The 526,914-nt window shown below is 40.2% G+C and overlaps 4 protein-coding genes and 1 long non-coding RNA gene across 7 annotated transcripts; 1 reads left to right on the top strand and 4 right to left on the bottom strand.

Annotated features, from left to right (window-relative positions):
• Positions 1 to 4,656: 4,656 nt before the first annotated feature.
• On the bottom strand, positions 4,657 to 125,188 carry LOC124149741 (protein MEMO1-like). Of its 2 annotated transcripts, XM_046521495.2 has the most exons (9): positions 124,968 to 125,186; positions 85,868 to 85,949; positions 73,750 to 73,818; positions 62,772 to 62,884; positions 51,688 to 51,799; positions 41,033 to 41,175; positions 38,208 to 38,284; positions 12,453 to 12,557; positions 4,657 to 5,135 (listed from the first exon to the last, which is right to left on the bottom strand). In XM_046521495.2, exons 1-9 carry the CDS (start codon positions 125,182 to 125,184, stop codon positions 4,998 to 5,000), a joined length of 1,056 nt encoding a protein of 351 aa, XP_046377451.1. In that variant the 5' UTR covers positions 125,185 to 125,186; the 3' UTR covers positions 4,657 to 4,997. The 2 variants fall into 2 exon arrangements, with proteins under 2 accessions (XP_046377451.1, XP_046377452.1); XM_046521496.2 differs by lacking the exon at positions 12,453 to 12,557 and having other exon boundaries at positions 124,968 to 125,188.
• Positions 125,189 to 126,870: 1,682 nt separating this feature from the next.
• Positions 126,871 to 130,329, bottom strand: LOC124149724. Its single transcript, XM_046521473.2, has 2 exons — positions 127,451 to 130,329; positions 126,871 to 127,105 (listed from the first exon to the last, which is right to left on the bottom strand). Exon 1 carries the CDS (start codon positions 129,769 to 129,771, stop codon positions 128,548 to 128,550), a length of 1,224 nt encoding a protein of 407 aa, XP_046377429.2. The 5' UTR covers positions 129,772 to 130,329; the 3' UTR covers positions 126,871 to 127,105; positions 127,451 to 128,547.
• Positions 130,330 to 185,209: 54,880 nt separating this feature from the next.
• On the bottom strand, positions 185,210 to 363,416 carry LOC124149743 (E3 ubiquitin-protein ligase FANCL-like). Its single transcript, XM_046521497.2, has 13 exons — positions 363,292 to 363,416; positions 332,157 to 332,280; positions 314,660 to 314,773; positions 308,745 to 308,842; positions 263,904 to 264,000; positions 262,221 to 262,292; positions 257,496 to 257,646; positions 255,571 to 255,654; positions 221,788 to 221,833; positions 208,317 to 208,398; positions 203,439 to 203,555; positions 193,007 to 193,078; positions 185,210 to 185,431 (listed from the first exon to the last, which is right to left on the bottom strand). The coding sequence occupies exons 2-13, from the start codon at positions 332,259 to 332,261 to the stop codon at positions 185,399 to 185,401; spliced, it is 1,071 nt and encodes a 356-aa protein (XP_046377453.2). The 5' UTR covers positions 332,262 to 332,280; positions 363,292 to 363,416; the 3' UTR covers positions 185,210 to 185,398.
• On the bottom strand, positions 287,837 to 289,638 carry LOC125384262. The gene is made up of 2 exons (XR_007223139.1): positions 288,801 to 289,638; positions 287,837 to 288,205 (listed from the first exon to the last, which is right to left on the bottom strand). It is a non-coding gene; the product is annotated as an uncharacterized LOC125384262 (long non-coding RNA).
• A 2,856-nt stretch (positions 363,417 to 366,272) lies between the features above and the next one.
• Positions 366,273 to 498,932, top strand: LOC124149744 (GTP cyclohydrolase 1-like). 2 transcript variants are annotated; one of them, XM_046521498.2, is made up of 7 exons: positions 366,273 to 366,748; positions 391,722 to 391,831; positions 421,883 to 421,938; positions 451,267 to 451,298; positions 485,449 to 485,533; positions 490,597 to 490,623; positions 496,210 to 498,932. In XM_046521498.2, exons 1-7 carry the CDS (start codon positions 366,379 to 366,381, stop codon positions 496,337 to 496,339), a joined length of 810 nt encoding a protein of 269 aa, XP_046377454.2. In that variant the 5' UTR covers positions 366,273 to 366,378; the 3' UTR covers positions 496,340 to 498,932. The 2 variants fall into 2 exon arrangements, with proteins under 2 accessions (XP_046377454.2, XP_046377455.2); XM_046521499.2 differs by lacking the exon at positions 490,597 to 490,623 and having other exon boundaries at positions 366,275 to 366,748.
• The last annotated feature ends 27,982 nt before the right edge of the window (positions 498,933 to 526,914 follow it).

Below are 526,914 nucleotides of genomic sequence, written 5' to 3'. Positions count from 1 at the left end.
AACAAGTAATCTGACTGATACCTTAAGTCCAATTTGATGAGAGAATTTCTATTTTATCTGTGTGTCCATATACAAGAGTAGTTATGGAGCTATCAAAACAATATCAGGTGTGTACCTGACATAGAAACCAGAGTAAAACTTAAACTTGTTCATCAAAACAGGATTATTTTAGTTGTTGAAATTCCTAAAAAGCTAAAGGTACCATGTTCGGATAAAAAAAAATATTGAACAGTGTTTGATTTTTTAACATTTTTTGTTTTGTTGTTTTAACTTTTTCATTGTTCCCAGATATGTAGATTGACAGAATACTGTATTAAAGACATATTTTGGATTGCATAGAATGGCACAATACACTCTTTGGAAACAAACATTGTCCTATTTCAAACCAAAACGGTTGCAACACACAATCAGACTCAAACATGTCATGTATCAACAGAGAGCTAGCGTTCATACAGTTTGGCCCTCACTCTATGAAGGTTCATAGAGGTTCCAATGAACTCACACAAAGTGAAGGTCAATTCTTAAGTAAACACTGAAAGTAGTCCCTACTTGACCTTTGATATTTGCATCTCTCTCCGCATATGACCCCAACGGATATCGTTTTTATCCGTTGGCTTTATCCTGCCGAGAAACCTACCCATTATGTGATAAAATAAGATATTTTGTCAATTTAATTTTTTGTGAAAGATAATTGTTAAGCCAAAGTTCAAGATCATTCCAAAATTTTCATTACATTCCCAAAAGACATGGCTGACGTCCTCATTGACAGCATTACAAAAGCTACAAATTCATTGTTAATAGTTCCTTCTTTGTGTAGATAATTCCATGTACTGTACTGAAAATCTAAAAGTTTTACATCCTCCTATAAACAGTAAATATGGTTTTCCAATTAAAATCACAATTGATTGCCATTTATCACAAAATTAAAATTTTCATTTGATATTAATTTATCATAAAAGTTTCTAGCGCTTCATCAGATCACTTAAGCAACTGTTTATATACAAATTCTGTAAAAATATTTTTCTAATTTTCTTGATTGTTGTTTTCCATGATTCTTGAATATTGAAGATGTCTTTAGTCTAATATTGTACCTTTCATTGGATATTTTAGTTTCAGTTCTTCAAATGACATCAGTCCGTTTTCATTGCATATATCTTTAATTGAGTAAACTCCACTATTAGCCCACTGCTTTATGTAGTATGTTGCTTGTTTGAAGTTGTGGTTAAGCCACAAAATTTCTTCTATTCTATCAACATTAATAATATTCTTTTTACAAAAGCTCTCAATACATCTTTCCAGTATGGGTTTTTAACAAAAGATTGCTTGTCAACATTGCACCCAAAGAGTATATCTTTAATTGGGATATTACAAGGGTTACTATATGGTTTTCTTTTAACAATATACTCTGAGCGAAGAGAGTTTTAGTGCGTCAATAAAGGCTCTAATGTTAAGCAAGCATAATACACCTTCCTTATATTTTCTTGTCAAAGTGCTCCTTTTGATTTTGTCTTTTTTATTATTCCAGATAAAATTGTAAAATATTTTGTCAAGTGACAAGACAAAGTCCTCAGGAGGGTTAGGTAGTGCCAAAAATATAGGAACTAGTTTTGACAATGCTAAAGTTTTTATGACTAATTTTTCCTATTAGCGTTGGATTTCTTTTCTCCAATTTGCAAGCAATCTATTTATTTCTTCTAGCTTTCTTTTTGTATGGATTACCCAGAGTTCACTTAAGTTTGGATTAAACATAATTCCTAATACTTCAAATTCCTTGTTGTGCCATTCTATTTGTAAATGATCATTGCTACCCGCTTTTGAGCCTATCCATGCTTTTGTCTACATTAATTTTTAAGCTAGACATTTTGTAGAATTTATTTAGTGTTTCTATAGCAACATATAAGCTTTCATCTTTGCCATTTAGAAATAATTCAGTATCATCAGCATATTGCCCAAGTTTGTATTCTTTGTCATTGACTGTAGGTAATCCCTTCAATTTTATTATTATTTCTAATCATGCTAGGCTTTCAGCTACTAGGAGAAAAATTGTCGACAGCCTCTTTCATTTGTAAAAAATTCTGAAAAATGCCCATTTTGTATTATGCTTGATGTATCGTAAGTTAGTATATTTATCCAGCTTATCGTTTCTGGTCCATATCCATATTTTTGTACAACTTTATAAATTCTTTTGATACCGTATCAAATGCCTTTTCAAAATCAATCAGCAGAAGTAATCCTGGTTTATTTTGTGTTTTTGATTCAAAGATAATATCATAACAACAACCTTGTGTTTTCTGAAATAGATCTTCCTGGTATAAATCCTTTTTGATTTTTATGAATGAGCAATTCCATTGTTAATTTTATATGATTTGCAATACAAGTACTAATTATTTTGAATAGTGTTTTAGTTCTGCTCCGGAAACAACACCTCCCTCTCTGTTTTGAGACTTGGTCCAAATTGTTTCCACAGAAATCGATAAAATTGCCCCAAATCCATAAACAGCAAAAGGCGCAACTTTGTTGAAAGATATTGGTTTTCGGTTTTCGAGTTACGCTTTGGAATCTAAAATGATTACGGACGAGGCATTGACTATATCCCCCTAGCTGGGGGAAAAAAAGTGTGAAAACGTAAACTTAGCGCTGTTGAAGTTAATCAAAAGTAGGGCTGGGACGGGTGGGTCCTGAATAGTCGTGGTTAGTCACCTGATATATTGTTTAATGACAAAAATGATCTTAAACTCTATGGTTACACTATAAGTCACTAATGTTCCCATTTATTTCTGACAATGCATCCATTCCTTCTGATTTTTATATGTTTGAATAAAGATAAAACGTCATACCGTAAACTTCAGTGTATGCATGACCAGATTGTTTTACACATGTATCTAAATACATTTTGCCAGGGCTACGGTCAAACTTTTCCAAATCAATCTGACAGTTTGTACCTATCTCTAAATATCTACAGCAGGTAGAGTCGGGTAATAGGGTGCTGGGTACCCGGGTAGTAAATTTGGACTCGTCCCAGCCCTAATTAAAAGTACCGGTATGTATTTTGAGGTCTGTATTTGTAACGCCCCAAACAAAAACAAGGAGGCATGACTTATTTAGCACGGACGGCTTGGCCTGCAGGTTGATTGGGTATTACCATCAGCTGGGAAGCTGTTATCATAAAATGTAGAGTGAAAAGGTGCATACTGGTATACTTATTTACCTGGAAATTATGGCCGAGTATTGAAATACTCCACAGAATACATGCAATCGTTTCATTATATACAAATTAGTATAAGTGGCCTTTGTCACATTTCCGTTGTTGAATGAGAATCCAAAGACATACATACATCAACATCTTTGATCCCACTCACAGAAGGAAAGCCTACTAGAGTGTGAATGTAGGGGCTGGCTTGTGCAGTCAGACATGTAATTTTGGAGGTAATTTCCTCTAACAAGACCATATTTGGAGCCTTTGTATATAAAGGCTCTGCCTCCACTGTATTTTAGTTTTAGCCTTTGAAATTGATACACAAAAGTGCAAATGAATCATACGATACTGATACCACACCTGCATCTATCCAAATCTGCAAAGTTGTATATACCATGAGACTTGCACTTTAATGATATATTTGTATTCCTCTGGTCCATCTGCAGGAGTAGACCTGTAAATCAGAAAGTCTAACCATGCTTCTGACAAACCCTTCACAGTAGACCATGACATTTTAATACTATGTAATATTCAGAGGAGGGTTGTTTTGTTCGAGACAAAAAAAAGAAGAAAAAAAGGTTCAGTCACAGGTGTTTGTAACAAGGTAACTTGAGCCTATGTAAACATGGTGCTGCTGCTGGTTCTAATGTACTTCCTGGAGGCTCTGTATGCGAGTGAGTGAATGTTGTTCAAAGTCAGCAATACTCATGGTGGACAGTTTTGTCAGAACTGGAGAGTTGGTGTTACCAGTATTCCAGTTATATCATGGCGTGTCCACTTAATGTGGGAGAAACAATCCACACCACTGGAGCACAATGACATGACCGTGTCCTGGCTGTGTCATATTACATAAGAGTTGACTGAAATGGATACAGGCTACTGGAGATCAATCTATCCATGTATCTATCACAATACCCAAGGATCTGCCTCAATCGGTCCCCATTAGCGGAGGAACTAATGTAAATGACCAGCTAGCTCCAACTGGTCACAGCATTCACAGGCACCTGGCCCTTGTCCTCTGGCAACCATGGGGGAGGGTTCTCAGAGTCCAGGCCATCGCTGCTGGTGGACATGGTGTGCCAACTTTAAATATACATTGTACATTATGAGTCCTTCGGCAAGACTCTCAAGGTAACATATTTCTACCCTACTACACTTTACTGCAACAAGGAAGGAAGGAAAAAGTATTTTACTTCCAATTCAGTGCCGTCTATGCAACAGGAGGGTGAAAAAATGTCCCAAACCAGGTCAAAATTGAGAAGAGGAATATGCATGTGACATCACAGAATCTTTGATGGATAATTTTGGCAGGTTTCCCCCTGGGGATTGAAACTTTTGGTTAATTGAAAGGTTGAGATAACTGGTTGATGCAAGTACCAGTATTAAAAAAGTAAATTCATAAAGTTGATCTGTCAAGTGTCTGTACCAAGTGGTCTCAAACATGAGATATAAAATCCATGCAATTTAAAATGAATTTCCTGCTGGGATTTATTTTCATGATTGACAGTATCTAAACATTTGTGTAGGAAAAGCAAATGTTAACAGCTGTAGTGAGCTAACCCTTGGACGGTGAATTGTTACAATCATTAAATCACTGACTGGCAGGTATAGATGGTACCGGCAGGAAACCTGAATCTCAGATTATGCCCAAAATGTCTGAGTGATAATCACAGAGGGAAAGATAGATCCATAATGACCAAGTTTAAAGTCAATATAAAGCAGCATGGGTGGAATATAACACAAGTATAGCACTGGCAGGTTCCACTATTGTGTCGGTGGAACTCCACATCCATGTCAATTATCATTGAATTAACAACACTCCAGCTGCATAACTAACAGATGAGTCACTGGCACTTGTGCATTCACTTGACTGAGCATACTTCAAAAACTTCATATTCAGCTTGTATCCATTTCCATTTCTTCGCACAGTTTCTATTGCCTGAAAAAAATAATGAGTTTATAATAAATTGAGCAGCACTAAACTCAAACATATGGTCTGAAATAGAATAAAAAACAACAACTGGCTCACTACCGAAATGATATAATTATCAAATATGATCATAATTCATCAAGTTAGCTGGCAACCTACCAGTTTTATGCCTGTTCATGTGAATGGTTTGGTTGACTTTTCAAATTTATTTTATGATTGGCTATCTAAATGTTAAATTTGGTCCAGTGCCATTAACATTTTATGATGTTGCTGTTCAGTACAAGGCAAATTTGAATGACTAGTTTTCTAGTAACTTGAGAGACTATCCATACTGAGTGACTTGGCCAGTTATCTGGTAACGTGATAGACTATCCATACTGAGTGACTTGGCCAGTTATCTAGTAACGTGAAAGACTATCCATACTGAGTGACTTGGCTATCTTCTATCTGAACCATTTGTTAGGTAAACGACACCTCGTGAAAAAGCCTTTGCTTTGAACAGGAAATCTTTACTTCTTTCCAAACACATTAACTAGATGCAGATACGCTGGGGAGGTTTTCACACTAGACAATGGTGGTTGTCAACTGGGAAAGTGCAGCCACCAAAGGCCCCAAGGAATATAGCTCCTCTTGATCTGGGTAATCATCAGATAGAAGTTTGTAAATATATTTATGGGACCTCCACTCACAGCCTCTCGCCATGGTATGGTTTTTGGCAAAGAGCTCTGGGGGCACCCGCAGAGTGATCCTACTCCAATCTGGTGTGCGAGTGAGTGAGGAGTCGTCATTGGTATGAAGCTCCGACACTCCAGGTGCTGTTGCCATGGCAAGCAAACAGGCAGCCTTCATCTGCACCTGCAGAAGAGTTGCCTTATGCTGGAGGATTGATGCCAAAGCAGATTGGTAACCCTCAATTTGAGGAATTTTTGTGTCCAGCAGAGGCCAAGGGGGCAATGCGTTAATGAACATAACCTCCCAACTCATTAACAGGGTTCACCTGGAGAGCCTGTGGGTCTGGTTCTGGACTGACAAAAACACACTTTGCAAACAAGTCGAGATGACTTATCCACTTGAAGACTTGGGGATGTAGAGACCACTCCGTCAACTTGTTCTTGTTTTTCGGGGATAAACAGTCTGCCCAGTTGTTTAGTTCCCTAGGAATGTGATGTGCTTTCAATGCAGCTGATTAAATCTGCCAAGCGGAACAAACGTTGTAACTTTGTGTCCACATGTCTCAGTAGGTATGCTACTACCATGGTGTTGTCCAAAGAAACCAGTACCGATGACCTACGCAACCAGACTGCCCAGGTTTGTACTATGCTGTGAATCACTAGCATCTCGAGAAAGTTCATATGAAGAGATCGGTTGATATCCATCCATGTCCCCAGGACTAGTGCCCCTGTGAGCCCGAACACGTCCTGTTGAGGGTGATGGTCTGGTGGACAAAAGGCCAGAGGAATGCACGCCCTGACAGAGATGGTCCATCCACCAATTCAACTCGACCAACCATACCAGTTCAACCAAGTTTGGAGTGGGTGGAGCTGCTGAAGTTGACCTCGGTACGCAAGGACCTGGAGAGATGTCAGTATCCCCAGACAGGACATCCCCCAACGAAGAGATCGGAAGGGCTGCCACAATCATCCCCTGCAACTTCTTGTTAGGCTTCTCGGGGGGTCAGAGAATACCCTGGCTTTAACTGTAACATGGCACCAATGTACATGATGTCATGTACTGGCTGAAACTCAGACTTGGTCGGATGAACTTGAAAGCCTAGGTAGGACAGCAGCTGTATCATATTCTGTTGGAGCTGCTGCTTGTCAGGATAGGCTAAGAGGAAATAAACTATATAGCTGTGCAAATCAGACGAGACGAAGATGTCTAAAGCCAAAGATGGAGTTGTTTCAAAGTGAATAACCATGGGTTTATCGACTTGATCCAGTCATTTTTAGACCAGGTGAACAACATGGTTGACAATTTGAACCAACAAACCTTTAACAACATCCTGCAGAGTCCTCTCATAGCCGAGTTGATGATCCTGTGAGGAGACTTCCAGGAACATCTCCGTCACAACAATGGAGAGCTATCAGGATACTGTTGTCCTATATAGACATGGTAGAGGATATAGTACTTGGCCGTCTGGGTGCTTCACGAGAGGGAACTTGGGATTTGCACCTCAATGCTATACGAACGATGATCCCATGGTGCTTTGCCTACGATAAGGTCAACTATGCCAGGTACCTGTCTCTTGAGCCTTCAAGGCAGGCCAATTCTCGGTGCAACTGTCCAGCAACAACCCCTTTGGGCATATCCCTGTGGATCAGACCACTGAGGTTACGGTGAACAAGGATACTCAGACTCCAGGAGGAACAGCATGATTCAGCCTGAAAGCTGGAGCTATCAAAAGGTACTACATTACAGCCGAGTACTGGTGCAAGGTGCAAGGTAACAAATCAAAACTAAACAATGCAGATCTACAGCAGCCAAGAACAAAGAACGATGTGGAAGCAGTGTCAGCAGTTGTTGATCTCATCCAAGGTTGGGTCAACCTAATCTCAGAGGAGCAGGACCTCATAAGCTTCTCTACAGCAAAGACAGCCCCCAGGGACATTACCTCTGACCTAATGAAAGCATATGTGATTGGAGAGCAGAGCTATGCCACCTTCAAGGATGATAGACCCATCTGCAAAGAAATTCCATGACCCAATGAAGACTGAAAAGCTGAAGACATTCACCAATATGTGTAAGAAGAGGGTAGTCAAATCGAGCGGGAAGGAGATAATCTTGAAAGCTGACAGGTTGCTATTTGGTCGCATAATAGTGATGGCTCAAAAGCGCAGTCTCCAGATGGAGGATATCCTCTCTCATCCCCTGGGACCATTACCCTGGGCACTGTCAACACCAGACATTACTCAGGAAGACAAACAAAGCTACCTTAGCCACAACTTTACAGAAGAATGTGGCAGTAGCAGACCAACTCCCAGCAAAGTCTGCTTCTGTGGTAATTGGAATGAACTTAGTTCAAAGAGTGAAAGGTGATCAAGCTACCTTTGGAGACATTGCCACTACTATTTTGTGTATGGCACTGTGTGAAGGAAGTCGGAGTAATAGAATAGATGTCGTGTTCGATGTGTAATGGGAGAACTCTCTATCAAGAACAGTAGCAGATCAGCAAGAGGTGAAGAAACTGGGCACCAGTTGCAGGGCATCACCGGCACACAGATCGTGAGGCAGTGGAGGAGTTTCCTGACAAGAGTCAATAACAAACACAGCCTCATTACCTTCATAGCCAGTGAATGGAGGAAGGCTGAGTACAGAGAGAAGTTACAAGAAAAGGTTCTATATGTGACTGCAAATGATAAATGCTACAGAATCACATCCCACGGTAGTAAGGAGGTGCCAGGTCTCCAGTGCCAGCAGGAAGAAGCAGACAGGCGCCTACTTTTCCATGCTGCCCATGCTGCTGGAGGGGCAATCCAGCTGTAGTGATCTGCTCAGAGGATACAGATGTCTTCGTCATGTGTTTGGCATTCCATGACAAGATAGGAGCCCATTTATACCAGACATGTGGTACTAAAACCAGAACAAGAGTTGTTGATATTAGGAAAGTCACTGCGGCTGTTGGCATAGATGCCTGTAGGGCTCTTAGGGCATGCACAGCTACAGCGGATGTGAGATAGAGAGTCATTAGCTTCCACCTTGCAGGGACTGCTTAGTCAAACACGCAAAAAGGGCAAACTATCAGGCTGGAATATGGAGACGATGTCTGGTGTGGAACCCACAAGTGCCAAGACCTGTTGGCAGAGGCTGGAAGATTGAGATGGAAGAAGGAGCTGAACAGTTGGTAGTGGACTGGATGGACAGCCAGCACCACAAGCCGTATTGGAATTGCTTACCTGCAAATGTCCAAGGAAGTGTGTACTACCAAACTGTGAGTGTTTAACAAATAGACTCAAGTGTACTGATATGTGCAGACAACATGATTGCGAGAACTAGGCATCTATTTCAGATGACGAGGACAGCGCAGGCGAGGATGCAGATAGGGATGACGAGGAACTGGAAAATGACTATGATTATTAGATTTGTCCTGAACTATGTGCATATAAATTTTTGACTGCAACCATTTTGGATTCAAATATAAAGGAAGGATTTCTCATTTTAGGTAAAGACAAAAAAAATTATCTTTGACATCTCAACCCTGATCATGAACACCAAAAACACTGTTTAACTGCTCTAAGAGCTTTAAAGGGGCACTGATCTAATGCAATTCCCCGGGACTGGTTGTTGCCTTTGTTATTTTTTCCCCCCCGTGAGTACCCGGATGAGGAGCAACGCAACTGAGCGTGACAAGAGACTGGGCTACCGTCTGCAAGGACAGCTAAATAAACTTGGAGGCAATATTTGTTATACGCATTTTGGAACACTGATTGGTTAACGGTGATCTATAAAGATTTCGAAAAAGGGCGCATGTTAATTAATTTCTTCAGCCTAAACAAACAGACAAAAAGAATGGTGGAGCTCATCGGATGTCGTCATTTCGAAATACCCCAGATGGTTATAGTTTAATCATAAAAAAAAGCGTCCATGCAGTGAAAGCATTTTCGGATTTCGGATTGCGTCGATAATATGATTACTACTCCCTTGTTGTCATCCACGTTTTCTGGTATAACCCTACACTTGTGTATTTGTCGTCATTCACTTGATGCTCAGTTTAATGAATTTATAACAGGTATAATTAGTGGTAGCACCACTCAGATTACCTGACAAAGGTTCCCATTTGGCATTTATTGTGTCTGGGGTAATTATTCAATCTAAATACAGGTTTGAAGTGAGGTGAAATGTGTGTTATGTAAAATGCACGTGGCAGCCCAGCAAGAGATGAATGGTCAGTTGATTTACTTTTTTGTGAATCAACGGATCGTTCCTAGTCATCAAAGGATTAACAGAAAATATGTTGATTGATTAATCTTGCACAGTGGATATGTCAAAAGTGAGTGTTTACATGTCTAGGTTTACTAAAACAAAGGGCATACACTCATATCATGGCGTGAAGTGCCGATGTAAAAACAACATACTTTGTTCAAAGGGTTAACCGATAATATATTGATTGATTGCTCATTGTTATCTAACTCATTGGACATTATGGAAATAGTTGTCACGTGGGCTTTCTCAGCTGACCTTTGAGACTTGACACCTATGTGAAACACCTGAAACAATCTAAGTGATCAATTGAGAAACGAACACGGGTTATAATATCCCTAAACGATATATATATTTTAAAATATTTGATTGTTACAGAGACACGTGACATCGAATAAGTTTCTTTGTACAGCTGCAGATATGCAGCTGCAGTGGGATTTTGTTCCTTTGGGTTGATATTCACGGATACATTCCTCGAACAAGGAAGGTGCCTAAAATTACACACATAAATTTGTAGGTTATAATTATGATATTTGCCCTTTGTTTTCCTTCATTGCTGTAGCATTGAACAGATTCATTCTTGCTTCTCTATGTCTTGGTTGGGAAATTCTTCGATGCGCGATAGACGTTGTTTTCATAAGTCTTTTTTTTTTGTAAGCGTGTATATATTACAATTTGTAAAATGTGATTCTCTCAGGCAATTTATAAAAATGTGTAAATATTTCAGTCATTTTGATTGAAAAATCTGTCCATTTCTTTAACAGATTGAGTTAAATTGACTAAGATGATCAAAAGGGCCTAAAAACATCACAATAGATTATTATGTAGATTGGATTAGAAGCCAAACATTATAGAAATGTACTTTTCATCGTAACATTTACAGCCTCTTGGTGATGATATTTAACATAAAAATCTTTGGAATTTGTTTTATAATAATACAGATGGACATATTTTTCAATAAATTTGTAAAATAACTGAATATTTAGGCGTTTAATAAATTTCCTAAGTGAAAATTTTGCACGTTTCAACTGTAAAAATATAAACATGATAAAATAAGCAATATTCAGGAGAAATATTTACTTTGTGTTGCAAGTCAAAATAGTGTAAACGAAAATCGCACAATTACCAAGCAAGTGACTTATCAAAACTTCGTCACCATTACCGATGCTACCCACAAAGATACCTACATTTCCTTATTATTTCCAAAACTGTATTTCATTTTATTGATCAATGTGACCATACACCCTTATACTATCAATAAAAGTGACAAATGCGCTTACGAATTGCGCAGCACAGGTCGCGAACTGGTATCATCTGGGTAAAAAACGATAACAAGGGCAACAACCAGTCCCGGGGAATTGCTTTAGATCAGTGCCCCTTTAATAAGGCTTTTTATATGTTAGCCAGGAGACATTTTGACAGCCATCTTTGATTTCAATATAAAGAAAGGCTGCAATGTTTTAGGTAAAGACACAAATGCAATCTTTGACCCCTCAAACCTAGTCATAGACACCCAAAATGACTATCCTAACTGCTCTATGAGCTTAGATATGTCCACTTGTCGGTGGTAATAAACATTTTGGTGGCCATTTTGGATTTTCATATGAAAACAGGCTCCGATGTTTTAGGTAAAGACAGAAATGAAATCTTTAACCCCTCAAACCTAGTCATAGACACCAAAATGACCGTCCTAACTGCTCCATGAGCTTAGATATGGCCACTTATATGTGGTAACACATATTTTGGTGGCCATTTTGAAAAAAGGTGATAACACCCAAAAAGCTGCCACCGCTGCAATGCTATCACACATTTCCCAACTCTAGGGGTCCATACCTTGCCAAAAAACGCTATGAGCATTATTTCCCTAACTTGATACCAGTGGCCAAAATTTTGGACCGAGGCTGATGGCCTAATGTAGTTAGACTGGAGTGGAGAAGCCTGTTATGTACACAAAAGGGTAGTAAACATATTGACCTGCAAAGTCTGTAATATAAACAAAAGGATTACCTCTCGTGGCCATTTTTGAAACTGGGTTCTGTCTAAGTGAAAACAGGCATAGCTAAAATGCATGTGTATTTCCCCATATATCATATATCTTATAGATGCTATTGAAAACACATTGGGACTTGCAGTATTATAGGTATGATCGAACACATTTAAATGTATCTTTGGTATATTTTTAAATGCAAGACATGTAAAATCAAAAATTATTCCTGAGGGATTCTTTGACCAAGGTACTTTAAGTCATATGTGCATTCTGATTGGTTTGTCCTATTTTCGAACCTAACATTCATCGATAGGGGGGATGAGTCTTCTTGCAGGTTAAGGAAATGGGTGAGTGGTGACGAATGCCTCCCCGAGGTGAGTGCACCATTGTTTTAGGTAACAAAGAGAGGAAAAAATACTTACATTGAGAAGAACTCCAATGGGGTGACGTCCACATATTGTATTCTGATATTTTGCTAGGTATTTGGTAAATTCAGCTGGTTGCATATTTTCAATGATATTCATGCCCTGTTGGAGGAAAAGACATTCTAAGAGTGAAAAGTAAACAATGAGATATAGTAATCAATAAACTCCACAATTCCTTTTTCATTAAGAGCTTTGAAGTTCTACTGTGAAGTTGATTTGTTATATTGAAAACATAAACATAGAACTGTGGGCCCTGTAGCTCAACTTCATTTCTGAAGTACTTTGCTGAAATGGATTTTATATGAGTGAGTGAGTATGGTTTTACGCCGCTTTTAGCAATATTCCAGCAATATCATGGCGGGGGACACCAGAAATGGGCAATTTTATATGAGTGTCAGGAACTGAACCCACTTCAACCAGTAGGCTTTCCCAAAACTTTCAACAGTGCCTTAGAAACTGATATATTAGTACGTCTTATGTTGGATTACCTGAATAGCTATCTTTACCTGTCACTAATCTTGAGTAAAGCCTTTTTATACATGTCCGTATTCTTGAGATGTTACACATCAACTTAATTACCAACTGTGTGGTTCATTGCGATTAAAGAATAAAGATTGTGGAAACAATTCTCTAATCTAGGCCTGATGTTGTAGCACTACTCTGTACTTGTTGTCTATCTAAATGATTCTGCAGCGAAATATACCATTTCGGTATGATCCTATTATCATGATAATTACCATTACTGGGTACATATAGTCACATAACTAAAATATTAAATAACTAATCAACATTTTCTTGTAAGACAACAGACATCTTGTTAATAAGGTAATATCTTCTAGTAATTACATGCTCATGAACAACAAACTAAGATTCTTAACCATATTTAGCACCTAAGGTGGTTAATGACATTGGCCTGTTGATAAACCCTTAGACTGCATGTCGCAGCAGTCAGCTGGAAAATTGAATATCCAGCTTTGGCAGGGGAGTGTCAATTACCACTGGAGTAATACGGCAGTCGTTGAGCGCATCACTTGTGCAGATCTGTAGCTTCTTCGGCCAATCCTGTCCCTGGATAGTACAAGAGAATCAGGACATCCCGTTAAAAAGCAGCAAGAAAGTAGTCTGGAGACTGATTTACCAAGCCAAACTGCTGGTTATTAGAATAATCCCTCTGTTGGGTGTGTAAACACTGCGCAAGTCAGGTAAGGCTGGCTCTGGACAGGAGCATTTTAATGGCGACGAGGATTGGTGACTTGCTGGGTTTCTACCAGAGGTCTAAAACAGTGAAAGCCCTCGACATTTGACCCACCAACAAACATCCTTCCATGATGGCTTTTATAGAGCAATTACTGTGTAGAGCCATCGTAGAGGCAATCACTCGTTGCGATCTCATAAGCCTGAAGGATGATAGCTCGCAACCATAATAACATAATGCTGCGATCGTGGAGGTTAGGGATATGGGAATATAAAGGCATTTCAAAGCACCACAGAAAGTCTTGGAGTGACAGATATAACTCATAATGTGCACACAAGGCAAAACAAGAGCGCTCCCTCGTCTTCGACTCCCATGATTGAAGGTCTGTCCTGGTAATTAATTCTTGGCAATGAAATCCCAGCACAGCCCAAGGTGAAAGACTCAAGGTGTGTACCATGGTGAAAGACTCAAGGTGTGTACCATGGTGAAAGACTCAAGGTGTGTACCATGGTGAAAGACTCAAGGTGTGTACCATGGTGAAAGACTCAAGGTGTGTACCATGGTGAAAGACTCAAGGTGTGTAACCATGTTCAAAGCGTACATGGGTCATTTCGAGAGGGTGAACCTCACTAACCATTGCAACGTGGCCAGTGCCAAAAGGAATATCATTTTCTTGGTAAGGTTATAAAATAATGTAGCGTGAAGAGGCTCCAAAGGTGGAGCACGCAAACACCAAAGTATGACATTCAAATCCTATGTGGGAGGACGAAACTTCGCCTTCAGATCTTCACAGCGCAATTAAAATGCCAATATCGAATTGTGAGACACCAAATAGGTAGTAATGGTGCTGCCTTTCAGGTGTTGCTTGGTACGCAGATAAGGGAGGTATTCAGCCAAGAATTGAGGCAACACAGTAGTGGGGTTCTGATCCTTTCCTTCACAAAAGGTTCTGCAGGAAAGTCACCTATCATCATAAAGGTCTCTGGTCGAAGATCTTTGTGCCATAGTGAATGGCCTTAACTGCCCTTGCCAAATAGCCTTTTGCGTCTAGAGCTCTCTTAAGATGAGTCAGGTGTACCAATGAAACCTGCTTGGCATTGGGTGTGGTAACCTGCTGTGTGGACGGATGAGTAGGTTGAACCACCCTGGTAGAGGTAGTGGACCTAGTGAGATACAAAATCAGGTGAAGGGGTAGAGCAAGGCCAAGGGTCTTAACATAACATCTACTGTTGGATCAGACATAAGTGTAGTTGACCTCAGCTCGTCACATCCCAGGAGCTCTTGCCCCTGACAAAGTGTAAGCGGCTGTTGAAGAGCAGGTAGGCTGTCCACAAGACTGTAAAGCTGAAATGACAACTTCAGGAGGGTTTCTGATCGTGTCGTGCCTTGACGATACGTGGAAAATTGTGTTTGTCAGCAAACCAATGCCCAATCCCATGTAGACAAAATAAACGCACTCTCCAACCTATCACCGATGCATCAACGTAACGGTTCTGGGAAGTTGAAGCTGTATCCAGTTGATGGCTGAATATATTTAAAACTTTGGTCTGAAAGATAGCACCGTACAATCATTTCCATACCTTGGGTGTCGTATAATGGTTGATGTTCTTATATGGAGGTGACGATGAAGGGAGGTGCCTCCTCACTCTGCATGATTGCATTGGAGGTCTATTGAAGTTAGTGACTTGGTCACATTGATGTACAGCGATAGGCATCTGATCAAGTGGTTGCATCATTACGTACAAGTAAGCATGAAAACCAATCTGTACAAATATACTGCACAGCTAACATTAGGTCAGTTGACCTAATTCTGAGTACAGTCAGAGTTCTTGACACAACATTTTAATCACCATGTGCAGTAACCTAGAATTCCGCATTTTGCCAAAGACAAAGTGAAAGCACCACACATGGACAATTCTCTGTGAACTGTGGTAGACAGACAAGTGGTGTTTCCAAGTTCTGTGTAGAATGTGAGATGTGGCGGTGTAGGTGCAAGTATATCTCCATGATATTTGTGACATCTGGTCCTGTCCTGTCCTGTGAGTTCCGAGAGGTGGATACCCAGTAGCATATGATGATTCTGTCAAATGTCGAATCGGTCATGAATTTGTGAGGATCTTCAAGTTAAAGTGCAGATCTGGTCGATGAGAAGCCACATGAAACAAATTCTATAAGAGAACTATCACCTTCTCTGTAGAATTGTTCAGCCAAGGTTGAACAGACACTGATTAGACAGGGACAGTTGGCGAGAACTTTCACAGAACGCTCACCATGAAGCAAGGCGCAGCCAAAGGCTTGAGGAAAATGTTGGACCTCCTTCATATAAAGCCAATGGCATGTCCAGTGACCGCTCTGATGTCGTGAGGGTTGTTGGCCCTGGGGGGTTCTAATCCTGCAGTCTCATAAACCTGTAGAATGAGAGCATGTAACCACAAGGAGATCGTGTTAAGGCTAACTTTGAATATACATCAACTCATATGATTTCACTCAGGAACTGAACAAGCTCCCTTCTAGCGAATACCTCAACACATGTGCAGTTAACATATACCGTATATCGCTGTCTATAAAGCGACCACATGTATACGGCGACCACCCAGTACAAGCCTTCAAAATCGATGCTAATTTATATACCCCGTCTATAAAGTAAATCAGTATGAAACACGTCACCAGCGGACACACAATTCCTACATTACATTTGCAATAAAATCCTGCTTGTCTTCTGCAGAAAAAAATACATCGTATCACTAGACATGATGATTTACCGATTAAAATGTATTTCCTGTCCTGCTTGCCATTGTTATATATGCAGAGATTAAGATTACCGTGTGTTTTGTCTCGTAAACTAAGCTGTAGCAGCCAGCTGTGCACACGTTTCTCGGAATCTACTGGTGATACGGTTAAAAATTACCCAATAATATATCGTTAAAGAATTTTCAGGCTAGTGTATAAGGCTAGTTGTGTATATACTATATACAGGTACACTTCTATTCAAAACCTAGTGCCACTTGTCTCGAACCACAGTTAACCTCTTCACCAATCAACTTCTCTCTCGAACCACAGCTCACCTCTATAGGACACATCTGTCTCACTGGCAATATATTACACCAATCAACTTCTCTCTCGAACCACAGTTCACCTCTATAGGACACATCTGTCTCACTGGCAATATATTACACCAATCAACTTCTCTCTCGAACCACAGCTCACCTCTATAGGACACATCTGTCTCACTGGCAATATATTACACCAATCAACTTCTCTCTCGAACCACAGTTCACCTCTATAGGACACATCTGTCTCACTGGCAATATATTACACCAATCAACTTCTCTCTCGAACCACAGTTCACCTCTATAGGACACATCTGTCTCACTGGCAATATTGTAGCAGCCCGGACCCGAACTTCTGATAAACCTCGAAGTCTGGATGTAACTGAGAGTCAAAACACTTCTTTCCAATGAATAATTAGTTTTTATTCATGTGGGTATAACAATGCCTTATATGGACAACACAATGCTTCCAAATAAGTAGATCCCTCTGAGCTTTAAGGTTTATTTGTAAGGACCAGTGTCAGGGCAAAATAATTATTGCCTGTAACTATAATGGTAGTTTACTGCTATTAATATATATATATGGATGACTTTACAGTTACTCAGATAGCAATTTGTGTCTGTGTTCAAAAATGCAGTCTATTTATAGAAATGATTACATAAGGACAAGGGGAACTTTTGGGCTGAATTATCTGCCCTTTGATTGAAACTGACCTTTAGACTGCCAAAGTCAGAATGACCCAGAATGGATCTCATCGTATTTATAGGTGTGAGAAAATGGTCACATGTCTGTTATTGACCAATCAAATTACGAGAAATTACGTCTCTTTACGTCCTTATTCCTTTGAGGGATCTACATTCACAATGTAAAATCACTGAAATAAAGAGGAAGGCAAACCATCTCAGGAGGTAATTTGGTATAAAAATGAGTATTTATACCAATCAATGAATTCTGTCTAATTGATTCACTAATTGCCTTCCAATATCACAAGATAAACAATTACGTCCTGCTACGTCGAAGCTACGTCCTTGCTGCCTGCCGAGAGGACGTAATAACAACAAGCAACATCGACTGGGAATTACAATGGACAATTCAAAGAGGAAGATTACAAATGTCAGGAGGCAATTGGAATTTATCTGATGCATAGGACGTTTAATAACACAAATTGGCCACTGGTATGCTTTGACAGAAGCACTGGATGTCATATTTATGAGAAACATGTTCATAAATAGTGACGCTAAATACTGCGCATGAATACATCAGCGAAGATTACATAGTTCCTGATGTCAGAATTAACAGTAACTTTAATACACGTCTTGACATATCATCAAATACGATTCTGGGTTCCTCTGGACATAGTTCATTAGATTAAATAAACTTTATAATGCAAATGCTAAGCATTAGCCAAATTCAGTAACTTCATCGCGACCTAGGCTAGCTGTCACAAAGTTAAAATGGCGGGCGTCGGCGAAACACGTAGCTCAGCCCTGATCACAAATTCACACAAATATGGATAAATATCAAGCTGCCAAGTGATTGTGATCTGTTTGTTGAAGAACAAAGGTATGATTAAACTGTATCTGATGGTTAATTTGCGTAACTGTGTGCTTAGAACGATGAATTCTTCAAAAGTTACGGTCAATGCAAAACTCTTGAAACAAGTAAACAAGATCGTTTTGACAGGCACGTTGTTGACATCGATGCTTATGAGGTACTGGCACATCCTAAACAATATGCGTAACATGATGGCATGGACATATGATTATTTTTACGAGATAACGGTGTGCGATGAAGCTCTATAAAAGCATGCTATGATCCTCTGATAGATTTCTTACCAAAACGGGATTCAAAACATTGAATTACGTGAAAACGAGGTTGGCAAAAGTATACTGATATATACCTGCAAAACTAATTACAGTTTACAGGATAATTATGATATAATTCGTGCACTGTCATATAACCATCAAAAATACAACAGGGAAATATTTAGGAAATATTTCTAATTTTTACAAGCTGTCATAACTTACATATTTTATAATAAAGACACATTAATATTTATATATTCTTCGTGATGGCCATCACAATATATTACACCAATCAACTTCTCTCTCGAACCACAGTTCACCTCTATAGGACACATCTGTCTCACTGGCAATATATTACACCAATCAACTTCTCTCTCGAACCACAGCTCACCTCTATAAGACACATCTGTCTCACTGGCAATATATTACACCAATCAACTTCTCTCTAGAACCACAGCTCACCTCTATAGGACACATCTGTCTCACTGGCAATATATTACACCTATCAACTTCTCTCTCGAACCACAGTTCACCTCTATAGGACACATCTGTCTCACTGGCAATATATTACACCAATCAACTTCTCTCTCGAACCACAGTTCACCTCTATAGGACACATCTGTCTCACTGGCAATATATTACACCAATCAACTTCTCTCTCGAACCACAGTTCACCTCTATAGGACACATCTGTCTCACTGGCAATATATTACACCAATCAACTTCTCTCTCGAACCACAGTTCACCTCTATAGGACACATCTGTCTCACTGGCAATATATTACACCAATCAACTTCTCTCTCGAACCACAGTTCACCTCTATAGGACACATCTGTCTCACTGGCAATATATTACACCAATCAACTTCTCTCTAGAACCACAGCTCACCTCTATAGGACACATCTGTCTCACTGGCAATATATTACACCAATCAACTTCTCTCTCGAACCACAGTTCACCTCTATAGGACACATCTGTCTCACTGGCAATATATTACACCAATCAACTTCTCTCTAGAACCACAGCTCACCTCTATAGGACACATCTGTCTCACTGGCACTATATTACACCATTCAACTTCTCTCTCGAACCACAGCTCACCTCTATAGGACACATCTGTCTCACTGGCAATACATTACACCAATCAACTTCTATCTCGAACCACAGTTCACCTCTATAGGACACATCTGTCTCACTGGCAATATATTACACCAATCAACTTCTCTCTAGAACCACAGTTCACCTCTATAGGACACATCTGTCTCACTGGCAATATATTACACCAATCAACTTCTCTCTCGAACCACAGCTCACCTCTATAGGACACATCTGTCTCACTGGCAATATATTACACCAATCAACTTCTCTCTAGAACCACAGTTCACCTCTATAGGACACATCTGTCTCACTGGCAATATATTACACCAATCAACTTCTCTCTAGAACCACAGCTCACCTCTATAGGACACATCTGTCTCACTGGCAATATATTACACCAATCAACTTCTCTCTCGAACCACAGCTCACCTCTATAGGACACATCTGTCTCACTGGCAATATATTACACCAATCAACTTCTCTCTCGAACCACAGTTCACCTCTATAGGACACATCTGTCTCACTGGCACTATATTACACCAATCAACTTCTCTCTAGAACCACAGTTCACCTCTATAGGACACATCTGTCTCACTGGCAATACATTACACCAATCAACTTCTCTCTCGAACCACAGTTCACCTCTATAGGACACATCTGTCTCACTGGCACTATATTACACCAATCAACTTCTCTCTAGAACCACAGCTCACCTCTATAGGACACATCTGTCTCACTGGCACTATATTACACCATTCAACTTCTCTCTCGAACCACAGCTCACCTCTATAGGACACATCTGTCTCACTGGCAATACATTACACCAATCAACTTCTATCTCGAACCACAGTTCACCTCTATAGGACACATCTGTCTCACTGGCAATATATTACACCAATCAACTTCTCTCTAGAACCACAGTTCACCTCTATAGGACACATCTGTCTCACTGGCAATATATTACACCAATCAACTTCTCTCTCGAACCACAGCTCACCTCTATAGGACACATCTGTCTCACTGGCAATATATTACACCAATCAACTTCTCTCTCGAACCACAGTTCACCTCTATAGGACACATCTGTCTCACTGGCAATATATTACACCAATCAACTTCTCTCTAGAACCACAGCTCACCTCTATAGGACACATCTGTCTCACTGGCAATATATTACACCAATCAACTTCTCTCTCGAACCACAGCTCACCTCTATAGGACACATCTGTCTCACTGGCAATATATTACACCAATCAACTTCTCTCTCGAACCACAGTTCACCTCTATAGGACACATCTGTCTCACTGGCACTATATTACACCAATCAACTTCTCTCTAGAACCACAGTTCACCTCTATAGGACACATCTGTCTCACTGGCAATACATTACACCAATCAACTTCTCTCTCGAACCACAGTTCACCTCTATAGGACACATCTGTCTCACTGGCACTATATTACACCAATCAACTTCTCTCTAGAACCACAGCTCACCTCTATAGGACACATCTGTCTCACTGGCAATATATTATACCAATCAACTTCTCTCGAACCACAGTTCATAGAGAATACTACACTCATTCTCATAGATACCATTTTTACGAAACGAGTGGACCATAGAAAGTTCACGAGTGTGTCACGAAAATGATATCTAATGAGAATGAGTGTGATTTTATTTATTACCCACGTTAAATATATATTTAAGTGTAAATACCCTTTCATTTGTTGACAGACCAAACTGAAACCGGTTGCAAAATCTGGTTGTGCATGAATATTGATACATGACCAAATGTGGGCATTGTTGACATTTCTATGCATACACATTAACAACATGCGCCTGCAAAACAGCACCAACACTCAAGATCGTTTTTGAAGAATTTCTTCAACTTAAGGTAATTCAAGCACCATGTTGTTTGTACGCAGGACACCAACAATAAAAATTGAAAAGTCACATGAGCGGCACGCTTTGAAAATCAGACCAACAGTCAGTCACTCGCACTGTCGGGGTCCCAGCTGTGCAATCAAAATGGTTCGGTTTCCTTGATCTATCAGCTGAATTTATGTCATGTCCGTACTATTTTGGAAGAGGGAAATCAGAGTGTTCGAGTAGTATAGGTAATGGGGGTTCTGGACCACTTCCACTGGAGCCAGATTTATATACCTATACTGCTACTACAGGGGGGAACTTTTTATGCCAAAATGATGATGCGATTTAATGATAGTCATGAGATTAAGTTAAATTGGCTCTAGCTCACCAATACCTGGGGCCAATCAATGCTTTAGATGAGTCTAAATGGTAATAAAAATATTCTTTATTATTCTTATCGATAAAGCGATATTCAACATTTTTATTAAGTTCTTCGTTCATTTTACTAGGAGACCAGACTATATAACTACACTCTTTTTGTAAATTGATAAGAAACAATTGATAACCGTATTTGGTCAGTTTGACATCACTGATATAATAAAAACCTTGTGGTAATTCTCTCCATTTAATAGCTTTCTCCATTATTATATATTTATGTAAGCATTTGTCTAAATGTAATCACACGATAGTAAGCAATCTATTTTTAATCTCCAACCAGTTCTTTGGTTTTGGCACGGAATAATTGACGCGCTTGTTGCCTCCCCTGTTCTATGAACTTTTTTTTCTCGTCTTCGCTAATACCACTGGTCTTACGAGATTTTGATCGAATCTCCTGCTTCATTTCGTTGTATTTGGTGAGTTCCGACAGCACTAAACGAAACTCATCCTCAGATATCTTACAATCGGCCATTGCTGTCGAAATATGATCCTCAATGCTGTTCAACTTTGCTTCGGCGAGTATCCGAATACTATCGTGTTTTAATGCTTTCTTTTGTAACCTACGAGAAATGAATTTTATCGCTATTCCTGCCAGTCCCGAGACTCCAGCGGTTATTTCCATGCCGAGCACGATACGCGCGGCGATTATAGTTGATAGTAAACCGATACCCGCTACACCGAGTCCCATGCCAGATACTACAAGAGCGGTGTCAACTCCGTCCAGAGCATTCACGGCTCTGCGATACTTTTTATACAATCCAAGTCTCAACTCCCTATCCTTCCCTATTCGATGTTTTATATCGCTTATTTGATGTAATCGAAATCCATCAACAGTTTCCATCTTTTCAAATGCTTCACCGAGCGCCGGATATAAACTCATAGTGTATATAACGATCATATAATAGTCTTTAATTGGTCTTGCTTAAATGTTTTGAGACTATACATCAACCTTATCAAATGTATATTATACGGCAAGAATATCTTAGAAAGAGAAATGCTGTCACTTTTAATAATTTGGACCCCCTCGAGGGTTGCAACGGGCGATGCTCCGATATGAATAATACTGCAACGTTGACGCTCGTGTTTCTTGAGCCATTTAATCGATAGACCTGGTAATATATCGAAGGCATCTTCCGGTGCATCTCCGAACAAGACTTCAATAATAAGCGTAGAAATATTAGGTATTGCACTCAAGTTAACTTTAATATCATCGAATTCAGTAACCAAATTTAAAGTAACATTTTTTAAGGCCGGACGACTATATAACATATGACCTGGGTTTTCTGGCAGGGGGGTAACTAACACACTTTTTCGTTTTGATGGGATATAAGCCGCGAGTACGATGCCACTATTTATTATCTTAGTTAAATTATGTCCCTTACCCATCATCACATAAGGTGGGGTAATGACGATATTCAGTAGCCACTCGATGTTTGCTTCGACCATAGCCCATTTATTATTGTTGTTGCGAGTAATATTGTACGAAGTGTTTTTAAGGAGTCTACTAACGTCGACATCGCTTAAATCTCCTAGATTACCCGTGAATGTGACTTCTTTCCGCTTGTATACATTATCGTGTAAGTGTAAAGCGTATAACTTACCATTGTAACCGGGTTTATCAAATCCTTCTGTGTCTCCGAGATCGGAAAGCGCAATTGTATTACATTGTCTTAGTGTTCCAGGGCCTGATGCATCAACCATTATTTTTAATATGGAGTGTTACACTTAAGTATCCTATATGTACAGGTTGGTGTTTTACATCTAATACAGAAATTTTGAGGTCTGAAATAATACCCCGCTTAAATTTTTTATATTGTAATGACGAGAAAGATTCCGTTCTGCCGCTATTGTATTTTTCATTTTTCACTGGAACACTTCTGAGCAGAGTTGAAGGACTTTCTTGTTGAATATTATCCGTCATGCTTATTTGATCAAGATGGATGAACAACTCTTTATAGGGAACTAAATCGGGTAATTTAACTCCCTGTGTTATGTTGGGTTTTATCTTGTTTACCGGTATAGATTTAGAGTCGTCCTGAAATCCAAGTTTAGGTACTAAGTTGAGGCCAATAATTAAACCTTTTTCTCCAGTGGCTAATTTCAGCATCCCATTCGACTCATTTTGTGTGAGACTCATTCCATTAGGCTTAAAAATTTCATCATTGAGTGAGCATACGCTGTAATACCCATCAGGTATAGTAATTAATCTGTCAATTGTACGTTCGTTTATCAGTAAAAATATCTCATTATTTTCTTTCGCAGCACTTATATTGGTCCACAGTGGGTAATACGTTACATCGCATAGGGCTACTTCGAGTTGTCCATCCTAGTTATCGATAGTATGGAGCAGTTCAATAGACTGACCATTTGTTATTCCAGGTAGTGTAACATACATATTAAATATACAATGATACTATATCATAACTTAAATATGAAATCGAGATACATTACTAATCAATCGATTATAGTAACTGCCTCTGGTGCTGAATTTTTCGTTAAATTCCCAGATATCTTTGAAAATTACAGGGTCACGGCAACTAGCGATAAAATGGTGCATGATTGGTTTCACAATCCGATGCAATTTTGGCAGAATCAGTTAAACTTTGCCATATGGTGTGCCACAACGGGATGTGGCGTATCTGTTAATGCCCCAGGATTTATGCTAAATAAGTCTGTTTTATTATTTCACGTGTACTATCAGATTAGACGTATACTTAAAGAAATTAGTGCTCCATTACCGCAGGATGGAGCGTGGAATTCCACAAATAATCCGTACAATAAGTCCGCGTATGAGCGTATTTGTCAGGAATTTAATATTTCTACGAGTAAAGATTGGCGTATTAAAGGAGCAAACCATGGTCTAGGTGTTCCTTACACAGGGAAAATAACCGTCAAGAAGAAAGCGATGATTTATTTAAAGAAGTTAACAAAGGTCCATTTAATGCGTTTAAGTTGTTGCATACCAGCAAACTTTACATAAGAATGTATGATTATTTTCTAAAAACTCATCATTGGTATAAAGACTGGGAACTTTCGAGTAACGATTGGAGAGGGGATATTATGAGTTTTAAGAGTGGTTTAATTTATATTGTTACAAAATTTATACAACTGAACGATACCGCAAACGCTTGGAATGAATTTCTTAATGATAAAACGGAAAATAATTTTACTAACCCAGGATTTGTAAGATTTAATGAATCGATAAGAACTTATGTATGGGCAATTCTCGGTGCACAATGGCAAACATGAACATCCATTAGCAGTTCTGGGACGGCGCTCGATGCGCAAAAACAGTTTGTCGCAAACGTGGAGGACGCCATTAATTCACCAGTTGACATACCATCGTCTATAAAGCGTTTTCAAGATGCATTACAGTACGCTCAATCCAAAGTGGACTTCGTTTATGCGCCGGGACTATACATGTCTCCGAGTAATATGGAACTTAAGATCGGTCAAGTGATAGGCTATAATAATAAAATTGTTATCGCTACCGATCAACAAAAACCAGGTATAAATTCAGATATTAACGTCGAATTAATAACGCAAACGATCACGGGCGAAAAGGGAATAGTCAAGCCGCAGTTATCTACTAAACCATCTTTTAATGCTCAACCATCTTTTAATGCACAAGTGCCACCGCATATTAAGGCTAAAAATCAACAACATATCGATGAAAAAACAGCGCTTGTAGTGGGTGGAGTCTCGGTTGGTTTACTCATGATTTGGTTAGCGAACTGATTTGGTGGTTAAATAGTTCTTAGCGAATATGTACAACAGCCCTGCAATTGCTACGATCAGCCCCCACAAGTTTTGACTAAGCCAAGTGGTGGTCTTAGCTAATAAATTCAATAGCTAGGAAACAACACTCCCTATTATACCGGGAAGTGCAGCCGCGGCTTTCTCAGCGAGCTTTCCCAGTGCTGAACCTAATGCTTTTAAATGCTTTTTTATCCACTCTTTTATACCATTTTTATCGTTAGGCGGTGTACCACCACCTGTACTGCCACCTGTTAACGAGAGAGTCAAAGTCGATATAATAAATCCCAACGCGGTTAAAATACTGGCAATTGTTATTCCCTGTTCTCTGAACAATGTTTTAATTTTATCGGCCAGTGTAGTATCATCGTTGAGGACTTGATCGATAGTTTCTCGAATACGACTGATTTGCGAATGATGTGCCTTTCTACTACTGGAAGCAGCCTCGAGGCGGGCCGATCTTTCGTATTCTAAGTTACGCAATCTTTCTGCTACGCGGCGTCTACTGAATTCATCACCTGCCTGTTCAAGTTTTGTTTTCTCATAAGCTATATGCTTGTCGAGTTCGGATAGCTTGGCTGTATTATTTATCAGTTCTCCCCGCATTGTTTGCATTGCCTTGTCAAGACCTCGTAAATCCCTAATACTAAACTCCGATACCTGTAATGTGGAATTATCGTAATAGGTATCTAAGATTTCTCCGAGTCCGTTCGAGGCCACGTTAGAGGCTTCTTCCAAATTATCTGTGTTACTGAGTTCAGTACGCACAGTCCTAAGAACCTTAGTTGTCTTCGCGGAAAGTCGTCGGTAGTTCACAAAACCTAATTTATCACGAACAGTGCTGATGCCGTGTTTAGCAGCTATCGTAGACAAGGCTAGGGGCTTACGAGTACGAGAATGCATAAGATCAATATCCGGAGAGTCACGCAGTCGCAATATTCCTTTACTATCTATCGTAAACTTTGAATAGTCACGGCCTATTGGGGTATCTTCTTTTAAGGCATCGTAATAATCATTGACGGACGATTGTAAAAGTTCATCGTTAAGACTACTAAACCTGGTTTCATCAGTACCCTCTTCAGTTCGATTCGGATCATCAAAGGTACTTAGATCAAAGTCATTAATATCAAAATCAGTCATTTTTATATTAAACATAGGGTACATAATTTCAATATAAACAATGTCTTCGCAATACGGACGCAAATTAAACCCACAACGTAGACTTCGAGATCCATTAGGGGTCAAAGCAATTCGTCAGTCTGTAACTATAACTAATAACCCTAGTACCATCGATCAGAATCAAACGCTTCTGGTTGGCTTTCCTAATCTCTGCGCACACGATGTGTTAGTTCCGGGAACTGTCCGACTAGCATTTACGATTAGTTTGACTTCTACAGACGTTAACAGAGAGCCCGTTCAGAACATAGGTCGTGCTATCGTTAAGAAAATCGGGATTAAAATTAGCGGTAATGAGGTTTTGAGTATCGATGATAGCGATGTATACTATTGTTACATGGATCTCTGGAGAACGGATAAAGAGCGGGAAAACTTACAGTACCAAGGTATTTGTAATAAGAACACATTGAGACTGCGCGTGGGCGCTGAAAATGGTGTTGATACCAACGAAAAAGATAAGGCCGTTGCCGACGCATTAGGTAACAGATTCTATGTTCCCTTAGACTTTGAATTACTAGATTCCCACATGCCCTTTTATCAAGCATCCCTAGGCGATAGGTTAGAATACGAACTCACTTTTAATGACTACGGTAGAGTAATCAGATCTGCTAATGAAGATGCGAGCTATTCCATTGACAATATCTCTCTGGAGTACGATATGATAACGGATCCCGAATTAGCCAGACAAATTCGTAACCAGTATACGGGAAGTTTAGCCATTTTGTACGATCGCGTGCTGCGACATCGAAAGATCACGAGGGACAAAAAAGATACGATGTGGAATATCAATCTAAACGTCCCCACGAGGTCGTTGAAGGGTATTTAAATGTTGTTCGAGGACCCCTCCGATGCGTTTAAAAGAAATACTGAGAAGTTCTACAATCCCAAGATTACAAAAGTAGAATTGACTATCGAAGGCGTTCCTAATCAACTATATAGCCAAGGAATGCTAGCGTATCACCAGTGGGATGAGATTAAAAAACTTCCTTCTATAAAACGTTCTCCGGAAGTTAATGCGGTCGTGAAAGATCTGTCTCTCGGGAGTGTATCGATGGGTGAATACCTCACAACGAAGTACGCGCTATGGCTCGACATGCGAACAACGGACGATGACCAATTACACGGCAGTGGGAGGAGAATAGAAAATGCTAGCGAGGGTGCCACCATACAGATAACGAAGCTTCAGGAAGCGGCTGGTAAATTAAACATATATTTGTACGTGATTATGGATGCGCAACTTAATATACAGAATGGGAGATTCGTGCAAGCAATCTATTGATAATCTTTTACCTAAAGATCCGCACTGTGCTATCATATGCGGGCAAACGGGCTGCGGAAAAACAGCTTTTATTCTAGATATTTTAGAAAGTCATTATCGGGACGTTTTCGATTTTATATTATTCTGTGCCCGACTATAAGCGTTAATAAAACATACCTATCGAGAGATTGGGTAATGAATGACGACGGGGTACACAGAGTCGATCCGGGCGATCGTTTACAAGACTGCCTCCGAGTATGTCACGAAAAATACAAAGGAGAATCAACCCTTTTCGTAATAGACGACTGCAGCGCGAGTAAAGAACTCACAAAAAAGAAAGATATGCTTTCGTATTTAGCATTCTCCGGACGGCATACTCAACATAGCGTTTGGGTACTTACTCAAAAATACAACTCTGTCCTGAAAGATCTCAGAGAGCAGACCAAATGGGTAGCGCTGTTTCATTGCAAAGATCGAGATTCATTCGAGGAATGTTTACGCGAAAATGATGTTATTTATACCAAGATCGAACGAGATAAAGTCAGAAAACAGTTAGCGGCAACGAAGCACTGTAAACTCGTATTAAAAACCGATCAACCAGCTGCTTATGCAATTGCTTAGCAAATTATAGCAAAATTATAGCAAAATTATAGCAAAAATATAGTAAAATTATAGCAAATGTAGCAAAAATGTAACAAAAATGTAGCAAAATGTAGCAAAAATGTAGCAAAATTATAGCAAATTGAACATTAGCGGTTAATATTACATAAAATGTGGTTCGAAATCTTCATTCTTTCGCAACAGTTCATTATTACGGGTTGTATTGGATATGTCATATTACATTATGTTAGACTTAAATATCTCCTTAGGTATTACATTATGGAATGCGACGAACTCATCGAACAAATACTCAAAGAATCTGATGTTGATCAAAATGTTACAGATAAATCTTCAGATAAACATAGAGAAAGACTCGCGGCTTTGGTAGCCGGTGGAAAATGTTCCCAATATTTGGGAGAAAATTATACCATCGAAAAAATTGATAACATGACCGACGAAGAGATTAAAAAACTGTACGCGCGTTACGAGTCTAGACTTGGAGCTACCATGACTAAAACGATAGGGTCTTCTATATTACAACTATACACAGCCGTAGCTAGTACGTTTCTCCCCATCCCGGCAGAACATCGCATGTATTTATGCGAATCTCTCGAGAAAGACCCATTCATCGAACACGCTATAAGCTCAGTGAGCTGTGATTTTTATCATAGATTTGGAATGTTCTTAGCTCCGTTCACCACAGCTTTAATAACGGCTAGGTATTGTCAATTTAAACATACGTGCCCACTTAATAATATAAAGAACGAAGTTCAAATAAATAATGGAGACACAGGTGACACCACAACAGATTGTGAACGAGGAACCACAGATTGTGGAACAACAACAAGTGAACACACAACAAACAAGTGAATGAGGAACCACCACATGTGAATGAGAAACCCAGAGTTACTAAGAACCCCCCAAAAATAGCCGCAGGAAGAAAGGGAGGACTGGCGCGCAAAGTGAAATTAATAAATAATTCAAATCCGATTAAAACATGGGCACTAGTAGGAGTTGCTGGTATAGCGGCTGTATGGTTCTTTTATAAGACCAGAGAAGAGAAAACGTCACCCCCGCCGCAACAACAAGTTCAATTAGAGGTTAGTCCTCATATAATGCTATAAGAAGCATGACTACTCCAGTTACAGACGGTAAAATGTTGGTAAACGCGACGTATCATTCAGCGGTGGTCACCGGCTTGGCCATTGGCTATGCCCGTATGGCTAAAATGATTACTAAAGCCACACCTCCCAAGCTAGATTTTAATAGTTATGATATTGGTATGGCAATTCTGGATATTGGATTGGCTATGGCAACGAAGGATATGCTCATCAAACAAGGACTTATCCCGGGAGACATAATGAAGTAATTAAACATTTGAATATTTATATTCATATAAACATTTGAATATTTTATATTATTAAACATATGGCAACAATTGCGATGATGGTCAGTGGAGCTGTTGTTAATGCTCTAGCTTTTTCGGGGAGTAATTATTTATTTTCCAGTATGAGGGAATCAAACGCTAAAGAAGTTGAAGAGGAGCGTAAACGACATAACGAAGCTTTAGAACAATACCAAGCACCCCAGTTGCAATATACACAGCAGAGAATGAAGAGATTAGACTTTATTCATGAACAACTGATTAAGGAAGGACATTCAATTCAAACGTTTAAGGATGTCGAATATGCCATGCACGAATACTTCCTCATTTTTGGGAAAAAACTAGACCCAATACCGAGACCAACAATGAGTCAGTTTTATACACCGTCAGAGGAACAAAAGAACCGAGAGGTCACATTTATCATGTTGGGATTGACTGCTGTATTGATTTTCAGCTATACAATTATGCATAAGTCAGAGTGACAGCTGTGGCTATGCATAAACCATGATCAATAAATAGCCTAATCAATATCTCAATAGTGTAGATGTGATTTGCATTTAGACAAATGATATGATAGATGTATATACCATGAATAACTGCAAGTTTACACTCACGGGTAAGACTACTCTTTGTAACCGACGCTGTGTCCAAATTTACTGCGGTATACACAATTATTACATCAGGCGCGGAAACATTAACTATACGTGTTCTGAATGCGGGATAGGGGTCAAAGGTCGTTATTGTTTATGCAAGAAACACGGTGCTGATAGGGTCAGGAACCAGATTATTTATGCTAGGAAGAGAGATTACATCAATGAGAGGAATAGGTTGGGGAGAATACGTATTTAGATATATGAAAACAACCAATTAGACATTTGTCTCATTTTGCATATACCATTCAACCACAATGGTTTTTGTCAGAGAATTAAAAGCTATGGCAAAGCAAAGAGGACTGCGTGGATATTCTCGTATGAGAAAAGCTGAATTGATGGATTTACTCGGTTTGGAATACAACAGACCACCCCAGACTGTTAGAGAACTCAAAGTTCGAGCGAGAAACAGTGGGCTGAGAGGTTATTCTCGAATGAGAAGAGCTGAATTGATCGCTTTACTAGATAATAATCAACCTAATGATAATGTTGATATTGATAATGATGTTGATAATCAACATAATGATGATGTTGAGAATAAACAACAAGAATGAATATTTGTACCCACATCCGCCGGCGTTGGTAAATATCTAAGAGGTTGGAAGATTGATATTAATTCCAACATGGATGTTAACGATATTAAGCCCATCATATCCAGTAAAATTAACGAGGAATTAGATGATTTACATAGTATAAAATACCAGCTGACGATTAAAATGACATTGAGTAAAAGTAACACAGACGATAGCACCGAATATACCGAACCATATTTCCGTAGCAATCAAGAAGTTATAACTGAATCCGATACTATAAACTCATCATTAGATACATCAATTCAGAGAATACAGGAAACTTTAGAACGCTGGACTAATAGAGGTTCTGGTTTGGGTGTGGATAAAATCGATAGTTTATATTTAGATATAGCGAATTATATGCCTTTCAAAGGTGGATCTTATATAGATTTACCCCCGTATTATAAGAAGAAAAAAGCCATAATTAACGTAAAAAATAAATCCGATGACTGTTTAAGAATGATGATAAGATCTGCATTGTTCCCAGTAGACAAGCATCCGGATAGACCTTCTAGCTATCCCCAAAACGATGGACTCAACTTCGATGGTATAGACGAACCTACACCAATATCACAAATTGATAAGGTGGAAAAGCAAAATAATTTAGCTATAAATGTTTTCGGACATTCTAAAGGAATTGTTGTACACAGGATAAGCTCCGCTCCGGAAAATATCCCCAGAATCAATTCATTTCTGATCGAAAAAGATGGTAAATATCATTATACGTGGATAAAGAGTTTAAACAGGCTATTATACGATCAAACTAAACATAAAGAAAAGAAATATTTCTGCGAAAGATGCCTGCATGGGTACAGCAGACAAGATCTATTAGAAGCGCATAAAGAAGACTGTAGAGGTGTTGTAAAGAATGCTATCAGGATCGATATGCCTAAAGAGGGAAAAAATATATTAAAATTTGAACATTATTGTAATCAAATGCCAGTACCGTACGTAATTTACGCCGACTTCGAAGCGCTTATCAAACCCATAGAAAATACCAACCATAATAATCAAGATAGTAGTTTTACGTACAAAACTCAAGAACATATTCCTTGAGGGTTTGGATATATAGTTGTAAGGTATGATGGGAAAACAAACCCGCCCGTGATTTACAGAGGTCCCGATGCAGCGGAAAAGTTCCTAGAATATCTACAAAATGAAGAGAGAATAATCAGGGAAAAATTATCGTGTAAGAAACCCATGCGTATGACGAGGGATGATTGGAGGGCCCATAAGAAGTCAACGAGTTGTCACGTTTGTAATAAACCCCTGGATGGGGATTCCGTAAGAGATCATTGTCACGTCACGGGTAATTATCGGGGAGCCGCTCATAACGAGTGTAACTTGAAACTAAAAATGAATTCTCAAACAATACCCATCCCCGTTGTGTTTCATAACCTTAGGGGATACGATTCACATCTCATTATGCAAGCTATCTCAAGACCGACGGCGGTTTAACGTGCATTCCTAATAATATGGAAAAAATACATATCGTTCTCGTTGACTAAACCTATACATTATAGGGACAAGGATGGGAAATCTAGAACAAAGCAAAGTAATGGGCTTAGATTCATAGACTCCGTACAGTTTCTGTTATCTTCCCTGGACAATTTAGCTAATGCGAACAATCCCGATGACTTCGCGATAACAAATAAATATACCGATAAGATAACTCGTAATTTGTTGCTGAGAAAAGGTGTATATCCTTACGAATATATGGATGATTGGTCTAGATTCGAAGAAACTGAATTACCACCCCTCGAATCATTCTATAGTAACTTAACAGAATCTAGAATAACAGATGCCGATTATGAACACGCTCTGACGGTCTGGGATAAATTAGGTTGTAAGAATTTAGGCGATTATCACGATCTGTACTTAAAAACCGATGTACTGTTACTCACCGATATATTCGAGATATTTAGAAAGACATGTCTAAAACAATACGCCTTGGACCCGGCATGGTACTATTCCAGTCCCGGACTATCGTGGGATGCATTGTTGAAGAAGACCGGTGTAGAACTAAAATTACTCACCGATTACGATATGCACTTGTTTATTGAGAAAGGATTAAGAGGTGGTATATCGATGGCAGCTAAAAGGTATTCTAAGGCTAATAATAAATTAGTGGAAGGATACGATCCGAGTAAACCCGACACGCACATATTATATCTCGATGCCAAGAATTTGTACGGATGGGCTATGAGTCAACCTTTACCCACGGGTGGTTTTGAATGGGTCAATGATATCAATGTGAATAATATCAATAATATCGTCGAAGTGAATAAAGGGTACATACTAGAAGTTGATTTGGAATATCCAAGTTCGTTACATAAAGACCATAACAGTTATCCGCTAGCTCCTGAAAGATTAATGGTTAATAAAGATTGGATGTCGGAATATCAACGCTCCTTGATGGGTAATAGTAGGTTAGCTAACGTAGAAAAACTCGTACCAAATTTGATGGATAAAACAAAATATATAGTTCACTACAGAAATCTCCAGTTGTATCTATCGTTAGGTATGAAACTTAAGAAAATACACAGAGTTCTAAAGTTCGATCAAAGCCCTTGGATGGAGCCCTATATAAGGTTGAACACAGATTTAAGAAAGATAGCTATCAGCGATTTCGAAAAGAATCTGTATAAGCTCATGAATAACTCGGTATTTGGTAAAACTATGGAGAATCTAAGGAAGCGTGTTGATGTTAAATTAGTCAGATCTAATGAGGAAGAAAGACTCAGGAAACTTATAGCCTTGTCAAAACACTTGATGTATGACTTATATTACAACGAAGTTAAGAAGCAATACGGCGATAGATGCGAGGTGTTATATACCGACACAGATTCTTTGTTGATGGAAATACAAACCGAGGATGTGTATAAAGATATGGCAGAAAAAATAGATATGTACGACACAAGCGATTACCCAAAAGATAATCCACTGCACAGCGTTGTAAATAAAAAGGTGTTAGGTAAGATGAAGGATGAATGTGCTGGGACCCCTATAGCGGAGTATGTCGGATTAAGACCTAAGATGTATTCTATAAAGAAGTCCGATAATGGAGTGATAAGAAAAGCCAAGGGCGTTAAGAAGTATGTTGTAAAAAAGCATATCAAACACGAACAGTATAAAGAATCATTATTCAACGGTAGAACATTCAAACACGAGATGAACTCTTTAAGAAGTTACAATCATAGGATATATGGATTAAGAATGAACAAGACATCATTATCCCCCTTAGATACAAAGAGATGGATTGATAATGATGGTGTAACTACCTATGCTTATGGTTATGGTGGTAATACCGTACCGTCGGGAACTATGAACAACTCTTCTCGTACAAATGCCCTACCCGGTCCATCTTGAAGATAATAAAGAATAGGCTCTCCTTCTTTCGTAACCAATCGACTAATGTTATACGTCTTAAGGGACCATATGGGATCGGTTGCGCGACACAGGCCTCCTTCGAGTTCACCGGCCTGGTATAAATATCTTACCCTTACTCTATCCGGAAGTTTTCGTTCTTTGCCTCTCCTCGGTGCTGAAGATTCGGAAGTCACGGATTTCATTTTAATAGCATCGGATGGTTTCTTCCCTATTAATCTTGTTACTTCATTATTCAGCGCTGATACAACGGCTGGTAATCGTGTCACCCATTCGGTTGATCTCAATCGTTCTGATTTCATTTCGATCCCATACTGATAACCAAACAAACGTTCCGCTAATGTCCTGTTAAATCTTTCGACGATAGCTTGACTTCGGTGGGCCTCTCTTTCACCACGGACGATTTCGACATCGTTCTTTGTTAACAGTTTAGTTACCAATCCCATAAACTCGCGACCGGGATCTACTTGAAATAGCTTAGGCCATTTTAGCGGTCCGCGTTTATATATGCGACTCAGTGAATTAGCTACCTCTGTTGATTCTTTCGAGGTTAATGGCTCAGCCTCTTTGTATCGACTAGCCACATCCACTACTGTTAAAGCGTATTTATACGTTTTGCGTTTTACCTTATCGTGGGGAAGAAACAAGAGGTCAGCCTGATGAACTTCATTCGTCGTAAAAATATCAAACTTCTTCCTCGGTATATAACGCGGTGCCGGTAAATATATCTGCCACATCGCTTGTTTCTTTAACCAATCCTTAGCCACATCTTTAGATACCTTAGCCACGGTGGCTAATTTTTTTATTGCTCCTACACCTTTCCAATATCCTCGTGGGCTATAGTAAATTTTATCCATTATTAATTAATATTGATGTTTCGTTTAATACAACTCATGATTATCGTTAAATCGCATAATCATTTTGGCATAAAAATCCCCCCTGTAGTAGCAGTATAGGTAATAAATCTGGCTCCAGTGGAAGTGGTCCAGAACCCCCATTACCTATACTACTGTTCGCCAAAGACATTCATGTTAACTGTACGACCCTATACTGAAAACGTGAAAATCAATAAACTCAAGTCTGCTTGCATGTCAGTAACAGCTTTGAACAAAGGGCAAGGTCACCACCGGAATAAGAAAAGACAAAAGTGATGAACTCACAGCGTTTTACGCTGGAGATAGGGAATGTTATTGTTCTCATTTGGGATAAATTTGGGCCACATTGAGTTTTCGAATAATTGGTATCGGAAATGTTCAGTTTGAGTGATCTGGTCGTGTAGTCGTCAACAAACAACTCCCGAAACAGTGCCACAAAATACGCTGATTGCACAACCGGACCATCACAAGTAAGTCTAGATATCTGTCCAGATAGTTTAAACTGACTTCATTTCACCACCCTTATCCTTTTACCGGTACTTTAATCAAACTGAAAGTTACGAAAGTGGTTGGGTGCGTCATGCTCATGGTGACCCTAGATCTATTGATAGGTAGTCGTACATTGTAAATGGATATAGCTCGATTATATAATTTCTGTAGAAGCTCTATGCATAACTTATATAGAATTAAAACCAAATTTGATGCGTGTGACTGTCTTGTTTGGTTTAAAAAAGTGTTTGTGAATATCTCTCTCTCTGAGATTGCTTCAGTTCTGCCTTGTCGAAAAAAATGATGATCTCTCGCGATTTTTTATGAATGAAACAAGTAGTCCCAGTGTGACAGAGGTCAACCTTGTAAGGCACACATGTGTCGTAAAGATTTAGTATCTTCACCACGTGGGTAATAAACCTCTATATGACACATCTGTCTCACTTGACACTATGTCAGCTCTCCCTCTCAGATGGTAACCATCCCCCTGCGCCTTGACCGGGAGCTACATCCTCACGTCCTGTTACTTGTCCCGTGCTGCTCCTGGTTCCTGGACACAACACAACCAAAGACACATTACTTACAGTGTCTGATACCATTCAAGTACCCATATGTGCCAAACTAGAATGTGTTTACGTACATAATGGAGTAACTTTCATCCGGTAAGCTGACACTGTTTTACTCAAATAACAAAGTTTGCCAACATTTAGAGAGTATAATACCTAGCTTAAACCAACTGCAATGACGAGGTCATTTACATACAAATGAGCCTAACTTTGCTCAAATAACCGTGTCAACTGCATGGCAGGTAGACCTAGCTAGCCCAGAGGTCAAGTTTTAGTGACATGAAACAACATGTGGTAGTTTACACTAATAAAGTGATGTTTAGCATTTGACAGGACGTACCACATTGGTGCCAAAGCGAGGCTCATATGTCTTAGTGAGGTATAGCCTGAGACAGATTCTCAAATGCCATGCTGCATATATTCACAAATTATTCAATACAATTAATAAAAGTTTAACACTCACGTCACTAAAGCTGGGGACACCACACAAACCCAAGGGTCTAATCAAGACACACAGTCCAACCTGGTCAATGTGACCGCCCAGAATTTAGACAAAGATTTCCCAGATTGCAAGATGGTTACATGTACAAATCAAGCAAAGCATTGCAAGCCTATCCACTCACTGCAACCAGTTTACATAGATTTACTCTCATAATCACTTACAGTGCAACCACACTTGTCACACCTTTCTCCAACACACAACCCATACATACAGTCAAACCAAATCAAAATGTCATTGTGATCTTGACAACCAGAAATCTGAAGCTGTGTGTCTTTGGTGACTTCACATGCTATAGCAAAGATGTAGAAGAAGACCACACTTGTTGGTGCTGCTGTATCTTGAACTGGTCCTCCCAAGTACAGGACTATAGAATTACTCTTCTATACAACAAAGTCATAAGCCAAGATTATGAGAGAATGAAGTCCATCACAACTTGAAATTGGTCGTGCATGTGGGCTACTGCTCCTCTCATGTTCACCTCTTCTGAAGTACTAGCGTGAGTAACTGTCATGGCTACGGTTTCTGTTGAAGACAAAATTGCAGAGAGGTATGGCAGAGTATGTAAAGTATAAGGTCCATATGAGTTAATTCCTGATCGTCTATGATGAACGTCTGTGACGATCGCCTCAGGGTGAGAGTATGAATATCCCCATCCAACTCTTGAACGTTGGCCATCAAATCCAATCCATTCGTTCCACAATCCTGTAGATTGATTTTAGGTGACTGAATTGTATCCTTAATTCTTCAAAAGCAGAAGGCTGTAGCTGGGTTCTTGGGTTGATCTTGGGTGAGTGTATCTGAGTTGCCATCAGACATGAATATAGATGCCTGTTTTATTGCTAATGTCCATTTGATAGTAAAAAGATGGTAACAGCGTACATGGATCATGGATTTTCTTTCATTTCTAGGCTATTACACACTAAGTGCAAGCAATATGATGACAGACAACATGATGCCTCACATGAATCCTTGGTTCAGGTGTATTGAGACCAGTGTGAACTCTTGTCATTTGTGCATGGGAACAAACAATTATGCTTTCATAAACACTGGCAGAGGATCACTAACTCATAACACTGAACTTACCATTCTGTCCAGAGCAGCTATTGATTGACAAATTTCTCCACAGCTTTTGTCAAAGTAAGTATAATGAAATCTTCTTCCTGCAAGTAAACATGTACAAAAATAATTAGCAGACTTATATAAACTCATGGGGGTTGAAATGAATTGGAAAAATGTATACTAGTATTCACTTGATCTATTATAATATTACCTTCTTTTTAAACTAGAACAGATGCGTGAGTACTTGCAAAAACAGAAGCAGACGCTAAACTGTCATTTTCCGAACTCTGTACATACCACCATGCATGCCCAGTCTTTATCTTCAGTTTGGGGAATTCATGCCTACTGTATCTTGGAAAGTTTGTTAAACTCTTCCTCAGACAGATGCCTTCCTAGGCATCTAGGGTGGGGATCTCAATCAGTTGATCAATGGGCACCCCATACACACACCAGATGGTGCTGGAGAAGGAGAGTCCATCTCCCACAATATGTTTCAAAACTGACCTCTTACAAGAAAAATCTTGCTTCATATAGTCCCTAATCAGTAAATTCTGCTCTCAACTTGTCTTCTCGTCCGTAAGACAATCTGAAGGAGTTACAGTGTGAAATAACCAAACCAAATGTGGCGAGATGTGATATATTTGTTTTGACTGTTTACATTATGTACATCTGGAGTCTGGACACACAGAAAAGAAGTGACATTTTCCCACTTATGCATGCATAGTTGCATCTAACGGAGGATAGGATTTCCCTCACAACTGTTAAATATGTGTGACAGTGAAGAGGATGTCTGTTAAAAATCTAAAGCCGTTTTTGTGTGATGACAGCCCAAACTGAAAGTTATGGCTGATGCTGTAACAAAAGTAAGGTATTCACAGTAATTATTGGCTTCACACATTGTGGCTTTGAAAAATAATAATAGAAATCAGGTAAGGTACACTATCAGCTGCTTTCGATGAGCAAAAGTTCAATCTGTGTGCCATACAATGAACTGAAATGAAGTGGGGGGGCTCACTTATTTGACTGATGTTGCCACACCTGACTAACACCTGTCATTATGGAAGCCCTGTCAGACCCAAATCCTTGTACTTTGCTCCAGTCAACACCCCTAATTTCTCTTACAGCATTTATTAGCATTTCCGCCGTAACACCTCCATCTGAAAGCTTTATGGTTCCTGAGAAAACTCTTCCTACATTCAACTCTTCACCAACAACTTTTACATACACAACCAACTTCTTTTACACAGATTTTATCTGTACTTTCATCTGTCATCACGGATACATATTTACAAGTTTCTTGTCAATTTTCTGTCTAATAACTTCAGAGAAAACAACAAGACATTCATCATATGTAGCACATCACTTCATGGCAAGAGTAAGTGGCATTGTCCCCAACATGTAACTTTTAAATCCAGACCATTTGTTTGTTCTTCCATTGACTGCATACATGGGTAATGATTTAGTGAAAAATTGCTGAATGCAATATAACATGCAGTCCTCATTGCACATATCAGAGTTGTTCTTTCTTTTATCTGTGAAAAGCATTGGATGCTGCAGTTGTAAAATTATTCTGTAAAGATCAATCTACAACTGCTTCACGATGGTCACGAAGTCTGAGGTGATGAACAAGTGTTGAAGTATGGAAGGTGGAACATCCCATCATGCTTGTGAACAGTTTATCCTTCACAGATTTAATGCAAAATCACTATGCATGTTTCCATGATAATTTAGCTTCAACCATGACATCTGAAACTTCATGTCATATGTAAAACTTTTTCCCTCAGTAGGTTGGTTGACCCTAGCTAGTGCCATGCGAGTCATTATTGTTAACATGGTCAGGAATCAGGTCGGGTGGCATGACAGAAAGTTTGTTTTCATTTACCCATTAGTGTTTACAGCATCGCTTGCTGAGTTTTTCTGTTTACTGTTACACCTAAAAAGGTTGCTTTGTTTTTCAGGCAAAGCCACTTTGCTAAAAATGATTCACAGAACAGACAGCAGACGACAAACTTCAAGCAAACAATTGTCTCTATCCCTCTTGGGTAAATAGCACCACACCTATCACTATCATTCAGAACTTTTGTCTGTATGATTGTAACCTTGATTCAGCTATCTACACTGTTAGTACGACTAAAATCTTCAAGATTAACCTGGGAATTGATTATACTGATTACCAGTACTTCAATTCAACTTTTGCTAAGCAAAACAAAGTGATATATCTAGTCTTTGTTTTAATTTGCGGGAGATTAAGTTTGTAATGTGGGAGTCGCGCAATCAGCCGGCCCGGACGCAACATGTATTTCGTTTTAAACAACATAAGTAAGTTTCATATCAGCAAGAAATAAATTATTTCCGATTATTGATCTGTAATTTATTTTGTAATCGACAATTATTTTTCCAAAATGCAATCAAACAACCAACAGATCATATGATTAATCGCTCTGCAGTAAGTGCTGCAGCAGCGTTTTTGAAACGTTTCCTCTGTTGTGGCCGGAGACATGCTCTGTGAAAAATATATTGACATGTTTAATAGGTTTCTGGTAGGAGAAGTTTTCGTTCATTGTCAATGGACTGTCGAATAATGGACAAATGCTCACGTTAACTTTCTCAAAGTGAGCTACAACAGAATGGTCTTCCTTAGGTCATGCCAAGCCAAAGCATCAATGTAACATGGAAGACCAGATAACTGCCCATGATACAGCTTAAGTCATCGGCAATCACAGCTGGCGTGCAGTATTAAGAAGAAAAAACTTTTGCTCGTGCATGACTTATTGGGATATTGTTTGTCTGCGAGCAGATTATCTCTTTGCTGAACACGTAAAATCAGCAAATAATATTGTTTTACATACCCCAATGGCAGAAATCAGATGATATGATGAAGAGATTGTCAGGATCTGTAAGGTATCGGCTAAACACATTTCCATAATATTGCTCTTTTTCTGGACTGAGGGAACCAACAAGGACAGGTACAACACTAAATTCTCCACGGCGACTGAAAAGGAAATATAGTTAGATATCTTTAAAAATACAAAATTTGAGCATTTCCTTTTAGTTCTAAACAGACTACATATGTATCTGGTTTACATATCAAGATAATGACAAAAAACCTCCAAGTAAGACTATCAACAGGCATATTATCAGTTAACAAGAAAACAGTCTTATTATTATACCTCGCCATGGGGCACATTACAGTTTTGTTTGTTCATAAAGTAGTGAACATAAACTTAAAAAAAAAGGATTTACATTTGTCAGAGGGGTACACAATGTACATGATCTAGACTACCAGTTGTCAGACTTTCATTTTTGTGGAAGCCTGGGTGGGTTAGATCACAGACACTTTGCACTTTGTAAAATAACATTGGCCAAGGGCTGTAAGTGTGTATGCTCAAAATCTAAAAACATGTCGCAAGGGAAGTAACTCTGTAAACAAAATAATTTATGGGACCAATTTTTGCACAGTCTTGACAGGTATCTCTTAGCTCACCTTGCAAAGTTTCATTCATGTAAAGTCAGTAGTTCTGAGAAAACTTGTCCCCACTGCAGACACTATGCACTAAGTTAAACGCATGAGACAAGGACAACAATTGTAAACAAATAATTTAGGGGACCAATTTTCGAACTCCGTCTTGACAAGTATCTCATATGTAAGCATGCAAACTTTCACTCATGTAATTTCAGAAGTTTCTGAGTAAACTTGTACCCATCATGCCCATTTCACAGTAAATTGTATATTTATAAATACTAATCTTATCTCACTCTATGCATCTCATCCTTCTACTTCCGATCCTTGTGTGGAAACATCACAAAACAAAGTTTCCAGCTTCTAAGCTTCATTTGCACAAACATCCCATGCATCATCTCTGCGACCACCCTGTCAATCAGATCTTGCATCCAGATCTCATGCAGCTTGCGGTATGTGTGCTAATCACCTGACACACTCTGCCTCACCATTCTCTTTCTTGAGCTGACAGGCTGTGTACCTGTGACACGGAGATGGATTGGGGATGGATCTTCACACTCGTTGTGGTAGCGATGACCGAATTTGAAGCTGCTAAATATATAAATTATGTTGAACCTTTTTTCAGGAGCGAAGAAATTCTGCAACTTGCTGTGGAGTAAAGTAGTAGGAGAGGGAGTCTGCTAGGACGTTGCTGCATCCTGGAATGAGCTGATGCCCAAAGCATCCATCAACCGAAAGGGCTAGAATGACCGCCTTGAATTCGAGATTTGATTGTTGATTTGGAGGGTCGATTCTATTGCACCCGACAATGATCAATCAGAAGATAAGGTCTCAGAAAACGCTGAATTGGCTGTAGTTGTAGTCGACCTCTCTGGGAAAGAGTTTGTGCCAAAGTCAAAAGACCAAGTAACTGCTGCCATTGTCGGAAACGTAAAGTGCTACCGGCACGAGCCATGGTATCTTCTTCCACCTGTCCGGAGGAACAGACATCTTCCCAAGATCAGTGTCGAAAAGAGGACACTGCAGTTTACCAGAGGATGTGGTCTCCAACTTTTCTGTGTTGACTAGCCAACCGAGATGATGACCATTGGAAGATTGGTCCCATGAATGTCGACCCCATTCCTAGTGGTCAATCCTTGGATGTCGATCCGTGAACCTTTGAGTCTTTTCCTGTCAATCATCTGGCATTGGTCGGGAACATTCTCTACCTCTCCCATTACCAGTATGTGATGTCAAAATTGTATGGGAAGAGTTGATAGTAGCCATGGTGGATAAAACCGGTGGAACTGCTAAAACCATGTGCTTGTCCGAAGTAGCTGACTGAGAATTTGAAGTCAGAGCTGTGTCTTGAAAATCAAGTTGACTACATGATTCTCCGGTCGATTGATCACACGAAGCCGGGTAATCAGGACCATGTGGAAGTGCGGCAGTACCAGAGACTGTGCCTTGAAGCGATGTAGATAACATTGGGAGCTTATGTCGAATCAACGTCTATATTCACCAACTCCATTTTAAATAAGTGAGGGATGATTTGTCCTACCTGGTTGATCGGCGGTATGTCGATGTGTAGTACTGGCAAAGACGCGATGGATTCCATCCCCTGAAGCTGTGAAACAGTGCTGCCCATGCTTATATCGAGGCAATGACAAAAGAGGTAAGAAGATGTTTAAGACTTCACTTTCATCAAAATACTACAGTAAATGCAAAGCACAGCTTGCTTGAGGTCAGTCTCGGACCCGCATCCCGGTCTTGTTTTCTAACAAGATATTTTGACACGATATATGTGAATCACCCTTGTGCAGGAACAGGAAACACTGCAGTTTTGCCGAAGTTCTGAAGAATAACAGTGTACAGGCAGTCAGTTCCTTGTAGAATATGGGATGAAACAGGTGCAGCAGCCCCATATAATGCTAGAACACATGCTCATATGTCGAAGACCTGCCAATCGTACTGATGAAAGGTTGACAAACTCTCCCGATGAATCTTCCTGACTGAATGGTGTATTGAAAGGATGGGAAACACGCAGAGTGGCTGTTTTGTCTCAATCATCGTAAACTGTAATGGTGATTTCTCTTTGGTGAGCACCATAAGAAGATCAATCCATGGCTGGCGGGCGCATGGACCGGATCCTTGAAAATCCTCGTAAAATAGGTCTTCAGCATCTTCAGCTTGTCATAAGAGGTGACTATGTTTGTAAGAGGAGACCAAAGGGATCAGGCGGTCCAGCATGCTGATATGGTTGGAGCAGGTCATCGTACCCCAAGACGTAGATTGATGCTCATGATGTCAATCACTGGATTGCCAAGTCTAACCTGATTTGGTACAGATTGCAATCATATAGTAGGGATAGCGTAGGCATGTTGTCCAGCCTATCTGAAGCGATGTAGTCATGGTTGTAGCGTGCCTGGGTGGTACAGTTGAGCGTTTGGTGTGCTGTAAGGCCGCCGATAAGGACTGTCAGAGAGATCTAATCCTTGAAGCCGAGAACACGGTCTGATCTCTATGATCCCATGAAGTTGGTAAGGGGTTAGTCGCTGGAGGAGCCATACTAGTAGAAGGTCCATCACAGGAAGTTGAGAGGGAGGCATCACAACTGGGGAGAGCGATTTGTCTAGCGATTGCTGGCCTGCATGCGCATCAGTTGGGGACGTGGAACATTAATGAGAGGAAGTTCGACATTGATCTTCAGGGTAGGGCCGATATCAACGATGTCGATGAGTGACATCTAGTTGATAAGATTTCTGTTGTTGGACATAAATCGGTAGACTGGTCCACATTGATTGCCACAAGCATACGTGTGTCCGACGTATTTGTAGACTGGGAATTTGTAAGTGTCAGTGGATCGCTAGTGATAGTCGACCGGGCAAAAAGCTGTCTGTCCTCAACAGATAGGGATGTGATTGTGGCTGACGGTGGTTGCTTGACCACTGATTTTATGGTTAGCCTTAGTCGTATGTTAATGTTCCTTTTAAGGCATTTACGTATATATCCTGTAAATGCCTTGTCAGAAAGGTGAGAACGTTCTTCTCAACAGAAACTCGGTTTGCAAACCCCCCGACACTCACAGCATATTTTATGTGGATCCAATGGTGAAAATATGAGGCAACACTTCTTGCAGGCCGGATGCTTCTGCTGATCCTTGCCCATCATGTTGCAAGGATTACGCTAAACTCTCATCAAATTTTGAGAAAATAAAAGCTAAAATATAGCATGTGTCCACATGGAGGCAAAGAGAAAGAGAATGATGAGGCAGAGAGTGTCAGGTGCACTAGATCTGGGTGCAAGACCTGATTGACAGGGTGGTCGCCATGGTGATGCAAGGGGTGTTTTGGCAAATGAAAATAAGAAGCTGGAAACTTTTGTTTTGTGACGTTTCCACACAAGGAACGGAAGAAAAAGGATGAGATGCATAAAGTGAGATAGAATAAGTTTTAAAAATATGAGTTTACGACACCAATTTTCAATCTCATTTAAGATCATGACCAGTAATATTAGTGTGCAAAATTTCAATTCTCTAACATAAATAATTCCTCTTGAGAAGCTATGAAGGGTGAAGCGATACACCGATTATCCAATGCATCGCGATACTTGACCCACGATACATGTGGATCTATTTAGGGATACCCTTGGTCAGGCTCACTGACTTGGTTGATGCATGTCATCGTATCTCAGTTGCGTGGGTCGATGCTCATGATGTCAATCACTGGATTGTCAAGACCAGACTCAATTATTTACAGACCGCCGTCATATAGCTGGAATACTGCTGAGTGCGGCGTTAAACAACAAACAAACAAAACACTGACACAATGTTTTTCCCCCTCTCAAAAACACATTATCAGTTGATCGAGTAACACTGCAAATACCAGTCAACAAATCGGAACTGAAGTATGTAATTTCATCCCATTATTATACCATCTGGTTATAAAAATGTGATCATTCTATATCTGGACTTTATGTTTGTAATGTATTTTATTAATTTGATTCAAAATTTCATTCAATATTATTTAGATTAATTTCGGCGAAATCGTGTGTGAAGTGTTCAGTGGATCACACAACTTGCTGTTATTTACAGCAACCATGGTCAGATTACCACTATTGATGCCTTGAAATGAACTTAAGTTGCCAGAGAATGGATACATATATCATAAATGGCATACTTTGACTCATTAAAATTCATATTTGAGGCAATTTGACTATCATATGTCAACATAACGTTTTCGCAATCCAAATAAATGTGGCCTGGGAAGTTCCTACGGTGACTGGTCAAATTGTTCCCAACATAAAAGAATCCTACAATATGAATTAGCTGCACGAAAGTGATATGCTAAGGCTTAAAAAATTAAAAGAATTGGTTCTGAGGCAATGTTTTTTTTAAATATAGTGTGGGTGGGCGGTGTCTTTTTTCTTTTTTAGTTGTTGTTGTTGTTCATACTAGTATGTTCAACCTGGGAAAGGGTCTGCCTACATAAATGTAATCCTTGATAAGTAAAATACTGGAATACAGTATTTGACTACCGTTGGACTTAAGGATTGGACTTATTTAAGGATTTATATATATATACATATATGCTCACCCGCAAAAGAAACGCAAGTGGTTTTAAGCAAATAGGTAACAAACACGGAACCATTAATTAATACAAGTTATAGCATGTAGTGAAGCCTGATGGTGTTATCAATATTTTTGGTTGCATTTTGGAAGCCCCAAGTAAAAACGCAACATAAAAAACGAATCGCCAAAACGCACCATTTCAATGAATATGTGGGTATCATGCACCCATTTCTCGCGAAATCGAAAATGCACCAACTGTCACAAACTGTAGTGGGTATAAAACTGTGGCTGATTCTTGGACCTACCACTCCTTGGTCAACAATGCCACGCCTAACTCAAATTCAGAGAAACCAGGTTATCGGACGTTTAGAAGCTGGAGAGTCTGTCCAAGATGTTGCCAGTCATTTCAACGTTAACATAACCACAATTTACCGTCACCTGCATCGATACAATGCTACACAGACCACAGATGACCTTTCTCAGAGCGGTCATCCTAGGGTCACCACACCTCGACAAGATCGGCAGATTACCCGTCAACACCAGCGACATCCATTCCTAACTGCAAGTGAAAGTGCTCGACAGACCATGGGAGCACATAATCGACACATTAGCCGGGACACTGTGATCCGACGTCTCCGTTCCAACAAACTCAGATGTCACCGACCAGCACATCGTCCTGTTCTCCAACCACGGCATTGACAAGCACGACAACATCTGTGTTCTACTGTGGCCCTGATCTGAACCCCATCGAACACTTGTGGGATGAGATTCAAAGGCGTCTGCACAATGTGTGCCCAGTCCCTACAACTGCCGATGAACTACGCACAGCTGCTCTGGATGTGTGCAGGAGGATCCCTAGGGCCTTCACAAATCGTTTGATCCACACAATGTACAGGAGATGTGGGGCAGTGATCAATGCTAATGGTGGTCACACCAGGTATTGACTGACATTTTGGGTATTGACCCGAAACTGTGTAAGCCCTTAACATTTGAAAAAAACAATTATGTCATCTGCCTTTTAATCCATTAAACTGTCTTCAGTCAAATTTTTGTCAATCTTGCCCTATTAGTATTTCTTGTCTTTACTGTTGAAAATAAATAACATGTATACTGCATACTCGACTTGCGTTTCTTTTGCGTGTGAGTATATATATTATTTCTTTAGCCTTATAGTTCTTACATTTTTAAATATATATATAGTAAAAGCTGCAACTTAAATAACACGATATTGGAATTTATCATATAATGGGTAGGTTTCTCGGCAGGATAAAGCCAACGGATAAAAACGATATCCATTGGGGTCATATGCGGATAGAGATGCAAATATCAAAGGTCAAGTAGGGACTACTTTCACTGTTTATAAACAAACATGGCGTCCCCCGTCATTCGGCGATCGAGTTAGAATTAACCATCGGGAATCTGGATAAACTACAGAGATAATTGCTATCATTATCAAAAGAACAGTCTAATATACTGTAAATCAGTGTCTAACTGTGACGTGGCGAAGGCATTTTATAAGTTTTGGCAACTTTGGAGAAACAATTTTGCGAGGGCACGAGGCCTAGCCAAGCGGGATCAGTAGCCATATCTGTGCTTGTAGACCTCTGCGGCTTGAAACCTTCTCCACAAATTAGAATAGTTGGATTTGGCCGAAATATGTTTGAATTGTTACCTTGTTTCGTTTTGTCGCTGTGTGTACATCTGACTACACTTCTTAACGTTATGACATGACAGACCGACTGTCAACAACGTCTGACTGTGGCCGTGACGTCTCGTAGACTAGGTTTAGAGTAGCTTCCCTTAGACAAAGGGCAGTTACTCTACCGGACAGACCGATGGATTGCCGCGAAAGGCAATTAAAAACAATTGCTGTTTTGTGTATATGTTGCTTCGCCACTATAAGAAACAGATTTCAGTTGGAACTACATTGGCTACTGTCACTGTCCGACTGACACATCACTTACCCTGTGACGTAATAAATATTAATGCGCGCATTCAAGGAAAACTCGCAATGTTTCAGTGATGTTTATGAGAGAGGGAAAGCGATTTTGAAGCACAGAATTAAAGAATGACATTATATGATAAAGAGGTTATCACGCTTGTGTGTTTGGGGATGGTAAATATCCTGTATTAGGAATAAACACTATGTATTTAGCTCGCCAAGGCTCGCTAAATGCAATGTTTATTCCTAATGCAGGATATTTACCATCCCCAAACACACTCGCCAAGGCTCGCAAAATACAATGTTTATTCCTAATGCAGGATATTTACCATCCCCAAACACACTCGCCAAGGCTCGCTAAATACAATGTTTATTCCTAATGCAGGATATTTACCATCCCCAAACACACTCGCGTGATAACCTCTATATATTATTCCAAACAAAACAATAATTTCAGAGACAATTTCTTCTGACCATTGCATCAAAATTCTTTGAAGTAGTATCATTGGATCATTTTTACCTGAATCACCATTAGATTGGAGAAAACATGTGTACAGCTGATTCCTATTTCCGGCTTAGTTTACAAGAAAATACACACGGTATCTTAAACTCAGCATATAAAAAAACTGCCTTGGAGAGCAGGAAATACAATTTTAATGGTAAATCATCATGTCTTGTGATGTTTTATATCAGATTTCATATTTTTATTGACCAGGTTTGTCATACCTGTTTGTTGACCTGAAATGGCTGAAGGGATATGATGTGGGTTTTTTAAAGCACATAACACTTCATAAATCTTTTTTTACACTTTGAATCATAAACTACTATTCTAATATTTTTTTAAACACTGAAACATACATCATAGATCCTGTTAGCGGGAATTATCCTGGAAAATTTTACCTATGAGATAAAATCTCCCCTGGTCCAAAAGCAAAGAGATTTTTGGGTGTGTGATGAGATTTTGCTAATTTTCAGAGATATTTCAACTTCACACAGTGGGGAAACTATTTGATTTTTGGAACTTGTGACTCAAATAATGTTACAAGTAATATTACCAGATCATATAGATGTATCATTGGATAAGATATTTTCAAACATTAATGATTCCATTGCGAATACATGTATTTAAAAATATAAGCATTAGTATTAACAAAAAATTACATTCGACTTATATTTATGTTCATTGTCTACTTAAGGAGAAATTACACTAATATTTATGTATTTCTGTTCATTGTCGACTTGATGGGGAATTATTTGAGGGGACAATTATAGATCGTTTAGGAGGCATGTTTACCACCATCATTTCGTTGGCATTCAGGGGACAACAATCTGCAGTTATCAAATTTTGACAATGTGTGTTTAGATTGTAATTCAATATATTTAGAGTGATGACATGAAATAGGGGCTGTTGTAAATGGTATTACAGTTTGTTGCCAAAAAATATATTATTTACACATTCCAGTGCTTTTGTCAATTTCACTGTCTTATGTCCGTCTGAAGTGTGTACCATATCAGAGGCCGGGTCTCTGACTGTATCAAATGAAATCTTATCAATATGGAGTTTTCAATTAATTAGAAGTGACAGTTCATTATACAATGACTATTGCTACAGGTTTAGCCTCTTGTTTAATTAGCAACAATTAAGTCATTTATTTCACACAGAAGGCGGCGTGTTTGCCATTGTGCAGCAGACAGAAAATATTTACGAGTAACTGGAAATTGAAAATTGTTGACATTCACGATGCTGAAGACTTATATTTGAATGATTAAGTCACAGTTTTCAATTTTTATGGAAAAATTTGGATGCAAACATTTCGTAGCATATTTAAAAAAATCTAAATCCAACTTCCTGTTTGGCCACTAGAAATATTTCAAAATTGGTAATTCACGCATGATGGGCGCATTCATGAATACTGTTCCACTGGTGCCGTCACCAGCTACCGTAGATATATTTATTCAAGCAATACAACATTTTATATTTTTGTAGGTGAAAATGAGAGATGCAGATAAAACAATTGAAAGATCTACGCGATTTTCAATCGCGCTGATTGAATGTTGATGCAATATCTACAACAACTATACAAGAATATCGCGGAATCGCAGCCTAAGTCAATCCCTGTGTTTGGCAGGCAGAGCATGTACTGTTGTGTTGGTCATCCACCCCACCTATGACAACACCTTGGTTAACACACAACAGCAGGATACATTGTCAGTACCCAGAGGGCATCACTGTCCTCTGACAACGCTGACATCATAATTTTTTCTGAAAAAGAACCTGAAGTTGAACTATTCAGACTTTGAAGTACATTGATTATTTTATAGTGTTTGTTAAGGTATTAAGTTTTCTGCTGTTTAGAAATTTGAAGTGTTTTGAAGGAAAGTTAGAGAAAGTTCCACTTGAAGCTCAACAACTTCAGTAGTCTTGTTATTCTAAAAACAATGTGACTGTTCCAAAATCATGAAAGTCCAATCTTGACATGCTTGAAGTCTTAAAACTTAATAAAAGCTGGAGTACTGTTATCTGTTTCTGTTGTTTTCAATTGTGTATCGAGATATGTATAATATCGTGACCTTCCTAGGCAGATGGAAAGACGAGCGGATGGACGGACACACTCCATTCCTATATCCCCTGCCCCACTTCATGGAAGAGGAGAGTAATGCCCAAATTTCAATGTTTACAGAGCAGTACTTCTCAGGAAGTTCAATTTTAAGACATGTGACACAAATTCATTACCAGATCATTATCAAGAAATATAAATATCTCATGTCACTACAATTTTATAACATTTACTAAATTAGGTAAGCTATCCAATCACCTAAAAGGTCTTCATTCCTAAAATTGAATTTGTTTTATGTGCAGATATATAGTCTGGAAGTTATTTTAAGGTACCAACATTTACTACAATATCTGAAAAACTATCGGACCTACTCCAGTCAAAGTTGGTATGAGATTATTAAACAGTCATACATAACTGGATATTACATTTAAAGACAATCGGTGCATGAATAAAAAATTGTCTATTTAGCTATCACGGATCCACCTGTGACGAACAGGTCTGGTTGTTGATGAAATATAGTGATAGCTAAATAGACAGATGGAGTAGGTCCGATAGTTTTTCAGATATTGTAGTAAACGTCGGTACCTTAAATTAACTTCCAGACTATAGTGTAGCTCAAGAATTCCTGAAGTACTCGAGCTCAACATTTACAAAGAGACTACCATTTCATTTTTCAAAGGGGAAAGCAAGACAATCCAACATTTGCCAGCATGCATGATAAAGCCCCTGCTATTGCTGTCATGTGATATAACAGAACTGAAATTCCTAAGCTGAGCTTCTAAGGCTATGTTGTACACACCAAGTGAACAAGGAAGGACAAACTAGGACAGATACAGCAACAACAGATACAGAAGCTTCGAGGAGAAGTGGAGAGTATGTCCCACTTCAAGTTGACACTGTGATAGAACTGAAATACTGTTCAAAGAGACATTAAACCAGCATCACTGATATACAGTTATCCACACCAAGTGTTTAGATATGAAGATATACAATACCTTTCCATGACCATTGCAATATATGGCAGCTGCATCTCTAAACTGTGTTCATCCTGGTCGGTGTCAAGTGACATGCTTTCAAAAGATGCACATGAATACAGCTCCTCGTACACTGAAAAGATAATAATACCAGAGTGATATTATCGGCATATGAACTAACAATTGACATACTTGAATCACATTTCACAAATTGACTGTAATATATACATGCTTACAGAGGAAAAGACTTCTATCATGCATCGAAGAACTTCCCCACCAAGATGTAGAGGAACAAGAAAGAATCTGTACAATGCTACAGCAAATGAATGAAAACAAAATGCAAATACCATTATTACAACCTACGAAATTTATATGTATAATTTTAGGCATCTTTCTTGTTTGAGGAATGTATCCGTGAATATCCACATAAAGGAACAATATCCCATACATTTGCAGCTGTACAGAGAAACTTATTCAATGTCACGTGTCAGTGTAACAATCAAATATTTTAAAATATTTATATCATTTCGGGATATAACCTGTGTTCTTTTCGCAACTGATCACAGTTTCAGTTTTCAGTTGTTTCACATAGGTGTCAAGTATCAAAGGTCTGCTGAGAAAGCCCACATGACAACTATTTTCATAATGTCCACAGTTCTTAAAAATATCCATGGGTTAGATAACAATGAGCAATCAATCAATATACTATTGGTAAACCCTTTGATCAAAGTATGTTGTTTTTACATCAGCACTTCGCATCACGATATGAGTGTATTCCCTTTGCTTTAGTAAATCTAGACATGTAAAGTTGTAAACACTTACATTTGACATATCCACTGTGCAAGATGACAGTGATTAATCAATCAATGTATTTTCTGTTGATCCTTTGATTGATTTCACCTCACTTCAAACCTGGATTTAGATTGTTTAATTACCACAGACACAAGAAATGCCAAATGGGAACCTTTATCAGGTAATCTGAGTGATTCTACCACTAAATATACCTGTAATAAATTCATTTACTGAGCATCAAGTGAATGATGACTAATACACAAGTGTAGAGTTATACCAGAAAACGTGGATGACAACAAGGGACTGGTAATTGTAGTATCCACACAATCTGAAATACGAAAATGCTTTCACTGCAGGGATACTTTTTTTATTATTAAACTATAACCATTTCCAAATGATGACATCTGATGAGCTTTCGACGTTCTTTTTGTCTGCTTGTTTAGGCTGAAGAAATTAATTAACATGCTCCCTTTGTCAGATCTTCATAGATCATAGGTAACCAATCAGTGTTTAAAAATGCATAAAACAAATATTGCCTCCAAGTTTATTTACGTTGTCTTTACAGACGGTAGCCCAGTCTCTTGTCACACTCAGAGATTAGTGCCCCTTTAAAACTCAAAAATCAATTTTTGTGAAACTAAAGCTGAAAATATTTATTGAGTATATTATTATAATATATATGCATCTTGCTGTCGCAAATTCAGGAAAGCATGAATGTTATTTTGAAACAAAATTTGTCACGTCCATTTTAGCACACCTGGAAGATAGTGTTTGCAATACCTCTAGATGTAGAATCTATTGCGTCGGGCATAATTAACATAGTAAAAAACATCATCAGCATACCTCACAATAAGATGAATCATATTTTCCTATACATATACGGTACAAGGTCAAACAGATTTAATAATATGCCAGTTATGTTGTCAAAGCCATATTGTTATTGCACATGAGCGATGATTACTGATGCTATGTACTGATTTGTGTTTTTTCTGGATATGACAGATGAAATATTTACCGAAAATATTTTATAATGAAAGATTATCAGAAGATGACCCCTGTCTGTGACATCACATCTGGTGACCTTTGCACTTACTGAAAAACTGCAGTCAGATTTCGCGATCTTTATTTTCGTTTGTCTCTATAACTGAAAATGACAAATGAAACACTCGTTGAATTAGAATTTGTCCACTTTTGCCAAGGTATATGTGAAGTCAATGCAAACTTTGTTGATATTAAAATAGCAATATTTTATGCTGAGGTTGGGCGAGGTGCGTCATGACTGATTTTCGGACATCTGCTAGCATTACAACACTTGATTTGTATGTTTGAATATGAAACATATTCATCCAAAACACTTGAAGTTAGGATTGGTAAATATTTATAAGTTGATTATTGTATCCTCCCAACTTTATAACATAACACGTTAAATTTCCTCAACTGATATGACCTCGAACATTAAGTTTTTATTCTAACGTTTGGATAATAACTTTACTGAAATGGTTCATAATTTACCATCAACCTGTTTTTGGCCGATAAAAAAATAAGAATTTATACTCAGTTAAAATCAAGATATCGGAGATATGATTATTAAAATCAATTTGCACAAGTTTAACGATTTAAACAGGTTCCTAATATGATACGCATCTCACCTTCAATAACATAATTCAGATAAGAAAATATACAAATTTTATGTTAGCTTTTGTCTTAAGCTCTGTATCTTTGAAAATGTCAGGATATGTTTATACATGTATGACAATGTGTAATTTTCTATAAGGCATTAATGTGCAAAATATTGGTTCAAATGTCCCTTATTTAATGAAGCACTGAAATCACCCACCCTCTTTACAGATCCTTATGCTAAAATTAATCCTGTAGGCAGGGCTAAGAAGTGTGGAAACAATTCAGCAGGCTAAAGGTTAAGATGAACCAAGCCTGCAGACTAAATCTGCCTTGGGTTGGTTGTCGTAATTGCTGTGAGGGTGGATGAGTAGGTTTAACCACTCTGGCAGGGATAGTGGATTGTTTTCTGCATCACTGGCAAAAGTGTGTGAACCTGGAAGGGGACTATGTGGAGAAATAAATGAAAACCATCGACTTGGTACAGGTCTTTCACAGTTAGGCTTAGAACTTTTCAGCCAGCCCTCGTACATTGATCATGCATACAAAATGCTTTTGCTGCAAATTAATAATCTGTATCGAAAGGGAATTATAATTTATGTTCATGGTGCATTAACTTCTTAATAAGAAAATCTTAATATTTTTTACATTTGTATACTTATCCTGCAATTACTCCTTAATGCATTTACTGCTGTTTTCTGACAGAAAGACAAACTGTGTAAAGAAAGAAAAGTTAAAGAACAGTTGTTCCAAGCAGTAACTGGCAGCACCCTAGCACAGTACATCAGTACAGCAAGGGGGTATAACCTCCTGGATGCCACAGGGACATATATGTCCCTCCTTTAAGTCGAATAAAATTCAAAATACATCACCCACACAAATACACTTCACAGTTTTGAATAATGTGGGAAATTCCCTGTCCTCTGATGTCATCCACTGGCAATTGAGGCCACGTAAAAAGTACTGAAAATGACCTCTAAAAATTAGGCACATCGTAAATGTCACCATTTTTTACACATTACTAAATCACCACTCACAGAGTAATTTACAACCTGTTTTTAAATCTAAATTTCGGATATTTACTTGGAGAAATGAATTTAAAAAATAGCATATTAGTGATCACAGGTATCTGTCTTTTATCAAATCACCAATGATCATTCCAAAACATCTCCAATAACCCTAGAATCTTTTCGAATGTTTTGGAAAATACGCAAACACAAACGCCAAAGTGAATTTTCCGCCATATTGGATAGTGTTTACAAAATCACGTTTCAGGTAGACCGGTTATGAGACGCCTTTAACATCATGTATATTTCAAACTTAGCTGCGATACATACATCATTGAATTCCTCATATATTTTAGAATCAAATGACCTATGGTCTTTGTCACAAATACAAAGTGGCTAGATGAAATCAAGCAAAACAAGAGTTTGCCACTAACGTGGCTATATCCCCCGCCCCTGTTGCAGAATTTATGTTATAATTAAATCTAAACAAACCCTAACCTTTTTTAACCGAGGTGGAACTTGTCATGGAAACGTAAAAAAAAGAAATATTTCTAAAATTTCTCGATAGCAAAAGGCACCAGTTCAGCATGTACCTGACAGACCTGCAAAGTCTGATGAAAAAATATTGAACGGTTTATGAGTTATGCTCCGGAAACGAACCCTACCCTCACAGAACCTAAGTCCATCTTGTTGCCATCGAAACGTAAAAAATAATAATTTCTAAAATTTCTAAATGGCAAAAGGCACCAGTTCAGCATGTACCTGACAGACCTGCAAAGTTTGATGAAAAAATATTGAACGGTTTATGAGTTATGCTCCGGAAACTAAACGTGACGGACAGAGCCCGTTTCTATATCCCCCGCCAACTTCGTTGGGCGGGGGATAATAAGTTGGGTGTGAAAACTAACGCTGTGCTCGAAAAACTGTACTTGTTTGAAATGTAGATAAAGCAAAATTCTGATTTTACAGTGTAGCTTTTTCTCCTATTTTGAGCTTTCCATTCATCTATTCATTCAAGATATTGGCTCAACTATTCAGAATATGCATGGGAAAAGAATTGTAGGAAGAATTAGTGAATTTAAAATATATACATAGCCATGATTTGATATTTTCAACAGAAATTGTCAAAGTTACCGTTCTGTGTGACGCCATGACTGATGCAAAATCACGCACAACGACAACGGTATTTATCAGAATTTCTGACTATTTTCATTGGTTTCAATGAAAATTATAACAACAAATAACAGTACGAAGATTGTCAGAATGTTTCTGATTACTTACATGTCACATTTATGTATATACGATCCCTGTAGCAATAAAAGTCCCCTCGTCAAATCCCGCATACTGATGACAGTGAGCATGCCATTTTGTAAAAGTCGGTCACCGGTAGTGTTGTCATACGTCAACATTGTTGTACATATTTGGTAATTTCTTTGAGGTGAAGGTCCTTGAATGAGAGTGCACACAATCATTGTATCATGCTGTTTACAGTTTCACTTATGATGAAAATTTTGCATATCTTTTATACATTTTTTCACACAATTATTTTCACTTTGGATATTTGTCAATGTTCAAAATGATATCATACGTAAATATAGGCCAAAACATGTATGAACGAACCTTTGACGATTTTCCGGTTTGTTTGAATATTGTTTAAATTACAATTGATAGGTTTATAGTGTCGAATACGATACTTCTTTCCTTTGGACAAGTATTACAAGATGAAGTGTAAATGTAACTGCAGCAAGTACTTATTTCTTTGGATGTGTAATAGTCAATATTATAAGTTCATATAACTGATGTCCATGAATAGCCGTTTCTTTTTATTTTATAACTAAAACTGAATATATTTCTTTAACTTTGGATGATATTTTTCGTGAAAATATATGCACACATTTCTGAAAGAATTGTTTTGGTCTTGGAATTGTTTTTTATGTCGTTTGATACACAGAACAGTGAAATCCAACGATTCGCCAGGTGCGCATTACTCACAAACAATTTACGAATTATTCCTCTTGTTTTGCATTAAATAATCAATGGGTTCATTCTTTTTCAATATTGTGATCAAAGGATATTAAACTGTTTACTTTTTTTCTCCAGGAATTGTAAAAATTATAAAAACCAAACCCAAGCAAGGTACCCCGTTGGTTCAACCTTAAACGATTATCCTGATAATTCTATACCAATAGAGCTTTCTTCGCATCTTTTATTGTGTAATTCTGAGACGAGATGAAGAGAAATAATAACAAATAATGAACAAATATATGTCCAATATTGAATATAATTTTGGTTGTTTTGAAATATCCTTTTTGGTATTTCGTTACGTAAATTGATGCCAAACAGGTGCGTGTCTTGTCCAGTTAAGATACACAATAAACTATCTAATTGTTTACATATTCAAGCCATTATTTACTTAGTGAAAGCAGTCATTTTATGTTGTGTCGAAAAAGCGTTTTACACATCGAGATTTTCCATACCATGAACGAAAATTAGGGGAGATATATATTAATCAAAATACCAGTGTCGTCTTTCTCCGACGTTATTAAAGACATAAAACCAGCCATGACAACAAAAGGAATGGTGTTTTTTTTTTTGTATTTCATTACATTTGATGATAAGGCTGGTGCTCCATTAATAATCATGTGATAATGGTGCAACATTAGTCAAATTACACTTACACAATCAGGAGAATGTTGGAATCTAAGGACTAAGTTATAGGTTAGATAGGGCCATCCATTTCTCTATTACCTCTTTTTTATGAAGTACGATTTCATTATTTCTTATGGGTTTTTTTTATAACTAAACCTATACAGTTTCAATATCGATATTTGTGTTGGAATAGTTTAATTTCTCGTGAACAAAACACAACAAAAATATATTCTCCTTACCCACAGCTTATTGTGTGTAACCACTGTGTCGCCTTTTGACGTCATAGAGAAAAATCAGTTTTCGTCATATACGGCATGCTATTTTTGGCATTGAATGTATGCCATTATACATACGCATATAACTCCATTTGATGTGTAGTAATGTCGTTCAGATATTAGGCAGTATTTTGTTCGCTCACAGTTTCCGTCAAGCTTCAAAATAAAAAAAATCTTTGCTGTGTGATAAAAAGTGGAGAAATATACTGTTTTTTAACACAAAATATATTCTTGGACAACACTTAGAAGAGTTTTTTTTAAAAACCGGTTTAATATTTGCAGTTACATTTACACCATAAAATAGGAAATTAAATATTCTCCACCTCTGCGTAATTTTATAGCCAGAGGTAGATCCAGTGCCGTGTGAGAGTAATTCTCGCACAACCTTCACTTTTCCAATCTTAGGAAAATATGTCAGAAAAAAACCTCGGCATCCAGAGGGTTAGGGTCTGATGAACCATTTCTGTCAGGAGACAAGAGTTGATGCATTAGGAAAACCCGAACAGGTGGCAGAAATAGAATGTAGCCCAAAACTAGAACTGACCTAAGAGCTGACCCTCTAATCTAGGGTGATAAACACCAGAGAGTTCGACAGGCCCCGCTCAGGAATCGGAGAATCAGCGGCATAGGGGATTGGTGACCTGTTGTCTACCATTCTGGTAGAGGTAATTATATTCTGACTGCGACGAGGGAGGGACCAGCAGGAAATGTCATTTTCCTAGACTTGCGGCAGGTTTTTGACTGTCGAAGGAAAACCTTCAATGCCCGCACTGGGCATAACCAAAGCTCCGCTCTGCCTCCACCTAGACGAGAGTGGGGAGGGAGTTTATTCTTGACAATGAAGTTCCAGCACAGCCCAAGATGTATGGCGCATTTAAACCGGACATGGGAGACGTCAGGGACGTGTAGATCACTGACCCCTGCATCGGTAGCTTACACCATTATCTTCGTAAGGTCACAGAAGGAAGACGTGTGGTTTGAAGGGAGACGTCTGAAGAGCCAGTAAAACCATGTTCAGATCCCACACAGGCGGTCTGAACTTGGCTTTCTGATCTTCAAGACGATACGAACGCAGCAAGGTCTGAAGTTCAGGAATTTTTGTCATTCTCCGATCGTTCGGGACACAGAGTTAATGGCAACAAGATAAGTAGAGATGGTAGAGCCTTTCAACCGACGTGTGCTGTGCATGCAAAGGAGACACTGCGGTGATGCTGTCAACAGATCCTGGTTTTTGAGCAGATGGCCTGAAAGGAGTACCCTTTGTCATCATACAGCCCCAGACGGATAATGGGCTAAAGCAATAGCTTGGCCGTTCTAGCCGAGTAGCCCTTGGCTCCTAGGGCATTTGGCAGAGGTGCCAGGTGTGCACACAGATGTGGCAATCTGCAGCGTGGGTGTAACAGGAGGTTCAGCCACACCGGAAGTTCTAGGGGCTTGGAGGTCAACCAACCAATTTCTTGCCGGCCACAAGGACATGATCAAAATCAGTGTCAGGTTCCGAGGGGCCTGTAATATTTGAAGAACCCCTTGAAGGAGAGCCGGAGATGGAAAAGTATTCACGGTTAATCCTGCCAAGGGAACACTGAGGGTGTGGACTGCCACTGCTGATGGATCCCGATGTAGGATGTCAGTATGTGCGAGAACATGCTCTCAACCTGGAAAGTGTTCAACAAGAACCAAGTCAGGGAAGCAAAATGTCTGGTTTAGCAGGGATGGAGAGTGGAGAGTACCCTGGTTCCGGAGACACCACACCACAGTGATGTTGTCCGTGGATATGGACGAATGCTGCACGAAGGAATGTGACCTGTTCCATCCCCTGATAGTCGTATAAGCACTCTCGTTCTTATGTCTAGGTGACGATGAAGAAAGGCAACGCAATACTAGGTATGTAGTCATCAGGGGTCGATGGAACAGTTCAGGGAAGAATTAGAAAACTGACACTCTATCTGGTAGCCAAAGGCTGAAGATAATAAAAATTCTGTAGTCTGAAAGATCATCTGTAAGAAGTAAGACAATTTTTGGACTTTTCACCCCCTGAATGCCATATACAAGAGCTCATGTTCTTACAGCGAGAGGGCGATGAAATGCGGTGCCTTGTGACTGCTGGGTTGGTTGTGGAGGTCTACTGTTTCCATCCTCTGCACATGGACTACGACTATGTCTGGTTGAGTGGTTGCACCATACATACAAGTGAGCATGCAAACCAATGTGAAGAAGTACATTGCACTGCTCCCATTAGGTCAGTTGACCTAATTCCGGTCTGAGAAGTTTACAGTCAGAGTTCTTGACACGTAATGTAAATGACCCTAGCCTAGAAAACTGCATTGTAGGTGGAAGTGAAGTGTGATCTCCACACACAGACAATCCCCAGTGAACTGTGTGGTAAACTGTGTACCGAGTCCTGTGAAAAAAAAGTGGGAGCACCATGAAAGAATTGGGAGCGCTGTGTCAAGGATTATCCCGAGAAGTGAGTACCTGGGAGCCTATGAAGCTGTCAAAAAGACTAAGTGAGCTTAAACAGTGAAGATCTGCAAGTTCTGATACAGACGATGTCCGCCAGAAGCAATGTGAACCCAGTTCAACAAGAGAAATATCGCCTTCTCTGTGTACTTGTTTACCAATGAGGCTGGAAAAAGGCAGGAAACTTCTCCACACCTTCGCCACGAGGCCAGGCTTAAGTAAAGGGGCGAATTTCCAATTCAATGAAAACCAAGCATGTATCTGCCAAGCAGTTTGTAGTTGGCTTTGAAGAACCTGCTTCAACTAACATGTGAGCTCCTTCAGCCATATCAAAGGAGTGAACCTGGAAGTCATCTCTCCTAAAGCGTGGAGTTGTAAACGACGGGGTTAAGGAGAACGTCGCAAAAATCCTTGTCCACTACCGAAGTGAGAACAGTCAATAAAGAGTCTGGAAGGGAGGGTCCAAGTAGGGGCCAAATTGGGTGCCCTGTCCATGTCAGGGCCAGGAGACGGAGCAATAGAGGCAAAAAGATCAGCCAACCAGTCGACAAGGTGAATCAGACCAAAATGTCCTCTGGTTTGAACAGATCCCTCCCAGGAATCTGAACGATAGTCACAATCCCGACAACATATGGGAGAGTGGGTACAGGAGCAGCTACGAGATCGAAAAGACATGGTTTCTCCTTGCCACTCTGTCATGACTATCAAGGTGATGAGGGTCCATAACAGACGGAGGCGCAGTGGTGCCGGTGAGGTAATCACCACTGCAATATTGGCACTGCTCTGTGAAAGTACAGGGCATCGTACAATCAAGGCAAAGAGGTTGGGGGTCCCGACCAGATTTGTTCCCACAGCAACCAGTACAACAAAGCATAAATTCTGGAATTCAAGTCATATTGATGTGTCAAGCACACAATGGGAAATGGGAGGCATAATGTAACTCAAAAACTTTTGGTTTTTTAATAGTTTATGTGAACAAACAATTACGCAAGAAGTAGTGAAAAGCAAAGCTTAAAACACACAAACATGAGGTAAAACAAAAATAATGGATTACCCAGGACAAATAAAAGAATTCAGAACGCAAGACACGAAAGTGGCAGGTGGAACAACAATACGCCTGTAAATTACCGCGACTAGAGCCATAAAACATTACAAAATACGTATAGGAACACCACAAAGGGCACAAACCATAAACAGAAGATAACATAATAGCAAATGATGACTGTAGAAACACACAATGTAGCAAAACAATAGGTTTTATTTCCACAAGGGTACAACAGTACATCTGTTCGTGGAGGTGACAAAGCAGTAATGTGCTCTTATGTGACATCATAGCTTCCGGGTCACATGCTGACTGTGTGAGGGTACTGCCAGTTACCGGTTGGAACAACTTTTCTTTAGCAGCTGGATCACACACAGTTTGTCTTTCTGTCAGAAAACAGCAGAAAATGCACTAAGGAGAAATGCAGGAAAAATTTAAAAATTTACATTCTCTGGAAACAAGCAAACTTCTTCGTTTCTCTTCTCCATGACTGTCAGCCATGTTTCGCATGCTGTGGTCAACAGTGAGTGGTGTTGTAGGTCAGCGTAATGGGGAATTTAACGGTTATGACCAAATGTGTTCAGATCTGATAGTGGCTGTGTGGTGATTGCAATGAGAATCACTGTTACAACGATAGTTTCTCCATTTATCACATTTGAAACTGTTCCTTCGCACTTGGTAGCAAAACACGATATTGCTAACATAAATTTTGATAATGCTTCTTTTCATTCAAATACCATATTCGACGTTATAAGCTCCGTCCTAATAAGCGCCCGCGGCGATATTTGCTTATATATTGGCTAGTGAACAATCCCAATTAGCACCCCTTCCAATTGATCAATGTACACAAGACGTATTTATTCGTGTATAGTACGCACTCGTGTGTTATATGCACCCTTAATTATTGGCAATTAAATTCTGGAAAATATATCTGTCATGTATGATATGACTTTTCTTCTGTATCATTTTAGGCTGTCAGCATAAACCACGAAATTTACGATCTTTCAACTCTTTTTTTTTCTCACCAAAATTATATTCTAATAAGAGCCCCCTATTTCTTATTTTGAGCGCTCCCTGGGCGCTTATTACGTCGAATACGGTAGATAGGAGGGCATGTTATGGAAATTGACCCCTTGAAAAGCCAAATAAACAAGAGGTCAATCCTGACTCATGCGATCTACACCTTTTGATCGTTAACATTCTGTACAAAATTGTGTGCACATATATATAAATCAGAATATTGTACTAAATTGAAAGACAAACCTTTTGTGTCAATAGGGAGATCATACAGAGGTGTTTGATACCGTTCAGCAGTTGACAGGGCACATCCGGATAAACGCACATGGTGAGAAGGTCCCAAGATAAATATTCTTTTACTGAAACAAATTACATATACATGTATTATTTTGTAAATAGACAACTGTCATACTTACCACGTCTCTATTACAGAATTAGAAGAGAACTGTACTAGCAGTCAATTCAGTAACTTTTTATCAGCTAACAGAAACAACAACAGAAGGGGTTATAACAGAGCCATCCCCCTCACTGCTGGCCTTGTTCCAAGGCTGTACTGTAAATCCATGGGTGTATAGTAAATCTATCCTTGTAATAGGCAAGTCTGGATAAGAAGGCAGTACTGATGTTTACTGTTTACGGATCTGTTATCTATACTTGCCTGTTATAAGGATAGAATAACTGTACACCCATAGGCTTATTGTTTAGTAGAGTCTTGGAGCAAGGCTAATTGTAATGATGTGGCAATGTTTCAGCCGAAATGATAGGTGACCTTTGAAGACCTCGGCTGGCACTCTTCTTTAACATTCATGATAACTTCTATTGCTATATATCACCAGAATATGCTCTCTTACAATTAGCAAATGGGAAAAAGTAACTGATATATCTCAGTTCAACAATAACTAATATAAAGGAGTATCACTATCATCAAAGCATTATGATTTGTGAAATGGTCTCGTTAAAACAAAGATTACTTGACAACCCACATGTTTTATTTACCAATGTAAGATAGCTACACGATAAAATGCAAAGAACAATGAAGAACGAAGTGTGGTTTATTTCACAATAAATATTCTTCTATCATGATGTAATGTCTTGAGATTATAATATGCGCTCGCAACTTGATGATGTCGTTAATTGTACTACACCATTTTTGACAGGGAAGTGTCTCATGAGATGTTCCCTATACATGTAGCCGGGCACCACAGATGAACGCTATCGCTGAACAATCGTATTTAAAAGTGGAAGAGATATGATAATTTATTTTGAGAGAAAAGGTAGATGGAATGGACGTGAAAATTGTGAGAACAGTTTATGAAATGGACTTGTCCGACACTGCCGTGGTCAGATTGTATTCTGGGAGTCATCATTATTACAGGTAAATATTTTTAAGCTTGTACATTCTATAATCATTTAAGAGGCTGTACAAAATGTTGACATCTCATATGAGAAATAAACGACTTGTGGCCATTGTTTATCGTACATAAAACACTGCAGGAAGCTGCAGCACTCCTGGTTTATTCTCCCTGTAGTGTTTTATTGTACGAAAAACAACTCTCAGAGGTCATTTATTTCTAAAGGTACTGACACTCCTCTTTGAAATACACTTATGGTTAATGCAAGAAGAGGATGGTTGTTTTTTTTACTTCTGCTATCTTCAAATGCAACCTTTTGTTAAGAATGAGTGTTGTGCCAAATGGCTCCTAAGGAGAAAAGATTTGAAGACTTTTTTGTAAGAACTGAATTTGCGAAGAAGGCAAGGGAAGCAAGATACTATTTCTTGCAAAACTTATCTGAAATTTTTTTTTTGTAGAGCGATGACAAGCCAATCTACAGATTGAGGCATTGGTTCAGTGTTTGTACAGAGCCCTAAAAGAATGGCATCCCAATTGACATGGTAGCTGTCCAAATGTAGACCTACTGAACTCGTGTATCTGAGGACAAAATGAATAGTATGGTTAAAATATTTAACTGTTTATGTGTGTATTTTTTTAAGCTCATTTGTGTTTTGTGTGTTTTGGCCCCATATTCTTCATCAAGTCATTTTTCATTTATGCATACAGATATCATCAGATATGACAACTAACTCAACCTACTTCTTTTGTAGGGCTGCAACGATACACCTAGGTCACGATACACCTAGGTCACGATACGATACAGATCCCGATACTTACATCACGATTCGATGCGTATCTCGATACGCTACGATACACATAGTGACAAGAGGTAAATGAATTAAACTTAGTTTATTAAAATCAAAAGTTAAATGAAAGTGAATGAATGTTCATGAGTCATAAAATATATACTGTAATGAGTATTTTAACTGAATGAATCATCTGCCATTTATATGTAATGGCCAGCAACCACAAAAGTAACAGTCCTACATATTTTTAAGTTGTGACTAGATGGTAGGAGTAAGTACTAAATGTACCAGTGTCCAGTAACTTTTGATTTGCCATTTTCATGTATAAAGGCAAAAAAACAATTAAAAAACAAAGAATTATTGCAAACTACGGAACAGTCATGTTATACAGCATTTGAAAGGTCTAATCCTAGTGTTTATAAATATGAAAGTTATGTTTATCACATTATTTAAATAAAGCATTTACAACTTAATAAAGTTCATTGTACATAAATATATAACATAACATATTCATAATGTGCAGATTAAGGACCAAGGCAGCGAAAATTTGACGATTTTCGGCAAATATAAGATTTTATAAGATCTACTTATCTATAATTCTTTTTTATTTTCATTGTTTATGTAGATCTAATTAGAAAATTATTTTAAAAAGAATTATGAATAGTATCTATTTTCACCCATTTCCAGATAACAGCAGCTGTCCGCTCAGATGAAGAAACACCCCCTGTTTTCGAAAGCTTCGCATGAATAACTCCTTCGTCGAAGACTGACATATGACACATGGCTAGAAAGCTTGTTTTTCATCTACAGCTCTTAACATCGCCTGGAGTCTTTTCGTAGCTATAACATACGATTTCATTGGATAAAAATTGGTTTCTAATGACGCTTTCTTGCCGAGATCTGCTACAAGGTTCGTGATTGGTCAAATTTGAGCACGTGACCTGAGGCAGCCAATCAAATTACAAATCTTCGCGTATGATGAATTTCTGATTTTGACAAAATATTTTGGTTAAAACGTGTTATTCTGAATGTTTTAAGCAGGATATCGCAATCTATATTAAAAATATGGACCTTCATGGATGTATCATGCTAGGTTACAAGCTGTGACAAAGATTTTTCATGCATATATTTTGGAATTGAACATAGTGTCCGAGGCGAGAATTGGAGGTGACGAAAGCCGAGATGCCATTTGACTAACATTACACGCAATCGCACGAAAAGATGGAAATAATAATTGCTGCTTAAGTCGTTAAGCATAGTTTATAAAGGCAAACATTATTTCGTTTCTACATATTTCAACCATTGTTACCTCACAATCTATATTTTAAAATTTAGCATTTTTGTCGTATTTTTGTATTGCTACATAATACGTAATTTATCGATCTGGTGCATCATGTCCGGATGTTTTTATCACAAGTATTGGCATCCGCGCATGCTCAGTAATCTTGTTTGTCAGGATGTCTATATTCCACGCATGCGCATCAGTTTGTTTTGCGCGCCATTGTTAGCAGCCTTTTTTCTCACGACGTAGCAAGTTTGCCAGTTCTCTTAAGTCATTCGGCGTGATATTTACCTGCAAGGTTCACAAGTCGTTGTGTCCAGGTCCGCTATCAATTGTAGCACGCAATCACTTCACGATGGCGCCTCGGAAGGCCAAAAGAAGTAACTTACGCAAACAGCCCGTAAGCCAAGACAATGGCGCCCAGCCTCAACTGGCTCAAGTCGACGACGATGCAGCCACCAGTACTCGTAGTACCCACAGGGCCCGCATCCGCTACGCAAGCGATACTCCCGATATCATAGGCCCCAATCCGCAAAACTGGTATGTCTCGCAACTCAGGAAGCGCATTTCCGAAGAATTTGGACTTAACAACCTGCCTACCTCTATGACAAAAGCCCAATTGTTGCATTTATATACCAGGAACAGTGCCACATTGCCAACCAGTCGTATTCAGCGACTTCCGAGAAGGGTACCTTCGGCTACCGTGACGTCAACAAGCACTGAGGATACTAATGCTGATACGACAAATACGTCACAACGCGGGCCACGGACTGAAACTATCCGTCCATGTAACACTGAAGACACGTCCTCCAATGACAATCAGCAAATGAATTTGGCTGAATTGACCAAAAATGTTCAAACTTTACAATCTACAGTGGCTATGCTTACACAGTCCATCTTGCCGAACAACATTGCCACTGTGACCAATCAGGATGAACAAGACAATAATCCTGCCATCCCTACCATGTCTACAATATATCGACAGCCGTCAGCAGTGAATTCAGGCAGCCATCGACAGTTTACATTGTACACTGCTCTCCAAGGCAACTTAGATGGGACGAGACGTCCAAGTCGTGACCCCAACACAGTACAAAGAATTGACACCATCTCACCAGTCCTACGTCAACAAATCATAGATGGTAAGGATGTCAATTTAGCCTTGTTATTAATGCCTGATGAGATTCAGACCGGCCCACAGACTATCCACATAGCTGGCAATGAAATTCAGCTTAAACCTCAGACTGACAAACGTCTCCATCAGGCCATGTCAATCAATGATTTTATGAATGCTTTCCTGCGATACAAACGTATTATGACAGAACAACACTCCTGGCGTCGGGATGAATTGGACGAATACCAGCGCATCATTATGGGCCTAAGTAATGAAACCAATGATTCGGCTTGGTACACCTACCACAAGATGTTTTCGGCGAAAGCAGCAGCAAGTATTCAACAATTCAATGAACCTTTGGATTGGGGAACACTAGACGGAGAAATCTACCGCAAGGTGTTTACAGCCAGGAAAGCCAAACAATGCAACTTGTGTACAGGCATTGATCACCAGGCTGAATTTTGCCCATTGAACACTGATTCTCGTCAGAATGGTATCTCATCCCAGGCCTCCCGCAGTGCAGGTAGACATTATGTAAATTCCCAAACTCATGACATCAAAGGCCGTCTGATCGTACACCACCAAGGACAGAAGCTTTGCAACAACTATCAAGATGACTCTTGTACTTTTCCCCAATGTCGATACCTACATGTTTGTGCAACATGCAAAAAGAACCATCCTCGCAGCAAGTGCAAGCAGGAACAGGGACACAAATATACCACAAGAGACGCTAAAGACACTCGACACACCAAACGCGATCAGTGACTAGACCAATGTGTGGAACTGGGCGCAGTTCCATCACCTGTATGTATCCATACTCTTGAACTCTATTTGCAAAACCATCCAGATCATTCCATGGTGCGTCAACTACTCAATGGACTATCCTATGGTTTTCTTACAGGCATTGATAATCCTCCTCTCACTAGCAAGATTTGTCGCAACCTAAGATCAACTCAAGCCCCGAATATTGATGCAGTGACAGAATTAATCCAGAGCGAATTGACCAAAGGCTACTTGATAGGTCCATTCAAAATCAGTCCCTTCCAAGTACACAGAGTCAATCCTGTCGGAATGGTGGAAGGCAAGTATTCAAAAAAGAAGCGTCTAATTGTTGACATGTCAGCCCCACATGAGGATAATCACCATCCCAGCTTAAATTCACTGATTGACAAGGAGAAGTTCTCATTAACGTACGTCAAAGTTGACGATGCCATTCAAATTATTAAACAACTGGGACGTGGTACCTTCATGTGTAAGACAGACATTACGGATGCCTTCAAACTCATTCCTATTCACCCCTCACAATGGCATCTCCATGGCATTAGGTGGCAAGGTCAACTATACTACTATACTCGGCTTGTGTTTGGATCTAGATCGAGTCCAAAGCTATTTGATACACTGTCAGTCGCCATATGTTGGATAGCTGAGAATTGCTTCGATATTCATCACATCCTACATCTCCTAGATGATTTCATCTGTTTTGATTCATCCTTGCAGGAAGGTTCACGGTCTATGGAATCTCTACTGCAAATGTTTCAGGAGTTGTGCATACCATTGGCATATCACAAAACTGTTGGACCTACCACATGCATAGAGTATTTGGGAATCACCTTAGATTCAGTGAAATTAGAAGCTAGTCTGCCAGCCGAGAAAATAGCCAGGATTAGGCAGATTATTGACAACTTGTTACGCCAAACAACAGTTACCAAAAGACAGATGTTGGTGGTGTTAGGGCATATGAACTTTGCCATGCAAGTTATTAGACCAGGACGATCATTCATCAGCTATTTGCTGCAGCTTGCCCATTCAGTTCACAAATTGACAGACACAGTTACTATCAATCAACAATGTAGATTGGACTTCCATATGTGGAAAACATTTCTGACTAGTTGGAATGGTGTATCTATGTTCATCATGGAGACAGTGGATGCACCTACCTTAACTCTCTACACTGATGCAGCAGCCTCATTAGGATATGGTGGATATTTCCAACGGAAGTGGTTCTCTGCTCGCTGGCCTACAGACCTATTTGACCAAGTTGGCGATGACATCTCAATTGCCTTGATGGAACTTTATCCAATTGTCGTAGCAGCAGTTTTGTGGGGTCACAATTGGAAGAGACAGTGCATCCGGTTTTATTGTGACAATACAGCCACTGTGGATATCATTAATAAGGGCCAGTCTAAATCTCCTACCATCATGCGCCTTGTGCGGAGATTAACACTTCAAGCAGTGAATAATAACTTTGTATGTTCAGCTAGACATGTCCCTGGAAAGATCAATTGTATTTCTGATGCATTGTCTCGGTTACAGATTGCAAAATTTCGGAAGTTAGCACCAGAAGCATACCCACTCCCGACTCCATGTCCTCCAACATCGCAGCTGATGTACCCATGACTCCGACAAGAAGGCGAACAGAGCAAGATCTGACGCAACTGTGGTCAAGTGCTGTGTCGAATCAAACAGCACAAGTGTACAGGTCAGGGTATACCACCTTTATGCAGTTCATGGCTCTATGTGGTATTCTAGTCACGCCTGGAAAACTCCCCCAACTGTCAGAACAGACACTTCTATTGTTTGTTACCTATTGCTATCATACACTCCAGTTGAGATACTCCACTATTAAGTCCTACTTGTGTGGTGTTAGATTCTATTATCTCAAGGCAGGAATAGACAACCCATGGACCACAGGCAACTTACAACGTCTACAGACAATCACCTCTGCTATCAAGAAGGATCAGTGTCCTACAAACAGGATACGGTTACCCATCACAGCCCAAGTGTTAAGTGATATATGTCATGTGATGCAAATAGGAGTGTTACCATATCATACTGTGGTGTTAATGAAAGCAGTGTGTTGTTTAGCTTTCTTCGCCTTTCTTAGATGCGGAGAGTTTACCTGTGATAATTTCAACCCCAACATGCATCTGTGTCTTAATTCTGTCAAGTTTTCCAGCGACCTGTCATACTTCCAACTGCATCTGAAATCTTCCAAAACTGATCCATTTCGACAAGGAATCACTCTCATACTTCATCAAGTTGGCAATGCTATTTGTCCAGTAGCCAGCATGACCAAATACATCTACTGGCGCTCAGCAGCGACACATGACTCCAAAGCTCCTCTTTTTGTGTCTCCCTGTGGCAGAGCATTATCCCGCACATATTTTATTCAAACTCTAAGAATGCTACTGACTAGAGCAGGTTATAACCAAGACTCTTACAATGGACACTCATTCCGAATTGGTGCGGCTACTTCGGCAGCCAAAGTGAATATTGAGGATCATATGATCCAGACTCTAGGACGCTGGACATCTCAGTGCTATACCCGTTACATCAGAACGTCTCGGGATTCCATTGCTAGAGCACAAAACCTCATGGCCACTTGTAACACGCGGCCAACACAGTGATCAGTGATCTCATAGCCTATTACCACTAGTATTATAGGACCATTTATACTTACTAAGTATACATGGATGTATCTTTCATGATTTTTTTTTTGTTTTTTTGTTTTGTTTTTTTTTGGTTTTTGGTTTTGTTTTTTTTGGTTTTTGCCTTCATCTTATTCTACTATCTGCGTAGTATCTAGTCATATATATTTTCATGTCATGGTAGGGCCATAGGCCATTTTTGATACACAACTGTACATACACTTACCATTTATATTACTTATGGGGGATTCTCAGTTAGCTCGTTTTCTCCCCAACTGATCATTTTGGGCTAGCATCCACACAAGTGGATCTTCTTCCCCCCTTCCATAAGTAATTCAAACCACCATTTTGCAAATTGCAACTTATCCTCTAGCAACAAGTGAAGCGCCCCTACCATCAGGGCAAGCTCGAGGTCTGGGAACCATGCTTGTAGCTTCACTGCACTACCTGGTCGCAGGTAGGCTGACCAGACTACCTGGTCGCAGGTAGGCTGGCAGCCATTCTAACCGGTGCATTTATACTCGGCCGCGAGTATATGCACATCATTTTTTACCCAGTCAGGCTTAATTATGGTATGCATATTGCAGTGTGCCTGACTGGGTCAGTATTACAATGAGAATCCCCCTGCCAAACATTAATAAATTTTTGTTGTTATTTCTTTGTTTTGTCATTTATAAATTGCTGCTTAAGTCGTTAAGCATAGTTTATAAAGGCAAACATTATTTCGTTTCTACATATTTCAACCATTGTTACCTCACAATCTATATTTTAAAATTTAGCATTTTTGTCGTATTTTTGTATTGCTACATAATACGTAATTTATCGATCTGGTGCATCATGTCCGGATGTTTTTATCACAAGTATTGGCATCCGCGCATGCTCAGTAATCTTGTTTGTCAGGATGTCTATATTCCACGCATGCGCATCAGTTTGTTTTGCGCGCCATTGTTAGCAGCCTTTTTTCTCACGACGTACCCACCACCATCCCCAATCGCCACCATTGCTGGAAATAACAATTCTTGTTAACATAAATATTATTTCTATATCTAGTCTTATCATGTGCCAAATCACATTATATGTATTAATTTCTTACATGCTTTTTGCCATATTACAATTCCAGCAAATGTACATCTACATTATAGTATCTATCTTACCCTGTGCCAAGCTCTACAATTTGTACCGATAATTGTCTAGATATTCATTGCTCCGTCCAACCACCAAGTACTCCATTTCATTCTTTTTACTTGTCATGTATTTAACTTGCATCCATCATGTCCATTGCTTGTATAGTCACCACCAACTTTACAAGTGGTTACATTTAGCAATTGTGCCTTTATATGTCATGTATTTCCACCTGGGTTCTCATTGTAATAAGGCTAGCATCCACACAAGTGGATCTTCTTCCCCCCTTCCATAAGTAATTCAAACCACCATTTTGCAAATTGCAACTTATCCTCTAGCAACAAGTGAAGCGCCCCTACCATCAGGGCAAGCTCGAGGTCTGGGAACCATGCTTGTAGCTTCACTGCACTACCTGGTCGCAGGTAGGCTGACCAGACTACCTGGTCGCAGGTAGGCTGGCAGCCATTCTAACCGGTGCATTTATACTCGGCCGCGAGTATATGCACATCATTTTTTACCCAGTCAGGCTTAATTATGGTATGCATATTGCAGTGTGCCTGACTGGGTCAGTATTACAATGAGAATCCCCCTGCCAAACATTAATAAATTTTTGTTGTTATTTCTTTGTTTTGTCATTTATAAACTTAGCTGTAAGTTTGATTACTTTTAGATATATTTTTGTTGATTTTATTTATCACTTTGTATAATATATTTAAAGATTTGAAACATCTGTTTTGCTCTTTGACATGTTCGATGTGCACCCGTTGTCAAAGTGTGTGTCCGAGAATGATATTTTCAATAACATTGCGGGAAATAGTGAATAATTTTGTAATCTATCAATAAAAAATGATAAATTGAAATGGAATACATATTTCAGACATTGTGAGATGTGATAGATTTAATAAATGAATGGTATGACAAGTAGGTTCTAAAAATTATATAATATTTTGATGTGACGAGGCCTAAGGTTTGGCAGATTAACCGGCCTACGGTGTCTGGGGACTCGATGCTTCTTGGCTGGTTTTACCGGCCTACGGTGTTGAAAAAGTTACAACACATTTAAAAGGTATCTGTGATAAAAGTTTAGTACAAAACAAAACAAAGATGTATATATATACCTCTTTGAAAAAACGTATCGTGAAAAAAATCGAGATACAGCACCTCACAAATCGCGCACCGTATCGTATGGAGTGCATCGCACATCGGTGTCCCGGGATATCATTTCAGCCCTATTCATTTGTATGAACATGTATTTTGACAGTGCAAACATGTTACTATCATCCTGATGACAGTCATCAATTCATAACATGTTGTATAGTCCCCACCCACCATCAAACTACCATCAAACTCACCACATCAATTTCAGTCTGAATTTGTCATACTTGGTCAAAACGTTCAAGTCCTTCGGTGTTTCCTCACATTCAGGTTATCATATATATACGATTGTCACTCGGCTTTGGGATGCGAGGGGAACATTAAGTTATGTGTGAAGTAAACATTTGTAAAATTGAAAAATAATTTCTAATGGGTCTCGGTGGAGCCTATCGGGTTCTTTTTTCATCCCAGTTATTTTCATTGCAAATTTTCGATTATAGGATGGTGTAAACATAAACACATATTCGCAAGAATTTATATGTGACATTCTGAAAAACAAAACACACATGCAGAAATGGCTGACTTGTGGCCAAGAATGACATTTTTCAATATGGCCACCATGTTGGTCGTTAAACATGTTAAAAGTTGGATCGGTGTTCAGTGAGCATTTTCCAGAGACAGCATAGGCTGGGATCATTCATAGTATCATACAAAATTTTACCTACATAGGACTTGTAGTTTAGAGGATAAAAGCAAAATTAAACAACAGACAATGTGCCACAACAATAAGTTCACTTGACTTTTAGTCAGGGAAGCTAAAAATCTGCCCTTGCATAATATGTCTCTGCACCTCGCAGTTTTAAAACAAATTGCAGAGGAAGTGGCAAGGGGAAAATTCCACTCACATCTCTTCAGGATGGCATAATTATCCAGTATCATCACACTCCTTCACTGCATTCAGATTAGGTTCACTAACATAATAGATTAACAATTGATTGTTGAATATGAAGATCTTCATCAACAATTTCTAACTATTTGCTACTTACACACTTGTTGGGTCAATCTGTCGATATGCATATGCTGAACAGGCTCCACAGTAGGAATACCCTGCATGGCTGGAAAAAAAGAATAATGGAGGTCATGTGATACATTTAAACATGTTAAAGTGACCTGAATATTATTTGTAAGGAAATCTTAAGCCATTGAGAAAGGACAGTTTGGTGGTTAACCATGTTTTCTTTTAACTGGTTTGGTCGTATGGTTTGAGGTTAACTTGGTTAGAGGACAGTGTGATTTCACTTGACAATTTTTAAAAAGTCTAAAGAACATTGTTAAAGGGCAAGTAAAGTGAGAAAAAAGATGATTGCGATTTGGTTGCAAATATCAATTTTCCTAGATATATGAAGTGAATTTCCAAGAGAGAAAAATTCATAACATTCATAGAAAACATTATTATGTCAAAGTGACAGAGCTGGAATCACACGCTCCATATTCAACTTTCAATACAAACCTATTTGGAGGCATTGCCCAAAGCTACTGGCGCAGCAGTGCGTGACAAATGTTTTCTTTGACTGATATGCAGACTTGGTTGCAGCATCTATCTACTTTATGATCTGTCTTGTAATGCTATGAGTCAGGAAGCGTCAATCAAGTATATAATTTAAAACTGTTGCTATTCTTGTTATTCCTACAAAAATAACATACATTGAGTGTGTGAAACGATCTTTGATATTGAAATTGTGAATAATATTAAAATAATTAATGTCTGCAACCATCTGCCCTTGGTCCTATTCGACACCATGAATGTCTGTAAGGGATTTATCCCCTGAGTAGACAACTGAACATTCTGAAGGCATCTTCAATGTTGTTACTAACAAGGTATAAGTTGACACAAGTTGTGGACATAGAAATCAAATGGATGAGCAGACAGAAAAAGTCCTGAAATGTGATTAAAAAATTCAAGGCAGAAGCAGACAGACTGGGCACCAGACACGTCCGTTGAAATGTCGCAGCGCCTTACACTGTCTTATACTATATCCATTTTAGAAATTTAATTTTGGTCAAGCATTTGTGATTAAAATCTTACAATCTGAAAAACTGCTATGTTGAGTTTGACCATCCCTGTAATTGTTCATTTAGCAAAGTAGTTGGAGGGGTACAAACAAACTAGAACGGTGTTTACATGACATGCAAAACATAAGCAGGCACTATTCTCACCTTTTCATGAATTTCCCCTAAGCTTTCGCACAAGAAACATGTACAGGGCACCAATTTGGCCGTACCAATACCTATCTCCTAGGGGGGGATTAATAATTTCTGAGCCCCACATAGACGAATTGTATAACAGTGAATCTTTTGTTGTTGACATTACTAGACATCATAGAGGGATATCCACAAAAAAAGGTGTCAATTTAGCAATTCGTTTTGCTGACACTTCAAAAAAGTATGCAGGTGAGTGTGACCTTGGGAAAATGGACAAACTTAGGGAACATTCTGAAAAAAGCCTTAATACATCAATGGATACCCTCAACAAATTCTATCAAATGTCAGGACTTAAAATAAATGTAGAAAAAACAAAAGCAATTTGGATAGGATCATTGTCTGAAAGTAATCTAGTTTTAGCACATGACTTTAAACTTGATTGGTATAAGGGAGATTTTGAAATTTTAGGGATAACTTTAAATGCTTCATTGAACGACCTTTGGGTAATCAATACTAGAAAAAGATTAGAACTTATAAATAGACTACTAGCTAATTGGCATAGAAGAACCTTAACTCTTATTGGAAAAATTACGGTTATCAAAACTCTTGCTATATCAACTCTGGTACACATCTTCTCTGCTTTACCTAATCAACCTAAAGCATTTATTACCGACCTAAACACAATAATTTTTAGATTCCTTTGGAATAACAAAAACGACAAAATTAAGAGATCAACTATTAGTAATAATTATGAAGATGGAGGATGATAGATATTGAATGTTTTATTAATGCTCTCAAACTATCTTCATTACAAAAGTATTTAAAAAAGCATGAAGATTCTTCAACAATCTTTCCTCTAAAACATCTTTTCAAACATGGTTCTAATGCTGTAGACTGTTTGTCTAAACATGATAACCCTTATTGGAGAGATGTATTGTCTGCTTGGAAGATATTTCACCAAAAAATGAGTTTGTATGAATATGATTTAGACCACATTTTGAATCAACCACTCTGGCTGAATCATTTATTTAAATCATCTTATATTATAAAAAATTGGTTTAATCAAGGTGTCCAGAGTGTTAGAGACCTTAGCGACAACAACGGTTTTCTTAGTTTTGAAAATTTCAAACAAAAATATAAGATCCAGGGAACTTTTTTAGACTTTCAAAAATTACTGAACAATATTCCAAAGAGTTGGAGATTCCAAATCAGAGACAAAACCGTTGATGTTTATGTAGTTCAACTGAACAATATATGTAAACACCTTTTTAATATCGTTAAAAAATCAAGGGCTTTTTATGATGAACTAATAGGAATGATACTGTACCGAAATCATTAGAACACTGGAATATGTTTTTTCCTCAAGGTTTGGATTGGAAAGATATACTTTTATGTTATAGAAAATGCACTCGTGATTGTAAACTTTTAGATTTTCAATATCGATTTATAAACAGAATAATTTACACTAAGAAAGAATTACTCAAGATGAAACTTGTCGATGAAGATATCTGTACTTTCTGTAAAACTGCTTCTGAAGATATGTCTCATGTATATTTCGATTGCCAATCTGTTCAACAATTTTGGTTTAAAGTTGAAAACTTCCTAAATAACAACCTGCAAACAAATTTCATCCTTTCGAAACTTAATATCTTTTTTGGAATTTCCACTCAAAACCATGTAGCAAATCATATTATTATACTAGCAAAGAGATTCATCTACATATCAAACATAAAACATCAAGATTTATCTTTCGAACAATTTCTTTCACTACTAAAAGACACAATTTGTTTGGAAAGGTATATCGCAAAAAAAAATAATCAACTTAACCAATATACTCAGAAATGGCAAAACTTACATCTCATAATCTAATGAAGCAGTTGAAACATATTACCTGTTAATTAGTAATCATCTATTTCTTGTAAACAATTATTTATAATCTCCCTCTCAGTTTGAGAAGAACCTTAAAGGGGCACTGATCTAACGCAATTCCCCGGACTGGTTGTTGCCTTTGTTATTGTTTTTTCCCCGTGAGTACCCGGATGATACGCAACGCAACTGAGCGTGACCAGAGACTGGGCTACCGTCTTGCAAGGACAGCTAAATAAACTTGGAGGCTGGAGGCAATATTTGTTTTACGCATTTTTGAACACTGATTAGTTTAACGTGATCTATAAAGATTTCGACAAAAGGCGCATGTTATTAATTTCTTCAGCCTAAACAAACAGACAAAAAGAACGGTGGAGCTCATCGTATGTCATCATTTGGAAATACCCCAGATGGTTATAGTTGAATCATAAAAAAAAGTATCCATGCAGTGAAAGCATTTTCGGATTTCGGATTGCGTCGATAATACGATTACTACTCACTTGTTGTCATCCACGTTTTCTGGTATAACCCTACACTTGTGTATTTGTCGTCATTCACTTGATGCTCAGTTAATGAATTTATTACAGGTACAATTAGTAGCACCACTTAGATTACCTGACAAAGGTTCCCATTTGGCATTTATTGTGTCTGTGGTAATTATTCAATCTAAATCCAGGTTTGAAGTGAGGTGAAATGTGTGTTATGTAATATGCACGTGGCAGCCCAGCAAGAGGTGAATGATCAGTTCATTTACTTTTTTTGTAAATCAACGTATCGTTCCTAGTCATCAAAGGATTAACAGAAAATACGTTGATTGATTAATCACTGTTATCTTGCACAGTGGATATGTCAAGAGTGAGTGTTTACATGTCTAGGTTTACTTAAACAAAGGGAATACACTCATATCATGGCGTGAAGTGTCGATGTAAAAACAACATACTTTGTTCAAAGGGTTAACTAATAATACGTTGATTGATTGCTCATTGTTATCTATCACTCAATGGATTTTTTAGGAACCGTGGACGTTATGAAAATAGTTGTCACGTGGGCTTTCTCAGCCGACCCTTGAGACTTGACACCTATGTGAAACACCTGAAACAATCTAAGTGATCAGTTGAGAAAGGAACACGAGTAGTATAGGTAATAGGGGTTCTGGCTCACTTCCACTGGAGCTGGATTTATATACCTATACTGCTACTACAGATGGAATTTTTTATGCCAAAATGATTATGCGATTTAATGATAGTCATGAGATTCAGCTAAATTGACTCCAGCTCACCACCACCTGGAGTCTATGATATAAATTTTTATAGGTCAAGAAGGCGTCTTTTTCTTGTTCGGCACCCCTGATTTCGGCACCCCTACAATATTTTTTTCCACTAGAGCAATAGGATGTGTCCAAAGCATACAACTGTGCCCAACAAATTTCCAATTGAACATTTGTGCCCAACTACCGTATAGAACAAAAATGGAAGAAGCGAAATATACAACTATGGAGAGCATGGGAATACGCGCAGAAATGTCTATATTCCAACATATACTAGTGGAGAATGCATACGAAGACAACTTGCTACCAGATATATCCAAGGTAGACTATTTGGAAGGAAATCTGGGTAGAACACATCTAGAATCTTTGGATGGCCTGCCAACATTTGTAGACGATATGTATGTATTTGGCTATCTAGAAGAAAACGATATAGTATCTCTACGGGGATCTGCGTCTTGTACAACTGGAGAAAGTGGATCTGCAAAACGTATACTACAAGAAATACAAATAGCAACGCAGAAAGTATACGGATGTCGCGTGCATGCTACTATTGCAAATACAATTTCCTATATAGGAGGCTCTGGGAGCAAAATACGAGACACAATACAACGAATACAAAAACAAACAGAATACAAAGCAAAGAAAAAATGGATGGAAAGATTTTCCAACGAAGAACCCAAAGGTATATTTGTATGCAAAATAGATGTCTCCGAGTTGTCCCTAGAGGAAACACAAAAAGGGTTGGATGCACTACACACGCAACTATATTCCTTTGGATACGAGATATATTCCATAGACTATACTAGAGACTTTTCTGGTGTACTAGATAGGAAAAAACTAGTGGAATACCTACAAAGCGAGGGATACTTTCTACAAGGTATACAATACGATTGTGGAGAAAGAGAAGGAACAATTCTAGACAATACAGCATCTGTAGGAGAACATGTATGTACTTGGGTATACAGTAGGGACAATAGAACATTTTCCGCGAAGATATACAACAAAGTTGTTTCCAATTTCGAAGCGGGGGATGTTCGGAATCCAATGGGAGCACATCTTTGCGAATATGTAGATTGTCCAAATAGACACCTAAGAAAAACATTTTTGCATCCAGACGTACAGAAAAGAGGTTGTTCTCGAATAGAAGTATCTGTGTATGCACCAGACGAAGACATAGGACCTTGGGTTGTAGACGAAATTCTAGAGTTGGTATCCCCCAAAGAAGAACCACTATTTCTCGAACAACCACCAGAAAACCAATGGAGAAACTTGGCAAAGAAATTGGATAGATGTTGTATAGCCACCTCTAGACCTCTTGGGAAGATATTTGTAGCATGGTATGCACACACAAAAACTAGGAGAATAGCAGGGATACATATACATCCGAAAAAAGAGACAGTAGAAGATACGAAGAAATGGGAAAGAGCAGTAGAATTTGCAATTGGAGACTTTGGGTTTCGCGCTTGTCCAATATTTCGTATAGACATCCTATCTTCCACAAACGAAGGTGTAGAGTTTGGACCACTTCGATGCTATACAAAAGCAAAGGATTCCAAAACTATTCTATACCTTCTCCAAGGTATCCATCTATTTCCCATCCCCCTTCTCCACAAGGATGCTTTCTGTATTGTATACCTTGTAGAAAGTATCCCTCGCTTTGTAGGTATTCCACTAGTTTTTTCCTATCTAGTACACCAGAAAAGTCTCTAGTATAGTCTATGGAATATATCTCGTATCCAAAGGAATATAGTTGCGTGTGTAGTGCATCCAACCCTTTTTGTGTTTCCTCTAGGGACAACTCGGAGACATCTATTTTGCATACAAATATACCTTTGGGTTCTTCGTTGGAAAATCTTTCCATCCATTTTTTCTTTGCTTTGTATTCTGTTTGTTTTTGTATTCGTTGTATTGTGTCTCGTATTTTGCTCCCAGAGCCTCCTATATAGGAAATTGTATTTGCAATAGTAGCATGCACGCGACATCCGTATACTTTCTGCGTTGCTATTTGTATTTCTTGTAGTATACGTTTTGCAGATCCACTTTCTCCAGTTGTACAAGACACAGATCCCCGTAGAGATACTATATCGTTTTCTTCTAGATAGCCAAATACATACATATCGTCTACAAATGTTGGCAGGCCATCCAAAGATTCTAGATGTGTTCTACCCAGATTTCCTTCCAAATAGTCTACCTTGGATATATCTGGTAGCAAGTTGTCTTCGTATGCATTCTCCACTAGTATATGTTGGAATATAGACATTTCTGCGCGTATTCCCATGCTCTCCATAGTTGTATATTTCGCTTCTTCCATTTTTGTTCTATACGGTAGTTGGGCACAAATGTTCAATTGGAAATTTGTTGGGCACAGTTGTATGCTTTGGACACATCCTATTGCTCTAGTGGAAAAAAATATTGTAGGGGTGCCGAAATCAGGGGTGCCGAACAAGAAAAAGACGCCTTCTTGACCTATAAAAATTTATATCATAGACTCCAGGTGGTGGTGAGCTGGAGTCAATTTAGCTGAATCTCATGACTATCATTAAATCGCATAATCATTTTGGCATAAAAAATTCCATCTGTAGTAGCAGTATAGGTATATAAATCCAGCTCCAGTGGAAGTGAGCCAGAACCCCTATTACCTATACTACTACACGGGTTATAATATCCCGAAACGATATATATCTTTAAAAATATTTGATTGTTACTGAGACACGTGACATCGAATAAGTTTCTTTGTACAGCTGCAGACGAGTGGGATATTGTTCCTTTGTGTGGATATTCACGGATACATTCCTCGAACAAGGAAGCTGCCCAAAATTTATACACATAAATTTGGTTGGTTGTAATTATGGTATTTGCATTTTGTTTTCCTTCATTCGCTGTAGCATTGAACCGATTCGTTCTTGTTCCTCTACGTCTTGGTTGGGAAATTCTTCAGATTGACTAAAATTGATTAAGACGATCAAAAGGGCCTAACAACATCACAATAGATTATTATGTTGGATTAGAAGCCAAACAACATAGAAATGTACTTTTCAACGTAACATTTTCAGTCTCTTGGTGATGACATTAAACATCAAAATGTTTGGAATTCGTTATCATAATAATACAGATGGAAATGTTTTTCAGTCACTTTGTAAAATAACTGAATATTTAGGCATTTAATAAATTTGAAAATGTTACACATTTTGACAGTAAAAAAATATACACACTATAAAAAAAAGCAATGCTCAGGTGAAATATTTACTTTGTGTTGCAAGTCAAAATAGTGTAAACGAAAATCGCAAAATTACCAAGCAAGTGACTTATCAAAACTTCGTCACCATTACCGATGCTTCTCACAAAGATACCTACATTTCCTTATTATCTCAAAAACTGTATGTGACCATACTACCCATAAAAGTGACTAATGCGCTTACGAATGGCGCAGCAGAGGTCGCGAACTAGTCTAGATTTCTGCTATACATCGGGGTACTCACTGGGAAAAAACAATAACAAAGGCAACAACCAGTCCCGGGGAATTGCGTTAGATCAGTGCCCCTTTAATAACGACATATCCTACACAATCTGCCTGTCATCACCTATGAAAATTATAACTTGTGTTAATACTGTCATATATACACATGTTAATACCTACACTTGTAACAATATACATGAAATGGAATAATAAAAAAACAAGGGAAAAAAACAAAAACTTAGGGAACATGCCATGATCAAGTACTTGCAGAGATAGGTCTACACCAAAAGCCATCCATGAAGATTTGAGTACAACACTAGTACTAGATGCCCCTTTTATGCCACTATAAAAAGGTGGGCAGCAGCGTTTAAGAGTGGCAGGGAGAGCCTTGAATACGATCCTGAAGGCCTGCAATGATCCGAGGAATCCACAGTTACTGTGAAGACCAGCTGGCGAATGACTGATTGAGCATCAGTCTGCTATATCATGGAGGGAATACGTTCTATTATCAGAGCAACTTTTGCAATAAAGAAGCATCAACTTGTTGAGTTCCAAAGCTTCTGACATCTTATAAAAAAAGCACCAGAAATTTGTGATAATCTAGCACTGATTTAAGATGATCCAAAAAGGTTATTGCAACTATTTGTGACTATGGATGAAACCTGGATGAGTCCAAACAACAAACAAAACATTCTGTAGCATTTGACCATCACCACGACCAAAGAGGTCAAAGACTGTCCCATCAGCTGAAAAGGTAATGCCTTCTGTGTTCTGGGATGCAGAGGGTGTCAAAATGGTGGACTATCTTCCAAAACGCCAAACGTTAAACTGTTAAATTGAGCATATTGTCATGATTATGCTGCACTTCTGAGGCAATTACAGGATGAAATTAGAATTAAGAAATGTGAAAAGCTTAGGAAAAGTGTGCCCTTTCATCAGGACAATGTGACAGTGTATATATAAATCAGTCATTGCCATGGCTACAATGCACGAGAGTAGCACTGAACTCCTTCAGCATGCACCTTATTCTCTTCTGGCGCTGTCAAGACTACCATCTGCTCCCAAACATGAAGAAAGCTCTCGCTGCAACCCATTTGAACTCTAATGATGATGTCATAGCAGCTGTGGAGAGCATTTTGGATTGCCAAGAGAAGATAAAATAAAACTGTGATAAATCTCTCCTACATCAATGGCAAAAGTGTATCAATGTGGAAGGGGATTGTGTTGAAAAATGTATTATTTTAAGGTCTGTAGGTCAAGTCTGTCTATGTGAGACTAAGGACTTATCTAATATTCATCTTTGATCCCAATTTTTGTGTAACACAGTACAGCTTAGTCATTTGTCTCTTGCAATTCTTATAAGAAGCAGTTCTGTTTTAATCAAATCACGAAAAGATTTAGGAAAATACAAACCCAATGGAGTACAGAAAGAGAAACTTCAAACACAATAACAAAGTTATACATGTTATAAGCAGTCCCGGTTTAACCATGTTAACAGTTCTGATTTTATGTCTCTTGCAACCCGAATCTGAAAGTTAAAGACACTTTCACTCCAATGACTCCAAGTTATAGTAGAACTAATTTTCAATTTCCTGAAATTTGAACCATATTTCATAATCATGATAATCTCGTGACCTTAAACATGTCAAGCCACTGACAATGCACTCCAGAGATCATGTACATTATGTTTTGTAAAATTCAGATCATTAAAACTCAAGTTATTGTATACTCAAGTTTTTTTTAATGCTTTAGTCACGCTGAGTGACCTTTAACCTCGAAGTCCTCCATTCACATATGAGATTACTTTTTGCAAACTTGAAATCTCCATACCCTACAGAGAATATTTTTTGAATGAAACTATTTACAAGACACTTCAGGAGTGAATGGCCTTCAAGTGACCTTGACAGCTGACACAATATTGAGTTAGTTATTCAGTGAGTGTGTCAGCTTTGAAAGCCCCAAGTGATGCAGGTCTTTGACGTTTACCACTTAAATGAACCCCATGAGCATAAGTATGCTGCTGACAAAGCTAGAAACATAATTTGGGTGAACTGGGATTTGAAACCACAATCATAGGTCACTGGCATGGCCAAGGTACGCAACTCTCTGCACCGCGAATTTTGCTGCCATAGATGACTGGGCTGACCGTGCCCCCCCCCGTTAGTTGTTTAGATTCTATCACAACAGAAATTTGACCCAAGCTTCTTATGTGGCCCCTAGTGACCTTGACCTTTTACAAGAAACCCCGAACCTTAAACATTAACCCAAAAAATTAATGTGATTGAGACCCTGGGCGATCAAGCTGTGACATTCTGCAATTTTGAGTGAAGTGTTAGAATTCATTTGGTATCATATTTTGGGAACTATGGTAATGGATATTTTGAAACATTACACATAGTGATGTGTATGACTTTAAGGTATAGCACTTTCTATGGATCTTTCCACACATGGATGAATGTGTCAGTGACCATTACCAAGGATATGCGAGCTGCAGGTGGAAGAATTTGCGTACAAATGTACCTGGAATTAAATAAGAAGTATGTACTTTAAAATGGAAAATTACAAGCAGAAGGTTTACCTAGCACACAATATTCAAAGAACATAAAATATATGCTACCTGCATAATTAGCAAAACTGCTTTTGTGTACTGATCCTATGAATCAACTGTGTAATGTTGGTAGATTTGATGGCTGATTTACATTTTAGTGCTACAATATTATAATGCACATTTTATTATTATGCGTATGCAAGGATGAGTTATGTTCCTTTCGAACGGAAGTGAAAAAGAGAGCACATGTTATGAGATGAAGCATGCTATGCGGTGGCATGTGTCAGAACTTTACGATTTCAATACATATTGAACTTGCCAAGTGAAACTGTATGTTTGTGATTATGTGTGATGTACTCATGAATCCCTACAATGTTTGTAAGGGGCCAACAACGACAGGTCTCAGTAATAAATCCATAAAACTGTAGGAAGTGTGTGGAGTATGGAACATCAAGTAGATGAGTGAAAAATAGTCTAAAGTTATCAAATCAAGAACCATTACAGTAAAAACATTATCGGTTGTGAGTAATAACGTTATCGAACACTTCGTAGTGAACTATTTTCTGTGAATACGAAAGCTTGTTTCACCTGTGTTACCAAATGGTTACGAAATGGTTTACGGATTACCATAATCTAACGTGAAGTTTGCTGATTTTCTAAAACAATGTGAAATTGCAATGAAAACAATCATTAGCCTAAATGTCCTTACTGACGACCTTGAAAACCAGGAGATCCTACAAAAGTTACCAGAGTGGTTAAACTACAGACGGGGTAGGATTGTATAAATGGTGGGAGCAACCACATTCATTTCCTCCATTCTGTAAGTTTGTGACCTTTGTGGCGAAGGAAGCCGATATTGTTTGTGAAACTGTTACCTCTTTCCTCGCTGCAAAGCCACAGAAGAAATCTGACTCTGGACCTATGAAATTTCACACCAGCAGCACATTTTCTACTGCGGTCACAGCTCCACTGGGGAAAGACAATGTATTGAAGTGTCCCTTTTGTGACAAGGAGCATGATATTGAAAACTGTATATTGTTCCTGGACAAGCCATGAGGCAGAAGTGGTTGTGTTTTGGATGCCTTCAGGAAGGACATAGATCACTTGACTGTAAGCAACATAGAAAATGCTCTATTTGTTGCAAGTTCTCTCCTACATCTCATTGTGATGTGAAAGAGGAAAAACCACATAAGCAAACAAATCCTATGAAAGCAATTAGCACTCATTCGGGTGTCTCACACCACAATCACAGTACGACAAGCCTTCAATGATAGTTTGGGTGTCTCATTGTGATCAGTCTGAATATGAAAGACTTGTTTTTGCTCTCTCAGACAAATCAATTGGACACAACCTTTGTGCTGAAAGTATCTGTGACACTTGTTTAACGCCACACTCAGCAATATTCCAGCTATATGAAGGCGGTCTGTAAATAATCAAGCTAGGGCCAGGCAATCCAGTGTATGACATCATGAGTATCGATCAACGCAATTCAGATACAATGGCATGCATCAACCAAGTCATGGGTTGCTGAAGAACTATTCTACCCCGGATCTTCAAGAGTCCAACACTCACTTGTTGCCAATGTTGTACACACCATGAACACAAAATATTGAATTCTCATGATCTGGACCTCAGCCTTTTTGCGTGTAATGATATGCATATTGGACACATGTCCACTGTTGTCATGTTTGCAATGTCATCACTAATCACTGCTTATCAAGTGTTGAGATGTGAAGCAAATGTGTGGTTCTTCTCACACCAAAAGTCGGGTTATTCATTGAGCTTCTTGTCTTGCTGAGTATAAGATACAATAATCAAACTTACGGTGCAATTATTGCTCTTGCAGGAAGATGGCTTGCTTTTACTTTTCCGAGCCAGGTACCAAGCTGATTCCTCAAATCATCTTCTGTAACATAACAGCATGTGACCTAAGTATGTTATTGCTAAAATATGGGATTATAACAGTTAAATACTGGAAAGTTGATACATTTAACAGTCATGATACATGCAAAAAATGAAGCTAACCCATCACCACCCTTTTCATAATGCCAAAAGACTTGTAACATATCAACACAATCCTTAGAAACAAGAAATGCATACACAACCTTCACCAGTAATACTTATTTCTCGCCTGTTGAAGGTACCACTGTTAAATAACAATGAGCTGGTATTACCTTAGCGCTTCAAACGGTTAGTGGAACACGTCACGGAATTCTAAAAGGTACACCAATTTATAGTTTTAAATTAATAAGTGTCGACTTTTAATGTGTTTGAAGTATTATTCTGTTTAAACTAAACTGGATAGTAGTATAGATGATGGGGATTCTGGCTCACTTCCACTGGAGCCAGATTTATACCCAATACTGCTACTACAGATGGAATTTTTTATGCAAAAATGATGATGCAATTCAACAATCGTCATGATTCGTCTTAAAAGAATCATCAATATTAATTAATAATGGATATAATATGTACCTTGTAGTAATTCTCACCATTTTATAATTTTATCCCAGAGCATAAATGTTTTTGTTGACATTATTATAGACTTATGTAAGCATTTGTTTAAATGTGATCAAACAATCTATTTTCAATCTCCAACCAGTTCTTTGGTTTTGGCACGGAATAATTGATGCGCTTGTTGTCTCCCCTGTTCTATGAACTTTTTTTTCTCGTCTTCGCTAATACGACTGGTCTTACGAGAATTTGATCGAATCTCCTGCTTCATTGCGTGGTATTTGGTTAGTTCTGACAACACTAAACAAAACTCATCCTCGGATATCTTACAATCAGCCAGTGCTGTCGAAATATGATCCTCAATGTTGTTCAACTTTGCTTCGGCAAGTATCCAAATATTATCATGTTTTAATGCTTTCTTTTGCAACTTACGAGAAATAGAGGTTATCACGCGAGTGTCTTTGGGGATGGTTAATATCCTGCATTAGGAATAAACATTGTATTTAGTGAGCCTTGGCGAGCTAAATACATAGTGTTTATTCCTAATACAGGATATTTACCATCCCCAAACACACAAGCGTGATAACCTCTTTATCATATAATGTCATTCTTTAGTTCTGTGCTTAAAAATCGCTTTCCCTATCTCACAAACATAATCGAAACATTGCGAGTTTTCCTACAATGCGCGCATTAATATTTATTACGTCACAGGGTAAGTGACGTGTCAGTGGGACAGTGACAGTAGCCAATATAGTTCCAAATGAAATCTATTTCTTATACAGTGGCGAAGCAACATAAACGCAAAACAACAATTGTTTTTAATTGCCTTTTGCGGCAATCCATCGGTCTGTTCGCTAGAGTAACTGCCCTTTGTCAAAGGGAAGCTACTCTAACCCTAGTCTCTGAGACGTCACGGCCACGGTCAGACCTTGTTGACAGTCGGTCTGTCCTGTCATAACGTTAAGAAGTGTAGTCAGATGTACACACAGCGACAAAACGAAACAAGGTAACAATTCACATATATTTCGGCCAAATGCAACTATTTTAATTTGTGGTGAAGGTTTCAAGCCGCAGAGGTCTACAAGCACAGATATGGCTACTGATCCCGCTTGGCTAGGCCTCGTGCCCTCGCAAAATTGTTTCGAAATTTATATCTCCAAAGTTGCCCAAACTTATAAAATGCCTTATCTACGTCACAGCTAGACACGGATTTTCAGTATATTAGACTGTTATTTTGATAATCATAGCAATTATCCCTGTAATTTATCCAGATTGCCGATGGTTAACTCTGACTCGATCCCCGAATGACGAGGGCGACGCCATGTTTGTTTATAAACAGTGAAAGTAGTCCCTACTTGACCTTTGATATTTGCATCTCTATCCGCATATGACCCCAACGGATATCGTTTTTATCCGTTGGCTTTATCCTGCCGAGAAACCTACCCGTTATATGATAAATAAATTTTATCGCTATTCCTTCCAGTCCTGAGACTCTGGCTGCTACTTCCATACCAAGTACGATAGGCGCGGCAATTATAGTTGATAATAATATCATGGAACTGTTCTGGGTGAACAATACCTTCCAAATGACGTGCTGGTTTTCTTGGGGAATTAGTCAGCAAAGAGCCAGAGTCACAGGAGACTAATCACAATTTTATTTACAAGAAATATTAACAATTTACAATATACTTAGAAAATAACTGAGGGTGCCACAGAGAGTCGGTACACACTCTGGGCTGTGGGAGAGAGGTCTGCTTGGTAAGAGAGTCAAACCCCTTCTCTTCCTCTCCTCTCCTCTCAATCATTCTGGACCAAGGCTTATATAGCCAAGGTCACCTGACATTTAGTAAGTAATAAATATAAATGTAAACAGTAAATCACCAGTGACATACTTGCACATCATGTTCAGGATGGCAGACGGTCGTGTACACAAAAATGGGGATTAACAATTAGGATTAGCATCTTATAAATAACAACAATTAAATGTTTCAAGGCATATAGATGTCATGGCTCCAGGGTAATGAGCCTTTGCAATTAAATGTTCTTCAGACAATGGGTGTCGTAAATCAGTCGCCATGACAACTTCCCTCCGTTACGTGAAGCTTGGACCCCAAGCTTACATGAGTCCAAATTGATATGTGTGAGTTTTTTCACCAACGAAAACGACCATGCAAATGTGAACAAAATCAGTTATATGAAATCCTTATGCAACAAATATATCTATGCAATGGCGGTATGAAAGTGATCATCTAGCTAATTTGAATTAGTGCCAGTTTGAAAACTAACCAAGTTATCTTTGTAATGTGCAATTTCACTACAAGGTAATTACTGCTTTGCACAGATTCAATAAATATATCACTGAAGTTTCTTTGAATTCAGGAGTCTAGTTTGGCGGTGCGACTCAGTACCGAATAATGATAATGAGTAATGTCATAAAAAGTACAAATTAAACATCTCAGCAAATATTTTGCATAAAGAAATTTGAAACCAGGAGTCTAGCTTTACCACGTGACTCAAACGGTACTTGTGGGTACATTTGCCCTTTTAAGTACAATGGATGCTCTTCCCGTGTCTTTGACGGAGCTTGCCCAGATATTGTGGGTGCGATGCCCAAGAAAAAAAAATCCCTTAATTCCGACATCAAAACTCTGAAATGCTGAATACTGCTGTGCTGTTAATTACTTAATACTGACATACAATAAACATATATGTGGGGGTGGCTCACCCATGAATATCCCTAACTAAATTCAAAGTCCTAGACAATACATTCAATTTTGTACCAAACTGTGCACATTAATTACTTGTAACAAATGACAAATTTTGTCGTTTTGATTTTTGAAATTACGAGTCAAGCTTTAAGGTGTGACTCAATAACCCTACAGCTTAGGTTTGTCTGGGCCCTAGCTGTATCTATATGTCTGGCGTGGCCTGGAGACATTTCAAAGATTCCCTACACAATAACTTCAAAGATCCAGCTTGACTAAAGATGTAATTTGGAGTATATTGCACATATATAAAACGGAATTTTTGAAAGACACATTTTGGCATTAATATACTGGCTTTGATTAAACATACCTGGTTGCAATATTCAACAGTCACACAATATATATCCTTGATTGAGTCCATGTAAGTAAACACAAATTAATAAGTCCCCATGAGATATCTTGTACACAGTGTCCATCTTGTAGGTGCCTGTGAGGCGGTTTCTGTATTGTGCAGGGTCTGCATGATGATGGATGGCTGTGGTCGGATCTCTGTGGGATAGGCGTGTATACTTCTTTTCTTTGGTCCTGTACAGTGTGCAGGAACGACATCTTGAAGGGGAAGTCTTAGCAGTGTTGCTAAGATATTTGAGCAGGGAAGGTTTGGGATCGGAGAACTTGTTCATGATCGGAGAGGTTTTTGTTCTTTCTTCAATCTTGTTAAAGGCCATTTCTTCGTTCTTGGTGATTGGCCTTCAGGAAGGTAGTATATCCTTTCAATAAGAGACTGTCACTTCCTACAGTTTTGTGAACCATATGCCTTGCTGCAAAGAGGTACAGGAAAGGACAGACTAAGAAGTCTGTCATACCCGATAGCTCCACCAAATTAACAACGCGTGGCGGTCCAACGTTGATTAATGAACGATTTGCACACTCGTATATGCAAGGGGCCGACGTATGGTTCTCAGTAGGAAGTGACAACTTGGAGACGATGGCTTGCGGTATATACAGTTTTACTTTATACATGTAGATATATACATACAAAAGACACTATGTGTCAGGTCAGCACATAGTGGTAGTGGTTGTTGTCTAGGTGTCCCGGAGCACCCAGCCTAACCCTAGCTAGGCTAAGGGTAAGACCTTTTTTTCCCCCTTCTCTCCTTCTCTCTTTTCTCTTACTTACTTACTTACTTACTTTGGAGATTTAACGTGCGCTTTCCGACTGATGCATATTTCGCACACGGGCCCGGCCAGGCCATTTAATGTGTTTCCGAAAGGGGCGAAAGTGGTCTGTGCAACCCAAGAGGGGGGTTTTAGGGGTTGCTTTTTAGAATTTGGGAATTTTGAGATTTGGAATAGATGCCGATGGGATTGGGGAGGAGAACTAAGGGAGCTGGGTATGGTGGATGTTTGTTTGTTTATGTGATTTTGATTTGGTAGGTTATTGTGTTTTTAGATGCGTTTTATTAGTTCCGTTTTTTTTAAGAATACGCCTAAGGCCTTGAAGTTTTCTAGTTATTTTGTGGGTTTAGTATTGCTTCTAGAGTTAGAGCCTTGTTTAGATTGAGGGTGGTTTGTAATGCGGTTCGATGTGTTAGGTAGTGTGTGCAGTAGATGAGTGCGTGTTCTGGGGTTTCTGGTTGTTTGCAGTGTGGGCAGTTACCTGTAGTGTGTTTTTTAAAAAATTTTAAGTGGTTATTTAGGTTGGTGTGTCCTGTTTGGAGTTTAGTGATTACTCTGTCGATTTTTTTGGATGGATGGAGAATTTTTGGTTTGGTAAGTGGTTTGCTGAGCACTTTTTTGATTTGGCTATTTGAGTTTAGATATAGGTTATGCCATTTTTTTGTGATTTTTTGCTTGTTTACACTTTTAATTTCAGATTTTGAGATGGGTAAGTTTAAGCTTATTTCTGGGATTTTGAGGGATAGTTTAGCTGCTTTCTCTTTTCTCTCTGGACCAAGGCTTATATGGCCAAGGTCACCTGACATTTAGTAAGTAATAAATATAAATGTAAACAGCAGGGATGTGAGCAGGTTTTCCCGAAAAAAGAGGAAAAGTCTAGGGGGGTCTGGGGGCATGCCCCTCCCAAAGTTTTTAAAACATTTGATTGCATTTTAAGCAATTTCGTGCAGTTTGGACAACATTCACACCAAGAAATGTAATAAGTCAATGGCAAAAGTCAATAAGTCAAATAAACAAGATGGCAGATGCAGTAAAATTTTGAAGTTAAATCAGTACTTTTAAAAAATCGGGCATAGCTTTCGCGCACCTGGCTACCCGCCAGGTCTGGGAGCAATACTGCCATAAACTTCAACCCCCATCCCCCAGACACAAGGACAACTGTCACAAGCGTGCAATGTCTGACCCTTTCCCCATGTTGAAGCATATTGGAAAAAACTTACCTTGTACTTACTCCATTGCAAACATAAGACATTAATACAACATATATCCCCATGACATGGGGTTTTGGACGCTGAAGAAACATTCATAGTTTTTTCGCTTATCACATGAACAACTGTAAAACATCTCATTCACTTACAGGCTAAAAGACAACTTTATCTTAAAAACAAGCCATCAGCTGACTCTGAGTATTTACAATTTCTGTGTGACGCCACATCCCACGTTATAGTGCAAGTATACGTGACAGAAAACGTATGATGTCCGAAAACCTATGCTGGTGAAAGCCCTGATCGAAAACAGGACAATCCGCGCCAAATGTCCGGTTTTCGATCATAATTTTCGGAGTTTTTTAAAAAAAAATTTAATTAAATTTTTACGCGGAAGATGATTTTTTCCGAGACTACTGTTTTAAAAACGCGATTTTCCGCGTTTCCGCGGAGATTTCACATCCCTGAAACAGTAAATCATCAGTGACATACTTGCACATCATGTTCAGGATGGCAGACGGTCGATGTACACAAAAATGGGGATTAACAAATAGGATTAGCATCTAATAAATAACAGCAATTAAATGTTTCAAGGCATATAGATGTCATGGCTCCAGGGTAATGAGCCTTTGCAATTAAATGTTCTTCAGACAATGGGTGTCGTAAATCAGTCGCCATGACAATAAACTAACAACGGCTACACCGAGTCCCATGCCAGCTGTTACAAGCGCAATGTCAACTCCGTCGAGAGCATTCACGGCTCTGCGATACTTTTTATACAATCCAAGTCTCAACTCCCTCTCCTTCTCTATTCGATGTTTTATGTCTCTTATTTGATGTAATCAAAATCCATCAACAGTATCCATCTTTTCAGATGCTTCATCGAGCGCCGGAAAGTGTATATTATGATATCATATAATAGTCTTTAATTGGTCTTGCTTCAATGTTTTGAGAGTATACATCAACCTTATTAAATGTATATTATACGGCATAAATATCTTAGTAAGCGAAATGCTTTCAACTTTATTAACTCGGACCGGGTGATACTCTCATATAAATAATACTGCAACATTGACGCTCGTGTTTCTTAAGCCATTTAATTGACAGACCTGGTAATATCTCGAAGGCATCTTCTGGTGCATCCCCAAACAAGACTTCAATAATAATTGCAGAAAATCAGGTACAGCATTCAAGTTCTGTTTAATATACATTGAATTCAGTAAGCAAATTTAAACTAACATTTTTTAATGCTGGATGACTCAAGAACATATGACCTGGGTTTTCTGGCAGGGGAGCGACTAGCACACTTTTTCGTTTTGAGGGGATATTAGCTCCGAGTATGATCCCGCTATTCATTATCTTAGTTAATTGATGTCCCTTACCAATCATCACATATGGTGGAGCAATGACGATATTCAATAGCCACTCGATGTTTGCTTCGACCATAGTCCATTTATTATCATCATTGCGAGTAAGATTGTATGAAGTGTTTTTATTGAGTCTACTAACGTTGACATCACTTAAATCTCCTAGATTAGCTGTGAATACAACTTCTTTCCGCTTGTATACATGATCTTGTAAGTGTAAAGCGTATAACTTGCCATTGGTACTGGGTTTACTGAATTTTCTGTGTCTCCGAGATCGCAATTGTATTACATTGTCTAAGGTTATGCGTTCCAGGGCCTGATGAATCAACCATTATTTATAATATGGAGCGTTACACTCAAGTATCCTATATGTACAGGTTGATGTTTTACATCTAATACAGAAATTTTGAGGTCTGAAATAATACCCCACTTTAACTTTTTATATTGTAATGATGAGAAAGATTCAGCTATTATATTTTTCATCTTTGACTGGAACAGCTCTTAGCAGAGTAGGACTTTCGAGTTGAATATTATCCGTTGTACTGATTTGATCAAGATGGATGCACAACTCTTTATAGGGAACTAAATCGGGTGAATTAAATCCAGGCAATTTTTTGTTTGGTGATACTTTTCCTCTTCTAAATCCAAGTGTAGCTGCTAAGTTCTCGTGAAGAAGTACATCCTTTTTTCCACTTTTTAAAATCAGCATCCCATTCGACTCATTTTGTGTGAGACAAGCTCCCAAAGGCTTTAAGGACCGCCTCCGTGGTCTTGTGGTAGAGCGTCCGCCTGGAGAGCGGAAGGTCAGGGGTTCGATCCCCGGCCGTGTCATACCAAAAGACGTTAAAAGATGGTAATTGTTGTTACCCTGTCTGGTGCTCGGCATTAAGGGGCTAAAACAAGGACTGGTCGGCTCGGAGTCAGTATACTGTGTCTGAGTGGGGTATTCATGTTAAACCGTGGCATGGTATCTCAGTGGGCTAGCACTATAAATCGGCATTAGTCCGGACTAGTACAAGCAGCCACACACACACATGTGCATGCACGTCGCTATATAAGTGCAATAATCTTGGACGCGACGTTAAACCCAATTTCACCTCACCAAAGGCTTAAAAATTTCATCATTGAGTGTGCATACGCTGTAATACCCATCAAATATAATATGCAAGTCTATACCTAGTATTAACTTATTATTATCTCTCACAGCATTTATACTGGTCCACTGCGGGTAATACATTACATCGCATAGAGTGACTTCAAGTTGTCCAGCCGAGTTATCGATAGTATGAAGCAGTTCAATAGACTGGCCATTTGTTATTCCAGGGAGTGTAACATACATATTAAATACATTGTATACAAAGATACTATATCATAACTTAAATATGAAATCAACTTACATTACGAATCAGTCGATTTTAGTAAGTGCCTCTGGTGCTAAGTTTTTTGTTAAATTCCCTGATATCTTTGAAAAATACAGGGTCACGGCAACTAGCGATAAAATGGTGCACCATTGGTTTCACAATCCGATGCAATTTTGGCAGAACCAGTTAAACTTTGCCATATGGTGTGCCACAACAGGATGTGGTGTATCTCTTTATGCCCCAGGATTTGAACTAAATAAGTCTGTTTTATCATTTCATGTGTACTATCAGATTAGACGTATAATTAAAGAATTAGTGCCCCATTACCACAGGATCGAGCATGGAATGCATCAAATAATTCGTACAATGGGTGGGCATATGAGCGTATTTGTCAGGAATTTGGTATTTCTACGAGTAAAAAAGATTGGCGTCTGAGTTATTTCGTACGCTGGTGCACTCGGTTAAAGAAGTCAGCGATGATTTACTGAAAAGGGGTCGGCTTCTACCGAGCTTTGCTCTCTCAAGTAATCAGTGGAGAGAGGATCGTATGAACTTTAAGGGTGGTGTTGCTTTCACCGTCCAAAAGGTTGAGCAACCACCCGGAAGTGCTTGGAATGAATTTCTTTTTGATAAAACAGAAAATAATTTTACTAACCCAGGAGTTGTAAGAGTTAATGAATCAATAAGAACTTATGTACGGGCAATTCTTGGTGCACAATCGCAAACACGAACAGGAATAATTGGTTCTGGGATGGCGCTCGATGCACAAAAACAGTTTGTCGCAAACATAGAGGATGCTATTAATTCACCAGTTGACATACCATCTTCTATAAAACGTTATCAAGACATATTACAGTAAACTCAATCCAAAGTAGACTACGTTTATGGGGCAGGAATATACATGTCTTCAATTAATATGGAACTTAATATCGGTCAAGTGATCGGCTATAATAATAAAATTGTTATTGCTACTGATCAACAAAAACCAGGTATGAATTCAGATATTAACACCGAATTAATAACGCAAACAAACACAGGCGAAACAGGAATAGTAAAACCACAGTCACTACATCCATCTACTGACGCACAGTCACAAGTGCCGCCACATATTACAGCTAAAAATAAATAGCTAATAAATTCAGAAGCCAAGAAACAATACTCCCTATTATACCGGGAAGTGCAGATACGGCTTTCCCAGCAAGCTTTCCCAGTGCTTCTCCTAATGCTTTTAAATTCTTTTTTATCCACTCTTTTACACTATTTGGCCTGGGTGGTGTGGGTGGTCCACCTCAGTCGGTTAACGCGAGAGTCAAAGTTGATATAATAAATCCCCATGCGGTTAAAATACTGGCAATGGTTATTCCCTGTTCTCTGAACAATGTTTTAATTTTATCGGCCAGTGTAGTGTCATCGTTGAGGACTTGATCGATAGTTTCTCGAATTTGACTGATTTGTGAACGAAGTGCCTTTCTATTACTAGAAGCCGCTTCAAGGCGGGCCGATCTTAAGTTACGCAATCTTTCCACAACGCGGGGTCTACTGAATTATCACCCGCCTGTTCAAGTTTTGTTTTCTCATAAGCTATATGCTTGTCGATTTCAGATAGCTTGGCTGTATTATTGATGAGTTCTCCCCGCATTGTTTGCATTGCCTTGTCAAGGCCTCGTAATTCCCTAATACTGAGCCCCGAGGATGGGTGTACCTGTAATGTGGAATTATCGTAGTAGGTATCCAAGATTTCTCCAAGTCCGTCCGAGGCCAGCTTCAAGCTTTCTTCCAAATTATTTTTATCTATGGCACCGAGTTTAGTACGCACAGTCTGAAGAATCTTAGTAGTCTTCGCAGAAAGTTTTTCTCGTGAGTAGTCTACAAAACCTAATTCATTATGAACAATGTTGATGCCATGTTTACTGGCTATCGTAGACAAAGCTAGGGGCTTACGAGTACGAGAATTCATAAGATCAATATCCGGAGAGCCACGCAGTTGCAATATTCCTTTACTATCTATCGTAAACTTTGAATAGTCATGACCAATAGGAGTTTCTTCTAAGACATCGTAATAATCATTAACGGCTGGTTTCAAAAGTTCATCGTTAAGATTCATAAAGCTTGTTTCATCAGTATCCTCTTCGATTGTACTAGTATCTGTTATGTCATCTAGATTAAAATCATCTATTTTTATATTAAACATAAGATTACATAATTTCAATATAAACAATGTCTTCGCAATACGGACGCAAGTTAAACCGACAACGTAGACTTAGGGATCCATTAGGGGTCAAAGCAATTCTTCTGTAACTATAACTAATAACCCGAGTACCATTGATCAGAATCAAACATTTCTGGTTCGCTTTCCTAATCTAGGCGCTCACGATGTGATAGTTCCAGGAACTGCACGACTATCATTTACAATTAATTTGACTTCTGCCAACGCTAAAAGAGAGTTTGTTCAAAACATAGGCCGTGCGATTGTTAAGAAAATCACGATTAAAATTAGCGGTAATGAAGTTTTGAGTATTGCCGATAGCAATGTGTACTTCTGTTACATGGATCTCTGGAGAACGGCTAAATAACACGAAAACTTACAGTAGCAAGGTATTTGTAATCGGAACACATTGAGACTGCGTGTGGGTGCTGATAGTGGTGATAATACCATCGTAGAAGATGAGGCTGTTGCTGATGCATTAGGTAACCGATTCTATATTCCGCTCGACTTTGAATTACTAGATAGTCACATGCCCTTTTATTAAGCATCCCTAGGTGATATGTTAGAATACGAACTCACTTTTAATGACTACGGCAGAGTAATCAAACTTGCTGAGGGTGAAATGGCTAGCTATTCTATTGATAATATCTCAGTATGATATGATAACAGATTAGCCAAACAAATTCGTAACCAGTATACCGGAAGTTGAGCCATTTTGTACGATCGCGTGCTTCGACACCGAAAGATCACCAGGAACAAAAGAGATACGACGTGGAATAATAATCTAAACGTCTTCGCTAGATCGTTGAAAGGTATTTTAATGTTGTTCGAGGACCCTTCTGAAGCATTTCAAAGAGATACCGATAATTCTACTATAAGTTGACTATCGAGGGCGGGCCTAATCAACTTTATAGTCAAGGCATGCGAGCATATCAACAGTGGGATGAGATTAAAAAACTCCCTTCTATAAAACGAAGCCCAGAAGATAACGCGGTTGTGAAAGATCTGTCTCTCGGGGATGTATCGATGGCCGAATTCCTTACCACGAAGTATGCGCTATGGCTACACATGCGAACTACAGATGATGACCAACTACACGGTAGTGGGCGGAGAAAAGAAAATGCCAGTGAGGGTGTTACTATACAGATAATGAAGCTCTTCGAAACGCCTGGTAAATTAAACATATATTTGTATATGTTTATTGATGCGCAACTTAATATACAGAATGGAAGATTCGTGCAACGATCTATTAATAATCTTTTACCTAAAGAACCGCACTACGCTAACGGGTTGCGGAAAAACAGCTTTTATTCTTGATATTTTACAAAGTCATTATCGGAATGTTTTTGATCAAATTATTATTCTTGGTCTGACTATAAACATTAACTCTTTCAACACCAGTCAACCAGAAGTGTTTACTGCTGGGACACCTAGTTCCCAGAGACTCTTGTGTGATAGATGAAGCCAACATTTATCAAAGAAAATATCTGCTTGTAAAATATATTTGCTACTACATGTTATACACCATTTGAAAGGTCTGATCCTATGGTTTATAAAATGAAAGTTATGTTTTTCACATTATTTCAAATAATGCATTTACAACTTAATTAAGCTCGTTGTAAATAAAAAATGTAAGCTAACACGTTGTTAACATCCAGATTAAGGACCAAGGAAGCGAAGACTTGACAATTTTCGGCAAATATAAGATTTCACAAAAACCACTTACCTATTTCTGTTTTATTTTCATTGTTTACGTAATTGGAAAATCATTTTAAAAAGAATTATAAATAGTATCTGTCATCACCCATTTCCCCATAACAGCGGCTGTCCGCTCAGTAATATGAAGAAATACCCCCGTGTTTGATACTTTGTATAAAAACACGTTCGTCGAAGAATGGCATATGACACATCGCTGGAAAGCTTATTCCTTCATCTACACGCTCGTAACATCGCCTGGGGTTCTTTCGTAGTTACAACAAGTGATTTCATTGGATTAAAATTGTTTTCTAATGATGCTTTCTTGCCGAAATCTGCTACAAGTTTCGTGATTGGTCAAATTTGAGCATGTGACCTAAGGCAGCCAATCAAATTACAGCTGTGATACCAAGTTCGTGTTTGATAATTTTCAGAAGTTGATGAAAGATTTTTGTTCAATCGTGTTATTCTGAACGTTTTTAGCAGGAAATCACGATATATATTAAAAATATGGAACTTCGTGAATGTATCGTACTAGGTTACGAGCTGTGACAAAGATTTTTCATGCATATATTTTTGCATTAAACATCATGTCCGAGCCGAGAATTCAAGGCGACGAAAACTGACTTGTCATTTGACTTACATTACACGCAACAGCACGAAAATATGGAAATAATAACTTAGATGTAAGTTTGATTACTTTTAGATATATTTTTTGTTGATTTTATTTATTACTTTGTATAATATATTTAAAGATTTGTTTAAAACGTCTTATTTTGCTCTTTGACATGTTCGATGTGGACCCGTTGTTGAAGTGTGTGTCCGAGATTTTTATTTTCAATAACATCACGGGAAATAGTGAATAATTTTTTAATTTATTGATAAAAATGATAAATTGAAATGGAATACGTGTTTCAGACATTGTGAAATGTGATAGATTTAATAAATGATTGATATTACAGGTAGGTCCATAAAGTTTATATACTATTTTGACGTGACTACGGCTTGGCCGGTAAACGTGCCTACGGTGTCTGGGGACTCAATGCTTCTTGGCCGGTAAACCGGCCTACCGTGTTGAAAATATAGAATACTACACTCATTCCCGTTAGATACCATTTTTACGAAACGAGTGGACTTTCTATGGTATCTGACCGAGCGAAAGCGAGGTCAGATACCATAGAAAGTTCACGAGTTTCGTAAAAATGGTATCTAACGAGAATGAGTGTGGTATTTTATTTATTACCCACGTTAAATATATATTTAAGTGTAAATACATAACAACTTTCATTCGTTGACAGACCAAACTGAAACCGGTTGCAAAATCTGGTTGTGCATGAATATTGATATATGACCAAATATGGGCATTGTTGACATGTTTATGCATACGCATTAACAACATGCGCCTGTTGTTCTGTTTGCAAACAAACCAGCACCGACGCTCAAGATCCTTTTGGAAGAAAGTCTTCAACTTATGGTAATTCAAGCGCCATGTTGTTAGTACGCAGGACACTGATAAGAAAATTTGAAATGTCACATTAGCGCCGCGCTTTGAATATCGGACCAACTGTCACACGCATCACACTGCCGGGGTCCCGTCTGTGCAATCAAAATGGTTCAGTTTCCTTGATCTATCAGCTGAATTTATATCATGTCCGTACCATTTTGGAAGAGGGAAATCAGACTGTTCGCCAAAGACATTCATGTTAACTGTACCACCCTATATACTGAAGACGTGAAAATCAACAAACTCAAATCTGCTTGCATGTCAGTGACAGCTTCGGACGATCGAAGGGCAAGGTCGCCACCAGAATAAGAAAAGACAACCGCGATAGTCTCTCAGCGTTTTACACTAGAGATAGGGAATGTTACTGTTCACATTTGGGATGTTTGGGGCCACAAAATCAGAAGTCAAGCACACTTCCACGGAGTTTTCGAATGATTTGTATCGGAACTGTGAACTTTAAGTGATCTGGTCGTGCTGTCGTGTTCGTTCATTCATGAACAACACCTCCCGAAACAGCGCCACAAAATACGCTTCAAGGGGGACACCGATGGCACAACCGGATCATCCCAAGTAAGTCTAGATATCTGTCCAGATAGTTTAAACAGACTTCATTTCACCATGCCTATCCTTTTACGTCAAATCAAATTGAAAGTTGCGAAAATGGTCGGGTGCGTCACGCTCAAGGGACGCGCTCGATCGGCAGTCGTACATTGTAAATCGATTTATAGATCTAGCTCGATTATATGTCTGTAGGACCTCTATGCATAACTTATATAGAATGCAAACCGAATTTGATGCGTGTGACTATCTTGTTTGGTTTAATAAAGTGTTTGTAAATATCTCACGTTCTCACGAATTTCTTCAGTTCAGCCTTGTAATCGCAAAATGAATGACGTCTCGCGATTTTTTATGAATGAAAAAAGTAGTCCCGGTGTGACAGAGGTCACGGTTATCCAATCAAAACGAATAAAACAAGGTCAACCTTGTACGACACACGTGTGACGTACGGATTTAGTATCTTACCACCTGTATCTTTACCACGTGGGAAATAAGAGTAAATATAACATACCTATCGAGAGATTGGGTAATGAATGATCCTAGGATGTACAAAGTTGATCCGGGCGATCGTTTACAAGACAAGGAGAATCAACCCTTTTCATTTAGAAGACTGCAGTGCAAGTAAAGAACTTACCAAAAAGAAAGATATGCTTTCATATTTTACGGACGGCATATGGAGCATAGCGTTTGGGTACTTACTCAAAAATACAACTGTTCTGAAAGATGTCAGAGAGCAGACTAAATGGGTATCCCTGTTTCAGTGCAAAGACCGAGATTCATTTGAGGAATGTCTACGTGAAAATGATGTTATTTCTACCAAGATCGAGCGAGATGAACAATGAACAAGTCAGAAAACTGTTAGCTACACAGTTGTAGCTAGTACGTTTCTTCCTACCCCGTCAGAACATGGCATGTATTTATGCGAATCTCTCGAGAAAGACCCATTCATCGAACACGCTATAAGCGCAGTAAGCTGTGAGTTTTATCATAGATACAGAATGTTCTTAGCGCCGCTTACCACCGCTTTAATAACGGCTAGGTATTGTCAATTTAAACATACGTGCCCACTTACTAATAATGAAGACTCAAGTGACACCACAGATTGTTGAAACACAATCACAACAAGTGAACGAGGAAATAACCCCAATGGTATCACAAGCGATTGTACCACAAGTGAACGAGGAAATACCAGCGATTGCGAAATCACAAGCCAGAGTGACTAAGAATCCTTGAAAAGTCGCAGCTGGTAGGAAGGATACACTAGCGAGGAAGGCAAAACTAATACACAATACTGAACATAGCACGATTAAAACTTTGGCTCCCTATGTACTAGGGGTTGTTGCTTATAGCAGCAGTATGGTTTTATAAGACCGGAGAAGAGAAAACACCACAAGTTCAAAAATTAGATAAGGTTCAATCCCAAGCTAGATTTTAATGGTTATGATATCGGTATGATGGTTCTAGATGTAGGCCTAGCAATGGCTACAAAAGATATGCTAATCAAACAAGGGCTTATCCAAGAAGACATAATGAAGTAATTAAACATTTGAATATTTTATAAACATATAGTATGGCATCAATTGCGATGATGGTCGGTGGAGCTATTGTTAATGCTCTAGCTTTTTCGGGGAGTAATTATTTATTTTCTACTCTGAGGGAATCAAACACTAAGGAAATTGAAGAGGAGCGTAAACAGCATAATAAAGCATAAGAAAAACTCGAAACAGCCCAGTCACAATGGGCCAGGCGCAGAATGGAGAGATTCGATTTTATTAATGATGAACTGCGTAAGCAAGGACATTCAATTCAAATGTTTAAGGATGTTGAATCTACCATGCACGAATACTTCCTTGTTTACGGAAAGACACTTGACCCAATACCAAGGCCAACACTCTCTCAGTTTTATACACCGTCAGAGGCTCAGAAAGACCACAAGATGGCGTTGATAGTTTTTGGGTTGTCGGTAGTTGCGATTTTCAGCTATACAATTACACATAAGCTCTGACACGCATTTAGACAAATGATACTAGAAGTATAATAATTATCACAATGGCGAGGGGCACATCAAGATGTAAATTTACACTCATGGGAAAACCAATTCAATGCAAAGAGTCACGGTGCTGACAAAAAACGGTGTCTAATTATTTATGAGAGGAAAAAGGATAACTGCAATGAGATAAATAGATTGGGTAGAATTCAAACCAATTAGATATTAGTTCACATGTAGTTATATATCACAATGGTTTTTGTCAGAGAGTTGAAGGCTTTGGCAAAACAACATGGTCTTCGTGGTTATTCTCGAATGAGAAAAGCTGAATTGATTGATTTACTCGGTTTGGAATACAACAAACCCTAGACTGTTAGAGAACTCACATCTCAATTGAAAAAAAGTGGGCTGAGAGGTTATTCTCGAATGAGAAAAGCTGAATTGATTGATTTACTGAATGTTGATGTTGATAAAAATCAACCGGTTGAGTTAAGATTTGTACCCACAGCCGGCGTTTGTAAATATCTAAGAGGTTTGAAGATGGATATTAATTCCAATATGGATGTTAATGATGTTAAGCCCATCATATCAAGCAAAATTAACGAGGAGTTAGATGATTTAAATAGTATAAAATACCAGCTAACGGTTCAAATGTCATTGAGTAAAAATTACGCTGAATATACCGAACCTTATTTCCAGAGCAATCAAGAAGTTATAACCAAATCTGATTCTATAAGCGCATCATTAGATGCGTCAATTCAGAGGATACAAGAAAGTTTAGAACGCTGGGATGGGGTGTGGATAAAATCGATAGTTTATATTTAGATATAGCAAATTATATGCCTTTTAAAGTGGATCTTATATAGATTTACCCTCGTATTATAAAAAGAAAATAAGCCATAATTAATGTAAAAAATAAAGGCGATGACTGTTTCAGAATGATAAGATCTGCCTTGTTCCCCGCAGAAAAAAATCCAGATAGACCTTCCAGCTATCCCCAAAACGACCTTGATGGTATAGACGAACCTACACCAATCTCGCAAATTGATAAGGTGGAAAAGCAAAATAATTTAGCTATAAATGTTTTCGGACATTCTCCTAAAGGAATTGTTGCACACAGGATAAGCTCTGCCCCAGAACATATTCCCAGAATCAATTCATTTTTGATCGAAAAAGATGGCAAATGTCATTATACATGAATTAAGAGTTTAAGCTGGCTATTATACAATCAAACAACCCATAAGGAAAAGAAATATTTCTGCAAAAGATGCCTGCATGGGTACAGCAGAAAAGATCTATTAGAAGCGCATAAAGAAGACTGCAGAGGTGTTGGACAGACTGCTATCAGGATCGATATGCCTAAAGAGGGAAAATATATACTTAAACTCCATCATCCAATCCTTGGTTGATAGGCTAGTAGTACACGGACAATGTAATTGTCTTAAGTGACAACCAACAAGAAATCCAGCGCCAGTGCCATATGGGCTGGAAAGGAAAACAAACGATTCCTTTTGGGGGCAAAGGTAATTTAATAATGACAAATGTTTAATCGAAACATAAAACCTCCAAAACCCCCAAGAGGAATAACCTGGTGAAAGTTCTGTGGTTTGACTTAATTCACTATCCTTGCACTGAGAGATTGAGCAAGTTTCTCATGCATTGCATCATACATTGTAACATAGCGCTCATATGCATTGGAGCGCCAATCACCACATAGCTTTATAAGAAAGGGTAAAATGCCAATGTCAAATGCATAGGAACTTCCACTTTTGCGGAAAGAGTGACCACTATATGCACCAGAATCATAACCACATTTGTCCAGATGATATTTCAATGTTTTAACAAAACTTTTGTAAGTTAAACTCTTGAGGACACCACTTCTGTCAACATATGAAAACAAAGGTGCATTTGAATGTAGAAGTTCTTTACTATATTGTGAAAGCAAATGTTTAAGTGATTTAACAGGACAAAGTACAGAGTCGGGTACCCTAGCCAGGGGTAACTTTAACACAAGCTGACCAAACTGTATAGTTTCTGTGTGTCTGACAGTAATCATGGCACTATCTTTGTCAGGGGAAATCTTGGCATCTTGCAGACTCAAGTAGGTCTGCTTTCTTGAACCACTGCCTCTAGTTTCAGGGAGCATGGTAGATTTCCTCAAGAATTTTTTTGTTTCGTTGGTGTACCTTTTAGTCTTAATATACCTTTGTGCAGTGCCTTTTGTTCCCATGTCTCCAAGGGATTTGGTAACCCCACCTCAAGATGAAGCAGGCGAATGATAGTCATATATCCTGGTATACTAGTTGCTGAAAGGGATCTTGTTAGGAACACTCTGTACAGCAGTACTGTCATGCATTCGGCTGGAACTGGTGTCCTACTAAAGTACATGCAGAATCTCAGGTATGCAGTTCTCATTGAGCTTTATGTGCGCTTAGTAGTTTCGGCATATGCTACCCGTCAAAACTGCTGCATCTCGCTATATAGGTGTCGTCACTTGCCCTGTAGATAGGACAAAGTTAGGTTGGATACGTGTGAGGATGCTGGCACTGGAATATACTTCCTGTAACAAGTTTCACAACACAACCAAAAGAACGGAATAAACTGTATTGATTTATAAAGAAATGTAACATTGTGCAACCTGCTCAGAGAGTCAGCTGCAAGGTTATCCTTGCCTGGGATATATCTGGCTGAAAATTTAATGTTATACACAGCAGAAAACCAGAATACCTTGCACAGCCAACGCATGGCTAATCGGTCACGACTAGTACCTTTGTTGAGGGTATGCATAGTACAAGTATTGTCTGTGTAGACAATGATATGTTTGTCTGTCCAGGGTACACACCAGCGTTTGACTGCTAAATACACAGTGAACAACTCTTTCACATTGATGTGTAAATGTTCAACAAATGGGAAGTCTGTATGCCAATTATAATAGACCCAGTCAGGGCCAAAATATGCTGTGCCACCATCACTGCAGGCATCCGTGGAGAACTTTGCTGCGGGCACGGTTCATTTTCAATAAATTTCACAGTACCATTTAAACATTCACAAAATTCATGCCACCACTTGATATCAGCCTTTGCGCATACATTCAGCCTGGTATGGTGATTGGGTTATTACATAAGTCAATTAATCTGCGCATAAATGTGCGCCCTCCATGAACTACCTGTGCAGCCCAATTCAATTTACCTACAATTTCCTGAAGTTGACGTTATATTGCTTTCTTTTTCGTAAGAATAAGGTACAGGTAGTAGAGTTAATCTCTATCCCTAGGAAAGTCAGTTTCTGAGTAGGTTCAACCCTTTGGCTTTCATTTATAGCAAAACCTAGGTCTTTCAATAATCTTCTCAAGGTCCCGAAGGCTTTCCAACACTAAGAGTTTGTTTTTGCAATGCACAGAAAATCATCAAGGTATACAACTACCACAAAACCTCTGCGCCTTAACATTCTTCGAACAGATGACTCAGGACTCTTAGAAGCTCCAAAAGGGAGCTTTGTGTCAATCATGTAGACTGGAAGTCTTGAGTTTTTGAACTGCCACAGCAGGCCGGTAGCTTCATAGCAGTCAGGATGTAACAGCACCACACGGTAAGCATGTTTCAGATCCAGTTTTGCCATGTATCCACCCCTCGGCAGAAGTTTAACTGCTTCGTCAATGGTTTGATATTCAAAAGATTGTGTCGTTGCATAATTATTGAGGCTGAGATCACATGGTTTAGAGCAATCATGAATTAAGCGTACTTTCCAAGTGTCTTTCGGTATTGCTCCCAAGCTACTAACAAGCTTTGGTTTTCTGTCTACAATAACATAATTGCCTTGGCTGATTTCCTCTGAAATTTGGTCTTCAACAATTGTTCGTACAGCATCATCTGTGGCAGATTTGTAGTTTTAACAAAGAACATCACAAATTTTTACATTTTTATCAATAATTCAGAAACCATTTTTGATCCCATCAATCAAAAACTCACAATCACTGTCATCTTCTAATTCCCTTTCCCATGCGTCAATACAGTCCCGTGTTTGGCTGGAGACTTTATTGTTTATAGGTACGAAACCGTGGTGGGATATCCTGGTGCTCAAACTGGAGATGCCTTTACTTGCAGCCTGGTACTGTACATGTGTGTGCATACTTGCAGTTTGGGAACTTACAACCCGAGGGGTGCTGGTAATTAATGCAAATGGGTCTGCCTGACTCATCTGTTGGACGATTGTCACTCTGAGAGCTGGAACATGGGCATTCTGAAATGAGTTTGCTTTTCGGGGTTGGAATGTTCTCTTTTCTAAAAAGTAGAATAGGTCATGGAACGATATTTCATTCCAGCCGCACTTGGTCTGGGCTTGTCTCAATCTGTGTGCGTTGTCAAGAAGCATAACTGAAGGGATAGTATATGTTTGACAGAGACCCCCAATTTGAGCTGTGTATTCCAGATAGTCCTTAATTTCATCAATACCTGCTTTCCTTGTGGTCGATCAATTTTGACAAAATGCGGACATTGGCTGAAACCCACTGTGACAATGGCACATGTTCTGGAAGGGGTTTCCCCCCTGAACGACCTTAGATACAGCTGTGTGGACCCATCACCTACTTTAGGCGTCTCTTCGCTGGTCATTGATGACCTTGGCTTAGATACAAAGTCAGGTATTAGAAGTGGTTTCTCACCTCGTCCCTGTAGTGAGGCATTTCCGGGTTGTCCCATGTCTCACGATGTGGTGTGGTTGACAAAGTCTCTGAGGTGTACATCCGACAAGCTGTTTACAAGGTCACTCAAATGTTTGTCACCCGCAAGTGTTTTTGTTGTGACAGGCAACGGCAGCGACTGTACTGGTTGCGACGATTTCAACTGTTTTATTGCTTGAATTAGGATGTTCCGCGGACCTACCGACAATCTTAGTTCAGTAATGTCATCTAGTGACATCAAGCACAACGCAAATGGACTATCATTGTCATTCAAAATCTGTGAGGTCTTACTGTTCAGATGGCTGTCACTGCACCACTGTCGAAAGTCGAACTGACTTGGCTGTTCGTTTCCTTCACCTTTTTTATTCACAGACATTCTTCTTTGAGTGATTTTAAACAAGTAAATACCAAATTCCTGAACAACATGTAGTTTGCATGTTAAGTTCGATAATAATGAAAAATATATATCATTCTTGTTGACAAAAAATTATACATTATACGGACAAGGATGGGAAAGCTAGAACAAAACAAAGTAATGGACTTTCATTCATAGACTCCGTACAGTTTCTGTTATCTTCCCTGGACAATTTAGCTTATGAGAACAATCCTGATGACTTTGCAATAACAAATCAATATACTGAACAGATAACTCGTCATTTGTTGTTGAGAAAAGGTGTATATCCTTACGAATATATGGATGATTGGTCTAGATGTGACTAAACTAAATTACCACCCCTCGAATCATTCTACAGTAACCGATGCCGATTATGAACACACTCTGACGGTGTGGGATAAATTAGTTTGAAAGAATTTAGGTGATTATCACGATCTCTACTTATAAACCGATGTACTGTTACTCGCCAATATATTCGAGATATTTAGAAAGACATGTTTAAAACAATACGGCTTGGACCCGGCATGGTACTATTCCAGTCCCGGATTATCGTGGGATGCATTGTTGAAGAAGACTGGTGTAGAACTAAAACTCACCGATTATGATATGCACTTGTTTGTATTAAGGATTAAGAGGTGGTATATCGATGATGGCGAAAAGGTATTCTAAAGCTAATAATAAATTAGTGGAAGGATATGATCCGAGTAAACCCGACACACACATATTAAATCTCGAGGCCAACAATTTGTACAGATGGGCTATGAGTCAACCTTTACCCACGGGTGGTTTTGAGTGGGTCGATATGAATGATACCGATGTGATATCGATCCACACGGATTCCGATAAAGGGTACATACTAGAAGTTGACTTGGAATATCCAAAAGAGTTTCACAAAGACCATAACAGTTATCTGTTAGCTCCCGAAAGAAAGGTTAATAAAGATTGGATGTCGGAATATCAACACTCCTTGATGGGCAATACTAGGTTAGCTAATGTAGAAAAACTCGTACCAAATTTGATTGATAAGACATAATATATAGTTCACTATAGAAATCTCCAGTTATATCTATTGTTAGACATGAAAATAAAGAAAATACACAGAGTTCTAAAGTTTCATCAAAGCCCTTGGATGGAGCCCTATATAAGGTTGAACACAGATTTAAGAAAGATGGCTACCAGCGATTTCGAAAAGAACCTATATAAGCTCATGAATAACTCAGTATTTGGTAAAACTATGGAGAATCTAAGGAAGCGTGTTGATGTTAAATTAGTCAGATCTAATGAGGAAGAAAGACTCAGGAAACTTATAGCCAGTCTGGCTTTTAACAGAAGCAAGATATTTGATAACGACTTTGCTGCACTCCATATGCAGAAGAGTAATCAACAGATAACATAAAATTCAAGAGACCGGTGTACGTTGGTATGAGTATTCTTGACTTGTCAAAACACTTAATGTATGACTTTTATTACAACAAACTTAAGAAGCAATATGGCGATAGGTGCGAGGTGTTATATACCAATACAGATTCTTTGTTGATGGAAATACAAACCGAGGATGTATATAAAGATATGGCAGAAAAAATAGATATGTACGACAAGAGCGATTACCCAAAAGATAATCAACTGCACAGCGTAGTAGTGAGTGAGTGAGTTTGATTTTACGCCGCTTTTAGCAATATTCCAGCAATATGACGGCGGGGGACACCAGAAATGGGCTTCACACATTGTACCCATGTCGGGAATCGAACCCGGGTTTTCAGCGTGACGAGCGAACGCTTTAACCACCAGACTACCCGACCACCCCGCACAGCGTAGTAAATAAAAAGGTGTTAGGTAAGATGAAGGATGAATGTGCTGGGACCCCTATTGCGGAGTATGCTGGATTAAGACCTAAGATGTATTCTATAAAGAAGGCTGATAATGGGGAGATAAGAAAAGCTAAGGGTGTTAAGAAGTATGTGGTAAAAAAGCACATCAAACACGAACAGTATAAAGATTCAAACATTCAAACACGAGATGAACTCTTTAAGAAGTTACAATCACAGGATATATGGATTAAGAATGAACAAGACATCATTATCCCTCTTAGATACAAAGAAATCGATTGATAAGGATGGTGTAATTACCAATGCTTATGGTTATGGTGGTAGTACTGTATCGTTGTGAGCTGTTGGGAACTATGAGCAACTTTTCTCGTACAAATGCCCTGCCCGGTCCATCTTTAAGAAAATAAAGAATAGGCTCTCCTTCTTTCATAACCAACCGAGTAATGTTATATATCTTAAGGGACCAAATCGGATCAGTTGCGCGACGTAGGCCTCCTTCGAGTTCACCGGGCTGGTATAAATATCTCACGCTTACTCTATCCGGAAGTTTTTGTTCTTTGCCTCTCCTCAGTGCTGAAGATTCGGAAGTCACAGATTTCATTTTAATCGCATCGGACGGTTTCTTCCTGATTAACCTCGTTACTTCATTATTCAGTGCTGATACAACAGCTGATAATCGTGTCACCCATTCGGTTGATCTTAATCGATCTGATTTCATTTCAATCCCATACTGATATCCAAACAAACGTACCGCTAATGTTCGGTTAAATCTTCCAACGATAGCTTGACTACGGTGGGCCTCTTTTTCACGATGCCTGATTTCAACATCATGCTTTGTTAACAGTTTAGTTACTGCTCCCATAAACTCACGACCAGGATCTACTTGAAATAACGTGGGCCATTTTAGTGGTCCGCGTTTATATATGCGGCTCAGTGCATTAGCTACTTCTGTTGAATCTTTTGAGAATAATGGTTCAGCCTCCTTGTAGCAACTAGCCACATCCACTACGGTTAAAGCGTATTTATATGTTTTGCGTCTTACCTTATCATGGGGAAAACAAGAGGTCAGCCCGATGAACTTAATTCGTTGTTAAAATATCAAACTTCTTCCTTGTTTCTTTAACCACATCTTTAGATACCTTAGCCGCAGTGGCTAATTTTTGTATTGCTCCTATACCTTTTCAATATCCTCGTGGGCTATAGAAAATTTTATCCATTATTAATTAATATTGATGATTCTTTTAATACGAATCATGACGAATTGCATCATCATTTTTGCATAAAAAATACCCTCTGCAGTAGCAGTATTGGGTATAAATCTGGCTCCAGTAGAAGTGAGCCAGAACCCCGATCATCTATACTACATGTACTTGGATTATGCTGTGGATCGCATAGATGTCTGCATATCTACACATGTTCCTGTCTAATACCAATTTTATATAACTTGTGAATTGTTACATGATGAGCGAAAGCCAGTCAGATACCAGAACTTTCACTCGTTTCAGGAAATATGGTATAACGTGGCAGCAGTGAAGTAGGAATATATATATATACATGTGGAAGGGAGCAAGGATAATGTGGATCATAGTAAGGAACGAGGAAGCATAGGCATGGACATGGGTGAGTTGGCTTTTGAATCAAAGAGAAACTAAAGTGGATTTGGTGGAAGATCCAGGTTCCAGAACAGTTTCCTGTAGCCAAAATATTTGACACCATTTAAACCTGCTCTCTTGCCCTTTTTGTGTGAAGAAGAACATCAATGCAAATGAAAATTTAAAAGCAATACCTGACAAGTGGATTTATTCGCACATGTCAACACGATGCCTCCCATCTTTCAATGCATGACATAGGGGTACAGAGCCCCAGCACAGCTCTTTTTCAACGTTTTCATTAAAAAAATTGAGCTCTAAAACCTAAATGAATGATTGCAAAAGATGTCCCCTGACCAGCGACACTTTGATGTGTGCAGCGTCAATAATTATATACAGTCAAACACTGTTGTGTCGAACTTTGATGTGTTGAACTTATGATTGTCTCGAAGTAAAAGTTTGGTCCCCGCGTATTCCTTATTTATTCATCATTTTCGGTTGTCTCGAACTTCGGATAACTCAAAGTATTTAGGTAGGTCCCTTCAACTTCAACACAACAGTGTTTGACTATCTCGTAACATGCATTCCTGTGCATGATAATGAAAATTACTGAATGAAAAGAATTATATATACCAGTTCCCATTTCTAGCCCATTAGCCCCTTGGCTTTACCTTGACTTACAGAAGTAGGGGTCCACAGGACTCCCAGTAATACATATGAAGAGATTGATTAAGGTAAGAGTGTGAAGAGGAAACGGTTTGACAATACCCGTTTTTCTCACGGATCTTAAATCAGCTACTGAGACCCACATGCACAAGACAGAATCTTTTTTCTGGTCCTCAAAATTCGGCTTATACGCGGTCATATACGGTAGCAATAAAGTCCCAGCGCATGCCCAGGAAGACTTTACCATGTTGATGACTTTCGAACAAGACTCCTCCAACATCTAAAGCATGAATCTCACTAATACGGACTGGAGTAGCAAGAGTGAGGAGTAAGACCATCCTGAATGTTATGAGTTCAAAGGTCTTATCTGCAAGTGGTTCATACACTTCCAAAGACAAGTGATGGAGGATGACCTCGAGATCCCATGCTGGAACAAACGTCTCTGAGAGCCAACGGTACATGTCTCTGTATCTTTGCCCAGCTGTTTGCCTGAGTGTTGAAAAGGGCTCCAATAAATTGGAAATGCCGAGTCGGGACCGTCTCCGACTTGGACACATTGATCAACCAACCAAGTTGATGAAGGAGCTTCCGTGTAATGTTTAGATGTTTCACCATCATCGCTGAGATGACATGAGCCTGGATACAGTGTCTATGTAGGCCTTGAAAATAATGCCTCGGTTATGCAGGAACTGAGTCACTGGTTTCGTAAGACGGGTGAATAACCATGTGGCCATAGAAATTCCAAACAGGAGCAACATCCACTGATAGTGCATCCTGTGGATGAAGAATTGGATGTATCAACAATGATCATGGTGAACGGGGACCTGAAGGACAAGGCTGACCATGAAGTCGCCTGGGCGAATGATTGTGCATAGTAACACAATGGAGATCAGGCGGAAGTGTGCTGGTAGGTCCAGGTATTGTGAGTTGAAGTCCTCACATTTTGAAGATCAACCACATCTTGCCTCTGTCTTTCTTCGGAACAATGAAGATTGGGGAACCTATGACCTCTGTGATGGCCTACATCTGGCAGGCAGCATAGACCTTGTGCCTGGGATGAAAAGAGAATGGAGGTGGAGCCGTCAACAGGAGTCTGTAACCAACCGGTTAGATATTTGTCACGAAGGGGTTGCCCAGCAGAGTCCAGTTGGTTGCAAATTAAGAAAGTCTTCCGCCTACAGGAGTGTGGAACAGTAGGACGGCTGGGGGCGGAAGAACCCAGTTGTGCTGATCTGGAACAAAGTCACATGTTGCAGGAGTAAACTAACTTGGTTGACTCACCCGAGGCTGATCCAGAAGTGAAGGACACAGTTCTTGAAGAGGTGGATCTCGCTCCATGGTTGCCACATCAAGGAAAGCCTTTCCTTTGAAAAGAACCCTATTTATGGCTGTAAGCCTCACGAACATCTTTCTGGATTGGGACATACTGAGGCTGACGTCTGTGGCATTGATGATCCTCAAGATGTTGACAATGAAGCTTGAGGAGATCAACGGAGACTTGTAATTGAGTGTCCTGCCCTTTGCCATGAATCTTATTGGCAAAATGAAAAGGTGAAGACCAAGGGAGTTCAGTGTCTTAAAATGGTCCTCCCCTGGGCAGTACTGGAGTATACCACGGCGACATAAGATAGTGAGGGTCCCCATGCAGTTGGACAGGAGGTCCATTATGGTCTGAAACTTGGCATGGGCTAAGACCATGGCCCCACGAATATGGGTTTCTTCCGACGATAGGTCACGAGCAATGGACATGGTGACAGTTTCCGTAGTGGAAAGGTAAGTTGAAGTGTGCGACGAATGGTCTGGTCAATATGAGCTAATTCCTTATCCTCCACAATAGTAGAATGTGTAGAATGCTTGGGATTGATAATGTGGATATCACCATCCAAATCAGGGGCTGACCAGATGGAGGACATACCATTGGTCCCAGTCTCTGAGTAGTTGAAACAAGGAGGTGGTGGAAGGAAGTAAAAGCCAGATCCAGATTGCCGCCCATACCAGCAAAGACCTGCTAAGGCAGCAGGGTAAGAGAGTTCAAGGTGGGACTGGAAACCACAATCCAGGGAGCTGGTCCTCCTTAGAGATGCTACGGGAGAGGTCCAGTTGATCCACAGTCCAGAATTGGATTGACAATATCATAATCATGGTAAGAGGAGACAGGCGATGGTGGATCCCCAAGTGCAGTAGTAGAGGAAGGAGGGAAGCTATGTACATCTAGTGCCCTAGACACTACGTGTGCCAATGTCTGAAAGTTCAAGGTGCGTAAAGAGGAATATTCCGTGCCATGATCTCATGGCGAAGGGAGAATTGGAAATCCTGTGAGTCTATACGATCAGTAGTAGGGGAGCGTTGAAGTTGCCAAGGTCGAATGGGCAATCAGCCAGTCCTTGAAGGAGAATGAGAGCTACGTCGAACATCATCCCTCCGACGTTCCGTTGACTGCCATCGATCTGGAGAGCTATGATGATCCGAAACATGATGTGAGGCCTGTTGATCCTGAGAGAAATGTTGATCTATGGAAGAATGATGATCTTGTGAATTAACACGATCCTCGTGTCGCACGAGCAATCAATTTCATGATCGGATGATGTATCAATCTGTCGAGGTATGACGTTGATGAACTGTGGAGTGGAGATCCCTCAGGGGTATCCATCTATAGATGAGGTGAACTGCCGATCTTCCGAGGTACAATTTGGCGAACTTGCCATCCTTATGCAGATCTGTTTCTTTATGCATATGAATCAGAATTTCTGTTCAGATTGGCAATGTCAAAACAAGGTAATTTGGCAGAGAAGTTTAACTTAAGCTTTAGGTATATCGATGATCTGATATCGTTTTATAACAATCAAACAGCCAATTTCCTTCCCCTGATTTATGAAGGAGACCAGTGAGACCGCCTCATCTGTTTCCAATTTAGATCTATGCATAAAGATTCAGAGTGACGAAACACTCTCCACAAGACTATGACAAGAGGGATGACTTCAACTTTCCCTTTATGTCAAGGAACATTCCAGCACCTCCAGCCTTTGGTGTCTTCATTTCACAACTTTTGAGATACAATCAAGCATGCTCTTTCTACCAAGATTTCAAAGCGTGTCATACGACTCTACTCAGAAGTTGATTGATCAAGGTTACAGCATTCAAAGCCTTCAAAATGTTTTATGGTAGACATGTGGAAGACATTTCCAATTTGGCACATCAGTGACAAAAATGATGTCTGATGCAATTCCTATTTTGTCTTGTACCATATGTTCCAGTGTTTTTCCAGGTGACTAATCGACTTGCCTTTGCATGTGTTGGTGATGGGTGCCACCAGTGAGGCAGGATACGCTCACCTTTTCCCCAATTGTGTGGGTTGATGCTCATGATGTCAATCACTGGATTGTCTGGTCCAGATTACAGATCGCCGTCATAGTGCAGGAATATTGCTGAGTGCGGTGTTAAACAACAAACAATACTATCTGATAGTGATACATAAACACATGCTCATGATATATTCAGAATCATACAATCGACTCTGCTTGCTTTGTGCAGAGATTTCTATTGGATATGGAAAGGGTTTTGGCGCCATATTTATTTGAAATTTGATTCAGACAGGGTAACACACTGCTGACATTGTGTTGCAATTTTACACACTCCACGACAATCACAACAAATAAGATGGGGGGCAAGTGGAGAAAACAGGCCATTGCAGAGGGGGCACGACGACTTCATTCGCTGTTTTTTCTTGGTGAACTTCAGTCAGTGTAAAAAAACAAACTATTCTCTGTTCAGGTAACATCAAGAACATCAGGCAATAGAATTGAAAATGAGGGTGCTGGATATGTCAGGTGATCAGATCACAGGGGTTGCTGCAGTGGTGCGTGACCCATGATCACAGTGGATTGAAGAATAAGAAATGCATAGTGTGAGATAGGATAAGTTTTAAAATTTAAAGGGGCACTGATTTAAGCAATTCCCCAGGACTGGTTGTAGCCTTTGTTATTGTTTTTTCCCGTCAGTACCCTGATGATATAGCACAAATTTAGACTAGTTTGCAATCTGTGCTGCGCCATTCGTAAGCGCATTTGTTGCTTTTATTGATAGTATCAGTGCGTATGGTCACATTGATCAACAAAATGAAATACATTTTTGGAAATAATAAGGAAATGTAGGTATCTTTGTGGGCAGCATCGGTAATGGTGACGAAGTTTTGATAAGTCACTTGCTTGGTAATTGTACGATTATCGTTTCACTATTTTGCCTTGCAACACAAAGTAAATATTTCCCCTGAGCTTTGCTTATTTTATTGTGTGTATATTGTGTCACTTAGGAAATTTTTTAAACGCCTAAATATTCAGTTATTTTACAAATTGACTGAAAAATATGTCCATCTGTATTATTATGATAACAAATTCCAAATATTTTTATGTTCAATATCATCACCAAGTGACTGAAAATGTTAGGATTAAAAGTGCATTTCTATATTGTTTGGCGTATAATGCTAGCATAATTAATCTACTGTGATGTCTGTAAGCCCTTTTGAACATCTTAATCATTTTCAGTCAATCTGTTAAATAAATGGACAGATTTTTCAGTCAATTTGTAAAATATTCAGACATTTTATAAATTGCCTGAGTGAATCACATTTTACACATTGACTATAACATATCCATGCTTAGAAAGGAAAAGAAGAACTACCCAACCAAGACAAAGAGGAACAAGAATGATTCTGTTCAATGCTACAGCAAATGAATGAAAACAAAATTCAAATATTATAATTACAACCTACCAAAGTTATATGTATAATTTTAGACCGCTACCTTGTTCGAGGAATATCCACATAATGGTATCTGTGAAAATCCACATGAAGGTATCTGTGAATACCCACATAGAGGAACAATATTCCATACATCTGCAGCTGTACAAAGAAACTTATTCGAAGTCATGTGTCACTGTAACAATATATTTTAAAATATATAGTATTTCGGGATAAAATAACTGTTGTTCGTTTCTCAACTGATATTACATATCACACATTTCATCTCACTTCCAACCTGGATTTAGATTGAATAATTACCACAGACACAAGAAATGCCAAATGGGAACCTTTATCAGGTAGCCTGAGTGGTTCTACCACTAATTATACCTGTAATAAATTCAACTGAGCATCAAGTGAATGACGACAAATATACACTTGTAAATGTAGGGTAATACCAGAAAACATGGATCACAACAAGGGAGTAGTAATCATATTATCCACGCAATCCGAAAATGCTTTCACTGCATGGATACTTTTATTTTTAATTAAACTATAACCATCAGGGGTATTTCCAAATAATGACATCCGATGAGCTTCCATTGTTCTTTTCGTCTGTTTGTTTAGGCTGAAGAAATTAAATAACATGCGCCCTTTGTCGAAATCTTCATAGATCACAGGTAACCAATCGGTGTTCAAAAGTGAGTAAACAATTGCCTCCAAGATTATTTAGCTGTCCTTGCAGACGGTAGCCCAGTCTCTTGTCACGTTTAGTTGCATTAGCGAGCAAATCAACTCATGGCAGCTAGTGAACCCTAGCGGCCAGTGTCAGACAGCCAAGAAGAAGCCAGAGATTAGTGCCCCTTTAAGTTGCTATCATAAACAAGCGCTTGTTATGAAAAGTGCCGCCACGAGCAATATTTAGCAAACAAATATTGAAAACTCTCAACATCCCTGGGCATTTTCAATGACATTGCGTGTAGAGATGATACATCAGAGCTTATGCTCACTCCATGACCCAAGAAACCATGTTGCCAGGCTGATGACACAGAGCATTGTTTCCCGAGTGTGTTTTGCAACAAAATTTCAGAAATTATGTCATAGGCAGGGTTCCCCCTAGACTCCAATATCTGAGAGTCACCTTGACTCAGCCTATGAATTTTGGGGAGTCAAAAATATTTTTTGAGAGTCGAATGTTTTATTGTATGATTAATGAAATTTAAAGTGTTCACTGTTAATGTTACACTTAAAGTTAAGTATCTTTTAAATATTATATGTCTTTAGTTTAAGTTAACAAGTGCTAATTAATGTTCTCAGCTGATTGTACTACAGAGAAATAAAGGATATATGAATGAAAAACAAAGTTTGTTGGTTTTATCTTTTCACAATCTTTAATTACTTCACAGCTCATGAAACAATTTACAGTGACACTAATACAGGATGAATAAGTAACATCAGTCTCAACTGTGAGACATAATTTTTAATCATGGATGGATATTAAAATACATTTCATGTCAGATTATAATCTAATACCACTAGCTCATTTACATCTTTTATCTAGTTATCTTGTATTATCTATCAACAGTGAAGTTGAACTGAAGACTTGTGAACACTCGTAATATTTTCTGGTTGAATACAGTTTATTAGCAACAACAAACACGCCCAAAGCTTTACATTTCGTATATACCATATTTATTCGCGTATAATACACACTCGTGTATAATACACACTCCTAATTATGGGCTATTAAATCCTGAAAAAGATATCTCTCGTGTATAATACGCACAGTCTTTTCTTCAGTCTTATTTCAGGCTGTCATGATCCGTCATCGGAAATAGCATAACAAATCCGAAATGAATTACGCAAGTTAATCCTATTGTTACACTATCTGGTAATAAAAATGTGTTCTCTGTATATCTGACCTTATGTTTGTCATCTATTTTATTAATTTTATTTAAAATTTCATTCAATAATGTTTACCTAAAGTTCGGCAAAAACATGTGTCCCTCCGATACTTACAACTTCTGTTTACCCCGTTCCATAGGTTCTGCTTAACCACATACTGTAATCGTGCCAAATCACATTATTCACCGCAACAATGATAATATTTTCTTCTGTTTCATTTTTTACGAGTCTACACATCTAGATAAACATATGTCATGGTTAACTTTTAGTGAGAAAATATCCCGAAACATGAAAAACCTTGTCCATTTGCGGAATTTTCCTTTGTTTACATCATGTGCTGTCATCGAAGCCACATGGAGTGTGAGAGTTACGTTCATTTTGTTGCATAAATATATTTTGAAAAGATGATTAATTAAAAACTAGACTTAAATTTTAAGATGTTTGCATATAATGTCTTCAGAAAATGTTTATAAATTAAGTTCAGGTGAGTAGTTGTAATATTTTTTTATTCAAAAGCTGGTAAACAACAACACAGATATTTTGAAATTGCATCAGTCATGACGCAGTCATTAATTTCTGGACGTATTTTACCTTAATTGAGAGTCATATACGCAAGAATACTGCGTCAGGGGAAACCCTGCATAGGTTATCAGAAAGGTAGGCCCCCTAGTTTCAGCAGACAATGTCAATGTCAGACGTTACGGAACTGAACAGAAAGGGTTGAATATGTGACAGACTTGGGAAGGTTACAGCTAGGTGCATAGTCTCGTGACTACACAGTTGATCCCGACAATATTTGGCACACTCATACGATTCCGAAATAAACAAGATACCAAGTAGTGACTGAGGATGAGCTGATATGGCGCTTACAGCTCAGACGCTGATGTCACAAGTACGCATTAATGACTGGGTTGTAAAACAATTTGTTAAGTGATTTTGTCACAGAAAAGTGTGAGAGGGAACATTGTAAGGATGATATGGATCATAATAAGGAACTAGGAAGGCATAGGCATGGTGACTGATGCCACAAGGGTCATATTTTGAAACATTACTGACGAAGTGTAGTGAGTGAAAGTGGCTTGTGTGGAAATTCCATGAGTTTCCTGTAGCCAGAAGAATTTAACATGGAACTACATCATCCTGCTTCGACGATTTCGCTAGAAGAATAAATGCAACTGAAAAGGTGAAAACAATAAAATAAACAAGAATACCCTGACAAGTACATTTAAATGCACGCTTCATGTCTTCAGGCCCAATGTTTGAAAATGCACTTAGAAGGAGATACAACCTCCTTAGACCCCCTTCACAGATTATAAAGCCTTGCATCCATCCTTGTCAATACAAATCTAATTGATTTATTGCAAAAGAAGTCCCACAGTGGAAAGTGTTTGGACCAGCGAGGTTTATATGAGTTCAACATCAATAAATAAATACATAATAAACTGCATTCTGTGCATAATAATGAAAATTACCAAAGATGAAAATTAAAAAATGCATATTAGTTCCTATTTACAATCCATTCATCCACATGAGTGAAGTTGAAACTGAAAAATGCTCTCATAAACTGGCGCCTGCTGTAAAATGCACTGCAGCTGGCTATAGTTAGTAAACAAAAATTGAAAACTCTCAACATGCTGGGCCTTTTCAATGATATCTCATGTAGAGATGACAGATCACTGAGAGTAGCTTGTGCACACACGATGACCCCTGACATCATGGGTCATTGTTTCGCCTTGCATCGGGCACCACAATTTCACAAATCACATCATATTGTATTGTGACGTGTTTGAAAAGTTTGTGGTACTGTATTCTAAAGGTAGGTAGAAATGTAAAGAGGCACAACATTTGAGGGAGATCAAAAACAAAGATACCGGCAGTAGTCCCTTGAAGTCCCTTAAAGGGGCACTGATCTAACGCAATTCCCCGGGACTGGTTGTTGCCTGTGAGTACCTGTATTATTATGATAACGAATTCCAAACATTTTGATACCAAGAGACTGAAAATGTTACGTTGAAAAGTACATTTCTATGTTGTTTGGCTTCTAATCCTACATAATAATCTGTAATGTTTGTAGGCCCTTTTGATCGTCTTAATCAATCTGGACAGATATTTTAGTCAAAATGACTGAAATATTTACACATTTTATAAATTGCCTGAGAGAATAACATTTTACAAATTGACGGTAATATATACACGCTTGCAAAGGAAAAGACCTGTGAAAACAACGTCTATCGCGCATTGAAGAATTTCCCAACCAAGACGTAGAGAAACAAGAATGAATCGGTTCAAATGAAGGAAAACAAAATGCAAATACCATAATTACAACCTACCAAATTTATGTTTATAAATTTTAAGCAGCTTCCTTGTTCGAGGAATGTATCCGTGAATATCCACACAAAGGAACAATATCCCACTCGTCTGCAGCTGTACAAAGAAACTTATTCGATGTCACGAGGTCGTGTCTCTGTAACAATCAAATATTTTAAAAGATATATACCCTTTCGGGATATTATAACCCGTGTTCGTTTCTCAACTGATCACTTGGATTGTTTCAGGTGTTTCACATAGGTGTCAAGTCTCAAAGGTCGCTTTAGAAAGCCCACGTGACAACTATTTTCATAACGTCCACGGTTCCTAAAAAGTCCATTGAGTGATTGATAACAATGATCAATCAATCAACGTATTATCAGTTAACCCTTTGAACAAAGTATGTTGTTTTTACATCGGTACTTCACGCCATGATATGAGTGTATTCCCTTTGTTTTAGTAAACCTAGACATGTAAACAATCACTTTTGACATATCCACTGGGCTGCCACGTGCATTTTACATAACACACATTTCATCTCACTTCAAACCTGGATTTAGATTGAATAATTACCCCAGACACAATAAATGCCAAATGGGAACCTTTGTCAGGTAATCTAAGTGGTGCTACCACTAATTGTACCTGTAATAAATTCATTAACTGAGCATCAAGTGAATGACGACAAATACACAAGTGCAGGGTTATACGAGAAAACGTGGATGACAACAAGGGAGTAGTAATCGTATTATCGACGCAATCGGAAATCTGAAAATGCTTTCACTGCATGGATACTTTTTTTAGTATTAAACTATAACCATCTGGGGTAGATATATCTATTTCCAAATGACAACATCCGATGAGCTCCGTTGTTCTTTTTGTCTGTTTGTTTAGGCTGAAGAAATTAATTAACATGCGCCCTTTGTCGAAATCTTTATAGATCACAGTTAACCAATCAGTGTTTATGCAAAAATGCATAAAACAAATATTGCCTCCAGCCTCCAAGTTTATTTAGCTTTCCTTGCAGACAGTAGCCCAGTCTCTGGTCACGCTCAGTTGCGTTGCGTATCATCCGGGTACTCACGGGGAAAAAAACAATAACAAAGGCAACAACCAGTCTGGGGAATTGCGTTAGATCAAAGGGGCACTGATCTAACGCAATTCCCCAGACTGGTTGTTGCCTTTGTTATTGTTTTTCCCAGTGAGTACCTGGATGTATAGCAGAAATCTAGACTAGTTCGCGACCTCTGCTGCGCCAATCGTAAGCGCATTAGTCACTTTTATGGGTAGTAATAAGGGCGTATGGTCACATTGATCAACAAAATTAAATACAGTTTTCGAGATAATAAGGAAATGTAGGTATCTTTGTGAGAAGCATCGGTAATGGTGACGAAGTTTTTATAAGTCACTTGCTTGGTAATTTTGCGATTTTCGTTTACACTATTTTGACTTGCAACACAAAGTATATATTTCACCTGAGCATATGCTTTTTTTATAGTGTGTATATTTTTTTACTGTCAAATGTGTAACACATTTATTAAACGTCTAAATATTCAGTTATTTTACAAAGTGACTGAAAAACATTTCCATCTGTATTATTATGACAACGAATTCCAAACATTTTGATGTTTAATGTCATCACCAAGAGACTGAAAATGTAACGTTGAAAAGTACATTTCTAAGTTGTTTGGCTTTTAATCCTGCATAATAATCTGTTGTGATGTTTGTAGGCCCTTTTGATCGTCTTGATCAATCTGGACAGATATTTTAGTCAAAATGACTGAAATATTTACACATTTTATAAATTGCCTGAGAGAATCACATTTTACAAATTGACGGTAATATATACACGCTTGCAAAGGAAAAGACCTGTGAAAACAACGTCTATCGCGCATTGAAGAATTTCCCAACCAAGACGTAGAGAAACAAGAATGAATCGGTTCAAATGAAGGAAAACAAAATGCAAATACCATAATTACAACCTACCAAATTTATGTTTATAAATTTTAAGCAGCTTCCTTGTTCGAGGAATGTATCCGTGAATATCCACACAAAGGAACAATATCCCACTCGTCTGCAGCTGTACAAAGAAACTTATTCGATGTCACGAGGTCGTGTCTCTGTAACAATCAAATATTTTAAAAGATATATACCCTTTCGGGATATTATAACCCGTGTTCGTTTCTCAACTGATCACTTGGATTGTTTCAGGTGTTTCACATAGGTGTCAAGTCTCAAAGGTCGCTTTAGAAAGCCCACGTGACAACTATTTTCATAACGTCCACGGTTCCTAAAAAGTCCATTGAGTGATTGATAACAATGATCAATCAATCAACGTATTATCAGTTAACCCTTTGAACAAAGTATGCTGTTTTTACATCGGTACTTCACGCCATGATATGAGTGTATTCCCTTTGTTTTAGTAAACCTAGACATGTAAACAATCACTTTTGACATATCCACTGGGCTGCCACGTGCATTTTACATAACACACATTTCATCTCACTTCAAACCTGGATTTAGATTGAATAATTACCCCAGACACAACAAATGCCAAATGGGAACCTTTGTCAGGTAATCTAAGTGGTGCTACCACTAATTGTACCTGTAATAAATTCATTAACTGAGCATCAAGTGAATGACGACAAATACACAAGTGTAGGGTTATACGAGAAAACGTGGATGACAACAAGGGAGTAGTAATCGTATTATCGACGCAAGCCGAAATCCGAAAATGCTTTCACTGCATGGATACGGTTTTTAGTATTAAACTATAACCATCTGGGGTATTTCCAAATGAAGACATCCGATGAGCTCCCTTGTTCTTTTTGTCTGTTTGTTTAGACTGAAGAAATTAATTAACATGCGCTTACTTACTTACTTTGGAGATTTAACGTGCGCTTTCCGACTGATGCGTATTTCGCACACGGGCCCGGCCAGGCCATTTAATGTGTTTCCGAAAGTGGCGAAAGTGGTCTGTGCAACCCAAGAGGGGGGTTTTAGGGGTTGCTTATATAGAATTTGGGAATTTTGAGATTTGGAATAGATGCCGATGGGATTGGGGAGGAGAACTAAGGGAGCTGGGTATGGTGGATGTTTGTTTGTTTATGTGATTTTGATTTGGTAGGTTATTGTGTTTTTAAATGCGTTTTATTAGTTCCGTTTTTATTAAGAATACGCCTAAGGCCTTGAAGTTTTCTAGTTTATTTTGTGGGTTTAGTATTGCTTCTAGAGTTAGAGCCTTGTTTAGATTGAGGGTGGTTTGTAATGCGGTTCGATGTGTTAGGTAGTGTGTGCAGTGGATGAGTGCGTGTTCTGGGGTTTCTGGTTGTTTGCAGTGTGGGCAGTTACCTGTAGTGTGTTTTTTTTAATTTTTTAGGTGGTTATTTAGGTTGGTGTGTCCTGTTTGGAGTTTAGTGATTACCCTGTCGATTTTTTGGATGGATGGAGAATTTTTGGTTTGGTTAGTGGTTTGCTGAGCACTTTTTTGATTTGGCCATTTGAGTTTAGATATAGGTTATGCCATTCTTTTGTGATTTTTTGCTTGTTTACACTTTTAATTTCTGATTTTGAGATGGGTAAATTTAAGCTTATTTCTGGGATTTTGAGGGATAGTTTAGCTGCTTTATCTGCGTTTTCATTACCGTATATTCCTACGTGGGCGGGTATCCACAAGAAGGTTATTTGTTTGCCTGCCTTAGTTAGGTCGTTGGAGCTTTTAAGTATTTGATTTATTAATTTAGGTCGGTTTTTGGTGTTTTTGTTTTGGAGGGCTTGCAGTCCACTTAGGGAGTCGGTAAGTATTAGGATTTTTTTATGTGCCCTTTGTCGAAATCTTTATAGATCACAGTTAACCAATCAGTGTTCAAAAATGCGTAAAACAAATATTGCCTCCAGCCTCCAAGTTTATTTAGCTGTCCTTGCAGACGGTACCCTGGTCTCTGGTCACGCTCAGTTGCGTTGCGGATCATCCGGGTACTCACGGGGGAAAAACAATAACAAAGGCAACAACCAGTCCGTTAGATCAGTGCCCCTTTAAAGTGACGAGTGGACCCAGTTAGCACCTCATTATATACAGAGCCTCTTCCAGAGTATCTGAGATGTGTAGCGAGTATGAGGACAAATCACTAAATACTGAACATTTCTGGTAATTCCATCAAATACTTTTTGATTTTTGGCTTGTCAAAGTTATCCTAGCATTCCACCACTGACCCTAGCATTCCACCACTGACGTCTTTGGCACTAATCAACATTAATATGGAGTGTAGTTTGGATTAATTCGTGGAAAGAGACAGCTAATCACCAAGTCAGAACTACGTATAGTAGAAGGGTGTCTAACCATTTAAGGATCGCAAAGTGGTGTTTGATTGGCAAATGGTCCCCAACCCTGATAATCATGAAGGGTATATGATCGGAAAGGGTACCTAACGCTTACGATTGTCCTGGCTTGTGCGTGATCGGGAAAAAGGAATCTGAGGGCTAAGGATAAAGTTAGGGGTAACCTACTCTAACCCTAAGGGTCGAAGAGGCACGCGAGATCTTTGAAGCGAGAGCCACTGACTGAGGCAAATAGGTGCACTTTATATTAGTGTAATTGGCTACTAACCATTATCAGAATACCAGCTCCCAGCATGAGCGGCACGGCGAACTTTGGACATGGTTGACCCAATCTTGACGGCACCACAATGTTTTATGCTGAAATAGAGGCAAGTAACGACAATGGCTTTCCGTGTGCCTTCCTCGAATAACACCAATATCACTCTCTTCGGCTGCAACGGACTAACACGGAAGTACGATGGCCCACACATGCGCAGTAATACCATTCGAATCGCTTATTAGGGATTTCCCAAAAGTCGAACTGGACCATACCGGATGAACGTTATTACTAATTACTTCATTACCTGGATGCGACATGTACACGTGACATTAATGAACAATGACAAACGTCCTACATAATTAAGTTATTGCGAGGGAATCGCTTGAAAATTAGGAAGGCGAGTGGTCGGCTGTGCTAAGGGTACGTGTAGAAGAGGAATCGTTAAGCGAAATAGGATTTGAAACGTATATACTTCCAACTATCAAATTTCCATCTGTCCAACATAGCGTTTACATCTCTAGGATAGTACTTTATCTCAGTAAAGACCAGTTTATAATGTTACTGTTAATCATATTGAAAGCAGACACCTTGATCAATGTGAAGCACGTTGCCCCCGAGATTCTCAGCATTGGATGGTTTCCTGTACAATACCCCAAACTGACATTTCCCCACATAAGATTTCCCCCAAATTGAATATGAAAATAATAGAAAATAGAAAACATAATATTATAATACGGTTCTATTTGCAAACTATAATGTATTTTAAAATTCATCATCATTTTTCAAGTTCACTAAAATGTCACTAGCTAGAGGCTGTCACAGATAAACATGCCAAGATTGACAAGAAATCAGCGACACCAAGCCCTTGGACAATTGCAAGCTGGACAAACCGCCCGGCAAGTAGTCAACGCATTTCAAGTCCACGTAAGGACCATATACAGACTCAAGCAACACTACAGATGACCGACCACGCAGTGGAAGACCAAAGTAGTTGTATGTCAAGTCATGGGACACCAAACGTCTGTATTTTTCGTTCACTTCTCCATCAGGACAAAACACGCACAAGTATTCGCAGGGGACTTTGGCGTGCTTCAGATGTTCTTTCCAGGGTTGGTCTGTGGCTTCCCATTGGCGGAGTGTCACACTGCAGCAATAACAGATAACACGGTCACCTCGTCCTGGATAGAAATAGCCAGCCATGGCCATGTCATAAGGGGTCTGGGTCATCTGTTTAGGCCACGTTTGAAAAGATCTCAGACGTTCTTGAAATGAATCATAGTTGGGATGAGAAGGATGACACAAGGTGTAAGAAGGAAAAGGTCTCTCCAGAATGTCACTGAGTCGCCATGTGTCGTCCATCAAGAGTGTGTCGTCCATAAAGAGTGGACGTTTTCTCGCTTCTTGTTCTCCCGCCTTATCAGACACCCACTCGGAATCGGTGACGACATCTCGTCTTTGCTCCATGATGACTGTGACTTCACTGAAAGAAGGTCTGAGGGTTCGCCTGCTTTTATGAAACTCTCCACCCTACTCACTTCAACGGAAGGTCATGACCTTAGCTTACACCTCCTCCACCTCCTCCACCTCATTACGTGACGTCATCCTGTGTTTGGGTTGACGGACACACGACATGATGCATGACATGATACATGACATGACATGGCACACGGTGGGTGTGGGGTATCGGTGCGTACTGGAATGACTGACACCAGGCAGCTGATCTTTCAAGCATAGCCTTTCTCTTTTATCTATTTTTATTTTAATTTTACACTTTGGTGTGCACTGACATGACAGACGCACAGACAGACAGACAGACAGACGGACAAACGACGTAAACGACATCTCAACTCAACCTCTACTCTCGGTTCGGCATTCTATTTGAGTTGAGATCAATCAAGACACAAAGAGTCAGTTCAATCAATCACTGTTTAATAATGAAAAAACCAATCACAACCAGATACAATGGAAATACGAAAAGTCAATGGAGGAGGGAGTGCTTTGCATGTCCCTACAACAACAACAACAATAACGCGACAACGTTTTCCTCTTCCATCTTCAAGCTCTTCCGTCTTCAATCCCATAAGAGGTGGTCCTCCCTCAAACATGTGAGAGGTCCATCCGTTCAACACGTACAGTCTATGGCCTCCCTGAAACAGACATGACACATCACTTGATCACGGTTGCAGCTTACGTGTTGTAAAGTTCTTCGAGTGAAGAGGAGGATCACCATAAGATGTGATCCTCAGATGCGATAGGCATGTCATCATGTGTCACTATGCTGTCATAGGTCAACATACAAGTACAGTCTATGAGCTCCAGACCACAGGCATGACACATCACTTGCCCACTGTTGCAACTGATGTATCTTAACATGTTGTTGTGTCGGCAAACACGACATTCGCGTTGTAGGGGAGTGAGTTGAGCTTCTCCATAAGGATCCAGGTCAACGTTGTCATCATCATCATCATCATCGTCGCAAACCATGGGCATACCTGAGGAGTAGACGTGAACATCTTCCGGTGATGCTGGTGACCAAGAAGCCTCAAGCAGGGGGAGCGTGTCCAGATCCATGGAAGGGAGAGTGGCCAGCTTGAGCGCTTCATGATCATCAAGGTCACCCGTCGCCATCGTCACAGGGGAATTCGGTGAATAGGTGGGCTCCCGAGGGGTTTGTTCCCACCACTGTTCTAGCACGGACTGGGCTGAACTGACATCAGGGGTCCTGTCAATCATAGGACAGAGTCCATTCATCATATGCATAGGTATAGTCATCATCAACATCGACATCATCATCATCATCATCATCAACATCGACATCACATCAAGAATGACTGAGACAAAGAAGAGCAGGGTACTTACAGTTGATCTTGAGGAGAGATCTTCAGAGATAATTTCTTCCGTGATCGTTTTTTTGCAGACGTTGCAGGTGTTGCAGGTTTCAAAAAGGATGTCCCCATCGTTTCGGTGTCTGTTGTCGCTGCTGCAGTTGTTGCTGTGGCTGCTGTGGTGGTGGTGGTGGTGACTGGCGCTGTGGTGGTGGTGGTGGGGGGTGTTGCTGCTGCTGCTGCTGTGGGGACAACAACTGCTGTGGGTTTGCTCGTCTTTTTCTTCTGGATCTTATTTATCGTCTTCTTCGATGTTCCTTTCTGGGGTTCAGTCAGCTTCCTCATCTTTGAACGTATCTGTTCGCACATCATGTCGTCGCCCTTCGCACGTAACTTGGCGTACGCGTCGTCGGTCTTCATCTTTAAACACAGCAAGTCATACACTTCACCCCACAGTTCAGCAGTCATTTCACCGCTCCCATCTCCACTGCTTCCTTGGCCACTCATGTCGCTTCGTGTCTTGTCGTTCAACCGTTTCGTCATGTTGTTCGACATGATTTTGTCCGGATGTTCTGTTCGTTGTTGTTGTTTCTTTCCAAGTCTTCACGGAGGTGCGTCAACACTTGATGGTACTCTCTCCAAACACGTGTTTCTTCCAGATAAAACGCCAACAACCAACACAACGTGAGGAACATCAATCAGAGGGACGATGTTGTTGCTCGGTCCGTTCAGTGAAAAGTGATGACCGGAGAGCGTCGGTCGTATTAAAAGCCACGGAGGTCCTGCTTTCTGATTGGTCCGTTCCGGTGTCTGGTCTGAGTCTCAATTTTTTCCAAACTGGACCGACCCTTGTGTTTGTTTTCCATAGGGTTAGGCTTGTAGCGTGAGAGAGAAAACACAACCTCGGTTCGACCAATCAGAGCCCACCATGGCCCGAGCGCGGCCGCTGATTGGTCGACAACCCAGGCTTCGGATTGGTCAGATTTCAATCCGTTTTTTTCTGTAGGGGTCCATGTCGATTCAGTTTCAATCCGCGTCGCATTGGTGCGTCCTCCATAGAAGGCGTCGCGAGGGTTGAGCGGCCCTGGGACGTGGATACAGTGGGGTCCCTGCAAGAAAGCACGCAGAGCGGAGTCCTCCCATTGCATTTTCGTAAACTCGTGCTCCCACAGGGTGACGATCCGTTTCACCTCAGGGTGTTGACTCAAGAGACTCAAGCGGTAGCGGGTGTCGGTGTAACGGGCTCCCAACGACGTGCCCAGGACGGGATGCGGTTCTCCACGTCGGGTCTTGTGACAGGTCTGGCACCCATGCCAGAAACAGCCCATGAATTCGTAGATGGTGCCTGTCGCTGGATCGTAGCCATCCACGCTGTACCGATGGTGGCCCTCTCCACACGTGAACTCTTGTTCACCTCCATTCCTGGCGTGCTGGAGGTGCAGATGGGGGTCCGTTTCCATCAGATAGTGGAGCCAGTGCATACAGGCCTGGGAATAGTTTCTCTTGGGTTGGTAGCCTTGAGGTGGAAGAATGGCAATGGTATTGGGTTTCAGGTCGTGTTTTCGGAAGGATTTCATGGTGAACGCAGCAGCTGTCAACACTTCTACAAAGGGATCCATGCCAACCAAGTGGATGGCGTTCTGTCGGAAGTCGGCGCATCCCCGTCTCAAAATGTCCACATCGCTCTGGCAGTAAGCTAAAAGTTCTCCTTGTAAGTCGAACAAAGCTCCTTCTTGCACTTTTTGAGTATGCCACTGGAGGAAGACTGTGCGTTCTGCGGGAGACATGCCATCGGGATCGTACGTGACGGCTGGTGGATAGGGACCTCTGTAGGTCTGGTTGACTCCCGTATTGAAAAAGTGCGGAAAGTACCCTTTCTTCATTTCTTTCAGCCCAAAGCTCTTGGAAAAGGCTTTCAGGGGGTAAGGGATGAAATTTAAGCTGTCTTCGAAACACAACTGTCCCAGGGTCATCTGCAAAATGGCCATGTCGGATCTTGGTGGGGAGTGTGACCAGGAGGGGGGGACAGGCCCTTCAGGATCAAGTGTAAATCATACGATCGTGCATTGTGGGCAATCACATAAATGCCATCCTCCTTCAGGACTGTATGGCAAGTGGTGTTCTTGTTCTTTGGCTTCTTTGTTTTCTCCACTTCCATGACCTCTTCCCCCTCCCCCTCCTCCGCCTCCTGCTGGGGTGATGCATGTCGTTGACGTTTGGAAGCGTACTTTCTTGAGGGGGTGTCATCCTGTTTTCTTTTTTTTCCCCAGGCGGTCTGTTGTCCCCTTGCGTGTGCTGCCCTCCTCTTCCTCTTGGTGGGGCTTCTTCTTGGGTTTTTCAGCCAACGTGGTCAACCACACACACACATCATGTCGCATGGTGGGGCCTCGAAACACGATCTCACGGCTGGGACCATATCCTTCTTCTCTCCATGGACAGTGTTCGCACAAGTCCTTGCTGACTTCACTGATGCACCGTCCACATCCCAGTTGCACCACGCACAAATTTGGAATGTGTTCCCCCGTGTCTTGCATGCATTCAAAATCGTAGAAGGCATATTGGACATTGTCTCGTACGTGATGTTGTTCCTCTTCCTCCTCCGCTTCCTCTCCCTCCCCCTCCTCCCCCTCCTCCTCCTCGTTTTCTTCACGGAGAGGCGTCATGTAACAGCGATGGTCTGGGGTCATGGGTTCTCAGCACACCAAGCAGGGATGTTCTTCGTCGAAGCACTCGTGGTGAACCATGGGGGTCTCCAAGACGCGGACCAGATGAAAACAGGTCGGGCACCTGTGAATCGATTGACAGGCGCTTGGTTTTCCCTCTGACGGTGACTGGAGATGTTGAGTGTAACACGATTGATTGGAGAACCAACGTTGACATGTCAAGCAAGGGATCCCGTGCTCTTCCTGGGGCTTGCAATAGCTAGAGTGGAGGCAGCGGTGACAGCGGTATTCCTTAGTGCAGGGATGGGTTTCGGGATGATCGTTACGTTTGTCGCAGCGTTCGCAGTAATGGTTAGAGCTATAAAAAGCGGGCATGGAAGTGATGACATCGTAGTGCTAAGCATGATGATATACATACAGCACGGTGGCGTGGGGTGGAGCCTCATCACACTTGTACAACAGTCTCTGGTCTACCTCTTGACTGTAGACTTTCAGTTGATAATTCAGGGGGACCAAGACGCGTCCCACGCGTGCGAGGTCGTCCAGGCCTTGACAGGGGCCTTCAGGCAGGCCAAGGCGTCGAAACAAGTCCTGTGCCCGTATGCCTTGAACGTTGACGCGATCCGTTCTCGTCAGTCTCATTCGCTCGGCGGTCCATTCTTGGGTCAAAGGATGGGGCTTCTGGGCATAATGTTGTGCCACCACCAGGGCCCGTGCCAAACAGGATTGATCTTCGTTCTTGATCCGTACAATGCACCGTTTGCGTGTTAAAAAGGCTTTGAGTCCAATCACGTGTTTCAGGTGATGACCACCACTGCCCGATCCTAGCCTGTCGGGATCTGCGACGTGTACTAAAGTCACAACCATGGTGGCATCGATGTTTAGGTCTTTGTTGGACTGTTGGACTTTTTCCACGGCATGCAAAATATCGAGCCCATGGAGATCTTCAAAGCGGCGAAAGGGAATCCGTATGGGGGTGTTCAAAGCGGGATGATCGATACCTAGACCAATACGATCTCCATTCTGGCCTGACATCTGTTCATAAAAGTCATCGATTACCCTGTCAAATAAAACTGGCAGTTCTATCATGGAACTGTTCTGGGTGAACAATACCTTCCAAATGACATGCTGGTTTTCTTGGGGAATTAGTCAGCAAAGAGCCAGAGTCACAGGAGACTAATCACAATTTTATTTACAAGAACAATTAACAATTTACAATATCTTAGAATATAACTGAGGGTGCCACAGAGAGTCGGTACACACTCTGGGCTGTGGGAGAGAGGTCTGCTTGGTAAGAGAGTCAAACCCCTTCTCTCCTTAAAACCTGCCTACAGTATGTATTTAACAAAAATTTAAACAATAGAAAGGAATGTGATTGGATGATACACGCTTGGTTGTGTCCTAAGCTAAATGGATGGCTAGACAGAGGGGAATACTAAATCCTGTTTATCCTGTTGGACTGGCACTAATCTTGTTGACATATTTACTGGATGTTTTGAAAGAGATTAGGGTGTCACTATAGATGAGCTTGTGTGGGGGCTAATCCTTAATGCCCTATAGACGAGCTTGTATGGGGGCTAATCCTTAATGCACTATGGACGAGCTTGTATGGGGGCTAATCCTTAATGAGTCTTAATTGAAGTAATGTTATTCTAATATACCCCGGTAGGTGATGACAGATATACTTAAATAAATATCCTTTGTCTGGGAGATGGGATCTTGATACCTTAGGCTAGCATTTATCTAAAAGCTTCAAATCAATTAAACTATGTAGACGTAACTCTTGTCTTATTGAATAGTATGTCTAGAAGACGCGCTCCCATTACCTTAGGCTAGCAACCATCTAAAACAGCTTTAACTGAAACTACTGATATTTTATATATGCATTTTACCTAATGATATTTATTACTTGGTCAACTATAATTATATGAAATGATGTATAATTATTACACCACGATAACTCATAAAAGCACTTGATGTAGATCTAATTATTATAAGATAACTTAGTATAAATGTTATCCCATGATAACTTCCCCTCCGTCTGAAAAAGTTTGGACCCCAAACGTGTAAAAATAAAAATAATTAAGGCTTAGATGGACAATGTATAAAGTTAAACTGGTAGTAGTGAATAATAATTATTATAGAGTCTCTTTGATATAAGGAAACATAATATAAAAATGCTGTCATCAGGGGTTCTGGATGTGGAGCTGGCTTGTCTTGGCACTCTGTACTGGTGGCTTTATGGGTGATGTAGGAGGCCTTGAGTTCCACATCCTGGATTGGGGTTGTAAGGTAGTAGGCTGTGTCCATGGAGGTGTTACATGGAAACAAAGAAAAGAGAGTTAGCATGTTCAAATAATATGTCATATATAAATATTTCCTTAGTTTGTCTGTAATAACTAGAAAATAAAACAAATATGATAATTATGATGTAAAAGATCAGTACATAATTATTACTAAACGGTGTCATGACCAGGAAGGATGTATTGGCGGCAAATTACAAAAGTTTATCATGAAAAAAATAGTAATATCCTTCTACTTTTGGATACAAACATTAGACACATTATATGTGCATGTGCATATAACAAGTGCCCTGATTAGTAACATTAATACGGTATACAAAAGGTGTATATCATTGTTAGTTTTCGTAACTATTTGGTTTGCCTTTTTTTTGTTTTGGTTCATTTCGGTTGTTAAGTTTACTTTATTTGAATTTGGTTTGTTTCGCTTTGATTTTCCTTCGGTTCAATGCGATAGGGTTTAGTTTATTTTGCTTCGGTACGGTTTTTGGGTTCGATTCCCAGTATGGTTTGGTTCGCTTAGGTACGCTTTGGGTTCGATTCCCAGTATGGTTTGGTTTGCTTCGGTACGGTTTGGTTCGCTTCGGTAGGGTTTGGGTTTGCTTCGGTACGTTTTGGGTTCGATTCCCAGTATGGTTCAGTTCGCTTCGGTACGGGTTGGGTTCGCTTCGGTGGGGTTTGGGTTTGCTTCGGTACGTTTTGGGTTCGGTTCGCTTCGGTACGGGTTGGGTTCGCTTCGGTGGGGTTATTGAGGTATGGTTCTGGAGGATACTGTGGACGATCAGCAGGATCAAAATATGGCTTCAGACGGTTGGCATGGACCAGTGGTTTGTGTATTTTGTCGTCAGAACTTCGGCGTAGTTTGTAGGTATAATTTGGACCTGTATGGATGATATAATAGCTACCATACCACTTTTTGGTTAATTTGTTGGAAAGGCCTTTTTCAACTTTTTGACAGTAGAGCCAAACTCTTTGACCTGGGGCGAATTCTGGTTCTTTAGCCTTTCTATTATATTGTTCTGAATACACCTCCTTAGCCCGAGCAGTGTTTTCAGCTGCGATTGTTCTAGTGATTTCAAGCTCCTCAAGCAAATTGGAAAGATAACTTTTGTTATTGTGGCCTAAATTTTCTTTTGGAATTAATGCTACATCTTGTGGAGCTCTCATTTCGCGGCCGAAAAGCATAACATATGGGGATTTTTGAGTTGATGAATTTGGAGCCATCCGATAGGCCATCATGATGCCAGGAATAAAACGGGGCCAATCATTTTGAGACTTGTTACAATAGGCTCTTAGTGATTGATTGATGTAAGAGTTGAGCCTTTCTACACAGCTGTTTGTTTGAGGATGGTATGGGCTGGTATGGGTAAATTTAATTGCCAAAAGTTCACAAATTGCATTGATAAGTTTGGACATGAAATTCTGACCTCTGTCTGAAATTAAGGTCCTTGGAGCGCCATACCGACAAAATATTTCTCTGACGAAAACATCTGCTACTTCTTTGGCTTCTTGGGTCCGAAGTGGAAAGGCTTCACACCATCTAGATGAAGCATCTGTGATCACCAAAATGTACTTGTACCTATCTGGTGTTGTTGGCAGGGGACCGAGAATGTCAATGTGCCATCGGGTGAAGACCTCTTCTACAGGTAGTGGACGAAGTGGTGCCTTCTTGCCATGGTAGTGCCTTTTGGTCTGTTGACATACCTCACATGTCTGGACATAAGTAGCAATATCGCTGTACATTTTGGGCCAGTAGTACTTAGGTCTCATGGTGTTGTGCATCCTTTCTTTCCCATGGTGGCAACCGCCAAACTCTGAGTCATGATAGGATTGCAGGACTTGATTTCTGAGGGTTCTTGGGACTGCCAGCTGTTTAATGAACTTGTCTGCGTGGCCTTTCTGTCTTTGTGGAACGAATCTGTATAGGATGCCTTCATCAATTTCAAAAGTATTGGCTTCGATAAGAATCTTTTGACGATCCTTTTCATTTTGTGGAAGGACATCATCCTCTTTGTAGTCAAAGATTTGGATGAAATCTGGACAAATCCTTTGTAGGTGACGTAAATTTGGATGTTCTTTTATACTTACTTCAACCAATGTGTCTTGTGTAACATCAGCATTTGTAGCATGTAATGCTGCGACAACATTAACTGGTACTGACTGATAATCCTCTTCATATTCAAAGGTGACTGACCAATGTGTTGTCTGTGTGTCTGATTCTAAGTGATTGACAATGGGTGTGCAAATATCCTCAGTCTGAGTTGTCTGTGTGACTTGTGTTGATGAATGGGTGTTTGGCAAGATTGTGGTACTGCTAGTTGTTTTGCTTTGCTGAGTTGAAGTTACTGAGAAGACTGTTTTCTCAGCATCTTCTTCTGTCTGATCATTACAGTTAATATTTTCCTCATATTCCCTACGTGAGAGAGCATCGGCATTCCCATTGGCTTTGCCGCTGTGGTGAACAATGTCAAAAGTGTAGGTAGAAAGTTCCAAAGACCATCGACCTAACCTACCTGTGGCATCCTTGATGGATTTCAGCCACTTCAATGCTATATGATCAGTGTAGACTGTGAATTTGGAATTTGCAAGGTATGGACGAAAGGATCTAATGGCTTCAACTAGAGCTAAGCCTTCCTTTTCTGTAATGCTCCAGTTCTTTTCGCTGCCATGAAGAGCTCTACCACCAAAAGCTATTGGATGTTCATTATTTTTCTCGTCTTTTTGACTCAAAACAAAACCTATGCTCATATCACTGGCATCAGTTGCGAGAAGAAATTCTTTGTCAAAATTTGGATAAACCAGAACAGGTGTATTACTCATAGCATGTTTGAGTGTGTTGAATGCCTGATCACACTCAAGTGACCATTGGAACTTTGATTTCTTTCCTACTTCTGCCTCTGAATGCTTCTTTAGCAAGGCATTTAGTGGAAGCGCTATGTGAGCGTAATTTTTCACATACTTCCTGTAGAAGTTTGTGAGGCCTAAGAAGGAGCGAATCTGCTTTTGTGACTTGGGCACTGGAAAGGTTCTAATTGCTTCAATCTTTTTGTCATCAACTTGAACACCTCCACATGATAAAATATGACCCAGAAAAGATACTTTGTCCATTGCAAAATTGCATTTGGATGGCTTTAGTGTTAATTTTGCCTGTTTCAGATAGTAAAATACTTGCTCTAAATGTTGAAGATGCTCTTCAAAGTTTTTGCTGTAAATTATCAAATCATCAATGTAGATCAGCGCAACCTTAAAAAGCAATTTTCGTAGCACTTTGCTCATGAGCTGTTGAAAACAAAGTGGAGAATTTGTCAAACCTTGGGGCAATCGTTTGAATTGATAAAGGCCTTGATGGGTGACGAAAGCAGTTTTATGCTTTGAATCTTCATGTAATGGCACTTGGAAGAAGCCATTAGCGAGGTCTAAAGTTGAGAAGATCTTAGCTTGTGCATTGGCGATGTTATCAACAACATCATCAAAAACAGGAAGAGGCCATGACATTGGTAAAGTGACAGAATTCAACTTTCTGTAGTCACAAACAAATCTATATGAGCCATCACGTTTCTTGACTAGGATAATGGGAGCTGAATACATAGAAGTAGACTCCTCGATCAAATCATACTTCAGAAAATCATCTATAAGTTGTTCAGTGACTTTTTGGAGATGAGGGGATTGACGATATGGTCTACTCTTAACGGGTGGGTGGTTGCCAGTGTCAATGATATGTTGGTGCAGGTCAGTTTTACCTAAATCTGCAAGACTTGTTGAAAACATGTTTCTATTTTGTCCCAAAAATCTAAGTAGTCTGTGTCGTTGGTCTGGAGTCAGTTGTGTATTGGTCAAATCAAATCCTAACTCCTGTGCAATTTTGACATAATCCCTGGTGTCATTGTCTCTCTTCTCATTGTCGGTGTTAACGGTACTGATGAATGGTTGGTCAGAGCCGATTTCAAAAACAGAGTCTTTGTCAATGTAACTAAATTTGCCTACAACTGTACCCTTGTCAAGAACCTTTTCTTCTTGGGAGGGATTCATAAGCCTAAATGTAGCAGTCTTGCTTTTTGATTTAGAAAGAGTTCTACCGCCTGCTACTTCAGAATGAGCAGTGAGGGAAGCAATGGGTTCAATGAGGATGAGGGAATCCTCTTTGGTCTCTGATAGTCTGACCTTGAAATGAATTTCACTCTGAGGGGGGATGTAAATCTGATCTATTGTTTTTGCTAATCCACTAATCTCATGCACTGAATTGGCTATGAAATTGATATATTGCCTATCTGAGGTGCTGTTGTTGAGTATCAAGGAATGACAGCTATAATCTAAGACTGCATCATTGTCATCAAGGAAGTTCTCACCTAGTATCACTGCCTTCGGCAGTGTAGGCAGTACATAGAATCTTTGAGAAAATTCCTGATCCTCAATGACAAAATCTAACACAACTGAACCTAACACTTTATGCAATTCGCCGCCAACACCTTTTACCTGTGGAAAGGGTGAGTTTCCAAGAGTAAGGTTTTCAAAAGCTGTGCTCAGAAAAGCAGACGAAATACAACAAATGGATGCCCCTGTGTCTACTAAACAATTTGTTGTTGTTGTGCCAAATTTTGCCTGAATTACACTTTTGGCAAGGGGCGTAACTAAAGACACTGTTGGAATTTCACTTTCAAAGTTACTTTCCATACCAGACTCCATATTTGCCATGACACCTATTAGTATGTACCGTACTAAATTGAAGGATGACAAGAAATCAACAATGTATTACTTACAATATTTGAAGACTTTTTCTTCCTTTGTTGGTGTCTTTGGAGGAGTTGGTTGTCTTTAATCCAGTGTTGAGGTCAGAGGTTGATGCAGCTTGCTTGTTATTCCATCAGGTGATCACAGTTGGACATGTCCTCCAATGGGTTCTTGTAGCTGGTCGTAGTTAGTTCCTGGACTCTGTGGTTCCGAAAACGATGATTCTCCGCAAAATTATCATGGAACTGTTCTGGGTGAACAATACCTTCCAAATGACATGCTGGTTTTCTTGGGGAATTAGTCAGCAAAGAGCCAGAGTCACAGGAGACTAATCACAATTTTATTTACAAGAACAATTAACAATTTACAATATCTTAGAATATAACTGAGGGTGCCACAGAGAGTCGGTACACACTCTGGGCTGTGGGAGAGAGGTCTGCTTGGTAAGAGAGTCAAACCCCTTCTCTCCTTAAAACCTGCCTACAGTATGTATTTAACAAAAATTTAAACAATAGAAAGGAATGTGATTGGATGATACACGCTTGGTTGTGTCCTAAGCTAAATGGATGGCTAGACAGAGGGGAATACTAAATCCTGTTTATCCTGTTGGACTGGCACTAATCTTGTTGACATATTTACTGGATGTTTTGAAAGAGATTAGGGTGTCACTATAGATGAGCTTGTGTGGGGGCTAATCCTTAATGCCCTATAGACGAGCTTGTATGGGGGCTAATCCTTAATGCACTATGGACGAGCTTGTATGGGGGCTAATCCTTAATGAGTCTTAATTGAAGTAATGTTATTCTAATATACCCCGGTAGGTGATGACAGATATACTTAAATAAATATCCTTTGTCTGGGAGATGGGATCTTGATACCTTAGGCTAGCATTTATCTAAAAGCTTCAAATCAATTAAACTATGTAGACGTAACTCTTGTCTTATTGAATAGTATGTCTAGAAGACGCGCTCCCATTACCTTAGGCTAGCAACCATCTAAAACAGCTTTAACTGACAACTGATATTTTATATATGCATTTTACCTAATGATATTTATTACTTGGTCAACTATAATTATATGAAATGATGTATAATTATTACACCACGATAACTCATAAAAGCACTTGATGTAGATCTAATTATTATAAGATAACTTAGTATAAATGTTATCCCATGATAGTTCCATGGGAACGCGTTCCGGTGGTACGGTGTCCAAGTAGTCTGGGTTGAAAGGCAAACGACAGGTATGGTTAGCGGTTCTTAATCGTCTGGAGCGGGTGATGTCTTTCCTCTCCAAACGATAGGGCGTACTTTGGTTGCTCGTCATGATAGCGATGCGTGTCCGATGAACGTCTGTACTCTAAGAGAGGCTGAACGTCTGATGGGTGGACAACCCTTCCCCAAAACAGGATCGAAATCGGACCAATCCGAAGCCTGGTTGTCGACCAATCAGAAGACAGCACCGACCAATCAGAAGACAGCACCCGAGCCGAGTTGTGCTTTCTCTCCCATGGTAAAATCCATTTCCTATGGAAAAGAAACACAGGGGTCGGGTCGTTTTAGAAAACCGAGGTGCGGGCCAGGCCCCGGAACGAACCAATCCGTGCGTTGCGTTTTGGACCAACCAGGAAGCAGCCATTTTCGATCTGGTTCTTCTCCTATAAAACAAGAGTGAATTCGAGTGGGTCAGTGTCACTTGTAAAATTGATGTGATAAAATCAAGAATGGCTGAAACAAAGAAGAGTGGTACGGCGACGCGTGGCGAAGATGTGGTGATGGATAGTACAGATACTCGTGGATGTTGGAGTAAGAGTCATGCCGAGGATGCGGTGTCACTGCTCAGTCAAACGCCATCGCACTATTATCTACGCTTTGAAAGAAGGCTCGCTTCGTTTGAGGCGTGGCCAACGCAAATGTATCAGACTGCTGAAGAGATGGCCCATGCGGGCTTTGTCTACACTCAGGGTGCCGATGGTGTGTGCTGTTTCCAATGTGGGGTGCGGCTGAGACAATGGGCACCCCACGACGATCCTTGGGTGGCACATCACAAGTGGTCCCCAGACTGCGATTACCTCAAGCTAACCGGCCTGGTGAAACACCAGAAGCAGCTACAACTACACTATCTCTGCGAAGAGAAACAGAGGTACACGAATGACGTAGCGCGGCCGGCTGCCTAGGAGGACGTTTCCCGTGTCCTGCGTTCCTGTTCAAGTTCCCGTTCAAGTTCCCGTTCAAGTTCCTGTTAAAATTATTTTCTTTTCTTTGCTGGACACACAAGTGGTGCCACGGTGGGCACCCCGATGACATACCCAGATGACTACAAGTATCGCTTCGACGACCCTTGTCTTGTCATGAAGCTTGGACATGATCATCCTTCTTGGACAGCAGCAGAAAAGTTTTTTCTTCCCCAAAACGGCCCTTTTCAGGGCCACCCATCTCACCCAAAAGACAACTTTCCTCCTTTGCTTTGCCAACCCCTACCCTCCAAAACAAAGAACCCACACCCTCCCCCTAGACCTCTTGGAGGCACACGTCTAAAAATACAATAAATAGATATATAAATAGATCAATAGAGACACGTAGTACACCACGTCAAACATCACGTGTGCATGAAAACACGTGTCACAGTACGTCTGTCGACTTACACGGGTGTCAACACCTCGGTATCCTTAAATAATAATAATAATAATAATTTGAAAACACACACACACACGACACTACGTTTGCATGACGTTCACATCGCGACACGAAGTCCATGACGTGTGCAAACGTCATGCAGGTGTATCGATCTTTCTCTATTCATCTCAATACGACATCCATGGTTGTAGTCACACACACACACAGGACACCACGTTTTGCTTGACAACACGCTATTCTATACATCAACGTCAACGTCTGTTTGAAGACATACACACACACACACACACATGACATTCCGATTGGCATGGGGGTGACACAACGTACATCACGTAGGCATTCCCACGTTCATGTCTACCTATGAAGGTCCACTTTCCTTTAGCATTCAGACGACCGTCTACCTAAAAAAATACCAAGGCTACCCAAGGAAAAAACCCGATCGAAATCGGACCAATCCGAAGCCTGGGTTGCAGACCAATCAGAGGCGGCGCTCGGGCCAGGCGGGGCTCTGATTGGTCGAACCGTGGTTGTGCTTTCTCTCCCATGGTAAAATCCGTTTCCTATGGAAAAGAAACACAGGGGTCGGTCCGTTTTGGAAAACCGAGGTGCGGGCCAGGCCCCGGAACGAACCAATCGGGGGCGCGGCCTGGGGAACCAACCAGGAGGCAGGGTGTCAGTGCCTCTCCTATAAAACAAGAGTGGATTCGAGTGGGTCAGTGTCACTTGTAAAATTGATTCATCATGATGAGCAGCAGCAACAGCAACAACAACAGCAACAGCAACAACATCAAGTCGGAAAACTGGGATTTAGAGATCGCCAGAGTAACACAACCTTTGCCCGGGTGGAAAGAAGCATCACCACCACCACCACCACCATGGTCTCCAGCGTGGCAATGTGCCAGATGTCAAGGGGCCCTGCCCGTCTATGCCCTTGGTACAAGGGTACGGGATGGGACTTTCGAGTGCGTGTACTGCGGCACTGTGCTGAAGGACACCTACGTGCGTCGGTTAACGCACACCAGTAGGTGTCCTGTCAGACGCGAAATGAAAGCCCACCCGTGCCTTTGCACCATGGCGTGCACATGCATGTAAGCATCAAAACGGCCCTTTTCAGGGCCACCCATCTCTCCCGAAAGACAGCTTTTCCTCCGTTGCTTTAACGACCCTCCAACCCCCACCACACCGTGAACCCACCCCTCCTCCTCCTGGACACGGATGCGACGCCATCTTGAAGGCGCACGCCACCGGACACGGATGCGACGCCACCTCGGAGGCGCACGCCACCGGACACGGATGCAACGCCATCTTGGATGCGCGCGCCACCGGAAACGGAAGTGACGTCACAGAGGTCACGTGATCCTCTCGACCAATCAGAAGCCAGGAGCGGTTCTCGGGTTATGCGTACAACTACTGACCAATGGTCACCACTCGACGTCAGGATCGTCAGATTGTGCGACAGCATATTCAAGATCGCTTTGTTACTGCTGCGGAGACTGCTTGACAGACCATGGGGACACACCAGCGACACATTAATCCAGACACCGTGCGTCGACGATTGACGAGCAGACACCTCCACTGTCACAAGCCACACCGAGGACCCATTCTGACACCACGTCATTGCCGGGACCGTCTTCAGTGGGCAACACAGTACCAGCAGTGAAGAAGAGTCCTCTTCTCAGACGAACCGTTACTGTATCTCAACAGCAGATGGCAGAGGGAGAGTCTGGCGTTATTCGGATGCTTGTGTTGTTGAGAGAGACTCGTGGGGTGGTCCGAGCATCATGGTATGGGGTGGAATTGGTCTTGAACAGGGGGTCGGCCTTGTGGTCTTCCAGAACATCGGTCCAGGGAGAGGCAATGGTGTCACAGCAGCTCGGTACATTGATCAAGTCTTGAGACCACACGTCATACCTCATTTGGCACGTCTCTGCAACCACAAGTTTCAGCATGATAATGCCCGTGCCCACACCGCGAGAGCAACAAGAGACTTCCTCGAGCAGAATGGCATCAGAATCATGCAGTGGCCTGCCCTCAGTCATGATTTAAATCCCATTGAGAACCCGTGGGACGAGATTCAAAGACGGCTGAATGACGTCCGACCAAGGCCGACAACTGCAGCTGAACGTACTGCGTCAGGCGCTCCTCAGAGCGTGGGCTCAAGTACCTATGGCCTTCGTCAACCGCCTCATCCATTCAATGTATCGACGTTGCACGGCAGTCATCAATGCACATGGCGGACACACAAGATACTGACTTGTGATGCCATTTTCTCAGAGGCTAGTGTTGTGTTTCACTTTAAGAACATTTGACACTTTAATTACAACTTTGATGATCAGTTTTGCCAAGTTTCATCTTTTTAATATGTCTCAAAGTATGTTTACAGTGTTTGGACAAATAAGGTTTCTCATATATCTATCCATGGTGACGTTTCTTTTGCGGTTCAGTATATTTTAGGTCACATGTCCAGAGTGTTACGTCGATCTCATTTTAAATAATACATGAATATAAAGCTATTAAGCGTGGTACATTGATATCACGTGGTTTAAATAAATTTGAAAACGTAGTATGACCTTTATAATATTTCTGTAATGAGGTAAAAAGAAAAAGTGTTTCTCAAGTCAATAAGTTTCTTACATACAAAAATATACATGGTATTGATCCTCTACTAAATGAAGGTCACATTCTTTACATATAGATTCGGTAGGAGGTATATTTAACAATGACCTTTTACGAATAATGTTGACTCGAAAGTCGTGAAGAGATATTAGAAATTTGCACATTGCTCGAACTAATCGTTGTCTCTGAGTACTGTTATGTATAATTCGGGTTGCAGAAGAGATTTTATATTAGCATAATGCACTGAAAAAGTAGACGACTCTAAACTGTGGTACCATGATTGGAAATATATATATCTTAAGCGTCTTCTAAATGCAGATAAAAACACGTTCTTATCACCAACATCCTGGAATAACCACAAATACGCAAAGCCGCTATTAGCATTTGTCTCACATACGACGCCCAATTGACTTTTCCAGTCTCATCTAATACAGTGGACCATAACCGATCCAGGTTGACATTGGCTTGACGTTCATTTCGGCGTCGCCCGACACTACCACGTCCATCAAGGGAGTGCAACACGATCATTTGAGGGGGCGGCACAACACGAAGTCGTCGAGCATGGAGATGAGCTGCATGTAGACGATTTCGTCTGACTCGTATCTTGTACTCCATTAGCCTGTTGGAGCCATGTCCTGACTATAACATAAAGTACATTTCCTATCCACGAAGAACCTATTGTTCCATCTTCCAGGGACATTGACGCATTTCATCTAATATTTAAATGTAGATAGTATAATTCCATCAGACAGATGTACATGTCATTAAACTTCACTCTATAAACCCATCCAGCTTTTTCAATATATAAATCATAATTGCTCGTAATAATTGCCAGACTGTTCAAGGCAGTCTACTGTACAGCCTTCTTCGGTTTCTTTAGGGTTAGCGGGCTGGTCCAATTTGGACCCTCAAAACCAGATTCCTCCATCCATAATTTAAGTTTCTCGGGCAACCCCCATCAGCTATCAATCCATCTCCCACACTCAAGGACTGATCAGTACAGGATGGGGACAACAATTACAATGTCATCTATACAAGGTAATCTGCTATGTCCTGTAGTCACCACCAAGCACGAAATGGAGGCGCGTCCCTCCGGCCAGCAGCATGCATTTGTTCATTTCGACCATTCCCTCGTTACTAGCTACCAATTCCAGGCACTTCTTAAAGAAGGCCTAAGGACACAGCAATATAAACATTGCTTGCTATTCTTCTCACTCCTTCCGCATTGGGGCAGCCACGTCTGCAGCCATGAACGGGGTGCCTGAACACCTCATACACCTCAAGTCAGATTGTTACATTCGCTTACCAACAAATTTAATGCTACACAACTAATTTAAATATTCTATACATGGTACTTATTACACTTCATATCGTTTACAGTTTGGATGGCGGGCTCCAGCTACATGGCCAGGGCACAGAAGTACTTGCTCCTGAAGGGCACCAGTCCGGACCAACCAAGGCAGCTATGGCTGGCACGAGGGGAATGAGGTGGAAGGAGCTGGACACCATCCTTGATGCACAGGTCAAGGCGACACGGCGGAGCCCCAGAGCCTGGGCTCCAATGACCTGTGCTCGGTCAAGGGCGGCCAACTCTACCTTAACATGGTGGCCTCAATCCTTCGGATACGACTCCAGCTTCCTGACAACGGTTCAATGCGATAGGGTTTAGTTTATTTTGCTTCGGTACGGTTTTTGGGTTCGATTCCCAGTATGGTTTGGTTCGCTTAGGTACGCTTTGGGTTCGATTCCCAGTATGGTTTGGTTTGCTTCGGTACGGTTTGGTTCGCTTCGGTAGGGTTTGGGTTTGCTTCGGTACGTTTTGGGTTCGATTCCCAGTATGGTTCAGTTCGCTTCGGTACGGGTTGGGTTCGCTTCGGTGGGGTTTGGGTTTGCTTCGGTACGTTTTGGGTTCGGTTCGCTTCGGTACGGGTTGGGTTCGCTTCGGTGGGGTTATTGAGGTATGGTTCTGGAGGATACTGTGGACGATCAGCAGGATCAAAATATGGCTTCAGACGGTTGGCATGGACCAGTGGTTTGTGTATTTTGTCGTCAGAACTTCGGCGTAGTTTGTAGGTATAATTTGGACCTGTATGGATGATATAATAGCTACCATACCACTTTTTGGTTAATTTGTTGGAAAGGCCTTTTTCAACTTTTTGACAGTAGAGCCAAACTCTTTGACCTGGGGCGAATTCTGGTTCTTTAGCCTTTCTATTATATTGTTCTGAATACACCTCCTTAGCCCGAGCAGTGTTTTCAGCTGCGATTGTTCTAGTGATTTCAAGCTCCTCAAGCAAATTGGAAAGATAACTTTTGTTATTGTGGCCTAAATTTTCTTTTGGAATTAATGCTACATCTTGTGGAGCTCTCATTTCGCGGCCGAAAAGCATAACATATGGGGATTTTTGAGTTGATGAATTTGGAGCCATCCGATAGGCCATCATGATGCCAGGAATAAAACGGGGCCAATCATTTTGAGACTTGTTACAATAGGCTCTTAGTGATTGATTGATGTAAGAGTTGAGCCTTTCTACACAGCTGTTTGTTTGAGGATGGTATGGGCTGGTATGGGTAAATTTAATTGCCAAAAGTTCACAAATTGCATTGATAAGTTTGGACATGAAATTCTGACCTCTGTCTGAAATTAAGGTCCTTGGAGCGTCATACCGACAAAATATTTCTCTGACGAAAACATCTGCTACTTCTTTGGCTTCTTGGGTCCGAAGTGGAAAGGCTTCACACCATCTAGATGAAGCATCTGTGATCACCAAAATGTACTTGTACCTATCTGGTGTTGTTGGCAGGGGACCGAGAATGTCAATGTGCCATCGGGTGAAGACCTCTTCTACAGGTAGTGGACGAAGTGGTGCCTTCTTGCCATGGTAGTGCCTTTTGGTCTGTTGACATACCTCACATGTCTGGACATAAGTAGCAATATCGCTGTACATTTTGGGCCAGTAGTACTTAGGTCTCATGGTGTTGTGCATCCTTTCTTTCCCATGGTGGCAACCGCCAAACTCTGAGTCATGATAGGATTGCAGGACTTGATTTCTGAGGGTTCTTGGGACTGCCAGCTGTTTAATGAACTTGTCTGCGTGGCCTTTCTGTCTTTGTGGAACGAATCTGTATAGGATGCCTTCATCAATTTCAAAAGTATTGGCTTCGATAAGAATCTTTTGACGATCCTTTTCATTTTGTGGAAGGACATCATCCTCTTTGTAGTCAAAGATTTGGATGAAATCTGGACAAATCCTTTGTAGGTGACGTAAATTTGGATGTTCTTTTATACTTACTTCAACCAATGTGTCTTGTGTAACATCAGCATTTGTAGCATGTAATGCTGCGACAACATTAACTGGTACTGACTGATAATCCTCTTCATATTCAAAGGTGACTGACCAATGTGTTGTCTGTGTGTCTGATTCTAAGTGATTGACAATGGGTGTGCAAATATCCTCAGTCTGAGTTGTCTGTGTGACTTGTGTTGATGAATGGGTGTTTGGCAAGATTGTGGTACTGCTAGTTGTTTTGCTTTGCTGAGTTGAAGTTACTGAGAAGACTGTTTTCTCAGCATCTTCTTCTGTCTGATCATTACAGTTAATATTTTCCTCATATTCCCTACGTGAGAGAGCATCGGCATTCCCATTGGCTTTGCCGCTGTGGTGAACAATGTCAAAAGTGTAGGTAGAAAGTTCCAAAGACCATCGACCTAACCTACCTGTGGCATCCTTGATGGATTTCAGCCACTTCAATGCTATATGATCAGTGTAGACTGTGAATTTGGAATTTGCAAGGTATGGACGAAAGGATCTAATGGCTTCAACTAGAGCTAAGCCTTCCTTTTCTGTAATGCTCCAGTTCTTTTCGCTGCCATGAAGAGCTCTACCACCAAAAGCTATTGGATGTTCATTATTTTTCTCGTCTTTTTGACTCAAAACAAAACCTATGCTCATATCACTGGCATCAGTTGCGAGAAGAAATTCTTTGTCAAAATTTGGATAAACCAGAACAGGTGTATTACTCATAGCATGTTTGAGTGTGTTGAATGCCTGATCACACTCAAGTGACCATTGGAACTTTGATTTCTTTCCTACTTCTGCCTCTGAATGCTTCTTTAGCAAGGCATTTAGTGGAAGCGCTATGTGAGCGTAATTTTTCACATACTTCCTGTAGAAGTTTGTGAGGCCTAAGAAGGAGCGAATCTGCTTTTGTGACTTGGGCACTGGAAAGGTTCTAATTGCTTCAATCTTTTTGTCATCAACTTGAACACCTCCACATGATAAAATATGACCCAGAAAAGATACTTTGTCCATTGCAAAATTGCATTTGGATGGCTTTAGTGTTAATTTTGCCTGTTTCAGATAGTAAAATACTTGCTCTAAATGTTGAAGATGCTCTTCAAAGTTTTTGCTGTAAATTATCAAATCATCAATGTAGATCAGCGCAACCTTAAAAAGCAATTTTCGTAGCACTTTGCTCATGAGCTGTTGAAAACAAAGTGGAGAATTTGTCAAACCTTGGGGCAATCGTTTGAATTGATAAAGGCCTTGATGGGTGACGAAAGCAGTTTTATGCTTTGAATCTTCATGTAATGGCACTTGGAAGAAGCCATTAGCGAGGTCTAAAGTTGAGAAGATCTTAGCTTGTGCATTGGCGATGTTATCAACAACATCATCAAAAACAGGAAGAGGCCATGACATTGGTAAAGTGACAGAATTCAACTTTCTGTAGTCACAAACAAATCTATATGAGCCATCACGTTTCTTGACTAGGATAATGGGAGCTGAATACATAGAAGTAGACTCCTCGATCAAATCATACTTCAGAAAATCATCTATAAGTTGTTCAGTGACTTTTTGGAGATGAGGGGATTGATGATATGGTCTACTCTTAACGGGTGGGTGGTTGCCAGTGTCAATGATATGTTGGTGCAGGTCAGTTTTACCTAAATCTGCAAGACTTGTTGAAAACATGTTTCTATTTTGTCCCAAAAATCTAAGTAGTCTGTGTCGTTGGTCTGGAGTCAGTTGTGTATTGGTCAAATCAAATCCTAACTCCTGTGCAATTTTGACATAATCCCTGGTGTCATTGTCTCTCTTCTCATTGTCGGTGTTAACGGTACTGATGAATGGTTGGTCAGAGCCGATTTCAAAAACAGAGTCTTTGTCAATGTAACTAAATTTGCCTACAACTGTACCCTTGTCAAGAACCTTTTCTTCTTGGGAGGGATTCATAAGCCTAAATGTAGCAGTCTTGCTTTTTGATTTAGAAAGAGTTCTACCGCCTGCTACTTCAGAATGAGCAGTGAGGGAAGCAATGGGTTCAATGAGGATGAGGGAATCCTCTTTGGTCTCTGATAGTCTGACCTTGAAATGAATTTCACTCTGAGGGGGGATGTAAATCTGATCTATTGTTTTTGCTAATCCACTAATCTCATGCACTGAATTGGCTATGAAATTGATATATTGCCTATCTGAGGTGCTGTTGTTGAGTATCAAGGAATGACAGCTATAATCTAAGACTGCATCATTGTCATCAAGGAAGTTCTCACCTAGTATCACTGCCTTCGGCAGTGTAGGCAGTACATAGAATCTTTGAGAAAATTCCTGATCCTCAATGACAAAATCTAACACAACTGAACCTAACACTTTATGCAATTCGCCGCCAACACCTTTTACCTGTGGAAAGGGTGAGTTTCCAAGAGTAAGGTTTTCAAAAGCTGTGCTCAGAAAAGCAGACGAAATACAACAAATGGATGCCCCTGTGTCTACTAAACAATTTGTTGTTGTTGTGCCAAATTTTGCCTGAATTACACTTTTGGCAAGGGGCGTAACTAAAGACACTGTTGGAATTTCACTTTCAAAGTTACTTTCCATACCAGACTCCATATTTGCCATGACACCTATTAGTATGTACCGTACTAAATTGAAGGATGACAAGAAATCAACAATGTATTACTTACAATATTTGAAGACTTTTTCTTCCTTTGTTGGTGTCTTTGGAGGAGTTGGTTGTCTTTAATCCAGTGTTGAGGTCAGAGGTTGATGCAGCTTGCTTGTTATTCCATCAGGTGATCACAGTTGGACATGTCCTCCAATGGGTTCTTGTAGCTGGTCGTAGTTAGTTCCTGGACTCTGTGGTTCCGAAAACGATGATTCTCCGCAAAATTATCATGGAACTGTTCTGGGTGAACAATACCTTCCAAATGACATGCTGGTTTTCTTGGGGAATTAGTCAGCAAAGAGCCAGAGTCACAGGAGACTAATCACAATTTTATTTACAAGAACAATTAACAATTTACAATATCTTAGAATATAACTGAGGGTGCCACAGAGAGTCGGTACACACTCTGGGCTGTGGGAGAGAGGTCTGCTTGGTAAGAGAGTCAAACCCCTTCTCTCCTTAAAACCTGCCTACAGTATGTATTTAACAAAAATTTAAACAATAGAAAGGAATGTGATTGGATGATACACGCTTGGTTGTGTCCTAAGCTAAATGGATGGCTAGACAGAGGGGAATACTAAATCCTGTTTATCCTGTTGGACTGGCACTAATCTTGTTGACATATTTACTGGATGTTTTGAAAGAGATTAGGGTGTCACTATAGATGAGCTTGTGTGGGGGCTAATCCTTAATGCCCTATAGACGAGCTTGTATGGGGGCTAATCCTTAATGCACTATGGACGAGCTTGTATGGGGGCTAATCCTTAATGAGTCTTAATTGAAGTAATGTTATTCTAATATACCCCGGTAGGTGATGACAGATATACTTAAATAAATATCCTTTGTCTGGGAGATGGGATCTTGATACCTTAGGCTAGCATTTATCTAAAAGCTTCAAATCAATTAAACTATGTAGACGTAACTCTTGTCTTATTGAATATATAGGGGCGGTCGGGTAGCCTAGTGGTTAAAGCGTTCGCTCGTCACGCAGAAGACCCGGGTTCGATTCCCGACATGGGTACAATGTGTGAAGCCCATTTCTGGTGTCCCCCGCCGTGATATTGCTGGAATATTGCTAAAAGCGGCGTAAAACCATACTCACTCACTCACTCACTCACTCTTATTGAATAGTATGTCTAGAAGACGCGCTCCCATTACCTTAGGCTAGCAACCATCTAAAACAGCTTTAACTGAAACTACTGATATTTTATATATGCATTTTACCTAATGATATTTATTACTTGGTCAACTATAATTATATGAAATGATGTATAATTATTACACCACGATAACTCATAAAAGCACTTGATGTAGATCTAATTATTATAAGATAACTTAGTATAAATGTTATCCCATGATAGTTCCATGGGAACGCGTTCCGGTGGTACGGTGTCCAAGTAGTCTGGGTTGAAAGTCAAACGACAGGTATGGTTAGCGGTTCTTAATCGTCTGGAGCGGGTGATGTCTTTCCTCTCCAAACGATAGGGCGTACTTTGGTTGCTCGTCATGATAGCGATGCGTGTCCGATGAACGTCTGTACTCTAAGAGAGGCTGAACGTCTGATGGGTGGACAACCCTTCCCCAAAACAGGATCGAAATCGGACCAATCCGAAGCCTGGTTGTCGACCAATCAGAAGACAGCACCGACCAATCAGAAGACAGCACCCGAGCCGAGTTGTGCTTTCTCTCCCATGGTAAAATCCATTTCCTATGGAAAAGAAACACAGGGGTCGGGTCGTTTTAGAAAACCGAGGTGCGGGCCAGGCCCCGGAACGAACCAATCCGTGCGTTGCGTTTTGGACCAACCAGGAAGCAGCCATTTTCGATCTGGTTCTTCTCCTATAAAACAAGAGTGAATTCGAGTGGGTCAGTGTCACTTGTAAAATTGATGTGATAAAATCAAGAATGGCTGAAACAAAGAAGAGTGGTACGGCGACGCGTGGCGAAGATGTGGTGATGGATAGTACAGATACTCGTGGATGTTGGAGTAAGAGTCATGCCGAGGATGCGGTGTCACTGCTCAGTCAAACGCCATCGCACTATTATCTACGCTTTGAAAGAAGGCTCGCTTCGTTTGAGGCGTGGCCAACGCAAATGTATCAGACTGCTGAAGAGATGGCCCATGCGGGCTTTGTCTACACTCAGGGTGCCGATGGTGTGTGCTGTTTCCAATGTGGGGTGCGGCTGAGACAATGGGCACCCCACGACGATCCTTGGGTGGCACATCACAAGTGGTCCCCAGACTGCGATTACCTCAAGCTAACCGGCCTGGTGAAACACCAGAAGCAGCTACAACTACACTATCTCTGCGAAGAGAAACAGAGGTACACGAATGACGTAGCGCGGCCGGCTGCCTAGGAGGACGTTTCCCGTGTCCTGCGTTCCTGTTCAAGTTCCCGTTCAAGTTCCCGTTCAAGTTCCTGTTAAAATTATTTTCTTTTCTTTGCTGGACACACAAGTGGTGCCACGGTGGGCACCCCGATGACATACCCAGATGGCTACAAGTATCGCTTCGACGATCCTTGTCTTGTCATGAAGCTTGGACATGATCATCCTTCTTGGACAGCAGCAGAAAAGTTTTTTCTTCCCCAAAACGGCCCTTTTCAGGGCCACCCATCTCACCCAAAAGACAACTTTCCTCCTTTGCTTTGCCAACCCCTACCCTCCAAAACAAAGAACCCACACCCTCCCCCTAGACCTCTTGGAGGCACACGTCTAAAAATACAATAAATAGATATATAAATAGATCAATAGAGACACGTAGTACACCACGTCAAACATCACGTGTGCATGAAAACACGTGTCACAGTACGTCTGTCGATTTACACGGGTGTCAACACCTCGGTATCCTTAAATAATAATAATAATAATAATTTGAAAACACACACACACACGACACTACGTTTGCATGACGTTCACATCGCGACACGAAGTCCATGACGTGTGCAAACGTCATGCAGGTGTATCGATCTTTCTCTATTCATCTCAATACGACATCCATGGTTGTAGTCACACACACACACAGGACACCACGTTTTGCTTGACAACACGCTATTCTATACATCAACGTCAACGTCTGTTTGAAGACATACACACACACACACACACATGACATTCCGATTGGCATGGGGGTGACACAACGTACATCACGTAGGCATTCCCACGTTCATGTCTACCTATGAAGGTCCACTTTCCTTTAGCATTCAGACGACCGTCTACCTAAAAAAATACCAAGGCTACCCAAGGAAAAAACCCGATCGAAATCGGACCAATCCGAAGCCTGGGTTGCAGACCAATCAGAGGCGGCGCTCGGGCCAGGCGGGGCTCTGATTGGTCGAACCGTGGTTGTGCTTTCTCTCCCATGGTAAAATCCGTTTCCTATGGAAAAGAAACACAGGGGTCGGTCCGTTTTGGAAAACCGAGGTGCGGGCCAGGCCCCGGAACGAACCAATCGGGGGCGCGGCCTGGGGAACCAACCAGGAGGCAGGGTGTCAGTGCCTCTCCTATAAAACAAGAGTGGATTCGAGTGGGTCAGTGTCACTTGTAAAATTGATTCATCATGATGAGCAGCAGCAACAGCAACAACAACAGCAACAGCAACAACATCAAGTCGGAAAACTGGGATTTAGAGATCGCCAGAGTAACACAACCTTTGCCCGGGTGGAAAGAAGCATCACCACCACCACCACCACCATGGTCTCCAGCGTGGCAATGTGCCAGATGTCAAGGGGCCCTGCCCGTCTATGCCCTTGGTACAAGGGTACGGGATGGGACTTTCGAGTGCGTGTACTGCGGCACTGTGCTGAAGGACACCTACGTGCGTCGGTTAACGCACACCAGTAGGTGTCCTGTCAGACGCGAAATGAAAGCCCACCCGTGCCTTTGCACCATGGCGTGCACATGCATGTAAGCATCAAAACGGCCCTTTTCAGGGCCACCCATCTCTCCCGAAAGACAGCTTTTCCTCCGTTGCTTTAACGACCCTCCAACCCCCACCACACCGTGAACCCACCCCTCCTCCTCCTGGACACGGATGCGACGCCATCTTGAAGGCGCACGCCACCGGACACGGATGCGACGCCACCTCGGAGGCGCACGCCACCGGACACGGATGCGACGCCATCTTGGATGCGCGCGCCACCGGAAACGGAAGTGACGTCACAGAGGTCACGTGATCCTCTCGACCAATCAGAAGCCAGGAGCGGTTCTCGGGTTATGCGTACAACTACTGACCAATGGTCACCACTCGACGTCAGGATCGTCAGATTGTGCGACAGCATATTCAAGATCGCTTTGTTACTGCTGCGGAGACTGCTCGACAGACCATGGGGACACACCAGCGACACATTAATCCAGACACCGTGCGTCGACGATTGACGAGCAGACACCTCCACTGTCACAAGCCACACCGAGGACCCATTCTGACACCACGTCATTGCCGGGACCGTCTTCAGTGGGCAACACAGTACCAGCAGTGAAGAAGAGTCCTCTTCTCAGACGAACCGTTACTGTATCTCAACAGCAGATGGCAGAGGGAGAGTCTGGCGTTATTCGGATGCTTGTGTTGTTGAGAGAGACTCGTGGGGTGGTCCGAGCATCATGGTATGGGGTGGAATTGGTCTTGAACAGGGGGTCGGCCTTGTGGTCTTCCAGAACATCGGTCCAGGGAGAGGCAATGGTGTCACAGCAGCTCGGTACATTGATCAAGTCTTGAGACCACACGTCATACCTCATTTGGCACGTCTCTGCAACCACAAGTTTCAGCATGATAATGCCCGTGCCCACACCGCGAGAGCAACAAGAGACTTCCTCGAGCAGAATGGCATCAGAATCATGCAGTGGCCTGCCCTCAGTCATGATTTAAATCCCATTGAGAACCCGTGGGACGAGATTCAAAGACGGCTGAATGACGTCCGACCAAGGCCGACAACTGCAGCTGAACGTACTGCGTCAGGCGCTCCTCAGAGCGTGGGCTCAAGTACCTATGGCCTTCGTCAACCGCCTCATCCATTCAATGTATCGACGTTGCACGGCAGTCATCAATGCACATGGCGGACACACAAGATACTGACTTGTGATGCCATTTTCTCAGAGGCTAGTGTTGTGTTTCACTTTAAGAACATTTGACACTTTAATTACAACTTTGATGATCAGTTTTGCCAAGTTTCATCTTTTTAATATGTCTCAAAGTATGTTTACAGTGTTTGGACAAATAACGTTTCTCATATATCTATCCATGGTGACGTTTCTTTTGCGGTTCAGTATATTTTAGGTCACATGTCCAGAGTGTTACGTCGATCTCATTTTAAATAATACATGAATATAAAGCTATTAAGCGTGGTACATTGATATCACGTGGTTTAAATAAATTTGAAAACGTAGTATGACCTTTATAATATTTCTGTAATGAGGTAAAAAGAAAAAGTGTTTCTCAAGTCAATAAGTTTCTTACATACAAAAATATACATGGTATTGATCCTCTACTAAATGAAGGTCACATTCTTTACATATAGATTCGGTAGGAGGTATATTTAACAATGACCTTTTACGAATAATGTTGACTCGAAAGTCGTGAAGAGATATTAGAAATTTGCACATTGCTCGAACTAATCGTTGTCTCTGAGTACTGTTATGTATAATTCGGGTTGCAGAAGAGATTTTATATTAGCATAATGCACTGAAAAAGTAGACGACTCTAAACTGTGGTACCATGATTGGAAATATATATATCTTAAGCGTCTTCTAAATGCAGATAAAAACACGTTCTTATCACCAACATCCTGGAATAACCACAAATACGCAAAGCCGCTATTAGCATTTGTCTCACATACGACGCCCAATTGACTTTTCCAGTCTCATCTAATACAGTGGACCATAACCGATCCAGGTTGACATTGGCTTGACGTTCATTTCGGCGTCGCCCGACACTACCACGTCCATCAAGGGAGTGCAACACGATCATTTGAGGGGGCGGCACAACACGAAGTCGTCGAGCATGGAGATGAGCTGCATGTAGACGATTTCGTCTGACTCGTATCTTGTACTCCATTAGCCTGTTGGAGCCATGTCCTGACTATAACATAAAGTACATTTCCTATCCACGAAGAACCTATTGTTCCATCTTCCAGGGACATTGACGCATTTCATCTAATATTTAAATGTAGATAGTATAATTCCATCAGACAGATGTACATGTCATTAAACTTCACTCTATAAACCCATCCAGCTTTTTCAATATATAAATCATAATTGCTCGTAATAATTGCCAGACTGTTCAAGGCAGTCTACTGTACAGCCTTCTTCGGTTTCTTTAGGGTTAGCGGGCTGGTCCAATTTGGACCCTCAAAACCAGATTCCTCCATCCATAATTTAAGTTTCTCGGGCAACCCCCATCAGCTATCAATCCATCTCCCACACTCAAGGACTGATCAGTACAGGATGGGGACAACAATTACAATGTCATCTATACAAGGTAATCTGCTATGTCCTGTAGTCACCACCAAGCACGAAATGGAGGCGCGTCCCTCCGGCCAGCAGCATGCATTTGTTCATTTCGACCATTCCCTCGTTACTAGCTACCAATTCCAGGCACTTCTTAAAGAAGGCCTAAGGACACAGCAATATAAACATTGCTTGCTATTCTTCTCACTCCTTCCGCATTGGGGCAGCCACGTCTGCAGCCATGAACGGGGTGCCTGAACACCTCATACACCTCAAGTCAGATTGTTACATTCGCTTACCAACAAATTTAATGCTACACAACTAATTTAAATATTCTATACATGGTACTTATTACACTTCATATCGTTTACAGTTTGGATGGCGGGCTCCAGCTACATGGCCAGGGCACAGAAGTACTTGCTCCTGAAGGGCACCAGTCCGGACCAACCAAGGCAGCTATGGCTGGCACGAGGGGAATGAGGTGGAAGGAGCTGGACACCATCCTTGATGCACAGGTCAAGGCGACACGGCGGAGCCCCAGAGCCTGGGCTCCAATGACCTGTGCTCGGTCAAGGGCGGCCAACTCTACCTTAACATGGTGGCCTCAATCCTTCGGATACGACTCCAGCTTCCTGACAACAGGATAATCATATCACCAATGCTGCCAAGGCGCTACTGGGAGGGTGCCAGGGATCCTATAAAGATCAAGGGGATGCGGATGTTCAATAATCGCAAGCTAGCCATCCGTGTCTAAGAGCTCGGCGGTACAATAATGCCACATCGCCAGATCCTGGCATCAGACAGGACATGGTACGCCTGGGAGGCCGTCGATCTCAGTGACAAAGGACTGTGTGTGGTTACCGACAATTTATTGCATGCCCTAGGCACTTGTTTTGCAAAAATAGAAAGATGTTGTCTCCAAAGGTCAGTGTGTCTTTTCAATACATAGGCAAGCTGGGCAACTGGGTGTGGGGTAGAACTTTGGTGCTTTATGGTGGGGTTCTTGTGTGTTAGCTTGCTAGTAACAAATAAACTTGCTTCCAAATTAATACTCGCGCTTAAGGCTCCCTCTTTTAAAGCGGGGACCTTTCCGGGGTTGCCTCTTCTCAGTGGGAACCTGGTCTTTTCAGGCGTGGAATCGTAAAATAGCTTACGTTGGGCAACCAATTGCCACGTGTTTTGGCCCGGCGGCGGTAGTCGCTACAATGGTTTTACTAATTGGGTCAGTCAGTTAACTCCCTTGCCTCGGGAAGATGTCCGTAAAGGAAGGCAATCTCCCTTGACATCGTCGGCCCAACATAACATATATTACAAACACAGGCATGCAGTCATGGGCAGGATGTGCACGAGGTACTTGCAAACCTGTGTTTGGATGTATCACGACAGTATCGTTGCACATCATTATCAGAAAGCACAACAGTATTGTTTCTGAGAATTGCAAGAACTGAATGCACTTATTCACCCCCAGCGTCACAGACGACAGAAGAATTAGGTAGATGTGCGTCACGCAGATAATAAGAGATACAAGTATTAAAAATCACATCGCATTTTATACATCCAAGAGTGCAGTTCATTTGCCTCTTGAATGACCCAGTTTGATACCCATATTGACTGTTACTTGTCATGTATTGCACCTAACGCGTCGCCAGCTTCTGTATGCACAGGACCCGTGAAGATCCGGGGTAGAATAGGTCTTCAGCAACCCATGCTTGCCGCAAAAAGGCGACCATGCTTGTCGTAAGAGGCGACTAACGGGGATCGGGTGGTCAGGCTCGCTGACTTGGTTTGTGCATGTCATCGATCCCAGTTGCGTGGATCGATGCTCATGATATCAATCACTGGATTGTCTGGTCCAGACTCAGTTATATACAGACCGCCGTCATAAAGTTGGAATATTGTTTAAGATGACTTGATCAATGATGGTTCGTGTTCCCAAGATTGGTTAAACAGTCGTGTATATGGTGTGGCATGGTCCGAATCAATCTCCCACTGGCAGCGCCTGGGCCAGTTCGGCTAAAGTAGCAGCATGGCTTCGAGGTCGGTTACACTTCTTCAGGTTGTGTCCCAGACGTGTGTTCTGTGGGGGAACGGACGGGACTCATGGCTGGTCTCTGGTGATCTTTTGCTGTCAGTTACGAAAAATGCATATGAGCATTATGCTATGTAACAAACTACCAGTTGTTAGACTTTCATTTTTGTGAAAACCTCGGTGGCTGAATGGGTTAGATCGCTGACTGTGTGTGCTGGCGATTAGGTGCCTCACTCTGGCAGTGTGGGTTCGAATCCCGGACTGGACTAAACCCAAACGTAAACGTGGTAAACGTCACAACTGTTGGCGCCAATATGTTGTCTTACTTTGATGTTCGCATGGCGTTCGTAAGTACCCCTCCAGACACGTCCACGCCTATCCACTAAGTCAAGAGTGAATTCGGACTCATTTGCAAAACATTACACGAGATCACTGAGGATTCCTCCAGATTCTATGCTCAAAACACCACTGGCGCCTGGCTAGAATATGTCGATTTCTTAACTACAGATTACCCCCATGCAGACGATTTCTAATCTTCTGGACAGTAAAGTCAACTACGTGAAACAGGGATTTGATTGGATGTTAGGGCTCGTTTTCGTAAAGCCTAGTTTCTGGTTAATGGATCATGGACTTGTGTTATTGACCTAGAGCGTTATATGCGGAGCCAGTCATTAACTATTTGTGTCTGCAGAAACGTGTTCCAAAGTCTGCAAATCACAGACTGAGACACATTGGACATATTGGCTACCTGTCGCTGAGTTTTCCCCGTTTGAAACCAATAGCCCCTAGGCGTTCATCATTTTGGAGACTTAGCAATCCCAGTCTGTTCACATATACTGCATTAATGCAAAAGTAGAGAGCTTACATGTTACTGTGGATAATGGAAATATAATGGCTCAGAGCAAAACCTCTCAATGAGGCTTCAAAATTAAGAATGACTCCCTACCCACTTGCAATGTTTCGAGTTTCGTTAGTGCGCTAGGTTTTAGTTTTGAAACTGTCTCTGGCAGTCATTTATCAGATCTGATATTTCTTCTCGCGACATTTATATTTCACGAGCCCCTACGTTTTGGAGAGTACATATAATAACAAATAAATAATATGGACATCAACATTAGGAACACAAATAGAACTTTTTGGAGATGTGTTGATCTTGTCTGTTAGTGATAGGGTATTTAGAAACAATAAATGCCATACTTATACCCCTGTGGCAGCAGGTGGTCCTGTGCACAATGCACAGGTCACAAAGCAGGTAGAGTTAAGCAACGTATGTCGAAGAACATTTGGATGGGTGACCGCATTCGGCATCATGACTCCTAAGAGTTTATAGAGCTTCGGGGACGGTCGGGTAGCCTAGTGGTTAAAGCGTTCGCTCGTCACCCCGAAGACGAGGGTTCGATTCCCGACATGGGTACAATGTGTGAAGCCCATTTGTGGTGTCCCCCACCGTGCTATTGCTGGAATATTGCTAAAAGCGGCGTAAAACATCACTCACTCACTCACTTATAGAGCTTCGGTCCTGCCCCACACTGAAGCACATGTAGCACATGTAACGTCTCCTTCGGCAGGTGACCCAGCAGTCAATGGGTACCCGATAGGATGATATGGTAAACTGACAGTTAACCTTCTCGACCCTGACAGACAGCCTGGGTATTATACTGCCCCTAGGATATGAGAATGACAAACGAGTGCTCGCTCATCCATTGACCGGGGTAATAATGTTAACTAAATACGGGTCATCTGATGAATACATACAATTATGGGGTGGTTATTTATCCATAGATTAGTGTCATGTATTTAATCATCTATCATATAATTTTATTACAACATGAAGAACTGAAATAACACTCACCTTTGTAGTAAACAATTAACTTGACTAACTATTCAAAGAGAACAACTTCTTGGTATCAAGAGCTAATTTATTTACTCCCTCAACATGACATGAAGAGTCCTGACTGAATGATAAATTCATATAATAAATGTATAAAACTAAGCTCGTTTATGACACAGTTAAGGTTTTCACGTTACTCGTAACACATTTTTTGCATTCTTTTTGTCTTTGTTACGGCCCATTTGGTACGGGCAGCGACTTCAAGGAAACAACTACAATAACACAATACGACGACATGAAATGGTAGAAGGGGCGAACAGCACACATTGTGGTTTGACAACATAGGGTACAGCAATATGTTCTATCCTCATGACATCACCGACTATGTGAATAGGAGCAGCGTCAGCTATGGGATGTCTGTGAGCAAGCATGATGACTGGGAGCTTGAAGTGGCCGAGTTTGACTACGACATAGATACGGCCGCTGACTACACCGGCACCTTGTAAGAAATCAGAATTTATGATTAATATCTTCATGTTGCACTATGAATTGCAGATTGAGTTTTGTAAGTGCATTCTCCTGATATTGCTGAGGTAGGCAAATCTTACATTTCGTTACTAAAGTCACGTGGTGTTCAAGCCTCGAATTTCCATCTTTCCACTTCAGAAAATTATTCTACAGCAACATGATGGATTTATTCTGCATGTTTGAGTAGGAGACAGTTTGTCAAGATATATCAGTCTATAAGCGGAATTACACGTGACATCTTTAGGATGAGATAAGATAAGATCGTACTTTACCGGTACGAAGGGTAATTTGTCTAAAATTGAATATAAATGGCCATACAACAAGTGTTCTGAGGAAGCGCATAACAGTATTAGTTAATCATAGCTCCAAATATCAATCTGTCACTTAATCAAATGTGCATGTATATTGGTTTTGAATAGTAAATAAAATCTAGTTTGCATAACCTGTTCCAAGAGATTTATCATGAAAAGATATAATTTCATCTTTACGTAGTTGATCTTCCCGATTATGAAAAGTACAAAAGAAAATCGAAACATATTTTATGTGTAACCAATTACAAGCATACACTGCCTGAGATTCTGACATATCACTAATTAGAATATCTTGACTTTTTCTCATGCATATACACGAGAAATCTTAGGTTTGTTTAAAGATAGTACATATTGTACTTGATGTGTGGTGTGTCCTGGTGAGCAAAAGAAATCAACATTAGCTCCTTAAGACTCGTGGGTCTAGTGTGGAGGCCATATCTCGCGGGTGGAAAGATCGCAGCACAAAAGTCCGAACTTCAAATTAAACTCCAACCCTACATCAGTAATGACACAGGTCTTCCGAACAGTACTCCAAGAACAATTGTCAAGCCGGTGTACATGTAAACAGCATAGGGAATAGGCAGCAGGTGAGTATTTGAGTTATATCACTTCGTGTTGTTTTAATGTAATAGGACTGATCAACTAACCCAAGAATAACGGTCAAGGTAAACATAGGATTCGAACCAACGATCGTCGGATTCTGACAAGACGAACAAACACATGGAGATCGACACCCCCTATGTTATTGAGTGGGTAGGTTTAAACAGTTAACTGTGTTAGAGCTTCTGTAATTATTATCAGGTTTCTATTAGTTGACATCTTCACTAGAATTGTCTACTTGGTATGTATAAGCGGTGGTGTTGTCGATGTAATAATACGTACACTGAACGTATACTCAGATGGTTTTATCTCTTGTTTTACTATAATCACAGTACTGACATCATGAGCCAATATGAAGCACTGGAAATAGAAAATGTGAAACTTCGAAATTATGTTTACAAATTAGAAGATAAACTGGACTATTTAGACAATCGAAGCCGTCGATCTAATGTCATATTTCACGGTATATTGGGAGCTCTGTCCGCGTTGGCAATGATGATATTAGCAACGATGTCTGTGAGGGGGCCGTACGTGAAATAATAGAAGAAAAACTGTAAATAAATCCTTTGGACGTTGATATCAATGGGGCTTACAAAATTATGGGAGGAAAAGCTATCTTGGCTTGTTTTCCGGATTGCCATGATTGGTAACGCTTATTTAGAGCAGCCAGTAAATTGGAAGGGACTGGGATCTTGATATCCAAATATCTCTCGTGGATTGTTCGGGATAAACGCAAACATATGAAGGATATGCTGATCGAAGCAAGAAAGAATCAATCTAAGGCTTTCTTTCGCTTTGATAAACCTTTTATTGATGTAGCCGGGTTGTGGTATTATTCCGAATGAGTTATAGCCACATATGAACCACGCACTTATAACCCCCTAGTATTCATTCTATACATATATACATTTTCATCTATTATCACCATCACTTCATTCTGTGTTCATTATATGTTGTCCTTTTCTGCAGTTGAATGTCAGCCAACTAACATCAACCCTGATACCCTTATGCAGCCTCTGTGATTTCTCCAGCTTCACCTGGACTTCCCCCTATCCATTTTTAGATATGTCCACCACTTCATGTCACTGTGAAGCATCTTGTCTTCCTTTAATACCTGTCAGACGCTACCTTTCTTCTGATTGGCCAATTGGTCCACTTCTATAAACTTCCTTTCTCATCTGCCCTCCTCATGCATTCTGCATGAACTCTTTAATGGAGGGAGGACTCTTCTTTACAGGTGAGAAACATTTCAATATTCTTATCTCTTTCCATCCTGCTTTGGAAACAAACATTTTCATAGAAAGGGTATCACAGCTTTTCATTAAAGTAAAATATATATTTAATTGCATTATTATTTAATTTGTCATATCTAAATATTTGCCAGTTCACACATGTTGTGTTACATTAATTGAGCACAGGGTCTTCAACCATGTGCTTCAACCATGTGCTACACTACTTATCCATATAAATTAATCTTTTTCCTTTTTGGCTTAAATTAAATTATAACATTTCTGCATGAACTCTTTATGGAGGGAGGACTCTTCTTTACAGCTTCCCTCCCACCATCTGCTACAAAGAAATAAATATCATCATCATCCAAGAACTGCCTCATGTTTTGATTAGCAGCCCAGTGGCTGGACAACAACATACCACGCCCGGCTACATTGACAACAAAGTGTACATTTATGACATGGATAAGGAATGTGTGACTGAACTCAGCCGACCACGACCACGACCAAGGCGTGCAGCACGTGCAGACAATGCGCATGAGAGACCACGTGATGACAACAATGACGCATGCGAGAGCTTGGGACATGGCAAGGCCCAGCGTGAAAGTGACAACATAAACAATATCAGCTGCGAAAATGTAAACATCGGCACTTACGGAATGGAGACAGACTAGTTTCGCTATATGTGCTGGGATGTAAATGGACTTAGACACAAGCTCTCCAATGAGAACTCCATCAAGTTCTGTTCAAAGAGCCAGATTTTCGGCCTTGTCGAAATTTGGGGCAACTTTAATATAATGTAAGATAGATACCCTGGGTTTCAATGGTCGACGTGGGCAGATGCACGATTATTTACGTAACGATGATAACAGGTTTATGACATGTATCCAAGATACAGTTTCAAATGAGTTTGTTATGCCTGGGAAAAGTAGAGATAGTGAGTGTAATAGCTACGGAAGAGATCTGATTGATGTGTGTTGCACCTATGATATATATATACATATACATATGTTAAATGGACGGTGTCCAGGAGACAGGGATGGTTCATTTACATGTTTTAAGACAGGTGGCGCCGACATGTTGATTATTGTCTTTGTTCAATAGCAATTTTAGGCCTAAATATTGATTTTAGTATAGTTACCCGTTGTGAATCGGACCATTTTCCCATGGTATTCTTGCTGAGGAACGAAGCTTTACCCAAGATATCTGTTAGTGAGTGAGTGAGTTAATATTTAACGTCACATCGGCAATATTTCAGCCATATCGTGACGAGAAGTTAGACATTAATAATGCATATATTTAAACTTGATAAAACCTGTCATCGAAGGACAGTACGATAACTAGCATATCACAGATTAGATTTAAAACTAGTTGAGGCACATTTAAAAGGAGAAAGAATGAGTTGACATCACAATATAAAAATGGGCTGGAGATCGTCAGTAACTAAAGGGAGATCACCATACCAAGGACCATGGGGACTTACAGTGCCTTTGCTTCCTGCATGGACCCTGGCAGGATTTATATCATCCCTTCAGTCACTGGCGATAGTATACCAGTTGAGCCTTATGTTAAAATGACGAAAATACTACTTTTTAAAATTCTGGCATGCATAAAAATACTTCGAATGATGTGGGACTTACATACCCTCTTAGGGGGACAATAATTTTACGCTACTTCAACCACCCTCGAGGGTACAGCCACTAACAATCTCAGTTATAAATAAGCACTACCAATTTATAAAATAATACCCTATATACTTTAAAATTTATGAAAAAGTTTTATTTCTTTTAAAAAACATAATATTAAATGATAATTAACGTCATTAAAAAAGTCCTTGACCGTTTTAACACTGAAATATTTATCCCTTGTGATTGAAAAATCAATACAGTCAAGCAGGACATGCCCGACCTTGATTCTTTCATCACAAGGGATACACAACGGAGGATCCTCACCTTTCAATAAATACTCATGCGTATATCTGGAATGGCCAATACGACATCGTCGCATAATGACCTCTTCAAATCTGGACTGACAGCCCAAGTAGGTGTTACCGATATGTGGTTTAATTCACGTAATTTATTAGTTCCTACCTGGGTGTCCCACTTCTTTTGCATAATATCACGGATGTAAGATCTGATTACAGGTTTATAATCAGTATATGGGATTAGAAGTGGTGTCACAGATTTGTTGAGTGCTGCTATTGCAGCAGCATCGACCATTGTGTTACCAATGATACCAACATGGCTTGGTAACCAACAAAAGATGATGTCATATTGGCCAGTAGCAAGATCATTAAATAATTCTATAATTTTGTGTAAAAGTGGATGTTCAAATGAAATATTCTTAATGGCTTGAAGACATGAAAGAGTCAGAAAATATGATGAAGTTATTATGTTTGGACTGAGTATTTATATATTTGAGAGCTGTTAATATTGCCTGTGATTCTGCTGTAAAAATGGAACTTTCATTTGGTAATCTGGATATGGTTCTGGATCCAATGACGGTGGCGCAAGCAACTGCGTTATCATCCTTGGATCCATCTGTAAATATAGACTTGTAAGTATTGTATGTGCTTCTTAATTGATTATATTCTTGCTGATACATGAGTTGATTGGTGTTTGATTTCTTTAGTGCCGTCAATGAAAGATCTACCTGTGGCTTTGCCAGTTACCACGGAGGAGACGAGAGTATTTGAGTCGGAGATATGATTGTGAGATCAATATCTGCAGCAGAAATGTCAGGTTTTATTCTTATTCCAAGGAATGGAACAAGCGACGGTTTCCCACGATAGAGGTCTACATGATGAGGATGAAAAACGCAGTCATATGCAGGATTTGATTGATTTGAATATAGTTTCATGATGAGTAGTTGAGGGCGGCGGTACAGGACCGCTCCTGGCTTCTGATTAGTCGGTTTGGTCACGTGACCCCCGGCGACGTCACTTACGGTGACGCGGTGCGCATCCAAGATGGCGGTACTTCCGGTGATGCGTGCGCCTCCAAGAGGGCGGCACATCCGTTTCCGGGGAGGAGGCGACCATAGGAAGCGCTCGTACAATTTGAAAATATCAAAATTAAAAGAAGCGCATTTAAATCCTTTATGTTCATTTTTTCTTTTTTAAAAAGAAAGAGAAGTGGTGGTGGTGGGTTCTTGGTTTGAGGGTTGTCAAAGCAAAGGATGAAAAGCATTCTTTCGGGAGAGATGGGTGGCCCTGAAAAGGGCCGTTTTAGAGAAGAAGATTACTTCTTCACCCACATAGGTCCTGTGCTGCAAAGGCACGAATGGCCTGCCCTCTGTCTCCTGACAGGACACTGACTGGTGTGGCGATGGCATGTGGAGATGATAGATCACTGAGACGAGCTTATAATACACAGTCGACGACCCAGCAACTTTGTTGCTAGGTTGACGTCATATCGGCGAAGGATCTTGCAACAAAATTCCACAAATGACATTATCAGGTATTATGATGTGATTGTAAACTTTGAGGTGCAAGGTCTCGTTCCACAAGGCGATCGTATTGTAGCGCAATGACAGTCGTTCGTCTAAGTTACAGTAGGTGAGTGGCGATCACCTTAGAACTACGATCATGGTGTGGAACGGACGTCTGAATTCTAAAGGTGAATCGACATGCACAGACATGAAGGTGATGTAGGTTATATGCCTACGTACTGTTACTCGTCTCTCCTTGCAAAACGTGGTGTCATGTGTGTGTCTTCAAACACACGTTTATCAATATGATTATGACGTTGTCGCTCGTTCATCCACGCCGAGGAGTTGGCACTCGTGTATGTCTACATGCGTACTGTCACGCGTCTTCAAACAGACGTGGTGTACTACGTGTCTCCATGCAAACGTGATGTACTACGTCTCTCCATGTAAACGTGGTGCCACTCGTGTCTTCAAACAGACGTTAATTAATATGATTATGACGTTGTCACTCGTTCATTCACGCCGAGGAGTTGGCACTCGTGTATGTCTACATGCGTACTGTCACGCGTGTCTCCATGAACACGTGATGTACTTTGTGTCTCCATGCAAAAACGTGGTGCAACGCGTGACTACAGACGTTACTAGAAGTATATATACACAGTAAAAAAAAGTGTTGCACCCCCTATACTTTTTCATGGAGGGGTGTTTTGAAAGGGTGTAAAGATAACCGAATTAATATTATAACCAGGATTTCGTGTATACCAACAAACCAGTGTATTGTCTATACAATGAACTTAAATGGGGTATTCCATGACCTTATGGCATGTAATAATCTCATGCTGAACTTTTACGAAAAATGAACGAACAACGAAGACGCATTAAGTATGGTGACATCTCAATAATTTTTAGTGACCAAATTCATCCAATAGGGTAAGAATGTCATATGGAGATTTGACGAACACAGTAAGTCAATATCGAGAACTTCCACCAAGCACTTGGATCACAGCTTGAAGTCTTCGTCTCATACTCCTCACCAGACGTTGGAATCGCTCCATGGGCAGCTGCTGCCACTCCTCGTGTAATGCTGCTTCCAATTCACGCAAGTTCTGTGGAGGAGGGTCCCAACGATAAATCAGGCGTCCCAAAATGTCCCATACATGTTCCAGAGGATTCAGATCTGGACTCATTGCTGGCCATGGAATCTGCGTCAGAGCATTGTTGTGGATAACCTGGGTCACAGCTCGTGAACGATGTGGTCTGGCATTGTCATCCATGAATATCGGTCTGGTGGCCAGTGGATGATTGTCAAAATGGGGCACCACAACTGGATTCAGCACCTCTTGGATGTAGCGCTCCCCTGTCAAGTTGCCTCGTATGGTCACTAAATCAAGCTTACAATCAAATGAGAAGCATCCCCAGACCATAACAGATCCACCTCCATATGGTACAGTTGGCATGATGTTTCTTGCAGTATAAGCTGTTCCAGGACGCCTCCATACTCTCACTCTGCCATCCACAACATGCAGAAGGAACCTGCTTTCGTCCGACCAGTGGACTCTTCTCCAGGACCTCAAGTTCCAGTTCTGTCTCAGTCTACACCAGGCTAGACGTAGTCGTTTGTGGTTGTCTGTGAGTTTAGGTCGCTTGATAACCCTTCTGGACTTCAACCCTGCAGCTTTAAGACGATTTCTCACGGTCTGGGTACTGAACTGTTGACGAGGAAGCCAAAGATGTTTCAAGGTTGTGCTTGTAGCAAATGGATGACGCCTTACCACCCTCAACAACGCTCTGTCATCTCTAACTGTGGTCTTACGTGGTCTGCCAGAGGGTCTGCGATTCCTTACATCATTAGTTTGTGCGTGTTTTCTGACCAAACGGCTTATTGTTGAGTAGTGATGTCCGGTTCTTCTGCCAATCTCCTTGAACGAAAGACCTGCTCCATGAAGGCCAATAATCTGCCACTTGACTGCTTCTGACAATCGTCTACCCGGCATTGTGGGTTACAATAAACTGGGCTGTCAGAGAACATCTTTTATAGGCGATGTTGAGCTTAAGAAGATACTGCAATCTGCAAATGTCATGCACCATGCAATTCACGTGCTGATTGCTACGTTTTGGTGATCATCTTCCCTCCGAAAACATTACACATTTAACATCAGATCCCCAAGGAATACCTACCATTAAAACCAGAGTCGGGCGTTTTAAATGTTGTGATGTATCAAACGTATTAATGTGGGGGTGCAACACTTTTTTTACTGTGTATATATACATATACTAGCCACATAAAGAAACTGTGCACGGAGAAAATATAGATATAAGGGCACACCGTCCATATATGAAATATAGGTTTGAACACAGCAATTATTGGAGACATTCAAACGCTAATGCACGTGCCATGCGATATGACGTCATTGATGGGGGCCTATGGACGTGCAATGTGTTACTGCACGTGCATCCTGTGCAGCTGTTCACAGCATGTGCAACTCAAAATTCGCTGTCACTTTGGAAAGCATGATCTGTGGTCATTCAAAAATTCAAAATTTCTCAGGCGCAGACACAAGCATATCACAAGCAAATGATGCCAAGATTGACAGCTGCACAGCGTCATGAAGCCATTGGAATGATGCGAGCGGGAATGAGGCAACAACAGGTGGCAACACATTTCCAATGCCATCGTAACACGATATCGGCATTGGTGAGGCGTTATCAGAACACAAATGACGTTGCCGACCACCCACGTTCAGGACGTCCCCGAGTAACGACGCCAGGACAGGACAGATGGATTCGAGTTACACATCTCCGACACAGGTTCCAAACGGCAGTAACGACGTCCCAGACAATTCCTGGACTGCGCCGTATCCATCCCAACACTGTCAGGAATCGTTTACGTCAGTCCGGGATTCGACCACGACGCCATGCCATACGTCCCATCCTGACACGCCGTCATCGCGTCAACCGTCTAAGATGGTGTCGAAATCATGTTTGCCAACCTCGAATATGGTGGAGAAATGTTGTCTTTACAGATGAATCGAGGTTCAACATTTCCCACAGTGACGGGCGCAAACGTGTCTACCGGCGTTTGGAAGAAAGTTATGCACGCAACTGTATTGTGGAGAGGAATCGTTTTGGAGGTGGCTCTGTGATGATTTGGGGTGGTATAACAGCACGGCACCGAACCCCTTTGGTGGTTGTTCAGGGCAATCTCACCGGTGTTGGCTACAGAGATCAGATTCTGAGGCCAGTGGTCATTCCTTTCCTGCAATGTCATGGCCGAGGATTGACATTTCAACAGGACAACGCTCGTCCTCACACGGCTAGGGTCGCAATGGATTTCCTTCACCATAACAATGTCATGTTACTGCCATGGCCTGCAAATTCTCCCCAATAGAGCATGTGTGGGATGAAATTGAGCGCTGTCTGCGTCGTCTTCCACATCCTCCAGATAACGTCCGTGACTTGGCACAGGATTTGAGGAGGATATGGCAGGCCATTCCCCAGGCCTTCCATGCTCATTTGGTGGACTCCATGCGTCGCCAATGCACTGCTGTGATTCACGCACAGGGTGGTCATAACCGTTATTGACTTTGTGACTTTGTCGTTTGACCCCCTACTCCATTTTGATCTTCTGACGTCATCGTAACAGATGTTGTTCAGGTCCCGCTGACATTTTCTTATGGTCCGATCATTCAGCTGCTACAGCGTCTGCATCATTTTGTTCTTGCTGTGTTGTATTTCAATCCAGAATATATTTTCTCCGTGCACAGTTTCTTTATGTGGCTAATATATATATATATATATATATATAGATCGATACACAAGCGTGATGTTTGCAACCGTGATGTACTTCGTGTCTCCATGCAAACGTAGTGTCACGCGTGTCTCCATGCAAACGTGGTGTCATGCGTGTCTTCAAACAGACGTCTATAAATATTATTTAACTAGGTGTGAACGTATGTACACTCATAAAACTCAGTGAACGTATGTACACTCATAAAACACAGTGAACAGGAACTTTTGCAACTCAGGTGTGAAGGTATGTACACTCATAAAACAGGAACTTTTGCAACTCAGGTGTGAAGGTATGTACACTCATAAAACGCAGTGAACAGGAACTTTTGCAACTAGGGTGTGAACGTATGTACATTCATAAAACGCAGTGAACAGGAACTTTTGCAACTAGGGTGTGAACGTATGTACATTCATAAAACGCAGTGAACAAGTGTCAGGTCAATAAGAGCAGAAAGGTTGGTTCTTTTGACGTAGGGTACGCGTCTGGGCACTCAGTCGAAAGGCAGGCATCTCATCCACAGGAACAGAGGTAGACAATTTGGTATGAAACCATTCTTATACCGTGGCCTCATTCTTGACGGTATCCTTCCAGGTGGTGGTGGTGGTGGAGGGACGAGGAGGAGGAGGAGGAGGAGGAGGGTATATTGTTGTGGTGGTGGTGGTGGTGGGTAGGTAAAGCAATGATGAAAACATTCTTTCGGGAGAGATGGATGGCCCTGAAAAGTGCTGCTGGAAACAAACTGGAAACAAACTGGACAAGGCTCGTCTCTGTTTTACATTACTTTTCCTTGATCTTGATACTAGATGATAACACGACCTTTCCTTGATCTTGATACTAGATGATAACACGACCTTTCCTTGATCTCGATACTAGATAATAATACGGACCACCCCAACAGTCGGGGACGTCAACTCCGCGTTGTATAGCTTGTTGTAATGCTGCCATAGCAGTGTGGGTTCTGCAATAGGATCATCTCAGATTCATCCCGTGGGTAGGCCACTATTGTCCACAAATAGACTTTACTCATCCACCGACATTGTTGACTGTTGGTCTGACACTTCATACAGCTGTATCGAGACGACATGGTTGATTTCATAGAATGCAGTGTGCGTGGCTTCACTCTTTTTTATAGGAGAGGCACTGACACCCTGCTTCCTGATTGGTTGAAAACGCAGTGTGCTGATTGGTCCGTTCCGTCGCCTGGTCTCAGCCTCAGTTTTCAAACCGGACCAACCCTTGTAATGGGTGCAGTCAGTCTTACAGGGGTGTACAGTCAGTCTTATATGGGTGTACATTCAGTCTTACAGAGGGTGTACAGGTTTTTCATTTTTTTTCTCCAAACCGGACAGACCCTTGTACACAAGGGTGTACAGTCAGTCTTACGGGGTTGAACACTCAGCCTTACAGGGGTGTACACTCGGTCTTACAGCGGTGTACACTCAATCTTACAGGAGTGTACAGTCAGTCTTACAGGGTTGTACAGTCAATCTTACAGTGATGTACAGGTAGTCTTACAGGGTTGTACACTCAGTCTTACATGGGTGTACAGTCACTCTTACAGAGTTGTACAGTCAGTTTTATGGAGTTGTACAATCATTCTTAAGGGCTCTACAGTCAATCTTACAGTGGTGTACACTTAGTCTTGCAGGGTTGTACAGTCAATCTTACAGTGGTGTACACTTAGTCTTACAGGGTGGTACACTCAGTCTTACATGGGTGAACAGTCACTCTTTCAGGGGTGTACAGTCACTTTAAAGGGTTGTACACTCGGTCTTACAGGGTTGTACACTCAGTCTTACATGGGTGTACAGTCACTCTTACAGAGTTGTACTGTCAGTCTTACGGGGTTGTACACTCAGCCTTACAGGGGTGTACACTCAATCTTACAGGAGTGTACAGTCAGTCTTACAGGGTTGTACAGTCAATCTTACAGTGATGTACACTTAGTCTTACAGGGTTGTACAGTCAGTCTTACAGTGGTGTACAGGTAGATAGAGATAGATAGATATTCTTTATTTCCTCCAATTGAATGAAGATTACAATATGCAGATATGATTATGTTACATGTTTAACATGAATTTGGGGTGTATTTACACATGTGCATAAACATACAAGTTTTTTAGCAGGTATCGCCATTTCCTTATAAAGCGGCTTACATTAATTATTACTTCTGCCCACACGTCTCTTTCTAGTTCCATAATACATTCTATTGGACATCCACCAAGTAAGAACGCAAGAATAACATCATCATCTTTCTCCCAAATCTTAACAAAAACATTTACATCCAGGATATCACATATGGTGTTAAAAAGTAAATTTCGGTCATTCATATTGATCGTGCAGGACATAAACACGTGCTTTACAATATCATTGGCAACAGTTTTACAATAGCATTCTCTAGAGACAAATTCAGCTGATCCATAGAATATAAGCCTTGCAATATTAGTTAAATGGTCATACTTCTCCAAGGCTAGTTTCCAGAGATAGTGTTCATTACTTGATCTTATTCTAACATATCTTGACAGACTGAGTCTTGAATAAAGATGGACATATAATACATCATCTCGATGAGATTTAATAGCATCATTCACGGCCTTGGACCAGCATTTCTTTTTAATAAATTGACAATTATTGACATAGTTAACAAGTGTATCACTTATGGGGCTTTTACACAGGATGGCGACCTTTGCGCCTCCCGTGTGCGACCATGAAATTTGCCAGGTCGTCGTTGGAGGTTCAACGTTGGCAGAATGGTTGCCAAGGTCGTTCCAAGGTGGTACACGGGAGGTTCAGACATCGCGATGGACGCCATGGTCGCCGTTAAATTTTGAACATGTTCAAAACAGTCGCACAAAGGTCGCCGAGGAGGTTGGTTGCTCAAAGGTGGCTCAAAGGAGGCAGAAGGGAGGCACAAGCATTGCCGTTGTTGCAGAATGAAGGCACAGTGGTCGCCCAATGGTCGCCAGGTAGAAGAGCGTTCTGGTGCAAATGTATTCCGTTAATCTGGGCGATGCTTATGTCTCCCTTGTGCCTCCTTTGGGCGACCAACAGCGTGCATTGAACGATGACTGATGCGACCGCGGCGAACCTTGAGACACCATGGCGATGCTTCTGCCTCTTTTCTGCTCCTTTGAGCTACCTGTAGTGCCTCCCCAGCCTGGCTTTAAATTAAGGGCTTGAACCTGCAGTGTTTCATTGTGGTTGCAGACGCTGAACAACTCGAGCAGTTACTGCTGAACAACTGCTGGAGCAGTTACACAAAAACATGATTTTCTGGGTAATGGCGACCATTGAGCGTCCTGGCCAGTTTTTGATCGGTCAAAGGTGGCACAAAGGTCACAGCCCTGTGTAAAGGGGGCTTTAGGTTATACTTCTGTAGCATATTATATATCGGAGATTTTCTACTCAATACATTGCATGTAAAACTATCTGTACACAAAAATTGACCCAGGCAAACTAGAAACATAACTTTAAAAACACAGTTATACTTTGCATTGCATAGCTTTCCTAAGAAGTAGAGTGCTCTTTTATCTATGTAATACTGTAGTGGCATGATGCTGATAGCATCCAATACAACAATACTGGGAGTGCGCCTGTGTAGTCCCTGAACATTTTTCCAAAATTGACGTTGTACAACTTCAAGCATTTCATACCCTTCAAGAGGAAGTTTACCCCATACGCTGCATCCATAGTGGGCACATGATAAGATTACCCTCTCCCAGATACGTGCTGCAGATAAAGGATTCAGACCACCAAAGTACAACCCATTATTATGGTTAGTGTTGATGAGTACACGTAACTTTTCACATGCAGATTTTGTACGTTCAAGTGATGATTTATCTGTACTAAGATATACACCTGCATATTTGATAGATTTCGTTTGTGGAACATGCATATCGCCAATTGATACATTAGTGGTTTGAACCTTATTGTTTGGGCATCCAAAGTATAGAACTGCACTCTTGCTTACATTATATATTAGCTGCCACATATGAGCATAGTTTTGAACATCAAGAAGATTTTGCAGGCCTTTATTTGAGATACTCAATAAAGTAGTGTCGTCAGCAAGAAGGATCCCAGGGCATTTACCCCATGGCAGAATTAAGCCAAAATCTGAGTTTTCAAGTTCATATAGAAGGTCATTAATAAATAGCGTGAAAAGCCAGGCGGACATTACTCTCCCTTGACCTACTCCTTGATTCCTTGGATCGTCGGATGTAGCAACGAAGCGCTCTAACCTGACATAGACGGAGCTCCAGTTCATCTTCCACGCCCACAATCGATTAAAGAGTGGGGATGAGGAACAATCTATCGGGCTGGCCTGGGAGCTGATTCTTTGCAATGAAGTCCCAGCACAGGCCCAGATGCACGGCTCAGTGAGCTCCCTGCTCAAAGCTGACCCGTGTGACGTCTAGGGCGTGTAGCTCACTGACAAAGGCTGCTGTGGCGAGCGCCAGTAGGAAGACCGTCTTTTTCGTCAGATTGTAGAATGATGACATTTCGAGTGGCTCAAGTGGTCCCAAGCTGGAGGACGGAACTTCGCCTTTTGGTCTTCCAGTCTGAATGAGCGGGGCAGTGCCTGGAGTTCTGGGATTTTTGTCATGTGTCGATCTTTCGGAACTGCCAGGATGGAGTTGAGCGCCACAAGGTAGGTCATGATGGTACTGCCCTTGAGCTTACGCTTGTGACGCAGATGGAGCATGGACTCAGCTAGGAATTGAGGTGATGCAGATGTGGGGTCTTGGTGCTTGCGCCTGCAAAAGCTCTCAAAGAATTGCCACTTGTCATCATAGAGGCTCCTGGTGGTTGGGCGATGTGCCATCGTGATGGCCCTAGCTGCTCTGGCCGAGTAGACGTGAAGACATAACCTGTCTGGTCCTGGGTGTGGCTGTCTGCTGTGAGGGTGGATCAGCAGATTTGGCCAATCTGGGAGTGGCAGTGGGTTGACGTCGGACAGCTCTCTGAGGTCGACAAACCAAGCCCTCGCTGGCCACCAGGGTGCAACTAAAGTCAGATCGAGGTTCCGTGTCGATCTGATCTTCTGGACGACTTTGGGAAGGAGTACAGGTGGCGGAAAGCGTACGCTTTTAGTCCTCCCAAGGGTACACTGAAAGCGTTGACTGCCCAAGCCAGTGGATCCAGCACTGGAGATATGTAGGTCGGGATCTGGTAGTTCTGGCTGGTAGGTCTATGTTGGGGAGACCATGGTCTCGACAAACAAGGGCGAAGACGTCTTTCCACTCTGTGGGAGCCACTTTGCCTGGTTGAGATAGGGCATCCGCTAGGATGTCCAGCTGCCCGGGGTGTGGTAGACCTGGAACTGAATCCCAAGATGATCCACCTGGTGAAAACAATTGGAACGTCTGTTGAAGGACCAAAGTTGAATGAGTCGTTCCTTGGTTCCAAAGGCACCGTACAACAGTGATGTTGTCTGTCGAGATGGAGAGCCGGGCGTGTCTGAGGGCCTGCTTCCAGTGAGCGATGGCCAAGATAAGTGCTTCCAGTTCGAGGTTGTTGATGTGCCATAGGCGCTGATCAGCGGACCACAGCCCCGAGACGACCTGTCCCTCCACGTGTGCGCCCCATCCCTGTACGGACGTGTCTACGAATAGGGGCAGAGAGGTTGTAAGCCCTGTCAAGGAGACGCCGCCTAAGACATTAGATTCCACCGTCCACCACCGGAGATGCTGCTTGAAATGATCCGGGAGGATGATGGTTACGGAGGGGTCCTGAGGCCTGATGTAGGGCGCCATGAACATCTGGACTTGGCGCAGTTGGAGCCTTCCTCTGAAGGTCGAAGTCCTGCGCTGAGGTTAGGGGGCCCAGGAGGACTTGCCATTGACGCAGAGTGTGTTGTAGGTGGAGAGCTGGAGTCAGGTGCACCTGCATGCCCTCCTTACCGGTTTCTGGGTACAGGGATGAGAACGAGGTCCTTTTGGAAGAGGCCCCCACAACAACTGGTATAGGAGCCGAAGGGTGAAGTCCCTGTGGCGGAGTAGAGTGACAGGGTCCCGATGGTCCAGTAGGCAGTCGTCTATGTACACATCAAACTGAATGTCCTGGCGATGGAGGTACGAGGCTATCGGCTTGGTAAGCCATGTGAATAGCCATGGGGCCGAAGAAATTCTAAATGGGAGGGCCGCTCATTGATAATGGACTCCCATGAAGATGAAGCGGAGGAATTTCTGGTCGTCAGGATGTTTAGGGACATGTAGGTAGGCGTCCTCAATTTCCAGGCTGATGAGCGCCTCCTGTGCCTGGATCAGGGATCGCAGTAGCCTGAGCGTGGTCATCCTGAAATAAGGTGGACGCGCCAGGTAGCGTTTGTTGAAAGCGGCGAGGTTGTGGATCATCCTGTGTTTGTCCGAGTCCTTCTTGGGGACCAGGAAGACAGGTGAGTAGAAGCCCGGTGTTATGGCTGGGGCGTGTACAACCTCTATGGCTTTCTTGTCTAGCAGCGCCCTGATGTTCCGGCTCATTAGCTGCTGTTGGTAGGGGGGTATGAGTGCATTATGGGTGACGACGTAAGTGGTGGGTCGTCTATAAGCGTCAGCTTGTACCTGTGTCAATCTCATTAAAATCAGACCTTAGTTTTCGCTACTGCTAAACAAAGATCTGAGGACATCCCATTACGGTTAACGTCAGAACGATCTCTCGCGAGCTTTGACTGATCAAAGAAATGACTGACAAGAAATCGACATTAGCCAATCAGAAGCTTTCTCGAGCTTTACAACACTAGTTTCAAACTGGCGACTATGCTTCGAAACATATTTTGACGTATTCTCGGTTAAAAAATTTAAAACTGATAAAAAGAACATTCTGGATGGCTTACAGATGGCCTAGATTGTATGGATAAAATCATAAAACCCGCAACTGTTGTTTGGAATACCCTCTGTTAAATATTTCGAGGTTGCATAATCAGAAAACACATTTCGTCTGGTAAGCGACGCTCTGATTGGTTGGATGAAAGGTCGTTGGGATGTCCTCAGATCTTTGTTTAGCGATAGTGAGAACTAAGGTCTGATTTTAATGAGATTGACATGAGCTGCATGATGGGCTGGCCTCTCAGTTAGTTGGAGTAACTTCTTCAAGCAAAGACCTTCACACAGCTCTTTTCTCTGTCAAGAACAAGCAGTAATATGCATATGCAGGATAAGTTAAAAATATGGTGGTTTTTAAGCAAATAGGTAACAAACACGGAACCATAAATTGATACGAGTTTTAGCATGTAGTGAAGCCTGATGGTGTTATCAATATTTTTGGTTGCATTTTGGAAGCCCCAAGTAAAAACGCAACATAAAAAAACAAATCACCAAATCGCACCATTTCAATGAATATGTGGGTATCATGCACCCATTTCTCGCGAAATTGAAAATACATGAACTGTCACGAACTGTAGTGGGTATAAAACTGTGGCCGATTCTTGGACCTACCACTCCTTGGTCAACAATGCCACGCCCAACTCTTGGAGCTGGAGAGTCTGTCCAAGATGTTGCCCGTCATTTCAACGTTAACATAACCACAATTTACCGTCTCCTGCATCGATACAATGCTACACAGACCACAGATGACCTTCCTCGGAGCGGTCGTCCTAGGGTCACCACACTTCGACAAGATCGGCAGATTACCCATCAACACCAGCGACATCTCCTAACTGCAAGTGAAAGTGCTCGACAGACCATAGGAACACCTAATCCACACATTAGCCAGGACACTGTGATCCGACGTCTCCGTTCCAACAACCTCAGATGTCGCCGACCAGCACGTCGTCCTGTTCTCCAACCACGGCATCGACAAGCAGGACTTCAGTGGGCACAGGGTCATTGCAATTGGCGTCATCGTGAATGGAGGCGTGTCATCTTCTCTGATGAAAGTCGCTTTTGTGTCTCCCATGCAAACGGAAGAGTCAGAATTTGGCGGCGTCGAGGTGATCGTTTCGCTGACAGAAAGGTTGTGGAAAGGGATCCATGGGGTGGACCTAGCGTCATGATATGGGCAGGGATTGGACTTAATGCGAGACTTGGACCCATGTGCTTTCTGAATGTTGGTCAATGTCGGGGACATGGCGTCACTGCTCAGCGGTATATCGACCAAGTGATCAGACCCCACGTTGTTCCATTTTTTGCACAATATCAACAACACATTTTCCAGCAGGACAACGCTCGTCCACATGTTGCCAGAGCTACCATGGCCTTTCTGCAACAATACAACATCCGTGTTCTACCGTGGCTAGCCCTCAGCCCTCAGCCCTGATCTGAACCCCATCGAACACTTGTGGGATGAGGTTCAAAGGCGTCTGCACAATGTGTGCCCAGTCCCTACAACTGCCGATGAACTACTCACAGCTGCTCTGGATGTGTGCAGGAGGATCCCTAGGGCCTTCACAAATCGTCTGATCCACTCAATGTACAGGAGATGTGGGGCAGTGATCAATGCTAATGGTGGTCACACCAGGTATCGACTGACATTTTGGGTATTGACCCGAAACTGTGTCAGCCCTTAACATTTGAATTTTTTTGTGTGTCATCTGCCTTTTAATCCATTAAACTGTCTTCAGTCAAATTTTTGTCAATCTTGCCCTGTTAGTATTTCTTGTCTTTACTGTTAAAAATAAATAACATGTATACCGCATACTCGACTTGCGTTTCTTTTGCGTGTGAGTTTATAATTTAATATGAAATTTATTCAATTACATGTATTATCAAACCAAAACCCACAAAAATGGAATATGATTTTAAATATATGTTTAAATATTATTACTGTACATGTGTGCATTTGAACTACTCTGAAAAACAGAGCAGAGAAACTTGGAACTTTAGAGTTTTTAGAATATTTAGCAACAGTCGGTAATGATGTTATTAACTAAAACACATGCTGGAGCACTGTTTGAGTGCATTCTGTAATTTCATACAATTATACAAACATAGTTACCAATGCAATAATAGCATCATGGAAAACTGCAAAGACTGAAAAGACCTGACACTAAAGGTGAAGTTTATAATATTGGTATATGGCATGGCAAATCAATTAACATTGAGTAAAATACCAACCCATAAAAGCATGTTTTGCATGTGCCTGTCTCATTTTGAAAGCCATGCCAGTCAGACCGATCAGACGTTTGGGTTTCAAACCAATGTTTATAAACATTGCATATAAATTACTTTGCTTCACACCAGACTCTTAACAACAATTATTTGGTGAATTCATTTTTATTTGTTTTTCAATCATGATTAGGCTTGATGGGGATAGTGTCTTTGTGTAGTAGAAAATATATATATAAAAAACAAATGTCCCACCAACCCTGTAATAAATTAGTAAAATCTAAATATTTTTTACATTTGTATACTTATCTTGCATTAGTCCTTAATGCATTCACTGCTTACTTACGACAACTAGAAGGACAGCGCTGCGAAGGTCCTGGGTGAAGAAATAAAGTTGTTGTTCTCAAGTCCCAATCAGTGGCCTTCCGTCGCTGTCCTGTGACCTTGATGACACCTAAGGTCATCTTCACATCACTGCCTGTCGCCCAAGCTCTTAGAAAAACATACTTTTGAGGTTTCTGAAGCCAAAGTGGGGAGGCAAGTCTAACGACGGGTGGGCCTTAAGCGTAGTAATGCAGGATAAGTATACAAATGTAAAAAATATTTAGATTTTACTAAATTTTTTACTTATCCTGCATTACTCCTTAATGCATCTGTATCGGACGGTTTGGAGGTGGGTAAACCTTCAGAATACAGAAACCTCAATAATTCACACACTGGAATACGACACCAGTTGGTCGATAAACCGTGAAGCGGAAAAGTTCAGACAAAAACGCCATTATGGTAGGGTTGTTCAAAAATCAAAAAGATTGAACATAGGGATTAAAGAGAAATTCCCTATACACGCTTAGTAATAAAGAAAATAATAGCTTTTCAGCTAATTCTTTACTTACTGCGTCATAGAGCCGTCGCTGACAAACAAGATTGTCTAATATTCTTCCACTGGTGGCGACTGAGTGACTGCACATGGAAGTTGACTGGCTCTGTATAGGGCGAATTCATTATTTGCGTCAGGGGTTGGCAATCTGCAGGATAACAACCAGAGGGCCAAACTTCGAACGTCTTCGACATCCTCGAGAGCCCCAACGCGAGGGTTATGACTAACGAAAAAATGTGTCGAATCTCCAGAAATATCCTTCCGTGATTATTCCAAAACCACAATTGCCGTGTTGAGCCCTGGTAAGGCTGACACCTTGAGATCTTGAGGGTAATTCGCTCTCGGCGAGTTCCGTTTGATGATCTCGTAGGCCTGAAGGATTACTGCGCGTAACCATACAGATATGGTGTTTGCGATTATGCGACTAACTTCTGTCGTGGACGAACCACGCCTAGTCTTGGATCGTCGAATGAAAACTCGAACTGCTCGCACCGAGCCCAGGAGAACTTCACCATGTACGATTCCCACAATAGTCGATATCGGTGGGATGGTGAAGGAACGGTCGGGTTGGCCTGGTAGTAGATTTTAGCAATAAAATCCCAGCATAACCCTAGATGTCCCGTTCCGTGCGTCCCATGCTCAAAACGGATCCGGGTTGAGTCGATCACATGTAGTTCGCTCACCCGTACCGCCATTGCTAATGCCAAGAGAAACCATTGTTTCCTTGGTGATGTCCAAGCTCCTCACAGCGATAGCCCGTTCGCAGAGCTCTCTATACTATACCGAGAGTGTAACGAAGGTGTCACGCGCTGGGAAGGAGCTTGAAAATGAGGATGCAATGAGGGGCTCGAAGGGGGCCCTCGCAAACTTCGAAGTACCACGTTCAAGTCCCAATCAGGTGGCTGGAACTTGGCCTTCTGATCCTCAAACCTGAATGAGCATAATATGGCCTGTAGTTCCGTGACCTTAATCACACTGTGATTTTCCGGAAACGGCCAACACTAAGATAATTGCAGCCAATTACGTAGTAATGGTGCTACCTTCCAAGTGTTTTTGGGTACGCAATGTAGGAGGTATTCCTCTAGGAATTGTGACGCAATCGTAGGGTCTTGATTCTTTTCTTCCCTGTAAAAAGTCTCAAGTGATCCCCACTTGTCATCGTCGTCTCTTGGAGAGTAACGATGAACTAAAGCTATAGCTTTGCTGCCCGTGTCGAAATAACCCTTCGCACTTAAACGCCTTTTAAAGACGAACCATGCGTGCAGACGTTGGGTGAGGCAATTTTCTGTTGAGGGTGGATGAGTAGGTTGGACCACTGTGAGAGGGGAAGTGAATCGTTTTAGATTTTTCCGAGCTTGACGAACTACCCTCTCGCCGGTTACCAGGGTGCACCCAAAGGAGAGATCGAGATACCTTGTCTCCTTGATCCCCTGTAGCACCTTGGGAAGTAAAAGTGGTGGCAGAAGAGTGTTAGTTCTTTGCCCTTCCCAAGTGATACTGAACTCGTCCACCGCCCAAGTCTGCGGATCCGGCAACGGGGAGATATACGTCATGAGTTGGTGGCCTAGGCAAGTAATAAACAAGTCAATGTTTGGTTGCCTGAATTCCTGAAGCAGTAACTGGAATGCTTCTGTGAGAAATTTCCACTCGGTGGGAGCCACCCTGTCTGGACGTGATAAAGTATCGGCCAGTATGTTTCTACATCCGGGGATGTGCTGAACTATGAACCTTAGTCACAGCCGATCCACTAGATGGAAGAAATCTGAATGTCCTTAGAAGTGGAGAGTGGGAGTGTGTTGTTCCCCGATTGCACAGGCACCACACCGCAGTGCTGTTGTCTGTGGATATAGCGAGTCGGGCTAACTGTAGTTGATTCTGCCAATGTGATATAGCCAGAATTAAAGCTTCCAACTCCAAGTTGTTTATGTGCCACTTCCATTGTGCGCCGGGCCATAGCCCTGAGCTTATCTGGTCTTGTAAGTGAAGACTCCACCCCTGAAAGGGGACGTCCACAAACAGGTGTGTATTCGGGGAAAACCTGAATAAACAGACTCCGCAGACATTCAGGGCCACAAATTGAGGCAAGGCTCTAGCTTAATCGGTAGAGTGATGGCCTTGAGGTTCTACTACACTAAATCAGAACTGGTTGTGACAGTGCGGTTTTCGTAGGGAGCCTTCAGTACAGATCAAGAGACATATGCAGGCTGTGATTGGATGATATTGTGTAAGATTTTTATGTCTTTTAAATGCACATCCATCCAGTAATTAAAACTGCCCATATTTTTCAATATTTGGTGCTGACTTTTTGAACAAGATGACTTGTGCTTTATGTGAGCACAGATATTTTCAAGCAGGTGATATTTGGTGCGGAACTGGGGTTGGTGTGTTCAGCTTCCTGTACTCGGAAAAGGAGCTGGGTAACCTAGCCAAAGTTTGTGTTTTTATTGCAGCTTTAAGGCCAGACTGTGCACATATGTAAATGTAATGGCTGTTGAATGCCTAGTTATTTTTTAAAAAGCTATAACGTTACTATAGAAGTCTATGGGAAAACATTTGGTTGTGTGTAACCTTGAGTGGATCCTGACTCCTGATGTAAGGGTTCAGGAAAAAATTGAATTGGTGGCAGTTGTAAGCGGCCCATGCTAGTTAACTCCTGTGCCGAGGTGATTAACCCTAGCAACACTTGCCACTGGCGAAGTGTGTGTGGTTGGTGTAGAGTAGATGACAAAAGAAGTAGAAACTTGTGCCATCTGTCCCTCGGTACAGATAGGATATCCTGGTCTGTCTTGAACAGGTCTCCTATGAACTGAAGTCAATAGGAAGGAGAATACTCCCGACTTCGCCTCGTTGATTGTCTATCCCAGTTATTGACATGTGTTGATGATACGACTCGAACCAAGTGTTCGTCACGTGTAGATAGTTATTGGCTTCATTACTCCTGTAAATAGCCATAAGTGTCACTGACATGTCAAATGGGAAATACTACCATTGGTAGTGAACCCCAATGAACTGGACCTGAAAAGTCTACGGTTGGGATGGATAGTCGAGACTGATGAAGAATCAAACGTTTGTTGAACACAGAGATTGTGGATCATTCTCATCTTGTCTGGGTCCTTCATGAGTACCAGGTACGTGTGAGGATAAAACCCCGGAGTAAAGACTGGGTTGTGAACCCACTCTACAGCTCTTCTTACCAACAGTATGTCTATGTTGGATTTTCCCAATCAAACTGATCAACGGTGGGGTTATCTCTACCCTTATACGGACACCACGATGTAGTGCGATAAGTACGAAATCGTCCTTGAGACTTGTCTCTGCCACTCCCTTTCTCAGTAAGGGAATGCTGGTCTTCCCTGAGAAACGCGCGTCTAGGCTTATAATTCCCTGACTTGCCAGCCCGCTTGGACTTTCCAAGCTTTTTGGGAACTTGACTACTTGGGTAGCAGTCAGACGCTGCGCTCGGCGCAGGTCTATGCTGGATATGTTGGAACAGCGCTAAGCTGATCGTGCGCCGCTTGCGTAATAGAAGTGCTTGGGTAGCAGTCAGACGCTGCGCTCGGCGCAGGTCTATGCTGGATATGTTGGAACAGCGCTAAGCTGATCGTGCGCCGCTTGCGTAATAGAAGCGCTTGGGTAGCAGTCAGACGCTGCGCTCGGCGCAGGTCTATGCTGGATATGTTGGAACAGCGCTAAGCTGATCGTGCGCCGCTTGCGTAATAGAAGTGCTTGGGTTGTAGTCAAGTGCTGCGCTCGGCGCAGATAAATCAGACACAAAGCTCAAAAGTATTGACTGGATCAAGGCTTACGTCTAATCTACCCCCATCATAGCATCTCGATACGCTGGTGCTGGTGCTGTCGCCGACGTCACAGATTATCATACATGTATCTGGAAATGTCCGGCGGCTGAAAAAATAGGAGCAGTTACGATACTCACAAAATCCTCCGGTATTGTTGATTTCGGTGGATGGTGTACTTCTGCAATCACAGGCGTCATAATACCTGCCGATAATAACGGTTGGGTGGTAATGACAGAACCATATGTCATTCGCTATTCTGCAATAGTGACATTCCTCTCGTCTCACGACGGAATAACTGCAAAATATGATTGTGAGTAATCTGCTTTTATATAGTAAACTCGTTGGATTAGAGATTTACACAAAAATTACATTTTGAATTTTGGCGAGCACATCTACGTGCATGCCTATGACCGTGGATAAAGAGGTTTGGGCGATTATTCCACGACAATATGTACACCACGCAAACATAAGTTACGCAATTAACCCATTGAAGAAATGGTACTGAACGAATGCCGTAGAATTGAACAGTAATCTATCGGCAAAAATATGAATTGCAAGGGTATACAATATTTTTATATACGCAATTCAACGTAAACCAAGGCTATTTACATTTAGAGATTGGAGAGCACATCCGCGCGCAAACCAACCAACGTGGATGATAATCTTTGTAAGGTTTTTTCCACGACAATTAGTACAATGCTCAAAGGTATGTTACGCAATTAAACCCTTGTTGATGAGACAATACTGGAAGAGTGCCGAAGAATTTGAACACTAATCTATCGGCAAATTTATGAGTTGCAAGGGTATTCAATATTTTTGTATGCGCAACTCAATGTAAACCAAGGGTATTTATATTTTCATTTAGGGTTTGGAGAGCACATTTGCGCGCAAACCAAACAACGTGGATGATAATCTTTGTAAGATTTTCCCACGACAATTAGTACCACGCTCAATTACACAATTACGCCATTGTTGATGAGGCGGTACTGGAAGAATGCCATAGAATTGAACAATAATCTATCGGCAAAAACTGCGAGTTGCAAGAATATACAACGTTCATATACGCAACTCAATGTAAAACCAAAAATACCAACAAAAAACTATTTAATCGCATAAACATAGGTACGCAATAAAAGAATTGTTGATGAAGCGGGACTGGAAGAAAGCCGTAGATTTGATATTAATCTATCGGCAACCATATTTTTAACGAGTTGAAAAAGTATACAATAATTTTAGTATACGAAACTCACTGTTACGCCAAAGCTAGTAGTATTTAAAAATATAAGAATATGTTATACATACGTAGCTGAGAATTGTAAACAATATGACTACCTTGGCAGGCAAACGATTGTAACACAATTCAAAATGGCGGCGAACAACAATATTTTGGCAGGAAAAAAGACAAGAGTCTTTTCACGCCTAATTAATTCACATAAAACTACACAATCATGGTGAAAGTAATATGAAAAGAATACATCACCCATCGCAGATCAATTTTTAAGATTGTAGACAAACTGAAGGTCTAAAATTAATCCAAAAGGAGAGCTCCGCTTGGACAGGTCCTAGCTGTGCTGCGACAAGCAGTGATGTGAAGATGACCTTAGGTGTCATCAAGGTCACAGGACAGCGACGGAAGGCCACTGATTGGGACTTCAGAACAACAACTTTATTTCTTCACCCAGGACCTTCGCAGCGCTGTCCTTCTAGTTGTCGTAAGTAAGCAGTGAATGCATTAAGGAGTAATGCAGGATAAGTAAAAAATTGACCTTATTATTCGGAATCTTGACTTCCAGCAACAACTTCAAGCTTCAAAGTAGTATCATGGGATAACATTTATACTAAGTTATCATATAATAATTCGATCTACATCAAGTGCTTTTATCATGGCGTAATATTTATACATCCTTTCATATAATTATAGTTTAGCAAGTAATAATTATCATTATGTAAAATGCATATATAAAATATCAGTAGTTTCAGTTAAAGCTTTTTAGATGGTTGCTAGCCTAAGGTAATGGGAGCGCGTCTTCTAGACATACTATTCAATAAGACAAGAGTTACGTCTACATAGTTTAATTGATTTGAAGCTTTTAGATAAATGCTAGCCTAAGGTATCAAGATCCCATCTCCCAGACAAAGGATATTTATTTAAGTATATCTGTCATCACCTACCGGGGTATATTAGAATAACATTACTTCAATTAAGACTCATTAAGGATTAGCCCCCATACAAGCTCGTCTATAGTGCATTAAGGATTAGCCCCCATACAAGCTCGTCTATAGGGCATTAAGGATTAGCCCCCACACAAGCTCATCTATAGTGACACCCTAATCTCTTTCAAAGCATCCAGTAAATATGTCAACAAGATTAGTGCCAGTCCAACAGGATTAACAGGATTTAGTATTCCCCTCTGTCTAGCCATCCATTTAGCATAGGGCACAACCAATCGTGTATCAACCAATCCCCTTCCTTTTTATTGTTCAAATTTTTGTTAAATACATACTGTAGGTAGGTTTTAGGAAAGAGAAGGGGTTTGACTCTCTTACCAAGCAGACCTCTCTCCCACAGCCCAGAGTGTGTACCGACTCTCTGTGGCACCCTCAGTTATTATCTAAGTATATTGTAAATTGTTAATTGTTCTTGTAAATAAAATTGTGATTAGTCTCCTGTGACTCTGGCTCTTTGCTGACTAATTCCCCAAGAAAACCAGCACGCCATTTGGAAGGTATTGTTCACCCAGAACAGTTCCATGATAGTAGTATCAATCTCATGGATCGTCTGTAGTTGCTTCACAAAAAAGGTTGAGGTTCTGAATACATCACTCATCAAACAGACACATCTATCTTGACTGTGATTGGCTGTAAAAAAAACAAAATTAAATGTCAAATGGATTCATAAAATGGGATCATAAAAAGGTAAAACTGCAACCTGACAATGAAGGCAAAGTTGTACGAGATGTTTGGCCACTCGTACCAGTTGCCTAGATGGAGAATTCATTCAAACGCTCACATAACATAATACACTGACAAACCTAGATAAACGCTATCACCCAGAAACTGGCCTGCAATTGCAAGCTTTGACATTGTTGAAAATGTTAGAATTAGCTGATAATAACACATATCCTTTTATCAACGAAATATTGTAAATTTTACAGTTAATTGTATATTTATGATACTTATTCTATCTCAAACTACAATCTCATGCTCCTTGTGTGGAAACATCCCAAAACAAAGTTTCCATCTTTTAAGCTTCTTTTGCCTGAACCCCCCATGCATCACTATGGCGACATCAGGTCTCTTGCTGCTTGCAGCTTGCCGCACATGCGCTGATCACCTGACACTCTCTGCCTCATCATTCTCTTTCTTGGAGCTGACAGGCTGTGTAATTGTGATGCGGGGATGGATGGGCGGGCATAGTTTGTGTGAGATAGGATAAGTATTAACTGCATTCTGGATATGTGTTTCTGCTGGAGGTAGTTAGTTACGTTACTTGCACATGCAAAATGTGGACGAGCATGGACTGCAAACAGCACAACAGCACGAAATGGTATTGCAAGAAACCACAACTTATAATATCCATGCTCAGATCGGCGATGCCAAATGAAGCATTGCAGGTAATCAGATAAACAATTGAACCCCAGATATCTGAAGTTGACTGTAAAAAAAACCATGGATATGGACGGACAAACTTCTGATTTTCTATACTGGAACAATCAGGAGCACGCATATGACTGACAGATTAAGGTTTAGGGGCACTAATTGACAAACACATGAAACAGTGCATGATTACGAGGTCAAGGTCAGGCAAGCAGGCAGTTTGTATGATCATACTGCATTTAGCTGATGAGATGTCATGACAGGTTTGTTTTTGGTCTCCATGACAGTAATACACTGAAAGGCAAAAGAAACGTCATGTGGATGTATCATATAATATCTTTATTTTCAAATGCTTATATATGTAAGTAAAGACATCGGAGAAGTCAGTGTTTGACCCACATGAAATTAACACTCTGGGGAATGTTTTTGCGAATTGTGAATTTGGGAAGGCCCCAGAAGACATCACAGCTGGGGGATTCAAAATCAGTACTTGGTGTGGCCACCACGGGTGTTGACTGCAGCCACACATCTCCTGTACATGAAGTGGACTAGCCTGTTGATGAAGGCCATTGGGATATGGGCCCATATCCTCAGGAACGCTACACCCAGTTCTGCTGAAGTTGTCGGCCTTGGGCGTACGTCGTTGAGTCGGCGTTGGATCTCATCCCACAAGTGTTCAATGGGATTCAAATGTTGTTGGCAGTTAGGCGACGTCGGACTGTACGATCACTGATGACACGCTGGTGGTTGCCAATGGTTTGCCAAGCTGTTTCAGTGGCCATTCGGAATCGGTTCTGCAGATGTTGGCGTATCATGAACCGATCTTGTCTGGGAGTAGTGACTCTAGGATGACCACTACGCGGTCGGTCGTCGGTGGTGTTGGTGGTGTTGTGGTGATGTTGCAAATGATATATCGTTCTGACGTTGACATTGAATGCATTTGCAACGACCTGTGGACTCTGGCCTGCTTGCAGTCTTCCGATCGCTTGTTGTCTCTCATTTCCTGATAATCTTGGCATGGCTGATGAATCGAAATAACGAAAGCCAGCTTAACAGTTTTGGGTGTCTTTTATACCCATACCATCCACGATATGCACGTGCATCATGTTTTTGACAAGACTTTTCCGCAACTGAGTCCCATTGGACTTTTGTAGGCTGTGTTTGGGCAAAGCACTCCATTTTAAACTTAATTGTTAAATGGACTTTAAGGCAACAAAAAGAAGCAGTAGAACAATAAATGAGTTTATTGACCACAGAACATGTAACTGCCAGTGTCTGTTAAGTTTTATCAGTATTTTCAGAAGTGACGTTACTTTTGCCTTTCAGTGTATTAGAACTGAACGTCTAAAGACACATCTGAAATCAGACAACACATTGGAACTAATGTCCGATGTTATCAATGAAGCAAAAACCTGAGAATCTGTACAGAAAGCCAACAAGGTAATTAACGAGTCGACAAGGGATACAGAGCAACTAGTGCATTGGACCAAACGCAGTGAAATAAGTTACGAAGGGAACCTGGGACATGTCACCGTTGTGGTGTTTGACGAGGGCCTCACAAGGGCATGGTCAGGTGGAATCGATCTGTGAGTGATTTGACATTCCAGGTTCTTCCTGGTTTTCTGTCGCAACAGGATTCTGATAAAAATTGAAACTGATAGTCAAGCTCATAGAGAGGATGACGGTGACCAGGTTCTATGTGCATGTAACCAACTTGATACATTACATAACAGAGTAACCGGTCACTGTTCTGTACCATTACCAGTACCATCACAGCCTATTACAGTAACAGCAAGATGACACTTAAATGACACTGGAGATCTCACAAAGGAAGATGTGCTGAGAACTTTGAAGGTGTGGGATGTCTTGGACCTCCAGTTCATTTCAAGGCGAGAGACGATGGTACACCCATCCAGATGCCTATCCACAGAGTCAATGTGACTAAGAGAGAAAAGAAAAAGGCTGCCCTTGAAAAGTATATTGAGGCAGGAATCCTTGCAAAGGTAGAGGAACCAACACCATGGTGCTCAAATGTTCTCATCAGAGAGACCCCAAGCAAGTTCAGAGTGTGCACAGATCCTAGTCAGACTGTGAATAAATATGAGAAGTTCTCATACCCACAGTTTTGATTTCTTCACATGTGTCTCTCATGTCAAAAAACCCACCACAAAGCAAATGTAAACAAGAACATTATCAAGCCAGCACAGATGCAAATGTCTGAGATACTGGGGAGAACAAGTGACTGGTTCCTGAACATTTCCAGACATTCCAGGCCATCAAATCACCAGTTCGTATTGATATTTTAAGGTCAACACTGGCCGACATCCAAATAGACATATGGTTTCCTCACTACTGACTAGATTTATGTTTGTATTTCACACAGGCATTCAAAATCCCCCACCTGTTTTGAAAGTATGTCAGAACTTACAATCAACAAAAGGAGCCCACAATGCTGCCATCGTGACAAAATTAATTATTAGAGAATGCGATAATGGATACTTGATTGGACCTTTGAAATGCAACCCTTTACAGTTCACCAAATCAATCCCATTGTACTGGTAGCGGGGATATACTCAAAACTCAAAAATGAAGCAGTGTTTCATCGTATATATGTCAGCACCACACGAAAATGAGAAACACCCCAGTTTAAACTCCCTCATCACCAAAGACAAATACTTGCTCACCTATGTTAGGACAGATGATGCCATAACAATCAAAACGAAGCTAGGACGAGGTACCCTCATGTGCAAAACAGATATCACAGATGCTTTCAAATTGATTCCAATACATGGATCACTGTGCCACTTACATGGACTCAATGGCAAGGTCAATACTATTACTTCACCAGGTTGGTTTTTGGCTGTAGATCCAGCGCAAAGATCCTTGATACATTTTCTCAAGCCATCTGTTGGATAGACATCAAACATATACTCCACCTTTTAGATGATTTCATATGTTTTGCAAACACAACACTTGCAGGCAAGCAAACAATGTCATCACTTCTGCGGATGTTTCACGACCTTGGCATTCCCCTAGCAGCCCACAAGACGGAAAGGCCAACGACATGCCTGGAGTATTTAGGTATTATTCTGGACGCCATCAAGATGGAAGCAAGGCTACCACAAGCAAAAATCACCCGAATTCAACAAATAATAAATGAGTTACTATCCCCTAAACGCCAGCTGTTAGTTGTTCTCGGGTACATGAACTTCGCCATGCAGGTTTTCAGAGCCGGTAGAACTTTCATCGGATATCTGGCTCATTCCGTACCACACTTACGGGACCAACTCAGACAGCAGACTTGACTTTCTCATGTGGAGGAAGTTTCTACACAACTGGAACGGAATCTCTATGTTTATTACAGAAACTGTCAAGGCACTGGACATCACAACGTTTACTGAAGCCTCAGGAGCTCATGGTTTTGGTGGTATTTCCAAGGACACTGGTTCTCGTCTGCCTTGCCCCCAGAAGTTTTCCATGAGCCAGGGGAAAAATTATCAATTGCTTTGTTGGAACTGTACCCCATTGTCGCAGCAGCAGTTTCTGGGGATACACATGGTCAGGACTATGCATCCAGTTCTACTGTGACAACATGGCCACAGTCCACCTAATCAACAAAGATCTGCATACAGATGATACTGTAGGCTGTGACTCAGTGCCATGTCTCCGACTGACAGGATATATACTGGGATAAGTGTCCTAACAACGAAACTTGCTGTACTCCTAAATTCAGCTTCTGTTTTTCTGACATATTTCCATTAAAGTTGAGATAGGACCTGAACCATTCCAGGGCATCTGGTGTTGTTCCAAGGTAATATTGCAGCATGTTGGGGATGATGTCATCATCTATAGTGTCAAAAACTGCTGACAGGTTGAGGAGAACCAGAAATGCTGCAGCCATCTGCATGGAGCAGATTGTTCTGGACTCAAGGCAGTTTTGGTGATGTGGCCTGTTTTATAAGCAGATAGCATGATATCATTCAGTTTGTAGTTAAGCATAGGATCTTTTGGCTGGACTTGCTCGATGACATTAGAAAGGAGCGGTAGATTCAACACTGGTCTGTAGATTTCAGTACATTAGGGTCCACATTTGGATTCTTAGAAGATGCGCACTTCCTAAAGTTGTTGTGGAACGTTGGAGTTTGAAATGGACAAGTTTACAATATTTGTGACTGTTGCTACTAATGTCTCCTAACACTCTTTGAGCAGCTATGTCGGAATTGGATTGAGATTGCATGATTTAGTTGAACTGCTCTTAAATATCTTCTGTATATCCAGAGTACTAGCTGTTTAATAGCATGACAGTCCACAACAGATTGGAAAAACTTTGGACTGCACGCACCTAAAGTGACCATTGTTGGTGACTGCAAAAGCGTGTCTCTGGTTTATCAGTGCAAAACTTGGGAAACTCATTTGCTCCTGGTCACGTGATATAGTTTCAGGAAGAATTGATTGTTTCTTCTTGAAAAGTAGGGTGTTTGCAACACCTTACAATTCCTTTAAATTCATGCTTTTTGGATTGATGCATTGAAATGATGAATGTTGCCTTTTCAACCAATATGTTCAGTTCATTTCTTTGGGCATTGTGCATATGATGATTAACAGTGACTTTTGTTCTGCACATTTGTTTCTCTAAATGCCTCAGATGCTGCATAGCCTTTTGAATCCTTTCATTATACCATGCGACCTGCAGATATGTTTTAGCATGTATAACAAAAATAATCAATTCATTTGGTTATTGAATCTGGATGCTTTCATAATGTTCAGGCACAAACACCACACACAATGCCCCTTGGTGTAATTCAATGAAATGAATGCTTCTCATTGGAAAATGGTCATCATGACCCACTACTGTCATCATCAGTTTGTTGTCATTTATCATACAGAAGTACTCGAACCACTACATGCATGACACCTTATATGTGCAGAAAAAGGCATTTCAGAAAAGGGACAAAGTGAGGCACCTATTTTCCATCAAACAAAGTCAATGATCTAACCCACTCAGCCACCGAGGCTTCCACAAAAATGAAAGTCTGACAACTGGTAGTCTAGATCACATACTTTGTGTACCCCTCTGACAAGTGTAAATTGGCACTTGCTCCCATGGCCGAAAGCTATGAACACACAATGCCAATTTACACTTTTGTGATTTCTTTCCTGATCCATGACGAGCATCTGTCATAATGTCAATGCCTCGACAAACTTCATCACAAGATTCCTTTGACACACACCCATGTGATCAGGGTTATGACTTCAGGTTGAATAGTGATTAATTTATTTGCATTTTTAGGAAAGAACTGTTTTCGTGAATAATATTCTAAAGACATGTTGTGCATGGTATTTTTGGATTGCACTGAAGATTTCTTCTAATTACTCTCTAAAACCTTTTGTTTTACCCCTTTCCGACCACGAAATCTCCAAGCAACCATGCCCCGAGTACATCCGGATTGGATTACTGCTAACGACAACTGTCAAGTACTTTGCAAGTTCGCTTGTCTTCATATGAGCAACGAAACATTTTCATTGTTTGAGATGATTAAGGGAGCTAATGGTCATTTCAATTATGACATTGATCACTTTGTTGTGGACAAAGTTCCAATTCAAGATGACATCATTCTGGCTGTCAACTCGAATCAACATGAAGGCGCCTCTCTTCCCACCCTTACAAATGCATCAGAATCTGTCACAAATTCAGGGCCGATTCTTGGGATTAGTGGATCAGTGTCACAGTGAGATTTCATTGTGGAACCAGATGAAGGTAATTATGTCAGTTCACATTTCTTTTGTCAACCATGCGTGACACAACACAGGCTTCGTCTTTTCGAAGACAGCGCTACAAATACTTCTGGACTGAGCTGAATAGACCAAGTGTTTGGAGAGATCATAGATGCTTGGACTTGAAGAAACAGTTACCAAACGTAGCAGCCGATGAAGGATTGATGTGAACCAAACAGGAAGTGATGCCAGATTATGTATTAAAACTTGTTTGCGAAGTGTATCCTATCCAAATCCATGGAACAAAAAATACATTGGACACATGTGGATCTAATGATCAAACTGATTTTGTGAGTGAAAATTATGTGAAAGAAAAAGAAATACATAATTAAAATTGTCTTGGAATATGTGTATATGTGTATCGGATTTTTCCTTCATCATCAGTAAAATTTTATCGAGATAGGCCTATTGTAGGTCAAAACACCTAGTTTTGTTTCGTTACTTAGGATATTTATCAGTTGGTTATATGCATCATTATGTTGATACATGTGACATATTCATATATTGTAGTCAAGTTAAGAAATATTGTTCAACTTCTGGTGTTTCAATTTAGGCTTCTTCCTAAAGACTATTGAAAAATCTGTGTAATAATTTAAGTTTTAAAACTATAATCTGACTGTTGAATGTAAGTGACCAAAACTAAACATATAAGCCTCCCAGCTATAACAGTTGTTGTGCTGCTCTTTTGCTGAAAATATATACACCACAATTTGACCACAAATGCATCAAATGTGTCACATGTACACAAGTCATTCAAGTTCATACAAAGTTTAACAGTCTTTGGTTTTGAAAAAGCTTCTCTAGACACTCTGTTGTGTTTACGTTGCCAGTCACTGTTGGAAACTGAAACACTGCCACCTTGCGGCTATTCATTGTCAGGGTGGGACTATAATAATACTATTAGAAATTCATTGCTCCATATTTATGCACAGTTGTAGGGATACAGACAAGAAAGTTTATAGGTACTTTCTGCAAGCAACTTAAAGTCAATATTTAAGAGTAAGCTCATATCGTCCTCCAGCTTAGCTCAACAAAGATTTACTTAAAATAAACATTCCTTACTTTGCTACAGAAAGGGCACTCTCCATAGATCCTGTTGAAGCTCTGTCGGCTGGATGGCAAAACCCGTAGCCACTAGTAACAGAAAGTCATTAACATTTCACAAACATATAATCTGAAAGCAGAGAAGGATCAAACTTGATGGGGCATTTTCTATTCCAACGCACACACAAGTACAAAGATAATATATTTGCATAGAAGTCACACATAAGTCAAAACATAATGTAATTGAAAGTTAAAGGCTTGTTTCTAAAGATTATCTTGTTGCTAAACCTGTGAAAGTGTAACATAACAGTGATGTGTGCAATGACATAGCCTCGGAAGAATTCCCAGGGATTATGTTATCAAGAACAAAATATATATGAATGAATGTTATTTAAGTGATGAGGAATGGATCAGGTTGTAATTTGAATCAAGTAATGCAATGTGACAAATAACTGGCAGCAGCAGTAAGTAACAAGCCATATTTTTGAACAAGTAGTTCAACTGACAATTGCTACAACAGTTTCTATTGTACTAAAATTACTTATACATAACAATACCAGAAAAATGCTTTCAATACAAAATATAAATTACACTGTTTAACCACCATTTCAACTGTCCCTTGACTTGGTAAATTTTGATGCGATAACATAAAATATTAAGAACAACATACAGGATCGAAATCACTCACAATGACTGAAGTACCATTCTTGGTCCCTAGAATATGCGATAACGGTGATTGCAGCGCAAAACAACAAACAAGCATCAAACATTAGTTTTATTTCTAATAATTCCATGAATACTATCTCCATTAAATCTTTTCCAGAAATCTTTCCGTTTTCAACAGAAGTCTTCTTCACTATCAACTATCCATAATAAGTTGTGCAAGTGATAGCATCTTGCTTCCAAAGCCTTTTGCACATCCGTGAGATGGAAAACCACATTTTTTCCCCAACCTCCGCCATCTAAATGCAGATATTGGGAGGTGGGTGGGATTACTCCTGATGTAATAGAGGTAGTATTCTTTGAAATATTAACAATGATAGCTATTGTTTGATATTTCCTTCAAATACCCTACCTCTATTACATCATTGCATGACTACACCAGGGGGCCTGGCGGGTTCTGACATCTGGAGAGTTACTGAATATGACCGCAGATAAATAGTTACTGTATATGACCGTAGATAAGCCAATCTCATTGATGAACTTAACTTGGTCCTTGAAGTCTGTATCAAAAGGTTACGTGTGGTACACAGGCCTGACCCCTACCTAAAACTATGTCTTATCATGACCCGTCATCGAAAATAGAATATCAACAAATCTATACTGAATTACGCAAGTTAATCCTGTCGTTACACCATCAGTAATAAAAAGTGTTCATGGTATATCTCAACTTATGTTTGTAATTTACCTATTCTATTTTATTAATTTTAATCACAATTTCAATCAATAATATTAACATTAATTTCCCTCCGATACTCACAACTTTTGTTTCCATTTCATAAGGCCCGCTTTACCTTAGTTGACAGAGAATGGATACATATATATCATAACTGCCATACTTTGACTCATTAAAAGTAATATTTGTTGTAGTTTGTTGATCAAATGTCTACATATTATTTTTGCAATGGAAAACAATGATTTGTCAAATTGTTCCATGCGAAAAAGGTACCTGACAATACACAAAAGAGCTACCGCATGCCCCTGGTTACGGTTATCATTATTTTGAAGATAAAAAGTAAACCCTGCAATTAAAATAAAATATCGGAATATATTATTTCTAGAAAATAGAAATTTAAGATACTATTTTTTTCTATCATTGCATAAAAATTCTTCTCCATTATATTAATGGGTATATTTTAACGTAATCACTGGTAGATTGAGAGAAAACGTGTGTACAACTGATTGCTATTTCCGGCTTAGTTTACGAGACAATACATGAAAGTGTAAACCATACAAAAGCCAAATCCTTTCTACAGATTCTTTTTTTCTGGTGATGAGAATTCGGCCTACCTATGGTCATATACAGTAACAATCAACAGATCTACAGAACTAAAGAAGAAACTTTAACCCAAACTTTGTGCTTACTTCATTTTGGATCTTCCTTTCTAAATTCATTTTTGGGTACCTTATGTTTCCAAAATCAACTCTATTACTAGGGTTTGTCAAAAAGTTCTAAGTCTAACTAACTTTCAACAATGCGTCATAACAAAGTGAACTAGTCAATGTAGTACATTGTTTGAGTAGTTTACTGCAAGTGAATTTGGTCTGTTGAAACCGTTTGTATATTAGTGACAGCCAGTTGAACGTGATAGGGGTCCAAATGGACACAGAAATGGAAAAGAAGGAGTACCAATCATGTTTTTTACTTTAGAGAAACTCCCCAAGAAATTAATGACTGCTCGTCACAAGTGTATGGAGATATGAGCCCCAGCTATTCCACCATTAAACGTTGGACAGCTACATTTAAGGCTGGGAGAACAAGCCTTGATGATGACCCTTGGTCTGGATGTCCCTCAACTTCCAAATCAATGACGATTCAATCAAGGAGATTATACTTTCAGATAGATGTACAGTAAACTAGGGTCATAAACTCAAAGGGACCACTAAGTTTAGTTCATTATAACCGTAGTTCATCATGAAAAGCATACTAACAAAATAAATACAGCAAATGGATGGGACCAAAAAACAGTTTATGTCTGTCAGTTTGTCATAAGTGTGTTGGATATAAACGTAGTTTACTGTATTACCATTACTGAACTTAAGAAAGAAACAGGTCTAAGCTATGGATCCATTGAAACTATTATACATGAACATTTACAGATGAATAAGATATCTGCTCATTGGGTGCCAAAGTTTCTAAATTCTGATCTTGAGGAAAAAAGAACTGACACTGCTAGAGAAAATTTAGAGTTAATTAAGGAGGATTTCGTCAAATTAAAAAAGAGATTAATTACGGGTGATGAAACATGAGTCTACCACTATGATCCCGAGTCGAAACGTCAATCCATGGAATGGCACCATTCCACTTCCCCTGGGACCAAAGAAATTCAAATTCATCCCCTGAGAGACTTGATCAAAGAAAAGCAGCGAATAATGCTGACTGCTGGAGTTCTATTACTTCATGGCAATGCCTCTTCTCACACCTCTCAGGTTGCCAAGGCAGCTGTGCAACAGTGTGGGTTTGAAGAGCTTGTTCATCCTTCATACTCACCAGCCCTGGCACCAAGTGATTTCCACCTGTTTCCTGAACTGAAAGAACACCTTCATGGAAAGTACTTTGATGACAACGATGACATCAAAGCTGCCGTGAATGGGTTTTTCAGGGTTGCTTCAGAAAACTTCTTTCAGAATCTAAAAGCTTCACTATTGATATGTGAAGTCTATTGAAAAGCAGGAAAATTATGTTGAAAAATATAATGAAAACTTTCACAATTGTTGGTTTTGTTTATTAGGCTTAGAATTTTTTGACCAGCCCTCGTACCATTATTTTGATCAAATTTTTGGCCTAACTGTCAGAATATTGTCAAGGACATAAGCAAACATACTTTGTTGACCTTCATGTCATCAAATGAACCTTATCAGTTTGATCCTAGAAGTCCATGACATCACTTCCGGTTCTGATGATGTCACTTCCAGTTATGCCACCACTTCTGGTTACGATGTCACTTCCAGTTGCCTTTACACCATGACTTCTGAGCGTGATACTAGGTCCTACACCTTGTAGACAATGTGGTTCAGAAGGTTAACTTACCTACCAAGGCTGTTGCAGCAGGAAGTACTTGTCCCCACCTCCCTTTTCCCCAACAAGGTGGAGGAAGCTACTGTGTTACAATAGACTGCTCTGTCACCACTGTCCCAAGGATGAAATGCCCTTCTAAATCTGGTTGCATATTTCGTAAATAAAAGCTGGTAATCATTTTCTGGGACCTCCATTGGAACCTGCAGATCACCTGTTCCCCTGATACTGAACTTCAGCATGCAAGGCTGGTAGACTGGGCCCTGATCTAATGAGTGGTATTATGATAACCATCTGAGACAGTTGTTTAAAGCCATCCAAGTACCTGTTGCCTTTGTAATGTCAAGAGGCTGTCTCAAACAAGATACTTTCTGTGTCTTCCATGCTGTTGTGTTGTTACACACAATCTGTGCAACTGGCCGTTGTATGCACTGGGCAGGCTGTTTGCCCAATGCATGCAATGGCCAGTGTCGTGTATGCGTTTTAAAATCTTATTCACAGAAGTAAAAAGGACAAAGGTATTTTATAAGGATCTATTCACGGAGTTATTTTACAAAGATTTGTTCACTGAATTGTTTTCACACACAGATGAATCAACATTAAATCAGAAATTACTATTTATATGGTTCCTTAACTACTGTAACACGAATAAAATATGCCTTGAAAATAATGCGTCAGACCAAATGTAGACTCTAATGCGCACCAAATCAATGTGATAAACTATTATTTTTATTTTTTTTAATTACTAAACGATGATCTTTGCTGAACTATATCTACTCACAAAATTGTATTTCCAGCTCACAAGCATGGGTGGGATTATGTATAATTGACATACAGTATATTGTTTTGATATCAATTTACCTGAATGAATGAAACAAGTTATCCTTTAAAAAAGTGTTCATTGTATTACATTTGTTTACAATTAGTTTCTCCATCTTTGACATGTGTTTTGATCTAAATGCACTGTTTCCCTTTGATCATCCCAGAAGCATTAGCAAAGGCTTTGTGACAACTAGTTATGTTTTCTCTTATTTCTACAAACATTCTGATGGTATATTATTTTCAAAAGGTAAAACTAATGCAATTGCAGCACAAATAGTTTTACCTTTGATATGAAAAATATTACATTAATTATGACGTAGCTTGTGTTTCGGGCCGTTTTGCCTTGTATGGGCGTGGTCCCGTTTGCTACGTCACAATAGCCAAGATAGTGGGGGAATTAACTTGGTAGAGCTGATTACTCGGCTGTCACCTTTAAAACAGAGAGAAGGCTGCTGAGTCCCTTTACTTCTTTATTCGTGGCAGAGTGTAATTTCATATATAGAGAGATATTTAAACAATATTACATTACAAGATAGATACATTCAATGACTTGTTACATTAAATATATAATTGACAACCATACATGAATTGATAGCGACTGGTTTTAACTTTCTTAACAGGACTGTTCTAATAAATAAGGTACAAATACGAATTGTGAATAATAAGCGACTGGGAGGTATTTCATGTTATTCTAGCTACAACATTTCATACAGGAACTGTTAACATTTACATTTACGGCATTCTAGCGTTACTCGTGTATTTACATACAAATGTATTTAACATACTTCATAATTTCAATGCCGTAAATGCTTAACCAAAATGATAGACGTAACATCGCCAAAATTCGTATGAGACGGTATTTACGTGAGATTACCCGCGGGTATTTACCACAATGTACTCCTTCTCATGCTATGTAATGTACGGCTTTATCCATCACTTGGCATATCAACAGTTAATGTACAAGTGAACTAATCTACTAATATCTATAAAAACACACACACATACAATTAACATTCAAGTTGCTTTGCGGTATAATGAATGACATATAACTTATTCTTAAATATTACAAACCATGGTAAATATATAGTTGCTTGCACAGGATATCATATAAGTCAAAGGCAAGGAGAATTTAACAAGAAATAATCTTATCTTACCTTAAAAACAGAGGGAAGGCTGCTGAGTCCCTTTAGGTCTTTATTCGTGGCAGAGTGAAGTATCTGCCACTGGACACCGTATATATAGGGACTCAGGCCTTCTGTAGAATGCGTTAGTTACCTAATATTGAAACTATGAAGTAAATCTGCTACATGCGTGACGCATAAATTACAATTATTCGACAGTTACGGAGCGCACTGACCGCGTAATATCCTTTATATTCCACCTATCTGATACTAAAATGACGATGCGACCGGCCATACACAGCATGTTATAGCCTGAGGCATAACCCTAGCCTGGCCATCTGGCTGAGTTACATAATCCAGAGTCACTGGTTTGTGACGGTCAGTTACGTGCATGGCAACTGACTAACATTATCTACAGAAATATACTTAGGTTTAGCTAGTTGTAAGATAAAATATTGAGAGAAATACAAAACATATTATTGAAATATGACCACTATAATTATGGGTTAATTATAGTGATTTTAGGACTATGACAATTATATCAACTCAAATTGAGAGAGTTTGTAAAAACATATGATGATGCTTGTAAAAACTACCATTATATAAGTTAAATATAAGTATATTTTCTGACCAAAATATTGTTATTTCACACCTGCCATTAAGGATGATTGCAGTAAAAGGCAATGTGCCATCTAACAGTCCTACCAGTTAGACGGACAGACCGCTGACCACCATGAAGCAAGCACAGACTACACCACCGACTACCACCAGAAGTGGATGTTCAGTGAAGTTGCCCAAACATCTCAGAGACTTTACTGTGTAGAGTATAGTTGTGCTCAAGTTCAACAATTATATGTTGAAGCCTTCATTTAACAGTCATTCTATTCTGTTAATGTGAGTGAATGTTTACAGACCAGTAAGGTCATGGACACTAATCTGATTCACTTACAGTTAAAAAGCCTCATAATTTAGTAGCTTTATTATGAATGCTACCTTAAACATTACTTCAATTTAATGTCAACTAACTTCGATGCCAGTTTAATTGTGATATTATCTTTGAGTGTGTGCCAAAGTTCCTATGGACTCATGGACTCTTAAAGAAGAAGGGATGTTGCAATATCCAGTAACAACTGGTCCCTATCACCCTTACTGTCAAGTACAATGACTGATCCCTGTACATCCGGGCTTGTAAAATGAAAGTAAACTACGGAAGTCTAAATATGCGTAGGAGTGAAGATAACCCCTAAATTCAAAACAATAAACTATTGAAACAAGTTCATACTTTTAATGTATCTAATCAATTACACTATTTTCTAATATGAACAATGTTTCTCCACTAATTGTGGATAAGTTCACTTTTTATATGTACTATGTTGTTTTATAACAACGTTTCTATCCTAAATTCCCGTCTTGGGACTAAACTATAAGCACATGTTGCCACCTGACAACTTTTGCACATACTGAACACAAGACCACAGTCTCGTAACATGGTAAGTGCTTCTTGCACGTGAAACACAACATTTTCATGTCCATTGAATGTTTGTTTGGGTGTGTTTTGGCGCACTGTTTTTACTGGTGCGTTTTCGCGCACAGTCCTTCTGTCCATTTGCCCCCGCCTTGATGGACTATAGTCTATCAACTAAATAAATTACTATCCTCAGTTCACTATGCACAGTTCCTAACACAGTTCTTTGCACAGTCTTGATCCTTGACTGCTTTATCCTTGAAACCCGATCTTTGGTCTTTTCAGTCTTCTTCTGAGTCGTTCCATTCCAGTGGACTGATGTTCATTATAGATCTGGTTAATACAGTCTGACCAACCCTTACATCCACTATCCGAACGTGACCGTCAGCTCCAGGGTAAGTCTTTATGATTGTTCCAAGCTTCCAGTGTCCTCTAGGCGTGTTTTGCGAGATCACCAGCACGACGTCTTTTTCTTGCAAATCTCGACCTTGTCTATTCCACTTTTTGCGCGTGTTGAGACTTGGCAACCATTCCTGCATCCATCTTTTCCAAAAATGGCGGACCAGTTCCTGAATCCTGCGCCAACGTCTTCTGGGGTTGAAGTCTGTTGTGTCCACACATTCAGGTGCAAATACACCTCTAGCTTGTCCATGAAGGAAGTGATTTGGTGTGAGTGGTGTGTCATCTTGAGGGTGAGCTGACTGGTACGTGAGAGGCCAGGAATCATGAGCCCTTCTGCTACCGCCATTGCTGTGATAAGATCCTCATCTGTGATGTCACCTTTGCTGAGGATGGCATAGAGTGCGCTCTTTGCTACCTTAATCCTTGTTTCAAATATTCCCCCAAAATGAGGAGTGTGTGGAGGGTTGAAAAAACATGTTACTCCTTTATTTGCAAGAGATCTCATAACAATATCTTGATCCATTTGTTGTAAGAGCTCTTTCAGTTCTTTAACTGCACCCACAAAGTTTGTGCCGTTATCTGACACCATGACTTCAGGAAGCCCTCTTCTGCTCGCCATGCGATAGAATGCATTCAAAAACGAGTCTGTATCTCGACCATATGCAACTTCAAGATGCACAGCCCTTGTCTTGAGACACGTGAACAAACAGAAATAACGCATTTGTCTCTTCTTATTCCGTCCTTGTACTGTCAAGAATGAACCAGCAAAATCTACACCTGCATCGGTAAATGCTCGAAGTGATGGTTGTACTCTGAACTTCGGTAATGGGGCCATCACTTGGTATGCTGGCTTTGCTTTGTCTCGTTTGCACTTAGCACACTCACGTTCCCATTGTCTGATTTCTTCTCTGCCAGAGATGATCCAGAATTTGGACAATATGGCTGATAATGTCTGGTTTGTTCCTATGACATGATTTCCTGCTTCATGATAGTGCTTAACAATGAGTTTGATTACCCAATTATGTTGTGGCAGGATAATTGGGAATCTTGCTCCAAAAGAAAGACATTCAGCATGTCTTAACCGACCATTAACTCTCATGAGTCCCTGATCATCAATTACCGGTTGAAGACTAAGGAGTTTGGAATTTGGAGACAACTCTTTTTCTCCTTTTGACAATGCAGCGTACTCATCACAGAATTCATCCTTCTGAACCTGGGTAAGTATTCTAATTTAAGCGTCTTCGATTTCATCTGAAGACAGTTCACCTGTTGTTCTCACCTTCTTTTGAGATGAACAGTTGTGTAGAAATCGATAGATCCATGCATTTACTCTTGTGAGTCTTTGCCAACTTGAGTATCTAGTTGGTTCAAGTCTCGAAGACTGTTCAATGTTAACAGCGAGTAAAGCAGATATCTTTTTAACTTTTTCTTTGTCACTTTCTGTGTCATTATTGTACCATGACCTTTTTTGCTCTGGCCATTCTGTTTCTTCTTTTTTCTAGGAATTCAGGATCTGACCACCAGAACTTGTTCTTTGGCAGTTCTGATGCAGCTACACCTCGAGATAACATGTCACCTGGGTTCATTTCAGAGGGAACATGGTTCCACTTAGACGGATCAGTAACAGACTGTATTTTGCCAACCCTGTTTTCTACAAATGCTTTGAAAGACCTACTGTTGCTTTTTATCCAGCATATGACATTCAAACTGTCTGACCAGAACTTTACAGTTTGGATTTCAAAGTTCAGTGCATGTGCCACTGTCAAAACTAATCTCAGACCAACTATGGCAGCCATCAATTCCAATCGAGGTATGCTTACAGCTTTTAACGGTGCTACGCGACTTCTAGGTACCACCAATCTACTTGATCTGCCAGTAAGAAATGGATGAACTGCATACACAACGGCCCCATATGCCTCCTGTGATGCGTCCACAAAAGCATGATATGAGACAAGGTAATTGTGATCTAAGCACAAGCACCTTGGTACTTTTAAAGCATGCATTACCTTCACTTCTTCTAACCACCTTGTTTCTCGGGTCTTGAACTTGAACTTAGCCCTAGACTGTTTGCAGGCTTTGACAAATAAACAGCTGAGAACCACATTCGGTGTTTCATCTTGTATTTATTGCCATCATTACAGTTTGAGTGCCAAGAAAAGGTTCCTCTAATACATAATATGCCATCACAGCCACTAATGGCATAATGCAGAATGATAATAGTACATGTACAATCAGCACATCACTCTACCATGGCTGAGTTACAGGTTACATGTCATCAACCAGGTTCCCTCTTGTGAAAGTGATGCGCACTCAACCAGGGAGCAACTGGCATCAGCCATGCACTTCTCAGATCAGCACCTCCACCCTCTTCCAAGCAGATGAAGCAGACGCCATCTTGACCAAAAACATGCTACCACCTAGCAACTATGTGTCAAAGGTAAACTAATAATAAAACCTACTTCAGCTGTATTGGAGGACAAGAACTATCTAGTTTACTGTAATATGTTCACAGAAGAAACAATTAAATACAGTGTATGACAACTACCAAATAATGGGCTTTGACTATCTTTTAAGATGTTGACAGAAGCACACAGAGGAAGGAAGTTCAGTTCTCCCACCTCATGCAGGTACAGGAGGCTTGGGAAGCAAGATGCAATTCATTTCACACAGAAATATGGATAGTTGATTGTGAAGAGGACTTCTGTCATAAATCTTATGATGTTTATAGTGTGACATCTGCTGAAATACAGGATTCCGGGCAAAGATGTAATGGAGGTTTTGTATTTGTACGAAATACTGTTATACTGTTTTTTAATTGATTGTCTAAATGAGCAAGGTAGATGCCCAATATCATTTGAATAAAAGAGTCAGAATGTGTTCAAAGCAATGAGACAATTTGAGTACCTCACACAGACACTGATGATGGAAGGTCTGCTCACAACACCGATCATCACACACTTTGTCAGGAATCTCTTCACCAAGTCTGTAGGAGTAGCAAATACCACACTCAAGGTTGAATTTCTGAAAAAAGATATGTTACTTACAGTTATTGACATTTATATTGCAGGGATCTATCTTAGATTGTTAACTTTTTGCCCCTGGGAGGCAAATTAGGAAAAATCATTAGTTTGTTCAAAATAGAAATTTTTTAAGAGTTCATATTTTCTGAAATTCAGAGGTATTTTGAGAATGCATTTGATTCAAAGATATAATACAATGAATTAAAACCGGTTCCTATTTACTGGTCTTGTTATAAGTGAATACAGGTTACTTCTTCAAAGCCATAAAATTAGTTATAAGTTATATCTATTCATACATTGTAACATGGATTGGGAGATATTTGGTGCCTTACTGGCATTTTTTTTTAAAGATTTCCTGCAGATATGGGGTCAAATATTGGCTCTGAGCAGGTCTAGATAAATCCCTGTATTGACATTTATCAGTCCTTTGCTGAACAAAATACTTGTATACTGTATACAGAGCCGCAAAAGAAACAACACCATGGATAGATATATGAGAAACCTTATTTGTCCAAACACTGTAATCATACTTTGAGACATATTAAATAGATGAAACTTGGCAAAACTGATCATCAAGGTTGAAATTAAAGTGTCAAATGTTCTTAAAGTGAAACACACTAGTCTCTGAGAGAATGGCATCATGAGTCAGTATCTCGTGTGTCTGCCATGTGCATTAATGACTGCCGTGCAACGTTGATACATGGAATGGATGAGGCGGTTGATGTAGGAGATAGGAACGCCTGACGTAGTTCAGCTGTAGTTGTTGGCCTTGCTCGGCCTTGCCTTATTCAGCCGTCTTTGAATTTCGTCCCACAGGTGCTCAATGGGATTTAAATCGGGACCGAGGGCAGACCGCTACATGTTTCTGATGCGTTTCTGCTGGAGGAAGTCTCTAGTTGCTGTCACAGTGCTGAAACTAGTGGTTGTGGCAACGTGCCAAATGAGGTATTGCGTGTGGTCTCAAGACTTGATCAATGTACTGAGCTGCTGTGACACCATTGCCTCTCCCTAGACCGATGTTCTGGAAGACCATTGGGCTGACCCTCTGTGCAAGACCAATTTCACCCCAAACCATGATGCTCGGACCACCCAACGAGTCTCTCTCAACAACACAAGCATCCGAAAAATGTTCTCCATGGCGTCGCCAGACTCTCTCTCTCTCTCTCTGCCATCTGCTGTTGAGATACAGTAAAGGCTCTTGTCTGAGAAGAGGACTCCTCCACTGCTGGTGGCGCCAATGCTGGTGCCGTGATGCCCACTGAAGACGGTCCCGGCAATGACGTGGTGTCAGAATGGGTCCTCAGTGTGTCCTGTGACAGTGGAGGTGTCTGATCGTCAATCGTCGATGCACAATGTCCGCACTAATGTTTCGCTGGTGTGTCCCCATGGTCTGTCGAGCAGTTTCCGCAGCAGTAACAAAGCAATCTTGAAGATGCTGTCGCACATTCTGATGATCCTGACGTCGGGTGGTGATCCTTGGTCTTCCACTACATGGTCGGTCATCTGTAAGTGTTGGTGGTCTGGTACTGTTGCTGGAGCCTGTATATGGTCCTTATGTGGTCTTGAAATGCATTGGCTATACTTGCTGGGCGGTTTGTCCAGCTTGCAATCGTCCAAGGGCTTGGTGTCGCTGATTTCTTGTCAATCTTGGCATTTGGTAGTAATTCAATAACAAATGAATGTTATCCGATCTGGGTGGATTTTTATAGGGCAAGAAATAGGGAATGCATGTGCATTTCAATTTGCATGGAACTCACATGCATCGGGTTACCATGGCTGTTGCCTTGATGCGTTTGGGCGATCTGTTTTATTGTCATCTGCTTTGTTTTTTATCATCAAATTTCATTTTTCCAGACAAGGTATAGTTAAATTTTAGAAACTTTGACAAAACTTCCCCAGATATTTAAATGACAACTTTTCATGCAATGTTACTTGGGGTGATGTTTCTTTTGCGATTCAGTATATTACTGATTTATTTTAAGAACATATTCAAAGTCAAAAGTGATAGCCTTCATAACTGCTTGCAATTTCCAGGTTCTTATACAAGAAACTTACACATGACAATATTCAAAACAGTGTGAGAAAATGCCTCTTAACAGCAGCACAATTTAACCTTCTCAATCACCTTGTCTGGAAGCCATCAATGTCAACTTTTGAATCTCTAGCAAATGTAGCAACTGTGAACGACACTTCAGTGCTCTGAAGCAACTGAAGAAGGCACTACAGCGCTCTGTAGCAACTGTGAAAGGTGCCGCAGTGCTCTGAAGTATCTGTAGACGGCACCGCAGTGCTCTGAAGCAACTGGAGAAGGCACTACAGCGCTCTGAAGCAACTGTGAAAAATGCCGCAGTGCTCCGAAGTAACTGTAGACAGCACTGCAGTGCTCTGAAGAAACTGCAGAAGGCACAGCAGTGCTCTGAAGAAACTGCAGAATGCACCGCAGCGCTCTGAAGCAACTGTAGAAGGCACTGCAGCTCTCTAAAGCAACTGTAGAAAGTAGCGCAGCGCACTGAAGGCACTGCAGTGCTCTGAAGCAACTGTACAAGGTGATGCATTGCTCTGAAGCAACTGTGAAAGGTGCCGCAGTGCTCCGAAGAAACTGTAGAAGGCACCGCAGTGCTCTGAAGCAACTGGAGAAGGCACTACAGCGCTCTGAAGCAACTGTGAAAAATGCCGCAGTGCTCCGAAGTAACTGTAGACAGCACTGCAGTGCTCTGAAGAAACTGCAGAAGGCACAGCAGTGCTCTGAAGAAACTGCAGAATGCACCGCAGCGCTCTGAAGCAACTGTAGAAGGCACTGCAGCTCTCTAAAGCAACTGTAGAAAGTAGCGCAGCGCACTGAAGGCACTGCAGTGCTCTGAAGCAACTGTACAAGGTGATGCATTGCTCTGAAGCAACTGTGAAAGGTGCCGCAGTGCTCCGAAGAAACTGTAGAAGGCACCGCAGTGCTCTGAAGCAACTGGAGAAGGCACTACAGCGCTCTGAAGCAACTGTGAAAAATGCCGCAGTGCTCCAAAGTATCTGAAGACAGCAACGCAGTGCTCTGAAGAAACTGCAGAAGGCACTGCAGCTCTCTAAAGCAACTGTAGAAAGTAGCGCAGCGCACTGAAGCAACTGGAGAAGGCACTGCAGTGCTCTGAAGCAACTGTAGAAGGTGATGCATTGCTCTGAAGATACTGCAGAAGGCACCGCAGTGCTCTGAAGCAACTGTAGAAAGTAGCGCAGCGCACTGAAGCAACTGGAGAAGGCACTGCAGTGCTTTGAAGCAACTGTAGAAGGCTCTGAAGCACCACAAAGCTCTGAAGCAATTGTAAGTGCCGCAGTGCTCTGAAGCAACTGTAGAAGGCACTGCAGCTTTCTGAAGAAACTGTAGAAGGCACTGCAGCGCTCTGAAGCAACTGTAGAAGGCACCTCAGCGCTCTAAAGCAACTAGAAAGTAGCGCAGCGCACTGAAGGCACTGCAGCGCTCTGAAGCAACTGGGGAAGGTGATGTATTGCTCTGTAGCAACTGTGAAAGGTGCCGCAGTGCTCCGAAGTAACTGTAGAAGGCACCGCAGTGCTCTGAAGCAACTGGAGAAGGCACTACAGTGCTCTGAAGCAACTGTGAAAAATGCCGCAGTGCTCCGAAGTAACTGAAGACAGCACTGCAGCTCTCTAAAGCAACTGTAGAAAGTAGCGCAGCGCACTGAAGCAACTGGAGAAGGCACTGCAGTGCTCTGAAGCAACTGCAGAAGGTGATGCATTGCTCTGAAGATACTGCAGAAGGCACCGCAGCGCTCTGAAGCAACTGTAGAAGGCACAGCAGCACTCTAAAGCAACTGGAGAAGGCACTGCAGTGCTTTGAAGCAACTGTAGAAGGCTCTGAAGCACCACAAAGCTCTGAAACAATTGCCGCAGTGCTCTGAAGCAACTGTAGAAGGCACCTCAGCGCTCTAAAGCAACTGTAGAAAGCAGTGCAGTGCGGTGAAGCAACTGGAGAAGGCACCACAGCGCTCTGAAGCAACAGTAAAAGGTGACGCATTGCTCTGAAACAAGGCATGAAAGCATCATAGCGCTCTGGTGCAGCTGTAGAAGGCACCACAGCGCTATGAAGCAACAGTAGAAGGTGCCGCAGTGCTCTGAAGCAACTACAGAAGGCACCACAGCACTCTGAAGCAACTGTAGGTGCCGCAATGTGCTCTAAAGCAACTGTAGAAGACACTGCAGTACTCTGAAGCAGCTGTAGAAGGCGTTCTGAAGTAACTGTAGAAGACACCACTGTGCTCTGAAGCAACTGCAGAAGGTGCCCCAATGTTCTGGGACAACTGTAGACAACGCTCCAAAACAACTGTAGAAGGCGCTGCAGTGCTCTGTAGCAACTGTAGAAGGCGCTGCAGTGCTCTTAAGCAACTGTAGAAGGAGCTGCAGTGCTCTGAAGCAACTGTAGAAGGCGCTGCAGTGCTCTAAAGCAACTGTAGAAGGTGCTGCAGTGCTCTGAAGCAACTGTAGAAGACCAATTTGCAAGTAAACATTTGGTTGTGGCTGTTTTACTGAGTACTTACCCTACTGTAAGCAAATTTATAACTCAATACCTACAGTTTCTTACAAAATTTCTACAATTACTAAACATGAAAAGTTATTTGTAAAAGAACTTTTACTTGCTTTTATCAATTTGAGTTCTTTGAATTGAGTTTTTAAATGCAGTGAAGATAATGTGACATATCAAATCTCAATTTCACATTTGTATTTGCCCAAGATGATGCAGCCAGATGATTGCTCCTACCTCTCTACTGGAGTTCTTGGGTGATGGCAAGGTTGTTTCAAGCACTGTCTGAAGATTTTCTAAGAGACTGCAGTGAACATCCCTGAAAAGCAAACAAGAAAACTTGGATGTAAGTTGCAGCTTATTGGGGAGGTGGGTGGGATTATGTCTGATGTAATAAAGGTTGTATTCTTCAAAGTCAATCTTTAATTAACCCTTCAGTAAAGTCAGCAAATTCACTGGTCTGCATACTGGTTGATGGTTTTCCCATTTTTCTATGATTTCGTGCAGAATGCATGTATTTCTATTGTCTGTCAGATTTTACTTCGGTTGAGAATATTGCTGAAACACTACTTTTCATTGCCTTCATTCGCCCATGAATTGAATACCTGCATGGCTGATTCTCCTGCCAAATGTAACATGGTCACACTCTTCATGCCCTCTGACTTCGCAGCAATACCGCTGGCTGTTACATAAATCTTAAACCTTTGAAACCAATCCTTCCAGTTCTCAGCTAGAGTGCCTTCCCCATGTAATAGATCCATAACAAGCATGGCGGGTTAATGGAACTTTTACTATATCACCAGGTTTGGTACATGTGTGCTACTGTAAATGTGTAGAATATAACTGTTGTTGATACAGTTAACCCTGAATATCTTACAATAACTATTGTTTGATAATTTGTATGAGAACATAAACCTCTATGACATCAGTGCCAGAATATACCAGAGGGAAAAACAGTGAGTTCTGATGTCTTGTAACAGTAGAGGTGCGTGGTAGTACCTGTATATCGGTATTCCACGATATAAAATGAGCATTTCTGATTAAATGCAATGTTTTTACACTAACCTGATGCTGCACGGTGCTTTGGCTTCCCTACCTTACACAAACAGACAGCACTGGAATGACGAGACAGTTTAAACAGACTACAACCCGTGCCTCGGCATCCACGAGTTATCCCCCTTGGCCCTATCATACATCAGACGTAGAGTACACAGTGGCGCCAACGGTAAGGCAGAGGAGGAGGTCGGAGTCTGGGTGGGCCTATAGGTGTAGCATCAGGTAAGTGTAAAAACATCGCATTTAATTAGAAATGTTTTACCTTACCTGACGCTACACAGTGATTTATTGACTGACATGGAAGGCTGGCTTACCCCGAGATCCAAGGCACACAGAAGAAGCACAAATAAACAATATGGCAGGAAACCCAGCAGGCAACAGCAAGGTAGCAGCTCCTGGAACAGCAGGCAAGGGGATAAGATGCAGGTCAAGCCCTCTCGGAACAGAATGGTGGTCTGAAGGTAGTGAGAACATTGCTTGACAATGGGTACAAGCAAGGTATTCAGTATCGGGCTCAAAAAGAGGGGAAAAACGGGCCAAAACCATTACTCGGTTCTGACAGAACAGTACCTAGTAACCCAAGAGGAACAGCACAAGGGATGGTCCTACCTTGGAAACAGGCATCAGCAACACTCCTCGGAAACGGCACGGCGAACCGGGTCGGGTGTTGGTCAATCACCTGCTGGGCCAGGACAAGTGGACCAAAGCTATGCGTACCCTCGACGTCCTCCACAGAAATGTGGAAGTAGACAGAAGTAGATGACCAGAAGCACCGGACGGAGACGTTAGCATGGAGGTCTGTGCCAAAAAGGGAAGGCCCTGCCACTGGCAGAGATCAAGAGCTTGAGAGAGGGCTCTCCTGACCCCGGATTGGATAGCTGTGAACCGATCCGGAGGAACCTGTATCAAGGAGAGGTCTTTTTAGAAAGAGACCGCCTGTGAAAGTGAGATGGCAAGAAGGCGTGAGATCCGATTTCTCCATGTTGATCGTCCAAAACAACCGATGGAGAAGGCGAAGGATGAAATCGCGCTGAAGAATCAGGGTTTGATGGACGCCATGACCAAGTAGGCTCCGAACCAAATTCCCCTGCGGTGAAGGAACCCAACGATGGGATGGGTTATACATGTGAATAACCACGGAGCTTTGGAAATGCCAAATGGGAGCCACGAAAGATGAAGCGGAGGAAATGACGATGTGCTGCATGAATGGGAATGTACAGGTAGGCATCCTGGAGATCCAGACTGATGAGGAAGTCCATCGGTTGAAGGAGGTGGCGCAGAGACCGGATGGAGATCATCTGGAAATGTGGCGGAGGCGCGAGATTATGGTGGTTGGTTGACGCCAGATTGTGGATCATTCGTAGTTTGGACGAATCCTTCTTGGGCACCAGGAAGACTGGAGAATTAAACACTGGAGAGATGGAGTCGGCGTTCAGTAGATCGATATTGGCCTGAAGAGCTGGCACATCAAGAGGCCGATATCAAGGTTCAAGGGGATGGTAGTTAGAGGATGAACGGCATCGAACTGCAGGCAGTAACCATGGCGGAGGATCCGTAATGAACAGAGATGGATGTACAACGGACAACAGGCAGAGAGAGTTGCCAGTTGTTGGCCATCCGAAGAAAGTCTATAGAAAGCGTCCTCGGTGGGGTAGTTTGTAGGTCTGGTCTTTTCTGGCGAAAAAAAGAGGACTTCTACTTCAAACTAGTTTTCTTCCCAACATAGAATTTCCACTGCTGAGAAAGCTGGGTAAAGGGGAGACTTTCCATGGTACTAAGGAGATAAAACTGTTGTTGATAGCGTCCCAACTCTGGGCCTCCTTGGCAACAGCAGGGATCTGGCCGTTGATGAGAGCCGAACCAAACCAAGGTTGGCGCATCAATTGCGTCTTGAAGGACGGATCCCAGCAAGACTATTTGAGCAAGGCTGAACATCTAGCGATGGTGATGGATCCAATGCAGTATTGTAGGTAAGTGGACATGTGCACAAGTTGATGCCGTTGCCAATCCAAGACCGAAAGGAGTTGGTCATTAGCCTCAGATGGATTCTTGTCTTTAGCAGTCCGGAAGCCATCGCCAACAGTGGATAAAGGGTGTGATGAAGGCAGCATCTATCCTACCAAGTTGCAAATCTGTCATCGAAATTGAGTTACTGAGCTGAGGGAAACCGACGATCATCCGAATGTCTTCATCAACAGGAGGATACAGTGATCCCTCGCTACAACGCTACCTTCGGGGTCCAAATAATTGATGAGTGTTATAGATGATCAGCGTTTTAGCGAAGGTCAAGTCGTAGGTGGTAGATGACAAACAAAACAGTATACATGCTCTGCCTACCTTACATGATCTACGTTGCACGTTTCAGAGTTTCAAAAAAGATTAGAATAGAAGTTATTATGATTCATAGTGTAAAAAAAGATTTATTGAGTATTAATATGCGCTTTCAAAAAACAACACATCGTATCCCCTCAGGTGAATAAACAGGTATAACAAACTCGGTCAAAAAATTATAAGAACCATAAGCATAGCACTTTGGTATAAATTGTATGCAGGATATTTTTTAACGTATGGAACGATTTTGCCCAGTCACCGTGGGGACTTCCCGCACTACATGTATTTCGATTGCGAAAACGTTATGTTGACATTTAGTAGTCAAACTGCCTCAAATATAACTTTTAGCCAGTCATGGTATGGCATTTAGGATATATGTATCCATTCTCTTGCAACTTAAGTTCGTTTCAAGGCGTCAATAGCGGTAATCTGACCGTGGTTGCTGTTAATAAGTTGATAACGGTGAGTTGTGCAATCTACCATTCACTTCGCATACGATTTCGCCGAAATTGTTGTAAACATTATGATAATTATTGAATGAAATTTTGAATATCATTAAAATATATTGCAAACATTAGTCCAGATAAACAATGAATTTTTTTTATATTACCAGATAATATAATAATAGGATTAAATCGCGTACTTCAGTTTGGATTTGTTGACAGGTATTTCCGGTGTTACGTGATCACAGTGATCAGCTGATAATGTTTTTTGAGATGGGAAAAAACATTGTGTCATTGAATTGAAAAACTTGAGTTTATTGAAAATGTTAGTAAATTTTGGGAGCCATGCTTTACCGCACGCTATAACCGAGTTAGCACTATATTGAAGGGTGCAATAACAAGGGAACACTGTATATATTCAAATTCAAATTAAGCATTTATATAGCGCTACGTATCCAGACATACTGCCTGCTCAAGAGCGCTCAGCCGTATGCTCTTTTGAAGAGGATGGTCTTGAGTTTTGATCTAAAGGTGTTGACATCTTCAGTTCCCCTGACATCAATGGGCAGTGCATTCCATAGAGTTGCACCTGCTTTTCGGAAGGTTCTGTTGCCATATGTTGTTCTGCTGGATGGTGGAACAGCAAGCTGTAGCTGGTTTGCAGATCTCAGTGTTCGTCCAGGTTGGTAAAGGGCAGCGAGTTCCTGGAGGTATACTGGGGATAACCCATGGATCGATTTGTAGCCAGTGCAGCTCTTTCAGGACGGGTGTAATGTGTTCACGCATTGACTTCCGTGTTATGAGCCTGGCAGTAGTGTTTTGCACACGCTGTTGTCTATCCAGATGATGTTGCTGGATACCATACAGAAGACTATTACAATAGTCAAGTCTTGATGTTACAAATGCACTTGACTGATGCTGTGTCTACGTATCTTGCTATCTGTCTGATGTTCCTGATGTGAAAGTAAGCTGTCTTGCACATACTGCTTATATGGTTATCCAGACTGAGTGTTGAGTCAATGATCACGCCTAGATTTCAGGCACAAGAGTTTTGCTCAACTGTACAGTCCCCAATTTTCAAACCAGGAACTCGTACATTGGACTGCATCTGTTTAGAGCTGATGATCAAGAGCTCAGTTTTGTCATCATTAAGTTTAAAATAGTTGCTTCTCATCCAACATCTGATGTCATCTATGCAGCTTGAGATTGCTTTAAAGGCAGTGCTCATTGATGATGAAGTCAACGGTCTGAATCCCAGATACAATTGTGTATCATCAGCATACAGATGGAAGTTTAGATTGTGAGATCTTGCTATATCTCCTACTGGTAGGGTGTAGATGGTGAAAAGTATTGGGCCAAGGACAGAGCCTTGAGGCACTCCAAACTTTAGTTCATACTTCTTTGATCTTACTCCATTAATGATAACTGATTGATAGCGTCCTGAGAGATATGAAGCAATCCAAGATAAGGCATCTCCAGTAATGCCAACTCATGATTCGAGTGTTGTCAGTAGAAAGGAATGATCTATGGTGTCGAAAGCCGCTGATAGGTCCAAGAGCACAAGAACTGCAGCTCCCTGAGAATCGACAGCATGAAGTAGGTCATTCTGCACACGCAACAAGGCTGTTTCCGTGCTGTGACCAGTCTTGTAGGCTGACTGCATAATTTCACCTAGGTTATTTGCATGCATATGGTCATGAAGACGTGATGCTACCGCACGTTCGATCACCTTTGAAATAAATGGCAGGTTTGAAACAGGACGATAGTTTTTTAGAACATCTTCATCTAAAGTTTTCTTCTTGTGGAGTGGAGTTATCAATGCATCCTTTAGAGAAGAGGGAACCTCACGCTGAGACAGTGATTGGTTTATGATAGCCGTGATGGTTGGTATGAGGACTTATTGTGTTCTTAAGTAGCCATGTACCGCTGCGAAATGTATGAAACGCCCTTCTTATATTTCTAGAAGTAAACAGCCATGGTTCGATAGGGAGTGTGAATACCACCGCTGTGAAAGATATAGGCTTCTTAAGGTTTTCCGATCACAAAAAGATTCGTCATCACTTTGTAACTATATTAAGGCAAGAAATACTTATACACATGTTATCCGTGAAAAAAAGAAGTTATATCAAGACAATGTACAGAGTACCATTTTGACTAACTTGGATAACAGTAAAATATTTTGGGCAAATTTGAAACGTCTGTCTGCTACCACTGTCCGTCCTAAGCCAAATATAAATATTGAGCAATGGTTTTCACATTTTAAGGGGTTGTTCGATTCAGAAATGGGGGATGAAGATAACACTGTGCCAGATAACAATTTTGATGACTTAACTCAATCTATCTTAGACTCGCCAATTGAACAGCAGGAGGTAATTGAGGCAATTAACAAATTGAAAACAGGCAAAGCTGCCGGCAGTGATAAGCTTATTGCTGAAATGTTCAAATACGCATGCGATGTGTTAGTTCCCTATATTACCTGTCTGTTTAACGTTATATTTGATTCCGCTTATTTTCCGATTTCCTGGTCGACTGGCCAAATTGTACCATTACACAAGAAAGGGGATACTAATACACCCGATAACTACCGAGGGATTACAGTATTAAGTATTTTTAGCAAGTTATATATTTCTGTTCTAAATAGAAGGTTGCAGTCTTGGTGTGATGCCTATGATAAAGTTGTGGAGTCGCAAGCAGGATTTCGTTGTGGCTATTCCACAATTGATAATATGTTTATTTTACAGTCAGTTATACAGCGTTATCTGGGGAAGAAGCGAGGTAAACTATATGCTTTATTTGTAGACTTCTCCAAAGCGTTCGACTCTATAAACAGATCAAAACTATGGATAGTTTTGAATAACAGTGGTGTGTCACCTAAAATGTTTAAATGTATACAATCCATATATACGACTGTACGTTCCTGTGTAAAGTTTAACAATAACTTCTCAGATGTATTCGATTGTGACTTGGGTGTCCGTCAAGGCTGTGTACTGAGCCCGTTTTTGTTTTCATTGTTTATCAATGATCTAGCTGTTGAAATTGAGGCTAACTGTGAACCCGGAATCCAGCTCCATCCAGACATAATTCAACTATTCCTGCTACTCTTTGCTGATGATGTAATTCTTATATCAGATACTGTATATGGCCTCCAAAAACGCATCGGTGTACTCGAACACTATTGCCAGAATTATTCCCTAAATGTAAATCTTGATAAGTCGAAAATAGTAGTTTTTAAGAATGGTGGTGTACTTTCTAGATCTGAGAAATGGTATTTCACTGGTTGTCAGTTGGAATGTGTATCATCGTACAAATATTTGGGAGTTGTATTTTCAAAGAATTTATCATGGTCGAAACATACTTACAATGCTTCATTACAGGCTAAACGGGTATTGTTCTCGGTTCTAAAATCCCTTTCATCACTTAAACCTATTCCACTGAAACTATTTTTTAAAATATTCGATACTAAAATTGCTCCAATTATGTTATATGGGGCTGAAATATGGAGTTTTGAAAACTGCAAAGAAATAGAAAGTATCCATGTACTTGCTTGTAAACGTCTGCTAGGTGTTAAAACGTCTACTCCCAATCATGTTGTGCGAGGAGAGTGTGGAAGATACCCACTGTACATTTCTGCGTATAAACGCTGTATAAAATATTGGTGTAAACTTATGTCCCTACCAAATTCACGATATCCTAAGAAAAGTTATGATATGTTATTTCAGCTAGCCACACATGGTAAAACTAATTGGGCTACAAAAGTCAAAACTCTTTTATACAGCCTTGGATTTGGATATATATGGGAGAACCAATATGTTATTTGCCCCGAATCATTTATTTCCGAATGTGAAGATCGGTTAAAATTTGCTTACGAACAGGACTGGCATTGGTCTTTAGCAAATAGTTCTAAAATGTTCCATTATACACTTTTCAAAAATTCATTCAGTCTAGAGTTGTATTTGTCTGCTATCACTATCAACAAATTTCGTGTTGCACTAGCCCAGTTTCGCTGTAGCTCCCATACTCTCCATATTGAGACTGGTAGATACGTTAATACTCCACGAGAGCAGAGATTGTGCAATAGTTGCAACCAAAGATATGTCGAGAATGAATATCATTTTTTATTAATTTGTAACGCTTATGATGAACTTCGTCTTCAGTATTTACCACAGAAGTATTTTGTACATCCTACTCTTGCTAAATTCAATATGCTTATGGCGGTAAACAATGAAACTGTAATTAGAAATGTTGCAACTTTTATATACCATGCTATGAATGTTAGACTCCAAACACTAAGCCTATAAATGTTTATGATGGACCAAATATTGTACCATGGGCCGCTGGCCTACACATGTACATGAATAAAGAATTAGAAAGTAGCCATGTTGGACATGGGTCGAGAGAACAGGATTTGGTCGGACTCTTTGCCAATAGCTTTGTCACTTCTTCTTCACTTGGTGGTGGGAGGCATGTCAAGTGAACACCAACCGGCCTAAACGGAAGATCCGAGCGTCAGTATGACGTGTCAAATGAATTTCAACCGGTCTAGCTGGAAGGTCACGAGCGCCTGTTGACACCATACTGTCTTGTGATTCAAACAGTACACTGCAGATGTTTACAATCTTTTCCGAAGAAGTTAATGAATCTGTTGGCAAGTTCATCAACTGTTGTATGAGAAGGGAGAGCACTCTGCTTTTTCTTGAAGAGCAGTGAATATCCAACTTGGAAAACCTCTTTCTGATTTCCTGCGCTGGTTATCGTTGATGTGACGTATGATCAATTTATTTATGATGTTTTGTTGAGCTGCATACATCTGACGATGGATGGTCAACTTAGTTCTGCGCATCTGTCTCTCTAGCTTCCGAAGAATTTTCTTAGCAGAACGAATATCTTCATTATACTAGGCTGTCTGATGGCGTACGGTCACCCTTCGTATTTTCATAGGAGCATGTTTGTCTAGCGTATTTCGGAGTGTATCCTCATACAGCTTGACCACATCAGACACAGTGTCTACTTGTTGAGAGTTTATACAGGACTCAATATAAGGAGAGAATAAGGACATGTCGATGTCCTTCCACTTTCTACAGCTGATCTCCTTTTGAGTTCTGTCAGGTTTTTGGATGTTTATAGAGCACAGTATGCAAAAATGATCGGAGAGTACCGAGTGGTCATAGATAAAGTCATGACAACAAAGTTCATCAGCTCTAGAGATTATTAAGTCCAGGATATGTCCGTCCTTGTGTGTTGGATGTAGGACATGTTGAATTAGGTTTTTGGTTTGAAATACAGATTTTAGCTTCTGTGCAATACTATCATTTGCTTTGTCAACATGGATGTTGAAATCGCCGCAAATCAGTAATTTTCCACCAATATTGTTCAGTTTATCTGTCAGATCTTCGAATTCGATGAAAGAAAGTATCCAGAAGCTTAGGTTTGGGTCTTGCTGAAAGAATCTCAAATGAAGATGGTTCCAAGAGCTCTGTTATAGAGCACGTTAAACTATCCCTGTAAACAATGGCACATCCACCGCCACGTTTACCTTGTCTGGGTATATGAACGAGTTTGTATCCAGTGGGAGTTAGCATAGCCATGTGATCGGTGTCTCCTGATCGAAGCCAAGTTTCAGTGATAGCCAGAAGGTCCAAATTATGTTCACATGATGGCAAAGTCCATAGAGTGGAACGGGGTAATGCTCCTTCCGTAATCTCGGGAGGAGAACTTCTCCAGACTCTGAAACTTTGTGTTCCACTTGGGGGGTCACCTTGCCCAGGCGATGCACAAAGGAGATGATCCACAAGCCAAGCAGGCATATCCGCAGGAGTAAGAGACTTGGTCGGAGGCGCTTCGTTACAGTCCGGTACAAAATGTTGCTCATCGTCCAAAGGGCGGCGAGGTGTCAGAAGGGAGGACTCCAGACATTTGCCACCCTGAGCCACAAAACAGATGACAAGGCGCGCTGAGTAGGCAATGGTCGGCGTATAACAGTACAAGACAAAAAAGCGGCCTGGCAACTGGACGATGACCCATGGAGCTTGCGAAAACCCGCGATCGCTGCCAACAGTTCGACAATAGCTGACGTCGATTCGGTGATCGCTGGCGACGGTCAGGCGATAGTTGTCACCGGCTGGTGACGCCTGAGGACGATTTGGTGACATCTGGCGACACTGCCCCATGATAGCTGACGACAGCGCTTGACAAAGGCATCAGTGGTGTTGTCAGGAGTATGAGAGTGGCGACAGGGACCTGGCGACTGGCGGGACCCGGCAATATCCGACTGACAGGAGACAAAAGCAGGTTGCCTGGACGACGCTGAAGGAGTTGCTCCCTAAAGGCACGAACGGCCGTAGGATTAAAAAAATCAAGCGGCGCAGATAGCGTAGATTGGGGAGGAGCACACGAAGGAACTGTAGTCAGAGGAGCACCCGTAGTCAGATCTGACGGGCTGGATTTGAGGTAGAGGGAGAGGTTGGTGGCAGCGAAGTATCAGGCACCTTTCTCCTTTTAGCAAATTGTTTCTGGCAACGAAGAAGAGCCTTTCTGTAACTGACATGATAGGGCAAACAGAGCAGCGATGGTCAAACGAGCATGCAGGCTTGCAGTATGGGCAAAGCTGATGTGGGTCTTTCCCCCACTTGGGCCTTTTACATAAAGCACAACACAGAGAATACATTCGGCAAAAAAATGTAAACAGTGCATAGTGTAACGAGCAGAATCACATAAGATGCACAGACATGTTACTGTACAATATGTGAGCCAAGCGTACAAACACAACCAGTACAGGGTGTTAAGCGTGACTGGAAGCAATTCAAAAACATAATACGCCTAATTAATAGGAATTATGTCAATAGAAAGCCATAATCAACATAATAATAAGAGATTCACTAATAGTTTAAGAAAACTATAGCAAAAGTACATTAACATGCAACCTCGTAAACACGAGATGCATGAAAGTTAAAATGGTGACCAAGGCGCGAAACTTGCTAAGGTATGCAGCCACGAATAAAAATGGAATTTACAAGCTATAAACCGCAAAAAAGCGGATATATCAAGCAGGGAAAGGATATATGGGGGTAACACCACCTGAAGACGAAATTTGAAGATAATTAACAAGGTAAGTTGAACTCCTGTTCCTGCACACGACTGTCCATAGGGCAGACACAGAAGAATATGAGGGGTAGGGGGCAGGGGGCAGGGGGCAGGGGGCAGGGGGGATAACTCGTGGATGCTGAGGCATGGGTTGTAGTCTGTTTGAACTGTCTCTTTGTTCCAGTTCTGTCTGTTTGTATAAGGTAGGGAAGCTAAAGCACTGTGTAGCATCAGGTAAGGTAAAACATACTTATGAATAAGTATCACAATACGTTTGGAAAATACCAGTACAATGCATGTTTCAAAATCAGGCGTATCTCTATTTTGTTGGAAAAATTTACATAAGTGACAACAATGGACAAATCAAACTGACAAAATTATGAAATTATTTACCATCACTGTTATCACTTATTGTAACATAAAAGTAGATATGTTCTCTGATCTGATTGCTTAAAAATTGTCATCGAATGAGCATAACATCACTGAATTTTTTGGGTCTCATCCCTGTGTATGTATACATTAATTAATGGAACTATTTTTGAAACCATCAATATTGAGGAACAGATGGAAATTTTTCCTGACTTCCATATTGGATATTTCGTTGAAATATTCAGCGAATGGGACGACGTGACATTTTATGAGATAATTCAAGACATTGAAGGTAAATGAAATGTACCTTTTTCAATTAATTACATGATCATAATCATAACCGATGTAATTTTCTTGGGCTTTGCCAAATTGAAAACAAAACAAAATCAGTTTCTTTCAGAGTAAAAAACATTTATTGCAACTCTGTAATAGTAAACACTTTCATACACCCACCTAACTTTGTTATTATTATTAGTCACAACAGCTGTTGAAGCTGAAAATCGTTCTGAGATGGCCCCTGAACTAGGAAATACATCCAGCGTTTCCGTAGAGCCTGAAGTTCAGGCATCCTGTGATTGCTTCGCGTCCCTTGATGCAAAAGCAGTACAGGACATCATGGATGGGAACCTCTCCAAATCTTCTGGGCGTAATACCTCCTGGGGAGTTAAAATATTTCGACATAAGACATTGAAACATAACAGAATACATAAACACATTCCTAAAATTCCTACGCATATTCGATCAACATCACAAGAGTTACCTCCCTTACACCATTGCCATGATAGCAATGTAAAGCGTGACCAATTAATGTGTCATCGCAAAAATTGGCAATATTATAACGAGATATTAACGTAAATTAAATATTTTGTTTTGTAAGATTTCAGATATATCATTTCATTTGAACATGACACCGTAATAAATACAAATTACTCCCACTTACTGTCACATTTGTACCCTGAACAAGGCAATCCTTTCACCACGAGGCCAGTTGGTGTAAATGTCATTGGCAACATGATGAAAGAAATTTCTACCAAAGCTGGTGTCAAAATATACAAACCATTGTCTTCTGGCAACTGACATCACTTTGCTGTCAAACGCAGGTTTTGAAAATCGTGGGATTTGCAAAATAGGCCACAAAACCAATGATAGATTAAAGTCGTATTCCATTGACTCGAGCTCGGCTCAGAAACGACATTATTCGAGCGTTCTTCAGGGACAGCAGCAGCTTGCTAACGAAAGTAATTTGGTACTTGTCCAAGATAGAAATATCCTGCCACTGGCCCACTGCTCCTTGAATAACTTCCAGGTTAGTTCTCCTGCTAATTCCCATGGTCTCTTTCACATATGCATTTCCACTGTAACAGTAAACAACTTTTTCCATCCCAGCTAAACTGCATGTCTAAATCTTGCACATGTTTGACATCTCTTGTCACCACCTCACTTTCAGGCAAGTTGACACTATCTTGGATAGGGGCCAAACATCTTTACTAATTTTGACTGTTTGTATCTTATAGATATGCATAACTACAAATTACAAGTGAGATTATGAACTGTGATAAAGAATTGAATTTGTGATGTTTCCTGTTCTTTGTTTTTTTTCTGAGAAATGGGCTTGAACATGTGACCACCCCTTACTTCACGATCATGTTGCCAGCGCACACATAAAGAAGTGAGGTTTCATGTTTTGTGCATACGCAAAAAAACTGGCAAGCAAAGGTACTATTACTTGCACAGCTTATTATGGATAGTCAATAGTAAAGAGGACTTCTGTTCAAAATTTAAAGGTTATTTTGAAAAATAGCAAGAAGCTCAAAATAAGCAGAAACATTTACTTACAAGAGATATTGAAAAAAAATGGCATCAAGATTGAGAAGGTAGTCGAAAATGAGTGCAATAACTTCATCAGTGACATCCATCTGCCCCACATTTCAACAAATACACATCATGTAAGTTTGGTAATTTTAAAATTACAACATTCACTTTACATTTAATTCAAGCTTTTGTTTGTGTGTGTGTGTGTGTGTGTGTGTGTGTGTGTGTGTGTGTGTGTGTGTGTGTCAAACCCACCCAAGCCACCGTTTTTTTTCAGGGAGGCGACCAAAAAGAGCGTTGGATAAACTTGTGAAAGGTGTCTGGTATAAAGCTCCACACGTTCATAAATTCATCATGTGACAACACACTGTTTCCATTCCCGAAAGAAATGTCTGCGTACTTGCAATCAGTTGACTCTTGAAAGTGCCAGTTGACCGGTGCATTAACAATTTGATCTCTGTGATATTTTATGCATGTAAATAATTTGTGAACAAAATGTCAAACTAGGCAGGACAAGTATAACAGTGTAATTTTAGGCTCAAAAGCAGAATTATTACTCCAAAAGCGTATTGGTTGTCATCTCTATTACTGCCATCGGGTATCAAACAGAAACTTACCATTTGTGCACATTTTGGTTGAGTCTCTCTCTTGAAGGAGCCACAACTGAGAAAAAAGACAACAAAATAAAATAGGGTTTGAAAATAATATACCCTAAGTGGTAGTAGTTGAGAATTACTTTTGCCAAAGTGTATTCATATTTTTCCACTTCACAGGAGGAAAATCAATGAAATTTTAATTCCTTGTCCAATCAGAAATATTTCGAAACCAACTGTAATGTTTGCAGTGGAAAACCACTCCCCAATTTAAGTGTTAACTTGCAACGCAGCATTTGATTCATTGGGAACTCAATCATCAATCATAGTGGTCCAATGAAGATCTGTAGGAATGACCGTAGCTGGGAATTTGTTGGTTTGTAGTTTAACGCCGCACTCAGCAATATTTCAGTTTTTTGCCAGTGGTCTGTTAATAATCGAGTCTTGACCAGACAATCCAGTGATTGAAATCACAAGCATCGATCCACTCATTTGGGATATTATCATGTAACTGTTCTGGGTGAACAATACCTTCCAAATGGCGTGCTGGTTTTCTTGGGGAATTAGTCAGCAAAGAGCCAGAGTCACAGGGGACTAATCACAATTTTATTTACAAGAACAATTAACAATTTACAATATACTATGAAAATAACTGAGGGTGCCACAGAGAGTCGGTACACACTCTGGGCTGTGGGAGAGAGGTCTGCTTGGTAAGAGAGTCAAACCCCTTCTCTGTCCCAAAACCTACCTACAGTATGTATTTAATAAAAATTTGAACAATAAAAAGGAAGGGGATTGGTTGATACACGATTGGTTGTGCCCTATGCTAAATGGATGGCTAGACAGAGGGGAATACTAAATCCTGTTAATCCTGTTGGACTGGCACTAATCTTGTTGACATATTTACTGGATGCTTTGAAAGAGATTAGGGTGTCACTATAGATGAGCTTGTGTGGGGGCTAATCCTTAATGCACTATAGACGAGCTTGTATGGGGGCTAATCCTTAATGAGTCTTAATTGAAGTAATGTTATTCTAATATACCCCGGTAGGTGATGACAGATATACTTAAATAAATAGCCTTTGTCTGGGAGATGGGATCTTGACACCTTAGGCTAGCATTTATCTAAAAGCTTCTAATCTATTAAACTATGTAGACGTAACTCTTGTCTTATTGAATAGTATGTCTAGATGCGCTCCCATTAGCTTAGGCTAGCATCTATCTAAAAAGCTATAACTGAAACTACTGATATTTTATATATACATTTTACCTGATGATAAATATTACTTGCTAAACTATAATTATATGAAATGATGTATAAATATTACACCGTGATAACTCATAAAAGCACTTGATGTGGATCTAATTATTATAGGATAACTTAGTATAAATGTTATCCCATGATAATATGATGACATGCATCAACAAAGTCAGCAAGCCATGACCACCCGATCCTGTTAGTCACCTTTTACAGCAAGCATGGGTTACTGAAGACCTGTTCTACCTCAGATCTTCACGCATATGTTGCTGGGGAGCTGGCCACTGTATCCATATGAGGTGTCATTAAACACTTATCACATACACTGTATATCATATACCAAAAACATATATGTAGAATGCCATAAAATAAACAAATACCAAATTTTGAACACACTGTCTGATTATTGGCCCATCAATATCTTATTATTATGGTTGTTGTCGTCATCATTGGTTGGAACAAGCAAATGAAGATTCGGCTTTGTTGGTCTTGTAGTTTCTGAGGGGATGATGTTTACAGTATGAAGAAATGCATTTTGAGAGAATTTAGAAGCATAGGTCATATATAGGTCAAAATGGAAAGTTTTGTGAAAAATGAAATGTATGTGTTTAGCCCCACAACTAACTACACAAAAATGCCAAAACCAAAAAAGCATGTGACGTTTCATTGGACAAGTGTTTGCACGACAGATGATGGACGCACAATGGACGACAAACAAACAGGCCAAGGCTTGACCTCACTTGACTTTTGGTCAGCTGAGCTAAAAATCAGGGCTCAATTAAAAGAACTTGATTTAACTTGCACCAGGTGCATGTTGACATCAAAACCAGGTTGCACCCTGGTCCCATAAAGTTGAAACACCCACAGTTTGATGATGTCATGCCTAAGAAAGTATGACAAATTTGAAACATGTACAATTAATTGTATATATAGAATACTAAACGAGCTCCCTTGTAATACCAATTCTACAGAACGAGTGATTAGTTATGGTATCTGATGAGCGAAAGTGACTCAGATACCACAACTATTCACAAGTTTCATAAATTTGGTTTAACACGGGAGCGAGTTTAGTATTTTATTTATTACTGGCCAATTATAACTTTATTAGAATTATACTGTCATGTGTGAATAGGCTGACACCAACACAATCCACAACATAATCAAATTGAGTTCAACAGAATAATACTTCAACCACATCAAAAGTTGAAACTTATTAATTTAATACCATAGAATGGTCCACCTTTAGAATTCAGGCATCCTTCCCATAGGTTAATTGAGTGCTAAGGTTATCGCAACTCACATACTTTAACATAGACCTGCGACTATCGTTGCACTACAGTACGATCGCCTTGTGGAATGGGCCCTGCAGCACAAAGTTTACAATCACGTCCCAATACCCAATGACGTAATTTGTCGAATTTTGTTGCAAGATCCATCGGCAAAACAATGCTATGGGACGTCATCCTAGGAACAAGGTTGCTGGGGTCTTTCAAATGTGCATAACCTTCTCACCACAAGCAATGTCGTTGAATAAGCCAAGGAATGTTGAGAGTTTTCAATATTTATTCGTGAAACATGTTCCGACAGTACACGAGCATGCATTTTGGTTTCACACAATGTGTAATACAAGTGTATGTATATTAAACGTGGGATCTCTTCACAGGCAAGAATTTAATTTATATACTGTAAATCTTGAAATTAATGTGAGCCTCAATTAATCTTGAAAACTGCTAGTGTTCTTTGCTCACATTAACTGAACTTCACATTTAGGTCTCCAAAATGACCATCAACAATAAGACGGCCTCACTTCGCACTTTGGTTAGCAGAAATACCAATTTGTCCGTTGGAAAAACCTGTAGCGAATGCTTCGAGAACATTTGCTAAGAGCAAGCAGAATTATGCACAGATTGAAAAGGAGGCGCTCTCCATAATTTTTGGTGTAAAGAGTACCTGTTTGGGAGACATTTTACACTTGACACAGATCACAAGCCTTTGCTGGCCATATTGGGACCACAGAAACCTGTGCCAACTCTTGCAGCTGCAAGCAAACAAAGATGGGCATTGATTTTTGGCCGCCTATTTATATGACATTCAGTTCAGGAAAATAGAACAGCATTCAAATGTGGATCTCCTCTCATGTCTACCAATCCTAAACAACGATGGTCCAGAAGAAACCCCAGTTTTCCACTTCACGCAAGTTAATAAGCTACCAGCAACAGCCGCAGACATATCTGAAGCCACGAAGAAAGATCTTGTTTTGTCCAAGGTGTTTGGCTACACGCCATACGGATGGCCTTTCACATGCAGAGGATGACATGAAACTCTCTCAGCATGAACTATTGTGCTATGGGTGTCGTGCTATGGGGACTACGGGCCATCTTTCCCCCTACTCTTCAAAACCGTGTCTTGGATGAACTGCAGAGTGAACATACAGGTATAGTTAGTTAGAGTCTAGCCAGAAGCTTTGTGCAGTGGCCAACATAGGATGAAGATATAGAAGCAGTGGTGAAGTCATGTCGACAGTGCATTGAAGTCAAAGCCACACCGTCATCAGCTCCCCTACATGAATGGCCTGTAGCAAGACAACCAAGGGAACACGTTGATGTTGACTGTGCTGAATACAAGGGGCATCATTTCTTCATTCTAACAGATGTGTACTCAAAGTGCATACAACGACGGTCACAAGGACAATAATGGTGCTCAGACAAATCTTTGCTTCTCATGGGCTGCCATTTGAACCGGTATCTGACATCGGTTCACTTCTGAAGAGTTTGCTGCATTTATGACACAAAATGGAATTAAACAGAAAAGAAGTCCACCATATCATTCACAGACAAAAGACCGCCTCCCTGGTAGAGTGTCCACCCGGAGTGCGGACGGTTCGGGGTTTGATCCCTGTGATCCCTGGCCGTATAATACAAAAAAACGTTAAAAGATGGTACTTGTTGTTACCCTGTCTGGCGCCCAGCATTAAGGGGCTAAAACAAGGACTGGTCGGCTCGGAGTCAGTATAATGTGTCTGAGTGGAGTATTCATGTTAAATTGCCGCATGGTATCTCAGTGTGCTAGCACAAAAATCGGCATCAGTCCGGACTAGTACAAGCGTGCATGCAAGCACGCACGCACGTCGCTATATAAGTATAAGTACAATAATCTTGGACGCGACGTTAAACCCCATTTCACCTCACCGCCTCACAGACAAATGGTGCTGCTGAAAGATTTGTTCAAGTATTGAAGAATCACTTGAAGACATCCACAGATGAAACAGAGTCAGGGATATTTCCCCTTTAAGAGACAATTCAAGTCTGATACTATGCAGTTCCCCACCTAAATGTGCCTGTTATGTACACCACTCATGAGTCCTCTTCTGGAGACACGATGATGTCACAGACATTCCACCTCCTAGGGAAACCATGCCAAGCAACATGGGTCCACTACAATCTCCCCATCCACTGCCGTCTGTAAAACGTTATCCCCGAAAGGTGACCCTCACAGAGACTTGATCTGTAAAGTTGTCACATTTCCACTTCTCCCAATGATTGTTCATTAAGTCATTACGCATTAGAGTTGTCCATCTTAAAGAAAAACAGGAAGGCTTGTCGTGTTATTGTTTATGTGCTACGTTTTCAAGGAATATGCTCTTCCGTGATGTCATAACACGATGTCACAGGTTTCTGCGTACGCCACTGTAATGCAGTCTGAAATAAACTAAATGATAGGCCTGACGTGTTTTCACTGAGTTGGCTAAAAGTGGATGTTCAAAACATAACATTTGGAAAGGCATAAAATATGTATCCTGTGACCGTCACTTGTGTGAAACAAAACGGAACACAGCAAACACCAGTGGTGACCAACATAATAACTCGCAAGCAGTGGTACATGAGGGTAGAAATTGTGTCAGAGCCTCGCTTTAAAAGGGCTTTCCTGTGGGTTATGAATATCTCACAAATATAGCCTATATTATTATATATACATAATAGTTTCAGATACAGTTCTTCCAGTCAATGCATCAAAATTCTTTGAAGTTATATTCTTGGGTATTTTTATCCAAATCACCAGTAAGTTGGCAGAACGTGGATTGCTGTTTTTTGCTAAGGCAAAACAAATAATACTCTTGATTCTCAGGCATCACTCGCATCATCATAAAGTCTGCTGCAAGTTTTATTTTTATTTCCATTTTCCAAAAAATATAAAAAATATACCCCATGCACCAAAAAAATTTAAAATGGAAACAAAAATGAAACGTGCTGTCAACTTCATGATGATGTGGGCAGTGACTGAGAACCAAGACTAATACACATGGTAATCTTAATCTCAACACATAAACCATTGTCCAGCAGTAAAACAGGACTTCACCACTGCTTCTATATCTTCATCCAATGTTGGCCACCACGCAAAGTTTCTGCCTGGACTCTTCCTTCTAACTATTCCTGTTAAACGGTAAACCATTATGCCTAGCGATTTCAAATTGGTATTTCAAGTTTGTTATCACCTGTTCATTTACCTGAATTTGCTGAAGGGAACCGATCTAAATTTTGTCTGCATACTTTACTCAAAGGCTGCGTCCCTTGATGTGATGTTCGTTGTTTAACACCACAGTCAGCAATATTCCAGCTATTCAAGGGACGCCAGAAACCTATGATTTTGGGTTTGAATCTCTGTTCGCCCTGATTATGTGGTAAATGTTTAAGACCTACATCACCTCAGGCTTTCCTCCCACATTAAGCTGACACGCCGTGATGCAACTGGAATACTATTCAAAGCAGCGTTAAACCCAACTCACATACTCCTCCAAAATACTGAATCACCTGGAGGGGGGGTTTGCATTACATATGGGTGTGCACTATACTCAAGAAAATATGGTAGGTATTGAGTGTGTTCAGATTTCAACTTTGTGTTGACAAAAATTAGGGTTCGTCAGACACAAATTTGAAAATTTATAACATGCACTTGGTACATGTAGACATAAATATTAGGTTCCATTTTTCAATTTTAGGTTGCACTGGTGCATGTTAAATCCAGCCCTGAAAATGCATGTTTAAAATATGATTACCCCCGGTAAATTCTTGTCACAGCAGAGCACAGAAGTCACAAATTGCAATGTTACCAGACCAGATAAAATGCTGCCAGTCCAGAATTTTCTAGGCTAACGAACAAAACCAAAAGAAGGGTAAACATAAGAATAGAACTGTCAGTTCTCAGAAAATAATAAACTGGTGGATTGTCAAGTTAGTAGCTTTAACTCCTGACCATCGGGCATGCAACTTTTCAAAAATGACCATCCATCAGCAAAAAAACATCTCCGACTGTCGCGAGCTGTAGAGAATGTTAGCCACTTGGTGGCAGATTATGTTAGCTAGCCACTGGGTTGCAGAGAATGTTAGCCACTAGGCAGCAGAGAATGTTAGCCACTGGGTGGCAGAGAATGTTAGCCACTGGGTGGAGGAGAATGTAAGTCACTGGGCAGCAGAGAATGTTAGCCACTGGGTGGAGGAGAATGTTAGCCACTGGGTGGAGGAGAATGTTAGCCACTGGGTGGCAGAGAATGTTAGCCACTGGGTGGAAGAGAATGTAAGCCACTGGGTGGAAGAGAATGTTAGCCACTGGGTGGCAGATCATGTTAGCCACTGGGCAGTAGAGAATGTTAGCCACTGGGTGGCAGAGAATGTTAGCCACTGGGTGGCAGAGAATGTAAGCCACTGGGCAGCAGAGAATGTTAGCCACTGGGTGGCAGAGAATGTAAGCCACTGGGTGGAAGAGAATGTAAGCCACTGGGCAGCAGAGAATGTTAGCCACTGGGTGGAAGAGAATGTAAGCCACTGGGTGGAAGAGAATGTTAGCCACTGGGTGGCAGATCATGTTAGCCACTGGGCAGTAGAGAATGTTAGCCACTGGGTGGCAGAGAATGTTAGTCACTAGGTGGCAGAGAATGTTAGCCACTGGGTGGCAGAGAATGTTAGCCACTGGGCAGCAGAGAATGTTAGCCACTGGGTGGCAGAGAATGTAAGCCACTAGGTGGCAGAGAATGTTAGTCACTAGGTGGCAGAGAATGTTAGTCACTAGGTGGCAGAGAATATTAGCCACTGGGCAGCAGAGAATGTTAGTCACTAGGTGGCAGAGAATGTTAGCCACTGGGCAGCACAGAATGTTAGTCACTAGGTGGCAGAGAATGTTAGCCACTGGATGGCAGAGAATGTTAGCCACTGGGTGGCAGAGAATGTTAGCCACTGGGCAGCAGAGAATATAAGCCACTAGGTGGCAGAGAATGTTAGCCACTGGGTGGCAGAGAATGTTAGCCACTGGGTGGCAGAGAATGTTAGTCACTGGGTGGCAGAGAATGTTAGTCACTAGGTGGCAGAGAATGTTAGTCACTGGGTGGCAGAGAATGTTAGTCACTGGGTGGCAGAGAATGTTAGCCACTGGGTGGCAGAGAATGTAAGCCACTAGGCAGCAGCCAATGTTAGCCACTGGGTTGCAGAGAATGTTAGTCACTGGGCAGCAGAGAATGTTAGCCACTGGGCAGCAGAGAATGTTAGTCACTGGGTGGCAGAGAATGTTAGTCACTGGGTGGCAGAGAATGTTAGCCACTGGGTGGCAGAGAATGTTAGCCACTGGGTGGCAGAGAATGTTAGTCACTAGGTGGCAGAGAATGTAAGCCACTAGGCAGCAGAGAATATAAGCCACTGGGTGACAGAGAATGTTAGCCACTGGGCAGCAGAGAATGTTAGCCACTGGGTGACAGAGAATGTTAGCCACTGGGCAGCAGAGAATGTTAGCCACTGGGTGACAGAGAATGTTAGCCACTGGGTGGCAGAGAATGTAAGCCACTAGGCAGCAGAGAATGTTAGCCACTGGGTGACAGAGAATGTTAGTCACTGGGCAGCAGAGAATGTTAGCCACTGGGTGGCAGAGAATGTAAGCCACTAGGCAGCAGACAATGTTAGCCACTGGGTGGCAGAGAATGTTAGCCACTGGGCAGCAGAGAATGTTAGCCAATGGGCAGCAGAGAATGTTAGCCACTGGGTGGCAGAGAATGTTAGCCACTGGGTGGCAGAGAATGTTAGTCACTGGGCAGCAGAGAATGTTAGCCACTGGGCAGCAGAGAATGTTAGCCACTGGGTGGCAGAGAATGTTAGTCACTGGGTGGCAGAGAATGTTAGTCACTGGGTGGCAGAGAATGTTAGCCACTGGGCAGCAGAGAATGTTAGCCACTGGGTGGCAGAGAATGTTAGCCACTGGGTGGCAGAGAATGTTAGCCACTGGGTGGCAGAGAATGTTAGCCACTGGGCAGCAGAGAATGTAAGCCACTGGGCAGCAGACAATGTTAGCCACTGGGTGGCAGAGAATGTAAGCCACTAGGCAGCAGACAATGTTAGCCACTGGGTGGCAGAGAATGTTAGCCACTGGGCAGCAGAGAATGTTAGCCACTGGGCAGCAGAGAATGTTAGCCAATGGGTGGCAGAGAATGTTAGCCACTGGGTGGCAGAGAATGTTAGCCACTGGGCAGCAGAGAATGTAAGCCACTGGGCAGCAGACAATGTTAGCCACTGGGTGGCAGAGAATGTAAGCCACTAGGCAGCAGAGAATGTTAGCCACTGGGTGGCAGAGAATGTTAGCCACTGGGCAGCAGAGAATGTTAGCCACTGGGTGGCAGAGAATGTTAGCCACTGGGCAGCAGAGAATGTTAGTCACTGGGCAGCAGAGAATGTTAGCCACTGGGTGGCAGAGAATGTTAGCCACTGGGTGGCAGAGAATGTTAGCCACTGGGCAGCAGAGAATGTTAGCCACTGGGTGGCAGAGAATGTAAGCCACTAGGCAGCAGAGAATGTTAGCCACTGGGTGGCAGAGAATGTTAGCTACTGGGCAGCAGAGAATGTTAGCCACTGGGCAGCAGAGAATGTTAGCCACTGGGTGGCAGAGAATGTTAGTCACTGGGTGGCAGAGAATGTAAGCCACTGGGTGGCAGAGAATGTTAGTCACTAGGTGGCAGAGAATGTTAGTCACTCGGTGGCAGAGAATGTTAGTCACTGGGTGGCAGAGAATGTAAGCCACTGGGCAGCAGAGAATGTAAGCCACTGGGCAGCAGAGAATGTTAGCCACTGGGCAGCAGAGAATGTAAGCCACTGGGTGGCAGAGAATGTTAGTCACTAGGTGGCAGAGAATGTTAGTCACTAGGTGGCAGAGAATGTTAGCCACTGGATGGCAGAGAATGTAAGCCACTGGGCAGCAGAGAATGTTAGTCACTGGGCAGCAGAGAATGTAAGCCACTGGGTGGCAGAGAATGTTAGTCACTAGGTGGCAGAGAATGTAAGCCACTGGGTGGCAGAGAATGTTAGTCACTAGATGGCAGAGAATGTTAGCTACTGGGCAGCAGAGAATATAAGCCACTAGGTGGCAGAGAATGTTAGTCACTGGGCAGCAGAGAATGTTAGCCACTGGGTGGCAGAGAATGTTAGTCACTAGGTGGCAGAGAATGTAAGCCACTAGGTGGCAGAGAATGTTAGTCACTAGGTGGCAGAGAATGTAAGCCACTGGGTGGCAGAGAATGTTAGTCACTGGGTGGCAGAGAAAGTTAGCCACTGGGCAGCAGAGAATGTTAGTCACTGGGTGGCAGAGAATGTTAGTCAGTGAGCGGCGGAGAATGTCAGCCACTGAGTGGCAGAGAATGTAAGCTACTGGGCAGCACAGAATATAAGCCACTAGGTGGCAGAGAATGTTAGCCACTGGGCAGCACAGAATATAAGCCACTAGGTGGCAGAGAATGTTAGTCACTGGGTGGCAGAGAATGTTAGCCACTGGGTGGCAGAGAATGTTAGCCACTGGGCAGCAGAGAATATAAGCCACTAGGTGGCAGAGAATGTTAGCCACTGGGTGGCAGAGAATGTTAGTCACTGGGCGGCAGAGAATGTGAGTCACTAGATGGCAGAGAATTCTAGCCACTGAGTGGCAGAGAATGTTAGTCAGTAGGTGGCAGAGAATGTTAGCCACTGGGCAGAGAATGTTAGTCACTGGGTGGCAGAGAATATAAGCCACTAGGTGGCAGAGAATGTTAGTCACTGGGTGGCAGAGAATGTTAGCCACTGGGCAGAGAATGTTAGCCACTGGGTGGCAGAGAATATAAGCCACTAGGTGGCAGAGAATGTTAGTCACTAGGTGGCAGAGAATGTTAGCTACTGGGCAGCAGAAAATATAAGCCACTAGGTGGCAGAGAATGTTAGTCACTGGGCAGCAGAGAATGTTAGCCACTGGGTGGCAGAGAATGTTAGTCACTGGGTGGCAGAGAATGTAAGCCACTGGGTGGCAGAGAATGTTAGCCACTGGGTGGCAGAGAATGTTAGTCACTAGGTGGCAGAGAATGTTAGCCACTGGGTGGCAGAGAATGTTAGCCACTGGGTGGCAGAGAATGTTAGTCACTGGGCAGCAGAGAATGTTAGCCACTGGGTGGCAGAGAATGTTAGTCACTAGGTGGCAGAGAATGTTAGCCACTGGGTGGCAGAGAATGTTAGTCACTGGGTGGCAGAGAATGTAAGCCACTGGGTGGCAGAGAATGTTAGTCACTAGGTGGCAGAGAATGTTAGTCACTGGGTGGCAGAGAATGTAAGCCACTGGGTGGCAGAGAATGTTAGTCACTAGGTGGCAGAGAATGTTAGTCACTGGGTGGCAGAGAATGTTAGCCACTGGGTGGCAGAGAATGTTAGCCACTGGGTGGCAGAGAATGTTAGCCACTGGGTGGCAGAGAATGTAAGCCAATAGGCAGCAGACAATGTTAGCCACTGGGTGGTAGAGAATGTTAGCCACTGGGTGGCAGAGAATGTAAGCCAATGGGCAGCAGAGAATGTTAGCCACTGGGTGGCAGAGAATGTTAGCCACTGGGTGGCAGAGAATGTTAGTCACTGGGCAGCAGAGAATGTTAGCCACTGGGCAGCAGAGAATGTTAGCCACTGGGTGGCAGAGAATGTTAGTCACTGGGTGGCAGAGAATGTTAGTCACTGGGTGGCAGAGAATGTTAGCCACTGGGCAGCAGAGAATGTTAGCCACTGGGTGGCAGAGAATGTTAGCCACTGGGTGGCAGAGAATGTTAGCCACTGGGTGGCAGAGAATGTTAGCCACTGGGCAGCAGAGAATGTAAGCCACTGGGCAGCAGACAATGTTAGCCACTGGGTGGCAGAGAATGTAAGCCACTAGGCAGCAGACAATGTTAGCCACTGGGTGGCAGAGAATGTTAGCCACTGGGCAGCAGAGAATGTTAGCCATTGGGCAGCAGAGAATGTTAGCCACTGGGTGGCAGAGAATGTTAGCCACTGGGTGGCAGAGAATGTTAGCCACTGGGCAGCAGAGAATGTAAGCCACTGGGCAGCAGACAATGTTAGCCACTGGGTGGCAGAGAATGTAAGCCACTAGGCAGCAGAGAATGTTAGCCACTGGGTGGCAGAGAATGTTAGCCACTGGGCAGCAGAGAATGTTAGCCACTGGGTGGCAGAGAATGTTAGCCACTGGGCAGCAGAGAATGTTAGTCACTGGGCAGCAGAGAATGTTAGCCACTGGGTGGCAGACAATGTTAGCCACTGGGTGGCAGAGAATGTTAACCACTGGGCAGCAGAGAATGTTAGCCACTGGGTGGCAGAGAATGTAAGCCACTAGGCAGCAGAGAATGTTAGCCACTGGGTGGCAGAGAATGTTAGCTACTGGGCAGCAGAGAATGTTAGCCACTGGGCAGCAGAGAATGTTAGCCACTGGGTGGCAGAGAATGTTAGTCACTGGGTGGCAGAGAATGTAAGCCACTGGGTGGCAGAGAATGTTAGTCACTAGGTCGCAGAGAATGTTAGTCACTGGGTGGCAGAGAATGTTAGCCACTGGGTGGCAGAGAATGTTAGTCACTCGGTGGCAGAGAATGTTAGTCACTGGGTGGCAGAGAATGTTAGCCACTGGGCAGCAGAGAATGTAAGCCACTGGGCAGCAGAGAATGTAAGCCACTGGGTGGCAGAGAATGTTAGTCACTAGGTCGCAGAGAATGTTAGTCACTGGGTGGCAGAGAATGTTAGCCACTGGGTGGCAGAGAATGTTAGTCACTAGGTGGAAGAGAATGTTAGCCACTGGATGGCAGAGAATGTAAGCCACTGGGCAGCAGAGAATGTTAGTCACTGGGCAGCAGAGAATGTAAGCCACTGGGTGGCAGAGAATGTTAGTCACTAGGTGGCAGAGAATGTAAGCCACTGGGTGGCAGAGAATATTAGTCACTAGATGGCAGAGAATGTTAGCTACTGGGCAGCAGAGAATATAAGCCACTAGGTGGCGGAGAATGTTAGTCACTGGGCAGCAAAGAATGTTAGCCACTGGGTGGCAGAGAATGTTAGTCACTAGGTGGCAGAGAATGTAAGCCACTAGGTGGCAGAGAATGTTAGTCACTAGGTGGCAGAGAATGTAAGCCACTGGGTGGCAGAGAATGTTAGTCACTGGGTGGCAGAGAAAGTTAGCCACTGGGCAGCAGAGAATGTTAGTCACTGGGTGGCAGAGAATGTTAGTCAGTGAGCGGCGGAGAATCTCAGCCACTGAGTGGCAGAGAATGTAAGCTACTGGGCAGCACAGAATATAAGCCACTAGGTGGCAGAGAATGTTAGCCACTGGGCAGCACAGAATATAAGCCACTAGGTGGCAGAGAATGTTAGTCACTGGGTGGCAGAGAATGTTAGCCACTGGGTGGCAGAGAATGTTAGCCACTGGGCAGCAGAGAATATAAGCCACTAGGTGGCAGAGAATGTTAGTCACTGGGTGGCAGAGAATGTTAGTCACTGGGCGGCAGAGAATGTGAGTCACTAGATGGCAGAGAATTCTAGCCACTGAGTGGCAGAGAATGATAGTCAGTAGGTGGCAGAGAATGTTAGCCACTGGGTGGCAGAGAATATAAGCCACTAGGTGGCAGAGAATGTTAGTCACTAGGTGGCAGAGAATGTTAGCTACTGGGCAGCAGAAAATATAAGCCACTAGGTGGCAGAGAATGTTAGTCACTGGGCAGCAGAGAATGTTAGCCACTGGGTGGCAGAGAATGTTAGTCACTGGGTGGCAGAGAATGTAAGCCACTGGGTGGCAGAGAATGTTAGCCACTGGGTGGCAGAGAATGTTAGTCACTAGGTGGCAGAGAATGTTAGCCACTGGGTGGCAGAGAATGTTAGCCACTGGGTGGCAGAGAATGTTAGTCACTGGGCAGCAGAGAATGTTAGCCACTGGGTGGCAGAGAATGTTAGTCACTAGGTGGCAGAGAATGTTAGCCACTGGGTGGCAGAGAATGTTAGTCACTGGGTGGCAGAGAATGTAAGCCACTGGGTGGCAGAGAATGTTAGTCACTAGGTGGCAGAGAATGTTAGTCACTGGGTGGCAGAGAATGTAAGCCACTGGGTGGCAGAGAATGTTAGTCACTAGGTGGCAGAGAATGTTAGTCACTGGGTGGCAGAGAATGTTAGCCACTGGGTGGCAGAGAATGTTAGCCACTGGGTGGCAGAGAATGTTAGCCACTGGGTGGCAGAGAATGTTAGCCACTGGGTGGCAGAGAATGTAAGCCACTAGGCAGCAGACAATGTTAGCCACTGGGTGGCAGAGAATGTTAGCCACTGGGCAGCAGAGAATGTTAGCCAATGGGCAGCAGAGAATGTTAGCCACTGGGTGGCAGAGAATGTTAGCCACTGGGTGGCAGAGAATGTTAGTCACTGGGCAGCAGAGAATGTTAGCCACTGGGCAGCAGAGAATGTTAGCCACTGGGTGGCAGAGAATGTTAGTCACTGGGTGGCAGAGAATGTTAGTCACTGGGTGGCAGAGAATGTTAGCCACTGGGCAGCAGAGAATGTTAGCCACTGGGTGGCAGAGAATGTTAGCCACTGGGTGGCAGAGAATGTTAGCCACTGGGTGGCAGAGAATGTTAGCCACTGGGCAGCAGAGAATGTAAGCCACTGGGCAGCAGACAATGTTAGCCACTGGGTGGCAGAGAATGTAAGCCACTAGGCAGCAGACAATGTTAGCCACTGGGTGGCAGAGAATGTTAGCCACTGGGCAGCAGAGAATGTTAGCCACTGGGTGGCAGAGAATGTTAGCCACTGGGCAGCAGAGAATGTTAGTCACTGGGCAGCAGAGAATGTTAGCCACTGGGTGGCAGAGAATGTTAGCCACTGGGTGGCAGAGAATGTTAGCCACTGGGCAGCAGAGAATGTTAGCCACTGGGTGGCAGAGAATGTAAGCCACTAGGCAGCAGAGAATGTTAGCCACTGGGTGGCAGAGAATGTTAGCTACTGGGCAGCAGAGAATGTTAGCCACTGGGCAGCAGAGAATGTTAGCCACTGGGTGGCAGAGAATGTTAGTCACTGGGTGGCAGAGAATGTAAGCCACTGGGTGGCAGAGAATGTTAGTCACTAGGTCGCAGAGAATGTTAGTCACTGGGTGGCAGAGAATGTTAGCCACTGGGTGGCAGAGAATGTTAGTCACTCGGTGGCAGAGAATGTTAGTCACTGGGTGGCAGAGAATGTAAGCCACTGGGCAGCAGAGAATGTAAGCCACTGGGCAGCAGAGAATGTTAGCCACTGGGCAGCAGAGAATGTAAGCCACTGGGTGGCAGAGAATGTTAGTCACTAGGTGGCAGAGAATGTAAGCCACTGGGCAGCAGAGAATGTTAGTCACTGGGCAGCAGAGAATGTAAGCCACTGGGTGGCAGAGAATGTTAGTCACTAGGTGGCAGAGAATGTAAGCCACTGGGTGGCAGAGAATGTTAGTCACTAGATGGCAGAGAATGTTAGCTACTGGGCAGCAGAGAATATAAGGCACTAGGTGGCAGAGAATGTTAGTCACTGGGCAGCAGAGAATGTTAGCCACTGGGTGGCAGAGAATGTTAGTCACTAGGTGGCAGAGAATGTAAGCCACTAGGTGGCAGAGAATGTTAGTCACTAGGTGGCAGAGAATGTAAGCCACTGGGTGGCAGAGAATGTTAGTCACTGGGTGGCAGAGAAAGTTAGCCACTGGGCAGCAGAGAATGTTAGTCACTGGGTGGCAGAGAATGTTAGTCAGTGAGCGGCGGAGAATGTCAGCCACTGAGTGGCAGAGAATGTAAGCTACTGGGCAGCACAGAATATAAGCCACTAGGTGGCAGAGAATGTTAGCCACTGGGCAGCACAGAATATAAGCCACTAGGTGGCAGAGAATGTTAGTCACTGGGTGGCAGAGAATGTTAGCCACTGGGTGGCAGAGAATGTTAGCCACTGGGCAGCAGAGAATATAAGCCACTAGGTGGCAGAGAATGTTAGTCACTGGGTGGCAGAGAATGTTAGTCACTGGGCGGCAGAGAATGTGAGTCACTAGATGGCAGAGAATTCTAGCCACTGAGTGGCAGAGAATGATAGTCAGTAGGTGGCAGAGAATGTTAGCCACTGGGCAGAGAATGTTAGTCACTGGGTGGCAGAGAATATAAGCCACTAGGTGGCAGAGAATGTTAGTCACTGGGTGGCAGAGAATGTTAGCCACTGGGCAGAGAATGTTAGCCACTGGGTGGCAGAGAATATAAGCCACTAGGTGGCAGAGAATGTTAGTCACTAGGTGGCAGAGAATGTTAGCTACTGGGCAGCAGAAAATATAAGCCACTAGGTGGCAGAGAATGTTAGTCACTGGGCAGCAGAGAATGTTAGCCACTGGGTGGCAGAGAATGTTAGTCACTAGGTGGCAGAGAATGTAAGCCACTAGGTGGCAGAGAATGTTAGCCACTGGGCAGCAGAGAATGTTAGTCACTAGGTGGCAGAGAATGTAAGTCACTAGGTGGCAGAGAATGTTAGCCACTGGGTGGAAGAGAATGTAAGTCACTGGGTGGCAGAGAATGTTAGTCACTAGGTGGCAGAGAATGTAAGCCACTGGGTGGCAGAGAATGTTAGCCACTGGGCAGCAGAGAATGTTAGTCAGTGAGCGGCGGAGAATGTCAGCCACTGAGTGGCAGAGAATGTTAGCCACTGGGCAGCAGAGAATATAAGCCATTAGGTGGCAGAGAATGTTAGTCACTGGGTGGCAGAGAATGTTAGCAACTGGGCAGCAGAGAATATAAGCCACTAGGTGGCAGAGAATGTTAGTCACTAGGTGGCAGAGAATGTTAGTCACTAGGTGGCAGAGAATGTTAGCTACTGGGCAGCAGAGAATATAAGCCACTAGGTGGCAGAGAATGGTAGTCACTGGGCAGCACAGAATGTTAGCCACTGGGTGGCAGAGAATGTTAGTCACTAGGTGGCAGAGAATGTAAGCTACTAGGTGGCAGAGAATGTTAGTCACTAGGTGGCAGAGAATGTAAGCCACTGGGTGGCAGAGAATGTTAGTCACTGGGCAGCAGAGAATGTTAGTCAGTGAGCGGCGGAGAATGTCAGCCACTGAGTGGCAGAGAATGTTAGCCACTGGGCAGCAGAGAATATAAGCCATTAGGTGGCAGAGAATGTTAGTCACTGGGTGGCAGAGAATGTTAGCAACTGGGCAGCAGAGAATATAAGCCACTAGGTGGCAGAGAATGTTAGTCACTAGGTGGCAGAGAATGTAAGCCACTGCGCAGCAGAGAATGTGAGTCACTAGGTGGCAGAGAATTCTAGCCACTGAGTGGCAGAGAATGTTAGTCAGTAGGTGACAGAGAATGGAAGCCACTGGGTGGCAGAGAATGTTAATCACTAGGTGGCAGAGAATGTTAGTCACTAGGTGGTAGAGAATGTTAGCCACCGGGCAGCAGAGAATGTTAGTCACTGGGTGGCAGAGAATGTTGGTCACTAGGTGGCAGAGAATGTTAGCCACTGGGCAGCAGAGAATGTAAGCCACTGGGTGGCAGAGAATGTTAGTCACTAGGTGGCAGAGAATGTTAGCCACTGGGCAGCAGAGAATGTTAGCCACTGGGCAGCAGAGAATATAAGCCACTAGGCAGCAGAGAATGTTAGTCACTAGGTGGCAGAGAATGTAAGCCACTAGGTGGCAGAGAATGTTAGTCACTGGGTGGCAGAGAATGTTAGTCAATGGGTGGCAGAAAATGTTAGCCACTGGATGGCAGAGAATGTTAGTCACTGGGCAGCAGAGAATGTTAGCCACTGGGTGGCAGAGAATGTCAGCCACTGGGCGGCAGAGAATGTAAGCCACTGGGTGACAGAGAATCTTAGTCACTAGGTGGCAGAGAATGTTAGTCACTGGGTGGCAGAGAATGTTAGTCACTGGGCAGCAGAGATTGTTAGCCACTGGGCAGCAGAGAATGTAAGCCACTGGGTGGCAGAGAATGTTAGTCACTAGGGGGCAGAGAATGTTAGTCACTAGGTGGCAGAGAATGTAAGCCACCGGGTGGCAGAGAATGTTAGTCACTAGGTGGCAGAGAATGTTAGCTACTGGGCAGCAGAGAATATAAGCCACTAGGTGGCAGAGAATGTTAGTCACTAGGTGGCAGAGAATGTAAGCCACTGGGTGGCAGAGAATGTTAGTCACTAGGTGGCAGAGAATGTCAGCCACTGGGTGGCAGAGAATGTTAGTCACTAGGTGGCAGAGATTGTTAGTCACTAGGTGGCAGAGAATGTCAGCCACTGGGCAGAGAATGTTAGTCACTGGGTGGCAGAGAATATAAGCCACTAGGTGGCAGAGAATGTTAGTCACTGGGTGGCAGAGAATGTTAGCCACTGGGCAGAGAATGTTAGCCACTGGGTGGCAGAGAATATAAGCCACTAGGTGGCAGAGAATGTTAGTCACTAGGTGGCAGAGAATGTTAGCTACTGGGCAGCAGAAAATATAAGCCACTAGGTGGCAGAGAATGTTAGTCACTGGGTGGCAGAGAATGTTAGCCACTGGGTGGCAGAGAATGTCAGCCACTGGGCGGCAGAGAATGTAAGCCACTGGGTGACAGAGAATCTTAGTCACTAGGTGGCAGAGAATGTTAGTCACTAGGTGGCAGAGAATGTTAGTCACTGGGTGGCAGAGAATGTTAGTCACTGGGCAGCAGAGATTGTTAGCCACTGGGCAGCAGAGAATGTAAGCCACTGGGTGGCAGAGAATGTTAGTCACTAGGTGGCAGAGAATGTTAGTCACTAGGTGGCAGAGAATGTTAGCCACTGGGCAGCAGAGAATGTTAGCCACTGGGCAGCAGAGATTGTTAGCCACTGGGTGGCAGAGAATGTTAGCCACTAGGCAGCAGACAATGTTAGCCACTGGGTGGCAGAGAATGTTAGCCACTGGGCAGCAGAGAATGTTAGCCACTGGGCAGCAGAGAATGTTAGCCACTAGGCAGCAGACAATGTTAGCCACTGGGTGGCAGAGAATGTTAGCCACTGGGCAGCAGAGAATGTTAGCCACTGGGCAGCAGAGAATGTTAGCCACTGGGTGGCAGAGAATGTTAGCCACTGGGTGGCAGAGAATGTTAGCCACTGGGCAGCAGAGAATGTAAGCCACTGGGCAGCAGACAATGTTAGCCACTGGGTGGCAGAGAATGTAAGCCACTAGGCAGCAGAGAATGTTAGCCACTGGGTGGCAGAGAATGTTAGCCACTGGGCAGCAGAGAATGTTAGCCACTGGGTGGCAGAGAATGTTAGCCACTGGGCAGCAGAGAATGTTAGTCACTGGGCAGCAGAGAATGTTAGCCACTGGGTGGCAGAGAATGTTAGCCACTGGGTGGCAGAGAATGTTAGCCACTGGGCAGCAGAGAATGTTAGCCACTGGGTGGCAGAGAATGTAAGCCACTAGGCAGCAGAGAATGTTAGCCACTGGGTGGCAGAGAATGTTAGCTACTGGGCAGCAGAGAATGTTAGCCACTGGGCAGCAGAGAATGTTAGCCACTGGGTGGCAGAGAATGTTAGTCACTGGGTGGCAGAGAATGTAAGCCACTGGGTGGCAGAGAATGTTAGTCACTAGGTCGCAGAGAATGTTAGTCACTGGGTGGCAGAGAATGTTAGCCACTGGGTGGCAGAGAATGTTAGTCACTCGGTGGCAGAGAATGTTAGTCACTGGGTGGCAGAGAATGTAAGCCACTGGGCAGCAGAGAATGTAAGCCACTGGGCAGCAGAGAATGTTAGCCACTGGGCAGCAGAGAATGTAAGCCACTGGGTGGCAGAGAATGTTAGTCACTAGGTGGCAGAGAATGTTAGTCACTAGGTGGCAGAGAATGTTACCCACTGGATGGCAGAGAAAGTAAGCCACTGGGCAGCAGAGAATGTTAGTCACTAGGTCGCAGAGAATGTTAGTCACTGGGTGGCAGAGAATGTTAGCCACTGGGTGGCAGAGAATGTTAGTCACTCGGTGGCAGAGAATGTTAGTCACTGGGTGGCAGAGAATGTAAGCCACTGGGCAGCAGAGAATGTAAGCCACTGGGCAGCAGAGAATGTAAGCCACTGGGCAGCAGAGAATGTAAGCCACTGGGTGGCAGAGAATGTTAGTCACTAGGTGGCAGAGAATGATAGTCAGTAGGTGGCAGAGAATGTTAGCCACTGGGCAGAGAATGTTAGTCACTGGGTGGCAGAGAATATAAGCCACTAGGTGGCAGAGAATGTTAGTCACTGGGTGGCAGAGAATGTTAGCCACTGGGCAGAGAATGTTAGCCACTGGGTGGCAGAGAATATAAGCCACTAGGTGGCAGAGAATGTTAGTCACTAGGTGGCAGAGAATGTTAGCTACTGGGCAGCAGAAAATATAAGCCACTAGGTGGCAGAGAATGTTAGTCACTGGGCAGCAGAGAATGTTAGCCACTGGGTGGCAGAGAATGTTAGTCACTAGGTGGCAGAGAATGTAAGCCACTAGGTGGCAGAGAATGTTAGCCACTGGGCAGCAGAGAATGTTAGTCACTAGGCAGCAGAGAATGTAAGTCACTAGGTGGCAGAGAATGTTAGCCACTGGGTGGAAGAGAATGTAAGTCACTGGGTGGCAGAGAATGTTAGTCACTAGGTGGCAGAGAATGTAAGCCACTGGGTGGCAGAGAATGTTAGTCAGTGAGCGGCGGAGAATGTCAGCCACTGAGTGGCAGAGAATGTTAGCCACTGGGCAGCAGAGAATATAAGCCATTAGGTGGCAGAGAATGTTAGTCACTGGGTGGCAGAGAATGTTAGCAACTGGGCAGCAGAGAATATAAGCCACTAGGTGGCAGAGAATGTTAGTCACTAGGTGGCAGAGAATGTTAGTCACTAGGTGGCAGAGAATGTTAGCTACTGGGCAGCACAGAATATAAGCCACTAGGTGGCAGAGAATGGTAGTCACTGGGCAGCACAGAATGTTAGCCACTGGGTGGCAGAGAATGTTAGTCACTAGGTGGCAGAGAATGTAAGCTACTAGGTGGCAGAGAATGTTAGTCACTAGGTGGCAGAGAATGTAAGCCACTGGGTGGCAGAGAATGTTAGTCACTGGGCAGCAGAGAATGTTAGTCAGTGAGCGGCGGAGAATGTCAGCCACTGAGTGGCAGAGAATGTTAGCCACTGGGCAGCAGAGAATATAAGCCATTAGGTGGCAGAGAATGTTAGTCACTGGGTGGCAGAGAATGTTAGCAACTGGGCAGCAGAGAATATAAGCCACTAGGTGGCAGAGAATGTTAGTCACTAGGTGGCAGAGAATGTAAGCCACTGCGCAGCAGAGAATGTGAGTCACTAGGTGGCAGAGAATTCTAGCCACTGAGTGGCAGAGAATGTTAGTCAGTAGGTGACAGAGAATGGAAGCCACTGGGTGGCAGAGAATGTTAATCACTAGGTGGCAGAGAATGTTAGTCACTAGGTGGTAGAGAATGTTAGCCACCGGGCAACAGAGAATGTTAGTCACTGGGTGGCAGAGAATGTTGGTCACTAGGTGGCAGAGAATGTTAGCCACTGGGCAGCAGAGAATGTAAGCCACTGGGTGGCAGAGAATGTTAGTCACTAGGTGGCAGAGAATGTTAGCCACTGGGCAGCAGAGAATGTTAGCCACTGGGCAGCAGAGAATATAAGCCACTAGGCAGCAGAGAATGTTAGTCACTAGGTGGCAGAGAATGTAAGCCACTAGGTGGCAGAGAATGTTAGTCACTGGGTGGCAGAGAATGTTAGTCAATGGGTGGCAGAAAATGTTAGCCACTGGATGGCAGAGAATGTTAGTCACTGGGCAGCAGAGAATGTTAGCCACTGGGTGGCAGAGAATGTCAGCCACTGGGCGGCAGAGAATGTAAGCCACTGGGTGACAGAGAATCTTAGTCACTAGGTGGCAGAGAATGTTAGTCACTAGGTGGCAGAGAATGTTAGTCACTGGGTGGCAGAGAATGTTAGTCACTGGGCAGCAGAGATTGTTAGCCACTGGGCAGCAGAGAATGTAAGCCACTGGGTGGCAGAGAATGTTAGTCACTAGGGGGCAGAGAATGTTAGTCACTAGGTGGCAGAGAATGTAAGCCACCGGGTGGCAGAGAATGTTAGTCACTAGGTGGCAGAGAATGTTAGCTACTGGGCAGCAGAGAATATAAGCCACTAGGTGGCAGAGAATGTTAGTCACTAGGTGGCAGAGAATGTAAGCCACTGGGTGGCAGAGAATGTTAGTCACTAGGTGGCAGAGAATGTCAGCCACTGGGTGGCAGAGAATGTTAGTCACTAGGTGGCAGAGATTGTTAGTCACTAGGTGGCAGAGAATGTCAGCCACTGGGTGGCAGAGAATGTTAGCCACTGGGTGGCAGAGAATGTTAGCCACTGGGCAGCAGAGAATATAAGCCACTAGGTGGCAGAGAATGTTAGTCACTGGGTGGCAGAGAATGTTAGCCACTGGGTGGCAGAGAATGTCAGCCACTGGGCGGCAGAGAATGTAAGCCACTGGGTGACAGAGAATCTTAGTCACTAGGTGGCAGAGAATGTTAGTCACTGGGTGGCAGAGAATGTTAGTCACTGGGTGGCAGAGAATGTTAGTCACTGGGCAGCAGAGATTGTTAGCCACTGGGCAGCAGAGAATGTAAGCCACTGGGTGGCAGAGAATGTTAGTCACTAGGTGGCAGAGAATGTTAGTCACTAGGTGGCAGAGAATGTAAGCCACTGGGTGGCAGAGAATGTTAGTCACTAGGTGGCAGAGAATGTTAGCCACTGGGCAGCAGAGAATGTTAGCCACTGGGCAGCAGAGAATATAAGCCACTAGGCAGCAGAGAATGTTAGTCACTAGGTGGCAGAGAATGTAAGCCACTAGGTGGCAGAGAATGTTAGTCACTGGGTGGCAGAGAATGTTAGTCAATGGGTGGCAGAAAATGTTAGCCACTGGATGGCAGAGAATGTTAGTCACTGGGCAGCAGAGAATGTTAGCCACTGGGTGGCAGAGAATGTCAGCCACTGGGCGGCAGAGAATGTAAGCCACTGGGTGACAGAGAATGTTAGTCACTAGGTGGCAGAGAATGTTAGTCACTAGGTGGCAGAGAATGTTAGTCACTGGGTGGCAGAGAATGTTAGTCACTGGGCAGCAGAGATTGTTAGCCACTGGGCAGCAGAGAATGTAAGCCACTGGGTGGCAGAGAATGTTAGTCACTAGGGGGCAGAGAATGTTAGTCACTAGGTGGCAGAGAATGTAAGCCACCGGGTGGCAGAGAATGTTAGTCACTAGGTGGCAGAGAATGTTAGCTACTGGGCAGCAGAGAATATAAGCCACTAGGTGGCAGAGAATGTTAGTCACTAGGTGGCAGAGAATGTAAGCCACTGGGTGGCAGAGAATGTTAGTCACTAGGTGGCAGAGAATGTCAGCCACTGGGTGGCAGAGAATGTTAGTCACTAGGTGGCAGAGATTGTTAGTCACTAGGTGGCAGAGAATGTCAGCCACTGGGTGGCAGAGAATGTTAGCCACTGGGTGGCAGAGAATGTTAGCCACTGGGCAGCAGAGAATATAAGCCACTAGGTGGCAGAGAATGTTAGTCACTGGGTGGCAGAGAATGTTAGCCACTGGGTGGCAGAGAATGTCAGCCACTGGGCGGCAGAGAATGTAAGCCACTGGGTGACAGAGAATCTTAGTCACTAGGTGGCAGAGAATGTTAGTCACTGGGTGGCAGAGAATGTTAGTCACTGGGTGGCAGAGAATGTTAGTCACTGGGCAGCAGAGATTGTTAGCCACTGGGCAGCAGAGAATGTAAGCCACTGGGTGGCAGAGAATGTTAGTCACTAGGTGGCAGAGAATGTTAGTCACTAGGTGGCAGAGAATGTTAGCCACTGGGCAGCAGAGAATGTTAGCCACTGGGCAGCAGAGAATGTTAGCCACTGGGTGGCAGAGAATGTTAGCCACTAGGCAGCAGACAATGTTAGCCACTGGGTGGCAGAGAATGTTAGCCACTGGGCAGCAGAGAATGTTAGCCACTGGGCAGCAGAGAATGTTAGCCACTAGGCAGCAGACAATGTTAGCCACTGGGTGGCAGAGAATGTTAGCCACTGGGCAGCAGAGAATGTTAGCCACTGGGCAGCAGAGAATGTTAGCCACTGGGTGGCAGAGAATGTTAGCCACTGGGTGGCAGAGAATGTTAGCCACTGGGCAGCAGAGAATGTAAGCCACTGGGCAGCAGACAATGTTAGCCACTGGGTGGCAGAGAATGTAAGCCACTAGGCAGCAGAGAATGTTAGCCACTGGGTGGCAGAGAATGTTAGCCACTGGGCAGCAGAGAATGTTAGCCACTGGGTGGCAGAGAATGTTAGCCACTGGGCAGCAGAGAATGTTAGTCACTGGGCAGCAGAGAATGTTAGCCACTGGGTGGCAGAGAATGTTAGCCACTGGGTGGCAGAGAATGTTAGCCACTGGGCAGCAGAGAATGTTAGCCACTGGGTGGCAGAGAATGTAAGCCACTAGGCAGCAGAGAATGTTAGCCACTGGGTGGCAGAGAATGTTAGCTACTGGGCAGCAGAGAATGTTAGCCACTGGGCAGCAGAGAATGTTAGCCACTGGGTGGCAGAGAATGTTAGTCACTGGGTGGCAGAGAATGTAAGCCACTGGGTGGCAGAGAATGTTAGTCACTCGGTCGCAGAGAATGTTAGTCACTGGGTGGCAGAGAATGTTAGCCACTGGGTGGCAGAGAATGTTAGTCACTCGGTGGCAGAGAATGTTAGTCACTGGGTGGCAGAGAATGTAAGCCACTGGGCAGCAGAGAATGTAAGCCACTGGGCAGCAGAGAATGTTAGCCACTGGGCAGCAGAGAATGTAAGCCACTGGGTGGCAGAGAATGTTAGTCACTAGGTGGCAGAGAATGTTAGTCACTAGGTGGCAGAGAATGTTAGCCACTGGATGGCAGAGAATGTAAGCCACTGGGCAGCAGAGAATGTTAGTCACTGGGCAGCAGAGAATGTAAGCCACTGGGTGGCAGAGAATGTTAGTCACTAGGTGGCAGAGAATGTAAGCCACTGGGTGGCAGAGAATGTTAGTCACTAGATGGCAGAGAATGTTAGCTACTGGGCAGCAGAGAATATAAGCCACTAGGTGGCAGAGAATGTTAGTCACTGGGCAGCAGAGAATGTTAGCCACTGGGTGGCAGAGAATGTTAGTCACTAGGTGGCAGAGAATGTTAGTCACTAGGTGGCAGAGAATGTAAGCCACTAGGTGGCAGAGAATGTTAGTCACTAGGTGGCAGAGAATGTAAGCCACTGGGTGGCAGAGAATGTTAGTCACTGGGTGGCAGAGAAAGTTAGCCACTGGGCAGCAGAGAATGTTAGTCACTGGGTGGCAGAGAATGTTAGTCAGTGAGCGGCGGAGAATGTCAGCCACTGAGTGGCAGAGAATGTAAGCTACTGGGCAGCACAGAATATAAGCCACTAGGTGGCAGAGAATGTTAGCCACTGGGCAGCACAGAATATAAGCCACTAGGTGGCAGAGAATGTTAGTCACTGGGTGGCAGAGAATGTTAGCCACTGGGTGGCAGAGAATGTTAGCCACTGGGCAGCAGAGAATATAAGCCACTAGGTGGCAGAGAATGTTAGTCACTGGGCGGCAGAGAATGTGAGTCACTAGATGGCAGAGATTTCTAGCCACTGAGTGGCAGAGAATGATAGTCAGTAGGTGGCAGAGAATGTTAGCCACTGGGTGGCAGAGAATATAAGCCACTAGGTGGCAGAGAATGTTAGTCACTAGGTGGCAGAGAATGTTAGCTACTGGGCAGCAGAAAATATAAGCCACTAGGTGGCAGAGAATGTTAGTCACTGGGCAGCAGAGAATGTTAGCCACTGGGTGGCAGAGAATGTTAGTCACTTGGTGGCAGAGAATGTAAGCCACTGGGTGGCAGAGAATGTTAGCCACTGGGTGGCAGAGAATGTTAGTCACTAGGTGGCAGAGAATGTTAGCCACTGGGTGGCAGAGAATGTTAGCCACTGGGTGGCAGAGAATGTTAGTCACTGGGCAGCAGAGAATGTTAGCCACTGGGTGGCAGAGAATGTTAGTCACTAGGTGGCAGAGAATGTTAGTCACTGGGTGGCAGAGAATGTTAGTCACTGGGTGGCAGAGAATGTAAGCCACTGGGTGGCAGAGAATGTTAGTCACTAGGTGGCAGAGAATGTTAGTCACTGGGTGGCAGAGAATGTAAGCCACTGGGTGGCAGAGAATGTTAGTCACTAGGTGGCAGAGAATGTTAGTCACTGGGTGGCAGAGAATGTTAGCCACTGGGTGGCAGAGAATGTTAGCCACTGGGTGGCAGAGAATGTTAGCCACTGGGTGGCAGAGAATGTTAGCCACTGGGTGGCAGAGAATGTAAGCCACTAGGCAGCAGACAATGTTAGCCACTGGGTGGCAGAGAATGTTAGCCACTGAGCAGCAGAGAATGTTAGCCAATGGGCAGCAGAGAATGTTAGCCACTGGGTGGCAGAGAATGTTAGCCACTGGGTGGCAGAGAATGTTAGTCACTGGGCAGCAGAGAATGTTAGCCACTGGGCAGCAGAGAATGTTAGCCACTGGGTGGCAGAGAATGTTAGTCACTGGGTGGCAGAGAATGTTAGTCACTGGGTGGCAGAGAATGTTAGCCACTGGGCAGCAGAGAATGTTAGCCACTGGGTGGCAGAGAATGTTAGCCACTGGGTGGCAGAGAATGTTAGCCACTGGGTGGCAGAGAATGTTAGCCACTGGGCAGCAGAGAATGTAAGCCACTGGGCAGCAGACAATGTTAGCCACTGGGTGGCAGAGAATGTAAGCCACTAGGCAGCAGACAATGTTAGCCACTGGGTGGCAGAGAATGTTAGCCACTGGGCAGCAGAGAATGTTAGCCACTGGGCAGCAGAGAATGTTAGCCACTGGGTGGCAGAGAATGTTAGCCACTGGGTGGCAGAGAATGTTAGCCACTGGGCAGCAGAGAATGTAAGCCACTGGGCAGCAGACAATGTTAGCCACTGGGTGGCAGAGAATGTAAGCCACTAGGCAGCAGAGAATGTTAGCCACTGGGTGGCAGAGAATGTTAGCCACTGGGCAGCAGAGAATGTTAGCCCCTGGGTGGCAGAGAATGTTAGCCACTGGGCAGCAGAGAATGTTAGTCACTGGGCAGCAGAGAATGTTAGCCACTGGGTGGCAGAGAATGTTAGCCACTGGGTGGCAGAGAATGTTAGCCACTGGGCAGCAGAGAATGTTAGCCACTGGGTGGCAGAGAATGTAAGCCACTAGGCAGCAGAGAATGTTAGCCACTGGGTGGCAGAGAATGTTAGCTACTGGGCAGCAGAGAATGTTAGCCACTGGGCAGCAGAGAATGTTAGCCACTGGGTGGCAGAGAATGTTAGTCACTGGGTGGCAGAGAATGTAAGCCACTGGGTGGCAGAGAATGTTAGTCACTAGGTCGCAGAGAATGTTAGTCACTGGGTGGCAGAGAATGTTAGCCACTGGGTGGCAGAGAATGTTAGTCACTCGGTGGTAGAGAATGTTAGTCAATGGGTGGCAGCGAATGTAAGCCACTGGGCAGCAGAGAATGTAAGCCACTGGGCAGCAGAGAATGTTAGCCACTGGGCAGCAGAGAATGTAAGCCACTGGGTGGCAGAGAATGTTAGTCACTAGGTGGCAGAGAATGTTAGTCACTAGGTGGCAGAGAATGTTAGCCACTGGATGGCAGAGAATGTAAGCCACTGGGCAGCAGAGAATGTTAGTCACTGGGCAGCAGAGAATGTAAGCCACTGGGTGGCAGAGAATGTTAGTCACTAGGTGGCAGAGAATGTAAGCCACTGGGTGGCAGAGAATGTTAGTCACTAGATGGCAGAGAATGTTAGCTACTGGGCAGCAGAGAATATAAGCCACTAGGTGGCAGAGAATGTTAGTCACTGGGCAGCAGAGAATGTTAGCCACTGGGTGGCAGAGAATGTTAGTCACTAGGTGGCAGAGAATGTAAGCCACTAGGTGGCAGAGAATGTTAGTCACTAGGTGGCAGAGAATGTAAGCCACTGGGTGGCAGAGAATGTTAGTCACTGGGTGGCAGAGAAAGTTAGCCACTGGGCAGCAGAGAATGTTAGTCACTGGGTGGCAGAGAATGTTAGTCAGTGAGCGGCGGAGAATGTCAGCCACTGAGTGGCAGAGAATGTAAGCTACTGGGCAGCACAGAATATAAGCCACTAGGTGGCAGAGAATGTTAGTCACTGGTTGGCAGAGAATGTTAGCCACTGGGTGGCAGAGAATGTTAGCCACTGGGCAGCAGAGAATATAAGCCACTAGGTGGCAGAGAATGTTAGTCACTGGGTGGCAGAGAATGTTAGTCACTGGGCGGCAGAGAATGTGAGTCACTAGATGGCAGAGAATTCTAGCCACTGAGTGGCAGAGAATGATAGTCAGTAGGTGGCAGAGAATGTTAGCCACTGGGCAGAGAATGTTAGTCACTGGGTGGCAGAGAATATAAGCCACTAGGTGGCAGAGAATGTTAGTCACTGGGTGGCAGAGAATGTTAGCCACTGGGCAGAGAATGTTAGCCACTGGGTGGCAGAGAATATAAGCCACTAGGTGGCAGAGAATGTTAGTCACTAGGTGGCAGAGAATGTTAGCTACTGGGCAGAAGAAAATATAAGCCACTAGGTGGCAGAGAATGTTAGTCACTGGGCAGCAGAGAATGTTAGCCACTGGGTGGCAGAGAATGTTAGTCACTAGGTGGCAGAGAATGTAAGCCACTAGGTGGCAGAGAATGTTAGCCACTGGGCAGCAGAGAATGTTAGTCACTAGGTGGCAGAGAATGTAAGTCACTAGGTGGCAGAGAATGTAAGCCACTGGGTGGAAGAGAATGTAAGTCACTGGGTGGCAGAGAATGTTAGTCACTAGGTGGCAGAGAATGTAAGACACTGGGTGGCAGAGAATGTTAGCCACTGGGCAGCAGAGAATGTTAGTCAGTGAGCGGCGGAGAATGTCAGCCACTGAGTGGCAGAGAATGTTAGCCACTGGGCAGCAGAGAATATAAGCCATTAGGTGGCAGAGAATGTTAGTCACTGGGTGGCAGAGAATGTTAGCAACTGGGCAGCAGAGAATATAAGCCACTAGGTGGCAGAGAATGTTAGTCACTAGGTGGCAGAGAATGTTAGTCACTAGGTGGCAGAGAATGTTAGCTACTGGGCAGCAGAGAATATAAGCCACTAGGTGGCAGAGGATGGTAGTCACTGGGCAGCACAGAATGTTAGCCACTGGGTGGCAGAGAATGTTAGTCACTAGGTGGCAGAGAATGTAAGCTACTAGGTGGCAGAGAATGTTAGTCACTAGGTGGCAGAGAATGTAAGCCACTGGGTGGCAGAGAATGTTAGTCACTGGGCAGCAGAGAATGTTAGTCAGTGAGCGGCGGAGAATGTCAGCCACTGAGTGGCAGAGAATGTTAGCCACTGGGCAGCAGAGAATATAAGCCATTAGGTGGCAGAGAATGTTAGTCACTGGGTGGCAGAGAATGTTAGCAACTGGGCAGCAGAGAATATAAGCCACTAGGTGGCAGAGAATGTTAGTCACTAGGTGGCAGAGAATGTAAGCCACTGCGCAGCAGAGAATGTGAGTCACTAGGTGGCAGAGAATTCTAGCTACTGAGTGGCAGAGAATGTTAGTCAGTAGGTGACAGAGAATGGAAGCCACTGGGTGGCAGAGAATGTTAATCACTAGGTGGCAGAGAATGTTAGTCACTAGGTGGTAGAGAATGTTAGCCACCGGGCAGCAGAGAATGTTAGTCACTGGGTGGCAGAGAATGTTGGTCACTAGGTGGCAGAGAATGTTAGCCACTGGGCAGCAGAGAATGTAAGCCACTGGGTGGCAGAGAATGTTAGTCACTAGGTGGCAGAGAATGTTAGCCACTGGGCAGCAGAGAATGTTAGCCACTGGGCAGCAGAGAATATAAGCCACTAGGCAGCAGAGAATGTTAGCCACTAGGTGGCAGAGAATGTTAGTCACTGGGTGGCAGAGAATGTTAGTCAATGGGTGGCAGAGAATGTTAGCCACTGGATGGCAGAGAATGTTAGTCACTGGGCAGCAGAGAATGTTAGCCACTGGGTGGCAGAGAATGTCAGCCACTGGGCGGCAGAGAATGTAAGCCACTGGGTGACAGAGAATCTTAGTCACTAGGTGGCAGAGAATGTTAGTCACTAGGTGGCAGAGAATGTTAGTCACTGGGTGGCAGAGAATGTTAGTCACTGGGCAGCAGAGATTGTTAGCCACTGGGCAGCAGAGAATGTAAGCCACTGGGTGGCAGAGAATGTTAGTCACTAGGTGGCAGAGAATGTAAGCCACTGGGTGGCAGAGAATGTTAGTCACTAGGTGGCAGAGAATGTCAGCCACTGGGTGGCAGAGAATGTTAGTCACTAGGTGGCAGAGATTGTTAGTCACTAGGTGGCAGAGAATGTAAGCCACTGGGTGGCAGAGAATGTTAGTCACTAGGTGGCAGAGAATGTCAGCCACTGAGTGGCAGAGAATGTCAGCCACTGGGTGGCAGAGAATGTTAGCCACTGGGTGGCAGAGAATGTTAGCCACTGGGCAGCAGAGAATATAAGCCACTAGGTGGCAGAGAATGTTAGTCACTGGGTGGCAGAGAATGTTAGCCACTGGGTGGCAGAGAATGTCAGCCACTGGGCGGCAGAGAATGTAAGCCACTGGGTGACAGAGAATCTTAGTCACTAGGTGGCAGAGAATGTTAGTCACTAGGTGGCAGAGAATGTTAGTCACTGGGTGGCAGAGAATGTTAGTCACTGGGCAGCAGAGATTGTTAGCCACTGGGCAGCAGAGAATGTAAGCCACTGGGTGGCAGAGAATGTTAGTCACTAGGTGGCAGAGAATGTTAGTCACTAGGTGGCAGAGAATGTAAGCCACTGGGTGGCAGAGAATGTTAGTCACTAGGTGGCAGAGAATGTTAGCTACTGGGCAGCAGAGAATATAAGCCACTAGGTGGCAGAGAATGTTAGTCACTATGTGGCAGAGAATGTTAGTCACTAGGTGGCAGAGAATGTTAGTCACTAGGTGGCAGAGAATGTAAGCCACTGGGTGGCAGAGAATGTTAGTCACTAGGTGGCAGAGAATGTTAGCTACTGGGCAGCAGAAAATATAAGCCACTAGGTGGCAGAGAATGTTAGTCACTGGGCAGCAGAGAATGTTAGCCACTGGGCAGCAGAGAATGTTAGCCACTGGGCAGCAGAGAATATAAGCCACTAGGCAGCAGAGAATGTTAGTCACTAGGTGGCAGAGAATGTAAGCCACTAGGTGGCAGAGAATGTTAGTCACTGGGTGGCAGGGAATGTTAGTCAATGGGTGGCAGAGAATGTTAGCCACTGGATGGCAGAGAATGTTAGTCACTGGGCAGCAGAGAATGTTAGCCACTGGGTGGCAGAGAATGTCAGCCACTGGGCGGCAGAGAATGTAAGCCACTGGGTGACAGAGAATCTTAGTCACTAGGTGGCAGAGAATGTTAGTCACTAGGTGGCAGAGAATGTTAGTCACTGGGTGGCAGAGAATGTTAGTCACTGGGCAGCAGAGATTGTTAGCCACTGGGCAGCAGAGAATGTAAGCCACTGGGTGGCAGAGAATGTTAGTCACTAGGGGGCAGAGAATGTAAGCCACTGAGTGGCAGAGAATGTTAGTCACTAGGTGGCAGAGAATGTCAGCCACTGGGTGGCAGAGAATGTTAGTCACTAGGTGGCAGAGATTGTTAGTCACTAGGTGGCAGAGAATGTAAGCCACTGGGTGGCAGAGAATGTTAGTCACTAGGTGGCAGAGAATGTCAGCCACTGAGTGGTAGAGAATGTTAGCCACTGGGTGGCAGAGAATGTTAGCCACTGGGTGGCAGAGAATGTTAGCCACTGGGCAGCAGAGAATATAAGCCACTAGGTGGCAGAGAATGTTAGTCACTGGGTGGCAGAGAATGTTAGCCACTGGGTGGCAGAGAATGTCAGCCACTGGGCGGCAGAGAATGTAAGCCACTGGGTGACAGAGAATCTTAGTCACTAGGTGGCAGAGAATGTTAGTCACTAGGTGGCAGAGAATGTTAGTCACTGGGTGGCAGAGAATGTTAGTCACTGGGCAGCAGAGATTGTTAGCCACTGGGCAGCAGAGAATGTAAGCCACTGGGTGGCAGAGAATGTTAGTCACTAGGTGGCAGAGAATGTTAGTCACTAGGTGGCAGAGAATGTAAGCCACTGGGTGGCAGAGAATGTTAGTCACTAGGTGGCAGAGAATGTTAGCTACTGGGCAGCAGAGAATATAAGCCACTAGGTGGCAGAGAATGTTAGTCACTAGGTGGCAGAGAATGTAAGCCACTGGGTGGCAGAGAATGTTAGTCACTAGGTGGCAGAGAATGTTAGTCACTAGGTGGCAGAGAATGTAAGCCACTGGGTGGCAGAGAATGTTAGTCACTAGGTGGCAGAGAATGTCAGCCACTGGGTGGCAGAGAATGTTAATCACTAGGTGGCAGAGAATGTTAGTCACTAGGTGGCAGAGAATGTAAGCCACTGGGTGGCAGAGAATGTTAGTCACTAGGTGGCAGAGAATGTTAGTCACTAGGTGGCAGAGAATGTTAGTCACTAGGTGGCAGAGAATGTAAGCCACTGGGTGGCAGAGAATGTTAGTCACTAGGTGGCAGAGAATGTTAGCTACTGGGCAGCAGAGAATATAAGCCACTAGGTGGCAGAGAATGTTAGTCACTAGGTGGCAGAGAATGTAAGCCACTGGGTGGCAGAGAATGTTAGTCACTAGGTGGCAGAGAATGTTAGTCACTAGGTGGCAGAGAATGTAAGCCACTGGGTGGCAGAGAATGTTAGTCACTAGGTGGCAGAGAATGTCAGCCACTGGGTGGCAGAGAATGTAAGCCACTGGATGGCAGAGAATGTTAGCCACTGGGTGGCAGAGAATGTTAGCCACTGGGCAGCAGAGAATATAAGCCACTAGGTGGCAGAGAATGTTAGTCACTGGGTGGCAGAGAATGTTAGCCACTGGGTGGCAGGGAATGTTAGCCACTAGGTGGCAGAGAATGTTAGTCCCTAGGTAGCAGAGAATGTAAGCCACTGGGTGGCAGAGAATGTTAGTCCCTAGGTAGCAGAGAATGTAAGCCACTGGGTGGCAGAGAATGTAAGCCACTGGGTGGCAGAGAATGTAAGCCACTAGGTGGCAAAGAATGTTAGCCACTGGGCAGCAGAGAATGTTAGCCACTGGGCAGCAGAGAATATAAGCCACTAGGCAGAAGAGAATGTTAGTCACTGGGCAGCAGAGAATATAAGCCACTAGGCAGCAGAGAATGTTAGTCACTAGGTGGGAGAGAATGTTAGTCACTAGGTGGCAGAGAATGTAAGCCACTGTGTTGCAGAGAATGTTAGTCACTGGGTGGCAGAGAATGTTAGCCACTGGGCAGCAGAGAATATAAGCCACTAGGTGGCAGAGAATGTTAGTCACTAGGTGGCAGAGAATATAAGCTACTAGGTGGCAGAGAATGTAAGCCACTAGGTGGCAGAGAATGTTAGTCACTAGGTGGCAGAGAATGTAAGCCACTAGGTGGCAGAGAATGTTAGTCACTGGGTGGCAGTGAATGTTAGTCACTGGTTGGCGGAGAATGTTAGTCACTGGGTGGCAGTGAATGTTAGTCACTGGTTGGCAGAGAATGTTAGTCACTGGGCAGCAGAGAATGTTAGTCACTGGGTGGCAGATGGTCAGCATTATTATGTAAGTTTGTACAAAGTTAGTTTGCTGAAATTTTGTCAATTTATTGTGAGTTTCAGTTTCAGATCGGGTTTACTTCCTGGGGTAGGTTACATCTGGAATTTCTTCTCCAGAGTTCTCTACCACTGCGGTCCTTACCGCCTTAAAATTGTGCCAGGGCGATCTTCAAAGATGCAACTTATCCCTCTATGGAACCCTGGAGCCTGGTACAGTCATCCATACATACACAATCTATCGACTGCTGATTGCCCTGTCAAGTATGTCCAAACCACTGATGGTTTATACCAGTTTGTAACACGTTCACCCTACTGTACATCCTAGTCTTGAATAAACCTGTTGCCTGTAGGCTGTGGTAGACGCCACCCAATGAAGTACCATCTAACAAAATTAACAGTCTGTAAATATATCCTAAAATCACAACCAAAAGCAGTTCCAAGCAATAGCAACATCAAAATCACTGCCATTGACCACCACCACCCTCCCACACATTCCTCATGACAATATGAGACAGGTTTATTGTAACTTACCTTGATCTGCTCCTAAAAAACTGCACTGTGGTAGTAATCTGGGTTGTGCTGCATCAACTTTGATGTGTAGAGATGCACTTGGACCTGAAGAAGTTATTAATTTCATTGTCTCAACTTAACATTTTTGTAAAATCTTGAAAAAATTATCCCTTTGACTAATCATGCTAATTTTAGACAAAATCCTTGTTGGTGTCGTGCTAAACTGATATGAGAGTTACATCCTCTGTCATTTGTTATAACGTAGTAGATGCCAATGGTTCAAATGGATCTTCCAAGAGAGCAGACAAAACAACCGAGAGATTCCACTGAGGGAATGTGTAAGTGACTTTAACATCCCCCAGCAAGAAGAATCTCATGATGGGGTTGAAGACAGCATGTTGTTATGTGTGTTATTGTTGTAAGTATTGTAATTGATGTAAGCGGACACATGCGCATTAAACACTTCCTGTTCCGCCATGCTTCATCATTTTAGTTACCATCACGTTGGACAACCACTGTCAGTGCACAACTTTATCCTTCCTCAGAGCAGTATGTTCATTTGTGCATCGAACCAATCTAAACTCTCTTGAATATGAGCAATTCTTCATATTTTAACCAACATGCATGGTATTCGCTTTTCTATTGTCGGTGAGTATATTTTACAATTTTTAAGAATAAGTTCAGCAAAGTAATTTATTTACTTAACTTGTATGAACATTGAATACACAATGCCTTTTAGAAAGTGGTCAAATGTAACAAATGATATATTTGAGATAACACTTTCTTACTCAAGTACAATTCTAGTACGTTTTGAAGTCCCATCCCGTATTTGAACACACACTCTCAAGAGTGAGGCACCTAATCGCCAGCACACAAGGTCAGTGATCTAACCCACTCAGCCACCATGGCTTCCACAAAAGTCTGACAACTGATAGTCTAGATCACGTACTTTGTGTACCCCTCTGACACAAGCTGTCAGGCTCCCATGGCATAAAGCAATGAACACCCAATGCCTTTTTGAAAGTGGTCAAATGTAACAAATCTAAATCAGTTTCAGATTCCTTGACCATGTGATTTCATTTCTGAGTTCATTTAAAAAAAATAAAAAAATAAATATTTATAATATATAAAGCAAAGTACAACTATGTCTATTTTGATCTGAGACATCCCCCTGAAGTTTCAGACTCCACTCTTCAACCAGTTTTAGAGGAGGAGTCAAAACATTAATGGACAGAACATGCCACTAGCTCACATGGAACTTTGGTCTGAGTTCGGTGTGAAATCATTTGCAAGCATTTGTTTGTGGGGTTTATAGGTCCTATGATTCGACTTTTAACGGACATGAATATTGTATCCAGTGTATACAGACTCAAACCAAAACGGCGAGGGAACACCGACAAAAGATGCATGCCCCAACACTTCCGGTTGCTGGGATGATGCCTATAATAACTTGGCCTACTGAGTAGGCCTGCGTTTTCAACATCTTCCATATTTCACAAGTTTGAAAGGGACATTCACAGTTGCTGATGTGAAGTGATGTAAAATGGAGTTTAACGTCGCATTCAAGATTATAACACTTACATAGCAACATGCATGCACGCTTTGTGTGTGTGTGTGTGTGTGTGTGTGTGTGTAGCTGCTTGTACTAGTCCGGACTAATGCCAAGTTCATAGTGCTATCCCACTGAGATACCATGCTGCAGTTAAACATGAATACCACACTCAGACACAATAAACCGACTCCGAGCTGACCAGTCCTTGTTTTAGCCAGGCAGGGCAACAACAAGTACTATGTTTCAATGTCTTCTGGTATAACATGGCTGGGGATCGAACCCACAACTTTCCACTCTCCAGGCATACTCTCTATCCACTAGACCACAAGGGAGGTCAGTGGCTGATTGATACATGATATATCTATGTTGAAGTAATACTAATGACACTCAATACCTAGAGCCAATCTTCGATGACAGTCACTTGGGCTTGGTTTCTCTGGTTCTAACACCCATGTGTTTTGATCAATCTCAGACATCATCTCCCAGAAATCTTCACATCTTTTGACCATGTTTCGAAACTGATTCATTAAATCTTGTAGAGAAACCTGTAACATAAACAAACACAATAGTTATCAGCTGTCCATATTTGAAACCACAATAACTCTTAACTACAAGGTTTAGGCGGGTTCTGCCTCTTGTACACTCTCTGTATAGTTGACAGCAATTCTGAGAACCTCCTGTGATTCCTTTATATAAATCTTCTTCAAATCCCCAAGAGTTTACAACCATTGAATCACTTTGCAAGGGCTTGAAAATCGTGCAGTGGAATAATCAGCCAATATGTGATTTAGAACTAACGTCATATTGCTGATATTCCTTTTAATGATTATCCCTGCAGTCTCTTGGATATCATTATGTTTAATTTTACGTCACTTCCGGTCTTTTAGTGCTGGTTTTGACCTCACTTCCAGTCCAAGTGACCTCTGTTTCCGCTTTATGACATCACTTCCGGTCTTTTACTACTGGTAGCTTCCGGTCTAAATGACGACATTTCTGTTTTTTATGATGTCATCTCCTGTCTAATTTCCCTTCCGATTGCGACGTTACTTCCGGTCATTCAGTTAACATTCTAACTCCATTATAGTTTTAAGATACACTTAGTAGCTGAAGAAAAGGTGTACTCACCTTCTGATGCTGCTGGTGAAAATTTTTGTCCTCCTATTTTTTTCCGAAGAAGGGAGGAAAAGGAAACTATTGTCCTGTGCTGCAACAATAGGGCCCAGAGAGTAGATCCCCTGAAGATCAGGCTGTGTGTCACGTAGGTAAAAAAAGCTGGTGAAGGTGTTCTGCAATCCCTATTGACAGCTTGCAACTTTTTGTACCAAGGAAACCAAGGTCCATGACGTAAGACGTGTGGCAAGTGTTCTAATCTCATGAGCAGTACAGGATCCAAGAAGAGGAGGAGAAGCTTGGGCCTGACGATAACTTGAGGCTATTGTGGACTGAAACCATCCCACTACTGTAGCTTTGGTGATGTCTTTGTGGGAATGTGTTTTACATGAGATAAAGAGTCTCTTCTGAAATCGTTGATGAGGATCTGTAGCAGACAGGCAGAACAGGTCTTACAGGACACAATAGACAATCCCGATGGTGTACAGTTGATCCTAATGCTGGGATTGTGTAATGTCTGTGACCCAGGGTGTAACTTGGTTCTTTGCCACAAATTCCGGAAGAGATCTTAAAGTGGTGGAGGTCCAGTTTGGAGCATGAGTAAGACAAGAATAGTCTATGGCTAGTGAAAAGGCTGATTTCTTTGATTTTTGAAGCCAAGTAGTGGAAGCGAGAGGTTTGAAGGACTCTGCTCGAACAGCTGATAGGACCAAAGATAAGTTCCATTTCGGAAATATGCGTGGAATACTAATATCTTCTAGGAGGAATGAGCCTATGAGTCTGTTCAAGATAGGATGATTGCTGATCATAAAATTGTCACAAATCCTTCAATAGTTCCATGTTGAAACTTCTTATCCTTTCGAAGGTGTAAGAAAAAATCAGCAACCATGGGGATACAAAAGGCAACATCACCTAAACCACATCGTCGTCGCCATCATTAGTAGAGACAGAGGTCTGGAAAACTGTTGGGCCAGATTGGGCATCAGAATGACAATACAGTCTCTTTAATCACCTTGTCCAGGAGAGACCACGGAGGGAATGCACAAGCCAAGAGACCTGTCAAAAATCGACAGGGCGTCGATCTGTAATGCCCTCAGGTCTGGTTCCAGACTGACGTAAATGGGGAACTGATAATTAGGTAAGTCACAAACAGATCCAGGTGTGGAATTTCTCATATTGACATGATCCAGGCGAAGATATCTTGATGGAGTGTCCATTCCATAGCTACAATCCAACGTCATCTTGACAGACTGCCTGCAAGCATGTTCAATTTCCCTTGAATTTCTCGCTTACATCCAGCAATTGAATGAGTGGGCCAAGTCAAATAAATGAGAAATCAAACAATAGTTATCATTGTTAATAATTCTAAGAATACTACCTCTATTACATCTTTGCCACAAATCCTTTATTTTGGCTTCAGTCACACTAACTAAATTTTCAGATTTTCAACAGACGTCCTCTTCACTGTCAATTACACACAATTAGCTGTTCCCGAATAGTTCTATAGCAACCCAAGCTATGACATGCATTATGAGGGAAACCTCACTTCTTTCCAACATCTAACCACTAGACGTAGATGAATTGGGGAGGTGTGTGGGAGTACTTCTGATGTAATAGAAGTAGTATCCTTAGAATTATTAACAATGATAACTGTTGTTCGATAATTCTTGAGATTCCTCTACTTCTATTACATCTTTGCCAGAATATACCAGAAGAACCTGGCAGGATCTGCCTCTAGAAACTCCCTGTGTAATTGACAGTAATCCTCTTGTGGAAACCATTTAATCGCTGATTCTAATCCTGACCCTAGATAATTTTCTCTGATTTTCTCTGCTCACTTGAAAATCAGAATGCATCAAGAAACAGTCAAATACGTGATACCGTTATATTTGCTGATCTTGTTAGTAATAATGACGTCATTTCTGGTCTATTTCTACCAATTGAAGTCATTTCCTGTTAAAAATGGATTCGTGACCCATTTTCTGGTGCTGACGTCACTTCCGGTAATGACGTGACTTCCCCTTTTATTGAATAGAGATGTCTCTTAATGGTCTAATTCTACCAAAAGATGTCATTTCCTGATTATATGGACCTTGTACTACTATTTCCAGTGATGACGTCACTTCCGGTTTCTATCTCCTCCGGCTCTGACGTCACTTCTGGTCATCTGCACCTAGTTCTTGAAGCAGTTGATACTCAAGGTGCTCCTAATTCCTAATCCATCCAGCACCTAATAACAGGATAATCAAGGGTGTTCTCACCTTCTGATGTTGCCGGTGTCAGATCCTTCCCCACCCCCCACCCCTGTACATCATGCAAGTAAAAGCTGGTGAAGGTGTTTTGTGAGGCCAACTGACAACGAGATACCACTTGTTCTACTGAAACGGATGTCCATGAATCATGACTCGTGGCTAGGGCTCTGATTTCATGAGCTGAGCAGGATCCAAGACGGGAGTGGAATTCTGTGTCTGCGTATACTTTGCTGCAACAGTAGATTTTAGCCAGCCCACTACCATAGCCTTGGTGATGTCCTTGTTGGAATGAGGCTAGCAGGATATGAAAAGTCTCCTTTGATGACGTCAATGTGGGTCTGTAGCCAAGAGGTAGAATTTGAGACCTCTAATGGGACAGAGAAGCCGGTCTGGGTGATCCACTGTTGGACCCTAGGCAGGAATGGTATAGTGTCTCTGGCCCAACGGTCCCATGGTGGTAGTCTGATTCTTGGCTGCAAATTCTAGGAGCGATCTTAGATTAATTAAGGCCCAATGTTGATCATGGGTGAGACTAGAATAGTCCAGAGCATGAAGTTCTGAAACTCTTGCTGCTGTCACCATGGCTAGGAGAAAGGAGGCTTTCCTGGATTTTTGGAGTAAGGTGGCCTTAGCCAGGGGCTTGTAAGGTTCTGTTAAAAGTGACGACAAAGAAGGATGGAGGTCTCCATGATCTTGCCTAAGCTTCAGAGTCCAGAGTACCCGGATGTCTGCATCTTCTTCTAGAATAGTGTCACTCCAACTAAGGCTAAGAGGAGAAGTACATAGGATGTCTTGACTCCAGCACACACAGGAAAAAAGTGAGGTTTTCCCTGCCTTCACACATGAAAGCGCTTTGGGCTGATTGAGTGCTGTTGTGGTAACAAATGCTTGATGTAGAGTTGACAGTGAAGAGGACTTGTGTTGAAAGTCTGAAAGTTTAGTTCTAAGTGATTGCAGCCAAAATACAGGAATTTGGCAATGATGTTATAGAGGTAGAGGATTATTAATGATTAGGTACATCACCAAATCACAAAGCAATAGTTGCCAAGTAATTGTCAAAAATGTAGCAGTCATGGATCAGAATGATTAATAGAACTTAAACCAATCTTAACTAATAGGCTAAGCAAAATTTTCAGACACATGCACAACAACATTAAACAGTTATTGTTACATGTTATTGCAAAAGGAAGACAACTTACATACACAGCATTCATAGTATACTCTTCAAAAAAAGTTGCAGATCATGAAATATAAATGTTAATACCAAGTATTAGAACAAAGATAATTGATGACGACAAACATACTGTGCAATCGACCCGTGAAGATGCGAGGTAGAATAGGTCTTCAGCAACCCATGCTTGCAGTCAAAGGGGACTATGCTTGTCGTAAGAGGCGACTAATGGGATCGGGTGGTTGAGTTGGTTGATGCATGTCATCGATCCCAATTGTGTGGATCAATGCTCATGATGTCAATCACTGGACTGTCTGGTCTAGACTCAATTATTTACAGACCGCCGTCATATAGATGGACTATTGCTGAGTGTGTCGTTAAGCAACAGAATGCCAACTTTGAAATTTCTCATCTAACCCCGATCTTCAAGATTATTTGGGGTACTTCACTACTGGTTGTAATGTGTTCCCAATTTGTTTATTATTATCATACAACTGTACCTAGAAACTGATATCTCTAACAAGTTTGGAAATGTGAAGTTATTTCTGAGTTTCCCCTACTTATTTAAGAGTATATGTTAACTCACCTGTTCATCTTGATTGATGATGAAGTCTGTGGGTATGGGTAAATTAACAGTGCACATTTCTGTTGCTTCTTTCTGAAAAATCAGACAATTGCTGATGTAAGAGAGTGAAATATTAACGTAAAGTTGTTTACCATCTACTGATTTATGAATAAAGTAGGTGGAGCCTCAAGGCTCTGTAGCTCACCTGACCTATAAAGTAACAAGTTTATGACACTTCAACTTTATTTTGGTACAAATATCTAGTATGAGTTGAAAAAACAAAATGAATCTCATTTTTGTGCCATCTGTTGCATGTGGGTTAGTTCATACTGATGCTCAAATGCTCACAAATTTATTGTGATCCATGCACATGGCCGACCCAGACCAGTCAAGAAAACAGGCATAGCATCAAGGAAAGACGTCAATACAAAATAACATCTTATTACTCAAGTTATTTTTGGCTGTATATCAAAAGAAAATCAGCAGTAACATAGTTTTAAGCCAATTACGGTTGTTTTTGTTAATCAAACACGATCCTAATATATCAGGCTCAATGACAGACATATGTCGGCTAAGACCTTGAGCTGACAAAGGTTCTTTGCAAATCATAATTATTCATAATTATTTTTGTACAAAGTAAAGCTGTGAGTGATTTTAGAAGTACATTGCTAATAGGAGAACATACAAACGATCGCAATGGCACTGCTTTCGCTATTCAATAGGTTCAATAACAGGGAACCAATGGAAATAATTATCTAACACGAAGAAAAGAACTATGATGGAAACAAATTTGTGAGATAGTTGTCGAAAACTGTAACCTGTTGTAGGCCATGTGCTTGCAGATACCAAACATGTCTGCCAGTGAAGTGACATGTTTTTGTTCTGACAGTTCATCCAATCACAGTCAGCCAGCTAACTTGTGGAAGTAATGCCTGAGGCAGGTCCTTGACATAGGACTCGATTCCACCTAAACCCAACCCGAGCTCATTTTCCCTTCAGAGCCCCATGGCTCAGGCAGTGATACCTTGGCCTTGTCTCAATTGATATCAAAAGATCAATAATTGATTGCAATAGTCCTGGAATCAAAGTGTCCACCTTCCACAAAAACATTTAACCTAAACTGTCCAAAATTCATAGAAGGGAATGTAATATACTCATTCATATTTACTGTCTACTGCTCATGTATGTTTTGTGTGCTAAAACTAAGATGAGTGTTTTTATGAGTCTCGAGCAGACATCTTTCCGTGGCAAGGAAGTTAACTGTAAGAGTCCAGTTTCCACAATTGCCGAACTAGACTGGAATTTCTGGGCTCAATCAGTATACTGGAAAATATCTTTTGATGCCGAGTTGGTGTTACACATGCTTTGCAAATCCTGAAATCTGCACAGCAGTTAACGAACAGGATGTCGATTTCGTTACATGATTTTGTTTGGACTTTGCATAGACTCATTAGAACAGCCAAAATATAACTTCATAATTCCAGCCTAGTTCGGCAAGGGCGGACAACAGACTTTTTTAATCAGTTAACTCCCTTCCATTGGGAAGATGCTAGCTGCAAATTGGTAGTATCTGTTTCACAGCTGTCATGAGCATCATAAGATTTTCATTGTTTAACAACAGAATATTATCATAAATATCAATGTAAATGATAATTTTGTTCAAAACGCCATCATTACAGGAAACTATATTATATATCCTATCACCTGATGATTGAGGTTAAGAAGAAGACTATGTTTCCTCCCGACTGTATCATGAAGCTTCAGAGTTAGTTCTTGAAATGTCTCGTCAATAGTGTCCACTCTTTAACAGAAAGGAAAAGAACAATAGGGTCAATAACTCACCTGAAATTTTGCATAATGAATTTTTTAAGATAATCCAGCAACACAAAGGCAGCCTGTAAACATCTTAGTCGAGACAATATTTCAGATATTATAACCACATACAACAATCCAAATTGTAAGTGAGGGTAGGGAATGTCAACTAAATAAATGTAAATGTGGGAGAATCATGGAAATTTTTTTTTGTCTTCTTAGTTGTTTAACATCACGTTCAGCAAGATTCAAGCTATATGATCGAGTCTGGACCAGACAATCCAGACATTGATATCAAGAGCATCGATCATGCAATTGGGATACGATGACATGCATCAACCAAGTCAGTAAGCCTGACCACCTGATCCCGTTAGCCGCCTCTTATAACAAGCATGGGTTGCTGAAGACATAATTCTAACCACGGATCTTTATGGGTGGAGAATCATTGGTTAAGTTTTGTATAATTTACATCAGTTATAAATAACTTGCAATAGATTGCATAATCAATTGCAACCCATCAAATTTACAAAACAAAGATATAAGGATTGCTAGATTTGTTCAAGAGATGTTACACTAATCTTCATTTCGATGATTGAGATTTGTATAGATGATGCTGTACAGTTAAACATATCCTAGCCATAGTTTTCATGAAGACAAGTATCATGCAGAGGGAAGGATAATCACATCCTATTTTCACAAAGAAAGCACTGCTTTGACAGAAACCAATGACAAATCAGATAGAAATGAAAAAGATAAACATAAAACTAGCAATCCTCCACAGAATAAACTCAGGCATCCCACCCTTGCTTAAAATATGGTGGAATAATAGGGGCAAAAAAAGAAAAATATAGGGGAAATTTTGAAAATCATAGGGGTTTTATAGGAATTTTCCTTGACTTACAATTAAAGATACAGCTGTGTAAAGGAAACTTGGATACCCAGATTCAGGTTTTTTTCAATTGCCAATTTAAATACTCTATCTTTCCTGACATTTGTCTGCGCTGGAAGCACCGGTTTGAGCAATATCAGTCCATTCAAGTCCTAATCAGCGCTAGACTTGCTTCAACATGAATGTCATACTGTGGGTGATGGACTTAACATGGATGATATGGAGGGGTACCAAACTTCAGTGCTGAGAAATGACAGGAGCACATCATTAGCTTTTCTTTTTGCTCCAACAAAATAAAATCTAAAGCACTGATTTCTCAGCAGTTAGTAGTGACATTAAAATATAGGAATCATAGGGATAAAATCTAAATCTTAGGGAAGTATAGTGGACATTTTAAAACATAGGAATTTATAGGAATTATAGGAACTGGTAAAATTGAGATATTTTGTATAATTGTATACTTATACTGCGTTACTCCTTATTGCATTTACTGCTTGTTTTGACAGAAAGAAGAAGCTGTGTGTGGTGCAGCTGAAGAAGAAGTTGTTTCAACTAGGTGTGTGGCTAATCCACATGACCTTGGGAGGGATGATGCCATGGACCATCACATTACTGCTAGATCGTAAGATCTGAAGACATCTTGGGGAGGCAGCTCTGCGACGGAAAGGAGACTTTAGACAAAGTAATGCAGGATAAGTATACAAATATAAAAATATCTAGATTTTACTGGATTTTAAAACTCTTTTTTTACTCCTTAATGTATCTCTATCGGACAGTATAGTCGAGAGCATACTTCCCAAATACAGTCCTCAGTAACATAAACTCTTTGAGTAGTTCACGTCAGTCGCTGAGCGCATCACTTGCGCAGATCTGTAATTACTTTGACCAATCGTGTCTAAAGTATAGAAACGGATTTACCAGCTAAAATGCTGGTTAGTAGAAAAAAGACTTGTCAGGCATGCTAACATTGTGCGAGTCGGGTCAGGCTGGCTCTGGACAGGAGGAGCAATCTAATGACTAAAAAGGATTGGTGACTTGCTGGGTTTCGACCGGAGGTCCAAAACAAGAAACGCCTTCAACATCTTCCAAGGTCACATTCCTCAGGTAGTGGCTTGTGACTTCAGTGTCTGAGCCCCCAAAACAGCCTTCCATGATGGCTCTAATACAGCAGTGTAGATCCATTGTGGAGACAACCGCTGGAATCTCATGAGGGTTAATAACTCTTGGTGGATCAAGGTTGTTGGAATCATAAGCCTGAAGGAGGATAACTTGCAACCATAATGATATAGTGCTAAGGTTGGCTTTGGTCATGGAGGTCAGGGATACGGGAATAAATAGACATATCTGAGCACCACACAGTATAATAAGAGTTCTTCCTTGTCTTCAGCTCCCGCGATTGATGATAAAGCTGGGATGGAGAATGACCAGGCAGGTTGACCAGGTAATTGATTCTTGGCAATGAAATCCCAGCATAGTCCGAGATGAACGTACATGGGTAATGTCAAGAGTGTGAAGTTCACTATCCCTTGCCTACCATGGCCAGTGCCAAATAGACTATTGTTTTCTTGGTGAGGTTATACAATGATGTAGCGTGAAGAGGCTCAAAAGGGGGAGCACACAAACACCGATGTCAGACATTCAAATCCCATGCTGGAGGACAAGACTTGGCCTTCTGATCTACAAGGCATAATGAGGCTCATAGTGCCTGTAGTTCTGGGATCTTGGTCATTTTTTATCTTCTAGAACAGCCAACACCGAATTGAGAGGCACCAAAATTGGTAGTAATGGTGCTTCCTTTTAGGTGTTGCTAAGTATGCAGATAATGGAGGTTTTCTGCCAAGAATTGAAGGATGCAGTCGTGGTGTCCTGATCCTTTCCTATACAAAAGGTTCCGTAGGATCGCCACCTATCATCATAAAGGTCTTGGGTCGAAGGTCTATGTGACATATCAATAGCCTTAACCGCCTGTGTGGAAGAGCCTGTTGTGCCTAGAGCTCTCTCAAGATCAGTTTTCTTAACTACCCTCTCGCCGGTCATCAAGGTGTGATCACAATGAGAGCGAGGCTCTTGGTTGCCCTGATCTTCTACATCACCCTGGGAAGAAGTACTGGTTGCAGAAAAAGCTGAAGGCGTCCACCACCCAAGCCTGCGGGTCTGGGATTGGGGAGACAGAACGTGCGATTTGGTATATCTGGCAAGTGGCAACGAGGTCTATGTTGGTATGACCAAGGCACTGATACATGAGGGGAAAACCTCAGGAGCAAACTTCCACTCAGTGGGAAATACCCTGTCTGGCCTGGATGGATCGTCTGCCAGAACCTTCTGACATCCAGGAATGTGCTGCACCAGAACATATAGGCTCAGCCGATCTACCAGATGAAAGAACAGTCAATGTCTGTTGAAGGAGGGTGTGAGAGTGTGCCATCTGCTCGTTGCGCAGGCACCAGACCACCATGAGGTTGATTGTGGAGATGGCGAGTTAAGTGTGTACCGGCAGCACTCCTGCCAGTGTGATATTGCCTCCATGTTGTTGATGTGCCAATTACACTGTGAGCAAGATCACAACTCTGAGGTCGTCTGGTCCTATCGATGCGCACCCCAACCCGTAGAGGCGTCTAAAAACAGGTGGGACATTGGAGATAACTCTGTTGAGGGGACTCCACCTGAGACGTTCAACTCTACTGTTCACCAGCTGAGATGACTCCCGAGGTGAGGGGGTAGAGCAGCAGATAGGCCAAGGGTCCTGACCAGGGGTCCGGAAAATTTAAAATCCCAATCGGACATTTGCATTTAGGCCACGCCCCCTTCAAATAGCGTATGTTAGTACGACTTTTCACACACATTACAAGTTTACGTATTCATAATATGATGAATTATGAATTGTTTCAATTTAAATTGTTTAATTCACCGGACAATTAATAACAAATAATATCATTTTAGATTTACATGGAAAACATACGTTTGTTTCTGTTATAATAACGATCTATTAACGGAGTGAACGGTCTAATTAATATTCATGAGTCTGCTCAAGTGTACGCGTTGTAACATTTGGATCGAGACTATTATCCCATATTTGGTTATCACGTGACCTCACGGGAAAAGTGTTTTTTTAAACTAAAGATTTTTTTAAAAACGAGACAGATAATTTAATCACAAATACTAAAATATCGTTGATAGCAATAGTTATTTGAATACTTTTTCATCTGTCCTTAATTATTGACCATAAAAAAATTGGATATCGATCGTCCGAGATGGCAAAATGGCGGTCAATCAAGATTCAATATACGACTAGCTACTGAAAAAAATAAAATCTGCAAATCCTCATTGTATGTCAACCAAGTGAAAGCCGTTAGCCACGACTTACAAAATGATCGTCCAGACTTTGAGGGTTTGGCAGATCCGCTCGACTGATCTGCATCGGTCGACTGGCTGTCGTCACGCTTTCGCTTCTTGTCTGAGGTTACTTATCGAAGCATTGTGAGGATAATGAGGTACATCGATGATGCAAGGTATTAATGTACAGTTGTAAACACCTTTCATTCAAATTAACAAGATGTTCTCAGTAATTAATCCTCGATTAATCAGTGTCAACTCAGTTTATTGCCTATTACAGTGATTGACCGATTGGACTATCATGTAGGTACGATGTAGTTACAGCAATCAAAACAAACAAAGCTTGTCAGTGTAGTTAATCTTCATTGTGTTGCAACTGCAGACAGAAACTTCTCAGTCCTAACTGTTGATCATGTCCGGTCAAAATTTAAGAATGTCCGGACAATACTTTTTAAAATGTCTGGTAAGCAATATTTTAAAACGGACATTTGAGATTCCCAATCGGACATGTCCGGCGCATATGACAGTTTCCGGACCCCTGGTCCTGACGTCTTATGTAAGACACAAGGAACTGTTGGATCAGACGCAAGTGTAGTCGACTTCAGCTCGTCACATCCTGGGATGACATAAGCAATCCCAGGAGCACTTGCCCCTGACAAAGTGTAAGCGGCTGTTGAAGAGAAGGTAGCAGATGTTAGATTAGGCCATGTACAAGATTGTTAAGTTGAAAACTCAACTTCAGGAAGGTCTCTGATTGAGTCGTGCCCTTGACAATACATAGAAAATTGTGTTCGTCAGTGAATGCCAAATCCCATGTTGACGAAATAAACCCACTTCTCATCCGATCGCCAAGGCATCAATGTAGTGGGAAGTCGAAGATTTATCCAGTAGATAAGGCGGAATATATATAAAAGTTTGGTCTGAAAGATCGCACCGTACAAAGTAATGTGATCATTTCCAGCCCCTGGGCGTCGTATAAACCTTCCTGTTCCTATATCGAGGTGACTATGAAGGGTGGGTGCCTTGTTACTCCGCCTGTAGTTACTGGAAGTTGACCTAACAGTTGTGGGAAGAATTATAAAATCAACGCTGCAGGTCAGTTGACCTAATTCCAGTTGGAGATGTTTACAGTCAGAGTGAGTGAGTGAAAGAGTGAGTTTGTGCTTTATGTCAATTACAGTCAGAGAGTTTTTGACAGGTGACATGTAAATCACCCTGTGCAGTACCGGGTAACCTAGAATCCCACATTTTGCCAGAGACAAGGTTCAAGCACCACACATGGACAATTCTCTGTGAACTGTGGTAGACAGACAAGTGATGTTTCTGAGTTTTCTGGTGTGTAGAATGTGTGATGTGGCGGTGGCAAGTAGATCTCCATGATATTTGTGACACCTGGTCCTGTCCTGTCCTGTCCTGTCCTGTGAATGATGATCCCGAGAGGTGGGTACCCGGTAGCATGACAAATCTGTCAAATGTCGAATCGGTTGTGAATTTGTGATGATCGTCAAGTTTTGGTGCAGATCATGTCTACGGGAGCCAGATGAAAGAACTTCTACGAGAGAACTGTCATCCTCCTTTTGGAATCATTCTGCCAACTTTGAACGGACACCAATTAGACAAGGAAAATTTGCACGAACTTTCACAGAATCCTCATCATGAGGCCAGGTGCTGCCAAGGGCTTGAGGAAAAACACATGAAATCATGTATCCACAAGGAGATCGTGTTACGGCTAACTTCTGTCTGCAAAGTGAACTTGGGTGTGTGCCATGTCCACCACCTTCAATGCATGGATGGGGAAATCGTCCTTCCTCAATCAATGAACTGTCATAGCAACTGATTTACGACACGTATTGTCTGAAGAACATTTAATTTAAAAGGCTCATTACCCTGGAGCCATGACATCTATATGCCTTGAAACACTTAATTGCTGTTATTTATAAGATGCTAATCCTACTTGTTAATCCCCATTTTTGTGTACATCAACCGTCTGCCATCCTGAACGAGATGTGCAAGTATGTCACTGATGATTTACTGTTTACATTTATATTTATTTATATTTATAACTTACTAAATGTCAGGTGACCTTGGCTATATAAGCCTTGGTCCAGAGAGGAGAGAAAAAAAGGTCTTACCCTTAGCCTAGCTAGGGTTACGCTGGGTGCTCCGGGGCACCTAGACAACAACCACTACCACTATGTGCTGACCTGACACATAGTGTCTTTTGTATGTATAGATCTACATGTATAAAGTAAAACTGTATATACCGCAAGCCATCATCTCCAAAGTTGTCACTTCCTACTGAGAACCATACGTCGGCCCCTTGCATATACGAGTGTGCAAATTATTCATTAATCAACGTCAGACCAACACGCGTTGTTAGAACCTTGAATGCTGTCAATAAAGATAGTATTGCAGATGCTTCAGCATCTGGTCTGGCAACAGAAAGAATACAAAACGTATGACACGAAAAACATGACCACAAAGTGAATTTAAAATGACTAATTGAAACAATAATATGCCTGATACCATGACAAAAAGCCACCATCAAGCGTTAAATATTAATGTAATCGCTAAAATAGTTGGTAAGACATGAAGACACCAACAATATGAAGGATATAAATCACAACAAAAAAGATAGCTTTGAATAACACTCAAAGGATGTCAATGGATTGTAGCTTGATTGTAGCTCAAACAGGACTATTCAGTGTGAGTGACAGCAGTAATGTGATGGTCCATGATGGGATTAGCCACACAACAGTAATCATAAACATTTGCAAACACAAGTGAAATTCATTGTTCATGATAAAAAAATGACACTGTTGTTTCATACTAGAACACCATGTAACAATTGTGTCCATTGAAAAGGACAAGATTTGGTAGTGTTTCCACATTCAGTAAAGTATGGTTGTGCAAATGAATCTGTTGCATGTTGTGGTTGAGAAATGTCACACTGTCACTGTTCTCAGTAGGGACTGTGTCCCCCATTAGCATTCACAACCTCTCTCATTCCTTGTCAGACACTCATAAAACAGCTATTTTCAGTGCTCCAGGGTGTGTCACGGCAAGCAAATGGTATAACTGTTGAACAGCCAAATGACAATTTGCCTACAGTTACAGGCAAAAGATTTGGCTATGCCAAACTTTTTATCCGTTTGTCTGCAGATAAAGGCCTTTCAGTGAAAATGATAAATATACTTTATTAATAATGTCATACTCATCAGATGTCGAAGCACAGCATGGTTTCAAAAACAAATTGTGGCGGTGGTCAGGCGAAAACATTCCCGCATGTACATGACACTGCTGGATTATCAAGGTGATGGACAATGCAAGGGTGATGACTGCCCTGCCAGTCAGACACTTTCAGAGGTGGTATATTGCATCTATAGTCTGTTTGCTGCAAAATCATATCAATAAAATCCAAATAGATATAAATCCAAAAACAACAATTCATCTTAAATGGCATGAAACTTTTTTATTTGTCCATACCAACTCATCACCATTGTCATGAAGTAGAGAAAGAGATGTTAAACAAATTATCATGATATTGTGTTACAATGCCTGCTGTTACCGTGTGGTCTGCACAATTAACATAACAGCTATAGGGAATTGTGGAACATAGGGGTAGTCTCAAAACTTTTATCCTGAAATATTTTCATTGTCACTGTCATTGTTAATGTCAACTGAAATAATACTTTGACTGACATTTGCAGGATTTAAACCATCTCTTTTACAATATGATGCTTAAATTCTGGTCCAAACTTTGTCAATGCACCCTCTCCGACTTGCAATAATCATAAACGTGAAATACCAAGGTTTTCAAATCACCTGTAAATTTCATCACGTATTGTATTGTAATGAGTGATATATTGTGCTTGTGCTGTTTATTGTATTGTCTGCATTAGCTGAATATCAATACCAACATCACTAACATTGCTTAGAGAATAGTTTATTGATTCTCATTGTATATTCTGTTTAATAACTACTTCAGAAAGATATGCTTCTGATTCAGACTTTTCATGTGACATGATTTTATTACAAAAAAGACAGTACTGGGTTGGCCAAAGACATGTAAATTTCATGTGCAAATGTAGGGCTGTTCAGTTTACAGTGCAGACCCCCTTGTAACAACAGGCATTAAACACTAACAATTACATGAACAACTTTTTCTCTACTTCATGACAATATCTGAAATTATAGTGACTAGTTGGTAGGGACAAATAAACAACATTCATGCCATTTAAGATGTATTGTTGCTTTTGGATTTCTATCTTTTTTGCATTCAGTGCGATATTGCAACAAACGGACTACACCTCCTGTTGATGGTTTCCTGCAGATGTCCCATGACATTGTGAGTGAGTGAGTGAGTGAGTGAGTGAGTGAGTGAGTGAGTGAGTAATGGTTTTCCGCCGCTTTTAGCAATATTCCAGCAACATCACGACGGGGGACACCAGAAATGGGCTTCACACATTGTACCCATGTCGGAAATTGAACCCAGGTCTCATATTGTGAAGTATGTTTGAGTAGTATAGATGATGGGGGTGCTGGCTCACCTCACCTGGATCATGCAAAGGACCTGACAATGCTTCTACTGGTGTCTTAAGTTTATATGAATTATGTGATGACGATCATTAGTTTGTCATGTTTGATGTCAATATTTATCAAGATGCGTTCCTGAAGGAGAAAACAATTTTTCTTAATCATTCCATCAATTGTCTGGTTTGGCACGGAATGCTTAGTGTGTTTGTTGTCTCTCCTGTTTTATGAACTTTTTTTTCTCGTCTTCACTAATGCCACTGGTTTTACTAGAATTTGACCGAATCTCCTGCTTCATTGCTTTGTATTTGGTGATTTCTAACAACACTAAATGAAACCCCTCCTCAGATATCTTGCTTCAGCCAACACATGAATACTATAAGTAAAACTTAATATTTTTTACATTTGTATACTTATCCTGCATTACTCCGTATTGCATTTACTGCTGTCTTTGACAGAGAGATGAACTGTGTGAGATCCAGCTGCTGAAGAAAGTTGTTTCCATCTGTCCAGGAAGCAGCGCCCCCTCCCACCCAGTCGGCACGTGACCCGTAAGTCATGACGTCACATCAAAACACATAACTGCTTTAAACATAACATCGGAAACTTTGTGGGAAGGCAGCGGGGCACAGGGGGGGCACTTAGACTTCGTAATGCAGGATAAGTATACAAATGTAAAAAATATTTAGATTTTACTAAATTTTTTAACTTATCCTGCATTACTCCGTATTGCATCTTTATCAGACGGCACGGCCAGAAGAAACCCTTGACAAGGTCCGGTGAAACCGCACCACATGTACAAGAGATGACCGGAACACCAGCGACCATTCCTGTCGAAGGAAACGAGAGTCGATGCAAAAGAGGGAACCCGAAATAGGTGACAGAAATAGTATGAGGCGGGAAAGCCAAAACTAGAACTGACCTAAGAGCGAATGCGGAACGCAGTAGAGCCCTCTAATCTGGGTTGATAAACACCAGAGAGGTCGACAGGCCCCGCTCAGGGTAACGTAGAATCAATGGCGTAGGGGGTTGGTGACCTGTTGAGCTACCACCAGGGGACCAAAGCTATGAATGCCGGCGACATCTTCCAAGGCTACATGACGAAGGTAGTGGCTGGCAAAAACGGTGTCGGATCGCCAAAAACAGCCTTCTATTATCGATTTGAGGGAACAGTTACTGTGAAGAGCCATGGTAGATGCGACCGCCCGAATCTCGTGTGGGTTGTTAGCCTTGGGGGGTCCAATCTGGCAACTTTATAAGCTTGGAGGATGACCGCCCGGAGCCAAAGGGAGATAGTATTCCGGCTGACCTCAGACTACGATGAAGGCAGGAAAAGGCGTTTCCTAGACTTTAGACTGTCGTAGGTAAACCTTCAGGGCACTAACAGAGCATAATAAAAGCTCCTCAACATCATCGGCACCCACAATCGACGAAAGGGGAGGGATGGTGAATGATCTATCAGGCTGTCCAGGGAGTTGATTCTTTGGGATGAAGTCCAGCACAGCCCAAGATGAACGGCGCATTTCGAACCGGACACGAGAGACGTCGAGGGCGTGGAGAACACTAACCAGGGCGGCAGTAGCCAAGGCCATTAAAAACACCGTCTTCTTCGTTAAGTCGTAAAAGGAAGACAAGTGGAGTGGTTCGAAGGGAGCCTCCCGAAGAGCCTTTAAGACCACATTCAGATCCCACGCAGGCGGTCTGAACTTGGCTTTCTGGTCTTCGAGACGGAACGAGCGCAGCAAGGCCTGAAGTTTGGGAATTTTCGTCATTCTCCGGTCGTCCGGGATGGCAAGAACGGAGTTGATGACGACCAAGTACATGGAGATGGTAGAGCCTTTTAATTGATGTGTGCTGCGCAAGTACAGAAGAAACTCAGCCAGGAACTGCGGTGACGCAGTCATCGGATCCTGGTGCTTGTCAGAGCAGAATGCCTGGAACGGGGTCCATTTATCATCACACAATCCCTGTGTTGATGGACGATGGGCTAAAGCAATAGCCTTGACCACTCTAGTTGAATAGCCCTTGGCTCCTAGGGCTTTCTGCAGCTGTGTCAGGCATGCAGACGAAACCGAGAGGGGCTTGGGTGTGGCAACCGACTGTGTGGGTGGAGCAGAAGGTTTGGCCACACCGGAAATTCTAGTGGGTTGTCTCTGCCGATGTTTCGGAGGTTGACAAACCAACTTCTGGCTGGCCACCAAGGCACGACCAAAATCAGTGTCAGCTGCCGAGTGGTCTGGATCTTTTGAAGAACCTTGGGAAGGAGAACCGGAGGTGGAAAAGCGTACGCGCTTATTCCCTCCCAGGGAACACTGAAGGCGTCAACTGCTACAGCGGCCAGATCCGGGACCGATGAGATGTAAGTCAACAGCTGACAATTCTGAGATGTGGCGAACAGATCGATGTTTGGGGTGTCGATCGTTTGACAAAGGACGGTGAAGATCTCTGGGTGGAGTTGCCATTCGGTGGGAGCCACCTTGTCCGGCCTGGACAGAGCGTCTGCCAGAACATTCTTGCAACCTGGAATGTGCTGAACAAGGAATTGCAGGTCTAATAGGGCACCAGGTTGAAGAATCGAAAGGTCTGGTTGAGCAGGGACTGAGAGTGGAGAGTACCCTGATTCCTCACACACCACACCACGGTGATGTGTTGTCCGTGGAGATGGTCAACTGGGCATGACGGAGAATGCTCTACCAGTGGGAGACGGCCAGGATGAGAGCTTCGAGTTCGAGGTTGTTGCTGTGCCAGTGGAGTCAATCTATGGACCACAGCCCTGCAACTGTTTGTGTCCCCAGGTGAGCCCCACAACCCTGTTTGGATGCGTCGACGAACAGGTGGTGGGTGGGCTGTAGCACGGTCAATGAGACGCTGCCGCAGACGTTCGATTTCACCGTCCACCATCGGAGGAAGGGGTGGAGGTGAACCAGGAGGACGATGAGGGACTCCGGATCCTGCTGCCGAATGAAGGGAGCGAGTAACCGTTGAATTGGACAGAGTTGGATGCGACACCTGGCAGTCAGGTCTTCAGCTAATGTGAGGAGGCCCAAGAGAACTTGCCACTGGCGGTGGGTTCGAGCCTGCTGGAGAGCAGGGTAGAGGTGAGTGTGGATTTTCAACCACCTGTCCCTGGGGACTTGATCCGTGAGAAACAGGCCCCCAATGAACTGCAGACGAAATGATGGGGTCAGCTCCGACTTCGTCAGATTGACGATCCATCCCAAATGATTGAAGAGCCGCAGGGTAAAATCCCTGTGGTGCAGCAGAAACTGCGAGTCCCGGTTGTTGAGGAGACAGTCGGCGATGTATGGATCGAAATTGATGTTCCTCAGGTGTAGGAAGGCGGCGACAGGCTTGGTGATCCGTGTGAAAATGGGGCCATGGAAATTCCAAATGGCAGGACCGCCCACTGGTAATGGGTACCATTGAAAATGAACCTGAGGAAGTGCCAGTCGTTGGGGTAGATGGGCACATGAAGATAGGCGTCCTGGATGTTGAGGCTGATCAGGGAATTGCCTGCTGTGATTCTTGTCCTGAGCAGTCTCAACGTCGTCGGAAGTAAGGAGGATGTTTCAGGTAGCGCAGGTTGAAAGTGGAGAGGTTGTGTATCATGCGCCAGTTGATGGTTCCCTTCTTGGGAACTAGAAACACAGGGGAGTAAAAACCTGGGTTCAGAGCCGGGTCGTGCACGACCTCTATGGACTCCTTCCGAAGCAGGGTGTCGATGCTGTCCTGAAGGAGCTGAATTTGGTGTGTCGAATAAGCGTCTGCTGTCGGAGTGGACGTCAGGGGAGGATGAAATGCCAATGGGAGCTGGTACCCCTGATGGAGGACATTTGTGACGAACGGGTCCTCCAGTTTTGACCAGTTTCTCCAAAACCAGCCTAGTCTCCCACCCATGTGTGTGTCGGTGATCGGAACGGCTGGGGTCGGGAGGTCCCAGTCATTGAGGTCCCGCTGGTCAACGCTTGATGGGGCGACAATCCCGTCGGGGCTGGTAGGTGCCAGGGGATTTACCACGACCTTTCTGGCCACGAAAGGGCGAGGTATTTTCGAGACGTCCTTGAGAAAGGAGCGGTGATGTTTGTAGTTGCCTTTGAAGGAGGACTTGGCCGATGATTGGTGCATGACATGCTCCATCCCTCGCGAAGCTGGAGACCAAGACGTGTGTAGCGGAAATGGCACCATCAAAAAGGGTAAGACCCAACCAAGGTTGTCGTAGTAAGGAACGCTTGAATTCGGAATCCCATTCCGTGAAGGTCAATTAACCCAACCGTCGTGTAGTGGTGATCTCCGCAAGAGCGGCTCTCAGATGATTTCGCAAATGGTCGACCTGGCGAAGTTGGAAGTTCATAACAGTGCGTAGGTGGTTGATCCTGTTAGGATTGGACTTCGAGAGATCTTTCTCAATTGCTCTGGCAGAGGAGGCGAGTGTAGACAGTGGTTTTAACGAACGCAGCAGTTCTGTTTCCACAAAAGCGAGTACGGCATACGTATGGTGGCGGACTGGGATGACCCGGTCATCTGATGAAGGTCCTCGTCCAGGATGTGCGCACCGTCAGCCACATCAAAGGAGTGGACAGGGAAATCATCACGCCGGAAGCGAGGAACCTTGAACGACGGCGTGAGGGATAACCTAGCGAAGTCCTCATCCAACGCCGTAACAAGGTCTGTCAGCATTGGGTCGGGTTGTAGGGAAGTTGGATCAGACCAAATCGTAGATTTTTTGTCAACATCGGGGCCTGGGGAGGGAGCGATGGAGGTCAAACGGTCCGCTAGACAATCAGCAACCTGTGATGGGCCCAAGTGTGTATCAATCTCGGGAGATGGAGGATCATAATCGGGTCAAAATGATCCTTCCGATGAGGCCGAACAAGATGAATGACGCACACGTCTATGTATGGGTGAACGACTACGAGAACGTCGACGGGATCGAGAGGACTTGGACGAGTGTCGAGAGGCAGTCGGAGGCAACGAGGTATGCGACGATCGAGCAACCGAAGTAGAAGGGGCCGCAGGAATCGGAGTTACTGTAGTGGGGGCCATCAGTGGTGCCAGCGTCGCAGGAGGCACCATCGGCGGGAGTAGCTTGCCTAAACAAGGATTGCATCCAAGCTTGCATCCAAGATGGATCCATAAACGATGACAGGAAGGCATGTCCATAAATAGGAGGCGCCGCATCAATCCGGATGTAGTCAAAGTTATCGACGTAGATGGCAGAGGTGACAATCCCATAAACGGGCGATGACAAAGACGATGAGGTCGGTAAGGGTGGTGTAGGAAACCGTGAATGGTCGTTTGTCGTGCCGTGGGAGGCAGACTCTACCTTGTAAGGCATGTTGGGGTGTCAACGCACACGTTGAGTGAAGCGTTTCCGAGACACTCGTAGGTAGGCGGTGAAGGAAACTGGCGACGGGACTACAGTATCTGCACTGCTCTGTGTGGGTACACGGGGTTGTACAGTCCAGGCAGCAGGGGTGGGGGTCCCGCACAGATTTATTCCCGCGGCAGTTACTGCAGCGAGGCATACTAGAATTTAAGCAAAAGCATAACAATGTGCAAAAACACAACGTGAAGCATAATGTAACTCAACATATACTTTTTCTGTTACAAAGTTTATAAGAACAAACAATTACGCTTTAAACATGTCAAATACAAACAATTTAATTTAATGTAAAACTCCAACCACAGAGCGATTTCAAAACGCAAAACACGAAAATACGTGGACCCATGGTGAATCGCAAAATGGCGGGGAAAAATGTCGGGAAACAACAATACGCTCATAAATATCGTGACGAGAGCCACAAAACGAGTGAGAAACGCTACCAAGTAACAAAAGAATGAAGCCAAAGGTAACAAACCATATACAATAAACAAAACAACAGACTTTTGTCGTAGTAAACAACACAAAGTAAGGATCATATAAAGCTTTTAATATTTCCACGAGGGAAATACGTCCGTTCTGTGTGGCTGACAAAGCAGTTATGTGTTTTGACGTCACGTCATGACTTCCGGGTCACGTGCCGGGTGTGTGAGAGGGAGTGCTGCTTCCTGTACAGATGGAAACAACTTTCTTCAGCAGCTGGATCTCACACAGTTCGTCTCTCTGTCAAAGACAGCAGTGAATGCAATACGGAGTAATGCAGGATAAGTTAAACAAGAGTCATCAGAAAGATGACATATCCCCCCGGCAGCTGTCTGTAAAGTAACCACAAGTAAATGTGCTATTCTGTATTCTGTGGTTTTTTTTATGCAAACAAATGACAAATTACAAGAAACAATGACTAAACAAGCGTACAGTCACGAAGTCATCTATATCCCCCGTCCATTTTAACCACGTAAGGTCCCAGACCAGGTAAGTGACCCAACATTTCTCTTAGCCCATTTCAAAATAGCTGCAATGGAAATTCTAAAATAAACATTTCTAAAACTTATTAACATCCTTAATATCAAATGGCACCAGTTCAGTATGGCAAGAGTTTTGCCAAGTTTCGATCAAATACACTGAATGGTTTTTGAATTCTGCCCCGGAAACGAACCCTATCCCCTATTGAGTCTATGTCCAACTTCATTCCATAAAATTTTAAAAAAAATAAAAATTAGAAAAATCCCAAAATATCAAAAGGCACCACTTCAGTATGTGCCTGATAGATTTGCCAAGTTTCGATCAAAGACACTGAATGGTTTTGGAATTTTGGCCCGGAAAAGGAAATGATTACGGACGGACAGACGGACGGACAGACAGACAGACTGGCTGATTGCTATATCCCCCCGCATTATATGCCAGGGGGATAAAAATTCATGTTTTAATGCTTTCTTTTGCAACTTACAGGAAACAAATTTAAGAGCTATTAATTCCCGCCAGTCCAGAGACCCTGGCTGCTACTTCCATGCAAAGTATGATAGGCGTGGCGATTATAGTTGATACTAAACAAACACTGGCTGCACTAAGTCCCATGCTAGCTGCAACAAGTGCAGTGTCAACTCTGTCAAGAGCATTCACAGCTCTGCGATACTTTTTACATAATCCAATTCTAGAATCACGCTCCTTCTCTATGTGATGTTATATTTCACTTATTTGATATAATCGAAATCCATCAACAGTATCCATCTTTGCAGATGCTTCATCGAGCGCAGGATATAAACCCATAATATATATAATTATATTATACAAGAGTCCTTATTTGACCAATCGACAATGTCTGGAGAGTATACACCTTATTAGATGTATATTATATGGCATAGATATCTCAGTAAGCGAAATGCTCCCTATATTAACTTGGACCCCCTCAAGGTTTATAACGAGCCCTCTTCCTGTCTGTATAAGAAAACTACAATGTGGGCGTTCATGTCTTTCAAGCCATTTAAGTCTTAGACCCGGTAATATCTGAAGGCCATCTTCTGGCACATTCCCCAACAAGAATTCCAAAAGAAGTGTAGCACCATCGGGTATCTCCTTCAAGTTATTTAATACCTCATTGAATTCAGTAATCAAATTTAAGCTAATATCTTTTAATGCTGGGTGGCTCAATAACATATGGCCTGGTTCATCTGGCAGGAGAGCGATTAACACAATCTTGATGTCTGCATGGATACAGCAGACAAGACCTTTCAGAAGCACAAAAAGAAGAACGCAGAGGTGTTGAAAAGATTGCTATCAGGATCAATGTGCCTAAAGAGGATAAAAAGACATTAAAATTTGAACATTATTCAGGGGTTGTATAATACCATTGCCCGACGTCCATGCCAAGTAAGGTTTAGATGTCAGGCAAGTAATATACGTTTTCTAGCATGCCCGTGGACAAGTAGAGCATACAAAATGAACTGGGTCAAGTTTCACGAAAATGTAATCATGTGCTCATGTTACAATATTTCATTGGCTAATATTTTGCTAGTGTCACAGAATGGCAATCTTATTTGCCTACAGTTAAACCAGTCAACCAATGGGATTAATACAGTTCGATGTAAGGTTGGTCAACAACAATGAGAACCTGGTTTGTTTCATTGATAAATCCTAGAAACACTTCCATATATGGCACATGCTTTTTGGAAAATGAATTATGGACAGTTGACTACATTTCTTGGAATTTGTAATGTTAGGAAGGTCTAGTGGTGACTTTAGAAGCTTCGCTTGGCCTAGCTTTGATAAAATATTTTATTTTAATACACACGTCACTGTTGAGGCTCACACGCTCTCAATCGCAAAAACTTTGTTGACACATAGGTCAGACTACAAAATAATATGACTTTTAACGAGTGAACTAAAGTTCGTTTCGAGGCGTCAATAGTGTTAATCTGACCGTGGTTGCTATAAATAATGGTAAGTTGTGAGATCTACCAATCCCACACAGTTTCGCTGAAATCAATCTGAACAATAATTTTAGTGGCGCTTTATTGAAGGATGCTACAAAGCAACCATGGGTGTCCAAATAATTGATTTGCGTTATAGACGATCAGCGGTTTAACCAAGGTCAAGTCGTAGGGGGTAGATGACAAACACAACAGTACATGCTCTGCCTATCTAAGAGTTTGAAACAAGATTACAGTTGTAGTTGTTTATGATTCAGAGCGTGAAAAAAAATATCGAGTGTTTGAAAATAACCATTGTAATCCTTCAGCATATTCAGCTGAAGGAACAGGTATAACAAACTTGGTTGTTATAAAGATGAAGTTTGATATAAATCATCACTAGACATGACGATTTACCATCTAAATTACATTTCCTGCTCTCCAAGGCATTGTTTTATATGCAGAGATTAAGATTACTGTGTGAATTTTCTTGGAAACTAAGCTGGAAATATCAATCAGCTGCACACACATGTTCTCCGATCTACAGGTGATTCATTTAAAAAGTACCCAATGATACAACTTCCAAGAACTTTGATGAAATATTCAGAAGAAATCAAACCTGAAATTATTATAATAATGTATTCCAATATCATGTTAGAACCAGAAGCGTTGCATTTTGATACAGCTGATTGTTATTGCAGGATATTTTTGCATATGGAACAATTTGACCAGTCACTGTAGGGACTTTCCGTGCTAAATGTATTTCGATTGTGAAAATGTTATGTGGACATAGTGGTCAAATTGCCACAAATATGACTTTCATCCAGTCAAAGTATGTTATTTATGATATATGTATCCATTTTCTGGCATGTTAAGTTCATTTCAAGGCATAAATAGCTGTAATCTGACCGTTGTTGCTGTAAATAACTGTGAGTGTTGCGTGTCATGCATGCGGTGATCTGATGTTTTTTTGAGATGGGGGTAAAACATTGTGTCAGAGGAAAACTTGAGTTTATTAAATATGTAAGTAAATTTTGGAAGCCATGCATTATGCACTATAACCGAGTTAATGGTATATTGTGGGGCGCAATAGAGAGGGAACACTATCTCTGATTCTCAGTTCTGTAGATGTAACATTTTACTGAATTATTAGTTTGATTTGGGACAAGTACATTTTAAGACTGTTGGTCATACTTGCTCTTGGTCAAGTAACATTTTTCATAATTTTTCAACCCCTCTTTATTGTAATCAAATGCCAGCACCATACATAATTTATGCTGATTTCGAAGCATTTATAAAACGGATAGAAAATAACGAACACAGTCCTGAATGTAGTTTTTCATACAAAACTCAAGAACATACTCCTTGTGGGTTTGGATATATTGTTGTAAGGTATGATGGGAAAACAAACCCGCCCGTGATTTGCAGAGGTCCTGATGCAGCGGAAAAGTTTCTAGAATAACTACAAAACGAAGAGAGAATAATCAGGGAAAATTTATTGCGTAAGAAACCCATGTGTATGACACGGGATGGTTGGAGGCCCTATAAGAAGTCAACGGGTTGTCATGTTTGTAATAAACCCCATCATGCAAGCTATCTCAAGGACTGATGGCGGTTTAACGTGCATTCCTAATAATATGGAAAGATATATATCATTCTCATTGACTAAAACTATTCATTATACAGACAAGGATGGGAAAGCCAGAATAAAGCAAAGTAATGGACTTAGATTTATAGATAGTGTACAGTTTCTGTTATCTTCTCTGGACAATTTAGCTAATGCAAACAATCCCGATGACTTTACTATAACAAATCAATAAACTGATCGTTTAACACGACATTTGTTGGTGAGAGAAGGTGTGTATACTAATGAATATATGGATGATTGGTCTAGATTTGACAAAACTAAATTACCACTTGTTGAATCATTCTATAGTAACTTAACAGAATCTAAAATAACCGATGCTGATTATGAACACGCTCTGGCGGTTTGGGATAAATTAGGTTGTAAGAATTTAGGCGATTATCACGATCTGTATTTCAAAACTGATGTAATGTTACTCGCTGATATATTCGAGATATTTAGAAAGACATGTTTAAAACAATGTGGCTTGGATCCGGCATGGCACTATTCCAGTCCCGGACTCTCATGGGATGCATTGTTGAAGAAGACCGGTGTAGAACTAAGATTACTCACCGATTATGATATACACTTGTTTGTTGAAAAAGGATTAAGAGGTGGTATATCAACGACAGCGAAAAGGTATTCTAAGGCCAATAATAAATTAGTAGAAGGTGAGGTGAGGTGAAATGGGGTTTAACGTCGCGTCCGAGATTATTGCACTTATATAGCGACGTGTAGTAGAAGGATATGATTTGAGTAAACCTACTACATACATATTTTATCTCGACGCGAACAATTTGTACGGATGGGCTTTGAGTCAACCTTTACCAATGGGGGGTTTTGAGTGGGTAAACAATATCGATGTGAATAATATTCCCACAGATTCCGATAAAGGTTGCTTTCTAGAAGTTGACTTAGAATATCAAACAGAGTTACACCATAACAGTTATCCACAAGCTCCCGAAAGATTAATGGTTAATAGAGATTGGATGTTAGAATATCAACACTCTTTGATGGGAAGGACTAGGTGAGCTAACGTAGAAAAACTCATACCAAATTTGATGGATAAGACAAAATATATAGTCAACTACAGAAATCTCCAGTTATATCTATCACAAGGCATGAAACTAAAGAAATTACACAGAGTTCTAAAGTTTGATCAAAGCCCTTGGATTGAACCCAATGTAAAGTTGAACACAGTTTTAGGAAAGTGGGCTACTAGTGATTTCGAAAAGAACCTATATAAGCTCATGAATAACTCCGTATTTGGTAAAACTATAGAGAATCCAAGGAAGTGTGTTGATGCGAAATTGGTCAGATCTAATGAGGAAGAAAGACTTAGGAAACTAATAGCTAGTCCAGCTTTCAACAGAAGTAAGATATTTGATAATGACTTAGCAGCATTACATATGAGGAAGAGTAATATAATATTCAACAGACCAGTATATGTCGGTATGAGTATTCCTGACTTGTCAAAACACTTAATGTATGACTTTTATTTCAACGAACTTAAGAAGCTATACCTTGATAGATCCGAGGTGTTATATATCGATACTGATTCTTTGTTAATGGAAATACAAACCGAGGATGTGTATAAAGATAAGGCAAAAAAAATAGATATGTATGACACAAGTGATTACCCAAAAGATAATCCATTGGACAACACATTAAATAAAAAGGTATTAGGTAAAATGAAGGATGAACTCCTATTGCGGAGTGTGTTGGATTATGACCTAAGATGTATTCTATAAAGAAGTCTGATAATGAGGAGATAAGAAAAGCTAAAGGCGTAAAGAAGTATGTGGTAAAAAAGCATATCAAACATGAACAGTATAAAGAAGCATTATTCAATGGAAAAACATTCAAACACGAGATGAATACTTTAAGAAGTGAAGCACAGGATATAAGGATTAAGAATGAACAAGACATCATTATCCCTCTCAGATGCAAAGAGATGGATTGATAAGGATGGTGTAACTACCTACACTTATGGTTACTTAGGGAGATAATACTGTATCGCTAGGAACTATGAGCAACTCTTCCCGTACAAATGCCCTGCCAGGCACATCTTTAAGGTAATATAGAAAAGGCTTGCCTTCTTTCATAACCAATCGACTAATGTTATATATGTTACAAGACCATACTGTGTCAGTTGCACGACGATGGCTTAGCTAATTCAAGTTCACCGGGCTGGTATAAATATCTTACACTTACTCTATCCAGAAGTTTTTGTTCTTTGCCTCTCTGCAGTGCTGAAGATTCGGAAGTCACAGATTTCATTTTAATCGCATCGGATGGTTTCTTCCCAATCAATCTTGTGACTTCATTACTAAGCGCTGACACAACAGCTGATACACTCATTCTGTTGATCTTAATCGTCCTGATTTCATTCAATCCCATACTGGTATCCAAACAAACGTTCTGCTAATGTCCGGTTAAATCTTTCAACAATAGCTTGGCGACGTTTGGCCTCTTTTCTGCCATGCCTAATTGCAACATAGTGCTTTGTTAATAATTTAGTTACTGATCCAATAAACTTGCGACCAGGATCTACTTGAAACAACTTAGGCCATTTTAAAGGTCTGCGTTTATATATGCAGCTCAGTGCATTAGCTACTTCCGTTGAATCTTTCTGGGTTAATGGCTCAGACTCTTTGTACCGACTATAGCTACAGCTACTACGGTTAAAGCATATTAATATGTTTTGTGTCTTACCTTATCAAGAGGAAGAAACAAGAGGTCAGCCTGATGAACTTCATTAGTTGTAAAAATATGAAACTTTTTCTCGGGATATAACACGGGGCTGGCTGGTAAGTACATTTGCCATATTGGTTGTTTCTTTAAACAATCCTTGACCAAATCTTTAGATACCTTAGCCACTGCAGCTAGTTTCTGTATTGCCCCTATACCTTTCCAATTTCATCGTGGGCTATAGTATGGGCGGCCATTCGGTCATAAAATACAAAGTTTAAAAAAAGAACAAAAATATGCAATTAAGGTCAAATATTACGAATAAAGAACTAAATGTTACTACTAAAGGTCAAAATACAATATTAATAGTCAAATGTTAAGAAAAGATGTCATAAGAAAAGAAAGAACAATGTGTACGAAAACGTTTTCAATAAAGAACGTCAGTGAGCACGAAAGGACGTTTTCAAAAAAGAACGTCCGTGAGCACGAAAGGACATTTTCAATAAAGAACGTCTGTGCACGAAAGGACGTTGACAATAAAGAACGCCAGATGGCGCTGCAATTTGTAAAACATTCCGAGTTTAATCGGCTTGTTCCGCCGTGTATATGATAACTGCATGCTGAGGTGCACAATGTATTACGTCATTCCTTGTGCACTCTTTCATAACACACACACACTCGTATATGTACATGTATTTATAATGTATAATGTACACATTGTGTATAAACATGTTGCGTAAAGCTTTGTCACCGCTTAAGGGCCTTTTCAAAAATACAGTACACTGTGTAATCCAACATCTGCCTAACATTAGTACATGTATTTTGTATACAACCTTCAAAAAACACTCACTTAACGCTAAAACTAGGATTCATCTACAGTGATCCAATACCTGTTCATGCTTGGTGCAACACGAGGGTGCTATGATGCCGAGTTTTGTTTCAGACGCACATTTTCATCTGAAAAGTGAACGTTGTGCGAGAGAAATATTAATCCAAAAATGATGAACAAAACTGACTCTTGTGAAGAAATATTAAGAAACCAACCATATAATCCCCTTGCTTAAATACAACTTTAGAAGATACACGCCGGTGGTGTCATGTGACTAATGTCACGAAAAGACAAATCCAATGATGCACATTCACTTCTGTCATAGCTTTGGCTGTCATTTCTTCCCCAAATTACAATTCTAAAACCTAGTTCAGGTAAATTTTCAAAAATGCATAACCCTACATAAATCGTGAAATCCATAGTACATAATGTTGAGGATAAGCCTGTGTAAATAGAAATTATTTGTAGAAAGCTGATGCTATAAATTACACAATATATAAATAACTGCATATATATATTCATTGAAATTTCTGTATATATATGTGTGATGTCAGACGGTGAGTGCACGAGGAATGACGTAATACATTGTGCACCTCAGCATGCAGTTATCATATACACGGCGGAACAAGCCGATTAAACTCGGAATGTTTTACAAATTGCAGCGCCATCTGGCGTTCTTTATTGTCAACGTCCTTTCGTGCTCACTGACTTTCTTTATTGAAAACGTCCTTTCGTACACATCGTTCTTTCTTTTCTTATGACGTCTTTTCGTAACATTTGACTATTAATATTGTATTTTGACCTTTAGTAGTAACATTTAGTTCTTTATTCGTATAATAATTAATATTCATGTTCCATTTTGATAAATGTTCACATAAGTGTACAACAATAAACAATTACAAGCCAACAAAAAAAGAACTTAAAAAAGCTATCGAAGCATTTACCGGTATGCTCCGGGACAAAATTATCCAATTACCACAAGGTGTATATCAAATCATCGACGTCAAGACATCCAAATATGGTTATCAATTGTTTCTTTCCAGTTGTGAAGAAGAGTATACAATTGGTTTCCTAGTAAAATGAATGAAGAACTGTGTAAAATGTTGAATATAACTATGTCTGAAATAATAGTAACTGTGTGAGTAGAAATAAAAGAGAATATTTCCATTACAATTTGCCTTAAAGGTTTCCTCGATATAGGATGGCATCTTGATACATAACGATCCATGGATCATCATCACATACTTCAAATAAACATAAGACCCCCATAGAAGTATATTTAGGGGCTAGGCTTGGTCCAGGAGAGGAGAGCTAGCACCCCCATATCTTTACTACTGTTTGGATAAAGACCCTGACATTTCTTTTGCCCCTCCCTGAAAGTGTATTTATTACCCATATGGGCTCAAATATGCAGTGTAATAACTTTTTGATATTTGCACAGTGTGCATTTAGTGATTCTCGAAGCTGATTGGTCAGTTAAACAAATGTCAATTTTCATTGGCCGACGCGACTATTTTTCTCTCATTGAGTTCAATCACAAATCCAGGGCATTCATTCACATGTTTTACGTGCTACAATCTCACTTAATCGAGATTTATAAGACTAGAACATAGTTTCATATCAACCACATGATTTCACAGTATAATGAATAAAGCATTTATTTCGCACAAGTTTTAGTTTACAATAAGCGTAATTACAAAAAACAAAACTACGTCTGCATTGTTTGTAAACAAACATGGCCTACCATTTGACACCTGTCAAACTAAATGACCTCGTTAAAGTAGACGGAGATCTGACAGGAAGAGTTATTCGCACAATTCAACCTCTGAACACATTTAATGTCTTTGTTATCAAAACTGCATATGGCCGGCCAGATTGAAGTTCCAAGATTCAGCTTTGCGTCTGTGTTAGAGGACTTGCTGTTTGGCAAATCTTTCGACCACACGAATCCCCAAAACCGGACTTTGTATAGACAGGTTTGCCTTTGTGAACGATGATGACATCGATAACTGCCAATGAAAAGGAAAACACAATGAAAAAGACTAAATTTGACAAGTTGACATGACAAATTTATACTGGTAAGAAAAACACGAAAAATAAGACTACTCACACTTTCAATGATGGCATAAGAATAAAAACAAATTCCTTTTGCAACAACAGTTAGACTTTCCGAAAGACTTTATAAACATACGCCATTTCGTAGAATTTAAGTTTGTAACATTGTTTGAAGAAATAAGAGCGTGACACTCTTTTATACAATGTAAACTAGATCTATACGTTTTTGTAACCTCGACGTCAGCACAGTACGGCGCTGAGCGGTATGCAGGCTGACTGACGTCCGGGCACCATAAGACTATGAGGGTTAATGACACAGGAAAGGTGCAACTAAACATTACTCTTTGCAAATTTATCGTTTCGGCATGCACATCAGACGGTTCAGAATTCGAAATGCCTACTTTGAAGGAGATCAAGGGTAGCACCGAGTGCTACCTTAGCGACAAGATTACCAACATCTGGTTGCAAAATCGATGCACTTTGCTGAACTCAAATAGGTTTTGAAATCAAAACAAAAATAATTAAAAATTCAAGGAAAAGAAAACTTACCCCAGCGAGGTGATCCTGTGTCCGACATTAAACTAAATGAACTCCGTGAATGCGGACAGCTTGTCACCAAGTCTCCAGATACCGTGTTAGTCTATCAACAGGTATTCGACCATTATGAATCACATCAAAATATCAACAAACTCCCGTCATCTGACTGTGTCCGATCCACAAACGCGTTTGACAAGTCCTCCTAAAATCCCACATGCACATGTTTCCCATCAGTCACATTTGTCTCAAATCACAAACGATGTTCATTAAACTTGTTGTCCGGATTAAACTGTAACGCCGGTTCTCTTGTCATTCCTGGTTTCGGCTGTCTCATATCTGGGTCAAGTCGGGTCATTCTTTCCGACACTGACAGCAATCGTATTTTTCAAAGTTTACCTACTTGTCGTAACTTTTCTCAATCAAACATGACTTCTGTACATTCCTTCTATGTTGTTGATACAGGTTTTTGCATTTTTACCGAATGACACATGAAAAAATTGACAGGTTTTTCGTGTTTCCTCTTCTCATTGTGAAATTCATGTCCATGGTGATGCACGACGGCTATTGTCTTGTCAATGAGAGGTCTTGTCAAAACAAGCCTTGATTAAAAAGCCTGTTGAACCTTTTTTGAAAATTGTCTTCTTTTATCAATGCTAGATAGTGTACGCTGTGTAAATCAGACAGAAATATAACTGCAATAATGTGATCTTTCAAGTTTTGTTAACAGAACTATATTTTTACGCATAGCAAGACGTTGATTGAGTAATGCCATTGGAGTGAGTGGACAGTGTTTTTTCACATGCGGATTGATACAAAACAGCTGATTCTTGATCGGCGACAGTTGATTGTTTTTTTCCTGAAACATGTCTTTAATATGAATATGGGTAATAAATAGAATAACCCACTCGGTACGAGTAAAAACGGAAAATATGTCACTCGTGAAATTAATGTTTTAAGTTCCGAGCTTTTTAGAGAGTACGTACGTACCAGCAGTACAGTAATATAGCCTACATATTTACAGTGTGATGTTTCTGTTTTTCAGAAGTATATTAGGAGCTTCCAAATGATATGTATTTATATATTTATATCATGCACACATGAAACAAATTTATTGTGCGTATCCTCTTCAAGCCATGTGTGGAATATTCTATCAATAAATTACACCTCATTATCACTCATGTGGTAGGTGTATTATGCATGTATAATGCCTGGTATATCAATCTAAAATTCAAAAGGGAATGATGTATATGTTTTGAAAGTAAGGTCTGTGAAATCTGCAAAGTAACATTCTAGGCCTATAACAGGCATTCCATTACATTCATACAGCGATTAGGCTTTTTCAAGGTTCCATATAGGTGCATTAACATCGAGGCCCAGATACATTAAATGTGACAATTCATTTCAGAATAGTTCTCACAAGTTAAGCACCCCAGGTGCTTTGAAAATAAAAAAAGTAAAGAAACATTTTTATTGAAACTAGGCATAACATCTAAATTTGATGTCAGAAATAACAGGGGATTTACAGCCTTAACTATATTTTCCATTAAGGAAATCATTAAAAAAAATATATTCAACATTGTCTGTGTGATTTTCTTGTAAATAATGTGGGAATAACCATGACATTGACCTATGCTTTATCTTTGCTCCTACAATCATTACTGTATTGTGAAAAAAGCTTTCTCCCATCTCCTTGTTTTAGTAGCTCCCTTTGCTATGTATACTACAATGAAAATACTGTGAATATGGTACCTAGAACGCCTTCGCCTTGTACTGAATGTCTATACAGTGATACACATGTAAATATCCTGTGATTTTGATACGCGTCCAGGACAGAAGTTATTAGAATCGTTATCATTGTGTAAATAAACATCAACATGCCAATGCCAATCAAGGTGAGCTCTTGAATAGACAGCAATCTGTTGTTCAGATATCAAGGACTGGATGACAACAAACGTGTTAAAACTGAATGATGACAAAACACCACCAGCAACTAAAATTAAGAATCTTGCCGCTTGTGTCAGTAGCCACAACAACCCAAATACTTCAGTTATCGAAAAATACAAGGATGGTGCAGGACCAGACCACTCCTAAGTAGGTATTCCTGAATCTAAAAATGTGAAGGTGTAATGGCAATTACCTATCTTGTAGATAGATAAATGAATGATGTGGCTCTCACAATGGGTGAAAATAGAAATAAATATATTATGGGTGACTCTGTTCATGAACACCGCCTAAAAAGGCAAAGAACAAAATACAGAGGTAAATGCAATGGCAGTGTTCCAAATATGACCCCAGTGAAAAGTCAAAAGTTTAGGCAACAGACCTAGAGCTTAGCTGATGGACGTTTGAGCATGTAGGCCTTCTAGTTGGGGTTGCAAGTTGTGTCATTCAATTGTGAAGAGTGCTGAGTCACAGAAAGGAGGGCCGTTCTCAGTCTGCGATGGGGTTTCTATGAATGAGTGTCACTGTTAAATGCACTATCCCTCAGTGAGGGTGCCAGCAAGACCTGAGGAGCTATGGAAAGCTCTGATTAAGGGACCACAAGTAACTTGGGTGGGCTGGGTGCAGTGATCCACTTGACATATTCTCTTGCTTGGATCTCTCTGGGTAAGGGAGTGTGTCTTTTGACAATGATCATGTTGTTGCCGGATTACATCCATATTTTAGATGAGGAATCTGTGATGAGTAACCTGATTTCTGAGTTGGATTACCATCTTGATGAGCGCATTACGCAGCGCCTAATGGCTTTCATCTTGTTATCATGTATGTTGCAGTGAAGGATATGATGCATTCTCTTTCCACAAGAACTAGAAAGGCCTGGACAGAAGGCTTGCTGTCACTGAGGAAACAACACTTTTGTTCGGACTGAAGGATGTAGGGTGAGACGTGCTTAGTGGCCACAGTGATTGAAAAAGCCTTAATTTCATAAGGTAACCACGTAACTTGTCTGCCATGAAGCTTTAAACTGAAGAAGCCAGATAGCTTAGACTTGTCTGAGGCAGTGCCTATTCCATGGCTTTTGACCAATGAATGTGTTTTAAGGTTGTTGATGTACTGTGCATCAATGGCAAGTTCTCAATTCGTCAAAAGCTCTGGAATAGAATTGGCCCCACATTAGTGATCATCTGCAAGGTTAGCAATGATCCCATCCTTCTGGAGATCACCCACAACATGAAACATGAGGTCCTCAAGTGCTGTTTCTGAACCTGACATTCCTATGTCAAATCTGGTGTAAACTGCCTTAAAGAGGGTTACCAAGCCACATTATTTTAGTCCTTCTATAGGGGCACCTGGTTGAAGGAAGTGTCAGATCTGGTGTAAACTGCCTTAAATAGGGTTACCAAGCCACATTATTTTAGTCCTTCTATAGGGGCACCTGGTTGAAGGGAAGTGTCAGATCTGGTGTAAACTGCCTTAAAGAGGGTTACCAAGCCACATTATTTTAGTCCTTCTATAGGGGCACCTGGTTGAAGGAAGTCTCAGATCTGGTGTAAACTGCCTTAAAGAGGTTTACCAAGCCACATTATTTTAGTCCTTCTATAGGGGCACCTGGTTGAAGGGAAGTGTCAGATCTGGTGTAAACTGCCTTAAAGAGGGTTACCAAGCCACATTATTTTAGTCCTTCTATAGGGGCACCTGGTTGAAGGGAAGTGTCAGATCCGCTGTAAACTGCCTTAAAGAGGGTTACCAAGCCACATTATTTTAGTCCTTCTATAGGGGCACCTGGTTGAAGGGAAGTGTCAGATCTGGTGTAAACTGCCTTAAAGAGGGTTACCAAGCCACATTATTTTAGTCCTTCTATAGGGGCACCTGGTTGAAGGGAAGTGTCAGATCTGTGTCAATGATGTACTTCCAGGACGCTTTCAGTCTCAGGGTTGAATCCACAGTAAAGCTGTTGTTTTTGGGTTGTTGTTTTTCACAACGAACAAAGGATTAAAGTGTTCAACAGGTATACCATCTGGACGAGCAAACACTGCCATGGCCTTGAGCTTGTCAGACTTGTTTTGGAGCTCAACAAGTTTGTACCTAGAATCTTCATACCTTATGTTCAGGAGGCTGAACTGGGCCTGTACTGACAACAGCATGAAATTGTCCATGGGGCATTATTATAATCAGGATAGATGGGTTACTTTTTCGTACAAAGAATGAGGGGTTATGAAGGGGGTGTCGGCTTATACACTGGTTAGAAGATTTCACATTTTTTCCAGCTGTTTCACTTTCAGGGTCCACTGGCGACGTCAACGGCATTTGATAGCCAGCCCGGCACTGATGTTGTTGGACAATATAACTTCACATTTTGTCCGTAATAACTGTTCCAAGACCTATTTTCAAACATAAGCACCATTTTTGTCTGGTTTCCTTGTTCATACCATATATGTTCTGCAATAAAGTTGCAATTAGCCAATGCCTTGATCCAGATTGCCAAGCCAGCTAACACGGTAAAGAAAAATTAACATTCGTCAGTAGAGAGACAGAAGAAAGCATAAGTGGGATCATCTCAAGTTAGCTGTTTCACATTTAGTGTAACACCTATAATATTATTTATATATGTTTCATTTGAATCAACACTGCAATTACATTGTTCCTTTACACTTTCTCAACTTGAGATGTGCCCTATCTGTTGCACATGTGAACTAATATGTGACAAATAACCGGTGAAGCTGAAATCAATACCCGTTGTTTTTACAGCTTTATTTACAAGTGTTAAAGGCAGCGTGTATAAGATATTGTTGAAAAACATGCTGAATGTGAAGCAAAAATATGCTCAGTAATATAAAACATGAAACCAATTGCCTCTATTCATAGACCAGGTGAAACTGTGTAGTGGCTAGATTGAAGATTTAGAAGATTACGGTATTTTGATATCGGATGTTTTGGGCGTTGGCTAGGCCGCAACCCTGACTGCTTCGATGATGACATTAAAAGATTTAACTAAGGCATATCTTTTGCATACAGATGAAATGTTTATGAAACCATTAGGGAAATGTTCTATGTTGACCAGAATCGGAACAATTTAAGCTATTTCCACATTGAAACAACCGACAATTAAAGTGATATATAATATTATAAAAAAATGTTTGAAAAAACTTTATTCATCACAACCTGTTGTTGACAAACCTTTTTGTGATCAATATTCGTCGCTATCTCCGTCAACTACCATCGTAAGGATTTGGCATAAGAGGATTTGAAATTCATTCACTCAAAAAACACTTAAGTTCGAAAATCCACGAAAACAATGTCCCTTCATCATTGAAGTCAAACTTGATGAAATTCATTTCAGAACACGCACAATTAAGAAAAACATACCCAACCCACAATGCCTGAGCCCCGAATGTCTCAGTCCATTCACACACTGGCTTTGGAAGCCATGAAATCTTGAAATTGACAGGTCACACCATGCAGATACTGAGATAGGTTTTAAGCCTAACTGTGAAAGACCCGTACCAAGTCGATTGTTTTCATTTATTTCTCCACATAGTCCCCTTCCATGTTTACACACTTTTGCCAGCGATGCTGCAAGGCCTGGATGCCGGTCAAGAAGAAATTTTCAGCCACCCTAAAAAAGTCATTCACAGCGGAAATGACGTCATCATTACTAGGAAAATGGTGACCGACAAGTTCCTTTTTCATTTTGGGAAACAGGTAGAAGTCTGACGGGGCCAAATCGGGTGAATAAGGGGGATGGTCAATGAGTTTGAAGACACACAATCATGGATCGCTGTCATGGCAACCACCGATTTGTGAACAGGAGCATTGTCTTGGTGGAACAGGACTCCTTAAGTGAGCATTCCCCGTCGCTTAGCTTTGATAGCTTCACGCAACTGTCCCAGTAGGTCAGCATAATATCTTCCATTGATAGTCTGGCCTTTTTCAAGATAGTCAATCAGCAGAATACCCTTGGAATCCCCAAAGACTGAAGCCATCACCTTTCCAGCAGAAGGAACCGACTTGGCTTTTTGGGGGCTGGTGATTCCGGATGCTTCCATTGTTTAGACTGAATTTTGGTTTCTGGTTGAAAGTGATGAATCGAGGTCTCATCCATGGTTACAAATTGGGCCAAAAATCATCGGGATCTGCTTCAAAACGGCATAAATTGTCACGGGACATCAGGAATCTGACACGTTTCTGATCCGCTGTCAAGGGCTTTGGCACACATCTTGCAGAAACTTTTGTCATTCCCAACTCGTTGGTGATAATGTGCTCAACCCTCTCATGAGAGATGCCCACAACACTATGTCAAGTGGTCAATCGTCGATCAGCCATCACCATGTCATGCACCCGGGTAATGTTTTCCGGAATGGTTGCTGTTGAAGGCCTTCCTGGACGCGGGTCATCGTCAAGGCTCTGTCTGCCACGTTTGAATTCTGCAGCCCACTTCTTTACAGTGGAAAAGGAAGGGGCATCATCCCCTAAAGTGGAGACCATGTCAGCATGTATCTGTGTTGAAGTTAGCCCTTTCAGTTGCAGGTACTTGATGCCTGCCTTGTAGCCAGTTTGGTCCATTTCTGGTGATTTCAATGTGTAGGTTCACAAGATGGTCTAGTACAAAGACAACAAAAACACTACAATTGCAGTTCTTATGTCTATGATTCATCAAATGGTTTTACTTGTTGGTGGCAAAAGTTTGTTTCAATCCGATTGAGATATCCCACTAAGGCTTAGAACTTTTCAGCCAGCCCTCGTAGGTCAAGTTCTGCCACATCCAAGTTTGGGGTGGGGAGGCATTAATTTTGATGTTATTATTGTTTACTGGGGTAATTGCTAACTAACTAATAACACATACACTGTTAAATTTGTAATAGAATGTTAATTCAAAAGGTTTGTTGTAGATATATATTTGTTTAGCATTTTAAAACCTTTTTCTACAACCTGTCACCCCTACAATAGAAATAAAGGCAAGTTCAATTTCCAAGAAATTACCTCTCTCGCAACTTCCAAGAATTGACAGTCAGTCAACAGTGTACAACAGTGTACAACAACTTGGTAGAAATTAAAACATCTGTCTGTGGACTAAGCCTGGAGTGTTATTTGTCAACTTCTTTTGAAAAACTATGTGTTTTGAACACTTACTTTGAACTACTCACGACTATGGTGGTTTTAATCTTGAACTTTAGTTATAACTGTTTCATATATAACTACCTGTGACCACTTTTCGGAATGTTCTAAGATTGCGGACCTGTGTGCCTGTGTTGTTACGCGTTGCAAGAGAGCGCCGTTTTCCAAGCATTGTTGCCCCTTTGTTAGAATGGAGATAAACCTACTATGTTTTGAAATTTGATGTAGTCCCACTGTAGAATAGATACCTCTTTATTTAATTTTGAACCGAATGCTTTTGTATTCTACAGTGGGACTACATCAAATTTCAAAACACAGTAGGTTTATCTCCTAAATAACTGTGCTGCTGCATGTGAGTTTTACAATGAACGGTCAATGGTGCGGAGTCTGAGGAATGCGAAGACAAAGACGAAGTAGGCCAGGTGGGGAGCAGAGACTCCATTCAAGACACTCAAAGACATTTCTTTTTCAGTGGATAAGTGAGTTGAGCCAGTCGGCATGCATCGTAACACAAATAATGATACGGCAGTGAGCTCTCCACTTTCATTGGACGAAGAAGGACCTGGATCTCCTGAAGTTATTCAAGGCATCTTGAAACTGGTGTTCACTGTTCTTGAGACGACACAACCTGGAACAGAGGCAGAACATATCACAGAAGCTTCCTGCTGAAGTAAAAAGATCTACTGAGAGACTGCAACCTTCCTCAACTTCAACATCCCAGGATCAAGGATCTTCGACACAAAGGGGACTTCCACAGTGTCAGTTTGTATCTGTGGAGGCAAGAAGCAACACTTCACTGTGGTGTTACCCTGTATGACCAATGGGACAAAACTGACGCTCATAATAATCTTCAAGCGGAAGATGATGCCTAAGGACAAGTTCCCCAGTGGCGTGTATGTCACAGTCCCCCAAAAGGGGGATAGACAAATCACTGGTGCTCAAGTGAATCGAGCATGTGTGGAGGCAGAGACTGGGGATGCTAGAGGCTGCAATCCCTGCTTGTGTGGGACATGTTCAGGGCATAATTGTGCGGCAGGCAGGTGGCTGCACCAGTTGTTGCAAAATGGAAAGACATTCCAGAGGACATGGTGAAGCGAAGCTTTCCGAAGTGCGGGACTGCCAACGAGATGGATTGGTCACAGGACAATTGCCTGTTTGAAGATCTAGTGAAGTCATCTCAAGACGGGATCTGAGGACACCGACACAGTAGCCGACATCCCTGACGACTTTGAAGATGAGCTGAATGATTACTATGATGACTGAACAGAGTCAGCAGCTTGGAACATTCTGTGCACTGAAGACTCTGACTCCGAGTTTGATGGTTTTACTGAGGCTGATTTATGATTGTGTTTGTTCTGAAATTGTATGATTTGTATGAATTAATTTATGGTAAGTGTGTGCGTGTGCATGAATAAATAACTCGTAAGTTCATAAATGAACTTTGTTTTAAGGGCACCATTTTACCTTTGTAAAGAAATATACTGTTCTTATGGTTGACAAAAGGATATTTTCCTATCATTTATTATGCAAGGCTCCGCCATCCGTCCCATCACAGGAGTCAGATGTTTCCCAATTCACAGACCAATTTCATGTAATAGCCCTACTCAGGCTACTGCTGCATATCCATATGTATGATATCTACAGATGATGTGTGTCTCTGCTCACTCTCTTTGACAGCTCAAACCTGCCCTTATCTGAATAATAATATAAAACAACAAAAGGAAATCAGGAAAAGGTTCATTATTTAACCACTAACATGAAGGCATGAACAAGACATTGTCATGATTATAAACATGAAAGTTAGAGAGTATGTTTATAGCACATTTAGCAATCCAACAGTGTCATGGTGGGGGACACCAGAAATGGTCTTAACACATTGTACCCATGTACGGAATCAAACCCAGGTGTTCGGCATGAAGAGTGAACACTTAATCATGAGGCAAGGCCAACATTTATTTTAGTGTTATCATCAGGTAAATTGTCCACTTGTTTTTTGTGAATGCAGTTGAATACATGTCATTAACCTTAAAATCACAGTTAGATTTTAAAATTAAAATCAATGTACAGTTTTATGAAGTGAAATTTCATATTTAACTTGATCTATGTTACACTGTCTTCAATAGACTCGATTTTTATGATTATTTGTCATGTTCTTTATCCGGACATCAGTCCATTGGAGAAATATAAAAGAAATATCAGAATATTAAGCAGAAAGGTAATTAATATTCAATTTTACACACACCTACATCCCATAATGATATGTTACATGTACATGTATATATATGTCCAAACAACTGTCAATCATTTATACAGATGATGAAAAAATCATTTGTAGCATAACAATCAGTAACTGACTTTGTTAACAGTTAATTTAGGATTTAAGACCGGTTTACTTCACCAATAATCATTAGAATAAGACAATATTCACTGATTTTTCTACAGAGACAACTGGCATGTGAACATTTTCGGATTTGATAAACGTTTCACAAGAAATTCTTCTATGTCTCATTAACAAATTAAAGAAATATCCTGAAGACATTTTGGAAGACAATCAGCCTAGTCCTGGAGTTTGAAACTGTTAATTGAAATATGTTTTTTAATATCATTAGCGAAGGCAAAAAGGAGTGCAGCAGTGCCACCCCTAACAGGTGGTGGTCCTCTGCCAGCCTCACCTACCCTGCGGGGCGGTCGGGTAGCCGGTTAAAGCTTTCGCTCTTCACGCCGAACACCCGGGTTCGATCTCAACATGGGTACAATGTATGAAGCCCATTTCTGGTGTCCCCCGCCATGATATTGCTGGAATATTGCTAAAAGCGGCGTAAAACCATACTCACTCACTCACCTTCCCTGCAAGAGGTTGGTGCCGGGCAACATGGAGGGGAGACCATGTCTATGTGGCACTTACAGTGGCACAGGTACTGAAGGTCCATCATGATCTATCTCACACACACACATATATATATCAATGAATAATAGAAATATCCTAATTCAACCATCTGCTTCTACGGAGCCTGAATTTCACTTACATTCAGTTGAATATTTCACTGAACTAATTTCATGTGACAAGTCACATAGCTGTGTGTCTATATGCAGCATTTGCAATGCATTGGATAATAAAATAGAGTCACAATTGGAACAGCTTCAAATGAGTAGCATTTTACGACGTGGACGATACTATTACTACTTATTGACAAAGGAAGCGGAAATGATACATCCTATAGATCTTTAAATTAAAGTGAAAGGAAATGGACAGTGACAGAACTGGAAATTCTTGCAAATTTGGAAGGAGGAAAAACATTCTGATTTTACCTAACATCTAAAGATTTACAGTGGTAACAGACCACAAAGCTCTCACATGGCTTCACAGGTTTAAGCACACTGTAATTTAGCTAAAGTACTGTTGGAAATGCTAGAAAACTGCTTTTTGCTTGTTAAAAAAGGATATAAATCTTCACAGACTGTTGTTATTGAAATATCGAGTAACTACCGCTCGACCTACCTGTGGTTTGAAGTATTTCAGTCACAAGGAGTCCTATCCACAAGTTTACAGGAGACAAATTTGAACGAAAACAGGAAGTTTACATTTATTCTAAGTCCAATGATGACAGTCTGAAACGGACTATAGAAATATACGCACATGACTCTGGTTATAATAATGATGTAGTCATCATAAAACATCTAATCCACACACAGAAATCATTTTGAGAAAATTCTAGATGTGCATCTCGTAAATGACAAAATGACGCTGCGTTTGTTTATTAACATTGCTCCAATGATGCCTATTACATTACACTTGCATAGCCATAACCATGGAACACGATATGGAGTCTGTATTGGGAAATGTACAAGTTCTTTACACTTCAGAGAGATAGAGGGACAACATTTATTAATTCAGATAGGGTGAATTACCAAACTGCCCAAGCTATATGGTTTTCAATTCATACCATCAAGTCTATGGTATGATAAATAAAACAAAACAGGTATAGGTGTGGTCTCAAAAGCAAAACCGGGACATAAAAGGATAAAAGACAGCTTTGATACAGGGTAATCAGGTGTAAAAGTGTAAGTGTAAAAGCTTTATGAGCAGAAGGTACCCTGACTTGTAGTAGAATTTGGGAGGAATTAAAGATACAATTAATGTTAACTGCACTAACTACTGGACTCCAAGAGATGGGATTTCGACACACAGTGCATGACGATGACCGACCACTCTTCTAGGTAAAAAATATTCTATCCTGTCTGTGAGGTCACATTATCTCCGAACCATTCATAACTATCACAGTCAGGGCGTCCAGATAATTTACCTTGCTGAATCATTCCACCAACTACATGTGGCTATCGGCAGATGGACAAAAAGCACCCATAGTCCATCAGGTAAAGGTAATCGTGTCATTGTTTTGTAAGCTGCAACCCATGATAGGGGGCTTATTGATATATGTGTTCTAGTTTTTGAGGTGAAAAAGAAAACTGGTGATTTTCATAAGGAAATTATAGAAGGTAATGTGTTCATAGACTGGTTGTAACCTCAGCTATTGCCCATTTTAAGCAAAGTCAGTGTTATGTTCATGGATAAGAACAGTTAATATATCATCCAGGAATCCGATAGTGTCGCCCAAACCATGAGTAGTCCAAAGGCGACCATACAGGAATAATTGACATTGTCAACTTCAGATCATATGAAACGAAAGTTCAACTCATGGGGAAAATTAGGCTTAATAAGAACCCTGTCAAGTACAGGACATATGTGCTGGCGGCACAACATGGACACGTCGTCTTACGTAGGCCAGTCAGACATTGTGAACTCAACCCTGTTGTGCCCATCTTGGCTAAGTGCAAAGGGTTCGTGGCAAGACATAACATAACATTCAAAAGTACAGATTCATGACCTCCGTCATCAGCGGAGATAAATGCTACCTCAAGAAATCATCTGTAGAACAAATACATCTGGATTCCAAAACCGCAACCTTCCAAAACTCATCCCATTTCATAGCTCTAAACTATTCCATCATGTTTCCAAGCAAATATAATGCAGTTCATATCCTTAATTGCTACCCCATCAATGCACATGTCAATTAAGTACACTAACAGCAATATTTTGAGACCACCCCCAACCTGACATTTGCACCTGTGAGAATGCACGGGACGGTGTGAGGTCATCACCTCGGGACAGGTGTTAGGTAGTTAGTTGATGATCATTTTGCCTGTAAAAGTACATTTTAAGGATAATCACAGTGTCAGTAAGGACAGGCTAGATTAGGCAATTTGCATTACTTTGATATATGCTCTCATATTTATTACATGAAGCCAGAAAAGCAGTTTTCTAGCTTTGCTGACAGTACTTTAGATGGACTCTCCAACCCCAGGAATACACATTTGACATCATTCACAGAGAAGGAAAGAACAACCAAAATGCTGGTGCATTATCAAGGCGACCCTATCCTACACAAGAATCAGCCTCCATGAATGAGAAGGAGGAACAAGCAGACCAGACTTCGCCCTCAGCCCCTACAATTCAAACAGCAAAGTTCATAAATACAACGTTTGAATTAAGAGATAAATATACTGTGTTTTCAGTGTAGAGCAAGGTTACCTGTAGATTTAGCCTCACTAAATTGAATATGGAACTGAACGCGCAGTGTGAGGTTTCAAATGGTAAATTTAGCGCGGGAACACAGTATGTCTATCTCCATTCTACCATGACTGAATAAAACGCGAACTGTTTGGTGTTAGCAAATATATTTAATGAAGCGGCAGTGAGTGTTTTGAGTGGGTTGTCAATCTGAATAATGGAATCAGCAACAACAGCCTGTAAACATAATATGGTATATGCTCAAACAATAATTATTTGTTACGTCACTCAAACATATGACAGGCATTGAAAGCGTATAAACACGGCAACTTGGACAGCTAACATGAGGTGGGCACGCCCAAAGAAAACTAAGAAAGCTTTGCAAGCCTTTGTTCTACACTGCACGTCAGCATTATGACGTCATATCGCTCATTGTTACACAAAAGAAATGATGTTACAGTTGTATTTAGAAAAGCGCCAAATTCCAAGCTCTCTGCTGTCACCAAAACTTAAAATATATTCTCTTTAAAGATTTCAATTGTGTTTTCTCATGAAATGTATTGCAACCCATCCATGAATATTTTATAACCTTTAATTGTAGATATAATTATTTAAATACGCCTACTGACAATGATTGAAAAAAGTACTATTGGACTGAAGAACTGTTTGTGGATAGTTGGTTGTGTAGTTAAAATACAACGTCATTTACTTCGCAGATTGATGTTTACGGTGCACGTGAATTCAGAGTATCGGAGGAATGTTCAGGAAAACTGTTCAGTGACTGTTTTGTTATATCTGTTTTCGGAAAATGAACTGTCGCAAACACATTCAGCTTTCACTGAAATTCACTGAAATGTACATGCTTTAATCTAGTCTAGCACCAACCATAGTGGTGGCTAGATGTTAGAACAAATGGTTAGACTGACGATGATCATAATAGCCTTAATGACATCGTTGGTTACAGTTTCACCTTCAGTCATATTAGGACTGCTTTAGAAAAAGAAATGCTACTATATTCGTGTAGTGTTTTGCCTTTAATTGTTTTGTATGTAAATACTAATGTGGGATAATAAAAGGTGATTAGAAAACTTTAGATTTCATTTTTGATTCCACTGCGTAACAACTATTCTTATGAATATTAGCTTCCGCAGTGATGCAGCCATCAAACCATCTGTTTCAATTAGAGGGGGTTTATTGTGATTTAACAGTCTCTGAATCGAGTTATTTCCAAATTCATGGTAGAATATAAAGAGATTAGTCATAGACGGTAGCATCTGCTTCCACAATTGATACATCAGCGCCGGACCTTCATGACAATGCACAAAGACAGAGACACCACAAGTTGGTTGAGAATGATTTAAAAAATGGCGTATTTTACCATTTCTATCAAATCAGAGGTTAGAACATTCCCTCATCTGCAAGACATAGCACTCAGATTGCCTTTCTAAAGATTCCTCAGATCAGACACCTTGAAGTCATACCATGACTCCCTTGCTGGTGGCACAAATGTTGTGATGCCACAAGAGCTGCATTGATTTGGAAATATTTCTGGCATCTGCTTATTAAGATGTTGAAGACTATATCAGATCATGTGATGCTTCTCAACAATCAAAACCTGCACACCACAACAGACCAGCTCCATTGACACCATTACCAGTTGAAGAACCTTTCTCTGACCTCCATATGGATTTCATTGTTCTAATTACACAGTCACCTGACTAAAACATATCCTTTTGATTGTTGATGCAGCAGCTTTCATGTCAAAACTGGTTTGCGAACTGTTTCAGCTCACACGTCATAGCACCAGTTCATATCATCCAATATCAAACGCTTCTTGTGAGCGTCATAAGGCTGGCACAGAGCAAGCCTTGAGAACATATATTGCAATGAAAAACATTCAAACTGACTGATTCCAAGCATCATGATGACTTTTAGGACAACAGTCAGAATAACCTGGGCTCTCACCTTTTCATCTCTTGTTTAGGAGGGGAATCATCCCTAAAGAACACTCAGTCAAGATGCAGATGCCCATCATAAATCGACCATTGAACAACTGAAGATGGTACGCAAAATTGCATCTACAAACATTGGAGAGAGCCAGGAGAGAAACAAACATTGCTATGTCAGAAAGTCCAAATAACCCATTATTGTTAATATTATTAATTTTTTTGGTGTTTTTAAGATTGAGTGCTCTTACAGCAATGATAATACTGTTTGCACAAACTCTATCTGCCAAAGCTTGGGATATCCTACCGTTCCATCCTTTCAGTATTCGTTTGAGACCAGGCCCTTTCCCCCCTCAGCAGTCCACTATGATGGAAACTATGCCTTCCCCTTAGCATCGTTATTATGTGGTATCTGTACATTGCTTGTACTTCTTGTATTCATTTTAAGATTAATTAAGAAACGTTTCCACGCCAGTGAGCTGTATTTAGAAATATGTGTTATTATCCCTGTCATCAAACTGTCCCTCTGTCCCTCATATTGGCATCTGACACACCCAACTACCATCAATAATGTATCCCTTATTGGGACGATTTGGCCGACCCTTTCTCTTTGGCGTGGATTCAAAACTGAAAACAAATTTTCATGTAAAAGCATATCAGTCAATACTTCTCCGAACGTACCATTCCTTTCTGGTAAATCTTGAAGACTGTCTTGAAGCAACCTTTCCAAACTCACGTTCTAGTTGTACATCAAACTTTCTTCACTGTGTTAGAAGCATGTGACACTATAAATTCAGAGATTATCAATAACAAAATGTATACAGACATGTAAATACATACCATCATGAACCCATTACAATATTACTAACCATGCCTTTATTTAGCTATAATTGTATATAGTCCATATGTTATTAGTCATATTCAATATGTCATTTGTCTAACATGTTCTTTAGTTCAGCTTTTGAGGTCAAAATATATATATATATATATATATATATATATATATATATATATATATATATATATAGTGTTGTGGTTATTATTACCTATGTTTATATGAAAGTTCATTCACAATAATTTGTGTGTTTAAGATATTTTGTTTGCCAAGACTTGATTGTATAATGAACAGAGGTTTACAATACATTACATGTTCTATAAATGTGTTTAGCACCACTTGCGTGCGTTGATGAAGTTATTCCTTATTATTTGAATATGATTATCCACCATCAATATCCGAATATACATAGTATCAGAATACAATATACATAAATGAATATCATGACAGTAATGTTAATTCGGGGGTATACTGAACCATAAAGACACAGGCAGTTAATCTGTATATCTAATATTCAGAAATTGTTACTCAGATACTCACTGTATTACACTTGATGACAGCATTGATGAGCTTACCGGTAGAAATCAAACAAATCAACTCTGAGCAAATGATAATCATAAGAATACCAATATCGTTCACATCCTACAGCTACTATTGTGACCATCCAAGTGCATATATGTCATGTTTTATAATACTTCGTTTGAGGTATAATCGGTCCATTGGGGAAATGAAAAAGAAATATTAGAATATTAAGCAGAAAGGTTATTATTATTCAATTTTACACACAACTACATCCCATATACTTCACATTTTAAAAAATAACGACCTGTGGTCGTTGTTTATCATACAATAATACACTGCAGGGAGAATAAACCATTAGGGGCAGAGTGTAATGTTGTACGAGTCGTATTTTTTTAATATGTGATATCAACCTTTTGTACAGCCTCTTTAATACACAAGCTTTAAAAATATTTACCCGCATTTACCGGTAAATAATGACTTCTCTTTGAATATTACAATGTCAGTCAAGTTCATTTTATGAGCATGGCAGGTTAACATTTGGTATTTCACGGATATTTTCACAATTTCTACGTTGATAATCTGTATCTCTCCTCATAATAAAAGCATATACATGTAATAACCATGTCTTCTTGCCATATTTCAGTACAGTGGACACAGGCGGAGCATTACAAGCAGTAGTGCCTGTGGACATGGACAGCCTTGGGGGTGGAAGATTTCTTGTCCAGGATCAGACTGAGTGAGTGAGTTTATGCTTTACGTCACATCGGCAATATTTCAGCCATATCGTGACGATTGTCCAGCATCAGAAGCACAACACCTATTGATGTGCAACCACCAAAGAAGCAAACAACAGAGGAAGAAATATTTAGGGAGGAGCTTCAGAGAAGTTAGGAGAGCAGGATACTAGTAAAACAGCAATCATAACTGGCTCAGTTGAAAAGAAAATAACAATGCTGCAAATTAGACAACTTGATCCATCATTCATTGAATAATTTAACTCAAATGCCATGTCATCAAACTTAATTAGTGCCCACGTGCAAGGGAGCTTTTTGTTTGTTTTGTTTTTTTACTTACTGAAGTAGCTCTGGGCAATATGCCAAAGCCATCATTTCTCTGAAACTGCTGCTGTTGCTGATCTGGACCCTGTACTGTGAACTGATTTCCATGATTAAATCACCATATCCTGTTTCGAAATTCCTATATTATGTAAAATTGCACAGGAAACAACATATTTACATGCTCTGGTTGGATTTGTTATCAATCAAGTAGAGAGACATGGAAAGCGTATCTTTAAAAGAGAAGAAGTTTGTTCAATGACAACACGTGTTCTCCAGAGGAAATAATTGCATCTGTCTCTGTGTCTGATATTGCCAGTGTTGTGGTAGGGAGTCATCAGGTAGCGTCTACAGGGGTATCCAGAGTCACCCAGCAGGAATCCATCATGAACACCTTATATGCTTCTTGCAGGTTCTAAAAATAGCCACCCGATGTTCCTTACCCTATGTGAATTACCCTAAGTTATGTGATTTCCTACTAATGTAAAAGTTTACAAATGTTTAAACTTATCCTACTTCACACGATGCATTTATCCCACGGTTGAAACAGTGCGGCAGATGAAACTACTAGCTAGTATGAGACTACAACCGTGAGTTGTGCATGAGGAAGCTGGTGCTCAACAGTGAAACAAACACCTAGTTATTACACTTTAATTAAAGACAGGAACTTGTGAGTGGGTAAAAACACCGTTACAGGTGATGTGACTCCTTTACGCTAGTCGGACATAACATCATAAATTGGGAATAACATGTGTCACATGTTTTCATGTAGGTGAAGTGAGGTGAGGTAAAATGGGGTTTAACGTCGCGTTTAAGATTATTACACTTATATAGCGATGTGCATGCAAATGTGTGTGTGTGGCTGCTTGTACTGATAAGTCCGTTCTTATGCCTATTAAATAGTGTTTGCCCACAGCTTAACATGAATACCCCACTCAGACACAGTATACTGACTTCGAGCCAGTCCTTGTTTTAGCCTCTTAATACTGAGCGCCAGATAGGGTAACAACAAGTACCATCTTTGGACGTCTTTTTGAATGACATGGACGGGAATTGAATCCCCGACCTTCCTTTCGCCAGGCAGATGCTCTACCACTTGACCATGGGGCAGTCGTTTTCACGTAGTACATCGTTACACAAACTACCAGTAGCTTTGAATTGGGACCTATTCAGTCTCCAGTTCTACAAGACCGACCACACTCTTATCCCCTACAGACACAAGGGTGAGCCAGCTTGAAAATGAACCGGAGGTAATGGCGGTAGTCCCGATAGATGAGTACATGAAGATGCACGTCTTGCAGGTCTAGTCTGACCAATGTGGTGGGTCTTCGAGGTACAGCATGTTGAATGTGTTCACATTGAAGATCATGCAGAGTTTGTTGCTGTCTTTCTTCGGAACCAGGAAAATAAGCAAATAAAACCCCAGGGTATCTTTGCTGGGAGGAGGCAGGGGAGGCTTGACTTTGAAGAGGAAGTCATTGAGTTTCTTCTTCACTTTATTCAGTACTTGTAGGCCACAGGCCTTTTTGTACAAACGAAATACATTGTTGGAAAGTTGATGTCATGGCCTGCAGGAGTGACTTGATGATCCCGGGAGGAGGCAAGGGGAGCAGTCTCAGATGGTTTTTTTGCAAATGTCAGAAACCAAAGCATATAACCAAGCAAATGGGACTTCTCCCAGGAAGCGCTGCCTAGTCAAAACTACCGAGGACTTTTCGGAGAATGTGAAGACTCCCCAACACTGCAGCCTTCTGCATTACCAAACCTAAGGCACCGAGAACAATGGGGAGTCTGGCAACTTGGTACTTGGGATGCAAGCCTGACATATCGAAAGCGAGGTCAGTATATTTGCCATGTTTTTCCTCAATCTTGTCAATCACATAAGTGTCAAAGGGGACAGAAAATTCAATGGTATAAATGATTTCAATGGATTTATCAAAAAGGACAAGATCAGGTTTCTTGACCTGGATACGTCTGAGGCTGTATACAGGTATTTTCCAAAGAATTTTGTATTTATTATTTTCCATGACACCCTCTACATATTCCGGGTCGTACCATGGTTAGACCTCTGTGTCAAAACCACAAGCATGGCGAAGACGGTAATAAAATGATCATGCTACACCATCATGTTGTTTTATTATTATTATTATTATTATTATTATTATTATTATTATAATAATAATAATACACCTTCCCCGAAAAAGTTACCTAGGTTGTACAATGAGCAGCCATCATGGTGCCTATTTTAAATTCTGGTCCCACTTGCAGGTTACACATTGTAATGTCTGCCATTATAAACATATAGAATACTTAACAAGCTCATGAATCGAGTGAATAGTTCTGGTATCTGAAAAGCGAGTTTAACAGAATAATACTTCAAACATGTCAAAAGTTGATACTTATCAACTGAATAAAATACAATGGACCACCTAAAGAATTAAGGGGTCCGTTCTACAAGGCTATCTTAGTGCTAAAGATATTGTAACTCCCATACCTACCGGCAAAACAATGCCATGTGACGTCAGCCCAGCAAGGTTGCTGGGGTCATCGAGTTAGCATAACATCTTCTCAGTTACCTAACATCTCTACACACATTGAATAAAGCCCCAGGATGTTTGGAGTTTTCAATATTTGGTAGTGAAACTTGTTACCGCAGAACATAAGCGCAACACAATGTTTATTAAACGGGTGATATCTTCACGGCGAGTAATATAAAGTGCCAACTTCAACCACTAGACTAACCCACTGGCCCACATGAAGGTCAATAGAAACTTCATAATGTGGCTGAAATATTCTTTTATCAAAGTGTAATGTTGCTATTATCACAGTGAACTGAAAACATTTCTGACGCATAACTCTGCAGTTAGATTAAATTTTGATCCTCAACAAATTTCAAGTCAACACTTATTTACATCCAATGTTTTCAGTCATATTAACTTAATGAGTGAGTAAAAATATATAATGTAAAGGTACTTGTCCCAGCCTATTTCCATCATCTCAGCAAGGATATGGCGAGCCATTCTGGATGTCAGCACACTTGGAGATGGGGAGCTGCCTTTAAAAGTGCTGATCTGCAAAATATTGTGTGATCATATATATGAATACAAATTGCAAGATTATCATGAATTAGTGCTGAACCATAAAACCATAAATCTTTTGGACGAGTTAACATGACTTGAAAAACAATGACATGGTAGAGATATGCCACTATAATTTTAAATTTATAATTCAGTAGTAAAGACGATGGGGGTACGGGGCCACTCCACCTTGACGCAGTCCAGCTCATGAAAATAATTAATTGGGGGTCTTAAATTTTTTTAAATTGTGCAGCATTAGAAATTGGCTCTAGTCCTGTAGTGCTCGCCAAACTGCCCAATAGTTTGGTATCATAAGGACTATAGTCTAGAAGATAATTTAAGGTACCGACGTTTACTACAATATCTGAAAAACTATTGGACCTACTCCAGTCAAAGTTGGTATGAGATTATTAAACAGTCATACATAACTGGATATTACATTTAAAGACAATCGGTGCATGAATAAAAAATCTGTCTATTTAGCTATCACCATCACACCTAACTCGAAAGGGTGCACGGGAATCACGCACGCACGAATACGGTGTTAGCGTTGGGCGTCTCAACGTTGGTGATTCCCGTGCACCCTTTCGAGTTGAGTTGATTGGTTCAACTGTGTCATATGGCCCTGTGACGCAGGGGTAGCATTATGCAGATGGCTGTTTCAATGAATGCTCGTTCCACCCGTGACAAACAGGTCTGGTTGTTGATGAAATGTAGTGATAGTTATTGTTTTGGATTAATTGGGGATTCTCGTTGAGCCTGTAGCACACTGTTTATTGACAAAATAAAACACTACTAAATTACCCTGATGGGTAAGCTGACTTAGGGTGTGGTACGTAATGACAATTTGGAGTTATGCCTTCAGTGGGCTGTAAGTCTGAACACCAGACAAGCGACAGATACCAGTGAATCTGACTCCACTACCCCAATGGGTAGCCCACTAAAGGTGTGTTGCCAAAATAGGTGTGATGTGTGCAGCATATCTGTGAATGTCTCTGGGGAGGATTACACCTATGTGAACACCTGAAACAAACTTACGTGGCCAGTTGAGAAACGTACAGGGGTCATAATATCCCGAAACGGTATATATATTTTAAAATATTTGGTTGTTATAAAGACACGTGACATTGGACAAGTTTCTTTGTACAGCTGCAGATGTATGGTCAAGTTAACACCTCGGCTTATCTACGGGGTCGGCTTATCCGCGGTCATATACGGTATATATATATATAGGAAAAGCTGCAACTAAAGTACCTCGATGTTGAAATATATTATTCCTGATAAATAATAGTTTCAGATACTATTCATCCCATCATTGCATCAAAATTCTTAGAAGTTACATTTACTTGATTCACTTGATTCACTTGATTCACTTGATTACTTTAAATGATTCACCGGTAGATTTGAATCATATTTGTATACAGCTGATTGCTATTTCCAGATAAAGAGAAAATACACACAGTAATCTATTTTTCATATAACATGTATTTGTGCAGTAACAACAGTGTTCGAAATACCTGCCTGCCCGACCGTCCAAGACGGGTTGATTTCAACTCGGGCTGCCAGATTTTCAAATCCCCCTGCCCGACGGTCGGGTTATATTTCATATGTGACTATATTCTAAATATTTCCCGATGATAATCATTAATTCACATGTGAAGATGAATGATAAAATGTAACCAAAAAGAAATCCCATTAGCTTATCCTGAGAAACATATGATTATAGTGGGCAGGCAGGTTTTGGTCAGGGCTGGCAAGTATTTCAGCTAGCCAGTCCTGTGGTCTGGCTGAAATTTTTGGGAGTTTCATACCCTGGTAACAACAAAACAATAGGATTCATGACAATATCTATTAATAACATTGGCAATATATTAGGGGCTACTTGGCTGCTACATTAAAAGACATACCCTGTGGGTATGAATGAAGAGGTAAGGGTCGTGCTGACCTGATTGAATGAATGCTAGTTACCCTGCGGGTAATGAACATGCAAGTCCTGAGACCGTGCCGGCCATGGACTGTAAATTTGGGAGAAAGGTACTTTGGGGGCCACAAGCCATTCCTATACAGTATGCAGGGCATGGAATGACTTGTGAAGCCCAAATGAGGTTATGTGCAACCGAGAGACCCAAAGGATGGAATTGGAAAAGATTAAAATCTACACATGGAATGGACAAAAAATAAGTAGAAAGAACACATGTTCAAACACAAATAAGAGAAGAATTTAGGGAGTCCCATGGATGTAATCCACAGTTATACGCTGATGATTGAGAGAAAAATGACCAAATGGGTCTAAACACACCAGGGTAAATCTAGCACAGTCCAAGGTGTGATGAAGGGTCTCAAAGTACACAGTCCTGTAAAGTCTGCACGAGGGATATGGGTCTAAGCCCGCACCTGATCATCACAGCGTTATAAACATAATGTCCAGCATTGAGTAGACTACAGTCAAAGTATAAACACAAGATAGTCACCATGGTACACAAACATAAAGGTGGGACACATAGTCCTTAAAATTAGTGGAATGCTGACTCCGATACTTTAAGGGACAGTAGGCTATCAACAGATTGCATAAAGTAACACAGTAACACAAGAGTCCGTATTAACGACAAGTCTACATTCTACACAAAGATCTCTGGGCTTAGCTCAGAGTGGCTTCCAGAGTCCGTATATATCGAGTAAAAGAATCTGAACTCCAACGGCCCATCGTCTTGATGAGGTGGTCATTCATGCGCACACTGTCAGACGTAGTAGCTGCACCAATTCTGAAAGAATGTCCAGAGTACTCTTTGGAATCAAGACCTGCCCTAGCTAAGACTATATGCTCAGCCAGTACAGGAAAGAAGCTCTGCTGATGGGTGCAAGGTTGCATTTGACAATGGATCTGAAGGATTGGGTCGGCACTGTGTGCGAATGTGATGAAGTCGCTTCAAGCAAGTATATGGACAAATACCATTATTGTTGCAGGGAATTGGGTACTGCTTTCCGGAAGGGATCGGTCTTAGACGCTTTCAGCATTAGGACACATTTTCTCTTATAATGATCAAATTCAATGTCACTCATACTAATATGAACTCGGTGATCAAACTTAGTAGAGCAGGTGAATTCTCCACATCGAACAAAGCAGTAGAAGGCGGTCACGCACATGCATTCCATCACAAAGTCATCACAAAGTCATCATAAGGTCCGAAAATACCTGCAAGGAGTTGGTACACGATCTTACTTAATAAAGGATAGGTGATAGGAAGGCGTTTCCTGGAAGAAGTTGTGTGCAGTGAAGGCTTGTAGTCTATTTAAGGCTCCAGAACTGGCCTTGTCGAACAGAGTTGTCACGCCAGCTTGCAGGTAAGTGAAGCGTATGCCTGCTAGATATGTTTTGACTGTATCATGTTTCAGTTGCAGCACTCCAACACAATGAGTGATGAAAAACTGAAGATAGCTCTCGTTAACTGGGGGCAACATGAATCTTGATAGGGTGCCGAAAAGACTAAACTTCAGGAGGAAGTTCATGTAGCAGTTGAAGCCAGTATTGTAGGCAGACCTGGTACCTTGGCTGATGGCTGCTGACCACAGGTGATTGAGGTAGTAGTTTAAGTCCACATGACCCGAGAGCTGGGTGGGCACTGGTGTGGTGATACGTCTGCTTGTGGAACCAGGGCTCGAAATCTCTTGAACTGCAACCGAGAAAGGGATCTGTCATTATGAACACCCGGTACATGTTTAGCCAAGACAACAAAATGATGAAGTGTGCGCATGAGAGACATGATCTTGGTGCACTTGGACCTGCCCTTCTTAATAATGAACACTGTAGCCTGGTTATCACAATTGAACATAACTCGCTTTCTAGACCAAAGATGACACCAGAGGAGAGCAGACATAACTATGGGATAAAGTTCCATGAATGCCATAGATGTGCCAGTGGCTAAAAAGTCAATTACACTCTCAGGCCACATCTCAGCAAACCAAGCACCTTCAAAGTAGCCTCCATGTCCAACTGTGATTGCCGCATCAGTGAATAGATTAAAGTCTTGGGGGTCAGTCACTACCTTGTCATGGAAAAGAGAAATGCCATTCCAGCTTGTGAGGAACTTGTTCCACATGGTGAGATCAGTCCGTCATTCCTTTGATACGCTGACGTCTTGGTGCAACTTAGTCACTGTTGTGGAGAGGTGGATGAAGTTGGCACAAATGACCTCCCAGGCAGAATAACATGGCAGGCGTAATTCAAATGTCCCAATAGCGACAACAGTTCTCTCTTGGTACCCTTTCCTCGTCTGGAGAATGTTAATATCTCGGCAATTCTTGTCACTTTGTTCTCTGGAAGGCGTGCAGTCATAGTGTCAGAATCTAATATGATGCCCAAATATTCAACGAAAGTAACAGGTCCTTGAGTCTCATGAGCTGCTAGTGGAATATTGTGGACCGTCTTCAGGATGGTCTGCATAGTATGATAAGCATCGTATCCAGGTGGGTCAAGAGCCAGGAAGTCGTCGAGCAGGTGTGGTACATGTTGGATCCCGTAGTTGTGCTCGAGTATCCAGCATAAGGCTTGCGACAAGGTGTCAAAAATCTTGGGGCTTGATCTACATCCGAATGCCAGTCTGGTGTAAAAACAATACTGTTCATCCCAGCGAAACCGAAATAGGGCCAATAGTCTTGGTTCAGTGGGATTTGCTTAAATGCGTCATTAATGTCTGTTTTGCACATCTGGGTACCCCTACCAAGCTGTAAGATCACTGAGATGGCATGATCTACTGTCACATAGGATAATGAACATGACAGAACATTATCAGACAGTCATTTTCGATTCTTCTTCTTGTTCTCAGGCTTGCAGTTCTTGTGGCCATGTTTGTCGGAATTACAAGGCAAACACATGTGGAGGAAGGGGCATGGATTGCGTGAACACCCCAAATCATTGAAATTGTTGCACACTTCTTTCACATACTTCTTAACAAGTGGTCTGCCCCTGGAGTCCATGCCGTCACCTGCTTTCCTGTCGTATATGATATCCATTCCTGCTTTATGGGTGGTTTCTGATAGGAATTTTCGACAATGTTGGGACAAAGATCCGTTCCATGAGTGATACTGTGACACACGGCACATGCTCGAGAGCGCAGTCCTGAAGAACACAAACTGTACAGGCGTTGGTCACGCATATCCCATCTAATGTGTACTCCTTTCTCAGCATAGGCTGCCAATCTTGATGCGAATAGTTTATGATAGTCATAATGTGTTGTACCACCATAAATAGTAGACAATTCAATGACAGTTTGCTCATTGCCATCAAGTTGTTTCCTCTTAGCATCGTTATGCTCACTGTACACATCCTTAAATATTCTTAAGGCCTGAATAAATTCTAAAACAAGACAAGCAATTTTCATGTTTAGTGATAATTTATAATAAACTCACGTTTTACACTGACACAATGTTTTTTCCCCCATAGCCCCAAAAACCATTACCCGCTGATCACCTTGAGCACCGGAAATACCAGTCAACAAATCCAAACTGAAGACCGCAACATAATTCCATTATTATACTATTTGGTTATAAAAACCTGTTCATTCTATATCTGGACTTATGTTTGTAATATATTTTATTAATTTTATTCAAAATTTCATTTAATCTTGTACTGGCTGCACTTGTTAGTTAACAACGTTACATTGATAATGATTATTTGCATATTCCTATACGTACGGTTCTTGGGAGGAAGTGATAACATCAAGTCGATGGCTTGCTGAATAAACAAGTTTGCTATATATATGTACAAGTATAAGCTGTACAAGTATCACAATGTCATAATGACACATGACCCACCTTATGTTGTACCTGGCTGTTAAACATCAAGCATCTCTGGAGTTTCCAGTCACACTCAAATTTTGCCTCAGACATGTTCACAGAGTTCGTCACTCTCACACGAAAGTCAGTGCCCTGAAAACAGTCGAAGCAACTAGAAAGCTGACCAAAACAAGACAAAAACAGTCCCAACAACATATGTTCACAAATGCTCCAAAGCATGGAGCCTCCCACAATGTTAAGTTAGGTAATGATTATTGATTGATGTGAAAATACAAGTGTTATTCAAATCTACAGATTTACTTGAATGCAAAACATGGCTTTAAACGATGTTGTCAGGTAAAACATTAGAATTACCATTGAAAGATATTAAGGAAGTGGCTAAGAAAGCAGACTGCAAATAATTCTGCAGCACTACTCAAGCATTGTATTTCCAAATCTTGGGGGAACTGATGTTATAGCTCCTCAGCTGTGGTTTGATTACTTAAAGACAAAATGTTAGTCTTTCTTCGACAAAACAACATGTAATTATATTGTTTCTCATTCTGTAACAGTTGCTTAGAACTTACTTCTCGGAAGACTCATATATATAAAAGGGGCACTGATCTAAAGCAATTCCTCGGGACTGGTTGTTGCCTTTGTTACTGTTTTTTCCCTGTGAGTTCCCCGGATGATACGCAACGCAACTGAGCGTGACCAGAGACTGGGCTACCGTGTGCAAGGACAGCTGAATAAACTTGGAGGCAATATTTGTTTTACCCATTTTTGAACACTGATTGGTTAACCGTGATCTATAAAGATTTCGACAAAGGGCGCATGTTAATTAATTTCTTCAGCCTAAACAAACAGACAAAAAGAACGGTTGTCGTCATTTGGAAATACCCCTGATTGTTATAGTTTAAAAATAGTATCAATGCAGTGAAAGCATTTTCGGATTTCCGACTGCGTCGATAATACGATTACTACTCCCTTGTTGTCATCCACGTTTTCTGGTATAACCCTACACTTGTGTATTTGTCGTCATTCACTTGATGCTCAGTTAATGAATTTATTACAGGTATAATTAGTGGTAGCACCACTCCGAATACCTGAGGAAGCTTCCCATTTGGCATTTATTGTGTCTGGGGTAATTATTCAATCAAAATTCAGGTTTGAAGTGAGGTGAAATGTGTGTTATGTAATATGCACGTGGCAGCCCAGCAAGAAATGAATGATCGGTTGATTTACTTTTTTTGTAAATTAGCAGATCGTTTGTAGTCATCAAAGGATTAACAGAAAATACATTGATTGATTAATCACTGTTATCTTGCATGGTGGATATGTCAAAAGTGAGTGTTTACATGTCTAGGTTTACTAAAACAAAGGGAATACACTCATATCCTTGCGTGAAGTGCCGATGTAAAAACAACATACTTTGTTCAAAGGGTTAACCGATAATACGTTGATTAATTGCTCATTCTACCATGAATTTGGAATTTACTCGATTCTGATTGGTCAATCAGAGGCTATTAAATCACAATAAACCCCCTCTGATTGAAACAGCTGGTTTGACGGCCGCATCACCGCGGAAGCTAATATTCATAGAATAGTACTACTTTCAGTCATTGTCGGTAGGCATATTTAAATAATTATATCTACAATTACAGGTTACAAAATGCACAGATGCGGTTACTACAATATTCAAAGGATGTGTGGCAATACATTTCGTGCAGAAAAACACGACAGAAATCAACAAAGGGAATGTATTTACGTTTTGGAGACAACAGAGAGCTTTGAATTTTGGCGCTTTTCTATATACGACTGTGATGTCAAATCTTTTGCATCACAATGAGTGATATGACGTCATAATGGTGACGTGCGGTGTAGAGCGAAAGCCTTGCAAAGCTTGCTTTGTTTTCTTTAGGGATGCCCACCTCATGTTAGCTTACCAAGTTGCTGTGCTTATTTTCTTTCAATGCCTGTCATATGTTCGAGTGAAGTATTACGGTGTAAACAAACTGCTTGAGTATATACGGCACCATATTTTGTTTGGTGATTCCGTAATTCAGATCGATAGCCGACTCAAAACACTGAACTCAACCCATGCCGCTTCACTCAGTATATTTACTAACCCCAAAGAGTTCGCATTTTATTTAGTCATGGTAGAATGGAGATAAACATACTGGTTTTCAATGTAGAGCTAGGTTACCTGTAGATTTAACCGCCCTAATTTAACATTTGAACCCCACGCTGCGCGTTCGGTTCCAAATTCAATTTAGCGGGGTTAAATCTACAGGTAACCTAGCTCTACATTGAAAACACAGTATGTTTATCTCCTAATTGTTATCTAACTCAATGGAATTTTTTAGGAACCGTGGATGTTATGAAAATAGTTGTCACGTGGGCTTTCTCAGCCAACCTTTGAGACTTGACACCTATGTGAAACACCTAAAAACAATCCAAGTGATCAGTTGAGAAACGAACACGGGTTATAATATCCCGAAACGATATATATATATTAAAATATTTGATTGCTACAGAGACATGTGTCATCGAATAGGTTTCTTTGTACAGCTGCAGACGTTTGGGATATTGTTCCTTTGTGTGTGTATATTCACGGATACAAGGAAGCTGCCTAAAATTATACACATAAATTTGGTAGGTTGTAATTATGATATTTGCATTTTGTTTTCCTTCATTTGCAGTAGCATTGGACAGATTCATTCTTGTTCCTCTCTGTCTTGGTTGGGAAATTCTTCGATGTGCGATAGACTTTGTTTTCACAAGTCTTTTTCTTTGTATATTACAGTCAATTTGTAAAATGTGATTCGCTCAGGCAATTGATAAAATGTGTAAACATTTCATTTTGACTGAAAAATCTGTCCATTTCTTTAACAGATTGACCAAAATTGATTAAGACGATCAATAGGGCCTAAAAACATCACAATAAATTATTATGTAGGATTAGATGCCAAACAATATAGAAATGTACTTTTCATCATAACATTTTCAGTCTCTTGGTGATATTAAACATAAAAATGTTTGGAATTCGTTGTCATAATAATACAGATGGACATATTTTTCAGTCACCTTGTAAAATAACTGAATATTCAGGCCTTTAATAAATTTCCTAAGTGAAAATTTTGCACACTTTGACTGTAAAAATATAAACACGATAAAATAAGCAAAGCTCAGGAGAAATATTTACTTTGTGTTGCAAGTCAAAATAGTGTAAACGAAAATCCCACAATTACCGGTACCAAGCAAGTGACTTATCAAAACTTTGTCACCATTACCGATGCTACCCAGAAAGATACCTACATTTCCTTATTATTTCCAAAACTGTTTTTCATTTTGTTGATCAATGTGACCATACGCCCTTATACTATCAATAAAAGTGACAAATGCGCTTACGAATTGCGCAGCACAGGTTACGAACTAGTCTAGGTTTCTGCTATATCATCCGGGTACTCACGGGAGAAAACAATAACAGAGGCAAAAACCAGTCCTGGGGAATTGCTTTAGATCAGTGCCCCTTTAACGTTCAAGGTTGGTCAGAAAGTATGACATAATCCCATTTTCTTTCACACTGCGCTTCCATTTAATGTTTTTGAACCTGAGAAATACCAACACTGAATGATAAATACCTTCTACTAGAGATTTGTAAGTTAAGAATCTCTTTACATTGTTTAGAAATACAAGATATTAGGAAGCACAATGACTATAGACTACATAGAGTTATCATGGAACTGTTCTGGGTGAACAATACCTTCCAAATGACGTGCTGGTTTTCTTGGGGAATTAGTCAGCAAAGAGCCAGAGTCACAGGAGACTAATCACAATTTTTTTTACAAGAACAATTAACAATTTACAATATACTTAGATAATAACTGAGGGTGCCACAGAGAGTCGGTACACACTCTGGGCTGTGGGAGAGAGGTCTGCTTGGTAAGAGAGTCAAACCCCTTCTCTCTTTTCTCCTTTCAATCATTCTGGACCAAGGCTTATATAGTGACATCAGTGACATACTTGCACATCCTGTTCAGGATGACAGACGGTCGATGTACACAAAAATGGGGATTAACAATTAGGATTAGCATCTTATAAATAACAGCAATTAAATGTTTCAAGGCATATAGATGTCATGGCTCCAGGGTAATGAGCCTTTGCAATTAAATGTTCTTCAGACAATGGGTGTCGTAAATCAGTCGCTATGACAGAGTATTCAAATATCATACATATTGCCAATGTGGGTCTACTGAAGACAAATTTCATGTCCTGTTAATCTGTGATGCCTCTGCTTCCCCATTAAGAAATATTTGTAAAATTTAGCAAATTCATTTGTGAGTCATATTAACAAAAGTAATAATAATAAGTCCATTTATAATGCGCCTGATTTCCATTCACCATGTTAATGCTCATAGCGCTACATGAAGCAGGTTATGTTAGGAAAATGTCGTGGCTGGGGGAGAGAGGTGTTGGCGGGGTAATCACATGATCAGGTCATGTAGGTCGCTATGCACGGGATTACAATGCATGACCCTTTTGTTTGGATGGTGACCATGGTGATGCTGTGATGTGTTCGGACGAATTGTTCTTTAGAGGCTGGAAACTCTTGTTTCTTCATAGGATTGAAGATGCGAGAAAAATTGCATAGTGTGAGATTGGATAAAAATTAAATTCTAGTAAAATCCTAGACATTTTTAATATTTGTATACTTGTCCTGCATGACTCCTTAAGGCATTTTTACTTGCTGAAGAAGTTGTTTCAACTGGTTGTGTGGCTAACCCTATCACACAGCTCCCATGTGACCCGGACGTAGTGACATCACTGACCAGCACATTACTGCTAAAACAGCGCATCTGAAGGCATCAAGGGGCAGGCAACTCTGCGATGGATGGGCCACTTCTTATAAAGTAATGCAGGATAAGTATACAAATATAAAAAATAGGATTTTACTAGATTTATAACTGATCCTGCATAACTCCTTAATGCATCTGCATTGGATGGAACAGCAAAGGGCATACTCTCAGATGAGATCCTGTGACTCTCCATAGACTGCACAATAAGCAACAGCGATGTCCGGCATTGAGCGACAATTCCTGTCTGCAGGGAGGGAAAGAGTCAGGTATGCTTGATGTCCCGGTATCATTGCAGTAAAAGAATTAAATGGGGTAAACAGGGTATGCTGAAGGCTTGCGGATGCGGCACTGAAGAGATGAAGGTCCCAACCTGTAAGTTCTGGCTGTTGGCAAACAGGTCTATGTTGGGATCGCCGAGGTGAAGCCAGGTTTACATTCTGTGGGGGCAACCCTGTCCGGTCTGGAGAGAGCATCCGCAAGAATGTTGCAACAACCTAGGATGTGTTGGATCTAAAACTGGAGGTCCAGTTGAACGATCAGATGGTGTGGTAGTCTGCTGTGAGGGTGAATCAGGATGTGAAGTTGTTCAAACAAAGTCAGGACCAGGTTCAGATCCCAGGCCGGGGTCTGAACATGGCCTTCTGATCTTCTAGCCGAAAAGAGCACCTGTAGACAGTTAATTGATCAGATGGATTACCCTGAATGTCTGCCGTAACAGGGAGAAGGAATGGGTTGTCCCCTGGTTGCGGTGATGTTATCTTTGAATATGGTGATCCGGGCATGTTGAAGCATCTGCTTCCAGTGAGATAGAGCCAGGATAAGGGCCTCCAGTTCTAGGTTATTGATATTCCACTGTTGTTGAGCAAGGGACCACAGCCCCGAAGCAACTTGACCCTCCAGATGTGCTCCCCTACCTTGGAGTGGGGCGTCTATGAACAGGTGAAATGAGGTTGTGAGCTCTGTCAAGGTGACACTGTCTGAGACATTCAACTCCACCGTTCACCATTGGAGATGTGGCTTGAGGTAGTCTGGGAGGACATGGACTGGTCCTGGCGCCTGATAAGCAAGGATGGGGCGCAGCTGGAGCCTTCCTCTGGATGTCAGGTCCTGTGCTGATGTGAGAAGGCAGAGAGTACGGGGTTGTTGTAGAGCAGGGAGTAGGTGGGGTTGTTGTAGAGCAGGGAGTAGGTGGGGTTGTTGTAGAGCAGGGAGTAGGTGTGGTTGTTGTAGAGCAGGGAGTCTGTGGGGTTGTTGTAGAGCAGGGAGTAGGTGGGGATGTTGTAGAGCAGGGAGTAGGTGGGGTTGTTGTAGAGCAGGGAGAAGTTGAGGTTGTTGTAGAGCAGGGAGTAGGTGATGTTGGATGTGGATAGGAGGTCTCAATCGGTCTGTAAGCGGCCTGTGATAAATTGGAGATCCTACAAGGGCGTGAGCTCCAATTTCTGGATATTGATGATCCAGCTCAACTGATGGAGGAGACGCTGAGTGAAGGCAGATCAGTGTGGCCGTGTCCTGGTGGTTCAAGAAGCAATCATCGATGTACGCCGCAACTGGACACCCCTCAGATGGAGGTAGGTGGCTATCAGCTTCGTGATGTGTGTGAATAGCCACGGGGCTGAAGAAATTCCAAATGGAAGGAATGCCCATTAATAGTGGAATACCTAGAAGAATAAGCAGAGGAATTTCCTGTCGTTGGGGTGGATCGTGTTACGAGTGGATCCACTGAACAGTTTTCATACATAACAAGGAGATCACACAACAATTTAAAAACAATTTAATACTGGGAGTCTAATCAAGCTACATATTTTTCACAAATAGCAATAGCAAGTATCAATCACAATAAAAACAGTCTTACTTTATGCTGTAATATTCCATCATTTCCGAACAAGATCCAGTGAATGTGTCTTATAATCCATTATTCACCATAGTCCACACATTGCCGACATGGCTTACACTATTAAAGTTTCAAATCTTGCTCTTATGGCATGTCAGTTAACACCTAAACCCAACCTGGGAACTGACCACTTTGTCTTGCTGTCAAGCAATAGCCAAGCTACAATTGCGTAACATCAGCCTTAACTTGGCTGTGAGTTTTACATATAGACAATGTGAAGTGAAGTGTGTGATTGGTCAGTGTTGATCACAGTGTTGATCACTGGCAATCTGTACACAAGCAACATAACATATAAAGAGGTATGAATACACATTTCATGAAAACTAAGTACATTTAATATATTCTTCATGAAAAGTAAATATACATATATAATGGATTCTCATAACAATCGGTACATGCAGGTACGTGTCCTGGATGTCTTGGCTGATCAGGGCATCTTGGGCCTGGATCTTGTAGCTGAGTAGCCTGGGTGTGGACATCTGGCAGTATGGTGGACAGTATTGTTGAATGTAGCCTAGTTGTTGATCATTCAATATTGGTCCAAGTCCTTTTTGGGGACGGGGAATATCAGTGAGTAGAAGCCTGGCGTTTGAGCCAGCGTGTGTACGATGTCTATGGCCTATTTGGCCAGCAGTGTATGAAAGTTGGAGCACAGTAGCCACTATTGTGTAGGGGGGTAAGTGCCTGCTATGGGTGGGGCGTCTCTGAGAGTGAGTTGATACCCTCGGCGCAGTATGCTTTTGATGAATGGGTCCCCCAGAATGTCCCAGTTCTGCCAATAGTGCCCTAATCTCCCACCTACAGGACTCCCAGTAACAATACTTTGCCTTGTGGTCCGCCATGGAAATGGTCACAACGTAGGTGCTGGAGGCATTGTTTTGCCTTGGGTTCTGCCCAGAAAAGCCGAGGTGTCACATCCTCACGGCTTGAAGGAGTTCCTCTTGTTTTTTTTTAAATATTTTATTTCTTTTTGGAGTACAGGAACAAAATGTTTACAGAATATAGTTCACATGCAATCTTAAATACATAAAAGTTACAAAGTATATCTATAGATGATAAGAAACAAAAACTATACAAGTGTCATATTGTTGGATTGTGAAAGTTTGTTGTTTCAAACAAATAGATGGTGACAGAGACCAAAACGTCATGAACTGTGTGTATGTACATTGTGAATATGATATATTTCTGTCGATGTAATATGAATCAGTTATTTCTTGTTTGATGTGTGGGAAATTTGGTATGGAGTCGGAAATGTTTGATTTGAATATCTTTTGCTTTGTTACAGTTATAATATGGTTTAATACATCATTTCGTTTTTGTTGATATCCTAATAAAATTGTCAATTTTGAAAATTCTAGTTCTATTCCAGTTTTGTCTTTGATCCATTTTGTAAGGAATTTTCAATAACGTGCACTTAGGGTTGTTTTTTTCTTGTTTACAAAATTGCAAAGAAATGATTCTTTGTATCCCATTTTGTACAGTAACTCGTTTGTTGGTATAATTCTATGAATAATACTGTATTGGAACCATTTGAGGACACATTATATCTCTGGGGGCTACGATTAATTGTTTGCCAATCTTTTTCCGTCATGTTAAGGCCAAGATCTAGTTCCCATCTTTGAACGTATTTTTGGGATATCATATTGTTGGATACTTTATTTAAGATATCATAAAATACCCTACATACCCTCTTTGATAGAATTTCCTTTTTTTTCTTTCAAGTTTCCCCATGCACGCAGAACATCTTTCCAAAAAGCATTGGTCCTATCATTTATAACCTTTTCCGAAATACAGAATTGGCATTTTTGCAGAAAATCAATTTGTGTTGGAGTTATATTATTAATCAAAAGAGTGGTAAGTTTTAGAGTGTGGATGTGAATTGAACAAACGTTTAATCCAAGATATCTTTTGAGCATTGATTGTATTTTTAATATCAAGCACTCTTAAACCTCCCTCTTCATAAGGTTTCATCATAATATTTCTACTGATTTTGTCTGGTTTATTTTTCCACATACAACGAAAACACAGTGTTTCGAGTTCTTTTATAAACCTTTCACTTGGATTCGGTAGGCTTGAGAAAAGGTGGGTTAGTTTAGGTAAAATAAGACTTTTTAGTACAGTAATTCTACCTTATGGGGTCAGGTCACATGCTAACCAAGAGTTCATGACGATTTTTAAGCTTTTTAGTTTGTCTTTGTAATTTTTTTCTACCACTTCTGCCAAATTGTGAGTAAAAATAATATCGAGAAGAGTAAAACTTTTTCTTGACCAATCTAAATTCCAACTTTTGCACATAGTTTTATCAGAGAAGCGTTGTGAGCCAATCCACAACACTTGCGTTTTGCTTGTGTTAATTTTTAGGCCTGACAAAGATGCATATGTTTGAAGAGTTATCATGGTGTTTTGGAGACAATTTTCAGTTCCTTCTAATATGAGAGATGTGTCGTCTGCGAATTGGGAAATTAGATATTCTATCTCATCGATCTTAATTCCATTTATATTTTCATTAGTGCATAGCATTATTGCCAAAATTGATGCGCATAACAAGAATACATAAGGAGATAACGGGTCACCCTGTCTACATCCTCTTTTTACTTTAAAAAAATCTGAAGCAAAACCATTAACTAAAACACTAGATTTTATATCGTAATAGAATGTTGTTATCCAGTGCTTAACTGAAGGTCCAAAATTAAAAAAGGTCAAAGCTTCTTGGATGAATCGAATACCTTTTCAAAGTCTATAAGTAACAACAACCCTGGGATTTCCATGCATTCAGTAAAGTCCATGTCATACATTAATCTAGTGCATTCTCCAATGTATCGTTTTGACATAAAACCTCTTTGATCTTCGTTAATTATTGTTGGCAGAACTTTTTTAATTCTATTTGCTATTGTGGCTGATGCTATCTTATAGGAAACATTTAATTGGTCTCCAATTTTTTAAGTGCTGCTTTGGTTTATCTATTTTGGAATGCATGTTATTAGACCCTGCTTTTGACAAACTGATAATTCTCCTCTTTTGAAACCTAGATTCAATGATCGTATCAGATATTTATGCAGATCTAGCCAGAAAAATTTGTAGAATTCTACAGTATATCCATCAGGACCCAGACTTTTTTTCTTTTTTTCATATTTTTTCAAAGATGTTAAAACTTCCTCATATTGTAACTCACCTTCGAGGCCTTATTGTTGTGGTATGCTTAGTTTTGGAATATTAAGGTCTTTAAACATATCATCTAGGTCTACTATTCTACATGTCTGTTTCGTGTACAACTGTTCATAATATCTCTTGGTTTCGTTGATGATATCTTTTGTTTCAGTTATGGTATGTCCATTCTTTGTTTCTAGTTTAGCTATTGCCTTATTCAGATAGTTCTTTTTTTCTAAGGATAAGAAGTATAAATGTTATTTATTTCTTCCAGTTCAGTGTTTGCCTCTTTAAGTTTCTTTAGTATTTTGTTTTTAATTTCTATATCCTTTGAGGTGTCTAGATTGATTCGCAATGCTGCGATATGTTTTTGTAAGCCGTTTTCTTTCTGTTCTCGCTTTCCTGTCCTTTCCAAGGAGTATTTAATAGTTTGACCTCTTATCATCAACATTAGTGTTTCGAAAAAAGTTGGTCGTCTATATTAAATATGTAAACAACATTTCATACAATATTGTCATAGCGACTGATTTACAACACCCATTGTCTGAAGAACATTTGATTTAAAAGGCTCATTACCCTGGAGCCATGACATCTATATGCCTTGAAACACTTAATTGCTGTTATTTATAAGATGCTAATCCCCATTTTTGTGTACATCGACCGTCTGCCATCCTGAATGAGATGTGCAGGTATGTCACTGATGAATTACTGTTTATATTTATATTTATTACTTACTAAATGTCAGGTGACCTTGGCTGTATAAGCCTTGGTCCAGAGAGATTGAAAAAGGAGAAAAGAAAGGTCTTACCCTTAGCCTAGCTAGGGTTAGGCTGGGTGCTCCGGGGCACCGGGGCACCTAGACAACAACCACTACCACTATGTGCAGACCTGGCACATAGTGTCTTTTGTATGTACATATCTACATGTTTAAAGTAAAACTGTATATACCGCAAGCCATCGCCCCCAAGTTGTCACTTCCTACTGAGAACCATACGTCGACCCCTTGCATATACGAGTATGCAAATTATTCATCAATCAACATCAGACCCACACGCGTTGTTAATATTATCCCCAAGTACCATAATTTGGTATTAAATTACATGTAATTATTCATATTATTTGTGTATATTGTTAATGAAAATGTTTCATTTATTTTTGCATGCATATATTTTGGTTCTGTATGAGTATGTATGTTTAGGAGTTTTATGTGGGGGGTTTCCATGCCATGTGTATGTTGTTCATGTGTTATTTGTACAGTTTTTAATGATGTATGGAAATCAATTTACTGTTATAAGCTAAAGAGCATCTATTCAATTGTGATTTATGCATATCTTGTGTATGGATAACTATGCTGTAGGTAGAGTATCTATGTTTATGGAGGCATGTTGTGTTTATACTATTTTGATGTGTGGATTGATGAGATTCTTTTCTAGTTTGCTATTACTTATTGGAGGTTACACATTTATATTATTTCTGTTTAATTTACTTCAACATGTGCTTAGTGCATTGAAACATATAGTATTGTGGTAACACACAGTTTGCCTTTACATATCAATAAATGACTTTAACAATGTGTTTGCAGTGTGATGTACACATAATATTTCATGTTTCCATACCTCTTTGTACAACATACAACACACTACATATTGCAAGAACGCGTACATCATAATATTCATGAGTATGTTTTTAAACCAAGTTTAGCCATATTCCAGCTATATCATGGCTGATCAATAATAAATATAAAACATGGCAGGGCAAATATGCATATGTTTTTCATAGCTATTGTCTATAATTTTAGACAGTACATGGTAAGCCCATTGCAGATATACATTTTACGGTTCAGTCTATAATGTTAAAGAAAACAAGGTAGGGCAAATAAGCATATATGTTTCTTAGCCATAGTCTGTAGTATAAACAAGAAAACATGGTAGGCCAATTGTTCATATATGTTTCATCGTTCAGGCATATAATGTAAACAAGATTTAGTAGGTTTATTATGCATAACATGGTAGGGCAAATAGGCATATTTGTTTCTTGGCCATAGTTTGTAGTGTAAACTACTTTGTTGTCCTGTTTTGTGTATGCGTCCTATGGTCATTATATGTAATGTCAACAGAGCATTATTTAGGCCTATGATACTAATATGTTTATGGTCATGGTTTATCATGTAAGCAAAACTTGGTAGGCTTATTATGCATAGATGTTTCTTGGCCATGGTCTATAATATAAACAAAAAACGTTGTAGGCATATTATGCATATATGTTTCTTGATTGTAGCATTTAGTGTAAACAGAAAACTTGGTAGGCCTATTGTACATATAGTTTTTAAGGTCATGCCATATAATGTAAACAAAAACCTAGTAGGACTTTTATGCATTTATGTTTTTTATTGTAGTCTATAGTGTAAGCAAAAACCTGGTAGGCCTATTTTGCATATAGGTTTTATGGTCATTCCATATAGTATAAAAAGAGACTTTATAGGCCTCTTATGTATATAGGTTTTGGGTCATGCCATATAATGTAAACAAAAACCTGGTAGGACTATTATGCAAACATGTTTCTTGATTGTAGTCTGTAGTGTAAACAAATACTTGGTAGGCCTATTATGCAAACATGTTTCATGATCATATTCTATAATGTAAACAGAAACTTGGTAGGCCTGTCATGCAAACATGTTTCATGATCATATTCTATAATGTAAACAGAAACTTGGTAGGCCTGTCATGATCATATTCTATAATGTAAACAGAAACCTGGTAGGCCTGCCATGCAAACATGTTTCATCATCATGTTCTATAATGTAAACACCACATGCTAGGCTCATCATGCATATATATTTCATGCTCTATAGTGTAAACATGAAATGGTAGGCCTATTATGCATATTATTTCATGGTCATGCTCCATAGTGGGAGCCAAACATGGTAGGTCTATTGGTATTATACAAATATGTTTCATGGTCAGAGTCTAATATGCAAACAAACATGATGGGGCGAATATGCATAGATATTTTGTAACCATGTTACTAATTTTAAGTTGCCATATTAGTACTGGGCAAGGGAATCAGGGATAGGCACATTCACTAGTGTCCAGGAGGTATTTGGGTCTTCAGGCTTTTTCACCTCAAGCACAAGGCCAATACTGTTAATTCTTACCCTGGTATACAGGCCCTTTTCCTTTCTTAATTCATATGCTTTTTTGTTGAGGAGTGATCTGATCTTTTTCATAGATATCGGGAGGTCTGTTTGTACATTCATATTTAAGCCATACACAGCTCTCCTGGCATTGAACACCTCAATCCTGTCTTTAATCGACATGAAGGCTGCAATGATAGTTGGTGGCCTTTCCGTTTCACCCAACTTTTCCGAATATCACGGGCCTGGCAGTCGATGGACATCTTTGAATTTCACATTGTCCACATATTCTTCTGATAGTTTGATACTGTCAATCATAAACTGCCTCAGAACTGTTTCACCATCTTCTTGTTGATGTTTTTTGGTATTCTGTTAAACAGTAAGTTTATTTTTCTATCATGCAGCTCTTTTCTTATGGCCTCATGACAGAGCATACCTATCTCAAGCGTAAAATCTGCTCTCAAAGTACTGAGCTCTTCTCTCACCTGCTCCACGTCCTCGCTGTAATGTTCCGTACCTCTTTCTGCGACATCTACTATTGTTTTCAGGTTGGATACTTCTATTTCAATCTTATCGATGGCGCTCTGCAGTGTGGTGTTGATGTTGTCTATTTTGAGCGATATATTTTGCTCAGATTGGAGAATAAGTTCTTTTATTTCCTCCAGATCAGTTGATCTTCGTGACATTGTGTACCCAGTTTTCGTAAATGTGTAGATGTAGTCAAAAATGTCCTCACAAGGTAAGGTAACTGCACAGATTTGTATTTTTGGTGAAACCCTAGTGTCTTTTACATATAACTTTTCATTCTTTACCTTATATTTGACTCAGTTTTGGGCGATGAGCTTGGATTTTCCGCATCATGATCGAGAGCTCGAGTTTAACACGTCTCGGCTTCATGGTGACCTTGACCTTGACCTGTCAATGGCGCCATAATCTCCCACCTACAGGGGTCCCAGTTGTTGGCGTCCGCCGTAACAATACTTTACCTTGTGGACTGCCACGGTCACGACGTCCGGCCCGGAGGGATTGTCTTTGCCTTGGGTTCTGCCCAGAAAAGCCAAGGTGTCACATCCTCACGGCTTGAAGGAGTTCCTCTTGGGTTGATAACTGCCCGATCTTGAGGGCTTGGGAGCATTGGTGTGAGACACTCGGGCCAAGGCCTTGGGAGTAGTTTCGTCTCTGGTGAAGTTGGTGACACAAGACTTGGCCATTGAAGAGGGAAACAGAAGACCAAGGTTGGCGAAGCAGATCCCACTCACTCAGCACCAGGTAGCCAAGTTGTGGGGTGGTGGGGAGTTCTGCTAAAGCCGTATGCATATGGGACCTTGTATGGTCAATCTAGGACTGTTGATACGCCATGACGGTGGTCAGGTGGTCGAGCCAGTTGTCCTCTGACAGGTCCTGAATAATAGCTCTCAAGGTGGAGGCCATGACAGAATGAGGCTTAATGGAGCGCCTGATCTCAGTCTATATAAAGGCCAGCCAATAGTCTCCACAGTGTTGGACCCGAGAGCGACAAGGGGATTGGCGTCTAGACTTACTCCCACTCACCTCGAGGTAAGAAAGGCATAGTCATTAGAGGATAAAAACCGTATCATAGAGGCACCACTGGAGGTGCCATCTGAAGCGCTGAAGGTGTCACCGAGGCTGGAGGAGCCAATAAGGTTTGAAGTGCTACATGCACGGAGAGCATGGCAGACGCTGGAGGTGCCAAAGGAGCTGAGAACTGAGGCATGGTCTGCTGAAACATGGACTGCATGACATGAAATCACGTCGGATCAATGTCGGGCCACTGAGGCAGCTGGAGAGGCGCGGGGAGGAATGCCCAGGGTCCGAATCCTAGAGGCAGCGGTCGAGAGCTGGTAAGATGCAGGTAAAGATGAGCTCAGTGTAGTCAGTGCCTGCTAGGCATCGTCATGGATGATGAGGACGTGAATATCAACAACAGCATGGATGACAGTGCCAGTGACGTATCAATGACAGGACGAGAGTGTATCAGTGGAGAGGAGGTGGTGATCGTCACTGAAGAAGAAACAGGTGTAGAGGTGAAGGCAAGAGGGATCCTGCCTGAGTGGGAGAAGGTAGTAGCCGGTGGGGGTTGGTACTCTCGGATGAGTTGGACTTTCTTATGAGACTGAGATGCTGCTTCCTTGCTTGCAGGTATTTGGGGACAGCTGTAGGAGATAGGTGCAGACAATCTTTATACCTAGACAATAAATTGTAATACAAAGCAAAATATTGAACACAGAAAGCATGACACGACAATACATGACCTCAAGGTGAATTCAAAATGGTCAATTAGAACAATATACCTGATATAAACAGTGGTTAACACCACACCAGGTATTAATGTTATGGCATAATCATATTTAAGATGAAGTCACAAATCATAGGTACAATAACAATTCACAAGAATAACAGTTAGTGTTGAAACACTCAAACAATTCACTAGTAGTTGCTGCACCACAATAACAGGTCTTGTCTCTGGGCTTGACAGTAGTAATGTGCTGTTCAGTGATGTCACAACGTCTTCTTCAGCAAGACCTCTCACAAGATCTTTCTCTCGGTCAAGAACAAGCAGTAAATGCATAAAGGAGTAATGCAGGATAAGTAATAAATTGTAAATTTTATTCTTATTCTATATTACTCTATGCATTTCATCCTTCTTCTTTCAATCCCTTGCATGGAAACATCGTTGAACAAAGTTTCCAGCTTCAAAGCTTCATTTGCCCAAATACCCCTGCATTACCATGACGACCACCCCAATTTAGAGATCGCTGGTCCGTGTGTGTCTCTATCGGTGTCTCAGAATGTGAGTGTGAGGAGGGTCGATCTCATTCCATCCGTTGATCCTTATATCGATCTCGATGTCAATAGGAAGGAGCAGCGTATCGATAATATTCCAGCGTCAAGGCATGTTCATGGTAGGGCTGATATCGATGGTCTCCATATTGATCAGTTGTGGGATAAGGATAGTATCTCATAGGTTGGTATCGTGAGATGGAGATCGATGTCGATGCCAGTCAACCTCGCTATTGTAACCAAAGTGTCGAGATCACTGTCGATAGGGATAATGCTGTGAGTCTGAATCCAATGAATGTGATTGGTCGAGGTGACAATGTCGATCTGTAAAATGAGAATGCTTTAGTTCGTGTCCATACAATCAATCTGTAGAGAGGTGACGCTCTGAATCAGAGTAATCTCCTTGTTTCGATATTGAAGTGTGTTCCTGAGACGATCGACCTTCAGGTGGTTGATCTGAATGTCGACCCATAGAGAGTCAACCTGTAGAAAATTGACTCTTATCCGATCGATCTACGACCGGAGGGCGTGTGTTCCTTAGAATGTCGATCCAGAGAATGTCGATCTGAGGAATATCGACCCGCCGAATGTCGACCAGAGGAATGTCGACCCTTGTAGGGTTGATCTTGGTTCTATGTCGACTTCTCTGTAAAATGTCGACCCTTATCTCGGCAAATGTCCTTGGGTCGAGACCGCTCTCTACTCTTTCTCTTTACGGTAGGCGATGTCGACGCCTGGTTTCAGCTAGAGTCCATAGTAGTCGTAGTAGATAATTCCGGTATGGCTTGGTCAATCAGAGTAGAGGTATGGCTGGTTGATGTAGAATTGACTGGTCGCGCTGTAATCTCCAAAGTCGATACATGACTTCCTGCAGATTGGGTCTGAGAAGATAAACATATCTTGGTAGACTGGTCAAAATTTACTGTCAGCACCATATGTTTGTCTGACATATTTGTTGCCTGGAAGTTTGTTGTATAGTCAGTGGATCACTGTGAAGAAAACTTCTGAAACTTCATCATGCAGAAAACTGTCGGAAATGGTATCTTCTTCCACTGACAGTAATCGTGGCTGATGGTGATTGCTTTAACACAGTTTTCATAGTAGGATGACCGCATTAGTTGGGTTCTAATGTGTCCATGTTCAGTATCCTTGGATTTAGATCAACGATCAATCCCTCTCCCTTGGCATTTATTAAGATAGTCTGTAAATGCCTCTTGTGACAAAGACAGCATTCCCAACACTGTAAACCAAGTTAACAGACTCCACGACAATCACAGCATAATTTATGAGGATTCACCGGTGAAAATATGTGGCGGCACTTCATGGAGGCTGGACATTTGGCTTGGTCCTTACCCATATTTATTAACTCAAATATTCTCTAAAACAATAAGTACGTCTCCACAGGGAGGCGAAAAGAAAGAGAATAATGAGGCAGTCAATGGACCAGATTGAGGACAGGGTGCTGCACCAGATCAAGGTGCATGACCTAGATACTGGGATGGTTGTCATGGTGATGCATGGGTGGCTCGGCAAATGAAGCTTAGAAGCTGGAAACTTTGATCAAGGATGTTTCCACCCAAGGGATCGAAAGTAGAAGGTGGAATGCATAGAGTGAGATAGGATAAGTTAAAAAATTGTCATAATATGAAATAGGGGATAAAATAATCAAAGAAGATGGAGGAGGGTGAAGACAAACTGACGTACCTTGGTCGTGGTGAATCCATCATACACTCTATGTGTGGGTTTTTTGAGTACTGGCACACCCAGTGTCAGGCTATCCATCACTCCATACATTCTCACTTGTGGCATCTCACACCCCTTCTCTTGCCTATAAATACACAAATCATAATACATTCAACTGTGTAGTGTTTGATCTATAAAACCCACTAACTACTTTCTGCAGTGTAATGTTTGATCTATATGACCCACTAACTACTTTCAGCAGTGTAGTGTTTAATCTATATGACCCACTAACTACTTTCAGCAGTGTAGTGTTTGATCTATATAACCTACTAACTACTTTCTGCAGTGTAATGTTTGATCTATATGACCCACTAACTACTTTCAGCAGTGTAGTGTTTAATCTATATGACCCACTAACTACTTTAAGCAGTGTAGTGTTTGATCTATATAACCTACTAACTACTTTCAGCAATGTAATGTTGGATCTATATAACCTAACTACTTTCAGCAGTGTAGTGTTTGATCTATATAACCTACTAACTACTTTCAGCAGTGTAATGTTGGATCTATATAACCTACTAACTACTTTCAGCAATGTAATGTTGGATCTATATAACCTAACTACTTTCAGCAATGTAGTGTTTGATCTATATAACCTACTAACTACTTTCAGCAATGTAATGTTGGATCTATATAACCTAACTACTTTCAGCAGTGTAGTGTTTGATCTATATAAACTACTAACTACTTTCAGCAGTGTAGTGTTTGATCTATATAACCTACTAACTACTTTCAGCAGTGTAATGTTTGATCTATATAACCTACTAACTACTTTCAGCAGTGTAGTGTTTGATCTATATAACCTACTAACTACTTTCAGCAGTGTAGTGTTTGATCTATATAACCTACTAACTACTTTCAGCAATGTAATGTTGGATCTATATAACCTACTAACTACTTTCAGCAGTGTAGTGTTTGATCTATATAACCCACTAACTACTTTCAGTAGTGTAAATGTTGGATCTATATAACCTACTAACTACTTTCAGCAGTGTAGTGTTTGATCTATATAACCCACTAACTACTTTCAGCAATGTAATGTTGGATCTATATAACCTACTAACTACTTTCAGCAGTGTAGTGTTTGATCTATATAACCCACTAACTACTTTCAGCAGTGTAATGCTGGATCTATATAACCTAACTACTTTCAGCAGTGTAGTGCTTGATCTATATAACCCACTAACTACTTTCAGCAATGTAGTGTTTGATCTATATGACCCACTAACTACTTTCAGCAGTGTAATGTTTGATCTATATAACCTACTACAGTCCGTTTGACTCCAAATGAGAACGATGAATTGCAAAATAACTCGAAATCCAGAAAAGTGTATGAAACATCAATACGGTACTTGACCATGAATACCCTGTACCCAACAAAATCTGAATTTTGTTTAATTTAAGACCCATGACGAGCTACACAGTGACCGTGTTCATTCAATGACAAGATGCGCTTCTCAGCAGATGTTAAACAGTTGATGTTGAATGTGTATGATTTCTTTAGAAGTGAAGCAGAAAGAGCAAAGCCATTTTATGCAATTAATAAATTCTTGAAACAAGCTTCAAAAGCTCTTGGTATGTCCCCTCAGAAACTTAAAAATGTTGTTAGTCAACGAGATACAAATAGTCAGGCCAAGGAGGTAGGGAACATGTCAAAACCACGCAAGGTTGATCAGGGTCACGCTGTCTTACGACTGCCACCTTATCACTGTGACCTGAATCCAATCGAGTTGGTATGGGGCATCGTCAAGGGTGATGTTGGACGATCGAACACAACGTTCAAATTACGAGAAGTTGAACAACTCGTAAAGGAATCCGTTGGTCGGGTAACAGTAGAAACATGGAGGCGTTGTGTTGCCACAGTCGTTGACGAGATAGAGCCACGTTATTGGTTACAAGATGGACTACGGCCAGCAACTGTCCAACCTATAATAGTGGCAGTCGGTTCAGGCACCAGCAGTTCCGACGACGAGATCTATGGCATGAGCGAGTCAGATTGCCACTGAAATTATCATGAGACTGCCCCTCTAACGCTCTGTCACTTCCCCTACCCCAGAACGTGCAGTACATGCGTGCTTGCGCTGTGCCTTCCACGGTTTGTCCCCCCTACGTGTCATGTACACATTTCTATACAAAATTACATGATAGTTTCATGGGTCTTAAAATGAACAAAATTCAGATTTTGTTGGGTACAGGGTATTCATGGTCAAGTACCGTATTGATGTTTCATACACTTTTCTGAATTTCGAGTTATTTTGCAATTCATCGTTCATCAAACGGACTGTAACTACTTTCAGCAGTGTAGTGTTTGATCTATATAAACTACTAACTACTTTCAGCAGTGTAGTGTATGATGTATATGACCCACTAACTACTTTCAGCAGTGTAGTGTTTGATCTATATGACCCACTAACTACTTTTAGCAGTGTAGTATATGATGTATATGACCCACTGTTTGTTGTTTAATGACCCACTGACTACTTTCAGCAGTTTAGTGTTTAATGTATATGACCAAACAGGATTGGCATTCAGCAATTTTCGGAAGCTCTCAAATGTATCATTATTCATTATTTAAAATGTCATTTTGAGTTGAACCATATATATCTGCTGTAGCTGTTGGTAAATTTAGATCGGCAATAGCTCGTTTTCGTTGCAGTTCGCATTCCTTATATATTGAAACGGGAAGATATAACAATGTACCAGGATTTGTAAATTATGTAATATTGGTTATGTGGAAAATGAATACCACTTTTTGTTAATTTGCAAAGCCTATGATACTTTATGTCCATCCTACCCTGGATAAATTTAATATGCTAATGTCTGACTGTAACAAAACTACAATTTGAAATACCGCAATGTATTAATATTATGCCTTTATCTACCGTGAGTCAATAATTAATTCTGTGGACCAATATATGTACCATGGGCCGTTGGCCTAAACATGTACGAAATAAAGAAACTGAGACCCACTAACTACTTTCTTCTGTGGAGTGTTTGATCTATGTGAAACAAACTAAAATGTTATTTTCTTAATAAAACATCTTTAAACAATCTCATGACATGGTCTGTCTAAAGTGATGCTGATTCCAAAGTGAAATGGACAATGTGCTAAAATGTGACATTCGTGTTACAATATCAATGCATTGGCAGTGTCATATATCAGCCATTTTTGTTTTGGACTGCATACTTTTGAGTGTGCAAGTTATACGCTTTCAATGAATGATTGTTCATTGGAATACTCCCTTGAAAATTCAGTTCTTGTAAGCTTGTGAAATAGAATTGACTAAAGGAAGATGTGACATTAAGAAGGTTTCCCTGCCATTTAAGACTGTAAATACAAACAGTTGCACCGATTTCCAAGGATTGTCGTTAAGTTTACCGCAGCACGATAACTAAGTTATGGAAGTAGTGTCCCTTTAACTATAACATTACAAGGTGATGTAGAATATTACATTGTCTATCTGATGGTGTACATTTAACTGCATATATGATGCAAGTTTGAAAAAAAGACAATGCCAAGTGTTCAGTTTTTGGTAACCTTTTTTTTAGCATACACCAATATATGTATTGTGTGACAAATCTTTCTATTTAACAGTTTCATTCGATGCATACGAAAAAAGGCTTGCCATAAATGAAAAAGATTGATTTTCCTCTATCACATCCAAAGAGTCTGAACATACACACACACAAAGAAACAAGTATTTGTCACAGAAGTGATGAAATGTCCCCCGCCTGTATATACACCAAAATACCAAATATGAAGACAATCCAGCGATTAGTTCTTGAGATATCGCGGCAACACCGTTTTCCAACTCCAAAAGCAGATTTGCCTGCTGTGACCTTGAAAATAGGGTCAAGGTCACCAAAACCGACTGGTGTCTGCGGTGTCAGTATATACACCATAGTTCCAAATATTAAGACAATCCTGCGATTAGTTCTTGAGATATCGAGGCAACACCGTTTTCCAACTCCAAAAGCAGATTTACCTGCTGTGACCTTGAAAATGGGGTCAAGGTCACCAAAACCGACTGGTGTCTGCGGAGTCTGTATATACACCATAGTTCCAAATATGAAAACAATCCAGTGTTTAGTTCTTGAGATATCGCGGCAACTCTGTTTTCAAACTCCAAAAGCAGATTTGCGTGCTGTGACCTTGAAAATGGGGTCAAGGTCACCAAAACCGACTGGTGTCTGCGGTGTCTGTATATATACCATAGTTCCAAACATGAAGACAATCCTGCGATTAGTTCTTGAGATATCGCGGCAACACCGTTTTCCAACTCCAAAAGCAGATTTACCTGCTGTGACCTTGAAAATGGGGTCAAGGTCACCAAAACCGACTGGTGTCTGCGGAGTCTGTATATACACCATAGTTCCAAATATGAAGACAATCCAGTGTTTAGTTCTTGAGATATCGCGGCAACAAACAGGTGGGACGTACGTACGGACGGTCGTGAATACTATATCCCCCGCTTCGTGCTTTCGCGCGGCGGGGGACAAAAAGGGCATAACTCGTCTACGCTTAGTTCACTGTAACTCAGTGACTTATATGTTGGGACAAGATATATTCAAATTCTTTTGCTAATGAGGAACCAAACTATTCCAACACAAACAACACTGAAATCTGTCAACAAATGCACTTGTCAGGCATCATATTCACATAAATCAATCATTATTACTCAAAAGAGTATTTCAAAATATACAAATTGTAAATTTTACAATAAATTGTATATCTATGAATACTTATCCTATCTCAGACTATGCATTTCCCTTCCTTCTCGATCCTTGTGGACAGACAATCCTCAAACAAGTCTCCATCTTAAGAAAAACATCACACCCCAACACATCCCAGCTGTCTCCATGACTACCATCACTGACGATGGGTTGCTTCCCACTCAATGAGATCATGTGACGTCTCAAGCTCACTCATTCTCTTTCTAATCATCTTACTGTGGAGACGTTTCTTGACTGAAACACAAACTTGATTGACTACGTCTGGTAACCCTCCCCGTAGACGAGAGAGCAAATCATCCCTGCCCGGTCAGTTCAGGACAAGTTCTTCAAGAATGCCCACATACTTACAGTCAACAGACATAAGGTGTAGCAGCCTTGGCATCTCTATTTTTTGCTTCTTTAAAAGCTTTCAATCACTACCGCAGTAACTGAGTAAGCCAAAATGATAAGAGGAAATGATCGACACCCTACCCTGTAGGCAAGAGAGTGCAAATCATCCATGCCTGGTCAGTAGAGTTTTACAAGTATTGCCCACACACTTAGTGTCAATCAACATAAGGTGTAGCAGCTTGGCATCTCTTTTTTCGTTATGTTAAAGCTATCAACCACTACCGCAGTGATTGAGTACACTTTAACAGGAAGAGGAATGATCAACAATACCAAACAAGGTCTTCAAACCAACTACTCAATCCTAACACATCGGTTGGCGAGAAGAGGGTTGGGATGTAAAGTCTCTACAGACAAATCTCATCCCTTCATTTGGTATTCAAGTCTGGGAACTCGAACTGTAAGGACGACAACATGATAAAACTAAATGATTTTTTCTTGTATTTACACAATACGGCACGTGATCCTGTCATGTTGCTTAAACTAGTTAATGTAATAACTTCCAGGCGAACTGTAGATGTTTCTTGAAAATACTCTGATCTGTGTGAGCTTGGATGCAAACGTCCATACATGCTTCGACCATGATACCCTGGTAATGCAGAAACTGAGTGATAGGTTTTGAGATATGGGTGAATAACCACAGGGCCGTAGAAATTCCAAATGGGAGCACCTTCCACTGAAAGTGAATTCCTTGAAACCTGTCACTCACTTGAAAGATTAAGCGAAGGTATTGGCGGTGCTCCTGATGGATAGGTACATCAGATACCTATCCTGTAGATCAAGGCTGGGCATAAAATCTCCCTGATGGATGACCGGGTGTGCGGAAGTGCGGTAGCGTTCGAGAAACTGACTGTTCGTGTACTGGAAGCTTTAGGACTTCTATAGTTCTTTCTTCATCTTCCTTTCACGAAAATTAGATCTCCTCTGCTGATAGGCATCAAGTCTGATTGCCATGGAGTGTAGTGTGACTTCTGTCTGAATCTCTGAGAGTTCTCCAATTGTTGCCTTTGAAGCTATAAAAGGTCAACAGGCATCTGTAGCTGTGTGTCTTTAGTGACTTCATAGGCTATTTCTTGGATTCCATTTCCAAATAGGAAGGGAGATGAATTGGTCCTCACAATAACAAGACTTTAGAATTCCACTTCTACGCAGATATGTCATGAGGCCAAGGTAATTGGAAATTAAGTCCAACACAACTTGTTGTGAAGTATGGTTACTGTTCCTCTGATGTGCACCTCTCCTGATGTTCTGGCATGAGCAGCTGTTATGGCTATGGCTTCTGTCGATGACAAGATTGTGGAGAGGAAGGGAAGAGTATGTCAAACTGTAAGGTCCATATGTGCCAATTCCTGATTGTCTATGATGGAAGTATGTGACAATCTTTTGGGGTTGAGAGTTTATACATCCCCATCCAAATTTTGAGCAGTTGCGATCGATTCCATTCCATGTATGCAACAGTCAAGCAAATTGCTTTAAGGTGTTTGAAGACTATCCTTAATTCTTCTAAAACAGGAGAAGGCTGTATCTAGGTTCTGGGATAGATAAGGCAAAAAGGCAGAGGATTGAGTTCTGTGATCCAAAGGTAAGGGAAGTTGCTTCTGTCTATCCCTCCGATCGTGATGATCTGGTTGGAAATGATGATAAGAGTAGTCTCTATCTCAGAGTAATTGGATGGAGGGGGCTGACGTCAATCCCGACTCTCCAGGGATCTCCATGAAACCCGTTCCGATTCTTGAGTGTATGAAGGACAATCCTCAGTACAATTCTCTGAAGTCGGAAGTGCAGCATCCAAATGGGATTATTCTTTCTATAGAACTTGTCGCGGATCTTCCGTGGTTCAATGACAATGGAATGGGTTTCATTCGATGTATGTCTATATATATTGTTAGTAAGAAAAGAATCGGAAACTTCATCCTCCACGAGAAGAAATTTATGGCGGTGTGGTGGGAGGTTGATTGTCAGCTGCCGTATTTGAGGGTTTAGGATGCACTGCTTCAGTATAGTCTTCTTAGACTTGTGTTGATGATGGACCTTGCTCTAATTATGTATATTTTGAACGTATTTTGCTGTCCCATCTTACACTTAATAGATATGTTTTTTTAGAAGCTGGAAACCTTTGTATTAGCTCGTTTTCCACTTAGGATCGAAGAAGAAAGAGATAAGCTTTGCTGAGATAGGCGATTTAAAAACTAATATATTCCACTCTCAAGCTTTTTTAGTTGCAGCTATTTCAATATATTCATAATAATACCCATAAGCATAACACTTTGGAATAATTTATTACTATTGCCAGATAATTTGTAAGAATGGAATAATTTGTTCAGTCACCATTGAGGCCTCCCATGTTTTTGCGTTTTATGGCCCAGCTATCTTATATATATGTACTAATCACATATGTTGTTTCAGGTGTTTTGTGTTTCACATAATTGTTATGTCTCACTGGTCAGCTAAGATAGCATACGTGACAACAATGTCCACAGTTCTTTAAAACATATCCACAGAGTTATATAACAATTAGCAATCAATCAATGTATCATCAGCTAATCCTTTGAACAAAGTAAATTGTTCTCACAAAGGCACTTCATGCTCAAATATGGGTGTATAACATCTGCTTTAGTAAACCAACATATATATAAACTAATACTTTTACCAAATCCACTGCGCAATTTATATGATTTTGCATTATTTGGCTAAATCTGTTTATTGTAAGCTCCGCATAATAAATACGAGTAACTATTCCCATTTACCATTTTCCACCATTTGTTTACAAACATTCTCCTCTTACAAGACCCGCCAAAATACTCCCCATGGCAATCATAATCATTTCTCCCATGACGTCACTGCCCTTGGTCTCATGACGTCACTACTTTTACACCCAACCGTCAAGTCATCCTAACAACACATCGCGTCTGGCGGTTAGCGATTTCACCTCTTACCCCCACCCCAACCCCACCCCAATTGTCAGGTTGCGCCTTTTTCCACAGTGAAGAACACTGTACATAGTCTTATCAAGTTTATAAATGTATCGTTCTTATTGCTGTTATTTTATTTCAATACATTTTGTTCAGTGGGCATGGTGCAGTCGGGGGCTTTGGTTTAACACCATGCTGGTGTGTGTACGATACTCTGGCTGCCTGCTAACTACAGCGGGAGCCCAAATACTTCTGCCCGCTGTTTCCGCATGGGGAGTGACAGTATCTTTGCTGTGGGTCCTGTCTGCAAAGCACGTAGGAGGGACAACTTGACCCGCGATAGGGGTCTGTATGCCATTTCTAGTCTGCAGTAGGACCTTGCATCACACCCGCCTGCATCATCCACACTCTGCCCATTATATCCCACAAAACATCATTGTTTGTTAATCTTTCCTTCTAAGGTAGTCTGAACATAATCAGTGATTAATCAATCAACAAATTATTTAATAAACCTTTGATCGATATCAACTCTCCATTTGTCTCTCTTGCTTGGCTGCCACATGCATATTACATAACATGTAATACATTCATCACATCAGGCATTGACTAATAACCCAATCTTAGATTGAATAATTACCCCAGTCACGAGAAATGTTAAATGTGAATTGCGATATATATATCCTTGATACCCTCGTAGGCAGGGGTGAATGTTATTCAGTTTATTTTACATAGTCAGGTAATCTGAGTGGTTCTACCACTAATTAGACCTGTAATAAAGTCATTAATTGAGCATCAAGTGAATGACAACAACTCAACAGGAACTGAACTTCATTGTTGCAAACATAATATGTACACTTATTTGCTGAATATTAAATTATATAATTGCATATACACTCACGCTCACATTTGCACACAGAGACAAATTTGCAAAGTGAAAAGAAAAATTACAGGAAGCATCATGCAATCAAATGAAAGGATTCAAGGGGATTCCCCCTCGCTGTGAATGAGACCCTCCTTTTTCCCCCTCACTGGTCCGAAGCCCAGTTTGTTGAATCACTGATGCTGATTAGCATCTGGTGATTACATGGGCTAATTTAAATGGTGCCAGCAAGAGGACTGAGAGTTGGGATGTTGTTTACCTTTAAATGAAGAGCAATATAGCAGTCGTTTGTTTGACTGCAGTATGTTGCTAAATGCCTTTCTCTGAGCAAGACCCATGAAGATCAAGGTAAGAATAGGCATTCAGCATCCTATGCTTGTCATAAGAGGTGGTAAGGCTCGCTGACTTGATTGATGCATGTCATCGTATCCCAATTCTGTAGATCGATGCTCATGATATCAATCACTGGTTTGTCTGGTCCAGACTCGATTATTTGCAGACCACAGTAGTATAGGTAATGGGGGTTCTGGCTCACTTCCACTGGAGTCAGATTAATATACCTATACCGCTACTACAGAGGGAATTTTTTATGTCAAAATACTGATGCGATTCAACGATGACCATGACTCGTTTTAAAAGAAACATCAATATTAATTCATAATGAATAAAATTTACTATAGCCCACGAGGATATTGGAAAGGTATAGGAGCAATACAAAAATTAGCCACTGCGGCTAAGGTATCTTAAGATGTGGCCAAGGATTGGCTAAAGAAAAAAGCGATGTGGCAAATTTACTTACCGGCACCGCGTTATATACCGAGGAAGAAGTTTGATATTTTTAAAACGAATGAAGTTCATCAGGCCGACCTCTTGTTTCTTCCCCACGATAAGGTAAGGTAAAACATATAAATATGCTTTAACTGTAGTGGATGTGGCTAGTCGATACAAAGAGGCTGAGCCATTAACCTCGAAAGATTCAACAGAAGTAGCTAATGCACTGAGCCGCATATATAAACGCGGACCACTAAAATGGCCTAAGCTATTTCAAGTAGATCCTGGTCGCGAGTTTATGGGATCAATAACTAAACTGTTAACAAAGCATGATGTTGAAATCAGGCGTGGTGAAAAAGAGGCCCATCGTAGTCAAGCTATCGTTGAAAGATTTAACCGGACATTAGCGGAACGTTTGTTTGGCTATCAGTATGGGATCGAAATGAAATCAGAACGATTAAGATCAACCGAATGGGTGACACGATTATCAGCTGTTGTATCAGCGCTGAATAATGAAGTAACGAGATTAATCGGGAAGAAACCATCCGATGCGATTAAAATGAAATCTGTGACTTCCGAATCTTCAGCACCGAGGAGAGGCAAAGAACAAAAACTTCCGGATAGAGTAAGCATAAGATATTTATACCAGCCCCGTGAACTCGAAGGAGTTATGAATACTCATACCAACGTACACCGGTCTGTTGAATTTCATATTACTCTTCTGCATATGCAACGCGGCTAAGTCGTTATCGAATATCTTACTTCTGTTTAAAGCCGGACTGGCTATAAGTTTCCTAAGTCTTTCTTCCTCATTAGATCTGACCAATTTAACATCAACACGCTTCCTTAGATTCTCCATAGTTTTACCAAATACTGAGTTATTCATGAGCTTATATAGGTTCTTTTCGAAATCGCTGGTAGCTATCTTTCTTAAATCTGTGTTCAGCCTTATATAGGGCTCCATCCAAGGGCTTTGATCAAACTTTAGAACTCTGTGTATTTTCTTTAGTTTCATACCTAACGATAGATATAACTGGAGATTTCTGTAGTGAACTATATATTTTGTCCTATCCATCAAATTTGGTACAAGTTTTTCTACGTAAGCTAACCTAGTATTACCCATCAAGGAGTGTTAATATTCCGACATCCAATCTTTATTCACCATTAATCTTTCAGGAGCTAGCGGATAACTGTTATGATCCTTATGTAACGAATTTGGATATTCCAAATCAACTTCTAAAGTACTCACGGAAATGAAAATAACCTGTTTTTTCGATCTCAGATTTTAAATAAATGCAGTTAATATACAAAATATATAAATAATCAAACAACTCAGTAAGTACTAATTGGGCCTTGGCACAAATACAGCGTATCAAAGGTTTTTATGTCTTTTTACATGTAAAAGTATGTAAAAATATGAACAAAACAGACTATTGTGAAACTGAGCATAACCAGGTGTTAGTAGATCAAGGTGAATGTCCAAGACCTATGACACCTTGACGACAGGTGAAAACAGGTGCTTGAAACCCACATGCATGTGATTTGTCAGTGGTAAGTGATTTGTGAGTGGCATTGTGGGATAGTGAATCGTCATCAAAATATCAGAACGTAAAAGTAATATATTCTCTTCTCAAACAACAACTTACATGTCATTATTATTATGTACATAAACATAGCTGTTATTTTTATTATTGTTTTGATAACTTTTTTTCCAGGCTAATTTGCATAATGCCTATAGCCTGTTTCTGCCATGTCAATTTGGACTTAGTTTTATTTTTGAATGTTGAAAGTGCCTACAAATTACCTCCTGTAAAGTACATTTTGTATTGAGCACTGAGATAAAACTAGCAAATCCAGACTAGTTCTTTTCCAGTTGTATTGTTTTTTCGTATTTACATCTACGTAATGCTTTGTCGATTATTAAATCCAGCAAAACAGGTTTTTTTCATTTCCATGAGTACTTTAGTATGTACCCTTTATCGGAATCTGTGGGGATATCATCCACATCGATATCATTCACATCGACCCACTCAAACCTGCCCATGGGTAAAGGTTGATTCATAGCCCATCTGTACAAATTGTTGGCGTCCAGATATAATATGTGCGTGTCAGGTTTACTCGGATCATAATCTTCCACTTATTTATTATTATCCTTAGAATACCTTTTCGCTACCATCGATATACCACCTCTTAATCCTTTCTCAATAAACAAGTACATATCGTAATCTGAGTAATTTTAGTTCTACACCGGTCTTCTTCAACAATGCATCCCACGATAAACCGGGACTGGAATAGTACCATGCCGGGTCCAAGCCATATTGTTTTAAGTACAGATCGTGATAATCACCTAAATCCTTACAACCTAATTTAACCCAGACCGTCAGAGCATGTTCATAATCCGCATCGGTTATTTTAGAATCTGTTAAGTTACTTCAGAATGATTCAAGGGGTGGTAATTTAGTTTCATCGAATCTAGACCAATCATCCATATATTCGTAAGGATATACACCTTTTCTCAGCAACAAATGCTGACACCGATCGGTATATTGATTTGTTATTGCAAAGTCATCGGGATTGTTTCGCATTAGCTAAATTGTCCAGGGAAGATAACAGAAACTGCACGGAGTCTATGAATCTAAGCCCAGCGTCCTAAAGTTTCTTGTATCCTCTGAATTGATGTATCTAATGATGTGCTTATAGTATCGGATTCGGCTATAACTTCTTGATTGCTCCGGAAATAAGGTTTGGTATATTCAGTGCTATCGTCTGCGGAACTTTTACTCAATGACATTTTAATCGTCAGCTGATATTTTATACTATTTAAATCATCTAACTCCTTGTCAATTTTGCTCGATACGATGGGCTTAACATCATTAACATCCATGTTGGAATATCCATCTTCCAACCTCTTAGATATTTACCAACGCCAGCTATGGGTACAAATTTTAACTCATTATTATCAACAACAGTTGGTTTATTTTTATCATCGGGTTGATTATTATCTAGTAAAGCGATCAATTCAGCTTTTCTCATTCGAGAATAACCTCTCAGCCCACTTTTTTTCGCTTGAGCTTTGAGTTCTCTAACAGTCTGGGGTTTGTTGTATTCCAAACCGAGTAAGTCAATCAATTCAGCTTTTCTCATTCAAGAATATCCATGTAGACCATGTTGTTTTCCCAAAGCCTTCAACTCTCTGACAAAAACCATTGTGATTTAATGGTATATACAAAATGATTCAAATGTCTAAATGGTTGTTTTTCATATATAAATACATATTCTCTCCAACCTATTCCTCTCATTGATGTAATCTCTCTTCCTAGCGTAAATAATCTGCTTCCTGACCCTATCAGCACCATGTTTCTTACATAAACAGTAACTACCTTTGACCCTATCCCACATACAGAACAAACGTAATTTTTAAAACCGTCTGATGTAATAAGAGTGGGTCCCACAGTAAACACCCACACAGGGCTTCTGACATTGAATCAATTTCCCCATGAGTGTATATCTGCACAGACTGACTTATTGTTGGTCTCTGTATTGGGTCAAGTTTCTTTCCATAAACAAGGAAGTCTTCGTGCATGGCAGATTCAACATCCTTAAACTTTGAATTGAATGTCCTTGTTTACGCAGTTCATAATTAATAAAATCTAATCTCAACATCCTGTCTGGCCCATTGTGACTGGGCTGCTTCGAGTTGTTCTAATGCTTTATTATGTCGTTTACGCTCCTCTTCAACGTTTGATTCCCTCAGAGTAGAAAATAAATAATTACTCCCCGAAAAAGTTAGAGCATTAACAATAGCTCCACCGACCATCATCGTAATTGTTGCCATATTTATATGAATATAAAATATTCAAATGTTCAATAATATAAAATATTCAAATGTTTAATTACTTCATTTTGTCTTCTGGGATAAGTCCTTGTTTGATGAGCATATCAATATCAAGAACCATCATACCGATATCATAACCATTAAAATCTGGCTTGGGAGGTGTGGCTTTAGTAATCATTTTAGCTATACGAGCATAGCCGATGGCCAAGCCGCTGACCACCGCTGAATGATACGTTGCGTATACCAACATTTTACCGTCTGTAACTGGAGTAGTCATTATAACATTATATGAGGGCTTACAACTAATTGAACTTGTTGTTGTGTAATCGGGGGTGACGTTTTCTCTTCTCCAGTCTTATAAAACAACCATACCTTCGCTATAGCAACAACTCCTAGTGCATAGGGAGCCCAAGTTTTAATCGGACGACTATATTCAATATTTGAATTATGCATTAGTTTCGCCTTCCTCGCTAGCCCACCCTTTCTCCCAGCTGCGATTTTCAAAGGATTCTTTGTCACTCTGGCTTGTGATTTCGCAATCGCTGGTATTTCCTCATTCACTTGTTGTGATTGTGTTTCCACAATCTGTGATACAATCAGGGTTTGTACTTGTTGTTGCGTCTCCACAATCTGTGGTGTCACTTGAGTCTCCATTATTAGTAAGTGGGCACTTATGTTTAAATTGACAATACCTAGCCGTTATTAAAGCGGTGGTCAACTGAGCCAAGAACATTCCGTATCTATGATAAAACTCACAGCTTACTGAGCTTATAGCGTGTTCGATGAATGGGTCTTTCTCGAGAGGTTCGCATAAATATGGGCGATGTTCTGTCGGGATAGGGAGAAATGTACTAGCTACAACTGTGTATAGTTGTAACATAGCTGAACCTATTGTTTTAGTCATGTTAGCTCCCAGTCTAGACTCGTAACGCGCATACAGTTTTTTAAATTCTTCATCGGTCATATTATCATGGTATAACATTTATACTAAGTTATCCTATAATAATTAGATCCACATCAAGTGCTTTTATGAGTTATCATGGTGTAATATTTATACATCATTTCATATAATTATTGTTTAGCAAGTAATACTTATCATCAGGTAAAATGTATATATAAAATATCAGTAGTTTCAGTTATAGCTTTTTAGATAGATGCTTGCCTAAGGTAATGGGAGCGCATCTCCTAGACATACTATTCAATAAAACAAGAGTTACGTCTACATAGTTTAATTGATTTGAAGCTTTTAGATAAATGCTAGCCTAAGGTATCAAGATCCCATCTTCCAGACAAAGGATATGTCTACATAAGTCTTATAGATTACCTTGAACTATTTTATTTAAGTATATCTGTCATCACCTACCGGGGTATATTAGAATAACATTCAGCAATTACTCCAATTAAGACTCATTAAGGATTAGCCCCCGTACAAGCTCGTCTACAGTGCATTAAGGATTAGCCCCCATACAAGCTCGTCTACAGTGCATTAAGGATTAGCCCCAACACAAGCTCATCTATAGTGACACCATAATCTCTTTCAAAGCATCCAGTAAATATGTCAACAAGATTAGTGCCAGTCCAACAGGATTAACAGGATTAAGTATTCCCCTCTGTCTAGCCATCCATTTAGCATAGGGCACAACCAATCATGTATCAACCAATCCTATTCCTTTTTATTGTTCAAATTTTTGTTAAATACATACTGTAGCAAGGTTTTAGCAGAGAAGGGGTTTGACTCTCTTACCAAGCAGACCTCTCTCCCACAGCCCAGAGTGTTGTACCGACTCTCTGTGGCACCCTCAGTTATTTTCATAGTATATTGTTAATTGTTCTTGTAAATAAAATTGTGATTAGTCTCCTGTGACTCCGGCTCTTTGCTGACTAATTACCCAAGAAAACCAGCACGCCATTTGGAAGGTATTGTTCACCCAGAACAGTTCCATGATAATTTGGCGGAGAATCATCGTTTTCGGAACCATGGAGCCCAGGAACTAACTACAACCAGCTACAAGAACCCATTGGAGGACATGTCCAACCATGATCATCTGATGGAATAACAAGCAAGCTGCATCTAGCTCTGACCTCAACACTGGATTAAAGACAACCAACTCCTCCAAAGACACAAACAAAGGAAGAAAAAGTCTTCAAATATTGTAAGTACTACATTGTTGATTACTTGTCTTTCTTTAATTTAGTACGGTACATACTAATAGGTGTCATGGCAAATATGGAGTCTGGTATGGAAAGTAACTTTGAAAGTGATATTCCAACAGTGTCTTTAGTTACGCCCCTTGCCAAAAGTGTAATTCAGGCAAAATTTGGTACAAAAACAACAAATTGTTTAGTAGATATAGGGGCATCCATTTGTTGTATTTCGTCTGCTTTTCTGAGCACAGCTTTTGAAAACCTTACTCTTGGAAACTCACCCTTTCCACAGGTTAAAGGTGTTGGCGGCGAATTGCATAAAGTGTCAGGTTCAGTTGTGTTAGATTTTGTCATTGAGGATCAGGAATTTTCTCAAAGATTCTATGTTCTGCCTACACTACCAGAAGCAGTGATACTAGGTGAGAACTTCCTTGATGACAATGATGCAGTCTTAGATTACAGCTGTCATTCCTTGATACTTAACAACAGCACCTCAGATAGGCAATATATCAATTTCATAGCCAATTCAGTGCAAGAGATTAGTGGATTAGCAAAAACAATAGATCAGATTTACATCCCCCCTCAGAGTGAAATTCATTTCAAGGTTAGACTATCAGAGGTCAAAGAGGATTCCCTCATCCTCATTGAACCCATTGCTTCCCTCACTGCTCATTCTGAAGTAGCAGGCGGTAGAACTCTTTCCAAAGTGAAAAGCAAAACTGCTTAGTTAGATTGACAAAGACTCTGTTTTTGAAATTGACTCTGACCAACCATTCATCAGTACCGTTAACACCGACAATGAGAAGAGAGACAATGACACTAGGGATTATGTTAAAATTGCACAGGAGTTAGGATTTGATTTGACCAATACACAACTGACTCCAGACCAACGACACAGACTACTTAGATTTTTGGGACAAAATAGAGACATGTTTTCAACGAGTCTTGCAGATTTAGGAAAGATTGACATGCACCAACATATCATTGAAACTGGCAACCACCCACCTGTTAAGAGTAGACCATATCGCCAATCTCCTCATCTCCAAAAAGTCACCGAAGAACTTATAGATGATTTTCTGAAGTATGATTTGATCGAGGAGTCTACTTCTATGTATTCAGCTCCCATTATCCTAGTCAAGAAACGTGATGGCTCATATAGATTTGTTTGTGACTACAGAAAGTTGAATTCTGTCACTTTACCAATGTCATGGCCTCTTCCTGTTTTTGATGATGTTGTTGATCACATCGCCAATGCACAAGCTAAGATCTTCTCAACTTTAGATCTTGCTAATGGTTTCTTCCAAGTGCCATTACATGAAGTTTCAAAGCATAAAACTGCTTTGTCACCCATCAAGGGCTTTATCAATTCAAACGTTTGCCCAAAGGTTTGACAAATTCTCCACTTTGTTTTCAACAGCTCATGAGCAAAGTGTTAAGAAAATTGCTTTTTAAGGTTGCGCTGATTTACATTGATGATTTGATAATTTACAGCAAAAACTTTGAAGAGCATCTCCAACATTTGGAGCAAGTATTTTACTATCTCAAACAGGCAAAATTAACACTAAAGCCATCCAAATGCAATTTTGCAACGGACTCAGTTTCTTTTCTGGGTCATGTTTTATCATGTGGAGGTGTTCAAGTTGATGACAAAAAGATTGAAGCAATTAGAACCTTTCCAGTGCCCAAATCACAAAAGCAGATTCGCCCCTTCTTAGGTCTCACAAACTTCTACAGGAAGTATGTGAAAAATTACACTCACATAGCGCTTCCACTGAATGCCTTGCTAAAGAAGCATTCGGAGGCAGAAGTAAGAAAGAAACCAAAGTTCCAATGGTCACTTAAGTGTGATCAGGCATTCAACACACTCAAACATGCTATGAGTAATACACCTGTTCTGGCTTATCCAAATTTTGACAAAGAATTTCTTCTCGCAACTGATGCCAGTGATATGAGCATAGGTTTTGTTTTGGGTCAAAAAGATGAGAAAAATAATGAACATCCAATAGCTTTTGGTGGTAGAGCTCTTCATGGCAGCGAAAAGAACTGGAGCATTACAGAAAAGGAAGGCTTAGCTCTAGTTGAAGCCATTAGATCCTTTCGTCCATACCTTGCAAATTCCAAATTCAAACACTGATCATATAGCATTGAAGTGGCTGAAATCCATCAAGGATGCCACAGGTAGGTTAGGACGATGGTCTTTGGAACTTTCTACCTACACTTTTGACATTGTTCACCGCAGCGGCAAAGCCAATGGGAATGCCGATGCTCTCTCACGTAGGGAATATGAGGAAAATATTAACTGTAATGATCAAACAGAAGAAGATGCTGAGAAAACAATCTTCTCAGTAACTTCAACTCAGCAAAGCAAATCAACTAGCAGTACCACAATCTTGCCAAACACACAAACACAAAATGAAAAGGATCGTCAACAGATTCTAATCGAAGCCAATACTTTTGAAATTGATGAAGGCATTCTATACAGATTCGTTCCACAAAGACAGAAAGGCCATGCGGACAAATTCATTTAACAGCTGGCTGTCCCAAGAATCCTCAGAAATCAAGTCCTGCAATCCTATCATGACTCAGAGTTTGGCGGTTGCCACCACGGGAAAGAAAGGATGCACAACACCATGAGACCTACTACTAGGTACTACTGGCCCAAAATGTACAGCGATATTGCTACTTATGTCCAGACATGTGAGGTATGTCAACAGACCAAGAGGCACTACCATGGCAAGAAGGCACCACTTCGTCCACTACCTGTAGAAGAGGTCTTCACCCGATGGCACGTTGACATTCTCGGTCCCCTGCCAACAACACCAGACAAGTACAAGTACATTTTGGTCATCACAGATGCATCATCTAGATGGTGTGAAGCCTTTCCTCTTCGGACCCAAGAAGCCAAAGAAGTAGCAGATGTTCTCGTCAGAGAAATATTTTGTCGGTATGGCGCTCCAAGGACCTTAATTTCAGACAGAGGTCAGGAACTTCATGTCCAAACTTATCAAAGCAATTTGTGAACTTTTGGCAATTAAATGTACCCATACCATCCTCAAACTAACAGCTGTGTAGAAAGATTCAATTCTTACATCAATCAATCACTAAGAGCCTATTGTAACAAGTCTCAAAATGATTTGCCCCGTTTTATTTCCTGGCATCATGATGGCCAATCGGATGGCCCCAAATTCATCAACACAAAAATCCCCATACGTTATGCTTTTTGGCTGAGAAATGAGAGCTCCACAAGATGTAGCACTAATTCCAAAAGAAAATTTAGGCCACAATAACAAAATTTACCTTTCGGATTTGCTTGAGGAGCTTGAAATCACTAGAACAATTGCAGCTGAAAACACTGCTCGAGCTAAGGAGGTGTATTCAGAACAATATAATCGATAGGCTAAAGAACCAGAATTCGCCCCAGGTCAAAGAGTTTGGCTTTACTGTCAAAAAGTTGAAAAGGCCTTTCCAACAAATTAAACAAAAAGTGGTATGGTAGCTATTATATCATCCATACAGGTCCAAATTATACCTACAAACTACGCCGAAGTTCTGACGACAAAATACACAAACCACTGGTCCATGCCAACCGTCTGAAGCCATATTTTGATCCTGCTGATCGTCCACAGTATCCTCCAGAACCATACCTCAATGACACCAGTAACATAGATTCAGGAGTCATGCATGACAACGAGGAACCAGTCAATGATACTCAGCTTGACAGCAACAATTCCCCATCAACAAGTTCAACTTACCAGGCTACTGATCAATCACCTCCACAACAGAAAGGTAAGAAGGTCAATTCCAAAACAAAGGCAGGTACTTCCAGCAACAAGAGTCCGAAGCAAAAGACCCCAACAAAGAAGAAAAACCCTGCTCCAAGTACAACAGAAAAACCTGCCAGTCCCAGTACAACAATGACGAAGGAAAATCATGCTCCAACCAAGCTAAATGAGAAAGTAAACAAAGGGAAAAGAGGAGTGGATAGTAAGTATCACCAGCCAAAATCCAGAAAACAACTGACGACGGCCAGGCACAACCTCCAAGTCAGAGTCCAACATCAGGTAATCAAACCAAGGATGTCCCTCCTATTTTCAATCCAAAGGACATCCACTCAATTGTAAGTTCTAAGAGAGCAAATGGCAAAATCTACTACAGAGTGAAATGGAAGGATCCAGAAAGGGGAAACACATGGGAGTATGGCAGCAGCATTCCAGACTTCATTCGGAGAGAATTTCACCTCAAAAGAAGTATGTCAGGAAAACGACGAAAACGTCCACTGAAGAATCATAAGTTTTTCGACCAAAAGGAATCAGCACAAGACAATAAATCAGCCAATGTTCTGTCAGGGAATACAATGTCAGGAAATGTCGAGCAAGACAACACCAAACGATGAATAGAATAAGATGTCAAACCATATCCGTTTTTTCCAAAACAGCTACGAAAAGTAGATCATGAAATAGAAAGTTATGGGCATTGAAATTATTCAAGGAGACTGCTATGTCAAGGTCTCATATAAAGATTATCCTGATTACCACACATGCTATTTTGAAAGTGTTCCTCCCCACCTCATACAGTGCTACCTTGATGATAGCTGGAAGGATCTCCGTAAGTGGTCCTGTGCAGAAGATAATCCTCCATATGATCCAGAGGAAGCACCAATTTTTAAATCCAAAAGGGTTATTTTTCTAGATAAAGACTTTGGAAACATCAACACCTTTTTCTACCGTGTTTCACTCACAGACTGTAGTCCCCATCGACCAGGAGCAACTCGCCATATATACCGAAAGCTGCCAATTGAACATATTCTTGATCAAAATACAAAATCTCCTGAATAAACGGAGATTTTGATAACTTTTGTTATTGTGTCCAGTCTTTTCACTATGGGTCACCAGTTTCGCCAGTTGACAACAAATAGCATCAGCCTGATCATCTGAGTTATTTGTATCACAACAAATTTTGAGCATTGACCTGATCAACCAATCTCAAAAACAAAGTGAAACGAACTGAAACCGTACCAAAACGAATCAAACCGTACTGCGCATCAAACCGAAACCGTATTGAAGCGAATCAAACCGTATAGCGAACCGAATGAAACCGAACCGTACCGCATTGAACCGAATTGAAACGAACGAAAATCGAAGCGAAACGAATCAAAGCGAAACAAACCAAATTGAAATAAAGCAAACCTAACAACCGAAATGAACCAAAACAAAGAAAAGGCAAACCAAATAGTTACGAAAACTAACAAATAATTCAAAAAAAGGATAAACATAAGTTCTAACACTTTTTGTATACCTTATTAGTGTAATAAATCAATGCACTTGTTATATGCACATGCACATATATGTATATATAATGCGTCTAATGATTGTATCCAAAAATAGAAGGATATTTTATGAAAACTTTTTCATGATATACTTTTGTAATTTGCCGCCAATACATTCTTCCTGGTCATGACACCATTTAGTAATAATTATGTACTGATCTTTTACATCATAATTATCATATTTGTTTTATTTTCTAGCTATTACAGACAAACTGAGGAAGTATTTATATATGACATATTATTTGAACATGTTAACTCTCTTTTCCTTGTTTCCATGTAAAACCTCCATGGACACAGCCAACTATCCTAAACCTCAAACCAGGATGTGGAACTCAAGGCCTCCTACATCACCCATAAACCACCAGTACAGAGTGCCAAGACAAGCCAGCTCCACATCCAGATTCCCTGATGACAGCATTTTTATATTATGTTTCCTTATATCAAAGAGATTCTATAATAATTATTATTCACTACTACCAGTTTAACTTTATACATTGTCCATCTAAGCCTTAATTATTTTATTTTACACGTTTGGGGTCCAAACTTTTTCAGACGGAGGGGAAGTTATCATTGTATAACATTTATACTAAGTAATCCTATAATAATTAGATCCACATCAAGCGCTTTTATGAGTTATCATGGTGTAATATTTATACATCATTTCATATAATTATAGTTTAGCAAGTAATACTTATCATCAGGTAAAATGTATATATAAAATATCAGTTTCAGTTATAGCTTTTTAGATAGATGCTAGCCTAAGGTAATGGGAGCGCATCTCCTAGACATACTATTCAATAAAACAAGAGTTACGTCTACATAGTTTAATTGATTTGAAGCTTTTAGATAAATGCTAGCCTAAGGTATCAAGATCCCATCTTCCAGACAAAGGATATGTCTACATAAGTCTTATAGATTACCTTGAACTATTTTATTTAAGTATATCTGTCATCACCTACCGGGGTATATTAGAATAACATTCAGCAATTACTCCAATTAAGACTCATTAAGGATTAGCCCCCGTACAAGCTCGTCTACAGTGCATTAAGGATTAGCCCCCATACAAGCTCGTCTACAGTGCATTAAGGATTAGCCCCAACACAAGCTCATCTATAGTGACACCATAATCTCTTTCAAAGCATCCAGTAAATATGTCAACAAGATTAGTGCCAGTCCAACAGGATTAACAGGATTAAGTATTCCCCTCTGTCTAGCCATCCATTTAGCATAGGGCACAACCAATCATGTATCAACCAATCCTATTCCTTTTTATTGTTCAAATTTTTGTTAAATACATACTGTAGCAAGGTTTTAGCAGAGAAGGGGTTTGACTCTCTTACCAAGCAGACCTCTCTCCCACAGCCCAGAGTGTTGTACCGACTCTCTGTGGCACCCTCAGTTATTTTCATAGTATACTGTAAATTGTTAATTGTTCTTGTAAATAAAATTGTGATTAGTCTCCTGTTACTCCGGCTCTTTGCTGACTAATTCCCCAAGAAAACCAGCACGCCATTTTGAAGGTATTGTTCACCCAGAACAGTTCCATGATAATATTATCAATTTTTTCAGTGGTATAATTTTCCCCTAAATATTGGGAACATTTTCCACCGGCTACCAAAGCAGTGAGTCTTTCTCTATGTTTATCTAAAGATTTATCTGTATGTTCTTCTGCATGTTGATCTGGTTCTTTGAGCATTTGTTCGATGAGTTCATCGCATTCCATAATGTAATACCTAAGGAGATATTTAAGTCTAACATATTAAATATGGCATATCAAATGCAGCCCGTAATAATAAACTGTTGCGAAAGAATGGGGATTCAAAACCACATTATTACATAATAACCGCTAATGTTCAATTTATCGTATTTTTGCTATATTTTTGCTCAGCAGTTGCTATATTTTTGCCTAGCAGTTGCTATAATTTTTCTCAGCAGTTGCTACATTTGCTATATTTTTTATATTTTTGGTATGTTTTTGCTGTTTTTGCTATATTTTTGCTTAGCAGCTGCTATTTTTGCTATTTTTGCTAAGCAATTGCATAAGCAGCTGGTTGATTGTTTTTTGGTTGAAGTTTAATACGAATGCTAAATATGAAAGCATATCTTTCTTTTTGGTAAGTTCTTTACTCGCACTGCAGTTGTCTATTTTGAAAAGGGTTGATTCTCCTTTGTATTTTTCGTGACATATTCGTAAACAGTCTTGTAAACGATCGCCCGGATCAACTCTGTGTACATCTGGGATCATTCATTACCCAATCTCTCGATAGGTATGTTTTATTAACGCTTATAGTCGGACACAGAATAATAACATGGATGAAAACATCCCGATAATGGCTTTGTAAAATATATAGAATAAAAGCTGTTTTTCCGCAACCCGTTTGCCCGCAGATGATAGCGCAGTGCAGTTCTTTAGGTAAAAGATTATTAATAGATCGCTGCACGAATCGTCCATTCTGTATATTAAGTTGCGCGTCCATAATCACGTACAAATATATGTAAAATTTACCAGTCGCTTCCTGGAGCTTCATTATCTGTATAGTAACACCCTCACAAGCATTTTCTATTCTCCGCCCACTGCCGTGTAGTTGGTCATCGGTTGTGTTCGCATGTCGAGCCACAGCGCATACTTCGTGGTAAGGAATTCAGCCATCGCTACACCCCCGAGGGACAGATCTTTCGCGACCACGTTAACTTCTGGGCTCCGTTTTATAGAAGGGAGCTTTTTAATCTCATTCCACAGTTGATATGCTCGCATGCCTTGACTATATAGTTGATTAGGCACGCCCTCGATAGTCAATTCTACTTTTGTAATCTTGGGATTGTAGAACGCCTCGGTATCTCTTGCAAATGCATCAGAGGGGTCCTTGAACAACATTAAAATACCCTTCAACGATCTCGCTTGTACGTTATTATTTTGATATTAGATTGATATTTCACGTCGTATCTCTTTTGTTCCTGGTGATCTTTCGGTGTCGAAGCACGCGATCATACAAAATGGCTAAACTTCCGATATACTGGTTAAGAATTTGTCTGGCTAATTCAGGATCTGTTATCATATCATACTCCAGTGAGATATTGTCAATAGAATAGCTACTAGGATCTTCAGTAGCTTTGATTATTCTGCTGTAGTCATTAAAAGTGAGTTCGTATTCTAACCTATCGCTTAGGGATGCTTGATAGAAGGGCATGTGACTATCTAGTAATTCAAAGTCTAGCGGAATATAGAATCGGTTACCTAATGCATCAGCAACGGCCTTATCTTCTACGACGGTATTATCACCACTATCAGCACCTACACGCAGTCTCAATGTGTTCTGATTACAAATACCTTGGTACTGTAAGTTTTCCCGTTCTTTAGCCGTTCTCCAGAGATCCATGTAACAGAAATATACATCGCTGTCGTCAATACTCAAAACTTCATTACCGCTAATTTTAATCGCGATTTTCTTAACAATCGCACGACCTATGTTCTGAACGAGCTCTCTGCTAGCGTCAGTAGAATTCAAACTAATTGTAAATGATAGTCGTGCAGTTCCCGGAACTAACACATCGTGTGCGCTGAGATTAGGAAAGCGAACCAGAAGTGTTTGATTCTGATCAATGGTACTCGGGTTATTAGTTATAGTTACAGACAGACGAATTGCTTTGACCCCTAATGGATCCCGAAGTCTACGCTGTGGGTTTAACTTGCGTCTGTATTGCGAAGACATTGTTATATTGAAATTATGTAACCTTATGTTTAATATAAAAATGGATGATATTAATCTAGATAACATAACTGATACTAGTACAATCGAAGAGGGTACTGATGAAACCAGCTTTACGAATCTTAACAATGAACTTTTGAAACCAGGCGCTAATGATTATTACGATGCCTTAAAAGAAACTCCAAAAGGTCGTGACTATTCAAAGTTTACGATAGATAGTTAAGGAATATTGCGACTGAGTGGCTCTCCGGATATTGATCTTATGAATTCTCGTACTCATAAGCCCTTAGCCTTGTTTCGATAGCCAGTAAACATCAACTTTGTTCATAATGAATTAGGTTTTGTAGATTACTCACAAGAAAAACTTTCTGCGAAGACTACTAAGGTTCGTCGAACTGTGTGTACTGAATAAAGATAATTTGGAAGAAAGCTCAAAACTGGCATCGGAGAAATCTTGGATACCTACAACGATAATTCCACGTTACAGGTACCATCCTCGGAGTTCAGTATTAGGGAATAACGAGGCCTTGACAAGGCAATGCAAACAATGCGGGGAGAACTCATCAATAATATAGCCAAGCTATCCGAACTCGACAAGCATATAGCTTATGAGAAAACAAAACTTGAACAGGCGGGTGATGAATTCAGTAGACACTGTGTTGCTGAAAGATCCCATAACTTAGAAGACGAAAGATCAGCCAGCCTCGAAGCGGCTTCCAGTAATACAAAGGCACAAATCAGTCTAATTCGAGAAACTATCGATCAAGTCCTCAACGATGATACTACACTTGTCGATAAAATTAAAACATTGTTCAGAGAACAGGGGATAACCATTGCCAGTATTTTAACCGCATTGGGATTTATTATATCAACTTTGACTCTTGCATTAACCGGTGGTGATGGTACAGGAGGTGGTACACCGCCTAGTGATAGGGCTGGTGTAAAAGAGTGGATAAAAAAGCATTTAAAGGCATTAGGCGAAGCACTGGGAAAGCTCGCTGGGAAAGCCTCATCTGCACTTCCCGGTATAATAGGGAGTATTGTTTCCTGGCTCTTGAATTTATTAGCTAAGACCATCACTTGGCTTAGTCAAAACTTGTGGGCACTGATCGTAGCAACTGCCGGGCTGTTGTATGCATCCGCTAAGAACTATTTAACCAAATCATGAGTAAACCAGTCGCGACTCCACGGACTATAAGCGCTGTTTTTTCATCGATATGTTGTTGATTTTTAGCTGCAATATGTGGTGGCACTTGTGGTTGTGCATTAGTAGATGTTTGTGAAACACGTGGTGTCTGTGGCTTCACTATTCCCGTTTCGCCTGTGTTTGTTTGTGTTATTAATTCGACGTTAATATCTGAATTCATACCTGGTTTTTGCTGATCGGAAGCAATAATAATTTTATTACTATAACCGATCACTTGACCGATCTTAAGTCCCATATTACTCGGAGACATGTATAGTCCCGGAGCATAAACGTAGTCTACTTTGGATTAAGCGTACTGTAATACATCTTGATAACGTTTTATAGAAGATGGTATGTCAACGGGTGAATTAATAGCATCCTCTACGTTTGCGACAATCTGTTTTGGCGCATCGAGCACTGTCCTAGAACCAATTATTCCCGTTCGTGTTTGCGATTGTGCACCAAGAATTGCTCATACATAAGTTCTTATTGATTCATTAACTCTTACAACTCCTGGGTTAGTAAATTTATTTTCTGTTTTATCAAATAGAAATTCATTCCAAGCGTCTGTTGTATCGTTTGGATGCACAAACTTTGTAACAATATAAGGCAAGCCACTCTTAAAACTTATAATATCTTCCCTCCAATCATTATTAAAAAGTTGCCAGTTGTGATACCGATTATGAGTTTTTAAGAAAATATTATGTAATCTTACATAAAGTTTGCTTCTATGCGACCACCTAAGTGGATCTACTGGTATTTTTACCATTTCTTTTGCTAAAATATCACTTTCTTCTTTAACAGTTTTTTGTCCACTGTATGGAACACCTAGACCATGGCTAGATCCTTTAATACGCCAATCTGTTCCTGTAGAAACATTAAATTCATTACAAATACGTTCGAAGGCCCTCTTATCATATGGATTATTTGTGGAATTCCATGCTCGATCCTGCGGTAATGGAGCACTAATTTCTTTAATTATACGTCTAATCTGATAGTACACGTGAAATGATAATACAGACTTATTTAGTTCAAATCCTGGGGCATAAAGATATACACCACATCCTGTTGTGGCACACCATATGGCAAAGTTTAACTGGTTCTGCCAAAATTGCATCGGATTGTGAAACCAATCAATGCTAATCATGCACCATTTTATCGCTGGATGCTGTGACCCTGTACTTTTCAAAGATATCAGGGAAATGAACAAAAGAATTAGCACCAGAGGCACTTACTAAAATCGACTGATTAGTAATGGAAGTTGATTTCATATTTAAGTTATGATATAGTATCTTAGTATATTTAATATGTATGTAACACATCCGGGAATAACAAATGGTCAGTCAATTCAACTGCTTCATACTATCGATAACTCGGCTGGTCAACTTGAAGTCACTCTATGCCGCTATGCGATGTAACGTATTACCCGCGGTGGACCAATATAAGTGCAGCGAGACATAATACTCAGGTACTAGGTGTATTAGATCATAGTGATTACATTATACCTGATGGGTATTACAGCGTATGCTCGCTCAATGATGAATTTTTTAAGCCTTTAGGAATGAGTCTCACACAAAATGAAACGAATGGGATGCTGATTTTAAACTCTGGAGAAAAGATTGTAATGCTTAACCCGAACGTAGCAGATACACTTGGACTTGTAAACTACTGAGGAGGAATAATGACAATAATAAATCCCAACGAAACACAGCATGGAACTAAATTAACCGATTTAGTTCCCTATAAAGAGTTGTGCATCCATCTTGATCAGATCAGTACAACGGATAATATTCAACTCTGCTGAGAGCTATTCCAGTCAAAAATGAAAAATATAATGGCGGTATAACGGAATCTTTCTCATCATTACAATATAAAAAATTAAAACTGGGTATTATTTCAGACCTCAAAATTACTGTATTAGATGTAAAACATCAACCTGTACACATAAGATACTTGAGTGTAACACTCCATATTATAAATAATGGTTGATTCATCAGGCCCTGGAACGCTCAGACAATGTAATACAATTGCGCTTTCCGATCTCGGAGACACAGAAGGATTCGGTAAACCTGGTACTGATGGAAAGTTATACGCTTTACACTTACAAGTTAATGTATACAAGCGGAAAGAAGTTGCATTCACAGGTAATCTAGCAGATTTAAGCAATATCGACTTGAGTAGACTCAATAAAAACACTTCATATAATCTTACTCGCAACGATGATAATAAATTGACTATGATCAAAGCAAAAATCGAGTATCGTCATTACCCCACCATATGTGATGACGGGTAAGGCACATCAATTAACTAAGATAATAAATAGTGGGATCGTACTCAGGGCTTATATCCCATCAAAACGAAAAAGTGTGTTAGTCTCTCCCCTGCCAGAAAACCCAGGTCATATGTTATATAGTCGTTCGGCATCAAAAAATGTTAGTTTAAATTTGGTTACTGAATTCAATGATATTAAACAGAACTTGAGTGCTTTACCTAATCTTTCTACGCTTATTATTGAAGTCTTGTTTGGAGATGCACCGGAAGATGCCTTCAAAATATTACCAGGTCTATCGATTAAATGGCTCGAGAAACACCAACGTCAACGTTGCAGTATCATTTATGTAGGAGCATCACCCATTGCAACCCTTGAGGGGGTCCAAGTTATTAAAAGTGACAGCATTTCTCTTACTACGATATTCATGCCGTATAATATACATTAAATAGGGTTGATGTATACTCTCAAAACATTGAAGCAAGACCAATTAAAGACTATTATATGATATAATAATATACACTATGGGTTCATATCCGGCGCTGGATGAAGCATCTGAAAAGATGGATACTGTTGATGGATTTCGATTACATCAAGTAAGCGACATAAAACATTGAATAGAGAAGGAGAGGGAGTTGAGACTTGGATTGTATAAAAAGTATCGCAGAGCCGTGAATGCTCTCGACGGAGTTGACACCGCACTTGTAACAGCTAGCATGGAACTCGTGTAGCCAGTGTTGGTTTATTATCAACTATAATCGCCGCGCCTATCGTACTTGGCATGGAAATAGCCGCTGGAGTCTCAGGACTGGCGGGAATTTCATTTCTAAAATTCATTTCTCGTAAGTTGCAAAAGAAAGCATTAAAACATGATAATATTCAGATACTCGCCGAAGCAAAGTTGAACAGCATTGAGGACCATATTTCACAGCAATGGCTGATTGTAAGATATCCAAGGATGAGTTTCGTTTAAGGCTGTCAGAACTCACCAAATACAACGCAATGAAGCAGGAGATTCGATCAAATTCTCGTAAGACCAGTGGTATTAGCGAAGACGAGAAAATAAAGTTCATAGAACAGGGGAGACAACAAGCGCGTCAATTATTCCATGCCAAAACCAAAGAACTTGTTGGAGATTAAAAATAGATTGCTTCATATCATTAGATCGCACCGCATAAAAAATAATACATTCATATAAACGAATGCTAACATAAGTATATAATAATGGAGAATTACAAACCAACAAAGGAAGAACTCGAAAAAGCTATTGAAGCATTTATGCTCAGGGACAAAATTATCAAATGGAGAGAATTACCACAAGGTATATATTACCAAGAAGAGTATATAGTCTGGTCTCCTCGTAAAATAAGCGAAGAACTTAGTTAAAATGTTGAATATCACTTTGTTAAAAATAATGGCATACGCATGAGTAAAAATAATAGAGAATATTTTCATTACAATTTAGTTTAGTCTCATCATCGTTTTTGTACTAAAAAGTCCCTCTATGGTATCATTGATTGGCTCCAGGTAGTGGTGAGCTAGAGCCAATTTAACTTGGCAATCGTTGAATCGCATCAGCGTTTTGACATAAACAAATTCCCTCTGTAGTAGCGGTATAGGTATATAAATCTGACTCCAGTGGAAGCGAGCCAGAACCCACATTACCTATACTACTGACCGCTGTCATATGATTGGAATATTGCTGAGTGCGGAGTTAAACAACAAACAAACTCTGAGCAACAGGTGTACATATGGTTATGAAACATTTCAAGGATTGCTCATGCGTTTAGGGTAGACTGCAGTTGACCCATTCCTTTGTCCACAGACAGACATAATTTGGAGGTACCAGCGCATGCCTCAGACACAATGGTTTGAATATGTTTGTGATCCTATGGGATGAGAGAAGACTGACATCATCTTGGCATATTTCTTCCAATGTAATAATATTAAAAAAATAGACAAGATTTAAATAACCGAAAATTTATGTGGATGCGCAATCTTGCTTGGCTGTAATGAAAGAACAATGTTACCAAGGATACATTAGATCACAGAGGAGGTAATTTGAACAGCGCCATGAGGTCATGCAGTCCATTATAATGTAACTCAAAAAGTGTACACAATTGCAGGATAAAGTACAGGTGGCGCCTTTTATCTTTTAGCAAATCTCATAGGGTCAACTTGTTCATAGTATTTATATAATCTAGAAATTATGATTACGCTAATATTTTTTGCATCACAGACTTGTGCAAGTCTGAGGTCGCGTGTGTGCAGTGTCAAATCAAAGTTTTGATTCTGTCACAACTCTCTTTGTAACGTGACAAATCACGGTCAACGTGGTGCAGTTGTTTGAAAACAAGGTACTCCACGATATATACATTGCAGGCCCATATGTCCCTGTGGTGTCGAGAGGAGGTACTCCGAACTGATCATCATGCTAATGCTAATCGATCTAATAGGCTAATTCAGAGACCATATACCGGAAGATGGTCTTTGGGTCAATCTACCAGATAAAGTATAGCTGGGATGGGTAACTCGCTTTCTCGGGTCGGGTGGGTTCTCAGGCGGACCCAGGTACCCACAGTATCTACCTGGACGGGCTGTGTTTGGATATGTGATTTGTTTAATGACAAAAACACACTATAGCTCAGTAATTACATTACAAGTATATGTTTGAGTAAAGATAAAGCTTCAGTCAACTTCAGTGTACGCATGATCTGTTCGTTTGATTCATGTTTCGAAATAGTTTTTGCCATGGCTGTGGTAAAACAATTACAAGTCAGACATTTTGTTCCCAACTCTTGAGACCTACAGTGGGTACCCGGGTTGGCTGGTAATAGGGGGTTGAGTTCCCGGGTAGTAGATTTGGACTCGTCCCAGCCCTAGTATAAAGTGATAAAAACACTTAACAAAACAAATATCATTCGAGTTCTTCTTTCAGACCTACTTGATCTCAGTACATCTTCGGGACAACTAAGTTTGTATCTCCCCCTATTGATGCCTGTATATCCACTCATCCATCTGATCAGTAATGCAGACCAATGAACACCGACGAAACTGAATAGACAGGCTCCTGGCATCGACGGCGCTGACGATGAGTTTCAAATAGAGAGTTCTCCATACGCCTCCTTATTTTGTATTCACTCAAGAAAACGACCTTCCGATGGACACTTACTCCGACAGGCCCAATATTTTTCACAAGATACAACTAAAATTAAATATAACCTCTTGAAATATAGAGTTAATAACACATGTATAACAGGCTATGGAAATATGTGTTTCTACAAACATTTCGCTTGAAATATCTAATCTAATCGTGAGGACAATATCGCCTCATACATTGAGGCGCAGATTGTGTCGTGCCGTTGTATGTACATGTATAACTGATCGCCTTGCCTAATTGGATTCTCAAGAAACTTAAGAAACCAACTAATCATTTATATGAAGGACGAATATGAACTTTTGGGTGGTTCAGGCACCAATTACGCCACAACTCGTTGTGAAGAGTTGCTTCCCTTTGGTGGAATCTTGTCATCGTATGTTCAAAACACATAGTGGTATGCGTCTTGATATTGACCTCTTGATATTGATATCTCAGGCCTTCTTCCAGCATTAAGCTGACACTGTGTCATAATTACTCAAACCAACTCACTCACTCTTGTGGACACTTGTCACAGAGCACTCTTGTTTGGACAACGCATGATCTTTTAAGAATTATAGCTTCTTAACTACTCCCCTTTTGTAGTGTTGAGTACATATCGTTTAGGAAATTTGGACTATTTAACATGATGTAATCCATGTCTGACACGGCATTGCACATTGCGACCTTTATAGCTTGAATCCATTCCCCCTGGGCCGTGTTTGTAGTCACATCCATAAGTCCCATGTCCAGGGTAACGCCATCGTCTCTTCGTCTGTCCATTGCTGTCCAGTAGTGTATATATATGTTTACATCTTTACTGTTAGTGAGTCTGGTATACCGACAGCACCTGTATGTACAGCTGCGAGTAGGATACACCTGCTTGCTGGACTTGACTTGTGGTAGTTGAGTTGGAATCTCCGCTCGACATATTTCTATTATTAATTGTTTTTGTTTGTTTTATTGCCGACTAAAGAAGCGAAGACTGAACGTTTTCATCGTCTTCAATCTGAGCTAATGTCCCCGTCAACATCAACGTTTACGCACTGAACGGGATTGTCAGGAACGCGTCATTCACCCAAACAAGAGTTGTCCGTTTACCGTGTCTAATGCGATGTTGGCGTGTCAAGCAAACGTACTCTGAGATCTGTGCATAATTTTAAAACCAAATCTCATTGACATTTATAAAACCAACATTGCAAATTGTTTGCAGTTTGATTCAAATGCTCTCAATGTTGAATGCGTTTTTGTTTGATAAATGCATATGTATATGTGTGAATATGAAAAAATACAGCAAAGAATAGATAAGGTGATATAAACAGCCACGCGAATATAAACACACTGAACACATGTGACCAGGACCTTATGTTCTTTACAAATCATTGTGGAAGTTGCCTGCCACACGTATTCACGCGTTTATGGAGAGTTAGACGTTGTTCATTTCAGCACTTACATCAACCATGTTAAGTGATGATAAAATATATCACATGCAATGGTTTTAGATATTATCTAGTAGTAGATATGAGTATTATACAGTTTTTAAGATAAGTTTAGAAGCAGAGAAATATTTAATAGATTCGACCTCATGTAGATATTTTCTGCTGATTTTATCGAATATCTGTACCAATTCACCTTTATATGTCCATCCTTGAAAGATTTTCGAAAGTAATACATGCCAAATAAATATGTAATTCGACCGTCAGCCCAACAGTGTATTCGCCTTATGGTAACCTCAAAGTATCAAGCTTTAAAATCTGTTATGTTATATCTCAATTATGCCTTCAAGACCAGAAATATACTGAAATGTAACATGTGAATCTATGAGTAAAATGATCATGTTCTGTATTGTATATGCACTTCATGTATTTGGGCACATGGACTTTCATACAATAGCCATTTGAATTTGAAAACGTATGAAACTGTCTGGTTTTAGATACTTTCACGAAGCGTTTTTGCAAATTTGTAACCTGAGCAGGACATATGATATTTATAAGCGTTAAAGACAGTACGAACATCCGGTAAAATCGTATTGAGTCACAGACTTTATCAAAGACAGATTTTCGCTTAAAGATAAAACATTTGTCCATCGTCACTATGTTCTTGATCATGTCCGAAGTAAAGACATTGCCTCTGAACATGACTGATGATTTAACTAGAAATGAATTTGCTCAGTTTCAAAATGTGAAATTTGTCTGTTTGTTGTTTAACGCAGCACTCAAAAATATTCCAGCTATTCCAGGCGGTCTGTAAATACTCGTGTCTGGACCAGGCAATCAAGTGAATGACATCATGCGCATCGATCTTCGCAATTGGGATACGAATATCGATGGGCATGATGTCAACCACTGGATGTATTCAACTGAAACACGATAAGGTAGAGAATGTATGGATGTCAACTTCTTTATTTTGAGGAACACAACGTTTCGGAGAATATACTTACTCCATGGTAATCGTGTACTTCGAAACGTTGTGTTCCTCATAATAAAGAAGTTGATACCCATAAATTCTCTTCCTTATGTGTATATCACTAATAAATGCCTTTCAAAGACTTGAAAGACCATGCCTGAAAATTGGGGTGTTTTAAACATTTCACCGAGTCCGTTTTGAGCGGCCATCGTATTGAGTATGCGCACGGCTTAACTTTGTTTGTCATGAAATTTTCAATGATTTCTAAATAATTAAATGCCGTTTAATGAAAATGATGTAATTATTCGTAAGTCGGTTAGTATCATTGCGAGCACCTGTTTACTTGTTATATTATAGCCAATCAAAATCCATGTTACAAAGTCATTGCTATAAATAGAATACAGCCGTCAATAGTGTGCGAGTTTCAGTGGGTATAGACAGTGTACAGCATCAGTGCACGGCGGCAATATCAAATATTCAGTACCAACTATGTGTGATGATAATATGACCGTTGATCGTTTTGTTCCTGATCCCGATAAGGAACTTGAAGATAAATTGAGACGCTTGACAATGGTGAAACACCCGAGCCTGTGTTCTGCTGACCCAGAGCCAGAGGAAACCAAGTTACAGCTGCGTGGACGGCAACTGACATTAGAGAACGGGGTGGTCAAAGCTGCCAAATCGAGCAGGACAACCGGAAAAAGCGAAGATGATGTTGCAGAAGAAATATCACATTACTTCGAAAAGATTCTTGTCGGTTTAGGCGAGGATCCAACAAGACAAGGTCTTCTCCGAACACCAGTACGAGCAGCCAAGGCATTGATGTTTTTCACCAAAGGCTACAGTGAAAGCATAGCAGGTAATACGTGTATTCATCGTAATGTTCGTTCCCCTCTTTTCTACATACTATTTCGCTGTGAGTATATTCTACACGCGTATTAAAGCTCTGTGTTTCTTTACTGCAGAGACTTGTCTGTGCCCCTTCCTTCCCAATTCAACTGTTAATAACGTAATGTGTGAATGATGGATCCATACATTTTTACCCTTTTTGTAATATTTCATCATCTGCGTGCAATGATTACCAATGTACTCGAGCCAAGGCCTCTATTTTTTTGGTTCATTTGATGTTTTTAGTGACATCAAATTGATGTTTAGTCACAGAGTAAGTATAAGGTGAGAGGCAAGGCACGGCTGTGGAAGTGTTGTCTAGGCTATATAGTAAGGTATAAGGGGAGTGGCAAGGCACTGCTGAGGAAGTGTTGTGTAGGCTATAAAGTAAGGTATAAGGTAAGGGGAGTGGCAAGGCACTGCTGTGGAAGTGCTAGGTAGGCTATATAGTAAGGTATAAGGGGAGAGGCAAGGCACTGCTGTGGAAGTGCTAGGTAGGCTATTTAACTCTTTCAACACCGTAGGCCGGTTATCCGGCCAAGAAGCATCGAGTCCCCAGACACCGCAGGCCGGTAATCCGGCCAAGCCGTAGTCACGTCAAAATAGTACTATATTTTTATGGACCTACCTGTAATATCATTCATTTATTAAATCTATCACATTTCACAATGTCTGAAATACATATTCCACTTCAATTTAACATTTTTTATCGTTAAATTAAAAAATTATTCACTATTTCCCGCGATGTTATTGAAAATAAAATTCTCGGACACACATTTCGACAACGGGTCCACATCGAACACGTCAAAGAGGAAAATAAAGACGTTTTAAACAAATCTTTAAATATATTATACAAAGTAATATATAAAATCAACAAAAATATATCTAAAAGTAATCAAACTTACATCTAAGTTATTATTTTCATCTTTTCGTGCGATCGCGTGTAATGTAAGTCAAATGACATCTCGGCTTTCGTCGCCTTGAATTCTCGGCTCGGACACGATGTTTAATGCAAAAATATATGCATGAAAAATCTTTGTCACAGCTCGTAACCTAGCACGATACATTCACGAAGGCTCATATTTTTAATATATATCGTGATTTCCTGCTCAAAACGTTCAGAATAACACGATTTAACAAAATTCTTTCGCAAACTTCTGTAATTTATCGAACACGAGCTTGGTATCACAGCTGTAATTTGATTGGCTGCCCCAGGTCACGTGCTCAAAATTGACCAATCACGAAACTTGTAGCAGATTTCAGCAAGAAAGCGTCATTAGAAACCAATTTTAATCCAATGAAATCGCTTGTTATAACTACGGAAAAAAACCAGTCGATGTTACGAGCGTGTAGATGAAGCAATAAGCTTTCCAGCGATGTGTCATATGCCATTCTTCGACGAACGTGTTATTCATACGAAACCTCGAAAACGGGGGTATTTCTTCATTTTACTGAGCGGACAGTCGCTGTTATCGGGAAATGGGTGATGACAGAGACTATTTATAATTCTTTTTAAAATGATTTTCCAATAACGTAAACAATGAAAATAAAATAGAAATAGGTACGTGGATATTATGAAATCATATATTTGCCGAAAATCGTCAAGTTTTCGCTTCCTTGGTCCTTAATCTGGATGTTAACAACGTGTTAGCGTACATTTTTTATTTACAACGAATTTAATTAAGTTGTAAATGCATTATTTTAAATAATGTGAAAAACATAACTTTCATATTTATAAACCATAGGATCAGACCTTTCAAATGGTGTATAACATGAAGTAGCAAATATATTTTACAAGCAGGTATTTTCTTTGATAAATGTTGACTTCATCTATCACACAAGAGCCTCTGGGAACTCGGTGTCCCAGCAGTAAACACTTCTGGTTGACTGGTGTTGAAAGAGATAGTAAGGTATAAGGTAAGGGGAGCGGCAAGGCATTGCTGTGGAAGTGTTGCGTAGGCTGTATAGTAAGGTATAAGGGGAGAGGCAAGGCACTGCTGTGGAAGTGTTGTGTAGGCTATATAGTAAGGTATAAGGTAAGGGGAGTGGCAAGGCATTGCTGTGGAAGTGCTGTGTAGGCTTTATAGTAAGGTATAAGGTAAGGGGAGTGGCAAGGCACTGCTGTGGAAGTGCTGTGTAGGCTTTATAGTAAGGTATAAGGTAAGGGGAGTGGCAAGGCACTGCTGTGGAAGTGCTGTGTAGGCTTTATAGTAAGGTATAAGGTAAGGGGAGCGGCAAGGCACTGCTGTGGAAGTGTTGTGTAGGCTATATAGTAAGGTATAAGGGGAGAGGCAAGGCACTACTGTGGAAGTGCTGTGTAGGCTTTATAGTAAGGTATAAGGTAAGGGGAGCGGCAAGGCACTGCTGTGGAAGTGTTGTGTAGGCTATATAGTAAGGTATAAGGGTAGTGGCAAGGCACTGCTGTGGAAGTGCTGTGTAGGCTTTATAGTAAGGTATAAGGTAAGGGGAGCGGCAAGGCACTGCTGTGGAAGTGTTGTGTAGGCTATATAGTAAGGTATAAGGGTAGTGGCAAGGCACTGCTGTGGAAGTGCTGTGTAGGCTTTATAGTAAGGTATAAGGTAAGGGGAGTGGCAAGGCACTGCTGTGGAAGTGTTGTGTAGGCTATATAGTAAGGTATAAGGGGAGAGGCATGGCACGGCTGTGGAAGTTTTTTGTAGGCTATATAGTAAGGTATAAGAAGAGTGGCAAGGCACTGCTGTGGAAGTGTTGTGTAGGCTATATAGTAAGGTATAAGGTAAGGGGAGTGGCAAGGCATTGCTGTGGAAGTGCTGTGTAGGCTTTATAGTAAGGTATAAGGTAAGGGGAGTGGCAAGGCACTGCTGTGGAAGTGCTGTGTAGGCTTTATAGTAAGGTATAAGGTAAGGGGAGTGGCAAGGCACTGCTGTGGAAGTGCTGTGTAGGCTTTATAGTAAGGTATAAGGTAAGGGGAGCGGCAAGGCACTGCTGTGGAAGTGTTGTGTAGGCTATATAGTAAGGTATAAGGGGAGAGGCAAGGCACTACTGTGGAAGTGCTGTGTAGGCTTTATAGTAAGGTATAAGGTAAGGGGAGCGGCAAGGCACTGCTGTGGAAGTGTTGTGTAGGCTATATAGTAAGGTATAAGGGTAGTGGCAAGGCACTGCTGTGGAAGTGCTGTGTAGGCTTTATAGTAAGGTATAAGGTAAGGGGAGCGGCAAGGCACTGCTGTGGAAGTGTTGTGTAGGCTATATAGTAAGGTATAAGGGTAGTGGCAAGGCACTGCTGTGGAAGTGCTGTGTAGGCTTTATAGTAAGGTATAAGGTAAGGGGAGTGGCAAGGCACTGCTGTGGAAGTGTTGTGTAGGCTATATAGTAAGGTATAAGGGGAGAGGCATGGCACGGCTGTGGAAGTTTTTTGTAGGCTATATAGTAAGGTATAAGAAGAGTGGCAAGGCACTGCTGTGGAAGTGTTGTGTAGGCTATATAGTAAGGTATAAGGTAAGGGGAGTGGCAAGGCATTGCTGTGGAAGTGCTGTGTAGGCTTTATAGTAAGGTATAAGGTAAGGGGAGTGGCAAGGCACTGCTGTGGAAGTGCTGTGTAGGCTTTATAGTAAGGTATAAGGTAAGGGGAGTGGCAAGGCACTGCTGTGGAAGTGCTGTGTAGGCTTTATAGTAAGGTATAAGGTAAGGGGAGCGGCAAGGCACTGCTGTGGAAGTGTTGTGTAGGCTATATAGTAAGGTATAAGGGGAGAGGCAAGGCACTACTGTGGAAGTGCTGTGTAGGCTTTATAGTAAGGTATAAGGTAAGGGGAGCGGCAAGGCACTGCTGTGGAAGTGTTGTGTAGGCTATATAGTAAGGTATAAGGGTAGTGGCAAGGCACTGCTGTGGAAGTGCTGTGTAGGCTTTATAGTAAGGTATAAGGTAAGGGGAGCGGCAAGGCACTGCTGTGGAAGTGTTGTGTAGGCTATATAGTAAGGTATAAGGGTAGTGGCAAGGCACTGCTGTGGAAGTGCTGTGTAGGCTTTATAGTAAGGTATAAGGTAAGGGGAGTGGCAAGGCACTGCTGTGGAAGTGTTGTGTAGGCTATATAGTAAGGTATAAGGGGAGAGGCATGGCACGGCTGTGGAAGTTTTTTGTAGGCTATATAGTAAGGTATAAGAAGAGTGGCAAGGCACTGCTGTGGAAGTGTTGTGTAGGCTATATAGTAAGGTATAAGGGGAGCGGCAAGGCACTGCTGCTCAAGTGTTGTGTAGGCTATATAGTAAGTTATAAGGGGAGAGGCAAGGCACTGCTGTGGAAGTGTTGTGTAGGCTATATAGTAAGGTATAAGGGGAGAGGCATGGCACGGCTGTGGAAGTGTTGTGTAGGCTATATAGTAAGGTATAAGGGGAGCGGCAAGGCACTGCTGTGAAAGTGTTGTGTAGGCTATATAGTAAGGTATAAGGGGAGCGGCATAGCACTGCTGTGAAAGTGTTGTGTAGGCTATATAGTAAGGTATAAGGGGAGCGGCAAGGCACTGCTGTGAAAGTGTTGTGTAGGCTATATAGTAAGTTATAAGGGGAGAGGCAAGGCACTGCTGCTGTGGAAGTGTTGTGTAGGCTTTATAGTAAGGTATAAGGGGAGCGGCAAGGCACTGCTGTGGAAGTGTTGTGTAGGCTAAAAAGTAAGCTATAAGGGGAGAGGCAAGGCACTGCTGTGGAAGTGTTGTGTAGGCTATATAGTAAGGTATAAGGGGAGAGGCAAGGCACTGCTGTGGAAGTGTTGTGTAGGCTTTATAGTAAGGTATAAGGAGAGTGGCAAAGCACTGCCGTGGAAGTGTTGTGTAGGCTTTATAGTAAGGTATAAGGAGAGTGGCAAGGCACTGCTGTGGAAGTGTTGTGTAGGCTATATAGTAAGGTATAATGGGAGCGGCAAGGCACTGCTGTGGAAGTGTTGTGTAGGCTATGTAGTAAGGTATAAGGTAAGGGGAGCGGCAAGGCACTGCTGTGGAAGTTTTGCGTAGGCTATATAGTAAAGTATAAGGGGAGAGGCAAGGCACTGCTGTGAAAGTGTTGTGTAGGCTATGTAGTAAGGTATAAGGTAAGGGGAGTGGCAAGGCACTGCTGTGGAAGTGTTGTGTAGGCTATATAGTAAGGTATAAGGGGAGAGGCAAGGCACTGCTGTGGAAGTGTTGTGTAGGCTATATAGTAAGGTATAAGAGGAGCGGCAAGGCACTGCTGTGGAAGTGTTGTGTAGGCTGTATAGTAAGGTATAAGGGGAGAGGCAAGGCACTGCTGTGGAAGTGTTGTGTAGGCTATATAGTAAGGTATAAGGGAAGGGGAGTGGCAAGGCACTGCTGTGGAAGTGTTGTGTAGGCTATATTGTAAGGTATAAGGGAAGGGGAGCGGCAAGGCACTGCTGTGGAAGTGTTGTGTAGGCTATATAGTAAGTTATAAGGGGATAGGCAAGGCACTGCTGTGGAAGTGTTATGTAGGCTATATAGTAAGGTATAAGGTAAGGGGAGCGGCAAGGCACCGCTGTGGAAGTGTTGTGTAGGCTATATAGTAAGGTATAAGGAGAGTGGCAAGGCACTGCTGTGGAAGTGTTGTGTAGGCTATATAGTAAGGTATAAGAGGAGCGGCAAGGCACTGCTGTGGAAGTGTTTTATGTAGGCTATATATAGTAAGGTATTAGGTAAGGGGAGTGGCAAGGCACTGCTGTGGAAGTGTTGTGTAGGCTATATAGTAAGGTATCAGAAGAGTGGCAAGGCAAGGCTGTGGTAATGTTGTGTAGGCTATATGGTAAGGTATAAGGGGAGCAGCAAGGCAGGCTGTGGAAGTGTTATGTAGGCTATATAGTAAGGTATAAGGGGAGCGGCAATGTTTCCTATCTTGAAATGTTTCCTTCAGGTGTAAAGTGTTTATGGACAAAAAACATCTAACATTTGCAATGTCCACAAGAAGACACGACAGCTGTAGTCATTGTGTAACCAACCTCATGAGTATGCACAGGCAATGGGAATGCTGACTTTTGAGTCTGTAGTTTCATCAGTCCCCAGCAGAGGGTTTTTAGAAATGGATTGCACAGGTATACTGTGTTTTTTTTTTATTAGTAATGTACCAATGATAATAATATTTATCAATAATAAACGACTTTGGTAAAGTCCGGTACACTTTGTTCCATGGTTGTTTACAGCCTTGGGTATGAAGAGAGCAGACCCACATCTTACAACACTGATATTGATAAGGTCCTTGTTAAAACAACATGGTTAAAAGTGACAGCAGATTTCACATAGTTGCACAAATAAACTAGCCAAAAGTGGAAATAACAAGCTCTGCCATAGGTGGCATACGTTCATTGCTGACATATCTTGTGGATGTAATATTTCTGAATGGAGTTCATCCAGCATTAATTCTTGTTTTCCACCACAGTACAACCCAGTGCAACATACTCCTCACCTACTTTTCCAATGACCTGGAGCAGTACTGATGTGTCCAAAAAGCACCTTTTCTTGCATCTTCCCAAGGCAAGGGAGTTAACTGACTAAAAAAGTCCAGTTTCCATCCTTGCCGAACTAGGCTGGTATTATGGAGTTACATTTTGGCTGGACTAATGAGTCTATGCATAGTCAAATCAAAATCGTGCATCGAAATCGAAATCCCGTTCGTAAACTCTCCTGCAGATTTCGGTCGATTGCAGGATTTGCAAAGCATGTGCACCGCCAACTCGTTGTCAACAGATATTTCCCAAATCTTTTCCTGTTTTTAATCAAGGTGCTCACGCATTACCCGTTTTATCACAACATAGACCTCGTCTTGACTGGGACCCACGCCACTGTTTTGTTTCAAGCAAATGCAAGTGATACGAGAGGTGGAATCTGATTGGTCTAAAGGAGAGGCTCAGAAGGGACATAACTCGTAATAGCCACTGGTGGCGCTACGATAGAGCCCAGGAATTCCAGCCTAGTTTGGCAAGGGTGGAAACTGGACTTTTAAAGTCAGTTGACTCTCTTGCCTCGGGAAGATGCTTTTCATGTAGTCTTGGTGTACTGGAGAGGAAGTTCATGTGTTTTGCTTCTCCAGCACCATACAAGGCTGAGATTGTGTTGCATCCAGACATGGCATGAAGAAAAGGCAGAACATGGCACAGTTGAATTCCATGACATCCCTGAGCTTCTCAACCTGATAATGTGTGAGTTCTGGTTTGCATGAACACACTGCTATGAGAATCTACGTGGTGTAGCAAACAAACACATTTGTGTCATCTGAAATAACATGATCAACACTGTAATATGTAGCCATGTCATTTGCTTTCAGCACTATTACAACGTCAGCATTACCTTCGTCCCCTGCATGGTGAACAACAACATCAGACTTTTGCTAGTGAGAGTCCAGAAGATTAGTTGTCTGTTGTTTGTTTCTTTTATTAGCCAGAAAGCTTCCTGTTTTTTCTGGGACTGAAGTACAGGACTTCACAACAATATCAGGGATCACTTCTGGAACACTTGAGCTCATGTTCGTGATGTACTTGACAGGTGGTGATTTTTATGGATTTTGCGTGCTGCCATCATCATGAAATGGAAAAATTGAAACAGTTGGAAATGTCTGGTTTGTAAGGCGAGACTGTGAACTATTGCCAACTGCAACTGCAATGTCCACATTGACCCTGTCATCAGCAGTGACATCTGTTGCTATATTTCTGAGCTCTGTTTTGACTCCAGTGAAGGGGTTGGGTCTTTTGAGATAAACTGGAACCTTTGTCATGTCATGTCATTGGCCTTGCCCAGGATTAAGTTCATGATGATGTTCTGCCCAGAATGATGTAGAACTGTTGGCGAGCTGCCTCAGTTCCTCTTGTCTACTGTGCGACGATGTGGGCTGATAGCAGCCACTGTGTGCGGGCACTGTCCTTGTGGGTGATGTTGATATTGTCCTCCCTGTGTTTTTCCTGACCTCATGAGGCACTGCTGATATCACCATATCTGACCAAATACCATGCCAAAACCCATTTCTGTTGCCATGCATTGTAAACTGACCTTAGCACAGTGGTTCTTGGAGACACTCGCATGGGCTCATTTAATCCTGAATGTACAGTCAATATTTAGCATAATTATTATGTCCTGTCACAGCAAACAATGTCATCATATCTTGGGAGGCTTTCAAATGTAAAAACCAATTACCAGTTCTCTCGGCTCTGATGAACATGCATACAGTGGATACAAAATCAATGAACTCGACTTTCGTCGCGCCATGGTGGCCAGCAAGGGGTTTGTTCGTCGTTCTCAGAGAGATAACCGCCACGATCCTCTTCCACTCCCAGAATGGCCGAATTACTGATTCACCCACAGAGCAAATGACCACACCCGGCACCAGACAGATTACATCTGCACATCTGGTCCATCTACAAAAAGCTCTGAGTGCCAACCCGTCTATCAGCATTGGTTGAACGATTCCACAGTACTTCCGTGACTTCTGGTAGACATGATCTGCACCAAAGTTCATGACCGATTCAAAATTTGACAGAATCGTCATATGCTTCCAGGAACCCAACTCAGGATCATCATTCACAACACAGGACCAGATGTCCCATTATCATGATGCTCAACTTGCCCTCAACACCGCCACGTCACACATGCTACACAGAACTCAGAAACACCACTTGTCTGTCAACCTCAGGGTTCACAGGGGATTGTCCATGTGTGAAGCTTGAACTTCGTTTTCGACTCTACGCAGGATTTCAGTTTACTGCGCAGGGTGCTTTACATGTCATGATTCAAGAACTCTCTTCGACCCGAAATAAGGACAACTGACCTAATGGGAGCCTTGCAGTGTATTTGTACAGATCAGCTTTTACGTACTACTGCAACCACTCGACCAGATGCCTGTCGCTGTACATCATGTGGCAGAGGCACTTACTACAGTAGACATCCGATACCTACACGTCCAGTGAACGAGTGAACAACCCCTACAGGTTGAGGTGCGCATCTAGAGTACCAGATGTCAGGAGCGCCTCCAGTTCACTCAACCTGCCATTTCCACAGACAACCTCATGGTGGTCTGGCCAAGGGCTACTCATCTAGGACGGCGGGAGTCATTACATTGGCACATCGACCGCCTACCAGAAGCCTGTACAACAACAAGTGGCATTCCTTTGGAATTTTTAACCGAAAATAACCAGGGCCCGCCTCTGCGTCTCCTCAATTCCTGGCCAAGTTCCTTCTCTTCCTGCATCGCAAACGTTGCCTGGAGGGACGTACTGTCACTACGTACCTTGTGGCCCTCAACTCTGTCTTGGCAGTTCCAGAAGATCAGAATATGACCAGGATCCCAGAACTCCAAACTCTACTTCGGAGGCGCTCCCTTTGAACCACTTCATTCAACGTCGTTGACTCAGAAGAAGACAACCTGACTCAGAAGATGATCTTCCTCCTGGCTCACTCCACGGCGGTGCATGTCAGCAAGATCACACACTGGATGTGACACATACCAGGTTCGAGCAAGGAGCCCACAGAGCAGTTCACCTTGGACTGGGCTGGGATTTTTTCGCTCGGAACCAGCTCCCAGGGCAGCCTGACAGGTCTTTCCTCATCCCGCCCCTCTCATCGTTAGTGGGAGCTGATTAGTATTTACTGTAGCCATTCACTGATGACTTAAGTTCGTTTCAGACGTCAAAAGCGTCAATCATGATGTTAATAACGGTGCAATCCACCGATCGGTCTGATCAGCTCACACTCGATTTTTCCAAAATTAATGTAAGCAGTATTGAATGAAATACAATGAATATAATAGATTAAAAGCATAAGTCCAGATATACAAAGTGTAGTTACAGGACTAACTTGCGTACTCCAGTGCGGATTTGTTGAAATGTTGAAATACCTAACAGGGCGAAGACTGCAAAATATAAGAGCTTGTCTCAAGGAAGGGGAGATAATAGGATTTATATTAGGGAACATGTTATGTCAAATTATTCACAGTCGCCTCAGGCTTGGCTGAAGCGATCTCAATGCAGACAAGTATAATAGACATATCTTGGATACTCATAGTTGTTCCTGTGGAAATTGCACTGAAGATGCTTTACATTTCCTTTTTTGTGTGAACAAATCACTATTTTCTTGAAATGGAATTTAAATTTAATCAACATTGTTACTCTTTACAAACAGTGCTGTATTTGAGTTTCTATTAAGATCTGTTAAAAGCTGGAAGATCTTCATTTAAGTAAATGAATTGATTAATTTTAACTGCAAACATATTTATCATATATACACATCTAGCTTAGCATGTGTATTTAATGTGTTACATTCAACCTTCACTGATGTATTAATTGTATCAAACATTGTGTGTCGTGGAAAGGTAGTTCAGCAAAAGCGATTTGCTTCTTTACCAATCGATATGTTTAAATCACTACTTATTTCATATCATGTTGACAATTGAGAGACTTTCTCAATTTTTTAACTTACCCTGCATTACTCCTTGTTCTTGACAGAGAGAAAGAACTGTGTGAGGTCTTGCTGAAGAAGAAGTTGTTCCAACTAGCTGAGTGGCTAACCCTATCACACAGCTGCTATATGACCTCCAACGACCCACTCCAAATCTCTCCTGTAACGAATCATCCGGTTCTTCCAACATTTCACAGGTTGCCGCAACATCCTTGCGGATGCCCTCTCCAGACCAAACAAGGTAGCTCCCACAGAGTGGAAACTCCATTCGGACGACTTGTCCCCAATGTCGACCTGTTTGCCACCAGCCAGAACTACAAGGTTATGACCTTCTTATCACCTTCATAACGTCTTCAGCGTACCCTTGAAAGGATTAAGATCGTACGCTTTACCGCCACCAGTCCTCCTTCCCAGTGTCCTTCAGAAGATCAGATCAACCAAGAACCTTGATCTGAGGCTGGTTCGTGGATCTCAAGGAGATGACTGCCACCGACCCTCTCGAACTCCCAGACTGGGGGTCAAATCCACCCACACAGCAAACAACCCCATCATACTCCAGACATGTTACATCTTCACGTCTGGTCCATTTACAAAGAGCTTTAAGTGTCAAGGGCTACTAAGCTAGAGCGTCGAGGGCAATTACCCTGGCGCATAGACCGTCTATCAGGGTTCTGTACGACGACAAGTGGCGCTTCTTTGAGAGTTTTTGCTAGGAAAAACACCAGGATCCCACATTCTCTCTGTGGATGAACAGGAACTTTTACTATGTCCAGCAATGCTTCTTTCGAGGCTCTCAAGAATTGTTGTGGGCATCAATGCCTCTTCATACCGATGTTGATGACATCTCAGATGGAAGTCAGCCACAACATGATCGCCCTCTGGCTTCGCGCCATCATTGTTCAGGCCTATGAGGCCACGGGACTGGATCCCCTGGGCGCCAGCAATCCACACGAGATCCAGGCGGTTGCTTTCCCCATGGTGCTTCACAGCACCTTCTCCTTACGCACCATTATAGAAGGCTGCTCGTGGACCAGCGAGATGTGGCCCAAGAAGATGTACACAGCTTTGGCCCTTTGGTGGTTGCCCAGCAGGTCTCCGCCACCAGACACTATTGACGTTTCCAGATGTCCAGAGTCGGTCTTGCAACCTCCCAGGTGCATGTCACCCCAGATTAGGAGGCTACATGTACACATATTAGGCTCGGTTTGTCAGTTCTAGAATTGAACTTATATGGCCGCATCGATACCTGGAGTTCATGCATACCTAACTTTCTCCCTCCCTGTGAACAGGAATTGCTACTTGATGCGGGACATCGCTGTTGCTGATTGATTGGAGTTTGGAAAATTTCATTGAAGATCACATCTGAAGGTATACCATTCAACGTACCGTCGGATAAAGATTCATTAAGTAAAAATCCTAGATATTTTTTATGTTATGTATACTTATCCTTCATTACTGCCTCTAAAGGGGCCCAAGTTTAGCAGAGCTGCCTCCCCACGATGTCTTCAGATGCTCTGTTTTTAGCAGTAATGTGCTGATCCATGATGTCATCCCTTCCGTGGTCCCATCGGAGCCGTGTGATATTGTTAGCCATTCAGCTAGTTGGAACAAGTTCTTCTTCAGCAAGACCTCACAAGCTCTTTGTCTCTGTCAATAACAAGCAGTAAATGCATTAAGGAGTAATGCAGGATAAGTATACAAATGTAAAAAATATCTATGATTTTACTAGAATTTATTGCTTTTGTTTTTCAAGGATAGATTACCAGGTTTCTCAAAGGTTTGTTGGACCAACACAACAATGTCAGTCTTAGTACTGTCCTGTACCTCATTGCAGCAATATGTATGGTTCACAATTCGGAAGGTGACAGTTACTTATCGAAAGGATATGCAACCATCCTTCGTCAAGCAACATCTTTGAAGCTATTTGTGTCAGGAGTCTTTGAAATGTCGAACCAGACATATAGGTACAGCTGAGACCTGGAGAGTCCTAAACTGTAGGACTCTCGAATTACAGTTTGGTAGAAAATCTAATGTATTATCTTGTACTTTGAATTCTGATTAGTGATATTTTTTGGTCCAGCCAACCACACAACATTGGTATATTACATGTCAGTATGAAGAAATTAACTGCAAAGCAGTATTCAGCTTTTCAAAGTTTTGATGTCAGAACAGGAGTATAACATCCACAATATCCGCTGCAGTCTAGTATTGCCTAGAAGTATGCCTGCATGCACCGTTTGTCCAGAACAACCCTGTCAATTTAGACTCATTTGAGCTTGGGGTCCAAGCTCCACGGAGTGGAGGGAAGTTGTCATAGTGACCGATTCAGGACAACCATTGTCAGAATGAACAGGCTAATTACCATGTATCCATGACCTGTATATGTCTAGAATAACTAAATTTCTATTGCTTAGAAGATGCTAAGCCCACTTGTTAATACTCATCACCATTGTATTGTACATTTACTGTCAGCCAACCTGAACAAGCTTGACCAGGACTTTTGTTAAAGGTACACATTCACCAGAGTGTGGTGATTACAAAGACATCACACTAGATAGATAGATAGATAGATAGATAGATTACAGACAAGACACAGTATTTCACAATGGCAAATGCACACAGCCTGCAACAGCTTTATTTACAGATAGTTCCCAATTCTAATGGGGACAGCACCTGTTTTTTGTTAGAAACATGTTCAAGACCTTATAACAAACAGGATGGGAATTATCACTTGGACAGCTACTGGACAAGTAGGAAGTCACTGCAACTATGTAACTTCTCATTAATTACTGTTGTTCATATTTATGATTTAATCTGTGTCAGGTGACCTTGACTATGTAAGCCTTGGTTAATTGGCAGAGCATTCCAGATCTTACCCTTAGCAAAGCTAGGGTTAGACAAGTTATTCCATTGCACCAACACAACAACCACCACCACTGGGAAAACAACTTGCAAACCAGAGATATGTCACTGAAACAGCGTCAGCCATCACATGAGATTGTGCTTCATTGATTCCATGTGCAATGGCTTCAAGAGCTCTTGTCTTCTGCCATAAACGACAATGTTTATTCATGCAAGGCAATCGCAAAGAGTAATTGCCTATTGATTTTGGATTGATATTGGTTGCTGTTCAATGAATTGGGATAGAATATTCAATGATGAGCAACATTGTGCCAGTCATTTAAGGTTATTGGACAGTTAATTCTTTGTAACACTTTTTGATTTTGTATATTTTCCTTGCCAACTGTGCCACTGCCACTGTAAGATTAATGCATGGTGTTTGATGCTGCACCTAGAGCAGGAGAGGCACTCATGGCTCTTGTACTGTCTGTCAAGTTACTGTATCTGTTGTCCTATTCAGATTTACTGAAAGTCCATGAAACTAGTCATGGTCAGTTGTCTGGAGCATGTTGCCAGCAGTGTCGGGTTTATAGAAACGTAGTTCCTAAGAAACTGTGGATCAATGGAACTAAAACTTGGCATACTTGTTCCCACGAACAGCAGGGATGGAAATGCTGACATGTTTTCAAGTGTGTCGAAACACACTCAGAAAAATGGGGGGCGTGTTATTAGGATTTTTGTATACCTACCTACAAGAACACTTTCCAGTGTAAAAGAGAAATAGTTCATCTGAAATTCAGTTCATTTAGTGCGTTCATACATGTGTTTTATATGTGCAAGAATTCATTTGTCACAGGCATGATATACATAACATTTTCATACAGCTTATGTATTAGATAAAATAATGTGATTTCTATGATCATGTGTGCAGCACATGTTTGTGATCATTATGATTTCAATCTTGTCATTGGCTTTCTAATACAAGGCATTTCAAACCTCAATGATGTACATATATGATTTCAACATAGCTCCCAATATATTTTATGTCAGTTACTTGGACATTGGTTTTCAATTTGTGGTACATGTGCATTTTTTGGTGAGGCTGAAAATGCTTTGATTTTGGGTATATTTGAATATTGACCTTGATTAGACTTTTGCAAATTGACTGTTCTCTTAAGTTTTCTAAAAATGCATTGGCAGTGAGGTACTGACAAAACCATCTAAACTTGCAACTAGAAATGTGCATGCATACCATTGTCAAAAAACAAGGGCAGTGTTCTGCCGAAGCTGCAGCCACACAGGATTTCCAGAATCATTATTTGATTGGCGGATAATATTTATGCTCAGTGGGACATCGGGCACATTCAGGTAGCTAGGTTTATTTTATATTATTATGGGGGCCACTGACTGTCTCAAAATAATTTAACATCACTCGCACAGCTGTTTTAATTATTGAATGTACATTCCTCTTTTTTGTGTCTCATTTTGATATCTGTGCCATCCTTGGCTGAAAGTCCCAAATTGTCCAATCAGAATCAAGCTTTCACATTTGTGCAAATATAACAGTCATATGGATGATGGCCAAACAGCAAAATCCAAGGGCAGACAGTACCAAAAAAAAATCTTTTATTCGTCAACACAGCCTAAATGCCAAAGATGTTTCTTTTCTTTTTTTTTTATCCCCCGCCGCGCGAAAGCACGAAGCGGGGGATATAGTATTCACGACCGTCCGTACATACATCCGTACGTCCGTACGTCCGTCCGTACGTCCCACCTGTTTGTTGCCGCGATATCTCAAGAACTAAACACTGGATTGTCTTCATATTTGGAACTATGGTGTATATACAGACTCCGCAGACACCAGTCGGTTTTGGTGACCTTGATCCCATTTTCAAGGTCACAGCAGACAAATCTGCTTTTAGAGTTGGAAAACGGTGTTGCCGCGATATCTCAAGAACTAAACACTGGATTGTCTTCATATTTGGAACTATGGTGTATATACAGACTCCGCAGACACCAGTCGGTTTTGGTGACCTTGATCCCATTTTCAAGGTCACAGCAGACAAATCTGCTTTTAGAGTTGGAAAACGGTGTTGCCGCAATATCTCAAGAACTAAACACTGGATTGTCTTCATATTTGGAACTATGGTGTATATACAGACTCCGCAGACACCAGTCGGTTTTGGTGACCTTGATCCCATTTTAAAGGTCACAGCAGGCAAATCTGCTTTTGGAGTTGGAAAACGGTGTTGCCGCGATATCTCAAGAACTAAACACTGGATTGTCTTCATATTTGGAACTATGGTGTATATACAGACACCGCAGACACCAGTCGGTTTTGGTGACCTTGACCCCATTGTCAAGGTCACAGCAGGCAAATCTGCTTTTGGAGTTAGAAAACGGTGTTGCCGCGATATCTCAAGAACTAATCGCTGGATTGTCTTCATATTTGGAACTATAGTGTATATACAGACACCGCATACACCTGTCAGATTTAATGACCTTGACCCCATTTTCAAGGTCACAGCAGGCAAATCTGTTTTTGGAGTTGGAAAATGGTGTTGCCACAATATCTCAAGAACTAATCGCTGGATTGTCTTCATATTTGGTACTATGGTGTACAGGCGGGGGATATTTCGTCACTCTGTGACAAATACTTGTTTTTCTTTTATTGTTTTTAGAAAGACACACCTGTTACATAAATGGGCTTCCGCCCAGGGTAGCAGAAAGCCCATGACATAAAGCACAACTTATCAGTACATCTTGCTTTGTTGTTTTTTTTATACAGAAAATAACATACTTCTCACTCACACATTCACTCTTGTTTATATACCATATTGCAGTTTAGGAAAGTACATGGTCTCAAACATTAAAATCTTAAGTACAAAACTAAAATTAAATTGAAAGCTGCTCCTCATTTTCGAAAAGTTGATGATACAGCATCCAAGCACCATAGAATTTCTGTTGATTACCTGTCTTGAAAGCAATATCTTTTTCAATGTTGTATCGTGAAAAAGCTTCCTTTTTATAAACATGAAAATAAGGTTTTGTATTTTGGAATTTGCATCTATAAATATAGTATTTGGCAATTAGTAAAAGTAAATCAAACACTTTATCTGTTTTTATGTTCTCTTTAACTCCAAAAAGTATCAATTCTGCACAAAATGTCATATTATAAACATGAAAGCACTGGTCGATCCACAATGACACTTCATCCCAAAATTGTTTTATTACATCACATTCCCAAAACAAGTGAGTAATTGTTTCCTTTTCATTGTGACAGAAGGAGCACAAATCATTCTGAGCATAATTGAGTAAATACAGAAAAGTATTAGTGGTGAGAATTCTGTGGGTAATTTTGTATTGAAACCATCGCAGTTTGACATCCTGTGTTGTACTGAAAATTTTATTATAAATATTGTTCCAATTTAAGTTTTCAAATTGTAATTCCCACTTTTCCTGCTCTTTAGTTTTTACTTCTGTAGAAACCAATGAAAAATAAATATGTTTTGAACCGGACTTGGAACTACAAATAGTTTTTACCACACAGCGCTGATCCTCCACAGAATCTGTTGGAACTAAATTTAGAGCTCCAAGGTATTGTTTAACGCTGCTAACAACACCATAAAACTCCAAATAGGATGAACAAATACCATACATATCATTAAATTCCTCATATGACAGAAACTCCTTATTGGCCTTGACCAAGTCTATAATTTGGGAGATGCCCTTCTCAAACCAGCATTTCAAGAAAAATGATTTCCTATTAATTTTAATATTAGGGTTATAAAAAATTGGTTCAGTTAAAAAACTACTGAAAGATTCTGGCTTGATTTTCTTGTCAAGCACTATAAATGACTGAAAACAACTTTTCCAAAACTCATTACTTATCAAAGATAATTTTCTTTCAAAAAATGTCACACCAAACTCACCAAGTTTACACAAATAAGGATATGTAGATTTAAATAGGTGCTTCCATTTTGGATCACCTGAGGACACAAGTCTCCTTATCCATGTGGCCTTAAGAGATGTTACATATGAAAAGATATTCACCATACCTAAGCCCCCTTGCTTAACAGGTTGACAAACTTTAATCCTCTTTACTTTGTCTCGTTTATCACTCCAAAGAAATTTAAAAAGCATAGCATTTAAAGTAACAAGAAAATCATTTGGGGGATCAGGCAGTGATAACAATAGATAATTGAGTTTTGAAATCAACAAGGATTTAATGATTGCCACCCTACCAATTGGTGTAACTATCCGTTTCATCCACCTATTCATAATCTGTTTTAACTCAAATAATTTGTCTTTAAAGTTCAACTGAACCATTTTTTTCAGATTTGTGCAAAATTTGACTCCTAGAATTCTAAACTCTTCTGGATTCCAACCAACAGGCAAATCATCTTTGAACTTTTCCTTACAACCTCTCTTGGAGCCAAGCCAGATAACTTGAGTTTTATTATAGTTAATCTTAAGACCAGATATTTTGGCAAAACAATCAAGAGAGTTAATACATGATACAAAGGAGGACTGACTACCATCAAGTAATATTTCCATATCATCAGCATACTGACTAAGAAGATACTCACTACCGTCCACCAGGATACCTTTGACATCTCTATTAGAGCGGATCACATTGGCTAGTATTTCTGCACAGAGAATAAATATATACGGTGACAATGGGTCACCCTGTCGGCAACCGCGTCTGATATTAAACCAAGATGACAACTGACCATTGATGGACATACAGCTTTTTATATCATTGTAAAATACCGATATATATTTCCTTAAATTTTCACCAAATCCCCAAAAGGATAAAGATTTGTCTATAAATGACCAAGCAATGGAATCAAATGCCTTCTCAAAGTCTGTAAGAAGAAGCATACCAGGAATGTTTGATTTTTCTGTACATGAGATGGCATCATAGATTAAGCGAATATTGTCACCAATGTAGCGACCTGTCATAAAGCCAGTCTGATCTTCATTAATGATAAATGGCAATCTTGACTTGATTCTATTTGCTATGCATGAAGATGCCAGCTTATATGAAACATTCAATAGTGATATGGGCCTCCAGTTAGTTATGAAGCGTTTAGGCTTGTCCCCCTTTGGAATACAGACAATAACCCCTTGTTTCTGGGTAACAGAGAGTTCACCAGATATTAAACCACAATTCAATGATCGCAATAAAAATTGTCCAATATCTTTCCAAAAGAATTTATAAAATTCAGTGGGAAAGCCATCTGAGCCTGGGCTTTTGTTATTTTGCCAAAGATGTTTCTGCTTCGAAATGACCTTAGTATTGCAAAATAGTCAACCACAGCTACTATTAGCAAAACTCCTGACAGTGATAGATGGAGAAAGGTAAATTTTTTCAATGAACCTGTCTTCACGACTACACATGGTTACAGCATAGCTCAGAAAGAAATACTATGACATGTCAGTTTTGCATAAATCATGTGAAATCTAATTCAATGACAAACCTAAATTATTATTTGGAACGAGTACTTTGAAGAGACATGCTAACAAACAAGCTTTTGAGACTAAATATAAGACACTGGACATTGTTGTGGCAATACAAAACGCTACATATGAGAGAGAAGCCATGGGAAACGTTCTATGTATCGCTAGCATTACCTGTGGACAGGCATTCTGCATCAATAACCTGCATATCAAATTTTAAGGATTTTTTGATGATCTCTCAGAGTGTAGCATCATACGTTTTGAAAAGGACCCCATGTTCTTATGCTGAAGGGGTCCCTGTCCCCACTTGTTCAATTTCTCGGCAGAACACTGTGAAGGTCATAATTGTTCATTTGAAAAAGCATCAAACTTGACATGCACAGAATCCATCCAAAGTCAATGCCACCTGATAAGAAAATGTTCACCTTTATGGATGACAAGTTCTTGTTTTTTGCATTAGTGATGTTTTGATGTAGATTCTTACACTGTTAACACACAATTTTGCTAAAATGAACGTGGTTTTGTTGGCATTCTATTTCCACTGTTACATGGATGATGGACACTCTACAAGAGAAAACTATCATGTTTTTTCTGATAGAAACAAAAATTACAAACTGCCTCCCACCTCATCTTTTTTCAAAAGTTGAAAAAATCGAGTAATTAATTTCTACTGGCCTAAGACATGTGTTTTCCTAGAATCTGAAATGTTGTCACTAAACCGGAGGTGCATGTTTTATTCTTATTACAGTTGTTCAAGGCATGGGACTGTTTGTTTTAGAATTGTACTGCATACTGATATGCATACTGCGTATGTTTTCCTAAACTGAATGAGATGTCATTATTCAAAGTGTTTAAAACTTTGTTATAAAGGTAGCTAAAGGCACAGATTTGATCCAGCCTGGTGAAGGTGGTGATGGGACTGTGTTCCTGTTTTAACTTTGTGCTTGTCTCCTTTCTTGAAAACCTTTCAACATTTGTCAACGAAACTTGGCATATGCATCACTCATCTGCCTAACTGAGGCCTTTTGCTATTTTGAGTTTTTTCTAAATTTGATCATTCTTACGAAACTTCAACCTCTATTACATATCTGCCATAAATCCTGTATATTGGCTTCAGTTACACTAACTAAAATTTTCTGATTTTCAACAGACGTCCTCTTCACGTTCATCACACAATTAGTTGCCGCCAAATAGTCTAGTTACTACCCACACCATGATGTTATAATGGCAGCAATATCACTTTTTTCCTGTGTGTGCTAGAGTCAACACCTACTTTAATAGTAGTAAGGATCTAGCTCTTGGTAGTAAGTAACATTAACCTAAAATTATTCTAATAAGTTTTCTATAATAACAGACATATATGTAAAAAATTAATAGTGCTGCTGGAGAGACAAACACGCACGCAAAGTATAGTTGGTGTTTGGTGATTTTGTGAGGTCGTCATGTTGTCCCCCTCTACCTCCGGGTGCAAGAAGTGTGGCCGATTCATGGTCACGGGAGTTCCTCTTGAAAAGTGCAGAGGCACGACCTGCAGCAAGGAGAAGAGATGTGAGCAATGCAGTAACACATCTAAGAAGATCTTCTCCAAGATAACCAAGGCTGTGACTAAGGCCAAGAGGCGTGAGGCTGCCAAGAAGAAAGTGGAAAACATCAAGATAACTGAAAACTGTTCAAAGAACAGCAGGAGATGGTGAAGGGCATGCTTGACATGAAACTCTCAGCAATGGACACGATCAAAGAGATAGCTCTGGCAAAGACTATCCGGTCTTCATCCACGGCTGTAGGCCTAATAAGCTGAGCCGTACAGCCAGCCGACCAGCCGTGTATAAGCTAGCAGGCTTTACCCTACCATGGGACAATACTGTACAGGAAGGGCACAGTATCCATGGACAGGCCGTACAAGGCAACCAAGCCATCCAGCCACACCAGCCAGACGTCGTATGGTGGTCACATGGACCGCATGGGCCTGCCTTCCATGGCAACACACTGATAAGCTGTCTAACCAGCCGTTAAGACACCTTATGGACGTCGCAAGGACTCCATGGGCCAGCCACCCATGGCTACCCAGCCGACCGACCACTGCTTACTGTATGACCTTCATCAACCAATGGACCCACAAGCCCCACAGATACAGATTATACCGGAATCATGGTCACTGGAGGATGACGAACCCTACGTGGTAGAATCGGAGTGCTACGATTATCCACCCCCCATGGGAGATACCAAAGGCCATTTGGAGGCGGAGTCAGAGGGTGTTGAGGATCAGGCTGAAAACTCACCCCAACGAGATTACACCAAAGGTTATTAGTTCGTGGAACTACCTGATGAACTCTATCATCTTATGCCTATGCTTCAGATGCATGTGAGAGAAAATTCACCACCCCAGATGCCTGAATACGGGGGATGTCATGCTCCATCATCATATTCATCAGACATTACCTTGTCCCAGTTACGCTGGCAAGGTTGTCGACCAGTTGACAGATAACATTCACAGGCTCAAGCATGATGAACGATTACCTGTACCACCTTTAAAACTGAAGTTATATAGGACGCATGAGGCTACACTTCCGGAATTCCCAAGTATGGATGAAGACTTCTACAATTTGGTGCGCAATCCTGACTCGAATGTTACGTTAACGGCATTGCGGTTCAAGGATTTGACATTGGTCTCCAGATACTCTTTGGATATCAAAGCTTATATAAATTTGTTTGTCGCCGAAGTCAGACACATCATCCCACCTTTACAACCATCCTATGAAGGAATAACGGAAGAAACACCCATGACACCATGACTCAATTGTCAGGATGCAGGAAGACTTACTCTCCTCCAAAGTGTGGATTTTTTCATAACTTCTAAGGCTAAACCAAGAAGTTCATGATGTCACAGCCTATATTAGCGACCACAACATTCAATGGAAAATTGAAACATGTCATAGATGAAGTGAAACTTGACACAGCAGAACGTTTCCAAACTTCAACTATAGACTTAGCTGCTAAAGCTCATGAATCATCCCAAGCGTCCCTTGGATTATAAATCATCAGCGTCCAAACAGAAGAAGTTTGTCCCCTCATACCAACCAAGGCGGAGGTACGACAAACGACAGTCTTCCCAGGATTCCCTTCGCCCACCAGATTACACGAAATGGTGATATAACCGCTATGGAAGATCAGGAGGCTGAGGTGAACGCCAGTTCTGACTTCCTTACCACCCCTCCGACATTATAGACCCTTTCGACCTAAATATGTCTATGGACTTCTATTTACGTCTACAGTCTTTCAAAATAATTCTGACTCCAGGCCCAGTGGGAGAGCGTCTTCTGTCATATGCCAATAATTGGAAGCAAGTTACGCCTGACCACTGGATTCTAGATGTCGTGGCTCACGGATACAAGCTACACTTGTAAATATTTGATCCTCAACACACGCCATGGGCCGAAGATTTCACCTGGTCAGAGCCAAGTTAGCAGCTGCAGATTTGGCCATCAGGAAACTACGAAAGAAGCGAGTCATTCGAGAACAAAAGGAAACCAACAACACCAAGGGTTTTTACTCTCCGGTCATTTTAGTTCCGAAGAAAATATAACCGAGATGAGGATGATTATAGACCTAAAGACCCTCAACAAGAGATATCTGAAACCTCCTACAAAATTCCAGATGGAGTCCAGACGGACTTATGGTCAATGTTGAAGAAAGGGGACTGGTTTATCAGCCTTGACCTAACAGATGCATATCTTCACGTCTGGATACACCCCTCCTCTCGGAAATATATACGCTTCGCAATCAATGGCCGACGCTACGAATTCAATGTCCTAACATTCAGGATAGCAATAGCCCCTTGGCTATTCACCAATATATCAGTATTAGACTATTCTAGTCTTACCCATGATCAACATTTGACCTCAATAACTCTAAGATTGCTCCCGGACTTCGTAGCAAAGAATCAACCTACCACAATGGGACCGTTGGGTCAAAGACACTATACAATTCCTGCATTAGGACCAACAGTGGATCACTCAGACAGACTCTTTTGTCCCATCAGAGCTCTCAAGTTTCTATCTCTAGGCTACAGACCAACATAAACGCCATTGAAGGAGACTCTCCCTATCCTGTAAGACCAACTCAAACAAGGATATCACCAAGGCTACTTTAGCAGGATGGCTAAAAGCTACTGTTGCATCAAATTATACACAGGCTCAGAATTCTACGCCACGTCTCGGATCCTGCTCGGCTCATGAAATAAGAGCCCTAGCCATGAGTCTCGCGTCATGGACTACAGTCTCAGTAGAACAAGTAGTTTCTAACTGTCAGTGGGCCTCACAAAACATCAGTTTTACTTGCGTGACGTTCAGCCGGACCTAGAGGGCATATATTCCCTTGGACCCATTGTTGCAGCGTAAACTATCATCCATCAATACTTTCCCCCTTCTATTGAAAACACAGGGGGAAGGAGGGCAAGGCTCTGACACCAACAGAATCAGAGAGTGAGTACACCCTTGATTATCCAGTCTATTAGGTGTAGGATGGATTAGGAGCTCCTTGAGTATTAACTGCCTCTTGTGACTGGAAGTGAGCTTCTAACCGGAAGTGACGTCAGCACTGGAAATAGCAGTACAAGGTCCACATCATCATAAAATAACGTCTTTGGTGGAAATAGACCTTGAGAGACGTCATTATCCAATAAAAGGAAGTGACAAACCAGAAGTGAGATCAGCACCGGTATAAGTGTCATAAATCCAAATTTATAAAAAAAATGACCTCATTGGGTAGAAATAGACCAGAAATGACTTCATTATTACCAACAAGATCAGCAGATATAACAGTAATTCTAGTGAAAGTATCACATATTTGACTGATTCTTGAGCAATTCTGATTTTCAAGTCCACAGGGGGTATTTCAGTCAGGATAAGAATCAGTATATAATGGTTTCCAGAAGAGGATTGTTGTCATTACACAGGGAGTTACTAGAGGCATCTACCTCTAGTGGTGGGAAAAGAAGTGAGATTCCCACCATCACGCATGTCATAGCTTGGGTTGCTATTGTGTTATATGGGGAACAACTTATTTTGTAATTGACAGTGAATAGGACGTCTGTTGAAAATCTGAATTTTTTTAGTTTGTGTGACTGAAACGAAAATACAGGATTTATGGCAAAGATGTAATAGAGGTTGTATTCTTAGAATTATTAACAATTATAACTATTGTTTAATGTTCAAAGGATTAGCCAATAATACTTTGATTGAATGCTCATTTCTAACTCAGTGGATTTTGAACCATGGACATGATGAACATAAGCACAGTCATTTTGCAGAACAGAAAATACAATTTAAGTGGAAAATCATCATGTTTACTGATAATTTATCTGAATTTTAAATTTGTATTGCATGTTATCACCTGTTTGTTTACCTGAGTTCTCTGAAGGGATACTACATAGTATTTTATTGTACATGATATGACGTTGACCGATAGCTTCACCCTTTCAGGTCGTGCATGTATTAATCAACAACAAAACATGTCAGTTTGGCTGCAGCTCTTTTTTTATATATCTTTGTTATGATTTACAGCTTCTCATTCTTCTCGGATAGGTGTCACTTCACGCAGTGCAGCTAGAATAGCTCCAACCACAAGTCAACCAGTTGAAATTATAGTCCATAATAAGCTTATTTTGAATCCGTGAAGAAAATACCCATCCATATTTCAATATTCAAACAGTTAGTGTTGTTTCCCTTTGAGGTCTTGAGATAAACACATCACCAAAATGTGTGTGGTTACACTTCCCAAGTTATTCTTTGTTTATACCTTGCAAAAGGCTTTGGTCAAGATTAGTCAAAGTTCAAGGTCAGTGCATGTCTACAGCCATAAAGCTTTACAGGTTATTTTTATAAATCCTACCATACAAAATGTTCATGCTTTCTATCAGAGGTCAATGTGATCTTGAGGTTATTGTGAAACATGGTTGTATCATTCATTGATAGGTAATGTTGTACATTTACTTGCACTCTCCTGACACTTGGGAATAGTTGGAACTTAAGAAGTTGCCTTTATTAAGGTTAGTAATGTCTTTGGTCTGGAAGACATGATGGTGATACTGGTATTTTGAGGCTTTAGAAACTTTAAGGAAATGGTGTGAAAGGTGCTGCCTCTGTTTCTACTTAATATGGATGCCTGTAGTTTGTTTAAATCTAATTTTTTAATCCTTTTACGTTTGCACATAAATTTGATATGTTACGGTGTATTATTTTGTCTTTTCAGAGGTGTTAAATGATGCTGTGTTTGATGAGGATCATGATGAGATGGTGATAGTGAAAGATATTGAAATGTTCTCATTATGCGAGCACCATCTGGTACCATTCATGGGCAAGGTAAGATACACCTACATAATTTGTCTCCACAGGGGAACAAAAGTTTGTTTTCACTCCAAGTAGTATAGGTAATGATGGTTCTGGACCACTTCCACTGGAGCCTGATTCATATACCTATACTGCTACTACAGATGGCATTTTTTATGCCATAAAGATTATGAGATTCAATGATAGTCATGAGATTAACTTAAATTGGCTCTAGCTCACCAATACCTGGGGCCAATCATTGCTTTAGATGAGCCTAAATGGTAATAAAAATATTCTTCATTATTTTTATCGATAAAGCGATATTCAACATTTTTATTAAGTTCTTCGTTCATTTTACTAGGAGACCAGACTATATAACTACACTCTTCTTGTAAATTGATAAGAAACAATTGATAACCGTATTTGGTTTGTTTGACATCACTGATATAATAAAAACCTTGTGGTAATTCTCTCCATTTAATAGTTTTTTCCATTATTATATATTTATGTAAGCATTTGTCTAAATGTGATCAAACGATAGTAAGCGATCTATTTTTAATCTCCAACCAGTTCTTTGATTTTGGCATGGAATAATTGTTGGCTTGTTGCCTCCCCTGTTCTATGAACTTTTTTTTCTCGTCTTCGCTAATACCACTGGTCTTATGAGATTTTGATCGAATCTCCTGCTTCATTTCATTGTATTTGGTGAGTTCTGACAGCACTAAACGAAACTCATCCTCGGATATCTTACCTTGGCCATTGCTGTCGAAATATGATCCTCAATGCTGTTCAACTTTGCTTCGGCGAGTATCCGAATACTATCGTGTTTTAATGCTTTCTTTTGTAACCTACGAGAAATGAATTTTATCGCTAATCCTGCCAGTCCAGAGACTCCAGCGGTTATTTCCATGCCGAGCAGGATAGGCGCGGCGATTATAGTTGATAGTAAACCGATACCCGCTACACCGAGTCCCATGCCAGGATACTACAAGCGCGGTGTCAACTCCGTCCAGAGCATTCACGGCTCTTCGATACTTTTTATACAATCCAAGTCTCAACTCCCTATCCTTCTCTATTCGATGTTTTATGTCGCTTATTTGATGTAATCGAAATCCATCAACAGTATCCATCTTTTCAAATGCTTCATCGAGCGCTGGATATAAACTCATAGTGTATATTACGATCATATAATAGTCTTTAATTGGTCTTGCTTAAATGTTTTGAGGGTATACATCAATCTTATCAAATGTATATTATACGGCAAGAATATCTTAGTAAGAGAAATGCTGTCACTTTTATAATTTTGGACCCCCTCGAGGGTTGCAACGGGTGATGCTCCGATATGAATAATACTGCAACGTCGACGCTCGTGTTTCTTTAGCCATTTAATCGATAGACCTGGTAATATTTCGAAGGCATTTTCCGGTGCATCTCCGAATCAGACTTCAATAATAAGAGTAGAAATATTAGGTATTGCACTCAAGTTATCTTTAATATCTTCGAATTCAGTAATCAAATTTAAAGTAACATTTTTTAAGGCCGGACGACTATATAACATATGACCTGGGTTTTCTGGCAGGGGGGTAACTAACACACTTTTTCGTTTTGATGGGATATAAGCCGCGAGTACGATGCCACTATTTATTATCTTAGTTAAATTATGTCCCTTACCCATCATCACATAAGGTGGGGTAATGACGATATTCAGTAGCCACTCGATGTTTGCTTCGACCATAGTCAATTTATTATCGTCGTTGCGAGTAATATTGTACGAAGTGTTTTTAATGAGTCTACTAACGTCGACATTGCTTAAATCTTCTAGATTACCCGTGAATGTGACTTCTTTCCGCTTGTAAACATTATCGTGTAAGTGTAAAGCGTATAACTTACCACTGTAACCGGGTTTATCAAATCCTTCTGTGTCTCCGAGATCGGAAAGCGCAATTGTATTACATTGTCTGAGCGTTCCAGGGCCTGATGCATCAACCATTATTTATAATATGGAGTGTTACACTTAAGTATCCTATATGTACAGGTTGATGTTTTACATCTAATACAGAAATTTTGAGGTCTGAAATAATACCACGCTTCAATTTTTTATATTGTAATGACGAGAAAGATTCCGTTCTACCGCTATTATATTTTTCATTTTTCACTGAAACACATCTGAGCAGAGTTGAAGGACTTTCTAGTTGAATATTATCTGTCGTGCTTATTTGATCAAGATGGATGCACAACTCCTTATAGGGAACTAAATTGGGCAATGTATCTCCATCAGGATGTGTGCCAATTAAGCGACTAAATTCCAATGTACCTGGTTGTTCTATTACAATTATAGGTGGATTTCCATGGTCTGTTTTCACTGTCCCAGTCGCCTCATTTTGTGAGAGACTAACTCCATTAGGCTTAAAAATTTCATTATTGAGTGAGCTTACGCTGTAATACCCATCAGGTATAGTAATGCGTTTGATAATAATACCATATATAGTCATTAGTATTATCCTATTATTATTTTTTGCAGCACTTATATTGGTCCACAGTGGGTAATACGTTACATCGCATAGAGCGACTTCGAGCTGACCATCCGAGTTATCGATAGTACGAAGCAGTTGAATAGACTGGCCATTTGTTATTCCCGGGAGTGTAACATACATATCAAATATACAATGATACTACAGTGATCGCTCGCTATTGCGCTACCAATGGGGTCCAAATAATTGGTGGGCGTTATAGACGATGAGCCGTTTAACCGAGGCCGAGGCGGGGGAGCGCGCTCGGCAAATCTCAAATCATCAAAAGGCCTATGTGTTTATCTCACGTCACGTCAAAATAGTATATATTTTTATGGACCTAGATCTACCTGTAATATCATTCATTTATTAAATCTGTCATATTTCACAATGTCTGAAATACGTATTCCATTCTAATTTATCATTTTTTATCAATAAATTAAAAAATTATTCACTATTTCCCGCGATGTTATTGAAAATAAAATTCTCGGACACACATTTCGACAACGGGTCCGCATCGAACATGTCAAAGAGCAAAATAAAGACTATTTTAAGCAAATCTTTAAATATATTATACAAAGTGATAAATAAAATCAACAAAAATATATCTAAAAGTAATCAAACTTACATCTAAGTTATTATTTCCATCGTTTCGTGCGATCGCGTGTAATGTAAGTCAAATGACATCTCGGCTTTCGTCGCCTTGAATTCTTGGCTCGGACACAACGTTTAATGCAAAAATATATGCATGAAAAATCTTTGTCACAGCTCGTAACCTAGCATGATACATTCGCGAAGTTCCATATTTTTAATATATATCGTGATTTCCTGCTTAAAACGTTCAGAATAACACGATTTAACAAAAAATCTTTCGCTAACTTCTGAAATTTATCAAACACGAGCTTTGTATCACAACTTGATTGGCTGCCTGAGGTCACGTGCTCAAAATTGACCAATCACGAAACTTGTAGCAGAATTCGGCAAGAAAGCGTCATTAGAAACAAATTTTAATCCAATGAAATCACTTGTTATAACTACGGGGAAAAAAACAGGCGATGTTACGAAAGCGCGATTACGAAATGAATGACCGCCGTGTTGTGACAGCAACTACATGTGTGTGACAGTTTAGCCTTAAATTGGATTGCCCACTAATTAAGAATATAAACTTCACTTGTGGTTCTCTTTTATTGCATGCATGCGCTTCTAAGATCAAAGGATGTATAGTGTGAAAAGTTAACTAGTAGAACAATCGTATTTCCGGGACCTGCCGCGGATGTTTACAAACAGATTATTAGAACTCCATTCAGCGATAAACCGTTGATTATTCAATGAGAAGCGTTATGTGCAAATAAACAACGAACAACAATACAATCATGTCTGTGTAAAACTCTCAGTATTAAAAGTGTACATAAATTTTGGGAGCCATGCGTTACCGCGCGTAATAACCGAAGTAGCGCTTTATCGAAGAGCGCAATAGCGAGCGATCACTGTATATCATAACTTAAATATGGAATCAACCATTATTTATAATATGGAGTGTTACACTTAAGTATCCTATATGTACTGGTTGGTGTTTTACATCTAATACAGAAATTTTGAGGTCTGAAATAATACCCCGCTTTAATTTTTTATATTGTAATGACTAAAAAAAGATTCCGTTCTACCGCTATTATATTTTTCATCTTTAGCTGGAACACATCTGAGTAGAGTTGAAGGACTTTCTTGTTGAATATTATCCGTCGTACTGATCTAAACAAGATGGATGCACAACTCTTTATAGGGAACTAAATCGGGTAATGCATATACAGTCACTGGTTTGTTTGGTGGTAATAATACTGATACTAACTGTCCAAATCCAAGTGTAATTGCTAAGTCCGCGTAATTAAGTATACTTGTTTCTCCAGTGTATATTTTCACTGTCCCAGTCGCCTCATTTTGTGTGATACTAATTCCATTAGGTTTAAAAATTTCATCATTGAGTGAGCATACGCTGTAATACCCATCAGGTATAATAATGTATTTGTCAATACCATTGTTTTCACCTGGTATAATCATCTTATTATTTCTTTTTTAAGCATTTATATTGGTCCACAGTGGGTAATACGTTACATCACAGATAGCTACTTTGAGTTGGCCATCCGAGTTATCGATAGTATGAAGCAGTTCAATAGACTGACCATTTGTTATTCCCGGGAGTGTAACATACATATTAAATATACAGTGATACTATATCATAACTTAAATATGAAATCGAAACAGATTACTAATCAATCGATTATGGTTAATTCCTATGGTGATGATTTTTTCGTTAAATTACCCGATATCTTTGAAAAGTACAGGGTCACGGCAACTAGCGATAAAATGATCCACGATTGGTTTCACAATCCGATGCAATTTTGGCAGAATCAGTTAAACTTTGCCGTATGGTGTGCCACAATGGGATGTGGCGTATCTGTTAATGCCCCAGGATTTAAACTATATAAGTCTGTTTTATTATTTCACATGTACTATCAGATTAGACGTATACTTAAAGAAATTAATGCTCCATTACCACAGGATCGAACGTGGAATTCCACAAATAATAATTATGATAGGTCCGCGTAAGAGCGTATTTGTAATGAATTTAATGTTTCTACGAGTAAAGATTGGCGCATTAAAGGAGCAAACCATGGTCTAGGAGTTCCTTACACAGAGGAAAATATATCCGTCAAAGAAGAAAGCGATTATGTATATAAAACACTTAATAAACTTCCAGTTAATTTTTATAAGTTGAGGAGTGACAGCAAACTTTACTCAAGAATATATGATCATTGGCATAAAACCGGTCATTGGTATAAAGGCTGGGAACTTTATAGTAACGATTGGAGAGGGGATATTATGAGTTCTAAGAGTGGGTTAATTCATATTGTTAAAAAATTTGTACAACCGAACGATGACGCTTGGAATGAATTTCTTAATGATAAAACGGAAAATAATTTTACTAACCCAGGATTTGTAAGATTTAATGAATCGATAAGAACTTATGTATGGGCAATTCTCGGTGCGCAATCGCAAACACGAACGTCCATTATCGGTACTGGGACTGCGTTCGATGCGCAAAAACAGTTTGTCGCAAACGTGGAGGACGCCATTAATTCACCAGTTGACATACCATCGTCTATAAAGCGTTTTCAAGATGCATTACAGTACGCTCAATCCAAAGTGGACTACGTTTATGCGCCGGGACTATACATGTCTCCGAGTAATATGGATCTTAAGATCGGTCAAGTGATAGGTTATAATAATAAAATTGTTATCGCTACGGATCAACAAAAACCAGGTATTAATTCAGATATGAACGTCGAATTAATAACGCAAACAATCACGGGCGAAAAGGGAATAGTCAAGCCACGAACACCACATGTTTCACAAACATCTACTAACGCACAACCACAAGTACCACCACATATTGAGGCTAAAAATCAACAACATATCGATGAAAAAACAGCGCTTGTATTAGGTGGAGTCGCGGTTGGTTTACTCATGATTTGGTTAAATAGTTCTTAGCAGATACGTACAACAGCGTTGCAATTGCTACGAACAGTGCCCACAAGTTTTGACTAAGCCAAGTGGTGGTCTTAGCTATTAAATTCAATAGCCAGGAAACAACACTCCCTATTATACCGGGAAGTGCGGCCGTGGCTTTCTCAGCGAGCTTTCCCAGTGCTGAGCCTAATACTTTTAAATGCTTTTTTATCCACTCTTTTATCCACTCTTTTATACCATCCGACGTAGGGGGTGATCCGCCGCTACCACCTGTACCGCCACCGGTTAACGCGAGAGTCAAAGTCGATATAATAAATCCCAACGCGGTTAAAATACTGGCAATGGTTATTCCCTGTTCTCTGAACAATGTTTTAATTTTATCGGCCAGTGTAGTGTCATCGTTGAGGACTTGATGGATAGTTTCTCGAATTCGAGTGATTTGTGAACGAAGTGCCTCTCTATTAGTGGAAGCTGCTTCGAGGCAGGCCGATCTTTCGTCTTCTAAGTTACGCAATCTTTCCTCTACGCGGCGTCTATTTAACTCATCGCCCGGCTGTTCAAGTTTTGTTTTCTCGTAAGCTATATGCTTGTCGATTTCGGATATCTTTGCTATATTATTGATGAGTTCTCCCCGCATTGTTCGTAATTCCCTAATACTAAACTCCGAGGATTGTATCTGTAACGTGGAATTATCGTAATAGGTATCTAAGATTTCTCCGAGTCCGTCCGAGGCCACCATCGAGGCTGCTTCCAAATCATCTGTATTAACGAGTTCTTTCCTCATAGTCTTAAGAGCCTTAGTAGTCTTCGCGGAAAGTTTTGGTCGTCGGTAGTAGTACACAAAACCTAATTCATCACGAACAGTGCCGATGCCGTGTTTAGCAGCTATCGTAGACAAGGCTAGGGGCTTACGAGTACGAGAATGCAAAAGATCAATATCCGGAGCGCCAAGCAGTCGCAATATTCCTTTACTATCTATCTCAAACTTTGAATATTCATGAACAATAGGACTATCATTTTTAAAGGAATCCTAATAATCATTGACGGTTGATTGTAAAATTTCATCGTTAAGATTCGTGCCACCAAAGTTGGTTTCATCAGTATCTTCGATTGGATTCTGGTTATCAAAGTCATCAAAGGTACTTAGATCTAAGTCATTATGTTCAAAATTAGCCATTTTTATATTAAACATAGGGTACACGTTTTCAATATAACAATGTCATCGCAATACGGCGCAAGTTAAACCCACAACGTAGACTTCGAGATCCATTAGGGGTCAAAGCAATTCGTCAGTCTGTAACTATAACTAATAACCCTAGTACCATCGATCAGAATCAAACGCTTCTGGTTCGCTTTCCTAATCTCGGCGCACACGATGTGTTAGTTCCGGGAACTGTCCGACTAGCATTTACGATTGGTTTGACTTCTACCGACGTTAACAGAGAGCCCTTTCAGAACATAGGTCGTGCTATCATTAAGAAATTCGCAATTAAAATTAGCGGTAATGAGGTTTTGAGTATCGACGATAGCGATGTATACTATTGCTACATGGATCTCTGGAGAACGGATAAAGAGCGGGAAAACTTACAGTACCAAGGTATTTGTAATAGGAACACATTGAAACTGCGCGTAGGTGCTGAAAATGGTGTTGATACCAACAAAGAAGATAAGGCCGTTGCTGACGCATTAGGTAACTGATTCTATATTCCCCTTGACTTTGAATTACTAGATTCCCACATGCCCTTTTATCAAGCATCCCTAGGCGCTATCATATGCAGGCAAACGGGCTGCGGAAAAACAGCTTTTATTCTAGATATTTTAGAAAGTCATTATCGGGACGTTTTCGATCATATTATTATTCTGTGCCCGACTATAAGCGTTAATAAAACCTACCTATCAAGAGATTGGGTAATGAATGATGATGGGGTACACAGAGTTGATCCGGGCGATCGTTTACAAGACTGCCTCCGAGTATGTCACGAAAAATACAAAGGAGAATCAACCCTTTTCATAATAGACGACTGCAGCGCGAGTAAAGAACTCACAAAAAAGAAAGATATGCTTTCGTATTTAGCATTCTCCGGACGGCATACTCAACATAGCGTTTGGGTACTTACTCAAAAATACAACTCTGTCCTGAAAGATCTCAGAGAGCAGACCAAATGGGTAGCACTGTTTCATTGCAAAGACCGAGATTCATTCGAGGAATGTTTACACAAAAATGATGTCATTTATGCCAAGCTCGAACAAGATAAAGTCAGAAAAGTGTTAGCGGCAACGAAGCACTGTAAACTCGTATTAAAAACCGATCAACCAGCTGCTTATGCAATTGCTTAGCAAATTATAGCAAAATATAGCAAAATTGTAGCAAAATTATAGCAAAATGTAGCAAAAATGTAGCAAAATGTAGCAAATTGAACATTAGCGGTTAATATTACATAAAATGTGGTTCGAAATCCTCATTCTTTCGTTCATTATTACGGGTTGTATTGGATACGTCATATTATATTATGTTAGACTTAAATATCTCCTTAGGTATTACATTATGGAATGCGATGAACTCATCGAACAAATGCTCAAAGAATCTGATGCAGATCAAAAAACACATCAACATGCTGAAGTAGTTACAGATAAATCTTTAGATAAACATAGAGAAAGACTCGCCGCTTTGGTAGCCGGTGGAAAATGTTCCCAATATTTGGGAGAAAATTATACCATCGAAAAAATTGATAACATGACCGACGAAGAGATTAAAAAACTGTACGCGAGTTACGAGTCTAGACTGGGAGCTACCATGACTAAAACGATAGGGTTGTCTATATTACAAGTTGTAGCTAGTACGTTTCTCCCCATCCCGGCAGAACATCGCATGTATTTATGCGAATCTCTCGAGAAAGACCCATTCATCGAACACGCTATAAGCTCAGTGAGCTGTGAGTTTTATCATAGATACGGGATGTTCTTAGCTCCGTTCACCACAGCTTTAATAACGGCTAGGTATTGTCAATTTAAACATACATGCCCACTTAATAATAACGAAGTTCAAACGAGTTGCTGGTATAGCGGCTGTATGGTTCTTTTATAAGACCGGAGAAGAGAAAACGTCACCCCCGCCGCAACAACAAGTTCAATTAGAGGTTAGCCCGCATATAATGCTATAATAAACATGACTACTCCAGTTACAGACGGTAAAATGTTGGTAAACGCGATGTATCATTCAGCGGTGGTCACCGGCTTGGCCATTGGCTATGCCCGTATGGCTAAAATGATTACTAAAGCCACACCTCCCAAGCTAGATTTTAATAGTTATGATATTGGTATGGCCATTCTTGATATTGGATTAGCAATGGCAACGAAGGATATGCTCATCAAACAAGGGCTTATTCCGGAAGACATAATGAAGTAATTAAACATTTGAATATATTATATTATCGAACATTTGAACATTTTATATTTTTATAAACATGGCAACAATTGCAATGATGGTCGGTAGAGCTATTGTTAATGCTCTAGCTTTTTCGGGGAGCAATTTTTTATTTTCTAGTATGAGGGAATCAAACGCTAAAGAAGTTGAAGAGGAACGTAAACGACATAACAATGCTTTAGAACAACTCCAAGCAGCCCAGTCACAATATACGCGGCAGAGAATGAAGAGATTAGACTTTATTCATGAAAAACTGCTTAAGGAAGGACATTCAATTCAAACGTTTTAGGATGTCTAATCTGCCATGCACGAATACTACCTCGTTTATGGGAAAAAACTCGACCCAATACCGAGACCAACAATGAGTCAGTTTTATACACTGTCAGAGGAACAAAAGAACCGTGAGGTCGCATTTGTGATTATGGGATTGACTTCTGTATTGATTTTCAGCTATACCATGACTACTCATAAATAACCACAGCTGTGGCTATGCATAATCAATATCTCACCAGTGTAGATGTGATTTGCATTTAGACAAATGATATGATAGATGTATAAACCATGAATAATTGCAAATTTACACTCATGGGTAAGACTACTCTATGTAACCGACGCTGTCTTGAAATTTACTGCGGTATACACAATTATTACATCAAGCGTGGAAACATAAACTATACGTGTTCTGTATGCGGGATAGGAGTCAAAGGTTGTTATTGTTTATGTAAGGAACACGGTGCTGATAGGGTCAGGAACCAGATTATTTATGCTAGGAAGAGAGATTACATCAATGAGAGGAATAGGTTGGGGAGAATACGTATTTAGATATATGAAAACAACCAATTAGACATTTGTCTCATTTTGCATATACCATTCAACCACAATGGTTTGTGTCAGAGAGTTGAAGGCTATGGCAAAGCAAAGTGGCCTACGTGGATATTCTCGAATGAGAAAAGCTGAATTGATTACCTTACTCGGTTTGGAATACAACAAACCCCAGACTGTTAGGGAACTCAAAGCTCGAGCGAGAAACAGTGGGCTGAGAGGTTATTCTAGAATGAGAAGAGCTGAATTGATCGCTTTACTAGATAATAATGATAATGATGATGTTGATAATAATCAACAACAACAAGAATTAATATTTGTACCCACATCCGCCGGCGTTGGTAAATATCTAAGAGGTTGGAAGATGGATATTAATTCCAACATGGATGTTAACGATATTAAGCCCATCATATCCAGTAAAATTAACGAGGAATTAGATGATTTACATAGTATAAAATACCAGCTGACGATTAAAATGACATTGAGTAAAAGTAACACAGACGATAGCACCGAATATACCGAACCATATTTCCGTAGCAATCAAGAAGTTATAACTGAATCCGATACTATAAACTCATCATTAGATACATCAATTCAGAGAATACAGGAAACTTTAGAACGCTGGACTAATAGAGGTTCTGGTTGGGGTGTGGATAAAATCGATAGTTTATATTTAGATATAGCGAATTATATGCCTTTCAAAGGTGGATCTTATATAGATTTACCCCCGTATTATAAGAAGAAAAAAGCCATAATTAACGTAAAAAATAAATCCGATGACTGTTTAAGAATGATGATAAGATCTGCATTGTTCCCCGTAGACAAGCATCCGGATAGACCTTCTAGCTATCCCCAAAACGATGGACTCAACTTTGATGGTATAGACGAACCTACACAAATATCACAAATTGATAAGGTGGAAAAGCAAAATAATTTAGCTATAAATGTTTTCGGACATTCTAAAGGAATTGTTGTACACAGGATAAGCTCCGCTCCGGAAAATATCCCCAGAATCAATTCATTTCTGATCGAAAAAGATGGTAAATATCATTATACGTGGATAAAGAGTTTAAACAGGCTATTATACGATCAAACTAAACATAAAGAAAAGAAATATTTCTGCGAAAGATGCCTGCATGGGTACAGCAGACAAGATCTATTAGAAGCGCATAAAGAAGACTGTAGAGGTGTTGGACAGAATGCTATCAGGATCGATATGTCTAAAGAGGGAAAAAATATATTAAAATTTGAACATTATTGTAATCAAATGCCAGTACCGTACGAAATTTACGCCGACTTCGAAGCGCTTATCAAACCCATAGAAAATACCAACCATAATAATCAAGATAGTAGTTTTACGTACAAAACTCAAGAACATATTCCTTGTGGGTTTGGATATATAGTTGTAAGGTATGATGGGAAAACAAACCCGCCCGTGATTTACAGAGGTCCCGATGCAGCGGGAAAGTTCCTAGAATATCTACAAAATGAAGAGAGAATAATCAGGGAAAAATTATCGTGTAAGAAACCCATGCGTATGACGAGGGATGATTGGAGGGCCCATAAGAAGTCAACGAGTTGTCACGTTTGTAATAAACCCCTGGATGGGGATTCCGTAAGAGATCATTGTCACGTCACGGGTAATTATCGGGGAGCCGCTCATAACGAGTGTAACTTGAAACTAAAAATGAATTCTCAAACAATACACATCCCCGTTGTGTTTCATAACCTTAGGGGATACGATTCACATCTCATTATGCAAGCTATCTCGAAGACCGACGGCGGTTTAACGTGCATTCCTAATAATATGGAAAAATACATATTGTTCTCGTTGACTAAACCTATACATTATAGGGACAAGGATGGGAAATCTAGAATAAAGCAAAGTAATGGGCTTAGATTCATAGACTCCGTACAGTTTCTGTTATCTTCCCTGGACAATTTAGCTAATGCGAACAATCCTGATGACTTTGCGATAACAAATAAATATACCGATAAGATAACTCGTCATTTGTTGCTGAGAAAAGGTGTATATCCTTACGAATATATGGATGATTGGTCTAGATTCGAAATAACTGAATAACCACCCCTCGAATCATTCTATAGTAACTTAACAGAATCTAAAATAACAGATGCCGATTATGAACACGCTCTGACAGTCTGGGATAAATTGGGTTGTAAGAATTTAGGCGATTATCACGATCTGTACTTAAAAACCGATGTACTGTTACTCGCCGATATATTCGAGATATTTAGAAAGACATGTTTAAAACAATACGGCTTGGACCCGGCATGGTACTATTCCAGTCCCGGACTATCATGGGATGCATTGTTGACGAAGACCGGCGTAGAACTAAAACTACTCACAGATTACGATATGCACTTGTTTATTGAGAAAGGATTAAGAGGGGGTATATCGATGGCGGCGAAAAGGTATTCTAAGTCTAATAATAAATTAGTGGAAGGAAACGATCCGAGTAAACCCGACACGCATATATTATTAATGGTTAATAAAGATTGGATGTCGGAATATCAACGCTCCTTGATGGGTAATTGTTGGTTAGCTAACGTAGAAAAACTCGTACCAAATTTGATGGATAAAACAAAATATATAGTTCACTACAGAAATCTCCAGTTGTATCTATCGTTAGGTATGAAAATACACAGAGTTCTAAAGTTCGATCAAATCCCTTGGATGGAGCCCTATATAAGGTTGAACACAGATTTAAGAAAGATAGCTACCAGCGATTTCGAAAAGAACCTATATAAGCTCATGAATAACTCAGTATTTGGTAAAACTATGGAGAATCTAAGGAAGCGTGTTGATGTTAAATTAGTCAGATCTAATGAGGAAGAAAGACTCAGGAAACTTATAGCCAGTCCGGCTTTTAACAGAAGCAAGATATTCGATAACGACTTAGCCGCGTTGCATATGCAGAAGAGTAATATAAAATTCAACAGACCGGTGTACGTCGGTATGAGTATTCTCGACTTGTCAAAACACTTAATGTATGACTTTTATTACAACGAACTTAAGAAGCAATGCAGCGATAGATGCGAGGTGTTATATACCGACACAGATTCTTTGTTGATGGAAATACAAACCGAGGATGTGTATAAAGATATGGCAGAAAATATAGATATGTACAACACGAGCGATTACCCAAAAGATAATCCACTGCACAGCGTAGTAAATAAAAAAGTGTTAGGTAAGATGAAGGATGAATGTGCTGGGACCCCTGTAGCGAAGTGTGTGGGATTAAGACCTAAGATGTATTCTATAAAGAAGTCCGATAATGGAGAGATAAGAAAAGCTAAGGGTGTTAAGAAGTATGTGGTAAAAAAGCATATCAAACACGAACAGTATAAAGAAGCATTATTCAACGGTAGAACATTCAAACACGAGATGAACTCTTTAAGAAGTTACAATCATAGGATATATGGATTAAGAATGAACAAGACATCATTATCCCCCTTAGATACAAAGAGATGGATTGATAATGATGGTGTAACTACCTTTGCTTATGGTTATGGTGGTAATACCCTACTGTCGGGAACTATGAACAACTCTTCTCGTACAAATGCCCTACCCAGTCCATCTTGAAGATAATAAAGAATAGGCTCTCCTTCTTTCGTAACCTCGCCATGAATGGCTGGAAAATTGCTGATGCGGTGTAAAACAATATTCATTCATTCATTCTTTCGTAACCAATCGACTATTGTTATACGTTTTAAGGGACCATATGGGATCGGTTGCGCGACGTAGGCCTCCTTCGAGTTCACCGGCCTGGTATAAATATCTTACCCTTACTCTATCCGGAAGTTTTCGTTCTTTGCCTCTCCTCAGTGCTGAGGATTCGGAAGTCACGGATTTCATTTTAATAGCATCGGATGGTTTCTTCCCTATTAATCTCGTTACTTCATTATTCAGCGCTGATACAACGGCTGATAATCGTGTCACCCATTCGGTTGATCTTAATCATTCCAATTTCATTTCGATCCCATACTGATAGCCAAACAAACGTTCCGCTAATGTCCTGCTAAATCTTTCGACGATAGCTTGACTGCGGTGGGCCTCTCTTTCTCCACGGACGATTTCGACATTGTGCTTTGTTAACAGTTTAGTTACCAATCCCATAAACTTGCGACCGGGATCTACTTGAAATAGCTTAGGCCATTTTAGTGGTCCGCGTTTATATATGCGACTCAGTGCATTAGCTACTTCTGTTGAATCTTTCGAGGTTAATGGCTCAGCCTCTTTGTATCGACTAGCCACATCCACTACTGTTAAAGCGTATTTATACGTTTTACGTTTTGCGTTTTACCTTATCGTGGGGAAGAAACAAGAGGTCAGCCTGATGAACTTCATTCGTTGTAAAAATATCAAACTTTTTCTTCGGTATATAACGCGGTGCCGGTAAATATATTTGCCACATCGCTTGTTTCTTTAACCGATCCTTGGCCACATCTTTAGATACCTTAGCCGCGGTGGCTAATTTTTGTATTGCTCCTATACCTTTCCAATATCCTCGTGGGCTATAGTAAATTTTATCCATTATTAATTAATATTGATGTTTCGTTTAATACAACTCATGACTATCGTTGAATCGCATCATCATTTTGGCATAAAAAATTCCCCCTATAGTGGTGGTATAGGTATATGAATCCGGCTCCAGTGGAAGTGGTCCAGAACCATCATTACCTATACTACTCTCCATGTTTAGAGATACCTTTAGTTTCTGGTTCCATCAACATGATCCACACAGTTGAAGATCTTAACCAACAAGGAATCAAAACAGAAAGAGTTAATTACCTTAATAAAGCCAGAGAACCAGTTTGTGGAGGAATGTATCATTTCTAGTGTCACCAAACCAGCTTTGCTAAACATTCATTCTTCCAAATTTCTTAATTTTGACACCTTCCTGAGAAAAGTCAAGTTTCCACCCTTCCCACACTAGGCTAGAATTATGGCGTTATATTTTGGCTGGACTAACGAGTGCATAGTCCAGTCAAAATCGCATTACGAAATCTACATCTGGTTTGAAAACGTCTGTGCAGATTTCGGTCAATTGTAGGATTTGCAAAACGTGTGTACCGCCAACTCCTCATCAACAGATATTTTCCAAATCTTTTCATGTTTTTAATCAAGGTGCTCACATGATTTGATGCTTTGTAAGACCTGTTTTATTACAACATAGATATTGATTATGGATCAGATCGTCTTCACTGGGCAATTCGATTTTATTTGAAGCAAATGCAAGTGATAAGAGAGGTGGAATCTTAATGGTCATTACGAGGGTCATAGAAGGGTCATAACTCGTAATAGCCGCTACGATCGAGCCCAGACATTCCAGCATAGTTCATCATGGGTGGAAACCGGACTTTTACATTCAGTTAACTTCCTTGCCTCGTGAAGATGAATTTGATCGAGATAATCTTTCTGATGATTTGTGACCCCAATTGTCCACCCATCAGTCCGTTGGACGCCGTTACATAAATTCCGTCACCGTCATCAATTTTGCTTATAATGTCCATTTGTGAAAATGTAAGTTATGAGGTTTGTTTTCATAACATATAAAAAAATCTTACCTCATGTAGCTTAATTCGTAACATGACTTCAGCGGCAAGTGGCGAACATGGCGAGTGGTTACATTTGTTTAGCTGAGGCTCGAAAACATGTGACATGGGGATACTTGTAACATAATATATAACTTTTAGCATGTTTAGTGGCATGGGCATTTATTGTCATTCCAAGTTTATAATTCGTGTCAGGGATTTATTGTCTCTTAAGCCTTGTTAAATAACACTATTGTTATAAATATATGTTCCCTAAACTTGTGTCTCCATCATCCCATGTTTTAATTTGCTCAGTAACTTATCTGCAATGTGTACAATATGTGAAGCCCATTGGTGTCCCCACCATGATATTGCTGGAATATTGCTAAAAGCAGCGTAAAACCATACTCACTCGCTCACTCACTCACTCACTCACTCACTCACTCACTCACTCACTCACTCATCTATAGCTGCTCACTTACTTCAGCATAGCCTGGAATGAATCAGTAATCACGTGGACGTGGTAGTGATTGATGGATAAAATGATAGACACCAATAACTGTTCTTATTCCATACTTCTCAACAAAATTAGGGGAATATCAGGTTTTCAGAAGCTGAGACCATGAACACGAAACAGACATTAACATGTATTTTATAAACAAAAAGTGCAACGAATAAATAGGAAATGAATGCAACGAGAGCCTGAGTGCTGGCAATGAATACACCAGTGTCATAAGACAAAGTCACACATGTGCCACTAATGTATATGAACACCTCTTTGCTGTTTGCAGTCGCTGCATAGATGCCGCGTTAAGTGCTCTAAAGTCCACTGAGTGTGTTTGGAGGGCAAGTTACAGTTGTTGCAGATTTGCTGGCTGAGGATTTTTCTGCACCAGATTCCTCCCAAGGACATCCCACAGTTGTACATTTAGTGCAAGATCTGCAGAACTTGAACAGATTACTGATTTCCTCAGCTAACAATGAACCTATTTGGCAGCCATCAACTCTGCTGGCTCTTGACACTAAGATCCTGGACCATCCCTGAGCTCGGTCTAGTAGAAGTTTTGTCCTCCTGTGTGGGACTTGACTGTTGCTCTTCACCATCTCAACTTGGCTTCGATAAAGAACACTTGGTGTCTGTGTTTCTCCCTTAGCCACTGTGACTTGTGTCAGCGAATACATGTACCAGATTTCGCGAGGATCAATTTTGGACAGCACTGTCATGGTGCTATTTGTCTTGGTCCCTGTTAGGACTCTATGCTAAAAATCAACTTCCTAGTCAACCTGGTCGAATGTTAAGCATTCCACTGCTATCATCGGTCGTCAGTTCCTAACACCAGCAGGAACTGCCTTTCTGTCCAGTCTGAGCCTATCGAGGTATCAGCGAAATTGATGCACTAGAAACACTGTCAATATGTGGTGCATCCACATGGGCGGAAAAAGCATTTTCAAATGGGAGGGTTCCAAATGATCAAAATCCTCTCAGATAATTTTACTGCCAACAACATGCTACTGCCCAGACCTCCTGGACACCCCCTTCCTATCTGGGTCCGCCTATGATCAACGGTCTCAGATGGGATTTCATCCAGACTGTCCTATAAAGTATGCGTGATAAAAAAAATTAATTTGACATTCAATGTAATATTTAATATTTATCCTGTCTCTCACAAACTGCCTGCCTATCCTACCCCTCTCAGGATGGTCTCGTGTAACTGTACTTCAGCTTCTGAAGACAAGAATGAAGGCTTGGGCATTGTGTGTTCCGGACAGGCTGTGTTCAGATAAGTGTTTCAAGTTGCAAAACTGTTTCCATTTCATGTTTGGAAAAAGAGACAAAATGCTTAGTGTGAGACAGTGTTAGATATTAAATATTAAATTTAATGTTAAATCAATAATTTCAGACAATATTCAACTAACAACCATTGAACAGAAGTTAAAAGTTCTTGCAGTTCTCTCATTTTGTCACATGTAGTCACTGTAGAAACGATAGAGTGATACCCAATACCTTTAGCTCCCTGGGATACTGCCAACTTAACCTGATGTGTACAACACAATGCACTTGAATAAGTTGTCCATTTTGCTGCTTGGCATCAAGTCTGTTATGTCTACTGGTTAAAACGGCTGCTGTGTCTGCTACAAAGCCAAACGGTTTAACAATGTTTTCATCACAGATCCTTTTCCTTGTGAGAAACTCAGTTAGGGCTTGTTCAGTTTCTGCAATCAGTATTCTGTTCATTCTCTGATATAAAATGCATTATTACCCACATGGTGAAGATACAGTTGGTAAAATACTAAATCTGTACGTCACACGTGTGTCATACAAGGTTGACCTTGTTTTATTCATTTTGATTGGATAACTGTGACCTTTGTCACACCAGGACTACTTTTTTCGTTCATAAAAAATTGCGAGACATCATTCATTTTGCAACTACAAGGCAGAACTGAAGCAATCTCATGAGAGCGAGAGATATTTACAAACACTTTATTAAACCAAACAATATAGTCACACGCATCAAATTTGGTTTACATTGTATATAAGTTATGCATAGAGCTAGACATTATATAATCCAGCTATGTCCATTTACAATGTACGACTACCAAACAATAGATTGAGGGTCCCAATGAGCGTGACGCACCCAACCACTTTTGCAACTTTCAGTAAAAGGATAAGCGTGGTGAAATGAAGTCAGTTTTAACAATCTGGACAGATATCTAGACTTACTTGGGATGATCCAGTTGTGCCATCAGTGTCCCTTTTGAAGCGTAATTTGTGTTTCGTGAATACTGCACGATCAGATCACTCAAAATTAACATTTCCGATAAAAATTATTCGAAAACTCCGTAGAAGTGTGCCTGATTTCTGACGTGTGGCCCAAAATATCCCAAATGTGAACAATAACATTCCCTATCTCTTGCGTAAAACTCTGTGACTAGATCACGTTCAAAGCTGTCACTGATATGCAAGCAAACTTGAGTTTGTTGATTTTCACGTCTTCAGTATAGGGTGGTACAGATAACATGAATGTCTTTGGCGAACACTCTGATTTCACTCAACCAAAATGGTACGGACATGATATAAATTCAGCTGATAGATTAAGGATACCGAACCGATTTGATTGCACAGACGGGACCCCGGCAGTGAGAGTGACCGACTATTGGTCCGCTATTCAAAGCGCGGTGCTAATGTGACTTTTCAAATTTTCTTATAGTTGTCGTGTGTACTAACAACATGGTGCTTGAATTACCATAAGTTGAAGAAATTCTTCCAAAAGGATCTTGAGCGTCGGTGCTGTTATGTTTGCAAACACAACAGCAGGCGCATGTTGTTAATGCATATGCATAGAAATGTCAACAATGCCCATATTTGGGCATATATCAATATTCATGCGCAACCAGATTTTGCAACCGGTTTCAGTTTGGTCTGTGAACGAGTGAAAGTTGTTATGTATTTACACTTAAATATATATTTAACGTGGGTAATAAATAAAATACCACACTCATTCTCGTTAGATACCATTTTCACAAAACTCGTGAACTTTCTATGGTATCTGATTTGGCTTTCACTTGGTCAGATACCATAGAAAGTCCACTCGTTTCGTAAAAAAAAAGTATCTAACGAGAATGAGTGTGGTATTCTCTACGCATGTTGCCTCACCACCCATTGATACTCGGACAACGAAAGTTTCTTTTCAAAAGTGGTATCACTTATCTCATCAAGAATTATGTCTATGTAGTCACAGCCATTTATTTTGTCAATCTATGCTTGTTTCTCTGCATTTCTCTAATTCCATTATAATTTGCAGCCTTTTGTTGTAACTGTATCATTGGAATTTGAAAATGCATGAAATCTGCAAGATCCTGATTAGCTATGAGATAAACAGTACGAAACTGATTGACATAACTGTCAAGTGTTTCTGTTAATTTGACTTGACTACGATGTACAACATTCTGCTGTGATCAATTTGCGAAAAAAAGCTGCAACTTGTGAATACTGTCAATTTGAGTTTTTGCATGTTCATGTGGAGCTAATGCAGAATTCTGAAGGTTTGTTACATCTTTGATGTTTGTGAAGGGATTGGAGGCTGTAGCTCGTAAGCTAACATCACATGGCATTCCATATTCTGAATTGAACAGTCATAGCCATGGATATTTGCTGAACCATTCATCGGTTTCACCGGACAACACACTTGATTTATCATGATCACACTGATTGCTTATGTTACAGCTACTACTCAATCCCCCACTGACATTTTTTGTTCTTTCCCAAACCTTTTAATTCATTCACTGATAGGGAAGATGGACGAGCTCAGTCACTGAAAACGGCTTACATGTACAGTCAAGTCCCATTAATCCGACATGGTTGGTTGCATATGATTATGTTGGATTAACGAGTATGTTGAATAAACAAAATTAAGAAGTATCAACGATCATGATCGAAAATCGGACAACTACTCAATAAATAACGATACGAACATGTAACAGATAATGATAAATGAAATGTTCATATTGTAATGTTATATTGTTAGCCAGAACCTATCTGATTTTAATGAGCTTGAGGTAATCTAAACATGTGAAAGTGTTTATTTTTATTTAAAGTATTAATTGTTTATTGTTAAACAAGTTTATCTCTGCAGCCGTTGTAATATGCAGCTACTAGCCGCCTTGTCTCTCATCAAACCACAGGTCTGTGTGCTCGCAGGCAGTTGACCACGGAGTACGCTGATCACTGTGACGGATTAACGAGACAGTGATTTAGTTAATATGTTGCAAATGAGATTAATGAGACTTGACTGTACTCAGTATCATTACCCCTCTTGGTATAATTGATGTGACATGACTTAGCGCATGATAAATGATGTTCTGGCTATTTATTGTTATGGGAAAACTAAAACAGAACTACTTTTCAAGCTGTGCATTACAGACAGAATTTATGAGTTTTATTTAATCCTGTTGTAAATTAGCAAAGTCAACTAAAAGATATGTTGTACAATGAATATGATTGTTCATCAGTGTGTGAGTAGTGTCAAAATATTGCTGGACATTTGGGATTGCTAGCGATAAAAGTTACTCGCCAGTTTCAGATTTCACAAGCCATGGTAACTGCATGCACCATTTTGGAAGAAAAGTCTTTTCCTGATCTGTTTTTTCATTCTCCCATATTCGCTCCTATTTCTCTTCATTGCTCATTATTTCGCTTAAGATATGGACCAGGTTTGCCTCCCCTGAAATGGGAATGCAAGCTTAGCCATTGAGATGTGTCACAGGCTCAGGTCAGAGTTAACCCCCTGGATGCCACAGGGACATATATGTCCTTCCTCTACAACCCACACTTTGAAGTCGAATAAAATTCAAAATACGTCACCCACAGAAATACACTTCACAGTTTTGAATAAGGTGGGATATGCCCTGTTCTGTGATATCATTTTTTACACATTCCTAAATCACCACTCAAGGAGTTATTTACAGCATGTTTTGAAATTTAAATTTCAGATATTTACTCGGAGAAATGAATTTCAAAAATAGCATATTAGTGATCACGGGTATCTGTCTTATATGAAATCACCAATGATCATTCCAAAACGTCTCCGATAACTCTAGAATTGTTTAGAATGTTTTGGAAAATAGGGGAGATATATATTAATCAAAATACCAGTGCCGTCTTTCTCCGACGTTATCAAAGACATAAAACCAGCCATGACGTCAAAAGGAATGGTGTTATTTTTTTGGTATTACATTACATTTGATGATAAGGCTGGTGCTCCATTAATAATGGTGCAACATTAGTCAAAATACACTTACACAATCAGGAGAATGTTGGAATCTAAGGACTAAGTTATAGGTTAGATAGGGCCATCCATTTTATAGCCAGAGGTAGATCCAGTGCAGAGTGCAGAGTTGGGTCCCTTAGGCACACCAGAAACCTATGATTGTGGGTTTGAATCCCAGGTCGCCCCGATTATGTTTCTAGGTTTGTCAGCACCATACTCGTGCTTTGCGGGTCTGAGACCTGCATCACTTTGGGCTTTCCTCCAACTTTAAGCTTACTAGCCGTGATATAACTGGAATACTGTTAAAAGCAGCGTTAAACCCAACTCACTCACTCACTATTGCATAATGTATGCCAGCAGTCAGTCCTAAAACACTCAGCCAATGTGTACAGTGTAATGTAACACATTAGCAAGTGACAGATTTACAGAGTCTATGACATGTCTCTTCATCTTTGTAGTGCTATTTCATGACTACAATGGTATATTGTGATTTGGAGAAAAAATACAAACCAGTCTGTGTTTTGCAACCACTTGATGGGGATCGTCGTGATTATTTTCATCACTATTGTTGGTCACAGGTAGGGGTTCACTTGTACTTCTTCTGAAATCACCAATTCATCTTCCAAGAAAATTTAACATTTCATGATAACACGAAAGCTATTGTCACTGTCAAGGACATATCAGCAAGTTTTGATCAGGGCACACCGAGAAGGAACAAAGTAAATATGATCAATGATTTATTTTATACACAAATCAGTGATTATATTAGATACAGAAAAGTCTCACAACAAAATAAATGAGAGTACCGGAGTGCGAACAATAAACTTGATTGAAGAAATAGTAGTATGCTTCGCACATCGTTTTTTCACCGAATAGTGAAACTGTGATGTAAATAGCCTTTTTCTCATTTCTGTTGAAAGATATTATGTTATAACCCCCTCATATGAAGGAATCATTGTTTATTATTGGATAGGAGAATGTCCAAGAGTTGAAAATGGTGAAGAATAGGTTTGCTTTGCTGAGAACGTGAACAGAGGCTTGCCTCCAAGAGTGGAGGTACAGGCTTGTGTGATCAAGTGTTTAATTATGGAGGTAGCTAGTGCGATCATGTGTCTAATTTTGGAGGTAATTTCCTCCAGCAAGACCTTATTTGGAGCCTCTATATATAAAGGCTCCACCTCTGCTGTATTTTCATTTCAGCCTTTGAAATTCATAGTCAGGACAAAAGTGCAAATAAACCTTATTTTCTTGCTGCTTTAAATGTTTTGAATACAATAATTTTAAAACTTATTCAATCTCACTCTATGCATTTCTTCTTTTGATCCAAGGTTAAAACATGCTTTAACAAAGGTTTCCAGCTTCTTAAAAAGCAATCTACCCGAACACACCAGGCACCACTATGTTCACCTCCCAAGAATCTCAGTCATGCACGCTTTACATGCTGGACGACCTACACACACTCAACATATGAGCTGAGCAATATATGTGTCATATTATTAGAGAATACATTTTTTTCTCTCACAAAGGTCCTCCACAATCATGTCTACTTTATGTTAGTAATTGAGGGAAAATAGGAACCCCCAAAAAATCGTCCGACATGTCTCAAAGAATAGCACATATATTTTCTACCTCTGATTCGCTTGTTAGAGTTTGTGTTTGTCGCGCATGCAGCACACAAAACAAGACATGTCCTTCATGTTCCCATTTCACAAATTAAAGAGGCACTGATCTAACGCAATTCCCCGGACTGGTTGTTGCCTTTGTTATTGTTTATTCCCCCCGTGAGTACCCGGATGATACGCAACGCAACTGAGCGTGACCAGAGACTGGGCTACCGTCTGCAAGGACAGTTAAATAAACTTGGAGGCTGGAGGCAATATTTGTTTTACGCATTTTTGCATAAACACTGATTGGTTAACAAAGGGCGCATGTTAATTAATTTCTTCAGCCCAAACAAACAGACAAAAAGAAGGGCGGAGCTCATCGGATGTCGTCATTTGGAAATACCCCAGATGGTTATAGTTTAATACTAAAAAAAGTATCCATGCAGTGAAAGCATTTTCGGATTTCGGATTGCGTCGATAATACGATTACTACTCCCTTGTCATCCACGTTTTCTCGTATAACCCCTACACTTGTGTATTTGTTGTTATTCACTTGATGCTCAGTTAATGAATTTATTACAGGTACAATTAGTGGTAGCATCACTTAGATTACCTGACAAAGGTTCCCATTTGGCATTTATTGTGTCTGGGGTAATTATTCAATCTAAATCCAGGTTTCAAGTGAGGTGAAATGTGTGTTATGTAATATGCACGTGGCAGCCCAGCAAGAGATGAATGATCGGTTGATTTACTTTTTTTTGTATATCAACGGATCGTTCCTACTCATCAAAGGATTAACAGAAAATACGTTGATTGATTAATCACTGTTATCTTGCACAGTGGATATGTCAAAAGTGAGTGTTTACATGTCTAGGTTTACTAAAACAAAGGGAATACACTCATATCATGGCGTGAAGTGCCCATGTAAAAACAACATACTTTGTTCAAAGGGTTAACTGATAATGCGTTGATTGATTGATCATTGTTATCTATCACTCAATGGATGTTTTAGGAACCGTGGACGTTATGAAAATAGTTGTCACGTGGGCTTTCTCAGCCGACCCTTGAGACTTGACACCTATGTGAAACACCTGAAACAATCCAAGTGATCAGTTGAGAAACGAACACGGGTTATAATATCCCGAAACGATATATATCTTTTAAAATATTTGATTGTTACAGAGACACGTGACATCGAATAAGTTTCTTTGTACAGCTGCAGACGAGTGGGATATTGTTCCTTTGTGTGGATATTCACGGATACATTCCTCGAACAAGGAAGCTGCCTAAAATTTATACACATAAATTTGGTAGGTTGTAATTATGGTATTTGCATTTTGTTTTCCTTCATTTGAACCGATAATTCGTTCTTGTTTCTCTACGTCTTGGTTGGGAAATTCTTCAATGCGCGATAGACGTTGTTTTCACAGGTCTTTTCTCTTTGTAAGCGTGTATATATTACCGTCAATTTGTAAAATGTGATTCTCTCAGGCAATTTATAAAAAGTGTAAATATTTCAGTCCTTTATTCCAAATTTAAAAATTCCAAAAATTCAATACAAGCAACCCCTAAAAGCCCCCTCTTGGGTAGCACACACCACTTTCACCCTTTTCGGAATACACTAAATGGTCCGGCCAGGGCCGTGTGCGAAATACGCTACAGTCAGAAACCGCACGTTAAATCTTCTATATCAGTCAGTCAGTCATTTTGACTAAAAAATCTGTCCAGATTGATTAAGACTATCAAAAGGGCCTACAAACAGATTATTATGTAGGATTAGAAGCCAAACAACATAGAAATGTACTTTTCAACGTAACATTTTCAGTCTCTTGGTGATGACATTAAACATAAAAATGTTTGGAATTCGTTATCATAATAATAGAGATGGAAATGTTTTTCAGTCAATTTGTAAAATAACTGAATATTTAGATGTTTAATAAATATGTTACACATTTTGACAGTAAAAAAATATACACACTATAAAAAAAGCAATGCTCAGGTGAAATATTTACTTTATGTTGCAAGTAAAAATAGTGTAAACGAAAATCGCAAAATTACCAAGCAAGTGACTTATCAAAACTTCGTCACCATTACCGATGCTACCCACAAAGATACCTACATTTCCTTATTATCTCGAAAACTGTATTTCATTTTGTTGATCAATGTGACCATACGCCCTAATTACTACCGGTATCCATAAAAGTGACTAATGCGCTTACGAATGGCCCAGCAGAGGTCGCGAACTAGTCTAGATTTCTGCTATACATCCGGGTACTCACTGGGAAAAAACAATAACAAAGGCAACAACCAGTCCCGGGGAATTGCGTTAGATCAGTGCCCCTTTAATCTTTTGTTTTTATTTATGCATATACCAAGACCGGTGATTAAGTCTAAAGACACGGATCAATCCCAAGACCAAGCCGAGCCGACCCCTACTGATTCTGTCGATATTTCATCTTCGCTTCCACTTTATCCTCCTTCTTGGTGGATGGTGACAGTCTCTGACAACTTCCTCATTGACGACGTTCCCACAGTAACAGTCTAACCATTTGTCACCAGTATGTCCGTATCAACAATTCTGTTGGAGCAAGCAGCAGCCTTTTGATGGTTTGTCCAAGCCAGCCTCCGAAGTGCCCCTGATTGATTGTCTGCATTCATCTGCTACTGCAGATGGGGATTGATGAAGCCAGGATCACGCTTGCGCTTTTGAATAGGATTGCCTTCCTTCATCAAAGATTTGCCGTTCCTATGATCTATGTTTCGTCCACCTTGTTACCTTAAGGATTGGGTTTGATACCCTTCACACATTGTATCCGTATCAGCACAGAATCCACAACACTGACTGTTGATATGGGTTTGGCAAGACACCTAGACACCCCTATGGGATGCTGCAGTGAGGGACAGAACCAAGACCACCTATACTTCTGGCTTTCAGTCATATGTTGCCTTTCTCCTCAGATATAGCCTGTACTCTACATGCTCAAGCCTTACACGGGCAGCACAAGGTCTGCCACAAGTTGATTCTGAACTTCTGCAACGATATGTGGCCTATTGTTTTGGTGAAGTGAAACTACAGCATAGAACTATCAAATCTCACCTTGCGGGTATTCTGTTCACTTATCTGAAGGCAAGTGTATACTGGTGGTCTAAATCAGCTATGAACTCTGCTTCATGGATACAAGAAGCTACAACAACAGTGTGCCTAAATGCTTACCTATAGCCTTCAATGTTTCTGAAGAAGATTGTGTGTACACTACGCAAAGGGGTGCTCGGACCTTTTTAATGATCTGGTAATGGAGGTCATGTGCACCACTGCTTTCTTGGTTTTCTATGATGTGCAGAGTTCACTTGTTCAAGTGACTTTGATGCAAGTACCAATTTAAGCCGATCTGATATCCCAGTAGACCATAATACATGAAAGTGTACCCTTGTTCTCAAAGCTTCCAAAACAGACATTTTTAGACAGGGTTTGGCAATTCCCTTCTTGGCCAACCACTCTACCATTTGCCAATCTGAACCGCTTGAAACAAGTAAGACGACCTCATGGCGCCATGGGCAGTGACGCTCTGTTTGTTGCCTGTGTTGGGAAAGCCTTTTCGCATACTATGTTCCTGTAATGGCTTAATATGACTATGAAACATGCACGTCTCGACACAGCTAAATACTCTGGACAGTCATTTTGCATAGGGGCAGCGACTTCTGCTGCTATACAGTTTGTATGGAAGACCAACTCATTAAGACACTGGGTAGATGGCAGTCAAACTGTTATACACTATATGTGGAAACCCCAGAAGCGGTAATTAAGAATGCTCAGTTGTCTTTAATTACATGTTCACAAGATACCTTGTCATTGAGAACACTCTGACCAGCTACATTGAAATGTTTTTTATGGTTGATTCCATTGCATTATGTTTATGTATCTTCTCTGTTCATTTGTTGCCACTTGCCATATTGGACATGCTTTAGGTACACCATGTACTTTCCTTACCACACCTTGCACACCTTGGGGGCTCTCGTTCTTGTGAGGATGTACCCATCTAATCACTTGCTTTTCGACTTGGTCCTATATCCCACAAGCCTAAACCAGAGCTCAGGTCGCAGCCAATATCCGCAGACCACTGTCTGAGTTGCCACAGCAGCCCAAGGACCATCACCTAGCTCTCGGCCATTCCTCTCTTTGGGATAAAGTATCAGTCAGTCAGTGCCAAACATTATTATGTATGTTGTTTTATCATGTGTATTATAAATTTTGTATTTTCTCCTCATTGCTTGTTGTGTTTGCACAAATAAATTTTGCATTGATTTTTTTGCGATCTATTAGACAAAGTTCTCTGTTATATCTTGATATCAGTACCTACTTATGTATATTATTCTGCAAGAAAGGAAGTTCTTTTATTGATGAGGTGACTGTTTACAGCTCAACCTAAATGCACCATGTACAAAACTTTCATGATTAGGTCAGACCTGCATTTGTTGTGCAGAGATATTGTTTTAGAAGAAGACTTCAATTTCCGATCATTGTGATCTCTGGGCTGAATTCAAAGATTTGTTGCATTGAAATAACCTAATGGACAAGCAGTAACTATCAATAAATCCGACCTCTTCTGATTTATTTATCAGGGCAAATCAGCAAAGAACAAAATTAAGAAAAACAGCCAGCTTTGAGGGAATTTTTAAAATTGTTGTCTTCAATGTTTGTGAATTTTAAATCAGAAATTTCGCAGGATATTACTTAAAAAGTAGACAGTGCAAGAAGTCATTATGCAAGCTTAGACGCCAAGCTAGCTAAGGCTTACAAAACAAAGGAGCCCGGGACCCTGGATCTGGCGTTCTGTATGGTGGGGTCCATGGCTTGTCAAGCCATGGATGCAGATCAGTGATCCTGGACCTGGATCTGTCTGACAAGTGTCTCTGTGTCTGTTCAGCTGGATCAGTTCCGCTTATCCCACGGGTTGAGAAGCTTGTAATGTAGTGAGTACGTAGTTACCGGTAGACTGATTCACACTATTATAGCTGCTATCACTATTATACGTCACATCTCCTGTTAAACCTGCATAATAAAGTTCTGTTCTGTATCAGTTCAAGGGACATAAACACGGAAACTGTTGTGCACGGTGGCTGTGATTCATATGAGGAAAAGGGATCTAAGTGGGGTGAAGCAGGATTGACTGTTGATGGACACATGTGCTACTTATAACCTCCGGATCAAGGTCACGGGAATCAAGTTCATCAATAGACATCGGATCAGACTTTATTTGTTTCACCAAACCTTCATCTGTGTAAAAGCAATTTTAGCAGATCAATATGTGTTTTGGTTACCCAACTTGAACTTTTATGTGCATAAAGGGTCTCCTAGTTAATTATCCCCAGCACATATTTTGCTGCCTGTCTGGAATAATGTTCAGAATTTGGAAATGGTTCACAAGCTGATTCCTGTCACCAAACCATCTGGGGAACCAGTTCAAGTTTTACCAGATGTTTGGGGAAATTCTGTTTTTTTTTAGCTCCAGTGAGAAGTCCAAAGTTGTCCCTGATGTATACAACAACTGTACGAGAGACTTTATTTACACTGAATGACAATTTATTGATATTGAAGTTTAAAGATTAACTACCCTAATAACCGGCCAACCGGTTTATGTCATTCATCAGCGGATGTTTGAATCGCAATTGCCTGAATCAGATTTTCATTTGTTGTATCTCAGACGAACTAAAGATCATCATGTGTCCGTTTTTTGGAAGGATTTAAAATATATGAACAATCATGCATGTATGTGACTGGATATTTTGTCCTGTATCAATTGATAGGGAGCAGAAATTAATCAGCTATTCCCTTCAACCTTCAGTGACTATACATGCATCATCCTGATTTGCTTGTCACAATTGTCACAATGTCACACTCTTGATCCTCTGACGGGTAACAGCCAAAGGAATACTCGAGGCATATCTGTGACAAGAGGGATATTGTCTGTGTCCAAACTAGGACTGGGATGGTAACTCGGGTACCCGGGGTGGTGGGTACTGAGTAGGACTCGGGTACCCACAGGACAACCCGGACCCAGGGTTAGTCATGTGATATATAGTTTAATGACAAAAATTATCTAGTACTCTATGATTACAGTACAAGTCACTAATGTTCACATTTCTTTCTGACTATGCACCCATTCATTCTGACTTTTCATATGGTTGAATAAAGACATAACTTAAGTCAGCTTCAGTGTATGCATGACCAGATTGTTTAATACATGTATCTAAATACGTTTTGCAAGTGGTGTAGTAAAAAAATTCCCAATCGTACATTTTGTATCTCTTGAGACCTACAGTGGGTACCCGGGTAGGGTCAGGTACCCGGGTAGTAAATTTGGACTCGTCCCAGCCCTAGTCCAAACCTCAACAAACAATCAACCAAACTACAATAGCTGTGTCACTTACCTGGATATCATAGATTTCTTCAGGAGTTAGGGAGTGAATGTTGTTCAGTGCCACAGTCAGCAATATTCTGTCTATTTCATAGCAGCCTCATACTTTTTGAGCTTGGATCAAACAAACCAAAAATATATGTGTTGAAATGCACAGTGGTATGAAAAAAATCATCTTTTGACAACCTTTGAAAAAGAATATTAATGTTGGGAAAATGTCACTCTTTACCACAAGTAAAGTACAAGGTTAAAGGCACAGTATTATTGGAAATTGAAATTGGATGGTTATGTTGAAGAATATCATTTTGTTTTTGTTTTTCCACATTTTTCAATAAGTATAAAGATAAATCTACCGTTATTACCACAACTGTAAAAAGAATATAAAAAGAATGTAAATGAATATTGTTATGTACATGTAAATATAAATATATAAACCAATATTTCTTTTTGTCATTTCAGGTTTCTATAGGTTATCTGCCAAACAAGAGGATTCTAGGTCTCAGTAAATTAGCCAGGTAAGAATCTTTATTGGTGGTTTTATGAACAACCTTGTTACCAGGTCAAATGGTCACAGACTAATTGAGCTTCATACATTCAGATATTCCAACAGATAACAAATTGTCTCTTATGAAAGTCCATCTTCCTGAGGCAAGGGAGTTAACTGACTGTAAAAGTTCAGTTTGCACCCTTGACAAACTAGCCTGGAATTTTGTGGCCCGGTCATAGCGCCACCAGTGGCAATTACGAGTTATGTCCCTTCTATGTCCCTCCTACTTACCAATCTGATTCCACCTTACTTATCACTTGCATTTGCTTCTAACAAAATGGCGGCGCCCAGTCAAGTCGATCTAATCGATTATCAAGATCCTTATTGTAATAAAATGAGTCTTACCTCGCGATCACTTGAGCACCTTGATTAAAAACATGAAAAGATTTGGACAACATCTGTTGACACCCAGTTTGCAGTACACATGGTTTGCAATTCCTGTAGTTGACTGAAATCTGCACCGAAGTCGCCATGTTGTTTACGAACCAAATGTCCATTTCATTAAGCGATTTCCAGCCAAATATATAACTCCATAATTCCAGCCTCGTTTAGCAAGAAACTGGACTTATATAGTCAGTTAACTCCCTTGCCTCAGGAAGATGATGAAAGACGGTACAAGTTTGCTTGAATATAAACGTGAATGGTTTCCTGAAAATAACTTTGAAAATAACTGAAGGAATTTGACCAAATTTGATTTTGAGATATTCCTTTCTAAATGATATGTGAAGGGCAATAACCAATAAGGAGTTCCAACTCTGTGATAATTCTAATAACCTTGCCCACTTCAGTTTGCTGCTACACTGCTGTAAGTGATGGGGGGTTTGTCGATTGATCATACACACAGTGAACTCTATCCTGCGTTCAAGCTGCTGCTCTATTTATGGTGACCCGCATGACCCAGGGTCAAGCCCTATCCAGAATACTGTAATTCATGAAATTGGTGTGAGCTTGAGATTAATGTCCTTGTTAAATTTAATAAAGGGACAAATTTTTATATGGAGAAATTGGAGGATATTGTCATCTCAGGTTCGCTGCATATGGGTGAAAATTATGAGGTACATTACATAACTTACTGTAAACTTTGTAATTGAGCGCGAGCTTAGTGCTTCTCACCAAGTGCTCAGTGTTGTAAACTTGGTAATTGAACGCGAGCTTAGTGCTTCTCACCAAGTGTTCAGTGTTGTAAACTTGGTAATTGAGCGCGAGCTTAGTGCTTCTCACCAAGTGTTCAGTGTTGTAAACTTGGTAATTGAGCGCGAGCTTAGTGCTTCTCACCAAGTGTTCAGTGTTGTAAACTTGGTAATTGAGCGCGAGCTTAGTGCTTTTCACCAAGTGTTCAGTGTTGTAAATTTGTTTACAAGTTGATGAAACAGGTAAGACAATCGCAAACAATGTATGACAGCATCTTTGTTCTTGGTTACCTTGTCAAATCATTTTATCATTACAAGAAAACTCTGCTCACCCACATAGTGACACATAGTGACAATGTCTATACAGTAATAGTTGTTGTAATTTATGTTTAAAAGATTTGGCTAACATATAACTTAAGTCTGAACTTGATGATATTGTTTTCTGGTTGTTTTTTAATGTTCAGTGGTAGGGTACCTTGCATTAATTTCTTGTTTATATTAGGCAAGGGGTAGATCGTTGCATCAATGTGGTGATGCATGGATTTCATGATTTACAGTATATATCTTGGCAGCAGTCAATGGCTACCCAGTAGAATGAGATGGCAATATGGTTGTTAACATTCTAGCATCTCACACGTCAGCTTGGGTTGTATACTCCTTAGGGAGCTGAGAATGATGGTTGAGAGTACACTGATCCATTGACTTGGGTAATAGTAGTGCAGTGCTTTGACCATGCCCCTGTGGTGTGGATATGGCGCAGTATATATAGGCCTATTATTATGATTATTATTATGATTATGATGATGATGATGATGATGATGCCTTGTCAAACCCACCCAGAACTTTTCGGAGAATGTAAAGACTGCACAACACTGCAGCTTTCTGCATTACCCAGATTGTCAAAGGGCTGTATTCCTGGTAGCAAACCCGGGTACTATCCCAATGTCAGTCAACAGATTGGGAGGTACCAAACCTAAGGCACCGAGAACAATGGGGAGTCGGACAACTTGGTACTTGGGATGCAAGCCTGACTTTTCGAAAGCGAGATCCACGTATTTGCCATGTTTTTCCTCAATCTTGTCAATCACATTAGTGTCAAAGGGGACAGAAAATTCAATGGTATAAATGATTTCAATGGATTTATCAAAAAGGACAAGATCAGGTTAGTTGACCTGGATACTGTCTCAGGCTGTATACGGGCCTATTCCAAAGAATTTTGTAAATAACAAATCAATCTACTGATCGGTTCCGTCATTTGTTGCTGAGAAAAGGTGTATATCCTTACGAATATATGGATGAGTGGTCTAGATTTGACGAAACTAAATAACCACCCCTTGAATCATTCTAAAGTAACTTAACAGAATCTAAAATAACAGATACCGATTATGAACACGCTCTGACGATTTGGGATAGATTAGGTTGTAAGATTTTAGGTGATTATCACGATCTGTACTTAAAAACCGATGTACTGTTACTCGCCGATATATTCGAGATATTTAGAAGGACATGTTTAAAACAATATGGCTTGGATCCGGCATGGTACTATTCCAGTCCTGGACTATCGTGGGATGCATTGTTGAAGAAGACCGGTGTAGAACTAAAACTACTCACCGATTACGATATGCACTTGTTTATTGAGAAAGGATTAAGAGGTGGTATATCGATGGTAGCGAAAAGGTATTCTAAGGCTAATAATAAATTAGTGGAAGGATATGATCCGAGTAATACCGACACTCACATATTATATCTCGACGCCAACAATTTGTATGGATGGGCTATGAGTCAACCTTTACCCTTGGGGGGTTTTGAGTGGGTCGATGATATCTAAATGAGTGAATGATATCAATGTGACTGATGCGAATAAAGGGTACATACTAGAAGTTGACTTGGAATATCCAAATTCGTTACATAAAGACCATAACAGTTATCCACTAGCTCCCGAAAGATTAATGGTGAATAAAGATTGGATGTCGGAATATCCACACTCCTTGATGGGTAATACTACGTTAGCTAACGTAGAAAAACTCGTACCAAATTTGATGGATAAGACAAAATATATAGTTCACTACAGAAATCTCCAGTTATATCTATCGTTAGGTATGAAACTAAAGAAAATACACAGAGTTCTAAAGTTTGATCAAATTAAGCCCTTGGATGGAGCCCTATATAAGGCTGAATACAGATTTAAGAAAGAAAGCTACCAGCGATTTCGAAAAGAATCTATATAAGCTCATGAATAACTCAGTATTTGGTAAAACTATGGAGAATCTAAGGAAGCGTGTTGATGTTAAATTAGTCAGGTCTAATGAGGAAGAAAGACTCAGGAAACTTATAGCCAGTCCGGCTTTTAACAGAAGCAAGATATTTGTTAACGACTTAGCCACGTTGCATATGCAGAAGAGTAATATAAAATTCAACAGACCGGTGTACGTCGGTATGAGTATTCTTGACTTGTCAAAACACTTAATGTATGACTTTTATTACAACGAACTTAAGAAGCAATACGGCGATAGATGCGAGGTGTTATATACCGACACAGATTCTTTGTTGATGGAAATACAAACCGAGGATGTGTATAAAGATATGGCAGAAAAAATAGATATGTACGACACGAGCGATTACCCAAAAGATAATCCACTGCACAGCGTAGTAAATGAAAAAGTGTTAGGTAAGATGAAGGATGAATGTGCTGGGACCCCTATAGCGGAGTATGTCGGATAAAGACCTAAGATGTATTCTATAAAGAAGTCCGATAATGGAGAGATAAGAAAAGCTAAGGGTGTTAAGAAGTATGTGGTAAAAAAGCATATCAAACACGAACAGTATAAAGAAGCATTATTCAACGGTAGAACATTCAAACACGAGATGAACTCTTTGAGGAGTTACAATCACAGGATATATGGATTAAGAATGAACAAGACATCATTATCCCCCTTAGATACAAAGAGAAGGATTGATAATGATGGTGTAACTACCTATGCTTATGGTTATGGCGGTAATACTGTATCGTTGGGAACTATGAGCAACTCTTCTCATACAAATGCCCTGCCCAGTCCATCTTTAAGATAATAAAGAATAGGCTCTCCTTCTTTCATAACCAACCGACTACTGCTATATATCTTAAGAGACCAAATCAGATCGGTTGCGCGATGTAGGCCTCCTTCGAGTTCACCGGCCTGGTATAAATATCTTACCCTTACTCTATCCGGAAGTTTTTGTTCTTTGCCTCTCCTCGGTGCTGAAGATTCGGAAGTCACAGATTTCATTTTAATCGCATCGGATGGTTTTATCTCATTACTTTATTATTCAGCGCTGATACAACAGCTGATAATCGTGTCACCCATTCGGTTGATCTGTATCATTCCAATTTCATTTCGATCCCATACTGATAGCCAAACAAACGTTCCGCTAATGTCCGGTTAAATCTTTCAACGATAGCTTGACTACGGTGGGCCTCTTTTTCACCACGCCTGATTTCGACATCGTGCTTTGTTAACAGTTTAGTTACTGATCCCTTAAACTCACGACCAGGATCTACTTGAAATAGCTTAGGCCATTTTAGTGGTCCGCATTTATATATGCGGCTCAGTGCATTAGCTACTTCTGTTGAATCTTTCAAGGTTAATGGCTTAGCCTCTTTGTACCGACTAGCCACATCCACTACTGTTAAAGCGTATTTATACATTTTGCGTCTTACCTTATCATGGGGAAGAAACAAGAGGTCAGCCTGATGAACTTCATTCTTTGTAAAAATATCAAACTTCTTCCTCGGTATATAGCGCAGTGCTGGTAAGTATATTTGCCACATCGCTTGTTTCTTTAACCAATCCTTGGCCACATCTTTAGATACCTTAGCCGCAGTGGCTAATTTTTGTATTGCTCCTATACCTTTCCAATATCCTCTTGGGCTATAGTAAATTTTATTCATTATTAATTAATATTGATGTTTCTTTTAATACGACTCATGACGATCGTTGAATCACATCAGCGTTTTTGCATAAAAAATTCCCCCTATAGTGGTGGTATAGGTATATAAATCTGGCTCCAGTTGAAGTGAGCCAGAATCACCATTACCTATACTACTTAAATGCATTACAATTTAAACACAGAAAGTACCATGTTTCTCATCCTCTTAGTAAGAAGAAATTATCATATACGTTTGGTTCATTTACTTCACTTTCAGTAAAGGAAACACATGTCTAATGACAAACGACCCCCTTCCAATCACATACTTGATTATTTCTAGTTGCACAAATGCACACTAGCTGAAGTCAACATGTCATACCAACACAAGGGGCTGATTCATTTCTCAAAGAAGCAGAACTACCTTTCAAACTTTCAAGTTCACTGCCAATTCATCAAAGCTTAAAGTCTTACTATGCCACCATGTTCTTTATCTCCAAACACACTACTCCCAAGAACCATGTAACAAATGTTAGATTTGGGATTACACTTTCTTTGTATAGTACATATTCTATTCTAAACCACACTCTCAGAGTGAGGCACCTAAATGCCAGCATCCAAAGTCAGTGAACTAATCCACTCAGCAACCAAGGCTTCTACACAAATGGAACTCCGACAACTTGCAGTCTAGATCACTTACTTTGTGTAAGTATAAATCATAAAATTTTCCTTTTTTTTCAGTGATAATAAGGATGTATTTAAAGTTTATTATCACTTATTTGTTTCAGCTACTCATTTATAAAATTCACTTGAATTATTTTTTCTAAAAACATGTTTGTTGTTATTGTGTCGGCTACGCTGCTGGTCATGACAGGTCACCAGTTCAACAATCCATATATACAGCTTTGGAACGAAAATATTACAACTACCCACCTGACCTTTATAAATTACCATTTTCTGAAGACAATATGTGCAAATGTCCTAAAATTTACATCTAGTTTTTGATTAATAGTCGTTTTTACCGGAACCGGTAACATCACTTTGCATAACACCACTCCCAAGAGGCTTATTTGCATATCATGTGATCAGACTTTTATTTCGTTTTTAAACAAATGCTGAAATCAGAACAGACTGGGGCTTTACATATTGTTCAGCATAATTATATCGATATGCTACTAAAACTGTGCGACTGTGAGGTGCACAACAAAATATATTTATCCATGAAAGTGACCGTAACTCTAGTTCTCCAAACGGATTTGATGACAGCATGTGATGTAAACAAAGGAAAACTACACAAATGGAAAGAGGTTTTCAAATTTTGACATCCTTTCTAATTGAAAGTTAACCATGATATATGTCTATCTAGCTGTGTAGACTCTCTAAAAAATGAAACAGAAGAAAATATGATCGTAGTTGCTTTGAATAATGTCAGTTGGCGCTGTCACTGTATGTGGTAAAGCGGACCCTATGGAACGGGGTAAATGGAAGTTGTAAGTATCGGAGGAACATATGATTTCGCTGAAATTTAGGTAAACATAAACAAATAAAATTTTGAATAAAATCAATTAAAAAAATAGATGACAAACATAAGGACAGATATATAGTGAACACTATTTAATTACCAGATAGTATAACAACAGGATTAACTTGCGTAATTCACTATAGATTTGTTGACATTCTATTTCCAATGATGGATCATGATAGCCTGAAATGATACAAAAGGAAAGTAAGTGTGTATTATACACGAGAGATATTTTTTTTCCAGGATTTAATTGTCCATAATTTGGGGTGTGTATTATACACAATTGTATTGTACATGAATAAATACGGTATCATTCCAGTGGAATTAATGGAGGTTAAACAAAACCTTTCCACTTCAACAACTGTAAAGTCAAGTACAAGTTACACAAGAGTCAACATGAAATGACACATTGGGTCCAATCCGGGAGTGGAGTTTGGCTCCTTATACCCCACCTTTACTTCATTGCCATTGGATACCTTAAATTCAGTTCAATGAATAAAAAAATAATGCTGTTCAGTATTTTTTAACATTCCAAATCATCAAAATACACGAGTTCACAACCAGACTGATCAGTATAGCAAGTTTCATCAACAACCAACAGCTTGAATCTGCCATGACAGTCGTGAAGTGGGCTCTTCAAAGATGGCTGCTTTCTTCACATGTGCCCACATAAGCCTTGTTCTCTGGCTGACTCTCCAGGTCTTTTGTAAACATGTGCCGCTAACTTTATGGGAATACACTCAAATACACAATGGACAACCATTTGATGTAATCTCATGGTGATTGGTGTATCTCCAGGCATGCCGTTATAGGTTCTCATGAAGAGGCGTCATGACACGGCACATTTCAATTGAACCAACTGATGTACAGTGAACTATATATGTTTAAAACGAACTGATGGATATAGCAAAAGTTGTTTAGATCCTGGCCATTTGTTTTTTATATGTTTTTTATGAACTACGGTTGTAACAAACTAAAATTAGTGGTTCCTTTGAGTTCGTTATAACCGTAGTTTACAGTATGATCCCACCTCCATCAGTTAACTGACCGACTCCATTCCCTTGAAGCTAGTCATGGGTATGGTCATCTTGGTGGTGGGTGGTTTCACCAGTTTGTAAGTAGTCCTCATCAACAGATAGAAGTTCTGAAAATGAAGAATCATGTATCATGTATGAGAGTATCTTCATCTGAGGTAAAGGTATCTTTACAATTTATGAATGCTGTCATTGGCTTGTTTAATGACCTGCTTCGCATAGCTAGGCCATGGCAGAGTGTGATGCTTGATGATGGTACCCCCCAAGAACATTCCTGGAGATTCCTGCCTCTGAAGCACATGAGATGTCTTCAATCAACTCAGCAAAAGAAAAACCTAATTTAAAGTTGTCCGTGGGTGAAGAGTCAAAATTCTGGTTCGGTATGCTTCACAAACCGATCTGTCATTGTTGTGCCCCGGGTGATTCGTGGGTTGGTGTAATCCATGTTCCCGTGGAGACCAGCAGTCTCCATGCAACCATGCAATGGTGTACGCTGGCATTCACAGATACCATCATCTGTGGGGTCTTCAACCATACTGTTCTCTTTATTAGCTTAGACGGTCATGGTTCAGGAGACTTGGTTGCTGGTTTTTGCCAACTGAGGGCAACTCCCTGATGTCCAAGCCTTTACGGGAATCAATGGGTCAGGAACCCCACTCTTCCACCATCTTCATGTCTGACTCATTGTACCCCCAGTTGCCACTGATGTACATGATCCAGCGGAGTCTGCTGATCTTCATGACAAATGTGATCTGATGGAATCCCAGGGTGCCTAGCCCCACAAGTGCAGTCTGTCGGTCTTGTACCATACTGTTATCCAGTTGATAAGGCATAAACCAATGGTCTGATGTAACTCAGTAGCTTCCTCATAGAGCCAATGGAACTGTGGCCAGTCGGTACCTATGGTCAGTTGAACTATCCATGTTTGTCAACAGTGCAGAGGAGGTCGCCATCATCTTAACACCTCACTAAATACACCAACATGACCAAGCCCAACTTAATCATCCAAATACAAGATTCTGAACAATCTTATGACATTTATTGAAAACACAAGAGATTAAGAATCAGTGTGGCAGGCTGTGAATAAAAATACCAATGGAATTAAGCTGATTAAGAAGAGAGAAATAACATGCAGCTTAAATGCAATATGAGAACACCAAGAAATGGTCTATGGGAAGACATGATGTAAACATTGTTGTAAGAATATAAACATGAGTACCTTCACTGTTCAAAACACAGTAAACATAATCAAGTACTTGACTAGAACTACCAGAAGGTGAAACCATGCCAGCACACAGAGGATAAGTTATGAAGTACTTGACAAGAACTACCAGAAGGTGAAACCATGCTAGCACACAGAGGATAAGTTATGAAGTACTTGACAAGAACTACAAGAAGGTGAAACCACACTAGCACACAGAGGATAAGTTATGAAGAACTTGACAAGAACTACAAGAAGGTGAAACCACACTAGCACACAGAAGATAAGTTATCAAGTACTTGACAAGAACTACAAGAAGGTGAAACCACACTAGCACACAGAGGATAAGTTATGAAGTACTTGAAAAGAACTACAATATGGTGAAACCACACTAGCACACAGAAGATAAATTATCAAGTACTTGACTAGAACTATCATATGGTGAAACCACAATAGCACACAGAAGATAAGTTATCAAGTACTTGACACGAACAACCATATGGTGAAACCACGCCAGCACACAGAGGATAAGTTATCAAGTACTTGACAAGAACTACCAGAAGGTGAAACCACACTAGCACACAGAGGATAAGTTATCAAGTACTTGACAAGAACTACCATATGGTGAAACCACGCCAGCACACAGAGGATAAGTTATCAAGTACTTGACAAGAACTACAAGAAGGTGAAACCACTTTAAGACTTTAAGCTTTGATGAATTGGCAGTGAACTTGAAAGTTTGAAAGGTAGTTCTGCTTCTTTGAGAAATGAATCAGCCCCTTGTGTTGGTATGACATGTTGACTTCAGCTAGTGTGCATTTGTGCAACTAGAAATAATCAAGTATGTGATTGGAAGGGGGTCGTTTGTCATTAGACATGTGTTTCCTTTACTGAAAGTGAAGTAAATGAACCAAACGTATATGATAATTTCTTCTTACTAAGAGGATGAGAAACATGGTACTTTCTGTGTTTAAATTGTAATGCATTTAAGTAGTATAGGTAATGGTGATTCTGGCTCACTTCAACTGGAGCCAGATTTATATACCTATACCACCACTATAGGGGGAATTTTTTATGCAAAAACGCTGATGTGATTCAACGATCGTCATGAGTCGTATTAAAAGAAACATCAATATTAATTAATAATGAATAAAATTTACTATAGCCCAAGAGGATATTGGAAAGGTATAGGAGCAATACAAAAATTAGCCACTGCGGCTAAGGTATCTAAAGATGTGGCCAAGGATTGGTTAAAGAAACAAGCGATGTGGCAAATATACTTACCAGCACTGCGCTATATACCGAGGAAGAAGTTTGATATTTTTACAAAGAATGAAGTTCATCAGGCTGACCTCTTGTTTCTTCCCCATGATAAGGTAAGACGCAAAATGTATAAATACGCTTTAACAGTAGTGGATGTGGCTAGTCGGTACAAAGAGGCTAAGCCATTAACCTTGAAAGATTCAACAGAAGTAGCTAATGCACTGAGCCGCATATATAAATGCGGACCACTAAAATGGCCTAAGCTATTTCAAGTAGATCCTGGTCGCGAGTTTATGGGATCAGTAACTAAACTGTTAACAAAGCACGATGTCGAAATCAGGCGTGGTGAAAAAGAGGCCCACCGTAGTCAAGCTATCGTTGAAAGATTTAACCGGACATTAGCGGAACGTTTGTTTGGCTATCAGTATGGGATCGAAATGAAATTGGAATGATTAAGATCAACCGAATGGGTGACACGATTATCAGCTGTTGTATCAGCGCTGAATAATGAAGTAACGAGATTAATCGGGAAAAAACCATCCGATGCGATTAAAATGAAATCTGTGACTTCCGAATCTTCAGCACCGAGGAGAGGCAAAGAACAAAAACTTCCGGATAGAGTAAGGGTAAGATATTTATACCAGGCCGGTGAACTCGAAGGAGGCCTACGTCGCGCAACCGATCTGATTTGGTCTCTTAAGATATATAGCAGTAGTCGGTTGGTTATGAAAGAAGGAGAGCCTATTCTTTATTATCTTAACTCTTTCAACACCAGTCAACCAGAAGTGTTTTATGCTGGGACACCGAGTTCCCAGAGACTCTTGTGTGATAGATGAAGCCAACATTTATCAAAGAAAATACCTGCTTGTAAAATATATTTGCTACTACATGTTATACACCATTTGAAAGGTCTGATCCTATGGTTTATAAACATGAAAGTTATATTTTTCAAATTATTTAAAATAATGCATTTACAACTTAATTAAATTCGTTGTAAATAAAAAATGTACGCTAACACGTTGTTAACATCCAGATTAAGGACCAAGGAAGCGAAAACTTGACGATTTTCGGCAAATATATGATTTCAAAATATCCACGTACCTATTTCTGTTTTATTTTCATTGTTTACGTAATTAGAAAATCATTTTAAAAAGAATTATAAATAGTTTCTGTCATCACCCATTTCCCGATAACAGCGACTGTCCGCTCAGTAAAATGAAGAAATACCCCCGTTTTCGAGGTTTCGTATGAATAACACGTTCGTCGAAGAATGGCATATGACACATCGCTGGAAAGCTTATTCCTTCATCTACACGCTCGTAACATCGACTGGTTTTTTTTCGTAGTTATAACAAGCGATTTCATTGGATTAAAATTGGTTTCTAATGACGCTTTCTTGCCGAAATCTGCTACAAGTTTCGTGATTGGTCAATTTTGAGCACGTGACCTAAGGCAGTCAATCAAATTACAGCTGTGATACCAAGCTCGTGTTCGATAAATTACAGAAGTTTGCGATAGAATTTTGTTAAATCGTGTTATTCTGAACGTTTTGAGCAGGAAATCACGATATATATTAAAAATATGGAACTTCGTGAATGTATCGTGCTAGGTTACGAGCTGTGACAAAGATTTTTCATGCATATATTTTTGCATTAAACATCGTGTCAGAGCCGAGGATTCAAGGCGACGAAAGCCGAGATGTCATTTGACTTACATTACACGCGATCGCACGAAAAGATGGAAATAATAACTTAGATGTAAGTTTAATTACTTTTAGATATATTTTTGTTGATTTTATTTATGACTTTGTATAATATTTTTAAGATTTGTTTAAAACGTCTTTATTTTCCTCTTTGACGTGTTCGATGTGGACCCGTTGTCGAAATGTGTGTCTGAGAATTTTATTTTCAATAACATCGCGAGAAATAGTGAATAATTTTTTAATTTAACGATAAAAAATGTTAAATTGAAATGGAATATGTATTTCAGACATTGTGAAATGTGATAGATTTAATAAATGAATGACATTACAGGTAGGTCCATAAAAATATATACTATTTTGACTTGACTACGGCTTGGCCGGATAACCGGCCTGCGGTGTCTGGGGACTCGATGCTTCTTGGCCGGATAACCGGCCTACGGTGTTGAAAGAGTTAAAGATGGACTGGGCAGGGCATTTGTATGAGAAGACTTGCTCATAGTTCCCAACGATACAGTATTACCGCCATAACCATAAGCATAGGTAGTTACACCATCCTTATCAATCCATCTCTTTGTATCTAAGGGGGATAATGATGTCTTGTTCATTCTTAATCCATATATCCTGTGATTGTAACTTCTTAAAGAGTTCATCTCGTGTTTGAATGTTCTACCGTTGAATAATGCTTCTTTATACTGTTCGTGTTTGATATGCTTTTTTACCACATACTTCTTAACACCCTTAGCTTTTCTTATCTCTCCATTATCGGACTTCTTTATAGAATACATCTTAGGTCTTTATCCGACATACTCCGCTATAGGAGTCCCAGCACATTCATCCTTCATCTTACCTAACACTTTTTCATTTACTACGCTGTGCAGTGGATTATCTTTTGGGTAATCGCTCGTGTCGTACATATCTATTTTTTCTGCCATATCTTTATACACATCCTCGGTTTGTATTTCCATCAACAAAGAATCTGTATCGGTATATAACACCTTGCATCTATCGCCATATTGCTTCTTAAGTTCGTTGTAATAAAAGTCATACATTAAGTGTTTTGACAAGTCAAGAATACTCATACCGACGTACACCGGTCTGTTGAATTATATATTACTCTTTTGCATATGCAACGCGGCTAAGTCGTTATCAAATATCTTGCTTCTGTTAAAAGCCGGACTGGCTATAAGTTTCCTGAGTCTTTCTTCCTCATTAGACCTGACTAATTTAACATCAACACGCTTCCTTAGATTCTCCATAGTTTTACCAAATACTGAGTTATTCATGAGCTTATATAGATTCTTTTCGAAATCGCTGGTAGCTATCTTTCTTAAATCTGTATTCAGCCTTATATAGGGCTCCATCCAAGGGCTTAATTTGATCAAACTTTAGAACTCTGTGTATTTTCTTTAGTTTCATACCTAACGATAGATATAACTGGAGATTTCTGTAGTGAACTATATATTTTGTCTTATCCATCAAATTTGGTACGAGTTTTTCTACGTTAGCTAACGTAGTATTACCCATCAAGGAGTGTGGATATTCCGACATCCAATCTTTATTCACCATTAATCTTTCGGGAGCTAGTGGATAACTGTTATGGTCTTTATGTAACGAATTTGGATATTCCAAGTCAACTTCTAGTATGTACCCTTTATTCGCATCAGTCACATTGATATCATTCACTTTGATATCATCGACCCACTCAAAACCCCCCAAGGGTAAAGGTTGACTCATAGCCCATCCATACAAATTGTTGGCGTCGAGATATAATATGTGAGTGTCGGTATTACTCGGATCATATCCTTCCACTAATTTATTATTAGCCTTAGAATACCTTTTCGCTACCATCGATATACCACCTCTTAATCCTTTCTCAATAAACAAGTGCATATCGTAATCGGTGAGTAGTTTTAGTTCTACACCGGTCTTCTTCAACAATGCATCCCACGATAGTCCAGGACTGGAATAGTACCATGCCGGATACAAGCCGTATTGTTTTAAACATGTCCTTCTAAATATCTCGAATATATCGGCGACTAACAGTACATCGGTTTTTAAGTACAGATCGTGATAATCACCTAAAATCTTACAACCTAATCTATCCCACATCGTCAGTGCGTGTTCATAATCGGTATCTGTTATTTTAGATTCTGTTAAGTTACTTTAGAATGATTCAAGGGGTGGTAATTTAGTTTCGTCGAATCTAGACCAATCATCCATATATTCGTAAGGATATACACCTTTTCTCAGCAACAAATGACGGAACCGATCGGTAGATTGATTTGTTATTGCTAAGTCATCGGGATAGTTTGCATTAGCTAAATTATCCAGGGAAGATAACAGAAACTGTACGGAGTCTATGAATCTAAGCCCATTACTTTGCTTTTTTCTGGCTTTCCCATCCTTGTCCCTATAATGTATAGTTTTAGTCAACTAGAATGATGTATATTTTTCCATATTATTAGGAATACATGGTCAGCCGCCGTCGGTCTTTGAGATAGCTTGCATAATGAGATGAGAATCGTATCCTCTAAGGTTGTGAAACACAACGGGGATGGGTATTGTTTGAGAATTCATTTTTAGGTTCAAGTTACACACATTATGCGCGGCTCCCCGATAATTACCCGTGACGTGGCAATGATCTCTTACAGAATCCCCATTCAGGGGTTTATTACAAACATGACAACTCGTTGACTTCTTATAGGCCCTCCAATCATCCCTCGTCATACACATTCGTTTCTTACGCGATAAATTTTTCCTGATTATTCTCTCTTCGTTTTGTAGATATTCTAGGAACTTTCCCGCTGCATCGGGACCTCTGTAAATCACGGGCGGGTTTGTTTTCCCATCATACCTTACAACTATATATCCAAACCCACAAGGAATAAGTTCTTGAGTTTTATATGTAAAACTATCTTGATTATTGCGTTCAGTATTTTCTATAGGTTTGATAAGCGCTTCGAAGTTGGCGTAAATTACATACAGTACTGGCATTTGATTACAATAATGTTCAAATTTTAATATATTTCTCCCCTCTTTAGGCATATCGATCCTGATAGCAGTCTGTCCAACACCTCTACAGTCTTCTTTATGCGCTTCTAATAGATCTTGTCTGCTGTACCCATGCAGGCATCTTTCGCAGAAATATTTCTTTCCTGCATGTTTTGTTTGATCGTATAATAGTCTGTTTAAACTCTTTATCCACGTATAATGATATTTATCATCTTTTTCGATTAGAAATAAATTGATTCTGGGGCGGAGCTTATCCTGTGTACAACAATTCCTTTAGAATGTCCGAAAACATTTATAGCTAAATTATTTTGCTTTTCCACCTTATCAATTTGTGATATTGGTGTAGGTTCGTCTATACCATCAAAGTTGAGTCCATCGTTTTGGGGATAGCTCGAAGGTCTATCTGGATTTTTGTCTGCGGGGAACAATGCAGATGTTATCGCAACTCTTAAACAGCCATCGCCTTTATTTTTTACATTAACTATAGCTTTTTTCTTCTTATAATACAGAGGTAAATCTATATAAGATCCACCTTTGAAGGGCATATAATTTGCTATATCTACATGTAAACTATCGATTTTATCCACACCCCAACACTAACCTCTATTAGTCCAGCGTTCTAAAGTTTCCTGTATTCTCTGAATTGATGTATCTAATGATGTGCTTATAGTATCAGATTAGGCTATAACTTCTTGATTGCTTCGGAAATATGGTTTGGTATATTCGGTGCTATCGTCTGTCCTACTTTTACTCAATGACATTTTAACCGTCAGCTGGTATTTTATACTATTTAAATCATCTAAATCATCATTAATTTTACTCGATATGATAGGCTTAACATCATTAACATCCTTGTTGGAATTAATATCCATCTTCCAACCTCTTAGATATTTACCAACGCCGGCTGTGGGTACAAATTTAATTCAACATCATCGGATTTATTATTTTTATCAACATCATCTTGTTGTTTTTTATCAACGTCATCGGATTGATTATTATCTAGTAAAGTGATCAATTCAGCATTTCTCATTCAAGAATAACCTCTCAGCCCACTGTTTTTTGCTTGAGCTTTGAGTTCTCTAACAGTCTGGGGTTTGTTGTATTCCAAACCGAGTAAATCGATCAATTTAGCTTTTCTCATTCAAGAATATCCATGTAGACCACGTTGTTTTGCCAAAGCCTTCATCTCTCTCACAAAAACCATTGTGGTTTAATGGTATATGCAAAATGATTCAAATGTCTTAATGGTTGTTTTTCATATGTCTAAATACGTATTCTCCCGAACCTATTCCTCTCATTGATGTAATCTCTCTTCCTAGCGTAAATAATCTGGTTCCTGACCCTATCAGCACCGTATTTCTTACATAAACAATAATGACCTTTGACCCCTATCCCACATACAGAACATGTATAGTTATTGTTTCCCTGCCTGATGTAATAGTCAATTCTACTTTTGTAATCTTGGGATTGTAGAACTTCTCGGTATTTCTTTTAAATGCATCGGAGGTGTCCTCGAACAACATTAAAATACCCTTCAACGATCTCGTGGGGACGTTTAGATTGTACGCGATCGTACTAAATGGCTAAACTTCCGGTATACTGGTTACGAATTTGTCTGGCTAATTCAGGATCTGTTATCATATCATACTCCAGTGAGATATTGTCAAAGGAATAGCTAGCATCTTCACCAGATCTGATTACTCTACCGTAGTCATTAAAAGTGAGTTCGTATTCTAACCTATCACCTAGGGATGCTTGATAAAAGGGCATGTGGGAATCTAGTAATTCAAAGTCAAGGGGAACATAGAATCAGTTACCTAATGCGCCAGCAACAACGAGATCTTTTACGACGGTATTATCACCATTATCAGCACCCACACGCAGTTTCAATGTGTTCCGATTACAAATACCTTGGTACTGTAAGTTTTCCCGCTCTTTATCCGTTCTCCAGAGATCCATGTAACAATAGTATACATCGCTATCATCGATACTCAAAACCTCATTACCACTAATTTTAATCGCGATTTTCTTAACGATAGCACGACCTATGTTCTGAACAGGTTCCCTGTTAACGTTGGTAAAAGTCAAACTAATCGTAAATGCTTGTCGGACAGTTCCCGGAACTAACACATCGTGTGCGCCGAGATTAGGAAAGCGAACGAGAAGCGTTTGATTCTGATCAATGGTACTCGGGTTATTAGTTATACTTACAGACTGGCGAACTGCTTTGACCCCTAATGGATCTCGAAGTCTACGTTGTGGATTTAACTTGCGTCCGTATTGCGAAGACATTGTTATATTGAAATTATGTAACCTTATGTTTAATATAAAAATGGATGATTTTAATCTAGATGACTTTGATAACCCTAGTACAATCGAAGAGGGTACTGATGAAACCAGCTTTGGTGGCATGAATCTTAATGATGAACTTTTATAATCAACCGTTAATGATTGTTACGATGCCTTTAAAGATGTTAGCCCAATTGGTCGTGACTATTCAAAGTTTACGATAGATAGTAAAGGAATATTGCGACTGCGTGACTCTCCGGATATTGATCTTATGAATTCTCGTACTCGTAAGCCCCTAGCCTTGTCTACGATAGCCAGTAAACATGGCATCAGCACTGTTCGTAATGAATTAGGTTTTGTAGACTACTCACTTTCTGCGAAGACTAGGGCTGTCGGGTAGCCTAGTGGTTAAAGCGTTCGCTCGTCACGCCGAAGACCCGAATTCGATTCCCGACATGGGTACAATGTGTGAATCCAATTTCTGGTGTCCCCAGCCGTGATATTGCTGGAATATTGCTAAAAGCGGCGTAAAACCATACTCACTCACTCACTCTGCGAAGACTACCAAGGTTCTTAGGACTGTGCATACTGAACTCGGTAACATAGATAAAGATAATTTGGAAGAAAGCTCGAAGCTGGCCTTGGACGGACTCGAAGAAATCTTGGATACCTACTACGATAATTCCACGTTACAGGTACAATCCTCGGAGTTCAGTATTAAGGAATTACGAGGTCTTGACAAGGCAATGCAAACAATGGGGGGAGAACTCATCAATAATATAGCCAAGCTATCCGAACTCGACAAGCATATAGCTTATGAGAAAACAAAACTTGAACAGGCGGGTGATGAATTCAGTAGACGCCGTGTTGCAGAAAGATTACGTAACTTAGAAGATGAAAGATCAGCCCGCCTCGAAGCTGCTTCCAGTAATACAAAGGCACAAATCAGTCTAATTCGAGAAACTATCGATCAAGTCCTCAACGATGACACTACACTGGCCGATAAAATTAAAACATTGTTCAGAGAACAGGGAATAACCATTCCCAGTATTTTAACCGCATTGGGATTTATTATATCGACTTTGACTCTCGCGTTAACCGGCGGCAGCGGACCCCCCACAACCCCCACACCCTCTAGTGATAAAAATGGTGTAAACGAGTGAATAAAAAAGCATTTAAGAGCATTAGGTTCAGCACTGGGAAAGCTCGCTGGGAAAGCCGCATCTGCACTTCACGGTTATAATAGGGAGTATAGTTTCCTGGCTCTTGAATTTTTTAGCTAAGACCACCACTTGGCTTAGTCAAAACTTGTGGGCACTGATCGTAGCAATTGCAGGGTTGTTGTACGTATCCACTAAAAACTATTTAACCAAATCATGAGTAAACCAGCCGCGACTCCACCTACTATAAGCGCGGTTTTTTCATCGATATGTTGTTGATTTTTAGCTGCAATATGTGGTGGCACTTGTGGTTGTGCGTGAGTAGATGGTTGTGAAACATGTTGTGACTGTGGCTTGACTATTCCAGTTTCGCCTGTGTTTGTTTTCATTATTAATTCGGTGTTAATATCTGAATTTATACCTGTTTTTTGTTGTAATCGGTTGATTTTATTATTATAACCGATCACTTGACCGATCTTAAGTTCCATATTACTCGGAGACATGTAAAGTCCTGGCGCATAAACGTAGTCTACTTTGGATTGAGCGTACTGTAATACATCTTGATAACGTTTTATAGAAGATGGTATGTCAACGGGTGAATTAATAGCATCCCCCACTTTTGTGACAAACTGTTTTTGTGCATCGAGCGCCGTCCCAGAACCGATTATTACCGTTTGTGTTTGCGATTGTGCACCAAGAATTGCCCATACATAAGTTCTTATTGATTCATTAACTCTTACAACTCCTGGGTTAGTAAAATTATTTTCTGTTTCATCATTAAGAAATTCAGTCCAAGCATTTCCAGGTGGTTGCTCAACCTTTTGGACGGTGAAAGCAACACCACCCTTAAAGTTCATACGATCATCTCTCCACTCGTTACTCGAGAGAGCAAAGCTCGGAAGAAGCCGACCCCTTTTCAGTTAATCATCACTGACTTCTTTAACAGAGTGTGTACCAGAGTATGGAATACCTAGACCATGGTTAACTCCACTCAGACGCCAATCTTTACTCGTAGAAATATTAAATTCCTGACAAATACGTTTGAATGCCCACCTATTGTACGGATTATTTTATGCATTCCATGCTTGATCCTGCGGTAATGGGGCACTGATTTCTTTAAGTAAACGTCTAATCTGATAGTATACATGAAATGATAAAACAGACTTATTTAGTTCAAATCCTGGGGCATAAAGAGATACACCACATCCTGTTGTGGCACACCATATGGCAAAGTTTAACTGGTTCTGCCAAAATTGCATTGGATTGTGAAACCAATTGTGCACCATTTTATCACTAGTTGCCGTGACCCTGTATTTTTCAAAGATATCAGGGAATTTAACAAAAAACTTAGCACCAGAGGCACTTACTAAAATCGATTGATTCGTAATGTAAGTTGATTTCATATTTAAGTTATGATATAGTATCTTTTTATATTTAATATGTATGTTACACTCCCAGGAATAACAAATGGTCAGTCTACTGAACTGCTTCATACTATTGATAGCTCGGATGGACAACTTGAAGTAGCCCTATGCGATGTAACGTATTGCCCGCGGTGGACCAATATAAGTGCTGCAAGAGGTAATAATGAGATATATATATTAGGTGAAAACGATGTTATTATTGACAAATACATTATTATACCTGATGGGTATTACAGTGTATGCTCAATTTGATGAAATTTTTAAGCCTAATGGAATTAGTCTCACACAAAATGAGTCGATTGGGATACTGAATTTAAACGCTGGAGAAAAGGGTGTAAAGCTTTTCATGAACTTAGGAATTACACTTTGATGGAGAGGAGACATAACAGTAATCATGACATCTGCACAGGGAGTAAAATTACCTGATTTAGTTCCCTATAAAGAGTTGTGCATCCATCTTGATCAAATAAGCACGACGGATAATATTCAACTAGAAAGTCCTTCAACTCTACTCAGAGCTGTTCCAGTCAAAGATGAAAAATACAATAGCGGTAGAACAGAATTTTTCTCATCATTACAATATAAAAAATTAAAGCGTGGTATTATTTCAGACCTCAAAATTTCTGTATTAGATGTAAAACATCAACCTTTACATATAGGATACTTGATTGTAACACTCCATATTATAAATAATGGTTGATTCATCAGGCCCTGGAACGCTCAGACAATGTAATACAACTGCGCTTTCCAGTGTCGACGTTAGTAGACTCCATAAAAACACTTTGTATAATCTTACTCGCAACGATGATAATAAATGGACTATGATCGAAGCAAAAATCTGTATGTGATGACGGGTAAGACACATAATTTAACTAAGATAATAAATAGTGGCATCGTACTCAGGGCTTATATCCCATCAAAACGAAAAAGTGTGTTAGTCACCCCCCTGCCAGAAAACCAAGGTCATATGTTATATAGTCGTCCGGCAGTAAAAAATGTTAGTTTAAATTTGGTTACTGAATTCAATGATTTTGAACAGAACTTGAGTGCAATACCTAATCTTTCTACGCTTATTATTGAAGTCTTGTTCGGAGATGCACCGGAAGATGCCTTCGAAATATTACCAGGTCTATCGATTAAATGGCTAAAGAAACACCAACGTCAACGTTGCAGTATTATTCATATGGGAGCATCACCCGTTGCCACCCTTGAGGGGGTCCAAATTATTAAAAGTGACAGCATTTCTCTTACTAAGATATTTATGCCGTATAATATACATTTGATAAGATTGATGTATACTCTCAAAACATTTAAGCAAGACCAATTAAACACTATTATATAATATAATAATAATATACACTATGGATTTATATCCGGCGCTCGATGAAGTTGATGGATTTCAATTACATCAAATAAGCGACATAAAACATCGAATAGAGAAGGAGAGGGAGTTGAGACTTGGATTGTATAAAAAGTATCGCAGAGCCGTGAATGCTCTTGACGGAGTTGACACCGCGCTTGTAACAGCTGGCATGGGACTCGGTGTAGCCGGTGTTGGTTTACTATCAACAATTACCGCCGCGCCTATCGTCCTTGGTATGCAAATAGCCGCTGGAGTCTCAGGACTGGCAGGAATAGCGATAAAATTCATTTCTCGTAAGTTGCAAAAGAAAGCATTAAAACATGATAATATTCGGATACTCGCCGAAGCAAAGTTGAACAGCATTGAGGATCATATTTCAACAGCAATGGCTGATTGTAAGATATCCGAGGAGGAGTTTCGTTTAGTGTTGTCAGAACTCACCAAATACAACGCAATGAAGCAGGAGATTCGATCAAAGACCAGTGGTATTAGTAGCGAAGACGAGGGAAAAAAGGTTCATAGAACAGGGGAGACAACAAGCTCGTCAATTATTCCGTGCCAAAACCAACATTTAGAAGAATGCTTACATAAATATATAATAATGGAATTTATGCTCAGGGACAAAATTATCAAATGGAGAGAATTACCACAAGTATATATTATATCAGTGATATCAAACCAACCAAATACGGTCATCAATTGTTTCTTTCCATTTACCAAGAAGAGTATATAGTCTGGTCTCTTAGTAAAATGAACGAAGAACTTAGTAAAAATGTTGAGTATCACTTTGTTAAAAATAATGGTATACGTATGAATAAAAATAATAGAGAATATTTTCATTACAATTTAGTTTAATCTCATGACGATCGTTGAATCGCATCATCATTTTTGCATAAAAAATTCCCCCTGTAGTGGTGGTATAGGTATATAAATCTGGCTCCAGTTGAAGTGAGCGAGAATCACCATTACCTATACTACTATTTATCATTTGTTTTTTCAAGGACCAGAGATGATTTCAATGGGCTGGAAGTGATGTCTTTACAGTAGGATTGCATTTAACTTTCGTTTCTCAGCAGTGAAAGAAATATGACTTTCAGTATTTGGGTCATGAATTTTCTCAGGTCGCAAGGAATGTCATCTGATCTGAAATACCTTTAGGTTCCTCATTATTCTAGCTAGAGGCGGTTAAGGTGCTTTTACCTGGTTTGAGGTTATTGTGGGCATGACCAAAGGTATTGGTATTATGCTCGAAAGGCATGAATAGTAGGTGTTGAAATATCTGGGGCCATCAAGAGAGACAGATTTATTTTCATGACTGCTGACTCAGTTGAAATATTGATTGCACTCACGAAGTGATCCTTCTAAACTTAGCTCTTGTGGATGTGACATTCACCATCCTTTCAACTCTCTCTCAGAAAACTCTACTCTCCACTTAGTCTGTGGCCATATTTCCGCCATTGCCATATATAACTAATCCATACCTTACATACACCAAGCGACAGGTTTGAGGAGGAATTCTTTCATTTCCTGACTCTGCCATTGCTAATGGCTATACACAGGCCATATGTGAGAATCAATAAGACTGGTGTGGGAGTTGGGATGATCAGATGAAAATGATCATCACTACCTCACTACCTCACTACCTCAGCTGAATGTTTTGTATTTTACATAAAGGCTGGGTTGTTGGAGTATATGTTGACACTAAGACTGCTGAGTTAATTTTAATAGTGTCATGAAGTGATGTACAACAGTAAATAAAAATAGAGGTCTTCTCCTTCTGAATTGAAGTTTTATTGCATATTTATTGATACCAAGGTTTAGGGGTGACTATTGAGCCAAAAAGACTATTGCGATATCAATAACTATTGCAAACAACTATTGCAATAACTATTGACATTGAGAGATGTTATTACAATACTATTGCAATAACTATTGTAAACCATTACTTCATTCTTTTGAGATAAAATATTTTAACAAACAATAAAACATTTGAAACTTTAACATGTTTTGTTTTTTCAAACAGTAAACAATACCAACCATACCAAAATGTGAAACAAAGCTCTCTCATGGTAGAATAAGATCTTATTTTACTGCTGATTTAACTTAAAAAACAATGTTTGCACTATATCAATTTTCCAATGACACATCGTTTTCCCCCATCTCAGAAAACATTATCAGCTGATCGCCATGATCAAGTAACACCGGAAATACCAGTCAACAAATCTGAACTGAAATACACAATTTAATCCTATTATTATAATATCTGGTTATAAAAAACTTGTTCATCGTTTATCTGGAATAAAGTTTGCAATATATTTTATTAATTATATTCAACATTTCATTCAATAATTATAATAATGTTTACAATAGTCATGATCGGTAGATTGCACAACTCACAGTTAATTACAGCAACCACGGTAAAATTACCGCTATTGACGCCTTGAAACAAACTTTAGTTGGATGAGAATGGATACACTTATCATAAATGTCGTAATATGACTCGCTAAAAGTCATATTTGAGGCAGTTTGACTGTTAAATGTCAACATAAAGTTTTCGCAGTCCAAATACGTGTAGCACAGGAAGCCCCTAAGGTCAAATTGTTCCGTACATAAATAAATATCCTGCAGACCACCTGTACCAAAGTGTTACGCTTATGGTTCTTATAATATTAAGTATATATAGTGGCTGCTGGAACTAAAATATCATGATTGGAATATATTATTTCTGATTAAATAATAATTTCAGACACAATTTCTTCCGACCATTGCAACAAAATTCTTTGAAGTTGTATCATTGGGTACTTTTTAACTGAATCACCGGTAGATTGGGAGGAAACGTGTGCACAGCTGATTTGCTATTTCTGGCTTAGTTTACAAGAAAATAATCTTAATCTCTGTGCATTTTATTACTCGATAAATCTTTTTTTACACTATGAATCATAAATAACTATTATTATACCCACGACAAAATGTCGGGGGTATATAGTTATACCAAGGATCCGTCCATCTGTCCGTCCGAAAACTTTGTCCGCGCGATTTCTGTTAAACTATTCAGTGAATTCATCTCAAACTTAGTACATATAATCTGTGTCAAATTGTTTTTATTAATTTTCCATTTTTTTATGAATTTTTCAAACCCTAACTTCTGTCCAAAAACTTTGTCCACGCGATTTCTCTTAAACTATTCAGGGGATTCATCTCAAACTTAGTACATATAATCTGTGTCATATGAAGGGGTGCAGTCCAAAGAAAAAAATTGTTTTTAATAATTTTCCATTTTGTTACGAATTTTTCAAACCCTAACATCCGTCCGAAAACTTTGTCCGCGCGATTTCTCTTAAACTATTCAGGGGATTCATCCCCACTTTAGTACATGTAATCTGAATTTTTCAAACCCTAAGTTAACCCTATCCTAGCTATTTAATTTGTAACTACTGACACACTTGGCGGGTCGGGGGTATTAGTGAGCCACGCTCACTTTTGCACTTGTTTTAATCTTTTTTTTTAACTTTGAAACGTGCAACGTGGATCGTGTTTGGTAGGCAGAGCATGTATACTGTTTTGTTGGTCATCTACCACCTACGACTTGACCTTCGCTAAAACGCTGATCATCTATAACGCTCATCAATTATTTGGACCCTGAAGGTAGCATTGTAGCGAGGGATCACTGTATTGTGCGCTGTTCAATCAGAATACGTTTTCAACTTTTCATAAAGACAACACTAAAGTGCTACGAAGTGAAACAAGTACGTACACTATTGAAACTATTGATATTCAACACTTAAATCAATACTATCAATTGCAAAACTTGACTCCCACTAATAAATTGATATTGGGGCACTCACTATTGCAATACATCGATAGTCCAATGCAGGGGTCCGGAAACCGTCATATGCGCCGGACATGTCCGATTGGGAATCTCAAATGTCCGTTTTAAAATATTGCTTACCGGACATTTTAAAAAGTATTGTCCGGACATTCTTAAATTTTGACCGGACATGATCAATAGTTAGGACTGAGCAGTTTCTGTCTGCAGTTGCAACACAATGAAGATTAACTACACTGACAAGCTTTGTTTGTTTTGATTGCTGTAAATACATCGTACCTACATGATAGTCCAATCGGTCAATCACTGTAATAGGCAATAAACTGAGTTGACACTGATTAATCGAGGATTAAATACTGAGAACATCTTGTTAATTTGAGTGAAAGGTGTTTACAACTGTACATTATTACCTTGCATCATCGATGTACCTCATTATCCTCACAATGCTACGATACGTAACCTCAGACGTGGCTAATGACTTTCACTTGGTTGACATACAATGAGGATTTGCAGATTTTATTGTTTTCAGTAGCTAGTCGTATATTGAATCTTGATTGACCGCCATTTTGCTTTCTCGGACGATCGATATCCAATTTTTTTATGGTCAATAATTAAGTACAGATGAAAAAAGTATTCAAATAACTATTGCTATCAACGATATTTTAGTATTTGTGATTAAATTATCTGTCTTGTTTTTAAAAAAATCTTTAGTATAAAAAAACAACTTTTCCCGTGAGGTCACGTGATAACCAAATATGAGATAATAGTCTCGATCCAAATGTTACAACGCGTACACTTGAGCAGACTCATGAATATAACTCATGAATATTAATGTAGACCGTTCACTACGTTAACAGATCGTTATTATAACAGAAACAAACGTATGTTTTCCATGTAAATCTAAAATGATATTATTTGTTATTAATTGTCCGGTGAATTAAACAATTTAAATTGAAACAATTCATAATTCATCATATTATGAATACGTAAACTTGTAATGTGTGTGAAAAGTCGTACTAAAATACGCTATTTGAAGGGGGCGTGGCCTAAATGCAAATGTCCGATTGGGATTTTAAATTTTCCGGACCCCTGGTCCAATGTATTGTTACACCCTTACCTAGGTTGTTAGATGTATAGATCTGTCAACACCTGTATAATTATATTTTTCAAATTTGAATAATGTCCTCAAATTAACCTATTTTTAGAATTTTCTGAAGTTGTTACTTTGCAAACCATCACTAAAATTCGAAAATATTGATCAATTCATCTTAAATGTTTTGAAGTCAAGAACAGGATGACCACAAATTGTTTGCTTATAATGTTTTATGCTTTTTTATGTTTTTTTAAAGAAAAGATCATCAAACATACCAGAAAATAGAAATCTATTGTATTGATAAATGTAAGTTTATCAAAATGAGTTATAATACAGTAACAATAAGATAATCAGGCATCAGCTGACAATGGTGGAGTGCACAAGTGTTCATTTTCACAACATAGAGCTTTCCATGAAAGTGTTCTTCAGTTCAGGAAACAGATGGAAATCACTTGGTGCCAGGTCTGGCGACTATAGACTGTGAGGAAGCTCATCGATCCCACATTGTCGCAGAGCAGCCTTTGTGAGTCAAGATGTTAGAAGAGGCATTGTCATGAAGGGTAGAAATCCAGCAGTCAACATTCATCACGGATTTCTTTGATAGAATCACTCAGGCGATGAAGCAAATCAGCATAGTAGGCACTGATAAACATCTTTTGACTTTCTAAGTGATGAACAAAGATCATACTCTTTGCATCCCAGAATACAGTGGCCATAACCTTCTTCACTCATCTTAAAGATTTTAATTTCATTCGTGCCGGAAAAGTGGAATGGTGCCATTCCATAGATTGACGTTTTGACTCGGGATCATAGTGGTAGACTATGTCTCATCATTCGTTACTAATCTCTTTTTTAATTTGATGAACGCCTCCTCAATTAGGTCTACATTTTCTCTGGCAATGTCAGTACTTTTATCCTCAAGATCAGAATTTAGAAACTTAGGCAGCCAACGAGTAGATATCTTATTCATCTGAAAATATTCATAAATAATAGTTTCAATTGATCCATGGCTTAGACCTGTGTCTTCCACAAGTTCAGCAATGGTAATAGTTCTGTCTTAAAGTATCAGTTTTTCTGCCTCCTTGATTGAATTTTCATTGATGGAAGTTAAGGGACCTCCAGACCAAGGTTCATCATCAAGGCTTGTTCTCCCAGCCTTAATCATAGCTGCCAAACATTTAATAGTGTCATAGCAAGGGAACTTATCTCCATACACATGTGACAAGCAGTCATTAATTTCTTTGGGAGTACATTTCTCCAAAGTAAAACACATGATGACTGCTTGGTCCTCGTTCTTTTCCATTTCTGTGTCCATTTGGACCCCTATCACGTTTAATTGGCGGTCACTAATGTACAAATAGCCTCAACAGACCAAATATACTTGCAATGAACTACACAAACAATATACTACACTGACTAGTTCACTTTGTTATAACCGATAGTTGAAAGTTAGTAAGAACTTTTTGACCAGCCCTCGATAGGACAATGCTCAGGATCATATAATCAGGGACAAGTCCGGTTGCAGTCTGTCAGCAACCTTTTGCAATATTTCCCTAGAATATAATGATTGGACAAACATTACTATTATACGATCAGTTCTGAGAGAATTTCCATCACAAATATAACATTTGATTACAAGGGAATACAACTCATGACATTAGTTATTGCTGACCAATTAACATGGTTTTCGTGGTCCATGTGTCTATTTTTTTAAACCATGTAAATAAGCGTATGTAACTGTTTATATGTAATATGTGTAGATCGTAAGTGATGGAAATACCAGTTACATTCTCTTGTCATGAAAATAAATACATGGTTTTCTTCATTATCAAAAGACTGATGGTTTGAGTGAATAAAAATGACTTTGTCAAAATGTTTACATGCCCATCAATCAAAAATATGATTATTACAAAATATGACTATGCATGAATATATTTTTGTGTGTAAGTTTACCAAAGAGTTACAAGTTGTGTTTGGAGTGCCGGTCAAACAACAAGTCCCCAGGAAGGGTTATCTCATGCAGACTTCAAGTGACCAATCATATCACCGATGTGTTATTGTTGGCCTTGTTATGTCCTTATTTGGGTCAAACCTTGCAATTGAAATAGTGGGTGGTATCATCATACAATTTACAGCATTTTGTCGACATTATATATAACTTGTGTTGCATAACTCATTAGAGAAAAGTCCAAGATATTTCATGGATAAAACTAATAATTACATTTCCAAAGTTGACACCTTTTCATGTCAAGTATTATGTTGTGTTCCCTTTTACATTATTCTGTTCCAACAATGCATGTTGTGTATATTCCAACAAGGTATGTTGTGTATATTCCAACAAGGTATGTTGTGTATATTCCAACAAGGTATGTTGTGTATATTCCAACAATGCATGTTGTGTATATTCCAACAATGGGTGTTGTGTATATTCCAACAATGTACGTTGTGTATATTCCAACAAGGTATGTTGTTTATGTTCCAACAAGGTATGTTGTGTATATTCCAAGAATGCATGTTGTGTATATTCCAACAATGTATGTTGTGTTTGTTCCAACAATGTATGTTGTGTATGTTCCAACAATGTATGTTGTGTATATTCCAACAATGCATGTTGTGTATATTCCAACAATGTGTGTTGTGTATATTCCAACAATGCATGTTGTGTATATTCCAACAATGGGTGTTGTGTATATTCCAAAAATGTACGTTGTGTATATTCCAACAAGGTATGTTGTGTATATTCCAACAATGTATGTTGTGTATATTCCAACAATGTATGTTGTGTATGTTCCAACAATGTATGTTGTGTATATTCCAACAATGTATGTTGTGTATATTCCAACAATGTATGTTGTGTATATTCCAACAATGTATGTTGTGTTTGTTCAAACAATGTATTTTGTGTATATTCCAACAATGTATGTTGTGTATGTTCAAACAATGTATGTTGTGTATGTTCAAACAATGTATGTTATTCCAACAATGTATGTTATGTTTGTTCCAACAATGTATGTTGTGTTTGTTCCAACAATGTATGTTGTTTATGTTCCAACAATGTATGTTGTGTTTGTTCTAACAATGTATGTTGTGTTTCTTCCAACAATGTATGTTGTTTATGTTCCAACAATGTATGTTGTGTATGTTCCAACAATGTGTGTTGTGTATGCTCCAACAATGCGATTTCACTCTTCTTCAACACTGATCCTAGCTGATATAGCCAAGGCCACCTGACAAGGATAAAGATATCTTAGATATGAACATAATCAAGAAGATAGCATAGTTGCACGGCTCATTACTTCAGACAAATGTTGGCATGAATACTGTGCTATGGCAGCTCATTCACAATTTAGGTAAACATCTTTTATCTTTTTCAGAATTGTTGAAGTGTTCAGTCGTCGCCTCCAAGGTAGGATATCATATATCATTTTGAGTTGGTTGAAAGTGGTTGTCTTGGCTATTTATCACTCAGTCTTATTTAGCTGAAAGTAGTATAGGTAATGATGGTTCTGGCTCACTTCCACTGGAGCAGGATTCATATACCTATACCACCACTACAGAGGGATTTTTTTATGCGTAAATGATGATGTGATTCAACGATAGTCATAAGATTAAGTTAAATTGGCTCCAGCTCACCACCACCTGGAGTCTATGATACAATTTTTTATAGGTAATGATGGTTCTGGCTCACTTCCACTGGAGCCGGATTCATATACCTATACTACTACTACAGGTGGCATTTTTTATGCCAAAATGACTATGCGATTTAACGATAGTCATAAGATTAAGTTAAATTGGGTCTAGCTCACCAATACTTAGGGCCAATCATTGCTTGAGATGAGCCTAAATGGTAATAAAAATATTCTTCATTATTTTTATCGATAAAGCGATATTCAACATTTTTATTAAGTTCTTCATTCATTTTACTAGGAGACCAGAATATATAACTACACTCTTTTTGTAAATTGATAAGAAACAATTGATAACCGTATTTGGTTGGTTTGACATCACTGATATAATAAAAACCTTGTGGTAATTCTCTCCATTTAATAGCTTTTTCAATTGTTGTGTTGTAATTCTCCATTATTATGTATATTTATGTAAGCATTTGTCTAAATGTGATCAAACGATAGTAAGCAATCTATTTTTAATCTCCAACCAGTTCTTTGGTTTTGGCACGGAATAATTGACGCGCTTGTTGCCTCCCCTGTTCTATGAACTTTATTTTCTCGTCTTCGCTAATACCACTGGTCTTATGAGATTTTGATCGAATCTCCTGCTTCATTTCATTGTATTTGGTGAGTTCTGACAGCACTAAACGAAACTCATCCTCGGATATCTTACAATCAGCCATTGCTGTCGAAATATGATCCTCAATGCTGTTCAACTTTGCTTCGGCGAGTATCCGAATACTATCGTGTTTTAATGCTTTCTTTTGTAACCTACGAGAAATGAATTTTATCGCTATTCCTTCCAGTCCCGAAACTCCAGCGGTTATTTCCATGCCGAGCACGATAGGCGCGGCGATTATAGTTGATAGTAAACCGATACCCGCTACACCGAGTCCCTTGCCAGATACTACAAGCGCGGTGTCAACTCCGTCCAGAGCATTCATGGCTCTGCGATACTTTTTATACAATCCAAGTCTCAACTCCCTATCCTTCTCTATTCGATGTTTTATGTCGCTTATTTGATGTAATCGAAATCCATCAACAGTATCCATCTTTTCAAATGCTTCATCGAGCGCCGGATATAAACTCATAGTGTATATTACGATCATGTAATAGTCTTTAATTGGTCTTGCTTAATTGTTTTGAGACTATACATCAATCTTATCAAATGTATATTATACGGCAAGAATATCTTAGTAAGAGAAATGCTGTCACTTTTAATAATTTGGACCCCCTCGAGGGTTGCAACGGGTGATGCTCCGATATGAATAATACTGCAACGTCGACGCTCGTGTTTCTTTAGCCATTTAATCGATAGACCTGGCAATATTTCGAAGGCATTTTCCGGTGCATCTCCGAACAAGACTTCAATAATAAGCGTAGAAATATTAGGTATTGCACTCAAGTTCTGTTCAAAATCATTGAATTCAGTAACCAAATTTAAACTAACATTTTTTAAGGCCGGACGACTATATATCATATGACCTGGGTTTTCTGGCAGGGGAGTGACTAACACACTTTTTCGTTTTGACGGGATATAAGCCACGAGTAAGATGCCACTATTTATTATCTTACTTAAATTATGTCCCTTACCCATCATCACATAAGGTGGGGTAATGACGATATTCAGTAGCCACTCGATGTTTGCTTCGACCATAGTCCATTTATTATCGTCGTTGCGAGTAATATTATACGAAGTGTTTTTAATGAGTCTACTAACGTCGACATTGCTTAAATCTTCTAGATTACCCGTGAATGTGACTTCTTTCCGCTTGTATACATTATCGTGTAAGTGTAAAGCGTATAACTTACCATTGTAACCGGGTTTATCAAATCCTTCTGTGTCTCCGAGATCGGAAAGCGCAATTGTATTACATTGTCTGAGCGTTCCAGGGCCTGATGCATCAACCATTATTTTTAATATGGAGTGTTACACTTAAGTATCCTATATGTACAGGTTGATGTTTTACATCTAATACAGAAATTTTGAGGTCTGAAATAATACCACGCTTCAATTTTTTATATTGTAATGACGAGAAAGATTCCGTTCTACCGCTATTATATTTTTCATTTTTCACTGGAACAGATCTGAGTAGAGTTGAAGGACTTTCTAGTTGAATATTATTCGTCGTGCTTATTTGATCAAGATGGATGAACAACTCTTTATAGGGAACTAAATCAGGTAATTTAGATCCATAAGATGTTGCCTTGAATAACTCCATATATCCGTATTCACCAATTAGTGCTCGTGCAAATCCAAGTTTATCTGATAAGTTCTCATGAATAAATATACCTTTTTCTCCAGTGTCTAATTTCAGTATCCCATTCGACTCATTTTGTGTGAGACTAGATCCCAAAGGCTTAAAAATTTCATCATTGAGTGAGCTTACGCTGTAATACCCATCAGGTATAGTAATGGATTTGACATTACCACGTGGGGATACTAGCATTATCCTATTATTATCTTTTGCAGCATTTATATTGGTCCACCTCGGGTAATATGTTACATCGCATAGAGCGACTTCGAGTTGTCCATCCGAGTTATCGATAGTACGAAGCAGTTGAATAGACTGACTATTTGTTATTCCCAGGAGTGTAACATACATATCAAATATACAATGATACTATATCATAACTTAAATATGGAATCAACCATTATTTATGATATGGAGTGTTACACTTAAGTATCCTATATGTACAGGTTGGTGTTTTACATCTAATACAGACATTTTGAGGTCTGAAATAATACCCCGCTTTAATTTTTTATATTGTAATGTTGAGAAAGATTCCGTTCTACCACTATTGTATTTTTCATTTTTCACTGGAACACTTCTGAGCAGAGTTGAAGGACTTTCTTGTTGAATATTATCCGTCGTACTGATTTGATCAAGATGGATACACAACTCTTTATAGGGAACTAGATTGGGTAATATATCTCCATGTGTTATTATGTCTTCTATAAGTGCGGGGAGTGTAAATCCAAGTGTAACTGGTAAGTTAAAGTAAAAAATTGCACCTTTTCTCCAGAGTCGAATTTCACTGTCCCATTCGACTCATTTTGTGTGAGACTCATTCCATTAGGCTTAAAAATTTCATCATTGAGTGAGCATACGCTGTAATACCCATCAGGTATAGTAATGGATTTTTTTTCACTTGATAAATACATACTATTATTATCTTTTGCAGCACTTATATTGGTCCACAGCGGGTAATACGTTATATCGCATAGGGCTACTTCGAGTTGTCCATCCGAGTTATCGATAGTATGAAGCAGTTCAATAGACTGACCATTTGTTATTCCAGGGAGTGTAACATACATATTAAATATACAATGATACTATATCATAACTTAAATATGAAATCAACTTACATTACTAATCAATCGATTATAGTAACTGCCTCCGGTGCTGAGTTTACCGTTAAATTCCACGATATCTTTGAAAAATACAGTTTCACGGCAACTAACGATACAATGGTGGACGATTGGTTTAACCGTCCGATGCAATTTTGGCAGAATCAGTTAAACTTTGCCGTATGGTGTGCCACAACGGGATGTGGTGTATCTGTTAATGCCCCAAGTCTGTTATATTATTTCACGTGTACTATCAGATTAGACGTATACTTAAAGAAATTAGTGTTCCATTACCGCTTGATCCAGCATGGAATCATGCAAATAATCATTATAATAAGAGGGCCTTCGAACGTATTTGTAATGAATTTAATGTTTCTACGAGTAAAGATTGGCACATTAAAGGACCTAGCCATGGTCTAGGTATTCCGTACAATGGACAAAGAACTATTAAAGATAAAAGCGATTATTTAATTAAAGAGGGTGTGATCCCTTCAGGCTTTGCTCTCTCGAGTAAACAGTTTAGAGCAGATCGTATGAACTTTGAGAGTGGCATTCCTTATATTATAACAAAGTTTGTGCATCCAAACGATACAACAGACGCTTGGAATGAATTTCTTAATGATAAAACGGAAAAAAATATTGCTAACCCAGGATTTGAAAGAGTTAATGAATCGATAAGAACTTATGTATGGGCAATTCTCGGAGCGCAATCGCAAACACGAACGTCCATTATCGGTACTGGGACGGCGTTCGGTGCGCAAAAACAGTTTGTCGCAAACGTGGAGGACGCCATTAATTCACCAGTTGACATACCATCGTCTATAAAGCGTTTTCAAGATGCATTACAGTACGGTCTATCCAAAGTGGACTACGTTTATGCGCTGGGACTATACATGTCTCCGAGTAATATGGAACTTAAGATCGGTCAAGTGATAGGTTATAATAATAAAATCGTTATCGCTACCGATCAACAAAAACCAGGTATAAATTCAGATATGAACGTCGAATTAATAACTCGAACGATCACGGGTGAAAAGGGAATAGTCAAGCCGCAAACACCACATGTTTCACAAACATCTACTCACGCACAAGTGCCACCACATATTGCAGCTAAAAATCAACAACATATCGATGAAAAAACCGCGCTTGTAGTGGGTGGAGTCTCGGTTGGCTTACTCATGATTTGGTGGTTAAATAGTTCTTAGCGAATACGTACAACAGCCCTGCAATTGCTACGATCAACCCCCACAAGTTTTGACTAAGCCAAGTGGTGGTCTTAGCTAATAAATTCAATAGCCAGGAAACTATACTCCCTATTTTACCGGGAAGTGCGGCCGCGGCTTTCTCAGCGAGCTTTCCCAGTGCTGAACCTAATGCTTTTAAATGCTTTTTTATCCACTCTTTTATCCCGTTTTTATCGTTAGGCGGTGTACCACCACCTGTACTGCCACCTGTTAACGAGAGAGTCAAAGTCGATAATATATCCCAACGCGGTTAAAATACTGGCAATTGTTATTCCCTGTTCTCTGAACAATGTTTTAATTTTATCGGCCAGTGTAGTATCATCGTTGAGGACTTGATCGATAGTTTCTCGAATACGACTGATTTGCGAACGAAGTGCCTTTCTATTACTGGAAGCTGCTTTGAGGCGGGCCGATCTTTCGTCTTCTAAGTTACGCAATCTTTCCGCTACGCCGCGTCTACTGAACTCATCGCCCGCCTGTTCAAGTTTTTGTTTTCTCTTGAGCTATATGCTTGTCGATTTCGGATATCTTGGCCATATTATTTATCAGTTCTCCCCGCAATGTTCACATTGCCTTGTCAAGACCTCGTAATTCCCTGATACTAAACTCCGATACCTGTAACGTGGAATTATCGTAATAGGTATCTAAGATTTCTCCGAGTCCGTTCGAGGCCACCATCGAGGCTGCTTCCAAATCATCTGTATTACCAAGTTCAGTACGCACGGTTCGAAGAACCTTAGTAGTCTTCGCGGAAAGCCGCGAGAAGTCTACAAAACCTAATTTATCACGAACAAACACGGTGCCGTGTTTACCGGCTATAGTAGACAAGGCTAGGGGCTTACGAGTACGAGAATTCATAAGATCAATATCCGGAGAGTCACACAGTCGCAATATTCCTTTACTATCTATCGTAAACTTTGAATAGTCACGGCCTATTGGGTTAACATAATTTTTATCTTCTTTTAAGGCATCGTAATAATCATTGACGTTTGATTGTAAAAGTTCATCGTTAAGACTACAAAACCTGGTTTCATCAGTACCCTCTTTGGTTTGATTCGGATCATCAAAGGTACTTAGATCAAAGTCTTTAATATCAAAATCAGTCATTTTTATAGGGTACATGTTTTCAATATAACAATGTCTTCGCAATACGGACGCAAATTAAACCCACAACGTAGACTTCGAGATCCATTAGGGGTCAAAGCAATTCGTCAGTCTGTAACTATAACTAATAACCCTAGTACCATCGATCAGAATCAAACGCTTCTGTTTCGTTTTCCTAATCTCGGCGCACACGATGTGTTAGTTCCGGGAACTGTCCGACTAGCATTTACGATTGGTTTGACTTCTACCGACGTTAACAGGGAGCCGGTTCAGAACATAGGTCGTGCTATCGTTAAGAAAATCGTGATTAAAATTAGCGGTAATGAGGTTTTTGAGTATCGATGATAGCGATGTATACTATTGCTACATGGATCCTCTTGAGAACGGATAAAGAGCGGGAAAACTTACAGTACCAAGGTATTTGTAATAAGAACACATTGAGACTGCGCATAGGCGCTGAAAATGGTGTTGATACCAACAAAGAAGATAAGGCCGTTGCCGACGCATTAGGTAACCGATTCTATGTTCCCCTTGACTTTGAATTACTAGATTCCCACATGCCCTTTTATCAAGCATCCCTAGGCGATAGGTTAGAATACGAACTCACTTTTAATGACTACGGCAGAGTAATCAGAGCTGCTGATGATGCTAGCTATTCCATTGACAATATCTCGCTGGAGTGATAACAGATCCTGAATTAGCCAGACAAATTCGTAACCATTATTTGGGAAGTTTAGCCATTTTGTACAATCGCGTGCTGCGACACCGAAAGATCACGAGGGACAGAAAAGATACGATGTGGAATATCAATCTAAACGTCCCCATGAGGTCGTTGAAGGGTATTTTAATGTTGTTCGAGGACCCCTCCGATGCATTTAAAAGAAATACCGAGAAGTTCTACAATCCCAAGATTACAAAAGTAGAATTGACTATCGAGGGCGTTCCTAATCAACTATATAGCCAAGGAATGCTAGTGTATCACCCGTGGGATGAGATTAAAAAACTTCCTTCTATAAAACGTTCTCCGGAAGTTAACTCGGTCGTGAAAGATCTGTCTCTAGGGAGTGTATCGATGGGTGAATACCTCACCACGAAGTACGCGCTATGGCTCGACATGCGAACAACGGACGATGACCAACTACACGGCAGTGGGAGGAGAATAGAAAATGCTAGCGAGGGTGTCACCATACAGATAACGAAGCGCCAGGATTCAGCTGGTAAATTAAACATATATTTGTACGTGATTATGGATGCGCAACTTAATATACAGAATGGGAGATTCGTGCAAGCAATCTATTGATAATCTTTTACCTAAAGATCCGCACTGCGCTATCATATGGGGGCAAATGGGCTGCGGAAAAACAGCTTTTATTCTAGATATTTTACAAAGTCATTATCGGGACGTTTTCGATCATATTAGTATTCTGTGCCCGACTATAAGCGTAAATAAAACATACCTATCGAGAGATTGGGTAATGAATGACGACGGGGTACACAGAGTTGATCCGGGCGATCGTTTACAAGACTGCCTCCCAGTATGTAACGAAAAATACAAAGGAGAATCAACACTTTTCGTAATAGACGATTGCAGCGCTTGTAAAGAACTCACCAAAAAGAAAGATATGCTTTCGTATTAAGCATTCTCCGGTCGGCATACTTAGCATAGCGTTTGGGTACTTACTCAAAAATACAACTCTGTCCTGAAAGATCTCAGAGAGCAGACCAAATGGGTAGCGCTGTTTCATTGCAAAGATCGAGATTCATTTGAGGAATGTTTACGCGAAAATGATGTAGTTTATACCAAGGGCGAACGAGATAAAGTCAGAAAAGTGTTAGCGGCAACGAAGCACTGTAGACTCGTATTAAAAACCGATCAACCAGCTGCTTATGCAATTGCTTAGCAAAATGTAGCAAAATTATAGCAAAATTATAGCAAAATGTAGCAAATTGAACATTAGCAGTTAATATTACATAAAATGTGGTTCGAAATCATCATTCTTTCGCAACAGTTCATTATTACGGGTTGTATTGGATATGCCATATTATATTATGTTAGACTTAAGTATCTCCTTAGTATTACATTATGGAATGCGACGAACTCATCGAACAAATGCTCAAAGAATCTGAGCCTGATCAACAAGTTACAGATAAATCTTTAGATAAACATAGAGAAAGACTCTCCGCTTTGGTAGCCGGTGGAAAATGTTCTCAATATTTGGGGGATAAATTATACCATCGAAAAATTTGATAACATGACCGACAAAGAGATTAAAAAAGTGTACGCGCGTTACGAGTCTAGACTGGGAGCTACCATGACTAAAACGATAGGGTTGTCTATATTACAACTATACACAGTCGTAGCTAGTACGTTTCTCCCTATCCCGGCAGAACATCGCATGTATTTATGCGAATCTCTTGAGAAAGACCCATTCATCGAACACGCTATAAGCGCAGTGAGCTGTGAGTTTTATCATAGATTCGGAATGTTCTTAGCTCCGTTCACCGCAGCTTTAATAACGGCTAGGTATTGTCAATTTAAACATACGTGCCGCCTTAATAATAATAGAGACACAATCACAACAGATGACACCACAACAGATTGTGAAAGAGGAACCATAACAGATTGTGGAACAACAAGTGAACGAGGAACCACCAGTGAATGAGGAACCACCACCAGCGATTGCACCACATGTGAATGAGAAAATACTAAAACCCAGAGTTACTAAGAACCCCAAAACAATAGCTGCAGGAAGGAAGGGAGGACTGGCGCGCAAAGCGAAATTAATAAATAATTCAAATATTTATCCGATTAAAACATGGACACTAGTAGGAGTTGCTGGTATAGCGGCTGTATGGTTCTTTTATAAGAACAGAGAAGAGAAAACGTCACCCCCGCCGCAACAAGAAGTTCAATTAGAGGTTAGTCCTCATATAATGCTATAAGAAGCATGACTACTCCAGTTACAGACGGTAAAATGTTGGTAAACGTGACGTATCATTCAGCGGTGGTCACCGGCTTGGCCATTGGCTATGCCCGTATGGCTAAAATGATTACTAAAGCCACACCTCCCAAGCTAGATTTTAATGGTTATGACATAGGTATGATGGTTCTGGATATTGGATTAGCAATGGCAACGAAGGATATGCTCATCAAACAAGGACTTATCCCGGAAGACATAATGAAGTAATTAAACATTTGAATATTTTATATTCATATACTATGGCAACAATTACAATGATGGTCGGTGGAGCTGTTGTTAATGCTCTAGCTTTTAAGTAATTATTTATTTTCCAGTATGAGGGAATCAAACGCTAAAGAAGTTGAAGAGGAGCGTAAACGACATAACGAAGCTTTAGAACAATACCAAGCAGCCCAGTTACAATATACACAGCAGAGAATGAAGAGATTAGACTTTATTCATGAAAAACTGCTTAAGGAAGGACATTCAATTCAAACGTTTAAGGATGTCGAATATGCCATGCACGAATACTACCTCGTTTTTGGGAAAAAACTAGACCCAATACCGAGACCAACAATGAGTCAGTTTTATACACCATCAGAGGCTCAAAAGAACCGCGAGGTCGCATTTGTGATTATTGGGTTATCTGCTGTATTGATTTTCAGCTATTCACTAGTGTAGCTGTGATTTGCATTTAAACAAATGATATGATAGATGTATGAACATTGCATTTAGACAAATGATATGATAGATGTATAACCATGAATAATTGCAAATTTACACTCATGGGGAAGACGACTCTATGTAATCGACGCTGTGTTGATATTAACTGCGGTATACACAATTATTACATCAGGCGCGGACACATAAACTATACGTGTTCTGAATGCGGGATAGGGCTCAAAGGTCGTTATTGTTTATGTAAGAAACACGGTGCTGATAGGGTCAGAAACCAGATTATTTATGTTGGAAGAGAGATTACATCAAAAGTTGGGGAGAATACGTATTTAGATATATGAAAACAACCAATTAGACATTTGTCTCATTTTGCATATACACTTCAACCACAATGGTTTTTGTCAGAGAGTTAAAAAGTATGGCAAAGCAAAGTGGCCTACGTGGATATTCTCGTATGAGAAAAGCTGAATTGATTACCTTACTCGGTTTTGAATACAACAAACCCCAGACTGTTAGAGAACTCAAAGTTCGAGTGAGAAACAGTGGGCTGAGAGGTTATTCTTGAATGAGAAGAGCTGAATTGATCGCTTTACTAGATAATAATCAACCTAATGATGATGATGATGATATTGATAATGATGTTGAGAATAAACAACAAGAATTAATATTTGTACCCACATCCGCCGGCGTTGGTAAATATCTAAGAGGTTGGAAGATGGATATTAATTCCAACATGGATGTTAACGATATTAAGCCCATCATATGGAGTAAAATTAACGAGGAGTTAGATGATTTACATGGTATAAAATACCAGCTGACGATTAAAATGTCATTGAGTAAAAGTAACACAGACGATAGCACCAAATATACCGAACCATATTTCCGTAGCAATCAAGAAGTTATAACCGAATCCGATACTATAAACGCATCATTAGATACATCAATTCAGAGAATACAGGAAACTTTAGAACGCTGGACTAATAGAGGTTCGGGTTGGGGTGTGGATAGAATCTATAGTTTATATTTAGATATAGCAAATTATATGCCCTTTAAAGGTGGATCTTATATAGATTTACCCCCGTATTATAAGAAGAAAAAAGCCATAATTAACATAAAAAATAAATCCGATGATTGTTTAAGAATGATGATAAAATCTGCTTTGTTCCCCTTAGACAAAAATCCGGATAGACCTTCTAGCTATCTCCAAAATGATGGACTCAACTTCGATGGTATAGACGAACCTACACCAATATCGCAAATTGATAAGGTGGAAAAGCAAAATAATTTAGCTATAAATGTTTTCGGACATTCTAAAGGAATTGTTGTACACAGGATAAGCTCCGCTCCAGAACATATTCCCAGAATCAATTCATTTCTGATCGAAAAAGATGGTAAATATCATTATACGTGGATAAAGAGTTTAAACAGGCTATTATATGATCAAACAAAACATGCTAGAAAGAAATATTTCTGCGAAAGATGCCTGCATGGGTACAGCAGACAAGATCTATTAGAAGCGCATAAAGAAGACTGCAGAGGTGTTGGACAGACTGCTATCAGGATCAATATGCCTAAAGAGGGAAAAAATATATTAAAATTTGAACATTATTGTAATCAAATGCCAGTACCGTACGTAATTTACGCCGACTTCGAAGCGCTTATCAAACCCATGGAAAATAATCAAGATAATAATCAAGATAGTAGTTTTACGTACAAAACTCAAGAACATATTCCTTGTGGGTTTGGATATATAGTTGTAAGGTATGATGGGAAAACAAACACTCCTGAGATTTACAGAGGTCCCGATGCAGCGGGAAAGTTCCTAGAATATCTACAAAATGAAGAGAGAATAATCAGGGAAAGATTATCGTGTAAGAAACCAATGCGAATGACGAGGGATGATTGGAGGGCCCATAAGAAGTCAACGAGTTGTCACGTTTGTAATAAACCCCTGGATGGGGATTCCGTAAGAGATTATTGTCACGTCACGGGTAATTATCGGGGAGCCGCGCATAGCGAGTGTAACTTGAAACTAAAAATGAATGCTCAAACAATACACATCCCCGTTGTGTTTCACAACCTTAGGGGATACGATTCACATCTCATTATGCAAGCTATCTCAAAGACCGACAGCGGTTTAACGTGCATTCCTGATAATATGGAAAAATACATATCGTTCTTGTTGACTAAACCTATACATTATAGGGACAAGGATGGGAAATCTAGAATAAAGCAAAGTAATGGGCTTAGATTCATAGACTCCGTACAGTTTCTGTTATCTTCCCTGGATAATTTAGCTAATGCGAACAATCCCGATGACTTTGCGATAACAAATAAATATACCGATAAGATAACTCGTCATTTGTTGCTGAGAAAAGGTGTATATCCTTACGAATATATGGATGATTGGTCTAGATTCGAAGAAACTGAATTACCACCCCTCGAATCATTCTAAAGTAACTTAACAGAATCTAGAATAACAGATGCCGATTATGAACACGCTCTGACGGTTTGGGATAAATTAGGTTGTAAGAATTTAGGCGATTATCACGATCTGTACTTAAAAACTGATGTACTGTTACTCGCCGATATATTCGAGATATTTAGAAAGACATGTTTAAAACAATACGGCCCTGACCCGGCATGGTACTATTCCAGTCCCGGACTATCGTGGGATGCATTGTTGAAGAAGACCGGCGTAGAACTAAAACTACTAACAGATTACGATATGCACTTGTTTATTGAGAAAGGATTAAGAGGTGGTATATCGATGGTAGCGAAAAGGTATTCTAAGGCTAAAACACGTCCCATTTTAATTCTGGAAACCCAAAAGTCCAGAAACTCTACGCTCTTTGCCCAGTCTCGGTTAAAGGTATTTACAAAATTAAACATGCCGTTTTCATGGGAACATACCAAGGAAGAAAAAATGAAAAAAAAAATGTTTAAAAACTCAATATTTAGACTATGTCGCCCATGGGCCTGCCCATGGGCGAAGTCTGGCCCATGGGCCTGCCCATGGGTGAAGTCTGGCCCATGGGTAGGCCCATGGGCAGGCCCATGGGCGAGAATATTTTCCTCTACTTAAAACTCATGTTTTTGTTTCGCAAATACATTTAATGTATTCATTCAAGTATCATGACACAAAATTTAACTCATTTTAACTTAATTCAACGATTTTATAGCGATATTGAAATATTTCGCCCATGGGCGAGAAAAAGGTTTGGCCCATGGGTAGGCCCATGGGCAGGCCCATGGGCAGGCCCATGGGCGAGAATATTTTCCTCTACTTAAAACTCATGTTTTTGTTTCGCAAATACATTTAATGTATTCATTCAAGTATCATGACACAAAATTTAACTCATTTTAACTTAATTCAACGATTTTATAGCGATATTGAAATATTTCGCCCATGGGCGAGAAAAAGGTTTGGCCCATGGGTAGGCCCATGGGCAGGCCCATGGGCGAGAATATTTTCCTCTACTTAAAACTCATGTTTTTGTTTCGCAAATACATTTAATGTATTCATTCAAGTATCATGACACAAAATTTAACTCATTTTAACTTAATTCAACGATTTTATAGCGATATTGAAATATTTCGCCCATGGGCGAGAAAAAGGTTTGGCCCATGGGTAGGCCCATGGGCAGGCCCATGGGCGAGAATATTTTCCTCTACTTTAAACTCATGTTTTTGTTTCGCAAATACATTTAATGTATTCATTCAAGTATCATGACACAAAATTTAACTCATTTTAACTTAATTCAACGATTTTATAGCGATATTGAAATATTTCGCCCATGGGCGAGAAAAAGGTTTGGCCCATGGGCGAGAATATGTTCCTTTACTTAAAACTCATGTTTTTGTTTCGCAAATACATTTAATGTATTCATTCAAGTATCATGACACAAAATTAAACTCATTTTAACTTAATTCAACGATTTTATAGCGATATTGAAATATTTCGCCCATGGGCGAGAAAAAGGTTTGGCCCATGGGCGAGAACATGTTTCTTTACTCAAAACTCATGTTTTTCTTTCGCAAATACATTAAATGTATTTATTCAAGTATCATGACACAAAATTTAACTCATTTTAACTTAATTCAACGATTTTATAGCGATATTGAAATATTTCGCCCATGGGCGAGAAAAAGGTTTGGCCCATGGGTAGGCCCATGGGCGAGAATATGTTCCTTTACTTAAAACTCATGTTTTTGTTTCGCAAATACATTTAATGTATTCATTCAAGTATCATGACACAAAATTAAACTCATTTTAACTTAATTCAACGATTTTATAGCGATATTGAAATATTTCGCCCATGGGCGAGAAAACGGTTTGGCCCATGGGCGAGAACATGTTTCTTTACTCAAAACTCATGTTTTTCTTTCGCAAATACATTAAATGTATTTATTGAAGTATCATGACACAAAATTTAACTCATTTTAACTTAATTCAACGATTTTATAGCGATATTGAAATATTTCGCCCATGGGCGAGAAAAAGGTTTGGCCCATGGGTAGGCCCATGGGTAGGCCCATGGGCGAGAATATGTTCCTTTACTCAAAACTCATGTTTTTCTTTCGCAAATACATTAAATGTATTTATTCAAGTATCATGACACAAAATTTAACTAATTTTTACTTAATTCAACTATTTTACGGCGTTATTAAAATATTTCGCCCATGTTTTCGTCAGTCCCTTTCAAGCATCAACTAACTGTTTGCAAAGTATATTGTATCATGTGAAATATACTTTATATTATATCATTACATTACTATTTAAAAAGGGCTTTTGGTGGGGATGTTTCCTTTAGTTCTACAAATTTCACCTGTTTTACATATTGTAGCGATCTTTAATGAACCCGGCCTTACCTCTCAAAACTTTTTGACAGTTTATCATACGAATTCATGTGCGTGTACTCAAATTCATTGGAGTTATTTTCCACAACATTAAATTTTAGTTAGTTTCTATTTCATTTCCCATTTTATGTCCCCTTGATACATCACACTGGGCAATTACGTGACACTAGGTATGCAATATACAGGTACGCGTGCGCGTATTTTAATGAAAAAAACCTATTCGTCTTTTATTGCATAACGTTTGGCTGAATATCTTACATTCTAACGAAATCTCGAAATAATTATTTAATTACATGCGGTTTCGAACTGACCAGTAGGAATTATGTTTCAATGCGATTGAGGAAAACGTGAGGGAATATTGTGACACTAAAGCAACTTTTAACTGCATTGTCACTTTTGGTATGAAAATGGTAATAGTTAAGAAAAACGTAACAGCCTTCTTATGATAATTCTCATATTCTTATTAGTACGTTGTGTCTAATTACAGTGTCGGCCTTATTTACAGGTGATTCTACAGTACTTGTTGTCGGTCAATTACAATCTGCCACACCACGCGTGAATAAACAGTTATGCAGGTGTTGCTGTGGGCAAATACCTAGCCTGTACATGTATATTTTTGTGGATACATGTATTACATATTTTCGTTGATATGTGGATATATTAAGCACGAAGACACAAAAAGTTTATGAAAGATGAATTTGTGCCTTGATATATATATTCAACGCGAACGAAGCTTGTATTTTCTCCGCGATCCTGATGTGTATCATCGTTTAATTGGTCATTCATTAAAAGTATGTTGTGAGGCGATATCAAAGGAGCCGCTCAATATACACAGTGTCGTCCGTTTCGCGTGAACTACCACCCTACCCTGTCAGTAAGAGTTATGTAATCGGTACACAAATATATTTGGTGCAATGTCAGTGTGGAAGGAGTTTGAATTACGTCCGCCAGTGGCCACAGAAAGTATAGTACCAATCAACAAGGCCAATGCCGTACTAATAACCTAGTGACTCGCGTAACAACGGCTGCCAATATGTCTGCTACATCTACCATACCATCATCCCTGTCACAACTGGCGTATTAACGGCTTATTCAAAATATTAATTGTAGAAATGTCGTTACCAGACTAACGTACGTCGTATTCAGTCCTCAACTGGATGTTACATTCCTTATATCAGTTAACAGCCCTGTTTGTGAAAATATTTACTAGACATAAGATTTAATGACTATTAAAATCAATTGTAAGACCGCATAGACCATAAAACCGAATAAAATATGTCTTGGTATCATCTCTTGTGTATTAGATGATGGCAATGACCGGCAATGTTATAACGTTAGATTAAGAAGGAGAAACATTAAAGTGTTTTACAATACTTGGAAACATGAGCAATAAGATGTAGCAACATATTCATGCATGGAATAGGGAAAAAGGATGAAAACAAACTGAAAAGGATTTTAATAAAAAATTATCGAACTAAATAACTTGCCTGAACAGAAGGGGTACCCAAACTTGTTTGACAGTTATTCGTGTGTTGTAGACTGTCGAATGGGACTCATGTGTGTACGTAGGGTACGCATATCTATTGCAAGTTTTAGTACTCATACACTTTCTCTTTTTGTGTTTTGTTTGTTTGTTAGTTGTATAACGCCACACTTAGCAATATTTCAGCTGTATGACGGCGGTCTGTAAATAATCGAGTCTGGACCAGACAATCCAGTGATTGACATCATGTGCATCGATCCACGCAATTGGGATACGATGACATGCATCAACCAAGTGAGCGAGCCTGACCACCCGATCCCGTTAGTCGCTTCTTACGACAAGCGCTGTCGCCCTTTTACGCCAAGAATGGTTTGAAGATCTTCACGGGTCTATTGAATGCAGGGATTTGTGTAAAGTCATTCAGACAGCATACAATGCCAACTAAAAAATTATACTCAGTGTCCCCGCAAAGTAATATAGTACGGTACTTAGAGTACATGTGAGATTATACTCAGATTAGGGAGATGTTTAATCCATATAACGTGTTATTATTCTACCTAACAATGTATTTAATGAAATGAATGCAAAACAAACTCAAAAGGTTTCATTGAAAAAACTACCCCTAGTCTTGACTTATAAAACAACTGCAACCCGACACAGATTAAACGCAACTTACAAACACAGTCATAATCTGGTTAGTCTGTATCACTCAACGAGGCCGCTTACTCTGCCCACAGTATGACAGTATTGGGCAGTTCAGTAATTAGGAGCCAAATCCAGGCAGGTACGCTGGTCACACTTGACTGGTCTGACTGATGATTAGGTCGTCTGACAATTGGGAGTGAAACATAGCAAGAAGTATCTGCGAAACTATTTGCTCCTTTTATGGGACCGATTAGTTTTATGACCATGGGCCTCGGCACAAGCGTGGTGTTGGAAGACAAGTTATACATGTACATCCGATATGGTGACTGTTTTTCGCTATTCATATTCTAAATACATTAATAATACCACAACATTTTAGTACTCCTTGAAACTTTACAATCACTTCAATATGTACAATAGATTGAACGAGAACACTTGATATATTGCAGATTATTAAATCATTGTCTCTATTATCAGCCTCTACGTTTGTATCGTTTGCATTGTACAAAGAAATATTTTATCTGTCCTTTTGCAGATTTAGCCTCAGAATGTGCTCATTCGAATTAGGAACGAAAATAATTGCTTATCATGAGTATATATGATACAGTTAAAAGTTACTTGTACACTGTAGACGTATTCACTTTAAAGTCGCATACGACCTTCGCGAGCGAGTTGAATGATCCAGGTTAATTGGAACGAAGTCTAGAAAGGGTTATAAAGTTTTGTATTTGGTAATGTGTAGGTTTGTTAAATATAATTTTTTAAATTCCTTTTATTTCAATATGTAAAAACATAACTATGCGCTTAAAAACAGCTGACTTGATGGGAGATAGCCACCTCAGATTGTCTGTTGGACACGGTTTAACCTTACTGTGTCCTCACCCTGGTTGTTGTTACCGTTGTTATAAGGGATTAAGAGCTACGGCTCATTGCATTTTTGGTTACAGTCTGTATCACTAAAGTGGACATGTGCAGGTGAACTCTGTTCAATTAGTATATAAAATGCCCCAAAATGTGAACTCCAGACAATAATAACCTGAGGGTAAATCCACGTGCATCTGCCTTTCCCCTCGTTCACCTTCGAAATCCTTGATTATTATATCATGCCAGAGTTCTGAAATTCAGTGACAATGTTGCTGAACAGTAGAATCTGATGGACGTTTTGTGCAGAACCTGTTTGACACTATGGGTTCCAGGACCACTAACACTCTGAGATGAAAAAGTTTGGTCCTAACCGCACCCAACATCTACAAGTTTGTAAGCTTGTAGACATCACTAAGAAGTAATTAACAGTCCCATGCTGAGACCTTTCTCAAAATTCAGACCGGTGGCAGGCTGCCAACAAAGAGAAGAAAATATAGCAACCCCGACACGAGTGTGCTCAGTCAAACAATGAACTTACGACCGGCAGAAAACAACTCCAGTTGAGTATGCCGATGCTGTATCTCAGCCGTGTTGGCCTGAAAATTTAAACATGCTAATTAAATCCAAAATCGTATAAATATTTTTAATAGAAACCGTATCTTAATTTGTTCTTGCACTGCATCATATCGTGTATTTCATCTGTATATGTGTAATGTGTATATGTATCCATGACTACACTTATACCGCATATTCTGCAACAGACTATTATTAATCACCTTATTATTGTCTCTCCATTTACCATGGCTGACTGCACTAATACCCTTTTAACAGTGGACACCGATATCAGTATACATGTAGGCTTTTTGTTCAAAAAGGAATATGCAGGAAATTATATGTAACAATTAACTGTGTACTAATTATATGTTTGAATGTTATCACTTTTACGTGCTGAGATACAGTGAAGTAAGCATCTTCTAAAATCTTCTAAAAGTATAATAAAATACAAAACTCTCTGCCGTAATTTTTTGTGGAAATCATTCGATCAAGTAAAAATGACTGCGTGACAAGACGAATCAACTATTTATACCCGATAAAAGAAACTGCCGTATTTTAGGAACAGTGCTATAACAAGACATTTGAAATTTCTAACAAGCAGATACATTAGATATAGTGACTAGACTACAGGTACGTAATCCGTATCAATCAAAGGTGTAAAAAAACTGAAAATCATATCTGTCGGAGACCTACCAAATTACCAAGTTTTATCATTACTATATTTATTACAATGCAAATACTTTAGTGATACATTTTTTAGAGGAGAGGGCATACACACAAGTATATTGCTTCCGTGTGTGAATGCAGGTTGTACTTGGTATCTAAGTTCTCAGTTTCATACCGGTTGTATAACTGAATTTGTATATGGAACCATGCGTACAGCATGACAATTACTTGCTATTCGTCAGTTTACAACACACATAACACGGTCAAACAATTTTAGGCACCGCTTTTGCGAGTTATTTAGTATAATAATGTTTAATTAAAATCTATTTCAATTTGTTTTCACCATTTTCCCTATTGACAGTCGTTGTTGCGTGCGTCACTAGGTAATTAGTACGGATTGACCTTGTTTATTGTTTCTATACTTTGAGGATTTCTGTGGCAAGTGGCAGACGTAATTCAAACTCCTTCCGCACTGACACCGCATCAAATATATTTGTGTACCGATTACATAACTCTAATGGACAGGGTGGGGTGGTAGTTCACCGGACGACACTGTGTATATTGGGCGGCTCCTTTGATATCTCCTCCAAACATACGTTTATTGAATGACCCCATTAAACGATGATACACATCTCGATGAATATATCAAGGCACTAATTCATCTTTCATAATCATTTTTTTGTCTTTGTGCTTAATATATCCACATATCAACGAACATTTGTAAAACATGTATCCTAAAAAAAAAAAAACATTTTGAGGCTAGGTATTTGCCCACAGCAACACCTGCATAACTGTTTATTCACCATGGTGTGGTAGATCGTAATTGACCGAGAGCAGGTATTGTAGAATCACCTGTAAATAAGGCCGACACTGTAATTAGATACAACGTACTAATGAGAATTATCATAAGAAGGCTGTTGTTTTTTCTGAACTGTTACCATTTTCATACCAAAAGTGACAATGCAGTTAAAAGTTGCTTTAGTGTCACAATATTCCCTCACGTTTTCCTCAATCGCATTGAAACATAATTCCTACTGGTCAGTTCGAAACCGCATGTAATTAAATAATTATTTCGAGATTTCGTTAGAATGTAAGATATTCAGCCAAACGTTATGCAATAAAAGACGAATAGGTTTTTTTCATTAAAATACGCGCACGCGTACCTGTATATTGCATACCTAGTGTCACGTAATTGCCCAGTGTGATGTATCAAGGGGACATAAAATGGGAAATGAAATAGAAACTAACTAAAATTTAATGTTGTGGAAAATAACTCCAATGAATTTGAGTACACGCACATGAATTCGTATGATAAACTGTCAAAAAGTTTTGAGAGGTAAGGCCGGGTTCATTAAAGATCGCTACAATATGTAAAACAGGTGAAATTTGTAGAACTAAAGGAAACATCCCCACCAAAAGCCCTTTTTAAATAGTAATGTAATGATATAATATAAAGTATATTTCACATGATACAATATACTTTGCAAACAGTTAGTTGATGCTTGAAAGGGACTGACGAAAACATGGGCGAAATATTTTAATAACGCCGTAAAATAGTTGAATTAAGTAAAAATTAGTTAAATTTTGTGTCATGATACTTGAATAAATACATTTAATGTATTTGCGAAAGAAAAACATGAGTTTTGAGTAAAGGAACATATTCTCGCCCATGGGCCTACCCATGGGCCTACCCATGGGCCAAACCTTTTTCTCGCCCATGGGCGAAATATTTCAATATCGCTATAAAATCGTTGAATTAAGTTAAAATGAGTTAAATTTTGTGTCATGATACTTCAATAAATACATTTAATGTATTTGCGAGACAAAATCATGAGTTTTAAGTAAAGGAACATATTCTCGCCCATGGGCCTGCCCATTGGCCAAACCTTTTTCTCGCCCATGGGCGAAATATTTCAATATCGCTATAAAATCGTTGAATTAAGTTAAAATGAGTTAAATTTTGTGTCATGATACTTCAATAAATACATTTAATGTATTTGCGAGACAAAATCATGAGTTTTAAGTAAAGGAACATATTCTCGCCCATGGGCCTGCCCATTGGCCAAACCTTTTTCTCGCCCATGGGCGAAATATTTCAATATCGCTATAAAATCGTTGAATTAAGTTAAAATGAGTTAAATTTTGTGTCATGATACTTCAATAAATACATTTAATGTATTTGCGAGACAAAATCATGAGTTTTAAGTAAAGGAACATATTCTCGCCCATGGGCCAAACCTTTTTCTCGCCCATGGGCGAAATATTTCAATATCGCTATAAAATCGTTGAATTAAGTTAAAATGAGTTAAATTTTGTGTCATGATACTTCAATAAATACATTTAATGTATTTGCGAAACAAAATCATGAGTTTTAAGTAAAGGAACATGTTCTCGCCCATGGGCCTGCCCATGGGCCTACCCATGGGCCAGACTTCGCCCATGGGCAGGCCCATGGGCGACATAGTCTAAATATTGAGTTTTTAAACAATTTTTTTTTCATTTTTTCTTCCTTGGTATGTTCCCATGAAAACGGCATGTTTAATTTTGTAAATACCTTTAACCGAGACTGGGCAAAGAGCGTAGAGTTTCTGGACTTTTGGGTTTCCAGAATTAAAATGGGACGTGTTCTAATAATAAATTAGTGGAAGGATATGATCCGAGTAAACCTGACACTCACATATTATATCTCGACGCTAACAATTTGTATGGATGGGCTATGAGTCAACCTTTACCCACGGGTGGTTTTGAATGTGTCAATGTGAATAATATCCATAATAATGATGTGAATAAAGGGTACATACTAGAAATTGACTTGGAATATCCAAGTTTGTTACATCAAGACCATAACAGTTATCCGCTAGCTCCCGAAAGATTAATGGTTAATAAAGATTGGATGTCGGAATATCAACACTCCTTGATGGGTAATAGTAGGTTAGCTAACGTAGAAAAACTCGTACCAAATTTGATGGATAAGACAAAATATATAGTTCACACAGAAATCTCCAGTTGTATCTATCGTTAGGTATGAAACTTAAGAAAATACACAGAGTTCTAAAGTTCGATCAAAGCCCTTGGATGGAGCCCTATATAAGGTTGAACACAGATTTAAGAAAGATAGCTACCAGCAATTTCGAAAAGAATCTATATAAGCTCATGAATAACTCAGTATTTGGTAAAACTATGGAGAATCTAAGGAAGCGTGTTGATGTTAAATTAGTCAGATCTAATGAGGAAGAAAGACTCAGGAAACTTATAGCCAGTCCGGCTTTTAACAGAAGCAAGATATTCGATAACGACTTAGCCGCGTTGCATATGCAAAAGAGTAATATAAAATTCAACAGACCGGTGTACGTCGGTATGAGTATTCTCGACTTGACAAAACACTTAATGTATGACTTTTATTACAACGAACTTAAGAAGCAATACGGCGATAGATGCGAGGTTTTATATACCGACACAGATTCTTTGTTGATGGAAATACAAACCGAGGATGTGTATAAAGATATGGCAGAAAAAATAGATATGTACGACACGAGCGATTACCCAAAAGATAATCCACTGCACAGCGTTGTAAATAAAAAGGTGTTAGGTAAGATGAAGGATGAATGTGCTGGGACCCCTATAGCGGAGTATGTCGGATTAAGACCTAAGATGTATTCTATAAAGAAGTCCGATAATGGAGAGATAAGAAAAGCTAAGGGTGTTAAGAAGTATGTTGTAAAAAAGCATATCAAACACGAACAGTATAAAGAATCATTATTCAACGGTAGAACGTTCAAACACGAGATGAACTCTTTAAGAAGTTACAATCATAGGATATATGGATTAAGAATGAACAAGACATCATTATCCCCCTTAGATACAAATTGATGGATTGATAATGATGGTGTAACTACCTATGCTTATGGTTATGGTGGTAATACCGTACCGTCGGGAACTATGAACAACTCTTCTCATACAAATGCCCTACCTGGTCCATCTTGAAGATAATAAAGAATAGGCTCTCCTTCTTTCGTAACCAATCGACGAATGTTATATGTCTTAAGAGACCAAATCGGATCGGTTGCGCGACGTAGGCCTCCTTCGAGTTCACCGGGCTGGTATAAATATCTTACCCTTACTCTATCCGGAAGTTTTCGTTCTTTGCCTCTCCTCGGTGCTGAAGATTCGGAAGTCACGGATTTCATTTTAATAGCATCGGATGGTTTCTTCCCTATTAATCTCGTTACTTCATTATTCAGCGCTGATACAACGGCTGATAATCGTGTCACCCATTCGGTTGATCTCAATCGCTGGGATTTCATTTCGATCCCATACTGATAGCCAAACAAACGTTCTGCTAATGTCCTGTTAAATCTTTCGACGATAGCTTGACTGCGGTGGGCCTCCCTTTCACCACAAACGATTTCGACATTGTGCTTTGTTAACAGTTTAGTTACCGATCCCATAAACTCGCGACCGGGATCTACTTGAAATAGCTTAGGCCATTTTAGTGGTCCGCGTTTATATATGCGACTCAGTGCATTAGATACCTCTGTTGATTCTTTCGAGGTTAATGGCTCAGCCTCTTTGTATTGACTAGCCACATCCACTACGGTTAAAGCGTAGTTATACGTTTTGCGTCTTACCTTATCGTGGGGAAGAAATAAGAGGTCAGCCTGATGAACTTCATTCGTTGTAAAAATATCAAACTTCTTCCTCGGTATATAACGCGGTGCCGGTAAATATATTTGCCACATCGCTTGTTTCTTTAACCAATCCTTGGCCACATCTTTAGATACCTTAGCCGCGGTGGCTAATTATTGTATTGCTCCTATACCTTTCCAATATCCTCGTGGGCTATAGTAAATTTTATCCATTATTAATTAATATTGATGTTTCGTTTAATACAACTCATGACTATAGTTGAATCGCATAATCATTTTGGCATAAAAAATGCCATCTGTAGTAGCAGTATAGGTATATAAATCCGGCTCCAGTGGAAGTGGTCCAGAACCATCATTACCTATAAAAATTTATATCATAGACTCCAGGTGGTGGTGAGCTGGAGTCAATTTAGCTGAATCTTATGACTATTGTTGAATCACATCATCATTTACGCATAAAAAAATCCCTCTGTAGTGGTGGTATAGGTATATGAATCCTGCTCCAGTGGAAGTGAGCCAGAACCATCATTACCTATACTACTGCTGAATCACAATGCAGTAGAAATATGTCATAACATTTATTTTTGTTTATTTCATCAATGTTTAACATTACACATGGCAAATAACCCCATGCAATTCAATATCTATAGACATGATTGAGTGATCCAAATATGGTATGAACATGACGAACATGCTATAATTTTTGTGTTTGCCAACTCATTTTGGATTTGCCTTTTTGCTTTCCAGAAGCCATGATGTATTTTTTGTAATTGTTGTCATGTTCAACAACAGCGGTTGGGAGCATATTCTCACCAGAAATCTCTGGTCAAATGAAGAAACTTGGCATGCTTGTTCTGATCAGTAGTGGCACCAAGATTTATTTAGAAAGTTTAGAATCTTGATTTTAAAATGGCCAAGACAGCAAAACATGAGGTACATGACCCTGTGACCCCCACTAATGTCAACACTGACCTTTGCAGTTGAAAGACTTTTGCACTTTTACCATGCTGTTAAATATCTGGAGCTGATTTTTTGGCATTTGGTATCCTTCATATAAAGACATCCTATCCTGTTTTAATCAATGTGATTGTAATTGCTTTGTATACCTTACCTCCATCACATCATTGCTGATATTCCTGCAATTTGATAGTCATCACACTAGAAACTCATTTAGATTTTAAATATACCGTATTCGACCCATTAAGCGCCCCTCCCCCAATAAGCTCCCCCCCTCCCCCCTCCCGGTTCCGAAAATGTATATAGTAATTATTTCGTTTTAAATGAAAATCGTCCGGGAACCGAGGTTTCCGGATATTTGAAGTCCGTATAAGCGGGGCATGACTGTATTCTGTTTATTTTAGATATTTGTGACTTTGAATATTTTGCGCAGAAAAAAATTACACCATGCCCCTTCAGCGAAGTCCGGCAAACGAACAGGTGATGAGAAACTTCGTCAGTACAAATTTACCAGACATGTTGATTTACCGTTTAAATTGTATTTTTTCTTCAGCTAGGCATTGTTTTTTATCCAGGGATTAAGATTACCTTGTGTATTTTCTCGTAAACTAAGCCGGACACAGCAATCAGCTGTGCACACATTTTCTTGGAATCTACCGGTGATTCGGTCAAGACACACCCAATGATATAACTTTACAGGATTTTAAATGCAAGATCGGCAAAAGTTGTATCTGAAACTATTTTTTTATCAGGAATAATATATTCCAATATCTTGTTAATTTAGATGCAGCTTTTACTAACATATTTAAAATAATTATAACCCTAAGCGAAAAAGCTGATCGCTATTGCCGGGTATTATTTTTTACATGGAACCAGTCTGACCAGTCACCATCAAGGCTCCCGTCCACATGATCGCGTGGTCGCAAGAATTACATGTTGACATAGAATCGTCCAACAAAAACAAATATGACTTTTAACGAATCAAAGTATGGCATTTATGATATATGTATCCATTCTCTGTCAACTTAAGTTCGTTTCAAGGCGTCAAGGCGGTAATCTGACCGTGGTTGCTGTTAATAACGGTGAGTTGTGCGATCTCGCCGATTTCGCCGAAATTAATTAAAACAATATTAAAAGGAATTTTGAATAAAATTAATGAAATAAGTTCCAAACAAAAGTCCAGATATACAAAGAACACTTTTTATAGCCAGACAGTGTAATTACTTCAGTATGGATTTGTTGACATGGTATTTCCGGTGTTACGTGCTCACAGTAATGTCTTTCCATGGGGGAAAAAACATCATAACTCATTAATTCGTGTATAATGCGCACCCCCTTCTACACAGCTGTGTTTCTCAAGAAAATACGGTAAAACGGCTTATGATTGGTATTGGCCGTATTGCAGTATTTAACTAAGATTCAAAGGCAACGAGTAACCAGAAATTAGTAACTTGAGTGATGTGTGTTTGAATTTTCTGATTAATCATTCATTTTAAGTATAATTTGACTTGAATAAACACTTTGACAGTCACTTGACTTGTATTTGAATTATGATTGACCATTAAAACAGTTTAGAAGCCAATCATGTATTTCCAGGCACACCTAAAAGTGTGATGACACACTTAATTTGGCATAACTGTGCCCATTGACACACTTAAAATAAATTTAATTTCGATCCATGATATTGTTATTTTACATTGTTAGTGAAATATGTTTTCTAGTCATGCAACCTATAAAGCTTAACACAAAACAACTATTACGGACTGTATGACTGATTCAAAATACTTTAAAAAGCACAGTCTGGAATGGAATTCACCAGTTTGAAACTGGTACCACAAAGCTGAAGAAAGCTGCTTTCTTAGTGGCTAATGTTGACTTTCTGTCAGTAATTTCATTGGTCGGTCATTGTTCGCAAAAGGTTGTTCTGAAGTTTCCTTTTAATAAGTTTGAGATAATCTAAGCATGTGATTAATCCTGTTTTGTTTATTTAAAGCATTAATTGTTTATTGTTAAGCAGCCGTTGTAATACTGTAAATCTTGAAATTAATGCGTCTCCAAAAGAATGCGACTGCTGGCCCCTAGCCAAAAATGTGACTCAATATAAATGCGACACCCCTCTCCTCTCAAGCATCAGTAGATTTATATCTGAAGAGAATACAGGAGAATCCTCACCTTAATCCAATCTTACATTAACCTAATCACACACCAAATAGCACCACTTATTACCGCTGAGTAGAGTACTTCTGCTAAAACAATACATGCACGCTGGCTCGTGTCAGCCTTTGACATAAGTGAGTAGAAATCTTGTATTGACCCCTTCAGTGACAATTCACAGGCTGTAATTAGTGTTTGAATGACATTGTTTATATATTTGTTGCTCAATAAACAGTGATGTGGAATACATAGTTGTTTGTTTTCAGTGTTTTTCTAAGTTGTTATTTCTGCTACCCAAAATGTCTTATTGTTGATATAAATGTGATGTTAAATAATGCGAGCAAAGACCACTTGCATTTTTCGCATTTAATTCACGCTCGCTTTAATTTCAAGCCGACTCGTCTCGCATCAAAACATGTGCCGTGTACTCGCAGGCAGATGACCACAAAATGCGCTGATAACTGTCGGATTAACAAGACTAATAAATGAGTGATTTCGGTCATTCGTTGCAAATTAGGTGTGTCAGAGTCGGAATGTGAGATGGTCGGTTTAACGGGTCTAAATAGCACTGATATAATCGGTTCACCTCATTAGTGTCAGATAAAGTGAGTGTCGGATTAATGAGCCTTGACTGTACCAAAATGAGAAAACTGAAGCAAATTCTAATGGTTTGAGCGATAAACAGTCTCATTTTCTCGTCGGTCTCTGTAGAAATGTTCCCAGTCGTGATGTACTAGATCTATGTTCTAGTTCAGATCAGTTCTGTAAAAGAAAATTCATGTATTTAGGAACTGAAGCCATGTGTATCCATTATGCGACTACATTAGATCAGCTTTCTGAAGTGACGTCATCCATGTCACAACATGCGAGGTCAAACTATGTGCTTCTGTTCAGGCGAAAGATTCACAGCAGCGCAAAATCACCAACCGTCTGTTAGCCTATACAAATAAAATTGCAGATAGCAGCATCATTAAATGAAAAAGCAAAGCATTAACTCATATATCATGTTCTGACTAAAGGGGGTAGCTTAGCCGGGTAGAACCAGAGACGACTAGTACAATATACACAGATCTATTTGTTGTTGTTGTTGTTGCATTAAGTGTTTAAGAGGTCACCTTCTGCCTAGGCAATTTCGGCTGACCTGTCCCTCTTTGGGACTCCTGTGTGTGAGTAGGGTACTCATATCTATTGTGAGTTTGGTATTCACATAATTTCTGTTTTTGTATTGATATCATTTCTATTTTCTTATATTGATGTGATTTCATTTTTATCCTTGGCTGCTCTGTTTATATACGTTCGAGTAGCTGTCCATCTCTCAGAAATAGAGTTAGTTTGGCCTTCGCTATTTCATCTCTTGGCTTCAGGAGATCTATGACAGATATATAGTGGATGTAACTGCAATTCTTGTTTTAACCTAGCCCGGGCTGGGGCATGGTCTTGACATTCTACTAACACATGATCAATGGTTTCAGCCTGATTGCAAGATGAACAAATCTTGTCATAGTGCTTTTTGTGACCGAGTCTGAGGCGTGAGATAGCAATTTCAACTTTCATTTCATTTGAGTATGACTACGGCTTTTGTTGGATCTTGAGTTGAATTTTGTATCGCCATCTGCTGATCTTACTTTCATCCCACTTGGCTTGCCATCTTTCTGCTATGGAGGCTTTGATTTTGCTTTTTATCTTTAGTTTACTGAAGGAAATAGGCTGTATCTCTGCTGTGTCTAGAGCTAGCTTCGTGAGTGTGTCTGCTTTTTCATTTCCATGATATCAATGTGAGAGGGGATCCAACATAGCTCCACCTGTTGACCTTGAAGTCACTTCTTCCGGACTGATATTTATCCGAACTTACATGTATATGTGATATATTATTGGTTTGGGTAAGTTGACCAATCACAACAAGGTTAGGTTGTGTGGACCAACCATTTTGGGGGATTAACATTAAAATGGATGTTGTTATATAGTTTTAAAACTATTTGAAATTAGGGCGCTGTCTAGATTCATTGAATACAGAGGTAATCAAGTGATGTCGACAATGTTATTTAGGATATTTTTTTACAGTTGGATTATAGGGTTTAAGGTTTGTTTACATTGACACATGTACTACAAATTAAGTCATAGTTGTCATGTCATGTTGATTTATCATTGTTTCAATATAGATAACTATTGAATGTTTTGGTTCATGTGACAATGTATTTATGGTTTTCATATTTAGAACATTGCAATGCTATTATATTTTATTACCTTATTCATTAATGTATATTTAATTAATAACTACCAGTTTCTTACAGTTACTTCAGTTTTAAACATAAAGCATTATTACAAAACTCATCTTCATTTTTAATGGGCATGCTACATAGATGACACAGCAGATAACATGTCAAATAATAGTTAATGACTTGCAATATATTATCATACGATAGTCGAGAGTACACTCGACATAAATAATTTGTAAATCTAAAATTAATTAGATCTCATATACATTGCAGAATGTTGGAAATACAAAACCTATCGTGTTATGATAATACATTCCATTTTCTGAAGAGATTTATAATGTGTATTTGATAATATATATATATGCATATTTAGTTATTGCTTATCTTGTACAATGACAGTGTGTTACATGTAAATTAAACACACAGCAAAATACTATTTCAGCAAAGTAATCATTGAGCCATTATATTGTTGTGTTTGTAAATTTAAAGTTTTTAAGTGACAATTTGTTTTTCTTAATACTTGATACATGTATATTTATTTGTTGCATGCCAGTATGGTGCGATTTAACAGAATATTAGAGTTGTACCCAAGTAAAAGAGAGCATTTTGTAAATATAAATTGTTTTGTACATTTTGCATTCAGAAAACATTCTACTTTGGCCCCAAACTCTTTAACATGCTCACAATCCCAATTTTCATGAAGTAAGGATTTAGTTTGTGTTTCACAGAAAGAGCAAAGATCATCATCGAGAATTTTCATTTTAAACGATTCTTTCTTTGCATAGTTGATGCGATCATATATTATAAATCAAGCAATTTTATATCTTTTGTACATTTTCTGTATCTGATGAAAACATCCTTCAATGATATATATAAGTCAAGAATGGTATTTCATTTTTCACATACTGTTGGGAGTTATGGTCTTATCATAAAAGTATCTGGAGCCTTTAGGCCTACAAGTAAGTCCATCAAAGTTGTATCTAAATGTTGATTATATAAGATAATGTGATTATTTCTAATAGCATCTTTCCAGGATTTTGGTATGTTTAATAGAACCTGGTAACAGTTAATAATTGTGCCTTTAATTTGGTATTTTCTTTTAGGTTCATTGAAGGGCATTATATCATCTTCATTACAGAGATCTTTAATAGTGTAAATTCCCTTTAAAAAAACATTTTCTTACAATGAAATCATTTTTTTAAACTGATGGTTACACCAAAGAGGTTGTGATAGTACTTCTCCAGGGTTTGTGGAGTTAGTTCTGTGTCTTCTATACAGTGTTCCCCAAGCAGCCAAAACATCTCTCCAGTAAGGGTTAGGAAAGTGTATACAGTTTTCAATATTGGCCCCAAGTAGGAATATGTTCTTTAGTGGAAAGAAGCTAGGGTTATTACAGTATTTGTTTTGAAGATGTTTTCTTAGAACTGACAGTTTCAGAGAAATTATAAAAGACTTTAACTCTATAATTCTCAGTCTGTCTTCGTCCTATTTTCTAATTAATGTTGTTTGTTTTATTTTGTCCCTTTTATCATTCCAGATGAATCTGTACAATATTTTGTTTAGTTCATCAATAAATTCACTTGGAGGGTTTGGAAGATAGGAAAATATAGGTACCAAGGTTGATAGGGCCAAGGTTTTGACAACAGTAATTTTACCGATCAGTGTTTTCCTCCAATTCCCTAAAATTTGATTTATAATTTCAAATCTCTTTTTGGTATTGATTACCCACAGCTTATTTAAGTTAGAATTAAGCTTTATTCCCAATATTTCAAATACCCCACTGTGCCAGTCTAGTTTCAGATCCTGACATAATTTGGTGTCACAGCCTGTCATTGAGCCTATTAATATTGCTTTTGTTTTAACTATGTTAATTTTAAATCCAGACATTTAAAAATCATTTAGGGTGTTAATCGCTGTACTTAAACTTTCATCAGTCCCATCTAGAAATATTTCTGTATCGTCAGCATATTGTCCGAATTTATGTTCCACATTATTCAGTTTGATACCTTTTCTTGCGTTAAAATCATGAATAATTTTTTCCCAAAGTTTCTGCAAAGACCAGGAATAGATATGGAGACAATTGGTCTCCTTGTCTACACCCCCTTTCATTATAGAAGAAGGTGTCCATTTTGTATGATGCAAGATGAAGCATTATTTATAAGTATGTGTATCCATTTTCTCATATCAGGTCCAATGCCACACTTTTCAAGTGTCAGCATTGTAAATTGCTTTGAAATGGTATCAAAAGCTTTTTCAAAGTCTATAAGTAATAGTAAACCAGGCTTATTTTGTAATTTTGTTTCAAACAAGATATCATATAGTAGTTGTATGTTTTTGCTAATACATCTTCCAGAGATAAAGCCAGTTTGGTTTTTATGTATAAGAATATTAAGTGTCATTTTAATTCTGTTTGCTATACATGTACTCAAAATTATATACAACGAATTTGAGAGAGAAATTGGTTGCCAGTTTTTGAGTAGTTTTTTATCTTTTGTGCCTTTGGGTATAAAGGTTATGACAGCCCTATTCATTGTTAGGCTTTAAGTGTTATTTCTAAATGTTTCTGTGATATATCTGTACACCCATATTCCAAGATCAGAAAAATTTGAAAAATTCTACTGGGAATCCATCAATACCTGGGCTTTGGTTATTGTCCCCCGCCGCGCGAAAGCGCAAAGTGGGGGATATAGTATTCACGACCGTCCGTACGTCCGTCCGTACGTCCCACCTGTTTGTTGCCGCGATATCTCAAGAACTAAACACTGGATTGTCTTCATATTTGGAACTATGGTGTATATACAGACTCCGCAGACACCAGTAGGTTTTGGTGACCTTGACCCCATTTTCAAGGTCACAGCAGGCAAATCTGCTTTTGGAGTTTGAAAACAGAGTTGCCGCGATATCTCAAGAACTAAACACTGGATTGTTTTCATATTTGGAACTATGGTGTATATACAGACTCCGCAGACACCAGTCGGTTTTGGTGACCTTGACCCCATTTTCAAGGTCACAGCAGGTAAATCTGCTTTTGGAGTTGGAAAACGGTGTTGCCGCGATATCTCAAGAACTAATCGCAGGATTGTCTTAATATTTGGAACTATGGTGTATATACAGACACCGCAGACACCAGTCGGTTTTGGTGACCTTGACCCTATTTTCAAGGTCACAGCAGGCAAATCTGCTTTTGGAGTTGGAAAACGGTGTTGCCGCAATCTCAAGAACTAATCGCAGGATTGTCTTCATATTTGGTATTTTGGTGTATATACAGGCGGGGGACATTTCGTCACTTCTGTGACAAATACTTGTTTTTCACAGATTTACAACCATTGCAATTTCATTCATGTTAATAATGTTTTCTAAATTATCAAACTAATTGTTCCCCGCCACGCGAAAGCGCGAAGCGGGGGATATAGTATTCACGACTGTCCGTACGTCCGTCCGTACGTCCCACCTGTTTGTTGCCGCGATATCTCAAGAACTAAACACTGGATTGTCTTCATATTTGGAACTATGGTGTATATACAGACCCCCCAGACACCAGTCGGTTTTGGTGACCTTGACCCCATTTTCAAGGTCACAGCAGGCAAATCTGCTTTTGGAGTTGGAAAATGGTGTTGCCGTGATATCTCAAGAACTAAAAACTGGATTGTCTTCATATTTGGAACTATGGTGTATATACAGACTCCGCAGACACCAGTCGGTTTTGGTGACCTTGACCCCATTTTCAAGGTCACAGCAGGCAAATCTGCTTTTGGAGTTGGAAAACGGTGTTGCCGTGATATCTCAAGATCTAATCGCTGGATTGTCTTCAAGTTTGGAACTATGGTGTATATACAGACACCGCAGACACCAGTCAGTTTTGGTGACCTTGACCCCATTTTCAAGGTCACAGCAGGCAAATCTGCTTTTGGAGTTGGAAAACGGTGTTGCCGCGATATCTCAAGAACAAATCACTGGATTGTCTTCATATTTGGAACTATGGTGTATATACAGACTCCGCAGACACCAGTCGGTTTTGATGACCTTGACCCCATTTTCAAGGTCACAGGCAAATCTGCTTTTGGAGTTGGAAAACGGTGTTGCCGCGATATCTCAAGAACTAATCACTGGATTGTCTTCATATTTGGAACTATGGTGTATATACAGACTCTGCAGACATCTGTCGGTTTGGGTGACCTTGACCCCATTTTCAAGGTCACAGCAGGCAAATCTGTTTTTGGAGTTGGAAAACGGTGTTGCCACAATATCTCAAGAGCTAATCGCTGGATTGTCTTCATATTTGGTACTATGGTGTATATACAGGCGGGGGACATTTCGTCACTTTGTGACAAATACTTGTTGATACTAAATTTTGGTGTATTAAGTTTGTGTAATAAATTTTTGGATTCATCAGTTATTTCTCCACTTGAAGAGTATAGTTTTCTCATAAAAAGTTCTTTGTTCAGTTAAAATGGATTGTCCATCAGTTATTAACTCCCCTTTTTCGGTTATAATACTGTTAATTAGTTTACTGGTAAAGTTCCTATTTTCAAGATGACAAAAGTATTTTGATGGTTTCTCTCCTTCCTTGGACCACTGGATTCTGATTCGAATTTGTAACCCCCTTGATTCTTCCTATTTCAGTTTTTCAAAAAGTACCTTATATTTAGACAAGTCTGACAGATTTGATTCACTTATATCATGAACATTTTCCCTAATTTCCTCTTCTATTCACTTTATATTTTCCTCTAAGTTTTTACTTTCTTCATATTTTGTTTTCTTTAAATAAGTGGAAAAAGATATTGATTTGCCTCTCACTTTCATCATAAATGTTTCTAAAAGAAGAGTATCACTGATTTTTAATTCTAAGTTTAAGTCTTCATTTTTTTCTAGATTCGTCTTTAGAATATATACTGTTTGAACATTATGACAGTTTCATTGAAAGAAAAAACAAATTGAAATCGAATTTCACAGCACATCGTATCCATAAGCGGTTAACCCAAATGCAAAAAGGTATTGCTGTCATCATTTAAGAAATCCTGTTGATGCTTTCAGATGCTTGTATTATGTTTGTATCGCGTGCACGATCAACGGAAACGGGGGCTGAGCTACCACATGTGAAACCGATCTTGACACAATTTGTTATCAATATGGCATCAATTCACGTTTAGATGTCGTGGCCACACTTTTGAAAGCTCTTCTTGCAACAAAATGTGTCGGATAACCTTTCATTTTGCAATACAGTTAGGGAGAGTTTTAATATCTTTACCCCCTAAACATTTTTTTTCTTAACTTGACTTAGCACAATTGATAGGTTTTACTATATAAGTGTTACTGAGTGGATGATGAAGGTCAAGGACTTCAGTCCACCAGCAGAAACATTGTCCCAGTTCAAGTAAATCAGAGACATCAACACCAGAGAATAATCAATCTTGATTATCTGCTGAAACAGATCAAGTCAGTTCCCTGCATTTACACTAACAAGGTATTGTGTTTTGTTAAAATGTCTTTTTGTACAATTTCAGTGCAAGAACGACTGACCAAACAGATAGCAGTTGCCATAACAGAAGCCATCCATCCCTCAGGGGTAGCAGTAGTTATAGAGGCCACGTAAGTCCATCACAGTAAAATTTTGACAAACCATGTTTCATTTTTTTTAGGGGGGGCACCATATTAACCTCATGTACTGCAACAATCTGGATTCCTACTAGTACTGATCTGGAAGCTGGTTTCTACAGATATTTGTAGGGAAGTCAGTCAAGTGTGTCTGCTAATGGGATTGTTCAAGGCAGTTCATGGACAACGAGAAAGCAGCCCCACAGAGCTTCATATTTATGATTAGCTCTATTGGTCATGGACAGCAGCTAGTTGTCTGTCAATGCAACCAGCCAAGTTTGGTTTCTGGACAGACTTGGACAGATGAGTTTAGATGACTGTGACCAAATTTGTTTTTGGGATTGCTCAATTACTTGAGGATTTTGTGAAAACAAAATGTCTTATATATCTCAAGAATGGCTTCACCCATTCTTATGTGCAGTGATACCTTACTTGAATGTTTGTTAACACAACAAGGTTCACTGAAGAATGTTACATTGAGATCATACTGACGATCACATCAAATAGACCACATTACACAGCACATTTACACCTTCCTAACTTTCACCACATCCGTTCAGTATTCACTAGAGAGGGACAATCCTGTGACACTATTTTTGCATTGACAAACAAACCAGAAAGAATGTCATTATGAGAGTTTTATCAAAGGGGCTCTTCAAGCAAGGAAAGCGACTTTTCCTGTGTTAAATATGATAAGGAAAGAAATCCCCATCTCTCTCATATTTGATTCAAAGATTGCACCTAGCTGTTCTCGAATATGGCTCAGAAGTTTGGGGATGTACTTATTGAAAAAGCATTGAAAAGGTTCAGAGTAATTTCTTTAAAAGTGTTCTTTCCGTTGGTAAAAGAACATCAACAAATACAATTTTAGGAGAGCTGCCATGGGAAGAACATCACTGTGTGTACACTATTACAGTCAACTACTTAGATTACATGAAACAAGATATCCGTATGCCTGTTTAACCATATGTTAAAAGCATTTGATGAAAATGGTCAAACTTACTGGGGTACTTATATAAGACAATTATTTTTTCAAACTGGGTTTTCATATGTGTGATTGTCTCAGAATTGCGGTGATATGAAATGCTTCATGGTTATATTCAAACAACGATGTAAAGATATAGAATTCCAAAACTGGCATTACAAAATCACAAATTCTTCTTTCCTTGATGTTTATTCATCTTATGAATCACTACTCGAACCAGAAAAATATCTGTGAAAGAGATCTTCTTAAAGCTTTATATAAATAAATATTTAGATTGCCATAATCTAAATGTACAGAAAACTTGATTTAATACAACCACAGAGTCATTGTCTAGTTTATGTATGAAATGTAACCGCTATGAAATAGAACATGAATACCATTTTTTGTTAATTTGTCCTTTTTATAAAAGCAGTAGAGAAAATTTAATTCCAAAATGTTACCATGTACAACCATATTCATCATTCTACCAGAAATGATTGTGTTATTAAAAACCTGTCCATATATTTAAAAAGACATTTACCTATGTAAATACAAATGTAAAAAAATTGAAAGTTTTTTTGTAAGATAATTTGTGCATGTGCATAGTATATATTATTCCTGTAAATGAACTCTGGACCATGTGGCCTTCATTCATGATTAAACTTCTTCTTCGACCTTTTTCTTCAAAGGGGTTCTTAATTAACAGTCCGAAACTAGTAAATTCCGAAAGGACATTTCCTTGTGGACTAAATGTTTTACCATTGAGTAGATGGCAACTCTGTAGCAGATGTTTTAACCCTGAATAAGGTTGGCAGAAATGTGTTGTATCCACTGGGCATCAACAGACCAGACTGTCTTGTTTGTTGTTTAATGCCACACTTGGCAATATTCCAGCTATATAATGGTGGTCTGTAAAAAACAAGCCTGGACTAGACAATCCAGTGATTGACATCACAAGCATCAATCTACACAAATGGGAAACGATAACCACATTATGTTGAATGCACTCTGTGAAGTCACCTAGCTCTACACTGATAACACAGTATGTTTCACTCTCTTAAACAAACTATTACACTGTATATGCCCAATCATTCTTTTGTTTATATCATCATATTTCTTTATTCAAATATATTGAGGGCATTGAAAGTGTATAGCACAGCTACTTTGTGAGCCAACATAGGGTGGACGCCAACTAAGCTAAACTAAAGAAAATGAAGCACATCTTGCATGGCTATAGTTCTTCACTGCACAATAATGTGACATCACAGGCAGAAAAGCACCAGATTTCAAGCTCTCTGTGAAACTTGAAATACCCTCTCTCACTTGTTTTTTAATTTGCTTTCTGCACATAAAATAATGCCAGCCATATTGCAACTGTGCATTGTGTAACCTGTAATGTCCACTGACAATGATAGAGAAAGAAGTACTTTTCTACTTCTACTTGCTTCTGCTGTCAAATCAGCTGTCAAACCAGTTATTTCAATCAGACGTGGTGATTGTGTACCTCATTAACCAATCAGAAGGAGGTATTTTCAAATTTCATGGTAGAATCCAGACTAACATATGACAAAGAAGCAGGATATAAGTGTTATGATGGTTGTATGTGTTTCACTGTGCTACAGATGTTGGGGATGGTACTTCTGTACATACGTGTATCAAATGTCAGCTCAGCAGCATCATTTATATTAATATATATAGTTTTGTGTATCGCATCTCTGGCCATTGGTCAACACATAATGAACTAAACCTACTTACTATGGTGACCCCTTTATTTATTACTTCGTGTTTAAAACTATCACAGAATATAGCTTCCAACTCACTACAGGTATGTGAACTGTCAACCTGGGATCAATATGGTGAGCGAGCTAGAAAACCATCATCCACAATTGATGTTTAACAGAATTAGAGCCCTTGTTTGATCTTTTGAACTTGGTGCACAGAACCGCTGCCAATATTTTGGTAACCAAAGGACATTATGAATCCAGCTTCAAACGATGAATATATCATCAAGTTTGAAAACTGCAAAAGAGAATTATGTTTTATAAGAGTTATGTCCCTTGTTGATTTTTTTTTATCATTTGCTAAGATGTGGGTATAGCACTTCCATTGTCTAAGATGTAGGTAGGGTTTGTATAATTTATTAACTGTTTCATATGTCAATGTGATACACTGTATGGATATATTTTGCTTTCCAAGGTAGCAAGTCCAAATTAGGTTGTTGTTTTCTGGTGCCATACCTTTCCTTATTCCTCCTTGAAACTTGCAAATGTATCAGGCTAGTTAGGACTGGTTCCGATCATATTCACTATCAAAATTATTTATTTACAACTCTTAGCATGCAAGGATGGCAGGTGATGTAGATGACTCAGTTTTCTTGTTTAACATAAATTAACAGTGTGGTTTTGAGTGATATTTGTTTGTTTTGTTAATTATCAGTGGTATTGCATCTCTATCAAATACCATATTTTCTTGAGTATAAGTGTGCACCCAAGTATAATGCGCACCCGTCTAGCGGAGTCAGTATTTTGGAAAAAAAGAAATTTCGAATATTGTGAGCAGAAAAATATTACACTGTACCCCTTCAGTGAATTCTGGGAAAGGAACGGGTGATAAGAAACTTGGTCAGTACAAATTTGAATTTTGAGATAAAAAATCTCCAGACATGTTGATTTACCATCTAAATTGTATTTTTGGTTCCGCTAGGCATAGTTTTACATGCAGGGGTTAAGATTACCAAGTGTATTTTCTCGTAAACTAAGCCGGAAACAGCTGTACACACGTTTTCTTGGAATCTACCGTTGATTTGGTTAAAACTTACCCAATGATAGAACTTTAAAAGATTTTGCTGCAATGATCGGGAAAAATTGTATCTAAAACTATATTTTTATAAGGAATAATATGTGACCTGTTCCATACAAAGGGACCACATGTCGGTAATACTGATACCAAGGGGGGCGGTCGGGTAGCCTAGTGGTTAAAGCGTTCGCTCGTCACGCCGAAGACCCGGGTTCGATTCCCGACATGGGTACAATGTGTGAAGCCCATTTCTGGTGTCCCCCGCCGTGATATTGCTGGAATATTGCTAAAAGCGGCGTAAAACCATACTCACTCACTCACTGATACCAAGGAAATCGCTCCTCAACTTTGAAATAGTTTAAATTCTAAAGAGTTCTTTGATACTATTTAGTAGTATTTAGAATTGAAAATATGCGTAACTTGTTTTCAATAGTCGACGACTTTTGGTCCTTTTTATGGAACAGGTCACATATATCCCAATACCTTGTTATTTTAGTTGCAGTTTTTACTAAATATATTTAAAATAATAATAACCCTAAGCGTAGCACTTTGGTGCAGATGATCACTATTACCGGTTATTTTTTTTACATGGAACAATTTGACCAGTCACCGTTGAGGCTCCCATGCACGTGGTTGCGAGAACTACATGTTGACATAAAATCGTCAAACTGCAACAAATATGACTTTTAACGAGTCAAAGTATGGCATTTATGTAATATGTATCCATTCTCAGTCAACTAAAGTTGGTTTCAAGGCGTGAACAGCAGTAATCTGACTGTGGTTGCTGTTAATAACGGTGAGATCTTCTGATCACTTCACACACGATTTTGCCAAAATGAATGAAAACAATGATGAAAGGAATTTTGAATAAAATTGATGAAATAAGTTCCAAACATAATTCGAGACATACAATGAACACTTTTTATAACCAGACAATGTAATTCATGATTAATTTATGTACTTCAGTACGGATTTGTTGACATGGTAATTCTGGTGTTACGTGCTCACAGTAATGTCTTTGCGTTGGGGAAAAAACCCCATCAAAACTCATTATGGCGTGTATAATGCACCTCACCCTTCTACCCAGCTGTGTTTTTTTGGGGAAAAAAGTGTGCACTATACTTTACAAAATACGGTATATACTAGTTCATGCATATTGAGCCCATGCAGAATAAAGTAGTGGTTCACTGTACCAGCAAGAAACCAGTCCATTGTAGTCAGTTCCTTGAAGCATTTCTGCACATGTACCATCAGTAGTGTAACATGAGAACAAGACTTCCTGATTTCTCTGTTGCAGTCCTCTGTTTGATGTAACCCAGTCCAGGTAATGGCAGCATGTACTTAGCATGAGCATGTAGTGTACCTTCCTACATACACCTAGTTGCTTCATGTTTTATCTACACCACCCTCACTCAGTATTTTCATGTAAACACACACATATATGTCTCATCTCCTGCAACATGTATGTATTCCCCAGTTTTACACACACTAAAGAAATAGTAATTGGTGCCTTTACCTATTATTTCCCAGCACAAATGGGTTTATTGAAGATAGACTGACTGAATAACTTTGTATGTATATCATGTATCTGTTTCCTGCATACTGTCTTTTCTGGAAGATTTGCATAAAATTTCATTTGTTGGTGGACTACTAGACTAGGTCAGTGTTTGGTTGATGCAGGCAGTGACAAATGAGCTGACAACAAACATGGTCCATGAATGTCCACATTGTTACTTGAACCACAGAGTAAGCTACTGACATATGACCATGGACACATTACCTGTCAACTTTTAAGGCATGACATAATGTAAGTTGTTTTCTGTCCGTCTACTCAATAACTGTGAACATTAATAATTCCTTTGTATACCTTACCTCCATTACATCAATGCCATAATCCTGCATTTTGGTAGTCCTAACACTATACAATATTCAAATTTTTCAACAGATGTCCCCTTCACTGTCAACTATCAATAATTATTTGTGCCACTTATAGTATCTCCCTTACCAAGCCTCTTGTGCATGCGCAGGGTAGAAAACCTCACTTCTTTCCAACATCTACAACTAGATGCTGAATATTGGGGGAGGTGGGTATTATTAGTCCTGATCTAATAGTGGATCATAACAATCTTTTGATTATACCCTAGCTACCTCTGTTACATCATTGCCACCTATCTAATAAGCAACAGTAATGAAAATGCTCTACTGAAATCAGCGCAAGGTGGGAAAATGTCACTTCTTTCCTGTGTAAGCTCTTGTCAAGGAAATTAGATGCCCAGTTATACTTTTCACACTGTATATTCTAGTTAGGTTTTTCACAGTTAATTAATAGATATTATCTACTTTCAAAGTGACTCACTAAAGTAGATAGTTGGTAACATGTTTGAGAATAGATTCTCTATTACTTTGCCCAGATTGCGGCACTCATCAAGTTCCCTTTACTCCACATCTATCATGTTTCGAGGGCAGGAAAATTATTTGCAATCTGGATTCTAGATGTGTTTGTGTTACTCACTTATGGATAAGGAATGTCAAGGAGTAAACGAGGGATGGAATAATACCTCACCAGTGTCTTCACATTCCAAGGAAAGGTCAGATCGTCCATAGGTAAGGCAATGCTAGGTCACATAGAGCAATCTATAGCAGCTTCCCATGGTAAGAAGATGCACAAGCATGGACAAGAGTGAAGAGCTCTATCCCCTGTGTTAACCCACCCGATACAAAGATACAGGCAGGAGCATCTCGGTTTCTGCTGATGGCAACCCTGACTAGCACGCTTTGGCAGTCTGCACTGGAGCTGCTAAGAGCAAGCTGCTGTCGCTGTTGAACCCAGAAGCACATGGCCTCTTCAGGTTGGAACAGTTACTGAAAGCTGTAACCACCTCTGTTAATGCTGTCATTCATCAGGAAATATTGTTGATCAAGAAGGATATCACAGGGTTGAAAGGATCTGAATCCATGGATCATAAAGCTCAAGGAAAACATTTAAATGGCATGGCTAAGACATCTGCTGATGTACATGTCCCTCCTTCTTCATGTGCGTCTCTTGATAGAGCATGGATGGAGCATTTCCCCTCAAGTGAGACGTAGGGGACTTAATTTATGTGGATCATGCATTTCACCACCTCGGTCGTCTGCTGGGACAGGTCACCTCCACGTGACCAGAGCACCCATTCTACTAAATCTTCTAGGGTAACTAGACTCTACCTTTTGGGATTCGCATCACCCACAGATGCAGAGGAGGCATGAAGCTTAGAGGCAGTTATATCCAAACAGAGGCACAACAGGTAGTTTTCTCAACAAGTAGATACTGAGAGGGATTTCCATACGGATCTTCACAGTTCAGTCTTGGAGCAGCGTTATGAGTTATCTAGTGATTATTCTATTCATCAGGCGGGATAATTCATGATGTGCCCTCTGCACCACACTCTCCGATGCGTCTTTTCCAAGTTTGTTGGATGATAGGAGTTGACCATGTCATTAGTATCAGTGAGGAAGTCACCTTCGTCAGCAAATTGTTTTCTTCAAGGATGAGGTGGCCACTGCTGTAAGAAAGAAATAACTTACCTAAACTACATCCCCATCTTCTAAGATGACATTGATAAAGCCATGTCATGTCACTGTTTTATTGCCTAACCGTAAGGAGGGAAAGCGGGGTAGTGACAAGAATGAGGTGACAACTAATGTTAGTGGTGTTCATGTGAAGAAACAAACCTAAACGCATTCCCACTTACCTAAGCTGACGCATGGTGCTGAGGCAACCCAGATGTTCAATGTATTTTTATTTGGTTCAAGTCCCATGTTTTTCCAAATCAGGAAGTGACACCAACAAACTGGAAGTGCTTATAACCATTTCTTTCAATAAGCTGGAGGTATTATGGTATGCCTAACATTTTGAGCCATTATATAAGGGTTATGATTTCAGTAGCGCTTTTTGAACTTAATTAAGCAGTGGAACCTAAAAAAACAAACCATTACAAGCCTGTTGTAGGAACTAAGTTACACGACATACAGATTCATCACCGAGAGCAATGTACCTGGCATATTGATTCTACAGATATCAACCTGTTTCAGAGCTGGACTGAGCCCACTCACTGCTCGGATACCTGTCTCCATGACTATATCTATTGATATGGAATCTATTGATAATCCATAACACGTCTGCTTTTAGAGTTAATCATGTTTTATCAACATCACTTCTGTTGTGATAGTCATGCTGTTATCTTATTGATCAAATTCTTCCTTTTCGTGGCAATTATCAACTAATTGAATGACTTTGAATCACATGAACCTGAAATGAATGCATATTGACAGTCCTATCAATTACTGGAAATCAAGGGAAATAGCAAGTATTGGAAATTACATTATGTGTGCTTCACGTTTGCCCTTGCAGCAAGTGCAACCTATCCTACTCTTGTCCTAGTCCACTCCCTGTAATTGATGGTTATGGGAAGGGTCCCTCACTGTTTTCCTAAGTCAGACATGGTATCCTATTACATGTTGGACAAAGGTCTTCACTGTTTTCCTAAGCCAGACATGGTATCCCATTACATGTTGGACAAAGGTCTTCACTGTTTTCCTAAGTCAGAAATGGTATCCCATTACATGTTGGACAAAGGTCTTCACTGTTTTCTTAAGTCAGAAATGGTATCCCATTGCATGTTGGACAAAGGTCTTCACTGTTTTCCTAAGTCAGAAATGGTATCCCATTACATGTTGGACAAAGGTCTTCACTGTTTTCCTAAGTCAGAAATGGTATCCCATTACATGTTGGACAAAGGTCTTCACTGTTTTCCTAAGTCAGAAATGGTATCCCATTACATGTTGGACAAAGGTCTTCACTGTTTTCCTAAGTCAGACATGGTATCCCATTACATGTTGGACAAAGGTCTTCACTGTTTTCTTAAGTCAGAAATGGTATCCCATTACATGTTGGACAAAGGTCTTCACTGTTTTCCTAAGTCAGACATGGTATCCTATTACAAGTTGGACAAAAGTCTTCACTGTTTTCCTAAGTCAGACATGGTATCCCATTACATGTTGGACAAAGGTCTTCACTGTTTTCTTAAGTCAGACATGGTATCCCATTACACATTGGACAAAAGTCTTCACTGTTTTCCTAAGTCAGACATGGTATCCTTTTACGTGTTGGACAAAGGTCTTCACTGTTTTCCTAAGTCAGACATGGTATCCCATTACATGTTGGACAAAGGTCCTCACTGTTTGCTTAAGTCAGACATTGTATCTAATTACATGTTGGATATAGGTCCCAAACTGTTTTCATAAGTCAGACATGGTACTCCTTTTACATGTTTGACATGGGTCCGCAAGTCAGATGTAGCACCAGGATATTTCAAGCATCATTGCACTCCTTTCATCTTGTATGAGTCTTTTGTTGTTCATTTTTATCCCCCCGACATATAATGACGGGGGATATAGCCATCACTATGTCCGTCCGTCCGTCCGTCTGTCCGTCTGTAATCATTGTTTGTCCGGAGCATATTCCCTAAACCGTACAACCTAGCTTCACAAAACTCGGTACACTTACCAATCAGACTCAGTAGTAGTGCCTTTTGGTATTGAGAGATTTTTTGAATTTTTTATTTTTGTCGTAATCCATGGAAATATGATGAACTTAGGAAATTTGAGGGTAGTTTTCTTGTCCGGAGCATATTTTCTAAACCGTGCAACCTAGCTTCCCAAAACTTGGTACACTTAACAATCAGGCTCAGTAGAAGTGCCTTTTGCTATTTAGAGATTTTTAGAATTTGATATTTTTGTCGTTTCCATTGAAATATTATGAACTTAGGAAATTTGAGGGTACTGCTCTTGTCCAGAGCATATTTTCTAAACCATACAACCTAGCTTCGCAAAACTTGGTACACTTAACAATCAAGCTCAGTAGAAGTGCCTTTTGCTATTTAGAGATTTTTAGAATTTGATATTTTTGTTGTTTCCATGGAAATATGATGAACCCTTAGGAAATTTGAGGGTAGTGCTCTTGTCCAGACCATATCTCCCGAACCATACAACTTAACTTCTCAAAAGTTTTTACACCTTTCAAGCAGGTTATGTAGTGGTGCCTTTGCTATTAACAGATTTTTTCTTTTTTTTCTTTTTTCAATTTAAATTGAAAATTGATGAACTGAGGGTAATGTCCTCGTCTGGAGCATATCTTCTAAACCATGCGACAGAGATTCACCAAACTTTATGCAAATATCAATCATGTTCACTTATAGTGCAGTTTGTTATTTATAGATTTTAATCTTTTTAATTTGTAGCCCCTGACATATAATGAAACAAGATGTTTAGGTTTGTTTATTTGTCAATCCCTAGTACATTCTCTTTATGCCTTTGTGTAATGAGGCTACTGCGAAGCTATTCATATGCGAATCTGCGAAGTTATTGTTATTGCAATTTCATGAGATCATCAGAAAGTGAGCTACATGAACCAATATTTAATAACCTTCATTATATTTCTAGTTTTGGCATCAAGGAAAAAGATTTCCTTGCCAATCTAAATACATTTGAAGGTACACACAGTTTACCGACATGCAACGTCGGGGAGATATGTCATCTTTGGATGACTCTTGTTTATATTTGCGATCATCTTATTTGAATCATTTATATGCATTCATTTTGCCCAGATTCCAGTACTGTATCATCATATGGGTATACTTTTCCTGGAGATGAACTTTCAAGTATTGGAGTTATATTTAAAATAAGGGGAATATCTAGGAAGGCGGATTATTTCTGCTGATATCATTTATTCATATGCTCATGATATAGTCAGAATCATATAATCGAAACTGTTTTGGGCAGAGATTTCAAATTATGAATATATGGAAAGGATTTTGTCTCTTTTAATTACAAAATACCTGTACTCCTTCAATCTGAGATTTTTGTGTTTCAGCCATATGTGTATGGTGATGCGTGGTGTGCAGAAGCTCAACAGCAAGACAGTGACAAGTACCATGCTTGGAGTGTTCCGAGAAGACCCTAAAACTCGAGAAGAGTTCCTCTCGCTTATACACCGTACCTGATTGGCCAATACCTCCATTACCTGCCTGTGATTGGTCTTCACTAATAAGTAACAGGGAAATGAGAAAGCAAAGATTTATTAATTATTTTTATGGATTACATTTTGTATCCCATATAATATATATTGAAGATCACTCACATGTCCATGATGTGGTTCTGGACTGCCTTTGTTTAGAACTGTGTATTGGAGTATATTGTTGTTCATGTTATCTGTAAACATTTAATCTAGAGGCGAAAGGACAAAAGAAAAGAATTGCTCTAAATATGGAAAACTGCTAATGATGGTCTTGTCATTATTGTGGTTAAATGGAATATTTGAAGTACCTAGTCTCAAGATGCTACTGCCGTTATTTTACATTGGTTATTCTGGTGATTAGTCTGTGTGTTGCAGCATAATTAAATGTCCTGTGATTATATGAAGTATGTATGAAAACATGCATGTTTTGGGTGTTGGTGAAGCAAAATTTAGTATTATTTAATATATACTGAACAAAAAAGTTTGGTATCTTGACCTTTTGGATATATTTAATCATAGTGTGTGCTCATTCTTCACTGCAAAGAATATCCCCATGAATATTCATGATCCCTAACATTTTTTGTTCAGTAGATATTGTTGTTTTATTTGGCAAGATGTACATTATGTTACAAGAAGCTGGAGATATTCTTGTGTCATGTGACTGAAGGTACGATATACTGTTGTCTGAGAAACATAAACATATATTAGTTTTGTTTGTAATTGTTCTGAAAGAGAATGGTTTAGTGGACCCATTAGACAATTTGCCAATGGTTAACATAAAAGTGATTTGTATTTGGGTTAAACATATGTGTGTTATATTGTGCCATGTTTTCTTTAATTGCAATTAGACTATGCCTATAAATTCTTGCAAAGTGCATTCTGATCTCTGTAAACATCTTCTTTAACTGCTTCATTTATAAAGCTAAGCGTGCAAAACATGTTACTTCTTGTGATGAGTATGACTATGTTGTTTTAACAAACAGCAGCCATATTGAAAAACCTGTTTCTGGCCATAACTCATGTCATCTGTTTAGTTAGTAGTGGGTCATGATTTGTAAGTTTACCTTGTTTTAGCCATGCTCTTAAACATCTCCGAAATGTCCAGACTGGAAGCTTAACTTTGGCAGGTATGTGTTTCCATTTGATGACATGATAGTTTGTTTTAATCATCAAAATTTTAGTGTATCAATTTTTAAGTCCTCCATGTTTATACAGATACTACATGAATTTCGTTTCTGATGGAAGCTTTTGTTGGATGGGTGTATTTGTTGGCATTTTAAACATTTAACTACATGTCCAGGCATGCTATAGTGCAGTGGCACCTTTTCCCGAAGCGACATCATTTCCTGATGGTGTGATTGGATGTTTATCACAATGTCAGCATTACTTGCACAATTGTTTATCTTGTTTCTTTTATTTTAACTGCTGTTGCAGAATGTTTTTATTTATTTCACTGTAAACATTCAGAATGACCAGTATTTGACCTTTTTCATATTCTTTACTTTCTCTGATTTTATATAGCCATGAAACATGACAGAAGTATACAGAATTTCTTCATTACATTGTGATGCAAAAATTGTTCATTTGCTTCCATTGGTTTAATCTAAAGCATGTACTCTGACTCAATCCATAGCTTGCTTTTTCTTGCTGAATTTCTACTTTTGCATTTGGCCCATGTTCCAAATCAAATTTGCTCATATTGAAGTATTGACCTTTAAATACTGTATGAACTTGATCAGCCTTGCTCAGTGGTTTTGTGAATCAGGGTTTGTTAATCTAATTCTGAACAGTGAAAATGTATGCTTTAATATTACAAGATTACTTAACATTATTTCAACTTTCTGAATTAATATATTTTAGTTTCAAAGACTTGGAATTTGTCACTTTGTATTGGCTTGACAGTTGATGTATAAATACAAGATGATTGTTATGAAGTAGCTGCACACAGTAGGTACACACACTACTGTGCACCACAATCTTCTGTTTCTGTGTACACTGATTGGGGAATTTCCTGTTTGTTGGGGCCCACTTCCTTCATGGTTGTAAGTCAGCCTGCTACATCCATCCAGATGTCATGTACCACACCAAGTCACCATCTGTGCCATGGTTGTTACTGGGTTTACATGTCAACCCTTTTGTGATCTTCATGATTCTAGTTTTACATTATGTTATGTTTTAACTATAATGTTGCAAACAATAAGTCAGTCAGATGAGCTACATAGCCTCATGGTCTACCTTTGATCGTAAACCATCAGCAATTGGACCAGAATTGGTCAGAATTGTGATATTCGTTCTTAGTGAGAGTGTGTATTGAATTTTTACAAGTCTTTCACAGTTCACATTTCACCCCCTGGAGTTTTGATTCACATTTGCTGTTGTTTTTCTTCATTTAGTCAAGTACATTTTTGTACATATGTGTGTCTATAATGATATATCAATATTATGTAGAGAAAGTCTATTCATAATTATACAAGAAATGTGAAGGGCCAATGTTATCCATATTTAAGCTGTGGACCAGCTCTTTCTACATCTGCAGATTTGTCTTAACTATCTCGTCATAAACAAATTTGAAATTTTAATGTGTTCTTGTCTTTGCAACATTATTGACTGGAAACGTCCTCCCTTTATTTGGTAGACAATTGAACCTTTTGCTTTGTACTTACAATTATATTTGACTCTTCAAATAAGGGTAGTTTTGTTGTTTGTGAAGTATCCTTATGTTGATTTTCAAACATCCAATTCAGTATAATAACACAATCAACAATTTCTAAACAACAACTTCTGTTTGTTGACAAGTACCGGTCAGATACCGGTGGGAGGAAAGCCCACAGTGATGCAGGTCTTTTGATGTCTTCACTTTGGTGAAACCCACAAGCACAGGTGTGATCAGGGCGAACCAGGATTTGAACCCACTTTTATAAGTTTCTGGCACAACTTCTTTTTGTGGAACATTAGACAATTGTGCCACACGTGCCCCAGCTTTAAGGGCCTGGTTGCCGGAGCTATACCGGAGCACAAATTTGGCAATTTTTGGGGATCGGTACTAGTACGGCAGCGCAACGGTATCACATCGCTAAGAACATCGTCGGGACATCGTCATAACTTCAGCGAAAGATTTAGCAACAGCAGGCGAAGTTTTTGAATCATGCACAATTGGGGGGGGTTGTTGTTGGTAAAGAGAAGGTAAAATCCATATAACGGGAATTAGTGGTCAGTTTTTTACCTTATTCACCGAAAGCAAGGTAACAATTAAATCCATATAACGGGAATTAGTGGTCAGTTTTTTACCTTATTCACCGAAAGCCATGTAACTTTCAATCTTGTGGACTGCTTGAGGGGATGGTTCTTTCATTGGAGTCACATGTTTGCCGAAACATCAAGTGATATACTTAAATCCATAAAAAAATACCTTGAGAGCTACAGTTATAGGACCGGAGGTTAGACAATTCAAACACGAGCTACAACCATGAGACTTTCAGGTTTCTAAAAACTGCAAATGACATAAACAACAGGAAGTACAAATAATTTCGTTTTAAACAGAGTTTTTACTATATCTATGGAATTTTGTGATTTAAGATTCTAATTACTATACATGTTTTGTTCAAAACAGCAAGTGGGCTACAGATTTTATATTTTCTGGTTCTAGTCCACTGACGACAGAAGGTATATATGTATATATATGACTCTCCTCCATAAGACCAGACATATTTACACCTGTTATTGTACGGAATTCTCCATTGATAACAGGGACAAAGCTGAATCTGTTGTGAAGCCGAATTAAAGTAGGCGTCATAAGGTGTCGTTTTTGGCTCAGGTCTCATTGCAAACCTACCCGTTTGACGATACATGTCCCACAGTCGGGAAATTAATTTTTTTGATTTGTCAAACATTTGGACAACTTTGGATATTAACAGAATCGGATGGTCCTTAACGTTTTTGTTGTATAAAATAACAATTTTAATCCGTTTTAAATATTTTATTTACCACTGCACTGTCCTGTCTTGATATTATAATTATAATCCATCCACACAAATCCACCCTTAATATGCTAATATTAAGCATAATTATCAAACCCCTAATCATGGAAAGGTGGATTGTCTACAAATATGTCAGTGCTGGTCCTCGTGGCTGATGGTAGACATTAGATTATACCCCTGAGTTTTATCTGACAAAGTCATATCTATAAATAATTGTTCCGAAATAAAAGCTATCATTTGTTACAAATGAATGTGAATTACCTGAGAACATTAAGCCATCTCTTCTTTCAATAGTTACATGTCCAGTTTTAAAATTCTAATATTGAAGTACCATATTTATTATACATTGCTTATGGTTTTTTGTCTTTACTAAAGCATTAGCATCTTTGCCTTTTACAAACAGATTTGTGAATATCGCACACTAAAATGTTCACAACACAATACTGTACAATGAGAGTTTACGTGAGAGGTACGTGAATAATTTGTTTTGAAACTGGGGATTAGTTAATTGCTTCAGTACATTTTTCCTCATCAATCATTAGGACATAGTTCTGTTATCCGTATCCACAGCAGTGTGGAACTGACAGTCTGCATTTTTCATTGTGTTTAAACAAAACGCATATTGCCAAAATTAAAGCAAATAATTATATCAAACTACTCATATCCTGATGCACATTCTGAGTGGCTTGCGATATTTTCACTCTTAAGTGCATCAGCTGTCACAAGGATTAATAGTATGTAGATTGCACGTGAAATTGAGACGTCCCTATTAGTGATCTGTTATAATAATGATTAAATTTGAAATCAGATAACCAGACTGTTTAATATAATTGTGATTGGAGAAGAGTTGAAAGGACTCTCGCCCAACATTAAGCATTATATACAAAGCCTAAAAGGAAACATACAGATGTTACAGATAAAATCTATAATCAGGAGGAGTAGTATATTGATGGGGGCATGGCACCACACCCTTTCTAGACCAGGTCAAGACACCGAAAATGACCCCATGTGGGTCCTTTATTTATCATAATGTCAAAAGACAAAAAGAACATTAATTTGATCACCCCTGTCCTAGATCTGATCCCGGGCTGTTTTCAGGGATACAATGCCACCACGCCCCGGCCCTGAAAATAATCCCAACTAGATCCAGCAATTTTTGGCATAAGACAAAAACATTTGATCACACTACCATGGACCAGGTGCAGCTCCTGAAATGATCTTGTCAATCATGCCATTACATTTGACCCATGGAAGTAAGTAAGCCACCCTGACCAGGTGAACGTGTGTAGTTCCATCATGTCATGGGGGTAAAGTGTATTTGATGAATCAGCACTATGCCAATGAAAGCAATAACTAAAATACTTTCTATCTGGATTTTTCTATCAACCCTTGGTTAATCACATACTTATGATCATGGTTGTCCATTTGTTCTTAGGTCATATGACTTAGTGTCCATAGTCCGGGCTCTATTTATACCCCCGTTTACGAAGTAAATCGGGGTTATATAGCGTTCTCTTCGTCTGTCCTTCCGTCCGTCCATCCTTCCATCCGAGCTTTTGTACGGCCCATAACTTTTTAAACATGCACCCTAGCTTCACCAAACTTGCTACACACATTTACCACAATGACTACTTGTGCCTTTTGCTAGTTTGAAGATTCTGAACTTTTTAATTTTTGCCGTTTCCATGGAAACATTAAGAAACTTAAACTTTTAGGGTGGGTGTTTTGTACGGCCTATATCTTTTTATCTTTGCACCCTAGCTTCACCAAATTTTCTACACACATTAACCACAATGAGTACTTGTGCCTTTTGCTAGTTTTAAGATTCTGAATTTTTTAATTTTTGCCGTTTCCATGGAATCATGGTGAAACATAAATTTTGGGTAGAGTTTTTGTACGATCCATGTTTCAATATTATGTATCCTAACTTCAGCAAACTTGCTACATTAACCACTATGATTGTTTTTTATCTTTTATAAGATTCTGAAAGTTTTCTCTTTTGCTGTTTTCATGGAAACATGATGGAATTTAGAAATTTTGATGACTGGTTTTGTATAGCTAATATATTTTCCAAAATTGTTTCCTCACATGTATCTCATCATAAGTATCTGTGCTTCGTGTTAGTTTGAATTTATGAATCCTTTACCATATCTGTTAAGGCTAGATTTAAATTATTAATTTATTGATTTTCTTATATGATATTGTTCCATTTTTTATGTGTTTTTATTTCAACAATTTTTGGTCTTTTTGATAATTCTTCTTATGTAACTCCTCAATCAAATTTTTATTCAAAGGTGTTCATGTTGATCTACTTCCTCGTAGGGAATACTGGTAACATGGGAGATGGGTGGGGGGGGGGGGGTCAATTGTCACTGGAACTCAATCTTAGTTTTTAAAACATTGAAATTAAAATAAGTTAGAAATATGTAATATTTCATTAATTAACAAACTATTTACTATTTGTTGTTTACCAGCGTGGATGACGGGGGGTTTGTGAGCTTTGCACTTTTTTCTTGTTTTATCTGTTAGCTCAAGAAGAGCCAATGGAGGTATTTTTATATATACAATCTTTGATAAGGTACAGTTCCTTCACTACTTGGAAACCTTTTCCAATGGACTTTATCATTTTCATTTCAACAAGCTCAGTTAAAGTAGGCATTTTATACCACATCACTTCTGTATGAATTTCAGATAAGTGAAAAATCATTTGGAAGCTGACTGGATAATTATGAATGATGAATTAGATTTACTACGGCCCTCGAGGATACTGGAAAGGAGTAGTAACTATTCAAAAAGTTGCTGCAACTGTCAAGGTATTTAAAGAAGCTGCTAAGCTATTTGGCATATCTACATAAAGAAAAAAGTTAAGACGTCCCTAATATATTTCATTATTGTTTGGTCCCTATAATTGTAACAGTCATAAAAGATATAATTACGGGAGGAATTATGTTTTCTCAAGATGATGTAATCAGTCATGCATGATGAAAACTCACGTGCAATGCATGGTATGCCCGTGCATCAAGCTACCCCTGAGTATCTCTACAGGCAGTATATCCAAACATTAAAATGTCTTTCTTAAGCTCAAAAATGCCATTGTTCGGAATTTGGGGTATCATCACACTGTGGTAAGCCGTTTAGTCAAGTAACATGCTCAGACCGGTGATATACAGGACCGTCCCAGATCCGGAAGACCACCTGTGACGACGAGAACTCTTTGTAACAAGTACTCGTCTGAAACAGCTGTGGTTGCCCAATCGTCGTTTCAGCACCAGAGCCCTCAGGAACCGGCTCAAACCTGCAGGACTGAGGCCGAGACGAGTAATAAAGCATCCCTTGTTGAGAGATCACCACAAAGCTGCTCGTTGAGCATGGTGTATTGCGCGATAGAACTGAAATCTGAGAACTTGGAGACGGATCCATTGATCAGACGAAAGTCGCTTTCTGCTCGATGTCACTGATGGAAGAACGAGAGTTTGGTGGCGTTTGGAGCCACCGGAACACAGCCTCCACCCCCAGGAACATTAAACCGACTGTTGCATACGGCGGGGGCTCGGTAATGGTTTGAGGGTGTATCTCCCAGCTCCTGTGGTCAGTCATCCCATGCCATGAATTTTGCCATTTGTCATGGTTCAGAAATAGGGGTGTGCTTAATCAGGCAATATGTATATTGACTGAAAATTTCAGTTAATATGCATTTTGACTGATTCACCCAGCCAATCTACATATTGTCTGAAATTTTAAGTCAATATACATATTGCCTGAAAAATGAGACTGGATTTTAGACAGATTGACTGAAAATGAATTAGACTCCGTAATTTAATCTCATTTTGATTTGAATCAATGTAACTTCTCTAAGTTTGCAGTATAATATAATATAATATAATGGAATCAATCTGATGTCAACAAATGTCAAGACATCACTAATTTTCTTTGTTTTCCAAATAAATAAAAAGTAAAACAGATTACAAGCCAAATATGGCATTGATAGAGAATTTACAGCATTTGTTATTGAGCTCAAGCTTCTATGGCCTGAACCTCTGACGGTCCATGGGAAGCCCAGACACCCACAAAGCAAAGGTTCAGTTGAACGTTTAAACAGTGACGTAAAGGACATGCTCACTACAAAGTGAGGGGACAATGTTTCAACATTCTCGAACTTTACAGCACTAGTTTTAAACTGGCGACATCCATTCTTGACTACACTATTGAAAAAAATGTTTACAAAGTTCTCGCTTAAAAATTTGAAAACTGAACAAAAGAACATTCTGGAATGCCTACTTTATGACTGAGATTGTATGGCAGTACTTCACACGTGCAATGTAACGTCTCTCCCCTTCAAATGTTTATCCATTTGAAGCGAGAGATGGACGATGACTTTGGTGGAATCAGTCGAACAGGCCGTAACTGTCGTTAACCGTGTTAACCTTTTCTAGGTTTCATAATTAGAAAACACATTCCGACTGTCACTTTCCTCATCTGGTAAGCAATGCTCTGACTGGTCCCATGAAAAGTTGTTCTGACGTGACCCGTAATTGGATGTCCTCAGACCTTGTTTAGCGGTAGCGAGAACTGAGATCTGATTTCAGTGAGGTATGATTCAACAGACTGGCCTTTTGGACTTCGTTTTGTACTATTCAAAAACAACAGCAGCCACCATTCTGGTATCAAACAATCACCATACAAAGCCTTGTATGTTACTGAAGCCAAATTTGGACTTCGTTCCAATTCCCTACCAACAGAACATCTGGAGAGAATGGTGTCTGAAGACGACGTTATTGCAGCATACTCTCCCACAAACCAGTCAGGTGAAATTGCCACATCGTTGCAACAGACATATGGAAACACCGTAACACCAGAATCTGAAGAGGACGAAGATGTCCCCGAGGCTCAGCTAGGGACCATTGAACTGGTTCAAGTTCAGCAAAAAAGGGCAGCAGATGGTCAACTTACACTGAACTGTTTAAATGTAGACTGATGAAACTGCAGAAAAGTATGTGAAAACATTATCACTGTAATCTAAGTCATATATGTGTTCACAATATATTCTGTACTTTCTGTTTTACTTTTTAATTGCTGACAAAAGTTACTTTGATCTTCGTTAGATCAGAATAGATGCAAATTAAATAGAGGAGTTTAAATTATGGAGTCTAACTCATTTTTCAGGCAATATGTATATTGACTGTGCATTTATTGTATTCTCCACACTGAGAAAACATCCCTTCAGAGTTTCCGTTACATGTCCTTTCATTCTGACAATCGATTTGCGAGATCGTTTTGCTATTATTAATTATGCCAGACTGTGACCGCTGCAGGAAAAACAGGATGACATGTCAAATTTTCATTTTATTTGACATTCAAAAAAATTACTGTCAGTGGGTCTGTAAACCAATGAATAAAAATTAAAAGCCTAAACATATAGTTAATGTTTGAAAACATTTAATTGCATACCCAGGACTGGATTCCAAATGTAAATGAAGATCATATTATCGTTTCTTGTTTACGAAAATAAATAAACCTGTATATGATACTAGTGGTTCTAATGGAGTGTTGTCGACCAATGAAGATCCGGGTTAGAATAGGTCTTCAGCAACTAGTGCTTGTCTTCCCCCGTGAAGATCCGGGGTAGACTAGGTCTTCTGCAACTCATGCTTGTCTCCCCCCGTGAAGATCCGGGTCAGACTAGGTCTGCAGCAACTCGCTCTTGTTTCCCCCCGTGAAGATACGGGGTAGACTAGGTCTTCAGCAACTCGTGCTTGTCTTCCCCTGTGAAGATCCGGGGTAGAACAGGTCTTCAGCTACTCGTACTTGTCTCCCCCTGTGAAGATCCGGGTTAGAATAGGTCTTCAGCAACTCTTGCTTGTCTCCCCCTGTGAAGATCCGGGGTAGACTAGGTCTTCAGCAACTCATGATTGTCTTTCCCTGTGAAGATCCGTGTTAGAATAGGTCTTCAGCAACTTGTGCTTGTCTTTCCCCGTGAAGATCCGGGGTAGACTAGGTCTTTAGGAACTCGTGCTTACTCCCCCCTTGAATATCCGGGGTAGACTAGGTCTTCTGCAACTCTTGCTTGTCGCCTCGTGAAGATCCAGGTTAGAATAGGTCTTCAGCAACTCGTGCTTGTCGCCTCGTGAAGATCTGGGTTAGAATAGGTCTTCAGCAACTCGTGCTTGTCTCCCCCCGTGAAGATCCGGGGTAGACTAGGTCTTCTGAAACTCATGCTTGTCTCCCCCCATGAAGATCCGGGTCAGACTAGGTCTTCAGCAACTCGCTCTTGTTTACCCCCGTGAAGATCCGGGGAAGACTAGGTCTTCAGCAACTCTTGCTTGTCTTCCCCTGTGAAGATCCGGGGTAGAATAGGTCTTCAGCTACTCTTACTTGTCTCCCCCTGTGAAGATCCGGGTTAGAATAGGTCTTTAGTAACTCTTGCTTGTCTTTCCCCTTGAAGATCCGGGGTAGACAAGGTCTGCAGCAACTCATGATTGTCTTCCCCTGTGAAGATCCAGGTTAGAATAGGTCTTCAGCAACTCGTGCTTGTGTCCCCCCCCCTGTGAAGATCCGGGTTAGAATAGGTCTTCAGTAACTCGTGCTTGTCTTCCCCCGTGAAGATCCGGGGTAGACTAGGTCTTCTGCAACTCATGCTTGTCTCCCCCCTTGAAGATCTGGGTCAGACTAGGTCTGCAGCAACTCGCTCTTGTTTCCCCCCGTGAAGATAAGGGGTAGACTAGGTCTTCAGCAACTCGTGCCTGTCTTCCCCGTGAAGATCTGGGTTAGAATAGGTCTTCAGCAACTCATGCTTGTCTCCCCCCGTGAAGATCCGGGTCAGACTAGGTCTGCAGCAACTCGCTCTTGTTTCCCCCCGTGAAGATACGGGGTAGACTAGGTCTTCAGCAACTCGTGCTTGTCTTCCCCTGTGAAGATCCGGGGTAGAACAGGTCTTCAGCTACTCGTACTTGTCTCCCCCTGTGAAGATCCAGGTTAGAATAGGTCTTCAGCAACTCTTGCTTGTCTCCCCCTGTGAAGATCCGGGGTAGACTAGGTCTTCAGCAACTCATGATTGTCTTTCCCTGTGAAGATCCGTGTTAGAATAGGTCTTCAGCAACTCGTGCTTGTCTTTCCCTGTGAAGATCCGGGTTAGAATAGGTCTTCAGCAACTCGTGCTTGTCTTCCCCCGTGAAGATCAGGGGTAGAATAGGTCTTCAGCAACTCGTGCTTGTCTCCCCCCGTGAAGATCCGGGGTAGACTAGGTCTTTAGGAACTCGTGCTTACTCCCCCCTTGAATATCCGGGGTAGACTAGGTCTTCTGCAACTCGTGCTTGTCGCCTCGTGAAGATCCAGGTTAGAATAGGTCTTAAGCAACTCGCGCTTGTCTCCCACCGTGAAGATCCGGGGTAGAATAGGTCTTCAGCAACTCGTGCTTGTCTCCCCCCGTGAAGATCCGGGGTAGACTAGGTCTTCTGCAACTCATGCTTGTCTCCCCCCATGAAGATCCGGGTCAGACTAGGTCTTCAGCAACTCGCTCTTGTTTACCCCCGTGAAGATCCGGGGAAGACTAGGTCTTCAGCAACTCTTGCTTGTCTTCCCCTGTGAAGATCCGGGGTAGAATAGGTCTTTAGTAACTCTTGCTTGTCTTTCCCCGTGAAGATCCGGGGTAGACAAGGTCTGCAGCAACTCGTGCTTGTGTCCCCCCCCCCCCCCCCCCCCCCCACACACACACACCCCCGTGAAGATCTGGGGTAGACTAGGTCTTCAGTAACTCGTGCTTGTTTCCCCCCGTGAAGATACGGGGTAGACTAGGTCTTCAGCAACTCGTGCTTGTCTTCCCCTGTGAAGATCCGGGGTCGATCAGTACATATATTAAACACAGAAAAGTCTCACAACAACAAAAATGAGAGTACCGGAATGCGAACAATAAAACACAACTGAAGAAACAATTTTCGCACATTGTTTCCTCACCCAATTGTTACCTCAGTTTGTGATGTCAATGGGTTTTGTCACATTTCCGTTGTTGAAAGAAGAGTATTTTGCAGTCCTTTACTCCCATTCAGCCGAAAGAAAGTACAGTGTACAAATAATCATTGTGTAATTGTGGATGGGAGAATGTCTTAGAGGACGGAGAAAAGGCTTGCTTTGCCGAGAACGCGCACAGCTGACCATGACCGTAAACGGAGGCTCTCCTGCTGGAGTGCGTACGCAGGGACAGGCTTGTTTTGCGACGAAGTGTTAAATTTTGGGGGTAAATACCCTTGTATATAGACTTGCACTTTAAGTTTTGTAGATAAACTGCCATCCTTGCTTGGGCCACTGTGACAGCATAGCACAACAGCATTTGATGAGCATAAAAGTTTTTGTCAGTTAATTCTCAATTAAATATTTTAAAAAGAAATTGTTTTAAAACTTAAGTATGTTTTATTAGTTTATTTTAGATAATACCAATTTATTGGATTGCCAGGCAATGTCAAGAAATATTTTAAGTTTGATTCTGTGGCTAAGGCCGTGCTTCCATATGGAACGTTTCACTGCTTCCCTTTGCCCCTGCAAAAAAAGCCTCCTTTGTTCCGGCTGAGTTCACATCAAAGGTTTGGTAAGATTTATTTCTGAGGTCATATTCCATCTGGTTGAACGTTTCAAGCACTGAAAGGATTAGCCTTCCTCGAATATCTTACCAACAGACATTGCCTCATCAAGCCCCTGTTTGGGAACTTGATTATACCTCAATAAAAAGAGGAACGGTTACAATTAAGCAGTTCGCTGTCAGGATACAAGAGATAGAACAGCAATACATGGTATATAGAATGATAATAATATGAATATATGAAACATTGAATAACAATCGAATAAGTAATGTCAATGATTGTAATACTTAAGGGGGAAAGGTAGGGGATAGATATAGGTAGAGTGAGTGAGTGAATGAGTTTGGTTTAACGCAGCTTTTAACAAGATTCCCGTTATATCGCGGCGTGTCAGCTTAATGTGGGAGAAAAGCCCGAAGTGATACAGGTCTGAGGTTTATCACTTCGGTGAAACCCACGAGCGCGGGTATGGTGCTGACAAACCTAGAAATGTAATCGGGGCGAACCGAGATTCGAATCCACAATCACAGGTTTCTGGCGTGCCCAAGGGACGCAACTCTGCACAGCAAATCGCGGGGCCTAAGAAGACTGGGCCACCCGTGACCCCCGCTACAGGTAGAGCTAAGCACACTTTCATGTCGAGGGAAGGCAGTACACCACGACACGTACATTATGATCCATGACTGAAGTAACGAATATCGATATGTTTGGATTATTACGTCTGAAGTAAGATCTGCTATTCACTGAATGCAGATATATATATATACATGATAAACGATAATAACAATAACATCAAACCAAGTAGAATAAAACATGACATAATTGTATTTGGTGTGTAGCCATAGTATCTGAATTGTATGAACGGTATTGATATTCTAATGATTATTATTACATGAAATTGTTAAAGTTAACCACCTGTTATGTAGCTGTCAGTGTTCAGTTTGACACGTAAACGTCTAGAAGATAAACACGCTTGTAGATATACTGTAGGTAATGGAAAGTTTATGAATATTTTAATTCCATTTATATTTTATTAATAATTATAACAGAAAAAGGCTAATATTTACAGAAAAAATTGTAATACAATCTAATAATTTCCCTCTTGTGAGGTTTTCGCTTTTGACCTCAAAAGCTGAACTAAAGGACATGTTAGAGAAATGACATATTGAATATAAGACTAATAACATATGGACTATATACAATTATAGCTAAATAAGGGCATGGTTAGTAATATTGTAATGGGTTCATGATGGTATGTATTTACATGTCTGTATACATTTTGTTATTGATAATCTCTGAATTTATAGTGTCACATGCTTCTAACACAGTGAAGAAAGTTTGATGTACAACTAGAACGTGAGTTAGTTTGGAAAGGTTGCTTCAAGACAGTCTTCAAGATTTACCAGAAAGGAATGGTACGTTCGGAGAAGTATTGACTGATATGCTTTTACATGAAAATTTGTTTTCAGTTTTGAATCCACGCCAAAGAGAAAGGGTCGGCCAAATCGTCCCAATAAGGGATACATTATTGATGGTAGTTGGGTGTGTCAGATGCCAATATGAGGGACAGAGGGACAGTTTGATGACAGGGATAATAACACATATTTCTAAATACAGCTCACTGGCGTGGAAACGTTTCTTAATTAATCTTAAAATGAATACAAGAAGTACAAGCAATGTACAGATACCACATAATAACGATGCTAAGGAGAAGGCATAGTTTCCATCATAGTGGACTGCTGAGGGGGGAAAGGGCGTGGTCTCAAACGAATACTGAAAGGATGGAACGGTAGGATCTCCCAAGGCTTTGGCAGATAGAGTTTGTGCAAACAGTATTATCATTACTGTAATCTAAAACAACATAAAACAAATGACAATGGATAATACACATCCCATAGATAAGGAAGCATGGGAAATCATAGATTTAACATCTAACGACGACGTTTGTAAATTTTTTTGACCATTTAATAAGGGTTCAGTAAAGGTTTGGAAAATGAGTTGTTCCTAGCGCTCTCAGTCATACGTCTGAGATTGAGGTGACTATTATGGTCATGTTCGAAAAATTATGTGAATAAATGTGAAAGTCTGGAATTTCAGGTAGATAGGTAGATGGTGGTTTCTGTAAGTGATTCTAATGTACTGTCATCAAAGAAAAGTTGTAAGGCCAAATTGACTGGATGACAAGGATGACAATGAAATTAGACTGTTTGGTATTGATGAGAAATTGGAAGTTGCAAAACTGTTTAACATCTTTTACCCTGTTATGGAACAAGGACATGACACAGGACGACTGGGTGTAAGGTGTCAAGGGCATTGAAATTGTCCGAATCCAAGACACTGGAAAAGATGTTTGTATGTTAAGAGCGCGTGGTATTGGCCATCTGAAGAGATAGCCAAATATTTGGGTGAATCTAAAAGTTGGGTAGCATGAGCCGAGGTTGTGTTAATAGGAACAGGAAGAGAAATAATCTCAAAAAGAGACATTGATCATTTCATAAATGAAACGGCAAGTTCACACGGAAATTAACCTATTTTTCTTGTACTTTTTCCACATTAAAAGTGTTAACCTAGAAGTGTCATAGACAAAAATATAAAAATATCACAATTAATTAACATATTTTTCGCATTAAAACGATTTATATTTTTCACATTTACCAAGTGTTCTATTTCCACAACAAAAACACCATGGCTTATGCCCCTTGCAATATGAAGTCATTGGTGCCAATTGATAAACATTATGACGTCATCATGCTTTGTTAGAGCCGCTTCACGTGGTGTAGGTCTAGTTGTGTGATTCTAGCGTCTCAGATGCCAGCCAGCATAGTGTTATGCTGAGTCACCACTGCGCCGGAGTGTGTCGTAGGCCATGTTGTTTTACCGCAAACTGGTACTTGATATCTTTTGCGTTGAGAATAGACAGGGACCCAGTTGAATTGGCACCAATTACGTCATAATCTAAGGGGGATAACTCAGGCATGTTTAGCTCGAAAAACGAAGGCCTCATAACGGTATATCATTTTCACACTATTGTGAGCTTCCTACTTTCACTGTGAAAAAAATGAGTGTATATTTTCAAACACAGATACTAATTAATTCTAAAATTGCGTTTTGTTTAGAAAAAGAAAGAAAGTGATTTTTGCGTGTACACTTCCCCTTTAACAGAAACATTTAGGTTCTTTTGGTGTCTAGCAAAGATAAATTCAGCCTGTGAATAATAGTAGTTTGTGTTTTGGTAACAGTGTAAACGTCTTTGTATTTGTTTTGTATTCACACCCGGGAAATGCATCCCTTTCGATCCTCCAAGATGAAAACGTATTCAGGTCTTCCCAGCTAACCAAACACATGCAGCATTCATCACATTGAAAGCACCAACTCTACCAGCATAGTTCAGGTGTACAAGATCAAGCAACAGGAAAACTTTCTCCAATTCTCATGAGGAACAAGCAAACCAGACTTCGCTCTCTTCCCCTACAATTCAAACCAGCAAGATCATAAAGACAACGTTCAAATATACAAGTAGGAGATGGTAGCATATGCTTCCTGGAGACATACTTGCAACTGATGTGTCATTATTCTCCTTCTTTGAGGCTGATTCCTGTGGAGCATAGGGTCGCCTTGATAATGTTTCAGCATTTTGTTTTTTCCTTCCTTCTCTGTAAATGTGTATTCCTGGAGTTGGAGAGTCCATCTGGCTATATGACGTGAACCTGTTTGCTTAAATCTGTGAACCATGTAAGAGCTTTGTGGTCTGTTACCACTGTAAATCTTTGAGATGTTAGGTAAACTTAGAATGCTTTAATTTCTCCCAAAACTGCGAGACAGTTCAGTTCTGTTACTGTCCATTTCCTTTCACTTAAATATCTAACGCCATAGGTATTCAGTTCCTTTGTTATTAAGCTGTCCTAAGATATAGCCTTAACTGGTTCCACTTGCATCTGCAGGTAAAATGAAGGGTTTTGTTACATCTGGATGCACTGGAACAGGTGCAAATGTGAGGACAAGTTTTTTAAAGGTATATTGACATTTTTCATCCTAATAAAAATTAGCTTCTTTTCTTAGCAACTGATTAAGAGGTGCAATAATTTGTGAAAACCTCTGAAGAAATTTCCTATAAAAGTTGACAAGTCCACTGAACTGTCGTACCTCTTGTTGATTTCTGGGAGCTGGTATGTTTTTTACTGCTTCAGGTTGTTTTGTCTACTTCAATGCCATCTTTACATGACCCAGATAACTCACCTTCTTTTCAGCAAACTTGCACTTATTCAGTTTCAGTGTAAGACTTACGCTCGTACCTGTCGGATCTTCTGGAAAACCTGTTTGAGGCGCCTTTGATGTTCCTCAAAATTCCGGGATTAGATTATTATGTCATTGACGTAGACGAGCGCATACTTCCAGTTCATATCACGTAAGACATCTTTCATCAACATCTGAAAGGACATTGGTGCAGTGATGCATCCGGTTCCACTGAAAGACTCTCTCCAGCGTTATATAGGCTGCCTTGTGTTTTGTGTCTTTGTCCACTGGCACAGTCAAAAACTGAGAATATTTAAGCTTGAGTTTCTCAAATAGTGTCCATCACTTCTCCAAAACGAGGCAGAGGGAAGAATCCTACATGAGTAACACTTTTCAATTTTTGGAAATCAACGGCAAAGTGATACTCGCCTGATTTCTTCTTGGCAACAGGGCTTTATCCAATTTCTGGATTCTGTCTATAAAACGGGAATCGAATGGGTCGAGCATCCCCCATTTCAAAGCCGGTTTTCATGCCTGTTGGTTCTTTTGTAGTGGTGTGAGATCAGAAGTGAAAAGATCCAAGCCAATATGTTTGCCAGTTTTACATTGGTTGCTGTTGTTACTGTTTTTTTCCTCATGCAAAGTTTGAATGGAAGTTATATCTATTTCACTTACTGTTGCAAGAACTGTACAAGCTGGTAAGTTGATCATGCTGTTAGTTGAATAAAGTGAATGAAATGTAGTTTACCTATCTGTCGTTGTACCAGACACTTTTAACCTTGTAGATTGTGATGAATTTGATTTTGAGTGGGTTCCAATAAAAGAACTGTGCAATCTATGTTCCATGACATTTGCAACTGGAATGTCCATTTGTCCACTGGGTGGTATTGGTTTGTTTGCACGAGCTAAACCTGTATTAGCTTGTACCAGTGTGACAAAGGTTAACCCGTCATGACTAGTAATGTTCGGGAGCCAAGGTCTACAGAAACTTTGTTATGGTCAAGAAAGTCCATTCCTAAGATGAATGGTGGAACTTTGCAAAGACATAAAAGCTGTGTCAAAGCTGTGTAAGGTGACCTACTGAAAAAGACAAAAAGGGTGGCTAAAATGGTTAGCCTTTCACATCCAAATTCCTGAATCACCTCATCCAGTTTTGTTCAAGAGGTTATGACTAATGTAACTGATGGATGCGCCTGTGTCTATGAGTTCATTTGTTCAAAATGTACTTATATGGTATTCTTGAGTAGAGGTGTGCTTTGTTGTGTATGCCTGGCATTTGCATGTGACAAAGTGTCAGGCGAGAATCCCAAGGTAGACTGGGAGGGGTTGATTTGGGACGGGTTATGGGGATCTCTATTTGACATGACATTTGGTGTGATGAACTGGGCCTTTTGAGCCTTCCTACACATTTCAGTTGTATGGTTGTTGACCATATTACAATTATGACATACCGAATGAAATCCTGCACAATTGAACCCATTACTATGCTCGTGAGTGTGAGTATACAGCTCTGACAACATCTCTGTTGCTCCTGTTGAGGTGTCCCACTCTGACGTCTTGGGTGGTGCTGTCAGGAAGAATCCTGTGAGGAATCCTGCTGCAAATGCTGTGGCTGTAATTGTTGAGGTCGATAAGGCCTATACTTGTTTGTTAATGGTCGAGGTTCAGGATGTTCATATTCAGGTCGAAGACCCTCAGCCTGTTGGTACTGTGAAGGTTCTTGGATGTGTTGATACCGTTAATGTTGATGACAAGGTCTATAGGGCCGTTTATACTGTTCATGTCTGGCTATTGTAACTCGCTCCTGGGATGTTTTTTTAGATGAAACAACAATCACCTCCAGAACATCCACCATGTTGCTTATCTGCTCATCCTAAGCTGATAGTGCATTGCCGACTGCAGACTTCTTCCTGTTTGTTATGATAGCCATTTACATTTTGCATCTAAACAATGTCCTTAATGTTTGTTTGTAACCCCTCTACAATAAGGGTGGCTACACATGTTTAATCCATATTGATGTGCTGAAAGTACTGAGAGGCATTAGAAACGCATACTCAATTTTAAGATATAATTTTTTAAGAACATATGAGGTCCGTTTACATTTTACCTTGTTGACACTGTCCATTGTTGGTTATTACTGTAAACATGTCATATGGGTTGCAAACAAAAACTGTTTCTGGAAACGAAGCCAATCACCAAAACGCAACACACCACTGGGAATGCTGCTATCGATGCACATTTTGTGAAAGGCATGATGCACGTGCAAACCTCAAAGGTAGGCCCTATAAATGCACACCATTACATTTTGCCATCACTTGCCTACACAATGCCACGGTTAACGCAAGATCAGCGTAAAGAAGCAATGGAGATGTTAAATGCTGGTCGTACCCAAGAACAAGTTACTGCTCATTTCCATTGCCATCAAACGACAATATCGAGATTACATGAGCGGTTGAGAACCACAGGCAGCGCAAGGGTCCCTCCTCGACCAGGTGCACCGCCTGTGACGTCACAGAGACAAGATCGTCAAATCGTGAACAGCCACCTCAGAAATCGCTTCACGTCTGCCAGGTCAACGGCAAATGCAACCATTGGTCTCCGTGGAAGACACATCAGTGACCGTACATTGCGTCGTCGTCTTGCTGCCAGGAATTTGAGGTGTCGACGACCCTACCGTGGACAAATCTTGACTCGGGCACACAGGCTAGCGATGGGCAGCTGGTGGAGGTAATCTCGGTGGTAGACATTGGAGACAAGCTGTTTTTTCTGATGAAACACGTTTCACAGTCAGCTGCCCTGATGGACGTTTACGTGTATACCGACGCCAACATGAACGATTTACACAACCATGTGTTATTGAACGTGATAGGTTTTGAGGTGGAGGTGTTATGGTTTGGGGAGCAATCAATGCAAATTTCCGCTCGGATCTTGTTGTTATTCAGGGGAACCTTAATGCCAGACGTTACATCGACAACGTTCTACAGCCTGTTCTGCTGCCATTACTGACTCAATGTGGTTTACGTCGCCATGTCTTTCAACATGACAATGTAAGGCCTCACACTGCCAGGATAACAAATGCCTTCTTGCAACAGAACAACGTTAATGTGTTGGACTGGCCTTCAAGATCTCCAGATTTGAACCATATAGAACATTTGTGGGATGAACTTGGCCGCCGTGTCCGACGTCAACAAAATCCTCCACAGACGGTTCCACAACTGACTCAAGCTCTTCTGCATCATTGGAGACGTATTCCTCAGGCTGCAATTCGTCGACTGTGTCTCTCAATGCCTCGCCGGCTTCAAGCGTGCATTGCTGCACAAGGAGGACACACTCGTTATTGACACCACTCGCCTTTGACGTCATTTTCATAGACATTAATTCTTTGTCACACAGTAACTGTTCATGAAATTCTTTAGTGTAATCTTTAATTTGTCATTTGTATTGATTGTCATTTGTATATTTCATTTCAGTAAAAAATTATTGACACTTAAATTTGAGTATGCGTTATTTGTGCCTCTCAGTATATGAGTAGGCCCTTAGGAGATAATCTTCTCTCTGTCTCTTTCGCAGATTAGCAGCATTGAACTTCTTCTTTGTAATATATTTTGATTTGAAGGAGGCACATAAATGTTGACAAGTATCCTTTTGAGCTGCCTCCAACTTTGTCAGCCACATCTGTGCACCATCCTTCATGCACAATATGTTCTCTTTTTCTTGCCATCACCCATATCATTTAGCAAGGCTCACTGATCAAAGCTGTTGAGCCAGGTCTTGTTCTTTGCCATGAAATTCAGGCAGTGTCTGCAGGGCTAATATAGTGGCCATGTTGGTACGAATAGGTGTCCTATGTAGTTACGAATAGGAGTCCTATGTAGTTACGAATAGGTGTCCTATGTAGTTACGAATAGGTGTCCTATGTAGTTACGAATAGGTGTCCTATGTAGTTGTCAGGGCTGGTTATTCTGAATGTGTTGTAGGTGTTCTTGCTCTCTTTGTTGTAATATATAATAAATAACACTTTGAATAAGCTATGTCAATGGTTTGAGGTGAGGTGAAATGGGGTTTAACGTCGCGTCCAAGATTATTGCACTTATATAGCGACGTGCATGCACGTGTATGTGTGTGTGTGTGTGGCTGCTTGTACTAGTCCGGACTGATGCCGATTTGCAGTGCTTGCACACTGAGGTACCATGCCGCAGTTTAACACGAATACCCCACTCAGACACAGTATACTGACTCCGAGCCGACCAGTCCTTGTTTTAGCCCCTTAATGCCGAGCGCCAGACAGGGTAACAACAAGTACCATCTTTTAAAGTCTTTTGGTATGACGCGGCCGGGGATCAAACCCCGGACCTTCCGCTCTCCGGGCGGACGCTCTACTACTAGACCACGGAGGCGGTCGTACTGATAACCGAATAAAATTCCCATTTTATGTAATAATTGCAGATGATCTAATATTAGTTGCAGAGACATCCGCCAAACTACATAAGCAGTGACTCTTATATGGACCAAATCTTGTACAGTGTTCTGAGACTACAACATGTTAGAAATGGTTGGTGTGACATTGAAGATACAGCAGTAAAGTGTTCACAATGTGATGTCATTGAAGATGCAAAACATCATGTTTCATTGTCCATTATCCGAAGAATTCCTGGCGTAACTCAAGACATAATTTCATTAAGTAAGAAGGCTGAACCGCGTTTTAGGTAACTATTTGTACCTAAAAAGACTTTTTTCATGCCATGAATGACCGACCGACTGTCTGACTCAACTCGGTAAAAATAGAAGTGCAAGTGACTACATTTCTATCTTTGTTAATGTAAAACAAATGACATATGAATTTCCGTGAATACTTCACAATTTCATGGATTATACATTCCCTGTAACATACACACACACCTGCACATACATACACGAGGCTACACATATATATCAACACCAGTACATATATACACATGGCTACACATTTACATCTGTACATATGCACGAACCTGCACATATATACAAAAGGTTACACAAATACACTCTTCAAAAAATGAAACGCACAGGTAGATTTTTAGTAAATTTATTGTACATAAAAACGTCGATATATATCTAATTTAATATCAGAGATACAAATATGACACTTTGGAGCTCGATAGTCACATGTTGTCGTTGTACAAAGGCACTGAAACCTGTTCATTGTGATGTCATATAAGGCCACAAGGTTGCGCTGAACTCAGTATCATGTGTGACACCCCCCCCCCCCCCCCCCCCCCCCTTCTCAAATTTCAAGGCTGTAAGGAATGGCACCAACGCAAGCGTCGCTGTCGATGGACCTACGGTTACTGGTCTTCTGGGTCGGATTCCAGCTTCGCGAAGATGGTTCCCGACAGCCTGGTCCGATATCCTCCTTAAACCAGGGATGCGTCCTGCAGTCTCTGTGGCATTGCGATGACGTAGGTGGTACAGTCTAATGAAGCGATCCTGTGCAGGGGTGGAAACTCTTGGTCGGCCGGTTCTCGGACAGTTTGCAGTGGAATTGAACTGTGTGTATCGGTCCCAAAGGAGGCAAATGGACACATATGTACACACGCCTGCACACATATACATAGTTTCACTTGTATTCACACCTGCACATATATACACACCTGCACATATATACACATAGTTTCACATATACACACATTGCACATATATACACACCTGCACATATATACACACCTGCACACATATACACAGTTTCTCATATACACACCTGCACATATATACACATAGTTTCACATATACACACACCTGCACACACACACATATATATATATATATATATATATATATATATATATATATATATATATATATATATTGTTTCACATAAACACACACCTGCACATATATACACATAGTTTCACATATATACACACCTGCACATATATACACACCTGCACATATATTACACACCTGCACATATATACACATAGTTTCACATATATACACACCTGCACATATATACACACCTGCACATATATTACACACCTGCACACATATACACAGTTTCTCATATATACACACCTGCACATATATACACATAGTTTCACATATACACACACCTGCACACACATATATATATATATATATATTGTTTCACATAAACACACACCTGCACATATATACACATAGTTTCACATATATACACACCTGCACATATATACACACCTGCACATATATACACACCTGCACATATATTACACACCTGCACATATATACACATAGTTTCACATATATACACACCTGCACATATATACACATAGTTTCACATATACACACACCTGCATATATATATATATATATATATATATATATATATATATATATATATATATATATATATATATATATACATAGTTTCACATAAACACACACCTGCACAAATAAACACATAGTTTCACATATACACAAAGAAAAAAGTTAAGCACACCCCTATTTCTGAACCATGACAAATGGCAAAAATCATGGCATGGGATGACTGACCACAGGAGCTGGGCGATACCAATGTCATCGGATAGAACAAACATTTGACAACAAATAAAGAAGATATAAGTGAGTTGTGATTGAAATTTACTGACAAAAACAGCATGGTAACACAGGTACTGTTTTTGACCTTCGACAATATCTTACTAAAATATGGAGCTGCAGGATTAAGTAAACGAGTTACGTTTGATGTTTCATGTGAAAATGTTCCTTAACGTATCTACTTGACATGACACGTGAAACAGATCAGTAACGGGTATAACCGCCACGTCCCCGGATGACGCATTCTACCCTACGTCTCATGCCTCTAGTCAGACGTTGGATCTGTTGATGGGTGAACAACAACCAATCCTGATGAGATTCTACTTCCAATTGGCCCAAATTTTGTACAGGAGGATCTCGTGCCTGTGTGCGCCGCCCCAGAATATCCCACATATGTTCAAGGGGGTTCAAATCTGGGAACATTGCTAGCCATGGTAGAGTCGTTATTGCATTAGCCCTCATGTAAGCCACGCCTGCATGCGAACGATGAGGCCTGGCATTGTCATCCATGTACTGAGGTCGAGTAGCAAGAGGGTGGCCTCAAAAAGTCCCGGATGTACTGAGCCCCTGTTACGTTGCCCCTTATGGTGACCAAATCCAACCTGCAATTATGAGAGATACAACCCAAACCATTATCGAGCCCCCGCCGTATGCAACAGTCGGTTTAATGTTCCTGGGGGTGTAGGTTGTGTTCCGGTGGCTCCAAACTCTCGTTCTTCCATCAGTGACATGGAGCAGAAAGCGACTTTCGTCTGACCAATGGATCCGTCTCCATGTTTTCGGATTCCAGTTCTATCGCGCAATACACCATGCTGAACGAACACCTATATGGTGATCTCTCAACAAGGGACGCTTTATGACTCGTCTAGCCCTCAGTCCTGCTCCTTTCAGCCGGTTCCTGACAGTTCTGGTGCTGAAACGACGATTGGGCAACCACAGCTGTTTCAGACGAGTAGTTGTTAAAAAGGGCTCTCGGCGTATAAGACGAAGAAGGTCCCTGTCTTCGCGATGTGTCGTCACAGGAGGTCTTCCGGATCTGGGACGGTCCTGTACATCACCGGTCTGAGCATGTTTCTCGACTAAACGGCTTACGATAGTGTGATGATACCCCAAATTCCGACCAATGGCATTACAAGACACACACACACACACACACACACACATATACACTTGTACATAATACACACACCTGCACATATATACACATAGTTTCACATATATAGACACCTGCACGATATGTAACATAAAATAGGTAGGTTATTAACCTGATTAGACATAATATATTCGAACAAACAGAGGTTTTCCTTCAAAATTCCCGTCACAGTTAACCGAGATGTTTTGTAATTTACAATTGTTAAGTTGGATATTTTACGTCTGTTTCGATTGTTTGAATTGGTTGACCGAAGTCGCGCAAAAGTTATATTTCCTGCTGTTCCGTATGTTTTTCTCAGAGAACACTTTAGGAAAGCGAACTTTTTTTTCGTCCAGCGATGCTTGGTTCATAAGAGTCAGAAGATTATTTGTCCTCTCCAAAGTGGTTTTTTTAAAGACCTTCTTCACGTATTGTTTTCCCTTCACAATTTTCCTGGCTTCAATAAGAAGTCGGACTCTCTCTGTGAGAAATATGAATCTTGCTATAATCGGTCTCTGTCTTTGTGCCTCGTCGACGTTGAAGACTGGCTTACTTAATCTGTGGCAGTTTTCCGTTGTTGTTTTCAATTTCAAGTTAGTAGATATAGTCTGTAAGCAGTTCTTTCATTTGCTATCCTTGCTAATCCCCAAGACCATAGACGACAAGACTGGATCCAAGCTGATAACGTTCCAAAACCTCTTATCCTAGACCGGTAAGGTTCCTGTGAAATTCCGGATTAGGATATGTCTTCAGCAACCCATGCTTAAAACAGGCGACTATGCTTTCTGCCAGATGCGACTAACGGGATCGGGGCCAGACTCGCTTTCTTGGTTGATGTATGTCATATATTGTATCCCAATTGCGTAGATTGATGATCATTATATCAATCACCGGATTGTCTGATCCAGCCTCGATTATTCACAGACCGCCGTCATATAGATGGAATATTGCTGAGTGCGGCGTAAACAAAAAACAAACAAAACAAAGTCTGGTTTTTTTTTCGTATAGTTGCTCGGTTCTCGGTGTATCTCAAGATGCAGTGTTTTCAGCTCAATGGTGGCAGTGCCAGTGTCAATGGTCTCGGCGTAATGCTTGACCCCCTCCGCCATGCTGGTTAAAGCCAGGTCCGGTGCCTCAGTAGAAAGTGCTGATTTGTCTCCTGTATGTTTCTGGTACTCGGTTCATCATTTCTTCCGAGTATTGGTCTGATTACCTAGAGTCACGTACTTTGTGTCTATGCTTCCCCATTATTTTGCTTCGTTTTTTACCACTTTTACCAGACCTTCGATGGCCCTGTTCTCAGCTGAACTCATTTGTACCCCAAATAGCTTATCCATCAGATGAGATAGGTTGGACTAGATTGTCATACAAAGTATTGTATATAAGCTTAACACAACCATTTACATTTTCATATGAAAACACCATTCGCTCTATTTGCAGATTTAGCTATTTCCTTTGCGGTGCAATTCGAATCGGGGCTTTCATGTAACCAAACGCCCAAATATTTATAAGCACGCGTACGTTCAACCTGATCAAAACGAATGACAGAGTTAAATCAGGTACGACGGTAATGCACGTCCTCAGTTTTCTAAATATTGACATGAGACGCCACTGAACACCACAGTTTAAATGATTAACTTCAGTCGCTAAATCGTTTATAAACACTGAAGAGGGGGGCACGGGTGGCCCAGTCGTCTGCGATTCGCTGTGCAGAGTTGCATCCCTTGGGCACGCCAGAAACCCATGACTGTGGGTTCTAATACCGGTTCGCCCTGATTATATTTCTAGGTTTGTCAGCACCCTACCCGTGCTTGTGGGTTTCACCGAAGTGGTAAACGTCTGAGACCTGCATCACTTCGGGCTTTCCTCCCACATCAAGCTGACGCTCCGCGATATAACTGGAATAATGTTAAAAGCGGCGTTAAACCCAACTCACTCACTCACTATAAACACTGAAGAGCGTAGGAGACAAAAGGCAACCTTGCATGACATCAGTATACAGGAAAACGGTATGTGTGGCTATCATTCACGCGGTGACCAAATGCTGTCATACACTGCCTGCACAGTACGGAGGACATTTCCGTTGATACCAAGCCTCAGCAATTTATACCATATACAGTTAAGGTCTATTTTGTCAAAAGCTTTCAAGGTATTATTATGACATAAAAATGTTGATTGTCTTGACCACTTTTCTACTTTTGAGAACAGGACATAAACGTGTGTGCACTTGTGTGCTTCGCTTTCAGCAAAAACCATGCAGCTCATCTGCCGAGACATTATTATGTATAACCATTTGTTGACACGTGAATCCGAGTATATCGCACAGGCCACAGAAAGAAGGGAAATTGCCAACTGGGTCCAGGGGACCAGTACATCTGGTCTCTTGATTGGGTAAATCAAACTTGTTCGCAATATGTCAATATAGCCTTTTATAAAAAAAATAAGCTAAATAGCAAACACACGTTTTGTTGTTTGACGACTCTGTTGGCGACTCAACGGCACTCTCCACTTCTGATACAGCTATCGGAGAATATATGCCAAGTGTGTCAAACAAAGATTCGGCTCTCCCCTGGTTACTGCATAACTCTTTACAAACCTTCTGCCACACTTTCTGTCGTGAGCAATACCTATCTTACCAATCACCTTGCAAAGGCTACACAAGTCACAGTCGCCGTATTTATCAAGTAAACGTTGTTATTCATCCAGCCGATGTAACCTCTTATACTTAAACAGCAAATTATCGAAACATGTTCTTTCCTTAAGGTAAACATGCATAAGAGAGCCTGGGATTTCATAAAAAAAATCGACAAAGCGCAAGAAAGTTTGAAGCATACCTACCTATTGATGCAAGTGCCTCCACTGTCATAACGCGCACATGTGTAATAGAGATGATAAAACAAATTGTAATTTGCATGTGATACCTTCAGAATCAGGAATGAGAATATGGCACATTTCAGTTTGAATATTTATGTTACAGTTGAAAACAAACATTTTATGAAAAAAAAAAAAAGTAATATTTTTTTCACAACAATGACTTCCTGTAACATTTGTTACTAAGTCTTTGAATGGCATTTAGAAGCGATACACTTAAGGAAGAGAATGTATGGATGTCAACTTCTTTTTTATGTGGAACACCCATTTTCGGAGTATATACGTAACCCTTCATCAGGTGAATAAATGCTATGAAGCAGAGAACATATATACATATATGTACCTGTATGAACAACGCAAGTAATAAGATAAACATGGAACATGGAACATGGAAAAAGGTGAAAACCGAACAAGGGAAGACATCAGTTAATTAGCGCAGATAGGTGGTTAGCAACGGACATGTGGACAAGTGGACAGATGAAAGCTCACACTTAACAGTTAATTGTCGCAGATAGGTGGTTAGCAACGGACATGTGGACAAGTGGACAGATGGAAGCTAACACTTAACAGTTAATTGTCGCAGATAGGTGGTTAGCAACGGACATGTGGACAAGTGGACAGATGGAAGCTAACACTTAACAGTTAATTAGCGCAGATATGTGACAACGACAGACAACTGGAAACCAGGACTTAAATTATCACTGACTGGTAAAAGGCAATGGACAGCCAGCTGGATAATTATCACATACTATAATTAAAGCAATACGTTCAAAACACTGGGCAGATGGGTCTGGTCACGGTCCATGGCTGGTTGGTGTTTCCTGATGTCAGTGGCTTCTAGTAGTTTTCTTTGTCGCCAGTTGATATTGTTGGTGGACAGGAGAAATCCATCAGACCTCTCAACGCCAGACTCAAAGAACATCAGACCTCTGTCAAATAACTAGACCTGATATCCGCTATTTCCGAACACATCCTCAAGAAACCAGCCCATAACATCACGTGGAAGCCACCAAAGTCCTGTGGAGAATGATACTTTGTTCTTGGTCCTTCAATAGACTTAGAAAAATAAAAAATATATTAATAATCCTATTGCAAGAAAATTAGTCTCAGATGAAATTGAATAATTAAATCCAACAGATGCATGGAGAGAACTAAATCCGAACAACAATACATTTACTTGGTGGAAAAACAACCCTCGTCAACAAACAAGACGAGTGTCTGGTGTCTGAAGATCTTTTTAAATTTCACTGTTCATACTTCAGGAAAACAGGAACTATACGAATAAACTTATCCATACTATTATTACTAATAAAGGTGAAGAAATAGTAAATGATTCTTAATGATAAACGAACAGAAAAACGTTTAGTCGAAAGACGATATTGAAGGTTTAGATGGTTTTAAAGACATTACCACTCCCAAATCTTTCAAAAGAATGAGATGAAGAAATAAAAATGATCGAGATAGCTGCTGCTATTAAGTCAGTTAGAGGAGCCCGGGACTTAATGGTTTTCTTGTCGAATGTGTCAAATATTTTTGGAAAGACATAAACATTTGGATTTATCGCTATATCAATGACACTTACAAAAACATCTCTATGAGTTTAACAATGAACTGAGAGAAGTTATAACATGCATTACAAAACCAAATAAAGACAATCGTTTATTAATACATTAGAGACCTATTTCTCTTTTAAATGCTCTATCTGATTATTAGCACTTGCATAACAAATAGGATAAATAGACACTGGATCTCCTAATCCACGATAATGAGTCGGGATTTATCGCGGGCAGGTGTGTTTGCAAAAACATGACATCATTTTTGAAACAAAAAGATTGAAGAAGAAAGGCCTATTAATATTAATTGATTTTGATAAAAGCCTTTGACACAGTTTCTAAACGATCCATAATGAACATTCTAGATAAATATGGTTTTGGAACTTATATGAAAACATGGGTAAAGATCTTGATCTCAAACTCTACTTCTTGTGTCATACTAAACGGTCACTTGTCATCATTTTTCGACAATGAGAGGGGATGTAGACAAGGAGACCCGATTTCCCCATATTTGTTTCTTTTTTGTCGCAGATATACTTGGGATAATGATGATAGATAGTACAAAATTAATATAATTGATATGGTTCTTGGAGAAAGTGAGCACGTAATAGGTCAATATGCAGATGACACCGAAGTATTTCTAGATGTCTCAGCAACGTCTCTACATGAAGTAGTACGTACACTAAGTACGTTTTATAGAATGTCTGGCTTACAAATGAATACTGACAAAACTAAAGCGTATGGTTTGGTTCAATGGCAGGGTGTTCCCTCACACTATGTTCTGATGTTCTGATTTGACATTGGACATAACGCAGATTTAGATATACTTGGAATTAAACTAATCACTGATTTGAAAAACATTTGGGTTATTAACATTAGAAAAAGACTGGAAAAAATTAAAACATTCTTTCAAACTAGCGGAAACAGACATTAATAAGAAAAATAACCGTAGTAAAAAGCCTTGGCTTTGTCAACTATAGCTTTAATTATGATAAAAAAAACATATATTTCGGATATGAACTCTATACCTTTTTACAGTATTGCCCCGTAGTAAGACCTTTGTTCATTGAAAACATCGAAAAAAGAACAGTAAGCATACGACCTGTAGACTACATGGATCATGTGCTGATCGACCACACCTGGTTTCATGAAGAGGCTTAAAAGTATTATTTTTCACCGGGGTTATTTATCTAAATTTCGATCAGAAGACTCCGTTCTCTTGCTTTGCAATAAAACATCGGTGGGCGAGTCCGATGTTTCGAATGACATATCAAGATTAATGAAATCTACATTTTGGCCAATCGGAGGACTGTTCCGTTGTCATCGTAGTTTGTAGCCTCAATATATACCCCCAAAAATATTTGAACGATTCATTCATGGTATTGCAAAAATATATATGTTCGTGTTTTATGTCCAAAAATATATTTCTAAATATCTTTCAACGAAATCGGACGACATCTAAATTTCGACCTGTAAGATGCCTCGGTTATGTAGCCATGGTAAGAAAACCTTTCGGTTGAGTCCTGAAATAAATTAACGGGGAAAGGTAACTGTGCTTCACCCAATTGAAAATAACAACATTTTATTTGCCCATTCGTCTGATCAATATTCTGTCATAACCCATTCAGTGACAAAACCCATACCTCGTAACAGGAGACAGCGCGACACGCCCTAAA

The sequence above is a fragment of the Haliotis rufescens genome, unplaced genomic scaffold (genome assembly GCF_023055435.1).
Source record: "Haliotis rufescens isolate VD_foot unplaced genomic scaffold, xgHalRufe1.0.p SCAF_3, whole genome shotgun sequence".
In the NCBI taxonomy this organism is placed as follows: Eukaryota; Metazoa; Mollusca; class Gastropoda; order Lepetellida; family Haliotidae; genus Haliotis; species Haliotis rufescens.
This window is presented reverse-complemented; position numbering and strand designations above follow the sequence as displayed.

What these genes read in the sequence shown, in the direction of transcription:
- LOC124149741 (XM_046521495.2), bottom strand. Translation starts at nt 125,184, where the DNA reads ATGGTATTACTGCGCATGTGTGGGCCATCGTACTTCCGTGTTAGTCCG. An exon ending in GAGCTGGTATTCTGATAATG is followed by an intron (nt 85,950 to 124,967) that starts GTTAGTAGCCAA and finishes GTTATGTTACAG; the next exon opens with AAGATGATTTGAGGAATCAG. An exon ending in TCTCCCTATTGACACAAAAG is followed by an intron (nt 51,800 to 62,771) that starts GTTTGTCTTTCA and finishes TTATCTTTTCAG; the next exon opens with TGTACGAGGAGCTGTATTCA.
- LOC124149724 (XM_046521473.2), bottom strand. Translation starts at nt 129,771, where the DNA reads ATGGCCATTTTGCAGATGACCCTGGGACAGTTGTGTTTCGAAGACAGC.
- LOC124149743 (XM_046521497.2), bottom strand. Translation starts at nt 332,261, where the DNA reads ATGCCACAAGTGAGAATGTATGGAGTGATGGATAGCCTGACACTGGGT. An exon ending in ATCATCAGTGTCTGTGTGAG is followed by an intron (nt 193,079 to 203,438) that starts GTACTCAAATTG and finishes TTCTGTTACTAG; the next exon opens with TGGCTACGGGTTTTGCCATC. An exon ending in AGTGCCCTTTCTGTAGCAAA is followed by an intron (nt 185,432 to 193,006) that starts GTAAGGAATGTT and finishes TTTTTTTTACAG; the next exon opens with CCAATCACAGTCAAGATAGA.
- LOC124149744 (XM_046521498.2), top strand. Translation starts at nt 366,379, where the DNA reads ATGTGTGATGATAATATGACCGTTGATCGTTTTGTTCCTGATCCCGAT. An exon ending in CTACAGTGAAAGCATAGCAG is followed by an intron (nt 366,749 to 391,721) that starts GTAATACGTGTA and finishes TTGTCTTTTCAG; the next exon opens with AGGTGTTAAATGATGCTGTG. An exon ending in TGGTACCATTCATGGGCAAG is followed by an intron (nt 391,832 to 421,882) that starts GTAAGATACACC and finishes TTGTCATTTCAG; the next exon opens with GTTTCTATAGGTTATCTGCC.